This window comes from Schistocerca nitens, chromosome 1 (genome assembly GCF_023898315.1).
Source record: "Schistocerca nitens isolate TAMUIC-IGC-003100 chromosome 1, iqSchNite1.1, whole genome shotgun sequence".
In the NCBI taxonomy this organism is placed as follows: Eukaryota; Metazoa; Arthropoda; class Insecta; order Orthoptera; family Acrididae; genus Schistocerca; species Schistocerca nitens.
The window spans coordinates 54,831-631,546 of NC_064614.1; the positions used below are offsets into that span (position 1 = coordinate 54,831).

Here is a 576,716-nt window from a genome sequence, read left to right on the forward strand (position 1 = left end):
ACAACAATTGGGCGACTTAGTAGATGAAAAATGCGGAAATATCGAAAATCAATTGAGGCATGATATCGGTGTGAGAACGGACGAAATCAATGAAAATGTCAACAAAAAGGAAAATTGCGAAATAGTAAAAATCCGTTCTGACTTTAAAAATTCGGCGGATTCTTTGAACTGTCAAACTGTAAGTGTTAAGGTCAGTGTTCAGGTGTTGGAAACAGATGTTAATGGTAAGTTTTGTGAAATAAAAGACAGAGATGTAGGTGAGATAAATGAGCGTATTAAAAATCTGAGAAAGCAAGACATCTAACCACCACGTACGTTATAGAACGGACATGTCAGAGCCAAGTAAGCAGTGAGATTGATAAATTTGATCATAAAGGTAGTAGAAATCCTGTCGTGTTCATGGACAAATGTAAGTAGATAATTCCGAAAGAATTACCAGAAGAAATTCGCACCAGGATTGCCAGGACACGGCTGAGTGATGACGCAGATAGTTGGGCAATTCGCGCCCTGGGCGGTTGCAAAACGCTTGACGAATTCTTAAAACGATTTAAAGACGAATACTGGTCAGCCAGTACACAGGGGGAAGTAAGTACGGAATTTACGTATGCTCCTCCGTACCATGCCGGCAGAGACTCAAAAAGTTATTGCGAGGGTATGTGTAAGAACATTTAGCATGTAAAAGGACATATAACCGAAAAGAGAATGTTGGGCATACTGTGCGGTACGTTGCCACGTAGTGTCCGCGCCCACGTAATTGGTGACTGTAGCAGAACAGCGTTTTTGAAAAACATAGGAGATGTAGGTGTATTATACTGTGACGACGAAACTCGCCAGTACAGTCACCACAACAGCAGCTATAATCAGAACGGAAGTAGTAACTATTGCGACAGACGAAGTCAAAATAATCAAAATCAAAGTCAAAGAGGAAACTTAAATAGTGCTTACAGTATGAGATCGGCACATAATGGAAGACGCGGCGGAAGAGGTTTCGGTCGTGGTAGGGGAGATTGTAATTGTACCCACCATGGCAATGATGGAGTGCAAAACGGGGGTCCGCAACAGTATCGGGTCATGCTGCTGCGGATCGCTATGAGAGACCCCGCCGGCTTCAGAGGCGGTATTGCCGCCGCAACAATGAGGACGCAAAGGCAAGCAAAACGAGTAACGAACTTAAAGAAGGTCAAGTGTACGCTGGAAACAGCGAGAATGATCAACGATACAGAAATGTCGCGATTCGGACGCTGGTCTAATCAGATGTATTAGCAAGCGAAATCACGAATGTACTCGTGCGAGTTCAGACAGTACCGCTACACTGAGTTTAGAGCATCTTACGGTAGCGAATAAGCAAGTTGTCTCGGTAAATGAACTTGAAATAATTAAGGATAAGGAATGGCTGACGCAAGTAAGTAATATGTACGATAGTTTGGAGGAATGGAAGAAAGAAAGCAGCGTATATTTTACGGAAAGTAATGAGAAAGTGATGAGCAATGAAGATGAGTATTTTGTTTGTGAGACGAAAGAGGCAAATAATTTAAAGAGCTATTACGTAATGTAGCTAATGTTGATGAGATATGTGAATATATAAAGAATTTGGGGCACGTGAGGTGCGTAATAATAATGTGTTTGTTGATGCCATTCCCGAACTCGACGAAGTCAGCGGATTAGGAATGACAGCCGGAAACTGTGTTATGGGGCAACATTATGTTTTCTCTGATAAGTGGGTGAGATTAGTGAGCGAAACGGAAGATTCCAATGTCTACCAAGTTACGACAGATACTGAGGAAGTAAAACATATTTTGTTTCAAACAGAAGAAGGTAACAGTAGGAGGCAGAAAAAGCCACCGGATAAAATGCTTGAGCCGGGTGGTACTCTGCGGAAAGATTTGGAAGTGGAACAATATTTTTTATGGGAAGATAGAGGTGATGAGTCGAGACGATGTGAACAGATAATGATCCCGTTAAATGTACATGGTGTGGAAACTTAGATAATAATCGAAGGTGGTAGTCAGATTGGTGTGTGTTCCCAGTCATTTTATCAGCATATTAAGAACGAACGTGAAGTATTCGAATGCCAGTTGAGGGCGTGAATTTGACAGATGCTACCGGTTGTTGTAGTAAACCAATAAAATCTAAGGTGTTGTTATAAATGGTTATGAAAAGTGTATTGTTCGAACACAATTTCTTAGCTAAGTACTGAATTAATTGCAGGTATGTATTGGATGACTAAGCATAAAATAATTATTGACTGTGATAGGAAGAAAATGATCTGCTCAGTGGGAGAAGAGAAGATAAATGTGTTTTTTGATGAAGTAGTAGAAACTGGTGAAAGGAGTGAAATTAATTTACGAATATTTAAACTATTAATGTGTGCAGGTCTGGGTGAAGGAGCTGAGTGTTATCATGTTAGAAACTTGAATAAATTGTTCCTGTCTGATGAAGTGAAAGACATAGAAAAAAGTTTTTGGGAATATCAGTACAACAAAAAAGGGAATTGTACAATATTTTAGCCATTAATAAAGAAGTATTGCCAGAGAAGCCTGGTTTAGTACGTGACTTTGAATATGAAATCGAAACTGTAGAGCATGAACCATTTTTCGGACCAACGTATCAAATCCCGTTAGCTAGAAAGGAATCAGTACAGAGAGATATAAATCGTATGGAGGAATGGGGAATATTTGAAAGATCTAGGAGTCGGTATAATAATTCACTTGTTCTGGTCAATAAGAAAGACGGAGGAGTGAGAATTGTGATAGACGCGGGCGATTGAAATAAGATAGTGAAGCGTGAGACTGATAGACCAAAATGTTTGGATGATATGCATCGGAAGTTTTATGTTGTTATATACATGAGAAGTCTTGAATTGATGCCTGGGTATTGGCAAATTCCGTTAGATCCAAAATCAAGGAAACTGACAGCACATCTTTTTGTGGGAAAGTGCTATCAGTATAAAGCCATTGCCGTTTGGATTAAACACATCTTATCCGTGTTTATTCAAGCATTGGATAGAGTGTTAGGAAAAGAATTAGCGAGTAGAATAACAATTTAGGCTGATGACGTATTGGTAGGTACATCATCATGGGAAGAGCATTATGAGATGAAAGAAATTTTTCAAGCATTGAGACGAGGTGGAATGACGTTAAAAATCAAGAAATGTGAATCTGTAAAAAAGAAATTAGAATTCTTAGGTCGTATTGTAACGACTATGGGAATAACGAAAGCTCCGCGAAAATTAGAAACGATTAGAGATTGCCAACCACCAAAGACGAAAAAATGTTTTAAGTTGTTTTCCTGCTTATGCAATTTCTTTCACAAATATGTAGATGGGCAAGCTTTCAATGATCCAGATTTATGTAATACATTGAAGAAAAATAGGCAACGGCCTTGCCGCAGTGGATACACCGGTTGCCGACAGACCACCGAAGTTAAGCGCTGTTGGGCGTGGCCGGCACTTAGCTGGGTGACCGTTGGGGCCGCCAGACATTTTTCGGGGTGAACTCAGCCTCGTGACGCCAACTGAGGAGCTACTCGACCGAATATTAGAGGCTCCAGTCACAGGAAACCATCATAACGACCGGGAGAGCAGTGTGCTGACCACACGCCCCTCCTATCTGCATCCTCAGCTGAGGATGATACAGGGGTCGAATGGTCCCGATGGGCCACTTGTGGCCTGAACACGGAGTGCTGATAACAAACCGAAGAAAAATAGTAGATTTGTATGGACGGAAAAGTCTCAGTTAGTTTTCGACAGATTAAAACAGGAACTTATAATAAGCCAAATTTTACACCATTCTGATTTATCATTACTGGTCCATATGGGGACATATACATGCGATTATGGCGTTGCATTTCATATGTTTGAGGAAACAGTGGTAGGAGGAAGTAAAGAATGTCGTTATATATCGTTTGCGAGTAGAACTTTGACGAGATATGTCAGAAAATGGCTCTGAGCACTATGGGACTCAACTGCTGAGGTCATGAGTCCCCTAGAACTTAGAACTAGTTAAACCTAACTAACCTAAGGACATCACAAACATCCATGCCCGAGGCAGGATTCGAACCTGCGACCGTAGCGGTCTCGCGGTTCCAGACTGCAGCGCCTTTAACCGCACGGCCACTTCGGCCGGCGAGATATGTCAGAAAAAGAGGCACTGTCTATTGTTTGGGAATTTAAGAGATTTAAAAGTTTTTTATGGGAACGCAAGGTGATAGTGCATACAGATCATAAAGCCTTAACATTTTTGAAGAATTGTCGCCTACTGCATGACAGACTGACGAGGTGGGCGACGTACATACAGATGTTTGATTACGAAATTTATTATGCAAGAAGTAGAGGTGTACACAACTGTGTAGCAGACTTTCTACCAAGGTTACCATTCCATCCAAATGGATCGGGTAATAGGGAAAGTAGAGAAAAGACGTTCAAAGTTATGTATTTAAAAAATGATGAAGGGAAGAAAAAGGAGGAGGATATATGTAAGAACATGCGCTGATATCAAACGGATGACGAGTGCTTAAAGTTAGTGAAAACTAAATTCGGTGCTAGAAACGGAGAAGGAGAAAGGTTAAGGAAATATTACAAGGTGTTTGATGGTGTGTTGTATTTGCGGAAAGATGAAAGTAAAGAACACTGCCGAGCATGTTGGCCATCTAAATACGTACTCGAAGTGATTTATTTTCATTTGGCATGTGGTCATTGCGGACCAAAGAAGATAGCTGAGTAGATAAGATAGCAGGGTCAGTAACGTTTATTAACGTGGAAAGGGAAATAGCAGAGAGAGTACAAACTTGTGATAAACTTCAGAAGGTAAAAGTAACAAATGTGACTAGCTATGGTGCAATTCAAAGTATACAACCTAAAGACAATATAGAAATTTTGGCAACAGAGTTATGTGGGCCTTTACCAAAGACTACTGGAAATCTTGCATATATTTTGGTCGTGTTAGATACGTTTTCCAAATTTGTGAAGTTATACCGTTTACGAAAAGCTACTGCTAAGTCAATATTCGGTAACTTGGTTGCTTATTTTGAGCAAATTGGGAAACTGAAAGCAATTTTATCTGACAATGGTCCACAATTTATATCTAAGGTATGGAAAGAAGGAATGAAAGAAGAAGGTGTAGAAGTTATTCATATATCGCCATACCATCCACAAAGTAACCATTTGTAACGCTATATGTGTGAACTGGGTAGGTATTTTAGGACTTACTGCCATAGTAATCACAGGGTGTGAGGCAAGAATAATTCAGAAATTGAAGAAATCATAAACTCCGTTCCACATGAGAGTACAAGGTACAGTCCAATTGAAATTATGTTAGGTAACAAACCAAAAAGTATAGTAGAAGATTTGATTAATTTTCCACCACAACAAGATTTAGACATGTCACAGAAAAAAGGTTGGCGGGAGAGAAAATGATAAACCGTGCTGATGCACGAATTAAAAGACATGAGCAGAGAGTAAAGTCAGCAAAATTTAAAGTTGGGGTCCTCGTTCTCCATAAAACTCTTGAGAAATCCAGTGAGACAGATGATGAAACATCGAAATTTAATTTCATTTATAACAGACCTTTCAAAATTGAAAGCATTCCTCACCATACTCCTTTCTGTCTAGTTCACCTACCGTCAAATAAAACATTAGGTATGCCTAATATAGTAGACTTGCAGCATTACCAAAGCAGAAATGACTGAATTTTGTAATAAAACAAAATAAAAACATAAACGTTGTTTGAAATGTCATTATAAAATAAATAATGGGTATTTCAATGAAATGATAATATTAACCTGTGGCCGGCCGGAGTGGCCGTGCGGTTCTAGGCGCTGCAGTCTGGAGCGGAGCGACCGCTACGGTCGCAGGTTCGAATCCTGCCTCGGGCATCGATGTGTGTGATGTCCTTAGGTTAGTTAGGTTTAATTAGATCTAAGTTCTAGGTGACTAATGACCTCAGAAGTTAAGTCGCATAGTGCTCAGAGCCATTTGAACCATATTAACCTGTTGTTGTTGTGGTCTTCAGTCCAGAGACTGGTTTGATGCAGCTCTTCATGCTATTCTATCCTGTGCAAGGTTATTCATCTCCCAGTGCCTACTGCAAGCTACATCCTTCTGAATCTGTTTAGTGTATTCATCCCTTGGTCTCCCTCTACGATTTTTACCCTCCACACTGCCCTCCAATACTAAATTGGTGATCCCTTGATGCCTCAGAATATGTCCCACAAACCGATCCCTTTTTCTAGTCAAGTTGTGCCACAAATTCCTCTTCTCCCCGATTCTATTCAGTATCTCCCCGTTAGTTATGTGGTCTACCCATCTCATCTTCAGCATTCTTCTGTAGCACCACATTTCTAAAGCTTCTTGTCTAAACTATTTATCGTCAACCTTTCAGTTCCATACATGGCTACACTCCATACAAATATTTCCTGACACTTAAATCTATACTCGATGTTAACAAATTTCTCGCTTTCCTTGCCATTGCCAGTCTACATTTTATATCATCTCTACTTCGACCATCATCAGTTATTTTGTTCCCCAAATAGCAAACTCATTTACTACTTTTAGCGTCTCATTTCCTACTCTAATTCCCGCAGCATCACCCGATTTCATTCGACTACATTCCATAATCCTCGTTTTGCTTTTGTTGATGTTCATATTATATCCTCCTTTCAAGACACTGTCCATTCAATTCAGCTACTCTTCCAAGTCCTTTGCTGTCTCTGACAGAATTACAATGTCATCGGCGAACCTCAAAGTTTTTATTTCTTCTCCATGGATTTTAATTCCTATTCCAAATTTTTATTTTGTTTCCTTTACTGCTTGCTCAATATACAGATTGAATAACATCGGGGATAGGCTACAAACCTGTCTCACTCCCTTCCCAACCACTGCTTCCCTTTCATGCCCCTAGACTCTTATAACTGCCATCTGGTTTCTTTACAAATTGTAAATAGCCTTTCGCTCCCTGTATTTTACCCCTGCCACCATCAGAATTTGAAAGAGAGTATTCCAGTCAACATTGGCGAAGGTTTTCTGTAAGTCTACAAATGCTAGAAACGTAGGTTTGCCTTTCCTTAATCTATTTTCTAAGATAAGTCGTAGGGTCAGTATTGCCTCACATGTTCCAACATTTCTACGAAATCCAAACTGATCTTCCCCGAGGTCGGATTCTACCAGTTTTTCTATTCGTCTGTAATGAATTCGGTGTTTGTATTTTGCAGCTGTGACTTATTAAACTGATAGTTCGGCAATTTTCATATCTGTCAACACCTGCTTTCTTTGGGATTGAAATTATTATATTCTTCTTGAAGTCTGAGGGCGTTTCGCCTCTCTCATACATATTGCTCACTAGATGGTAGAGTTTTGTTAGGCCAGGCTCTCCCAAGGCTGTTAGTAGTTCTAATAGAATGTTGTCTACTTGCTGGGCCTTGTTCCGACTTATATCTTTAGTGCTCTGTCAAACTCTTCACGCAGTATCATATCTCCTATTTCATCTTCATCTACATTCTCTTCTATTTCTGTAATATTGTCCTCAAGAACATGGCCCTTGTATAGACTCTCTTTATACTTCTTCCACCTTTCTGCTTTCCCTTCTTTGCTTAGAACTTGGTTTCCATCTGAGCTCTTGATATTCACGCAAGTGGTTCTCTTTTCTCCAAAGGTCTCTTTAATTTTCCTGTAGGCAGTATCTATCTTACCCCTAGAGATTTGCGCCTCTACATCGTTACATTGGTCCTCTAGCCATCCCTGCTTAGCCATTTTGCACTTCCTGTAGATCACATTTTTGAGACTTTTGAATTCCTTTTTGCCTGCTTCATTTACCGCATTTTTATATTTCCTCCTTTCATCAATTAAATTCAATATCTCTTCTGTTACCCAAGGAATTCTATTAGCTGTCGTCTTTTTATCTACTTGATCGTCTGCTACCTTCACTATTTCGTCTCTCAAAGCTACCCATTCATCTACGGTATTTCTTTCCCTCATTCTTGTCAATCGTTCCCTAATGCTCTCCCTGAAGCACTCTACAACCTCTGGTTCTTTCAGTTTATCCAGGTCCTATCTCCTCAAATTCCCACCTTTTCGCAGTTTCTTCAGTTTTTATCCACAGTTCATAACCAATAGATTGTGGTCAGAGTCCTCATTTGCCCCTGTAAATGTCTTACATTTTAAAACCTGGTTCCTAAATCTCTGTCTTACCATTATATAATGTATCTGATACCTTTTAGTATCTCCAGGGTTCTTCCATGTATACAACCTTCTTTTATGATTCTTGAACCAAGTGTCAGCAAGGATTAAGTTATGCTCTGTGCAAAATTCTACCAGGCGGCTTCCTCTTTCATTCCTCACTCCCATTCCATATTCACCTACTACGTTTCCTACTCTTCCTTTTCCTACTACCGAGCCCCAGTCGCCCATGAGTATTAAATTTTCGTCTCCCTTCACTATCTCAATAATTTCTTTTATCTCATCAAACATTTCACCAATCTGGATTTCATCAATCTCTTCGTCATCTGCTGAGCTAGTTGACATATAAACTTGTACTGCTGTGGTAGGTGTGGGTTTCGTTTCTATCTTGGCCACAGCAATGCGTTCGCTATGCTGTGTGTAGTAGCTTACCCGCATTCCAGTTTTCCAATTCATGATTAAACCTACTTCTGCATTACCCCTATTTGATTTTGTATTTACAACCATGTATTCACCTGATCAGAAGTCTTGTTCCTCCTGCCACCGAACTTCACTAATTCCCACTGTATTTATCTTTAACCTATCCATTTCCCTTCTTAAATTTTCTAACCTACCTGCTCGATTAAGGGATCTGACATTCCACGCTCCGATCCGTGGAACGCCAGTATTCTTTCTCGTGATAACAACATCCTCCTGAGTAGTCCCCGCCCGGAGATCCGAATGGGGGACTATTTTACCTCCGGAATATTTTACCCAAGAGGACGCCATCATCATTTAACCATACAGTTAAGCTGCATGCCCTCGGGAAAAATTACGGCTGTAGTTTCCCCTTGCTTTCAGCCGTTCGCAGTACCAGCACAGCAAGGCCGTTTTGGTTAGTGTTACAAGGCCAGATCAGTCAATCATCAGACTGTTGCCCCTGAAACTAGTGAAAAGGCTGCTGCCCCTCTTCAGGAACCACATGTTTGTCTGGCCTCTCAACAGATACCCCTCCGTTGCGGTTGCACCTACGGTACGGCTATCTGTATAGCTGAGGCATGTAAGGTTTCCCAACAACGGCAAGGTCCATGGTTCATGAACCTATGCCACATAAACCTACGCATTCTATGAGTTAGATACAATTTTACAATGAAAATACAAATAACTGTTTTTGTAAAGGAGCCATGTACTTAAAGAGTATGTAGATAAGATTTAGTTTTAGTAGTATCGAGAAAATTTGGCGTATGTAATATTGATGTAAAAGCAAATGAAACAGTTTACTTTCATGACAAAAGATTGTAGGTGGGGTGAAAGAGAAACAGAGTGCATACTTAATAGCTTGGCACGTAAGCACCACAGTGAAGTGTAAAGGTGCACTGTTGTGTCCACAGAATGCCAGGATACCTTACAAGAAGTGCACAGTTGTGTGCACAGGAAATTCCGTAGTCTTGTACAGGAAGTGCAATATTGTGCATAGAAAATGTCATGTTCTTTTACAGGAAATAAAATTTAAAATAATTGAAAATGGACACAAATGAATGTCATGATGTGTGATAGAGAATATTGATTTTGTGATGTTTTAAGTTATGGTTATTTTCTATGTGCTAGTGTTTAAAGGAAGGAGTGACTGTTGTTATAGCATGTGGATACATTATTTGCTGTGAATATTAGAAGTTTCTGGTGTTAGTTTTCAAGTGTGGAATACAATGGGATATTATTACAATGTGATACTGTGTGTGAAGTTGATTTTATTATTTATGTAACATATTGGTATGGTATCCACAGTGTTGTTGGTTTGGACGTTTCCTTGTTTCTTCATCTGGTGATGAAGAATAGTAAAACGTGGGGCACATGTAAAACCACAACTCTGTGGATGATCATACAATTTCTACGTGTTTTGCAAAGTTTGCGTTATTAGTTGCGCTGAATATTATTCTTATAATATGTTGTCAAGTTACAAATGCTATTTGTTCCCTAAGAAAGGGAATACGCATGGAATTTTAGCACTTTTTAAGTAGACGTGCTGGTGTAATCAGGGAAAAATTATTGTCAAAGAGTGTAATAAATTTAAATGCATTGTCGCTGTGCGTGTGAGCATGCCAACAGTAGTAGCAGTTGGAATTAGAGAGGAGAAGATTGGTGTCATTGGTTGTATGTATTCGTACGTGTGGCTATGCAAAAGTGCAGAGACAAAAGTCTGTATCCGAAGTGCGGAGCAGTGAAAATTGAATTGTTTAATATGAGAAAGCTATGGTCTTTATTGTGCACAGCACAAATGCAGCAAGAGTAATTCTCATAACATCAAGAGTACTGTGGGCCCTTGTTATTGGCTATGGTATGGCAAGAAGATCAACCTGTGCCTTACTTACCGCTAAATGAAGCCACTCGACAAGCCAACGGCATCATGATGTGAAGTAAGATCTAGAGGTTTTATGACGAAAACTGTAACAGACTGACCAGAGTAGTTGGAATTTTATTGCTTGAATAACATTATTTTCGTGCATGTTGTCAAATAAATAATTTTCCTAAGTCATTATCCAAGTAGTATCAATCCTATCCCTTTGTATGAACCAAGATAATCAGAAAATGAACTAAAAATGAAGTGAACATTAATTTATTAGATTATCATAACATATTTTTCCAACTTTTGCACAATTAAGTAATAATGAAACCTTTGTTTGTAGTATAAATGATGTCAGAAATAGAATGATGCCAAAGTCAGTATTAATTCATATGCTAAAAAATAGAGTAACTTTCATAATAAAAAACTGATAGTAAAACTTTACGTAACTTGGATCCTGAATTTGTTGGTCAGAGCACAGTTCTAATTTATAACTTGTGGCATAGTTTGTAACTTTTATTACAAAGAAATATCAAAGTAACTGCTAAATTGAAACAATCATTCTGCTTGCTACAATTACGACAGTCAGTATTACGGTGAGTTAGTATTGCGGACCTCTGGTACAGAGCCGAGTGGAGGGTCTGAATCAGAGGCTCAGACGGTTCTGCGACCGTGTAGGCTGCAGATTCCTCGACTTGCGCCAAAGGGTGGTTGGGTTTCGGTTTCTGCAGTATGGATTAGGTGTCCACTATACGCAGGAGGCGGCTACACGGGTAGCAGAGGCTGTGTGGCGTGGACTGGGCGGTTTTTTAGGTTAGAAGATCTCGAGAAAACACAAGAAGGGCTTCAGTCACAAAGGGTGCAGACTGAACACAGGAAGAACGTAGATACAGGAACCGTTGGTATAACAGTTGTAAATTGTCGTAGCTGTGTTGGGAAAGTACCAGAGCTCCAAGCGCTAATACAAAGCACTGATGCTCAAATCGTTATAGGCACTGAAAGCTGGCTAAAGTCAGATATTAGCTCAGCCGAAATTTTTTCGAAGAACCTAATGGTGTTCCGAAAGGATAGGTTAAACACGGTTGGCGGTGACGCTTTTGTTTCTGTCAGAAGTAGTTTAACTTGTCGTGAAATTGAAATAAATGTTAATGTGAGTTAGTATGGGCAGAGGTCATTGTTGGCAACCGGAATAAAATAATAATTGGATCCTTTTACCGACCTCTCAGTTCAGATAATACAGTTGCTGGAAGGTTCAAAGAAAACTTGAGTTTGATTTCAAACACGTACACGACTCATACGATAATAGTTCGTGGTGACTTTAATTTAGCCTCGATATGTTGGCGAAAATACATGGTCAATTCCGGAGGTACGCATGAAATATCATCCGAAATTTTGCTAAACACATTCTCTGAAAATTATTTCGAGCAGTTAGTTCATGAGCCCACCGAATAGTAAACGGTTGTGAAAACACACTTGACCTCTTAGCAACAAATAATCCTGAGTTAATAACGAGCATCAAAAGCGATTCAGGGATTAATGAACACAGGGTTGTCGTGATGAGACTGAATATTGTTATCCCCAAAACCTCGAAAAATATGCGAAAAATATACCTATTCAAAAAAGCAGTTAAAAATTCGCTTGCCGACTTCCTGAGAGACAATCTCCACACTTTCCAAATTAATGATGTAAGTGTAGACCAGATGTGGCTTAAATCCAAAGAAATAGTATCGGCCGCAATTGAGAGATTTATACCAAATAAATTAACAAACGATGGAGCTGATCCTCCTTGGTACACAAAACGGGATAGGACACTGTTGCAGAAACAACGAAACAAACATGCCAAATTTAAACAGACGCAAAATCCCTAAGATTGGCGATCTTTCACAGAAGCTCGAAATTTAGTGCGGACTTCAATGCGAGATACTTATAACAGTTTCCACAACGAAACTTTGTCTCGAAACCTGGCAGAAAATCCAAAGAGATTCTGGTCGTATGTGTAGTATGTTAGCGGCAAGAAACAATCAATGCCTTCTTTGCGCGATAGCAATGGAGGTACTATCGAAGACAGTGTTGCCAAAGCAGAGTTACTAAACACAGCCTTCCGAAATGCCTTCACAAAAGAAGACGAAGTAAATATTCCAGAATATGAATCGAGAACAGCTGCCAACGTGAGTAATGTAGAAGTAAATATCCTCGGAGTAGTGAAGCAACTTAAAGCACTTATTAAAAACAAGTCTTCTGGTCCAGAGTGAATACCAGTTAGGTTCCTTTCGGAGTATTTTGATGCATTAGCTCCATACTTAACAACTTACAACCGTTCGCTCGACGAAAATCCGTACCCAAAGACTGGAAAGTCGCACAGGTCACACCTGGTTAATAACCAAGGGAACTTATTTAAACGTATGGATAGCAACAACAAAATAGCGTAGCTGTGACACTGTTTATCTTTGCGCGTGGAGAGTCTGTAGCGTTGCGAGTAGAGATGAAGCGGAGCAGTTTGAGTCATGAAAGAGTGCGGAACTGTTCGTTGGGCACTCCCGCCGACGCAGTGTGCAGCTGTGATAGCGCGAGTGTAGGCATACCTGCTACCTTAACCAGAGAATATTGAGAGCACGGTTGAACTGGACAGGTGGAGGAACAGTGTAATGGGCCACCCTCACCTAATGGTACCTTATTTTATAGAAATAACCGATACTATGTAGACTGTCGATTCTTGTATAGGTGAACATTACATCAGCTGTCTAACTGAATGAACTTCAATTGATTTTGTATACGATGTGTTATGTTTATGGCTAAAATGTGTAAAGAGAAATTAATTTGTTAGTACTCTGTATGTACAGTTAAAATTACTCTTCTTTTAAAAATATTTGAAATTACGATATTACTGGTATACTAAAAATTCATATTATTAATTGCATGATGTAACGCAAATTATTATATTTTTTCTAAAGTCATTTATAAAATAATGATATATTTTATCCAAGATTCTTCTTCTGCCGAGAAACTTTGTGAACTCTTTTGCTTTGTAAACTCTTTGGAATATCGTGAATATACAGACTGTTATGTACTAGTGGGCATGCCTATGATGGAAGTCGACGAATTTCTAGTCTTGTCAAGAACAATGTGAATTGATGTTCTGAAGTGGAAGTGCAAAGTCGGTGTGATGTAAAAGAATGGGATAAAATAAAGAGATATTCATAGCAACAGGTAAATCTTCATCAGTTATTTAGTTATTAGGAACCAGTTAAATCAAAATTTTAGCAGCAAGGATGTTCCCCTAGACACAACAAGACTTGGAGCCAACAACAACAAGAGAAACTGAAGATAAGTAAAAAGTTTTACTTCTGTATATGTTACGCCTCTCGAAGATTTCGAACCTTTTGCAAATAATAGAGAAATACAATGGTGATGTGTAGGAGGGTAAGATTACTAGTTTCGGCGTCTGGTCTGTTGCAGAAGAAGAAAGGACAGTAATTTATACCTCTTCCAGTTGTTATATACTGTACATTCGGAAGCTCCAATCACTTGCTGAAAGTTGACCTGAGGGTGGCCCAACAAAGTTGGATCAAGAGTGACGAGGTAATATAAACAATGACAGACTAGATGAATTGGAAGAGGACGTTACAAATACGACGAAGGACATCAGAAAAGATAAGTACACTATTTGTGAAATTAATATTTTTGATGGACTCGTGTGACTGCTTGGAAAATGAGTAGAGACCAGGGTAGTGATGTAGATCTGGAAGCAGTAGGATCCAGCCAAGACCTATTTACACCAAGTAAAACTGTAGAAAGCAAAGAAACCGTTAAAACTGACGTTATGCAGTTCATTCTGGCAAAACTGAGTGCAGTTACTGGTCAGTTAACGGAAATACGAACTGAAAACAATGATAAAATGGACAAAAATAATATAGACCAACTTAGTAATCAGTTTTCGGAACTAAAAGACGCATGTCAGGGGGATTAAAAAGCGTGAATGAAAAAGTCGATGTATAAGAAAGTAAGTTTATTGTTTTGAAAATGAGTCAGTTGCACAATCTACAAATCAGGAGAAGAATGATGACGACATCAGAGTTGAACAGAAAGCTGTAGGAGCAAAAATGGAATAGAACTTTAGTAGTTTGGTCAAAAAATTTTTAATGTTAAAAATAGTATGCTATCTAATGTAAATGTTTTAGACCAAAAAATTTCAGTAGTTCAGGAAATTTTATTAACAACAATCTGTATTCAAATAATGGTATTGCATGGTCCAATATTCCAATCAAAAGTTTTCTGTCAGACATTTTACATCCAGTGGATTTCCTACACCACTGCAGAGGTAGTTTTGTGTTGGGCATGAGTGATGATCAACAAATAAAATTTCTTAAAAGATGTCTTGGAGGCTCTGTCTTGGATGTGGGAAACACACCAAAGTCTCGAAAAAATTTTTTTAAATAAATTTTGGTTGGGAGCTGATGAGGGGTCCTAATTATAGGAATAGGGATGGTACGCTGAAAGCGTTTCATAAGAATCAACGCACCTTGACAAACCAGTCGATTAAATGACTGATTCAGGCACTTAAAAGGAGATTACCAGAAGGGTTGCAATGGGATTTAGTACACAGACCTGACGATTGCCTTGAACAATTTTTATGATATGTTGACAGGTTGGATAGGGCAGTAGAAAGAAGTATGTGCCATAACAATCGTAATGATAGAAATCACAATGGTAAAAAATACAGAAACAGAGGTAATGATAATTTATATCAGGGTCAACATGGTAATAGAGACAGAAATTTAGAACATCAGCAGAATAGCATCAATGGGGATAACCATGAGCAATTTAACAGAAGAAACAATCATAGAGGTGGCCATTCAGCAAGCGGCTGTCGGCGTCAATGAAGGTCCACAGTTTTGGGATGAGGAAACGCAACAAGTACAGGACCCCTAATTTACACTTAGAATTAGACGATTATAAGAGTATTAAGAATGTGGCACAGGTATCTGAAGTTGAACAGAAGGAACACCAGATTTCTCATTTATGTTTTGACCATAAGTTTTGAAATACTGTGTTTAATTATAATGGTGTAGATACTAATCACAAACCGAATGTGAGAGTAACGACAATTTTGATGAAGTGGTTACTAATGATTTCTTCTCTTGGTCAGAAAACAGTTTCATCGATGTATACAAAACAGGTGATGACTGTATTGGACCTCAGTCAGGTGGTATGTTTGATGTAGATATGAATGCGAGCTGTGAAATGACTCAGGTTGGTAAGCCTGAAATTCGTAGCTTATTGCAAACGAATGTAGGTTAGGTGTGTGACTTTAATAGAGATGAGACTTGTGTTGTTTAGTACGTTATTGGTGAAGTAATTTTGGAAGAATATGATGATGATAATGATGATGATGAGTATCAGGTTTTTGTGGGGTTTAAGGATAATGAAATTTCAGAGTTATTTTTGAATACAGGTAAGGTAAGTGATGTTCGTGATGAAGTGAGAGTCATGGGTTACCAGTCCATTCCAAGCAGTTTTTCATTAATGTAATGCAGAATAATGGTCCAAACAGTAGAGGTGAGTTATCTGTAAACCTAGGGAATAAAGGTGAAATTTTTTCAAATTTGTTTCAGACCAAATTGATGATAACATAGATAAATGTGCATTCTGGAATAAGTTAGCCATGGTTAGTCAAAATTTGTATCCAAATTTGTGGAAGCAAGTGAAAGAAGATCTAAGTAGGAAATGTAATTTTGACAGTAATACATTTTGTGTTCCTTCTGTAATAAAGGATATTAGTTGTGCTATGGAACCCATTCAGTGTGTGCAATCTTTACCTGACAATATGAATGATCAAAGTAATGCTATGATACCAGTAAAGTTGATAAAACCCTGCAAAAACAGTGACGCTGTAGCATTTGATGAAATAGAAAGTGATCTTTTACATGAAGTGTCTAATAACAAAGACGATGATTCAGATTTTGGATGTTCTTAGATTAAGATTAAGACTGATCAGTGGGAAGGGAACTGTTTTATTGATACAGGTAGTCCACGTTGTTGTATATCTGAGCAATTTAGAGACAAGATTAAATATGGTAAGAATTTTGTGGAAATGCCCATTGCATGTGTAAAGATAACAGGAGCTAGTGGTAAGCAAAGCAAGTATGTAAAATGTCAAGTACTGTTAACATGTAGTATAGAGGACAAGACATATGAACATGGATGCATAATGATCCTTAGTCTAGAAGAAATTGTACAATACATCTGTAGGTTTTTTACATAATTTTGTTTTGTTTGCCATCAATTTAGTGTGTAAGATCATGTAGTTTCTAGAGTTCTGTCTTATCCACTGACTGAGTTTAAATCTAGCTGTAGATGCATGAGACTAGACAACTGTGTTTTGTTTGCCTGGAATTTGGTATGTAAGGTGATGTGATTTCTAAAGTTCTGTCTTACCTGTTGACTGCATTAAAACCTATGATACACTATATTATTATGTTATGTTATAGATTTTTGCTTTAGAATTTGATAAATATATGCCATGAGGCTAAATGAGTAGATCCTTTTGCAGTTTTGATATGGGACAATATTCATAATTTGTGTTGCAAAAATTACAAATGGTATCTCAGCATATCTGTGTATTACCTTATTAGTTCATTCTTTTCATTGCATTTAACTCTGATTTTAATGTCTCATATGTTAACACTTTTTAATCTCAACTGACATAAATCCCATATAACTGTCTTTAAATGCTACTAAGGAGAACATATCTTGTGTGATGTGAAGGAGGTATTGAACAGCGTAGTTAGTACACAAAACAATGTTTCAAGATTTGATGTGAATGCTAGAGAGGAAGTTATCTGTCTGTCGGAGTGTTTGATGTGAACTATAAGGAGGAAACTGAAAAATGTGGGTGGATTCACTCCCCACATGGGTGTATGGCTGTAACGTGCTGGACGAGTCAACTTTCAAGAGATCATCGGTGCTGGGTAACGGACTCAAGTATCTGATGACTGGATCTGTGTTGCGACTGGTATTTGTGAATTGTTAGCCAAGACTGCTAAAGAAAGTGTTATTCAGAATAAATAGATGTAGGAGGATTGACTTTCGAATCATTATGTAACTTTAAATCGGTATGTATTTTTTTATTTGTAAGTGAATCTTCTAGGCTTTTATGCATGTAGGTTAGTTTGGGTGGACATAGTGTGGAAGACATTTACTAGTATGGAAAATATAATAAGATGTAGATGTGCCTGCTTTCATACACTGATTTTTGTTCTCAAGCTACTGGGTTGTGTCATCATTCAAAGCTAATTTATGACTGTTTACCTATATTTATCTTGAGTAATGCAATATTATATTTTGTTGGAACTTGAGTTGTGAACACACTCATGCTAAGCTCTGTTTTTGGTACCTCTGTCATCGTGACTGTGTGTGTGTGTGTGTGTGTGTGTGTGTGTGTGTACTCAAGGAGAATGTACAACCATTGATTAAGGCTAGATGCTACTTGCACTTACTCTTTGCATGTAAACGAACTTATTGATATGATTATGATCTTTATTCATTTCTGTGGTTTGTACCTGGTGTGGTTTGGATTCATCAGTCAGTCCCCACACCGTAAACTCAGGCCCTAATATTTTTCCATAGCTTTTTTCTATAGTTTAGTGGTGTGATGATGTAGTTTTGACCTTGTATTGTTTGTCTTGCGACAGAATGTTCCACAAATCTGAAAATCTGAATGCCATATTCTGATATATGTATAGGTTATGATTTATATAAGAGATATTTTTCTTATGTTTTCATTAATGTTATGTATAAGATACTTCTATACGTCTGTGGCCTATCCTGGGCATCATTTTGTACACCATTTGGAAAATCTTATAGTCTGTCACAAAATATTATAAACATTCTGTTTCCAAATTTTGTGAGGGGGATATTGTGATGGGTCACCTTCCCCTAACATTATCTTTTTTCTTATAGAAATAACCGATACCATGTAGACTATCGATTCCTGTATAGGTGAACATTACATCAGCTGTCTAACTGAATGAACTTCAATTGATTTTGTATACGATGTGTTATGTTTATGGCTAAAATGTGTAAAGAGAAATTAATTTGTTAGTACTCTGTATGTACAGTTAAAATTACTCTCCTTTTAAAAATATTTGAAATTACGAAATTACTGGTATACTAAAAATTCATATTATTAATTGCTGGTGTAACGCAAGTTATTATATTTTTTCTAAAATCATTTATAAAATAATGATATATTTTATCCAAGATTCTTCTTCTGCCGAGAAACTTTGTGAACTCTTTTGCTTTGTAAACTCTTTGGAATATACAAAATTGTTGAGGCTTTCGTGGCCACTTGTTGACAAACTGCCTATTGGCTTATGTCTCGGGAACTGGACCAGTTCACCACCGGCAATGGAGGGTGAAGCTTTGACAATGCCAGCCACTCGTGCTGGCGAAACGTCAGAAAAATCATTAGATGAACGTCGGCCGAAGAACCCGAGACAGAAGCCAATAGGCAGTTTGTCTTTGGAATATCGTGAATATACAGACTGTTATGTACTAGTGGGCATGCCTATGAAGGAAGTCGACGAATTTCTAATCTTGTCAACAAAAATGTGAATTGATGTTCTGAAGTGGAAGTGCAAAGTCGGTGTGATGTAAAAGAATGGGATAAAATAAAGAGATATTCATAGCAACAGGCAAATCTTCATCAGTTGTTCAGTCATCAGGAACCCGTTAAATCAAAATTTCGGCCTCAAGGATGTACCCCTAGACACAACAAGACTTGCAGCCAACAACAACAAGAAGAGAAAATGAAGATAAGTAAAACGTTTTTCTTTCGTATATCTTATTCCTCTCGAAGCTTTCAAAATTTTGCATATAGTAGAGAGATATAATGGTGATGTGTAGGAGGGTAATCTTACAACCAGCAATTCTAACTGCTGCCTGTCACATAATTATCCGTGGATCTGGAAACGACTCGTGGTTCGCAAAAGGGAGCAACAGCAGCAGTTCAGCACTGTTCGGCTACATTCTCTGTCGTCCGCAAAGCTACAACATTGTAAGACTGTTAACTGACAGTGTATTGCTAATATTGTATAGGCATTACTCAGTGACATTTCTTTCACAAACCTTACTAATTTTCTTTCATAATAACCTGCAATAGTTAAAACATGTGTGTCACCTGTGTTGTAATTGTCCCAGACATTATTACCATACAAAGTCTCTTATTTTACCATGCAATCACCGAGTGTCGTTAAAATATGAAAATTGGTGAACTGTTTATTACCAGTTTTGTTTGTTTGCTAATGACTAGTTTGTTTAAATTTTGCTGTCTCTGTAACTGTTCATTATTGAGTTGTATAACAGATACTTCATGAATTTGAAATTTTGAGTATTAACTTCACTCACTTAAAGTAATGTAAAATTTCACTGGCATACAGCACAAATTAAGAGTGGCCAGTTTCATTTATTTTGTATTTAGCTTAGCGATTGACTTCTGCTGGCTTTGTAAGTACCTTACTGCTCTTGCGTCAAAAGTAAATTCACTTACTCATTTGCTTAAAGTTAATTCAGTTCAGTCTTTCAATAATTAAAGGTAAATAGCTTGCTCTTTTCCAAATTTTGCATCACGCTACGCTAAGGTTACTGAGAGTCATTTTCTGAGTAAAAAAGCTTAAATTACAGCCAGTCATTTATTTCACCAGTAACTTCGTTTAACTTTGCTTTCAAAATTTAGTGCTTCAGGTCGAGTAACTGTAAACTCAGTGCTTCAGGTCCGATTCATTTATTTTCTCGTGAACTGTTGTGTTGTGGGACAGGGAGACAACGTTCTGTTGCTACACCATTGATTATTTGCTTAATTTTCTTTGTCATTATCTTTCTTAAGGTTCTGGAGATTCATGGCGTTATTGGCTTGGCGACTGTAAATTATCCCTTGTTTACTAATCAGTATTTTTTTGTACTACCAGGATTTTTTGTATTAAAAATATTAGGTGGTGCCCTTTTCCCTTGTGTGGCACGTGTGCGATTGCACTATTTCCCATTTATTTCAAAACTATTATCTATTTTTAAGGTTAGGTTTAGACTAGATCATTCCTTCAGAAGCATCTGTACAATTTCCTCCTACTAACAGGCATTATTTTCCTTCGATAATGGTAGCCTTAATCACTGTAAAATTTCATTAGGCATACGCGATCACGGTCAATTATGTAGCAATTCAGTAGGCCGATCAGGAAATGGGAGGTAACACACGCCATTGAGATAATTTAGGAAACTGGCATTTGAAGCTGACTGCAGAACGATTATGGTGCCTCCAACATACACTGCGCGCCAGGTCTACGAAGATAAGATACGAGAAATTAGGGCTCATACGGAGGAATATAGACAGTCGGTTCTCCCCCCTTCAATTTGCGAGTGGAACGGGAAAGGAAATGATTGGTATTGGTACCAAGTACCCGCCGCCACGCACCTTAGGGTCGACTGCGCAGTATCGATGTAGATGTAAATGTAGAACGTTACTGCGGACCACTTGCATCCCGTAATGCTTCGCGTCTTTTCTGACACTGTGGCACCCTCCAGTGAAATGACTGTCCGTGTCACAAGGCCAGAATAGTATTATAGTGGTTTCAGTACTCGTTGACTGGTTATGTAATTATCAGTCGACGTTTTCTTGTGCCTGTGAAGAAAGTTGAAATCACCATAGTTCGATTCTCTTATGTAAGGTCTCCTATGACTTGAATTTCACTTTCGAAAAAACTTATGGAATGATTATTTTTGCCGTTAGTCTGTTCGGTACTGCAGCAAAATTCTTTTCGGAGATCGATGGAGTCCTGACAGGAGTGCCTCCTCGAGTGTAAAGTTGACTTTCTGAATGTCTGGGAATCAGCTGGACATGCGACGCTACAAATGATGTCAAGCACTAAATACTCAGAGAATTTCTCATAAAAAGGAAATGTGAATCAACCGAACAAAAAGAAATTCCTGTTCATACGAAGGCTTACAAGACAGCCGACTTTCCTGCTCCAGCAAAGACGAGTTCCGGTTCTGGTTACAGCGTCACGATGGACGAATCCGTTTGTAGAGACTCGGACAAAATTTCAAAAGCGCAAACCATATCCCTCTGAAAACAGGCAGAGTTGCTAGAAACATAACATCTTAAATTCAAAATGTTTACGCTGATTCACATTTATCCTGTCAAGAACACCAAAGAGAACAATCTTCCACGTTTGAAACATCTGATTCGTATAATGCCCAAGACTTACAAATAGTTTTATCCTGACACATTAGTGGCACTAACAAACCTTGGAACAAACAACGTACTGAAAATAATTACAAACGACTCTGTAGTCCGGGCACCTGCTGCTGTGGTAGTAGATGATGCAGCAGGAACTCCGCAAACAGCACTGTGTAAACCAATTTTGTTTAGGTACAACTGGTTTCGTGGTTTGTAACTACTCGTACTTCATCAGGAATGTATCGGAATAACAAGGAAAACACAATGATAATGATTGAACTCCTATAAATGAAAGTAATGCGAGAGCCATAAGCACTAATTACGAGAATGGATAAAAATACAAGTGTACTCACAAACTTTAAAACAAGGTAACAAACATGGTGCAGAACGTAGAAGATCCAACTTCACAATTAAAACCATAATGTCCGTAAGGCGGATTGTCAACGTTCCGTTTTGCTTTTGTAGAGGTTTGCAGATGAAGGTGGTTGTCTCGTTTAGGTATGCTACACGTTGTTACTGCATGCTGGGAAAAGAATGATCTATATGGCCCTATGGCCTGATCACGAATCCCCGCACTGAGCCCTGAGTTTTGCAACTTAGCCTTGGCAGATGCCACTGAGCTAGTGTAACAACTCTTCAAGTAATTTCGCCAGCGAGAATGCGTCCAAAACAATTTGTTTCGACAAGTAAGAGAGAGAAGTTAAGTAACTGAAGACTACATATGTATTTATGATTGAAACTGGTCGAGTGAGGCTACATCTCCCATTTTGCCATTGCATCAAATATGACAGCCCTTGTCATGTCATGACATTCGGAGTATCTAAAAATCAAATCTACTTAGTATCGTTTATTGCAGAGTGTTCAGTAGGACTCGATATCAGATATACATAGACACCTGTTTCATCTGCGTAGGTCAGTCAGTCAGTTTGTATTTGAACAAATGGACCATCGTTTACTGACTACAAATCTCACCAAACTGTACATACTGTACACATACAGTTTAACTCCTGGAAAAAGAAGTCCTCTTTTAGTTGAGCACAGGCACATGCTTTTCCTTCGTCAATATTGTTTGTATACATTCTCTTCTAAATAACGTTCATCCTTGTATAGAGCTAGCACACAGGAAATACATTCATTTGTAACGTCTTCTATGGTACCTTTACCCGTCAGTCGCTCAACACCCCATCTCAAAAATGCCTTTACTCCAATCTTGTGTAGCACCGTTGCTTAAAATTTGCGTTCACTTCAAGCTACATTTCACACTTGTAATTAATTATTAGTGTCCTTTACTATACGTAGATAGGCTACCATGTAGAAATAACCACGTGGTTGAAAATGAAGAACAGATTTCAAAAGTGAGTCACTGTTTTAACATATCGGTCACAGCTAATTTTGTCTCGTAAGGTAGATTCTATCTTTATAACTAACAGAAACTGTACGGTCTACAATGGAAACAGTGTTCTGAGAATAACACTCAAGCACATGACAACGAGGATTCTGCAAATGTACAGTGAACAGCGGCTCTCCTTTCAAGATTTCTCTCAGCTGCCGAACACAACTCTTGCCTCGGACAGACAGTATCTGGTTTCCACCATACTAGCAAGGTCGTCTTCAGCAAAGGGAGTGTTGATTCGTTACAAATGAAAAAAACGAATAGCAGAGGTCCCTGAGCCATCGTAGCTATATGAACGTAGTACACGAACTGTGCAATACCTTGCACCTGGTGGAAACCAATTCTAACGATTATACCTATGCCACTTAAGAAGACTGTCTTAACTGACAGGAAAACAATTTGTTTCTTTGAGCCAAATTTGTCTTTACTAGAAATTCTGAGTCGCCGCATGGCGTTCCGATTACGTAGGTACATGTATCCCACCAATCCGAGGAGAACCAAATTGAGAGTTATCGAGAGTGAAATCCCTACGAGGAATAGTATCCGACTGTGGATCAGGTAATACTTGCTCGTATTTTCCAAAGAAATACTTGCCGCACATAATATGCTCCACAGTGCTAGTGCATACAGCGCCTGACGACGGAATATCTTGCTTGCTTCAGAAGGTAGCAGATCATTAGGAAGCCTGAGATGGCGAATGCATGCGTACATTTGGTAGCAGAATGAGTTTAGCCACATACAGCTGAGAAGTGTGAGGGCACTATCAATCTGCACCGCTGTAGATAAGTTGGGGACACCTGACATACGATACACGACCTCAGAACCCAAGACCTGGATTATACCTGTGATCTGGAAGGACAAGAATATCTTTCCAGGCAAATTGCGTAGCTGGGGAAGGTACATGTATACCCCGGCAGTGAGAGAACGGAAAAGAATATTTAGAGCTATAAATGAAATTTCTAAAGGTTTTAAGCGATCGATTCTAAAATCCTTGTATTTCAAGGTAGCATTGCTTAATCTGGCTTTGTAGTTCAGTGCTCTTTCAGTTGGCTTTACATACCCTTTCAAGGGAGTGATCGACGATCCTCCCATCTTACCTGAATGCAACCCATCTGGGCGTAAACTGACACCACATACCTCGACTTGCTTATGGAAGGAAAAATCGCGACACTTCAATAACAGAATAGCTCTGGAAACAGAGCAGATGGCATATGTAACGTTCAATTCCGGACAGGATTTGTGGTCAGGACTATCGAAGAAGCACCGAGCATCATCCACAGACTGTATCATACTAAAGGAGACGTCCTGACAAACGCTGAACGAGTTGACACTCATCCAGGCCAACAGGCAGAGATTGACGCTCGCCCTCTGCGTGTAGGCCAGGTAGCTGGTGACGGGTATGTGGGGTAGCCTCTGCACCATGTCATCCCACAGCTGGACGCGGCACTGCTCGCGCTGCTCGATCGTCTCCGGTGGCAGGTCTTCCAGCGGACACGTGGGGTGGTCCAGGGCGTCGGCCAACAACTGCAGGCAGCCAGTGTCCACGGAAAGCGTAGCGTTGCTTCTGTCCTTCAGCTGCCACTCCTCATCTGCAAAACAATCACAGCAAGTACGTGCTGTTCTGTGAACGGTAGCTGAAATAAGAGTCTCCTCTGCATGATAAAATTAGGTGCTGTTTTGTTATATCATCGATGATCAATAGTTATAATATCTAACAACCAACAAATATCTGGAGGTAATTACCCGAAATTAAGTAAGGCGGGATCTGTTCCGAAAGACAGATATTAGAGATTCATTGCATAAATGTTACGCAAGTCTATTTCATCTACAGGGTATCCGAAAAGTCCCCATCTCTCACTTGGGGTTGTAGAACTGAGGAAATAATTTTTTTTACATCGCTGCCTTGGAGTTGACAAAAAGATTTGTCATTATCGTATTATTTTGTTTTATATTTCATTGTTTCAACTGTGACCCCTGGCGATGAATTTACTGTCTAAATGAGCGATTAGAGGCGCATGTGTGGCTTCACGAAATCCATAGACAGAGCAAGTATTGAGAGTGATAAGAAGAACATTTGCCATGGTCCACCTTGTAAATTAACCCTGCTAGATTGAGAGAAATGTGCTGTTTTACCCGGCAATGTCAAAGGCAGGCCGCGTAGTCGACGTAAGAAAACGCGAGAGGAAGCGTGTGCAGTCGACCGTCAATGAATTGAGGAGCAGTCTCCAGTCAAACATATTTGCAAATAGGTTACAAATTAATCTTCGTACATTTATCGAAGGAAAATACAAAATTTTGAGCTTTCGCAGCCGGTGGATGAATGTGTGACGCTGCAGCGCAATTTCACCGCGCAGCTAGTGAGGATACTACAACAGAGTATAAAGGTTTTGCGAATGTCATTCCGTGTACTCAGTTGGACGGTAACAACGTCTCGCTACAGTAACGTGAACAATACGTGCAGATGTCAGCATATGAGAGGGGACGCGTGGTTGGGTTCGAAGAATTGCTAGACATTTGAATAAGAGCGATGCCACTATGCGATGATGTTGGCAGGAATGGGTGAACCACAGCCGATCACAGCGACAGAAAGGAAGCTGTCGGCCTAGAGGGACGACAAACGTGAGGACCGAGCGAAAGTCAGTGAGGCTATCAAAGCCCCGGACTCATCATTATTATCGATCCGTCGTGCAGCTGGTGCTTGAGTGACAAGGATCGTTAACAGGTGTTCTCTGTACACCGAGAAGCTCGTTTGCAGCAGTATCGGGACCATTCGGCCTGGAATCTCTTTCATGGGCTAGAATTCTCTTCAGTGATGACTCCCACTAAGAAATGAGCACGATGACCTGCGAAGATGTGTCTGAAGCCTTCCCTGACAACAGTGGGTTACCAACCTAACTGTCGCCTGCCATACGGCACGACAGCCAAGAGTGATGGTCTGGCGTGCCATTTCATTTCATAGCAGGACCCCTTTGGTTGTAACTGAGAGAGACTCAAATTCGGGACGACGACGGTTCGAATCAGCGTTCGGCCACCCAGATTTAGGTTTACAGTGATTTCCCTACATCGCTCCAGGCAAATGCCGTGAAGATCCGTTTGACAGGGCAATGCCGATTTCCTCGCCGCTGCTGAAACATTCCGAGCTTATGCTCCATCTGTAATGATCTCGATGTCGAGGGACGTAAAATCCGAACTTTCCTTCCTTTTCCCTTTGGTTGTCATCCAAGACACCCGAATAACACAGCGGTACTTCAACGATATTCTACCCCCGGTTTTGTTGCCCTTCATGCCAGGTCATTCTGGACTCATATTTCAGCAAGACAGTGAGTGTCATCACGCACACAGCGGCAGCGACAGTTTCTACCGCTTGTCTTCGTGCTTGTGAAATCCTACCTTGGCCAGCACGGTCGTTGAATTTCTCCCAACTGAGAATGTTTGGAGCCTTATGGACAGCGCCCTCATGGAGCACGGGATTTTGATGCGCAAATTGGACATAATTTGGCATGATATCCCTTTGTCTCTCAGGAGCACATCCAACAACTTTGTAAATCAACGCCAAGTTGAATAAGTGCTTGCAAATGCGCCAGAGGTGCATAAATGTGTTATTGACTAGCCAATTTGTGAAACTCGTTCTCTTGAATAAATCGACCAAATTTTCTGAAATTGTAATCATTTATTTGTCTGGAGATTTACATCACATCTACTGACTTCCGTTCCATTCGGATAATTCCTTCGTGGGGCGTCTTTATTTTTGTTTGATCGTAAGTCACATTATGTGGTACAACATTGCAAGACTAATGAAAAATCACTTAAGAGTGTAGGCGAAGCCTTTGGAAGCATAACTCCCGTGATGATTCATAAGATGTGAATGGAGATATGGAGACACTGATGTTCTGTGTAAGGCATGATGGTCCATATACAGATCCACCTGATATATATATATATTTTTCTATCTGCATACTCCATTAAAGAATACACTGTTTTGACCTTGGGGCAAGAGGACATTCTGAAAGTCTATACGAAAAGGACACATTCTGAAATACCGTATCGTCTTCCTGACAAACCAGTTTTGTTAGCCTAAAGACCTTATCAAGTTTATTTAAGAGAAGTGGCAGAACAGATTCATCATTACTTCGTTTAGTTAGAGAGAGACAGCTAAGGAAAAAATTAACAAACTGCAGCGGATGGTTTAAGAAGAATCTTAAATCACACTGATTGGTTTATTCTTAACATTCTGTGGATATAACTCCCAAAATACCAGCAGAAATGTAACACCACTACACAATATTTTTGGGGGACCAGCTATGAAGCTGTAAGTAGGCTGTTTAGGTTTTTTTATTGGTAACGCCACGTAGCGCTCTGTATGAAAATCACTGACTGTGCTGTGTGCAGTCTGTGGCTGGTTGGCATTGTTAGAATATTCGCCATTGTAGTGTTGGGCAGCTGGATGTTAACAGCGCGAAGCGTTGCGCAGTTGAAGGTGAGCCACCAGCAGTGGTGGATGTGGGGAGAGAGATGGCCGAGTTTTGAGAGCGGATGATCTGGACGTGTGTCCATCAGAGACAGTAAATTTGTAAGACAGGATGTCATGAACTGCTATATATTATGAACTTTGAACAGTATTAAGGTAAATACATTGTTTGTTCTCTATCCAAATCTTTCATTTGCTAACTATGCCTATCAGTAGTTAGTGCCTTCTGTAGTTTGAATCTTTTATTTAGCTGGCAGTAGTGGCGCTCGCTGTATTGCAGTAGTTTGAGTAACGAAGAGTGTTGTGAGGTAAGTGATTTGTGAAAGGTATAGTTTAATGTTATTCAGGGCCATTCTTTTGTAGGGATTATTGAAAGTCAGATTGCGTTGCGGTAAAAATGTTGTGTGTTAGCTTAGTGATGATCAAAATAAGTAAAGAGGGAAATGTCTCAGTACGTTCAGTTCTGCTCAGCTGTTTGAAAATCAAATAACGAACGGGGTTTACCAGCACAGTAATTCATTAATTTTTCTAAGGGGACGTTTCAAAGCTTAAGGTCTGTGACAGTGATGTAGGTGAAGATAGTGTGACGATTATGGTTGAAGAAGTTGTAGGGTCAGATGTAGATGGCTACAAGGCTTACTGTCATATTCTTGAGGCAAACTGAAAGGGTGAAGTACTGGAAAGGAACAGGCAGTCAATGCAACCCTAACTCAGGCTAACATGTTAGGAATGTCTGTGCTTGATAGGGTGTATGTTGACAAATAACGCATTGGTGACATGCTGATATAACACATGCATGGAGAGCATTTTGTTGGCGCTGAGAGAACAGATATTATAGATAGGATGTTGTGCTGCTAGTATGCCATAATGTATTTAGTGACGAAACAGGGTTAGGTAAATGTTTTAAGGTAGTATTTTGGGGTAGCTGAAGACGATGTAGGGTTAGCTTTGGGTGTACATGACTTATACATTAAGATGGAAGTTGACTGGGGCTGGTATCGTTGTCTGTAGGATGATATGTGGACGTGCAAAGGTATTGGATGTAGTGGAAAGTAGTGGTTCTACAATTAATCTCTTTGAGGTGTAGATAGAAAGCATGAAGTTATTGGGATAAACAGACGGTAAGTTTGGTTTAGTATATGACGCCTTTACTTTGCATTTATGGATATATATGAGCTGGGGTGACTGTAGGTGGTGCAGGTGAGTCAGGATTGTACGCTTTGGCACTGTTTATGGTAGTGGTTTTGTTTGTGTTGCGGATGGGTCGGAAGGATCTTGCAATTTTGTGTCGGATAGTCACTGTACTGGAAACAGTTCTGACACCTGTAGACCGGTGGTTAGGATTTGTATGATTCTACACGATGGCAGCGATAGTAGATCACTGCTTCATTATTAATACGACCATCTATTGTAACATGGATTTGGTAAAAATATGGCTGCCGAGTATCGGCAGCCATATTGTTATTACAATTACATATTGTTGTTACAATTAATGCAACAAATGGGACAAAAGCTTCAAAAGTTAGACACAATGGAACAACATTTTCAAAAGTTAGACACCACGCTTGAACAAACACGTGACGATTTAACTACTGAGTTACATAAGATCGAATCGAAATGTCAAAAAGTCTGTAATGATGTAAAAACACAAGTTTGTGAGCATTTTCAACCTATTTTTTCGCGGCATGAAAATGCTTTACAGAATCACGATGCAGCCATAAAAGAACTGCAAACTATTGTTCATGAAAATCACGAGACCTTGCAAGCTAAAATTGACGCAGTTGCATCTACCGATTCGGCTTCACTACTTGCAAAAACTCAGGAAGACTTAAAGGACACAGTAGATACTCCGAAAATTGGTTCAGAAAGACACATGGAGGAAATAAGTTCATTATCAGAGAAAGTAGTCGAACTTTCGGATCAGCTAAATAATTTATCTACGAAGGTAGATGATAATCTGAATGACACAAGACCGGTAGTCTTTAATGATACAGAAGAGTACGAACAAATTAGGAAGTTCAAACAAAATCAGAATCAAATTAATACGCAACACCAAAGAGAAATCTGGGAAGTACAACATCAGTTGACACAGGTAATACAAGAATTACATATTTCAGAGGACACTCGCCCTCCAATACGGGGAGAGCGACATAGAAATACGAAACAGCCACAAAATAATAACACAGGGCAGTTCGGAAATTATGAAAGAAATTGGCAGGGTACACTGAATTTGGAGATGGAACCGCCGAAACGCAGTAACAATGACCGATTTGCGACTCGCCGACATGATGATTTTGACTATAAGCTGTTTATTACTACACGTAAATTCAAAGCATGGCTTCATCAATTCTCTCATTGTTTTCCTCCCAACTGGTCATTAGAGCACAGATTAGAATTTATGTGTGGCTATTTAGAGAATGAACCAGCTGTAAGAATGCGATCGGTCATTCACGATTGTCACAGTGAAGGAGAATTTCACCATGCTTTCCTCTCAGTATATTGGTCTCAAGCTACACAAGACCGAGTAAAACATAGCATCATAATGATGAAACATTTCGAACAATCTGAATTTTCCAGTCTTGTGAAATATTTTGAAGACATGTTGCACAAGAATCAGTACCTGTCAAACCCATACAGCCCCTCAGAACATCCGCATTCGCTTAATCAAATTGCCTGAACATTTACGACATATTATTTTGGCAGGACGTTGCAAAGACGACATTGAAGCTTTTCAGGGACTCTTACAAGAACTGGAAACTGACACTGACAATCGCGGAACGCGAAAACAGGAGCACAACAATTACAGGTCACATGCATCACAATTCCGTGACGACAGAAATAATAACTGGACACGACAAGGCTGTTCTTACAACGCAAATCGTGAACAAAACAGACACCACCCATATGACAACAACCACTGGCAGAGTAAGAGTTACAGAGAAAGATCGCATTTCCGTAGTAATGAACATAACAAAGACAATCATAGAAACAGACAATATGGCAACCAGAACTATTATTATCATGGGAGACAGAATAACTTCAGACAAAACGGTCCACTGTGCAGTGATAATTCATGGAGTAATTCTCCACCACTTAACCGACAAGAAAGAAACTACAGGAACTACCGATATGACGACAGGCGATATAATCATAACGACAGACCTGAATTTCATCAGAACTGGCGTGATTCAAACAGGGCTGGGCTCTCTCGGGAAGGTGAATTTGTAGAAGTTTGGTCTCCTAATCCCAATAACGATGCGCGCCAACAAAGAGACAGACAATGACTCGCACTGCAGGCAGCCACGTGCGCCGGCTGGGTCAGAGAAAAATAACATAGACGATAACCTTGAGAAAAATTTTAGCATTCTTTACCGATGTATACTGCATGACAATTGCTTTGAAGTTGAAACTCTGCATACTAGGAAGAGTAGAGGATTGCACCACATTTCACATGTAAAACCGTTAATTGAAAGATAATCAGCTTTTTAACTTAGTCTTTGCCATAAAATTTTTCACTTCACACTACTAGTACGCATTGTCACACTTAGAAACTGTTATCATGCAACAATGTTTTGAAGTTAACTATCCAGTCTAGAACCTAGGGAACATATTTAGACAGTAATTGCCACTGCATTGTGATAGTGAACAGGCGACACACTGTTATTGTGTGTGTACATTCTTGCTTGTTAGTTGTACGATTACGTAATGACTATAAGGCTCACATACTTAGAACATATGCCGATACTGTAATGAGATTTTAATGCAACATTTTGGTTTACTTGAAAAGACATTCCTTATTTGAAGTAGTTTCTGTGAGATTAAAGATGACTTAGCATTTGGTTTCTTTGACAGCTACACGATTATACCACGACGCTACTAGTGTGTGACACAATTTATATTATTGCTTTTGCGCTGTATCTGTTTTATATGAGCACAGTTTTTCTGAATTCTTCTGGAAAGTAAAACATGTTTTAGTAGTAACTTCGTGGTATAGCTACAGTGAGACAGCCTTTTCCGCAGCACAAGAATACGTTACAGTACAGTACTTACTTCATCGCAGCAATAAGCGTAACAACTACGATATCTATACGCATAGCAATTCACTTTGTTTATTACGAGGTAAGTACATTAACTTCTACAGAACTTTGCTTACGGACGACGATAATTACGACACTTGGCACATTTTTCACCCTTAAGTAATGACAGAGATTGTCTTACAACAAGACGCACAGTTTAGCGCTACAGTACATGTATTTGAGTGATTGATTTTGTACTTAAAACATTAATGTTTAAAGATTTTTTAATTACAATGAAAGTTTTCCCTGATACATTTCATTCCATTTCTGTAATCTGTAACACCTGAGGGTATTATTACATTAATCCTCATGGGGGTAGACGCTTACTTTTTGTACCATGTGTGTGGCAAACACAAGGACCCTAGCTAATATGGTATTTGCTTATACAACTTTACACATCGGTACCATATTTCTCTAACACAGAATTACGCAGCTATCTGATTATTTAACAGAGAAACAAACATTTTTTTTACTATGTCAGTGACACATGTTTACGCAATTACACAGTTCGATAACTTCACACTTATGAAATTGTATTTTATCTGTACTTTGTGAACTGTTCATATTTTTTTGGAACCATTGTGATATTATGAGAGCTTTGAATGATGTATTTGGTATGGGATCATGATTTTTAAAGTACGTTTGAGGTAGATGACACTATTGAATTTTTCTTAGGTCTTGAAATTATTGAAAGAAGCTGCGACGATTTTGAAATTAGATTGATCTGTTATGATGTTATTGTTACAATGACGAAGTGTATTATGCTGTTGAGGTATGTTTATGATCAATAAGATGATGCTACCATATATGAGGAATGTGATTACGTGTTTATATGTATATGAATAATGAATATAAGTTAGGGACTCTGGTTTGTGAAAAAGGATGTTGTAAACCAAGAATCATACTTTAAAAGTTATGAACTGTGTGTAAATGCGTGAGTGTATCACAATGAGTCGAAAATTTTTTGGACACTGTTATATTTACAGGATTTTGTTTCTACACATTTGTAACGCAAATTCTCGCCCTGTGAAATTTTTATATGAGACTGTCACTGTAGCGGAAACTGCTGTCGTAAATATTAAGGAAGGTAAGTGACCTTGACGTAATGCGTTTTCGGCGCCCAGCTGAGAGATAGACGTCTGACAAAAGAAAGCCATTAGGTGGAGAAAAAAAAGAGGCCATTATCCTCGCTATTGACATTTCTTTGTCGAAAGCATCGCAAATACGACACGCTCAAACTTGAAAACATATGATTACACTGTGGAGCTCTTAATTTATGATATTTACTGAAATGGCTAATGAAACGATGAGAAACATTTCACGGCTATTGTCTTGCTAGTTGAGAGATTTTTTACTGCATTATGAAATGCCATATGGCTTGCTTTATGTATTTATTTACTCATTTTGTTTAATATCTAGTTTCTAACTGCACTGCAGCATTAGTTAAAACAAAATTTAATAGATGTACTAATATAGTTATTTTATGCCTACAGATCCAGTAAATAATAATTTTATGATCTACTTCCAAGAAAAGGAGGGAACATAAATAGACATTTCCCTTCACAGGAATTGCATAAATAATTTTTTTTACGATTTGGTAACTTGTCTGCTAGAGAAAGTTCTCGTGATGCATCACTCTAGTGTTAAGATGTGACTTAGGTATTAAACATGGCCATTTTTACTGTAATATTGTTTCTGCTTGAGCTTTGTCATGTTTAGGTATAAGTTATTGCATTTGCTGCTGCTGCTTGCCAGGCATAGTGCTATTAAATTTCACTTTGTATTACTCTGTTAAGCCTGTTTTACTATTGATTTATTTTTCTTTTTGCTGCACATTGGCTCATATTAGTGATAATGTTGCATTTGCTCTGCTAATTCAGATATACTGCTGCTATCTTTGCCAATTTGCTTTTTTTTGTCATTGCTGTTTGTGTTAATTGTTTTGTACTGCTGCATTGCCTCATCCCTTAGTATATATCTCTGAGCTCAGTAGATTTAAGTTAGCTTAAGAGGGGGTAGACTATATAAGAAACTAACTATGGAGAATAGGGAAAGAATGCATTGAGAAGTTATATGAAAAAGATTTGGGCCAAAATGAGCATTGTACACTGAGAAATAATTATTTTGAAAGAAATATGAATAGAATACAGAAAGCAGGTATAGATAAGACTTTTTGGGAATAATGATGAATGAAGGGAGATCTCCAAGAAGTAAAGAAAGTTTTGTTTGCAAAATACTGCAGTAAAATAAACCCTGTCCTTTCGTTTTGTATTATACCGCTATGTGTTTGTGTACCCTTGTGTATTTGTGTTCTTCCTGTCTTTATATGTTTATCTGATAAGACTTATGTTGTAGAGTTTTTCTAATACTCAGCTACATTCACTATGATGAGGAATACTGTTATCCTCAAATATAATTTGCATTAATAATATGTTATTTACTTTGTAAAGATGTTTAGACATTATTTATTCTGTTCTGTTTCAATCCTCTTGTGTAAAATTAATGTTTCGAAAACTATTCTCATTATTTTATTTATTTTCTTATGTCATAATTCCTGTAACACTGATGCACATGTTTATTTCTATTCTTTTGTAAACCCTGTATTATTACAAATGTTATCTGTACTATTATGTTCTTTAATGATGTATTTTGTACCTTTGTAATTGTATTCTTATGATGTAAATTTATAATTGTATAGACACCAGTTCTTCAAATTAAGTTTCATTTCAGTGCACACGTTTGTTAGTCATAGTACACACAGAATATGCGAGAAGAAAAGGGGGACTGGTAGCATTTGCATGTGTATTGATAATTCAGCAAGGGACTGGTCAACAGCATTGCTGGTTCTAAGGACAATTCCAAAAACTTTGTGAGTGCACAAGAGGTGGTTATGGGCTTGATATATTGTCCGCAAGACTCTTTGATGGTGATTGTGCACCTGCACAGTCGCAACAGATAGCTGCTGGCCGTCTCTACAAGGACTACAGTGGACTGTCTTTACGGACTGTGAGAAAATTTTAGCTTGTGACCAACATTGTATCAATAAGTGTGTGCATTTGATTTCTTTTTTCTTGTAATTGTGAAAAAATTTCAACAAATATGCATTGGCCAGTGCCCAAAACAATTTGTAAACTTTTTTTGTGGGGAGCATGGGGGCTATGAAAGTAGGCTGTTTATGTTTTCTTACTGGCAACGTTATGTAGCGCTCTGTATGAAAATCACTGGATGTGCTGTGTGCAGTCTGTGGCTGGTTGGCATTGTTAGAATATTCGCCATTGTAGTGTTGGGCAGCTGGATGTTAACAGCGCGAAGCGTTGCGCAGTTGAAGGTGAGCCACCAGCAGTGGTGGATGTGGGGAGAGAGATGGCCGAGTTTTGAGAGCGGATGATCTGGACGTGTGTCCATCAGAGACAGTATATTTGTAAGACTGGATGTCATGAACTGCTATATATTACGAACTTTGAACAGTATTAAGGTAAATACATTGTTTGTTCTCTATCCAAATCTTTCATTTGCTAACTATGCCTATCAGTAGTTAGTGCCTTCTGTAGTTTGAATCTTTTATTTAGCTGGCAGTAGTGGTGCTCGCTGTATTGCAGTAGTTTGAGTAACGAAGAGTGTTGTGAGGTAAGTGATTTGTGAAAGGTAATGTTAGTCAGGGCCATTCTTTTGTAGGGATTATTGAAAGTCATAATGCGTTGCGGTAAAAATGTTGTGTGTTAGCTTAGTGATGATCAAAATAAGTAAAGAGAGAAATGTCTCAGTACGTTCAGTTCTGCTCAGCTGTTTGAAAATCAAATAACGAACGGGGTTTACCAGCACAGTAATTCATTAATTTTTCTAAGGGGACGTTTCAAAGCTTAAGGTCTGTGACAGTGATGTAGGTGAAGATAGTGTGACGATTATGGTTGAAGAAGTTGTAGGGTCAGATGTAGATGGCTACAAGGCTTACTGTCATATTCTTGAGGCAAACTGAAAGGGTGAAGTACTGGAAAGGAACAGGCAGTCAATGCAACCCTAACTCAGGCTAACATGTTAGGAATGTCTGTGCTTGATAGGGTGTATGTTGACAAATAACGCATTGGTGACATGCTGATATAACACATGCATGGAGAGCATTTTGTTGGTGCTGAGAGAACAGATATCATAGATAGGATGTTGTGCTGCTAGTATGCCATAATGTATTTAGTGGCGAAACAGGGTTAGGTAAATGTTTTAAGGTAGTATTTTGGGGTAGCTGAAGACGATGTAGGGTTAGCTTTGGGTGTACATGACTTATACATTAAGATGGAAGTTGACTGGGACTGGTATCGTTGTCTGTAGGATGATATGTGGACGTGCAAAGGTATTGGATGTAGTGGAAAGTAGTGGTTCTACAATTAATCTCTTTGAGGTGTAGATAGAAAGCATGAAGTTATTGGGATAAACAGACGGTAAGTTTGGTTTAGTATATGACGCCTTTACTTTGCATTTATGGATATATATGAGCTGGGGTGACTGTAGGTGGTGCAGGTGAGTCAGGATTGTACGCTTTGGCACTGTTTATGGTAGTGGTTTTGTTTGTATTGCGGATGGGTCGGAAGGATCTTGCAATTTTGTGTCAGATAGTCACTGTACTGGAAACAGTTCTGACACCTGTAGACCGGTGGTTAGGATTTGTATGATTCTACACGATGGCAGCGATAGTAGATCACTGCTTCATTATTAATACGACCATCTATTGTAAAATGGATTTGGTAAAAATATGGCTGCCGAGTATCGGGCCAAAATCATTGTGCCTAGGGAGGGCTTGGCGTATTGGACGCTTCAATGGTGATTTAAATCCCACTCGACTTCCTCCGCTATATCGTAAGTTCACTAATCTGGATGACAGTAGTGAAAATGACTGGACGCCAAGGGACTGTTTGTAGGAGGATCGTTGGGATATCAAGATCTGTGAATTTTATTATGATACCATCTTTCCTAGTAATCAGTTGCTCTGTTTAGACTTGGTAGGTATGTTTCTAACTTCAAAGCAAAGGATTTTGATCTAAGATATTCGGTGGCTGGCGGGATCAGACAAAATAAGTCGATCGATGGCATATAAATGTATGATACTGTCAGGAGTATACTTCCGTTTTTTTCTCCAGATCGGGAGATTTCTCAAGGCTGAGTCTGTTGTTTATTCTTGTCGGTGGGCTGTATTGTGAAGGAGTTTGTGGGGCGGTTGGAAAGAGATAGGCACGCCCGGATGGTCTGCCAGGAGCAAACATTGTGGTCAGTAAGTAACACGAAGAAGATTTGCTGTCTTTATGATTTCGCAACAATATGAACAACTTTTTTGTGTGTAAAGAAAATTAGCAATATGGGAATATAATCTGAAATGAAGGAAGATGATATTAATAAACAATACATTTACACACTCATGAGACTTGTTCCAACCAACTGTACAAACCAGGGTAGGATGGTTTCAGATTTACGACATTTTCTGTGTTTGAAGAAAATTATTTTGGGTGCATGGCCACGCGTTTATAAAACACTAATCCAGCTATACCACTTACGTCTTTATCGCAGTCCTTTTAGGGGTGAGTAACCGCTAGATCTTAGCTAAATTCTTGGGAAGTTCTGTATATACCAATTTACTTTCGTTGTCGGGTCACCCTCACTCTCAAGTATCTTGGTGTCACCCTTGACCGTCGCCTTTCCTGGACCCCCCATCTCCAGACGATCCCAGCCAAGGCATGCTCCCGACTCCGCCTCCTCAAACTCCTCTCTGGCTGCACATGGGGTCTGGATCCCTCCACCGTCTTCCACACCTATAAATCCCTCATCCACCCCATCCTCTGTTATGTACATCCTACCTGGATCTCCATCCCTCCTACCTTCCACAAGTTCTTCAAATCCTGGAATGCCATGCGCTCTGCCTCGCCTATTGAATCCGCCTCCCTTCCTCCAGGTGGATCCTCTACGACTTAATTCCTTTCCCCCGCCTCCTCCTCTTCCTTGAACGGATACAGATCCTTTACACCTCCTGTAAACTTGATCCCCCTCACCCGCTTGTCTCTCCCATCCTTTCCCACCCCCGTCCACTGCCACGCCTATACTACTGCATCCCACCCGCTCTCCATCTTACCATGCTCCAAACCCTTGCCCAAGATGGCTTCCGCCAACTCCCCCTCCCTGATGATGCCCTCGTCCCCCCCATCTACCCCTTCTACCTGCTTTGATCCTCCCCTTCCTCCTGTGTTTTTTCCCCTAGGGCTCCCTCTTTTCCCCTCTCTCCCTCCTCATTTCCTCCCCCTCTTCTCTCCTCTCCCCTTTCCTGGGCTTCCACCTCCTCCTCATACCCTCTCCCCTCCCCCTCCCTTCTTCTCTCCCACTGTCATCCTCCCTCCCCTCCCTCCCCTCCCTCCCCTCTTCCCTATGGCAGGCCCCCAACTTTTTCTTGCAAATAGCGTGTTTTAGTGAGCCGAAGGTCGTCGCCACTGTGCTGTGTTTCTCTTCCCATCAGTTCATCAGTGTCTCTTCTTTAGTGCTCTTACGTTCACGTGTGCAACTCTGTGTCTCCGTCTGTGTATAGTGCTGAACTTTTTTATGCAACCAGTGCGTCTGTGAACGCCTTCCTTTATTTTAATATGTATGTCTCTTGTTTTTATCCTCCATGTATGTTTGTTTTTATGTCTTCCTGTTTAAGGCATGTTTTTCTATTGCCGAAGAGCGGCGTAGATAGGCTGCTGCCGGCCTACCTTTATGTAAAGGTTTGAAAATAACAACAAAGAAAAAAAATGTTGTCAGGTGACCACCGACGTTATATTTTCTACAGAGGGATGTCACACTCCAGCAATTGATTGAGATGGAAGAGCGCATCGGCAGCTTGTACCCAGGGGCAGTGTTGTCCTGCAGAGAGACGTTCATGCCGAATGGCACTTCCGCTGAGGCCGCTTGTTTACACTGTTGAAGACGGGCCACGTGGAGCTGCCTGCTGGCAAACACACGCGGCGCTGGGTGGACTGAGATCGCTGGCAGTCAGGCCTTTGGCAACTTGTACCCACACTCCCTGTCCGTGCTGTAGGGATGTTTAATTGTATTTCCACCCCCCGCCCCCCTTAAAGAAACATCGGAAATTAAAGAGGCAATCGGAGGCAGATTCCGTACATGCTGCAGACCAGTACCCCAGTATCTGATCTATGATACGATCACCATGAGAGAAGTTACTAACTTCTCCCAAATGGCCAAATCCTTAGTATCTGCAGAGAATTTGAACGACTCCTCCTTCATAAGGGCGCTTTAACAAGTAAAACGTCCTTCCTTACGCGGGATGGTGCGTAGACAGGATGAGAAACCTCTGACGAACGATGGTGTTATCGGCCGTCAGTGTCTCAGCAGGTAGGACTTGGCCGCTGCCTTTCTCTGCAGTTGGCAGGAGGCGTTTTTTTGACATTCGAGGCTTACTAAGGGCCTGTAACATTCTTTTTAAAAAAAATAAAGTCTTTTGGATACTTAGTAAAATTATTCTGCTTTGTATGGAATTCATTGAATGATGGAAAGTGCATACAAATATTTAAATTGTCTTACCTCTAAGGCAGCAACGGTGGAACGCGATGTATTCTGGTCTGTCATAAAGAAATATAAATATGCTAGCTACAGGCTCAGCAGTGTGCAATACGGCCATACTTTGAAATGCACATGAAAATGAAATTCTTTTGGCTGATAAATGAAAACATTTAAGAAAAATCCAATTTCATTGAAAAACATATGTTCTTGACAGGAAGGTGATACTGGTTGTGGTGAATTACTAACACTGATTTCTTTTTAGCAAAATTATATTGCAAGTTAAGTTTGTCTTTTCAAAACCTTCTAACAATTGAAGTTACATTGGTCAAAAAAATATATCATATTTACTAACCGATCCATAAGCAATGAGATTTATGCAGCAAGTTTTATCCAGCGTCACTAACCCAGCATAAATGCAAATCATCAAATTACATATAGCTGTGTTAACGCATCTTAGAGATATTAAAAAAGTGAAACATTTAACTAGCCTTTTTATCAAATCAGTTTACGTACATTCTGGGGTTACTCAATAATTACAAATTATCAGCCAACTGATCTATACTAACGCGCTGACAAAACATAATCATAATTATTTAACATCTTGACCTTGCTTGTGAGAAGATTTCTGCTTCCATGTTCTCGTAATTCCTACATTGATGTAACACTTGGTGGCTTCACAGAGCACAGAACAAAAACTGCCTACACCTTCCTCTTTCGCTCACAGACAGCCACCTACTACTGTGGGCCAAGCGCTCTCCCACTCCAACACTATAATCTCAGGCCAGAGGCAGTATCTTTGGCTCTGCGGTAGTGCAGAGTCATCGATCCGCATTATAAAGCCGATCAGAGACATACATCCTTTATAAAATCAAATTTCCATTTTTGTTTACTTTAATATTACCCACATATTCGGGTGTAACATATAAGAGTACCCCAGTAGACTTCATTCAGACCGGCCACTCCAAGATTATAAGAGGTCATCGCTTTCGGCTCCAGGCAATTTCCACCTAGAGTCTCATTAGCTTTGATTTCAATTACCTTCGAGAACGACACATAAAGACGCCCGCAGTGAAGTGTCACCTTTTTAACACGGCGAGAGAAACGTTTTTGGAAAAATCTTTGTGACAACCTGCTCGATGCTGGAAGCCACCGTCGATATCGTCACGCGATGAGGAGAAATAGTTCAAATGGCTCTGAGCACTATGGGATTCAACTGCTGAGGTCATTAGTACCCTAGAACGTAGAACTAGTTAAACCTAACTAACCTAAGGACATCACACACATCCATGCCCGAGGCAGGATTCGAACCTGCGACCGTAGCGGTCTCGCGGTTCCAGACTGCAACGCCAGAAACGCGCGGCCACTTCGGCCGGCCGATGAGGAGACTTTGCGGCAATCCACCACCCCATTCTGTCATATCGACTGAACTCGCATGAGTGCAATGATTTCTCCTCTCTCTTTGGTTCATCCCGAAAGCTTTCCCCTGGCAGTATGCGCAGTGCATAGGTTAATGTTAATTTCTAGAATAGCGGTACGTTTTCCGCAGTTACTTGTTTCATAAGTAACGAAAAACTAACAACTAAGTAACATTACGTGTCAGTGTTAGGCTTACTGATTTGTGTACCAAATTATTGGCAGTTACATAACTTTGTGATCGTAATATGAAACGCCCTGGTTTTAACATATATGAAAATTCTCATTAAAAATGTTTTCTTTCTGTGGTGTAATATCTGTCCATCTCTTCAGTTTCTTAATTAATCTGTTTGCAATCCCTGAAGCGTATCAAGTAGGGAGGTAGCGACGAATTCGATTGCCTCAAGAGGTTTGAGACCAGCAATGATACGTTCTTCTCCAAAGGGTGAGCTGTTTATAAAACACGTATAAACACAGAGGTAGAACGATTAGAACTCGCCTCAGATCTGGTGCACTGTAGACAGATGGAAGGATCGAGCAAGGAATGAACAAGTCGTGCAACGAGAAAGAATAAATAAATAATAAGAAAATCGTAAATTCATTCAGTCTGTAACGCAGTAGTGCTCACTGAACAGTGAGCTACATACTCCATTAACGCTTCAACGCCCATTGGTGTAACATGGGGATGGTAGCAAGTTGCAAATCTTGAATTCTGTCTGCTTGTATAGCTTCCTTGCTAAGTCAGTCTTTCTGGGGTGGTTACGATATGTACATGCTGTGTGCAGTCGCAGGAAGAAGAGCTGGCCGCTTTTGGCTGCGTCTACATCTACATCATCTACAGGCTCCTGCCTCGGGGTGTAGCGGAGGCGGAGAATCTGGCAAATCGCATGGGACAGCTCAGGCGTCGCTTGTTTTGCGCACAGGCTCTGCTCCTCCTACTGTACTCGATGCGGTGGATCCGCCCTCAGCGCAGGGCCAGTGGCGAGTGGTGACAGGTGCGCGTCGCTCGAGGCGGAGGGCCGATGTGGAGACTGGCCGCCTGGCCTCGCCCATTCACCCTGTGAATGGATAGGTGGCCGCTGCTTCAGCAGGCACGCGGGGGGGAGAGGTCTACTGGCTATCGCGAGCACCAACATTAGGCGTGTTGTGGAGACCCTTAGACAGACAGCGTTCAGTGCTGGAGAGAAAGCCAATGTGGATTCTGCATGTCTGCCAGGGAGGCAGACAGGCGGCCCTGTCTGCGGCAATCGAACATGCAGGATGCAGGCGGCTGCAAGTTACGGCTCGCCTATCACGTGGGTTCTGAGGCCACCCTCAGTTCTTACAGGCGGCTGCAGGAGGTGGTCATTAGCGCGTAATACCTAGATCATGGAATTATAGTTGGAGGTGACTTTAACCTACCAAGCATAGTCTGGGATGTCATACAATTGAACAAATTTCCTAAAAACTATCTGAAGCAGCTAGCTCGGCAGTCCACGGACAGTGGAAATATGTCAGACCTTCTAGCTACAAACAGGTCGGATCTTATCGACAATGTCAGTATAGAAACGGGGATTAGCGATCGTGATATCATTATAGCAACTACGGTTACGAACGTTAATAAATCTGCCAAGAAGGCAAGAGAGTGTTTTAGCTACATAGAACAGATAAGCAGTTGTTAGCATCTCACTTAGACATGAACTGACGTCAGATGGTTCTAATAAAATGGACGTAGAGGGACTATGAGCAAACTTCAAGCAGATAGTAAATCGTGATCTGAAGAGTTATGTACCTAATATGTGGATAAAGGATGCAAAAGACCCACCATGGCTTAATAACGAAATTCGTAAGATGCTGAGGAAACAGGCTATCGCACCCTCGGTTCAAAAGAGAATGCTCAATTGACGTCAAGCAAGGATTAGTACAGATTCGTGCATCTGTGAAAAGATGTATGCTCGAAGCATACAACTATCACCGTCACACCTTAGAAAAAGATCTGGCAGAGAACCCGATATAATTCTCGTCCTACGTAAAATCGTTAAGCTAGTCTAAGGCTTCCACTCAGTCCCTTGTTGACCAGTCTGGTGTGGCAGCTGAAGATAATAAAACGAAAGCCGAAATTTTAAATTTCGCGTTCAAGAAAGCGTTCACGCTGGAGAACTGTACAAACATAAGCTCATTTGACCATCGGACAGACGCCCGTATAGACGAAATAGAAATAAGCATACCGGGCGTAGAGAAGCAACTTAAAGATTTGAAAACAAATCACCAGGTCCGGATGGAATCACAGTTCGGTTTTATAAAATGTACTCTTCGGCGTTGGCCCCCTACCTAGCTTCCACTTGTAGCGTATCTGTCGCCTAACACAATGTCTCGAGCGACGGGAAAAAAGCGCAGGTAAATTCAATACATAAGAAAGGTAAAGAACGAATCCGCAAAATTACAGACCAATATCGCTAACTTAGGTTTGCTGCAGAATCAAAGAACATATTATAAGTTTGAAGATAATAAATCTTCTTGAGACTGATAATCTTGTGTCCACGAATCAGCATGGTTTTAGAAAGCATCGTTCGTGCGAAACTGAGCTTGCCCTTTTCGCACATGGTGTACTGTGGACTATAGATGAAAGGCAACAGGCAGATTCCACATCTCTGGATTTCCGGAAAGCATGTGACACGGTGCCCCACTGCAGTCTGTTAACGAAGGTACGAGCATGTGGAATACGTTCACAGATACATATGTGGCTCGAAGACTTCTTAGATAATAGAACCCAGTACGTGTTCATCAGAGACAAGGGTATCGTTAGGAGTGCCACAGGGGTGTGTCATAGGACTGCTGTTGTTCTCTAAATATACAGGGTGGTCCATTGATAGTGACCGGGCCAAATATCTCACGAAATAAGCATTAAACGAAAAACTGCAAAGAACGAAACTCGTCTAGCTTGAAGGGAGAAACCAGATGGCGCTATGGTTGGCCCACTAGATGGCGCTGCCATAGGCCAAACGGATATCAACTGCGTTTTTCAAATAGGAACCCCAATTTTTATTACATATTCGTGTAGTATGTAAAGAAATATGAATGTTTTGGTTGGACCACTTTTTTCGCTTTATGATAGATGGCACTGTAATAGTCACAAACATATGGCTCACAATTTTAGACGAACAGTTGGTAACAGGTAGGTTTTTTAAATAGTCACAGACATATAAGTAAGTGGTATCACGTAACTTTCCGCCAGGGCGGACGGTATTTGCTTCGTGATACATTAGCCGTGTTAAAATGGATCGTTTACCAATTGCGGAAAAGGTCGATATCGTATTGATGTATGGCTATTGTGATCAAAATGCCCAACGGGCGTGTGCTATGTATGCTGCTCGGTATCCTGGACGACATCATCCAAGTGTCCGGACCGTTCGCCGGATAGTTACGTTATTTAAGGAAACAGGAAGTGTTCAGCCACATGTGAAACATCAACCACGACCTGCAACAAATGATGATGCCCAAGTAGGTGTTTTAGCTGCTGTCGCGGCTAATCCGCACATCAGTAGCAGACAAATTGCGCGAGAATCGGGAATCTCAAAAACGACGTTGTTGAGAATGCTACAACAACATCGACTGCACCCGTACCATTTTTCTATCCACCAGGAATTGCATTGCGACGACTTTGAACGTCATGTACAGTTCTGCCACTGGGCACAAGAGAAATTACGGGACGATGATTGATTTTTTGCACGCTTTCTATTTAGCGACGAAGCGTCATTCATCAACAGTGGTAACGTAAACCAGCATAATATGCACTATTGGGCAACAGAAAATCCACGATGCCTGTGACAAGTGGAACATCAGCGACCTTGGCGGGTTAACGTATGGTGCAGCATTATGGGAGGAAGGATAATTGCCCCCATTTTATCGATGGCAATCTAAATGGTGCAATGTATGCCGATTTCCTACGTAATGTTCTACCGATGTTACTACAAGATGTTTCACTGCATGACAGAATGGCGATGTACTTCCAACATGGTGGATGTCCGGCACATAGCTCGCGTGCGGTTGAAGAGGTGTTAAATAGCATATTTCATGAAAGGTGGATTGGTCGTCGAAGCACCATATTATGGCCCTCACGTTCACTGAATCTGACATCCCCGGATTTCTTTCTGTGGGGAAAGTTGAAGGATATTTGCTATCGTGATCCACCGATAATGCCTGACAACATGCGTCAGCCCATTTTCAGTGCATGTGCGAACATAACGGAAGGCAAACTACTTGCTGTTGAGAGGAATGTCGTTACACGTATTGCCAAATGCATTGAGTTTGACGGACATCATTTGGGGCATTTATTGCATTAATGTGGTATTTACAGGTAATGACGCTGTAACAGCATACGTTCAAAAAATGGTTCAAATAGCTCTGAGCACTATGGGACTAAACATCTGAGGTCATCAGTCCCCTAGACTTAGAACTACTTAAACCTAACTAAGCTAAGGACATCACACACATCCATGCCCGTGGCAGGATTCGGACCTGCGATCGTAGCAGCAGCGCGGTTCCGGGCTGAAGCGCCTAGAACTGCTCGGCCACAGCGGCCGAGCAGAATACGTTCTCACATATGATACGTTTACGAAGGTACATGTACCACATTGGAACAACCGAAATAAAATGTTCAAACGTACGTACGTTCTGTAATTTAATTTAAAAAAGCTACCTGTTACCAACTGATCGTCTAAAATTGTGAGCCAAATGTTTGTGACTATTAACAGCGCCATCTATCACAAAGCGAAAAAAGTGGTCCAGCTAAAACACGAATATGTAATAAAAAGTGGGGATTCCTATTTTTAAAAAAAACGCAGTTGATATCCGTTTTACCTACGGCAGCGCCACCTAGCGAGCCAACCATAGCGCCATCTGGTTTCCCCCTTCAAGCTAGACAAGTTTCGTTCTTTGTAGTTTTTTCGTTTGACGCTTATTTCGTGAGATATTTGGCCCGGGCACGATCAGTGGACCACCCTGTATAAATGATTTAGAGGACGGGGTAGGCAGCAGTCTGTGGTGTATAGCAAGGTGTCGAACTTGAGTGACTGTAGAAAGGTACAAGACGACTTAGACAAAATTTCCAGTTGATGCAATGAATGGCAGCTAGCTCTAAATGAGAAAATGCAACTTGATGCTATGAGTAATGAAAACAAAGCTCTAATCTTCGGATTCAGCATTAGTAGTATACTGCTTGACACAGTCACATCGTTTAAATATCTGGGCGTAACGTTATAAGTGGATATGAAATCGAATGGGCATGTGGGGAGTTTGGTAGGGTAGGCGAGTAGTTGACTTCGGTCGGTTCGAACAACACACAATGTTATGGAGATGCTTTGGAATCTCAAATGGGAATCCCTGGGGGGAAGACGACGTTTTTTTCCAGAAATACAATTGAGAAACTTTAGAGAACCGGATTTTGAAGCTGACTGCCGAATAATTCTGCTGCCACCAACATACATTGTGCGTAACGACCATGGGGATAATGTACGAGAAATTAGGCCTGATATGGAGACATACAGTGACTTCATTCTTCCATTGTATTTTGTAAAGTCAAACATGGATTCTCATTGGACAGCTCTACAGCAGTAAATATCTCCATACTGCTGCGTATCGCTTTTTACTTTCAGCTATCAATGCCGGAAAATCAGACCCGATACAGAGCCGAGCAGTACTTTATGTAGGCGTGAGGGCGTAGAGTGAAGTGTGCGCTTCCGTTTTCGGCTGTAGTTACCGTTAATGGAAGGAACGAATTTGCCTCCGAACAGGGCACAGGTACGATACCGACGACATTTGCAATGTCATGCTCACGTTTTGTTGTCATGCAGATACGAATATAAATGGAGGGAGCAAATCAAACGTAATACAATTACTGTGTAACGAGCCACTGGAGATCACGAGTCCGTTATAGAGAAATACTCAGAAAATACTCCAGAAAAACATCACGTTTTGGAACGAGTTTGTAAGGGTTCAACGGCCCCTTGCGTATTGAGAACGATATATCTTTGCCTCACTCAGGTCGCTCTAGATAATATAGATAGTCGAGCGCCTAGTGCGCCAGAGTAGTCTGTGTTGAGACTCTGAGCAAGTAAGTTGATGCTAAGTGAGCAGGGCGGATTTCGGCAGAGCGACCGACCGCGTTTACAATTGTTTAACAGCTGTGTGTGTCATCCAACGCTGTGGGCCTAACCTTCAGCAAATACGTAAATGGCGTTGGTTGAGTGATTAGTTTATGTGTTTAAGTGTTCATTTGTGTACCATGATTACGTGACAACCGCGCCAGACATCCACGATTTGGATTGCAATGAGGACTGTATATTCAGTGCCACATGAAGAGTATTGGCGTGTGACGACATTAATAGGGAGTATTGGGACAAGGGGGATTCTGAGCCACTCTGAATTGTTGCCAGATATATCCAAGATGGCGGCGATGACGTCATCCAAGATGGCAGCGTGTAGATTTGGCAACACTCCATGATGTCATCAATGATGGTGGCCAAATGTCATTTAAGATAGCAGCTTTTGGTGGGAAGTTTGAATTTTGGCAGGAAAGTGTCACGCCCCCCCCCCCCCCCCCAGAAAATGGTGGTAAGATCAAATTCCAACAGCATAATGCATGACACACTGGTTATCTGTACTAAGCAAAGAAAATGGCGGGAACACAGGTCACTTGGACTATCTCCACTAACCTTAGTCAACCGACCACCATCTCTTCCTACGAACTGGCACCAAGTTTGATTTTTGACGGTAAACAAAGGTCAATTCGCATCTGTCTACTAAGCTAAGAAAATGGCGTGAAAGAAAGGACACTTGTACTAACCTCAGTTGCCTGACCGCCACCTCCTCCTAAGGATTCATGGGAAAAAAGGACTTGGGTTTAAGTCTTTACTATGTAACCAATTTCATGCAGGTGTGTTCACCACGTGGTCCAGAGCCCAACTGACTTAGTACACATCGCCACCATCAGAGGGCGTTCTCAACTGTAAAGAAATCCAGGATGGTGGCTCCCAGTGTGTTCACCACAAGATCCGGACTCCAACTGACTTAGTAGATATCGCCACTGCCAGAGGGCGCTACCGTGACGTGAGGGGATCACACAAGTACCGTTATTCAAGATGGCTGCATACATTTTGTTCGCCATGTGCTCTAGGGCACAGTCACTGCATGATCCCATTACGTAATCCAAGATCTTCTGCTTTCTCTCACACATGCGTTTATAACAGGATACGCGGCACTTGTACGGTCAGCGAGCACACCACTCCTGATGTCACAGCCTCCAGCTCGCACGTTCATACTCGCTCCACAGATAGTCTTCTGCAAATAAACTAACGAATGTAACTGAACACATGTAACATCCACATCTCGCATCTCACGTATGAATTACCTAAATGCTTAATTCCATTTCAGTTTTAATGATATTCAATAATTGAATGTACCTTTTCAATATTCAATGATCAAATGAGAGGTTCCACACTATCCCACTAGGAGCACAGTGTTCCTTCATGACGTAGCACCCTCCACCCCTAGAATACTGCAACCATAATGGCCTATGCATTAGTCACGTGATTCGACGTCATAGAACCTATATAAACCAAACGAAAACCCGACTCACCCTCACTCTGTTCCTGTACGTGTTCCAGTGCTTTTAACGTCACTACACTTCGTCTTTCACGATGAAGCGAACAGGATCCGCCAGCAGCAGCGACAATGGCAGAGGCAGCAGAAAGCACTGCCGAGCAGACGAAGTTCAGTTACCTGGTAATTACAGTTTCAGTGCTCAAATAACTCTTTTAGCCACAGTCCACTGACTGCACCATCCTTTACCTCATTGTATGCGTGTTATGTCTGTTTTGCTCACCATTCTATACAGAATGCTATGTCCTTTCACAGATGTGTGTGTGTGTGTGTGTGTGTGTGTTCAGTGTCTCTATGTTATATCTGTTTTTGTTTTGTTTTGGATCGCCCTATATACAGACCGCTGCGTCCTTTAACAGATTATATGTTTGTGTTACCTATTATATCTGTTTTGGACCGCATTATACCAAGACTGCTGTGTCCTTTAACGGATTTTATGTCTGTGTGTCTGTGTTCAATGTCTATATGTTCAATGTCTCCATGTTATATCTGTTTTGGACCGCACTCATTTCAGATTGTTGCGTCCTTAATCGGTTTTGTGTGTGTTATATCTGTATTTCTTTTTCGGACTGCAGACTGCTGCACCCTTTAAGTGAGTGCGTGTGTGTTTGTGTAGATTTTTTTTCCATACTGGATATTATACTCTACTCAGTCTTTTCCATCTTTCTAGATAACATCCCGCAAATGCTGACCGAGCTAGACCAGCAACTAGAGGTCGAGAGGACTCAAGCACAGCGCGAATGTAAGTACATTTGTAAAAAAAAACATAGTTCGTAGATGAAATAATTTCCGAGTGTCTAGATTGAGCTTTCTTAAACATATTTTCTTTTCTTTCTAGATGATTCCATGCATAGGACGGGGTTCACTGAGGACAGCGTGCAAGGCGGTGGTGAAGTCCCTGACTCCGTCCACGAGATGGCAGACGCTGCAGAACAACAATGGCAATAAGCTGAAAGGCGTCGTATTATGGACCTTTTAGAGTAGGAGGTCGATATTCCTGAGTGGATGGGAGACATAAGTGAATGTGCCAATGAGTTGCTCAAACCTTGGAGCCAGAGTGGAGAAGGAGAATATTTTTGAACTTTATAATTACCCTTATTTGCTGTTATAATTTATTTTCCCTTTTAAATCTATGTCATTAAACTAATTCTTTTTATTTACATTTCAGGTATATCACATGGCATGTGCCAAATATCTAGAGCGGTGGTTACGGGAGTGGGAATCAGGGGCACACAACCACAGAGGTGTAGCCCCAGTCAGAGGTGCGTGAGATGCAGCAGCCGCAGTACCCCCCTCACACCAATCCAAACCCTCTGGCGCCCATGAACAATGCAGCTGGTGGAAGAAGAACAGCAGGTGCATCGGTCCCTCACCCCACTGGCCGGTAATGGGAGCATCACACCCCGGAGGCCATCACCGCAAACTGGTTGCTCCAGCCGGCCATCACCACCTCCGACTCTTACTCAACCAGTGCACCCCCACCGCCATCGCAAGGTGAATGTACCTCTCCGTATACCCCTCCCTACAGATGATGTGTCATCGCCAGCCCCATCTTCGACCTTCTGGACACCTAGTTGTAGTTCTAATAGTAATAGTGATTATCCTGTGGCTAGCGGTACTGCTCTCCCCCATCCTGTTGATAGTGAAGTGGATCGGAATAATGGCTTAATGACCCCCCTAGAATACTCAGCAGTTGATAGGGCTTTTGAGGGGTGCATCTCCTTCATGTGGATTGAGAATCCGAGAGGGAGGTACTGCGACCCTGTCGGGTTTTTAGTGGCGTGACTCCCTGTCTTGGAGACCGAGCTCTTCAAAGTCCCAGACGATCCGAGATTTAACGCCATTAAGTGCGTTAGTCCCGTGATCTAGGGGTAGCGTCTTTGATTCATAATCAAAACGTCTTCGGTCCCGGGTTCGATCCCCACCACTGCCTAAATTTTGATAAATAATCAGCATTGGCGGCCGAAGACTTCCGGCATAAGAAGTCAGCCTCATTCTGCCAACGGCCTTGTCAAAGAGGGCGGAGGAGCGGATAGAGGTTCAGGGCACTCTCTTGTCCTAGGGGTGGGAAATTGCCACTAAAGGCGGAAGAATCAGCAATGATCAACGACACGAGGATGCAGAAGGCAATGGAAACCACTGCATTAAAGACACGTAACGTGTATCCACAGGACATGTGGGCTGTAATTGAAGAAGTGTCATGATGATCTCTCCATTGGCAAAAGATTCCGGAATAGTCCCCCATTCGCATCTCCGGGAGGGGACTGCCAAGGCGGAGGTTACCATGAGAAAAAGATTGAATAATCAACGAAAGGATAACGTTCTACGAGTCGGGGCGTGGAATGTCAGAAGCTTGAACGTCGTAGGGAAACTAGAAAATCTGAAAAGGGAAATGCAAAGGCTCAATCTAGATATGGTAGGGGTCAGTGAAGTGAAGTGGAAGGAGGACAAGGATTTCTGGTCAGATGAGTATCGGGTAATATCAACAGCAGCAGAAAATGGTATAACAGGTGTAGGATTCGTTATGAATAGGAAGGTAGGGCAGAGGGTGTGTTACTGTGAACAGTTCAGTGGCCGGGTTGTTCTAATCAGAATTGACAGCAGACCAACACCGACAACGATAGTTCAGGTATACATGCCGACGTCGCAAGCTGAAGATGAACAGATAGAGAAAGTGTATGAGGATATTGAAAGGGTAATGTAGTATGTAAAGGGGGACGAAAATCTAATAGTCATGGGCGACTGGAATGCAGTTGTAGGGGAAGGAGTAGAAGAAAAGGTTACAGGAGAATATGGGCTTGGGACAATGAATGAAAGAGGAGAAAGACTAATTGAGTTCTGTAACAAGTTTCAGCTAGAAATAGCGAATACCCTGTTCAAGAATCACAAGAGGAGGAGGTATACTTGGAAAAGGCCGGGAGATACGGGAAGATTTCAATTAGATTACATCATGGTCAGACAGAGATTCCGAAATCAGATACTGGATTGTAAGGCGTACCCAGGAGCAGATATAGACTCAGATCACAATATAGTAGTGATGAAGAGTAGGCTGAAGTTCAAGACATTAGTCAGGAAGAATCAATACGCAAAGAAGTGGGATACGGAAGTACTAAGGAATGACGAGATACGTTTGAAGTTCTCTAACGCTATAGATACAGCAATAAGGAATGGCGCAGTAGGCAGTACAGTTGAAGAGGAATTGACATCTCTAAAAAGGGCCATCACAGAAGTTGGGAAGGAAAACATAGGTACAAAGAAGGTAGCTGCGAAGAAACCATGGGTAACAGAAGAAATACTTCAGTTGATTGATGAAAGGAGGAAGTACAAACATGTTCCGCGAAAATCAGGAATACAGAAATACAAGTCGCTGAGGAATGAAATAAATAGGAAGTGCAGGGAAGCTAAAACGAAATGGCTGCAGGAAAAATGTGAAGACATCGAAAAAGATATGATTGTCGGCAGGAGAGACTCAGCATACAGGAAAGTCAAAACAACCTTTGGTGACATTAAAAGCAACGGTGGTAACATTAGGAGTGCAACGGGAATTCCACTGTTAAATGCAGAGGAGAGAGCAGATAAGTGGAAAGAATACATTGAAAGCCTCTATGAGGGTGAAGATTTGTCTGATGTGATAGAAGAAGAAACAGGAGTCGATTTAGAAGAGATAGGGGATCCAGTATTGAAATCGGAATTTAAAAGAGCTTTGGAGGACTTACGGTCAAATAAGGCAGAAGGGATAGATAACATTCCATCAGAATTTCTAAAATCATTGGGGGAAGTGGCAACAAAACGACTATTCACGTTGGTGTGTAGAATATATGAGTCTGGTGACATACCATCTGACTTTCGGAAAAGCATCATCCACACAATTCCGAAGACGGCAAGAGCTGACAAGTGCGAGAATTATCGCACAATCAGCTTGAGAGGTGGCATGAGCCCCCTCTCATATTTCTATCTTACGATTCTCCTCTCTAGTTGCATGCGGTGGAGGGTTGCTTTTCCTTAACACGCGTACTTCCCACGCAGCGTCTCTCGTCACCCGGGTGGGCCGGTGACAGGCGGGCTCTGTGAACTGGAGAGAGTTAAGCCGACGTGTGTGAGGCAGTCGAGTGAATGCTTTTCAGACGCCGACATTGTCAAGAGACACGCCCGCTGGGGTGTGAAGTAGCGGCTGGGCTAGAGGTTCCGTTACTTCAGAGAAACTTTGCGAAAACACTTTCTGGCGGGCTACCAGCGAGGCGTGGGAATGACTTGTGTACCCACGCAGTTGTGGCGGGAAAATTCCCGCACTTTCTGCAAAATCAGCACAGAAATTGGCGCCAAGAATCTCCATTGGTGGAATGGTAGTGCTCCGGCAATGGAGTGGAATTTCCGCCGGTTTTCGAGTTGCTGATTGGAACGTAACCACGGCCACTGTCGTGGGGGCGGGAATGTTCGGTGTTCGGCCTGTACGGGTGCTCTGAGTAGTCGGCAGTCGCCTTTCGGTCGAGGACGTCGGAGCAACCAGCCCTCGCCTGCGGTACGCCAGATCGTGTTCTGGGAGATAAGAAGACTGTTGGTAATGTACGTCCGCAGCACCGGCAGATAGGGATTTTCCTAGGTGATAATCAGAGCTCAGCAGAGCGCGCCTGTTCATCCTTTTCTAACTTTGTTCAGTTTCGAGTAGCAGCAATTACTATTGGGTTAGCTGTGTGTCTCTCTTGAGATTTGAGTGGAAAGGAATTGGCTCCACATACCACTTCGTCTTAAACCTCACGATCTAAGTTAGGGACAACTTCACCTTTACTGTGTTTGTATGAATCTCCAATTTTAGCCAATTTGATGTTTTATATTTCCTGTGTCTCTTTTACTATTCTGCGTTTAATCTTAATAAATCATATTGTTATTTTGGACAGAACTTTCTTTCTGTTAATCAATAGAGCAACCCTATCATTCCTCACTATGCTAATGAAACCTTTGTTTATTTAACTTATTTATCAAATTAAATTATTGCAGGTGCCAAACTCTCTTCTACTCCACTAGCAGGGTTGATTAGAGTCAGTTCGCGTATTTGTTTTATCCTTGTGCAACAGCAAAAGTCGGAGTTAGAATAGGGGGGGGGGGCTTAGAGCATGATTTACACATGTGGATTCTAGTAGAATTTAGTGATAAATACACTACTAGCCCCGGCACCTCGCATAATATGGCGACCCTTAGCCTCGGATCTTTCCTGCGAATCTTCTGATAAGCAAGCAGTAATATTAGTAGGGACACTCAGAATTTTTTTTGCTTAATTTTTATTGATTCAAAAAATGGTTCAAATGGCTCTGAGCACTATGGGACTCAACTGCTGAGGTCATTAGTCCCCTAGAACTTAGAACTAGTTAAACCTAACTAACCTAAGGACATCACAAACATCCATGCCCGAGGCAGGATTCGAACCTGCGACCGTAGCGGTCTTGCGGTTCCAGACTGCAGCGCCTTTAACCGCACGACCACTTCGGCCGGCTTTTTATTGATTAATACGCAAGTTTTTTCTGGTAGTTCCGCATTTAGTTTTTAAGTAGCGGCGCATGTTTACTGTTTTTGTTTTCAGCGTATATATTTGTTTGTTTGTTCATTGTTTTATATGTTTCTTTGATGTGGTGTCCGTACCACTTCACACTTTGTCGAATTTGTGTGCGGTTTCTGTACCACAACAAATCGTGCGTATAATTACAGCGTTGGAGCGGCGTTGTTGAAATTTTATGTTTATGTGTAAAAATATATGGAGTAGATTAATTTTATTGTGCATTTTAGATAAATTTGTTTTTCATGAATGATAACGAGAAGTAAGGCACGACTATTATCGAGCGCAGCTAAAACAAAAGAGGATAGCATAATGGATAAGGGGCAGCTTACTGACGGGAATAGGTTCGGAGATGAGATGGGCACATTTTTAGCAGGGCAGGACGCCAGGGTCATTGATGAGAAAGGTGATTTGGACGCGATCTCAGAGCAGCGTTGCGGCCGTGATTATGATAATGAAGTAGAGGATGAAACAGAGACAGGCACACAGGTCGAGACGGTAGCAGAAATTTATAATCAAACGAACGAGAGCAGACAGGGGCTAGCTCGGCCACGTCAGAGCTCTAGCGCCCAGGTGTCCAGAGTTACATCTCCCACGTTTGAAGAGGATCAAAAAGATGACGTAAACCCAATACTGAGCTTCCTACGATCCATGAAAGAAGAAGATGAGAAACAGCGTAAGAAGGACACTCAGACTATAATTTCGCATATAGGGGAAATTCGTGGGGAATTACTAACAATAAAGAAAGAATGTGGAGAAGCAAAACAAATGTCAATAGCTGCACAAAAAGTAGCAGGCCTGGCCAAAACGGCAGCAATAGGGGCAATGAAAGTCGCGGAAGCAACTTCTAAACTCGCAGGGCGCTTGCGACGTACAACACAATCCCACTCAAAATCCCTAGCATTCTTAAAAACTCAAGGTAATATCGCGGTTGCAAACACCACGAAACGAATGGAAGAAGTAGAGAGTCGGATAGCAAAACTAGAGCAAAACGGGCACACGAGCACTTGTGCGTTCGGATACCAATGATGGAATACACAGAATTGTGTCTCCGAGGAAAAGCCCGCCGTGCTCTAGCCCAGTGACAGAGTGCGGAACTAACAATGCACACGCAGAAACAGCGAGTAATAGCTCCAATAATTATAGCCCACCTAGGAGAGTGAATTCTGAGAGCCACTTCCACTGTGATACAGAGGTAGCACATCACAGTTATCAGCAAGATAGAGCAGGACACTCAGCAGACGTGCAAGTATCGGAAACGAGTGACAACACCAGTGCGAGGATCAGACAGGATTTTGATCACAATCACTTCCTGTCGATACTAAAATTCCAGAAGTTCAAAGAAAATGGAGGGTCGATGCATCCGAAGAGCTGGGTGATGCAGTTTACAAATTCATTACCGGCATCATGGCCAACCCAGGCAAAATTAGAATTCATGTGTGGACACATCGAAGGCCAAGCCGCGGAAAAGATGCGGGGTGTGGCAGTGACGTGTCGGACTTATCAGGAATTTGTTGGTGCATTCCTGCGGACCTACTGGTCAAAGGAAACGCAAGACAGGATTAAAGAGGAAATAATATTTTGTCCTGAACTGGAAGTGTCCGGGCATAGGAGCGCAACAAAATTTCTTGATGATTTACTCAAGAAGAATCAATTTTTAGATAGTCCATATAGCAACGGAGAAATCATTAAATTTTGCTTTTCCAAATTGCCAGTTAGGTACCAACAGACACTTGTCGGCAAGTGTGGATCTGACATAGAAGCATTCAAGAGTCTATTGCGCGAACTCGAAGTAGTCTTTGATAAACAAGACGCAAAGGACAGGAAGAAGGGGCAAAGTAACAAATACCACGGGCCAGGAAGGGAAGACGACAACAGATCGCATAATCGCACTGGTCAGTTAGGAAACCAGGGTTACGGAAGTCAAGGTTACGCTATTCAAGGTTATGGAAACCAAAGACACGGAAACCAGAACGTCAGGGAGCAGGGTCAATCTAGACAAGGAATCTGGGATAGGAGGAATAACGAACGGCAAAGCGACCGTAATTGGAGAGAGCGAAACCAAGGACAACAGTGGAACCAGGAGATTGAAACTAGACCCGCTAATCCTAATGCACGTCAGAGGAGGGGGAGCTTAACAAGGGATTGACGCCAGACTAGTGCGAACACAGGCCGCCGGAATTTCGCACGTAATCTCGGACCGGGCCAACTACGGATGATACATTACGAAGATTTATCAGAAATCCTGCTCGAGGAACATAAAGCAACTCCTCGACAAGATCGGCAGCCTCTTATCACAGTAACAATAGCTGAAAAGAGTATGAATGCGATAATAGATAGTGGAAGCTACATAACAGCAATATCTGAGGCAGCATACAAGAGGTGCTCTCAGGAGATGGACTGGCCTGTTCTATCGGTTAAGAAAACAAAAATAAAAGGGGCATTAGCGGGTAAATGTACGGAGGTCACCCAACAAACAAGACTGGAATTCTCCTGCCAAGGACACAAAATAGAGTCTAACTTCTGGATCGTGCCAAATCTGGCGATCGACATGATAATAGGAACGGACTTCCTAAATGAACATGAAGCGATAGTTGATCTAGGACGAGGTGAAGTGGTTTTGAGGAAAGGGAATCCCGTCCACATTAAGTTCGACGACCAGCTGATCCCAGCTCAACTACCGTCTAACTGTGTACGGATAAACTATGCGTGTCTGAAAGACAGAAAGGAAGAACAGGTCGACGTTGCGGGTAAGGGAGAGGACACGGATGAGAATGAAGTCGGAATAATGGGAGAAATAAAGGAGAAAATAGGAGAAAAAGTGGAAGCAATAAAGAATATAAGGAGTGACCACCGCAAAGAACTTCATAAATTACTAGTAGAACATGCGGAGGTCTTTCTTCCCAAGACAGGATCAATAAAGAACTTCCAATATGAATTTCGTGTTCGTCCGCACAACCAGTTTCGTGTGCCACCCTATCCAATCCCCTTGGCATATCGACAGAAAGTAGCAGCTGAAATTACGCGAATGCTGAGTGAAGGAATAATTGAACCTACGGCTTCAGCCTATAATAACCCGTTAAGAGTAGTCGAGAAGGCAGATGGTAGTATTCGTTTAGTCTTGGACTCGCGACAAATTAATACCATAATAGAACCCGAAACAGACAGACCGGAACGATTAGAGGAACTATTACAAAACTTCCATGGAATATCAATCTTCTCATCAGTTGATCTAAAATCGAGTTTCTGGCAGATCGAGCTCCATCCAAATTGCAGACAGTACACAGCCTTTTTAGCATTTGGAAGATGTTACCGGTTTCGTCGTCTACCATTTGGTTTGAACGTTTCATCTGCCGCATTCATTCGGGGGCTGGACGGCATACTAAGCGATAATTTGAAACGTCATGTCACCAGCTATGTGGACGATTTGCTGATCGCGGAGAAATCTTGGGGAGAGCACAATGCGGTCCTCGGTGAACTCCTTGCGACATTCAAGGATTACGGAGTGACTATCAATATTGAAAAATCGAATTTTGGGACGTCCTCTGTCAAATTTCTGGGACATATCATCACGGGTGAGGGCATTGCGCCAAATCCCGAAAAGATCGAAGCGATTGAAAAGTTTCCCATCCCTACGACAAAGAAGCAGTTAAGGGGGTTCTTGGGGATCATAAATTTTTACAACCGCTTTATACATGTCAAAACTCAGAGCAGTCCTAGGTTGCATCAACTTACAGGAAAGAAGATTCCTTGGGAATGGGATGAGGCAGCCGAATCCGAATGGAAAGCATTAAAATTCGCATTATTACAAGCACCCATCCTATCACACCCTAATTTAGCAGAAGAGCTTTGCATAGTAACGGACAGTTCATACTCCGGTCTGGGTGTCATGGTGTTCCAAGACTATGTACATGACGGAAACAGGGTGTGGAAGACAATTGCGTTTGCTAGCAGAGTACTAGCCAAGAGTGAGAGGAATTACTCAGTAACCGAGTTAGAGGCGCTGGCTATTGTATGGGCGTTTGAAAAATTCAGATACCTTCTGTTTGGTCGCAAGACGAGGGTCTACACAGACCACAAGGCACTCGAGTTCTTGATGACTGCAAAGCTTAATCACAGGCGGCTCATTAGGTGGGCATCATATCTGCAGCAGTACAACTTTTCGATAGAATATATCCCCGGCAGTCAGAACATTATTGCAGACGCCTTATCACGGTCACCGATCGGATTTGAGCACAACATGGAAGAAGATCTGGAGGAAAATCACTACTGCCTTTTCTATATGCAGAAAGTAGCCTTTGAAAATTTTATTACCTGTAGTATGCAGGACATCAAGAAGGAGCAAGACAAGGACCCTGCCCTAGTGTTATTGAAACAGAAATGGATAGACAGAAGACACGCCACCATCAGGCAGTTCTATCTCTTGCGGAAAGGCATAATTTTCCACCGAAATTATGCCAATGACACTGAATGGGGGGTATGCATCCCTGAACACCTAATAAACAAGGTTATATGGCATACTCACCTCAGCTATGGACACTTCGGACCACGCAAGTGCAATCTCAAGCTAAGGACCATGTGTTACTTTCGAAACATGGAGCGTCGAATTCGGAGGGTACTGTCGGTGTGTAAAGACTGCCAAAAGGCTAAGCACACCACTGTGAGCATGCAGGCACCATTATACCCAATCGTACCGACCAAATTAAGACAATTAGCAGCAACAGATTTGATGGGACCTTTGCCAAGAACAAGAAGAGGATATACTTACGTATTAGTGTTTGTTGAGCTAACGTCCAAATACGTTACCTTTACGCCACTGAAGAGGGCAACAGGACGAACTGTATCACGAGCCCTAATCCGGGATTTCCTACCACAGGTTGGTCATGTGAGTAGAATCATTTCTGATAACGGGCCACAGTTTAAGTCAAAAACATGGAAGGAGACGTTGCGTCGATGTAAAATTGATCCCATTTTTATATCTTCACACCATCCGAGCTCGAATGCTGCAGAACGGGTTATTAAAGAACTCGGAAACTTGTGCCGGTTGTACTGTAACAAACAGCACACGACATGGGACGTTTTCCTTAAAGACTTCCAGGAGGTGATCAATGAGGCACCCCATGGGATAACAAAATTGGCACCCATTACAGTACTGAAAAACCGGATTCCTAAGGACTTGATAACCAAGGTCGTAAACTTCCCACCAAGGGCGCGAACGCAGCACCAAGCCATAGTGGATTTGGCTCTCAAGAGGATACGGGCTGCAGCAGAGGTCAGGAAGAGACGTGCCGACAGGGGAGCTCGTCTACGACACTTCCAAATTGGACAAAAGGTGCTCGTTAAGTCTTTCCGACTTTCGAACAAACAAAAAATGAAATGCCAAAAATTCTATTCTGTTTACAACGGCCCGTACCGTATAAGGAGAGCAGCTCACCACAATGCTTATGAATTGGAGACGCTGAAAGGAAAGAAGTCCATAGGACTCCACCACATCTCTCACATAAAGGAGTTCGTAGAATAGTAGTAGTGTAAGAAGTGTACATAGTAGAATAGGCAAAATATATGAACCTTTGTTCGGGGAACAATAATCGTTACATTAATAGATTAAGATTGCTAAAGTATTAACACGCTGCGTTGTCTTGCATAAGAATTTACTGCTGCTATCCTCTTTTTGTTTATGTTCGCGATCTCCAATGTCGATGGAGTAGGAGACACTACCTTTTCATGAGCAATGTTTTTGTCCTTTCCTATCTGGTGTCCATGTTAAGGGATAAGGATGAGTGACGAGACGTCGCACAAACGGGCGCATACAAGAACGTGCTCTTAGAAGCGTTCTGAGAGGTCGTGATACGCTCCATAGCGGCCACAACCAGTTCGTGAGACGTTCATACCAATGCTTGCAGGCACGCGTCAGTGCACTGCACGATTGTGGTATATTGCGCGATTTCGAGGGTGAATATGGGCAGTATAGTTTTGCAGAGCTGCGCCGGTATCGTTGTCTTGCAAGTCGGGGTGAACCTGTGAGCATTTGACTCTAATGGTGCCCTAGACGAGAGAAATGAGGGCATAAAAGCCTACCATGCTAATGTGCTGGTTGGGGATTTAGCGTGCTGCTCGTTTTTGTCACAGATGAATCACCAAGGAATTGACTTGGATATTCGTGACATACTGTGTAGCTGGCGTGTGTTGGGTGTCTGAATCCTCAACAGGAACCAGTCCTGGCTTGGTCATATTACATTGCTTCTGGAAAGGTATACTTCGATCGCGAAAACCGCTTCACATAGAGAAGGAAGTTGCAACTATAAATTTATTGTCGTGTATAGCCATGGCTAACCCAGTCTCTGGAGTTTCAGTGAGGCGTAATGAAAACTCGGAGGTCATGTCGTACGGCGCGCACATCACTGTCGTCAATAGCGGCGAGCAGCAAGACATCTCAGCGTAACAGGAACTATGTAAGGGTATTGTATAAGGTAAATAAAAAAAATAAATAAATAAATAAATAAATAAAATAAAATAAATAAATAAATAAATAAAAGGGAAAGTACGATACTAGGATAAGTTAAACTGTAGGATTTAACAATAACTAGATTAATATTGTGGGGGTTTTCTACCACAAGTGTGGCGCGCGCCTGTTGAGTTGCTATTTTTCAGGTCACCAAACCACAGACCCGAGATGGAGGGACGACGGGCGAGCGAAAGTAGCGTAGTTGCATGTTCTTTACAGCACAGTAAAACTTAGACCTGCATAACAACATAATTTAATTAAAAGACGTAGAATGTAGATCGTTGGGATATGGTAGTTAATTCTTGAAGCATGTCTACTGTCGATCTATATAATTAATAGTAATATTAGTGCGGGCCCGCACATTTAGTTGTTCATCCATTACAAAGCATCAGTTATCACACACCATGTACATACTGAGATCGGTCTCTACACATATATCAAAATAAATTATTTCCATGTCTAGATTAGATGTTATAATGATTGCCATAGATTAATAACTATAAAAGTAAAATAAGAGTGTCTGAAATGACAGACCATCAATGTTTCATTATGTAAATTTATTATAACATAGAAGGTCATGGGAAAAAGTTAGGCATAAGACTTTTGTAAGAATTGTTCAGATGACGAGGAACGTGGCAATGCAGAGGCCAGCCAGCGCAAAAACAAGAGGTCTTCGGCTACCTGCTAGAGGGCGAGCGTCCCGTCCTACACGCTGACAGTCACCCGGCTGCCTACCTGAGGGATTACACGGGACCCTTGCCCCGCCACAAGCGAAAGTGGGGCTGGCCGTTGACCCTGACACGCGACAGCCTGCTAGCTCTCCGGACGCGGCAGCCGATTGGAGGGATTCCCTGCGGCAGACCACGTTGTCGTGAGTACACGAAGAAGATCACATATCGTGTCAGAACCTGCGCCTCATGTGCCTCAGGACAGAAAGGGACGCTCTATACTCACCTGTTTGGGTTTTTACAACTCACTAGCATTGGCCGATCTGCATACACAAAGCAGTATCGTGCCACACTAACAAATGTATGGTCTCATGTCTTACTTCTCCTCTCTATTAGAGAGCAGTTTTTAACAATAGTCGCTCCTAGTTCGATCCTGTATGGATGACCTCACACACTTGTGGAGTCACTCCACGTGCCATCATCCCTCGTCGAACTGCAATATTGGGAAACATAAAGTTCTGTCCAGCGAGAGAAGAGACCTAGACTAGTGATGTATCCCAACGAGTAGACCTCAGAGACAATTAATCGACGTGAGGAGAGCCTATCACTGTGTCTTCCTACCATACGGCCGTGATCATATGCGTGGGTCTGACTACAATCTCAACAGCGTACTGCAGACACTCCAGAACTCCCTATTGCTGTTGCCACAACGTAGCAACTACAACCGACGTTTAGCCTTATGTGATGTCAGTACAGTGGAATCAGTGAAGTGCCACGGATATTTCTAACAATGTGATTTAGTGCCTCATTCTCAGCACAGTCGTGAACTTTGTGCAATGTGCATGCACAATTTGATGCCCCATGAACCTTGTTTTTTTTTGTTTTTCTTAAATTTCTTTCTCTTATGTTGTTTCTGTAATGTATGTTATACCTTGTATGCGTTTGTGTTTTACACTGTAATTCTTATTACAGATTACTGTATTGTTCTCCACATCATGTTTTTTTTGTATTTTGTGTTTATTGTTGTGTGTATGCTAACAGTGTGCCTGAAGTCCCCATAAACTGAAGCAGATACCACCACTGTCATTGTGAATGGACCATCAGTTCAGGGAACATTTTGTAAAGGTTATTCTTGCTGCAGGGAGACAGAATGAATCGGAGGTTGTAACTAGATTCTGAAAACTCACAAAGAGATTGTTAACTTAAATATTATCATGTGTGAGTGAGGTCAGGTTAGTTTAATGATTAAAATTGTTGTAACATCTTGGGCATTTAATTGCGGAGCACTCCAACTCTGATTGTAAAGAATAAACTGCTCCATATTTGGCTCAGATGCCCGGGCCATGTTTAGAGCGTGAATGTCTGCGTGAATCGGTGTTTGGAAGGGGCTCCCTGGGTATGGATGTGTGATGTGAGTGTTAGTGTTCCATATTAAGAAGGTGAAGTTGGCTACATCATAAATAATCTTCCCTCTATGAGTTGCATTTTTCAGTTGCAATGATCTTTTTTATAGAGTGCGGTATGTGGAGTCACTTTGTAAGATTGTTCTTGGGCGATTGACTCACTACCTTGCTCCTAAGTGAGCCAACCGCTCACCAATTACAATCTAAAATGGCGTAGGGGCAATGAGAGGTGGCATGAGCCCCCTCTCATATTTCTATCTTACGATTCTCCTCTCTAGTTGCATGCGGTGGAGGGTTGCTTTTCCTTAACACGCGTACTTCCCACGCAGCGTCTCTCGTCACCCGGGTGGGCCGGTGACAGGCGGGCTCTGTGAACTGGAGAGAGTTAAGCCGACGTGTGTGAGGCAGTCGAGTGAATGCTTTTCAGACGCCGACATTGTCAAGAGACACGCCCGCTGGGGTGTGAAGTAGCGGCTGGGCTAGAGGTTCCGTTACTTCAGAGAAACTTTGCGAAAACACTTTCTGGCGGGCTACCAGCGAGGCGTGGGAATGACTTGTGTACCCACGCAGTTGTGGCGGGAAAATTCCCGCACTTTCTGCAAAATCAGCACAGAAATTGGCGCCAAGAATCTCCATTGGTGGAATGGTAGTGCTCCGGCAATGGAGTGGAATTTCCGCCGGTTTTCGAGTTGCTGATTGGAACGTAACCACGGCCACTGTCGTGGGGGCGGGAATGTTCGGTGTTCGGCCTGTACGGGTGCTCTGAGTAGTCGGCAGTCGCCTTTCGGTCGAGGACGTCGGAGCAACCAGCCCTCGCCTGCGGTACGCCAGATCGTGTTCTGGGAGATAAGAAGACTGTTGGTAATGTACGTCCGCAGCACCGGCAGATAGGGATTTTCCTAGGTGATAATCAGAGCTCAGCAGAGCGCGCCTGTTCATCCTTTTCTAACTTTGTTCAGTTTCGAGTAGCAGCAATTACTATTGGGTTAGCTGTGTGTCTCTCTTGAGATTTGAGTGGAAAGGAATTGGCTCCACATACCACTTCGTCTTAAACCTCACGATCTAAGTTAGGGACAACTTCACCTTTACTGTGTTTGTATGAATCTCCAATTTTAGCCAATTTGATGTTTTATATTTCCTGTGTCTCTTTTACTATTCTGCGTTTAATCTTAATAAATCATATTGTTATTTTGGACAGAACTTTCTTTCTGTTAATCAATAGAGCAACCCTATCATTCCTCACTATGCTAATGAAACCTTTGTTTATTTAACTTATTTATCAAATTAAATTATTGCAGGTGCCAAACTCTCTTCTACTCCACTAGCAGGGTTGATTAGAGTCAGTTCGCGTATTTGTTTTATCCTTGTGCAACAGCAAAAGTCGGAGTTAGAATAGGGGGGGGGCTTAGAGCATGATTTACACATGTGGATTCTAGTAGAATTTAGTGATAAATACACTACTAGCCCCGGCACCTCGCAAGCTTAACAGCTCATGCATCGAAGCTGCTTATGAGAATAATATACAGAAGAATGGAAAAGAAAATTGAGAATGCGCTAGGTGACGATCAGTTTGGCTTTAGGAAAAGTAAAGGGACGAGAGAGGCAATTCTGACGTTACGGCTAATAATGGAAGCAAGGCTAAAGAAAAATCAAGACACTTTCATAGGATTTGTCGACCTGGAAAAAGCGTTCGACAATATAAAATGGTGCAAGCTGTTTGAGATTCTGAAAAAAGTAGGGGTAAGCTATAGGGAGAGACGGGTCATATACAATATGTACAACAACCAAGAGGGAATAATAAGAGTGGACGATCAAGAACGAAGTGCTCGTATTAAGAAGGATGTAAAGACAAGGCTGTAGCCTTTCGCCCCTACTCTTCAATCTGTACATCGAGGAAGCAATGATGGAAATAAAAGAAAGGTTCAGGAGTGGAATTAAAATACAAGGTGAAAGGATATCAATGATACGATTCGCTGATGACATTGCTATCCTGAGTGAAAGTGAAGAAGAATTAAATGATCCACTGAACGGAATGAACAGTCTAATGAGTACACAGTATGGTTTGAGAGTAAATCGGAGAAAGACGAAGGTAATGAGAAGTAGTAGAAATTAGAACAGCGAGAAACTTAACATAAGGATTGATGCTCACGAAGTCAATGAAGTTAAGGAATTCTGCTACCTAGGCAGTAAAATAACCATTGACGGACGGAGCAAGGAGGACATCAAAAGCAGACTCGCTATGGCAAAAAAGGCATTTCTGGCCAACAGAAGTCTACTAATATCAAATACCGGCCTTAATTTGAGGAAGAAATTTCTGAGGATGTACATCTGGAGTACAGCATTGTATGGTAGCGAAACATGGACTGTGGGAAAACCGGAACAGAAGAGAATCGAAGCATTTGAGATGTGGTGCTATAGACGAATGTTGAAAATTAGGTGGACTGATAAGGTAAGGAATGAGGAGGTTCTACGCAGAATCGGAGAGGAAAGGAGTATGTGGAAAACACTGATAAGGAGAAGGGACAGGATGATAGGACATCTGCTAAGACATGAGGGAATGACTTCCATGGTACTAGAGGGAGCCGTAGAGGGCAAAAACTGCAGAGGAAGACAGAGATTGGAATACGTCAAGCAAATAATTGAGGACGTGGGTTGCAAGTGCTACTCTGAGATGAAGAGGTTGGCACAGGAAAGGAATTCGTGGCGGGCCGCATCAAACCAGTCAGTAGACTGATGACCCAAAAAAAAAGTGCAGTGCAGTATTATACTGCGAGTTGAATCACCCCCTAAACATTCAGGTGATGCAGAGACTACGCCTCTGCACTATACATGGGTTGATAATGGTGTTATTTCTCGGAGCACAATCATTGCTGAGTGGTATTGTGAATCCACCTTGAGCGCTATTGCGACCTGATTTTCCGAGATGGAAGTACGCGGGTCCGCTGAAGCGCTCAGTTATATACAACACCTCGACATCCATATTCATGTCTATGATCCAATAAATGGAGGGTCCAGTTATATTAAACTCCCTGGGGATATAGCTAACAAGGAGGCATGAATAAATTTTGAAACTAGAAAAGATGAGGCTTGTTTTACATGGTCAATCCTGGCTTGTGAGAAAAATTACAAAGACATAGATCATCTGCAGCGTCCGAGCAGTTACAAAGTCAGTGATATTAACTCATATTATAACTTTGATGGGATAGAGTTACCTGTCTAGATCCAGGACAAACATAAGTTTGAGGCTCAGAATACCGGAATATCGCTTCACTTTTATGGCCTGGAGAAGAAGAATAATGACACATCAGACGAGCAAGATAAGCACACTGTAGTGGGCCCCTCCATTTCTCAAAATTTGCAGGTGAGCGAGAGCTGCATGTAAACAAGCTGCTCCTCTCTGAAGGTGATAATTGTCACTGTGTCTGGATCAAAGACATGTCCCACCTCCTTTGTTTCCAGTTAAGTAAGAAGCAATGTAAAAAGCATATTTGTTAAAGGTGTATGAATTATTTTTCAGCTGAAGAGTTATTAGCAATATATTTATTAGAGTGTGCTTCCAAGGACCCAGTACGTGTGATTATGCCCACAGAGGAAAATAACTTCATTAAATTTCAAAATGCTCACCACCAGCGACTTTGAATGTCTGCTAGCTCTTATTACTCGTTGTGAAGCGAACCTCTTAGCTTCACACAGAACCTTCACACAAATACATGTACCTTATGCAGCAGTGTTCCAAGTATATGTGGATATGATTCTAAACTTAGCGGCTACCAGTCTTATGTAAGGATCTATCCGGCAGTTTGGCTTCACTTTCATGGGAAGCTGATAATCTCTACACCACCAACATTCCCATGACCAAACCAAAGAAAGATGATGAATTATATGAAAAGGCGGTTACTTGTCATATTTGTGGACTAGCCTTAGATAGAAAAGCGGAAACTCGTCTTAGGGACCACTATCATAGTATCCAGTATGGAAAAAAAAATCTCTGTAGCACACACATACGCACACGCAATCACTTAAAGGGTGCAGCAGTCTGCGATCCGAAAGAAACAGATATAACACACTCAAAACCGTTTAAGGATGCAGCAATCTGTATAGAGTATGGTCCAAAACAGATATAACATAGAGACATTGACCATATAGACATTGAACACAGACACGCACACGTAAAATCTGTTGAAGGACGCAGCAATCTGGCTGGAATATGGTCCAAAAACAGATATAACACAGACATAGATTCTGTTAAGAACGCAGCATTCTGTATAGACTGCGGTCCAAAACAGATATAATACACAACATAGACACAGAATCCGTTAAAGGGCTCAGGAATCTGTATGGATTGCGGTCCAAAACAGATATAACAGGTTACACAAACATATAATCTGTTAAAGGACGCAGCCGTCTGTATATAGAGCGGTCGAAAACAGATATAACATACAGTGAACACAGAGACAATGAGCATACACACACACACACACACACACACACACACACAATCTGTTAGAGGACATAGCATTCTGTATAGAATGCGATCCAAAACAGATATAACATAGAGACACAAACATAAAAACTGTTAAAGGACGCGTCAATCTGGGTGGAATGCGCCCCAAAACAGATATAACATAGAGACACTAAACACATAGACATTGCAAACACACACATACACAATTTGTTAAAGGACTCAGCATTCTGTATAGAGTGCGGTCCAAAACAGATATAACACGCATTCAATGAGTTAAAGGATGCTGCAGTCAGTGGACTGTGGCTAAAAGAGTTATTTGAGCACTGAAACTGTACTCACCAGGTAACTGCACTTCGTCTGCTCGGCAGTGCTTTCTGCTGCCTCTGCCATTGTCGCTGCTGCTGGCGGATCCTGTTCGCTTCATCGTGAAAGACGAAGTGTAGTGACGTTAAAAGCACTGGAACACGTACAGGAACAGAGTGAGGGTGAGTTGGGTTGTCGTTTGGTTTATATAGGTTCTATGACGTCGAATCACGTGACTAATGCAGTAGCCAATATGATTGCAGTATTCTAGGGATGGGGGGTGCTACGTCATGAGGGAACACTGTGCTCCTAGTGGGAAAATGTGGAACCTCTCATTTGATCATTGAATATTGAAATGATACATTCAGTTATTGAATATCATTAAAACTGAAATGGAATTAAGTACATAGGTAATTCATACGTTAGATGCGGGATGTGGGTGTCACATGTGTTCAGTTAACATCCGTTAGGAAATTTACAGCAGACTATCTGTGGTGCGTGTAAGAACGTGAGGGCTGGATGCTGTGACGTCAGCAGTCACACGCTCACTGGCTGTACACGTGCTGCGTATCCCGTTATAAACGCGTCAAAGAGAGAAAGCAGAAGATCTTGGATTACGTAATGGGACTGTGCAGTGACTGTGTCCTAGAGCATATTGTAGGGAAGCAGCCTACTCACGCCATATAAAATTCATATGCTTTCCATTGTGTGCCAGCCTAGTCCGCTGTAACTAGCTATGACGTCAGGACTGTTGCACAATACCTTAAAAGTAAAGTAAATAATCTAAAAAGTTGATAGCATGTCAGGAGTGAGGCTAAAATTATAATGTGTTAAGTTTCAGTTTGGTAACGAACAGTTTTCGAAATTTGGACGTTTTACGTAAAATTCAGCGGCGCAACAGAAAGGAGCTAGAAACTTCAATATTTGTATTCAGATTCCTTTTTCATTGTAATTTAATGGAAACAGCATGCTGGATCTCACAAAGTAATATTTTGGTTGAAATTCATGATTTTCTTTTTTTGTGTCCTAAAAGTTCGGAAGCAAGATAGATTAAGTAAGTGATCAGATAAAGCTAGGATGTTTAGATTTAGGTAGAAGGGAGATACACTATAATAACAAAAATGTGTGAAGTTTCAAAAAGGTAGCTATGAAATTATAGTTGTAGCGTAGATCCAAAGGGCAAGTTCAGAGCTCATGTACTGCGTGTAGTACAACTAAAATAATTCTCTCGCCAAAAGTATTTAACCTAGCCACATTAGAATTTTACTATAGTATTGACCTGTGTGCTGATTGCACAATTAAATCGAGAGCTTGATTGGCCAGCAGCGAATGAAGCATTTAATTATTTAGCAAATTGAAGTGGTATTCTGCTAGCCCCAGCGGCTAGTCAGTAAGGCAAATGTTGTAGGCTGTGCCTTCGGCGGTTCGCACCACGGCTATATAAATAAGAGCGTGCGACCTAGAGTAAGGCCCCAGTTCTGTTCTAGATTCCTGTCTCAGCGCACTTTGTGTCGTAAGCCGCGACGCGTTTGTTTAGTTGTCAGGAACAGCGTTGGATGCCATATTATGTAAGACGGTATATACGTAACGATGAGTTCACATTGGGGTAAAATGTTAATTATGGAACGACTCCAGTGATTTATTCTCAGTCTGCGTATGTCGTATTTTCACGTGTCGCCTCAGGACAGGCTTCTATCATTACTAGCGTGGCGTTTAATGAGTATTAACATCAAATTTTGGCGAGCATTCACTTTGAACATTTACATCGATAACGATTACTGAACAGTTTCGTTATCTAGGGAAATAGGATCTGCGCAATAGACTCTGAACAGCTCTGATAGTACAATAACTGATATGGGTAATCATTTGCCTGGAATTTTACACTTTATCGTGAAAATTGTTCGTTTTCTATGAATCCCAGACATCATCCTAAATCCTCAGAGTAATGAACTTCAATAATCAAAAACTTTATGTCTCCTTTCAGAGTGGGCACAGTGAACTTTAATTGCAGGCGTCACGTTTTTGCTTACCACTTTCTGGTTGCCAACATTGTAGTTAGAGAGCCTGTGTTGAGAACAGCCATAAAGATATACATATATAATAATTATTTTGCACTCGCCGCCCCACATACAATGTTCCGGCCTAGAAATAATTCTTTAAATTTTCACCCACCGCCTCACAACATGGCGAACAAAATGTATGCAGCCATCTTGAATAACGGTACTTGCGGTATCACCCGATGTCAAGGTAGCACCCTCTGGTGGTGGCGATATCTACTAAGTCAGTTGGAGTCCGGATCTCGTGGTGAACATACTGGGTGACGCCATCTTGGATTACGTCACAGGTGAGAGCGCCCTCTGATGGTGGCGATGTGTACTAAGTCAGTTGGGCTCTGGACCTCGTGGTGATGTTGAGTGGTACTTAAGTAAATAAATTAGTGAAATCAAAGTTAACTAGAAATTAGAATATAAATGAAAAACTTGGTTTAGTTTAGAGAGTTACATACTCGCAAGCAGCGGGCCGAACAGCAGAACAGAAGAGACAATGACCATGAAGTCAGCAACTTCCACATAAGCGGGCGCTGTCGATTCAGCCGTCAGGGCATCGCCCGACCGGCTCACGTGTTTCTCAGTTGTCGTATGTGAGCAAAGGCCCTCGCCTACATCCCAAGAGCCAATGACCGACGTAAAGAAGATTCTTCGAGAAGCCATTCAACGTGACAGAAGAGGCAATGACCGGCTCACGTGTTTCTCAGTCGTCACATGGGATCAAAAGCCCTCACCTACATTCCAAGAGCCAACGACCGACGTTAAGAAGATTCTTCGAGAAGCTTTTCAACGTGACAGACGAGGCAATGACCGTGAAGTCGTTCACCTCCAGTAAACTGAAGTGAATAAATACGCGAGACGCAGTGGGCCAGACAGATGAAGTCAGAGGAAGTCAGATGAAGACAGATGAAGACGGAGTCGAAGACGGAGACGGAGACGAGAGACGAAGAAGACGAAGAAGCGTAGCAGTAGTTTTCAGTCAGTTTCGGTGCTGAAGACCGTCATGTAAGAAGAGGAATAGCAAGCAGTAGCCGCAGCGCCAGAAGACAGAAGTTAAAAGGTATTTGAAGTCTGATTTTTACGTACCCGGGTGACTCGTGAGGACGGGAAGGAGACGGCCTCACGTCAGTAGTCACCTGTGAGCTGGGATGAAGACCTGACAGCCGAAGACTGGCAAGCAGGAGTCCGTGGTTCGAGTCCGCCACACTGGCCTTCCCCCGCCGCGCCGCTCCGCTGGCCGACGCAGAACACACGCGGCCGCTTAGAGAAGAGAAACACTGGGACGCGACACCCAAGGTATCATCCGATGCACGATTTCGCTCGCAATAATTAAACGGGCCACCTCGCGCTGCGCTTCTCCAGTCAACTGAGCGAGACAGCGACACGAGATACACACCGCTACGCGTAATCAGACGCCGCCGCCGCCGCCGCCGCTGCCGCAGCAGAAGACTTCACAAACGACACAGCTGCCGCTCTCCGAACCAGAACATCCCGTAAGATACAGTTGTACAAATCTTCAATAAAAGTTATCTTATGTAAAAATGATGTTTCATTCGACCTCATACCCGAGCCAAGGAAGAACCCACCCTGCCCACATGTTGTTAAGAGAGAAAAGTTAATTTATTTAATATTTTCACCCTGACAGAATGCTTTAGAATGCTCATCCTGACAATTGACAGCATCAAAAGAGAAAACCCAGTTACATTTAGTGACAGAAGTGTCACATTTAGTAACACAACTGTTACATTTGATGTCAGAAGCCGTTATAGTTGTAACATTTGGTGTCAGAGAAAAAACCCTTGGCTCAATATGAGGTGTGAATGACAGTCACTAAAGGTTCACAGTTAGTATTGTTTAATGTGTGAAAGTATAGAGGTTTGCACAGCAGTCGTAATATTTTCTTTATTTAGAAGTGTATTTTCTCTCATGATTTTAAGGGTTTGTCGAAAATATTTAAACATCTTTTGAATTCAGTGTGGTAATATTGTGTAACTAATAGTTTGTAAAATGATGACACGAAATCGTACAAAGTCAGAGTCAGCACCACAAGCGGTTTCTACTGAGGAAGCTATTCAGAGCTTAGTTAATCAGATAGCACAGCTCAAAAGTGATAATAATGCATTATTTAAACAGTTGAGTGAGGTTAGGCAAACCAGTTCAATCCCTCCCACCCTAGATTCCTCAGCAGCAGCCTTAGTAACTCCTTTTTCAGGTAAACCTGGCGAGGACATAACAGCCTTTTTTGATGATTTAGTAGCAGCTGCAAAGTTAGGATCATGGTCAGATGAACAGGTCTTACAAATGACAAAGTTACGATTGACAGGAGAGGCTAAAGCACACGTCTTATACCATGAAAAATTAAGGAATGCTCTAACATTTGAGGAATTGAAGAAAGGATTGCTTAAACGTTTTCAAAAACAGAACAGCTGTAGATTTTATAGGGAACAGTTAAACACTATCACTCAGAGGCAAAACGAGTCGTTAGAAAGCTTTGTAGATAGGATTAGAAAAGTTAATATTAACACCTATCAGTTGACAACTAGTGATGAAGCAAATAAAGTTATTTTACAAGAGGCAGAAAATAGAGCTCTGGATACATTTTTACGTGGGTTACCTCCTGAAACGTCCCGTCGTGTCAGGGCAGAGTTTCCTAAAAATTTAGCAGAAGCTGTATCTGTGGCGACGGCTTTTGAAGAAATAGACATTGCCACCAGATACAAGGAGAAGCGAAATATATTTTCAGCAGGAGTACGATGTTTTAGGTGCGATCGACAGGGATATATAGCAAAAAACTGCAGACAACCTCAATGCACTAATTGTCAAAGAATAGGTCACACATTCAAGGAATGCAGGTCTAAGAAAGTTGTTCCAAATAGAAATCAGTTAAACTCAAACGGGAATGCCGGAGCCGCCGCCAGGCGTTCCCAATAAAATTTCATGCCATTAAGGCTAATGTGAAGGCGGAATGCTGGTTATCTGCTACCATACAGGATAAAGAGGCAAGGGTACTAGTGGATACAGGTGCAAACGTATCAATAGTAAGTAATGAATGTATTGGAGAAAAGAAATATGACCCTCCAAGGTATAGATTGAGTGGAGTAGGAGGAGGTACAGTGAAGTCATTAGGATGTACATCACTGATTTTCTCTATTCAGGGTGTACAATTTCAAGAAGATGTAGAAGTGGTAACAAAGGTAACTGACGGGTACGACGCGATCCTAGGACTGGATTTCCTGAATAAACATCACGCTAAAATTGACCTCAGACAGCAAACTGTAGAACTTAGCGGAATAGTGTTTCAGCTAGGTGACACCGCTGCAAAGGGCCCTCTGCCGCAAGATTTCCCTAACCGGAAGGCGAAATCAACTACACTGCGTGCAACGTCCTTGAAGGTTGATTCGCGGGATCAGATACCATCTGGCTCAGGAAAACTTTTCTGGATGGCCGTTGACCCCGAAGTACCTACAGATACAGTGTGTCTAATAGAGCCTTTAGAGGAAAATGAGGAATTAGATGTATCACATTGTTTTGTACGTAGAAGTGTTGTACGGGTTCAAGACGTTGAGGGAGAAAGAAAAGTACCGGTACATATTGACAATTTCGGAGTGGAGGACAAAGAGTTGCATAAGGGAATATTAGTAGCTACAGTCAGTACTTTTGAAGAAGAAGATTTCATTTGGTCAGATATTAATGATGGTCAGAAACCAGACGCCTATAAAACCGCATTACGCCAGAAGATTGAGCATTTGCAAGGAAAGGATAGAGACACGATAGAAGCAGTTTTAGTTGAGTTTCAAGATTTATTTAATGCAGAAGGTCAACTGCCAGCAACAAATATCACACAGCATAGGATCCCAACAGGAAGTAGCCCCCCAGTTTATAGGAAGCCTTATAGAGTTGCGCATCACTTACAGCCAGTACTGGATGAATTTATAGAACAGCATCTAAAAGATGGAATTATAGAATATTCTGATTCGCCTTATAATTCAAATATCGTAATTATTCCAAAGAAGTCTCCCGACGGTACGAAACGATATAGGTTTTGTTGTGACTACAGACACCTTAACAAACAAACTATCTCAGATGTTTATCCTCTTCCAAACATTACAGACATCATTGACAGTTTGGGTAACAGTAAATACTTTTCAACAATCGATCTACGTAGCGGATATCATCAATTGGAAGTTGCACCTGAAGATAGGCATAAAACAGCATTTTCTACCCCTGGAGGCCACTGGCAATTTAAAAGAATGCCTTTCGGTTTGAAAAATGCACCAGCAACTTTTCAAAGACTACTCGATGGAGTATTGCGAGGACTCAAAACTCAGCAATGTTGTGTATATCTAGACGATATTATTGTATTCTCCAAAGACATTAATGAACATGCTGTGCGTCTGCGTAACGTTTTTCAGAGACTTAGAAAAGCTAAATTAACATTAAATATGGAAAAATGTACTTTTGCATTGACAGAGGTTACTTACCTAGGGCATGTCATTAGTGAAAAAGGAATTAAAACAGATCCTCGATTAATTTCGGCAGTTAAGGACTTCCCAACACCACAACGCGTTAAGGAAGTACAAAGTTTCATTGGTCTCGCATCGTACTACCGGAAATATGTTCAAAATTTTGCTGAGATTGCCCGACCCTTAACCCAATTATTGAAAAAGGGTGCAAAATTTCATTGGTCTGAAGATTGTGAATTAGCATTTCAAACCCTTAAAGATAAGTTAACACACAGTCCAGTATTAGCCTACCCAGATTATAATAAAGAATTTATTTTATCCTGTGACGCAAGTGGTCATTCAGTAGGAGTTGTTTTGAGTCAGAATATTAATGGCGCGGAACACCCCATAGCCTACGCTTCGAGACAACTAACAACAGCAGAAAGAAATTATTCCACAACGGAGAAAGAATTGTTAAGTGTTATTTATGGTATCAAATACTTTAAATGCTATTTGTATGGTAGGAAATTCAAGGTCATTACAGACCACGCAGCTTTAAAATGGTTGCTTGGATTAAAGGATCCATCTAGTCGTCTCACCCGTTGGGCCCTATGTCTTTCCGAAATGGATTTCGAAGTTATCCATAAACCAGGCAAAAAACACACAAATGCAGATTGTCTAAGTCGGAAAATAGCACTTTTGGAAGCAACAGGCCGAGATACTGAGGACTGGAGAAAGGCACAAGATGAGGATACAGAATGCAAAAAATACGCAACTCAAAAACAATTTTGCTTTGAAGATGGTGTATTATGCCGTAAAACAAAACTTGGACCGCGAATTGTTGTTCCCCAACACCTTAGACAAGAAATAATGGCAGAGGCCCATGATCATATCCTTGCAGGACACGGTGGACAGCGGACAACCGAAAGACGTGTAGCAGAGCGATTTTGGTGGCAAACCAGAAAGCAGGATGTTGCGCAGTACGTTCGTAATTGCATTGCGTGCGCACAACGAGCTGAACTTTCTCGTTCAAAAATACCCTTACAGAGGCTCCCCGAGGCTTCATGTCCATTTCAAATCTGCGGAATCGATCTCTACGGGCCATTTCATAAAACACCTGCTGGTAATAAGTATGTTCTTACAATTATAGATCACTTTTCACGCTATCTAGCTATGGTGAGTCTCCCAGATCAGCAAGCAAATACAGTTGCCCAAGCTTTAGTTAACAACTGGATACTTAAATTTGGCGTACCTGAAGCTATTATCACAGATCAGGGATCTAATTTTATGTCGGAATTAATGAAACAGCTATGCCACTTACTAAAAATACGCAAATTACGCACAACTCCGTTACACCCTCAGTGCAACGGGCGCACAGAAAGAGTTCATCGGACAATTGGCAAGATGCTTAGTTATTATATTAACGAACAACATTCTAATTGGGATACGTATTTACCAATAATCGTGTCGGTATACAACGCTAAAACGCATGAAGCAACTGGCATGTCACCTTATGAAGTGGTCTATGGGAGAAAAATGCCATCCCCTTTTGATGTAATCAGACAGAAAAACGGAAAAGTCGGAGAAACAGTAAGAGATTTCAGTCGAATGATGAAGGATGTATGGAAAAAGGTTCAAAAATCTAATACAAAGGCTTTGGAACGACAGGAAAGATTAGGTAATACCCAAGCTAAATATCCAAATTACAAAATCGGTCAGTGGGTTATGGTTTCGACTCCTTACATTGCTAAAGGAAAAACGAAGAAATTTGTAACAAACTACAGAGGTCCTTACCAAATTATTGAGATCACGTCACCAGTCAACGTTAAATTGCAACTGCCCACCCGAACTACTATTGTCCATGCAAGTCGTTTAAAACCTTTTAAGGGCGCTCCAGATGTGATTCCTTCAACAATAGTGTCTGCTTTTCCGAAGGGTGGAGGAAGTACCCGAAAAGGAAAAAGAGTGGCCACGCCAGCACAACATACAGACATGGCACCATACAATCTTCGACCAAGAGTACGAATGTCCTAGTTGAATCTTAGTAGACTGTAGTATACATATGTAAATAATTAATAAATGATAAGGGTTTATTTTTTAAGAAAGAAAAGTTGAACGTAGAGACATGTAGATCTTGTAATTAACAATGTATTCCTTCTTTTCTTTGTTTTTGTTTTTACTAGGTTGGTAGGTTCATAACCATGTTGTTTGCTTTTTTCAGAAAACGCCATGCAAGCATTTCCTACACAAAACCTGTCCTACCTCAATGACTCCCTTGACAGTTCCCTTCTGAAGTCATTAGATATGTTCATAAACTCACAGCAAGGCAAAATTGATGCCAATGTTATGATGCAACATGTTTTAAAATTAAAAGGTGAACACAAAACTAAAATTATAATGCTAGGAACGGGTATATCTGGAACCTTTGTGTTGGTGTTTCTACTTTGTACAGTTTTCTTTTATCTAAGACGAAAAAAGAAGCCAAATAATAATATACCACTTCATCAAATCCCTGTTACCTAGATACCACACTCTTAACTGGTGTACTTCAGTAGTTACTTTTCAGCACTAGTGTATTAATTTTGTTTATTGTACTTCACTCTTTACTAAACAGTCTTATGTTAAAGTAAAAAATACTGTAGAATAAATATTCTTGCATTCATATAGGGTTGATTAAACAGGTGTTGCTATGTAAATTTCTAAGTGAATAATCCATTTTTTGTTTATTCATCGTCATCAAGATTTGTTACACTTATTACAACCATTCATGTAAGAACTTTGTGATTCATGACTGTGCAGTGCTTTTGTAAAGTGATAAAGTATTTTCCACATACTTAATGTGAAGCGTGTGTAATCTTCTAAGTCGAGAGTTTTCATTGCTTATGTTAGTGCTTTTGCCGTGTGAAGAGTGGAGGAATGTTGAGTGGTAAATTCGAGGGCGAATTTCTCCGAAGGGTGGAGGAATGTTGAGTGGTACTTAAGTAAATAAATTAGTGAAATCAAAGTGAACTAGAAATTAGAATATAAATGAAAAACTTGGTTTAGTTTAGAGAGTTACATACTCGCAAGCAGCGGGCCGAACAGCAGAACAGAAGAGACAATGACCATGAAGTCAGCAACTTCCACATAAGCGGGCGCTGTCGATTCAGCCGTCAGGGAATCGCCCGACCGGCTCACGTGTTTCTCAGTTGTCGTATGTGAGCAAAGGCCCTCGCCTACATCCCAAGAGCCAATGACCGACGTAAAGAAGATTCTTCGAGAAGCCATTCAACGTGACAGAAGAGGCAATGACCGGCTCACGTGTTTCTCAGTCGTCACATGGGATCAAAAGCCCTCACCTACATTCCAAGAGCCAACGACCGACGTTAAGAAGATTCTTCGAGAAGCTTTTCAACGTGACAGACGAGGCAATGACCGTGAAGTCGTTCACCTCCAGTAAACTGAAGTGAATAAATACGCGAGACGCAGTGGGCCAGACAGATGAAGTCAGAGGAAGTCAGATGAAGACAGATGAAGACGGAGTCGAAGACGGAGACGGAGACGAGAGACGAAGAAGACGAAGAAGCGTAGCAGTAGTTTTCAGTCAGTTTCGGTGCTGAAGACCGTCATGTAAGAAGAGGAATAGCAAGCAGTAGCCGCAGCGCCAGAAGACAGAAGTTAAAAGGTATTTGAAGTCTGATTTTTACGTACCCGGGTGACTCGTGAGGACGGGAAGGAGACGGCCTCACGTCAGTAGTCACCTGTGAGCTGGGATGAAGACCTGACAGCCGAAGACTGGCAAGCAGGAGTCCGTGGTTCGAGTCCGCCACACTGGCCTTCCCCCGCCGCGCCGCTCCGCTGGCCGACGCAGAACACACGCGGCCGCTTAGAGAAGAGAAACACTGGGACGCGACACCCAAGGTATCATCCGATGCACGATTTCGCTCGCAATAATTAAACGGGCCACCTCGCGCTGCGCTTCTCCAGTCAACTGAGCGAGACAGCGACACGAGATACACACCGCTACGCGTAATCAGACGCCGCCGCCGCCGCCGCCGCTGCCGCAGCAGAAGACTTCACAAACGACACAGCTGCCGCTCTCCGAACCAGAACATCCCGTAAGATACAGTTGTACAAATCTTCAATAAAAGTTATCTTATGTAAAAATGATGTTTCATTCGACCTCATACCCGAGCCAAGGAAGAACCCACCCTGCCCACATGTTGTTAAGAGAGAAAAGTTAATTTATTTAATATTTTCACCCTGACAGAATGCTTTAGAATGCTCATCCTGACAATTGACAGCATCAAAAGAGAAAACCCAGTTACATTTAGTGACAGAAGTGTCACATTTAGTAACACAACTGTTACATTTGATGTCAGAAGCCGTTATAGTTGTTACAGTGAACACACCTGCATGAAATTGGTTAAATAATAAATACTTATGTCCAAGTACTTTTTTCCCATGAATCCTTAGGAGGAGGTGGGGGTCAGGCAACTGAGGTTAGTACAAGTGTCCTTTCTTTTGCGCCATTTTCTTATCTTAATAGAGATAAGCGAACTGACCTTTGTTTACCACCAAAATTTTAACTTGGTGCCAGTTCGTAGGAAGAGGTGGCGGTCGGGTGACTTATGTTAGTGGAGGTAGCCCAAATGACCTATGTTCCCTTCGATTTTCTCTGCTTAGTAGAGATGACTGAAGTGTAATGCATTCTCTTGTTGGAATTTGAACTTACCATCCTTTTGTCTGGGGACTCGGGGGTATGACACTTTCCTGCCAAAATTCAAACTTCCCACAAAAGCAGCCATCTTGAATGACGTCACAGCCACCGTCTTTGATGACGTCATACGCTGTTGCCTAGCGTACTCGCCTCCATCCTGGAAGAAAGTCATCGTCGCCGTCTTGGATACATCTGGCAACAATGTAGAGTGGCTCAAAATTCTCCTTGTCCCAATACTATAGGGGAAGTGTGATGAGTTAACCGTTATTACTTTGTCAGACGAAGGGATTAACTGCCTCTTTTGTGCTGTTTAAACAATACATAAAGAACATTAACAACAAAGTATGTACGGATTATTGCTACCTGACATCCTGATTAGCTTTGTTGGATTTGATATGAAATAACTCCCATGCAAATATTAACCAATCAGCCTTTATCAGTTGCACATGGTGAATCTGTTCTAAACTGTTAAGGTATAATCCACTAGTCAATAACGGTTGGTTTAATATGGCACTGTTTCGAGTTTCATTTCACTGTGTATGAGTCAGGGCACTGGTTATTAGGGACTTAGCAGTGACTGCTGAAATGGAGAAGGCAACTGACAAGCAGCGACTGCTGAGAAGTGCATCAAGCCCTCCCTGGTGCATGACGACTGGAACAAGAACGTACATAAACTGCTTGTTTACAAGTTTTCCTCGAACACTATTCGTTTGACCAAGATAGAAGGTTCTCTACAAATGCTTACCTCCTTTGTTTCGGCAGAATGTAACAATCGAAGAAGATGTTAGTGGATTGGCGACACAATGAGCACAACCTGGTCCTTCACAAATTGTAGAAGGCTCAGCACAAGGAAAGGAGTTGGGGAGAGTTGTGATGGAACAGCAACCATAATACATGGTATCTATAATATCAACTACTTTACTATTGAACGGTGACAGTAATTTCAGTTCCAATCAAAATGGATACTTGGTTCAATGTAGCTCAAAACGTCTTTAACTAATATATCTGTCCGCATTTCTAGCAGTTCTTAATGTTTGAATTATTGTCCGGAGTTACTGTCTGTCCTAATGTGTTTATCACTATACTCGTAAACATGTATTAGTTTATATAGCATATACTGTACATGTATATTAGTTTCCGACTTTATAAACGGAGTCCACGCAGTCAGCCGCGCGACTGTAGATGAACTCCACGCACCCCCACTTCCCCCTCAAACCGGCTGGCGTCTCCCCTCATCCCCTCACTGCCTTCGTCACCAGACCGGTGGGCAGTTGTTCTAGGTAGTGCGCGCCCATCTCATTTTCCAACCACGCTAATTCCCAGGATGGTAGCTAATGGCCTGCGCTACCACAACGCCTCTTAACGTCATGACCGTTTACTAGACCTATAGTACAGTCCAGTCCTTCGCACCCCACTCTGTTGCTTGTGTGCACCACATTAACGCGGATTTTATAAAACCATTCCTCACCAGCACTACTGCTTTCAGCACACTTTCATACAGCGCTTCTACCTTCTCATAACAGTTTACAGTGTTAACATTAATGAGAACAGTATTGGTAGTTTGCCTTCCGAAATTAACTATTCAATTACAAATCGGAATATCATTTATTAAAGAAAAAAATTATGAGTATTTTATGTAGAGGTCATGTTACAGAAGTTTAGAACGCTGCACCGATTACAGTTTTGGCAAGGAATTATGTCTGCAGCTGCTATGTTACATACTCCATTCGTCATTTTTAGGGTTCTGTACCTCAGTCGATGAAAACGGAACCCCTTACACGACCACCTTGTTGTCTGTCTGTCTGTCGGCCTGTCTGTCTGATCGACTGTTGAGACCTCTTTTCCTCAGGAACGGTTAGACTTACTAGTTTCAGATTTATGTCATATGCAAAAGTCTGTGGTCCCCTGCAGATGTAAAAGATTTAGGCTTCTTAGTCAACGCAATCAAAACACACAGCCAATTATTTCACATAATTTGATGCTTCCCGTTGACCCAGAATCATGAAATTTGACAAGAAGCAAGGTTACCCAGTACAAACAAGGGAAATACCCGAAAATTATTGATTTGTAATTATATCACACGAAAAGATCTACTTCTTTCCTTTTGTTATCTGATAGTCAGTCTTTCCATCTGTATGTCTATTCTCCTGAACAGCTACAAGAGTCAGGTTGATATTTATGTCACCCGTTAAGGTCTACAGTCCCTTGGCGGTGTAAGTAGTTTTAGCTTGTAAGTCAATGTGCTCAAAACATATGGCCATTTACGTTATATGCTTTGATACTCGCAAACTCACTCATCAAAACCTGTAACGTACTTCCCATTAGGCTTAGATGGTGGGGTCATGTTACACGCATGGGAGAAGCAAGGTTACCCAAGAGACTCATGGATTCAGCAATAGAGGGTAGGAGGAGTCGGGGCAGACCGAGGAGAAGGTACCTGGATTCGGTTAAGAATGATTTTGAAGTAATAGGTTTAACATCAGAAGAGGCACCAATGTTAGCACTGAATAGGGGATCATGGAGGAACTGTATAAGGGGGGCTATGCTCCAGACTGAACGCTGAAAGGCATAATCAGTCTTAAATTATGAGTGTGATACAAGTTTTATAATGATTTATCTACTATAGGCTAAAAAATTTTAGCAAGTGCGTTTCTTTGTTTGGTATCGAGTCTTCATCTGAAAAATACGTTCCTGGTGGAAATGAATTTTTAATAATTGGTTTTTGTGTCCTTTTTTGTTGTTTTGTCAAAATGTCATCTGCAAAGTAGAAATAAAGAAATTGTGCATTTTTGAAGCCTGCGTGCTTTAAAAAAAATAACTACGCACCCTCCGACTCAGAGTCGCAATATTAAAAGTTCTGGCTGGTTTCGTTGTCTACGGGCTGGATACGTAGTTACCGCATTACAAGCCAAGTACTGCTAAGTCTACGGTATACAATATGAATACACACATGAATTGACTGGTCGAAGGTCCTTATCACTCTGCAATTGCGAACTAATATAGAAATTTATAAATGAAAGATTGCAGTTAAATAAAATCTGCAGGTACTATCTTAACAACTTTAAATAATGAGGTGTCGATGGTCTAGCAATTAAATAAAATATAAGCTGAATCACAGGGAAACAATAGATTCCTACTGCACGTAATTACTTATGAACAACAACATAGCTCGCGAGATTTTCACTTCTAAACGCACATTATGTCTTCTCTGTAGAAACCTCGGAAATCTCACAAGTTCACAAGTTCGCACTGTGAAGTATTTCTGTCTCTCGCGACCACGTGCAAACCACTGCACACTGCAAGTGTCTCTCGCGACTGTGCAGTACCGTCCACAACTGCCCACTGTTCTGAACTGCCGCACTCCCAGCTCTACCTCGTGTCCTCTCCTCCGAACTCGCTTCCGTCCAGTCTCACCATTAACGAGAGCTGTGATTGGCTAGAGCGCTCCCTCCATGTCTCCTAGCGAACGCACACTCAAAAACATAATGAAACATACTCGAAATACTGTATTTGCATTGAAATACTTAAATTAAACAGATATTGCTCGGCTGTACCATAAACACGCTCTAACACACATTATTAAATGCATAAACAATTAAATAAACATATATCAAAAGGAAAGAAGCAAAAGGTACGCCAGGAGACTAATGTTTCTGTGCTTTCTAAAACACAGTAAATAATTGACCAGTTTCTTCATAAATAGCATATATCGGATATTAACAGAGACAAAGATGAATAAATATATTTATAAGCATGCTGCTACCGTTTTTTCGTGTAACTGTGGAGTACTTATGGCCTGTCGCGATCGATAGTAATCGGCCACTTTGACCTCCAATAACTCATGTACTATTTATGTTACATGCCTGTAATTGATACCAGGTTGGGTTTACACTAATAGCTTTCGAAAGACACGGCGATCGACAAAATCGGATGCAGCGTTTATATTTTGGAAATTCGTTGCTGGGTGTTACTTGTATAATTTACTGTCAGATAGTAAACTTTAAACTAATAAAGATATTGAAAATCTGATTACACCATCAGAATCGTCATATAATGGTAATGTACACGTTTCTTTTTGAGGTATCATGATTCATCTGGCTACTATTAATTTCTATACGAACTGTGAAATGTCTGTCATTAAGGTTTCACAAAGTCAGCCATCATTGGCACTCCCAGCATAGACATCTCCTTCATCGACACAAAGCACCATCCTCGTCACAGCGGAATTCCCAGCCACGGGGCAGGACCATGCGCTGGTGCTACCTCTCTCGTCCGGCTAACGTCCGGCATCACGTGGTTGCTGCTGGGCCGCGGCTTTCACGAGCGTCCAGTGCGGCACGCCAACTTGGAATATTTTCAGGGCGCCACAATGCGCTCATTACCTCACAAGCCTCTTTTTTCGTGGGTAGTGGTTAAGTAGTAGTAGTAGTAGTAGTAGTTGCATATTCATCTGTAGATCTCTTTTTACAAGGATATACGACATGTCAAAGTACTTACAAATTGAGATCAATTTAAAATAAGCTAATTCGTATACACATATATTTACAGACTTCTAGTTAGTGACAATCATTAGATTTACTCCTGGTACACAATACTTTTTTTACAATTAACATTTTAAATGAAGTTTTGCCACAATGTTCGCGTATATCTCACTTTCAATCACTGCACACACTATACACACATTGTATGAATGCAGAGTGTCGCGGCGATAACATTGAATTAAATGTTCTCGGGTTTACAACCGCGTCAATTGCTTAAAACTACACGAGCTTTCAGCCAAGCACTCCTTGGCTCTTGTCAAGGGAATGACTGCCATTGGGCTATTGGTGCGCCCTTATATACGCTAGCTGCCGGCTATGACGTCACTGGTGCCCGTGACAATGCCATATATGGGCATGTTTGGACTCGGCGTTCGATTTGCCCTCTTCAACCTATTGTAGACACAACAAGGCGAAATGGCGTCACGTCCTTGTGTATCTTCGGTAAACAATAAGCAGTAGGTGGTCTAGGCCCTGTGGGAGAATATTCTTAACCACACTGTCTTCCACCGAAGATTTTGTCTACAATAGGTTCTCTAACGTACAAGCTGGCGAAGTGCTTGGCCAAGCTCCTCGCTCCACATGTGGGACACTGCGAACATCACATAAAAAAATCAGCAGAATTTATCAGTAGAGTCAACCGTCTACGCCTTAGTGAGGACGATATTATGGTCAGTTTTGATGCAGTGGCGCTGTTTACGAACGTGCCTATCAAAGACGCTTTGGACTTAATTTCCCAGTACTTTTTTAGTGACGTGGTCGAGCTATTTAGGCACACCCCTACGTCCTCCTTTTTCGTGTACAACGGCCAGTATTACGATCAGACAGAGGGCGCAGCAATGGGTAGCCCGTTGTCTCCAGCTGTTGCAAACTGCTTCATGGAGAATTTTGAGCATATTGCCGTAGATACTGCACCATTGAAGCTGAAGTGTTTCTTTCGATACGTTGACGACACGTTCGTCATTAAGCCACGCGAACACGATAAACTAGACCAGTTTCTGGAACAACTCAATGGCATCAACAGTAATATCCAGTTTACCATGGAGGTGGAAAAAGATAATGCACTGCACTTCCTCGACATCCTCGTTCACAGTAAACGAAATGGGTGCCTTGGCCAGAGCATCTACAGGGAACCCACTCACACAGACCTGTACCTGCACCAGCCATCATCATCCAGCACAGAAGCCCACAGTATAACAAACATTGGTACATCGTGCAAAAGTAATATCAGACGACGACAACCTGCCCCATAAACTGAGCCACCTACGCAAGGTTTTCAGGAATAATGGCTACAGCGCCCATCAAGTGAAAGACGTGATTTCTGGGAAATCAGAATAAGACCACCGACGAAGAGCAAGAAAATAAACTTGCTTGGCTGTCAGGATCAGCCGAGCGGTCTAAGGCGCTCCAAGTAGGGGGACGAAGGATGTGCCAGGCCACACTGCATTGTTGCCAAATTTATTCAAGAAGGCGGCGATGACGTCATCCAAGATGGCGGCATGTAGACTTGGCAACATCACATGGCGTCATCCAAGATGGCGGATTTTGGCGGGAAAATAGGTCAATTGTGCTATGTTCACTAACCTAACCATAAAAAAAAATGGCAGGAAGTTTGAATTTTGGCGGGAAAATAGCCCAATTGTGCTATGTACACTAACCTAGGCGTCCAGAAGAAAAAATGGTGGGAAGTTTGAATCCAACAGGATAATGCATGCAAAAAACCGTACTTTTCCTTATTACTATTGAATATCATTCATTAACATTCATTATCATTCATTATCATTTATTAACATTCACTATCATTCACTGTCATTCATAAACATTTATTATCATTCATTATCATTTATTATTATTTATTATTATTGACCTGCCTCCACTAGAAAATACCATCCAAATTCAAATTCCTACACGATAATGGCTGCAAAAACTTACTTTTGTTTATTATTATTCATTATCACTTGTTAACATTCATTATCATTCATTGTCATGTATTATCATTTATTATCATTCATTATCATTTATTATTATAGGCCTACCTCCACTAGAGAATTGCGCCAAATTCAAATTCCAACACAATATTCTCTCCAAAACTGTACTTCTATTGAAAGGGTACAGTACCGCCCGACATTGAAAATAGGTACAACATACTTCATTATTCTTGTCTGAACAACATATTTTTTGTAAAAATAACTCTATTTCAATTAATACAGCGAAGCCGGATACCAGTGTGGGAAAGAATGACAATTTATTTATTTAATTGATCACATGTGCACTCCCACAAAATAAATCCCTACATCCAGTTTGGTGAGATCTGTGAAATGAATGGATGTATGGTCGTCTGCTAACCGCAGATAGTGAATGAGAATATATGATCATCTTTGAGATGATCCTTTGGCCACCTTTGGTGGAACCACAGAGATGAAACTTACCGGAGCTTTGAGCGTCTGAAATGTGGCTGACCAATACGGTAGCAAGGTGCTCCCCACTTCGGCAGAGGTGCGAGAGGACCTGAAGAATGGCCATGTTTCAGCACTCTGCCGCTGGATCTTGTGCTGTTAAGACCTGTCTGAGTTGTGCTCCGTAAAGACAAAAGAGTGGAGACATGGTATGCATGTGGAATATTTAAGAGTAGTTTGAAATAATAATTTCGCTGTTTCAGGAACTTTTGTGGGGAGAATTAAATGTCAGGCAGGTAATATTAATGGGATCGTAGTAATCTTCAGAAGTGACCAACGGTCACAATGAAACCACGTGTAGCAATAAGTTGAAATACTTCCGTGTGCTTAAGTTAAGCTGAATTACTAGCGTGTGTACTATAAGTTGAAATATTTAAGAAATAGCGTGTGCAGGACTTGAAATTAGAGGCGAGTACTTCCACGTGGTGAGTACTGTGTGAGTCTAAATCTGTGTATGAGACAAAGGATAAAGAGAAGTACTCGTCCATGGTATCAGTTGAGGACTCGCGTGCGTGATGAATATCTTCCTAATATTACTTTGCGAGATATGTTTCCGTGTGACGCTTGATTCAAACAGCAACACTCTGAGAGAGAAACAAGTTGAGTCAGCCGTCTATCCAGCAACGCCACTTGGCTTGCATTGCACAGGAAGACGTGCATGTATCTCCAGAGTTGATAGTAGGAAAGTAGAATTACAAAGTGGGGCAGTGTCGTGTGAAACTGGGATAAATACTAATTGAAGTGGGAAAGCTGAAAGTGATAGTGTTGTGACTATTTATTGTATTGTATTCCATGTTGTAGTGTGGTGTATGTCATGTAATTTGGGTATGTGTGGTTTGCATGGGAGAGTAGCGAGGTAGTTTCAAAAGATTAGTGGGTTATGCTTGTTCCTTCTGTACCACTAGATCTGGAGGAAAGTTTCGTGATGATGATTGTGAGAGTCGAAGTGTGAGAAATAATAAAAGATCCACCATCCTATCCAGAAAGTGCACTGTAGCGTTAAATAATTACGAGACCATAAGGTAGAGAATCACCATTGTAAAGCCATGCCCACTGGGCGCAATTTCTCATGTGTTATTGTTGTAGGTTATAGAATTTGTGTGTTTAGGTTATAGAATTTATCGGAATAAATAAGATAGCGAAAAGAAAAAGATTGGTGGACTTTTCCTTCGAATTGTATGTTGTCATGATGTCCCGAATTTATAATGTGTGCGCCATTCATATTCAGTGCGGTGGCCACGTGTTGATAAAAGCCGTTAAATAAAAGACAAAAAGAAAATGTGGTATTGCCAGTGCGTAGTGAACAGTCAGAGTTCTGTAAATTACTGATAGTCAGATGTGCGTGTCCGTTGCGTATTATTCATACAGGAGGATAATTTGTAACTTAATTGAGAGTACGAGAGGTCATATTACTCGATAAATAAGAATGAATCCACTCGCTTGGCAGACCACTCATCTTGCAGGCCTGACTGCTTGATGCGATGAATAGAGATAATAAGGAAAGATTGGAGGCAAATAAGGAAAGATTGGAAGCGATGGATAGAGATAATAAGGAGAGAGATAGGGAGACTAAGGAAAGATTGGAAGCAAATAAGGAAAGATTGGAGGCAATGGATAAGGGAAATAAAGAGGCAATGAGGAAGCTACACACAGTTATCGATGAGCGTCTGTCTGCAGTTAATAATCGGTTAGATGAGGGGGAGAAGAATCTGGATGCGTTGAAGCAAGAATGTGATGCCGTGAAAGAAAAAGCCAATAATTTGGAGGTACGAATAAGTGCAATAGAGAGCGATATTACAGAAGGTAGGGATGTGTTCCCGGATGAGCGAAACAAAGAGATAGTGGAGGACTTACTTGCAGATAAACAAGGGGCATTAGACAGCGTGGAAGCTCAAGTCACCCGGCAGGAAGCGGCGCTAATAAACACAGGGATGAAGTTGCGGAGGTAGTGGTCAGAATGAATACGATTAGTGCAGATGTAGAAAAGATCAGTATAAGCGGCGAAACAGGCTCTGACAGTACGCAGCGAGAGGTTTATGCCGACCAGGAGGAGATACAATCACTATTACAGTTTAAAGAGGCACAATTAGAAACAAATAGGAAACATAGGGAAGAACTAGCACAGTTGCAATTATCGTGCAGAAGCGAAGGTGAAACACCACCAGGTAGACTGCAGAGGGAGAGTGAGATAAATTGAAAAAACGAAAATAGGCAGAAAGAGGAAGACGAACTCAGAGAGTTAGAAGAACGGTTGTGTCGGATAAAACAGGTAGCAAACCCAACTGGGTATAGTCCAAAATCGGAAAACATAAATGCGGAAGAAGAATGTAGGAGGCACTTCGTGTCGGTACAAACGTACACTTGTTTTCCGGATCCTGATAATTACCAACATCCATGCCTGTAGCTGTCTCAATTTCAAGATTCATTACCTTCATCGTGGGGACCGCTCCTCAAAATGAAGTTTGTGTGTAACCTTTTGAGGGACGAGGCTAGAGCGAAAATGCAGGAAGTTATTAAAGACTTAGTAGCTACGATTTATTTTGTGACAAGTATTTAAATGAATTCTGGTCGAAATGTAAGCAGGACCAGGTTAAGCAAAGCATACTGATGATGCCAAATTGTAACGAAGGTGGTATAAGAGATCCAGTGTCGTGCTATCCGGAAATGCTGAGACGAAATAGGTATTTGGATGTGCCATACGAAACTGGGGAGCTCATTAGGATCTGTATAACGAAGTTGCCAGTGAGACTGCGCAGAGATATAGTGATAGCAGGCAGAGGCTTAGACGATTCCGCGTCATTTCAGCACTTGTTACAGGAACTGGGTAATGAGAGCAATATTGTGAACGGAGACACGACTCATAGGTCAGACAGAGTCGAGGATAGGAACGGCAGAAACTAACAGAATGACAGGAGAGCATGGAATCAGAGGAATGACGGAAATGGAAGATGGCGAGGAAATAGGGGGCCTAATTCATGGGGATATCGACCGGCAAACCGGGAAAATAGAAGATGGGACAGAGATGGAAGAAGAAGGGAAAATGAAAATGATGGGCGAAGAGATGATAGGCAGTCATTGGGTTCACGACAGGACAATCACTGTCACAATGACGGAGGGACAAGAAGGTGACTACATGATAGGCGGGTTCAAACCAGGACTATTAATGATGTGAATATTAGGTATATCGATTACGGAAAACTAAGGGAGAATCTGTTAGAGGAGGTAGAAGATGTGGGGAGTGAAGTCCACCCAATAATTAGCGTAGAAATAAATAATATAATCGTACCTTGTGTCATCGACACAGGCAGTGTAATGAGTGTTTTGAGGGAAGATGTGTTTAAGTGTTGTAGCCTTATAAAACCATGGCCAACGTTGCCATTGCAAAGGACAACAGTGAGAGGGGCAGTTACAGGAAAGGGAATTGAGGTGAAGTTACAAGCGCAGGTAGACTTTGTGTGCCAGGCGAAGAGGTTTAGCACAGTGTTCATGATTGTGTCATCTCTAACTGTTGAAGGGATATTAGGCGTTAATTTTTTGAACCAATATAAAGCAGTCGTTAACATGAGAAATGGTTCGATGGAGTTGAAACGAGATTCGGAGGAAATTACATTAAGATTCGACGATTGCTTATATGCTAAAGATAACGCACACTTAGCATTATTTCTGGCGGTAAAGTCCGGTAGACAGGCACAGAATACGGGGTTCGAACAAGAGAAGAAGGAAATTCATAAATGTTCGGAGGAGGAGATCAGGGAGAAAATCTGGCATTTACGAGGGACCACGGTCTACGGGCAATTGCAGAAAATTTTATACGAGAATAGAAAGGTATTTAAACATGCTGCGGATGCAATAAGAAATTTTGTGTATAGATTCAAGGTCAGGCCTCATAAACAGTTTAGGGTACAAGTCTACCCGATACCTGTTGTGTAGAAAGAAAGAGTGGAAGCTGAGATCGAAAGCATGCTACAACAAGGGATTATCGAACCAGCATCCAGTCCGTACAACAGCCCTTTAGTTTGTGTTGAAAAAAAGGATAGGTCAATTAGATTAGTTTTGGACGCAAGAAGGATTAATAAGATAATAGAGCCAGAGACAGATCGGCCGCTGACACTTGACGAATTGCTACAAAAGTTCCACGGGATCAGAGTTCTCAGCTCAGTTGATTTGAGAATGAGTTTCTGGCAGGTGGAGTTAGATAGGGGGTGTAGAAAATACACTGCTTTCTTGTGCTACGGGAAATCGTATCAATTCCGGAAACTACCATTTGGGTTAAATGTATTATCCGCGGCATTTATCAGAGCGCTAAATACTGTCGTTCCTAATGAAATAAAAGATAAGGTAACACAGTACGTGGATGATGTCCTGATAGCAGAAAGAAACTGGGAAGACCACGATAGAACGTTAAGCATATTGCTCGGTGCACTGGAGAGACATGGAGTAACCGTGAATTTGGGAAAGTCAGAATTTGGACGGAAAGAAATCGAGTTTCTAGGTCACATTGTGACACCAGAGGGAATAAGACCAAATCCAGACAAACTCGAAGCAATCAGAGATTTTCCGGTGCCGAGAACAAAACGTCAGCTACGGGGTTATTTAGGATTAATCAATTTTTACAGGAGGTTCATTAAGATTGGAGGTGCAGCGACACCCAGACTATGTCAGCTGACTGGAAAGAAAACGGTATGGAATTGGGACCCTGTCGCGCAGGAAGAATATGAGGCGTTAAAGAAGGCACTGCTATCGGCACCTCTTCTCGGGCATCCAGACCTAGGGAAAGAGTTTTGTATGGCCACGGACAGTTCCCGTAGTGGACTTGGGGTAACATTGTTCCAAGAGCAAGAGCAAGGAGGAGAAGTAATACAACAACCTATTGCATTTGCGAGCCGAGTGCTTAGCAAAGCTGAGAGAAATTACACGGTAACTGAGCTTGAAGCTTTGGCAACAGTATGGGGTTTCAGTAAGTTTAGATACTATTTGTATGGGAGGCATACTAAAATCTATACTAACCACAAGTCACTACAGTTTCTGATGTCTGCCAAACTTAACCATAGACGACTCGCTAGGTGGGCACTCTATTTACAGGAGTTTCAGTTTTCGGTCATGTATATTCCTGGGCCACAGAATATAGTGGCAGATGCGTTGTCAAGGAACCCAGTAGGTCATGGTCAATGCTTTGATTAGGAGGTAAACGAGAACAGATATGACATATTGTATATGCAGGGCGTGCCGTTCGAGAAATACATAGGGGCGGTACTCACAAATATCGCGAAAGAGCAGGGTACAGACGCGTCATGGAGAATGGTGAAGGACAGAGTTAGAGCGAACTTAGATGCCAATATAGCGCGCTTTTATACAATTCAGAACGAGGTCCTTTTCTACCGTAGAAATCCGAACACACAGGACTGGGTGTTGTGTATACCAAATGAAATAGTCGACAAGTTGATCTGGTACACGCACCTAAGTTACGGGCATTACGGGGCAAGGAAATGCTGTAAGAAGTTAAGGGAATCAGTTTATTTCATTAGTATGGAGAGGAGGATCAAGAACGTGCTTGGTAGTTGCAAATTGTGCCAGAAGGCAAAATCGTTAACTATCTCATGCAAAGCACCGCTTTTTCCGATTGTGCCAGGTAGATTGAGGGAATTCGGAGCAACAGATTTGTTTGGCCCGCTACCTAAGTCAGTGCAAGGGTATAGATATGTTTTAGTAGCAGTGGAATTGGTGTCAGAGTATGTGACTTTTACCGCATTGAAACGTGCGACGGGAAGGACAGTGGCAGCAGCGATCGTTAAAAACTTTTTGCGAGAAGTAGGAACAGTAGAAAAGTTCATAGCTGACAATGGACCACAATATAGATCCAGACAATGGCTAACCACACTGAAGAGAAGAAGGATAAAACCGGTGTTCATATCCCGATACCATGCTGCAAGTAACCCCAGTGAAAGAGTGGTAAAAGAACTGGGAAAGTTGTGTAAGATCTATTGCCATAGGCAACATAGAAGTTGGAGTATTTTTCTCAAAGATTTTTAGGACATCCTCAATGAGCTACCACATAGAGCAACTGGTTTACCACCAATTACGGTACTAAAGAATGAACCACCACCAGATCGAGTCAGGGAGGTGGTAGATTTTCCGCGATCAGGAAAGCAGAGGCACACAGAAATTGTCAAGGTTGCGATAGAGCGTATTAACAAAGCAGCTAAGGATAGGCAGGAGAAGCAGAAAGGAAAGATCCGTAAGATCGAATTGGCAGTAGGAGACAAGGTTCTAATTAAAACTCATCGATTATCAAAGAAGCACAGATTCCTAACTAGCAAATTCTTTACGGTGTATAGTGGACCATTCAGAGTGAGGCGGATTGTCCATGAAAATGCTGTACTGATTGAGACGATCAAGGGAAAACAATCTCGTGGGCTTCATCACATTTCTAACATCAAATTATGGAAAAGTTAAGGATAGATAGAAAGTAGGCAATTTATGGTAGATAGTCAGTATATTTATTTGTGGTGTGTAACGTTGTGCAGGGTCAAATCGAACATGAGAATTTTCAGGCGGGATGTCAGGAAGTATGACGGAATAGACTGGTCGAATGAGTCATGAACAGGAGTCGACAGAGTGGTGTATGTACGTATTTTTTTGTCATATGAATAAGGATCAAGCAGAAACGACGTGATGATTAATGAGTGGATAAAGATGGTAGACAGAGAAGCGACGTGATAAATAATAGTGGATAAAGGTGATATTTAAGGAGAGAAGCGACGTGAAGCAGTGTAATTAATAAAGAGAGATTCGACGTGATGACACAGTGGTAAATAAAGGTGAGTAGAACTAATAATGTGGAGATGTCTTAGAGGTATGTTACAGAGAGGCCTGTGTATGCAGCAATCGATATTGATGCGAATGGCGAAGGAAGACCAGGAAATGATGGAGTAATCGACGGACGGAGAGCCGAAATACGAATGAAGAGATGAGGACAACTGCACAACGTGAAGGGACATAAAGGGAGTATGAGATCCAGATGGTGAACGTTGTGGAATACTGACGTAAGATGTAATATAAGTGTAAATCTAATTCTTACCATAAAATTTGCAACACGAAAAAAAAGTAATTTTTGTTGTTGTTGTTGAAGCCAGGTGCCAGTATAACTATTCAAAACGGTACCAAGAATGTGTACGGTTATTTTGCAGGATGAATAATTTGTGTATTTTTTGTTCTTAGATGAAATGTCGCAATTCTAAGTTGATATTTAGCAGGATGAATAATCGATAAAGTGAATGCAGAGGTAAGCCGATGGAGAGAGGTGCCAGAGTGAAAGGACGAATTCGGAGACTGGAATGCTATCTCCGAAACAGCTTCATGGGTTATGTGGTTGAATATAAGGGAGCAAAGGTATAGTATGTTGTCGTGACAGTGGTGGTGTTAAGGTTAGCTGACTTCTAGACCTATTCTGTTAGTGTATTGATGGATTGAATGAGAAGGGAAATGTGATGTCTGGTGAGTGAGAGTCGTAGAGTAGTGTGATCAATGCGCACACTCCTGTAATGGGGATGCTACCGATCCATAACTAAAACATTATTGAGCTTTATTGTTTGATTTGGAGGAACCTCGATGGCAGGCCAGGATCTGACATCATGTGGATAGTACATACATGTCCTAGAAATGTTGTTATATATAATAAAAAGGTAAAATATATAAAGAGATATTAATTTCTGTCTGTCACAAGCACAAAGGTGCATTGTATGTTGTAGATTTAGAGTCATCAGTTTCTAAAATGTTTATTGTGTTAGGATGTTAAAGTTGTTTACTATTTAACAACATGTGGTAGGTAATTGTGAGCTGTGTAGATTATTTCTTATTTTTTTGTTAGAACACTTTCAAGGGGTATTAATTTCAGTCTGTCACAAGCACAAAGGTTCATTGTATATTGTAGTTTTAGAATCAACAGTTTCTAATATTTTCACTGTGATAGGATGTTAGAGTAGTCTACTATTAGATATTGTAATTATGAGCTGTACAGGTTGTTTCTTATTCCCTTTTTTTTTTTGAAACGTTCATGTTTTGTATGAGGGACGACAGGTACAATCAATAGCACAAGTATGGGCTGTATATAGAATAGAGATAAATGTTGATGTTGTATGTGTAGAAAACAAGGGTGTATGATTTTATGTTTTTTTAGAACAAAGATTCTTTTATTACCAATGTATCTAATAGATCATACATGTAATCAATGAGTATTTAAATAATGTAAGAGTATCCATTTGTCTGTAATGTTGTGAGATGCACGGAAGGGTCTGACTGATTGGGTGTCGTAGCGCTGAGGTGCTACACAGAACGCGCCCATACTGCTAGCGGAGCCAAGCTCACGTCGGCATTGGAGAGGCGACAAAGCCGTGGCACTCCCCACTCCACTGCCGGTCGGGGTACACTCCACGCGCCCGCTACAGCAGGTCAACGGCCTGGGGCGACACGCACGTACCACTGGTCATTCATAAGTTCCGCCAGCCTTACGACTGGGGAAAGTATCCTGCGGAGGCAACAGCCGGTGGTTTCTTCTGCTTAACGGCTCGCACGGTGGCGCCACGGCAGAATGAATGACTCGCGGCAGAGTCCGGCGGGCTTTTTTTACCAGCAACTATTAACTAGTACTGGACTGTGGAGCCGTGAAACAAGATGACTGCTCGTATGTCTCCATAAGGTGGAAAGTGAAGGACTGGTGTTCCCACGTTGTGAGTGGTGGAAAAGATTTTGTCTTTAGCAGACAGGACGATTGTTTTGTTTTGTCTTGACCACTGACCGGTGGGATCCATAAGCTTTTGGCAGTGACTTGTAAAGTGTGCTTTGTGAATTGCATGTGGGACGCTTGGTATACTTAAAGAGGACAGTTGTCGTTTGGTGACTAATTATTGTATGAACGCAAGAAACTAAAGTGGGACATTGACATTTGCATTTGTAGTACGAGACATTTCTTTAATTAGTGGGGTAATAAGTGCTGGTTGTTGGAACTTACGACTTTTGATTACACCATGAACTGAAAGGACAGAACCGTGGGTAATAGTAGTTGTAGGGCCATTTCTGGAAGACCAGATTCGTGTGGATGGTACTCTGAGAGTGACTATGACATTTGTGTTTAATGTGAGATACAGTTTACTGTTCAGTGCGTGTTCAAAATGCCGATTTGAGTGACCTAAAGACTTTCGTCCGGGTAACCATGGGAGAGCTTTGACACCGAGACAGTGTTTCTAGGGAACCTGTCAGCAACTTTTTTGACCCCAAGAAAATCACAGAATGAAATGATTTCGTGTGATTCGCGGGATAGGGAATAATGTATTTGTACTTGTAATTGTGTAATTTTTTTTATGTTTCATTCCTGAAGGGACGGCAAGTCTAATTGTATTTCATTAACATTTGTGTTTAGAATAGTTAGTGTTTTTTTTGTTTGTTCTGGGTTATCAAGTTCACGTAGCATGTTTATTAGAATATTTGGTACAAAGATGCTTTAATTATTAACCAGTGGCGTAATACTAATGTAGGGGTTCTTGTTGCATTGGTCAGTAAAGTTGTCACATGGGACAAGAGTTTGCATTGCACAACAAATATCGGAATTAACTGATGCATTTTGACTTCGTGGACAGTAATGATCTTGTTGGTGTGTTGACTGAAGCCACTTATTTTCATTATCACAGTGTTGATATTTCACATTAAAGTGTAACGAAGGCTAGTCGAAATGCAAGTTCTTGTCATCCAAATGTGTAACAACAGAGAAATGAGCAGTAGAGTAAGATACGAGAGCTACTGGTGGATTCAAGCACTTATTGCTAACTATTTACTGCGTATATTGATCAAAGTTGATGGACTGACTAGCTCAGCAGCAGGTATTTGTACTGGTGGACAAGGATAAGGTTAAACTCACAGTCGAGTAGTGGTGGCAATTGCTTAAGTGATGATAGTTAAAGAGGTATGACATGATGTCTTAGATGAACTACATTACGTAACCAGTATGTAAATTGTGGTATATTTCATTGTTTTTCTTCTCAGTTTTATTTCTCTGTAGGTTTGATGTATATTTTAGAGTAATTGTATGGAGCCTGACATTCTACATATAACTAGTGAACACAATGTTTTTCTTTTGTTGATTTTGTTTTGTATTTAGACATGGACGTGTAAAGATTATTACAACGTAATTTATGGATGTCAGATTACTTGTTATGTGTTTGGACGGTGAGCTATATAAAATTATATGAGTACAATTAGTATTTTTTTATTTTGTTTTAGAATTATTGAAGTTTGGATTACTCCTAAAAATAACGGAGATCCTGGTAACTAAGCAAATTTTTATCTCGCCATTATTTTTTATTTGTATGATGTAATGTTTTATTTGTCATTAGGATTGATCTAAATTTGTATATGTACGTTACTCCGGATTGTGGAGAGTACAATAATGCAACAACTGTGTCAATAATTTGCTAAAGTAACAGCAATTGGTCGTCTATTTGAGGTCACCAGGGGCTAAGGTCTCCTCCTGGTTATTTTGATGACTTGCTACGTTTGTTGTAATACAGCTTTCTTAAAAAAAATGTTCAGAACTACCCTCGCATTGCAAGGGTAGTACCGTGCCATTTTTTTCTGCATGGGTAGCCAGTGGTGAAAGGGTACAGTACTGCCCGACATTGAAAATAGGTACAACATACTTCATTATTCTTGTCTGAACAACATATTTTTTGTAAAAATAACTCAATTTCAATTAATACAGTGAAGCCGGATACCAGTGTGGGAAAGAATTACAATTTATTTATTTAATTGATCACATGTGCACTCCCACAAAATAAATCCCTACATCCAGTTTGGTGAGATCTGTGAAATGAATGGATGTATGGTCATCTGCTAACCGCAGATAGTGAATGAGAATATATGATCATCTTTGAGACGATCCTTTGGCCACCTTTGGTGGAACCAAAGAGATGAAACTTACCGGAGCTCTGAGCGCCTGAAATGGGCTGACCAATACGGTAGCATGGTCTTCCCCCACCTCGGCAGAGGTGCGAGAGGACCTGAAGAATGGCCATGTTTCAGCACTCTGCCGCTGGATCTTGTCTGTTAAGACCTGTCTGAGTTGTGCTCCGTAAAGACAAAAGAGTGGAGACATGGTATGCATATGGAATATTTAAGAGTAGTTTGAAATAATAATTTCGCTGTTTCAGGAACTTTTGTGGGGAGAATTAAATGTCAGGCAGGTAATATTAATGGGATCGTAGTAATCTTCAGAAGTGACCAACGGTCACAATGAAACCACGTGTAGCAATAAGTTGAAATACTTCTGTGTGCTTAAGTTAAGCTGAATTACTAGCGTGTGTACTATAAGTTGAAATATTTAAGAAATAGCGTGTGCAGGACTTGAAGTTAGAGGCGAGTACTTCCACGTGGTGAGTACTGTGTGAGTCTAAATCTGTGTATGAGACAAAGGATAAAGAGAAGTACTCGTCCATGGTATCAGTTGAGGACTCGTGTGTGTGATGAATATCTTCCTAATATTACTTTGCGAGATATGTTTCCGTGTGATGCTTGATTCAAACTACAACACTCTGAGAGAGAAACAAGGTGAGTCAGCCGTCTATCCAGCAACGCCACTTGGCTTGCATTGCACAGGAAGACGTGCATATATCTCCAGAGTTCATAGTAGGAAAGTAGAATTACAAAGTGGAGCAGTGTCGTGTGAAACTGGGATAAATACTAATTGAAGTGGGAAAGCTGAAAGTGATAGTGTTGTGACTATTTATTGTATTGTATTCCATGTTATAGTGTGGTGTATGTCATGTAATTTGGGTATGTGTGGTTTGCATGGGAGAGTAGCAAGGTAGTTTCAAAAGATTAGTGGGTTATGCTTGTTCCTTCTGTACCACTAGATCTGGAGGAAAGTTTCGTGATGATGATTGTGAGAGTCGAAGTGTGAGAAATAATAAAAGATCCACCATCCTATCCAGAAAGTGCACTGTAGCGTTAAATGATTACGAGACCATAAGGTAGAGAATCACCATTGTAAAGCCATGCCCACTGGGCGGAATTTCTCATGTGTTATTGTTGTAGGTTATAGAATTTGTGTGTTTAGGTTATACAATTTATCGGAATAATTAAGATAGTGAAAAGAAAAAGATTGGTGGACTTTTCCTTCGAATTGTATGTTGTCATGATGTCCCGAATTTATAATGTGTGCGCCATTCATATTCAGTGCGGTGGCCACATGTTGATAAAAGCCGTTAAATAAAAGACAAAAAGAAAATGTGGTATTGCCAGTGCGTAGTGAACAGTCAGAGTTCTGTAAATTGCTGATAGTCAGATGTGCGTTTCCGTTGCGTATTATTCATACAGGAGGATAATTTGTAACTTAATTGAGAGTACGAGAGTTTATATTACTCGATAAATAAGAATGAAACCACTCGCTTGGCAGACCACTCATCTTGCAGGCCTGACTGCTTGATGCCACAGTATGAGCAAGGCATATGGGTGCCTCTCACTATGTATTGTTATCATTTATTATTTATTCAAGGTGTCCGATTTTCTCGGTGAGAAACCCATTCTCCTTACATCCATAACAAAAATCTATCAAAGGTCAAATCCCCAACACCATAATTGATCACATGTACGAGCTTTCTCCGTCACTTATCTTTTCTCACTGGTAGCCTATCATAATCGCGTCAAATAATAAACTGCACTTATAGTGACGTAATTCACGTCCTTTGATTTTGCAGGGGGGAAGGGACTGAAGACTTTATTTCAAGCAGTACGGTCATCACTTGTTCTCCAACACAGTCAGCACACACATCTTTGATATCACATTGCAGTCACCACGACGTCCGCGCTCCAACTGAATTAGTTCAAATCCTCGCCACCCCCTGGCCAGCGCGCGGAGACACTGGCTATGCCTGCCACGTGTGGCGGGGAGGGGGGGGGGCGAGCCCAGCGATCGCTCCCACATCGTAAACATGTTGTCGCTGGACACGCTGGAACTTGTCGAGTTTGACGTCACAGCAGCCCCTTGTCCGCCCGCCACGTGTATTCGTCGCCTCCACACGTTTCCTGCCAATACTATCTCCCTCCGAGCTGAGTCACACAACGGTCGGCCGTTTCCCTGCAACACTTTCAGCTCCACGTTCAAACCCGTCGATGCCGACCTAACACAGCCGTTCGCCATTCTGTCTCGTGCTCTGGTGTGATCATTGGGCACTAGACGTGTCTGCAGGTCTATATTGGGCTCGTATCATAGAAAGGAAAAGTTTTACGATTGGGGTAGAGATAGCTCAGCGTAAGGTGACCGGGGAGATGGATGTTTGTCTGACAGGACGGAAAAGTAAGCGATCTAAGGTTATTGCCCGTTTTTAAGTGCTGAACGTTCTAGTCTTAGGGGTGTGTGTGTGTTTATGTTCTCTCTCCCTCTCTCTCTCTCTCACCGATCATGGACTCTAGAACAATACTTTATGCATGATAGATTGGATGACTTGCTTAAAAATGTATCGAACTACGCAGTGCTACACTTTTGTCGGCAAAGTTTGCTCGACAGTGGAAACTGCCATGACTGTATAACAGCACCTTTGGACCGCACTAGAACGCCCGCTAATTGACTCGCTCTCGCGCGCGCGTAATAACTGTGTAATCGCTGCGCCGCCGCCCCGCTTACGTCACACACCCTCCATACACGCGACGGACATAGCCTTTAGTGAATACCTGGAAAATTACTCTTTATTTCACACATTACGGTCATGCAGTTGTGTCCCAACCGACTTCTTCATGCTCACACAGCGAAACTCCAGAGCGCAGCTGGCGTACATGCGGCCGGCTGAGCCTGCTCCCTGGCCCGCTGACGTCAAGCATACGCCCACGGCCAGTGCGACAGGTAGGCGGCGGCGAGCGGCGCCTGAGTGTCCCGCCACAAACGGTTGGCCGCGCCCGCGAGCACTTAACACCGGAAATGATGTTTCTTGTCGACCGCGTGCCGTACAAAGGACACGTTTGGCGCCAGATTTTGACCGACAGTGGATTCCACCATGACCATATAACAGCGCGTTTGCTCGTCGCGAGAACGCTCGCTAATTCACTCTCACCACCCCGCTATATTAAATAATTCCATTTACAATTTCATATACATATTCAAACGTGTTCAACTCCCTAATTTCAACTACTTTTCGAGGACCAGACCACCACCTCCGACTCCTCCTAGGAACCAGCGCCAAGTTTGAAATCTGCCAGTAAACAAAGCTCACTTGCACTTCCGCCACCAACCTAAGAAAATTGTTTCAAACTAAGCCACCAGCACTCAACCTCTTCCTGCACGTTTCTGGTAAATGGACTCACCCTGCACTACGTCCACGAATTTACTTTATTTAGGAATGGATGCTGCTGTTATACGTATCTGTTTGCTTGTAGGATGTACCGGCTGCTAATAACTATAATTTTTTATATAGACCTGATGGAGTAATAGTATTATTTCTGACTCAAGATCTGGTGTGATCATTGGGCACTAGACGTGGAGGCAGCTTTCACATGTGTCGGCTGTCATGAGCGCTCGGAAGATGAACTTGGCACGTGCGCGAGGTCTGCCTTGGAGCGTAATCTAAGGCGCATAGGCGATATCAATTTCTCCGGTGATAGGTGGAGCCAAAAGTGTTGCAGGGAAACGGCCGACCGTTGTGTGATTGAGCTCGGAGGGAGACAGTTTTGGCAGGAAACGTGTGGAGGCGACGAGTACACGTGGTGGGCGGACAAGGGGCCGCTGTGACGTTAAACTCGACAAGTTCCAGCGTGTCCAGCGAAAACATGTTTACGATGTGGGAGCGATCGCTGGGCTCGCCCCCCCCCCCCCCGCCTCACGTGGCAGGCATAGCCAGTGTCTCCGCGTGCTGGCCAGGGGGTGGCGAGGATTTGAACTAATTCAGTTGGAGCGCGGACGTCGTGGTGACTGCAATGTGATATCAAAGTTGTGTGTGCTGACTGTGTTGGAGAACAAGTGATGACCGTACTGCTTGAAATAAAGTCTTCAGTCCCTTCCTCCCTGCAAAATCAAAGGACGTGAATTACGTCACTATAAGTGCAGTTTATTATTTGACGCGATTATGATAGGCTACCAGTGAGAAAAGATAGGTGACGGAGAAAGCTCGTACATGTGATCAATTATGGTGTTGGGGATTTGACCTTTGATAGATTTCTGTTATGGATGTAAGGAGAATGGGTTTCTCACCGAGAAAATCGGACATCTTGAATAAATAATAAATGATAATAATACATAGAAGTACAGTTTTGGAGAGAATATCGTGTTGGAATTTGAATTTGACGCAATTTTCTAGTGGAGGTAGGCCTATAATAATAAATGACAATGAATGATGATAAATGATAATAAATGACAATGAATGATAATGAATATTACTAACTGATAATCAATAATAATAAACAAAAGTAAGGTTTTGCAGCCATTATTGTGTAGGAATTTGAATTGGGAGGGAGTTTTCTAGTGGAGGCAGGTCAATAATAATAAATAATAATAAATTATAATAAAAAATAATGAATGTTAATAAATGATAGTGCATGATAATGAATGATGATGAATGTTAATGAATGATAATCAATAATAATAAAGAAAAGTACGGTTTTTTGCATGCATTATCCTGTTGGATTCAAAATTCCCACCATATTTTCTTCTGGACGCTTAGGTTAGTGGACATAGCACAATTGGGCTATTTTCCTGCCAAAATTCAAACTTCCTGCCATTTTTTCTGAAGGTTAGGTTGGTGGGCATAGCACAATTTGCCATATTTTCCCGCCAAAATCCGCCATCTTTGGATGACGTCATGCGATGTTGCCAAGTCTACATGCCTCCATCTTGAATAAATTTGGCATCAATGCAGTTCGGCATGCTACATACTTCGTCCCCCTACTGCTGCAGTCATGGACTGTGCGGCTGGTCCTGGCGGAGGTTCGATCCTCCCTTGGGCATGGGAGTGTGTGTTTGTCCTTAGGATAATTTAGGATAAGTAGAATGTAAGCTTATGGACTGATGACCTTAGCAGATAAGTCCCATAAGATTTCACACACATTTACACACAAACTTGCTTCCCTGCCATTCTGTGGCTCTGTGTCGGGCAAGATAAGCCGCCTGTTGGAAAGACACAATATCAAATCAATCTTCAGGCCTCCAACGAAAATCCGTCAATTACTGAGACCACTTAAAGACGCAGTAGGTCTCAGAACACCTGGAGTCTACGAAATAGCTTGTGAGTGTGGCCAGAAGTACATCGGACAAACAGTGCGCACTGTGGACCAACCCAGGAAAGAACATGAGAGGTATTATCGCCTACGCTATCCAGAGAAACCTGCGTTAGCTGAGCATGCATTAGAAAACGGTCACCACATAAAATTTGACGATACCTCTGTCGTGGCTCGCACTAATGGCTTCTGGGACTGTTTAATAAAGGAAGCTATTGAAATAAAAATTACCGCAAACACCCTGAATAGAGACGGTGGCTTGCAGCTCAGTGCTGCGTGGGATCCAGCGATCGCGCGATTGAAGAGGGAACGTCGAACGCCGCCTCAAAACATGCGCATATATGTCAATGTCACGGGCACCAGTGACGTCACAGCCGGCAGCTAGCGTATATAAGGGCGCACCAACAACCCACTGGCAGTCATTCACTTGACAATGGCCAAGGAGTGCTTGGGCGAAAGCTCGTGTAGTTTTAAGCAATTGACGCGGTTGGAAACCCAAGAACATTTTACTCTATACACACATTGTTTCATAACACTTCACTCACTACACACACACACACACACACACTCACACACACACACACACACACACACACACACACTCACACACACACACACACACACACACACACGCATACACACACACACACACACACACACACACACACACACACTAATGATCTCAGAGCCATTCTCTGTAGCACAACTTTCCATTTGCTAACCTGAAAAACTGTGTCAGTATCCCTCCTTAATGAGTGAGATGTTGAGCACAGAAAGAGGAAGAGGTGTTAGTATTGTGCTATGCATAACTTGGGGGTAAACATTTCTAGAAAGGAAAAAAGAAGGAAAACAACATAAAGTGAAAGTGTTATGTGGAATGTTGGCTATTTTATAATCATTATTATTATTATTTATTTGTATAACATTTCTTTTTATCAAACCCCTATTCTGTTTTAGCTAAGTTATCCGTCAATGTATAAAATGTATTGCATACCAGGTACTTTTTAGCTGTCTTTTTAAATAAGTTATTTTTGCAATTTCTTTAATCTCTTTTGGTAATTTATTGTACAGTTTTATTCCTTGGTAGAAAATGCTGTTTTGAGTTTTATGTTTATTTTTTCTTGGTAAATGTAACTTGAATCTATCTCTTGTTGCATGGTCATAGACAGAGCTGTTTGTGCAGTAATTATCAATGTTATTTTTGATGTTTAAAACTGACTTGTAAATGTATTCACATGGAGCAGTTAAAATCTCCAGTGTTTTGAACAGATCTTTACAATGAGCTTGACAAGTATTTTTGGTTATTATTCTTATGGCTCTTTTCTGGAGTCTGAAAATTGTGTCCATATTCTGTGCATTTGTTCCCCAAAAAAGAATGCCATATCTAAGAATTGATTGTACATATGAATAATATGTAACTTAAAGACACTGCATGTTACACACTGAAGATAGGATTCTAAAGGCATAACATACTGATGACATTCTGCTGCAAGTACCTTTGTGTGCTCACACCACTTCAACTGAGAATCAATATTGATTCCTCGAAATTTTGCATTTATTACACAGTCTATAGAGGTGTCATCTACAGTTAATTTAACATTATCATTTTTCCTCTTGAAACTGAAATTCATGGAGTTGCTGGAAAAAATAGAACACTATGATATCAGAGGATTTTCAAACAATGGGATTGCTACATTCCTAACCAATCAGATGCAGAGAGTCAGCATGAAATACACTAACAGACAAACCAACTCAATAACCGAAATCCTATCGAGTAATAAAACTGTAAAGCAAGGTGAACCACAGGGATCAGAATTGGGACCTCTACTGTTCCTCCTGTATGTTAATGCCATGAGCCTGAATATAGATGCACACAAAACAATAATATTTGCTGACAACACTGCGAGGTGCCGGGCTAGCAGTGTATTTAACACTAAATTCGTCTAGAATCTTCATATATAAATGATGCTCTAAGCCCCCCCCCTTCCCCTATTCTAACTCCGACGTTTACTGTTGCACTTGGATTAAAAAGAAACGCAAACTGTCTGTAATCGACCCTGCAAGTGGAGTAGAAAAGAGTTTGCATCTGCAATAATTTAACTTGATAAATAAGTTAAATAAAGGAAAGTTTCATGATCATAGTGAGAAATGAAAGCATTGCTCTACCGATTAACTAATGACAGTTCTGTCCAAAATAACAATATGATTTATTATGACTAAACTCAAAATAATAAACAAAACACATGAAACATTTACAATACATCAAATTGGCTCAAATTGGATACTCAAATAAATGCTGTGAAGGTGAAGTTGTCCATAAACTAGATTGTGACATTTAAGACGAAGTGGTATGTGGAGCCAATTCCTTGCAACTCAAATCTTAAGAGAAACACACAGCCAACCCAACATTAATTGCTGCTACAGTAGTGAGAACTCAGACAATGAACATCCAAGACAGAAGAAAGTTAGAAAAGACGAACAGGCCCGCTCTGCTGAGCTATGATTATCACCTAGCAAAATTGCCTGCTTTCCCGGTGCTGCGGACATACATTACCAAGCTGTCTTCTTAACTACAAGGACACGATCTGGCGTACCGGAGGCGATGGCTGGTTGCTTCGATGTCCCATCGTGGTGATGATAATGTCGCGAGTATAGCCCGAAACAAATTGTCCTGGTCTGGTTGTTCCAGACTAAAGACTTCCTAGCAATACAAATGACCCTCTGAGGGAGACGAAGAAGACCCGCCACACAGTCACTGACAGTACAGTGATTGATTTTAACAAGCGAAGTCAAACAGTAACTCCGATACAGTCAACTTTAGTCAAAACTGCTCGAGATGGACAACATAGGCCGCTTGTACGCAGAACGCTCAATTGCCAACAGTACTCGGAAAGTTACGTTGAAGTCGAAACTTCAGCAACTTCATCAAACAGTTTCAATTAAATAAAAGTATATTAGACAGCCAACGGAAGGCAGGCTCTCCAGAGCAGCGAGAGCTCAGACTTGTAACCTACTCCGACTCTCTCAAGAGCATCTGTACAAGCCGAACACAGAACAATCCCGCCCCCACGACAGTGGCCATGGTTAAACGTTCCAATCAGCAACTCCAAAACCGGCGGAAAATTCCACTCTATTGCCGAAGCACTACTAGTCCACCAATGGAGATTCATGGCGCCAATTTTGCTACATCATGGAGCTATGCCCTGAGCAAGCCAACCAGAGTCACGATTTTGCAGAAAACGCGGGAATTTGCCCACCAAGACTGCCTGGGAACACAAGTCATTCCCACGCCTCGCTGGTAGCCCACCAGAAAGTGTTTTCACTAAGTTTCTGCGAAATAACGGAATCTCTAGCCTAGCCGCTCCTTCTGGCCCCTTTCGGCGTGTCGCTCCCACTCTTATGACAATGTCGGCGTCTGGAAAGCATCCACTCGACTCCCTCACACCCGTCGGCTTAACCCTTTCAAGCTCAGCACAACTCGCCTGTCACCGGACCACCCGGGTGATGAGAGAAGCTGCGTGGGAAGTCCGCATGTGAAGGAATAGCAATTTTTCGCCGCATGCAATTGGAGAGGAAAATCGAATTACTCAGACTAAGATAGAAATATGAGAGGGGGCTCATGCCACCCCTCAACACAACTGTACTCCTCAAAGGGGAGAATACAGAGGCTGTGCAAAAAGCTGTGAACTAGGCAACTGAACAACTCAGCAACTGGGCTAAAATCAAAAAATTAACTATCAACACAAAAAAGACAGGTTCCATGAACTTTCACACAACACAAAATACAAGTTCATTTCAGTCACTTGTCACTGTAAATAATGGACACTGTTTTCAAATTCCTATGTGTGATGGTTCAAGATAAACTGAAAGGGAATACACATACAGGAAAAGTAAATGCCAGAATTAGTACTGACTGTCATGCATTGAGTGTGCTGAAATCATGTGCTAGCCTGAAAACATTAAGCAGTGCATACTACACTTACATACAAGCCCACCTAAAATATGATGTGATATTCTGGGGAAATTTTCCAACTGCTCTGAGCACATTCAAAATCCAGAAGAGAGAAATGAGGATTATTAATGGAAACAAACCCAGAGATCCTGCAAACCCATTTTCAGAAAGTTGGAAATCCTTACACTGCCTTGCCTACACATTCTCGAGACTCTAAAATTTTTCAGAAACCCCATAGTGCCAACTGAGTCAAGATTAGTAAAAAATAATGAAATACATAAACACAACACCAGGAAAAACTCAAATTTGCGTGTTTTATGTACAAACACTCAACTGTGTAAAAAGGGAGCTTTCCACATGGGCCTCCAACTGTTCAACAATCTTCCCACTAGTATTAAGTCCATAGAAGACAAAATAAAATTTAGCAAAATCGTGAAGTCATATTTGTTGTGTCTCTGTTTTTACTCTATAAATTAATACTTAGAACAGTAATCTTGCTATTTATGTTAAATTGAAAACATTGAGCAATTGGAGTGAAGTAAACTTAACCAATCTTTGCAATATAATATTTTAGGATACTATATGTTAATATATGTTAACAATGTTGACTGATATTTTCCGACATCTGCAACACACTGTGAACCATCAGATCACATGGAATAAGTAAATAAATATAAATAAATAAATATTTATGTTCAATGTCACTTTATTGCCTATTGACCAATCGTAAACTTCCTTGAGAGTTTCATTTGCTTTCTTGGCAAGGAGTTCTCTTGTTTTCTCAGTGACTATAATATTGCTGTCATCAGCAAAGAGAATTTTTTCACCTTGAGTAACGCTACTGGGAAAGTCATTGATGTATATCAGGAATAGTATTGGTCCTAATATGCTACCTTGCAGGACCCCTATATTAATGTATTTTGGTTCTGATAAGTGTTTTACTAAATGTTTAGATCTATTTGAAGCATGTGTTATCTCTACTCTTTGTGTGCTGCCTGTTAGGGATGATCAAAACCAGTCATTAGTTACTCCTCTTCTTCCTAATGCTCCTAATTTATTTAATAGAATCTTGTAGTCTACTGTGTCAAATGCCTTAGAAAGATCCAAAAATATGTCTGTGAACACTCAACTTTATCAAGAGCATCAAGTACAACTTTTGTGAATTTTACAATGGCTGACTCCGTATTTTTGCCACTTCGGAAACCATACTGTGATTAGCTTAAAAGATTGTATTTATTCAGGTAATTCATTAGTCTGTATTTCATAATTGCTCCTATTATTTTTGAGAATGGTGACAGCAGGGAAATGGGCTGGTAATTTTGTATGTCTTAAGCAAAGGTACAACTTTTGCCTGTTTGAACTGCTCTGTCCCTGATGTGAAGAATTCATTTATTATATTTGTTAAGGGGCCTTTTTTAAGTGTCAGTACACACATTGGTACTTCATCTAAGCCTACTGACTTTTTATTTTTTAGTTTTTGAACAGTTTTATTGACTTCATTCTCTGTGGTTGGAAGCAACATCATTGTATTTAGTGCAAAATTATTTAAAGGTGTTATATTTGTTTTGGGGAATTTTTTGCTGTAACTTCTCTGCAATACTTGAAAAATGCTCGTTTATATATTTTGCTAAGTGTTGTGGATCATTTATTACCTTATCCTTCTCCCTTAGCAGTATGTTATTCTACGTTTGTTTGCCTCTCCCCATTTCCTTTTTTATAACATCTCAGACTACTTTGCTTTTATTCTGTGCATTATATATTATTTTGTCATTAAATGAGTTTTTTGCAGCAGTCAGCACCTTCCTGCTGTTACCCATCTGTTTTGTGAGATGTTGATACAGACATACCTACTTTTGGAAATGCCTTTTCAAAGTTCAATTTAAACAATGTGGATAATTTAGAGAATTTCATATTCACATTGGTTTCCTTATACACTTCATCCCAGCTTTGTTTTTCTAGTTCTTTTCAAAAATCTTTTATTTTGATTTATGATAGAGGTCGTTTGTAGGCTTGTAGTTTAGGGAATGATTCGATGCCTGATTTTAGTGTTGTTATTTGACAAAGATGGTCTGATAGTCCGATATCTTTTACAGCTACATCACATTTTTCCCTGTCCATATTTGTGGCCACATGGTCAGTTACTGATGAAGTTGTTGTAGTAACCCTTGTTGCACTATATTTTACTGTACCTGCATTTTCCACCCTTTTGTGTATCTCTGCAGGATATATCTTCCTAATGCTACTCATTACATTGTTTTCATCCGTTTTTATGTGATTTGATGCTCACAGTTTATTTCACAAGTATTTTTCACAACACGTGATTTGAGTAGATCCTTGTGTCTCCATATTCATTGAGAGGAACTAAGTTTTTATCCTTTCTCAAGCGTTCATTGCTTCCTTTATGTTTCATGTGATGCTAACTTTCATTGTTTCGTGTGAACAGTATTGGGATCACAGGTGAGGAGGACTGATGCTTGTGCATGTGTGTGTGTAAAAATGACATAGACAGGTAGAGTGAGACAGAGACAGTGGCAGAGAGAGCTGTAAAGAGTGGAGGGTTGGAGTGGGATTGAGATAACAGATGTTTTTGGATATTGAGTGTGTTTAATTAACGTGTGAGGAAGTGTCTTTGTATAGTTCATCGACTGTTCCACACAGGTTTTTGTCACACAGTACTCTGTTTTCATTCAAGGCTTTCTTTCCTCATATAATTAATTTTTGTATGTGACCGTTCTCGATAGACACTATTGCTTTCGCTGAGGATCTTAAGATCAGTCTCATTGTTGTTTGGGTGGTGGTTTTCTTGTATAAATATATCTGCAAAAATGGAGTGTCTACCTTGACTTTTTAAGACTCTGAGGTGTTGAGAATATCTCGTTTTCAAAGATTGCATGATTAGCCTTTGTAAACAGACTGGGACAGACTAGCATGAACTACATGTTAATCGGTAGATTCAAGATTTGGAAAATTTGTCTGTTGATGTCTACTTGGATTTAGGATTTTTCTATACTGTGTTGTTTGTGTACAGTTACGTTCATAGCCCTTATTTCTTAAAATGATCACCGCATTGTAGACTTTTCGTTGCTGTATGTTAGTATGTGTGCTTTGTAAGATGTTCCTGATTTCCTATGTTTGTCAAATGTTTGTGTTCCTCGTTATCTGTCGTGGCTGGTTTGTTCTTTTTTAATTTGCTTCTTTATTTTGTTGTTCAGTTTGTTTATTATTTGTACGTTGTACCCATTGTCTCTGGTATATGGTGTACTGTGTTTAGTTCGTATGTGTATTTGAGTTTGTCCAGGGGAATACTATGGAGTCTATGTAGCATGTTTCTTAAACTTTGGAGTTTGTGTGTTGGAGGGTGGTCGGAAAGTTTGTAAATTGTTGTAATTGTGGCTGTTGGTTTTCTGAATATTACAAGATTACGTTTGTTGTTGATTCTGTGTATAGTGTTGTCACACAAAGTAAGTTACATGTCTGCTTCTGTCTCATTGATAAGTTTTATTTCTGAATGAACTGCATTTATGTGAATGCGTAGTTGTTTTATCTGTGTGTCTGTTTTGTCTATCAATCAAATGATGTCGCCCACATAGTGATGTACGTGTATAAGGTTGAACTACTTTGGATATATAATTTCTTTGAATATTTCCTGGTCAGTGTAGTTCAGAAATATGTTTGCAAGCAGACCACTGATGGGTGACCCCATTGGTGAGCTATCTTTTTGTGTCTAGAACGCCTTGCTGAAAGCAAAGTATTTCAGTTCTGTTAGAGCCATTAGGATGGCTTTAATTTCACCCATGTGGACATTTCTTACATTCCTTTCTTTCTGCAGCTGTTCTTCAGTAATACTGATTGTATCTCCCTCTGGAATACATGTGTAAATAGATGTGGTATGAATTAGTCGCAGGTTTGCTGTTGTTCGAATATTTATGTGCTATTTTTTATCAGTTCATTTGTGTTTTGTTTTCATGAAAGTACAATTTCGAAGTACTGTATGAATGTGTCTAACTACGTGGTAAGATGGCACGTATTTGAAGTTAATTACTGGTCTAATTGGACAGTTATAGTTACGTATCTTGGGAAATGATTTGTGTTTTATTTGATGCGAGCATTTATAATGGTAAGTTTGAGGATTCTTCGAAGTTTCTGTATGTTTCTTTGGTATCTCACTGTGGGATCACCGATTAATTTAATGATATTTTTCTCTTCTATGACTTCTTCTGTTTTGCTGATATGTTCTGCGTCACTCATAAGTGTGGTGTTGTTTTACAGATGTTTCTGCCTCCCATGGATTCCCTTCTGCAGTGGGAAATGAAGCGTCTAGTGTATGCGATCCTGATATCCACAAGCACTAATTGTCCGGTTGGCTGAAGCTGCAGACATTATTCGTGAGACACCTGGTTGCCGTGTTACACAACCATTAGCGAGCAGATGGCAGTTGTACATTAATGTAAGTGAACTATCTTTTCAGCAACATCTCCAAAACAGTAATCATCACATGCCAGTGTCAGCTCTGTCCCGGAAGAACTCTAGCGTCAAAACCTTCCTGGTGGGAAAATGGTGACACTTATGTCACATAAAAATGTGTTTCTTCTTCTCTTCGCTGAACACGCTAAAATTTTGTACACATAGTTTTGTTCGAAACTGTATAGCACAGGAGTCAGTAACACTTCGAAATGAAGTGGTTGGCTGGTAATAGATCACAATGGACAGCGGTGAACCAACAGAAAAATTGATAATGAAAACAACACCAGAAATTATCTAGCGAACATTGGAAATTACAGAAGATATAAAATTTGATATCGGAATGGGGTTTTGAACTTTATTCCTCGAATTAGTGCACAGTCAACAGTCGTTACGTCTTAAACATGAAGTGGTGAGTAACAGTAATATACTTACCTACAATGTAGAAATAAGATGAATTGTTTTCGTTAAAGATTCGTGCCGTTTCAGTCCAGCTGTTACGATAGAGGGAGTACAGTGCGTTGGCGAGACCGAACATCTCTGATGCCTTTGGATGTTGCTCCTCGCATAGCGCACTAAAGTCGTCATGAAAGGACAGGAACTGCGTTTGATATGCCAGTAGCCGATGATTCAACAGCGGCCGCCTGTAACATGTAAACTTCATTTTTAAAAATTAAAAACCAATAAAATCAGCATGGCAAATCATGTATAAAAATATCTGGAATGGGTTTTCACTCAACGGTGGAGTGTACGCCGATTTCAAACTCCCTGGCATATAAAAGCTATGTGCTAGACTGGAACACGAATTGAGCACCTTTGCTTTTTTTAACTGAAAGTCTTTTGTTGTGATAAATTACAAAAATAACATAAAATGACTTTAAAGATTTCTTGCACAACAGTTTCTCTGTTCTGTGCTGACATATAGTTTGAAATGATTTTACAATAGATGAAATTCCAGTAATTACTAAGATCAACGGGACGTTAAAGCTTAATCTTTCCCTCTTTTTAGAATTTAAACTTCAGAACTGCTATTTCTGAAGAATACATATCAAGCTTTAAATAATAATTAAACATGCGTTACAAGAAATCGAACATATTTTATATCTGTTAGTGATGTTAATGACTTGTTCAGGTTTTTAACAGGTGAAGGAAGTTTGCCCAATTTGCGATATCTAAGCTGTGTGCACAATAGAACTAAAAGTTGGACTACAGCTCACACTGAGTCACCCAGACAGGACTCACGACCCACCCTCACAGTTTTTGCTGCTTCCAGTATCTCATCTCCTGCTTTCCACACTTCACTTAAGATGCCCTCTACTTGTTCCGGGACCAACACTTCCGAAAGAAAGTATTCTGCAGGAAAGTGAGACATTTTCCTAAGTGAATTGTTTCACTCTACAGCAGAGCATGCACTGATGCGAAACTTCTGACACAGCCAGTTAGTTCCAAACCAGCAAAAATTCCTCTACAGAGCGACAATTAATTCAGAAAACAATCCTCCAGGTTTTGGCTAAGGCTGTACTGCAATATCATTTCTGTCCGAAGTGCTAATTTCTTAAGGTGTAAAGGAGAACTACTGTGAAGTTTGCAAAGCAGCAGAGCGAAGTGGAGGCAAAATTGTGAGGGCTTGTCGCCAGTCGTACCTGAGTAGCACAGTTGGGGAGTATTTGCCCGCAAAACTCAAAGGTCCTTGGTTCCAGTCCTGGGCTGTCACACGGTTTTAATCTGCCATCAAGTTTCTTATCTGGATTAACAATGAGTCTGCCAGAAGAAAACCATTTCTCAAGAATAGAAGGTCCTGTAAATAGAACTCTCAGAGACACATGACGTCTAATCGATAAACGTGAATGTATGAAACAGTTCCACTTATCTTTATTTATTTATTTATTTATCCAGTCCCTTGTAGCAGATCCAGCGGTTAAGGCCAGCACGATTTGATCACTTGAGGTACATCAAGTCAGTCTTTGCATCTACTGAAAAAGTGTACTTATTTTAGGGTAAGGCTTTTGTTTTATTCGCTTAAACTATTGCCAGTGGATATATTTTGACGTGGTGAAAATCACTTCCCCACTGCCCTGCCCGATTCAGGACCTTTCCACACGTAAATCAACCAGCGACCACATCAGACAGTTGAAGATCACCACTGGGAACGAGGATGTTGGGGAATCCTTTCATATCTTGCCACTCCCGCCACCATGTGCTCCAGCTTTAAGGAGGGGAGGGTTGTGCCATGCAGCCCCAACACCTATAGCGATGTGTTATTCACAGCATCTGAATCACATATGTCTCTCTCCTCCATTGCTGGGAAACTGGAAGACGTCAGCGCAGAAGAGGGCGTGAGAGCAGCGGCAAACAGGGATATAACAGCACATGCGGCAAGCAGAGAGGATGTGACATGCTGGCAGCAGTGTGGAGATTGGAGGTGTGGCTTTAAACAGGACGTGTGACCTATCTGTTGGATCAAATATAGGTGGAAGTTGGCAGGCTAGCCTGTGAAGTGTTATTGGGTGTCGTCACGGCGATAGTGGGAGAAAGAGAGCGTCGCCCCACTCTGCATTGCTGCCAAATTTATTCAAGATGGCGGATCCAAGATGGTGGCGATAGAAGTGGCAATATCACACTGTCATGGTGGGAGGTTCAAATTTTGGCTGGAAAATAGGTTGATGGGGCTACCTCCACTAACCTAACATCCTCCCATCCCCTCCCTGCCCTCCCCAAAAGAATGGTGGGAAGTTCAAATTTTGGCAGAAAAAAGGTCACTTGGGCTACCTACACTAACCTGAGAAAATGGTAGGGAAAAAGTCATTTGGGCTACCTCCACTAACCTATGTCACCAGACCGCCACCTCTTCCTTGGAATTGGTGGGATAACGACTCAGCCTGTGCTGGGCTGCTGGATAGGAAGGACTGTACTTTATTTATTTTGGAACAATTTATTTAGGGTTGGCTTCCACATAGTTTAATTATTACACTGATACAAAACACTCCCTCTGTCGTGCTTGGGGTCACCATACACAGCCTACAGAGCTGCGAACTACTCGTTAATCAGCGAAATAATTCCATACACTGATGCACAGACACAAAAACAACTCGTAAATGACCAAAATAATGGACTGCACAGCGTACACGCCCGCAAACTACTTGTAAATCACCGAAATAATGCAGTTCATTGATGTGCAGATACAGAAACTGCTCGTAAATTGTCAAAATAATGCATGTCAAATACCCTTCAAACACACTCACTAATTATAAACCGTCGAAATAATGCATACAGTTTATTTAGGGACTGATTCCATATAGTTTATTTATTGCACTGATACAAAACACTCACCCTGGAGTGCTTGGGGTCACAGTAAACAGACCTGCAAACTACTCGTAAATCACCAAAATAATGCAGAACTGATGTGAAGAGACGCAAAGAACTCGTAAATTGTCAAAATAATGCATGTAAAAGGCTCTGCAAACATGCTTGCTAATCGTCAACTGTATATATAACGCATTGCACAGCCGGTACACCTGTTCAGGAAATAATGCTATAGACACAAAAACAGCTCGTAAATTGTCAAAAGATAATGCGATTGTAACGCTATGCAAACACGCTTACAATGCTTAAACAGCCAAAAACAGTGCAGTGCACAAACACTCATTGCAGGTAAAAAACGCTTTCAAACTATCGTCAACCGCAACGTATCAGCAAACTGCCCCCCCACCCCTCCCCGCCCCCTACAGAACTCAAAGATGCACACACTGGGCGGCGTGCTTACGCTGGTCCCACGTGCGAGACGCCTTCGGGCCACGCGCACATGTTTACCGTTGCTGGCGCGATACCTCCCTACCTGCGGTCCAGTGAAGGCCTAATTGCTGAGCAACTCACCATCGTAGGTGCAGATAAGAGGTTCTCAATGTTATATTGACGTCACATGTCTATGTTAAGAATAGCCAAGTCTCTCTCCCTGAACATACTATACAAATCTGTTGCAATGCTCCTCAGAATAGCACAGGGTGCATTTTTCACAGCAATCCTAACGGTACATGTGAGATGCATCTAGCCATGCACATGTTTACCTGCCCAGCGTGGCTTATGCATCGCTGTGAAATGTTCGCATAGTGGCTCATCATCATAGCCACAGGTAAAAGGTTCTCAATGTTGTACTGATGTCACATGGCTATGTAAATGAGAGCCAAGTCCACCTCCCAGAAATAGTTTAAGTGCCACAGAAACAGTTTACAGTCGCTTTTGTAGGAACTTTCTCAGCTTGCCTGCGCTGAAATTCTTGTCCTAACAGAACCTGGTTAGAAAAATATCCCAGAATATCGCCGAATGCATTCCTCCTGATGGTCCTAACGTGGCACACTGTCCATCACGTGTTACCCTCCCTGGAAAGTGTTAAGTCCTGCCTTCAACAAGCATCTCTGAAATGCAAAGGTTCTAACTCCTATGTAGAGGCTCCTATGTCCAAGCACAAAGGATGTCTTGTGAAAGAATGAAGCATTCTGAATTTACCCACCAAATGCTGCTGGTGTGGAAGCACTGTCCAACTATTTCTTTCTGCATACGAGACTCTCAGTTGCACCCTGCAAAGGTGGCCTACAGATCGTCATATGCGGAAAGAGTCTTGCTCAATGATAACGCTCTGCCACTGACAAGGGAGCCTCCCCATCGCACCCCCCTCAGATTTAGTTATAAGTTGGCACAGTGGATAGGCCTTGATAAACTGAACACAGATCAATTGAGAAAACAGGAAGAAGTTGTGTGGAACTGAAAAAATAAGCAAAATATACAAACTGAGTAGTTCATGGGAAGATATGCAATGTAAAGAGACTGAGAACGCAGGAGCGCCGTGGTCTCGTGGTAACGTGAGCAGCTGCGGAACGAAAGGTGCTAGCTTCAAGTCTACCGTCGAGTGAAAACTTTAATTTTTTATTTTCAGTTTATGTGACAAACTCTTATGTTTTCATCACTTTTTGGGAGTGATTATCGCATCCACAAGAAAACCTAAATCGGGCAAGGTAGAAGAATCTTTTTACCCCTTCGCCAAGTGTAGAAGTTAGGTGGGTCGACAACATATTCCTGTCATGTGACGCACATGCCGTCACCAGTGTCGTATAGAATATATCAGATGTGTTTTCCTGTGGAGGAATCGGTTGACCTATGACCTTGCGATCAAATGTTTTCGGTTCCCATTGGAGAGGCACGTCCTTTCGTCTACTAATCGCACGGTTTTGCGATGCGGTCGCAAAACACAGACACTAAACTTATTATAGTGAACAAAGACGTCAATGAACGAACGGACAGATAATAACCATGCAAAAATAAAGAAAATAAAATTTTCACTCGAGGGAAGACTTGAACCAAGGACCTCTCATTCAGCAGCTGCTCAAGGGACCACGACGCTCCTGAGCTCATTTTGTCCATGATGTTGCCTATGCGACCCGTGGACTACTCAGTTTGTATATTTTGCTTATTTTTTCACAGTTCCACACAACTTCTTCCTGTTTTCTCAATTGATCTGTGTTCAGTTTATCAAGGCCTATCCACTGTGCCAACTTATAACTAAATCTGAGGGGGGTGCGATGGGGAGGTTCCCTTGTGAGTAGGGAAGCTTGAATATCTCAGTGTGAAACCGATCTCCACGTACCATAAGTGAAGACACAATTTGTATCCTGCGCCATACAAAATCGACCCTTTTTGCATCATGCATATAGCTATTGACCGACAGACAATCGTGCATATAGTGTGAAGACAGACAGCGTAAGCACATGCACCAAATGTACTCCTCACAGCATTAGATATTTCATGCGAGGTCAGGCAGTCATCCACCACAGCCAATGGTCACAAGTCATCCACTCCCAACATATGACCAGACTGCCCTCATCGGACCGAAGTCACCCTCAGAACTGTTGTATAAAAGTGGGTCAGTTCCCCTCAGCACAAAGGCGTTACTGTTTCTGTCCCTGACATGCTTGCTTGCTTGATATCTACCCTCATCTTCAGTCTCTGGGATTACAAGAAAATTTGTAATTTCACATGGTTTGCCAGAATATCATACCATTTTCGCAATACTTCTCGATATCAAGTACACAGCAATATCACTTGCATAGCGGTATTGCTTGCACAGTATAATCCCGAAGATATAGGCTGGAAACTATTTCACTCGAAACCTGAAACTTTTGCGATGTGCAGCGTGCTGTAAACCACTGAGTAACTAGATACGTATCTCACCTGTGAAAACGTTTAAGTGAAACCTCGAAAAAAATTAGAAAAAACTGATATTTCCACTTGCGAATACCGATGTTGGTGATATAAAAGATTCCAAATCATCCTTATAATTTACAAAGTCAACTAAGTGTTTCTCATGTATAGAGAACCAGCAAACATGGCCTCCACCCGTCTTGCACCTGCTAGATGCACTCACACCACAATCAATGTTCTTTCAACGAAATAAAGATCGGAAAAGTGAAGAAGCAGTCAATCGGACAATTTACATGGGAGGAAATAATGGTCCAGTGCAAATACACGTCCATATTGATCTTCTCAATTTCCACATGACCACGAAAGCTGTCCAACACATACTATGTATTAGTTCGCTATTCGGCCGTCTACAGGACGACACGGTAGAGTCAGCTACATTCCTGCATCCCAACAGGCCTTTCCGTTTGGACGGCTCCTGCCGTTAATGGGAAACATGGATAATTCCCGCCACAGGCCACTGCTGGCACACCACGCACCCCTAGACAGAACCATACTAGGAAACCAGCCACATACATATTTGATCACTATACTTACAATTAAATGTTATGATTGCATTCTCAATTGAACTACATTGGACAGTGAACGAAGTATCGTAAATACACCCTGCTGACGGCTGTGGCTCTGGAAATAGAAATATCTGTACCAGTCTTATGACTTGACATACTCTTCCCTTTGCTATCACAGTATTCAATGTCAAATCCATACCTTCATTATGACTGGACATAGTCATTGCCTTTACACATGTTGGAATGCAAACACATACTTTACATGCCAGATGCTCAAGGCAAACCTATCACACATCCCCTACTACTAAGTATTATAGTTCGCCAATAACTGATTGCTGCCGATACGAAATAATACTGACCGAAAATCAGCGATGTGTGGACATGCCTCATAAGCTTTCTTCCGAGTGGTACTGTGAGGTAGTAGTATTTTGCACCTTACTGTAATATAATAATTGTTGCAAAGACCAGTTAGATATCGGTTATTATGTTATTTGTTAGGCAATCAGCGCATTGAAATTAATATAGGGAGTATCAGGCGGCATAAGACACGTATTAACTTTAAGAAATTCGCATGTTGCATGAAATCGGGGTTCAGGTGATATTTTCACGGAGTTTGGTTGGAGCGGACGAGTGCCACTGCTCAAAGGCAGGGTAGAGGGGTGTGGAAGTTTACAACCGACCATTACGAGTCGGCATGTTAACGCGTCCCACTGGGGCAGACGCGCCGCCGGAGCATGTAGGCACCCACTGCGCAGACAACAGAGGCAGGCCTTCGAGGGACGGCGCCTCGTTGGCGGTTAAGCTAGTGCAATGAGGGCGAAAAGAGAGGCACGATTGGTGGGTTCAATTTTGAATGGAGTTTCAGTTTGTTCCAGAACATTCTAGGCGCAGTAAGGCGCAGAATGTTTTAATTGGCTGGAAGATGCCAGGAAATAATAGTGGGAGCGAACTGTACTGGTCTAGAGCCGCGGGATTGGCCACCTCGAAAAATAGCGTGGGGCTGCTGATTTTTGCAGAGGGAAGCTTTTGGAGCTGTTATCGGGGAGAAGCGTCTTAGCTCCTGTAGCGAGCGGACGTCGTGCTTTCGGCTCTGTTGTAGGAGAGTAAATTCCTTTCAGTGTGCTGTGCAGAACTTTGAATAAGTCTGCCAGCTGCAACTGAAACTAGTATTCAGTTAGGTGTACTGTCATGTTTTACTGTTAGAGACAGGCTGATTCCGCTAATTGCGGTTGGGAATGCTGTCTCACAGGAAGCATACAGGAGCAGAGCAATTTCCTTGAGCCACACTTTATTAAAGCCGTTACTGGATTCCGGCTTTGGGCTGGTGAGTCCCGTCTTAACGAGTGCGAGACGACTGGAAAGAAAGCAGAAATAGCTTTTGAATAGGAGTTTACAAACGGGAAGCCTGTTGGTGAAAATAAATTCATTTTGTTGCAATTGAGGCTCCTTGACGACGCAGACGCCATCGGCGGCTTGCTGACCTGTCCACGACGCTGCATTTGGTAACGTGATGCTTAGCTTCGGCATTTAATCCGATATTACGCACGCCTGTGATTACCAGAGCTCAGTTTTCCACCCACGCTCTTATTGAAAATTTGGTAATTGAAGTAGGTTTGTCTGACGTATTTTATGCCATCTGACAAGGTGAGAGAGTATAAAATACTGATGCGTTATCCGACCTTAAGAGTTAGTTTTGGAATTTAAGGGCCATTGCCATTACTAGCTTGATTTTATCACTTATAAATGTATGTCTTTGTTCACTTTGATGTTGGAAAGATTATTGTTAAATAAATGTGTTCAATGCTATTCTTGTTTGCTTAGTAGTGATCAGTTCCCTGAACACTATTTAATTATTAAATATTAATCAAAATTAGTAAAGGGGCAGTTTTAATTAACAGGTAGGGGTTTCATAACAGGACTTCAGCCAGAGCCAACGATGCGATCCAGTAGGGAAAGTGAACAAGTAAAAGCATTCTTGTTAAAACCCCTCGACATTTGGCGGAACCGCCTAGGGCCCCTTATCATCAATCATTGAAAGAAACCCCTTCCAGTACCACTGTGTCTCGGAAAGAGAGGTGTAATCGTCTTACAAACCGCCAGATGTTAAGAAACACGATCGCCACAACTATTGTATATTACAGTCACAACTGGTCTTGGTTCTCCAAGTGCATACAAGTATCCATGTTAAAAGCTGTACTGGCCTTATGAATCGAGGTATGGCATTACCTCCAAATGAAATGGTCCTTTCCAAATACCGTGTCACTGAATATAGAGGGTGATCGCCGGAGTGTATATTATCAGACCAACTCTGTGGTTACACGTCGCCGATGGTGCAACCTCGTAATAAAATTACCGAATTTATAAGGTGATTCGGCTAACGAACGTGGTATAACTGGTATTTGATACTCCCTCATGCTGCCGCTAAATATTTCTCTAGTATTTGTAATGCATTCTGTCTCGGTGCCATGTCAGAGGTCCGGCGATATATTGACTGGCTTATAGGCGATGTTTAATTGGAAAGGATCACAAACAAAAGATGGTGTGCTGATTGAGGTTGTAAGAAATGTACACTAGCTTTTCAGATCTCTAGTGCTATGTTTTCCAGTAGAAATGATGTCTATGATTTGGAATCAAGTCTTTCTGTTCAACCACATACCTGTGTTCTATCCGATGGAGAAGTTCTTTAATGATTATAGCCACTAGTGAATCATATTTCTGGCACTCTCATATCTCGAAACGAGTCACATTTTTCGAACCTATCAGCTACAGTAAAACAAAATTGTTGAGGCTTTCGTGGCCACTTGCTGACAAACCGCCTATTGGCTTCTGTCTCGGGTTCTTCGGCCGACGTTCATCTAATGATTTTTCTGACGTTTCGCCAGCACGAGTGGCTGGCATTGTCAAAGCTTCACCCTCCATTGCCGGTGGTGAACTGTATATTGGGCCGTGCGGTTAAAGGCGCTGCAGTCTGGAACCGCAAGACCGCTACGGTCGCAGGTTCGAATCCTGCCTCGGGCATGGATGTTTGTGATGTCCTTAGGTTAGTTAGGTTTAACTAGTTCTAAGTTCTAGGGGACTAATGACCTCAGCAGTTGAGTCCCATAGTGCTCAGAGCCATTTGAACTGTATATTGGTACTGCCTGCCGATAAGGGGAATGCGACCGTCGTAATGAAGACCGAAGATTATGAGCAAAAGATCCGAGACCTATTAGATCCGACGACGTACCGAAAACTAAGCGCAGATCCGACGCAACGTATCACACGGAATACGAATCGATTGATCAAGGTGTCTTCTCTGCCGGCGGACATAAAGAGGAACCTGCGCAACACAGAAGCCCTACCACCTCGTCTGTATGGATTACCCAAGATCCATAAGAACAACGTTCCACTGAGACCGATCGTTAGCGCTCCTGGATCACCGACATATAAACTGGCAAAACACTTGGCCTCTCTGCTCCAACCACACGTGGGGAAGACCGACACATACATTAAGGACTCAGGACATTTCATCGAGAAGCTGAAGAAACTGAAACTTGCACCAAACGACATCCTGGTCAGCTTTGATGTTGTTTCGTTATTTACGAAAGTGCCATTCAGTGACGCTCTGGAGCACATCGGTTCCATTTTCCCGCTAGACATCAGAAAGCTCTTCCATGCATGTCTCACCACGAGCTATTTCACGTGGAATGGCGACTTCTACGAACAGCTGGAAGGCGTCGCCATGGGTAGTCCTCTCAGTCCAGTGGTGGCCAACTTCTTCATGGAACAATTCGAACCACAGGCACTGGACTCGGCGACTTGCAAACCTAAGGTGTGGTACAGGTACGTCGATGATACTTTCGTGGTGTGGAGCCATGGTGAAGAACAGCTCGGTGACTTCCTAAGACACTTGAACAGCCTCCATGCCAACATAACATTTACCATGGAAGTAGAAAAGGACAAGAAACTGCCATTTCTAGATGTGCTGGTCACAAGGGACGGCGAAAACCTGGGACACAGCGTGTATCGAAAACCGACTCACACGGACCGATACCTGCACAAACTGTCAAACCACCACCCGAGCCAGAAAAGAGGCATGATTAGTACGCTCGTAACGAGAGCAGGACGAATATGTGAGCCGCAACACCTCAAACGAGAAATGCAACACCTGGAAACTGTCCTGAGGAGCAATGGGTACTCCACAAATTATATTAGAAGTGTAACTGAGCCAAACACTCGGCGAAGTAAGGAACCAGAAAAAGAAACGTCGGGTACGGCCTTTCTGCCATACATTCCCAGAGTGACGGACAGAATCGGCCGTATATTGCGTAAACATGGCGTAAAGACGATTTTCAAAACGACAAGGAAGATCAAAGAGTGTCTTAGATCGGCGAAGGAGAAAAGAGACCCACTTGCAATGTCGGGAATATACCGCATACCATGCACATGCGGAAAAGTTTATGTCGGGATGACTGGACGATCCATTAACACCAGGATCAAGGAGCATAAGCGACATTGCAGGTTGGGGCAGGTGGAGAAATCGGCCGTGGCAGAACACGCACTGAATGAGACCGACCACGTAATAAAATTCGCCGACACGGAAGTTGTGGCTGTGGAGAACCACTATCACACGCGCTTGTTCAGAGAAGCTGTAGAAATACATAAACACGCGAACAGTTTGAACAAGAAAGAGGAAAGCCTTAAGGTAAACGGATCCTGGCTTCTCGTACTGCAGCGAACGACCGTCGCAGGTAGCAAGAGGAGAACCGCACCGGAAATGACCGCGGAGAAGCCCTCGGACGTTGGCGCGCCAGGTACATATAGTCTGCGCCCGCGAGCTCTCGTGGACGCCGAGCGGAGAGGACCTCGCAGCGCAGCCGCCGACCGCCTGCAGCCGTAGCTCGCCCGCTACCCCCCCCCCCCCCCCCCCCCCAGCCGGCCGCGCGCCAGCCGGCCGCTACCAGCGCTCCGCAGCCAGTCGCCCGGGGAGTGCGCATCAGCCGCTCCCGGCGCAGCCGCCCAGCGGCTACCGGCCGAGTGCCGAAGGGTTGAGCCCGCTCCCCTTCGACGCAAAGCCGCGCAACCAGTCGCGGACTGCCGCGAAAGAGCTTCGGCTCGCAGCTCCCGGTAGCCTCCGGTTACCCAACGCCCCCAACGTGATTCTCACGTTCTTTTAGGGACTCTGAGGCAGTACCAGGGCTCCTTCACGGGACCAAGCCCGCGTGCTGCAGGCCATTCTTCTTCCGCACCTCCTTTAGGTGCCGCGCTTGCACGAACAGCGCATGTTAGCGTAAAGTAGGGACCACCCACTTCCATAGGGAACAAGCAACACTTCTCTCGCCTTTCGAGAAAAGTAAAATTGTCGTTTCCCCCTTCCCACCCAATAAATAATCCTAAGTGCGAGATGGCGGACGCTACTAGCACTTCCCCCGCTGTCACCCGCAGCAAGACTGCAACACAAGAGGCGCGAGGATCGACCGCACCCGCCGGAACTCGCGCCCCGCCCGCTACCGAAGGCAAGGGAGCGGCTGGCGACGCTCGACAGCTTGGCGCGAAAGCGCAAAAGCAGCTCGAGTCGCGCCGGCTAATCACCGAACTTTTCGGGGCGGACGTCTCTCCCACAAAAACAAGTACACTTAGCATCACATTACACTCACCTGTCACTGGACAGTCATGTACCATTCTCCCACCGACGCCGCAGCCTCAAGAGATCGAGGCAGCGACGGCGGATGTGGACACAGAAAACTATTACACAGAGCCCTGGCAGGTGGAGGGCCCAAAACGCAGACCCAAAAAAACACCAGCACAAACAAGCGAGCAACCACACTCGCTAGGCAACCGAAAGGCGCTGTTGCCTACACCCACTAGCTCACCTCAGGCTAGCAACACTAACACACAACAAAACGCAAACACAGTTGTGGCGAACAACAACAAAGCACACAAAGCCACAACAGTGCCCACACAACACAAGACTGGTTTCCCCCCAGTTGTTATACAAAACTACGGGAACCTTAGTGCCCTTAACACTGCATTCGCGGAGAGGCACATAAACAGCACATTACATGCAAAGTACTCGGGGGATAGGGCCTCACTGTACGTTGCCACAGACAACGAATACAAAGATCTTCTGACCTTCCTCAAAGATCGGAAGATCGAACATTACACGTACAGAACGCTGGACGAGAGAACCCAGCAGTACGTGATCAAGGGAGTGGACCCCAGCACCCCCAACGAGACAGTACATGCGGCCCTTTGTTATCTGGGATTCGACTGTAAAAGTGCCTCCCGGATGACAGGGTTCCGTACACACGCACCGCTACCACACTACATGGTCGAGTTAGCCGACACGGCTGATTCCCGCGCCATCCTGCAGATAAAGAGCTTTCTGCGGATGGACGTACGTGTAGAACTTTACGAACCACCCAACGTCCCCCAACAATGCAACAACTGCCAGCGGTTCGGCCACTCGGCCCTCCGCTGCGGCCTGGCAACTCGCTGCCGCGGATGCGCTGGCAACCACAGATCCAACACTTGCACACAAACGCAACCAAACCAGCGACGCTGTGCCAACTGCGGTGGGCCCCATGCGGCCAACTTCAGACAGTGCAACTCATACAAACAGGCGCTGAAGCGAAAACAAGACAAAAGCAGGGTACTGTACGACATACCACGCCCAAGGCCAGCGCCGAACCCAGTAAGGAACGGCGTAACGTTTGCCACGGTTGCACGCCCTGGCGGAACGGCACAGGCTGCGGAACCTCAGCGCCCTACACACACACGTGAAACAACCGCTGCAACAGCCACACAACAGCCACAGACAACACCTGAAACCCAACAAGCATCGGTACCAACACCTATGCCCCCAAACAACACGACCCCACTCCCGGAAATCACGAGCTGCGAAGAAACGCACCATATACAGGAAAACACATCCACACAAGAACCCCCCGAATCCCAAGCCCAGAGGAGGAATAGACGTACACGCAAACACAGGGCGGGGAACACGAAATCACCACAACAGGCCACGCAGCAACAACAGAACAGCAACACACAGGAAAACAGTCAACAAGACACCGAGACTGTAACTCACACTACCATCCCCCTCACCACAGAAGTAACGCAGGCGCCACAACCTCTGTTACAAAACACAAATGCCGCCCCAAACAACACACCAATACCCGCACAAGCGGCCGCTAACCCCACAACAGCACCTCAGGCTGCCACACCCAACACCAACACATCACCTGGGGGAATATTGGAAACACTATTCCCCCGACACACGACCATTGAAATCCTTACCAAGGTGCTGATGGCCGTCACTACACTCATCACCCAGCTCATGAGCGCCGAACCCGGGCAATACTGGGCTGTCATACACACCGCCATCACAACACTCTTTCACACTCTTACATGAATAATATACCACACCTGGCCCATAACGCAGACCCGCACACACTATCACGGATCCTGTTCTGGAATGCAGACTCGATCCACAACAAAAGGGCAGAATTTGCCGCGTTCATGGAGCGCAAGGGAATCCTTGTCGCGCTACTGAGCGAGACTAAACTTAAACCGCACAAACAATTAAACTTTCCTGGCTACTGTGTCTATCGTACCGACCGACCGGGCGACGCCGTGGCAGGTGGAACTGCAATCGTCATACACAAAGACATTGTGCACACAAACATAGAGCTCCCTGAACTGGAAAAAATCGAGGCTACGGCCGTCAGAGTCAAGTTCAACGGAGCCTACACCACACTGATATCGGTATACAACAGCCCTGTAGGCATTTCAACACGTGATATCAGCACATTACTCAACATCTCACCGCGAGTAATAGTCGCTGGAGATCTGAACGCAAAACACCCAGAATGGAATTCACGTATACGAAATCCCAACGGCAAAAAACTGTACGAACATTCACTTGGCAGAAACTACATTATACTAGCGCCGACTGAACCGACGCACATTCCCTATCAGAGGGGACTCAGGCCAGACGTGATAGACATGGCCCTCATCAAGGGCATTACAACGACACTCAACGTTGCCGTTGAAAACGATCTGCCCTCAAACCACCAACCTGTAATACTATACGTTGAGGAAACACTGCAGCACATGGAACAACGCAAGATGTTGGACTACGGGCGTGCGAATTGGACAAGGTTCAAGCAAACGCTCGATAGCCACATCCCACCTATACACGAAATTAATGAAACAGCACAAATTGACGAGGCAGTAGAAACCCTCACTAACGCCGTCCAGGACGCAATGGCAGGCACCATACCTGATCGCACCTCACAACAACGCAGTGCGGCCCTGCCCCAGGAAATCCTGGGCCTAATCTCAATGAGGAATCGCCTCAGGAGACAATGGCAGCGCACCAGGCGTCCGTACTTCAAACGGCACATTAACAGACTACAGGGCATCATACATGATAAAATACAAACACATAGAACACAACAGTGGAACCAAAAACTCGAAGGGCTGGACACCACACGACCTGGCGTGTGGCAACTAGCCCGACACTTCACCAGGGAGAAAATATACACCCCAACGCTTCAAGGGCCCGACGGACCTGCATACTCAGCGGAAGAGAAAGCAGAACTAATGGCCCGAACACTCGCAGCGTCATTCACACCGAACCTGGTACCATCAGATCCAGTGTTCACACTTGCTTCTGACCAAGAGGTTACACGCATTCTAGCCCAACCATCGCGCGACGACATTCGACATGCTAGCACAGCCGAAGTCTCCTGGGCTATAATGCATTCCACCGCTAGGAAAGCCCCTGGTCATGATGGCATTCAAAACCGTGTCCTCCAGGAGTTCACGGATAAAGCAACTGAGTACCTAACACACATAACGAATGCCATACTAAAACACCAACACTTCCCCGCCTTTTGGAAGACGGCCAAGGTCCTGATGTTCAGGAAGCCGGGGAAAGACCACAGCCTCCCACAAAATTACCGACCCATCAGCCTTCTGAGCTCGCTCAGTAAGATTGTTGAGAAGGTGATTCTCAAACGCATCACTAGGCACTGCATAACAAATGACATCCTGAGACCGGAGCAATTCGGCTTCAGGAATCACCACTCCACAACACAACAACTCCTACGGGTCGTTGAACATATAACACATGGTTTAAACATAAACAAAGCTACAGGGGCAGTGTTCCTAGACATCGAAAAGGCTTTCGACCGTCTATGGCACAACGGCCTCATCCGCAAACTCAGCGACGCGGGATTCCCCGACGGGCTGCTGCGTCTAATACACTCATACCTCACAGACAGGAGTTTCAACACTGATGTGCAGGGAAAACAATCAACACGACACGGTATACACGCGGGAGTACCCCAGGGAAGCATCCTAGGGCCCCTGCTGTTTAACCTCTACATAAACGATCTCCCAACCACACACAACACAATGATGGCAATCTACGCGGATGACACAGCCATCCTTGCGCAAGATTGGAAACCATCAAACATTACGTCACGCCTACAGACTGCACTCAGAGTGGCCGAGCCTTGGTTGGAGAAATGGCGTGTTAGAGTAAACGTCGACAAGTGCGAAGCCGTTCTGTTCACTAGAAGACCGAAGCAACTGCGCAAACACCGTTACTGCAGACCAATAACCCTACATGCACGTCCAATACGTTTCCGCGAGAAAGTCAAATACCTCGGTGTCTGGCTGGACCGGAAATTACTCTGGGGGGACCACATACAACACATGACCAACCGAGCTAGCGCGAGGCTCAGACAGCTCTATCCTATGCTCAACAGGCGTAGCACACTGAACAGAAGGGTGTCGAGGTCCATGTACATGACACTTATCCGACCCCTGATGACGTACGCAGCTCCTGTCTGGGGATACGCTGCGCCTACACGCCTGCGCCGTCTGCAGCTCATACAAAACAAAGTACTCAAAATCATAAGCAATGCTCCACGATACACACGCATCGCGGACCTTCACCGGGAATACCGACTTGAGACTCTCACGGAGGTAATCCACAAACTCACCACAAGACTATACAGAAACTCCAGACATTCGCAGAACCCGTTTATTCTGAATCTGGGGAACTACGACCATAACCATAGATGGAAACATAAAAGACCAAAAGACATACTTGTAAGGGCATAACATCTATGGCCAAGCATACGCAAACATAACGGCACAGGCGAGCCCCTGTTAATCAGACGCTATTACTGGATATCCAGCTGAAATACACTGCCGAATAACTGGCACCACACAGGGAAGCCGTACCGTACACCGCATGCAAACAAGCTCCACACATCCCCCACACAGTGAGACGATCTATGGCCGATCTCCCACTACTGTATAACGATCTTGAATGTTCCAGGAATGTAGCAGCTGCAGCCACTGGGATACATCGCCATCGCTTGTCACGGTAATGATGCATGATACCCATACTAACAAATCCAACCTTGCATGAGCTATCGCAGCTAGTAAGCCACTACTGCTCTTACTACCCATACCACTGTCGCAGAGGTTTTTTTCCCACGGCACGAGCCATGGCACTTTTTTCCCTCTGCTCTTCAAATCGCTACCCTCACTCGCGTTTCGTCCACTATCTATCACCTGATGGACCGTGTTAATGCGTAGCCTTACCCAGACGCACGGACAACATCACAGCCCAGCATCCTGTGATCCACTTACTAGATAACTAACATGTTTTACGGAGGTGACAGTAGAACTTTTGGTTTGGTCACCACGTTGGTGCGGGCGTGGAGTGGCCCCATCTCTATTTTTTAAGCTCGGCTCCAGTTCACCACCGGCAATGGAGGGTGAAGCTTTGACAATGCCAGCCACTCGTGCTGGCGAAACGTCAGAAAAATCATTAGATGAACGTCGGACGAAGAACCCGAGACAGAAGCCAATAGGCGGTTTGTCAGCTACAGTAAAGTCTTAGATAGTCCCTATGCCTCCTGGAATAGCTGCCATTACTGCAGCTTTGCACATGTGATCGTTCCAATTTAGGTCAGAACCACCACCTTCTGCAATCCGTGTAGAAACATAGTGACCTGAGTTGGTGCGACAGGACCGTGTTTTGAACATTCGGTGGAAAACAAGTTGTCGTAGCTCCGCCAACAAAGGACGATGTGTAAGATTAGCGCCAAACAAAGCCTGCTCCTGCAACAGGAGGTAGTGTAAAAGACATTATGAAACTGAGAGAAGAACGAGGATTTTGCTACTGCATTGTGGTGAATCCCCAAACTACACACGAGTACTGCTGCGTGAAGCAGATCTGCGTCCCTTTGGGCGCATTGACGTCTATCACCCCAACATGCTATCATCGTTATTCTGTACCATCCAACAGAGAAACATTACAAACTATAAAAGCTCCACTAACTTCATCCGGTAGAGAACTCGATAAGATTTTTACCACATCTCTCCCCTCCCATATATCGAAAACAAATATCATCTGCATGCCGGCATCGAGCACTTGTGATGATCCTATTAAATATACAGGTATTGATCCACTGCATAGACCAGTGTAAAATTGCATCGCCTGTACTGTAGGAGGATGACCGTATGCCACAAACTATACTATAAGTCGCAAGAGACACTCACTGTGACCCTATGTCATTGTATGAAACGTTGTTTTTTTTCTGCTGTAATACGCTTTGTACACTGCAATTCATTTTGTTTTTTCCGCCACAACATCGAGGTCTGTGTCACGTTCTAAACAGACATTAACACGTTGTGATCCATTGCTTCTCACAGAAAACTAGATGTCACATGGTGCAAATCATGTTGTTACTGCAGCTACGATAACAAACCACACACACTGGATGATTTTAAATAAGACAGTTACAGCATAAGGAAACTGGAAACGTTTGGTGACCTTCTGGAGCGTTTCCAAACTGCTGCCCGAAGGTGATTGAGCTCTGCATTTTGTTTCGACTGATTCCTCATATCGCAGACACGTATACCATCACTGTTTTAATCCTCCCACTGGCGCACCCAACTTCGAACTAGAGCACGTCTTCGGACGTAACCCGTGGGTGGTCCTCCTGTGAGCCCTATCCCAGTTGTGACATGTGGTGGATCTGCCTCTGAACATCGACCTGGATGTATAGTGTACAGCAGATCCACTCTCGAACACTAAATCGGATGTGGCATACTGTGGATCTGCATCCCAACATCGCTCCATACATTGTGCTTGGCAGATCCACCTTGAAACCCTATACCAGGCGTGGCATATTGTGGATCCGCATCCCAACATCACTCCAGATAAAACGCGCAGCGGATCCGCACTCGAATGCTTACTCAGGTCTACTGCAGGTCCTGGGAACCATCCACGACACATACACATACACAGACAACATACAGAAAACGGAGCAAACACACTGCAAATGTGGGTGGAGGTGACTGGAAGCAACCGAGTACAGTGCTATACTATGCCTCCCGATCACAAAAATAGTGCATTTGCGCTAGATGTTGGCAGCTGTACTACATTTACAAGCAATTTCAGAGCACAGAACGAGAGGTTATGTCAGGGTCACATGGGTAGAACTGACATAAAATCGATAGAATTGCGGAAAATGACGGGAAAATACGTATAAATTGAGGGAATGTACATTGAAATGCGGGTAAATTGATGAAATACTTGAGTGTCTTCAGGTTGGGGCAGAACAATTTGTACGTGGGAACAAGTATGCTACAGCAAGAGGAATCCGAGAAAACGTTGACATGGAAGCGAAGGGAACAAGCGAAACAGTCACTTTTTTCCATCGGGGCAACAGTCTACTGTATGTCTATTGAGGTATCCGTAATACATGCGAATTGCCTACTGGATTTGACGCTTTTCAGGCAAACAGAGAACCATCTGCCTCTATACTTACATGCATCTGCGTTAAAGGATGAGAGTGGACAGAGTGATCGATTGAGATGGAGCTGTAACGAGGTTCAGTTTAATGGCAGACTGATGATGCATTCTAGAGAGGGAGATGTTGCTGCAAGTCATTTGAACATTTCTTCCGCTGTTCTGTCAGGATGTATCAGTCGCGTGGCATAGCCTGTGTTCCGCTCTTATACAACCATGTGTTCTGTATGTGACTTAGAGCACTATTTACTTGCGATCGTTAACAGCAAACCTCTCGGTCATCAGAGGTCTTCCATCCCATGTGTGATGAAACGTGACAATCTTGTTACGACACATTCCTCTAAAGGAGCGAAGATTTGTGCGATCTACTCCATTTCCCTGTCACATCTTAGGTATAAAATCGAGACGTCAGTTTGATAACTAAGATGATTCTAAGTTAGCGATAGGTATTTGTGAGACTGCATTCCCCGTGTATACGTCTGCCTGACAGATGTCCTGTTTACAGAGTTAGTGTCGGCATGACGTATAATTTCACATGTCGGACGCCGCTGCAATGCGTTTATCAGTTCCCTTGTAAGAGGTATTCTCCGTTACTAACCATCATTTCATATAGGACTGATGTGGGAATAGTATAATTTCTGAACCGTGATCGGACGTGGACAGTGGACGCTATACATCTCTGGAAAGCTATATTGTGCATATATCACACAAAGCCAATGTTTTAAGGAAGTAGTTTTTTTCATTTTATAGTTTGTTACGATAGTTTATCCTGGAGAAACCTGCAAGAAGGATGTATGTGATGCACTGGAAATACAATCTGTACATTGGAATATTAACAGCGTTACTAGTCACTGGGAGCTCCAATGTTAGGCAGGTGGTGGAGCCGCTCAGGGAGATGGCAGGCCAGGCGGGAGAGAGTTCCACTGGGCATTCGCTATGTTTGCTGGGAGGTCTCATCCGTGACGTGGAGGAGGCCCTGCCAGCGGCTATCGAGCGCACTGGGTGCACCCGGCTGCATGCAGTGGCACATGTCGGCACGAATGACGCCTGAAGCTTGGGTTCTGAGGCCACCCTCGGCTCCTTTTGGCGGCTGGCTGATTTTGTGAAGGCAACTAGCAACGCACGCGGGGTGCAGGATAAGCTGCTATATGTAGCATCGTACTCAGGGTTGAACGCGGTCCTCTGGTTTGGAGCAGAGTGGAAGACTTTAACCAGAGGCTCAGACGGCTTTGCGACGGTATCAGACGCGAATTTCTCGACCTCCGCTATCGGATGGAGAATTCTAGGGTTTCCCTTCATAGGTTAGGCGTGCATACCTGCAGCAAGCGGCTACTAGGGTAGCGAAGTACATGTGACATACACACAGGGCATTTTTTCGGTTAGAGAACCCCTCCCTTGGGAGCAAAGACGATTTGCCTGTTAAATCGGCCACAGTGCCCTGAGAGAATCTTGGTCCTCTCAGATAAGAGACAGAAAAGATTATTGTGATTTTAGTAAACTTCAGGAGCATCCAAGGAAAGGTCCCAGAATTAGTATCGCTTACTGAAGGTTACAATGCACACATAGTATTGGGAACAGAAAGCTGATTGAAACCTGATGTCAATGACAGCGAAATCCTAAGTTCAGAGTGGAATGTTTATCGTAAGGATAGGTTAGTCGCCAATGATGGCGGCGCGTTTATTGCATTAAAAAATTCGATAAAATCTAGCGAGGTTATCGCGGATTCCGAATGTAAATGAATCTGGGAGAAATCGAGTATCAAAGAACGGTCAAAAATGGTGATCGGATGCTTTTATAGACCGCCTGGGTCAGGATCTGTAGTTGTAGAGCACTTCAGGCAGAACTTGCAGGATGTCGTTAGTAATCTTCCTGATCATGCCGTTGTAATAGGGCGTGACTTCAACTTTCCAGGTATAGATTGGGAGTGTTATGCCATCAAAACTGGTGCCACAGACAGGGAATCGTGTGGCATTGTTCTGGATGTCTTGTCCGAAAATTACCTTGAGCAGATAGTTAGAGAACCAACTCGTGAGGGTAACGTCTTACACCTACTGGCAACAAACAGACCTGAACTTATCGAATCAGTTAACGTAGAGGAAAGTATCAGCGATCATAAAGCTGTGACAGCATCTATGACGACGGGCCTACAAAGGATGTTAAGAAAGGTGGGAAGATACATTTGCTCAGCAAGAGTGACGGGATACAAATTTCAGAATATCTCAGCAGCCAGCATCAAATATTCGGAGATGAGGATGAAGATGTGGAGAACAAATGGAAACATTCAAAGGCATCGTTCAATATGCCCTAGACAAGTATGTTCCTAATAAGGTTTGAACTGATGGGAAAGACCCACCATCGTTTAATGGCCGTGTTAGAAAAGCGCTACGTAAACAGAGAGCACTTCATCTCACATTCGAGTGCAGTGAAAACCTAGCTGACAAACAAAAGCTGTACGAAGCGAAAAAGAGCGTAAGGAGAGCAATGAGAGAAGCGTTCAGTGATTCTGAAAGTAAAACGTTGTCAACCGACCTGAGTAAAAAGAGAGAAGGTCGAAATACCGAATTCGGTCTTCCTAAGTTGTTTCACCGGGGAAGATCGTAACACTGTCCCTCCTTTCAATCGTCGTACGAACATCGAAATGGCAGATGTTGAGATAACCGATCGCGGAACTGAAAAGCAGCTACAATCGCTTATTAGTGGAAAGGCTTCAGGACCAGGCGAGATACCTATAAGATTCTATTAAGATTATGCGAAAGAACTTGCTCCCCTTCTAGCTGTAATTTATCGTCGATCGCTTGAGCAACGAAAGGTACCTAACGACTGGAAAAAAGCGCAGTTCATTCCCGTTTTTAAGAAAGGCCTTAAGAGAGATACACACAATTATAGACCTATATCGTTGACGTCAGTCTGTTGTAGAATTATGGAACATGTTTTATGCTCAATAATTATATAAAAATGAACATGGATTCCGCAAACAGAGATCCTGCGAAACTCAGCTCGCTCTGTTCCTCCGTGAGATCCACAGTGCAGTGGACAACGGCGCTCGTGTTGATGCCGTGTTCCTTGATTTCAGTAAGACATTTGACACAATCCCACACTGTCATTTAATGAAACACTACGAGCTTACGGAGTATCGGAGCAGACCTGCGATCGGATTCAAGACTTTCCTGCAGATAGAACTCAACACATTGCTCTGAATGGAACTAAATGGACGGATGTAAAGGTAATATACGGAAACCACAGGGAAGTGTGATAGGACCGTTACTGTTTACTACATATATAAATGATCTAGTACAAAGCATCGGATGCTCTTTAAGGCTATTCACAGATGATGCAATTGTCTATACCAAAGTAGCCACGCCTTAGATAGTAATAATTTGCAGAAGGACCTGCAGAGAATTGATGAGTGGTGCAGGCTCTGGCAGTTGACCCCGAACGTAAATAATGTAACATATTGCGCATACATAGGAAAAGAAATCCACTACTGTACAGCTACACTATTGATTACAAACAGTTGGAGACATCATCTGCCGTAAAATATCTATGCGTAACTATCCAGAGCGATCTTAAGTGGAATGCCCATATAAAACAGACAGAGGGAAAAGCAGATACCAGACTCAGACTCATCGGAAAAATCTTAAGGAAATGTAACTCATCCACGAAAGAACTGGCTTATAAGGCGCTTGTTCGTCAGAGTCTTGAGTATTCATCTATCTGGGATCCCTATCAGGTAGGACTGTTAGAGGAGATAGAAAAGATCCAACGAATACGGAGCGTTTCGTCACGGGATCGTTTAGCTGGCGAGAGAGCGTTACGGAGATGCTAAAAAACTCCACTGGCAAGCTTTACAAGAGAGGCGTTGTGCATGACAGATAGATTTACTATTGAAATTTCGGGACAGAACTTTTCAGGAGGAGTTAGGCAACATATTACTTCCCCCACATACATCTCGCTTATTGACCACAAGGAGAAAATTCGAGAAATTAGAGCCTACACAGAGGCTTACCGACAATCATTTTCCCACGCACTATTCTCGGGTGGAACAGGGGTGGAGGGATCTGATACTGGTACCGGAAGTACCCTCCGCCACACATCATTAGGTGGCTTGCGGAGTACGATGTGGATGCAGATGAATTTTTTTTCAGGCAGGCTCTTAATGACTTTTGATTAAATTATTTTTTTCAAGAAAGGTGCTGTATGGGTCTTTTTATGTGGTCGAACGAGGGTGAGGAAGCTTTCCAGCATATGGAAATGGAATTATCAAGCAGGTTACTCTTATACTTTAACTTTAAGAGTTACGATAGGCGAGTATATACAGTGCTGTTTTTCTGGGGGGAACGCTGGGGGATGCGTACCCCTAAACTTTTTACGATGTTGAAAACTTGGAAGAGTGCCAAAGATTTATTTCACGGAAGTAAATATTTTATTTCATTTTTTCGTGTTGGTAATTGCAATACGAACGATACCAGTCCAGTTTTTGGTGGGAAAAGCGAAGTCATTGACTGTTTCAATCATTTGGATGCTGCGGCAACAGTTCTCGACAACTCAATCGCTGGCAGCCAATTCGACAAGCATGTAGTGCCCTCGCCCGCTAATAGTGGGCGATGGTAGTGCTAAACGGATATGCGTACGCTCAAACGCCGAGCTACCGATAGCTGTCTCTACCGTCCTGCAACCATAATGATGTTGATGACGTCATGGCTAAAAGCAAACGGGTGGTATCCCATGCTTCAGTTATAAGTAATTTTCCTGCATTATATCCAATGTCGGAGTACCCTCAAACTCTTTTTTTTAGAAAAAAAGCACTGAGTATATATGTGAATGTGATTACGACACTGCCGACTTCTCCTGTAGATTTTCAATTTGTGAAATTTTTTTATTGGTATGAAACTGTTCTTGTAGCTCAAACTGCTGTCGTAAATATTTCGGTAAAGAGTACATGTGACCTTGATGTAACGCTGCGCTAAGCTGCGCACTAGCCACTTTGAAATACATCTATTGTTGTGTGGACTTTAAAGTTTCCTCGTGCCGCTTCAGCAACTTAGAAGCTTGCCGCACTTCCGCAAGCGCTCGCATAGCTGTAGAAAAGAGAGGCCGTTGACCTCTATATTGACATTTCTTTGCACAACGCACCACAAACACAACACTCTATTACTTGGAAATATATGATTACACTTTGGAGCTTATACCTTATACTACTTACTGAAATGCTAATGAAGCGACGAGAAATATTCTTTCATCTACACACCTGTGACAAGTATCATTCTACGAGAGTTGAAAGAATTTTTACTGACTTATGAAATGCCATATGGCTATTGAATGATGTTTTCATGCTTTGCCTTGTAAATATCTGTTTATTTTATTTGATATCTAGTTTCTAGTTGCGCTGTAGCATTGGTTTTATAAAATAAAATTTAATACATATGCTAATGTGAATACTTTCTGTTAACAGATTCATGAAATAATAATTTTATAGCCGACCGTTGTGGCCGAGCGGTTCTAGGCGCTTCAGTCTGGTATCGCGCGACCGCTACGGTCGCAGGTTCGAATCCTGCCTAGGGCATGGATGTGTGTGGTGTCCTTAGGTTAGTTAGGTTTAATTAGTTCTAAGTTCTAGGCGACTGATGACCTCAGAAGTTAAGTCGCATAGTGCTCAGAGCCCATTTAATAATTTTATAATCTACGTTCTTAAAAGGAAGGAGCACTAGGAAAGGAAAGAAGCATAAGAAGGAGAAGTGACTAGTAACAGGAACTACATACATAATTTTTTTCAAGGTCTTGGTATTTCTTTTTGATAGAATAAGTTGAGGTGCACTACTTTAGTGTTAAGATGTGACACAGGCATGAAGATGTAAATAGACATTCCCTTATCTGCATTGCTATCTTTACTGTAATACTTTTTTCTGCTTGTGCTTTGTCATGTTTAGGTATAAATTATTGCATTTGCTGCTGCTATTTGCTTGGCATTGTTTTACTGAGTTGTACTTTGTATTACTCTGATAAGCCAGTTTTACCACTGATTTATTTTTCTTATTTGCTGCATATTGTCTTATCTGAATTGTAATGTTGTATTTACTTTGCTAATTTAAATATGTTGCTGCTTGCTTTGCCATTTGTATTTTTTTGGTGTTCTTGTTGGTGTTAATGTTTATACTGCTGCATTGCCTCGTTCTCTAGTTTATATATATGAGCTCAGTAGATTTAAGTTAGTTTAAGGGGGGCTATGCTATACAATAAAATGAAATATGACGAGTTGGGAAGAAATGTATTGACAAGCTATAAGAAAAAGGTTTGGCTAAAATGTTTTGTATAATGAGGAACAATTATTTTGCTAGCTATGATTTTTTTGGAAACAAATGATCAGGTAAGAAAGATATGAAAGTTTAAATATAGATAAATGGGATTCTTTGTGGGAACAAATGTTGAAGTAAGAGAGATAAATGAAGTTTCAGTTGGAAATGAAGTAGTTTTGACTGAAAGTTACAGACCTATCAGTATGAAGGATATTATTGAAAGAAAAAAATGAAAAAGAGTTGAAATGCTCGTCAGAGGTACTGCGGTACTAAATGTTACACTGAAAACAGTCACTGTCCTTTCCTTTTGTGTTATTCCGCTATGTTTATGTGTACCCTTGTGTGTCTGTGTTCTTCCTGACTGTGTGTTTACCTGGTAAGATAAATTTGGTAGAATTTTTTTTTTTTTGCTTCTAATACTAAGCAGCATTCGCTATGATGAGGAATACGGTTATCCTCAAATCTAATCTGGTTTTGTAACATATTGTTTAATTTGGGAAGATGTTTGGACATTATTTATTCTGTTATGTTTTCTTTTAATGCTCATGTGTCAAGTTAATATTTCTAAGGATATTCTCACTTTTTATTTATTTATTAATGTCACAAATCCTGTAATACACTTGTATGTGTTTATTTCTGTTCTTTTGTAAAACCTATATTATTACAAATGTTATCTGTATTACCATGTTCATGATTGTAATGATGTTTTCTGTACTTTTGTAACTGTATTCTTATGCTGTAAAATTGTAATTGTATAGACACGAGTTCTTTAAGTTAAGTAAATAGTAGGGATTCATTTTACTGCACACATTTCTGTTGGTCATAGTATATGTATAAAATGTCAGAGGCTATATGACTGTGTTAATGATTGCACATGTGTTGATAATTCACCAAGGGACTGGTTAACAGCACTGCTGGTTCTAAGGATACTGCAAAAAGTTAGTGAGTGTACAAGTAGTGGTTTATCGACTTGCTGCCGTGCAGAGTGGCCACGCGGTTTGAGGCGTCATGTCATGGACTGCGCAGCCCCTCCCGCAGGAGGCTCGAGTCCTCCTTTGGGCATGGGTGTGTGTGATGTTCTTAGCATAGGTTAGTTTAAGTTAGTTTAAGTAGTGTGTAAATCTAGGGACCGATGACCTATGCAGTTTGGTCGCTTAGGAATTCATACACACATTTATGGACCTGCTATTGTGTGTGAATTTTCTTTTACTGCTCAGACTTTGTGCATAAAACTGTCATAGACTACTCTCCTGATGAATGATTAGGACTGCCTTTAGGGACTGTGAGGTGTTTTTTTGCTTTTGACCGACAGTATATTACTAATTATGTGCATTTGATCTATTTTATATTGTTAACACAAAAAAATTTTAACTAAGTAGTCTTGGCCACTACCCAAAACAATTTGCAAAATTTTTTGAAGGGAGCAGGAGGGCTATGTAAGTAGGCTGTTTATGAGTTTGTATGTTGGCAGTGCTATGTAGAGCTTTGCATTAATAACTCTGCCAGCGCTGTGACCACTCTGTAAGAGACTCTGTTGATCAGTCTAGCAGTTGGAGGTGAACAGCCAGCAGTGATGGAAGTTGGTGGTGAATAGCCAGCAGTGAGGGGAGCTGGATGTTAATAGTTGGCAGTGATGGAGGTTAGAGGTCTGAAGTGTTAGCACGAGCGGACGGTCTAGACATGTGTCCGTTATGGAAATTTAATTTTGTCAATGATCATATAATTTTTGCCGGCCGCTGGTGGTCGAGCGGTTCTAGGCGCTTCAGTCTGGAACCGCGCGACCGCTACGGTCGCAGGTTCGAATCCTGCCTCGGGCATGGATGTGTGTGATGTCCTTAGGTTAGTTAGGTTTAAGTAGTTCTAAGTTCTAGGGGACTGATGACCTGAGATGTTAAGTCCCATAGTGCTCAGAGCCATTTGAACCATATAATTTTTGGAACTGGATGTCACGGATGATTATATATTTTTTGAACTGGTTGTCACATTATTAAGGTAAAAATACATTGTTTGCTTTGGAACACAATCTTTCCTTTGCTAACCACATGCCTATCAGTAGTTAGAGCCTTCAGTAGTTAGAATCTTTTATTTAGCTGGCAGTGTTGGTACTTGCGACATTGCTGTAGTTCGTGTAATGAAGACATTCTATGAGGTAAGTGACTTATGATATGTATGGCTTATTGTTAGGGATTCCTTCCTATTCAGGGCCATTCTTTTGTATTAATTATTTGAATTTTGGTTATCATTTTTTGAGCAGTCATATCACGTTATCCTTGAATATTGTGGGTAATTAATGCGTAGCAAAAGTTTGAGTTCTGTTAGTCAGTGCAAATTCTGTAGGTCAGTGTTGAAATGATAAAGAATACGAAAGTGACACTTGCATTCAATTTCACTCAGTACTTTTAGAACAAAATACTTTTAAGTAAAGAAGTTTCACAAGGCATTAGCGTGATTTCTCCTGGAGGTGACATTTTCTTTTCCCATGTGGTACTTGTACCAAGTTTTTGTGTCAGGTACCGTTTCCGTAAATTACGAGACCCTGCCTAGTATCTGGCAGCAAGGGTATTTTCTGTAGTCAAAGTAGTAACACCATTCAATGCTGTAGTTTGTTTTGCTCATATTCTGCATAACATGTGGCACATTTTAAGACGGAAGCCAACCAAAAACTGAAGAATATACGGAATCCCAGAACTTTGTAAACGGCTAGTTACAGTATCAGTCTCCTTCACTATTGGCCATCAGTCACAAATCCTTTACTCAGTCCTGAACAACATGACGTCAGTTATTTGTATATCAGTAAGTAAGACGCACCAGTGAAAAAAGTGAAACATTCAAAAACCATAACAAGTACGACAAAGTTTCGACGTGCAATAGCTTGTACCTTATTAGATAGATCCCAGAACTGTTCTTGTCTTCTTCTATCTTGTAGTTCATCATCCGCTCGCTGACGGATTGCATATCGTGTACCCAACCTCTTAATTTCGTGTGTAGCATGTCTCTCACGCGTCGCACGTCCTTGATCCATCCATGGAGTCGCTGATCATTTGGGTGAATACCCTAAGCCACACAGAAAGTAGTTCAAATTAAGTGCATGATATTCCCAAGCATTAGTCAATGTTAACTTACACTTACGCACGGTGTTTCAAAATTACACCAGAAAACTTCGAAGGGTTGTGGAAGTTCTCTTGAAGAACAAAATGAGGACAGGAACCCGTGTCCGGAAACGCCACCAAACGACGCTAACAGAGCGTCGAAGTCATAGGCGCCGGCGCCTGCGTATATATGAATATACAGGGTGAGTTCGTGATGATGTTACAGAATTTCAGGGATTATGGAGCAGGGTAAATGTATCAATTTGAGGTAAGGAACCCTGGTCCGGAAACAAACGAGTCGAAAATTATAAGCTAAAATCGTTCTGATACCTGTGACAGTGGAGTGGGTACATGCACCGGTACTGTTGTTGCTGAGACTGTCATATAGGCAACTTTCAGAGGTGGTAGTGTGGACCAGAACCAGAAAAACAGCCTAGTAATCGTGGACTCTTGAGAGAATAACCGAGGAGCTATGTGAAACATGTTTCCTCTATTGAACAAGTGGTCATTGCTCTTAAGGTATACGTTTTACAGGTCACGTTTACCAGATATTTTTTTCACGTTTTTGTCCACTCTACCACCTCTGGAAGTTGCCTAAATTACAATCTGAACACCAGTACCTGTACATGTATCCCACTGTCAGAGGTATCAGAACGATTTGCGCACATAACTTTCGACTCGCTCGCTTCTGGACCCAGGTTCCTTACCTCAAATTGATACACTTATCCTTGTCCATCATCCCTGGAAGTTTGTAACACCATCACGATCACCCTCATATATTCATACTTCCGCCAGCGCCTGTAATTTCGAGGCTCCTTGGTATCTTTGGATGACGTTAGCGGACACGCATTTCTATCTTTGTTTTGTTCCTCAAGAAACCTTCTACATCCTCTCGAAGATTGTCGGTGTAATTTTGAAACGCCCTGTAGGTATCGCTACTACATAACACTTAAATTATCGTCAGCGCATGACCGCAGTTTCAATTTTATATAGTCATTACAAGGTATAGTAGAGAGGATATAAAATGTAGACTGGCAATGGCAAGGAAATCGTTTCTGAAGAAGAGAAATTTGTTAACATCGAGTATAGATTTAAGTGTCAGGAAGTCGTTTCTGAAAGTATTTTTATGGAGTGTAGCCATGTATGGAAGTGAAACATGGACGATAACCAGTTTGGACAAGAAGAGAATAGAAGCTTTCGAAATGTGGTGCTACAGAAGAATGCTAAAGATAAGGTGGGTAGATCACGTAACTAATGAGGAGGTATTGAATAGGATTGGGGAGAAGAGAAGTCTGTGGCACAACTTGACTAGAAGAAGGGATCGGTTGGTAGGACATGTTTTGAGGCATCAAGGGATCACAAATTTAGCATTGGAGGGCAGCGTAGAGGGTAAAAATCGTAGAGGGAGACCAAGAGATCAATACACTAAGCAGATTCAGAAGGATGTAGGTTGCAGTAGGTACTGGGAGATGAAGAAGCTTGCACAGGATAGAGTAGCATGGAGAGCTGCATCAAACCAGTCTCAGGACTGAAGACCACAACAACAACAACATTACAAGATTAATAGAAAGTAAATATCTGGTGATGCCTTATCAAATACACACTGTTCTCTGCCTATAACATCAGATAAGGAAGCTTCAGATTCTTCTAGGCAGTTACAGTTGAAACAGTTGACTATGAATGCTTGCTCTTGCAGCAATATGTCTGAGTAAAATGTCAGTCAGCAGCAGCCGCGCGAGACACAAGTAGCCATAGGGAAGTAACCGATTTTTTGATATTTTACGAGTTCCTAACCAGGAGCGAACTGTATAGTTTCATCTGTATGCTTTCATAGTTTAGTTTCTTGACTTTCTGCGCGTTAATTTCATATTTAATAAACACAATCTTCATGTTATCGTTTGCGTCGGATAGTAAACCGATTTTGTGATGTATTGCAAGTTTCTAATCAGGAGCGAATTAATTAGTGTCAACTGTGTACTTTGGCAGTTCAGTTTTCGAATCTCTGCGTTAATCTTAATTATTGGACATATTTCTTGTGTTTTCTTCCTTGTTCACAGTAGAGTGCCAAAGTGCGTGTCGAACGTCCTTGTTTGTCTGTGTAGTGTAGTTTTCATCGGAATTAAGTATGGAAAGGGACTGTGATGGCTATATGCGGATGCGATCCAGGTTGGCGACACTTCACTCTCAACTTCAGGCTGTGGTAGCTTTGGTTACACAGCTCGGTCCTTACCGGCGAGCAGCACAGTCACTGCTCGCGCTGAGGTTGACCCCTCACCTGTGATCGAGTGGGAGGTCGCCTCGGGGAGTGGCAGGCGGTGTAAGATTTCCTAAAGTCGCCCCAGTTTATCTGACAGGTTCCATGTGCTGTCTGTGGCTGACAGTGCCCCTCAGCCAGATGCAGTCGCTTGACTTGTTTCAGAGGGAACCTCTCAGCCTGCAAGATCCGGGAAATCAAAGAGGTTGTGATTACAAGCAGTTGGGAGCTCCAATCCGTTTCTCTCCTGGTGTAACCAGTGACTTCTTAAGATTAGTCCCTGCAAAACTCAGCAGTAATCATAGGATGCACCACCTGCACCTTTCGTCACTACGACTTCTCCCTCACCATTTGCGACTGTCTCATCCAGCTAACTAATATACTAAAATACCTTGGACTAACTTTCGACTGGAGAGTAACGTGGAAACCTCACCAACCAGACATCCAACACAAATCCCAAACCAAACTAAAATTACTAAAACTACTAACTGGCCTAACTTGGAGTTGCAACCCTCCACTGTCCTCCATACACACAAAACCTTGCTCTGACATGTTCTTTGCTACACGAATGTTGCATGGATTTCCACTCCACACACGTTCTGTGACTCCCTCCATACACTTGAATGCTATGCTTTCCATCTCGTTTCCCACAACCATAACGATGCTTTAATAACTCCTTACATTCTCACTTCTCCTCAGTCATACTGAATACCTCCAAATAACCTACAACATCAGCAAACCCGACTCCAAAATTTCAAACAATCCTATTGTGTGCTCTCTCCTTTCCAGTCCTATCATGCTGCCATGCCTCTATCTACACATACCACCAACCCACCATTTGCACACCCTCAGTGTCCTCTCCTAAATAAATTTCAACTGTGTCCCTCTCCTGGAACACGAACTCCATCCCAACATACCCATCCCACCAACTGTCAATCCAACCCACCCTGTCAGATTCTTCCCCAATTGCTCCCTCCTTGCCCTCTCTCCATACCATTTCCCCATTTACCCTGCCCCTGTTGCCCCCCTCCCTGTTCTCCATTCAAATTTATAGAGCCAAACACCAGCTACCCCTCTCTCCTTGTTCCCACAGCCACCCCATCTCATCACAACCTCTTACCACCATAATTTTCCTATCGCCCTCTATACCAGCCTTTTTTTCATCAGTAAGCTATAATTCCAAAGCAAGTCCTTTTCCATATTTTATCGAAAATGTAGAGTGCTCTGTTTTTAACGTTTGCCAGTATTTTTTCTGTTGTGTTAGGTGTCTTTCAAATGTTTATTCAAATGTTTAGTGCTCTTCAAACGTTCTTAACTGCGCTCTCGATTCTCATTTTTATCAGTGTTTTTAAACTATTCGCGAAGATAGCATTATTTATTATATTCTCTCATTAACATCACCTTTTCAGGTAGTTTTAAATTCATGATAAATATGAATCCTAGTTCTGTGTTTAGCGTCTATGTCATAGATAATATCTGTTGGCTGAAGAGCATGTTGATTGTCCCACTGCCAGCCCCCCCCCTCCTCCCCCCACACATGGGACGAGCGAGGTCGAAATAACAAAGGGAAGAAAACATCACAATGTATGGATCCAAGGGCTGGAACCCCTCTTCCTCTTGGGAATATTAATCACCTGGGCTACTCTCAGGGTTTTAAATTCAGATAGGAAAAAGTTTCTAGCCATCTACGTAATGGTCGATGACTTTGTTGTCAGGCGTCATCGTCGGTGCTCATTATCCATCAATGCATTCACTGCCTGTCATCATTCGCATCCAGACCTCGCCCTAGCCACTGGTCATCGCCACCCCATATCTTCACTGCCAGTCTTCGCCTCCACCATCTGATCAGCGCCGATTCATTGCCTGTTTGTCACCACCGCCGCCTCCATCTGTTTATCGCTGTCACTGCACCATGGCCGATTTAGCTGCTTCCTTCACTGTCAGATCAGAGACATTCTCATCGTTCATTACTCCACCACAATTTGTCACAGTCTTTCCAACGCCACTTCGGGGACCACTCACCCTAATCAACACCGTTAAACACTCTCTGCCGCCGGCCGCTGTGGCCCAGCGGTCCGAGGCGTTTCAGTCCGAAACCATGCGGCTGCTACAGTCGCAGGTTCGAATCCTGCCTTGGGCATGGATGTGTCTGATGTCCTTAGGTTGGTTAGGTTTAATTAGTTGTAAGTCTAGGGGACTGATGACCTCAGATATTAAGTCCTGTACTGCTTAGAGCCATTTGAACTATTTTGAACTCTCTGCCACTATGGAACATTGACTCTATCAATCACATACACCTCTCCATCTCCTGTTCCCACTCTAACTACACGGAGTCTGTCTTCTACCCCAACATACCTACATTCATCCTCCCTTAGCTACAGTATCCTGCCCCATCGCAGCAGTAATAAATGCATCTTTCCCCACCCCAGCTCCCCCTACCTTCTCTCTTTCAGCCATCAGTCATCTGCTACCTCCATCACTGACCGCCTGCATCACAGTCTGCTGGGCAACAGCTGCAACAGATGATGTCACAAGCACCATTCACTGAGTCTCACTGCAGTCACCAATGCAAGCAGGGCTGAAGGACCTGCAGAACTCCCAGGTAACCATCAACAATGTCGCATCTCACCACCCCCATTCTTCCATCTAAGAGCCAGTAAGAAGCCTACAAAACGTCAAAACACCAACATCTCTCCTACTCCCACACCTAAGAAAAAGCAAACTGAATCTGACGACATTCAGCATATGGACACAACTCCTGTCCCTTCGCACTGTTTACCTACTGTCCAACCTGACTTTCTCTCCAACTCTGACCAAAAGTTCCTCAAACCCAAATGCCTCATCCTCGAAATTAAATACCTACCAAGCCTTCACATCCAACAAATCATCCCAAGAAAAGCCTCCATCTCATTAAAGTCGTTGAATCCCAGTTTCCACACTGACCTTTCCAAATTTCCTTTGGTTATCCTTGGTACCAAAGCCTGCTCAACACCTCTCACCAGCATACTCACGGCCAAACAACACCAGCCTTCCAACCGTCCTCCCACCCCCAATGCAGTGTCACAAATGTCAGCCTTGTGATCATGGATTAGGAAACGGCATCTGAAATAAACAACCACATGGATTTATAACTCCAGAAAGCCCTTTGAATTAATAATGACTTTGGCCCCACTCACCACTGCCATGTCTTCTCTAAATTTGCTGCCACCATGTACACTCTCCCTAAAGAAGGAGTCCTAATATACCACCACTGCCACAAGGTCGAACCTTAAAAATTCCTACTCAGTCCCACCAATGACGAAAATGCCTCCATTACAATGATCAGCTTACTGAAGATCGTAAAAAACCACCTCCTATACAAACTGCAAAGCCTTCCATTTTCTTAAACAATGCCCTAACCTCCTACTATCTGTAACACCTCCCCCCCTCCCTCGATGCAAAACTAAGCTGCAACCTACCAAACCTAAGCTCACTGTCCCACTCTGTTCCACTGATACTCGCACTCACCCCAACAATTCCCCTGTCCAACACCCACTGCTGAAGATGTTATCAAATTATCCTCCAAAGCATTCACCCATTCCAACATCCATGTACTCTCTAACAAATCTCCCTTTTTGCCCACTCCATCTCAACAACGAAGCTACCTACTCCCAGAACCAGGTTCACTTTCCCTTCACCTTCCTCTATGCCCTTGTCTAAAACCTCAGCAGACCCCCTTCCCCCAAACAAACCATTCTAATGGTGTGACAGCACTACAAAAGCCTGTAACACTATATCTCCTCCCTCCCCACTAATAAAAATCTTTTAATGCATGCCCTGTTTGAAGACAAAATCCATACCTTTATTCTCCTTGAAATGTTCCTTCAGTCATTACACTGTCCAGACCTCTCTCTGTATCATCCACTGCACAGATAACCACCTTCCTCTGGTCAGAGATGCAGTTTCAATTGGCCACCACAAGAACATCCCAGTTCAGTCACAACCCTTATATAATAATCCTACCAAACGTGTTATCCTTGCCCTATTTTTCGGAAGACTAACCATTACCTGTGCCACCATCTACATCTGACCTATTCATCCTATCCCCTATGATACCGTCACTCATTTTCCACTTACATCATGGCACTGATCTCAAAATTAGTAGTAAATCACGTGGAGGACTCCAGAGGTGGCATCAGTTTTCTGACTCCCTGCAGGGTGTTATTGCTCCCATCTCACACCACACCCATCCTGAAAGCAAAACCACCCCCTATGTCGTCCTAGCATCTCCCAGATTCTTTGGACGCCTCACTGCAGAAGTCTATAATATGATTGGAAGTGAATGTCTACCTGTATTCCTCATCATCTCTCACACAGAATCTCATCCTTGTGCACCCCATCCCAACCTCCATCCAAAAGTTATCTAAGACTGCTCACACATCTACTGGAATGCCTAGTGGGAATCCATAGAAACCCAAATTGGAAGTTGCTTCCTGACCTTGTAACACCAAAGCTTAGACACTACATACCTTTTGTTGATTCATTTAGCTTTCTATTTTGTTCAACATCCCATTGTTGAACTTCTGTAATTGGCATACGATTAATTCGATACTGCAATAAAGTGTAATCTCTGTAATATGCACAATATGAGCAAATGATCTTTTGTCTTCCTCATATAATCCCTATGGTTATCTTTAAAATTAAATAATTTTGTGTAGAACTACCAATATATGCAAATGTTCTGTTTTATTTAAAACGTTTGTTTGCTGTTATGTAAATTGCTGATCCTCACTTAGGGCTCTTAGTTATTTTGTATGTAAAAGGTGTTGTGCTTCCCCTTGGGATCGGAAGCATGCCGCGCGCGCAAATTGTAGTTGGCCTAGGTAGAAAAGGTGGAACTGAGAGTCAGTCAACTGCTCATGTAAAAGTTGTGTATTGTGCTGGTGCGGAGAGAGGCTTTCTGTGCCGCTTTCCAATGCCTCGGATGGATGGATGGATAAAGAGCTGGAACTATTCTGGAACTGATATCTATCATTGCCACCAAGAAATGAGAGAGTCCAGCAATTCTACCTGCAAATCCACCTACCAAAATGCGATCGCCACCACATTGCGCAATCACTGAAAAGGAACTAAGGAATAGTAGAAATGTATGGTGAAGGATCAGCTCATTGGATACTTTAGTGTACGAAATATAAGGTAACTTATACTCAAACTCTTATACCTACCTTGATTTTTTATCCCTCTGCCACATTTCCACTTAGGGTCTTTCCCATGCTAAAATAATTACCGAGTGTCCTTATTGAAAGAACATTAAAGCCTAGTGTTTTACTAATTAATGCCTCTTGAACATAGCAAAAAAGAAAGTTAAAGTTATTGTGGCAAGAGAGTGAGCTTAAGTCCATGATGCCTGCTGAAAATAATTTTTCTATTAAAACTGCTTATTAATGTGTTGTTGCCAACTTCAAAATTAAAAGTTCTGAAAACTGAGGCTTATAAAGTTTAGCTTAGTAATGGTTCACATTGCTACCTGTTGTAAATCGCAAAAGGTGAGTCAATATCTTACAAATATGTCAATTTTGTGTCTCAGTGTAGTAGAAGTTGAAAACTGCAATTGTGGAAAGTTATATACTCATGCTTGCTAAGCACTTGTTTCTCTTGTGTATTGAAAGTGCATATTAGTAGTGTAATAGGATCCACAGTTCACCCTTTATGCTCATGATAAATAACAATTAATAGAAAGACCACTATCTATGAAAATAGTACCTTCTTTTGTTCAAAATTCAGTGTGAAATTGTTTGTTAGCGAAATACATTTAACTTTCATTCTAAATAGAAAAGTATTAAGCTGAGAGAGACTTAACCTATGACCAGTTCATAGTTTTGCAGTGAACTACATTTACAATTTTTTGTCAGATAGGAAAATGTTTGAAAAGTAATATTGAACCTATGCCTATTTTATGATTCTACAGTGAGTATTGATAGATTAGATTACTACTTGTTCCATAGATCATGAATTCGACACTTCATAATAATGTGGAACATGTCAGGTTAATAAAAGGTATTACATTAGACAAAATAGTACATGTCACTCAATATTTTTAAGTTTTTATTTTATTTTGTTTTTTTTTTTATTTTTATTTATGATTCTACAGTGAATATTGATAGTAATATTATTGAGACCATTCAGTCTGACCAAGCCTTGAAGGCAAAAGTATATGTTATTTTCTGTTACCATTATGCAAATAGCCATGTTCTCTTATATCTGTTAGCACTTTCTTTAACGTGAACATATGCAGGTGCCAGAGTTCATTGCACAATCGTGTGACAAAGTATAGGCTGTGACTGCCCATTGAAGTTACTTATTTTCAGTTTCTTGAACAAGTATGTCAATTATTCTAATGCTTAATTAGGCAGGCGACTGGTTTCTTTCTTCTTTGAACAGTGTAGATAGGTAAAATATTTTGTATTACTGTTTAAATATTTACGTAATTCTGACTTGCACTTCCGATAAGCCACCTTCGTTAGGTACAACACAGTCAACATAACAAAATTCGTCTATGCTTCTTTATACGGCAATTGCCTTAATAAAAATGATTGCATTCATCCGAACCCCCTCCTGTTTTGTGGTTATGGTATAACAGTGGCAGGCGGTAGTGTTATAACCTTCCAGCAACCTGACAGTTTCCCTCATGCCTTTCTTCAGCAGACCATATCAAACGCTATATTCACCCACATTCCTACGAAGACTGTATACCCTCTCCCCCCCCCCCCCCCCCAATCCCCACACAAGGCCTACTACTCCTCCAAGAATACTGCTGCATGTACTGTTTTTTGGTGCAGACACATTACAGGAATACACTCACACATCACTGGCAAATACAGGGACACACCAGGAATTCATTAAATGAAAAAAAGTCCCTGGGACTTGCACCAGACTCTCCACTCCCCATTAACTCTCCCAAGTTCTCCAAAGCATTCCATCAAGTCACAGACACTAATCCCATATCTCACTACCTGCTCCTCCAGAATAACAATCTCTTAGCTGACCACCTGAGCAGAGCTAACCATTTTGCATCCTATCACCTTGACTAATCACTTTCCCCCAAACATCCACAAATGTATAAATACCGTTGTCCCACCCACTGCTCCCAGCTTCCAGTACTTGAATAACATACAGCAAATGGAATTAAATACACCAGTTACAGCACATGACATAAATCAACTACTCCACAAAAAACACACCACATCCCCTAGTCAAGACTGCATAACTTATTGACACCTTAAAGAATACCCCTTCTCCCTTGTAGTCACCCCTCCAGTCCTTTACACCGCTATCCTCTCTACAGCTTACAATACTCAACAATTGAAAACATCCAAAATCCTGTTTTTCCTCAAACCACACAAACCTCTTCCTACCACCTCATCTGCCTAATCTTAGTGTTTAGCAAGGTCTTCAAATCCATTCTCTCCAGACATATCTATCAACACCTGAACCAAAACCATCTCCTACCCCTTAACTAGTATGGCTTCTGCTCCAACTTATCCTCTGATAACCAGCTCTTGCACTCATCCATCTCTCATCCCACTGACTCTGCTCACATAAATCTGCTATTTTTGTCTCCCTCGACGTAGAAAAAGCCTGTGACCGTGTTGGCATTCCAGTCTTCTTTTCAAAATCCAGACATATAGTTTTCCAATTAATTATGACCACTTTACATCCTTCCCATCTACTCGCCCCTCATTTAATCTCTATTAACAATATCAATTCCCATATATTCCATCCTAGTGCAGGAGTACCATAGAGTCCCATCCTCTCTCCTCTCCATTATCTCTTCTACATTGCTGATATGCCCAAACCACCCTCACCAGATCGCCTCCTTGAGTGTGTTGGTGATACCACTTTTTCGCCCTCTACCCTACACTCCAGAAATCCCAATGATCCCTCCAAATCCACCTCAATCAGTCTACCTTCTTGTGTATGCAATCGCTCCTCAGGATCAATCCCTCCAAAACCAGGCAATAGTTAAAGGACAAAGAACCTACACTTTCCCCCTCCATGACTTCTACCTTACCATTTATGACTGTCCTGTACAGTTAATTAGCCTTCGACCAGCCACTAATGTGGAAACCTCACCTACTAACAATCCAACAGAGCGCTCTCAATAGACTAGAACTACTTACAGACTGAACTTGAGAATTACATTCCTCCACTATTCTGCTCATATACAAAACCCTGATCTGATCCACCTTCTGGTATATGAATGCTGCATCGATCTCCACCCCACCATAGTTCTGTAAGTCCCTCCAAATCCTTGAAAGTCATGGACTCCACATACCCCTCTCCCACGTGGATCCTCTGCAATCTTATCAAATTCCTACCTCTCCTTATCAACATCGAACATCTTTGCATCTCCTGTTCCATCTGCAAACTAGATTCCAATAACACCACTGTCTTCCCTCCGACCACCAACCCTGGTATGCTTCCACCCCTTCACACACTCCATATCCTAATTATCATTGCAACTTCAACCAACTTGCTCTCCCAAATAACGAGATTTTCCCCTACATTCATCTTTCCTACCAATTTTAATGCTCCTCCGCCTGTGGCACACCACATTGGGGTCTCCTCTCTGCTTTTCCCTCTCCATCCATCCCTATCTCTTTCCTGTTGTTACCACTAACGTCCCCAAGCACTACAGTACTCTTCAACCTCTCTCTTCCCATTGTCTCTATTCCCCCTATCCACCTCACCTTCTACCTAGCCTCTCCACAGTTTCCTTATGTACCTCTTTACCCACACCCCTCAACCATATGGAACATATACTCTCCTCCAATAATACTTCTCACCTAGACCAAGTCCTTCAGATTTTAAATGAAAGTGCAGTGCTTCCGCGTTTTTTATGAGTAGAATTTCAGCTTTTGTGATGTGTTCTTAAAAATGTATTAATTTTCGTTAGTTTGGTTGTCTGTCTATAATTTTAAGTAGAAAATAAGTCACAAAATTTTCCTCATTCTACATTTTTTTTCATTCGCTTTGCTGAAGAGCGGAATATTGTTCCGTTGACAGTCCACTCAACAGCCCAAATGGGGCAAGTGGGATGAAATAACATTATAGGAAAATAGACATGGTAATGTATTCAATTTAAGAATGATTTCTGTAATAAGTTTTTATTTTTTTAATATTTTGTTAATCGTCATCAACTTTAAATTGTCAGAAGATAAATAGATTTTTTACAAGGTTAAATAAAAATCGTTTTGCTTACTTGCATTCAGCTGCGAATATTTTATAGAACTCTACTTTCTAATGAACCTCTTTCTAAGTACTTTGTACAACTATCTGTAGCTTATGTAAGCATCAACGACCTCTAGAATCGCTTTCCAACCCATACCCTCAGATAACCGGTTGAAGCAAGTGTGGCAATTTCGACTGATGTTATTTTTACATATGACTTTTTGTAGAGGTATGTCGTGTTTATATTATACTTTTTGTCCTTCTTTTAATCCCTTAATGTAGTAGGCAGTAATTTATTTTCTTTTACACTGAAGCACCAAAGGAACTGGTATAGGCATGCATATTCAAATACAGAGATATGTAAACAGGCAGATACGGTACTGCAGTCGGCAACGCTTATATAAGACAAATGTCTGGTGCAGTTGCTAGATCGGTTACTACTGCTACAATGGCAGGTTACCAAGATTTGAGTGAGTTTGAACTTGGTGTTATAGTCGGCGCACGAGTGATGGGACAAAGCATCTCCGAGATAGCGATGAAGTAGGGATTTTCCCGTACGACAATTTCACGAGTGTACCGTGAATGTCATGAATACGATAAAACATCAAATCTCCGACATCACTGCAGTCAGAAAAAGATCCTGCAACAACGGGACCAACGACGATTGAAGAGAATCGTTCAGCGTGACAGAAGGGCAACCCCTCCGCAACTACTGCTGCTTTCAGTGCTTGGCCATCAACAAGTGTCAGCGAGCGAACCATTCAACGAAACATAATCGATATGGACTTTTGGAGCTGAAGGCCCACTCGCGTACCCTTGATGACTGCACGACACAAATCTTTATGCCTCACCTGGGGGCATCAACACATTGGACAGTATATGACCAGAACATGTTGCCTGGTCAGACGAGTCTAGTTTCAGATTGTATCGAGGGGATGGACATGTACGGATGAGGAGACAATCTCATGAATCTGTGGACCCTGCATGTTTGCAGGCGGCTGTTCAAGCTGGTGGAGGGTCTGTAATGGTGTGGGACGTGTGCAGTTGGAGTGATATGGGACCCCTGTTACGTCTAGATACAAATCTGGCAGGTGACAAGCATGCTGTCTGATTACCTGCATCAATTCATGTCGATTGTGCATTCCGACAGACTTGAACAATTCCAGCAGGACAACGCGGGACCCACATGTCCCGAATTGACACAGAGTGTCTCCAGGAACACTCGTTTCAGTTTAAACACTTCCGATGGCCACAAAACTCCCCAGACGTGAACATTATTGAGCATATCTAGGATGACTTGCCACATGCTGTTCAGAAGAGATCTCCACCTCCTCGTACTCTTAAGGATTTTTGGACAGCCCTGGAGGATTCATGGTTTCAGTTTCCTCCAGCACTACTTCAGACATTAGTCGAGTCCACGCCATGTCGTCGTGGCACTGCTGCGATATTAGTCAGGTGTATCAGTTTCTTTTTCTCTTGGGTGTACTTCCGTTGTACGTTCTGAAGATGGCAACTGTCTTCAAAAAACTTTGCGATTAAGACAATTAAATAAAAAATTATGTACATCATGTGATCGCTCTCCAAACTGTCATTTTATGGCAAATTGTATTCAAAGTCGTAAGTGACGTAGTCAGCCCTTTTTTAATTGGTGTTTCAAAGTTGTAATTCCAATGATGACTACACTTACAGACTTAGACGTGGGTAGTGTAAATGAACACAGCTTAGGTCGCGTCATTGCGTCAGCTCTCTACCTGCTGATGGCAAGTCAGATAATGTTTGTCATCTGGTTGCGAACTTTCCCAGTGCTGTATTAAATCGTCGCTAATGGCCTTCTGGTTGCGACTTCGGGGACAGATTTATATCGTCTTGGAGAATATCTTACAACTTCATACCAAGCAAATTCATAAATGCTTTGGCATTTCGATTCCAAGACCCGAATCAGAGAAGAAGTGTTATTGTGATTTATTATGGGAGTCCCTTTGTAACTGAACGTTTATCGCCAGTCGGAATTAGAGTCTCTCGTATAGGCTGCTGGAATTCTGCTGTGCAGGAATAAGAGTTTTGTATATTTCTTGTGGGTAATGTACACAAAACAAATTGGAAGACATAGAGCCAAAGCAGTATATTATGATTTCACAAATGTGGTATGTTATCTATTTGATGTTTTACCATGTTCTGCTGAAGTTGTTTTGTGTTATTGCAATGCTTAATCAGATATGACAAATGGAAGTCCAGTGTATGAATTCCTGGATAACTGTTAAGGGCAGGTAAGGTTAGCAGGTTGAGGAAGTGCAGTTTGACTTCATACACACAGAGCAAAAATGTAGACCTCTGGAATCACTCGGTCATATGGAGAGCACCAAAAAAATATTGCATGGAGAGTGCATTTCGCAGCGTTGTAAGAAATTATTCAAAAATCTGAAATTGCGGAAGCTAACTTGAACTAGAGAAACACAGAGTTCAGTCTGCAGGAAACAAAACTCTTTGGTCATGTAATTACACCGTAAGGTATAAAAGCAAACAGGGACAATCTGGAGGCTGTATACAGTTTTGCGATATCTAGTTGCAAGAAGCAACTTAGAAATTTTCAACGCTTGTGCGACTTGTATTGCCAAGTGCTAAAAAACGAGTCCTTTCACAACCTAGTTAACAGACGTAGCATGTGGTCCTGTAGGAAAGATTGTGAGGAAACATTTCGATGGATTAAAACAACGATAATGAACACAGTGGTATTGTTACACACAGGTCTTCACAAAACTTTTTATTTAGCCTTTGATGAATCTGATTACAACATGGGAAACACCTGTGTCAGATCGACGAAGAAGAAGAGTGCGGTAACGACTGGTTTTTGGAGCAGAATGTTAAACTATGGATAAAAATATGCTGTGACAGAGAAATGAGCAGTGGCGGTACCTACATCTACATCTACATCTATACTCCGCGAGCCACCTTACGGTGTGTGGCGGAGCGTACTTATTGTACCACTATCTGATCCCCCCTTCCCTGTTCCATCCACGAATTGTGCGTGGGAAGAACGACTGCTTGTAAGTCTCCGTATTTGCTCTAATTTCTCGGATCTTTTCGTTGTGATCATTACGCGAGATATATGTGGGCGGTAGTAATATGTTGCCCATCTCTTCCCGGAATGTGCTCTCTCGTAATTTCGATAATAAACCTCTCCGTATTGCGTAACGCCTTTCTTGAAGTGTCCGCCACTGGAGCTTGTTCAGCATCTCCGTAACGCTCTCGCGCTGACTAAATGTCCCCATGACGAATCGCGCTGCTTTTCGCTGGATCATGTCTATCTCTTCTATTAATCCATCCTGGTAAGGGTCCCATACTGATGAGCAATACTCAAGAATCGGACGAACAAGCGTTTTGTAAGCTACTTCTTTCGTCGATGAGTCACATTTTCTTAGAATTCTTCCTATGAATCTCAACCTGGCGCCTGCTTTTCCCACTATTTGTTTTATGTGATCATTTCACTTCAGATCGCTCCGGATAGTAACTCCTAAGTATTTTACGGTCGTTACCGCTTCCAATGATTTACCACCTATGGCATAATCGTACTGGAATGGATTTCTGCCCCTATGTATGCGCATTATATTACATTTATCTATTCACGAAATTCTGCCGACATCTAGCCCGTTAGAAATCTGTAGTGGTAACACACCACTGACCTTGGTTCTCCCTGTTAGTAAGTAAATTGTGACATGGGAAATTAGCACGATGGACCTTAGATCTGCAAGAGTTCGGTTTCGAGATTCAGTGCGTATCATGTGAACAAAATGTGGTTCGTGTGGTAGTCCTGCGCTTGCTGGAGTGCCTGGAAACATCAGAAGCACAGCTGGTGACACCAGAAGACAGGATGCTCCTCGTGAACGTCGTGGCGCACAAATGACCAGCTCGCAAGAAGCTGAGAAACATATACTGTGAACAAAAGGCAGAGGGAGCAGGCAAACAGTTTCAGCGCTTTGTTGGACGTTATCTGCTTGTAAGCTGTCTTCCTTTGAAATATATGTTTCCCTTCAAATCGCATGCATTCTAGTATTACCAGAAGAATGGTGTGAGACCTTATTTACTGAGTGAATGATCTCATTTAAGAGCAAGGCTCTTGTAGATAGAAATTCCTATGTAGGATCTGGATAAACTCCTCTAGTTGTGAATTGCGTTCTTTAGTTTTAATAACGTTATGACTCCACGATAAAATAATTACGTTGAAAGTAGGTAAATTTGTGTGACTGACGTCTCTCAAATTTATTCTCTGTACAGTTCTTTGGAAGTGAAACTATCACAGTCACCAATGCTATAACCGTCTGCGACGGCGATGTGGAGCCGACACAGCTGCCGGAGATGCATCCCCCCCTCCCCCCCTCCCACTGCAAGCGGAGCTGTAGGCAGAGGCCGCGGGAACAGCAGCGCCCGCATGTGTGGCGACTCTGAAGTATGCAGGGTATCTGTTCCGGTCGGCTTCCTTCCATTTGTGTTCTTCTTCCAAACTTGCATCTGTTTGTGTTAACCGTATTGTACTGCGTCAGTGTATTTCGCCAAATACATTGTGCTTATAACTGCAGACTTCAACAGTGGCGACGAGTATATTTGAACTGTCAGTGCGTCGACATATCAGGCAATATGGACCCAGAATTTACTTAGCAGTGACTTCCACAACGGCAGGAACACCAAACACAACTACTGGAACACCAGCAGCAGCAACTGTCCTTACCACAGCAGTATTAACACCGTTGCTACCAGAAACGAGACACCATCGACATTTCCCCCGTTTCCCTGATTGCTCGACGGCGCTGAAGATTTGGAAACGCACCTAAACCATCATTTCACAGTGTACGGCGCAACTGATTCTTATCGAAAATGATCTTTTTATTTCGGGGTCTTCGCATAGTGTGTTGGTGTTGCACCATAAGTTGTTCCTCACGATAAATCCTAATAGTTTGTCTTTTGCTGAACTTTTTAAACTATTGTCACAAGTTTACCGGTGTCATTCCCGAGTGGCGCAAATTAGATTGGAATTTTACCGGCATTTTAAATTTCAATCAGAATCGTACAAGCACTGGATCACTGGCATTCGGGGTCTTAATTTGTAATGCTTTTTCGTGCTCAGATCGAATATGTCACAAATCGAATGCCGATCCACGACTCGAGAAGGCTGTTCCAATGTTCAAACGGTAAGGAAGTGTGTGCACAGACTTTGCGGTATTCGGACTCTTCCCGAGACGAGGCTCTTAAAACAGCCCAGGCTTTCGAATTCACGCAGGAATGCGACAGCCGGTGGAAGGCTCGGCGAGGGGGGTCCGCCGCCTCAGGCTGCGCTGCGCGGCAGCCACGGGAATCGTCAGCGCCAGGACTTCACCGGCGGCAGGTCACGCCCATTCACCCCCCTCCACAGTAAGGGACAAGTCCCACCTTTTCATCCCCTCTGCAGCTCCTATATATATTCTTTGGGATCTTCCCCTAGAGTGCATAGTCTTCCATTTGGTTTACTGCGTTTGTTTGCACGTTATAGTAGCGAGCACTGTTTTACTGCTTTGCAGTATTTGTTTCTTTGCAGTATTTGTATCTTTTAACGTATTTCCTTGGACGTCTTTGTAGTGTACGTGTGCATTGCAGCAGTATTTACGTTTTTTTCACATCTCCTTTGTGACTTTTACAGCATCTGCTTCGTCTTTGTAGTACTATTTTACCGCTGATGCTTCTTCGTTGCAACAGTGTTATGAAATGAGTGCTTTTAAATGTGAGTTTTGAGGAATCGAGTACAAATACCGCAGACCTCTGAAGCAGCGCATTTCCATAGCGAACTCACAGAATCTGAGCGAAATGATGACTCCCGTAAAGATAACGAACATTCGTCTACCTATTGGTGGTTCCTACTTACGCGATAAGGATTTTACTTAAAGTAGTTTTTTTTTAAAACCTTCATTCACAATTCTTTACAATTATATTTATATGTAAAGTAGTTTACAACACCATCAGCAAAATTTTCGTGGGGAACGGCAACAGAAACGTTGAAGTACGTGTGCATTTGAAACTGATTCTAAAAAGTGCTGGGTGGATTCTTTCCAAACCGAACATAACTTATGTGTGAAATCACAAGACCTAGAATTATTCAGTGAAGATAAATTTTTCAAAGTCGAAAGGAGAAACAGATCGTGTTACACATTCTATTCATTGCTAAAACCACAAAAGTCTTAATGTATTTTTGGAGAGTGTACCAATAATGATATTTGGCATTCTCAAACAAAAGTAATCATTTAACTGGGTTTTAACTTATTTCAAAACATTTGAGAAAGATTTGAATTTTAGGTGAAGCTAGGAACATGCGTTTATCCCTTTGAAATAGTCAGTTTGTTTCACTGTAGTAAACACTGAAAATCTTTAAATCATCTATAACAGAGTTAACAGAATGAAATCATTAATAACTATTGAACTGTACCATTACTGTTGAGCATATCACACTAACAAAGTCAACTGAAAATTTGAACTATCCAATTGTATGTCACCTACAACTCGTTCACACATTTGCTTTATTCCAATGTGTTAAGTAGTTACAAGAATTTTACTGAGTCAATAAAAGTATGTCATTATAGAATTTGTTGTGTTTATCATCTTGCTCATTTCACATACTTGTAAATTAGCCACTGTGCTGGAGATTTGAGGTGGAGCCATTAATCCGGATTACTAAACATTTGGATGTTATTGAAATATTCTAATAACTGTAAAATTACTAATATGTACTACAACATACAAACCTTTTAGTTTGACACTAAGAAGCTGCTCGTTTTTGGCACTTGGAATATCACGACAAAGCCCTTTGAGAGAAAGTGGCAATACTTGTGACGTTTGTGTCTGTTAGTTACCATAAATTTCAGATAAACTGTGAAATATATAATCATGACAAATTACTATGTGATTCACGTAGACTTCCCACCCCCACCCACATTCAAATTCCAAGGTAGTATTTATATTGCTACAATAAACTTTCAGCACACTTAAAAATTAGAATTTTGAACTCATATAAATTTAAAACAAAGCAAAAGTAATAAATTGGTAGCCACCCTCTAAAGTTATGGTCTGTAGAAGACACTCTTAATCCCCAGTTGCAATGTATGTATCAGAGGAAGAGTATACTCCTGTTGTATGTATTCACTTGTGCATTTACTGGCATATGTGTACCACCATAGAGCACCTCCCAATAATTCATTAATACCTATAAAATCAGCAACTGTTCCAAAAGTGGTAGTTTCTATGAGAGCAAATGTTGACACAACTTATTTAACTTCCAGAGGATTATTTTAGATCAGATGGGTTGGAAATGGATATTTGGTGAATTCTGTTAGGGATGTGATGAACACACATATTAATGGTTCATTCTATATAAACAACACAAAAAGGATACATTTTCAATTGAAACACCTGATTTTTTTAACATTTGCTACATTCAGTGCTTGTGGTTAGAGATTAAAAACAAAAAGTCTGTAGACATTTATGATAACTGTGTGGAAAGTTAAAAGTCTGCAAAGTTTGGAAACAAATTAATACATTTCAGGATAAATGACTATTATTATTATTATTATTATTATTATTATTATTCTAATCCATGCTCAGCAATGGAACTTCTATACTGCTGCTACTACTACTACTACTACTACTACTACTACTACTACTCCTTGGCACTACAGCCCTTGTAGGCCTTTGGCCTCCCAGACAACCTCTGCCCACTCTTCTCTGCTGACTGCCTTGGCTCGCCATCTTCTCACTCCCATTCTACTCAAATCCTCTTGCACGCTGTCTAGCCATCTAGTTCTTGGTCTGCCCCTTATACTTACGACATCCACTGGGTTTTCCTTTGAAAACTTTTTTGACTGTGCTGTTCTCCACCATTCTTTCTACATGTCCCAACCAACACAGTCTATTACTCTTTATTTCAGTCACAATAACTGGTTTGTTGTACAACTCTCAGATCTCCTTATTATTTCTGATTCTCCAAAAATTCCTATCATTCACTGGCCCATAGATTTTCCCAAGTATCTTCCTTTCCCATCTTAGCAACAACTCCTCATCGTTTTGTGTCATAGTCCAGGTGTCCGAACCATTCATACCACAGGTCTAAATACTGTAAGATACACCATCAGCTTCAGATTCCTACTGAGGCTCCTTGCTTTAAACACTTTAACCAGCGCAAAGAAGCTCCAGTTACCAGCTGCAATCCTTGCATGTATTTCTTGTCTCCTAACATTATTCTCAGGGAACCTAGATATTTAAAGCTCTCACAGTGTTCATATTCTTTTCCATTCAAAGTTATGCTTCTTCCTCCTTCACTATATCTTTTCCTAGATGTTAACATATACTTGGTCACTGACTGATTAATGGTCAGCCCCATCTCTGCACCATATCTTCCTACCTTTTCCAGCTTTTCTTCCAGGTCCTGTTTCCTCCTGGATAACAACTCAATATCGTCAGCATACGCAAGCTCCTGAGTCAGTCTATTAAACAGTGTTCCCCCAGGGTTGTTGCTTTGTGTCTTTCACATTACACTCTCCAAGGCGACATTTAACAGAATTATGGAGAGCAGCAGCAGCAGTAGTGTCTCCACATGCAAAAGCGAGACTGATAAAAGCTTGACCAATTAAGCCCATAAGTGCCGCCTCCTTGTTGAATGGGTGGGGAGGGAGGAATGCTGTAAGTGGTTCGGTAGCAACATTGACCTGTCACGGCTCTCAGACATCGACTAGTACTTATAGACCTCATCACTAGTGACACAGCCATGTGCAAGCTTTCACCGCAAGCTCTGGGAAGCAGCCACGCCCCCAGAGTGCATCTCACATCACCTCGTGGCACCCTGTAACCACCGATCCGCTATAAACATGCGCCAGCAGCTCAAAACATCGATTATAATACATTAGCTTTTACTCCAGACTGTGCATGGACCCTATTATGGCCAGATCCATTGTATCTGTGAAATTGCGAACTTACGTATGTTTTTATTGTGTGCATATACTGTGTCACTTTCTTTCGTCCAAATTGTGATAATTATTGTAGCTTTACCCATCAGCTTTACCCATCAGTTTTAAAAGAATATATCGGTCTCCATTCTGAAAAGAAGAGTACTTCTTAGCAGTAATATGCTGAGTAATTTGGTATCAACACAGCGATTGTTATCAGTAAGTCAGATTATTTCAAGAATGTATACAATTATCTGGCAGTTTAACTGAAACAAAACGTGAGAGCTCCTTGTATCTTCAGTTTACAGTAAATTACAAAAACTCGGTGGAGAAAGATGGATGAGACTTTTCTTTACGCCATACACATCAGCACACAAAAATTTATTCAACTATTGCATATTAAATACTGTAATTACGATCGCTGTGTAACAACACTTACCATGTGTTCGAATGCGAGGGGAACGAACACTTGTGAGGTATGCGTCACACCAAGTGAGATCAGGTGCGCAATGTCCTGCGTGTAGTTTGCCAGGTGCTCCAGATAGACCGAGTAATCAGCCTCGAATTCTGCACAAGAAGACAAATAACATACTAGTGGAGAATCGAGTGGAACAGATTTCTGCAGATGTACAACATTCACTTTCCGCCTCCACCAGCTCACAGAGCCTATGAAAGCAGATTTTACTTTTTGAAATTAGATCAATTTACACTGTCAGAAATGGTAAGAGTTACAGCGTGGAGAGCTTGGCGGAACGTTACCAAACTCATACACCAGCCGACCGACCAATGAACAAGATCAGTTCCTCTCCACGCAACCAGGAAAACGGCCACAAGATTCAATACAGCGACACACAGAATATTGGCGCCCACAACGACCAACAACACCACAGCTGTCGAACTACACGACGTACTGGACAGCAACAACATGACGAGGAAAATGCACTGCCTAAAATTACGTCACCGATCGGGGCAGGTAACCGGAACATCAACGGCCACAAGGCAGAAGATACCAATGGTCAAATTAACAGGGAATAAATTAAGTTAAACTCCACAGGAAGACGCCTGGAATCTTAATCGACTTGAAATACACACGTTGTTGCTCACGGGAATGTCACAAAAGTGAGAACCAGGATCAAACGAAGAAATGTAAATAGCTGAGGCTTCATACTAGGTTAAGTGAGGACTCAAGTCTGATGTCCAAGATCGGTGGGTGACGAACTTCGCAGCACTCGCAAGCAGCACCTCACACTCCAACCGTGCGTGCCCGCCGCCAGTGGCTCTGGCCCGACTCCGCGCGACGGTGACTTCCTAGCTGTTCCAAGCCAACCGACCGACTCCCCAGGCAAGGAAACGGTGAAAGGACCAAATATACGTTGGCCGATAAGACAACCGCCCGAACGACCAACCAACGGTCGTCCCGCTCCAATCTCCCTCCGTCGGAGAGTTGATGTGTGTCGCCAGCGGTCCGCGAGCACTTTCTGTCGACACCTCCCAGCGCTCCGTCCCCGAATCCACTGCTGCTGCATCCCGACTGCACTGCTGGTCCGTCTCCAACTGACTGCCATACACACGACGACACGGAAATACTTTCGGTCACTCCAGAAATGGTAAGACAGTGCACTTTTCGATACGCCCTGCTGCTGCCGCTCACGGGCAAGTAAGGCAGGAAGTTAGTGACGCCAGTGAATGGCATAAGAAGACGAGGTGGTAGTAATAGGAGATGACAAACAATAAACGGCATGAACACGAGCCTTGCAAGGCTCAGTTAGTCACTGTATGTAGTTGTGATATGGACACAGACAAGATTCAAGAACTAGTTCATGATGTCCAATCTGGAGTTCTGAGGTTAACAGAAGTCAAATAATTGATTTCTGTTAACCGCAGAACTTCAGATTGGACATCATTGAATATAAGTGCTCTGTTGGTTCCTGTTCAAATGGTTCAAATGGCTCTAAGCACTATGGGACTTAATATCTGAGGTCATCAGTCCCCTAAGACTTAGAACTACTTAAACCTAACTAACCTAAGGACATCACACACATCCGTGCCTGAGGCAGGATTAGAACCTGCGACCGCAGCAGTTGCGCGGTTGCGGACTGAAGTGCCTAGAAACGCTCGGCCACAGCGGCCGGCTGGTTCCTATAATAAAGTGTACTCTAACCACGCTTGCATTTCGTGTTGTAATGAGAGGAAACCGGCCACCCACCTATCATACCACCCGCTCCTCATCCAGGCAGGAACCACAAAACATTACAAGAGCGCTCAGCCACAACAAGTGGCGCTAAGTCCGATCAACAAGTTTTGTGTGCTTTTCATGTGTTCTCTGTCGCTCCAGGGGAGCTGTCGTTACAGTGATTCTATTTGATAATTTGTTCTTTTTGTTGCCTGTTTTACAGGAGGGGAGCTGCAGAACTAATCTATTTCTCTTTTCAGGTGCTTTGCACATTGCTGTTCTATTTGTCTGTTCATATTTTACTGTAACTTGTTAGCGTTAGAATGGCTGCCCCACCCCCTTCACCCACTGTTCCTGCGCCTCAGCCAAAGACTGCTCCTGCTCTCTAGAACTAAATCGGATTTTTCATTTTCAGAACCAACAAATCGCCACATTGCTGTCTATTGTTGCTTGCTGCACAAGCTGCTTCGGCTGCCCAACCGACCAACCAAAATTCCACCATTTCAGGACTTGGATGAAAAAGAAGAGCAATGGCTCGAATATCTCATCCAGTTCAACGCCCACTGTCCAGACCCTCGAATTCAAGGTACTGTGAAATTATTTCCTGTCTGTCGCGAGAACTCCTGTGTTTCGCTTAGTTCAAAACCTCTTCCTTAGGCCGTCTCCCGACGCACTCTCCTGTGATGAAGTAGTAAGTGCATTAAGTCAGTATAACGAACAGCGGATTAAGGTCGCAGCAGCCAGATTTCAATTCTTTCGCTTTAAGAAAAAGCAGGAACAGACGTTCAGCCAGTGGTCTACCCACACACTCTCACTAGGAAGTGTAAATTCAAGTGTAGTTGTGGCAACTTTTATAGTCACATTGTGAGGTAATGAGCTGTGGCGCCCTGGAAATATTCTACGTTTGGAGTTGAGGCGGCCGCACAGGACGCTCGACAAAGCCGCGGCTCGCTAGCAACCGCGTGGTGCCGCACAGTAGCTGGAGCACGTGGTGCCGAACGTCGGCCGGGGTCCACGCGTGGTGCGGCTGGGAATTCCATGTTGACGCTGTGACGACGACAGTGCTTTGTGTCGATTAAGGAGAAGTCTCTGGTGGGAGTGTCAAAGATGGCAGACTTTTTGAAACCATAATAGCAGACATTTCACAGTTCGTGTAGAAATTAATAGTAGCCAGTTGAATCATGATTCCTCAAAAAGAAACATATTCATTACCATTATTTGCACGACGATTCTGATGGTGTAATCAGATTTTCAATATATTTATTACTTTAAAGATAAGTATCTTCCTAGGAGGAAGTTATTGTCTGTTCTACAAGATTATGGAATAGGAGGCAAACTTTTGCAAGCAATTAAAGGTCTTTACATGGATAGTCAGGCAGCAGTTAGAGTTGACGGTAAATTGAGTTCATGGTTCAGAGTAGTTTCAGGGGTAAGACAAGGCTGCAACCTGTCTCCACTGTTGTTCATATTATTTATGGGTCATATGTTGAAAACAATAGACTGGCTGGGTGAGATTAAGATACGTGAACACAAAATAAGCAGTCTTGCATATGCGGATGACTTAGCTGTGATGGCAGATTCGATTGAAAGTTTGCAAAGTAATATTTCAGAGCTATATCAGAAATGTAAGGACTATGGTGTGAAGATTAGCATCTCCAAAACGAAAGTAATGTCAGTGGGAAAGAAATATAAACGGATTGAGTGCCAAATAGGAGGAACAAAGTTAGAACAGGTGGACGGTTTCAAGTAATTAGGATGCATATTCTCACAGGATGGCAACGTAGTGAAAGAACTGGAAGCGAGGTGTAGCAAAGCTAATGCAGTGAGCGCTCAGCTACGATCTACTCTCTTCTGCAAGAAGGAAGTCAGTACCAAGACTAACTTATCTGTGCACCGTTCAATCTTTCGACCAACTTTGTTGTATGGGAGCGAAAGCTGGGTGGATTCAGGTTACCTTATCAACAAGGTTGAGGTTACGGATATGAAAGTAGCTAGGATGATTGCAGGTACTAGTAGATGGGAACAATGGCAGGAGGGTGTCCACAATGAGGAAATCAAAGAAAAACTGGGAATGAACTCTATAGATGTAGCAGTCAGGGCGAACAGTCTATGATGGTGGGGTCATGTTACACGCATGGGAGAAGCAAGGTTACCCAAGAGACTCATGGATTCAACAGTAGAGGGTAGGAGGAGTCGGGGCAGACCGAGGAGAAGGTACCTGGATTCGGTTAAGAATGATTTTGAAGTAATAGGTTTAACATCAGAAGAGGCACCAATGTTAGCACTGAATAGGGGATCATGGAGGAACTGTATAAGGGGGGCTATGCTCCAGACTGAACGCTGAAAGGCATAATCAGTCTTAAATGATGATGATGATGATGATAAGTATCTGACGATAAATTACGCAAGTAACACCCAGCAACGAATTTCCAAAATCTAAACGGTTCATCCCATTTCTCCGATCTACGTGTGTTTAGAAAGCTATTAGTGTAAACCTAAATTGGTATGAATTACAGGCATGTAACTTGAACAGTACATAACTTATTGGAGGTCAATGTGGCCAATTAGTATCGATCGCATCAGGACGTAAGTACTCCACAGTTACACGAAAAAACGGTAGCAGCATGCTTATAAATATATTGATTCATCTATGTCTTTGTTAATATCCGATATATGCTATTCATGAAGAAACTCGTCAATTATTTAGTGTGTTTTAGAAAGCGCAGAGACATTAGGCTACTGGCCTACCTTTTGTTCTATCCCTTTGATATATGTTTATTTGATTTGTTTATGTATCTAATAATGTGTGTTAGAGCGTGTTTATGGTCCAGCCGTAGGAATATTTATTTAATTTCAAATTATTTAAATGTAAATCCAGTATTTCGTGTGTGTTTAAATATGTTTGTGAGTGTACGTTGGATTGGAGACATGGAGGGAGCGCTCTAGCCAATCACAGCGCTCGTTAATGGTGAGACAGTTGGGAACAGGGGGCAGTTCTGGAGAGGACGGCACCCGACACGGGAGTGGCACAGGACGGAAAGTGCTGGACACGGCGGCGCGACGGACGCGGAGTCGCAGAGAGGCTTGGAGAGTGTGGAGCGGTTTGAGCGTGGTCGCGACAGACAGAAATACTTCGGAGTGCCGACTTGTGGACTTGTGAGATTTCCGTGCCTTCTACAGTGAAGACGTAATACGCGTTTCGAAGTGAATATCTCTCGAGCTATGTTATCTTTCATAACTAATTACGTGCAGTAGGAATCTATTGTTTCCCCGTTATTCAACTTATATTTTATTTAATTGCTGTACCATCGACAACAATAAGTGTTTTGCAGAAATATACCACATTCTCAAAAGTACTTCTACTATCGTACTCATCATTTAAAGTCTTTAAGAAGTACCTGCAGATTTTATTTAATTGCAATCTTTCATTTATAAATTTGCGTGTTACATTCATAATTTGCATTTGGCAAGTGATAGAAACCTTCGACCATTCGATTCACGTGTGGATTCCTATCGTATGTTGTAGACTCAGCAGGATTTGGCCTGTAATGCGGCAACTGCGTATCCCAGTTCCTAGACAACGAAACCAGCCAAAACTTTTAATATTTCACCATTGAATCAGAGGGTGCGTAGTTTATTTGAATGCCCGCAATTGGGGGCTTGTCTGGGATTTGGACCCTGCAAAGTGATAATGCCTTTGCTGTCTGTTATTCATCGTACTATGCAAAGTGTAAAAACCTTTGCAAAACCAGTAGAGAATTCTGTAGAGTGAACCTCTTAGAAAACACAGTGTGAGAGCGGGTTTTTCTTCCGCAAGTAGGTCTCTGGAAATAGTGAAATTACGCAGCAATTTTCACAATTAACACAAGCTATCGATAGAGGTCCTAATCTGTCACTTTAAAGGCAATTTGCGTGGGGGCTCAGAGTGTAAATAAGTTGAGTGCAGGGAACAGTAGCGGTTAGAGCATTTAACGGAAAGCAGTATCGGAGACGGTTGGAACAGGCGGTAACCGGCGGCAGCTACAATTACGTCAGGCGACTTCTCCAGAGGCGGACGCAGCTCAACAGCAGTACCAGGTCAGCTTCTTCGGGTACCCCAGGGCAGTCTTCAATGTATACTTCCACTACAACCGACGGCATCACCATAGCAGAGGGAACCATCTCAGATCAGATAAGTGCCTGCGCAAATAGAGAGATAGTGCTTGTTTCTGGAGTTCTAGCTCCACTTATAGATCTTGCAATTATAAAACAGTCACCTAGTATGTGTAATTCTGAAAATGGAAGTGAGCAGGTTAGTCCGAAATCAGAGAGCGAAAGTGTACCTAGTAGGAATTTTGGCAAGGGGAATGAATGTGGGGGAAATATGATGTCTCAGCTAATGTAAATGATCCAGGGAATGGCATATAATATCAAAGCAGTCCGAACAGATACAGGTACATTGCAAACAGGTATGGGCACATTGCAAACAGTTACGAATACAATTCGGTCTGATTTGGGTACAATGCGAACTGAAATAGGTTCCACTATGAAAAAGGAAGTTGAAAAAATTATGGGTAACCTCGAAAAAGCAATTGATGATAAATTAAAATGAGTTCGAGTGCATATGGGGAAAATTATAGACGAAGTTGTAATAGTAAAATCTACAATAGAATCAGTGTAAATAGATCTTGGGGAAAAAATGTATAAGATACAGACAGAACTTGGGAACAAGGTAGGCGACTGTATAAAAGCGCAAGATACTCATAAAAGCGATGTAAATTTAGCAATTAGTGACATTGCCAATCGTGTAGGTGTTGGGGAGAAAGAAGTGGACAAAATTCAAGATAAAATAGAGTCCAGTATCACTAGTGAAAATGAATTTAAAAAACAAATGCGACAGATAAAAAATGATTTAAATTCGTTAGCCTCCCAACAAGCCATGGCGGTTATAAATATCCCTTGGGCAAATACCGGATCTGTGAAATGTTACGCAGATGACAGAAGATATCGCCCAGTAAATTTATTGGCTGCGTGTAGGGACGTTTTTGTCCGGCGCATGTTGGACGAAGCGAAAATAAAATACGTTAAACGGCATTTGGAGGGAGACCCACAGTCTTGGGCAAATGTTTTTTGCGGTTAGTGCGAATAGTACGAAGAGTTCGAAAAGTGATTTTTGAACAAATTTTGGAGCGAGGCTAAACAGACCCGGATGCAAAATGAATTCTTAAAGGGGCTGAGTTACAGGTACGGTAATGGGACAATGAGGGATTTTTGCAAGCTTGGGTTTTAACGAAAATCACCACCTTAAAAAGGCGATTACCCGAAGATTTGCAGTGGGATCTTGTCTGTAGTCCATGTGATTCCGTGGACGAATTTATAGAATTTGTGGAAAAATTAGAGAGGGCTTTGAAGTTCAAACCTCAGAGCAGAAAGGGTGGTAGTTATCAAAATGGGAATCCAAATAATCGCCACAAAAATAATAATCGTGAGAGAAATCAAAGGAATTCTCAGGGAGATAGTAGCTGGAATGAGCAGAATGGTCGAAGAACGGACAGGAGTGATAACTTCCTTGAACGGGATCCGAATAAAGAACGCAGATTTGACAGGAGAAATTCGCGCGAAGTGCAGTCGCGTAACAGCCGGTCGGGAAACTGATGTTCGCCACATCTCAGGTCCGAGGATTGCGATCTAAACAGGTGATGAAAAGGACTGGAGATAATGGTAATGGTAGAAATGTTGACAGGTTTGGAGAAAGGCAACAAATATGTAGTATGGAGTATGCTAAAGAGGAAGGCTATATAGGTGACTCTTTCAATAAAAGCAGGCGCGAACGGCGGAAGCAAAGATTTGTGAGAGATTTCAGCAAAAGTAATGGGAATAAATTAGCTGGGTATGATGTAAGTTATGAATGTGTAATGAATGAGTGCGTGAATGGTGATGAATGGAAAGATTCAGTGGTTCAAAAAAAAGTTAAATAGGAGATAAATTTTGTGAAAGCAAATCGTGTGGAGAGTTCTGAAGAGGTATTAGCAAATAGCAGCAATTGCAGTAAGGAAGATGTTGTAGTACCAAGTGTTTGTGAGTCAGCGAAAAGCGTCGATGTTAGTGAAGGAGGCGTAGCTTTGGTCTCGGCAGCTGCAAGTGAGGGTGTTTGTGTTTCGGCGGAAAGCGTCGATATTACTAAGGGAGGCTAGCGTTGGGCTCACCAGCAGTTGAAGTTAATAATGTATCGGAGGAGGTAGATGATTTCTGTATAAAGGAACAGAGTAATGATAATTTATGTAGTGATGTAAAAGCTACTGGCATTGATAGTTCGGAGGAAGGAATTTGCGCGTTTCTAGTCACGAATGAAGGCGAAACGGAACTTATTGATGAATGTGTGTTGTCAGAGTGTGAATGTGAGAATGTATGTAAAGTAGGATCGGTTGTTAATCTGGATGAAAATTGTGTAAAATGGTAGTGTGTGCTGATTTTTGTCCGATCACAGCGGAAGCTAGGAAGTCTGGAAGCCCCAAAACTGTACAACAAGGTAGCAGCAATCTGTGTAATGTATTGGCGGAGGATAAAGTTCTGTATGGTTCACGTGAAGTTACTTTGGTCGACTGAGGAAATTAAGGTTTCTGATGTGAATTTGTAGCGATTTAAACGGTGTATCAGCAGATAATGTTGCTGAGATGGATATTTATGGTGATGATGGCTTAGGCATCATGTATTATTTCAGGAAGATGAAGTGTTTACAGTGAATTGATGTGTAATTTTGCTGAAGCTGCAAGTGTCGATAATTTGGAGGGGAAAAATAGTAAAGTTGTGCGTGCTGTGTGTAGTGAACCAGCGAATGGTGTGGAAAAAGTAACAGAAAATTTAGAGAGGGCTGAAGTAAATAGTGTGGATGGCGATAGTTTGTGTAATGAAGTTCGTACGGATTGGTATATGAAGGAGGAGTGTGGTTTTTCTGTGACTGATTGGCGTTGGTGCGGTATAAGAGGAACTATGACCCAATGAGGGAGAAATGGTTGCTCATCATCCTAGCTCATTTGCTGCCAGCGATCCTGAAGTGATCTCACAACATTTCAACATCTGGTTACCTGGGAGTCATGAAAACTTTGGACCAAACTAGATGGACCTATAACTGGCTACGTCTCTGCAGATCCATTAGACACTATTGAGCCACTGTAAGGAATGTCAGCAATGAAAGTACAGTCGCGGACCAAACTAGCGAGACCTCTCGCCTTTTCGTCATGCTGATCCGCACAGATTTAAAGTCTGCTACACAGCATAACTGGCAAGGCGACGAAGTGCTACCAGCATACTATGCACAGGCGTGAAATTGAAAAACTGTCAGAACTTTGTCAGACTGTTTTCAATCATGTGTAAGACTATATTAACGCTGATTAGTCTGTTAATCACAACACGTAAATATAAGATATAAATGAAAGAAGAAACGCTAATTAGTATGAACTGTACTAATTAAAATGAATTTCAGCTTATCGATATAACATAACTGATTTAGTAAGACAAAGTACCCCAGATCGTTACGAATTAGCAAAATATTATGCGCATTCGGCCACGAAACGGTCTGTGTCAACGTTCAGACCAGTCATATCGGATTACCATTGCTGACCTACCATGAAAGTGTGCAAATTTGGCAATGCGTGAAGATTCATAACGAAATTCAGTTAAAAATCGTTCATTGCCACACTTAAGTCATTTCAGTTATTGACAGAAGCGGAAAAAGTAGGCAGTAACAAGTATGAAATTCTACAAGAGTTTCATATTGACATCCACAGGGTGCCAGTACAGAATAAAGGTAGCAATAAAACGTATTGGGGGCGCGAGAATTTCTTAAAATAGCTTTACTGATAGTCTATCTGCCTCCATCGAGATTAGAACATAAAACAAACCAGACCTCCCTTGCAGCAGCAAACACCTTTCACTATGCTAGCGGACAACCCAGGCAAACAGCCCTCTTTTATTACCCCAGACATGAATAAGCCGGTAATTTCGCAACAAAATGGCAAAATGATCTGCAGTTTCTGTTGCATAGAGCTTTCTGGACTGAAAAACATGAATTTTCTACCTTTATGACACTACTTATGTGACAATCATTCGAAATAACATAATACTGTTATTAGCGAGTAAATTTAGTACGATAAATCTGCACCACCCCAGGAAATAATAAACATAGCTGCCAAACGTATTCTACAATGTTTCGAATTCTCCATTAGACTCGCCACAGCCAGAAAACGTTCATTAGCCGAAGTGTTTTTAAGCTAGCTAGCAATGAGAATGCTCGCACTTCTAAAACGCGGTGGCATTAATACTGGGATCTGAATTACCATGTGTATAGGCAAATGGATTTTATTTGCATTCCTGTAAACGTGATTTGGATCGAAAGCGCAGCTACGATTAATATGCTGATGTATCGACTGCAACTGGAACATTTCGAATAAAGAGTAGGGGGGATTATTTATGCAGCCCTCATCTTCAGTAACTGTCGCAGTAGCTATTTTCGTTGATAGGATTTCGTCACCTTCTAACGTTCCCTGGCAACACTCACACTATTAATAAACTAAAATTTGATTGTACTATATACGCCGCTATGAAGCAATTTGTATATACTGTAATTATTTAACAAAAAATATTATTTAATTTTGTGTAAAGGACATTCGTTATTATTGTAATATTTTCTGTAGTAATATTCTCAATGTATTTAAGATTCTAATATTTCTATACTCATAATATAATTGCGAAATGTGTCGTCAATATGTGCGATAGCAGAAATGTAAAATTCAGCCACAGAGGAAAATAATGTTGTAAGATTACAAAGAGATGTTAATGGTCAGCAGTAGTATAAAAAGCACCACGTAGTGTGTATTTTTTGTAGTCTTCCTTGAGAGCTGAAAGTGAGAGGAACCTGTGACGTAGCATTTTATGAATGGGTAGACTTCTTTTGTCTGTATCTAGATTTAGCCGCCATTAGAGGAGAACTTACAAACTAATGTAAGTTGAATTATTGTTGTGGTCTAAATACATTATAATTTATCAAAAGTGTGTATTATTAATGTAAATTAGCTTGCCCATGTCATCTATAATATTTCTTTAAAGAATTTTCAGCATTTTTAGAGGTGCTGCTGGGCTGTGCCGCGACCGAACGATTTGCAGCGGCGGCACATTTAAAAAATTGTTCCGCTAAGAAAAATTAACCAAACCCGTAAATCGGGAGCAGATAAAAATTAGCAGTGAATTAAGAAAATGTTTTTCTTTTACAGCGATCCTGAGACTGACGGAATTTATTACTAGTTTCACATTTGTGCATTCATAGGCGGATAGTTAACGTTGAAATTTAACAATTTGTTGGTTCTTTCAAATAACTTAAATGTATAGTGAAGTGTGTTTTATCAATGATAATTAAACGTCGGCTTGGCAATATTTAACCATTTTCTGCTAATACAGACAGTCTTGTGTTCCATAGCTAACGCTGGGAAAGAATTCAGTAAATATTAAAAAAAAAAAAACCACTGCATTTAGAAAATGTGTGCCAAGGCCGAATTATGTAAAGGATTTAATTCTCAACTAAATATTCTTAATCAGTTAATATGAATTCACGTAATTTTAAATGTACTTAATTCTGTGTAAATGAATTTTTTATTACCACACGTAAATAAGAGGTTCTACAACAAAGTTCGTACGTACAGAAGGAAAGAAAGGCAAATTAACTAAAAACAAATTTAAAAAAGGTAACTGATTATTCTTTAAAGTAATTTCATTAAATTGGCGCCCAACGTGGGGCTCGAATATGGAGTGGCCACAAAATACCCATGAGATAACTAGGGAATTATTGTAGTCGAACTTTGTTGGAGAACAATTAATAATTTTTTCATGTATTGTATGCATTGCCTAACCAATAATGTGTGGTAATACCTGTATATGATTTTTTGCATGAGAACACTATATACCCAGAGGCAAGCTGAAGAAGAGAGCTCATTATATCGAAAAATTAATTACCTACCACAATACCAGGGGGCAGCTGCACCCAAGACAGATCACCATAAGGTAAAGCTACAGTGTAGTTGTCCTGAGGGTAGTAAAGTAGCCTCAGTGCAGTGTTCTCGGATCATTAGTGGTGTGCTTGTTGTTAGTGTTCTTTTTTAAAAAATAACAGGACATTTGAGTAGTTAGTCATTGTAGTATATAATAAGTGTGTTTCAACAAATGACCATTTCTTGTGTGATTATGTCAGTGAAACTTGAGTGTTAGGATATTTAGTTCAGATTTTGTTTCTTTTGTTGACTATGGTAAGATTGCGTAGTCAGAAAGATATAAACATGGATAATGAACAGCAGTTAGCAAGCAGTGATACCGAGTTAGAAAGTGGGACACAAAGTAATGTTAGTGGCGTAGTTCAGGAAGTACAATGTGAGAATCTCGGGGCAGAAGGGCAAGAAATGTTGCCACTGCCAGCCAGTGATTCAGTTGAAGGTAGAAATACTGTACCACCCACAAGCACTAGACACGGACCAGAGAGTGGTGAGGTGTCAGAAGTGCAATTATTAAGAGTTATGTTCGAGCGCATGCTCAATTTCCAAGCTACGTTTATGCATGAACAAGCAGAGCGTGATCGACGCCAGCATGAGAGAGATTTGCAGTTAATGCAATCTTTGAAAGCTATGCAAAGTGAGATTGTTAGTTTGAAACAAAACTATGAAACCATACCCAAAGCGGTGCAAGAACTGAGCGAAAGAGTAGATAATACCCAGGTGGCTAACGCCAGTATCGTGGGTGAAATCAGTGTACTGGCTAACAGGATGGAACAATTAGAAATTGACACAAGTCAAGTAATTGAGCACAAAATGTCCGAACAAGTGCACAAAATTGAAAACGAATTTATAAAAGAAATAGACGAGAAGGTGCACGCCGCGATTGAAGCCAAAGACGTGGGCTCCAATGCGGAAGTGCAAGACCTAAAAAAGGCGGTGCACACTGACATTCCGCTGTGGCAGCGGAATGTCAACCGTCGTCTTGCGGAGCTGGTAAGCGGCTTGCTGCACGGCGACGCACAGGCGTGTCACGCCAGCCAGGTCCAACAATGATAGGCATATAAATACAGCAGTAAAAAATTGCGACTGCGAGACAGAACAGGCAACCAATGTTAATGAAACAAACGAATGTCACTCCAAAATATTGATTGAAGAAAGCCTGATTAGAATCCGACAGTTTCAGATCTTTACAACGGAGAAGAAATCTGTTCACCCTGTAGTATTTATCAAGGGATTTAGAAACATTTTGCCTAGCGTTTGGAGTCATACACAGAAAATACAGTTCGTTATGTCTTACATACAAGGAGATGCTGCATTATGGGCAACCGAAGCAGCTGACAGTTGCGACACATATGAGCAATTTGAAAAGGCATTCTTGGCCAAATATTGGTCAACATGTTTTCAGGAGAGATTACGGAAAGAGGTATATAATCAAGAGCCGTATTCTCCACGATTAGGCAATTTGCGAAAATATTTTGAGAAGTACATTAATAAGACACGTTACTGGGACGAGCAGATTTCATCCCGGGATTTGATCAGACTTTTGAAATCACACTTGCCGATACACGTAAAGGAAAAACTTATACACGTACCGGAAGAAATTATTCAGGTAGTGAAGGGAGACGAAAATTTAATAGTCATGGGTGACTGGAATTCGTCAGTAGGAAAAGGGAGAGAAGGAAACATAGTAGGTGAATATGGAGTGGGGGGAAGAAATGAAAGAGGAAGCCGCCTTGTAGAATTTTGCACAGAGCATAACTTAATCATAGCTAACACTTGGTTCAAGAATCATAAAAGAAGGTTGTATACCTGGAAGAATCCTGGAGATACTAATAGGTATCAGATAGATTATATAATGGTAAGACAGAGATTTAGGAACCAGGTTTTAAATTGTAAGACATTTCCAGGGGCAGATGTGGATTCTGACCACAATCTATTGGTTATGAACTGCAGATTGAAACTGAAGAAACTGCAAAAAGGTGGGAATTTAAGGAGATGGGACCTGGATAAACTGAAAGAACCAGAGGTTGTACAGAGTTTCAGGGAGAGCATAAGGGAACAATTGACAGGAATGGGGGAAAGAAATACAGTAGAAGAAGAATGGGTAGCTCTGAGGGATGAAGTAGTGAAGGCAGCAGAGGATCAAGTAGGTAAAAAGACGAGGGCTAATAGAAATCCTTGGGTAACAGAAGAAATATTGAATTTAATTGATGAAAGGAGAAAATATAAAAATGCAGTAAATGAAGCAGGCAAAAGGGAATACAAACGTCTCAAAAATGAGATCGACAGGAAGTGCAAAATGGCTAAGCAGGGATGGCTAGAGGACAAATGTAAGGATGTAGAGGCTTGTCTCACTAGGGGTAAGATAGATACTGCCTACAGGAAAATTAAAGAGACCTTTGGAGAGAAGAGAACCATTTGTATGAATATCAAGAGCTCAGATGGCAACCCAGTTCTAAGCAAAGAAGGGAAGGCAGAAAGGTGGAAGGAGTATATAGAGGGTTTATACAAGGGCGATGTACTTGAGGACAGTATTATGGAAATGGAAGAGGATGTAGATGAAGATGAAATGGGAGATAAGATACTGCGTGAAGAGTTTGACAGAGCACTGAAAGACCTGAGTCGAAACAAGGCCCCGGGAGTAGACAACATTCCATTAGAACTACTGATGGCCTTGGGAGAGCCAGTCATGACAAAACTCTACCATCTGGTGAGCAAGATGTATGAGACAGGCGAAATACCCACAGACTTCAAGAAGAATATAATAATTCCAATTCCAAAGAAAGCAGGTGTTGACAGATGTGAAAATTACCGAACTATCAGTTTAATAAGTCACAGCTGCAAAATACTAACGCGAATTCTTTACAGACGAATGGAAAAACTGGTAGAAGCGGACCTCGGGGAAGATCAGCTTGGATTCCGTAGAAATGTTGGAACACGTGAGGCAATACTAACCTTACGACTTATCTTAGAAGAAAGATTAAGAAAAGGCAAACCTACGTTTCTAGCATTTGTAGACTTAGAGAAAGCTTTTGACAACGTTAACTGGAATACTCTCTTTCAAATTCTGAAGGTGGAAGGGGTAAAATACATGGAGCGAAAGGCTATTTACAATTTGTACAGAAACCAGATGGCAGTTATAAGAGTCGAGGGGCATGAAAGGGAAGCAGTGGTTGGGAAAGGAGTGAGACAGGGTTGTAGCCTATCCCCGACGTTATTCAATCTGTATATTGAGCAAGCAGTAAAGGAAACAAAAGAAAAATTCGGAGTTGGTATTAAAATTCATGGAAAAGAAGTAAAAACTTTGAGGTTCGCCGATGACATTGTAATTCTGTCAGAGACAGCAAAGGACTTGGAAGAGCAGTTGAACGGAATGGACAGTGTCTTGAAAGGAGGATATAAGATGAACATCAACAAAAGCAAAACGAGGATAATGGAATGTAGTCAGATTAAATCGGGTGATGTTGAGGGGATTAGATTAGGAAATGAGACACTAAAAGTAGTAAAGGAGTTTAGCTATTTAGGGAGTAAAATAACTGATGATGGTCGAAGTAGAGAGGATATAAAATGTAGACTGGCAATGGCAAGGAAAGCGTTTCTGAAGAAGAGAAATTTGTTAACATCGAGTATAGATTTAAGTGTCAGGAAGTCGTTTCTGAAAGTATTTGTATGGAGTGTAGCCATGTATGGAAGTGAAACATGGACGATAACCAGTTTGGACAAGAAGAGAATAGAAGCTTTCGAAATGTGGTGCTACAGAAGAATGCTGAAGATAAGGTGGGTAGATCACGTAACTAATGAGGAGGTATTGAATAGGATTGGGGAGAAGAGAAGTTTGTGGCACAACTTGACTAGAAGAAGGGATCGGTTGGTAGGACATGTTTTGAGGCATCAAGGGATCACAAATTTAGCATTGGAGGGCAGCGTGGAGGGTAAAAATCGTAGAGGGAGACCAAGAGATGAATACACTAAGCAGATTCAGAAGGATGTAGGTTGCAGTAGGTACTGGGAGATGAAGAGGCTTGCCCAGGATAGAGTAGCATGGAGAGCTGCATCAAGCCAGTCTCAGGACTGAAGACCACAACAACAACAACAACGTACCGGAGAACGACATGGAACATTTCTTGTCTGTTCTGGACTCAATTGAACTGATTCAGGAGGATGTTAAGGCAGCCTCTGAACAGGCTAGAAGTAACGGAAACGGTTACAGAAATTGTCGAAATAACACGCCTCCACCAAATAATGGAAACGGCGGAGGTAACAATAGGAGACAAGTTTATGTACAAAACGGGAATAGAGGTAGAGACCGGAACGGCAATAGTCCGCCGGTGAATAATGACCGGAAAAGGAGGTCAGAGGACCGATATGAAACAGGCCCACCAAGCAATAGTAGATGGAAAAATGCCAGGGGGCCGTGGGACACTAATACATATAACGATGCATACCGAACTTGGTCACAGAACCAGAGGCCAAGTCCGGACCGGCAAAACAGTGAAAGATATGACAATAACCGACCGCCACCACAAAATGCGCCAATTGCGCAACCGTGGCGGCCGACGCAACACAACTTACACATAGTGGAGGTCAGCGACACAGAGCAGCCACACCCATCCACCAGTAATAATCCAACAAACTAGATTCAGCCGAGATACGCTCTCCATCCTCGGCTGAGGTTTGGAGTGAGAGCAGCCCGACACAGAACAAAACATCGAGAATCTGTATCCTCAGGTATAATGACGGGGTACAGATGGGACATGAATTAATAACTGAACCACTCAAGTGCATAAAGGAGCACAAAGACAAAGTACAAGCGATAATAGAGATCATAATTAACAATATTGATGTGCAAGCAATCGTAGATACAGGTGCTACTGTCAGTGTCATGAGTATGGACTTATTCAGAGTACTGAGGAAAGAAAAGCGTATGCTGACTTTTCCTGTGAACAATTGCAAAGTCACTGGAGCCATCAGTGCACAGCGACAAATAATTAAACTCCAAGTGCGGGTAGAGATGTATATAGGGGGAGAAGCCATAGCGTGCTCATTCCTGGTAGTAAAGGGTTTAAAGGTAGCCTGCATTTTGGGGGTAGATTTTTTGAGAGAAAGGGACGCAGTAATCGACCTTTCTCGGGGAAAATTAAGTTTGATGAACGCGGGTAGGAGGATAGAATTGTCCATGCTCAGATCTGAAGAGGTACCTGTGCCTAATTGTAATGCTATTAACATAAAATGTAGGAATCAGTGGATACTACATTTAGACAATCGTTCTCTAGGACAAAATCTCTATTATCCAGACGTACAAAGAGATCAATTAAAAGCAAATGTGGACGCACTTGTCAACAAAGTATCACAGTCCGAAAATTTGAACTCAGTGCAACAGCAGGATTTGGTACAGTTATTATCTAACTATGAAACGTCCCCTTTCAACAATGTTTCATGACTGTGCTTAACCCGACACACAATATTTTTTAGCGCAACGCAATCTGACTTTCAACACACAATATTTTGTTAGCGCAACGCAATCTGACTTTTAAAATTCTCTACTAGAGAATGGCCCTGACTAACATTAAACTATACGTCTCACAAATCACTTACCTCACCAAAAATCTTCGCTGCTCAAGCTACTGCAATACAGCGAGCGCCACTACTCCCAGCTAAATAAAAGATTCAAACTATGGAAGGCACTAACTACTGATAGGGATAGTTAGCAAATGAAAGATATTAATAGAGAACAAACAATGTATTTACCTTGATATCATGACAAATTACAAAACTGCGCCATCTCTCTCCCCACATCCACCACTGCTGGCGGCTCACCTCCAACTGCGCAACGTTATAGTCTGTCTGTAAACTGAAGAGCGAGCAGCGCTTTTGGTGGGGGAAGTGGCCTTTCCCGGAAGAACGCTGCCACCGGCCTACAGGGGCACCCAAAATCTGTTGCTCGTTTTCGGTCTAGAGGTGTAGATCGGCGTGCAGTGATGTAAGTCGTTTCCGTTCGTGGGATCTTAGTTTCCAGTCTCAGTGAGTTAACGTTGTATACTTACTGATGTACTTCGATATCCGAAGTGATGGATAATCGTCTAGCAATGCAAGAAAATGTGCAGAATACGAAGAAGAGGAGATATTTGGGGAGTAACGAGCGTTCGACCGTCTCTAATCTTATTACAGAGTGTATTAAAGCGGAGACCCAAAAAGAACTGTTGGCTAATATTACCAGTCCGAATCAAAGGGCTGCAATTTATGCACACGTCAGCCTCACCTAATAGGTCGCATAAGAAAGGAATGGAAAAATAAACCGCATGGTTTACTGGAATCGCCACGAAGGAAATCTAATAATTTTGGGAGGAAACCCATTGTTATAGACAGTTTCCAAATCTCGTAAAACCTTTTATGTTTATGGAACACTAAAGCTCTATCTCGATCATTATTCACCTGATTCTAAGACATATTGCTTAAAACAAGTGCATAATAGCTATTCTAAACACTGCTGAAATTTACTGCGAAACATGTACACCGATTCTGGACTTCTAAGCAAAAAGCTTGACATACGAGGTGCGTTCACATATTAATTTTAATTTTTTGGTAAGAACTTTATTTGTTAATCTGCAGCAATGTTATCCTCTTCAAAATATTCCCCATTACATACTATACACTTATGTCAGTGCTTTTTCCAATTCCCGAAACACTGTAGGAACTATTTCTTCGGGATAGTTTATAGGTCTCTTAACTGTGCATTTTTAATCTCATCCATGCTTGTAAAACCGCTGTCCTCTAAGGCCTGCTTTGAAATGTTTATACCACATGTCTGCCCTTGGTTTACTCATAACAGGATCCCCAAAAGCAATATTTACCATTTCTAAAAATTTCATACACTTTATTCCATTCTTGTAACAAAATTTAATACATGTTCTCTACTTTATTTTAAAGGGAAAACAAACAATCGTTGATGCCACCAAAACACATGTAACCTTTCTGACAGCTGACAACAGAATAAATACCCAATATGCATAACGTTGAACACATACGTTTGAAGCATGTTTACGAAGATAGTGGCAAAAAAGTAGTGCAAATCGGCAAAATAAGAACAAGCCTTAAATTCTACAGTCTGATTACATTATAGGGGGTTCGTTTTACGAATAGAAATAGAGGAACATACATCCACATGAACAGGCATTTGGTTGTATGTTTTTAGTAGAATCCTGACTTCCGTTCCTATGTTATTATTTACTCTGTAATGTTGTGTTTCGGAAGAAGCTATCGTTATTTGTATACCTTATGGTCATAATGCATTTGTCTAAAAATAAACGCAGCCGAGACGTATCAGTACACGGCTTCGCCACAGATTTGAAGCGCGCGCCGCGGCAGGGCCGGTACTGCATTGTGAAACACCCTGTAGAAGCGCCTCGTGACGTAGCTGGGTAGGCAGAGTGAGGACTCGCTCGCTCGCTCTTCAGTTTACCGACAGACTATACGCGCTGTTCACAGCCAGCTGCCTAACACTACAATGGTTGAGTATTACAACAATGCAAAGCAGCCACAGACTGCACACGGCACAGCCGGTGATTTTCATACTGAGGTGGCGTTACCAATAAAAAAACCTAAACAGCCTACTTACATAGCCCCCATGCTCCCCACAAAAAATTTTACAAATTTTGTTGGGCACTGGCCAATACATATTTGAAAAAATTTTTTAATAATTACAATAACAAAGAGATCAAATGCACACACTTATTGATACAATGTTGGTCAAAAGTTAAACTTTCTCACAGTCCATAAAGACAGTCCTAATCGTTCATCACAGTAAAATATCAGTGTTTTTCTCAAAGTCTGAGCAGTAAAAGAAAATGCACACGGAAGTAGTGGATTTCCATGCAGTCTTGAAGAAGTAACGTTGTCCTTCCAACGGAAAGACAGTGCTGACTCTTGACATGCTGACAGGTAATGGGCCACAACAGAGCAAACCCACAGCAGAGTCATTCGACATCTTGAAGAATATTGGTAGGTAGGTCATCACAGAGCAGACCCACTGTAGTCCTGGTAGAGATTACGGTATTGGTGGGCCACCAGAGGTGCAGACCCAAAGTATTCCTGGTAGAGATTGTGGTACTGGTGGGTCATCAAAGATGCAGACCCACTGTAGTCCTTGTAGAGATGTAATGGTACTGGTGGGCCACCAGAGGCGCAGACCCACTGTAGTCCTTGTAGAGATAAAGGTACTGGTGGGTCATCAAAGATGCAGACCCACTGTAGTCCTTGTAGAGATGGCCAGCAGCCATCTGCTGCGACTGTGCAGGTGCACAATCACCATCGAAGAGTCTTGCGGATAATGTAGCAAGTCCATAACCACCACTTGTGCACTCACAAAGTTTTTGAATTGTCCTGAGAACCAGCAATGCTGTTAACCAGTCCCTTGCTGAATTATTAACACACGTGCAAACACTAACAGTCCCTACTTGTCACATATTGTCCATATACTATGACCAACAAAAACGTGTGCAGTGAAATGTAACTTACAAGTTGCTTAATTTGATGACCTGGTGTCAATTACAATTTTATAACATAAGAACACAATAACAAAGATACAAAACACATCATTCAAGAACATAACAATACAAATAACAGTTGCGGTAATAGGGGCTTTACAAAAGAATAGAAATAAACATATACATCAGTGTTACAAGAATTATGACATAATTTCATACATAAAAGATCAGAATAACTTTTGAAACATCAACTTCACACCTAAGCATTAACACAGAACAGATAAATGTCTAAACATCTTTACAAAGTAAATAACATATTATCAATGCAAATTATATTTGAGGATCACAGTATTCCTCATCATAGTGAATGTAGCTTAGTATTAGAAAAATTCTACAACATAAGTATTATCAGATATACATATAAATACAGGAAAAACATAAATACACAAGGGAACACAAACACATAGTGGGATAACACAAGGAAAGGACAGGGTTTCTTTTACTGCAGTATGTTGCAAACAAAAACTTTCTTTACTTCTCGGAGATCTCCCTTCATTCCTCATTAATTCCAAAAGTCCTATCTATACCTGCTTTCTGTACTTTACTCGTATAGCTTCTCAATGCATTTTTTCCAATTCATCATAGTTAGTTTCTTATATAGTGTACCCCCTCTTAAGCTAACTTAAATCTACTGAGCTCAGATGCTAAACTAAGAGACGAGGCAATGCAGCATCACATAAAACAATTAATATAAACAGCAATAAAAAAAACGCGGATTTGCGAAGCAAGCAGTATTAAGAAATTAGCAAAGCAATTGTAATATTACAACTAATCTAAGGCAATGTGCAACAAATAATAACAAGAAATCATTAGTAAAACTGGCTTAACAGAATAATACAAAGTCAAATTCAATAACACAATGCCTGGCAAACAGCAGCAACTTATACCTAAACATGACATAGCTCAAGCAGAAAAAATAGTACACTAAAGATAACAATGCAGATAGTGGAAATGTATAATCACATCTTAATGTCTAAGTAATTAAAGTGGTGCACCACAAAAACTAATTCTACAAAAGATTCCTAAGTACTAGAAAAGAAAATTATGTATGCAGTTCCTGTTATTAGTCCCTTCTTATTGTTCTTTCCATTCCAAGAGCTCCTATTTCGAAGAATATGGGTCATAAAATAATTATTTAATAGATCTGCAGACAGAAAATATTTATATTAGTTCATCTATAAAATTTTATTTTAACCAGTGCTGCAGTGCAGCTAGAAACTAGATATTAAACAAAATGGGCAAAGCAAGGCGTGAAACGTCATTCACTAGCCATATGGCATTTCTCTCAATTAGCACGACAATAGCCGTGAAATGTTTCTCATCGTTTTCAAGTTCGACTCTGTCGTTTTTGCGATGCTTTCTACAAAGGAACGTCAATGGCGAGAATAATGGCCTTTTTTTTTCTTCTACCTGTCCCGCTGGAAGGCTAATGGCTTTTTTTTTTGTTCGGGCGACTGTCGCCCAGGTGGGTGCCTGCGACGCATTACGTGCAGGTGGTCTCTTAACTTTCGTACGGAAATATTTACGACAGCAGTTTCCACTACAATGGCAGTCTTAAATAAAAATATTTCACAGGTCAAGAATTAGCGTTGCAAACCTGTAAAAACAAAATCCCATGAATATAACAGTGTCCAAAAAATTTTCGTCGGCATTGTGATACATTCACGCATTTACACACATTTCATAATTCTAAAAGTACGATTCTCTGTTTCCAACATACGTCTTCACAAGGCAGAGTTCCTAACCGCTACTCATTACTCCTTACCTTATTACACATATACAAATTCGTCGACGCTTCTTCAATACTTCATCATAAGATACATAGCATAATCAAATTCTTCATATAACATTAGCTTATTAATCATAAACATACCTCAACAACATAATACACATCGTCGTCGTAAAAATAACATCATAACACCTCAGTCAAATCTCAAAATCGTCGTAGCTTCCTCCAATAGTTTCAAAACCTAAAAAAAATTCTCTGCTCATTTCAAAAGTGTCATCTGCCTCAAACGTACTTTAAAATCATGATTCCATACCAAACACATCATTCAAAGCTCTCATAGTATCACAATGGTTCCGAAAAAATATGAACAGTTCACAAAGTACAGACAAAATACAATTTCATAAGTGTGAAGGTATCCAACTGTGAAATTACGTAAACGTCTGTCAATAATGTAGTAAAAAAAATGTTTGTCTCTCTCAGGTAAATAATCAGATAGCTGTGTAATTTATGTGTTGGAGAAATATGGTACCGATGTGTAAAGTTGTATAAGCAAATACCATATTAACTAGGGCTCCTTGTGCGTGCCAAACACATGGTACACAAAGTAAGCGTGTACCCCCCTGAGGATAAATGTAATTATACCCTCAGGTGTTACAGATTACAGCAATGGAATGAAATGTATCACGGAAAACTTTCTTTGTAATTCAAAAATCTTAAAAAAAGTAAATGTTTTAAGTACAAAATTAATCACTCAAATACGTGTCCTGTAGCGCTAAATGTGCGTCTTGTTGCAACATAATCTCTGTGGCAGTGTCGTAGTTATCGTCTTCCGAAAGCTAAGTTCTGCAAAAGTCAATGTACTTACCTCATGATAAACAAAAGTGAAATGCTTTGCGTATAGATATCTTACTTATTACGCTTATTGTTGTGATGAAGAAAGTACTGTACTGTAACGTATTGTTGTGCCACGAAAAAGGCTGTCTCATTGTTGCTATACCACAAGAGTTACTACTAAAACATGTTTTACTTTCCAGAAGAATTCAGAAAAACTGTGCAGATATAAAACAGATACACCGCAAAAGCAACATTGTAAATTGTCACCCATTGGTAGCGTCGTGATATAGTCGTGTAGCTGTCACATAAACTAACCTCTGTGTCATCTGGTATCCCTCAGAAAGCACTTTAAATTCAGAATGTATTTTCAAATAAACCAAAATGTTGCATTAAAATCTCATTAGCAGTACCAGTATGTGTCCTAAGTATGTAAGCCTGATAGTCGTTACGTAATCGTGCAACTAACAAGCAAGAATGTACAAATACAACACTGTGTCGTCTGTTCACTATAACAATGCATTCGTAATTTCTGTTTAAAAATGTTCCCTTGGTTCTTGACTGGATATTTAACTTCAAACATTGTTGCATGTTAACAGTTTCTTAAGTCTAACAAAGCATACTAGTAATGTAAAGTGAAAAAATTTTATGGCAAAGACTAAGTTAAAAAGCAGATCATCTCTCAATAAGCGGTTTTATATGTGAGGTGTGGTGAAATCCTTTACTCTTCATAGTACGCAGAGTTTCAGCCTGAACGCAATTATCGTGCGGTATACGTCGGTAAAGAATACTGGAATTTTTCTCAAGGTTAGCGCTATGTTATTTTTCTCGGAGCCAGCCGGCGCAGGTGTCTGCCTGCGGTGCGGGTCATTGTCTGCTTCTCCGTTGGCGCGCGTCGTTAATGGGATTCGGAGACCTAACTTCTACAAATTCGCCTTGCCGAGAGGGCCCAGCTCTGTTATAATCCCGCCAGTTCTGATGAAATTCAGGTCTGTCGTTATGTCGGTAGTTTACATAGTTTCTTGTTTGTCGGTCATGTGGTGGAGAATTTCTCCCGGAATCGTAACTGCGCGCTGAACTGTTGCATCTGAAGTTATTCTGCCCCCCCCTTTTTTTTTTTTTTAACAGCTTATAGTAAAAATCATTGTGTCGGCGAGTAGCATATCGGTCATTGTTAGGTCGTGTCGGCGGTTCCATCTCAAAATTCGGTGCACATTGCCAATTTCTTTCATAACTTCCGAAGTGTCCTGTGTTATTATTTTGTGTTTGTTCCGTATTTCTATGTCCCTCTTCCCGTGTTGGGGCGCGAGTGTCCTCTGAAATACGTAATTCTTGTATTACCTGTGTCAGCTGATCTTGTACTTCGCGGATTTCTCTTTGGTGTTGTGTATTAATTTGATTTTGATTTTGTTCCAGTTTCCTAATTTGTTCGCTCTCTTCTGTGTCATTAAAGACTACCGGTTTTGTGTCGTTCAGATTATCATCTACCTTCGTAGATAAATTAGTGAACTGATCCGAAAATTCGGCTACTTTCTCCGATAGTGTACTTATTTCCTCAGTGTATTTTTCTGAACCAAGTTTCAGAGTGTCCATTTGTGTTGAAATCGAATCTACTGTGTCCTTCAAGTTTTCCTGAGTTTTTGAAAGTTGCGTAACCGAATTGGTAGATGCAACTGAGTCAAATTTAGCCGACAAGGTCTCATGATTTTCATGAACAATGGTTTGCAGTTCTTTTATGGCTGCTTCGTGATTCTGTAATGCATTTTCATGCCGCGAAAAAATAGGTTGAAAATGCTCACAAATTTGTGTTTTTACATCATTACAGACTTTTTGACATTTCGATTCAATATTATGTAACTCGGTAGTTAAATCTTCACGTGTTTGTTCAAGCTTATTTTCCACTGAGTCTAACTTTTGAAGCTTTTGTTCCATTGCGTCTAACTGTTGCTGTGTTTGACTCTGATTTTGTTCAATTGTGTCTAATTTTTCAAGCTTTTCCTGTGTTTGTCCCATTTGTTGTATTAATTGTAATAACAATGCATTGGTGTCTGAAACATGTTCCTTAGTGGTTTTCGGCAGTGAATTTGCACCGGAAACATTCACATTTTGACAAGCAGAAAATGTGTCTTGACTTATTTGAGAAAACGGTGAGGACCCAAATCCTGAATCTACAGTATTTGCGAGATCGTGTCCTGTCATTTCGGATTCCTGAGGCGAGCTGTTGCCGACCGACCGATCGATAATGCTTCCCTGTTCTCTAATTGTTTCGCTGTCTACACCATTGTTTGCCGCCCGCTCCATTTCCCTATGCACAGTTACCAAGTTACTACTTTTAACATTAGTTAATTCATTACTCTGCGGCGCTAACATACTGCTTTCGTCTTCGCTGTCATTTCTCAATTTACTTTGGAGCCTAGTGTTACGTTTTTCACACGCCATTATTGTCACAGTATTTCACACGACAACACAGAAAAACACAATTTCAAGAGCAAAAATAAGAGAACACATTAACATAACACTGAAAATAATATCTAGTTAATTGCAGCTGCGAAATACTTGGTGCAAATCTACATGCATGCCACAACTGTTTTACTGTACAACAATGAAAGACTGCAACTACAATGGAAATTCTCTCTATAATTACGCGCTAGCAATAAACAAAATCTACACTAATTACACAAACTACAAGAAAAAATCAGAAGATTCCAGTGAGGTATCCTAGGCTAAGGGTCGACATATGAAACGTCCCCTTTCAACAATATTTCATGACTGTGCTTAACCCGACACACAATATTTTTTAGCGCAACGCAATCTGACTTTCAACACACAATATTTTGTTAGCGCAACGCAATCTGACTTTTAAAATTCTCTACTAGAGAATGGCCCTGACTAACATTAAACTATACGTCTCACAAATCACTTACCTCACCAAAAATCTTCGCTGCTCAAGCTACTGCAATACAGCGAGCGCCACTACTCCCAGCTAAATAAAAGATTCAAACTATGGAAGGCACTAACTACTGATAGGGATAGTTAGCAAATGAAAGATATTAATAGAGAACAAACAATGTATTTACCTTGATATCATGACAAATTACAAAACTGCGCCATCTCTCTCCCCACATCCACCACTGCTGGCGGCTCACCTCCAACTGCGCAACGTTACGCGCTGTTCACAGCCAGCTGCCTAACACTACAATGGTTGAGTATTACAACAATGCAAAGCAGCCACAGACTGCACACGGCACAGCCGGTGATTTTCATACTGAGGTGGCGTTACCAATAAAAAAACCTAAACAGCCTACTTACAACTATGCAGATGTATTTTCAGAACGACCAGGAATTTTTAAGGGATATCAATACAATATCGAGGTGAAGCCTCACAAAACCTACTGTCGAGCCTCATACTCCATTCCTTAGTCCAAGAAGGAAATAGTAGCTATCTCTTAGCAGATCCCCACTCAGGGAGAGTACGGGGACTGTATCCGCGTAAGGATGTAAAAATATTCCTACAGTAAATGATTATAGTCCTATGTGTTATGTGTAAAAAAGTGACACCATTCTTTTGAAAATGAATGAACATTAATGATGTGTGATCTGTAGAGAAAATGTACTAGTGTAGAAGTATTTATTTATAAGAATATGATTGACTTTCTCTTTTGTTCATGATTATTTGTGTTATGTCTTCTTTTAATTAGTGTTAGCTTAAACATGCTCTAAATGTCTGCACAGATAACCTGATTAGTGCAATTATTTGTAGTGTTAAATTGTGACAGAGATCAGTCAGAAGGAACATTTTAGTAGTGATTAGTTTGTGTACTGCATAATATTCTATATGTGTGTCAAACTTGAAATATTTCTTGGTACAATATATATATATATATATATATATATACACTCCTGGAAATGGAAAAAAGAACACATTGACACCGGTGTGTCAGACCCACCATACTTTCTCCGGACACTGCGAGAGGGCTGTACAAGCAATGATCACACGCACGGCACAGCGGACACACCAGGAACCGCGGTGTTGGCCGTCGAATGGCGCTAGCTGCGCAGCATTTGTGCACCGCCGCCGTCAGTGTCAGCCAGTTTGCCGTGGCATACGGAGCTCCATCGCAGTCTTTAACACTGGTAGCATGCCGCGACAGCGTGGACGTGAACCGTATGTGCAGTTGACGGACTTTGAGCGAGGGCGTATAGTGGGCATGCGGGAGGCCGGGTGGACGTACCGCCGAATTGCTCAACACGTGGGGCGTGAGGTCTCCACAGTACATCGATGTTGTCGCCAGTGGTCGGCGGAAGGTGCACGTGCCCGTCGACCTGGGACCGGACCGCAGCGACGCACGGATGCACGCCAAGACCGTAGGATCCTACGCAGTGCCGTAGGGGACCGCACCGCCACTTCCCAGCAAATTAGGGACACTGTTGCTCCTGGGGTATCGGCGAGGACCATTCGCAACCGTCTCCATGAAGCTGGGCTACGGTCCCGCACACCGTTAGGCCGTCTTCCGCTCACGCCCCAACATCGTGCAGCCCGCCTCCAGTGGTGTCGCGACAGGCGTGAATGGAGGGACGAATGGAGACGTGTCGTCTTCAGCGATGAGAGTCGCTTCTGCCTTGGTGCCAATGATGGTCGTATGCGTGTTTGGCGCCGTGCAGGTGAGCGCCACAATCAGGACTGCATACGACCGAGGCACACAGGGCCGACACCCGGCATCATGGTGTGGGGAGCGATCTCCTACACTGGCCGTACACCACTGGTGATCGTCGAGGGGACACTGAATAGTGTACGGTACATCCAAACCGTCATCGAACCCATCGTTCTACCATTCCTAGACCGGCAAGGGAACTTGCTGTTCCAACAGGACAATGCACGTCCGCATGTATCCCGTGCCACCCAACGTGCTCTAGAAGGTGTAAGTCAACTACCCTGGCCAGCAAGATCTCCGGATCTGTCCCCCATTGAGCATGTTTGGGACTGGATGAAGCGTCGTCTCACGCGGTCTGCACGTCCAGCACGAACGCTGGTCCAACTGAGGCGCCAGGTGGAAATGGCATGGCAAGCCGTTCCACAGGACTACATCCAGCATCTCTACGATCGTCTCCATGGGAGAATAGCAGCCTGCATTGCTGCGAAAGGTGGATATACACTGTACTAGTGCCGACATTGTGCATGCTCTGTTGCCTGTGGCTATGTGCCTGTGGTTCTGTCAGTGTGATCATGTGATGTATCTGACCCCAGGAATGTGTCAATAAAGTTTCCCCTTCCTGGGACAATGAATTCACGGTGTTCTTATTTCAATTTCCAGGAGTGTATATATATATATATATATGTGTGTGTGTGTGTGTGTGTGTGTGTGTAGCTGTCAGATTGACAGATTCGAACCCACAATAATATCAATAATATGAGACCCTGAGAACTTTATTTTCAAACCAGTGTTATCAAAGAGAATAATGCACCCAGTAGTGACCCGAGGGCACCATGGGAGGCAAACTTATTGCAAATTTAAGTAGCGCAAGGTTACGCACAAAGAAGCTTCAATTGAAGCATGTGCAGATCCAATCAGTAAAAAGGAGCTAGCCTGATACAGTCCGAGTCAATTTTATCCTACAGAGACTACACTGTAGTTACGTAGGACCTTGCAAGTAAAGTGAGACATAATTTCAAAGGAGTTATTGAACAATATGCCTGAATCCGGCTGGAATGCACAAATAAAATCTACTCGAACATAAATATAGATGATTTTTGGGCAAACTAATACGAAATTTTAACATTTGTTACCATGTACGCAAATATCACACACCTTGGTAAAGAGCGAACAAAGAAGTTACGAATGTGCTGTTACAAAAATTGCACAACGGACATTGTAAATGAAAAAACTTAAACAAAAGTGCAGTATTGTGTGGCAGAGACAGACAGTGACTGTTAAACCTGCAGCAATACGTCACGAGGTTGTTTTGAACAAGCAATAAGAAACTGTATCATCGCCGTGTGTGCAAGTGGACAAGGAACTAGCACGACACGAACAGTGAGCCGATAACAGACGGTGGACCAAGTTAGTGTCAAACTATAATTCTTTGTGTGTCAAGGGACGCTAGGAAAGCGCATTGACTACAGAAATACATTTTGTCCTAAGGTGAAAACTTGCGTGTGACTAATGACAAGTCATGACATGGTGAAAAAAATATTGTGTGCCCATAAAGTGTTACTGTGTCAACGAAACATTGTGCAAACCAGACCAGTGAAGGCCTACTGAATAATAACTGCCAATAACTGTGTGCGTTCTTTCCCACAGCAGGAAAAATGCCCATAAGGATAGTACACTGTTTGTGAACTTGTTGCATGTTTGCTGGAGCACGGCAAGAAGATGTCTCACGAGCGAGCTGATATACAACGCGCATCCGGCTGCCTCAGCCATGCAGCGGCCGCAGCAGCCCGTAGCAGACCAGACAGCCACACGCCTCTCCGCGCCGTAGCTGTCAACACCGGGGGCGGTGACCTACACGAAGCCGACGCTCCGCGCCGAGCGCCGCTCAACAATCACTCCGCACTGCTCACCAACTACAGCGTTATTGACATATTCCAAAATATTTACATAAACTGCATAACATGTCAATGAACTCGATTTTTGATAAACATTGAACATTTATTATGTATGCCCGTAAATTGACCAGAGAAAATGAACACTAACAAGTGTAGGAGATGGATTTGTAACACGTAGGTAGTGGGAACATTATGAAAAGTGACGTTGTGCTAAATGATTTCAAAAAACTAAGTGATATATCCTAGGACAAGTGACCTTGCAGTATATCGAAAAAATAATAATAACGAGTTGTTAATTACACACAGCAAACTTTCGTTGAACTGTATGTGACTGTGATATTATGTAACCGTTGATGACAAACTGCTAAATCAATTCAAAAGAATGACTGTTAAAGAGACAAGATTAATCATGAACTAACTGAGATGGCTGGGCTCCGGCACAGTTTTGCCCAGGTTTCCTGTCTGCCTTCGCCAAAATGGGGGAACCATGAACATATATAACCCTGGGACTAATTAAAAGAGCCATTCCATAAAAAAATACAGAATTGTAAAGAACGTTACTGGCACCATTGTGTCAAAGTATAGAAACTCTTTGCCAAATGCTGCCAGGGGGCAATGTAACGTTCCCTGGCAACACTCACACTATTAATAAACTAAAATTTGATTGTACTATATACGCCGCTATGAAGCAATTTGTATATACTGTAATTATTTAACAAAAAATATTATTTAATTTTGTGTAAAGGACATTCGTTATTATTGTAATATTTTCTGTAGTAATATTCTCAATGTATTTAAGATTCTAATATTTCTATACTCATAATATAATTGCGAAATGTGTCAATATGTGCGATAGCAGAAATGTAAAATTCAGCCACAGAGGAAAATAATGTTGTAAGATTACAAAGAGATGGTAATGGTCAGCAGTAGTATAAAAAGCACCACGTAGTGTGTATTTTTTGTAGTCTTCCTTGAGAGCTGAAAGTGAGAGGAACCTGTGACGTAGCATTTTATGAATGGGTAGACTTCTTTTGTCTGTATCTAGATTTAGCCGCCATTAGAGGAGAACTTACAAACTAATGTAAGTTGAATTATTGTTGTGGTCTAAATACATTATAATTTATCAAAAGTGTGTATTATTAATGTAAATTAGCTTGCCCATGTCATCTATAATATTTCTTTAAAGAATTTTCAGCATTTTTAGAGGTGCTGCTGGGCTGTGCCGCGACCGAACGATTTGCAGCGGCGGCACATTTAAAAAATTGTTCCGCTAAGAAAAATTAACCAAACCCGTAAATCGGGAGCAGATAAAAATTAGCAGTGAATTAAGAAAATGTTTTTCTTTTACAGCGATCCTGAGACTGACGGAATTTATTACTAGTTTCACATTTGTGCATTCATAGGCGGATAGTTAACGTTGAAATTTAACAATTTGTTGGTTCTTTCAAATAACTTAAATGTATAGTGAAGTGTGTTTTATCAATGATAATTAAACGTCGGCTTGGCAATATTTAACCATTTTCTGCTAATACAGACAGTCTTGTGTTCCATAGCTAACGCTGGGAAAGAATTCAGTAAATATTAAAAAAAAAAAAAACCACTGCATTTAGAAAATGTGTGCCAAGGCCGAATTATGTAAAGGATTTAATTCTCAACTAAATATTCTTAATCAGTTAATATGAATTCACGTAATTTTAAACGTACTTAATTCTGTGTAAATGAATTTTTTATTACCACACGTAAATAAGAGGTTCTACAACAAAGTTCGTACATACAGAAGGAAAGAAAGGCAAATTAACTAAAAACAAATTTGAAAAAGGTAACTGATTATTCTTTAATGTAATTTCATTAAAACCTACATCGGTAAAAATTAAACCCTACTAGTCTCACTTTCTTGACCGTCTATCTGTCTACCCAACCCTTAAAATCTGTTTATCTCGGGTACGAGTAGACATAATAAGCGGAAATGGATCGCACTTCCTGCGGTATACAGTCCCTTGGTAGTATAAAAAAGTGAGCTTCTATGTCAACGCAATCTAAATATACTGCCGTTTATGTAAAGAATACTTACGCGAAAGGTCAAAATATGGCTCTAAGAACTATGCAACCAAACTGCTTAGGTCATCAGTCCCCTAGACCTAGAACTACTTAAACCTACCGAACCTAAAGACATCACACACATCTGTGCCCGATGTAGGATTTCAACCTGCTACTGAAACAGCCGCGTGGTTCGTGACTGAGGCCCCTAGAACCGCTCTACCACCGCACCCGCCGAAACCCTATTCACCTCATGTATAATGATAATATATACTGTCTAGTGAGGATACACAGTATTCGCCAGCAACTCAGATTGTTTGATCACGGAAGAATTTCATACTTGTTACTGCCTACTTTTTCCGCTTCTGTCAATAACTGAAATGACGTAAGTGTGGCAATGAACGATTTTTAACTGAATTTCGTTATGAATCTTGTGTTATGATTAAAACACTAATCAGCGTTAATATAGTCTCACACATGATTGAAAACAGTCTGACAAAGTTCTGATAGTTTTTCAATTTCACGCCTGTGCATAGTATGTTTGTAGCACTTCTTCGCCTTGCCTGTTATGCTGTCTAGTAGACTTTAAAGCTGTGCGGATCAGCATAACGAAAAGGCGAGGTGTCTCGCTCGTTTTGTCCACGACTGTACATGCTACAATTGCGTCCAGTATATCTGATACCAATCGCTACTGCAGCACCGCCATTACACCAAACTGGAGGTCGACAAATGGGAATCGATGGATAATAGTCTGTACCCTGCATGCAAGCTGTGTCAAATGCCGAAGCTCTGGAAATTGCAAAATTTCTTGTAGAAGACGTCATTCTAAAGCACAGATAATCCTGTGTGATGCTTTCTGATAGTAAAAAGATATCCAGTCGAGGCTAGTATCAGAAGTAGTTTCATGTTGTGACATCACCCACAGGATGACAACTGCCTATCATCCACAGAGAGACGGCCCCACGAATGCTTTAATAAGGTGTTGGCAGATATGTTCTCAATTTATGCTGATGTGGTGACATTCGCATTCAACAAAGTGAAGCGAGCCTCTGCAAGTTTCACACTGTTCCTTCTGCTCCACAGTCGCAAGGCCAAAGCGACAGTGGGTACACTGTTCAGTCAGATACGGAGGGTGACTGCGTGAGACACCTCACTGCAGGAGCGAGGAAGCTAGCGAGCTGGCTTGCATACGGACACTGAACGTTGACAAGAATGCCGGTGGTGGTATAACGCCATGTGTCACCTAATGAAATACAGCCCAGGAGACTAGGTATGGATTTTTACGCGTGTGTGACATAGTCCATGTCCTCCGTATGAAGACGTACAACAGGTCAGAGATGCAGATCGACGATGGGATGTTCAAGGAAACCGAAAACCAAGACGACGAACGTGAAGCTTCCATAGTAAGAGTTACCTTTGATGCTCATCATAGTGAAGTGAATGTAACAGTTCGACCAGGAAGTGAGAATCCATCATCATTGCCCTTTCAGAAGACCAGTGACAAGATCTAGAGCTAAGGTGCAGTAGTCGGTTCCAATGTGATGATCTGAAGCAGCATGTTGCTGTTTCTCCATAGAGGGGCCAATGCTATAAATGGAATCTCACTAAATTTTGGGAAAACACAGTGTACATAATTCTCTACAGGAAATAGCATAACACCATTGATAAATATAAACTCTCTACAGGAAACTGTTGCTAAGGCAGAATATTCAAAATCTCTGGGCGTATACATTTATGAGAAGTTGAATTGGAAAAAAACACATTCATGATCTGCTGGAACAGTTAGGTTCAGCTACTTATGCTATTAGGGTTACTGCTAATTTTGATGATTCATTCACTTCTTTCATATGGCATCATATTTTGGAACAATTCATCATTAAGAAAAAAATTATTCATTATACAAAAGCATATAATCATAATAATAGCTGGAGCCCGCCCATTATCACCTTGTAGACATTTATTTAAGGAACTGACGATGTTCAAAGTACCTTCGCAAGACGTATATTCACTAATGAAATTTCTTATTAACAACACATCCTAATTCAAACGTAATAGCGAAGTGCATAGCTACAGCACTAGAAGGATGGATAATCTTCACTGTTCTGTGTTAAATCCAACTCTGGCATAAAAGGGGATGAAGTACGCTGCCACAAAAATCTTTAGTCATTTGCCAAATAGCATTAAAAGACTGACAGTTAGCCAACCAACATTTAAAAACCAAATTAAAAGAATTTCTGAACGGCAACACCTTCTGCTCAATAGATGAATTTCTAGATATAAAGTAGCAACTGTAAAAATAAAATAAAACAAAACAAAAATAATAAAAAATAAAAAAAATAAAAAATTGTGTGATGAAGACTTACGTTAAACTGACATGTTTCACATCAGTACAAAGTGTCGTGTTCATTATCTATGGAACACGTATTAATGTAATGTAATGTACTGCTAGCACCACTAGCTGGCATGTTGCCAGTCGCTGGGCCCAATATGACGTATTTATCATTTCTGGGAAGTTCTTGAACTATCTTATTTTTGTAATGTTTCTACATCTGAAATGTTCGATGGCTGCACAGATACTAGCTTTCCGGAATATTCAAAGTTTGTGTAAATAACTGTGCTGTCCACCAAGGGGATCAGTTCCGTTCTGACTGGATATTGGTGTTCTTAGTGAAAATGCTTCAGTGCGAAGTGTTGTCTTTTTAACGACCCAGCTTTCGGGTTAAGGCTTCAGTGTGGTTACAACTTGCAAAATTTTAGTCAGTTTCTTTCTTTCGGATTTAGATTTGAGTGTGGTTACGATGTGAGAATTGTAGTCAGTTTCTACATCATAAAGCTGATTTTACGTAGTAGGATGCCGTCTATAAACACACCTTAACGTCCAAGCGAGCGACTGTGTGGTTACTTACATAGCCTGTCACCTTAACGTAATTTGCAACAATGCCTACAGCGAGTGCGTAGTCGTTTGCCAACAGCAACAGATGCACTTTCTGTACCAGAACGTGACCGCACAGCCTCAGATAACATTAATGACTTGCAAGCAACAATGTCATGAGAAGCAGTGCAAGCAGCAGTCATCAGAAGCAGTGCCAGTCAATACGAGCATGAATACCGTAAATGTGCAAGCTGAAATAAATACATAAATCTATATTAGGGTGGTAAGAAATAGCCTGAAAAACTTGTAAGAGTGTTGCAGGGATGGATGTATTGAAATAATTCTTAAGGAAGAAGTTCGATACTTTGCACCATTTGCGAGTTTTACAGCATTGAAATTAGCCAATCAAGTTGTTGCGTACGCTCATTATGGCATATGCACACGATAATTCATATACATCTTTTGAGTCCATGACTTACCACTTGTTCAGTTCTCATTACCAGGTAAAATGCGCCTCTTTCGTAAGCATGAACTCAGTATCACAATATTTCAGAACAAATGAAAATTTGCTCCAGGCTGGGACTCAAACCGTGATTTACCGCTTTTCGCAAGCATTCCCGAAGGAAAATTGTGTCAGACTATATAACAGAGACACTGCACAACACTATAGTTTTTTGGAAGTGAGAAACTAAAGATAAGCGAGCAAAAGCTACGTTTTTTTCGGTCGGAGGAAACGACAGCCACTGTGAGACTGCTTGAATTTGCACGTGAGACGACCTGATTGGCTAACTTCGATGCTAATTAACTGGAAAACGGAGCAACGTATCGAATTTTCACTTAATAATTATTTCTCAGAACAACCTCCTCTGAAACACCCTTTCAAAATTTTCAAACTGTTTCTGACCATCCCACATATATAAAATAGATGTATATGTGTGTGTTCCATATCTCTTCCTAAACCACTGGATTGATTTCAGCCTAACTTGGTACACATAATACTGTTGTCTGGAAACAAATACTGCGGGGTATGAAACACCTCGCTCTTTTAGGAGTGAGAACGAAAGGGACCGGTAATGCTTGACATCTAGGCTGACTTCATGACTGGTGTGTTGTGTGGATAGCGTTGGAATGTGTTCCACAGGCTATACATGCCGGTGGGCATAGCTGAGCTGAGAGATGGAGGAGGTGAATACAAGGAGAGAGGATAAGGAGATGGATAGAGAAAGATGGTGGAAGAGATGAACAAATTGAGAGGTGAGAGGGAGATGGCCAGAGAGAAGGAAGAGGAAGTGATAGACAGACAGAAGAGGGAAGGGATGGACAGAGAGAGGGAGATGTAAAGGTGGGCAGAGAGAATGGGTGGAAGGAGATGGGCAGAGAGACGGGGAGGAGAAGATGGGCTAATAGAAGACTGGAAAAAACAAATAACCGAACAAAGCCGAGTTCTCGGTTAGTAAATAAATAAACTAAATGTGCCAAACTCCAGTGTGCTTTGTAATCCATATTAAACTGTCTAAGAATAAGGGGTTTATTCTTGATTTTCATGTTGCCTGTTCTTCTGGGCTTAATGTTGTGTAGTAAACCATATAGCCTCAAGGCATGAGTGTGTCAGGGCACTACATGGCCTCAAAGCTCTATCAGTTTCGTAAGAAAATGGCAGCGGCTTTCTGCACTTTCGCCATTTCCACAGTGACAATGGGGGAGAGTCTTAAAACGCTACGTTTCGGAGCTTTGCGTAGAAGTTTTGTCCACATGCAGTCTACATAAATTCACATCACGCAATAACTTTAATTCCTGATATCTACCATACCTTCATGATGTGTATGTCGTGCACACTCCTGATTTTTAACACAACAGTTGTGTCCACAGGGCTGTATTGATACGTTACTGGTTGGACGACTACTTAGGCACGCTATCGCATCTCGACTAGCCCGCTAAATCATCCGATCATATTCTCACAGAAGATGTCTGGGACCGGCATCTGAAACGTAGCAGTCAACATCCCAGAAATTTGGAAGCTCCGTGGGATCTAGTGAGTGACTCCAGCTGGAGACGGTCGTTATGGACAAACCTGTCAACTCCCTACGTCGTCGAACGTAGGCCTTCATCAGTGGTACGGGCAGTGTACTGTTCTGCGGTATTGGGGCGATCGCTACTCGGAGGTCACTAATATTTTGTCTGATGTCCTGAACTGACATCAATAGAAGTTTGCCCTCAAGATTAGTGTTGATTATGAAACATAATACATGCTTTATCAGTAGACATTGCTCTTTTCCTCTAGTGTGGTTGTTGGTTAGTTCTAAGTTATTGTTTCTTATATTCTTTGATTAGGAGAGAGTCGTCAGCTTCGACACGACCCCCAGTCACCTACATGTGCATTGTTCCTTATCACAGGCGAGATTTTCTTGACAGCATACATTAACGAGTACATCACACTTTATGTGACATTAACAGACTTGCTCAAACTTTCTCGAGTTATCAGGCGAGACCTGCCGTCATGTTGTCGCAACATTTGGGCAATTTTCTCACTCGCCATGCTCAACTGAGACCTGCCGTCATGTTGTCGCAACATTTGGGCAATTTTCTCACTCGCCATGCTCAACTGAAGCGACCAATAGGAAACTCATCGAAAGCTGCATCAAGACAACGGCACAACTCGGCTCACAACTCTAGAAGACTTCATCATAGGAATTCGCCGAGAAGGCCTGCAACCGAAAGAACATACAAATGCGATACTCACCACTTTTGTTCAGGTGCCGCTGACGAAAATTCCAGTCGTGCTGGTCGGCACATCCTCTCCTGGCGCTTACAGCTTTCATGATTTGACGAAGAGCGCGCAGTAACTGCGAGAGAACAGGACGCCTCAGGTGATCCGTTGCGAGAGTTTCTTCGTTCCAATCCGTATCGTCCAACCTTTCAAAATAAAATGGAGAGTCACTTGCGGTAGCAAATGTTAGTCTAAAACAAACATTTTGACGAGGTGACTCGATACAGCTGTCAGAATTTGAACAAATGCATGTTTGCCATCAGATGTACAAGTTTATCAGATTTTTTCTTTATTCTTTGCCGGTTTCGGTCGTTGCGACCATCTTCACAGGAAGACTATATCAACAAAACAAACTAACAATGTGTACGGAAGATAAAACAAATGAGTTGTCAAGTTGAACAACCTAAACATGAGGAAGTACTTATGAGAGACCTGTACCTTAGATGGATATGAATTTCAACTTTCCACTGGATAAACTGAAAACCACTAGTCTTAAAATGTCTACAGAACGACATATAACAGTCCATGATCAGAATATCAACCCTAAATTGACTTCACTGTGATAAAAAAAAATCGATCATTAACATACCAACGCAAGGACACCTCTGTTTATATAAGTACCTTAAAGAACTTATGCATTTATCAGAAATCTAAATACCTTATAATACTCGGTTTGTGTTATACACAAAGATATACCGGGTGATCAAAAAGTCAGTATGAATTTGAAAACTTAATAAACCACGGAATAATGTAGATAGAGACATAAAAATTGACACACATGCTTGGAATGACATGGGGTTTCATTATAATAAAAAAAAGTTTTGCTAGACGTGTGAAAGATCTCTTGCGCGCGTCGTTTGGTGATGATCGTGTGCTCAGCAGCCACTTTCGTAATGCTTGGCCTCCCAGGTCCCCAGACCTCAGTCCATGCGATTATTGGCTTTGGGGTTACCTGAAGTCGCAAGTGTATCGTGATCGACCGACATCTCTAGGGATGCTGAAAGACAACATTCGACGCCAATGCCCCACCATAACTTCGGACATGCTTTACAGTGCTGTTCACAACATTATTCCTCGACTACATCTATTGTTGAGGAATGATGGACAACATATTGAGCATTTCCTGTAAAGAACATAATCTTTGCTTTGTCTTACTTTGTTATGCTAATTATTGCTATTCTGATCAGATGTAGCGCCATCTGTCGGACATTTTTTGGACGTTTGTATTTTTTTTGGTCTAATAAACCCCCATGTTATTCCAAGCATGTGTGTCAATTTGTACCTCTGTATCTACATTATTCCATGATTTATTCAGTTTTCAAATTTATACTGACTTTTTGATCACCCAGTATATTGTCAACCACCAATAAAATACAGACTATGATGGTCTGTCTCTAAAAGAACATAATATTTACAATGTGTCTGGGTTGTTAGCAGCATGAAGAAATATAGTAGCCAGAAGAAACGATATACTGAAAAACATCTACTAAAGAACGCCTCTTGAATACACTTACCTTCAGTAGGCGCAAAAGAAAAGTATACATCTGTTTACTCTCAGAATTCGGGAAATTTCTCACTTAGATATCAGCGATCACCCTGTGTGGATATCAAGTAGTACATGTACTTCAACTTCACGCCGAGCTGTGCTCTCCTTCCTCTGGCGCATTACCAGATGGGGCTTACGGTACTTAGCGTGCGATCGCTGGCGGCTTTAGGAGACAGAGGACGTGCTAGGGTGCGGGCAGTTTGTGGCAGGTGGCCCGCGTGGACGGCCACGTTTTGCGAGCGGGACTGTATCATACGGTGAGCTGTCGCGGTTTGTGTTGCGCCTCATCCAGAAGGGCGGTGAGGCGATGCTCCTGGAGGCATGATGTTCTGCCCTTTGTGTTGTCGAGTTCCAGGCTTCTTGTGGTAAAATTGCTCTTTCCTTGTGCATTGTACCCCTCCCCCCCTCCCCCCCCCCCTTAAACAGGACGTGGTGGTTTAAACTGTGGCCTTTGGCCTGTGAAACTGTAGCCGTTGGTATTCAAAGCTGCCTCGCGAGACTAGACTCTTGCTTGCTGGTATGTGCCGGTTGTTTGCTACATATTTTGCTGCCCGCAAAATTGCACCGGCGAGTTTGCCTCCTAGTAGAGCGACGCTCACTGTTTGACAGTTTGAATCTGCCTGTGGTCGCGGGTGTGTGTTCACCGTTAAATGGTAGATTGTCAACTTGATTTGCAAGTTTGCATCTTGCGGCTTCGTGTCGTGGCTTTCTTGTAGTGTTCCCCGAATTTTGCTGTTGTTGTTAACGTATAGCGTTGAATGACGGTTTGTTTAAAGGCAAGCAACGAAACGAGCCTTCAACAGAGCGACGTTGAGTGTTCAGTGAGCGTACAGTTGAAATTCTTGTTATAACCCAATACGTCTGTGATTATTATTAACTTGGCAAGATTACTACCTTTCGACAGGGCACCGTTGATATTTCCTGTTATTATTAACGTGCGCCGTTGAATCACACTTTGTTTAACGGCAAGCCACGAGAAGAGCCTTTCGACAGAGCGCCGTTGAGTGCTCAATCAGCGTACAGTTGAAAATACTGTAATTGCCAATGTTTTGCAGTCACTAGCAGTTGTACTCTGGGCTTGTGTGACTTGGTTGATTACATAGTTTTAGTTTTTTAAAATAGTTATATATGTTGCTGTTTAAGCCCCTTTTATGTATGTGTATGTTGGGTTGCAGCAGGTCTGACGACTGATCATTACCGTTGGCAGCAAGATAACGTAGTTATATATAGATATTGCTGTTTAAAATTTCTTATTTTTAATGTATGTATATGATGGGTCGCAGCGGGTCTGGTGACTAAGTATTACTGTCGTCAGTAGCACCTGCTACTTGTTGCTTCAACGATTATGTTATTGTAGTCCTTTATCTATGTCTGTTAATATTTATTCTGGGCATTTAATAGTCTTACCCTCAGCAGGTTTACCTGGTATCTTACGGCTATCTTCTGTAGTATTCTGGGCTTGTTGCTTGGTTGATTACATTTTTGTAGTTTTATGTACATACGTTTTTCGCAACAGGTCTGAGAACTGACCTCTCATTATTGAGAATTGTGCCCCGGTTGTTGGTTTGATTGTGTAGTGAGCATAATTTTGGTTTATCCATTTATATTCATTCTTCCGATTTAAGGTTTGGGAATACAAGAAACGTCTGTATTTATGATCATTTCAGGGCCGGCATTGGTTTCCGATGTTCTGCATCCAGCCGTGATCCTGTACCCTGTACCTTGGGCGCGTTATTGGGTTGAGAGAGTTGCCTATTTTGAGGCGCGCCACTCGCTATCTCTGTCGGAGGCTGTATTGCTCGATCCCCCGAAACTTAGCCTAGTCCTCCTACTCCCACTAATACTTAACGATAAATCCAGACTTGAGTAGGACCATATCAGTAGTAGCAGAGCGTGGCTGTTTCCGGGTTACGAGCGAAGTGTGTCGGGTTTCATACGAACATGGCCACCAGGAGCTGTCCATAGTTGTCATACTTAAAAACTGACCATCTGCGTTATGAGCTAGCCATTCGTCAACAGTCAACCCAGGGGAATGTAACTGAGTTAGTAAACAGATTGCGGGCTACATTACACGAGGCAATTGTTATTTCTCCCGACATTATGCGGAAGGTTGACCAAGTTATACCTTCGATTGAGCAGGCTGTTGACCAGCTCGAGCAGAACCTGAATTTTTTGGAGAGTACTCTAGTCATATTTTGACTAAAGTTCAGTCTTGATCACGTCATGTATGTCTTAATGATACAGGTAACCGGTTTCGGTTCTTTCTACAAAACCATCATCAGACCTATGGCTCCTTAGGATGGTAGGCGGAGCTCTCCTCGCTGCTAGTCATTCTCAAACAAAGGGCATGAATTTAGGCCCAACTTTGTCATTGGCAGGCCAGAGCAAGTGATCTTATCTCCATGCAAATCGATAAACGGTTCAACGAAGAGATAGACGAGTTAGCGAGCAGAATTACTCAGTTACAAGCCAAAGGCAGTACTGTTGGGTTACAGGCAGAATTCGAAGTTATGCATAACCAAACACTCCAGCCAGGCAGTCCCCAACAGCAAGGTGCTTGTGTACCGGAGGGAGAGGTGACGGAACAGTTTGCCGAACCCAGTCATGCATTTGCTCCGAGATGTCACACAGCTCGCCATTGCCAGTATTGACCAAATTCAACATTTTCTCTGGTTGGTCGTGCGTCTCTAGCTGCATGCTGAGACGTTGGGGTTGCTGGAAGCTACCATTTTGCGTATGTTGTATCCGCTCAATGTGGGGACCCTGTCTGTGATCTTCTTGGAATTACTGCAAGAACGACCTACCCTCGCCTACCTCCAACGGACTATGATTACATCTAAGCTTTCACCTAGCGCCCGCAACGAATTGGAGCGCCGGTATTATTGGCGCGTTCAGGTGCCACCTGAACCGTTAGTAGAATATACACTCCTGGAAATGGAAAAAAGAACACATTGACACCGGTGTGTCAGACCCACCATACTTGCTCCGGACACTGCGAGAGGGCTGTACAAGCAATGATCACACGCACGGCACAGCGGGCACACCAGGAACCGCGGTGTTGGCCGTCGAATGGCGCTAGCTGCGCAGCATTTGTGCACCGCCGCCGTCAGTGTCAGCCAGTTTGCCGTGGCATACGGAGCTCCATCGCAGTCTTTAACACTGGTAGCATGCCGCGACAGCGTGGACGTGAACCGTATGTGCAGTTGACGGACTTTGAGCGAGGGCGTATAGTGGGCATGCGGGAGGCCGGGTGGACGTTCCGCCGAATTGCTCAACACGTGAGCGTGAGGTCTCCACAGTACATCGATGTTGTCGCCAGTGGTCGGCGGAAGGTGCACGTGCCCGTCGACCTGGGACCGGACCGCAGCGACGCACGGATGCACGCCAAGACCGTAGGATCCTACGCTGTGCCGTAGGGGACCGCACCGCCACTTCCCAGCAAATTAGGGACACTGTTGCTCCTGGGGTATCGGCGAGGACCATTCGCAACCGTCTCCATGAAGCTGGGCTACGGTCCCGCACACCGTTAGGCCGTCTTCCGCTCACGCCCCAACATCGTGCAGCCCGCCTCCAGTGGTGTCGCGACAGGCGTGAATGGAGGGACGAATGGAGACGTGTCGTCTTCAGCGATGAGAGTCGCTTCTGCCTTGGTGCCAATGATGGTCGTATGCGTGTTTGGCGCCGTGCAGGCGAGCGCCACAATCAGGACTGCATACGACGGAGGCACACAGGGCCAACACCCGGCATCATGGTGTGGGGAGCGATCTCCTACACTGGCCGTACACCACTGGTGATCGTCGATGGGACACTGAATAGTGCACGGTACATCCAAACCGTCATCGAACCCATCGTTCTACCATTCCTAGACCGGCAAGGGAACTTGCTGTTCCAACAGGACAATGCACGTCCGCATGTATCCCGTGCCACCCAACGTGCTCTAGAAGGTGTAAGTCAACTACCCTGGCCAGCAAGATCTCCGGATCTGTCCCCCATTGAGCATGTTTGGGACTGGATGAAGCGTCGTCTCACGCGGTCTGCACGTCCAGCACGAACGCTGGTCCAACTGAGGCGCCAGGTGGAAATGGCATGGCAAGCCGTTCCACAGGACTACATCCAGCATCTCTACGATCGTCTCCATGGGAGAATAGCAGCCTGCATTGCTGCGAAAGGTGGATATACACTGTACTAGTGCCGACATTGTGCATGCTCTGTTGCCTGTGTATGTGCCTGTGGTTCTGTCAGTGTGATCATGTGATGTATCTGACCCCAGGAATGTGTCAATAAAGTTTCCCCTTCCTGAGACAATGAATTCACGGTGTTCTTATTTCAATTTCCAGGAGTGTATCGACCGAGTTCGTACTGCTGAACGAGCCTTAAGTATGGAGGTTGCTGAACAGCGGAGTGTGGAGGTTATTCTGCAGGGGATGAGACCTGATGATCGATCAAGGGCGTAGTTCGCTGGGAAGCCTACTGCCTACTACCTACTCCCAGTTATCTGAGTTGGATACCTTTATAGAGGTCCTTAGGGTTGCTGATGAGCAGAGAGGCCTTAGTAGCGCCGCGATCAGGGCACCTGAATTTTCGTCTGAGCTAGCACAATTGTCTCATCGGTCGTTAACTGACTGGAGGTGTTTCAGGTGCGGTTCAAAATGGTTCAAATGGCTCTAAGCGGTATGGGACTTAACATCTGAGGTCATCAGTCCCCTAGACTTAGAACTACTCAAACCTAATGACATCACACACATCCATGCCCGAGGCAGGATTCGAACCCGCGACTGCAGCAGCAGCGCTGTTCCGGACTGAAGCGCCTAGAACCACTCAGCCACTATGGCCGGCTCAAGTGCGGATCTGACACCCATCTCGTCAGGAGTTGCCCCGAGCAGCATGGGGCCAAAAGAGATCGATGACGCCAGAGGAAACAGGGGGACTATCGTTCTAGGTTACCGAAAGGCTGCGCTCATGTCAGAACAACTAAATCCTCGAAACTTCTCTTTGTCTGTGCTCTACTCAATCAGGAGTCCGTTTGGAGTCTCCTTGACTCCAGGAGCGCTGTGTCCCTGCTCGATCGGAACTGATATCTTGAATTTCATAGGATCTGTAAGTTGCCATCCCCATCTCACAGTTTTCAGTGGTGTCGAACAGTTAGTGGACAGAGGCTGCCCCGGCGGGAGAGGTATGGGTCAAGTTGCCGGTGGTGGGTTTTTCCTGGCCAGTACAGCCACTCTTGGTGAGAAAACTTCCCGTTACCCTGTTGCTTGGTTGCGATTTTATTCAGCACACCGGACATATCCTTGACGTCAACAGGAGGACCTTTACCTTTAAATTTTTCCGCGACCAGAAAATAGAGTTTTGTTCGTGTGAGATTAGTCAGCGGTGTCCCTTGCTGGTCAACAAGGTTATATCTGAGTTTCAGCTTGGGCACCGCCACAGGCCCCAAGCTCAACAACTGTTCGAGGTACTGCAAGGTTATCCTAACGTTATTACTGACAGATTGGGAGTAACCCAAAGGATAGAGTATAAAGTTTGCTTGGTTGATGATGTCCCAGTGCGCCAAGCCCCCTATCGGTTATCCCCTCCTAAAATTCAGATCCTACGCCAGAAGGTCGACGTTATATTGCGTGAAGGGGTTATCAGATCATCAACCTCCCCTTACGCTTCCCCAATGTTCTTAGTCCCGCAGGCTCAGGGACGAGATTACCAGCCTGCCGTCGACTAGCGGCAACCCAACCAGGAGGTGGTTCTGGATTCCGTTCTCCTTTCTGACCTTCATAACTGCTTCACCTTGTTTGCCGGCGCTAGGTATTTTACCGTCCTCGACTTGAATCAGGCTTACCATCAGATTCCATTGGCGGAAGAATCCAAAAAGGCTACTGTGTTTTGTATCGACTGGAATCTTTTTGATTTTAACTGAGTCCCGTTTGGATTGTCGACTGGAGCCGCTGTTCTGTCTCGCCTGTTGGACAGCGTTTTTGGTGACATGAAGTTTGATTTCCTTTATAATTATTTGGATGACGTAGTCATCTTCAGTAAGACCTTTGACAAACATTTAAATCATTTGGAATCCGTTCTGGAGAGACTGCAGGGAGCTGGTCTGACGGTTAAACCGTCCAAGATCGCCTTGACCAGAGAACAAATTTCCTTCCTTTGCCATTTGGTTTCTCATGACGGAATCCGCATCGACCAGGAGCAGACCATCAGTCTTAGAAATTTTCCCCTGCCCACCAGTAAGAAGGGCGTCGCAAGTTTCATTGGGATGGCCAATTATTTCAAGAAGTTTGTGCCTAATTTCGCTCAGCTGGCTGCCCCGCAGAATGACAGAATAGCACTCACATGCTCACAGTAAATGGCGGCCTTGCCAGGATAGGTAAATTAGGTAAGCTACCAGGATAGGAAAGTGTCAGGATAGTTAGGTACGGCAGGTCGCAGCAGTAGCACTTTGAAGAACTTTCTTTCATGTATTAAGTAGCTATTCGCAAAGACTGGGATCAGAGTAGATACAGCTAGTGAAGAAAGCAGAATTGTAGGGAAAAGGGCACGTGTTATTGTGTTGGAAAATTTTGCATTTTTTTACGATTTTTGTGTAGCTGTTAGGGCATAGGACTTTCAGGTGATAGGCACAGACGCAGAGTGACACAGAGACGCAGTGTGACGCAGCATCATATAAGTTAGAACTAAGAAATAACATTTTTCTCCCTTTGCAAGCGCACAAGTGGAGATTGGAGACTGTTGCAGAGCAGACAGAACATTAGTCGAGAAGTCACGACGTTGTTGTTGTTGTTGGTTCAACCAACTGGTAAGTGGTAGTACAGTTTTGTAGATAGGGTTGTGATGTGTTGAAAGAATTTCCGTGTTAACGAGAGCACAAGCCAAAAGGTTACGTGAGAGACAGCAAGTAGACAAGATGGGGGAGAATCAACCAGATAGACAGCAAGTAAACAAGCTTATTGAGAATAGGACACAAGGTGAACCTGAGAATAGGACAGACGGTGAATCAGAGAATAGGACAGTCGGGGAGCTGCAGAATCACAGGCTCATTTAGACTGGGATAAAATTGAGACAGATCAGACAGATGGGAATCGAAGGGACGAGAACATCGAATTTCCAGAAAGTGAAATTCCAGGTAGGGCACATTCTGAGCCAGAAATAGACAGCCCACGTAGGAAATGGCAAAGATTAGAAGCGAAACGAGCACAGGAAACGCGTTTGTTTGCCGTATATTCAGGGACAGAATACGCGTCAATACAGTCAATGAACGGGCAGTTAGCTAACGTTCAAAGAGAAGTAGACAGTGAGGAAGAGGGGGAAGATTTAGAATACGTCGAACCTATCGTACACATTCTAAATATGCCCCAACAACAGACACAGAATTTTGTGAATTTACGAGTGCCACGAAAAGGCTTCGTAACAGACGCAACTGTACCTGCAAACGCAAGACATACACAACAGAAAGGGCAGAATGCGGAGATGTTTGCGCCACGTAATGGTTCAATGAGAAACGCAACTAGTCCTCAACACTGACAGCACGGGTTATTGTAGTTATCAAACTTAGAAAAGCCACAGCATAGTCCAGTAAACGACGTAACTGACCGAGTAGAAAACAATAGATCGAGAATACATAGTTCAGCAGAAGGTAGTGTTACAGGACAGGACGCGGTCATGGAGGCGTTACAAAAAATTAACGCTAGTATGACGAAACTGACTCTACATCTACATCCATACTCCGCAAGCCACCTGACGGTGTGTGGCAGAGTGTACCTTGAGCACCTCTAACGGTTCTCCCTTCTATTCCAGTCTCGTAATGTTCGTGGAAAGAAGGATTGTCGGTATGCCTCTGTGTGGACCCTAATCTCTCTGATTTTATCCTCATGGTCTCTTCGCAAGATATACGTAGGAGATAGCAATATACTGCTTGACTCCTCGGTGAAGGTATGTTCTCGAAACTTCAACAAAAGCCCGTACCGAGCTACTGAGCGTCTCTCCTGCAGAGTCTTCCACTTATCTATCATCTCCGTAACGCTTTCGCGATTACTAAATGATCCTGTAACGAAGCGCGCTGCTCTCCGTTGGATCTTCTCTATCTCTTCTATCAACCCTATCTGGTACGGATCCCACACTGCTGAGCAGTACTCAAGCAGTGGGCGAACAAGCGTACTGTAACCTACTTCTTATGTTTTCGGATTGGATTTCCTTAGGATTCTTCCAGTCAGTCTCAGACTGGCATCTGCTTTACCGACGATCAACTTTATATAATTATTCCATTTTAAATTACTCGTAATGCGTACTCCCAGATAATTCATGGAATTAACTGCTTCCAGTTGCTGACCTGCTATGTTGTAGCTAAATGATAAGGGATCTTTCTTTCTATGTATTCGCAGCACATTACACTTGTCTACATTGAGATTCAATTGCCATTCCCTGCACCATGCGTCAATTCGCTGCAGATCCTCCTGCATTTCAGTACAATTTTCCATTGTTACAACGTCTCGATATACCACAGCATCATCCGCAAAAAGCCTCAGTGAACTTCCGATGTCATCCACAAGGTCATTTATGTACATTGTGAATAGCAACGGTCCTACGACACTCCCCTGCGGCACACCTGAAATCACTCTTACTTCGGAAGACCTCTCTCCATTGAGAATGACATGCTGCGTTCTGTTATCTAGGAACTCTTCAATCCAATCACACAATTGGTCTGATAGTCCATATGCTCTTACTTTGTTCATTAAACGACTGTGGGGAACTGTATCGAAGTCAAGAAGTCAAGAAACACGGCATCTACCTGGGAACCCGTGTCTATGGCCCTCTGAGTCTCGTGGACGAATAGCGCGACTCAGGATATTAATACACAGATAACGAAACAGAATACACAGATGAAAAAACAGTATCAGGAATTGAAACAGGATAATCACGAATTGAAACAGGATAATCAGGCTATTAAGACACAGATCCAACAGGTTACAATCCAGATGGAAGAAGGGATCGCCAGAATTGATAGTCAGATCACTCAGATAAACAAAGACGTGAAAGAATCAAGAGAATTCAGGTACTAACACAAGGTCAGCAGCAATTACGCACTGACGTGGACAAGGTCCAATTGGACATCGTAAACGTTGTCAAAAAGATGGAACGTTTTACGAAAAAAGCCACTCGAACAGCAATACAAGTTTCGGAAGAACAAGCAATTCAAAGCAAGGTCGCAAAGGTTGAACTGAAAAAATATTATCAGTGGATCAATAAAATAGAACTTAAAAACAAAGATCAGTTTGAAAAGCTTCGAACAGAGTTGATACAAACTATCGAAGAAAAGATCGAGACCGATTACAACTGTAGCGAAACAACTGACACGTCAAGCATTAATTCAGTACACGAACACGCGCTGTCTAAGACAGTTCAAGTAGAACCAAGGCTAGACGTAACACTTGCGCAGAAATCGAAACAGAATACCCCGATTAAAGTAATACATGACATGCCACAGGACCAGGCACAGTATCTAGAAAAACGGAACACATACATTCAGCCGATACCAATAGAAAGACGGGCAACTGAACCAGTAAATCCAATGACGCAACATAGTAGCAGCACAGGTACTATACCGCGAACGACGAGAGTAGAAACACACGAACAACACTTTTGTTCACCCATGATACGATATGACGCGGAGATGAGTCAGGAAATTGAGAATAGGCAGGCAGGCATAGATTACCAGAGAATAAACACGACGACACAAGCAGTGGCAGATTATTTGAGTCCATGAATCAGCCTCAAGCCGGATTTATGAGTAGATATGATACAGACCACTTCCTTACAGTTAGAAAATTTCAACATTTCAAGAAAGAAAGCGGTAGCTTCCATGCACGCACATTCATCGATCAGTTTCAAATAGGCTTACCAAACCACTGGAGCGTAGCTCATAGACTTGACTTCATTTGTGCACACATGTCAGGGACAGTAGCAGAGGTGATGCAAAAGATCACGGCTACCTGTACGTCTTACCTACAGTTCAGAACAGCATTTCTCGAAAGATATTGGTCTAAGGAGGCGCAAAACACAATTAAATAGGAGTTACTTCAGATGACACCATGTGAAAACTCAGGAGAGAAAAACGTGGTAAAATTCTTTGATACAATGGACAAAAAGAATCAATGCCTAGACAAACCATACAGTAACGGAGAGCTGATACGTCTATGTAGAATGAAATTACCGGTAAAGTATCGTCTGCGACCACAAAGTTTTAAGCCTTATTTTAACTTGCTGGCTACGTCACTACAAATTAATGTGGTAGGTGCTATTTCTGCAAGGATTTGATTTTTATATTGTCTGTATCAAAGTCGGTGAAAACCTTGTTGCAGATGCACTATTTAGGTTACTCTATAGTCTGCATGAGATTAGTGACTTTGTAGAAGAGGTGACGTATTACAAACTGTTATTCATGGAGGATTCAGTTCACCAGCATTATTATTTGTAAATGTATAAGAACATGCAAGCATTGCAGGATGCTGTTCCTAAGTGGTCTAAGGTTAAGTGCATGCTGTTACTTCAACCAAATTACAAACTGAACCAATATTACATTTTACATAATAATGTATTGTTCCATCGGTTTAATAGTGACAATGAGTTATGGTGCTCATGCTTACTAGAATTACTTGATGTGGTATACGCTTATGGCCTGAAGATATTGTGGAATTGAAAAGTACAAACAGAAAATTGCGTCCTACTGCCACATGCCAAATCTCCAGAGGCATGTGCACCCTCTGTTGTGAGTGGGAATTATCTCTGAGAAAACTAAAACCATGAACCTACCATGCAAAATTCCCTTGCATCCGATCCCAACGACTAAATCTGGAGAAATCGCATCAATTGACATAGGTGGACCATATCCTCATGGCAGGGGAGGCGTTGAATATCTGCTTATGGTACACGACTTATTCTCAAAAATAATTCTCATTATTTGTCACAGAAATGAAGTGGATAGAAATGAGTGAGTGGCTCCACTTCCACTCGTCACGAGACGTCACATCTGGTGGGAAGAAAAAACACGCCAAACGTTTGCCTCTTTGAATGCTAGCTCTGTGACTCAAAAGAGAGTAAATGATAAGAAACTAGGCAGTCGTTGGATCTAGACGAGATGGTGCTACTTAGGTCTCATCCTAAGCTATCTCTTCTCTGGAAACGGAACAAGAAATGACAGTTACTGTATACTGGACCATACCATATTGTGAAAATCACCTATGATTGTTGTTCTCTCTTGGTGTATCCAAATATGTGTACAGTCAAAGTACTTAATCACCAAAGAGATGATTTATAAGGTAGAGATTTGTTTTATTATTGCATGTAGCCATGTCTGTGCTTGATCTATTTGCGATCTATTTTATATTGTATTTGTGTATGTGTACGTCAATGCAAATACATAAGAGTGCTTGACGGCTTGTTGAATAATCCTTCATTGAGAGAGCTTTGTACTCAAATGCACTGAATGTAAATAAGGCTTGTACGACATCATGAATTATTGGATTAAACGATGGCAGACTTTATGATAATCTGTGGTGTACTGGAATTCTGATTCATGTTTTGAGGATTATATCCTTTACACACTAGTTAGTGCCTCCTGCTCTATAAGTTTTAGTGATGTAAGAGAGTGTGACCTAATAGTTAATATTTTTATCTTGTCATTTGTCTAGTATGTTCTTTGATATAATTAGAAATCTGAACTTTAGTGATTGAGGACGTGGATCCTCTGTTTAATTGTTTCACTAGTCAGTGAAATTTCAGTGTAATTATGTATACAAGGATGACTTTTTGTGCTTGAAGCACATTCCATAAAGACAGTCATGACCAGTCATTACACAGACTGTTCATCATGGCACACATGGACTTAGCATTGGTCGCTAATTTACAATTTTCTGGGAGTTACAGATCTCTATAATCAGACTGTATACAGAAATTTAAAGTTTGATGAACTAAACACATCAGCGGATATAATCTTTAGTGCCTAATTAGTAAACAAATTAAAGTTCCACAATTTCTGGATTGGCTTAAATGTATTGCATGGCATGTTTTTATAAATTTATTTGTATTAGTGCTTCATATGTGTGAATATTTTGTGTGTGTCCTGAACGTGATGCAGAACGTAAGTTATTGGGTAAATGTTTAAAGAATGTCATGTAGCATTAGCTTCTGTCATACTGCTGTGCTGGCATTCGCGTTCATGAGCTTTGTTGTTTTCCTGGCTATGGTTGATTTGCTTTGTTTCTGTAATGTACGGTTTTAGGAGACTTGATGTCCCAACCTTTTATTCCTATTCTATTATTGTCAGACCATGGAGCGTTTCCAAGTGCCTGACTGATACATTCCAAACCTGGAAAATGTATCCGATTTTTACCTATTGCTGCACCACGACTAAGTATAGGCATGATTTTGGGGAACAGAAGGTTATCAGCAGAGCAAATTTGGAGGAGGAACGGGAACAATGACGTGGAGCACTACGTTAAGGACTGTGTGCCATGCACACAGAGGGCCGATATATCGCATTAAGACGTGCCATTTCCAAGGTTACCAGAGGCATCCAGTCCATTTCCTATGTTGGGATTGGATGTCCTCGAGCCATTTAACAAAACACCTGCAGGAAATAGGTATGTTCTCACCATCACCGATCATTTTTCTCAGTTTTTGGCAATAGTACTGATACCAGACCAACGGGCTAGTACTGTAGCGCAGGCGTTGGTAAACAACTCGATATTAATGTCTGGGTTGCCTGAGACCAAAATTACGCACCAAATTACGAATTTTGTCTCAGATATAATGAAGCAGCTATGCCGATTGGCGTTTTTGTGATGTCAGAAGTTTTATATTTGTACAAATACTTATGTTGCTCTGTCAGTTTGTGAACGTTAAGGACACCTTTTTGTAGTACTATTAGTTAGTTTCATGCTTCATAGACCGTATGAATGATTCTTTTATCGAAATAAGATGGAACAAATGAGTTTGCAGATTATGTATTCATGATTAATGTGGATGTTAATCAAGAAATTATTATTTTTAGTGCCACACATGCAACTACACTGGTATTTCTTTTTTTTTCGTTTTTATTTATTTCTTACTGGCTACCAATTTTTAAGTAGAAATTCGTCAGTGGAAGAAGTTGCCCAAAAGAAATGATTTTAAATTAGCTCTAAAAATTGATTTGTTACCGGTCTGACATTTTATGTTAAGGCGAAAATAATGAAAAATTTTTGTTGCTGCGTATTGAATTCCTTTCTGAGCCACTGACAGCTTCATGGGCTGCAGCACTGGCGCAGATCGCACACGCTTGAATATTAAACTCGTCAAGATAAATAATTAATTCAACAATAACTGTCAATTAAGTTAATACTACACCATAACGAAGTTAATTAGAGTCTGTTTTATATTATCTATTGAAGGTTTCACTCTTTTCAAAGTATTTCCCAAGAAAAAACATAAATAAAATAAAGGCCGGGTTCCGCGTACTTTAGACGTAAGTTTACATTCAAATTTAAGACATTTCTTTAAGTATTAAGAGAAGAATTTAGGTTGTTTTCATTACACATATATTTGGTAGTACTGTATCTACTCGGGGAATTAAAGGTTTATGTTCTATCTTTTATTTCCTTTCAAAACGCGTAAAGTACGTATGGCACATACACGATCTTAGGCCTAATTTTTCGGGTATACAAGTTTTTATTTCTAACGTTAGTTTAATTGCATTACGTTACTATATTAATAGTATACACGTATATTAGTGTTCCACATAACTTTAGTGGCTTTTGTGATCTTCAGTTAATAGAATATTATTGTTATTGCCTAGATACATTTTGTAAGAAATATTGTAAACAACCATGAGCGAGAAGTGCTTGAGCTGCTGTAGGAAAGTCAATTCTGAGGTTTTGTGCAGCTGTTGTGGTAGATGGTTACATTGGGGTGAATGTAGTGGCATGAGAATCGGGGAAGTAAATTGGTCTCTTCCATGGTATTGCAGATTATATTCAAGGGATAGGGAAATAGCGGAACAGGAAGGGAAGATTAGAGCCCTTCAGGCTGAACTGGATAGTGCTAGGAACTGATGTGGTTAAGGGGGGAGGAGGGTGAAGGCAGGTGGGAAGTGGTAGCAAGGAACAGAGGCCACAGAAAGAGAACAGTACCAGACAGTCCCATCATTGGCACAAACAATAGATTTGCCCTGCTACCTCAGTCAGCTAAGTAAGAGGCTCACGTAGATGTAAGTGTAGTCATCACTCAGAAGACTTTCACTAGGAAACCAACCGTTGCAAAAAAAGTAGAAAGTAGGAGGAAAGTTCTGATGTTAGTATCTACAGTAGAGGTGTGGGGAAAAATTAGTTGACAGGTACTAGGTCACAAGTATGTTCAAGGCCAGTGCATGTCGTAGCCAAGTGATAGAGGATGTAGGATGATCGTGTAAACGTTTTTCAAAGCAGGATCATGTTGTGGTAGTAGGTGGAGCGAGAAACAGTATTGATAGCGATCAGGGCTACAACATTGAGTGTGACCTGGTAAAAGTAGCATCTGCAACCAATCATACAAATGTTGGCTTAGTTTCTGCTTTCATGCGGTATGACTGGCCCCAATTGAACAGCTCTGTCAGGAGGGTCAATATGGAGCTGGATCATCTGCTTTGGGCGGCTACTTTGAGAAGTATAGGTTTGGTTCCTGTTGATGGTGTTGGTAGGTGGGACTTCACAAGTCCTGGCCTGCATCTCAGTAGGAAAGGGGAGGGTAAACTGGCTGGGATGATGGCATAATCTTTAAGGGAGGGAAGGGGGGCACTGAAATTCATGGGAGTGCTTTTTTAGGCTAAAATCAGTATCCAATCATACTACATTTATTGAAATTAAGCTTAATAAAAAATTCAGACAGGCAGGTACTAGAGATGAGAAAATATCACAAGATTCTCATAACAGTATACTGAAAAATAATGTTAGCATGTCACAAGATTCAGACAAAAGCATAGTAAAAAATAATGTTAATATATTGCATCAGAATATCAGGGGATTAAAAAACAAAGTAGGTGAGCTTCTTGTTTGTATAGAGGATTTAGAAACTGAGGATGGAATAGATGTACTATGCCTGTCTGAACATCATATAGTCACAGGTATGGAAATGGTAAATGTAGGTGGATATCGGCTTTCAGCACATGTAAGTAGAGACACTATGGAGAGAGGAGGAGTTGCCATATATGTTAAAATCAGTCAGTGTGGAAAATTTCGAAACTAAAAATTTTTCAATAGAGCAACACATAGAAGCATGTGCATGTGAGCTTAAGCTAAATAAAGGCACTTTCATAATTGTAGTCATGTATAGGTTCCCATTCGGAAATTTTCAACTATTTTTGAAAAACGTGGATTCTTTGTTGTGCTACCTGTCAGACAAAGGAAAGCAAATTATGTAGATTTTCTGAAAGAGTCAGATAGAAAGCTTGACCTTGAAGGATTACTTGGTTATTTCAATTTGACATCAGTTGTGGATTTTCCTACTCGGGTGGTACAGGAAAGCAGCAAACTGACAGATAACATTTTTATAGTCCAATATAAATATAATCAAATAATCTTTTCCTGTTAAGAATGGTCTGTCTGATCATGATGCACAGCTAGTTACAGTAAATTTTAGGGAAAGCTTGCAACAGTTAGACTGAGATGAAGTGTACAGTGAACATGATGCTAATTTAAAATTTAACCTGTTTCATGATACCTTTGTGAGTATATTTGAAAACAGATTCCCTAAGAAAACAATTAAATATAATTGTAAGGCACCATGTAAAAAACCATGGCTTACTAAAAGGATAAAAATATCCTGTAAACAGAAAAGGGAAATGTATCTTATAGCTAGGAGGAGTAATGATCCTGAAACAACAAAACATTTTAAAAACTACTGCACTGTATTAAGAAAAGTTATTAAAAAGTCCAGAAGTATGTACATTATGTCTGAGATCACATCTGATAATAAAATTAAAACAGTTTGTAATATTGTGAAAAGGGAGACAGGGCAACCGAGAGTGCAGAACGACTGTATTTCTATCAAACACAATTAAAAGTTTGTTAACAAGAAGTCAGAAGTAGAAAACATTTTTAATAATCATTTTTAAGTGTTGTAGAGAAAATAGGGTCCAGCTATTCATTAGAAAATGTAAGGCACTATATGGAAGAGGCAGTACCTATGCAATTGGATAAAATTGAAATTCAACCCACGTTTCCTACTGAAATTAGGAAAATTATAAATTCACTCAAAAGTAAAAGCTCACATCGAATTGACGGCATTTCCAACAGGGTATTATAAGCTTGTTCCCAACAAATAAGTAGGAGTCTCATCCACATATGTAGTAGCTCACTGAAACAGGGAATTTTTCCAGATAGACTGAAATGTGCTATTGTTAAACCATTGCATAAAAAAGGGGATAGATCTGGTGATAACAACTACTGCCCAATCTCACTTCTGATACCTTTATCCAAAATTCTTGAGAAAGTAATGTATTCAAGAGTAGCATGACAGATTTGTAAAAATGAAGTACTAACAAAATGTCAATTTGGTTTTGAGAAAGGCTTTCCAACAGAAAATGCTATATATGCTGTCACCGATTAAACATTAAATGCAATGAATAGCTGAAGATAAGCCATTGGGATATTTTGTGATCTCTCAAAGGCTTCTGACTGTGTGAATCATGAAATTCTTCTAGATAAGCTGAAGTATTGTGGTATGAGTGGGACAGAGGACAAATGGTTTAATTCATACTTAACTGGAAGAATGCAGAAGGTTGAAATTAACAGTACAGATAGTCTACATAAACCAGCAGAGTCATCTAACTGGGGAAGTATTAAGAATGGTGTCCCACAGAGTTTAGTCTTGGGGCCCTTACTGTTCTTGATATACATTAACGACTTGTCACTCTATTTGATTTGATTTGATTTACTTTCATTCCAATTGATCCATAATGAGGAGGTCCTCCAGGGTGTGGAACAAGTCAGAAAAACAATAATACATGACAAATATTTACAACTGAAACAAATAAGCTAATGTACCTTCCACAGGTCCCAAGTGGAATGATCGTCATTTTTTTTAATGACCACTATGTGAAAGAACCATTTTACAAACACTAATGCACTGAATTTAAAATAAAAAAAGATTTTTTTATTTATGAGGTAATAAACATGTAATAGAACTACTACATACTTATTTACAATGAACACGTTACTGCACTATGGTGCAGAAGTTTCATATATATATAGAAATCAGTTGGTCCTACTGCAAAATTCATCAATGGAGTAAAATGAGTTGGCCAGCAACAAATCCTTCAGGCTTCCCTTAAACTGAATTTCGTTGGTTGTTAAGCTTTTTATGGGTGCTGGCAAGTTATGAAAATGTATGTTCCTGAATAATGCACACCTTTCTGTGCAAGACCAAGTGACTTTAAACCCTTGTGAAGATTATTCTTATTTCTAGTATTGATCCCATGAATTGAGCTGTTGGTTTGAAAAAGTGATATAATTTTAATGACAAATTTCATTAAGGAATAAATATATTGGGAATCAGTAGTTGGTATTCCTGGTTCCCTAAACAGGCTTCTGCAGGATGTTCTTGAGTTCACACTACAATTAACTCTTACTGCACGTTTTTTGTGCCCAGAAAATTTTAGCTTGGCTTGATGAATTACCCCAAAAAATAATCCCTTATGACATCATAGAATGAAAGGAAACGTAGTATGCCAGCTTTTTCATTTTTATATTCCCTTTGTCTGACACAATTCGCATTGCAAACAGAGATTTGTTAAAATACTTCAGCAGTTCTATGGTGTGATCCTCCCAGTTGAATTTATTATCAAGCTGTAGTCCCAAGAATTTAACACTGTCCACTTCTTCTATCTGCTTTTCATCATATGTTAGGCATATACTTGTGGGACACCCCTCACAAGTTCCTAACTGCATGGTGTATGTTTTTTCAAAGTTTAGTGACAAGGAATTGTCTAGGACCCAGTGATTAATGTCCACAAATATTTTATTAGCCAATCTTTCTAAGACTACACTTGATTTGGTATTTATTGTAATGTTTGATCATTGGCAAACAAAACGAACTGGGCATCTGATAATGTTACTGATGAAAGGTCATTGATATTCACAGGAAAAATTAAGGGCCCTAAAATGGAACCTTGTGGGAACCCACATGTAATTAGTTCCCAGTTGGATGATACCTGATAGCTTAATACATGTCTCTTTCCTAATAACACCCTTTGGTTCCTGCCAGAGATACAAGATTTGAACCATTTTGCAGCATTTCCTGTTATACCATAATATTCTAATTTACTTAAAAGGATATTGTGATTTACACAGTCAATTGCCTTTGACAGATCACAAAATATACTAGTTGCCTTCAATTTCTTGTCTAATGAATTAAGCACATTTTCACAATAAGTGTAGATAGCCTTCTCAATATCAGAACCCTTCAGAAATCCAAATTGCGACTTTGACAGTATGTTATTTGACATAAGGCGGTTATAAAGCTGATTGTGCATTACTTTTTCCAAAATTTTTGAGAATGCTGGCAAAAGTGAAATTGGAGGAAATTTGAGGCTATTTCTTTATTTCCCTTCTTAAACAGTGGCTTAACTTCAGCATATTTCAACCATATAGGAAATATTCTACTCATAAACGACTGGCTACACAGATAGCTTAATATGTTACTTAACTCACAATCACATTCTTTACTTAACTTAGTTGATATTTCATCATACCCACTACATATTTTTGATTTTAAAGGTTTTATGGTGGACATTATTTCTGCTGGGGTAGTGAGGGTCAGATTCATTTTATGGAAGTTACTTGAAATGTCTGGTCTGAGGTATTCCATAGCAGCATCTACAGAACCCGACAACCCCACCTTTTCAGTGGCAGTTATAAAAAGTTTGTTAAAAAGTTCTGCAACACTATACACATCTGTCACTAATGTATCATTTACTGTTAATGCTGTTTTTCCCTCTTCATGTCTGGTTCTACCGGTCTCCTCCTTCACTATATCCCATATTGCCTTTATTTTTTTATCTGATATGACTATCTTTTCCTTGTAATATTTTTGCTTTGATGTTCGTATTACAGTCTTTAATATTTTGCAGTATTTCTTGTTATGTGCTATAGCATCAACATCAGAACTGTTTCGGATTGGCAGATACAGTTTTCTTTTTGTTTTACATGATAGCCCTATTCCTTGAGTAATCCATGGCTGCTTTGTAGACTTTGCTCTAACCTTGGTCAGTTTTGGGGGAAAACAGTGTTCAAATAAGGTAAGCAATTTATTAGCAAAAGTGTTATATTTTTCATTTATGCCATGAGCACTGTAAACATCAGTCCAATGAATGTCTCTAAAGATTGTCCTAAAATAATCAATTCTTGGCTTATTGATTACCCTCTTGAGCTCAGATTTAACAGATTTATATTCGTGAAGATGTAAAGTTAGTTCTTTTTGCTGATGATACATGTATAGTAATCACACCCAAGAAGCAATAATCAGCTGTGGAAATTGCAAATAATGTCTTTAAGAAAATTATTAAGTGGTTCTCTGCAAATGGACTCTCACTAAATTTTGAGAAAACACAGTTTATGCAATTCTGTACAGTGAATGGCATAATACCATTGTTATATTTAGACGATAAACGGAAGTCTGTTGCTAAGGTAAAATACTCAAAATTTCTGGGTGTGTGCATTGATGAGAAATTGAATTGGAAGAAACACATCGATGATCTTCTGGAACGGTTAGATTTAGCTACTTATGCCTTTAGGGTTATTGAAAATGTTGGTGATAAACATTAATAGCTGGAGCCCACCCAAGATCACCTTGCAGACATTTATTTAAGGAACTCGGGATATTCACAGTATCTTAGCAAAACATATATTCACTTATGAAACTTGTCATTAACAACCCATCCCAATTCAAAAATAACAGCGAAGTGCACAGCTACAACACTAGAAGATAGGGCGATATTCACTATTCTGGATTAAATCTCACTTTGGCACAGAAAAGGGTAAATTATGCTGCCATAAAAATCTTTGGAAATTTGCCAAACAGTGTTAAAAGTCTGACAGATAGCTAACCAACATTTAAAAGCAAATTAAAAGAATTTCTGAATGACGACTCCTTCTACTCAATAGATGAATTCTTAGATATGAACTAGTAACTGTAAAAAAATTAATTAATTAATTAATTAATTTGTGTAAAGGAATCTTATGTTAATGTAACTTGTTCCACGTCATTACGAAATGTCATATTCATGATCTGTGTAACAAGGATTAATGTATGTATGTATGTAACAATAGGTGATACACGTCATTTATCCCTTTAGTGTTGTAGGAATGGACATCACTGATTTTCTCAAATTGTAGTAGATTATTTATAACATCATGATCGGCCACATCTTAATACGGCTGTTAGGCGCGTTAACATGGGGCAGGAGAGGGCGCTGATGGCAGGGGACATGGGTCACGGAAGTGCTGCCAGTTGGGACTATCAGTAGATCGGATTTTACTAGGCATGGCGTGCACCTCAATAAGTATGGGAGGGGGAGGCTGGCAAATCTTATAGGTGACACTGTAGTGGGTGGTGGTGGGATCACTCTTGAAAAAATTACTGTAGTAGTTGGTGTTAGAGCTGCATCCTTTTTAGACTGAAGTCAGCTGATAGGTATACGTGCTTAAAGGACGACCCTCTAAGAGCTCACCCTCAGATGATGTCATGTTTCTAAGTAGAGAAGGAATTAGCATATTTCATCAAAATATAAGGGGTATTAGAGATAAAGGTAGTGAACAGCTTATAGATGCTGTCTCTGAAATTATTGGTGTATCAGAGCACCACTTAAATAATTTGACAATTCAGAGGCTTCCTTTACCAGGACACAGATTAGCTCGCTGTTTTTCAATGAGTTCCTTGTGGGGTAGGGGAGTGGCTATGTACGCAAAAACAGCATTCCATTTGAGTCCACAGATGTATCAGAGTACTGCACTGAACAGATATTTGAATGTTGTGCAGGGGCCATTGAATTTAGTGAAACTAAACTTCTAATTGTTGTTGTTTATAGGTCCCCTAACTCTGAGTTCAGAGAATTTCTGCTCAAGCTACAAAGGGTTCTTGATTCACTTTGTAGGAAGTACCAGAAATTAGTTATATGTGGTGACTTCAGTATAAATTTTGTATATGATGGTGCAAGAAAAAGGATGTTGGTAGATCTTCTAAATTCATATGATCTGTTTCAGACTGTGTTTTTTTCCAACTATGGCGCAGGGGAACAGTAGCACAGCAATAGACAGCATTTTTATTCATTCTTCATTCCTAGATGGGTATTCTGTTAGTAAAAGGGTGAATGACTTTTCAGACAATGATGCACAAATTTTAACACTAAAAGGCTTTTATACTCAAACAAATGTCACATGTAGGAAAGTTAATCCAACAGCAATAGAGAGTTTTTTCAACCTTGTCAAGGAACAAAGGTGGCAGATTGATTATAGTGCCTATAACATAGATGATAAATATAATTCTTTCCTTCACACATTTCTCATGCTCTTTGAGAATTGCTGTCCATTAGAACATTCTAAATGGGGCACTAGCAGTAATAGGCAGCCTGGGTGGCTGGCTAGTAGGATAAGGATATCATGTACAACAAAGTGGGAATTATATCAAAATGATAGAAGTAGTCATAATCAAGCTACTGTAGCCAACTAAAAACAGTATTGTAAGGTGCTTAAAAATGTTATTAGGAAGGCAAAGAGTATGTGGTATGCAAATAGAATTGCTAATTCATAGGATAAATTTAAAACTATATGGCTACCTGTGAAGGAAGTGTCTGGTCAGCAGCTCTAGGTCAACGATATAAAGTCAGTTCGTAGTCAAAATAACCCTGTTACTGATAAATCAGATACATGCACAGTATTTCACAGTTACTTCCTGAGCATTGCTGGTGAATTACATAAAAATTTAGTTTCTACTGGGAGTCATATAACTCTCTTGGCAAATGCCTTTCCAAGACTGATGTCTGAAATACTGCTCTGTGATATTGACAAGGGTGAGATTGAGTCAATGATTAAATCACTGAAGACTAAGGACTCTCATTGATATGATGGAGTGTCTAGTAGAATATGAAAGTACTGTGCTGCACATGTTAGCCCTGTATTTAGCCATATTTGTAATTTTTCCTTTAGGAATGGTCAGTTTCCTGAATGGTTAAAGTACTCAGTAGTAAAGCCTCTTTATAAAAAGGAAGAAAGGGATAGTGTAGACTATTTTAGACCTATTTCTGTGCCATCAGTGTTTGCTAAAATTATTGAAAAGGCTGTGTATGTAAGGATAATTGATCATCTTATATCACATGATTTTCTATCAAGTGTACAATTCGGCTTTAGAAGTCGTTTAACAACTGATAATTCTGTATTCTCTTTTCTCTGTAAGGTACTGGATGGGTTAAACAAAAGGTTTCGAACGTTAGGCATATTTTTTGATTTAACTAAGGCATTTGATTGTGTTGATCACAAAATATTGCTCCAGAAGTTGGACCATTACGGAATACAGGGAGTAGCTCACAATTGGTTCACCTCTTACTTTAGCAACAGACAGCCAAAGATCATTATTCACAATGTTGAGAATGGCTGCACTGTGGGGTCTGAGTGGAGTACATTCAAGTGGGGGGTGCCCCAGGGATCAGTGTTGGGGCCACTTCTGTTCCTGATTTATATAAATGATATGGCTTCTAGTATTATAGGTAACTCTAAAATATTTCTATTTGCTGATGACACTAGCTTGATAGTGAAGGATGTTGTGTCCAACATTGGCTCAGTTTCAAACAGTGCAGTTCATGACATAAGTTCATAGCTTGTAGAAAATAAACTAAGTCTAAATCACAGTAAGATTCAGTTTGCACAGTTTCTAACACACAATTCATCAAAACATGACGTTTTCATTTCACAGAATGGACATACGATTAGTAAAACTGAACAGTTGAAATTGTCATTTAAAGCCCATGTTCAGGAACTTGTTCAAAGACTTGATGCTGCAATTTCTACTATTCGAATGGTTTATGAAGTGAGTGATCGTTTGACACGAAAATTAGTCTACTTTGCTTATTGCGCTTGATATTGTATTTTGGGGTTATTTTTCCCATTCTGAATGGATATTTTGGGCTCAGAAACGGGCGGTTCGGGCAATAAGTGGTGTAAGTTCACGAACCTCTTGCCGATCCCTGTTCATGAGTCTGGGTATTCTGACATTGACCTCTCAATCTATATATTCCTTACTGTCATTTCTTGTTATCAATATTAGCTCATTCCCAAGAAAAAGCAGCTTTTACTCAATTAATACTCGGTAGAAATCAAACCTGCATTTTGATCGGACTTCCTTAGCTCTTGTGCAGTAAAGTGTGCAGTATACTACCGCATCCATTTCCAATAAGCTACCACTCGAATTCGAAAATCTTAGCAGTAGTCCACGCGCTTTGAAATCGAAACTGAAGTTTCCTCATGGCTCATTCTTTCTATTCTATCTAGGAGTTCCTTGAAAAATTAAGGTTATTCTTTTTGTATTGTTGATTATGTAGTAATTTCATGTACTGACACGTTCCATGACCTTGGAGATTTGCTCCTCAATTTGGTCCTACGGAACTTGACGTGTAAATAAAAATAAATAAATAAATAAATAAAATTTCATTAGCGAATAGATGTATTGTGACAGCACAGTTAAAATGCCTATCTGCTTAAAAAGGTATCCAAACGACAATTCGTGGGTAAACACCTCGCTTTTTTGCAGTCAGATCTTTCTTTTTAAGTGATGAGTTACCACAGAACATTGTTGTGTAAGACATTATTGAGTGAAAATGTGCTAAATATGTCAGGAGATTGATATGGTGGTGTCCAAAATTAGCAATTATATGAAGAATGAAAGTAGCTGAAATCAAGTTCTCCTCAATATGTACACCGAAAAATATAGAACATTTTGCTCTATTTTCTCACTCATGTTCATACGCTATATCAGTTGGTATGATTCTAATCGCTGTACAGGACTGAATGTAGCGTGTTTTTCCAAAATTTAGGGAGAGTCCATTTTCAGAGAACCACCTTAAAATTCTCTGAGAAATACAATTTACCAACTCTTCCGTTGCTTTCTCTCTAATGGGATTTATTATGACACTAGTCTCGTGTGCAAAAGTACCAGTTTTGCTTATCGGATGTTAACTGGAAGGTCATTCACATATACAAGAAATAAGGGTGGACACGAAATAGAAACCTGTGTGACTCCATCTGTGATTTGTTTCCCTCTACTCACTAAAATTTTCTAGCTTTCCGACATTGTCTGAACTATTCAGCACAACATTGGCATTCTGTTTCTTAAATATAATTCATATCAGCTGTGCATACAGCCAGTAATTCCAGAAATGGAGTTTTCCATGATCTACACTATCAAATGCCTTGGAAAGAAATACCACCTAGCGATACATTATTATTTAAGGTTTGTAATGTATGATGAGCGAATGTATAAATAGGCAACCCTCCTGGATTCGAAAGTGTAACATACTAACTGAATTGTTTCCACTTTAGTGTGCAAGTACTCTTGAGTAGACTAGTTTTTCGAAAATTTTGCAAAAACGATGTCAGTAACGAAATTTGATGATAAACGTTTAAGTCTGTCTTATCACCTTTCTTATGAAGTAGTTTAACAATTGCATGTTCTAATTTGTGGTGTGTGGCGGAGGGTACTTTTTGTACCACTAGCTGAACCCTCCAACCCTTCCACTCGCGAAGAGCGCGTGAGAAGAATGATTGTCGGTAGGCCTCTGCATTGGCTCTAATTTCTCGAATTTTCTCTTCGAGGTCATTACGCGAGAAGTATGTGGGAGGAAGTAATATGTTGTCCGACTCTTACCAGGAAGTGCTCTATGGAAATGTCAATAGTAAATCTCTCCAAGATGTACAATACCTCTCTTGTAACGTCTGCCAGTGGAGTTTGTTGAGCATCTCCGTAACGCCCTTGTGCGAATTAAAAGATCCCGTGAAGTAACATGCCGCTTTTAGTTGGATCTTACCTTCTCTTCTACCAATCGTATCCTGTAGCGATCTCTTATACATGAACAATAATCAAGAAACGGTCGAACAAGTGCCTTATAAGCCACTTCCTTCGTGGATGAGTTACATTTCTTTAAGATTCTTTCTATGAAACTGAATATGGTAGCTGCATTTCCCACGATTTGTTTTATGTGGTCATTCCACCTAAGGTCGTACTGGATAGTTGCTCCTAGACATTTTACGGCAGATACTGTTTCCATGGTCCCATAGTACCCAGCAAAAAGACACTTTCTTCGTTTTCTCTTATAAAGATTGTTTTGTTGGGTCGCAGCAAGGAATGCAAGGTTTTTGCAGACATTCAGTTTGATTCCTAATGCAGACTGTGGTCTGTAAGAAGAACGTAGCACAATGGTGTTGCATATGTTGAAGCGATCTCACGTAGGAAGTGAGCCCTCTGTTCAGTGTGAATGTTTGTGTGCCTGCGACTGCGTGTGTATACATTCTAATCTTTTCCGAATCTTGACAATTTTTGCCTCTTTGTGAATTTTCTTTGTTTCATTACTATATGTCCGTTGCAAAGCATCCACGTTGGTTAATATTAGAGTTTGTTAGCCCTTTGCCATTACCCTTTGTCTACTCAAATGTGTCCCGTGTAAAATGTTAATTGTTCGCGGCTGCGTGGTTTAATGTTGGTAAAATTTGGCCACGGTACGTAGAAACTGTGTCTCCACGAACGACATGGGCACACGAGTTAACTGTGAGGCTTACTTTCCTGTGGCCCCCTGCCTCTGCCCTAGAGTTTACGTATTGCTCTGATTTTGGAATATTAAACATATTCTGTCCGGATTAGTCAATTGTATTTTCAGTTTGTGATTTCATGTTAAGGGGACACAGTCGCGAGGGAACTCCCATAAAGAATCAATGCTAAAACGAGCAAACGTCAGGTACACTTTCTGAAGTAACTAATGGAGATAAAGACCTGAAACTTTTACAGTGTACACCTGAAACATCATTCTCAAATCACATAAAAATGGTTAGTGTATTTTATATATTTCATGAGTAATCATTTTTTTCTTCTATAGGACAAAACATTAAAACTTTTCTAAACACCTCGGAGCTTGTAAATCTGTTCTTTTTATCACTACTGGCCTATTTTTTTATCTAATTAATCATCGTTGTATTAACAAGCGATACTTTAAGTCTGATGTCTGTAGCAGTCATAGTTTTTGAGAAAAGTGTACCAGAAGATCAAAAAATGTAGTTTTGAGAAAAATGGTATTAAAGTTTTACATGCAAGAAAGTAATGTACAATGTCATACAGACACACTTTTAAAACATTCCAGGGCTATACTGTGGCTCAGCTTCTTGATATTTATCTTCTTTTCTTTGATCTTCTGGCTATCCTGGCCTCCTTGGTAGCATTTCCTGCAGAAATATCAGCATAACGGATACAGTCCATGTCAATGTTTTTCAGTCCCCTTTCAGTATTGATATCATCCTTTGTTCCCAAGAGTCTTAATACATCACTCTTCTTTGACACACCAGCATTGAAGCACACCACTGCATCATGAACACCAAATTTTAGTGTTTCTTTTTGGTAGCCTTGTCCAAATGACAGAATTCAAACGTTCATTTGGGTTTTGAGTTTTTCCATGGAGACACTTTTTCAAGAGCTCTTGTTGGCTAAGGTCTCTGAAAATGGGTTTCACAGCTAGCAGGATTTTTTCTGGAATTGAATGTTTGTGCTTATAGCTGGAAGATGTAGCTGGGTTGTTGAATTTGCACCAGCTGTCAGGTCGCCGTGGGCAAAGGTTATGTTGTGGTTCCTCAGCTGTCGAAATTTTATGAAAGAATATAGCCCAGATGGCTCTCCTCATTGCTTCTACATTGTTGCAGTTATTTCTAATGGCCATACCATAATAAGTCTGGATCCTGTCTATTTCAGCCTTTGTCAGGCCCCCTTTACCCCTAACTTTTTTTCCTTACATATCTTTAGAAGTCGTGATCCCATTCTTTTCTGTACATGTCCTCTACATTCCAGTTTATTAATTTTGACTCTAGGCCCATAAGGTTTATCTTCTACCACTTTCTGATAAGCCTTACTGTCCCCGTCCCCAAGATAGTCTGTATAGAGGATACCTGTTGATTGCACAGACCTTTTGAAAATGTTAGCAACACGAGCCACTTCCATGCCTCCACTAGAACCATCATAGTCCTTTTGGCACACATGTTGTATAGTGGGATTTTTGCTACAGATGTCACAGAACTTAGTAATAATTTCAATATCCAGAACCTTCCCAGTATCAAAAGAAGTTGCTGACACAATGCCATTTAGGGATATATGCCCACGTTTCTGCCAACTGCCATCAAAACCAGCAGAAATTTGCCTTGGGTCAGATTTCGTATCATTCAACTGAATTGCTTCTTTGGCTGCTTTCAACATTGTAGATTCACTTGCCACAGCTACAACTGCACCAATAGTCTTGTTGTAAACATCAAACTTTCTTGGAGGTGGAGGAATGTTCATCACTGCACAAAAAACTGCAACTGCACTTCGCCCTTTTACAGTAGATCTAAGTGCATACACTAATCTTATATTGTTTTCACACAATCTGCTTCTTGTTACGTGGGATGACATTGTATTGGCAGTACAGCTACATTCCAAACATGTCAAAACTAAATTACAAACAATTCCCTTGGTTTTCACCGCATCTTCGTGCAAAGTAACGTTTCCACCACAGTTTTTACAATTTGTGTGTTTTTCGATAAGTTCACGTAAAAACCTCATGGAGATCAGAATGTTTGTGTCAGTAACAACAGAAACACTGTTCACACCACATATTGCATTGTCACGCATTTGAGAGGAACTTGAAAAACCGGCAGCACCTAGAAGCTTCTTGCTTGAAGCACTGACACTCGCACTGACTTCACTTTCAATATTATTTTCTGCCCTCTGTTCAAAACTAGCAGTTTCGCGGTTTATTTTTACATATTTATTTCCACGAAACTTAGACTTATATCCAAACTTCCTTATTCTACCCATTGTGTTATAACGTTTCACAAAATCATTACATTTGTATCACCAAAACGTAAACAACTAGGATGAAGAAACTGACAAACGATAGTCGACAATGCAGACAGGCTGACAAACATCAGAATATCAATTCTCTGTTGCAACCCAAACAAAGAGTATTTATATCCGTGGAACATAAATGATTGTTGGGGGCAAGACACAGCAAAAATGGACGTGGCGCTAGTTACCATGCTTCACGAACAAATTAATAACTCCGAATCTAATAATCAGATTTGTATGAAACAAACGGCATTTTGTAGCCAAATAATTGGAGCATAGATTAAGCGTGTATGTGTGGTCCTCGTTGAGGCTGTTTCTCCAAAACGAGGTTCAATTTTGAATGTAACCGTGATATTCAGATTTACTCTTTTACTTAATCATTTCTCAACACAGCGGAACAAATCTCCTAGCTTCGTTGCATGTTGGTGTTGGTGCCGTCCTTGATGTTTTCTGAGTGAATGTGGGTCTCAATGCGAGTATTAAGCCTTTCCCGACTCCCTCTAATAACGACTGCGATTCTATATTAAGAGATTCTGTTGTGAATTGTGTAGCGTTTCACAAGCAATTGTTCGTAGTTACCAGGCAACAGCAGTTATACAGATGTCTTATATCAATGTCTTAAGAAATAAATAATTTTGTTTCAAGTCTTATCTAGTGTACCGATGTTACGTCTCCTTTACCCACGCCATTCACCGTGTAACTTCCTTGTTAGCCCATCCACAGCATTTCCATGCCCACAGGTCCAATAATTAGTGTCCCATTTTACTTAAAACAAATTCTTTAGAATAAATCTTGCTTTCAAGAGTGTTGCTGCAAGCTGCTCTTGTTCACAGTGTTCATTCACTTTTTACTTTATTTTAATATTGGTTTCATGTGAACAATCCCTGGATCATATTAATAATTACACCCATTTTTACGAGTGACATTACAATGAATGTTCTTTTATAAATTTTTTCTTATGACTAAATTAATTAATTTTCCAACTCTGTCGAACCTCTTGCTTGTCGTGAGGCTAGAGTTAGTCGCGACCGAATCTTTTACTTTGATTTTAATGTCAGATAGCATTTCCATTTGCGTGTGGCTCTTTTAGCCATCTGGATATAGCTGAGGGCTCCACTCATTTCATAAACTCCACTTAAGTCCACGTCACTTACACGTGGCGATTTCCTTTACCTACGCCACTTACAATGTTAATCTCGGAAGATAGCGAAAGCAAATAGTACACAGAGCAAGCTGAAGAAGAGGAAAAGGGGATCAGGTGTACAATTAATGGAAGTGGCCTCAAGTGGCGTACGCACCCCAGCACAGAGCAGGAGCCGGCCAGGTGGTCTGCGATGAGGCACCACTGCTGGACGGAGAACTCGCTGGCCGCCCCCTCAGAGAACGCGCGGACGTCCTCCAGAGCGCCGGCGCAGCCCCTCTCCCTCTCCTCTACTGGGGTCTGCAGCTGCAGCAGGCGCGCCACGGCCGGCGCCGCCGCCGACAGCCGCTCCAGGTTCTCGCACGTCGCCTCCAGCTTGTAAGCTCCTGCGGAACGTTTCCTCGTCACCTACAGGTCTGCACACTGACTGCTCAGACAAGCTGTTGTTGTTTCTGTCTGCATCGACACTACTAACCAATGAAATGTCGACAACGTGAAAATGGCAAGGAGAGGACGTCAACGTGGGTTGGACACGCTTCGGCAGGCAGACGGTCAGGTTTTTAGCCGACAGTCAGCACTGCGGCGGCCTTCGATGCAGCCTCCCGCGAAGCCGGAGCTGATAAATGCAGTGGTCTGGCCAACGACAGCACCGGACAGGGAAGAGGCAACGCGTCGTATCCTTACAGACGAGTCCCCGTCGTGAGTACAGCATCAGACTGGATAAATGCCAGCGTGGAGGCTCCGAGGAAAAAAGCTTCCCAGGTGTCACTCGTCACTGTCACGCCCGCCTGGCACCCGCCGCCATTGTGTGGGGTGCCCTTTGGTGCACAGTACGGAGCCCGTCATTTGACAGCAGCTGCTGCACTGTCGGTGGTAGCCTACCTTCGAGATCTCCGGGACGTTATTCCTTAACGCGATAACACAAGACCACACGTCACACCAGCTGCCCTCAGTACAGACGGTTTCCATTGTTACCGTGGCGATAACGTTCTCTAGAATTCCCATCCCCTGGAAACATCTGATCACGGGTTACAGAGAGACCGGCACGCCACTGCTCAGCAGCCACTGGCTTCTGGTACAGAGAGCTGAAGCAGCACGGAGTGATGTACCCACTCCTGCCGTCCTGGCCGAGCCCGACTCGATGTGCAGCCGAATTGGAGCCATTGTTGATGACACAAGTGGCAGTACTGTCTACTGAATTCTGCACCGTCAAATAGAATTGTGCATCCTACTCTGCCGTCTATGCACTATAAGTAAAATTTCTCTATTTCCTCTCCTTTCTGTTACTTCATCTTGATGGTCAGAAGTGTACTTGTATCTCCATAACTTAGAAACCACACTGAAGTGCTTGCCAGAGGGTACTTTCCACTGTTTCTTGCCCTTACATTCGCGTCGGGAAGGGAAGGGAGAGTGATCGGATCAGACTGTGCGTGCAGTATTTAGCCTTACATTGTCTTCGCGGTTCCTCGGAGAGAGACACAAACGCGGCCGTTGATTAGTCCCAGGACTTTCACTCGGTGCTCGTTCTCGAGGCTTTTTAGGCTCTTGCGGTATAGCTCACCTCTACCTTCTGCCAATTTTGCTTTTACACCATTTAAGTGACACTCTTCCGACTCTCAGCCAAGCCTGGGAGCATTCGTCTTGCTCTACTTTTATATTTGCTCTTACTTACGTTTCCTATGGGTCTCGTACGATTACGGAATACTCTGAGATGTGACGCCAACCGTTTTGTAAGCAGGCAAACTGATTGCTTTTTCGCAGTATTCTACTAGTTAAAAGTAGTCCACCACCTCTGCACCTATGACTTAGATTTTATCATCGTTTCATTTTACATCTTCACAACTTTTGACACACAAGTTTTTCTAGAGCTGACCGATTCCAATTTGTGAACAGAACAATTTTATATTTCTGAACATTTAAAACAAGTTGCCCATGTAAATACGTAAAACTGCAAACAGTTACTATTTTCAAATAGCTGTTTATTCATTATATGAACCGGTTTTCAAAACTTTTCTGGTTAATCTTCAGATGGTTTTCCAGAAGCTACATAGCTATTTCAAGCGTAACGCAGAGTGCTAGCTTGCGACAGTATGGGCGGCTATTGTTGTTGTATCCATCTGTCTGCTTCCATTGTGATGTTGCCACATCACCCGCTTTTAGACAATATGTATGCATATACAGTGCTCATAACAAAATTTTGCCAGCATCCAGCGTGTGCTATATAATTGTTACTTGTTACGAAGATCTTGACACGAAAACTTTGCCAATGTCTGCACCACTTCGAAGTCGTATGAATATGTGGCTGCATGATTGTGCAGCCTTCCTGTTGGGTGACTCTTCATTATAGATAACTGCACCAACTGAGTTTTTTCTCCCGGATAATGTGTCGCGATTATACGTTCCTGTTGTTACATCTACGTCCATTATATGGTTCTTCTTTCATGCTTTCTCTTCTCCATGTGAATCGAGTCACACATTTCATTTGGTACCTTTTTCACAGTAATCTATTTAATAACAGTTGTTGGGATGATTTCTCAAACGCTCTATGGAAGTCAATAGTCCGCAGCTCGTGGTCGTGCGGTAGCGTTCTCGCTTCCCACGCCCGGGTTCCCGGGTTCGATTCCCGGCGGGTTCAGGGATTTTCTCTGCCTCGTGATGACTGGGTGTTGTGTGATGTCCTTAGGTTAGTCAGGTTTAAGTAGTTAGTTTTAAGTTCTAGGGGACTGATGACCACAGATGTTAAGTCCCATAGTGCTCAGAGCCATTTGATTTGAAGTCAATAAATACTCCACCTGTCTGCCTCGAGCCATGGCCTTCGGGATGACATACATAAATAACGCTAGTTTGGCTTCGCATGAACCATGTTTTTCAGAACGTTTGCAGGATGGCATAGTGGACTTCCTTCTGTTCTTCGACATCTCGACTCGGTACGCAGCAAATATAAGACACTCTTGGACAGATAATCTGAAAAGTCACTGCAGGGCCGCCGTGTATACAACTTCTTCCCTGACATCCGGGAAAGACTAAAACTAAAACATATCGATCCTAGCCGCGGTATGGTACATTTCATCACAGGACATGCCCCTTACCCCACGCACCTGTACCGCGTGAGTCTGCAGCAGACTAATAGATGCACATGCGGGGAAGAAGGTTCCCCTGAACATACTGTCTTCTTCTGCGGACAACGCACGAATATAAGACACACAGTACACATAAATCGCCTGAATACACAGAACGAACTACATGCCATAATACGCGACCCGGAAAGGTGGACTGAACTCAACAAACTAACTGACGAAATCTCTAAGATCCAACAAACAGAATACTTGCGCAACGGACCCTACCGAAGGCAAGTCGGTCCAAACAGACATCACGATGCCCAGGGGGACACAGATATGATTAGCTCCACGAGAAGAAACAAATACAGACCAGGGCACCAACACAGATATTGAAGCGTCCAGCGCGGATGATCCATAGTGTCAACCAAGTCAACTTCAAAGAACAGAGTGGAACAACCGACAAGAGGTGCACAAGTCACACACAATTCTAAAAACAGATTGCACCTTATATGTAAATAGTTAACAGCATCTCCATGTCTAATAAGAGCTTAAAGCTAGGTACCTCTTCAAGGGACCTACGCCTTCCGTTAAGAGGCAGCGCACAGTCTGGATGGAAGGATCTTAATTGTGGTCCCTCTCTTTTGAACCCAACCCGACGGATACCTATGGTAGATCGGGGAAAACCACCGCTCAGGCTGCGTTGCTGGCGGGGCCGGAAGGTGCTAACTGCCACACCACGTATCATTGTAAGTCTCATTGGCTCAGTGTGAACTGTTTGTACAACCAACCTACACTATACTAAGAACTTCTCATCTGAAGCTTAAAGTTGGGCACCTCTTCAAGGGACCTACGCCCCCCTGGTAAGAGGCGGCGCACGTCCTGGATGGAAGGATCTTAATTGTGGTTCCTCTCTTTTGAGCCCAACCCGACGGATACATATGGTAGATCGGGGAAAACCACCGTTCAGGCTGTGTCGCTGGCGGGGCCGGAAGGTGCTAACTGCCACACCAAGTATCATTGTAAGTCTCATTGGCTCAGCGTGAATTGTTTGTGCAACCAACCTACACAGCCTATACCTCAACCTCCACTACAATAATAACTTCTGATCTGAAGCTTAAAGTTAGGCACCTCTTCAAGGGACCTACGCCCCCTGGTAAGAGGCGGCGCACGGCCTGGATGGAAGGATCTTAATTGTGGTTCCTCTCTTTTGAGCCCAACCCGACGGATACATATGGTAGATCGGGGAAAACCACCGTTCAGGTCGTGTTGTCGGCGGGGCCAGGAGGTGCTTGCGCCTGATGTACTCTACTAGGAGCCTTGTAGGCTCAACACAAACCGTTAGCGTCATTACCTTATTACTTTTACCACAAGTACCCTTTCATTAGCAACTTTGAGCCAAGCACAAAATCAGTTACCTCTCTATTGTATATCGTAAATAGTTTAGCAGGCTGGACATGGAGGTCTTAGTCATAGTTTCTAGCTTTAACGTACCCTAATCTCTCCTAGTTAGTTTTTAGGATGGTAGATGTTAAAGGCATGGTGAGCGACGGCCAGCGTCTTGAGGGTCATTCCAAGACCCGGGCCGCCGCCCACAAGCAGGTGACAGGCAGTATTATACCTATCTCTTCTCTATTCAGTTCTCTTCCTTCCTTCTTTCTAAATATTTAATTTCGTTTTGTTTATTAATATCTCACTTGATTTTGTATTAGTTATAATTTTTTCTAATGCTGCACAAAAAAAAGATATCAAATGGATGTAAACAAATAGAGCCCGCCTCCACGTGGCGGGACACGGGCAACGGTGTGAGTGGGGACGGGAGTCGGTGTGGTGCTGCTTTCAGTCACTCCGAACCCCGGACCCAGTCACAGCGGCTAAGTGGCAACATACGACCCACCATAAGAAATTAGACGGTGGGTCATAAAATATAAGCAGCTAGTGAAAAAAAAGGGTCACTGACTCGGAGAGCACGGATGGTCGGACGAGCAGTCCACAAGCAAAACCACGTAAAGCCATATCACGGGTTCCATAAGTTCTGAACTTAAGCCTAGCTCAAAGCAAATCCTTCCAGAGCAGCTTGGAATGTACTCGTCTAGGCTCAGAGAGTTATTTTCAGTAAAAAAGATGCACTTATTGTTAAACGATTTGTTGGCGAGATGGAGAATGTGAACTGGACAACGAGATGTATGGACATACCCACCTAAAACTTTGCAAAACGCTACAGGAGGGAGATGTTAGTGCGATGCTTCATGGCAGACATCAGGCACGACATGGGGAGTTTTGCGTGCAGCTCAGAGAGGTGACCCAAGACTGCTCCTCAGCACAGACAGCCAGTGGGGGTTGCTGCGAAAGTCAGAGGTCCAGTCCAGCCGGAGCCACAGACGGCGACTTCACACCTGCCTCCAGATATTCTCCATTCTCATCTCCTGGAGCGACACATATGTAGACTCTTCCCATTATAGTCTGACTGAGAATTTTTGTCTTTGACTTACAATAACTACATCCTGGAAAGAAAGAATTCTCATTAATATAAGGGACATATCATTATTTTCTTGTTTTAATCACGTGCTGATGTATTTCGCCTGTAATTATCGCCATGGGCACGCCCGGTACATCGTGTGGTAGGTAACAAACGTGCTTCCGTGCACTGTTTTGTATGCGTGTGTGATGGTGCTCTTGATACAGTTTGTTGATCTGCACTTGTCTGAGAACATGCAACACTTTTGGAGCTGAAAATAAGTTACTGTGACAGCTAACTACTACACTTTGTTCCAGTTGTTCAGAAATAATCCCACTGAGTTTGTCCACCGGTACGGTACTGTGGCTGACACACCAGTCCAAGCCGGAAATGAAGCAGCAGTCAAAGCACAGAGAGCAGTGAGTCGATCCCTACTAAGAAGGAAGTGTCTACTTTCGTCTGCCAGAAAGTTTACGATCAGACATTTCTGGCATACAAAAGCAGTTTTCTCCGATGACTCCCTTACAAAGAATAAAACACTAACTGGCAAGGATGACTCAAGTCATCTTGACCAGAGGCATCGAAAATGGGACAAGTCCTAGACTGTAGCATTAAGCAAAAAGGAAGGAGATGTGATATCTCTGAAAAAAGAGACAAGCTCTTAGCCGGCCAGAAGTGAACTTGGAGCTGTACTGATGCACTGGACAAATCCGTTACACCGAGGGAGCTAAGATGTACTTAGTGCGGCCGTAAGTTAGTCCCGTAAGCAGATATTTAAATAGTTCAGGATGACGTCCCTTGGAGTCGGAAGCACTATCATGCAGCAAACTGATAAAGAGGGCTTTCTGATATAACTACTGGTAGCTATCAATATTAACCAAAAGTCGGGGTGCCATCAAATTGTAATTATGCACTGAAAACTTTACAATAATACACATCTGACACAAATAAACACACTTAACTTATAAATTGAAAATCTTTACGCTCGTAACCAACACAGAAATCTCGGCTAAAATGTAAGGGCCGACGGTCTCACTCAGGGCGCTCTGTGGGCTGCTGTGTTATTTAGTATTACTTCCTGCCTCCTCGCGTACTCTCGGTAGAGTCCGTCCCAGTTATTGGTTTAGCAACTAGAAATTTACTGGATTCGAATAATGCCATAGTAACTTTCCCTGTCATTTTCTAAAAAAATGTTTTTTTTTAATTATTCTCATATGGGCCCAACAGGGCCATGCTAGGTACACTCAATCAATGTCGCTTTGTTTCCAAATTTATTTCATCCTTTCAGAATGAAGTCTCTTTCTTTCATCAGACTAGTAGCAGAGCAACGTATGTGTCGCCCCACATTCCATTGTTGCCAGATGTATCCAAGATGATGACGACGCCATCGTCCAAGATGGCGTCATGTAGACTTGGCAACAGGGCATGACTTCATCCAAGATGACAGCTGTGACGTCATAGACAGCTCCCCCCCAAAGATGACGTCACCTCAAAGTAGGTCACCCCAGATGGCAGCCGTGACGTCAATCGAGATGACGGATATTGGCGGGAAGATAGGACACTTTGCCTACCTCCACTAACCTAACCCCCACCCCAAAAAAATTACGCGAAGTTCAAATTCCTACATGATAATGCGTCACACCTAAGAAACTGGCGGGAAAAAAGGACTTGTCTTTATTACTTAAACGATTTCAAGCACATGTGTTCTCCACTGTGTCTGGACTTCAACTGACTTAGTTCAAATCTGCTCCAGCAGAGGGCGCCACCGTGACGTCAGATCCTGATGCAAGTACCGTCATTTAAGATGGCTGCACCCAGTGTATCCACCACCAGCTCCAGAGCCCAACTGGCTTAGTTCGTATCGTGGCCACCAGAGGACGCTACCGTGACGTCGGTTGATGACACAAGATCGTCTGCTCTCTCTCGGGCCGCGCCACCGACCCGTGGGCGTCTGACCACTTACGTCGAACACTCTCGGCCGCCACCTCCATGCACGCTCTGTACATAGTCTTCTGTAAATATTCTAACTAAACTATGACTCGAGTACCATCATTCAATCAGCATGGTCCAGGACATAGCTAGAGCATGGTCCCATTACGTAATCCTAGATCGTCGTTCGTCCCACCTGCAATCAAGCGCTGAGAGAGAGAGAGAGAGAGAGAGAGAGAGAGAGAGAGAGAGAGATACATGCTGCAATGCCTTCTCTCTCAGCTGGCCAGAATGGCCGAGCGGTTCTAGGCGTTTCTGTCTAGAACCACGCGACCACTACGGTCGCAGGTTCGAATCCTGCCTCGGGCATGGATGTGTGTGCTGTCCTTAGGTTAGTTAGGTTTAAGTAGTTCTAAGTTCTGATGACCACAGCAGTTAAGTCCCATAGTGCTCAGAGCCATTTGAACCATTTTGAACTTCTCTCTCATATACTTAGGAAAATGGCTTCGCTACGCTTTCAACTATCTAATTTCAACTACTTTTCATACAGGTAAGAAAAGGCGTTCACTATACTTTCAACTACCTAGTTTCAACTACTTTCCCAGGACCAGACCGCCACCTCTTCCTAGGAACCGGTGCCGAGTTTGAATTCTAGCAGTAAAGAAAGGTTACTTGCGCTTTCGCTACCAGCCTAAGAAAATTGTTGCAAACGAAGCCCACCACCACTAACCTAAGCCTACAGGACGCAACCTCTTCCTAGGGGTTGCTATCGATGCCACTAGAGGATGCTGCAGTGACGTCAGGTGATGATGGAAGTACCATAATCTACCACCTAGTGATTCACCATGAGCTCCAGAACCCAACTGAATTAGTACATTTCATCGCCGCCATAGGACGCCACCGTGACACAGCTGTTGACGCAAGTACAGTTATCCATGATGGCGGCAAACAGTGTGTTCCCCAAGAGGTCTAGTACTCAGTGCCACCAGCAGAGGACACTGTTGTCCGTTTCCTGACATAAACTAAGTCTTATTTAACGATAGACTATATCTATCACACTAACACAAAAGATCCACCCTTATGTGCCTGGGGCCATGTTGCACAGCCAACAGACACGCAACCAACTTGTAATTTCAGTGCACAATAGCAAACAGCTCCTAAATAATTCTTCACACTGATGTGTAGACACGCTCAGTACTTGTAAATTGTCGCCGGCTGCGGTGGCCGAGCGGTTCTAGGCGCTGCAGTCCGGAACCGCGGGACTGCTACGGTCGCAGGTTCGAATCCTGCCTCGGGCATGGATGTGTGTGATGACCTTAGGTTAGGTAGGTTTAAGTAGTTCTAAATTATAGGGGACTGATGACCTAAGATGTTAAGTCCCATAGTGCTCAGAGCCATTTGAACCATCTTGTAAATTGTCCAAATAGCTCATAGCAGCTTGGTAATGCGCCGCAGTAACAGACGAAGAACTGCAAGAAGTGAGGAGACACAGGTGTTCATTTTAACTGCAGTACACCATGATCCTCATGTCAGCTTACGAGCCGTTGCTGCAGTCGCTGGTGTCAGTCTTACATCTGTGTGGTGTATAGTACACAGCCACAGGTTTCACCCTTACAGCCTGTCACTGACCCAGGAGCTGCATGGGAACGATTTCCGTGCGAGAGCTAGTCTGTGAATGAGCCATGTGTCATTTCACACTGGAGACTTTACAAAGTGTTATGTTCTCTGATGAGTGCACATTCACAAATTATGGTGCAGTGAATCACCATAACGTGCAATTCTGTGTGGAATCCTTGGGGATGAAATCATCGGTCCACTCTACTTCGCAGGTACAGTGACAGGTGAGTTATATCGCGAATTTATATCGACAGTTTGGGTGGTCTCCTAACATGTGTGTCTACACACGAGAGTCCATATGTGGATGCATCACGATGGTCACCCAGCCCATTATGCACGTGCTGTTGCAGAAGAACTAAACAACAGGTTCGCAGGAAGGTGGTTGGGGCGGCATGGTCCTCATTCATGGCCCGCAAGGTCGCCCGCGTTAACACCATTAGATTTCTTTTTGTGGTGATGTCTAAATCATCGTGTTTATGTCACTTAGCCCACATCCGCAGATGATTAAAACGGCGCATCGAGGACGCATGTTGCTTTATGACACCAGCTATGTTACATCTCGTCTGTAGATCCTTTAGAAGGCGCATTGCATTGTGCATTCAGGAACATGGACACACATTTGAACATCTCATTTAAATCAACTTCCCACCACCAGAACAACCATCACCCACCACACAGCCATGTATTATGTACAGCGTGTGGTATCTGCCCCTGAAATTTTGAAGGGTTGTAGCTCCCAAACTAAAAGTGATAGGAATGTAATTTAAATTGATGTATACACAGTTGGTGCTACTGATTCCAGTGCATGATAGAAACAACTATTGATCCGTTTAAAAAATTGTATCTTTTTGCTGTAACTCTTTGGATAACAACACAATAAACTATGTTCATAGCTCTGCAGACAGTGTAACGTTTCTTATGGTGACCTACCGCAATAAATATTTCCGTCGCCTATAACTTTGTAGCTTACAGAGGCAAACACATTTAGTGAAACACCCTGTATGTATACGTATATCAATTATAAACTCACATGGGATGTATTTTATTTTATTTTTTTAAGTATACTCTACACTGGTTGAAATGTAAAAAATTTTACGTGCATTAAAGATCTAATAAAATCGGTAATTTTTTATATAGAATGCTGTGGGTTGCTGTGTTATAAAGGTTAACAGAGTTAGTCATGTCCAGAAGAGGATGGGCACCAGGTTGAGGAAGCTGAAAAAAAGTTTGAGAAACAAGAAACTTTCTGATGGTGAATTCATAGAGACAGGCTGACAGACAAAATGATTCATGAACTACAGTAGTATTATGGGATGGCCATTAGAAATAATACTGAGGATTTGTTGAAAATGAAGCAGGCAGTATGGGCTACCTTCTTCCACAGACTGTCAACTGATGAAAAACCAGTACACCACCTTTACCCTCCTGGACCTGATTCATGGTGCAATTACTGCAATGCCCAGTACTCAAACAGATCATACAGCCACAAACATTCCATCCCAGCAGCGTTCATGGATATCATAAAACCTATTTACAGAGACCTGGCAAATCCTCAATTACTGAATAAGTGTCTGAATGGTCAGACTCAAAATCACAATGAGTTGTTCAATAAACTTATATGGATTCGCTTGCCAAAAGATGTTTTTGTTTGAAGAAAGACATTAAAGTTGGGGGGGGGGGGAGGTAAATTTCAAATAGTAAAGCTAGAATTAGAAGATATATTTAGATAAAATAAATTAAGTCTGATGTGTCGTGTTTTAGAAGTAAGTAATCGACAAGTATACGTGACATACACTGTTTAGTAGAGAAGTAGACTTACACTCTGAGGCAGCTGCAGCAGTAGGTGGCTCTCTGTTCAAAGGCGTAAAAGAGATCACAGAATTCATATCTCTGTCAGAGGAGACAGCCAAAATTTAAGGTGGCCTGTCCTGCGCGCCGTTGTGATGGCGCACCGTTGCATTTACTTATGCCAAAGTGTACAAGTGGTTTTGAGGTGGCCCACTATGGGCAGTGACGTACGTAGTGAACCTTAGTACGCAGACCTCTGTGAGAATAGCGTGTTGAAGTCACAGAAGGAATGGACAGTGATAATGGTGTTTAAGAATACTTGTCGAGAAATTTAAGTTTTCTGAACAACTGCGTGTGTGAGCAGTTGGTTATGTTTGTTTCTTTTTTGTGGTTGCATTACACTAATAAAATTCCTGTCAACAGATATAAAGAGACTATAATGTGGGCAAGGGCTAACAGGAGAAGAGCAAGAGAATTCGAAAGGCGTAACTATACTGAACAAGACTGGATCATTGGGTAAGATAAGAAATTTTGTTGTATCTACTTGATTCACAGGGACTGTTGCAGGGACATCAGACCTGGTGTAAAAGCCCGAAATGCATCGACTAATACCGGGTGGTATATAAAACATTTATAAAATTTCACGGCATCACATTCTTGCTTCAACGCATCGAGATTCTTCTCCCCTCATCTAACCGATTATTAACTGCGGACAGACGCTCATCGATAACTGTGTGTAGCTTCCTCATTGCCTCTTTATTTCCCTTATCCATTGCCTCCAGTCTTTCCTTATTTGCTTCCAATCTTTCCTTAGTCTCCCTATCTCTCTCCTTATTATCTCTACCCATCGCTTCCAATGTTTCCTTATTTGCTTCAAATCTTTCCTTATTCTCCCTATCTCTCTCCTTATTATCTCTACTCATCGCTTCTAATCTTTCCTTATTATCTTTATCCATCTTCTGTAAAAACTGCAGTAACACATTGTCATTTGCTACTTTCGGTGCGCTCACCTCATTCCCCTGAGAAACCGTAGCTTCGCTAAGGGTATCTGCACTTTCACTGCATACCTGACCTAGTCCCGGCTCGCCCGCGTCGTCGGGAAAATCCCCTGGTGGTGAACAAAGCCCGCCACTCCAGGGATCACCTAGCAGCGGTCCACTGAACAATTCAGCCCCTTCCGGGTGTTTGCCGTTCCCACTCATTAGCCCATGGTCGACACCTACTTCCTGCTGCACTGCTACATTCACCCCAGAATCGCTATTCTCCATGGTGACTACACTTTTCGACTGCGACATAGTTACTACGGACATTACGCAAAAAAAATTATACAACGATCTTCCAGCCTTGGACGATATAGCAATTAATTACATAAAAAATAAAAGATCCTCACCAATCCAGAAAGAAATTGCAAACAAAAAAAATTTTACTTCTTAGTGCTATCACAATACATTCCATAAAAAAAATCTTAACAGCAAACCCTAACAGCAGAACTTCCTGGCAGGGTCGAAATTATGAGAGACACCCACGTGCCTTGCTCATACTGTGGCATCAAGCAGTCAGGCCTGCAAGATGAGTGGTCTGCCGAGCGAGTGGACTCATTCTTATTTATCGAGTAACATGAACTCTCGTACTCACAATTAAGTTACAAATTATCCTCCTGTATGAATAATACGCAACGGAAACGCACATCTGACTATCAGTGATTTACAGAACTCAAACTGTTTACTACGCACTGGCAATACCACATTTTCTTTATGTCTTTTATTTAACGGCTTTTATCAACACGTGGCCACCGCACTGAATATGAATGGCGCACACATTATAAATTCGGGACATCATGACAACATGCAATTCGAAGGAAAAGTCCACCAATCTTTTTCTTTTCACTATCTTATTTATTCTGATAAATTCTATAACCTAAACACACAAATTCTATAACCTACAACAATAACACATGAGAAATTCCGCCCAGTGGGCATGGCTTTACATTGGTGAATCTCTATATTATGGTCTCGTAATTATTTAACGCTACAGTGCACTTTCTGGATAGGATGGTGAATCTTTTATTATTTCTCACACTTCGACTCTCACAATCATCATCACGAAACTTTCCTCCAGACCGAGCGGTACAGAAGGAACAAGCATAACCTACTAATCTTTTGAAACTACCTCGCTACTGTCCCATGCAAACAACACATACCCAAATTACATGACATACACCACACTACAATATGAAATACTACACAGGTAATAGTCACAACATTATCACTTTCAGCTTTCCCACTTCAATTAATATTTATCCCAGTTTCACACGACACTGCCCCACTTCGTAATTCTACATTCCTACTATGAACTCTGGAGATATATGCACGTCTTCCTGTGCAATGCAAGCCAAGTGGCGTTGCTAGATAGACGGCCGACTCACCTTGTTTCTCTCTCAGAGTTTGAATCTAGCGTCACACGGAATCATATCACGCAAAGTAATATTAAGAACGTATTCATCACACACACGAGTCCTCAACTGATACCATGGACGAGTACTTCTCTTTATCCTTTGTCTCATACACAGTTTGAGACTCACACAGTACTCACCACGTGGAAGTACTCGTCTCTAATTTCAAGTCCTGCACACGCCATTTCTTAAATATTTCAACTTATGGTACACACGCTATTTCTTAAATAATTCAACTTATTGTACACACGCTAGTAATTCAGCTTAACTTAAGCACACAGTAGTATTTCAACTCATTGCTACACGTGGTTTCATTGTGACTGTAGGTCACTTCCGAAGATTACTACAATCCCATTAATATTACCTGCCTGACATTTAATTCTCCCCACAAAAGTTCCTGAAATAGAGAAATTATTATTTCAAACTACTGTTAAATATTCCACATGCATACCATGTCTCCACTCTTTCGTCATTACGGAGCACAACTAAAACAGGTCATAACAGCACAAGATCCAGCGGCAGAGTGCTGAAACATGGCCGTTCTCGAGGTCCTCTCGCACCACTGCTGAAGTGGGGGAGCACCTTGCTACCGTATTGGTCAGCCACATTTCAAGCGCTCAAAGCTCAGGTAAGTTTCATCTCTTTGGTCCCACCAAAGGATCGTCTCAAAGATGATCATATATTCACATTCACTATCTGCGGTTAGCAGACGACCATACATTCATACATTTCACAGATCTCACCAAACTGGATGTAGGGATTTACTTTGTGGGAGTGCACATGTGATCAATTAAATAAATAAATTGTCATTCTTTCCCACACTGGTATCCGGCTTCGCTGTATTAATTGAAATTGAGTTATTTTACAAAAAAAAATGTGTTGTTCTGACAAAAATAATGAAGCATGTTGTACCTATTTTCAATGTCGGGTGGTACTGTACCCTTTCAATTTCACTTGTACATTTTATCCACATTGTCATATTTTGAATTTCTATGTTAGGTTAATACACAAAGAACTTAGGTGGTCGTTCCATATTACATAAATATCGAGAGAAATTGTCAGTTTTTGCTACTATGTGGATTTACACAATTGTACACCAGCCAAGCTCTGGACTTGGGCAGACATTGCTAGGATTGTATAATTAAGACACTTACACCACAAACAAATAAATGTTCAGCAACAGTGACACATAGTGTGTTTACAGACTGTACTAATGGCTATTTGTCTCACTTGTCTCACCTTAATTGTAAAAGAACGACCAGAACATTTACATTTAGATTATAAAAATGTTTATTTAATTCAAATTGTATAGTGATGGATGTTTGAGTTTTCAATGGACCTTCAGTCAAAATCATGGTTTTGCCATTCAGATGAAAAGCACAAAAGTGTGTACCTATGTAGACTGATTTTGCGACGTGAGTCCTTGTATATTACATTTCCTTTTTTTACTCTGGCCATGAATTGTACATAATTGGCAGAAAAATTACAGTAAACAATAAGTAAAATTAATGAATACGTCAGTTAATGTAAATTAGATCAACGAAGGCATTATCCCAGGGATGTGCGAAAAAATGATTGAGAAAGGGCAGCTGGCAGTCAATTGTCCGTGAATAACACTCTTGAAACGGTTTTGAATTGTTAAAATGATCATCATAATAATTTTGTAATACAGGAGATGACACAAAATGAGTCATCACCTGTAGTCCAAAATTGTCTTGAGGGAGGGGGCTGTGTGACGTGGCAACGGTCTTGCACTTTACGTAAGTCCATTTAACGTGACTGTAATCACTTTGCAAGCACTTAAGATGAATAAAATCGACTGACAGCGGCACAATCGCTTTGTACGTAAGTAGTTGTTGTTTGTTGGAGTAATACTCTAAATTATGGTGTAGGAAATCTATGTGGAAACGCATCGGCACTCTGGCTAGGTAATACAGCGAGAATTATGCTATTTTGTAATTATAAGATTTTGCGGAGATGCAGTATGCGAGACAGAGCTCGGCTACCTCCCCGGCTAGCTGCCAAAGGCCACAGCCTGACGGTATGACTGGTGAACTGTGGAAGTTCTGTAAACCCTTTAGAGAGGCCACAGCGGCCACAAGCCTCTGAGGGACGCACGGCTGCAGGTGTTCAAGTGTTTACCAAAACAGAGCAATGGATAGCTGGATGGGCTTTCCTGTGCGTGCTCTCGTCTATGTCCCACTGATTTTATGCCTTCGAGTAACTCAAGTGGGGCATGCCAGGAGCTCTGAATAACAAAGTTTTCAATGCAGGAGTCTGTGTTCGCTACGAGGGGGAATCTTGCTGGGAAAATTTCGAGTGCTCTCTTAGGAGAAAAATTCCAGTAAATGTGTTATTGCTCACAGCTGTGGTTCTTCCCAGCCGGCGTGGGTGGAGTTTACTTGTGAAATTTTGTAGAAAGGGAAGAATTGTGGAAAAGAGTTCTATTCCCAGGCCGTACATTGGTCGGCACTGGCAAACTGGGTATTTTGAGCGCTTCTAGTGATGTGATTTGCTAGGTAAAAGTTGAGGTGGGAAAACAGAGGCGAAGAGCGATCTTGCTCGACTCTCTGTAGAGGTCTTCCATTCTGGGCTTTCATACTGTGAGGACGTTAGCCAAGTCGTCTCCCGTCTTGGTCTTTCGTTCTGAGAGGACGTTAGTTCGAGAAGTTTACGGACAGCGATCTGTTGTCTGAGTATTGTAGGAGTGTACTTTCCGAGACGCAACACGCCGACCGCACAGCCGCGCCGTCGCCGTCGGAGACCGCCGCTGCAACAGGAATATTACGGTGAGATCGCTCCCACTTCGCATGTGTTCGGAGTTATGTTAAGTAGTTGGATCACGTGCAATTGCTGTTTCCACAGAGGTTTCATGATACTTTGGTTCTTCGTTATTTTACGTTTTGTGTCGCTGTCAGTCGGTCAGCCAAGGTATAAGAGATCGCGTACACACGCAAAAACCGGACGAGCAACGGGTGGGATGCTACAAAATTTAACATTGTCGGAATAGGGCGTTCCAACTCCCCTTAACCGAGTATGAGACTCACTTCCTTGTGGAGCACTTGGTTAATATCGGTTGGGAGAAAAGTCAGGTCAGCATCCTACCTGAGAGCGTTGAGAAGTATATTTCATTCTCCAAACGAATGATGCCGAGAATTACGCTCCGCTTCCTTGACATGCTACATTTTACGCAGGCAGGTGCCACCCCAGAAACTCGTTGAAACTCTACCTCGGGAGGATGTGCATATCACACATGCTACATTTCCTGCCAAAGAAAAGTTTCTACTTGTGACTAGGGAGGGAGTTTTCCCATATGAGTATGTGGATAGTATGGTAAAACTCAACGAAACCAGGCTACCTGACATAACTTCATTCTCCAGCAACCTTGCAGGCGTTGCCATAACAGATCCAGAGTATGAGCATGCCATGAATATATGGTGGGAATTCAAAATTCCACTTTAGGAGAGTATGCATAGCTTTACATGGAGAGATGTGAGATTCCTTGTTGACGTTTTCGAGAAATTGTGGAGTCTATACATGGCCACATGTTCTCTGGATCCCGCCTTTTATTACGTGGTGTCTGGGCTGTCTTGTGATACAACACTCAAGAAAACGAAGCGCAACATCGAAATATTGACTGATGCTGACATGTTTCTTTTCTTTGAGCGGAGGATCTGTAGGGAACATTGCCAATGCATGCATAGATACGTCAAGGCAAATAACCCACGAAAGGTTCAACGCATCTCCTGATTTGAGTTACATAATGTACCTGGACGTAAATAACTTATAAGGGCATGCCATGCAGCAATCACTGCCGATTGGTGAGTTTCGATGGGTGTCTGAAGACGAATGCAAGGAATTAGATGGAAAAATCAAGGAGGGTATGGCGGCTGATTCTGATGTAGGGTATTTGGTGGAGGCAGAACTGACATACCCTGTTAGTTTTCATGATATGCACGCCATTATGTCCAGAGCAACTAGTTCGGCAAGGAGGCTCCACGTCAAAACTGATGATAACGCTGGAGAATAAATGGAGATACATTATTCATTATTGTAATCTCCAGCAGTGTCTAAGCTTGGGTATGGAGTTGGTTAGAATCACCCACACTATCTCCTTTAAGCAATCTCCCTGGTCGAAGGAGCTTCTTCGATGTGTGACTTTAAGAGAGATTTTTATAAAGTATAAATAATTCAATATTGGAGATAACAATAGAGAATTTGAGGGGGCGACGTGAAACTTGGATTAGAACCAAAGGGAATGGGCATTGGGATGCAAGAAAATGCACTGCCAGACAGAATTTTAAGCGGGTCACCATGTTCAAAAAGAATTTTGTTGCTGTGATGATGGTGAAGACTGCAGTAGAGTTTACGAAACATATTTATGTGGAGATCCAAACTAAACATGTACATCTTTCATTATGAGTTTGCGAAAACTCATTTCACAGTTCCTAAATTACTTTATATGGATACAGACAGTTTCGTCTATTGGGTGAAGAACTGCGATCCGTATGAGGTAATGAGGTAATGAGGTAGCATGGTAATGAATTCGACACTTCCTCATACACGGCTGATAATCCGTATGGTATTGTTCCACACAACAAGAAAGTTATCGGCCTTATGAAAGACGAGGCGAATGGATTGCCAGTTGTGGAATTTGTAAGTTTGCGATGAGAAATGTTAGGTATCACTCACTGGAAGGTTCCACCAGGTGGACTAAGGGTGTGCGTTGCATGGCATCTAGAGCCCTCTCTATCACAGACTATTTGTAGTGCATGTACAGTGCTACTTGTGGTGCTCTACCACAGCCACTGCATATAGTATGGCAGACTAGTATTCGATCGACAGAACACAAGATGTACATTGTGCTGTACTCACTTGTAGCGAGAGAAGTGATGGGGAACTCTGAGTGAGAGGGAGAGAATGTGTGTGTGTGTGTGTGTGTGTGTGTGTGTGTGTGTGTGTGTGTGTGTGTGTGTGTGTGCTTACTTTTTATGTGTACTATGTAGACATGTACTATGTACACATGTACATACACACAACAAGTGTGGAAAAAACCATAAAACAGAGAACGATGTGTGTGTGCGAAAAAAGTTAAAAAAGCTAAAAAATGTGAACAAAAACATAAACATAAAAACATATTTGTCGCGTGATTGGGTGTCACTTGTCATACGTCTGTAAGCGAGATTTCCGCACTCCTAAACATACCTAGGTACACTGTCTCCGATGTGATACTGAAGTGGAAATATGAAGGGACACGGACAGCACAAAAGCGTACAGGCCGACCTCCTCTGTTGTCTGACAGAGGCTGCCGATAGTTGAAGAGGGTCAGAATGTGTAATAGGCAGCCTTCTATCCAGACCATCCCACAGGAATTCCAAACTTCATCAGGAGCCACTGCAGGTACATTGACAGTTAGTCGGGAGGTGAGAAAACTTGGATATCATGGTCGAGCGGCTGCTCATAAACCACACATCACACTGGTGAATGCCAAACGACGCCTCGCTTGGTGTAAGGAGCGTAAACACTGGACGATTGAACAGTGCAAAAATGTTGTGTGGAGTGACGAATCATTGTACAAAATGTGGCGATACGTTGGCAGGGTGTGGATCTAGCGAACGTCATCTGCCTGTGTATGTAGTGCCAACAGTAAAATTCGGAGGCTGTGGTGTTATGATGTGGTCGCGTTTTTCATGGAGGGGCTTGCATCCCTTGTTGTTTTGGGTGGCTCTATCACAGCATATGCTTACATTGATGTTTTAAGTACCTTACTGCTTCCCATTGTTGAAGAGCAATTCGGGAATGGCGATTGCATCTTTCAACACAATGGAGCACGTGTTCATAATCCACGGCTTGTGGTGGAGTGGTTACATGACAATAACATCCCTGTAATGGACTGGCCTGCACAGAATCCTGGCCTGAATCCTATACAACACGTCTGGAATGTTGTCTAAAGCCGACTTCGCGCCAGGCCTCACCAATGGACATCAATACCTCTCCTCAGTGCAGCACTCCCTGAAGAATGGGCTCCCATTCTCCAAGAACTCTTCCAGCACCTGTCTGAAAATATGCCTGCGAGAGTGGAAGCTGTCATCAACGCTATTGATATACATACTAACATGAGTGTCATGTAAATAGAATAGCTTTTAAGCCTTCACCTGCTGCCACATGTCGAAGTCAGATTAGTTTCTAAGTGCATACAGTCCTTCAGAGTTACTGTTCCACCTGTGTCACTGTGGAATTTAGTTGCAGTAGTACAAAACGTATCTCCGCATTAGCTTTTAGCGTAGATTTACATACCTGGAAAAACTGCAAACATTCTCATCCAGTGCTACTGGACGAAAAAACTGTAAAAAATATTCTCAACCAGCGTTTTTGTTGTTAAAAAATATCTCTGCGACTTTGCCCAGGGACCATGTTGTAGTTCTCCTGAAGCCCATGGGATATAATTGTAGACATTTTTGCTATATGTCTTTGGAAGTGAACATGATCACATGCCACCTGCTCACATAACCCAATATGAGCAGCATGATAGGCATAGCCCTGTGCAACCATTACAAATATATTTTTATTCTTTGTCTTGAACTTCAGCTCCTTATAGTGCTCATAGTTTCAAATTAATTCATCCCTTCAAACAGTCAGGTGGCAAACAATAGCTGTGCGATATACACTGAAGAGCCAAAGAAACTGGTCCATATGCCTAGTATCGTGTAGGGCCTCTGTGAGCACGCAGAAGTGCCACAACATGACTTGTCATGGACTTGACTTATGTCTGAGGTAGTGCTGGAGGGAATTGATACCATGAATCCTGCAGAGCTGTCCATAAATCCGTAGGAGTACAATGGGGTGGAGATCGCTTCTGAACAGCACGTTGCAAGAAATCCCATATATAAAACATGCTGGCACATGAAAACTGTGTGTCTCGTCCGCGAAAGGCAAAGGTTTTAATCTGCCAGGGAGTTTCAAATCAGCGCAAACTCCACTGCAAAGTGTGAATTTCATTCTGGATCCCAGATATGCTCAATAATGTTCATGACTGAGGAGTTTGTTAGCCAGCAGAAGTGTTTAACCTCAGAAGAATGTTCTTCGAGCCACTCTGTAGCAATTTTGGACGTGTGAGGTGTCATTTTGTCGCGCTGTACTTGCCAAAGTCCGTCGGTATCCACAACGGACATGAATGGATGCAGGTGATCAGACAGAACGCTTACGTACGTACTACCCGTGAGAGTCTTACTTAGACGTATCAGGGGTCCCATGTCAATCCAACTGCACACACATCCCACACCATTACAGAGCCTCCACCAGTTTGAACAGCCCCTGCTGACAGGCAGAGTCCTTGGATTCATGAGGCTGTCTCCATACACGTACACGTCCATACGCTCGATACAATCTGAAGGGAGACTCGTCCTCCCAGGCAAGATGTTTCCAGTCATCAACAGTCCAATGTCGGTATTGACAGGCCAATACAAGACGTTAAGCTTTGTGTCTTGCAGTCATCAAGGATACGCGCCTTCAGCTCCGAAAGCCCATGTCGATTATGTTTCTTGAATGGTTCGCACGCTGACAGTTGTTGATGGCCCAGCACTGAAATCTGCAGCAATTTGCGTAAGGGTTGCGCTTCTGTTAGGTTGAACGATCCTCTTCAGTCGTCATTGGTCCCATTTTTGCTGGATCTTTTTCCGGCCCCAGCGGTCTCGGATATATAATTTTCTACCGGATTCCTGATATTCACGATACACTCGTGAAATTGTTGTACGGGAAAATCCCCACTTCATCGCTACCTCGGAGATGCTGTGTCCCATCGCTCGTGTGCCGACTATAACACCACGTTGAAACTCATTTAAATCTTGATAATCTGCGATTGTAACAGCAGTAACCGATCTAACAACTACCCCAGACACTTGTTGTCTTACATAGGCGTTGCCCACCGTAGCGCCGTATTCTGCCTGTTTACATATCTCTGTACTTGAATACGCATGCCCATACCAGTTTCTTTGGCGCTTCAATGTATTTCACATAGTAATGGTACAAGTTGTGGAGAAAACACGTAATAATCAAAAGTGTTCACATGTACTAATCAGTTTCATACAAATATCCGCTAGCACATTACACACATCTCTTGCTTACAATCGCTCAAACACGTTGTTAGCAGTAACATTCCTTTCTTCCCAGCGAGTCCGTAGTCCTCAAGGCTAATTGTCGTAACGTATTGAGGAAGTAAGAGCTCTAGAATATTTTTTCTAATGTATGGGTAAAGCTGTGTTCTTGAATGAGAAGAATTGTGCAGTCACTATCCCCCTTTAAGAGCGATAACTAAAGCATGATCATACTTTGCACAATTTACTCACTACCACTCCTTAAATTCACTATTAGAATTACGACATTATCTTATTCACAGACATCCTGCACACATTTGGAGTTGAATAACTGCATGATGACGGATTCGTAGTGATTATTTAGTTACATACAGCTGGTGCGCTGGTAGAGACAAACAGAAGCCGATTGTATGCTTGGAATAAAGCATTCTTTGCATTCAAGTCTAATTGAGGTTTCTACATAACATGATATTCCTTTCTGAAAATTCAGCTCCCCACACACACGTTAAAGGATCTAAACAGGAATGTATCATTAAGTCGCCGTTTATCGCACATATAACAAACAAAATTTTAGTACGACGTTCTAACAGGCTCTTTTATTTTTTCGTAAAGAACAGAATTTTGTCAGCTGCGACAACAGATTCGTCTCGAGGTGATCCTCCTCCTGCTCCAAATATTAAACAGGTGCGGTGCTCAGCAACACAAAATTAAAATGTACGTAGACTCCATACATAACAATTTTCCGGTTTCTGCAACCATTTCCTTAGCCCCTGAAAATTAACTCTGAATGGCTGTACTCTGGTTTATATTCCACTCGCAATGATTTCTTAGTCTGGGGAAATTTGTGTGTCTGAGTGGCAGGTCTACGGCAGCTATGCATGGAATGCAATGCCGCAAACCTCGACTTGGTGGTCTGAATATATTGTGTGTTGGCTGGATTTACAAGTATCAAAAATACGAGAAAGTTTCGTGGATGTGGTGAAATCGATGAAATACCATTCTTTATTCATCGACAAACATGAGATGGTGGGAGGGTTTTTTTTCTACAGGGCAGTACGAAAACGATACCCAGCTGGTGCGAGTGTGAACGAATCAAAATTTTTTTTTACACCCATAAGTGAGAATCAGGAATGTTTCGCTGCTTGAACATACAAATAATGTGGCTTATGTTCCGACATAACACCGGACATTTGTGGGACGTAATCACATTACTACTCACGTAAAAAGAATTACATTTGTCTAGTCGTACGGGAGGAGAGATTTAACGTCGTGAATGGTGACATCAACGAATTTAGAAGTATATCTGGACGAAAGGGGTGATAGAAGCATTTCGTAAACGGGACCACAATATAGCACCGAGGGTTCAACTGCATCTGCTTTAGTGTACAAACAGGGCAGGCAACACAGCTTAACAAACTGGATACACAGAACATCCCCTCATCGGTACCACCAAGAAGATACTCACGTTTTCTTTGTTACATTATCGACTGCGATGTTGATTACAGTACACCAACCCTTGTCGGTGATGTCTTTCCAACCCTGTCGTCAATGCGAGCGCCGTTGATTATCACATAGTGCCGGACGCCTGTGCTTCACAATACTTGTTTGAGAGAGTCTTGGCAGGATACAGCACCTTCCGGAAGCGCTGATTGGAAAACTTAAATGTCAAATAATTTCCCGGAATTGAGGAGAATCGAGACCTGTAGCCGGTGTGAGTATGTGCATACCATAATTTTTTCATGTACTATAAACATATGAACGAGAAGAGCACTGCTTGTGTGAAGTGTGTATATGTTGCAATATAAAGTTACTTCGGCTAATGTGGTGGCATGTGCAAAGAAAATGACTGTGTGTCTATCGTGAAGGAGGTAATGATTTGATATGGAAAATTTCAAAACATCAGCGTATGAGAGAGATGTTACACGGAAAATTATGTGATCTGTAGATAGTGTTATTTCAACGTGAGATTCGTTCGAGGACCAAAGATATTAAGAGGAGACATTTTCATTACATCGCTCAGTGTCAGACTGCAGCAACAGTCGTAATATTTAATTGTATTTACACTGATGGATATGCACCTGGTTCCCAATATTCTTGTGAGTCTGGAGATGGACGTAGACAGCATAGCAGCTGGCAGGCGGGTCAGGGTTGGAAACAGAATCTCAGCGGACGCCTTTGTTCCAGGATGGGGCTTGCCCACCATTCGTACACCAGTTTGGAGAGTCCGAGAAAGCTTCCAGTGTGCTGTGGCTTGTGACAATTTGGCTCGCGGCTCCCCCTGGATGGGGGAATAGTGAACTAATACCCAGTTTGTGTTAGGTAGCTTTCGCGAACGTGCATGATGCAAGTATGCTCCGTGGAAATCTGAGAAGATTCAATACGGCGAGTGTTTGTGCTGGGAGTATTGATAACATTCGAATTCCTACGACTCAGGTCCTCCCGCGGAGGACCCTCCATAGCTGGTGGTCCTCTCTCTGGCTGACACACACTTCTGCAGCAGCTGTCAGAGAGGACATGGGCCGTGTTCACAGCAATCGTTTTCTCCGGTCTCTAAGCAGTAGCGGTGGAGCACAGGCGAGCTGCGTTTGGACGTCCAGAAGGTGAGTATGTGGGCTGTGAGAGTGTCTTCAGCGATCTTAGGCATCTCACCCTGAATGGATCATGTTTCTCAACACGTTGCGATGGTATTTGTTGTTGTTACTATCCTATCACGCGGTAGACTCTTTCTTCCCTTATTCTTCATCGAGGTGTAGCTGAGAGAACCAGGCAACTTAGGAATACTACAGTGCTTTTAAAAAATAAAACATGCTTAGCAGACCAGTAGCAGTCGAGAACTCCACAATGATGATGGTATAAATTCACATCAAAATTTGAAATTCCAACAATCATTTCATACGTCACAGCTTCCAGTCATCATATCAAATAATATTCGGTTTTATTATTCACTGAAATTTTCTCGTCAGAAACATAGAACTATTGCTTATGCATGCAAACTACTGTGTGTATTGGAAGAAAATTGTTTAAACGTCTATATTAACGATTTAATTAATATTTCCTGTGGCACAGCTTCTGAAGCAACATTTGTGCCATCTTAAAAATCTGATAATGCACACCAGATTTAATAACTCCTGAAGGAGTTCATGTTCAGCGTCAAGTGTACCACAAAGGAAGTACGCCAGGAAGGTGGGGGTATTTAGAGTCCAAGGCAGAATGGAAAAGTGTCGCACTTCTTTAAATATCCCACGCTGGTTTCTGTCATCTGCAAAACAAATTACGACCCTCTCTCGCTCTCTCTTTTTGTTTAAAGTGTATTTCGAGTCAGCCTGCTACTGGTTTTGTGAAATCACCAATCTGTGTATGTGTGAAATAGTTAATGCATCAGCCTTATATGCCATACATCATGATCATGTGACAGAAATACTATTGAATTTAATAAATCAATAATTTACAGTCTCGATTCCCAGTCAGGCACTTCCTTTGGAAGGAGCGAGTAACGCGTGTGCTGGTACCTGACAGGTTGGTTCATGCTTGCAGACCATTTGAGGTGGGAGAGGATGCCAACAGGAAGCGTGCTTTTGTTGCTGGTGATTAGCCCTTGCTACTTGCACAGGCCTGCACGGTCTGGCAGCCAACAGCCATCGTGTGGCGCAACTGTGGGTGGCGAGATGTGAGAAAGCTTTTCAGATACGTTCAAGAGGTTTGTGACAATGTAGTTTCATGTTTCCTTATGTGATTGGAATGAAAAATCGCCGCAATGGCTTGAGTATTCTACATATCACGATATAATTCTTTAAATAAACTATATTCCATCACCACCTTGTATCCCATAAATTGCTTAAATAAGTACTATTCCACATATTGTCTAAATTGCTTAAACAATATTCCATACATGGGCAATTGATCGATCAATATTTCCAGAATGGAGGGGCAAGAAAATTTGAAAGGTATCGATTTAATTAGTTAATTAGTCCATCAATTTGATACAGTAGGGGGGGGGGGCGGAGGCTAATCGAATAACCTGGAGCAGCTCAGGAATGCCGAAAGTGGCACAACTGAGCTATTTCCCACCAATTTTACCAATCAATTTAATTAATTAGACAGTTAATTTGACATCAAAAGTAGTGCTAGATTTCTGAGGGGGTTGGAAGAGAAAGGGTAGAAGGGGGTAGGGGTGACATAGAAAATCACTTAACTGAACAATAGTTGAAGGACAGATTATCTCCAGGACGTCATTATCTTCTTAGCACAACAGTGGGCTAAGGACCTGTCAGTCAAAAGAGAACAATAGTTTTGCCCCTGAATGCATACTTACCCCTGATGCAGGCAACCTGCACTAACAAACTGTGCTCGTGCTGTCTGTCCCCCACTCTACTTCCGATCAGCCAAAGTGGTCGGCATTGATGTGACCTTGCAGGGTAACAGTGGGTCCTGTGGAGCATCACGATATGGCGGCCCAAATCATCACCAAACCGCCGTATTCTTTCAGTCTTAGAACGTAAACTCGGTCAGAACTACTAAACAGTTTGAAACGAGTCTCATTCAACAAAATGAAATTCTTTCATTGTTCCATACCGCAGCTTTTATGGTGACGGAGGTCAGTCGTCGCTGTTTTGGTGCTGACAAGGTTCGCGAGTGGGATATTCAGTTCTGCAGTGATTTTGCAGCTGTCGTCTCCTTATTTTGCGTCACAGTCCTTTTCAATGACCATTCGTCACGATCACTCAAAACCAAAATTTCGTCTGCGTTGGAATTAGGGCATGCCTTTTTCCGTTTTCCTTGTATGCGGAATAAATGTTCGATACGGTGCTTCTTGAAGCACCTAACAGTTCTGCTGCCTCGGTTACTGAAGCACCCGCCATGCGAGCTGCGACATTCTGCCCGTGTCCGAATGGACAGAGGCCCGACGTGGAGCACTCACCGTGGCACAGGAAACTGTTCTGGCCACGACTGACCCTGGCAACTTATTGAGGAAACTGCACGGCCCCCTTCGTGGTCAGACACAGAGTGCAACCTGCAGGTTTGGGTAGCATCTACATTTATATTCGAGGACATATTTGTCCACACCCTGTACATAAAAGGCTCGGGTGTGACAAAGTAAAAACGTCCCCACGAACATGGTCTGTAATGTAGAAACTATCAGTCATTATTGGCAGCCTCTGACTTCCATCTGTTCTCAGACAAACGGGAAACATTTTGGACTCAATGAAGAGATGTAGATGGTTAGCTGATAGCCTTTCAAGATCGTTCTTCACGGTATATCCTCACTCGCGAAAGGCTGTACAACGTCCATTGATCTTAAAGGTTGAAAATGTTGTGTATTTTCCTCCTAATAAACTCACTGCCAGGCAGAGAACGTTTCGCAATGCTTCATAGCAGTACGCGCAAGCCAGTGCGCTTCTCAGTAGTTCAAAACCGCGCGGCACATAATGTCGCGTGAATCCATGCTGTATGAAAAAGTACTTACTCGGATATACACAGTAGGTCAACCATAAGTTTTCTTCGCCATCATTCTGAAAGCGTAGACCACCGTCCTGGTAATAGACGTCGGCGACGTGCGTGCAGAAACAGTCGAGCTTCGTGGTGCCATTGGCTGCCAGAAAAAGCAGCCACGACGCGGCTGCAGGCCACGGATGCATTGTGAGCTGTCGTCGCCGTAATGGAAACACGCGGAGTGTGCGTCGCGTGCGGCGCAGACACAGTGCAGAGATAGACGTAGCGGAAGTCTTTCCGCAGGATGAGTTAACCACAGGACGCATGACGTCTCTCGTCCGGAACACAGCCATTTTCCATTTTGCTTCGAGAGCCGTCACAAAAAAGAATTCGTTCCTTTTCTGCGTGCGTGTGCCACATGATTTCAGAATGACAACGAGTTCGATTAGCACACTTGCAGACTTACAGGAAGTATCCAGAAATGCTGGTTCATTATTCCGGCACAAAAATAGCCAGCCTGCCTCTCTTAGAGATTATGCATAATAGCACCTTAAGCAAAAAAAGAAAAAAAAAATGTTGATCACAGTGACGATGATGAACATATGTGCGAAATACAGTGCGCTAAACATTATGAGGATGTCTGCCACGAGATTGTGTGTTGTTGGTACCTGGTGTTGTATGTTTAAGGCAACGAGATGCCAACGATTTGCAGAGACACAGCAGTCTCAGTTTATTTGTCGAGCGGGAAAAGGCATTGCGGCTTCTGATGGGTTTCGAGGTATAGAAGCCCGCATCTCGTGGTCGTGCGGTAGCGTTCTCGCTTCCCACGCCCGGGTTCCCGGGTTCGATTCCCGGCGGGGTCAGGGATTTTCTCTGCCTCGTGATGGCTGGGTGTTGTGTGCTGTCCTTAGGTTAGTTAGGTTTAAGTAGTTCTAAGTTCTAGGGGACTTATGACCGCAGCAGTTGAGTCCCATAGTGCTCAGAGCCATTTGAACCATTTTGAGGTATAGAAAGCTGATCCACATTCCTACTTTTCAAGTACAACGAGAGTTTTTTTTCTCAAAGGAACCATTACAGAGTCGACTTCACTCTTTCTCCCTCCTCCCCCCCCCCCCGCCCCCCCCCCCCGCCACACACACACACACACACACACACATACACACACAAACACACACACACACAAACACACACATCCCAAATATCGAGACGAGGAATACACTATGGTGCAAACTGAATTTGGCGGGAGTAGGAAGTGGGCTGACTGTTGTAAGCCTGTTGGCTGAACCTGCCGTCTGATGTCGGAAGGAGGTGAACTGCGAGCCGACGAGAGTGGCTCAGTTCAGCTGAGGTGGGGAAAGAGTTTGGTGGTGGCGTCAGAATACACGCACTGTAGTGCAGGAATGAGAAACGCGATCATAGCGCAGTGCACTACGTCTGGTTGAGTAGGATGGCTTGCTTACAGAGATCCTCGGGTGACGAGACACTGGGCCTCTTCCTTAAGATTTTCACCTCTCATCATGTATTAGGCCTCACAGGAAGTACTTACGTATCAGGTGTAGAAGTATGAAACCGGAATTTGATTGCAATAATTACACATCTGTTGTTTCAAACTGATAAACAATATTTCATTCAAAATAATCTCTATTGCTTTATACATTTCTCCAAACCCTCCGGCAGGCTATGAATGACTTGCCAAAAAGCAGTCCTCCTTTTGAAGGGAACCAGTCAAAAGCGTTGACCGGCGACAGCGTGATGCAAATAGGTGATAATCGGTCGGAGCCGGGTCTGGAGAGTCTTTCCCAGTGGACGCCTCGACCGTTACCCTGACACGTTTTGCTGTGTGTGATGTGGCGTTGTCATGGAGCAGTATGACTTTGTGTTGCCTTTTCCCATATTCCGGGTGCTTTTCGAGTAATGATCGATTTAAATGGATCATTTGTTGTTGGTAGCGATCAGTGCTAGCGGTTTCACCAGGTTTTAGCAGCTCATAAATGACACACTTCTGATCCAACCAAACACAAAACATTGTCTTCTTTCCAAAGCGATTTGGTCTTGCAGTGGGTGTATATTTTTTGCCCGGATTCGCCCGTGATTTACGACGCTTATTATTTTCAAAATACTTCCATTTTCCATCACCTGTTATTATTCGATGGAGAAAAGACTTTCTTTTGTATCTGGCGAGCAGAATTTCACAAGTGGTCTTTCGATTTGCTTGCTGTCTTTCATTCTGTTCATGCGGGACCCATTGTCCCACTTTCGGCACCTTTCCAATAGCTTTCAACCGAAGAGAAACGGCTTTCTGCGTCGCATTCAATTCTTCCGCGAGTTCCTGTTGAGTTTGAGTGTCATCTTCGTCCGGTGAGACCTGCAATTCGTTGCCTTCAAACATGCCTGGTGGTTTCTCGCGCTCGTCGTTTGTCACGCCAAATCACCACTTTTGAATTTTTTGAACCATTCGAAACACTTGTTTTCCCAAGAGCATGTTTGCCGAAAGCTTCGACAAACATTCGATGCGATTCTTCAGCAGTTTTCTTCAAATTATAACAAAAACCAATGCTGTCTGCAAATCATAGTTCGCAGACGCAAAACTCGACATTTCTACGCGTTTGAAACAGATACCGATGTATGGAACTCGGGTTACTGTGTGTTGACATTCCTCGTCAGCCATTACAGGAAGCAGACGACCTGCAGACGCGATCTCAAGGGGCCCTACACTGACGGCTAGCACCACCTACAGGAAAATTCCGGTTTCATACTTCTACAACTGGTACAGTAGTACCTGAACAACGCAAACTAAGAGTTAATTTGACCAAATCTTTAAAACGAAAGCAGCAACTGCAGTTGTAAATCTTGACATGTTGTTGTTGTGGTCTTCAGTCCTGAGACTGGTTTGATGCAGCTCTCCATGCTACTCTAACCTGTGCAAGCTTCTTCCTCTCCCAGTACCTACTGCAACCTACATCCTTCTGAATCTGCTTAGTGTATTCATCTCTTGGTCTCCCCCTACGATTTTTACCCTCCACGCTGCCCTCCAATACTAAAATGCTGATCCCTTGATGCCTCAGAACATGTCCTACCAACCGATCCCTTCTTCTGGTCAAGTTGTGCCACAAACTCCTCTTCTCCCCAATCCTATTCAGTACCTCCTCATTAGTTAAGTGATCTACCCATCTAATCTTCAGCATTCTTCTGTAGCACTACATTTCGAAAGCTTCTATTCTCTTCTTGTCCAAACTATTTACCGTACATGTTTCACTTCCATACATGGCTACACTCCATACAAATACTTTCAGAAAAGACTTCCTGACACTTAAATCTATACTCGATGTTAACAAATTTCTCTTCTTCAGAAATGCTTTCCTTGCCATTGCCAGTCTACATTTTATATCCTCTCTACTTCGACCATCATCAGTTATTTTGCTCCCCAAATAGTAAAACTCCTTTACTACTTTAAGTGTCTCATTTCCTAATCTAATACCCTCAACATCACCCCACTTAATTCGACTACATTCCATTATCCTCGTTTTGCTTCATCTTATATCCTCCCTTCAAGACACCATCCATTCCGTTCAACTGCTCTTCCAAGTCCTTTGCTGACTCTGACAGAAGTACAATGTCATCGGCGAACCTCAAAGTTTTTATTTCTTCTCCATGGATTTTAATACCTACTCCGAATTTTTCTTTTGTTTCCTTTACTGCTTGCTCAATATACAGATTGAATAACATCGGGGAGAGGCTACAACCCTGTCTTACTCCCTTCCCAACCACTGCTTCCCTTTCATGTCCCTCGACTCTTATAACTGCCATCTGGTTTCTGTACAAATTGTAAATAGCCTTTCGCTCCCTGTATTTTACCCCTGCCACCTTTAGAATTTGAAAGAGAGTATTCCAGTCAACATTGTCAAAAGCTTTCTCTAAGTCTACGAATGCTAGAAACGTAGGTTTGCGTTTCCTTAATCTTTCTTCTAAGATAAGTCGTAAGGTCAGTATTGCCTCACGTGTTCCAGTATTTCTACGGAATCCAAACTGATCTTCCCCGAGGTCGGCTTCTACTAGTTTTTCCATTCGTCTGTAAAGAATTCGTGTTAGTATTTTGCAGCTGTGGCTTATTAAACTGATTGTTCGGTAATTCTCACATCTGTCAACACCTGCTTTCTTTGGGATTGCAATTATTGTATTCTTCTTGAAGTCTGAGGGTATTTCGCCTGTTTCAAACATCTTGCTCACCAGATGGTAGAGTTTTGTCAGGACTGGCTCTCCCAAGGCCGTCAGTAGTTCCAATGGAATGTTGTCTACTCCGGGGGCCTTGTTTCGACTCAGGTCTTTCAGTGCTCTGTCAAACTCTTCACGCAGTATCGTATCTCCCATTTCATCTTCATCTACATCCTCTTCCATTTCCATAATATTGTCCTCAAGTACATCGCCCTTGTATAGACCCTCTATATACTCCTTCCACCTTTCTGCTTTCCCTTCTTTGCTTAGAACTGGGTTTCCATCTGAGCTCTTGATGTTCATACAAGTGGTTCTCTTATCTCCAAAGGTCTCTTTAATTTTCCTGTAGGCAGTATCTATCTTACCCCTAGTGAGATAAGCCTCTACATCCTTACATTTGTCCTCTAGCCATCCCTGCTTAGCCATTTTGCACTTATTGTCGATCTCATTTTTGAGACGTTTGTATTCCTTTTTGCCTGCTTCATTTACTGCATTTTTATATTTTCTCCTTTCATCAATTAAATTCAATATTTCTTCTGTTACCCAAGGATTTCTATTAGCCCCCGTCTTTTTACCTACTTGATCCTCTGCTGCCTTCACTACTTCATCCCTCAAAGCTACCCATTCTTCTTCTACTGTATTTCTTTCCCCCATTCCTGTCAATTGTTCCCTTATGCTCTCCCTGAAACTCTATACAACCTCTGGTTCTTTCAGTTTAAACAAAGTAGCACCATTTTTTTTCTTTCAGTTTATCCAGGTCCCATCTCCTTAAATTCCCACCTTTTTGCAGTTCCTTCAGTTTCAATTTACAGGTCATAACCAATAGATTGTGGTCAGAGTCCACACCTGCCCCTCGAAATGTCTTAAAATTTAAAACCTGGTTCCTAAATCTCTGTCTTACCATTATATAATCTATCTGATACCTTTTAGTATCTCCAGGGTTCTTCCATGTATACAGCCTTCTATCATGATTCTTAAACCAAGTGTTAGCTATGATTAAGTTATGCTCTGTGCAAAATTCTACCAGGCGGCTTCCTCTTTCATTTCTTAGCCCCAATCCATATTCACCTACTACATTTCCTTCTCTCCCTTTTCCTACACTCGAATTCCAGTCACCCATGACTATTAAATTTTCGTCTCCCTTCACTATCTGAATAATTTCTTTTATTTCATCATACATTTCTTCAATTTCTTCGTCATCTGCAGAGCTAGTTGGCATATAAACTTGTACTACTGTAGTAGGTGTGGGCTTCGTATCTATCTTAGCCACAATAATGCGCTCACTAAGCTGTTTGTAGTAGCTTACCCGCGTTCCTATTTTCCTATTCATTATTACACCTACTCCTGCATTACCCCTATTTGATTTTGTATTTATAACCCTGTAGTCACCTGACCAGAAGTCTTGTTCCTCCTGCCACCGAACTTCACTAATTCCCACTATATCTAACTTTAACCTATCCATTTCCCTTTTCAAATTTTCTAATCTACCTGCCCGATTAAGGGACCTGACATTCCACGCTCCGATCCGTAGAACGCCAGTTTTCTTTCTCCTGATAACGACATCCTGTTGAGTAGTCCCCGCCCGGAGATCCGAATGGGGGACTATTTTACCTCCGGAATATTTTACCCAAGTGGACGCCACCATCATTTAATCATACAGTAAAGCTGCATGCCCTCGGGAAAAATTACGGCTGTAGTTTCCCCTTGCTTTCAGCCGTTCACAGTACCAGCACAGCAAGGCCGTTTTGGTTAATGTTACAAGGCCAGATCAGTCAATCATCCAGACTGTTGCCCTTGCAACTACTGAAAAGGCTGCTGCCCCTCTTCAGGAACCACACGTTTGTCTGGCCTCTCAACAGATACCCCTCCGTTGTGGTTGTACCTACTGTACGGCTATCTGTATCGCTGAGGCACACAAGCCTCCCCACCAACGGCAAGGTCCATGGTTCATGGGGGGGGGATCTTGACATAGTAAACTAATAAAATTTTTCAGAAATGTTTGTACACCTGATACCAGTAAAAGTTTCAACTTAAATAGAACAAATGAGATTCTAAACCTCTGTCAGGAGCAAATATTTTAAGACCAAAGAACAAATAAATTTAAAAAAAACTTAATGCTAATTATTGTAGACCTCACCATTACAGAAAAAAAGACATTTAGCAATAATTGGTTTGCTTAGAAATGTTTCACAAAATTTTAATTTCAATAATTAACAAACTGCCGGCCGGGCCTGGCCGAGCGGTTCTAGGCGCTAGAATCTGGAACCGCGCGACCGCTACGTCGCAGGTTCGAATCCTGCCTCGGGCATGGATATGTGTGATGTCCTTAGGTTCAAATGGCTCTGAGCACTATGGGACTCAACTGCTGAGGTCATTAGTCCCCTAGAACTTAGAACTAGTTAAACCTAACTAACCTAAGGACATCACAAACATCCATGCCCGAAGCAGGATTCGAACCTGCGACCGTAGCGGTCTTGCGGTTCCAGACTGCAGCGCCTTTAACCGCACGGCCACTTCGGCCGGCCCTTAGGTTAGTTAGGTTTAAGTAGTTCTATGTTCTAGGGGACGGATGACCTCTGATGTTAAGTACCATAGTGCTGAGAACCATTTGAGCCAATTAACAAACTGGCTCAACTCAACACCAACTGGCAGTTTAACTAGGTCTCTGCCAAGGTGCATCATCGTCACCTTCATGATCTGGCCAGACCTAAACACCTTCCCCCCTCTACCGGATCTGCAGTCACCACGTTACTATGGCAACCGCCAACAAGAACGGAGGGAGGCCCCTTGTTTGTGGCGACGGCGTACAACAGAGAACACCACACCAAATCACACAGTACTGGTAAGTTACCCGTAGCATTTTGCAGTGAAATGTGTATGAACTATAAATTAATTGAGTGGCATCAATTTGGAAAACAGTAATGCACAATTCAGTAGCGAGATAACTGACGGCCGCAATGACTTACCGTCTAACATTCTGCGTGGTGTCTGTTTGTTCTATATCGTGTCTCCCTACCACTTTCGCGCAACAACGCTCTGAGCTTGTTTTTTAGGGAATTGACTAGTTTGAACCTGGGACCTGTTGCTGGTAATGAGACGCCAGACCACACATGACATGTAGAATTCAGAAGAGTTCAGTGAGACTAGCGATGATGTAACCAAATACTTATTGATTTCAGCGTCAGCTCCACTGCACTCCCCGTAAAAGAATCTTAATACTAACTAAATTTTGTGGAAGGTGTTCAAGGCTTTCCTATTTTTAGTTAGCTGGTAAAATAATGTCGAAAAAGCAGTTAAGTTTACCATTGGAAATTTTATTCTACTCACAAAACATTGTTTATAAATTGCACTATTGATAAAAGGACAGATAAATAATGTCTAAACATCTTTACAAAGTAAATAACATATTATTAATGCAAATTATATCTGTGGATAACAGTATTCCTCATCATAGTGAATGTACCATAGTACTAGAAAAATTCTACAACAGAAATCGTATTAGCTAAACACATAAAGACAGGAAGAACACAAATATACAAGAGTACACAAACACATAGCGGAATAACAGAAAGGGAAAGGACAGGGTTTGTTTTACTGCAGTATCTTGGAAACAAAACTTTCTTTACTTCTTGGAGATCTCCCTTCGTTCATCATTATTCCCAAAAAGTCCTATCTATACCTCCTTCCTGTATTCTATTCATATTTCTTTCAAAATAGTTATTTCTCATTGTACAATACTCATTTTGGCCCAAATCTTTTTCATATAACTTCTCAATGCATTGTTTCCCTATTCTCCATAGTCAGTTTCTTATATAGTCTACCCCTCTTAAGCTAACTTAAATCTACTGAGCTCAGATATATATACCAAGGGACGAGGCAATGCAGCAGTACAAAACAATTAACACAAACAGCAATGACAAAATATTCAAATTGCAAAGCAAGCTACAGTAATTACAACTAATATAAGGCAATGAGCAGCAAACAAGAAAAAGAATAATACAAAGTGAAATGTAGTAGCACTATGCCTGGCAAACAGCAGCATAAAATGAAATAACTTATACCTAAACAAGACAAAGCTCAAGCAGAAAAAATAGAACACTAAAGACAACAACGCAGATAAGGGAAATGTATATTCACATCTTAATATCTATGTCATTAAAGTGGTGCAACACAACTTATTCTACCAAATAAATTACCAAGTACTTGAAAAGAAAATTATGACTGCAGTTCCTGTGAAGGTAAATGTCTTTTTGTGCTCCCTCATTTTTTTGAAAAAAATTATTATTTAGTCGTTCTGTAGACAGAAAATATTTATATTAGTACATCTATTAAATTTTATTTTAACCAATGCTGCAGTGCAGCTAGAAACTAGATATCAAATGAAATAAGCAACTATGTACAAAGCAAAGCATAAGAACATCGTTCAATAGCCATGTCGCATTTCATAAGTAGTAAAAAAATCTCTCATCTAGAAAGAAAGTAGTCATTATCAGGTGTGTAGACAAACTATTTCTTGTCATTTCATTAGGCATTTCAGTAAATATCAGGAAGTACGATATGTTTCCAAGTAATTAGCGTGTCGTATTTGCGATGCTTTCTACAAAGGAATGTCAGAAGCGAGGTTAATGGCCTCTTTTTTTTTCACCTAATGGCTTTTTCTGCAGGCGGCTGGCCCAGCTGGGCGCCACAACGCATTACGTCAAGGTCACTTACCTTTCTTACTGAAATATTTACGACAGCAGTTTCCGCTAAAGTGGCAGTCTCATATAAAAAATTTCACAGGTCAAGAATTTGCGTTACAAATCTGTAGAAACAAAATCCTGTAAATATAACAGTGTCCAAAAAATTTTCGCCGGCATTGTAATATATTCACGCATATACACACATTTCATAACTCTTAAAGTACAATTCTTGGTTTCCAACATCCTTTTTCACAAATCAGAGTCCCTAACCACTACTCATTATTCCTTACTTTATTATACATATACATATTCGTCGACACTTCTTCAATATTTCATCATAAGAAATACGTAGCATAATCAAATTCCTCATATACGGTAGCATCATCTTATTGATCATAAACATACCTCAACAGCATAATACACATCGTCGTCATAATAACAACATCATAACACCTCAGTCAAATCTTGAAAACGTCGTAGCTTTCTGCAATAATTTCAAAACCTAAAAAAAATTCTCTGCTCATTTCAATAGTGTCATCTACCTCAAACGTACTTTAAAAATTATGATCCCATACCAGATACATCATTCAAAGCTCTCATAGTATCACAATGGTTCTGAAAAAATATGAACAGTTCACAAAGTACAAACAACATACAATTTCGTAAGCGTGAAGTTATCCAACGGTGTAATTATGTAAACGTCTGTCACTGATGTTGTAAAATAGATATTTGTCTCTCTCAGGTAAATAATCAGATAGCTGTGTAATTCTGTGTTAGAGAAATATGGTACCGATGTGTAAAGTTGTATGAGGAAATACCATATTAGCTAGGGCTTCTTGTGCTTGCCACACACATGGTACACAAAGTAGGTGTGTACCCCCCTCAGTATTAATGTAATTATACCCTCAGGTGTTATAGATTACAGCAATGGAATGAAATGTATCACGGAAAACTTTCTTTCTAATTCAAAAATCATTAAAAATAAATATTTTAAGTATAAAATTAATCACTCACATAGGTGTACTGTAGCGCTAAACTGTGCGTCTTGTTGCAACATAATCTCTATGGAAGAGTCGTAGTTATCGTCCTCCGAAAGCTAAGTTCTGCAGAAGTCAATGTACTTACCTCATGATAAACAAAAGTGAAATGCTTTGCGTATAGATATCTTAGTTATTACGCTTATTGGCGTGATGAAGAAAGTACTGTACAGTAACGTATTGTTGTGCCATGAAAAAGGCTGTCTCATTGTTGCTATACCACAAAAGTTACTACTAAAACATGTTTTACTTTCCAGAATAATACAGAAAAACTGTGCAGATATAAAACAGAAACAGCGCAAAAGCAATAATATAAATTGTGTCACTCATTAGTAGCGCCGTGATATTATCGTGTAGCTGTCACATAAACTAACCACTGTGTCATCTGGTATCTCACAGAAAGTACTTTAAATCCAGAATGTATTTTCAGGTAATCCAAAATGTTGCATTAAAATCTCATTAGCAGTACTAGTATATGTTCTAAGTATGTAAGCCTTATAGTCGTTACGTAATCGTGCAACTAACATGCAAGAATGTACAAATAACAACACTGTGTCGTCTGTTCACTATAACAATGCATTCGTAATTTCTGTTTAAAAATGTTCCCTAGGTTCTAGATTGGATAGTTAACTTCAAAACATTGTTGCATGTTAACAGTTTCTCAGTGTGACAAATTGTACTAATGCGTGAAGTGAAAGTTTTATGGCAAAGACTAAGTTAAAAAACAGATTATCTTTCAATAAACTGTTTTATATGTGAAATGTGGTGTAAACCTTTACTCTTCCTAGTACGCAGAGTTTCAACTTCAACGCAATTATCATGCGGTATACGTCGGTAAAGAATACTGGAATTTTTCTCAAAGTTAGCGTCTATGTTATTTTTCTCTGAGCCAGCCGGCGCATGCGGCTGCCTGCGGTGCGAGTCATTGTCTGTCCCTTTGTTGGCGCGCGTCGTTATTGGGATTAGGAGACCTAACTTCTACAAATTCACCTTGCCGAGAAGGCCCTGCCCTGTTTAAATCCCGCCAGTTCTGATGCAATTCAGGTCTGTCGTTACGAATATATCGTCTGTCGTCATGTCGGTAGGTTCCGTAGTTTCTTCCTTGTCCGTCACGTGGTGGAGAATTTCTCCCTGAATCGTAACTGTGCGCCGAACTGTTGCGTCTGAAGTTATTCTGTCTCCCTTGATAATAATTGTTTTGGTTCCCATATTGTCTGTTTCTATGGTAATCTCTATCATATTCATTACTATGGAAGTGCGATCTTTCTCTGTACCTATTATTCTGCCAACGGTTGTCATATGGGTGGTGTCTTTTTTGGTCACGATTTGTGTTGTGAGAATAGCCTTGTCGCGTCCAGTTATTATTTCTTTCAACGCGGAATTGCGATGGATGTGACCTGTAATTATTGTGTTCCTGTTTCCGTGTTCCGCGATTGGCAGTGTCAATTTCTAATTCTTGTAAGAGTCCCTAAAAAGCTTCAATGTCGTCTTTGCAACGTCCTGCCAGAATAATATGTCGTAAATGTTCAGGCAATTTGATTAAGCAAATGCGGATGAGTTCTGAGGGGCTGTATGGGTTTGACAGGTACTGATTCTTGTGCAACATGTCTTCAAAATATTTCACAAGACTGGAAAATTCAGATTGTTCAAAGTGTTTCATCCATATGATGCTATGTTTTACTCGGTCTTGTGTAGCTTGAGACCAATATGCTGAGAGGAAGGCATGGTAAAATTCTCCTTCACTGTGACACTCGTGAATGACCGATCACATTCTTACAGCTGGTTCATTCTCTAAGTAGCCACACATAAATTCTAATCTGTGTTCTAACGACCAGTTGGGAGGAAAACAATGAGAGAATTGATGGAGCCATGCTTGTGGATGAATGTCGTTGCCAGAATTCTTAAATGTTTTGAATTTACGTGTAGTAATGAACAGCTTATAGTCAAAATCATCATGTCTGCGAGTTGCATATCGGTCATTGTTAGGTCGTGTCGGCCGTTCCATCTCAAAATTCGGACCACATTGCCAATTTCTTTCATAACTTCCGAAATGCCCTGTGTTATTATTTTGCGGCTTTTCCGTATTTCTAAGTCCCTCTTCCCGTGTTGGAGCGCGAGTGTCCTCTGAAATATGAAATTTTTGTATTACTTGTGCCAACTGATCTTGTACTTCCCGGATTTCTCTTTTGTACTGTATATTGATTCGATTTTGATTGAATTTCCTAATTTGTTCGCACTCTTCTGTATCATTAAAGACTACCGGCTTTGTGTCATTCAGATTATCATCTACCTTCGTAGATAAATTAGTGAACTGATCCGAAAGTTCGGCTACTTTCTCCGATAGTGTACTTATTTCCTCAGTGTGTTTTTCTGAACCAAGTTTCAGAGTATCTACTGTGTCCTTTAAGTTTTCCTGAGTTTTTGCAAGTTGCGTAACCGAATCGGTAGATGCAACTGAGTCAAATTTAGCTTGCAAGGTCTCATGATTTTCATGAACAATAGTTTGCAGTTCTTTTATGGCTGCTTCGTGATTCTGTAATGCATTTTCATGTCGCGAAAAAATACGTTGAAAATGCTCACAAATTTGTGTTTTTACGTCATTACAGACTTTTTGACATTTCGATTCAATGTTATGTAACTCAGTAGTTAAATCTTCACGTGTTTGTTCAAGAGTTTGTTCCAATGAGTCTAACTTTTGAAGCTTTTGTTCCATTGTGTCTAACTTTTGAAGCTTTTGTCCCATTTGTTGCATTAACTGTAATAACAATGCACTGGTGTCTGAAACATGTTCCTCAGTGCTTTTCGGCAGTGAATTTGCACCGGCAACATTGACATTTTGACAAGCAGAAAATGTGTCTTGACTTATTTGAGAAAACGGTGAGGACCCAAAACCTGAGTCTACAGTATTTGCAATATTGTGTTCTGACATTCCCGATTCCTGAGGCGAGCTGTTGCCGACCGATCGATCGATAATGGTTCCCTGTTCACTACCTGTTTCACTGTCTACACCATTATTTGACGCCCGCTCCATTTCCCTGTGCACAGTTACCAAATTACTACTTAGAACATCAGTTAATTCATTACTCGGTGGCGCTAACACACTGTCATTTCTCAGTTTACTTTGGAGCCTAGTATTACGTTTTTCACACGCCATTATTGTCACAATATTTCACACAATAACACAGAAAAGCACAATTTGAAGAGCAAAATAAGAGAACACATTAACATAACACTGAAAATAATATCTAGTTAATTGCAGCTGCGAAATACTTGGTGCAAATCTACATGAATGCCACAACTGTTTTACTGTACAACAATGAAAGACTGCAACTACAAAGGAGATTTTCTCTACAATTACGCGCTAGCAATAAACAAAAGCTACACTAATTACACAAACTACAAGAAAAAATCAGAAGACTCCAGTGAGATATCCTCGGCTAAGGGTCGACATATGAAACGTCCCCTTAGAACAATTATACAAGACTGTGCTGAAACTGACACACAATGTTTTTAGCGCAACGCAATCTGACTTTCAAAAATCCCTACAAAAGAGTGGCCCTGACTAACATTAACCTATACCTTTCACAAATCACTTACCTCACAAAAATCTTCGTTACTGGAACTACTGCAATACAGCGAGCGCCACTACTGCCAGCTAAATAAAAGATTCAAACTACTGAAGGCACTAACTACTGATAGGCATAGTTAGCAAATGAAAGATTTTAATAGAGAACAAACAATGTATTTACCTTAATAATGTTGAAAACTCACAATATACATATCCGTTCATGACATCCAGTTTTAAAAATTTCAAAACTCCGCCATCTCTCTCCCCACATCCACCACTGCAGGCGGCTCACCTACAACTGCGCAACGCTACGCGCTGTTCCCATCCAGCTGCCGCTGCCCAACACTACAATGGCAGACAACAATGCAAACTAGCCACAGACTGCACACAGCACAGCCAGTGATTTTCGTACAGAGCGCTACGTAACGTTGCCAATAAGAAAACATAAACAGCCCACTTACATAGCTTTTAACATGGGCTGGGGGTGGTCCTAACGTAACAGAGACGCGCAAAAGTCTCACGCTAAAACATGGGGGTGGTGTAGCCCTTTTGGTGTTATCGTAAGATCTATACTCTTCTTCTGGAGGGCTCTAGCTTTTAACATTGGCTGGGGGGGGGGGGGGGTGGTGGTCCTGACGTAATAGAGACGCGAAAAAGTCTCACGCTAAAACTTGCGGGTGGTGTGGTCCTAGCGGTTAGCTGGCGACATGGGTGTCCGTCCGTCCCTTATCGTAGGGCCTTCCAGCTTAACATGGTTCTGCTCTCGGCTTCTGTTCTCGTTACTCCCCTCGGAACTGCGTCTGTCTCACGGTGGGAAGGTATGACATGCATTTAGGCATTCTTGAGTTAGTCTGTGTATTCCATTTGCTCACTCGTTACTCGTATTACTTTGGTTAATTTAATGTCACGATTTATTCGGAGCTATGTGACATACTACTGGATTTGCTTATCGTGTCAGGGTTTTCATGGAATGTGTTGGATTTGCCTGACACCTTACAACCGCACAATCCTGAAACTGGAAAATCAGTCATTAAGTCGCTTCACTTTGACTGTGAGCTGAATTCCCACTTTGCTTGGGCAAATTTAGACTTCAGTAACAATAGGGTGGACCGTGCAGTTCTTGCTCAAAGTTTTCTAAACACAGTCCTGAAGATGGCACCTGAATTAGGCTGTTTTGGCGGCGCAGCTAAACAGGCCGTAACAGCACGGTGTCTGTAGGAACCAGGAAAGCCAGCTGACGCTCCGCCGTTACGGGTCAACAGAAGGCCTCTGGGAGCTCGGGAGGACGCGGCCGCCTACTCGTGTGTCCGGCAAGCAAGCCGCTCGCCACGCGTCAGTCACGCCCTCTCTCTCTCTCTCTCTCTCTCTCTCTCTCTGCAGTCCTGCAGGCTTCTGCTGTAGGCCAGACAGCGGCTCCGCGCTTGCGCACGGCTAAAGAAGGCATTTTCGTGCCGGGCGCGCGCCCTTTGGCCTCAGTTATATTATACTCTCAGCGGCGTTGACAATCGACAGGTTGGCAACGACCATATCGCATAGTATGACGCTTTTGCAGCAGAATCCCATCTGGACCGAGAGAGTGACATATAATTGTAAGTTGTTACACCGTTGCCGAAGTACTGAAACTGATCGGTAACTACGGTAAGAGGAACGTAGCTTTGGAAAAGAAGCGTCGTCGCGGGTACTTAATGACAGCTGACAGCTGACAGCTGACAAGTGAGGCCTAGTGGAACGTGCGCCCGTTGTATCTTGTAGTAAGACCAAACAAAAGGACCCGAAAGTCTGAGACGAGTCAGGGTGGCGAGAAGCTTCCAAAACGCGTGTTTTAAGTGGGTGTTCAATGGGCCAAGACATTGTCTCGTCATAACACTCTTGTCCGCTACTGTTATACTGTAACGTTAAAGCTGGTGGCAGATCGTGTAATGAAATATTTTTATTCAAGCAATTATAGTATAAAGAAGCGGAGCAGTGTTACCCTCTGAGAGGAATTTCGTTATACTGACCGTGGTTTACCTAACGGAGACGGCTTATCGCAAGTGAAAGTCAAAATTACGTAAATATTTAAACAGTTCCAAACAATATTTTACCTATCTACATTGTTCAAAGAGTAAAGAAAACGGTCGCCAGCCTAATTAGGCAAGAGAATGATTGAGATTCTAGTTCAAGAAAATAAGTGTGAGTAACTTTAACGGACAAACACAACCTATACTTTGCCACACGGGAGTGCAATGACCTCTGGCACCTGCATATGTTCACGTTAAAGAAAGTGCTAACAGTTATAAGAGAACGTGGCTATTTGCATAATGGTAACAGAAAATGACATATACTTCTGCCTTCAAGGTTTGGTCCAACTGAATGATCTCAATAATATAACTATCAATATTCACTGTAGAATCATAAAATAGGCATAGGTTCAATATTACTTTTCAAACATTTTCCTATCTGACAAAAAAATTGTAAATGTAGTTCACTGCAAAATTATGAACTGGTCATAGGTTAGGTCTCTCTCTCAGCTAAATACTTTTCTATTTAGAATGAAGGTTAAATGTATTTCACTAACAAAATATTTCTCAGGAGAGCTTCTGTTAAGTTTGGAAGGTAGGAGACGAGATACTGGCAGAAGTAAAGCTGTGAGGACGGGGCGTGAGTCGTGCTTGGGTAGCTCAGTTGCTAGAGCAATTGCCCGCGAAAGGCAAAGGTCCCGAGTTCGAGTCTCGGTCCGGCACACGGTTTTAATCTGCCAGGAAGTTTCATATCAGCGCACACTCCGCTGCAGAGTGAAAATCTCATTCTGAAGACAAAAGATCATTACAGAGATTATACTTCATTGTAGTATCGAATTAATCGTGCACTAATTACAGAAGTTCAACGATGGGATATTGAACAAAATAGAAAGGTAAATGAATCAACAAAAGGTATGTACTGACTAAGGTATGGTGTTACACATGCCTCATGTTTCCTTGAAGTGTCCCTTACGGTAAACTTCAACGAAACATCTATAACACCTAAGTTGAGTTGGCTATAAAAAAAATATACCATCCAACTTCAGTTGGGAGAAAAAAGAAACAACACAGTATATACACTAAGAAATTTCATACATTTCTTCCAAAGCATTTTCCAAATAAAACATGTACAGTAATTTTCATTTTCACACTGGTTTAAGGAACTAATTTTCATCATTACGCAAGATATCTTTAAACATGTTCATTCCATACACATACAGTTCAAATAACAGAAAAATAGTACACAAAATATCTGCATATTAGTAGAATAGGTATAACCTTCAAAAAAATTATAAACACATATACAACAATACAGAAACATTTTAACTTAGCAAAACACAAATAATTTGCATTATTCAGAATCTAGCTTTAATTATCACCGCTGTGTTTTAAAGCCAGACAGTCCAATTTTTAAGTTACACCAGAAAACCTAGTCTTGAAAACATCTACAACTATTTGAATGAGATTCCATATATATTTTATAATAACTTTTCAGTAACTTCAATAAGAATAGCCAGTCTGTAACACATTGGTCAAAAAACCTAACTTACTTTACTGCTTGCCTCAGCACTAGCAGTCCATGTTACGCATTCTGCCCATTATTAGTTTGGCAGTTTATGATTACTTATCAACTCCTTGCCCCACATTGACAAGTCCTCTGGTCATTGCTCACCTAGCATTTTAGGTAGTTCTATGCTTCACAACTACTTGTCATTTTTGTTAGAGTGGTTTGTTGCCCAATAACACATTTTTGGGCAGTTTATTGCCATCATTTCTAGGTTTTTTCTTCATTTTATCACATCTTTGGTACAAATTGCATTAATGGTTAAAACATAAAACCTGCAAATTTGAAACAGCAATTAGACACTGGTAATATTAAATCTTTCCTTACTTACTTACTTCCTCACTCACTGGTCATACTGGACTCGAGAGTCCATGACCGCAGCAACATATTTTCGCCACCTGTCCCTGTCTTGGGCTATTTCCTTCCATTCACATTCAATACCTAGGCTCCTTAAATCAGCCTTCACATCGTCCTCCCGTCTACGCCTCGGTCTCTCCACAGGACGTTTTCCCTCTCAGTGCCCTACCAGTACTCTGCGCGCTGCCCTGCCCTCATCCATTCGAGCTACGTGACCCGCCCAACGCAGCCTACGTGATTTAATAATACTGATTATGTCAGGGCTTGTATAGAGTTCGTGAAGCTCTTCGTTATGCAGTTTTTGCCGCTCTCCGCTAATGTCATCCCTTTTTGCTCCGAAAATTTTCCTCAAAATTTTGTTTTCAGATACTCGAAATGGCTTTTCATTTTGCACAGTGAGAGACCAAGTCTCACACCCATACAGCATAACTGGTAGAATAATAGTTTTGTATATTCTAATCTTTAAATTCCTAGACAATATCCGTGATGAAAGTAATCTATTCAGTGAGAAGTAGCATGCATTTCCCGCCCGTAATCTCTTCTTCTGTTCGGATTCAATCTCATTTCTCGAAGTGATGTCCACGACTAGATACTTAAATGTGTTCACTTTTTCAAACTGCATGTCTCTAACTCTTAACATTTCCTGATCTACGGCTGTTGGCGTTCTAGTAGTAACCAGGTATTTAGTTTTGTCTTCACTTATCCTTAGACCTACATCTTCACTAGCCTTGATTAACGCATTCGCATTTGCTGTTGCAGGTTCTTTCCTATCGCTAATGATGTTTAGATCATCTGCATACCGTAATATCTTAATATATCCATTTAACTCCACACCCTCTGAATTATCTGCTGCCATTCGTACAATACATTCTAGGACTAAATTAAAAAGTAGCGGAGACAGGGCATCTCCCTGCTTAAGTCCGTTCTTGATTACGAATTCTTCTGACTCCAATCTCCCCACGTGTACTCTACCTTTCGTGTTTTTCAAACTCGCTTCTATAAGTCTAACATACTTCTTTGGTATTCCAAGTATCAAAAGAATTCTGTACAATTTTGATTGCAATACTGAATCATATGCTTTTGCAAAATCTGTGAAAAGATTATGAACTGGTTTATTGTATTCCCATTTCTTTTCCAAAATTTGACGCAGGGTGAATATTTGGTCTATAGTTGATCTGTTCCTCCGAAAGCCGGCTTGGTAATCCCCCACAATTTCATCTGCATATGGTGTAAGCCTGCTTAGCAGAATATTCGAGAAAATTTTGGAACATACTGGTAATAGCGATATCCCTCTACAATCACTACAATCCATTTTGTCGCCCTTCTTAAAAATTGGGATCAGTATCGACTCCTGCCACTCTTCCGGTATCATCTCTGAGTTCCATACTTTAGTTATCACTTTGTGAACTACTTCCACCAATTTCTGTCCCCCATTTTTAACTAATTCTGCAGTTATGCAATCTGATCCTGGTGCTTTATGGTTTTTCAATTTGTTGATTGCATCTCTTACTTTCTTTAACGTTGGCTCAGGTATCTGGGGTTCTGCTGTATGTATTTCGTACGCCTGCTCATTTCCTGCTTCCTGGTGTACATTTAATAGATGCTCAAAATGCGCCCTCCATTTACGTAATATAGCACTGGTGTTTGTCAGTATTCCCCCAGCATCCCCTCGAAGTGCATTTGTCCTAGCCCTGCATCCCTTCCTATACCCATTTATGTCTAGGTAAAGTTCCCTAATGGTTTTTGTTTTATTGTTTGTTTCCATTTTTGTAATTTGATTGTTCAAATAATCCCTCTTCTTTGCCCGTAGCCTACGACCAACTTCCCTTCTCAAGTTCAAGAACTCCTCTCGTTTTCTGTCTCCCATTCTATCCCAATCTAATCGTGCTTTTCTCCTTTCCTCTACCAATTTCTTGCATTCCTCATAAAACCACGATTTCCTCCTGTTCTTCTTAATTATACCTATTGTGACCTTCGCTGTCTCTTTGATATTATTCCTCACAGTGATCCACTGTTTATTTACATCCTCGTCTTGATCTTCGTGTGTCCTGAGAGCATCAAACCTATTTGAAATTTCTATCATGTACCTTCTTCTAAAGTTTTCATCATTTAGCTTGTCAGTGTCGAACCTAACAAGTTCTGCATTGTGACACCTTGATGTTGCTGTAGATAGCCGTTGGTGAACTTTGGCAACTAAAAGTAAATGATCAGAATCGCAGTCTGCTCCCCTGAAAGTCCTAACATTTTCTATACTAGTGTGCCATCTCCGATCAACAACCATGTCTTTTGAAACAGCAAAATTAACCACCCTTGTGCCATTATCATCCATAATGTTATGCAAACTTCCTTTCCCAATTGTAGGTCGGAATGCTTCCTCCTTCCCTATCTTTGCATTAAAATCACCTATGATTAATTTTGTGTCATATGAGGAGAACTCATCCCACAGTTGATATAGTTCTTCATAAAAGCCGTCTTTAACAATCTCTTCAGTGTCCTCAGTTGGTGCGTGTACATTAATTACTACTGGTCTACTCCACCTGCCGGACAACACTGTAACTGATAGTCGGTCACTAACGAACCTTATATCTCTGATTGCGTGAAGCACTTTTCTCTGTACTGCGAAACCTGTTCCGAAACTGTGAGCTTCCGCACCTCCATAGAAAAATGTATAGTTACCCCTCTTTATGCTAACCTCCCCCTGCCACCGAGTTTCTTGAACCATGGCAAAATCAGGTAATATACGTATCATTAATCAAGAAAATTTCAAATGTCATATTTGGGATCAAGTTACGATTAAGTATTTTTACTATTCATTTACCATTGCTTTTTCACACACTGTTAGTTCATTACATACATCAAGGTCAGGACAATAATTTTATATCCTATTGCAAGTGTTTTCTGCCAACACTTTGTGGCACTAGACACATACATCTCATATCTACTTCACACATATTAGTCAGGTTGCTCTCCACCATTTTGAACACACCTACAGTTTTTCAACACCATATTTATCCCTATTTTCAAAAAACATTTATATTTAGTCATATTATAGCATTCATTTACCTTGTTTTCAGTATCCTTATCTTTTCTCATCCATATATTTTTTTTTCTTTTACTTTTCCATTACATTTCCTCTTTACAATACCCACTATACATACATTATTCTTGGTCATTTTCTAGTGTACCCAATTTAATTATTCATTTACTTGTCCACTAACAATATACAGTATCTTACATTATTTCCACATTTTTTTAGTTTACTTTGACAGAGAAGAAGGAAAGAAGACAGTAAAAGTTCTGAATGATGAAGAGGGAGGTTGACAACACGAAAAGAAACTGAAGTAGTGCTGGCAACGACTCAGGTCCCTGGTGCTCGTCAGGCACCTGACAATGCAAAGAGTGCATATCCCCTGACGATTAACAATCCTCATCTGAGGACATATAACTGTAAATACACAACATGGTGCAAACATAAGCCCTTTCTGGTCTTTAAGTACATTAGAAATTATTATTATAATGTGGAGTTCTTTGCACTTTCATAAAGTTACCATAAGCATCATAATTCATAAAGTTTTCAGGTTTCTCACACTAGATAGCCCTATCTTCAAAATTAGACTGGCAACAATAAGTATTCAATTGAAAATAAACAGTTCCTAAGCAAAGTAAATAATAAAATAAACAACAACCTGCCCCAGGTCTCAAGATCAACAAAACAATAATTCACTTTCAGGTAACAGATACAATAATAATAAAGTCATGCATTATATTAACAATATATATACATACATCCTGCCCCCAGTCTCTTTATTAACCAGGCAGTCTTTTATGGTTCATACAACAGTCACTTAAATCTGGTGGCTTTTTAGGCCTCCTATTTTCTACATATTTCACTAACCTATTCAGATCTTGAAAACGTTTTGTTTCATCAGGTGGCTTTTTAGGGTTTGGAATTTCAAAGTCTTTAGCAAGGCACAACATCTCCAGTTCTGCTATTATTTTACCAGGTGGCTCTTTTTGTTCCTGTAATTCACACTCCTTCAAAACATTTGTTAAGGCTTGCCCCATTATAGTATCATCTGGAGGTTCCTGCAAATTATGCCCCTGTGCTATATTACTGATTAATTCCTTCGGTTTTGGCCCAGTTCTACTTTCTGTATCTTGCTTTGGTAAAATGCCATTAATTTGTTCGTACCCTCTTTCAGTAAAAGTATATTCACTTTCGTTTACACCTGAAATTTCATCTTCACTGGAGTCATCACTACTCTCACTTTCATAACCAAATTCATTCACGTTAGCCTCTTTTAAGCAACAAGGGAAGTTAGTATTTTCATTTTCATCTGTATTTACGTACCTTTCATCATCTGAACTACCACTTACTTCATACTCTTCCTCAGATTCTATTATTAACGCAATCTTACTAACGTCGTCCTTTACATCACTTTCACCAATTATTAATTGTGCACGCGTCTTTTGCGTGGCATATCCTACCTTCCTTTCCTCTTTATTCATCATAACCTCCCCCACATCTACGTCTTTTATCTCATATACATCAGTAGCGGTACAAATATTCCCTTCTCACTCGCCTTTTCTGGCCCTCTTTCATTCTTTAATGATGCCTTTTCACACGATTCCGATATTGAGTTATCCTTATCATATGACATATTAACTTTATTTTCAGTTTTACCTTCGCCTATTACTGAAACCGGCCAACAGAAGTGTCCGATCGTGCCTCTTCTGTTTCTCTCTACGGCAGGCATCTTGCTCTGACCTCGGTCATTTGTGTGTGTCGCTGGGTACAATGTACGGTGCTCCGGCAAGCGCTGCCCGATCTCAAGTGGTCACATGACTTCGCACTAAGCTCTTCACTATGTATCACTCCGCGCACTTCCTCCACAGGTGCTTCCTTAACCTTCCTGCCCCGTTGTTTTACATCCTTCCTTCTCGAATTTATTATTTGACATATTTTCTTTGGGCCCAAAACCGGTTCCCGCGTGAATCCGTTCCGTAACACACGCGGTTTTCAGTTTTCCATTTCGTCTCTATTTTGGAAATTACGCGCCATGTATCCCCTACCGCGCGTCGTATAGTTTCCCCTTCCTCTCGCGCGACCTCTCTGAATCGTGTTTACACGAAATCTATCATTTTCAGGACGTTCATTTTGGTCATTACTTTCTCTCGAATAATTGTTGTTATTATTGTGACGAACTTCGCGATTTCCTCGCCAATGGTCTTCGTCTTCGACTCTTTCCAAAAACGCTGCAAAATTCTTATGATTACTACGCACATATATTTTTGAATCCTATGGTAGTTTCTTCCAAAGTTCCCAAACAATTTCGGTTTCAGTACGCCTGTTTTTTGGGTGTATTAATTTCCTATACCATGATTCACAAAATTCTTTCATGGTTTGCCTCCCTCTAATATCATAGAATCTGGCCATTATAAATTCACGCCATAAATGGTCTTGCTTCTGTTTTGACCAGTATTCGTCAATAAATTTTTGTTTAAAGCTTTCAAAGGGCATCTGGTTAGTATCAAGGCTCAATGCCCACATTTTTGCATCTTCTGTTAATGCAGTGATCATAACATTAATTTTTTCATGATCTGATAAATATTCAGGAAAGTTCCTTTCGCAATTTTTTACAAAATCGAGTGGGTGCTATCCATTATGTCTCTTTGCAGGGTCGAATTTTTCCTCGCCCTCTAATATTTTACTGAAAGGTATTTATCAGTAATTTTCTTTCCAAGTCATACATTTTGCCTTGGATTTGTGAAGTGTTATGGTCACACTTCTTTTCGCAAGTAATGATCTGTTTGGTTAGTTCTCTACTTGTTTCTGTTACAGATTGTTTAATCTGTGCAAATTCCACGTTATATTCTGTTTTTATTTCGGATTTAATACCGAATACCTTTTCGTCTACTTTAGTATTGACTAAGGGTTCTATATGATCTTGAATTTTAATTACTTCAGTGTCAAATCTTTCGTTAACGTCATCAATCTGTCCTTGTACGTTGGCAATATTGCCATTGATGACAGTAATTTCACTTCTGACGTATTTAATCTCATTATTCACTATTCCTACCTTTGAATCGACTTCTTTAATTGGTTGCTAAGTCTGGTACTCTGTATTTCGATTTGTTTACTTTGTGCAGTAATATGTTGGTTTTGCTCAACAAGTTGATTATTAATGTTTCGGCCTTGTGCTGCAATTTGTTGCCCCTGTGCTGTGATCTGCGCCTTGATATTGTCGGTGTCTGCTGCATTTTGTTGTCCCTGTGCTGCAATTTGTATATTAATATTGTCATTGAGTGAAGCAATTGGTGTTGCAAATTGCGCAGACAACATCCTGAGCAAATCAGTCACATCTGGTGTCTTTTCACTTTTGGTTTCTACCGCATTTTCGTGTTCGAGTCCTCCTTCCATTTCAGTTTTTGGTTATTCGAACATATCCCGCGATTCATTAACATAGCCACTGTCTTCCACATCATCGCTTATATTGTCTTGCTTAGTACACGCGATATTCATATCTTCAATCTCTTTATTTACGTGCACGTGATATTGTACGTAATTTAATTCGCGCTTAGTGCCATCTGTTGGTGTGTTGCGTGAACTGCTCTCGGCTGCATTCTGTCCTCACTTGTCTCAATTTATTTCTAGTTTCCTGTCCATTTTAGTTACTATTCGGTACTGATATCTTTTATTTTCAATTTAAGCTAAACTTTCACTACCCGTTCTGTCAAATAAGTTACAGGTTAGAGCCGCTGGGCGTTTTCTGTTCACTGTATGTTTGTAAAATGCTAAATACTTATAATTTTTTCCGTCTGTAGGTGCAAACTGAAGAACGTCCTGTCATGCGGCGCCGCGTATAACACTGCTTAACGGATTTACGTAGTGTGTGCAATAAATTACCAAATTTGGTTTATTACATACTATGCCCCAGCAGAACAAATAGTCCTGTCACGGTCGCCACATGTAACACTCTTGTCCGCTACTGTTATACTATAACCTTAAAGCTGGGGGCAGATTGTATAGTGAAATTATTTTTATTCAAGCAATTATAGTATAAAGAAGCGGAGCAGCGTTACACTCTGAGAGGAATTTCGTTGTATTGACCGTGTTTTACCTACGGGAGGCGGCTTATCGAAAGTGAAAGTAAAAATTACGTAAATATTTAAACAGTACCAAACATTATTTTACCTATCTACATTGTTCAAAGAGTAAAGAAAACGGTCGCCAGCCTAATTAGGCAAGAGAATGATTGAGATTCTAGTTCAAGAAAATAAGTGTGAGTATCTTTAACGGACAAACACAACCTATACTTTGCCACACGAGAGTGCAATGACCTCTGGCACCTGCATATGTTCACCTTAAAGAAAGTGCTAACAGTTATAAGAGAATGTGGCTATTTGCATAATGGTAACAGAAAATGACATATACTTCTGCCTTCAAGGTTTGGTCCAACTGAATGATCTCAATAGTATAACTATCAATATTCACTGTAGAATCATAAAATAGGCATAGGTTCAATATTACTTTTCAAACATTTTCCTATCTGACAAAAAAATTGTAAATGTAGTTCACTGAAAAATTATGACCTGGTCATAGGCTAGGTCTCTCTCTCAGCTAAATACTTTTCTATTTAGAATGAAAGTTAAATGTATTTCACTAACAAAATATTTCTCACTGAATTTTGAATAAAAAGTTACTGTTTCCATAGATAGTTGTCTTTCTGTTAATTGTTACTTATCGTGAGCATAAAGGATAAACTATGGAACCTGTTACACTATTAATATGCACTTTCAATACACAAGAGAAGCAAGTACTTAGCAAGCATGAGTATATAACTTTCCACAATTGCAGTTTTCAGCTTTTACTACAGTGAGACACAAAATTAACATATTTGTAAGATACTGACTCACCTGTTGCGATTTACAACAGGCAGCAATGTGATCATTTACTAAGTAAAACTTTATAAGCCTCAGTTTTAAGAACTTTTAATTTTGAAGTTGGCAACAACATATTAATAAGCAGTTTTAAGACAAAAATTATTTTCAGCAAGCATCACTTACTTTAGTTCACTCTCTTGCCACATTAACTTTATTTTTACTATGTTCAAGAGGCATTAATTACTAAAACACTGGGCTTTAATATTCTTTCAATAAGAACACTCAATAATCACTTTAGCATGGGAAGGACCCTAAGTGGAAATGTGACACGGGGATAAAAAAATCAAGATAGGTTGCAAGCTCCCAACAACTGGTATTTAGTTCGAAAATGTCTTTAATTCTCCCTGTCTGTGGCAGGCTGAGGAGGGAGTTTGTTTAATTTTATCAGCAGAGATTACTTTTATTCATTTTTATATAAGCCTGATGTGGGGAAGGATCTTATGCACACTTTTTCTCTCTCGGCAGCGTAACTTTCCCTGACCATTCTGCCAGCTTTAGAATTGATGTTTAGGCCCATCAAAGTTCAGAATACATTCTTATCGATTGAATTTGAAGTCGCAACGGATAACGCAATTGTAATTTTGGGGATGGTCAGAGAAAACTACATCCTGCACGAATCTAGTCTTGTGCCAATAATTTTAGTAAAGGGGCAGCGCGATTGATATGATTCTCTTTTCTTGGGTATGGTTTAAATGAGCAAGCCGAGAATGGAAATTACTTCGAAAAACAAAGTTTATTTTATTTTAACCAACATTAGACAAATTTACGAAGTTACTTCTCAACAATCTTTTGAATACACATTTCACTAGTTCTGCTTTGAATTTTCAATTAACTATGGACAAAGATTATTTAACTATGCACATAGATTATTTCCCCTTTGAATTACAAGCCGTGTTGCGTTTGATTTGCATCGTCCTGTGGGGGAAAGGAAAATCTTGGAGAGCACGTGGTCACTACTACTGTGCTGATACTAAGTTATCACTGAAATGCAAATATCGTAACTATTTCTCTATGCAGACTTTCTATATACAGTGGCTGGCATCGAGCAGGACTCGTGGCTGGTATCTTCGGTGCGAAGTGGTTGAATACGGAACGATTCATCTTAGAAAAGCTACCCCCGTCACTATATTTTCAATAAGTTGTTGAAAATCGACACACGCTAGCATAAATGTTCAGCAGTCGCAAAAACGGGCTACAACTCCCTCTATTAGCTTTCTCGGCGGTTGCAGTTTGAAACTATACACCACGTGGCGGGTCGTAACGGAAATTTCGAACGGAGAAGATTATTCTTATATCGGATAAAATGAACAAAAATCAATAAATGGTTCCTAATTAATCAACCGCGAAAAAGCCTCTGATAATTAAATTGTTATCATTAAACATATTTAAACATTCAAATACCTTTGTCCTGATTTCGACGCGCCGTTCTGAAGGAACGTCTGGTCGCTTACCTTTCGTCCAAAAAGCTCCCAGTAACCGTTGCGTGGCTCTTTCTCCCGAGCAGCGCGAGGTGGTGGGGGAGGCCCATGACCAACCTCTTGTAAGAAAACGGTTTTCTTTTTTGACTTTCGCACCTCTGGTCGAACCATCCTGTTCCTGCTCTTTGCCTTCCACTGACTGTGTTAAAGTTGGTAGAAGATTCTGAGACCCACAACATCTCTGGTTTGTCTGCTACCACACTCAAAACATTCACACCTGACCACGTACTTTAAGGAGAGGTGGGGAAATGTAAATAGGGACACAGGACGTGCATATTCTAATGAGTGTAAAAAACTTTGATCCGTAATTGTTTTTACATGCATGTAATTTGGGGCTGAGATTATTTCACTGTTCATTAATTATGTAACATAGCAACATAACACTGATTTTAACTATGTAACGAAAACTATTGTGACGTTACATCACCCCATACCTGTAGAAACAAAAAATGGATCGGGATTATTCTTCCAATGGAAGGGTAATGGCAAACTTTTTTTTTTAACCTAATATTTTTCCTCTAATTTTTTTCTTTCTTTTTGCAGTCACAGAATAAGCAATACACACGGTCTTGTGGCTTGCAGTTGTGCTGTACATTGAATCAAAATGTCCTCAGATCAGGTTAAATTCTATAAATATAGTATGCCTCTTACGAGGTGAGAATAACTAGTAAAGAATTTGCCAAGGTTTTAAAATGAATGACATGATCCTAAGTTAGGAGCTATCTTTCTAAAGAGGTCTCAATACCCAAGTTAATAAATATGTGTCAAATTGATTCTATTACCTATCAATGTCTATCCTAAAGCAAAATTGAAGTTAAATATAGAGTAGACAAAATCTTGCAGCGTACCTCCACTGAGGTATGATTTTTTATTTTTAAATAGATGGATTTGTTACTTCAGTAAGGTAAAATTTAATTATTCTGTACCACAGCTTCCTGTAGCATGGTCCCCTATCCATATTAGGAACTTACTTTGACTCATACCACATATAGAACATTACATAGTTTGTTTTGCTTCCAGTTATAATTGAATGTAAACATTGATTTACAAAGTTACCATCAAACACTATTATTTGGTAGGTACAATAAATGATACTGCTGAACTTATTAGTTATGTGTAGTAAAACAAAGATGTCAAAATTATGAGCACAAAGTTAGAGAAAAAAACTTTCTGCTCTGTGCATTAGTACTACAGTGGTTCGTTGGTTTGCAGAATTCGAGCATGCTCATGCTGTTTACAGAGCTCAGGTGTACATAAAGATACATGACTAACAACAAAATTCAATAGACATTTATGAGCCTGTAAAAGAGAAACAAATACATATACAACAGAGTAGTCAAGAGATAGCCTACATGTATATGTAAATCTTAGACATTTATCAGCCTGTAAAAGAAAAACAAATACATATACAACTGAATAGTAAGAAAGAACCTGAATTTATGTGAAAATATCTTCACAAGTGAAATATGACCAGTGGTCACTTCAGAAACACTCTCCTACTCATTTCTATTCGTTTGTATCACACGCAAATTGATATCACAGGGTGTCCTAGAGGTGCTGGGGTGGTCATTAACATCTCTTCTAAAAGCGACTTGGAGGATGAACTACAAGGGAGCTCTTCACTGGATTGTGGCAGTGTCTATGATGGCGCCCACTTGAGTTTGTCCCATTGTCTACCAAATCCCCATATCTGGCATTAACATCGAATATAGAGTTTTTCACTACTGCTTCATTATTGTCCGAGTCTGACATCTCTAAATGACATTGTCCTTTATTTGACATTTTGCGTTCCGAATAGCGTTCCAGAATTCCCATAATCTTACCAATTATAAATTCTGTGTAACTAACATGTTTGTGCTACTACAATGGCAGTCATGTGTTTGTGTCTTTGATCCAAAATTTCAATCAGTATCTTAGTAGCTGTCACGCCCTGCAATGAGCTAACAGTCTGTGGTTCCTCGCAGTGCCGTACATGACATTCACTGTGGGGCGAGGTTCGCCCTTACGTGGCATTTCTACTGCTGACAGTTGCGGTGCAAGTATGTCTATCATATTGTTAGCTGGAGCACGTGGTTCTCACGCCGCTGGGCTCCCTGACGTGTGCCGGCAGTCCGCAGAATTGCGCCGCGCCGCTTAGCGCGCGCCGTGTGTGTGTGTCGTGGCCCACCCTGGGACCACTGACCGCCCAGCCGCCCGAGCTTCCGTCCATTCAGTCGCCTCAGCTGTGAGCGGAGGGGTGGGGCGCCTCCACTTTCCCTCGGTCGCCTCTGCTGTGAGCGGGGGGGTGGGGCGCCTCCTCTTTCCCTGGTGCATCACAGCCCTCGCCGACTGGGGCCGAGTAACCGTGAGTTCGCGCGTGGTGGGCTCTGCTGGCGAGACCTTGGGCACGCTGGCCCGCTGTTCATCTCCTCGGGTTGCCACCTCGTTGCCGCTCGCTGCCGGCTTTCCGCCATGGAGGCAGTCAGCCGTCATCGCCGCCGCCGGCGACGATTCTGCTTCAACACAATCCGGAGACAACACAGATTACATGTTCAAAGGTGTTGGTACACAATCGAAGTTATATTTGAGTATGGTTTATATAATTTTACGTGCCTTGCAACAGCACATTAGATAGCAGAGTTCCCTCAGCAAAAGACTTACATCCTAAATTTACAATATTACATTTGCCACAAGTTCTTTACAAGTGGCATATCGTTCCCAAGGAAAGATACTTAAACCTACGAATATTTAATCTAAAGTGTGCCTCGATAATTTTACGTGCGGCACAAGGTTTGATAACAGATAGTTCGTACTCTAACACTTATTTTATTCTAATATCTGCCATTATTACTTTACGTATGGCACGTGGTTTGATGACAGAAGGTCATACGCTAACATCTAATCTATTCTAGAGTAGAATGTGCCATGTCGTTTTACATGTGACACATCATTTTGATTACAGAAAATTTTTTGTTAAATCTGACATTGTTGGTAAAGGTTTGTTGGTGAGGTTGGGGTTGTAAGTAGGCTGTTTAGGTTTTTTTATTGGTAACGCCACCTCTGTATGAAAATCACTGGTTGTGCTGTGTGCAGCCTGTGGCTGCTTTGCATTGTTGTAATACTCGCCATTGTAGTGTTAGGCAGATGGCTGGGAACAGTGCGTAGCGTTGCGCAGTTGGAGGTGAGCCGCCAGCAGTGGTGGATGTGGGGAGAGAGATGGCGGAGTTTTGTAATTTGTCATGATATCAAGGTAAATACATTGTTTGTTCTCTATTAATATCTTTCATTTGCTAACTATCCCTATCAGTAGTTAGTGCCTTCCATAGTTTGAATCTTTTATTTAGCTGGCAGTAGTGGCGCTTGCTGTATTGCAGTAGTGGAAGTAACCAAGATTATTGTGAGGTAAGTGATTTAGTGATTTGTGAAAGGTATAGTTTAATGTTAGTCAGGGCCATTCTCATGTAGAGATTATTGAAAGTCAGATTGCGTTGCGCAAAAAAATATTGTGTGTCAGTTTAAGACAGTCATGCATAATTAGTTCAAAGGGGACGTTTCATAGGGTATTTGAGGATGAGGCCTCTTCTACCAAATCTACTCTCCCAATCATGTAATTACTCGAATTTATTACGTCATTTTATTACATCATGTGTACCATGCACTGGCAAACAGATTAAACGAGTTAATATCCCTAAAGTCCGAGCCTAGGTTACCCATTTATACCTCTGGCTTATTACCTTTCTTAACTGGTAATATCATAGATAGAGAAATTAAGACACTTTGAAAATCTTAGTACCATTACATGCAACCCTTCATTCATCTCATGGAGGTTTAGATGCACTCACACCTTCCTTTTTTATTTTCATTTTTTTACATGCAAAATTCACTCAGACATACTGTCTCAATACCAGTCCAGAAAGGACTAATGTTTCGAACAGTAAACACTGTAAAACAGCTAAACGACCCATTTTTTGTTAATGTAATTCTGTCACTTACATCACTTAGGTTAAAGTTTGAGTAAGCTCATTTGTTTCATATAGATAAAGTTATCATTCAGTCTTTCATACTGAATGAATTAATTGTTCAGTTTCATATTTTACCTAGTGAATCTTTGTTCTAGAAAACGTTACCAATACGATTGCCACAGTGGTGGCCTTCTCTCCAGGCTGTTGCTCCTGATTAGGTGTTGAATGGATGGATGTCTTCCTTCTAGACCTACTCTGTACCCAAGTTTTATTTATTTAAGGCTTTTACCCTTCATTGAGGCACCATTCGCTAGTTCAGCATTAATCTGTTAACATGTGAATAACATTGACTATGATATCTACTCTAAAACTGTTTACTCATGGGTATAATAAATTCCTTACAGATACTTGGTGATTGTGTTTATGGCTAAGGTAGTCAACAAATTTATCTAGTAACTTCATGTATCAGACGAATTAAGATTAATGATATTTCAGGTAACAGTTCCTTCTGTTAATAATTATTCAAATACCTATGTTTAGATAATGTACTCCCTGTTCTCTTCTTACGCACTCTCATCTCATTTTGAGGGTAGTGAAACTTCGTCGCTGCAAGTAGATTTCTTTCCTGATGTGGTCTTGAAATGGTTTCCGTCGCCACAGTCGCAGCGATACTTCGTGATCCTGAAACACAGAATTCTCGGGTTCTTCCCTCTATCGATTTCCTTTTGCTGCCTTGCACTATCTATCCACAACGCACGTGCTCCATTACGGCACATAACATTTCGCCTCTGTGGGCTTCTCAACATTTACTTTGTACATGGCACATTCCGCTTTACCATGACTTAAGGCGCTCCTATATGGCGCAAATCTCCCTACTATCGACACGATACGTGCTCGTCAAATCTGTTTCCCCTTTATTAGATAATGCATCTTGGCCTCCCTCTCATTCACCTGGGCATACTGCTTGGGACTGACAGTGTAACCAGGCTTCAACCAAATTATCTGAATAGCTTGTTACAGCTGAATTTGTAAACGACCAACATTCGGAGAACTATCTTAACACATACTTGTGAGTGAAAAACATAGAATTACTTTAACCTTCATTATATGACTATTACATCAAAAACGCAATCGACCCTCTTTTTAGTATCCTATTTCTTCCACAGTTTTAGGTTGCTGATATAGTGTAAACTCCTGGATTTTCTCGTCCTAAGAGTTTGTATTTCAAACGCGTTTTCGTGTGCGACTCTTTTCACACGAAATGGTCCCTCATAGAGATTGAAAAATTTACTACACAGATAACTAGGTTTCTTAGACATCCGGTGAGAACTGACTAGGACTTTATCTCCTTGCTGCAGATGTATCTGTCGCAATGGACCTTTCTGCCTTCGTTTTCTGTTTTCAGCTTCCTCTGTGATACGTTTTATGGCGCGGCGAACAACATCCAAATGTCTTGGTTTCTGTGATGTCGGAAAGTTCACCATCTCTCTGATTCGGTCAGGTGCCGGTTTATTCTTTAATGCAGTTATCGGACAGCTTCCTGTTGTTCCGTGGGGCATGGTGTTCAATATTCTTTGGAATTCTTCGATGTTACGGCCCCAATTCCTGTGTTGTTTGTGACAATAAATTCTACAGAGTTTTCCTAGTTCTTTTATTGTTCGTTCGGCGGAATTCATATGTGCGCTACATCTGGATATAAAGATAGACGTGATCTGTCGTCTATTTAACAGCGGTTTCCACTCTTTGGACCTAAATTGTGGTCCGTTGTCGGAAATTATGCTTTTTACGTGTCCGACCTCGGCGAGAAAGTCTCGAACGAACGCTGTGCACACCGCTTTGGCGGTCGCGCTGCATAGTGGAGAGAATGTAACATACTTTGATACCAGCTCCACCACTATTAGAACATATCCAAACCCATTTATTGTCTTGGTTAAAGGTCCGAAGAGGTCAGTTGCTGCCACTTCTTTTAATTGAGTGGGTACTATCGGATACAACGGTGCTTCGAACGACACAGTTGGTTGTTTTGCCTTTTGGCAACTTTTACATATACTGAGGACGCTTCTAATGCGCCTGGCCATATTGTTAAAGTAGACTGACTCTTGTAACTTTTTGCAACATTTTTGTGCCCCAAAATGTCCATAGGTTAGATGACAATTCCATACCAGTTTGTTGGGGTGAGCTCATCTGGAATGCACAGGCGCCAGTTTGTTTCATTGGCGCACTTTCGGAAGAAAAGAACATCATTTTCAATGGAATAATATTTCCTCAAAGATGAAGTTCTTTCTTCCTTTAGCTCATTTTTTGTTAGAGAGCATGTAGGATCTTTATCTTGTTCTTTTCCTATCCCTGCAAGTGTTACCGTTATATAATTCTCAAATGGCACCTGTTTCATGTATAAAACGTCAAACCGCATCTCATTTTGTTCCATATCTGCACCTTCCGTGAGTCCAATGGGACATCGCGATAGGCATCAGCCACGATGTTTTGTGATCCGGGAACATAGATGACTGAGAACTGGAATTCTTGCATGTGTACCGCCCACCGTTTAACTCTACCGTGATTTAATTTTGCCGTCATGAGAAACTGGAGGGCCTTATGATCGATATATATTTTTGTCTTTCGACCGAACAGATAGTATCTAAATTTGGTAAAGGCCCAAATGATTGCTAAAGCCTCCATTTCCGTGACGGTATAGTTTCTCTCAGGTTTCTTTAATACACGGCTAGCAAATGCTATGGGTTGGGGTTCTATCTTTCCGTCTTGTTCAAAGTTTTGAAACAGGGTCACTCCCAATCCAGCTCGTGAACCATCTGTCCACAGGCAGAACTCCTTGTTCAGATCAGGATGTGCAAGCAGAGGGGCAGCAAGAAGTGCCTTCTTTAATTCGTCGAATTCGACTTGTGCCTTCTCATCCCACTTCCAAACGGTTTTCTTACCGGTTAGAGTACATAGATGCGGGGTCGTCACACACGCTAGTTTTACAAAACGTTTATAAAAATTTATTATTCCTAAAAAACTGCGCAATTGTCTTGTTTTAGGTACGGGAAAGTCCTGTATTACACTGAGTTTTTCGGGATCAGGGCGGATTCCATCTGATGATACAATGTGTCCCAGGAATTTCACTTCCCTTTTGCCAAATTCGGATTTATTTAGATTCACCGTGACGCCTTTGTTTCTGAATGCGTTTAACAATATGTCGAGCAATTTGTTGTGCTCCGACCACGATCTCTCTGCAATGAGCACATCGTCCACATATAATGTTATCCTGTTCCTAATTTCCTTCGGTATTACGGTGTCCAGCACCCGTATGAATGCAGAGGACGAAACATCAAGTCCGAACGGAAGTCTTCGGAATTAATAACATCTCCCGTAGCATAAGAAGGCAGTGTATTTTCTGCAGGAGGGTGCGAGTTCGACCTGCCAGAAGCTCCGTCGGAGGTCGAGCGAGGTCAATACTTTTTCTCCGTGAAATCGTCGTAACAATTCATATAACGTTTCGGGGCGGTCCGTCTCCGGCTCGATTAATGTATTAAACTGTCTCGAATCGAGAACGAGTCGGATAGAACCGTCCTTCTGAAAGGTCTCTGTTGGATTCCTTTCATGTTAATTTCTTAAATCTGTTGTCATTTACGGCATAAATTCCTCTTCTAAATTTACTGTGGTGTTTCTGACTATCTGGGAGGAGACTGAGTAGTGGAACATGTTACTTTTACACATAAACAAGAACGATCTGTCACACTACTACACTTTAAAACACAGTTTATATGTAATTCATGTCACACAGTCTCATACGGAACCTACATCCGCTTTCTTTTATATACTGTATATGATAAGATACTGTCATCCCCCTTCCCTTCTGTGTGAGAGGATGAATGAGCAAATGTATTTCTAGTTGCATGCTTGAGGGTAGCAGACAAGCCTGTCTGCTAGAGAACAGTAGGACCAACGTCGGAACAGGTAGCTACGCTTTCTAAAAGCAAAGAGGTTTCTATCCTTAGTATGGTCCCGTCCGTCCCTTGTCATGTTGGTATAGGAAGCTGGCTCTCTGGCCACTTCCGTTTGTATTTGTGAGCCACCCTCAGGAAGGGGCCAGGGCAGTCTGTCCGTGGCGAGCGTCTGAAGTGGTAAGATCTCCGGCTAAGTGCGTCTCTGCTAAGTCCGTAGGACAATGGATTTCTTAAGTTCAGCCTAACTGAAAATTTAATCACCTTTATTTCAGGTTTAGCTCTAAAATATCTAATGTTATCTTAAATTGCAACGCAGTTTGATTCGAGTGTACAGTTCAGAATATATTCCGGTAGTTGCTTTGTCACTACTTTGTGACTAAAGTGGAACCACGTGTTGATCAGTAACTCTAACTAGCATCATCAATCTTCAATGCGAATGTGCGTGAGATTATAACGTCTCGTCTTGACAATATTTTTCAATATAGCAACTTTTCTTTATGTTCAACCCACGTGGGGTGTACTTTGTGAGATCAGTACCAAGTGCTTATACAATTGTTTGACCCATCAGGTTAACAGTGAGACGATAGTAACCAGTTCGAGGTTTTTCTTTTGTAAATTGATTTTCAATCTAATTTATTTTAATCGTCAAAATTATTGTGGAGTTACACTCTTTGTGTAAACCAAGTTGACCACGTGAAGCATGTGGTGTAATAATCAAAGTAGCCCTCAGCTATTCTTTTCGGGAAGATTTCACAGAGAGTTAGTATGAATTTAGTATACCAGTGTGTGGTAATTACATGACGGACAGGATTGCGCTACGAACGTAACTTCTTTGGGGAAAATTGAATCAGTTGGTTGAGGTTAATTTCCTCTTGCATATGTTTCAACGTTCTTCGTGTGTTATTTTATGAATGTAGTGTTGTATGCAGTCTCCCAATCTTGGCTCCATATTTGATGTGTTCCGCAAGATTACAAACTCACATTTTCACAGTCCTAAATAAGGCACCAGTTTAGTTATGACTCACGTTTAATATGCTGAAATTTTAATGATCAATGTTAAAATAAATTTCCAAATATAAACTGATTTATTTCTTTTTATTTAAATTCTCATATATATATATATATATATATATATATATATATATATATATATATATATATATATATATATATCACCAGTTATCGTATGCCTATTAAAATATTATAATTCATGTTAGTCTGGTTGGGAATTTGGTAAGCTAGACTGGATACCTGGTGAAACAGTTGCTCAGTAATGCAAGGTTAACTTCCCCAGACAGCTCACAGCTTTTAACCAGCTTTTATTGTCTATCAGCACCGCTTTCAAAGAAAATTAAAGCAACAACGTTACACTCCTTAGCCAGACAGAGTAACGGGCTGTTGTAGGCGCTGACAGCTGTTTCTATGATCCCTGGTGATAGCATAGATTGAATTTCAGCCTCTACTTTATTTCGATACGCTAACGGTATCCCATATGGACGAACAGAAAATGGGCGATGTTGTTTTACACGGAATTCACACACAAAATCCCGGATTGTTCCTGGGGTTTCCGAAAACACTGCTGCATTGAGTTCCAGAATTTTCTCTAGCTCTGTCCTATTTTCTTCCGTTTCGATATGCTCTGTTCTGTTTCTCACTATTCGTTCGAAACTTACGTCTGCGTCGTGGTTTTCGTTTTGCATATTACTTGCAGACGGAGTAACTCTTAAAGGTTCATCTGATTCTAGTCTCATGTTGAATAATTCGGATTCGAGATGGTCGGAGTCTGTCTCGTCGTTAAAATTTATTTCCACTGTGCGCCCTTGCCCGGCTAATGAAACACAGCTCTGTCTAAAATCAAGGACAGCTTGATTTGTGCTTAAAATGTCGCGCTCGAGAATTATTTCCACTGCCAGAAACGGTAGGACCAGAAATGCAGCATTAAATACATGTGACTGGCAAGTGAACTCCAGGTGTACTTGTCTCCGTACATCAACACACGTGCTCTGGACAGCAGTGGTAAAGATGGCCACTCGCAGTTCGTACTGCAACGATTTAGAACGTCTTCCCTAATCACAGATGTTTCGCTGCCTGAGTCCAGCACAGAAGGCACAAGTATACCGTTAATTCTTAAATTTATTATGGGGCTTTTTACCGGAATTATTTCATCTCCTTCTTCCACGTATCTTTTCAAAGTCAATAAAAAATATACTGATTTCGTTACCTCCTGCCCTTTCAGGGGTTTCGGTACCCTCCGTGCTATGACTCAGTCATTCTTGCGCGTTGCGTTCTGTATGATGCTCACGCTCATTGTGGCGTGGGTCTGGAGATCGCAACTCAACTATTTGTACCGGTTCTCGGGCATCATTTGGCGGTAAGGGGGCCACATTACGTGGTCTTTGATTGTCATACGGCCGCGATCCCCAACTTCCACGGTTTCTGTCCCACCGGTCATAATTTCTCCGGGGTGCAGAATGTTGCGGCCGATTCCGGCAGTCATCATTACGTGGAGGCGCGTTTTCTGTGTTATTTCGGTTCGCATTTGAATTGTTTTGCACTCGCGGTCGTCCGAGTTCTTGCAGGAGATGCTGAAAAGACGCGACGTCTTGTAGCCCTCTTCCTGCTATTGTTATCTCGCGCCTGAGCTTCTGAGGTAGTTTTGTCAAACATGTTCTAATGAGCTCAGAAGGTGCATCGAGGTTCTGATTTCGTCGTGCTAAATCGCGAAAGTAAGCGGCAGGATCTGGGTGATCACGGTCGTTATAGTCTGCGTTCATAAGGATTCCCAATTTTCTTCTCTCTTGTTCAGTTTCTGACCAGAATTCTCGAATGAACGCAGCGCGAAACTCCGCATATGACTTGCACTGTAGAAGCACAGGTTCCATTCTAAGAGCTGCTTCGTCTCGGAGGTGGTTATACACGAACTTCATTTGTAACAGCTCCCCCCATGATGTAGGTACGGCGTTGTCAAACTGTGCAATCCAAATTCGGGGATGTTGCGAAATGTTTGGATCTGGGAATACCGAGTACTTCAGTACCGAAATGAAATGTTTCCGACAGTTTTCGTCTTCTGCTGTCGCGAGCGTAACTCTGTTAACGGAACTCGGATGTGCATCTGTTCTTTGCAGATTATACAGGCGCGCTTCCATTTGGCGGATTTCGTCATGTTCACTACTTTCCTTTGTGCCTGTTTCTCTATCATATGATCCCACATCTATGACGTGTTCGCGCCTGGCTGTTTCGCGCTCGTTCACTTGTAGAAGTTGGTTTAGCAACTCGCGGTTTCTTTTATTTATGTCGCTCTGCGTCTGTTTAAAGCGTAGTAGTAACTGCACCTCTTCACTATCACAAACGGCAACAGGGAGTGTCCTATCGGAATCATTTTCTCTCCGTTCGGACGCACTCTCGACTACTAAAGTCAATACTTATATTTTCTGCGCGACTTGCGCCATTGCACCCGCTTGTGCTTTCAGTGCAGCTTCTTGTTGACAAACTTGCTGGCAAACACTGTTCAGAATTTCCTGTTGCTCTTCACAAACGCGTTCAAAGGCTTCTTTAATTTGTTCCGCATTTACTACAATTTCAGAGTGCCCTTGCAAGTCACTTTCAATCAGTGCAATTCGACAATTCGATTTTCTATTTCGTCGGTTATTTCTTCCATATCTTTTCGTATTTTACCGACTTCGGTACTTATGGCCTTATTACTTAATTGATTCTCTGTTGCTAACGCATTAACGCGGATCTCAAATTCTCCCAGTTTTTGGTTTTGTTCAGCAAATTTTTCTTCCTGCCTATCGAAACGTTTATTCAAGTCGTCTGCTATTGCAGAAATTTTTTTTGTTAAGTCTTCCGATTGCTGATCTAATTTTCGGTTCTGTTCTGAAATCTTTTTCTGCTGATCTGATTTACGATTTTGTTCTTGCACGAGTTTAAGAATTTCTCCTAAAACATCACTGCCGGTACCAGTGGTAATCGCCAGTGTTGGCTGAGCACTTTCTCCGAACGTCGAGTGCCCCGGAGTTTGGCCTTGTGAAAGCGGGCTGGCTACCTCGCAACCCCGCGCGGTCTGACGGTTCTGCCTCGGCGCTGCCCATTGTGCTGGTTTGCGCTTTCGCAACCTCGGGACCTTGGTCGGCCAAAATAAGAGATGGGGCCCCTCCACGCCCGCACCAACGTGGTGACCAAACCAAAAGTTCTACTGTCACCTCCGTAAACATGTTAGTTATCTAGTAAGTGGATCACAGGATGCTGGGCTGTGATGTTGTCCGTGCGTCTGGGTAAGACTACGCATTAACACGGTCCATCAGGTGATAGATAGTGGACGAAACGCGAGTGAGGGTAGCGATTTGAAGAGCAGAGGGAAAAAAGTGCCATGGCTCGTGCCGTGGGAAAAAAACCTCTGCGACAGTGGGATGGGTAGTAAGAGCAGTAGTGGCTTACTAGCTGCGATAGCTCATGCAGGGTTGGATTTGTTAGTATGGGTATCATGCATCATTACCGTGACAAGCGATGGCGATGTGTCCCAGTGGCTGCAGCTGCTACATTCCTGGAACAATCAAGATCGTTATACAGTAGTGGGAGATCGGCCATAGATCGTCTGACTGTGTGGGGGATGTGTGGAGCTTGTTTGCATGCAGTGTACGGTACGGCTTCCCTGTGTGGTGCCAGTTATTCGGCAGTATATTTCAGCTGGATATCCAGTAATGGCGTCTGATTAACAGGGGCTCGCCTGTGCCGTTATGTTTGCGTATGCTTGGCCATAGATGTTATGCCCTTACAAGTATGTCTTTTGGTCTTTTATGTTTCCATCTATGGTTGTGGTCGTAGTTCCCCAGATTCAGAATAAACGGGTTCTGCGAATGTCTGGAGTTTCTGTATAGTCTTGTGGTGAGTTTGTGGATTACCTCCGTGAGAGTCTCAAGTCGGTATTCCCGGTGAAGGTCCGCGATGCGTGTGTATCGTGGAGCATTGCTTATGATTTTGAGTACTTTGTTTTGTATGAGCTGCAGACGGCGCAGGCGTGTAGGCGCAGCGTATCCCCAGACAGGAGCTGCGTACGTCATCAGGGGTCGGATAAGTGTCATGTACATGGACCTCGACACCCTTCTGTTCAGTGTGCTACGCCTGTTGAGCATAGGATAGAGCTGTTTGAGCCTCGCGCTAGCTCGGTTGGTCATGTGTTGTATGTAGTCCCCCCAGAGTAATTTCCGGTCCAGCCAGACACCGAGGTATTTGACTTTCTCGCGGAAACGTATTGGACGTGCATGTAGGGTTATTGGTCTGCAGTAGCGGTGTTTGCGCAGTTGCTTCGGTCTTCTAGTGAACAGAACGGCTTCGCACTTGTCGACGTTTACTCTAACACGCCATTTCTCCAACCAAGGCTCGGCCACTCTGAGTGCAGTCTGTAGGCGTGACGTAATGTTTGATGGTTTCCTATCTTGCGCAAGGATGGCTGTGTCATCCGCGTAGATTGCCATCATTGTGTTGTGTGTGGTTGGGAGATCGTTTATGTAGAGGTTAAACAGTAGGGGCCCTAGGATGCTTCCCTGGGGTACTCCCGCGTGTATACCGTGTCGTGTTGATTGTTTTCCCTGCACGTCAGTGTTGAAACTCCTGTCTGTGAGGTATGAGTGTATTAGACGCAGCAGCCCGTCGGGGAATCCCGCGTCGCTGAGTTTGCGGATGAGGCCGTTGTGCGATAGACGGTCGAAAGCCTTTTCGATGTCCAGGAACACTGCCCCTGTAGCTTTGTTTATGTTGAAGCCATGTGTTATATGTTCAACGACCCGTAGGAGTTGTTGTGTTGTGGAGTGGTGATTCCTGAAGCCGAATTGCTCCGGTCTCAGGATGTCATTTGTTATGCAGTGCCTAGTGATGCGTTTGAGAATCACCTTCTCAACAATCTTACTGAGCGAGCTCAGAAGGCTGATGGGTCGGTAATTTTGTGGGAGGCTGTGGTCTTTCCCCGGCTTCCTGAACATCAGGACCTTGGCCGTCTTCCAAAAGGCGGGGAAGTGTTGGTGTTTTAGTATGGCATTCGTTATGTGTGTTAGGTACTCAGTTGCTTTATCCGTGAACTCCTGGAGGACACGGTTTTGAGTGCCATCATGACCAGGGGCTTTCCTAGCAGCGGAATGCATTATAGCCCAGGAGACTTCGGCTGTGCTAGCATGTCGAATGTCGTCGCGCGATGGTTGGGCTAGAATGCGTGTAACCTCTTGGTCAGAAGCAAGTGTGAACACTGGATCTGATGGTACCAGGTTCGGTGTGAATGACGCTGCAAGTGTTCGGGCCATTAGTTCTGCTTTCTCTTCCGCTGAGTATGCAGGTCCGTCGGGCCCTTGAAGCGTTGGGGTGTATATTTTCTCCCTGGTGAAGTGTCGGGCTAGTTGCCAAACGCCAGGTCGTGTGGTGTCCAGCCCTTCGAGTTTTTGGTTCCACTGTTGTGTTCTATGTGTTTGTATTTTATCGTGTATGATGCCCTGTAGTCTGTTAATGTGCCGTTTGAAGTACGGACGCCTGGTGCGCTGCCATTGTCTCCTGAGGCGATTCCTCATTGAGATTAGGCCCAGGATTTCCTGGGGCAGGGCCGCACTGCGTTGTTGTGAGGTGCGATCAGGTATGGTGCCTGCCATTGCGTCCTGGACGGCGTTAGTGAGGGTTTCTACTGCCTCGTCAATTTGTGCTGTTTCATTGATTTCGTGTATAGGCGGGATGTGGCTATCGAGCGTTTGCTTGAACCTTGTCCAATTCGCACGCCCGTAGTCCTACTTCTTGCGTTGTTCCATGTGCTGCAGTGTTTCCTCAATGTATAGTATTACAGGTTGGTGGTTTGAGGGCAGATCGTTTTCAACGGCAACGTTGAGTGTCGTTGTAATGCCCTTGATGAGGGCCATGTCTATCACGTCTGGCCTGTGTCCCCTCTGATAGGGAATGTGCGTCGGTTCAGTCGGCGCTAGTATAATGTAGTTTCTGCCAAGTGAATGTTCGTACAGTTTTTTGCCGTTGGGATTTCGTATGCGTGAATTCCATTCTGGGTGTTTTGCGTTCAGATCTCCAGCGACTATTACTCGCGGTGAAATGTTGAGTAATGTGCTGATATCGCGTGTTGAAATGCCTACAGGGCTGTTGTATACCGATATCAGTGTGGTGTAGGCTCCGTTGAACTTGACTCTGACGGCCGTAGCCTCGATTTTTTCCAGTTCAGGGAGCTCTATGTTTGTGTGCACAATGTCTTTGTGTATGACGATTGCAGTTCCACCTGCCACGGCGTCGCCCGGTCGGTCGGTACGATAGACACAGTAGCCAGGAAAGTTTAATTGTTTGTGCGGTTTAAGTTTAGTCTCGCTCAGTAGCGCGACAAGGATTCCCTTGCGCTCCATGAACGCGGCAAATTCTGCCCTTTTGTTGTGGATCGAGTCTGCATTCCAGAACAGGATCCGTGATAGTGTGTGCGGGTCTGCGTTATGGGCCGGGTGTGGCATATTATTCATGTAAGAGTGTGAAAGAGTGTTGTGATGGCAGTGTGTATGACAGCCCAGTATTGCCCGGGTTCGGCGCTCATGAGCTGGGTGATGAGTGTAGTGACGGCCATCAGCACCTTGGTAAGGATTTCAATGGTCGTGTGTCGGGGGAATAGTGTTTCCAGTATTCCCCCAGGTGGTGTGTTGGTGTTGGGTGTGGCAGCCTGAGGTGCTGTTGTGGGATTAGCGGCCGCTTGTGCGGGTATTGGTGTGTTGTTTGGGGCGGCATTTGTGTTTTGTGACAGAGGTTGTGGCGCCTGTGTTACTTCTGTGGTGAGGGGGATGGTAGTGTGAGTTACAGTCTCGGTGTCTTGTTGACTGTTTTCCTGTGTGTTGCTGTTCTGTTGTTGCTGCGTGGCCTGTTGTGGTGATTTCGTGTTCCCCGCCCTGTGTTTGCGAGTACGTCTATTCCTCCTCTGGGCTTGGGGTTCGGGGGGTTCTTGTGTGGATGTGTTTTCCTGTAAATGGTGCGTTTCTTCGCAGCTCGTGATTTCCGGGAGTGGGGTCGTGTTGTTTGGGGGCATAGGTGTTGGTACCGATGCTTGATGGGTTTCATGTGTTGTCTGTGGCTGTTGTGTGGCTGTTGCAGCGGTTGTTTCACGTGTGTGTGTAGGGCGCTGAGGTTCCGCAGCCTGTGCCGTTCCGCCAGGGCGTGCAACCGTGGCAAACGTTACGCCGTTCCTTACTGGGTTCGGCGCTGGCCTTGGGCGTGGTATGTCGTACAGTACCCTGCTTTTGTCTTGTTTTCGCTTCAGCGCCTGTTTGTATGAGTTGCACTGTCTGAAGTTGGCCGCATGGGGCCCACCGCAGTTGGCACAGCGTCGCTGGTTTGGTTGTGTTTGTGTGCAAGTGTTGGATCTGTGGTTGCCAGCGCATCCGCGGCAGCGAGTTGCCAGGCCGCAGCGGAGGGCCGAGTGGCCGAACCGCTGGCAGTTGTTGCATTGTTGGGGGACGTTGGGTGGTTCGTAAAGTTCTACACGTACGTCCATCCGCAGAAAGCTCTTTATCTGCAGGATGGCGCGGGAATCAGCCGTGTCGGCTAACTCAACCATGTAGTGTGGTAGCGGTGCGTGTGTACGGAACCCTGTCATCCGGGAGGCACTTTCACAGTCGAATCCCAGATAACAAAGGGCCGCATGTACTGTCTCGTTGGGGGTGCTGGGGTCCACTCCCTTGATCACGTACTGCTGGGTTCTCTCGTCCAGCGTTCTGTACGTGTAATGTTCGATCTTCCGATCTTTGAGGAAGGTCACAAGATCTTTCTATTCGTTGTCTGTGGCAACGTACAGTGAGGCCCTATCCCCCGAGTACTTTGCATGTAATGTGCTGTTTATGTGCCTCTCCGCGAATGCAGTGTTAAGGGCACTAAGGTTCCCGTAGTTTTGGATAACAACTGGGGGGAAACCAGTCTTGTGTTGTGTGGGCACTGTTGTGGCTTTGTGTGCTTTGTTGTTGTTCGCCACAACTGTGTTTGCGTTTTGTTGTGTGTTAATGTTGCTAGCCTGAGGTGAGCTAGTGGGTGTAGGCAACAGCGTCTTTCGGTTGCCTAGCGAGTTTGGTTGCTCGCTTGTTTGTGCTGGTGTTTTTTTGGGTCTGCGTTTTTGGCCCTCCACCTGCCAGGGCTCTGTGTAGTAGTTTTCTGTGTCCACATCAGCCGTCACTGCCTCGATCTCTTGAGGCTGCGGCGTCGGTGGGAGAATGGTGCATGACTGTCCAGTGACAGGTGAGTGTAACGTGATGCTAAGTGTACTTGTTTTTGTGGGAGAGACGTCCGCCCCGAAAAGTTCGGTGATTAGCCGGCGCGACTCTACCTGCTTTTGCGCTTTCGCGCCAAGCTGTCGAGCGTCGCCAGCCGCTCCCATGCCTTCGGTAGCGGGCGGGGCGCGAGTTCCGGCGGGTGCAGTCGATCCTCGCGCCTCTTGTGTTGCAGTCTTGCTGCGGGTGATAGCAGGGGAAGTGCTAGTAGCGTCCGCCATCTCGCACTTAGGATTATATTGGGTGGGAAGGGGGAAACGACAATTTTTTTTTTCTCGAAAGGCGAGAGAAGTGTTACTTGTTCCCTATGGAAGTGGGTGGTCCCTACTTAACGCTAACATGCGCTGTTCGTGCAAGCGCGGCACCTAAAGGAGGTGCGGAAGAAGAATGGCCTGCAGCACGCGGGCTTGGTCCCGTGAAGGAGCCCTGGTACTGCCTCAGAGTCCCTAAAAGAACGTGAGAATCACGTTGGGGGCGTTGGGTAACCGGAGGCTACCGGGAGCTGCGAGCCGAAGCTCTTTCGCGGCAGTCCGCGACTGGTTGCGCGGCTTTGCGTCGAAAGGGAGCAGGCTCAACCCTTCGGCACTCGGCCGGTTGCCGCTGGGCCCCGGGAGCAGCTGATGCGCACTCCCCGGGCGACAGTCGTGTGAAGTTAGCACCCCTTTTTCGAGAAATATACATTTTTTTCACAGTTCTTGTTAGATGTGCCATAGTTCTAGAGTTCTTTGCACAAAATTTCAATAGTTCTGCAAAATGTAACGAAGAAAACAACAATACTCGAAAAAATTTTCGTATCGAAAATATTCTCTGACAATTTCCGCAAAATGTAAATAAGTACAAGAGTTCTGAGCACAGTTCTGAACAGAACTCGAAGAGTTCTATCGAAAACCCAAGTAACATTTTTTTGTGCAGCTAATAGTTTACGAGATAATTGCAATTTAAGGAGAAAATCTTTTCACTTATTGTGAAGTTGGCACCCTTTTTTTCAGAAATGTATACTTTTTTCAGATTTCTTGATAGATATGCCATAGTTCTAGAGTTCTTTGTACAAAATTTCAATAGTTCTGCAGAATTTAGCGACGAAAACAATATTCGAAAAAATTTTCGTATCGAAAATATTCTTCGTCAATTTTCGCAAATTGTAAATAAGTACAACAGTTCTGAGCACAGTTCTGAACAGAACTCCAAGAGTTCTTTCGAAAACCCAAGTAACATTTTTTTGTGCAGCTAATAGTTTACGAGATAATTGCAATTTAAGGAGAAAATCTTTTCACTTACTGTGAAGTTGGCACCCTTTTTTTCAGAAATGTATACTTTTTTCAGACTTCTTGATAGATATGCCATAGTTCTAGAGTTCTCTGTACAAAATTTCAATAGTTCTGCAGAATTTAGCGACGAAAACAATATTCGAAAAAATTTTCGTATCGAAAACATTCTTCGTCAATTTTCGCAAATTGTAAATAAGTACAACAGTTCTGCGCACAGTTCTGAACAGAACTCCAAGAGTTCTTTCGAAAACCCCAGTAACATTTTTTTGTGCAGCTACTAGTTTACGAGATAATTGCAATTTAAGGAGAAAATCTTTTCACTTACTGTGAAGTTGGCACCCTTTTTTTCAGAAATGTATATTATTTTCAGAGTTCTGATAGATATGCCATAGTTATAGAGTTCTTTGTACAAAATTATAATATTTCTGCAGAATTTAGCGACGAAAACAATATTCGAAAAAATTTTCGTATCGAAAACATTCTTCGTTAATAATCGCAAATTGTAAATAAGTACAACAGTTCTGAGCACAGTTCTGAACAGAACTCCAAGAGTTCTATCGAAAACCCAAGTAACGTTATTTTGTGCAGCTAATAGTTCACGAGATAATTGCAATTTAAGGAGAAAATCTTTTCACTTACTGTGAAGCTGGCACCCCTTTTTTCAGAAATGTATATTTCTTTCACAGTTCTTGACAGGTATGCCATAGTTCTGGAGTTCTTTGTACGAAATTTCAATAGTTCTGCAGAATTTAGCGAAGAAAACAACAATACTCGAAAAAATGTTTCTATCGAAAACATTTTTTGTCAATTTTCGCAAAAATTAAACTTCTACAACAGTTCTGAGGACAGTTCTGAACAGAACTCCAAGAGCTCTATCGAAAATCCTAATAACATTTTTCTATGGCGATAATAGTTTGTGATAAATTGATTTAATGTGGGACACACTTTCTCTACAGAAAATATAAATATATTCGTACAACAGTTCTGATGACAGTTCTGGACACCACGTGTTCTATCGAAATTCCTAGTAGAATTTTTTAGTGCAGGTAATAGTTTAAGAGGTAATTGCAACTTAATTAAGAACCCCATAAGAGCTCCTACTGTGAAGCTGGCAACCTTTTTTTTAGAAATATATATTTGTTTCAGAGTTCTTGATAGATAAGTCATAGTTTAGAGTTCTCTGTACAAAATTTCAATAGTTATGCAGAATTTAGCGAAGAAAACAACATCGTATAACAGCAGATTCAGGAACCCTTTCCTTCTGATACAATTCTTACTGTTGCCACAATAAATCACTTGTGCATAGATTCCAACTGTACTGATCATTACAAAAATACAACCATTGACCAGCGGCGCACATTTTTTGCAGCTTTGTACAAAGCATTCGGCTTATCCGCTGTGAAAATACCACACTTAACGCTATTTTAAAATTTACGGTGGATGGCTTCCGTTTATCTACAATGTCAGCATCTATCGAATTATCTTCATGCAAACGTGATGCCTGGATCACTCACTTCCCCTTTTTAGGTACGGAGGAAACTAGAGTTCAGTCTTGTGGAAGCCAAAAAAGGAAATGTGGGCAGCCTTTCTTTTACTGATAGCAAACTCTAGAGAAATCTCCACGCTTGTTTTTCTTCATCATGCCAACAAAAGAAAAATTCTCCCTTCATAGCTCTATTATCATTCCAGTACTAGTAAACCAGTTGTCCGCTTTCACATTTCGACCTGACTGATATATAGGTTTACACAGTCACAGAACAACATCAAAATGTTTATTGCTCAGTTGGTAAATCCTTCTGGTTGCAACACAGCGTATATTTCCAAATTGTACAGGTAAAATACTTAAGAATCCACACTTAAGAATCCATACTCGTTTGTTTTGATTGATACATATTGGCGAAAACTGTACCTTCCACAGAATCCTTCCAGCTTCTTGTCTACTGTAACATTTTCTCCAAGGGTGTAAGATTTGTGGTAGTTGCGTACAAACACAGTAAATATTTCCCGAATAGCTGTTAGTTTGTCTAATTGTCTCCTTTCATCACGAATAGCGCGACTGTAAAATCTAAGGCTCTCCAGAATAAATTTGAAACGTTTTATGTTCATTTGCGAGGTGAAATTTTTCAATGCCATCACCATCCGTTCCACACAGATCTTCCAGGCTTTATCTGTTACTTTTGCTAACAACAATTAAAAACAAGAGACTGATGAAGGCTTTCAATTCAATATCATCTATTGATTTTACCCCTCTCTCACACTGAAATGAGGCTTTGATGCTCTCAAAATTCTGATTGGAATACAAAACTACAATAGACAAATATCGTTATCTATGAGGTAATTACAGCATCACAAATGCTGCTTTGGCTGCACCTATTGGTACAGGTAAATTTCGAATAATATTATGCTCTTCGAACAATATGCTTTGGATTTCTTCAACATTATCTAGTACTTCCCACTTACAATAAAAAAATTCCTATAAAATAACGCAACCAGGCGCAGTGTATTAATCTGAAATTTGACGTTCAGACAGCGGACACTGACTATTAAACAGTTCAAACAGAATTTAAGTGCAGTTTACATTCTGGATTAGCTTTGTAGTACTTACTACGTTGATAAACAAATAAATTAATCGCTGAAATGAAATACGAAAGGGCACAGTGGATAAAAACGAGCAATCGGCTCATATCTCATCAAGAGAGCATTAGCGTCGATACTGAATCATACAACAATGAAAGGCACACATGAAGTGTATATTTTTAGAATCAGGAAGAACCAGATGAATTTTATTACGTAAAACAGTAATTGTTTTGAGCACTCATGACATCCAGGACCCACTAATAGCTAAAAATATACCCAGGACCCTCATGGATGAAAGTTATGTGGCAACATCACCAGCCGCTAGGATACATAAAAACATGTACTGTGTGTAACGAATAAATTTGAAATTGCTGTCGTTAATATTGTTGCAAACATCTGTTCTAGTTAGAAAGGAAGTGTGGAAGTTTGATGAGTTACACTACAGCGAGAGTTAAAAGTCTTTACAATGTATAGAAATGTAAGTATATTTACTGAATATATCGTACAAACGAACTAAGTAGTATGTTTAAATCCTAATTCAATACATGACTGATAGAGGTGTTATAATGTTGAGGGGATACAGTATTAAAGTTAATAAGAAGTTCGAAATTTGTAAATAAGAACCTCGTTTATTTGGCCCTCAGTAATCCGGATTTCCGGTTTATCCGGATTCATATTTTGTGTCCCTTGGTATTTTTCTCTTTTTTTCTTATAACACGAAGATGTGTAGTCGGTGAGGTACATAGTCTGCTTATCACTAGGCCGATAATTTAGCCTAGTACTGAGTGATAAGGAACTCGGAGTGTGTGAATGACATTGTTTCTCAAGTATTGTACATTAATATAACGGTGTATTGATGCCCATCAAGTAAGTTGCATAGTAACCACGCCAACAGCACTCCACCACAGCTCATTGTACCTCTGGTACGATTCTCGACAGGTGTGACACCATCTGGTTAGTGGCGCGTGTGAATGTATGTGCTCTCTCAGCCATCTGTTTGTTTTGCACTGACGAGCCTTCTCTCCTTGAATCATCTAAGCGTGCACATCCCACGCTTCCACCTACAGTTACTACAGTCAGTCTTAAGAAGGTGTACTGGCATTTGTATAGTGCTGAACATTTAGACTTTTTGTATTTAGTAGAATATACATCCGGGTTTTCGATTTTCGGTTTTCCAAAATAAAAGTGAGAATTTACGATCGTACTCATAGCTGTACTTCCAGCAGTACTTTATCTCCTGCGTTCCCAATTTCGTAGAAGTTGTCCTACGAAAATTGCAGAAGAAGCACTCCTGGACGAAAGGATATTGTGACGATATTCTTTCGTCACAGCCTGGGGTTAGAGACCCGGTCCGGCACACAGTTTTTATCTGCCAGTAAGTTTCACATCGGCGCACACCCACGGCAGAGGGAACACACAATCTATTTCATAATCTACTGGCACCATAAAAATGTTATGAGGGTTTTTAAAAGAACTCTTTCGGTGCTATCCAGAACTGTCAGCAAAAGGGTTGTGCCAATTTATTATAATGTAGACCAAGTGGGTCTCTCGAAAATGCTATTATCTCATTAACTGTTATCCCCACAAAAAATGTTATTACAGTTGTCGGTAGAACTCTTAGGGTCGTATTAAGAAATGCCATCAGATCTTTTGTACGAATTTATTACTTTTACATGACAAAAGTGAGTCCCACATTAATTATCTCATATAATGTCATCCTCACAAATAATGTTATTATAAAACTTCCTGGCAGATTAAAACTGTGTGCCCGACCGAGACTCGAACTCGGGACCTTTGCCTTTCGCGGGCAAGTGCTCTACCAACTGAGCTACCGAAGCACGACTCACGCCCGGTACTCACAGCTTTACTTCTGCCAGTACCTTGTCTCCTACCTTCCAAACTGAATGTTATTATAGTTTTTGGTAGAACTCTGTGGGTGATATTCAGAACTATCATCAGAACTATTCTACGAATTTTGCTATATTAGATAAAGTGAGTATCAGATTAAAACAATTAGTGTATAAACTATTATCGCCACAAAAATGTTCTTATCATTTTCAATGCAACTCTTCCGGTGCTATCCAGAACTGCCAACAACACTGTTATACAAATTTATTTTTTCCAAACTGACAAATAATTTTTTACCATACCAAAATTTTGCCGAGTTATTGTTTTCTTCCCGAAATTCTGTAGAACTATTCGTGTTTTGAGCAGGGAAATCTAGAACTATTGCATATATATCAAGAACTGTGAAAAAAATTTATATTTATCCTAAAAGGTGATCAAACTTCACGGGATATGCTCATAAGCATTCGTTAATAAAGGCAGTTACTACGTAAACAATTACCTGCACAGAATATGTTACTAGTATTTTCGATAGAACTCTTACAATGCTATCCAGAGCTGGCATCAGAGCATACGAACAGACATAATTTTTTTTTTTTTGGGTAAGAGTGCTCCGCAATTAATCAATTACCATACAAACTATTATAACCACAAAAAATGTTACTATGATTATCGACAGAAGTCTTGAGGTGTTAACCAGAACTGTTCATCAAAACTGTTGAACGAATTTACTTTTTCTGTGGAGAAAGTGGGTCTAACATCAAAGCAGTTACCGTATAAACTATCATCGCCACAAAAAGATATTATTGGGATTTTCGATAGGGCTCTTGGTGTTCTGTTCAGAACTGTTGTACGAATTTACTTTTTGCGAAAATTGACAAAGAATGTATTCGATACAAAAAATTTTTCGAGTATTGTTGTTTTTTTCGCTAAATTCTGCAGGACTATTCAAATTTTGTACAAATAACTCTAGAACTATGCCACTTCTATCAAGAACTCTGAAAAATATATATTTCTGAAGAAAAGGATTCCAACTTCACAGTAAGTGAAGAGGTTCCCTCCTTAAATTGCAATTATCTCGTAACGTGTTAGCTGCACAAAAAATTGTAATTAGGATATTCGATAGAACTATTGGGGTTCTGTTCAGAACTGCCCTCAGAACTGTTGTCCGAATTTACTTTTTGCGAAAATTAATAACGAATGTTTGCTATACGAATTTTTTTCGAGTATTGTTGTTTTCTTCGTTAAATTCTGCAGAACTATTCAAATTTTGTACAAAGAACTCTACAACTATGCCATATCTATCAAGCACTCTGAAAAAAATATATATTTCTGAAAAAAAGGGTGCCAACTTCACAGTAAGTGAAAAGATTTTCTCATTAAAATGCAATTATCTCGTAAACTATTAGCTGCACAAAAAAATGTTACTTGGATTTTCGGAAGAACTCTTGGAGCTCTGTTCAGAACTGTGCTCAGAACTCTTGTACTTATTTACATTTTGCGGAAATTGCCAAAGAACGTTTTCGATACGAAAATTTTTTCGAGTATTGTTGTTTTGTCGCTAAATTCTGCAGAACTATTGAAATTTTGTACAAAGAACTCTAGAACTATGCTACATCTATCAAGAACTGTGAAAAAAATGTATATTTCTCGAAAAAGGGGTGCTAACTTCACACGACTCCGGGCGACTGGCTGCGGAGCGCTGGTAGCGGCCGGCTGGAGGGGGTAGCGGGCGAGCTACGGCTGCTGGCGGTCGGCGGCTGCGCTGAGAGGTCCTCTCTGCTCGGCGTCCACGCGACGACTCTACCTTGGTCGGCCGTTACGTTCTCAGCTGCTACTGAGCTACACTCTGTGTTTTCCGTGGCTATCAGACTACGCTCTCGCGTCCTAGTAATTCGCATACCACAATATGCCTACCGAATAGACCTTTTCTTTTAAAAAAAATAATTATCCTATAAGAGAAAATACTAATCAATTACTCATACATTTTTTTACCCCTCCAAAAGGTTTTCATACAGCGCAAAATGAAATAAATCACAACAGTAATGCTGTACTTTCAACGCCGTTATCAACGCTGTAAGAAGACACGAAACAGAATTGTCGATGCCTGCAAAAGAGGTTTAATTAGTATATCCAATCCCTACTGACCACACGATTGGAAGAAACCGGTGTTCGAATGTTAAGCCTGGATAAGGGTCGACCACGTGCAAGCTCCCAACGACTGGTATTTAGATCGTAAATGTCGTTAATTCTTCCTGTCTGTGGCAGGCTGAGGAGGGAGTTTGCTTAATTTTATCAGCAGAGATTACTTTTATTCATTTTTATATAAGCCTGATGTGGGGAAGGATCTTATGCACACTTTTTCTCTCTCGGCAGCATAACCTTCCCTGACCATTCTGCCAGCTTTAGAATCGATGTTTAGGCCCATCAAAGTTCAGAATACATTCTTATCGATTGAATTTGAAGTCGCAACGGATAACGCAATTGTAATTTTGGGGATGGTCAGAGAAAACTACATCCTGCACGAATCTAGTCTTGTGCCAATAATTTTAGTAAAGGGGCAGCGCGATTGATATGATTCTCTTTTCTTGGGTATGGTTTAAATGAGCAAGCCGAGAATGGAAATTACTTCGAAAAACAAAGTTTATTTTATTTTAACCAACATTAGACAAATTTACGAAGTTACTTCTCAACAATCTTTTGAATACACATTTCACTAGTTCTGCTTTGAATTTTCAATTAACTATGGACAAAGATTATTTAGCTATGCACATAGATTATTTCCCCTTTGAATTACAAGCCGTGTTGCGTTTGATTTGCATCGTCCTGTGGGGGAAAGGAAAATCTTGGAGAGCACGTGGTCACTACTACTGTGCTGATACTAAGTTATCACTGAAATGCAAATATCGTAACTATTTCTCTATGCAGACTTTCTACACTCCTGGAAATTGAAATAAGAACACCGTGAATTCATTGTCCCAGGAAGGGGAAACTTTATTGACACATTCCTGGGGTCAGATACATCACATGATCACACTGACAGAACCACAGGCACATAGACACAGGCAACAGAGCATGCACAATGTCGGCACTAGTACAGTGTATATCCACCTTTCGCAGCAATGCAGGCTGCTATTCTCCCATGGAGACGATCGTAGAGATGCTGGATGTAGTCCTGTGGAACGGCTTGCCATGCCATTTCCACCTGGCGCCTTAGTAGGACCAGCGTTCGTGCTGGACGTGCAGACCGCGTGAGACGACGCTTCATCCAGTCCCAAACATGCTCAATGGGGGACAGATCCGGAGATCTTGCTGGCCAGGGTAGTTGACTTACACCTTCTAGAGCACGTTGGGTGGCACGGGATACATGCGGACGTGCATTGTCCTGTTGGAACAGCAAGTTCCCTTGCCGGTCTAGGAATGGTAGAACGATGGGTTCGATGACGGTTTGGATGTACCGTGCACTATTCAGTGTCCCCTCGACGATCACCAGTGGTGTACGGCCAGTGTAGGAGATCGCTCCCCACACCATGATGCCGGGTGTTGGCCCTGTGTGCCTCGGTCGTATGCAGTCCTGATTGTGGCGCTCACCTGCACGGCGCCAGACACACATACGACCATCATTGGCACCAAGGCAGAAGCGACTCTCATCGCTGAAGACGACACGTCTCCATTCGTCCCTCCATTCACGCCTGTCGCGACACCACTGGAGGCGGGCTGCACGATGTTGGGGCGTGAGCGGAAGACGGCCTGACGGTGTGCGGGACCGTAGCCCAGCTTCATGGAGACGGTTGCGAAAGGTCCTCGCCGATACCCCAGGAGCAACAGTGTCCCTAATTTGCTGGGAAGTGGCGGTGCGGTCCCCTACGGCACTGCGTAGGATCCTACGGTCTTGGCGTGCATCCGTGCGTCGCTGCGGTCCGGTCCCAGGTCGACGGGCACGTGCACCTTCCGCCGACCACTGGCGACAACATCGATGTACTGTGGAGACCTCACGCCCCACGTGTTGAGCAATTCGGCGGTACGTCCACCCGGCCTCCCGCATGCCCACTATACGCCCTCGCTCAAAGTCCGTCAACTGCACATACGGTTCACGTCCACGCTGTCGCGGCATGCTACCAGTGTTAAGACTGCGATGGAGCTCCGTATGCCACGGCAAACTGGCTGACACTGACGGCGGCGGTGCACAAATGCTGCGCAGCTAGCGCCATTCGACGGCCAACACCGCGGTTCCTGGTGTGTCCGCTGTGCCGTGCGTGTGATCATTGCTTGTACAGCCCTCTCGCAGTGTCCGGAGCAAGTATGGTGGGTCTGACATACCGGTGTCAATGTGTTCTTTTTTCCATTTCCAGGAGTGTATATACAGTGGCTGGCATCGAGCAGGCCTCGTGGCTGGCATCTCCAGCGCGAAGTGGTTGAATACGAAACGATTCATCTTAGAAAAGCTACCCCCGTCACTATATTTTCAATAAATTGTTGAAAATCGACACACGCTAGCATAAATGTTCAGCAGTCGCAAAAACTGGCTACAACTCACTCTATTAGCTTTCTCGGCGGTTGCAGTTTGAAACTATACACCACGTGGCGGGTCGTAACGAAAATCTCGAACGGAGAAGATTCTTCTTACATCGGATAAAATGAACAAAAATCAATAAATGGTTCCTAATTAATCAACCGCGAAAAAGCCTCTGATAATTAAATTGTTATCATTAAACATATTTAAACATTCAAATACCTTTGTCCTGATTTCGACGCAGCGTTCTGAAGGAACGCCGCTTACCTTTCGTCCAAAAAACTCCCAGTAATAGAGGTGGCAAAAAATAACGTAACTGATAGATATAACCGGTTACTGAGAAGTAACGGTTACTGCGATAACCGTTCCTCTGATTCTGGCAGTTATTTCAATAACTGTTTAGTGTCAACAGTGTCTCGCGCCATCTGTTGACCGAAGATCGTACTGCGCATTTGGAAGGCGTTCTATAGACCATGGGAATAACTGTGAGACTGCGCGCCATCTGTTGATAAGAACTGTGTACTATTTCGTGGGCCTTCGTTACTTTTAGCATAAACAAATAAAGTTAATGTCCGAGCCGTGGCTGATAGGAGCTACAGTACAGGCATTAAAAAGTACAGTCGATCCCTTGAGCCACCGCCTTACGTGTTAATTTAGCTTGGACGGGTAGTACAAGGAGAGTTACTAAGGAATTCGAGCGACTATGGAAATAACTGTCAGGGACCTGTATTCTCCTCTGGCAGTTATCGTTATTGGCTCGTAGTTCTAGTTCTCTGGCAGTTATCGGGCTACCACCACATATAACCTGGAAGCTGGTAACGGAATAACTGTGTTTCTAGACGTTCCTGACTCGGTGACTCCAGTTAAAGGTCGTAGTTCCAGGTGATATTTCCAGAGAGGATAGTAACTGGAGCGAACAAATACGTATTTTCGTACTGCTACGGAAATGACGGTGGGCCATCGGGGAGAGGGGATGGCAAATAACGGGAATCTATCGTCTCATTTCTCTGCAATTCTTGGTGTTCCGGAACAGGTGTCACTCTCTTTCCGGCCTTTGGTTGCGTTAGAGGGTATTGACTTTCGTTCCGCGTTCTTGTTTTTCTTTGTGTTGTTGATATTACTACCAATAGTTCAAAATGGCTCTGAGCACTATGGGACTCAACTGCTGTGGTCATAAGTCCCCTAGAACTTAGAACTACTTAAACCTAACTAACCTAAGGACAGCACACAACACCCAGCCATCACGAGGCAGAGAAAATCCCTGACCCCGCCGGGAATCGAACCCGGGAACCCGGGCGTGGGAAGCGAGAACGCTACCGCACGACCACGAGATGCGGGCTACCAATAGTTGCCAACATGAAGAGGTCGAGGATAAGCGAAATGTGGTAATATTTCGAAACTCTTGATCGAGAGTTTGCGAAATGTACTTTGTGCGGTAAGAAATTATCGTACAAACCGACGACGACGAATTTAAAAAAACATCTTCAGAAATCACATTTAATTGTGAATTTCTCTTCACAAAGACCATCGGAGCTAGATTTGGGTGAGTAATGAAAAAAATATATTTATTGCAATTACGATTATTTCAGTGCATGCATAATCATTTATTTTTTATTTTATTAATTTTTTTTAAAATACGAGCGTGCTATGCAGTGTGGTGCTTTGTGCATTTTTACACACGAGTTTTCATTTGTCGTGACTACTTAAGCTGTCGATACCACCGCACCTGTTTGCCTTGACATTTTCAAACATTAAATTATGTTGCATATGGTGCCAGAATACTTAATTATTTAATTCGAAGTTATTGTTGCAGGTGTAATAACGATACTGCTAATAAAATGCCACTGTGTGATATATGAACTGTTGTCTCGCAATTATTAGTAACTAATCGGATAGCAGATTGTATCAGTGCTCATTCCTGTGTATCATTTGTTTTTAACCCTGACGATGCCGGTTGGGGGGGGGGGGGGAATTAGATACTGTTTCATATTTTAAAATTTTGAAAAGAATAACTGTTTTTAAGGGAGTCTTCAACTGAATTCCATAAATGTTTTAAATTTTGGGGTTAAACTTAACCCAAAAATTTGACACGTTAATAGTACATGTGACTTTCCACAGTGACAGTCATATTGAATATTTTGAAGTTCAGGGCCCTACTTATACATCAGTATTTGTTTAAAATATGATATGTCAACAACAATTAAGATATTTTTTAGGGTGGAAATACAGTACCCTCCCTTCCCCCCAATACACATTATTGAAAATGTGTTGGTGTTGCTAGGATAAAAGAAGAAACTTGAAGCTATAGTCATTACTAAAACTGAGTCAATTGTCAACTTGTATGAAGTAAATATTCAAGCTGCAAGTACCATGTAGAATACTGTACGCAAACATTGCAATATATATCACCAAAAATAATATGGCATCATTTCTGTTGTGCTTATGCTGATATGAAACCTATTTTTCTGTAGGTGAAACCCTTCCTGTAGAGGTGATCCTTGGCACCAGTAGTGTGGAAGAGGAGCGAGCTGCTCCAGCCCCATCAATGCAGCAAGGTGTTCAAAGTTCTATGACATCGTACCTCTCCAAAAGGATCGGAGTGAATCAGAAAAAGAAGATAGATGGGCAACTTCTTCAGCTGTTCACTAAAGACTTCCAACCATTTTCAGTCGTTGAAGATTCGGGGTTTTGTGCGGGCCCTTAATCCTGGTTATGAGTTACCAAGCAGGAAGCATATTTCAGATGTAATGCTGCAAGCAGCATACACAGCAGCAAAGGAGAAAGTGGTAGACAAACTGTTAGCTGCGAAGACAGTTTGTTTGACCACAGATTGCTGGACATCGGCATCAAATGAAGGTTACATGGCGGTGACAGAGCATTTTGTGTCTGAAGATTTCACCTTGCAATCTGTGTTGTTAGGATGTTCCCAATTCTCTGGTGCACATACTGCTTCGAATCTGTCGGCATCTCTAATAGGCACGACAGATAACTTCAGGCTGACAGACAAAGTTTTGCTGGTTGTGACGAATAATGCACCAAATATTAAGAATGCAGTATCCATTTTACAGTGGAAACACTTTGGGTGCTATGCACATACAGTAAATCTTATTGTGCAGAATGCACTAAAACATTTTGTGTCAATTCAGCAGAAAGTCAAAACTATTGTAGCATTCTTCAAGAGAAGCTGCAAGGCAACAGAAGACTGCTGACATACCAACAAAATAATGGGGCAGGTCATGTTAAAAAACTGGTGCAGGAGGTGCCAACAAGGTGGAACTCTACTCTGTGTATGTTGGAGCGAATAGTTGAAATTAAAGATGCAGTGAAGACTTACTATTCGCAGTTGATTTTGAACAACTGACAGACGAGGAATGGAACATCTGCTCAGAACTCTGCTCTGTGTTGAAGCCATTTGCACAGGTTTCAACACAGCTTAGTGCTGAGTCATATACTACTGGCAGCCAAGTAGGTTAAGCAGCTTTTTTCTTGCTAAAATGTTAGCTGTGGTATTACGGCATAATCATTTCTGAGATATTGTACTGTTTGTGTTATATTGAACTTATTCCAATTTTCAGGTTGTTGTTCTGACAAGGGGATTATTATCAGTGTGTGCAGAACTTTTGAAAAGGCCATTTAACAGTGTGACAAGGACTGTCACTGAAGAATTAACAAAAGGCCTGAAGGACCGTTTCCACAATGTAGAGATGAGCAAGTCTATAGGAGTAGCCACTCTACTCGATCCACGCTTTAAATCTCTTGTGTTTGAAAGCCGAGTTGCAACAGATAATGCAAAGAAACAGCTTATTGAACTAGTAGCACAAAAGATGGGTGACAGAAGACTGACAAACACAGGCCAGAGCCATGAAACTGTCAACTTCAACCACCACTGATCCCTTGTCAGTATGGGGTGTCTATGATGCAATTGTAAAATCAACACAGCCCCAGGGCACTCCTCAGTCAGCTGCTATTGTGGAAGTACAAAGGTACATGGACAGCCCAGTTATTAGTAGAAGTGAGGATCCACTGGCATGGTGGCGTGAAAATCAATATATTTTCCCAAATGTTTCTAAAGTGGTGAGGGAAAAATTCAACATAGTGGCCACTTCTGTGCCATGCGAAAGAATATTTTCTAAAACTGATATCATTATAAATGAAAGGCGAACACTGCTGAAGGCGTCCAAAGTTGAAAAACTTATATTTCTAAATATGGACAGTACTAACTCCTGAATTTCCTGTTACAGGGTACGTGTTATTGTATTTAATGAGAGATTACTGGTGATTTATACCCCAAAATATGCTTTTCTTATCTTAGATGTTTGTTTCAGTAGTGGATTCGAGAGGCAATCCAACACCAGCAGATGAGTCTCCGTTTAATACTTGGGATATTATAACAGTAAGGTAATTCTAGTTTGGGTACATTTTTGGCAGATTTGATCTCCCCCTTAAAATGGAGATATAACTGTAGGGCATAGCATATATTTGTTATGCTACATTAAAAGAGTACTAGTGGTTTTGTGTTGAAGTGTTTAATATATATTGTCAGTCAGTAAGTCAGAGCACTTTGTTCCAGTTATAGCTCCAGAAGTCAGTCACCAGCAACAGATGTCACTCAGTTATAAAATGGGAAACTTGAAGAATAAGGTACTAGTGGTTTGGATACATGTGTGGGAAATCTCACCTTTCACTTAAAATGAAGGTACAGTTACAGTCCTTAAGAGTATACTGGCAAATGGTAACTCAAAGCTCTTTGTTTCTGTTACAGCTCCAGAAGTCAGCAGCAGCAGCAGCTGCAGCAGCAGACGTCACACAGCCATAATGCGAGACGCTTGAAGAATAATGTGGTAGTGGTTTGGAGACATATGACATATTTCATCTTCAGTTTAAAATTGAAGTTTGTTTATATTGGCAGGTGGTAACTCGGAGCTCTTTGTTCCAGTTATGGCTCCGATAGTCTTCCAGCAGCAGCAAATGTTACACAGTCCTATAGAGGCAAACTTGAAGTATAAGGTAATAGTGTTTTGCATACAATGGCAAACTTGACCTTTCGCTTAAAATGGAGGTACATTTGCACTGAGTTTAATGTTATGACACATGAATGGATTACCAGTGATGTATATGTAAATACTGGAATTTGTAACTTAAAACTTAATTTCAGTATCGGCTTTGAAATTTGGTCACTGGATACAACTATATTATCTTTCATGTTGATAGCAGCAATCATCAGATTGCAGTCCAGTTAAGTACCTGTGAGGCATGAGATGTCAAAAATACTTGTGGGTTATTGGTAGCCTGTGTCAAGGCATGTGGCACCTCAAAGTTTGTAAGTACAGTAGCATTTTGTTTTCTGCTTTACTTAAAAATTGTTAGCTGTAGCACCCATTCTGACATTCAATTATTTTGAATTTCAAGTTTCTTAAAATGATACTGACATCAGTTTGTTAACACTAATCCGTATATTATTGTTAATATATGCTGCTATTTTCCTCAGATGTTAACTGAAATTGTTTTATTGTTATGATGATAACACTTCAGCCTTTGCAAACTTGCAGTATAGGTTACCTGCTGAGAAATATTTACTGGAAGAAATGGTTTCTTGAATAGGACCGAAAGGAAAACCACTGAAAATGCCAAATGTGAATTGGTGAAACATCTTGTGCTCAATACTAAATTTCATTTGCAAAACACGGAAGTTTTCCTATCTTTGTGGTGGAACACAACAAATTCTCATAATTTTGCTAGTTTGTATTCTAGAAAGGGTGCCAGAAATGGAAGAGTATAATTTTTATTAAATCGGGCATTAAATGTAAGTAGGTTGGAGTACAGAAAGGGTGCAAATGACCTTCCCCACTGTAGCCTGATGTGCTCCAACATGCATTTGTACTGATGTACAGGTGGTTATAACACTAGTATCAAACTGCATGGTACCCACTTACTAATGTGACCTACCCTTGCATGATCTGCTGCAAACAGCAAGAAATCCGCTACTGCTCTTACTACCTGTCCAACAGTTGTGGAGGATTTTTTCCCCTTGGTGCTTGCCATGACATGTTTTGCCCTCTGCCCTTAAAATCTCAATTCTTGTTACATTTTTCATCCATTTTCTATCTCCTGATAGACCTGTATTGATTAAAAAACTAATCAATGCAGAGGTGATTGTAGAACTTTTGCTAGTGGCAGTGTGGAGGGGCTCCACTCTTTAAAAAATAAAATTACATTGTGGGACATAGAATTATTATTAGATGCTTTCATGGACATTTTGTTTACTGAAAAAGTCAGTCATTATCTGAGGTATTTAAATGTTAACTTCAAATTTAAAACTGCATAAAAAGATAAATTTCAGTAAGTCTTTAACAAGTTTCAGTATCTTGCTTCACATGCTGGACCCTCCAACTATAAAAAAACGGTTTTGCAGAGAACAGCTATTCAGATGTTAACATCACAGAATTTGTGTAGAAGATATCCCTTACATTGTGGTCACACTCTACAGTGTAGTGTTATCAGCATACATATAGAAGTTTGAAGAACATATTAAATTAATTGCTAGACATGCCTTAAGTGAATATGTTTACTACTAATGTGAGTCAGCTAAGTAGTTGCTGCAAGTTTTTATGTTGTTTCTAAAGTGTCTTTAGACAAGGATATTTCTGCTGTTTGTTTCCTGTTCTTCTGTTTCAGATAACTACTCATATATGCAGCAACTGCTGAAGCAGCCTCTGGCAGTTAATTGAAGTTCCGTGAACAAAGTGTTGTGTGGTTTGTTTGTGTAAAGTGATAAAGAAAAATGTTAAAGTGTAATTGCATATGTAATTGTGTATATATTTAATCATTATTTTTGCTAGTTGTAAGATCTATTTTCATGTAAATCAGAACATTGTATAATAGGTAACAACCGAATGAGGCAGTGTAGCTATTAACAGCACTGACCTCATATTCGGGAGGATGGGATTCGCTAAGGCAAATGCCGGGATGGTTCCTTCATCAAGGCCACGGCTGACCACCTGTCCCATCCTTAAAGAGATCCTTTAAACATTGTGTGTATACCCATATTTTGAATTATTGATGTTTGTTGTATTATGTTGAGATATTCTTGGATGAAATAAAAAAAGTTTCTACATTTGTATTTGTGGTCACATGTTAAATTACTGAGAAAATTGCAGAGTTGTTATCGCACCGAATTTCCATTCGGGTGCATTGGGATCCTTCGCCTGTTTGAACATCCTGATTTACATTTTATGTGGGTTCCCTAAATTCCTTTAGGCAAATACTGTTGTTGGTTCCACTGAATAGGCCATGGCAGATTACCTGCCATTTCCAATCTGAGTTTCTGCTCAGTCTCTGACATGTTAACTATTTATTCATTCTCTTTATAATGCTGCAATGTTTTAAGTGTTCCATATCATTGTGGAAAAGTCAGAATAAAATTGATCATTTCACATGTACATACATTTGTGTTGGTTACCATTTTTTATTTTAACTTATCTTCCTTTTGTTCCCTGTACTCTTAAGTAATTTGTTGAAAACCCATGAGCTCAAAGACGAGCACTTACTACCATTTTAGGATATATTTTATGTACAAATAAGGTAATCTCTCATGTGGCATGGTAATGTCTTTGTTGAGGTGATATTACTGTCTCATGAAAATAGGTGTCTTACATAGAACATACAGAAATTAAACAGCTGTGCAGTAATCTTGTAAGAATATATTTTAATTTTGGGGCAGGATAGGAAACTCATCTCAAGTGATACATTTATCACATCTCCTACCTTCTCAAGAAATGTCAAAATTTGTGGCACTACTGTGAGCACAAACACTTGCTGTCTCATACATGGTATGGAAAGCTATGAAGTGTAGTAGTGTGTATGCAACATGTTAATACTTTCTAGGGATTTTAAACTTACTGAAATGCCTTCAGTATTGGCGGTGATCTAAAAATGGAACATAGTTGAGTATCTTCTCCAAGTATACCCCATCACTAACGCTTGGTAGCATCATGATGAAAAAGTGCCAGTGCTGTATCAGGTCAACTTGAATACAAAGAAACTTATGTAATTTGGTGAGACTTAGCTTTGTGGCATTAGCGAAAGAAAAATGAGTTTTCTCAATTTGTACACATCCATTGCAAATAGGCTTTTTTTCTTTTAATTAGTTTTTGGCCATTGACTTTGAAACATTTTATACATAGTTTGGAGCATATCACTTTTATGCGGGAACATTGTCCAGTGTACACTTCAAACATAGGTATTGCAATTGAAGCATTTCACGGAGGTATATTTGGCATGAATACAATATGCTTACAACAATAATCACGTCAAATACTTTGTCAGTGTATTTAAATAAAAGTATAGATTTACTTACATTTGGGCCTATTAGCACTTGTGCATACTACATGAACGTTTTTGAATAAAATATGCTTTTTTGTTTTCAAAGAGCTCAAGTCAGTTCATTTTCTATTATGTTAAGCAACACTGAAAAACTCTGTTAGGTGCACTCATTGCTACGTTGAGGTTGTTATATGCAAGACTTAGCCCTTCATTTTGAGTGCTCATCTTGTCTTGTTCATGAATTAGTCTTACCTATTCAGACAGTTAACTGTCATGATATTAAACTGCAAAAAGATCAAAGCAGGCAGCTGGCATTGACAGATGAAGTGTTTCGAAAGGATTCGTGTTATTGCCTCGTGTGAGACAGAAAAAAAGCAAAACGTGGAATCCACAGGTAAAGCTTTCCCCAGGAAAGGAAATTTTGTATTTCCTATAGATGAATATCTTAACAGGGACTGGTAGAGTAACTTAAGTAAAAAGTATTATTTCAGTTTTGACAGCACTTTACTGCAACAGTCAAGATCAGATTTGTGAAAACTTACTGCAAATTTGTATTACCTACACAATACCATTAATTGATACTCTCACAATCTGGATATCCAAAGAAGAATTGTATAAAAAGAGTGAAAAGGTATTGTAATGACATCTGAGACATTAAGCCTTATGAGTTGTTAATCAATCATTCAGCACTGGAATTCTGTATACAATAATGCCAAACATGACAGATACACAACAAACTGAAGGCTTGGACATATGCATTAGTCATTCTCCCACCACAAAATCAAAACCCTCACTGTAGATTAGATTAACTTGTTTTTGTCCAAGGGACCCAAAAATGAGATGATTCTCATGGATGTGCAACATGTCAAAGTATAACATAAAGCATTTGAATATAATACTTACCATCATCATCATCTGTCACGAGATTGTCAAAATATGTGAATATATTGCAGTAAACTGGAGCTGCTAATATGTACAGTATTAATATACTGCCAGAACAAAACATAGTTATGCACTTTTAATAAATTTATCACACACAGAATACCTGATCTTGACTGTTGTGACCAAGTGCTGTCAAAACTGAAATATGCTGGTAGCAGAATTTTTACTTAAGCTGGTCTAACAGTCCCTGTTATAAAGTAGGAGTTGCCTAACAAAAAGTCTTTCAAACTCTCAGTAAAACGTGCTTTATCTGAAACAAAGTTTTTAATGGTTGCTGGCAGTTTATTGAAAATGTGTGTTCTTGAATGTTGAACCCCTTTCTGGTCCAAGGTAAGTGATTTTAGATCTTTATGTAGATAGCTGTTCTTATTCCTAGTATTGATACTATGTATTGTGCTATTGGTTGGAAATACTTGCAACAAATTTCATTAAAGAATAAATATACTATAAAGCAGTGGTTAGAATATGAAGTTCCTTGAACAGGTTTCTACATGGTGTTCTTGAATTTATACCACAAACGATTTTTATTAGGCCTACATGCTTTTACATGCTAAATACTTTTGCTCCGTTGATGAGTTACCCCAGCATATGATCCCTTATGACATAACAGAATAAAAGTATGTAAGCTTTTTTACATTTGTGTCTCCTACATCTGACACCATTCTAACTGCAAATAAAGATTTGTTTAGGAGCTTTAGCGATTCTGTGGTAAGCCCTTCCCAACTGAATTTATTATCGAGTTATAATCCCAGAAATTTAACACTGTCAATATTTTCGATCTGCATGTCTTTATATGTTATGGGATTACAGAACCTTACGTCACAGGTCAAAGCAGATGGGTGGAATCGGACGCTTCCAATCATCCTATGTTATACACATGCTGCAGCTGGAGAAATCGAGGAGTTTTCCAACTAGCGTACTCACACTTTCAACCATATGACTATCTTGTAGAGGAGTAAACGAATCTTTCACATTACGTATATTTTTGTGTTGTATTACAAGGCAGTACACTTATTCTATTAAGTAAACAACACAAGAAATTAAGCTTCGAATTTAACATAAAGTATTCAGTTTACATATTTCTTCAAACTTAAAAACGCACGTTGTTAACATTTTACTTAAACAGCGCTGTGGCGAAGTTCCGCGTACTTTCTGTTGCAGCTGCGAGGATAATATTTCTAATAGCGACCGATAACCTACATACATTTAATATGAAACACTAATAATCGTCCTAACATCAACTAAAATATACCCGGAGTTAATTAGCTAAGGTTATGACACGATTCATACGACATTCCTGCCATTTCACACTACTCGCAGTTATACTGATAACTATTAACTAAACTGATAGATTCTAACTATGTCGTTATTTAACTGTCGGAGTATTCGGTATTCGCTAGCGAAAAATAACTTGACAGTTATTAATAACCGTTAACGATAACGGTTATCAAAGAATAACTGGAACTGTGATAACGGTTACTCCAGAATAACCGTTTGGCCCACCTCTACCCAGTAACCGTTGCGCGGCCCTTTCTCCCGAGCAGCGAGAGGTGGTGGGGGAGGCCCATGACCAACCTCTGGTAAGAAAACGTTTTTTCTTAGACTTTCGCACCTCTGGTCGAACCATCCTGTTCCTGCTCTTTGCTTCCAATGACTGTGTTAAAGTTGGTAGAAGATTCTGAGACCCACTACATCTCTGGTTTGTTTGCTACCACACTCAAAACATTCACACCTGACCACGTACTTTAAGGAGAGGTGGGGAAACGTAAATAGGGACATAGGACGTGCATATTGTAATGAGAATAAAAGACTTTGATCCATAATTGTTTCTACATGCATGTAATTTGGGGCTGAGATTGTTTCACTGTTCATTAATTATGTAACAGTAATTGAATTTACGCTGATAATGTCTATCAGCTGATAGCAACATAACACCGATTTTAACTATGTAACGAAACCTATTGTGACGTTACAAGGTGTAAGAGTTCGGGTATAAGTTACCTTATATTTGCGCACACTAAAACATCCAACGAACTGATCCTTCACTGTACATTAGTAGTATAGTGTTCCATTACAGTGATTGCGCAATGTGGTGGCGATTGCATGTAGGTAGGTGGATTTGCAGATATAATTGCTGGACTGAGTCATCTCTTGGCGGCGACGACAGGTACCAATTTCAGAATAGTTCCAACTCTTTATCCATCCATCCGAGGTATTGGAAAGCGTCAGGAAACGCCTCTCTCGGAACCAGCACAATATACAACTTTAACATGGGCATTTCACAGTTTGGTAGCTCGTTCCCGATTGACTCTTGGTTCCACCTTTTCTACCTAGGTCAACCACAATTTGCACGCGCTACACAGTTCCGTCCCTGAGGGGAACGACAACACCTTTTACATACAAAATAACTAAGAACCCTAAGTGAAGGTCAGCAGTTTACATACCAGCAAACAAACGTTTTAAATAAAACAGAACATTTGCATATACTGGTAGTTCTACACAAAATTAATTAAATAAAATTATTTAATTTTAAAGATAACCAAAGAGATTATATGAAGAAGACAAAAGATCATTACAGAGATTATACTTCATTGCAGTATCGAATTAATCGTACACTAATTACAGAAGTTCAACGATGGGATATTGAACAAAATAGAAAGGTAAATGAATCAACAAAAGGTATGTAGTGACTAAGGTATGGTGTCACATACTCTGCAGAATATCACACGATTTCTCCGCCCGTGAGTGGAAAGTTACCTTGTGCATTAGTTATCTGCGCTGTTGCTTGCAGCCGGCCTAAGTGGCCGTGCGGTTAAAGGCGCTGCAGTCTGGAACCACAAGACCGCTACGGTCGCAGGTTCGAATCCTGCCTCGGGCATGGATGTTTGTGATGTCCTTAGGTTAGTTAGTTTTAACTAGTTCTAAGTTCTAGGGGACTAATGACCTCAGCAGTTGAGTCCCATAGTGCTCAGAGCCATTTTTTTTTTTTTTTGTTGCTTGCGTGATTTTTGAGGGCCGAAGAAGGCAGAGTGGGCGGAGTGTCGATCTGTCTTGTGTCGTCTTTAAAAGAAAAATCCATTGTGTATATTGCTTGTTCTGGTCCAGTCCGACCGCCAACATAATATAGCAAATGTCGCCACATACAACATTAGACCTGCTGTCCCGATTTTTGTTTCCAATCAACTGTATTATCAAATTAAAACAGGAACAACATTGTGTATCACTGAAATTTCGAGAATATTTATCTATAGGCTTCTATGACAAAATTAACCCATGATAATAAATTAATGAAAATTAACATAAGTTTATGAGAGATTAGACACAGTAAAAATACAATGATTGGTGTCATTAAAATCGGCATTGAAGAGTGTTTTAGAATATAATATTTATCTAGTTATAGTTTTTAAAATTAGTGAATTGTATCATAACTGTATAGCTTTTTACCCCGTGGCATGGTATGGCGACGAAAAGGAATGGAGCCGCACAGAAATGGTCAGCCAGTAGCAGACAAACTGAAGGTAACGGAATGGAGATTGACTGCTGGGCTGGGAACTGACGTCGAGGTGATCAGGAAACTTCAGTCGCAGACTCCACAGCATCCAGAGGACTGTGTGTCTTCTCGACAACTGTGTCGTTTTCGAACTTTGTTGCTATTGAGAGAATACCACGATTACGAAGATTTCCGAGTGGTTAAACTGTTAGACCATTGGGCATTCAATGTGTTTATGTCGGCTTGCAATGCTTACCCCAGTTATTTTCGAACGATAAAGTTCTGTTCAGGAGTGTGGTCAACCCTACGAACAGTCACAACAGTCTTTCGCCAATTATGACCCAGACTTTCAGTGTGTCTGGTAAATTTGCTACCTCTTGAAGTGACTCTAACAGCAATAGCTTATCAACAGCACTAACTGTCAAAGAGATAACAGCATATACAACAATTCTTTGTATCGCCCACTTTCAGTGGTGAAATCCACCTATAGCCACATAAGTTTAATGTCTGCTACGACGTTGTAAACTTTAGTTCAGCATACAGGAAACTAGATTTTCACTCTACAGCGGAGTGTGCGGTGATATGAAACTTCCTGGCAGATTAACACTGTGTGTTGGACCGAGACTCTGTAAGGTAGCAGTATTTTGCACCTTACTGTAATATAATAATTGTTGCAAAGACGAGTTAGATATCGGTTATTATGTTATTTATCAGGCAATCCGCCTATTGAAATTAATATAGGGAGTATCAGACGGCATAAGACGCGTATTATCCTTAAGAAATTCGCATGTTGCATGAAGTCGGGGTTCAGGTGATATTTTCACGGAGTTTGGCTGGAGCGGATGAGCGGCACTGCTCAAAGGCAGGGCAGAGGGGTGCGGAAGTTTACAACCGACCATTACGAGTCAGCATGCGAAAGCGTCCCACTGCGGGAGACGCGCCGCCGGAGCAGGTAGGCACCCATGGCGCCGACGACAGAGGCAGGCCTTCGAGGGACGGCGCCTCGTTGGCGCTGGGCGTTACGCCGACGCCACTATGTCGGGATGAGCTGGCGCCTAAGGGAACCTCCCCACGAATCTTAACGTTTTCGGGGCTTTCTAAGAAAAGCGGGTAAGCTAGTGCACTGACCTTTCCCGCGCGAGGGCGAACAGAGAGACACGATTGATGAATTCAATTTTGAACGGAGTTTCACTTTGTTCCAGAACATTCTAGGCGCAGTAAGGCGCAGAATGTTTTAATTGGCTGGAAGAAGCCAGGAAATAATAGTGGGAGCGAACTGTGCTGGTCTAGAGGCACGGGATTGGCCAGCTCGAAAAATAGCGTGGGGGTGCTGATTTTTGCAGAGGGAAGCTTTTGGAGCTGTTATCGGGGAGAAGCGTCTTAGCTCCTGTAGCGAGCGGACGTCGTGCTTTCGGCTCTGTTGTAGGAGAGTAAATTCCTTTCAGTATGCTGTGCAGAACTCAGAATAAGTCTGCCAGCTGCAACTGAAACTAGTATTCAGTTAGGGGTACTGTCATGTTTTACTGTTAGAGACAGGCTGATTCCGCTAACTGCGGTTGGGAATGCTGTCTCACAGGAAGCATACAGGAGCAGAGCAATTTCCTTGAGCCACACTTTATTAAAGTCGTTACTGGATTCCGCCTTTGGTCTGGTGAGTCCCGTCTTAACGAGTACGAGACGACTGGAAAGAAATCTGAATTAGCTTTTGAATAGGAGTTTAGGAACAGGAAGCCTGTTCGCGAAAATAAATTCATTTTTGTTACAATTGAGGCTCCTCGACGACGCAGACCCAGCAAGCTGACCTGTCCACGACGCTGCATTTGGTAACGTGATGCTTAGCTTCGGCATTTAATCCGATATTACGCACGCCTGTGATTACCAGAGCTCAGTTTTCCACCCACGCTCTTATTGAAAATTTGGTAATTGAAGTAGGTTTGTCTGACGTATTTTATGCCGTCTGACAAGGGGAGAGAGTAGAAAATAACAGGTACAGATGCATTATCCGACCTTAAGAGTTAGTTTTGGAACTTAAGGGCCATTATCACTTACAAATGTATGTCATTGTTCAGTTTGATGTTAGGAAGATTAGTGTTAAATAAATGAGTTCAATGCTATCGTTGTTTGTTTAGTAGTGATCAGTTCCCTGAACACTATTTAGTTATTAAATATTAATCAAAATTAGTTAAGGGGCAGTTTTAGTTAACAGGTTGGTTCTCATAACAGGCCTTCAGCCAGAGCCAACGACCCGATCCAGTAGGCAAAGTGAACAAGTAAAAGCATTCTTGTTAAAACCCCCGACATTTGGCTGACCCGCCTAGGGTACCTAATCATCATTTTATTGAAAGAAACCCCTTCCAACTCGAACTCGGGACCTTTGCCTTGCGGGCAAGTGCTCTATCACTTGCCCGCGAAAGGCAAAGGTCCAGATTTCGAGTCTCTGTCTGGCACACAATTGCAATCTGCCAGGAAGTTTCATACAGGAAACTATTTTGGAGACAAATTCCAACGGGCCAAATTTCACATAAAATCCAGTCACACATTTAAGTTCCTCTCCCAAATACCTGACTTATAGAAGTGAGTTGCTGAAGTGAACGAGGTTTCACGGAAAGAAGTTTTATTTGACGGTAGGTATTAAGATACCGGCAGCCACTGGGATTATGCATAGGAAAAGAATTCAGCAGTGAGACTGCGCTGAGGTAACTGAGCCCGGAAGATGCGTCTAAGAAAAATCGGAAAGAGAGAGTCGCGCAAATCCACGTGTGTGTCGCAAGAGGTCAGAATTTGAAAGAATATATTATTCCCATACTGCTGTCTAACTTTTGCAAATTTTCCTAGTTTTCAATTTCTTGAAGGTGGTGTAACTTATGGTCTTCAGCTCACAATGTATCGTATACTTGGTTGTTATGAGCAAATGCTGTTGTTGAAATTGCACATCACAAAATAACGTGTCCAATGAACAGCCATATGTCTGTGACACTTTTGTCCATTTCCCAACTTTTCAGTTACTTGAAGATAGTGTAAATTCTGGTTTTAAGCACACCACGCGTTCCACACTTGGCTACTACCGTTCAATGGTTTTACTGAAATTATATATCAGAAACTAACAAATCCAGTGAACAACCATAAGGGTGTGAAACTGTTCTCCATTTGTCAACCTTCAAATATATTGAAGACAGTAAATTCTGACATTGAGCTAAAAATACTTTTCTGCTACTGTTAAACGTTTTCACTCAAATTGTACATTATAAAGGAACAAGTCCAATGAAAATGTATACATGTGCGAAATTCTGTCTATTTTCCAACTTTTGAAGTTCTTGAACATGGTATAAATTCTTGTCTTCAGATAACCATGTTTTCCATTCTTCTCAGCTATGAATAACTGGTTTGGTTTAAATTCTAGACTTCAAAGTAACGAGTCCAACGAATCCGTGATTTCAGAATGTTTTCCAATTCTACAATGTTTTGCTGATGACAGTGATTTTGGCCTTCAGCTCATCAAGTCCTCTTTTCCAAATAATATTACTGGAGATGTAATCCTGAGTATAAAGGAAAGCTACTTGTACGAGAAATTGCTCTCAGCTTTTGATTTAAATATTCGATTGGCTTCTACGTAATGGCGATCAGTCTCGCAAGGCCCGACATGCGTCCCTGGTATTCCTGACTGCTCCCTGAACATCTCAAATATAGTAAATTGTGGACCCATATTTTTTGGGTTGCTGTATACTCCCTTTGCTATATCAATTGTCACTCCCCGCAACCTGGCTGGGTTGGCTTATGTTTACTGGTATGTTTGTTGATTTTCCTTGGCTAAGTGTGTATTAACGAACTGCATACGGAAAAGTCTCTCATATAGTTCATGTGTTCCTAGATCAGCGTACCCTTCCAATTATTATTGGTATAAGAATAGTGTAGTGTGGTGTCGTCTTGACGGTATGTCGATGCGAGTCCTTTTCGTGCTTAATAAATTCTCATCGTGATTAATGAATCTCATTCGTACTCTAGCGCCCCTCAAATTATAAAATTTCATTTCACAATTCACCCCATAAGACGCCACGAAGATTTCTTATTGGTGACGCCTGTATGTTTACTTTGAGTTACAGAAATAATCATGATTAGGAAGCAGTTGAAATCAAACTTCAAAACAAAGTATCTTCCCTCGGTCACTTCCTCCCCTGGACCATTCAGTTGAAAGACGAGGCTCTTGCCGCATGGCACGACTGCGAAAATTTAGAGAAACGGCATTTGAAGCTTCGAGGCCTACTGTAGTACGATTCTACTATCAGGAACGTACATTTCGCATAAGGACCACGAAGATAAAATTCGGAAAATTAGGGCTCGTACAGCGGCTTTGGGACAGTCATTTTTCCCTCGCTCTATTTTCATGTGGAACGGGAAGGAAATGACTAGTAGTGGTGTATTGTGCCTGTAAACTGAAGAGCGAGCAGCGCCTTTCGTGGGGGAAGTGACCTTTCTCGGAAGAACGCTGCCACCGGCCTACAGGGGCTCCCAAAATCAGTTGCCTGTTATCTGTCTAGCGCTGTAGATCGGCATGATATACTTCGTTATACGGAAACGATGGATAATCGCCCCGCAGTGCAAGAAAATGTGCAGAACACGAAGAAGAGGTGGTATTTGAATAGTATCGAGCATTCGATCGTCTCTCATGTTATTACAGCGTGTGTTAAAGAGGCGACACAAAAAGAACTGTTAGCTAATATTACCAGATCCAATGACACGGTAGCAATTTATGCAAACGGCAACCTCGCCACAATAGGACGCATAAGGAAGGAACGCGAAAATAAGCCGCATGGTTTATGGAATCGCCACGAAGGAGAACTAATAATTTTAGGAGGTTCAAAAATGGTTCAAATGGCTCTGAGCACTATGGGACTTAACACCGGAGGTCATCAGTCCCCTAGAACTTAGAACTACTTAAACCTAACTAACCTAAGGACATCACACACATCCATGCCCAAGACAGGATTCGAACCTGCGACCGTAGCGGTCACGCGGTTCCAAACTGAAGCGCTTAGAACCGCACGGCCACACCGGCCGGCAATTTTAGGAGGAAACCCATCGTTATAGACAGTTTCACAATCGCGTAAAGACTTTGATGCTTATGAAACATCAGCGTTTGAATGTATTCTGTCACTAAATCCCTATCTCGGTTACTATTCACCTGATTCTAAGAAATATTGCTGAAAACATGTGCGCAATTGCTATTCTAAACACTGCTGAAATTTCCTTCGAAACATGTACACCGATTCTGAACTTCTAAGTAAAAAGCCTGATTGATTGATTGATTGATTAAGAGAGTATGGGACCAAACGGCGAGGTCATCTGTCCCGCGATTCCAAAGCGGGTTACCTAAGAAAGAGTCGGCTAAAAGTGAACGGATTCAGTCAGAGGAGTCAAATTATAAAAGAATAAACATTAAATACACACAGTATAAGCATAAAAAGTGAGACCAAATCTAAAAACTGGGGAAAGGGGAGTAGGCGGTCATGGGGTCACAGATCGTGAAGACTGCAAAAGGAGTCTCAATCACAACCAACACGACCACACTCCAAGACGAAAGGAGAACCTTATACCTGGCAATAAAAATCACTTTCACGAAGGAAACTGAATCGTCCGCTAATATTAAATTTAAGGAAGCAGGAAGAATATACTTAGCACGAACGGTCGAAAGAAGGGGACGTGCCACCAATATGTGAGATATCATCAGTCTGGCGTCACAACCACGTTGTGGGGGTGAGTCATTACGTATAAGGAAACAATGGGTGAGCCGGGTATGACCAATGCGAGAGGGGTGGAAAGAAGTGCCCCAAACTGCAGTAGACTTGTGCGGAGTTTATTACTATGAGCAGTAGCGCTCCAAATGGCATTCCACTGTTGGGTATAGAGAGATTTGACGTAGATCCACATATCTGCAGCTGGAATCGTGAAAGGAAAAGGGGCGTAAGTACCTGCTTCTCTAGCCAGACGGTCAGCCAATTCATTCCCTGGGATTCCCACACGACTCGGCACGTCCGCAGCTCGTGGTCGTGCGGTAGCGTTCTCGCTTCCCACGCCCGGGTTCCCGGGTTCGATTCCCGGCGGGGTCAGGGATTTTCTCTGCTCGTGATGACTGGGTGTTGTGTGATGTCCTTAGGTTAGTTAGGTTTAAGTAGTTCTAAGTTCTAGGGGACTGATGACCACAGATGTTAAGTCCCATAGTGCTGAGAGGCATTTGAACCATTTGACTCGGTACCCACAGAAAGACGACTGAACAGGCAGCACACTCAAGGGCAGAGAGAAGGTTATGGATGGCACAGACCAAGGGGTAACGAGAGTGGCATCGATCAATAGCCTGAAGGCTGCTCTCGGAGTCGGAACAAATTAAAACACTATGGAGAGAGGCCTGAGAAACAAAAAGGAGGGCCCTGTAAATGGCTAGAAGCTCTGCTGTAAATACACTATATGATCCTGGCAACAAATGCTGCTCAAAGCTGGTAGGAGATGTGAAAGCGTATCCCACCTTGTCAGTAGTCTTAGAATCATCAGTGTAAAAGATGGTGGCACCCTCGAACTCTGCAAGGATGACACATACAGGATGCTGGTTAACCATAGGAGCAACAGAGACCTTAGGACCCTGGAGAGAGCGGTCCTAATCCGTGGTCTAGGCACCATCCAAGGGGGGGGGGGGGGGGGATGGGAGGAAAAACACGGGCTGCTGTCCAGTGAGTCCAGATGGAGATCCCAGTAGAGGGTACTGAGACACATGCCAACTAGCAATCCCACCCATGGGCAGGTGTAAGGAGGGAGACATCCCTCATTGGCGAAGAGCACAGGATATACAGGATGGTCATGGAATTGGCGAATGACGACTGTGTAAGAAACAACGAGTAGGATCTGTCGGATGTGTAGAGATGGAATCCCTGCTTCTGTGAGGAGACAATCAACAGGACTACAGTGAAAGGCACCAATAGCCAGACACACCACACAGTAATGGACAGGGTCGAGGAGTTTCAAAGTGGAAGGAGCTGCTGAGCCATAAATCTGAATACCATAATCGAGTCTGGACAAAACCAGAGCACGGTCAAGATGGAGATGAGTGGAATGGTCTGCACCCCAAGATGTGTGGGCCAGGAGGTGAAGAGCATTAAGCTTCCACATGCATGTAGTCTTTGGGTGACGAATGTAGGGCAGCCAAGTCAGACTGTCATCAAAAATATGGCCCAAGTAACGGGTCTGTGTTATAACATCAAGGCGCTGGTTGCCTAAATAAAGTTCTGGATCAGTGTGTACTGTGGGTCGACGACAAAAATGCATAACCCGTGTTTAGGCGGAGGAAAACTGGAAGCCATGGGCGGTGGCCCACGTAGAGGCCCGTCAGATGGCGCCTTGGAGCTGGCGCTCAGCAGACGCCACACAGTGGGAGCTGCACCAGATGCAAAAATCGTCAACATACAATGCCAGAGTAACCAGAGGCCCAACAGAGGTCAGAAGCCCATTTATGGCAATGAGGAAGAGCGTGACACATAGCACAGAACCCTGTGGGATACCATTCTCCTGAATCTGAGGGGTGCTGAGTGAAGTGCCAACTCGAACACAGAAGAGCCGGTAAGATAAAAACTCGCGGATAAAAATCGGAAGGGGACCACAGAAGCCCCAGTCATAGGGGGTAACTAAAATGTAATGACAATACGCCTTATGTAGGTCAAAGAAAACTGCGACAAGGTGCCGGCGGTGAGTAAAAGCCTGTCGGATGGCTGATTCCAATCCGACTAAATGGTCAGTTGGAGATCGCCCTGCCCAGAAGCCACACTGATATGGTGACAAAAGGCCCCAAGATTCGAGTACCCAACGTAATCTGGAGTTGACCATCCTTTCAGTTAGTTTACAAAGCAAATTTGTAAGGCTAATGGGGCGGTAGCTATCAAGAGATGTTAGGATTTTACCGGGCTTAAGGACGGAGATAACAATACTGTCTCGCCATTGAGACGGAAAAGCAATGAGCCAGATGTGATTGAAGACCCTGAGGAGCTGTTGCCTCTGGGGAACGTCCAAGTGTTGAATCACCTGATTGTAAATGGTGTGTGGTCCTGTGGCTGTGTCTCATGAAGACCTAAGAGCCTGCACCAATTCCCATTCAGTGAAAGGAGCATTGTAGGGCTCAACGTGGTTTGGGATGAAATGAATGGGGGTCTGTTCAACTCTGCGTTTCTGCTGGGGAAACGCAGGAGGATAGGAAGCGGACGACGATGCCATTACAAAGTGTGTCGCAAGGTGTTCTGTGAGGACCAATGAATCAGTGCACAGAGCTCCTTGGATGTTCTGTCCCTGGACAGTTGACTGTTTCTGGCGGCCCAGAATGCTACTGGACAGTGACTGCGACGTCCTTGGTGCACCACGGTACCGGCCGATGACGAGGGGGCCCTGTGGATAGGGGGACAGCAGTGCCAGCAGCATGAAGAAGAGCAGCAGAGATGCCTTGTACGACTACATCAATGGAATTCGAGAGGGAGGTGTCAAAGTGGACAGAAGACATGTATAAAGGCCAATTGACCCTGCAGAATGCCCAATGTGTGGGCCTGTCTGCCTGGAGGCAGCAGGGGAACGATAATACCACTGGGAAGTGGTCACTGTCACAAAGGTCATCATGGAATGACCAATGTAGGGAAGCCACGAGGGCAGGGGAAGAGATCGCAAGATCGATGGCAGAGAAGGTGCCATGAGCAGCACTGAAGTGTGTAAGGGAACCATCGTTGAGGAGACACAAATTGAAGTCTGTGATAACTTAGTCAATTAGGATACCCTGAGCTGTGGATGTAACACTCCCAAACAGTGGATGGTTGGCATTGAAATCCACAAGGAGGAGAAACGGGGGAGGGAGTTGCTGAGGTAAGGTAGATAGTACATCATAAGCAAGTGGCCTACCTGGAGGGAAGTAGACATTGCAAATGGTGATTGCCAGAGTCGTTTGCACTCTAACTGCTATCACTTCCAATGTGGTACATAAGGGGATCCAGTCACTAAGGACATCGGAGCGAACCAAAGTGTAGACCCCACCAGATGCTATCCCAGGGCCAGCACAGTTCTGACAGAACACCCAATAACCACGTAAACTGGGAGAGTGGTCGTCACGGAAATGCATTTCTTGCAGAACAAGACAGAATGCAGAATAAGAGGAGACAAGACGTTGCATTTCGGGTAGGTGACGATAGTAGCCATTGCAGCTCCACTGGATGATCGTGTGGCGTGAGTCCAAGGTAGGCAAGATGGAGATGAGGATAGGTCAGGTCACTTAGTCAGTAGTTGTCACCGACAAGGATGGGGTGACATCCATAAGTAAGATGTCAGACTCAGGTTACAAGAGGGGAGTTGGCACCTCCAGGGGCACCGGAGACGCCTTCTGTTGGGATTTATCTTTCTTCTTCTTTTCTTTCTGAGGTGGAGGAGGACAGGACACAGGGGGACTACAGGTGTCTGCAAGATCAGGAACCAAAAGAGAGCGGGTGACCTTGGGGCCCACAGATGGCGTGCCTCATGGCCGAGTGGAGGTAACAGTCTTCTGGCCTGAGAGACGCCGGCAAGAGGGTTCCCACGAGGGAGCCCGATCACTGGCCGATGCCAAAGAAGGGGGAACTTCTTCGGCCAGGATGGGGGGACTGACTCCCAGACGGGAGGTTGTGGGAATGGCAGGGGAGGTAGAGGGGAGAGTGGGGCAGGGCTAGGGTAAGGGCGAGGGAGTAGGAGGAGGAGAGGAAGTAACAACGCAAAAGCTGAAGATAGTGACACCAGATGGAGTCTCTCATACTTTTGGCGAGCCTCAGTGTGCGACAGGCAATCCAGGGACTTACATTCTTGTATCTTCTTTTCTCTCATGTAAGGCAGGCAACCCGGTGCGTGAGGGGAGTGGTGGTCAGCACAAGTAACACACACAGGTGGCGGAACACAAGGGGTTCCCTCATGGACGGGGTGGCCACTGTCACCGTACAAAGGGTCCGCCACACAGTGGGAAGACATATGCCCAAAACGCAAGCATCCAAAGCACTGCATAGGTGGAGGGATGTACAGCTTCACATCACATCTGTAGCACATAACCTTGACCTTCTCTGGGCGAGCATCCACCTCGAAAGCCAGGATGAAGGTGCCAGTATCAGTGCATTTATCTTTGCGACACTTCTGCACACATCGAACAAAATGAACGCCACGCCGCTCCAGATTAGCCCAGAGTTCCTCATCAGTTTGCAGGGTGAGGTCCCTATGAAAAATGACTCTCTGGACCATATTCAGAGATTGGTGACCATTGATAGACACTGGGACGTTGCCAAGACGATCACAGGCACGAAGAGCTGTGGATTGGGTAGTATAAGAAGCTTTGATCAACAGGGAGCCTGACTGCATCTTACTAACAGACTCCACCTCACCAACTTGTCCTCGATATTTTCCACGGGAAACAATGGCTTTGTGGCAGTGAATGCGTCCCCATTCGTCCTAGTATAGACGAGGTAACGGGGAAAAGGTTTCAGCCCAAGATGGCGAGCCTGGCCCTCCTCCCATTGGGTAGCCACTGAAGGGAAGGCTGCCGGGTCATACGAGACAGCATTTAAAAATCCTTCACCATACGAAGAGACGGCTGTGTGAGACTGGACAGATTTTTGCAGCTTGATACACTTCACGCGCCAAGCATCTGTCCTGATACCATCCACACAGACCAGGGGCTCTCCCCATGGGCTCCAACCAGCCACAGGAAGGGCCCTCTGGCACGGTGGCTGTTGCCGGGAGTTCTGATGCTCCAAGAAGACAAACAGCCATTCCTTGGGATACACAGGGAGGGAACAGCTCAGGTATCAGTAGTGTGATCCCTGTGTTATCAGGGGGCTCAGCGCCGGCCGTTGTGGCCGAGCGGTTCTAAGCACTTCAGTCTGTAACCGCTCGAACGCTACAGCCGCAGTTTCGAATCCCGCGTCGGGCGTCGATGTGTGTGATGTCCTTCAGTTAGTTAGGTTTTAGTAGTTCTAATTTCTAGGGGACTGATGACCTCCGATGTTAAGTCCCATAGTGCTCAAAGCCCTTTGAACCATTTGGGGGCGCTCAGCCATATGGGTACATAACAGCCGCACCACATGGACTGGCTACACATGCTGGTGACCTAGGAGGGTGGAAGGGGGCTACAGTGGGGAAGGGAGAGGGGAAAGGAGATGTTCAAATGTGTGTGAAATCTTATGGGACTTAACTGCTAAGGTCACCAGTCCCTAAGCTTACACACTACTTAAACTAAATTATCCTAAGGACAAACACACACACCCATGCCCGAGGGAGGACTCGAACCTCCGCCGGGACCAGTCGCACAGTCCATGACTGCAGCGCCGTAGACCGCTCGGCTAATCCTGCGCGGCGGGAAGGGAGAGGATCCCACACTATGCTAGGAAGGGATTCTTCCCCATATGGCTCACACCAAAAACAGGAAATTTTGAAGTGGAGGTCAAACCTCAAGTGGGGACCGAAACGCCAAAAGGAAAGAATCGGCAAAAGGAACAAAATTGCAACCAATACAGGAAACCAGGGGAATTGCCAGGTCGACATAAAGTAGAACACCGAGAGAGGGCACGGAGGTGGCAACCGGGAAGGAGTGGGGATAGGGAGGGAGGGGGCAGGGAGAAGGAGACGCAGCCAGGGAATGAAGAATCAGCTGCAACAGCTCGGGGCCACGTGTGCGCCACGCACGAGCTCACGAAAGAACCGTGAGCCCCCTGGGGGGTAAGTAAAAAGCTTGACACACGAGGTGCGTTCACATATTAATTTTCCTTTTTTGGTAAGAAATTAATTTGTTAACGTACAGCAATGTTGTCCTCTTCAAAATATTCCCCATTACATACTATACACTTATGCCAGTGCTTTTTCCAATTCCCGAAACATTTTAGAAAGTGTTTCCTCAGTATAGTTTATAGATCTCTTAACTGTGCATTTTTAATCTCGTCCATGTTTGCAAAACCACTGTGCCTTAAGTCCTGCTCTGAAATGTTTATACCACTTGTATCCTCATGGTTTACTCATAACACACCCACCAAAAGCAATATTTAACATTTCTAAAAATTTCATACACTTTATTCGATTCTTATAAAAAAATTTAATACAGATTCTCTAATCTATTTTTATACAAAACAAGTAATCGTTGATGCTACCAAAACACATGTAACCTTTTTGACAGCTGCCAACAGAGTTAACACCCATATGCATAACATTGTACACATACTTTTCAGACATGTTTACGAAGACCGTGACAAAAAAGTAGTGCAAATCGGACTAATACAACACACAAAATTATAAATTTCTGGATACTTTTTAAATATTCTTTGTGTTGCTTAGAAGTTAAGTTTCAATGCAGCTCCTCAAAGAAAACTTCTACCTTTCAGTTGAAACACAAAGTAAGAACAAGCTTTAAATTCTACAGATTGATTGCGTTATATGGGGTTCGTTTTACGGATAGCAATAGAAGAACATACATTCACATGAACAGGCATTCGGTTCTGTGTTTGTAGTGGATCTCTGACTTCGTTCTTATGTTAATATTATTTACTCTATAATGTTGTGTTTCCGAAGAAGTTATCGTCTTCTGCATTCCTTATGGTCTTAACGCACTTGTCTAAAAATAAACGCAGCCGGGTCGTATCTATGCACGGCGCGCTCCGAGGCGTGGCCGGTACTACGTTGTGAAACGGCCTGCAGTAGCGCCTTGTGGGGACTCGCTCGCTCGCTCGCTCGCTCCTCAGTTTAAACTGCGATTTTCCGATTTCAGTGATTTCTGTGAATGCTACTTTTCAGCGTCTGTTATTCTTAACTGTGATTTGTCGCAGTTAAAAATCGCAATTAACGAGTCCAGGTCTTGAATCCCTCCACACTCTACCACTGCTGTTTCTGCGATTTCTGCGACTTCTGCAACTCCTGCAACTTCTCCGATTTCTGTGACTCCTGCGATTTATCACCGTATGAATAAGTTACACTTGTCCACACAAAAAATTGCATCTCAACAAAACTGTCATTAGTAAGTATGTTTTACATTTGTCCTTCCGTTGGCTTTAATTTTGTATTAAAGAAACAATTGTGAAAATATTAATAGTGTAATTAAATATGTAAGTAGCCATATAGTACCGTAATAGTTCGTGTTTAGAAAACGAATTATAACGTATTGCTATGTTCACAGGTATCTGAACTACATATAAGACACTCATTATAGCGATAATTCAAAATATTACTGTCAACAGATCTGGAGAAATTGCCACTGCGTCTTTAAACTGTCTTCGTCAGACGAGAGGTTAGTTTCTAGGTGTTTCTATGAACTTAATTACTTGAGTGAGATCGTTACTGAAAATATGAAACATCCCTATTGAGTGGCTTTCATTCCATGAAATATTAGCAATACTACTCCGCAATTACATTGCCTGTAATTAGTGACAGCAAAAATGTTTAATAAACCTTGTGATTTTGCAGACGCAGTTCTGACTCTGATTACTGGTTGCTGTACGTATCTATCCACATCAAGGCTCTTGAGAGAGGATCGTGAAGATTCAAGACAACTCTTAGAGGATTTGCAGTTTAACGGTGCCATAATTATGAAATAAGTGTGCAGCTTGAGTGATTGAACTGTGTTTAATTGAAGTTAATATGCGATTTTAAAGGAATGATAAATAAATGTTAAATACGGTGTGTGGATAATGAAAATCTGATTTTCCCCATGTTAAGCCGTCCAATACCCGTAAGTTTTGCGCCGTGTAATTGTTGGTAAAGACTTGTTGGAGAGTGACATGCCCCACCCCCCCTTTCCCTTCAATCTTGGTGTGCTGATGCTGACCTGTAACATAGCCTGAGGTCTAGAGTATGCGCTTTGAGGCTGTTGATATGAAAATGGGAAGTACGGATCTTCCAGTTAAATCAGGAATACTTTAAGTGCAGTACTTGAAGGTAACACAGGAAAAGCTTACTTGTGTAGGTGGTTGTAGTGTCGGCAAAAAGTTCTTGTGTGTGCAGTTGGCATGTGGAACACCAGGTGTAAAATTTTTCTCCAGAGTCTTGAACTGGATCGGAGCTAAAAGTGAGGCACTCATATGACTCAATAATATTGTTTTCATTACACTTATATAGATGTCTCAGTTCTGCGGTGTTAACGTTGCGAATTCCTATAGGCATGTAGAGTATTAACCACAACTCTCATATTGGAAGCAGAAGAAAACACATTTTTAAATTACTTGTCTATAAAGTATTTTTGCAGGAGAAAAAGGCAATGTTGCTTATTATTGGTATAATACATTCAGAGTCACAGCTGTGTTTGACCAACCATAACTGGTGCCGAATGTGCTTTCGTCATATAATATGCATAAACCAGATGACATTGTAATTCTGCCAGAGACAGCAAAGGACTTGGAAGAGCAGTTGAACGGAATGGACAGTGTCTTGAAAGGAGGATATAAGATGAACATCAACAAAAGCAAAACGAGGATAATGGAATGTAGTCAAATTAAATCGGGTGATGCTGAGGGGATTAGATTAGGAAATGAGACACTTAAAGTAGTAAAGGAGTTTTGCTATTTAGGGAGTAAAATAACTGATGATGGTCGAAGTAGAGAGGATATAAAATGTAGACTGGCAATGGCAAGGAAAGCGTTTCTGAAGAAGAGAAATTTGTTAACATCGAGTATAGATTTAAGTGTCAGGAAGTCGTTTCTGAAAGTATTTGTATGGAGTGTAGCCATGTATGGAAGTGAAACATGGACGATAACCAGTTTGGACAAGAAGAGAATAGAAGCTTTCGAAATGTGGTGCTACAGAAGAATGCTGAAGATAAGGTGGGTAGATCACATAACTAATGCGGAGGTATTGAACAGGATTGGGGAGAAGAGAAGTTTGTGGCACAACTTGACTAGAAGAAGGGATCGGTTGGTAGGACATGTTTTGAGACATCAAGGAATCACAAATTTAGCATTGGAGGGCAGCGTGGAGGGTAAAAATCGTAGAGGGAGACCAAGAGATCAATACACTAAGCAGATTCAGAAGGATGTAGGTTGCAGTAGGTACTGTGAGATGAAGAAGCTTGCACAGGATAGAGTAGCATGGAGAGCTGCATCAAACCAGTCTCAGGACTGAAGACCACAACAACAACACAGTACATCGATCTCGTGAGGCACAAGGTTCTTATAAAGAAGTACGAAGGTCGGTCAACAGATGGCACTAGGCATAGAATGTTAACTGCGATTTTTAGATGCTACTTGCAACTTCTAGCCGCGACTTGTCACTGAAATCGCAGCTAATTCCGTAGCATGACACCAGGTTTACAGAAAGCAGTACGAAATTCGGCCAACAGATGGCACACTGTGTCGAATGTGAAATGCTACTTGCGACTGCTAATGTCACTGAAATCGCATTTAGATTGTGTAAAGTCGTTACTGTGATATCTGTGACTTCTCAGTCACCGTGATTTCTAAGAGATACGCGATTTCTTGCCAACCACTACAGGGCACCCTTCACGACGCACCGTACGGTTGTTGGCAGGGTATGCATGTATCTGTAGATGCAGAAGATTAAATAAGCCTCATCCTAGATATCGGTTGCACATAAACGTAATAACGATCACTGTAATTAGTGGGTCGGTTCAGTGGCATGAACTTAATTAGTGTGAAGCGTATGCACGGTATGAGACGTAGACTAACGTAAATGTGATTCCAGACGATCATAAAGGAACTAATAAAGATGAATAACGAGGCCGCACGTGACGAGCGAATGACAGGCGAGGCATCGAGCGGCTGTGTGTGTCTGTCTGACACACGTGGCGCCGGGCCCGCTTACTCGGCGCTGCGCCGCCTTCGAGGCTCTAGCTGTTTGTTTGTTTGTTTGTTTGTTTATTTGGCCTTTCAGTGTGCACTCAATTTAGCCATCGACAACACACAGTGACAATGTACACATAATTGAATAAACATATACAGAAATGCTTATTTACAAGAATAAAAAGCTTAACTGTTACAGTTTTGTACATAATGTTTTAAAAATTGAATTGAATTGGAAAATAATTAAAAGTGTCTTGGCTTACAATTCACACCAATTCTGAAATATCTTCATCAGCAAGACATATTTATGATTTACGTACGCCATTAAAACCTACAGATTGTAACCAGTACTCTTGATGAAGTTAACTATCATTTTATATAGACGAACGTCTTTAGTACACAAAAGAGAAGAAGCTGATTGAGGAAGATGGTAGCCCATACGCAGCAATGTCTTCAGAAAGACCAACCGTTCACGGTCAAATTTGGGGCACATAAATAAGATGTGGTTGACATCAGCTTCCGACTCGGGATCACACTCACATGCTGGTGAACTGTAAACGTTGATCCGATGTAGATGTTGTGGGAAAGAGGCACGATTGAAACGGAGTCTTATGATGGTAGAAATCGTGGATCGGTCCAGATGTGTCCTCATGAACCACGGCTGTGAAGGAATCCGAGGTTGTAGCACTGCGTAATAACCGCCTTTTGTCTGTTGAGAAACGTTCCACATTTCCTGCCATTGTTGTCTTGCGTGATCCTTGACTTCACGTAAGCAGTCTGTATAAGGAAGGTGCAGATCCAGGACGGTGCCTAAGGATGCCGCTTGTTTGGCTAATGCATCGACTTCATCATTATAGAGGATACCAGAGTGGGAAGGTACCCACAACAAATGGATCGTCCGGCCCGTGCGTGTGCTGCGAATATATTCAGATATCACATGCAAGATATAACTGTTGGTTTTTTTGTTCCATCGACTGTACTGAATGTTTTTAAGAACGCTTTGCGAGTCAGATACTATCAGTATCTTGGAGAAGGAAGTGCTAGAGACAAACTTAAGTGCTTCCAAAACTGCCACTGTCTCCGCCGTAAAAATAGAAGTGCTCGTAGGCAGTTTGAAGGTTTTGCGGATCTGGATCTGAGGGCAGAAAAAAGCGCATCCTGTACACTCTTCTTGCGGAATTTTGGAGCCATCGGTATATACACAGAGAAAACCCGGCCATTGTGCTTGAACGAGACGATTGAAGCCCACGTTGACATTAGTACTGTCCAGCCAGGACGTACTTAAATAATGGACTGGGATCTGGGAGCAGAGCGTTTGAAGATCATATTCAAAAACAGGTAGATGCGCTGAACGCCGTATAGAATGTATGACAGGTGTCCAAGTGTCAAAGCTGGCACGAACGGCTGGCACTTTATTCCTTCTGTGGGATGCAATCCACAGTCGATAAATGCATTCTCTACTTTGATAGACGGAACTGTCCATAATGGCCATGCCTTGAATGAAGAATTTGTCCGATAACATTTGGCGCCTAATGCTCAAGGGCATCTCCCCTGCTTCTATTAAAAGGGCGTTGGTGGGCGTCGATCGCATGGCTCCAAGACAGGTACGAATGGCTCTATATTGAAGAGTATCTAATTTGGAGAGATGAATCTTTGACGCAGTGTGGTAGAATTGACACCCATAGTCTAATCGAGATCGAATTATCCCTCGGTACATGGTGAGTAAAACACTCTGGTGCGCTCCCCACCAGACACGAGTGAGTGATCTGATTACATTTAAACCTTCTTCACACTTGGTAACGGTGGATCGGATGTGGGGCGCCCAGCTTAACCGAGAGTCAAAAATCATTCCCAGAAATCGAACGTGAGATTTTATTTGGAAGGTGTACTTGCCACAGGTAATGTGATCTTCAGTGCGAGCTGTCAACCGAGATTTCCAGCCCATTGATAGAGAGCAACTCATCGATGTGTGCGATGGTTGTGGTTAAGGCCGTTTTGGCCTGAAGATATGAAGCAGCAGTAGAATAAACACATATATCATCAGCATACTGTAGGATTTTTGTGGGGTGAATAAGTATGCGTTCTAGGTCGTGCGTATATAGAGTATACAGGAGAGAAAATTGCACCTTGCGGCAAGCCCTGGGAGACATAAAAAGGTCCGATCATGGGACCTTTGAAACGGACGTAGATCGTTCTTTGAGTAATCAGGGTACTGATACCGTGGATCATCCGTGAAGGAATTCCGAATCCCGCCAGCTTGTCCAAGAGTATCGGTATTTGTACGTGATCATATGCACCCTTGACGTCAAGAAAAGCTGCCACTACTGTCTCTTTCGTTTGAAAGGCTGACGTGATATCCATATTAAGCAAAAACAGGTTATCCGTGGTCCCTTTGCCTTTCCTGAAGCCGTATTGGCTCCGAGGCAACAAATTACTTTTTTCAAGCCACCATTCTAGTCTCCTTTTTATCATTCGTTCCAGTGTTTTTGCAACACACGACGACAAGGCAATAGGTCTATAATTAGTACCGACAATTGGATCTTTACCACTTTTGAGAATTGGAATTATTACTTGCGTCTTCCATGTTGATATGAGGTCTTTCTTCATCCAGTACTGATTAAAAATGTTCAAGAGAAAGTCTTTCGCTTCTATAGGCAGGTGTGCAAAGCATAGAGTAGTGTATATGATCAATGCCAGGGCAACTGTCGCTCGATACGTTAATAGCTTCGTTGAGTTCTTCTTTAGAGAAAGGACGAAGGAGAACATGATAGCGGTCTTCTTCAGTAGGGAACCGATGGTTTAAAAATGGCACCGTGGGAGGAGCGATTGTAGCTATGAATTCCTCTAACCAGGCCGTGGTAGCAGGAGGGGAGGAAGATAGTCTTCTTGTTCTAAAAGCTTTTATTTTATGCCAGATGCTTGCCATACTGGTTTCATTATTTAGGGACAGGCAAAATTGTTTCCAACTGTCCTTCTTGGTTTTCTTCAGGAATTTGTTAACTCGCGCATTCACTTTTTGTACAGCCAAGAAGTTGTCCAATGAAGGATTCTGACGATAGGTTTTCAAGACGAGTCGTCGCTTCGCAACTTCCCGAGAGCATTCAGAATTCCACCAAGGAGGAGAACGGTGCTTCATTACTGTAAACTATTTTTTCTTAGGGATGCTGATGCCAGCTGCGACGTTCATAGCATTGAGTAAAACTGGGTATGCATCTTCGTCCCGTAAGTCACGTCTCGTATTTGCGAGTGCCCTCCGAACCGTTTCCTTATAAGAGGCCCAATTGGCTTCCTTGATTTTCCACGTACTATTAGAGTAACAGATGTGCGTAGTATCGATGTTGATGCTAATGTGAAACTCTATTGGGAGATGATCGGATCCCATTGAATCCTTTTTAACGCACCAATTAGATATTTCAGTAAAGCAGGGGATGCAAAGAGTTACATCAACTGCGGAGGGTTTACGGAGAGGTGAAGTTATCATAGTAGGAGAGCCATCGTTGAGTATCACTAGGTTATTATCCCCGATAACGCTTATCAAGGTCCTGCCGTTCCTGTCTGTCACGTCTCCTCCCCACGCTACATGGTGGACATTCACGTCTCCAGCTACGATAAAGGGAGGGCAAAGCTGACGTATTAATTGTCTCCAGTCATCTTCCACGATACTGTGGTGGGGAGCGTTATACAGCGAGACAACTGTAAAGGTTTTGTGGGCAGTTCGTATCTCCACAGCAACTAATTCAAGGTAGGTGACAGGTACGAGTAACGGGTGTGGTCGATGCGGCAGCGGAGTTATTACCAGTATAGCTACGCCGCCCCACCCATCGAGACGGTCTTCCCTTACTATAGAATAATTTTGAAAGCGAACAGTTCGTTCGAATTTGAACCAAGTTTCACATAACAGAACGATATCAGGCTGACTGACGAACAGTTCTCGTTGCAAGCTTTCTCTATTAGAATTAGCCAATCTCGCATTCCACTGCAATACTTTTAAAGACGCCATAATTTAGGGAGAGAGAGATTGAAATATGCCAGTAACGAGGTGCCGGATATCGGAATTGTTCATAGCACTATTTTGTCTCATGTTTTGCATGACAATATCAATCACATTTATTATCTTATCTATAAGTTCAGCATGACCTTGAGGCTGTCGTTGATTCGGCGCTTGTGGGGTTTGCTAATCTGTGAAGAGCAGGCTGGTATGGATTTTGGCTGATAGGAGTGAATGAATGTTGCATGGGATATAACAGGCTGCGGTTACGTTACTTTGGTTGTTTACTTGCGCCTGCCGCCGGGGAGGCCGGTAAGCGACGTGTGTCTGCTGGGGCACAGTTGCACACTGAGATGCGTCCCCACTTCCGCGTTGTTGACTCTGCATGCTTGCGGCGGACAGCGGCGGGAAGAGTTGTGGGTTTTGAAAATCCGGAGAGCTCAAATTTGTTGGAGCAGGAATGATCGGAGCCGGCAAGTGATGTTGAACCCCGGCGACGGATGCATAGGTTGGCATACGAGCAATAGACAGCGCATCCCTGAAGTCAATGTTATTGAACGTAGCTAATTCTTGAGCTCGTCGCCGTATATGGTATTCCGGGCAGGAACGGTCCGTGGATGCGTGTTGTCCCCCGCAATGAGCGCAAATAGTGATAGGCGAGACACAGGATTCAACATTATGTGGACCACTACATTTAATGCATCTGATCTGAGATCGACATTGTTTGCTGATGTGCCCGTAACGAAGACAATTAAAGCACTGCCTGACAGTTGGTACATAAAGGTCTACGGGACATCTTGTTCCGTGAATAGACACGGCTTCTGGTAAGGTTTGAGAGTCGAAGGTTAACAAACAGGTCTGCAATTTAACGATTTGCTCTTTACCGTATCTCTTCGTAAACCTCCGAACGCCTACAACAGGGAAGGGAGATTGTACGACTTCCAAAGTCTCCGCTTCTTCAAGGTTGGTGTCTACTTTCCTGATTACTCTCAGCTTATGGACAACAAAGGAAGGAATGTAAGCTTCTATATTTTTTTACTTTAATACCTCACTGGTAACTAGGAAATTAGCCTTGTCCGGGGTTTTCAGTTCCACCTTAACCTTTGTTTTTCCTGATGAAGAGATGTTAAGTATAGAATTCTTCACTTCTGGCAAGGAAATATGCAATAATTTCCCTAGTGCCATAGCGTGCAAGCAGCCTAAGTTTTTGTCCAAACATTCCATGTAAACTACGAATGGTCCCCTATCTGTACGTTTGTAAAAGTTGAGAGACCGCGGAGTAGGTGCAGGTCCCACAGGAGGGGTGTTAGTTGCAGCAGGTTGGTTAGGAGTGAGCCCAGAAGCAATTGCTATAGGGGGGGTCATCTACGTTTGAAACGTCAGTTACAGGTAAGAGTTGATTAGCGTCTGCTATGAAGGTTTTGTAATTTCTTAAATCCAGACTGACCTCACTTTGTCGCTTGTTTCTCGTAGCGGAGAAGCTGGAGGAATCCTGTTCCGATAAATCCATACGCTCTTCTGCCGGCTGTATTCCAGATTCTCCCCGAACAACTGCTAACGAGTGGCTGATCACAGCCGTCGTGTTGTCCAGTGTAGTTCCTGGAGGAGCTGGTGAGGGTGCTGCATCTGGATGTAGCCGCTGGCCAGGTGGTTGTCGTTGACGTTGTCCCATAGGGGCGTCGAAGTCACCACCCCCTTCTCCATACACCCCACCATACACGGCGGGGCTTGCCGTCACCGACAGTAATGTCAGGTGTTAATGTGCCTAACAGAAAACCGTACCAAACGAAAGCTGTTGCGCGCGTGCACTAGTAGGTAAACACAAGCGTCAAACGGAAGAGCGACCGCGTAGCACGTCTTTAACACTTCCGCGTCTGCAAGCGAACTCGCTCTAGCTGTTGCGGAAGGACGTGCTTTGCGTCAAACGTGTGCATTTCGACCGAAAACTACGATTGTATATGTTGGCAGAAAAGGCGAATGCGTCTTCTCGCGTGCAGCTAAAGTAAAACGACTCCAACGGTCATACCACGTTGAATACACCGGTCCTCGTCCGATGACCGAAGTTAAGCGACATGGGGCCCCGTCAGTGCGCGGCTGGCTGCCCGCCTGGGAGGAGGCGCGCCGCTGCCCGCTGTGAGTGGCAGGTAGCCGGGGGTGACCGGCCGCCGAGCCGCCGCCGCCCGACGTCCCACCCCCACCGCGCCCGCCTTCGCTGCTTCGCCGCCGGCGATTGCCGTGTATTTCAACGGTCGGTGAGTTAAGAACGATCCACGAAAATGTCAGCGTCTTACCGCCATAGTTCAGTGCGCTGTCGACAGCAGTTTTGAGAGGCCTTCATTCGTCGACATCGAAGGAAATTGAAGGCCTCCAGTTAAGACTTTACAGTGCACAGACTGTTTGTCAAAATTAAGAAGAAGTCAGGTGTGAGAAACTAGGAAGTGTGAACAGAGAAATACGCCAGTTCACACACAGGGATGGCGGTGTGAGTCACGTAAAAATCTCGTGTGCTGGCCACGGCAACCGCAACGTAAAAGTTTACAATCTCCATTCGAAGTAGCGTCTCAAGATGCCTCAAATTATATGGCGAAGTACTGTCCGTGATTAGGGACTTCTGCGTAGGGGGACAACGATACAAAGTAGATTCGGGGTAAAAACTGTGCGCTCGGTACTGAGAAAGCACATACCGTCTTTCTTGATCGTCGGCGGCCACAAGGGAGTAATTCAATATAGTGGCCAGCCGCCCACGAGCTCTATACGCAACTCGACAGAGGACATAAGACAAAACTGTCCTAAAAACAGACGGCCGGCCCAATTGCCGCGCGAGAACAGTACGAATCATGCCGGAGCTGTGACGGGTAGTCTGGAGGAGAGCGAGGAGCCGGCCGTGGCAGCCGCAGCAGCAGCAGACCACGCCGGCGAACCCTGGCGCCGCCGCGCTGTCACCCCCCCCCCCCCCCACACACCGCCCTGCTGTAGATCGGCCAGCGAGTCTGACAACGAGCAGACAAAGGGCGGCGAGGGGAGGGAGTGAAGCGCCGGCGGCCGAGCCGAGTGCGGGCACGCCCACCTCGTACGCCTACATACGTACATACATACATTAATCCTTGTTCCACAGGTCACGAATACGACATTTCGTAATGATGTGGAACGTGTCACTTTAACTTCAGTTTTTTTTTTCACACATTTTTTTTTTTTTTTTTTTTTTTTTTTTTACAGTTACTACTTCATATCTAAGAATTCTACCAAAGAAAGCATATCTAAGAATTCTACCAAAGAAAGCAGGTGTTGACAGATGTGAAAATTACCGAACTATCAGTTTAATAAGTCACAGCTGCAAAATACTAACGCGAATTCTTTACAGACGAATGGAAAAACTGGTAGAAGCGGACCTCGGGGAAGATCAGTTTGGATTCCGTAGAAATGTTGGAACACGTGAGGCAATACGACTTATCTTAGAAGAAAGATTAAGAAAAGGCAAACCTACGTTTCTAGCATTTGTAGACTTAGAGAAAGCTTTTGACAACGTTAACTGGAATACTCTCTTTCAAATTCTGAAGGTGGCAGGGGTAAAATACAGGGAGCGAAAGGCTATTTACAATTTGTACAGAAACCAGATGGCAGTTATAAGAGTCGACGGGCATGAAAGGGAAGCAGTGGTTGGGAAAGGAGTGAGACAGGGTTGTAGCCTCTCCCCGATGTTATTCAATCTGTATATTGAGCAAGCAGTAAAGGAAACAAAAGAAAAATTCGGAGTAGGTATTAAAATTCATGGAGAAGAAGTAAAAGCTTTGAGGTTCGCCGATGACATTGTAATTCTGTCAGAGACAGCAAAGGACTTGGAAGAGCAGTTGAACGGAATGGACAGTGTCTTGAAAGGAGGATATAAGATGAACATCAACAAAAGCAAAACGAGGATAATGGAATGTAGTCAAATTTAAATCTGGTGATGCTGAGGGAATTAGATTAGGAAATGAGACACTTAAAGTAGTAAAGGAGTTTTGCTATTTAGGGAGTAAAATAACTGATGATGGTCGAAGTAGAGAGGATATAAAATGTAGACTGGCAATGGCAAGGAAAGCGTTTCTGAAGAAGAGAAATTTGTTAATATCGAGTATAGATTTAAGTGTCAGGAAGTCGTTTGTGAAAGTATTTGTATGGAGTGTAGCCATGTATGGAAGTGAAACATGGACGATAACCAGTTTGGACAAGAAGAGAATAGAAGCTTTCGAAATGTGGTGCTACAGAAGAATGCTGAAGATAAGGTGGGTAGATCATGGAACTAATGAGGAGGTATTGAATAGGATTGGTGAGAAGAGAAGTTTGTGGCACAACTTGATTAGAAGAAGGGATCGGTTGGTAGGACATGTTTTGAGGCATCAAGGGATCACAAATTTAGCATTGGAGGGCAGCGTGGAGGGTAAAAATCGTAGAGGGAGACCAAGAGATCAATACACTAAGCAGATTCAGAAGGATGTAGGTTGCAGTAGGTACTGGGAGATGAAGAAGCTTGCACAGGACAGAGTAGCATGGAGAGCTGCATCAAACCAGTCTCAGGACTGAAGACCACAACAACAACAACATCTAAGAATTCATCTATTGAATAGGAGGAGTTGTCATTCAGAAATTCTTTTAATTTGCTTTTAAATGTTCGTTGGCTATCTGTCAGACTTTTGATACTATTTGGCAAATGACCAATGATTTTTGTGGCAGTGTAATTCACCACTTTCTGCGATAAAGTGAGATTTAATCCAGAATAGTTAAGATCACTCTTTCTTCTAGTGTTGTAGCTATGCACTTCGCTATTATTTTTGAATTGGGATGGGCTATTAATGACAAATTTCGTAAGTGAATATATGCATTGTGAAGGTACTGTGAACATCCCGAGTTCCTTAAATAAACGTCTGCAAGATGCTATCGGGTAGGCTGCAGCTGTTATTCTGATTACGCGTTTTTGTGCAATGAATACTGTCTCTCTTGATGATGAATTTCCCCAAAATATGATGCCATATGAAAGCACTGAATGAAAATAGGCATAGTAGTCTAATTTACTGATATGTTTATCACCAAAATTTGCAATAACCCTAATGGCATAAGTAGCTGAACCTAACCATTTCATATGTTTCTTTCATCAATATGTTTCTTCCAATTCAGTTTCTCATCAATACATACACCCAGAAATTTTGAGTATTCTGCGTTAGCAACAGATTTCTGTTCATAGTCTATATTTATCAATAGTGTTATGCCATTTACTGTACAGAATTGTATAAACCATGTTTTCTCAAAATTTAGTTAGAGTCCATTTGCAGGGAACTACTTAATAATTTTCTGAAAGACATTATTTGCAATTTCCTCAGCTGGTTCTTGCTTGTTGGGTGTGATTGTTGTACTTGTATCATCAGCAAAAAGAACTAGCTTTGCATCTTCATGAATGTAGAGTGGCAAGTCGTTAAAGAACAATAAGGGACCCAAGACTGTACCCTGTGAGACACCATTCTTGATACCTCCCCAGTTAGAGGACTCTGCTGGTTTTTGCAGACTATCTGTACTGTTAATTTCAACCTTCTGCATTCTTCCAGTTAAGTATGTATAAACAATTTTTGCACTGTCCCACTCATACCACAATACTTAAGCTTATCTAGAAGAATTTCATGATTCTCACAATCGAAAGCCTTTGAGAGATTGCAAAATATCCCAATGGGTGATGTTCGGTTATTCGATGCATTTAATATTTGATCAGTGAAACCATACATAGCATTTTCTGTAGAAAAGCCTTTCTGAAAACCAAACTTACATTTTGTTAGTACTTCATTTTTACAAATATGTGATGCTACTCTTGAATACATTAATTTATCAACAATTTTGGATTAAGCTGTCAGAAGTGAGATCTGGCGGTAGTTGTTAGCATCAGGTCTATCTCCTATTTTAGGCAATGGTTTAACAATAGCGTATTTCAGTCTATCTGGAAAAAAGCCCTGTTTCACTGAGCTACTACATATGTGGCTGAGAATCATACTTATTTGTTGGGAACAAGCTTTTAGTACTCTGTTGGAAATGCCATCAATTCCATGTGAGATTTTACTTTCTAGTGAATTTGTTATTTTCCTAAATTCAGTAGGAGAGGTGGGTTGAATTTCAGTTTTATCATAATGCATAGGTACTACCTCTCCCATATACTGCCTTGTATTTTCTATTGAATAGCTGGACCCTATTTTCTCTACAACACTTAAAAATGATTATTAAAAGTGTTTTCTATTTCTAACTTCTCGTTAACAAACTTTTCATTGTATTTGATAGAAATACAGTCTTCCTGTGCTCACAGTTGCCCTGTTTCCCTTTTAACAATATTTCAAATTGTTTTAATTTTATTATCAGTTATGCCAATCTCAGACATCATGCACATACTGAAACGTCCCCTTAGAAAAATTATTGAATTACTGTGCTGTTAAATCTCTTATATTATTTGATTTTCAAACAGCTGAGTAAAAATGAACGTACTCAGACATTTCGCTCTTTACCTATTCCGATCAACACTAAACTGACACACAATATCTCTTTAGCGCAACGCAATCTGACTTTCAATAATCCCTACAAAAGAATGGCCCTGACTAACATTAACCTATACCTTTCACAAATCACTTACCTCACAAAAATCTTCGATACTCGAACTACTGCAATACAGCGAGCGCCACTACTCCCAGCTAAATAAAAGATTCAAACTACGGAAGGCACTAATTACTGGTAGGCATAGTTAGGAAATGAAAGATTTTAATAGAGAACAAACAATGTATCTACCTTAATAGTGTTCAAAAGTCATAATATATATAGCAGTTCATGATATCCAATCTTACAAAAAATGGTTCAAATGGCTCTGAGCGCTATGGGACTCAACTGCTGAGGTCATTAGTCCCCTAGAACTTAGAACTAGTTAAATCTAACTAACCTAAGGACATCACAAACATCCATGCCCGAGGCAGGATTCGAACCTGCGTCCGTAGCGGTCTTGCGGTTCCAGACTGCAGCGCCTTTAACCGCACGGCCACTTCGGCCGGCTCCAATCTTACAAATGTACTGTTTCTGATGGACACACGTCCAGATCATCCGCTCTCAAAAATCCGCCATCTCACTTCCCCACATCCACCACTGCTGGCGGCTCACCTCCAACTGCGCAACGCTACGCGCTGTTAACATCCAGCTGCCCAACACTACAATGTCGAGTATTACTACAATGCCAACCAGCCACTGACTGCACACAGCACAGCCAGTGATTTTCATACAGAGCACTACGTGGCGTTACCAATATAAAAACCTAAACAGCCTACTTACAATACTTCTGGACCTTTTAATAACTTTTCTTAATGCAGTGCAGTAGTTTTTATAACGTTTCACTGTTTCGCGATCATTAATCCTCCTAGATATAACATGCATTTCCCTTTTCCGTTTACAAGATATTTTTATCCCTTTAGTAAGCCACGGCTTTTTATATGGTTTCTTACAATTACATTTCACTGTTTTCTTAGGGAAACTGTTTTCAAGTATCCTCACAAAGGTATAATGAAATAGGTGACATTTTAAATTAGCATCATGTTCCCTGCACACCTCATCCCAATCTAACTGCTGCTAGGTTTCCCCAACCTTAATTGAACACACTACTTTGGAGGACTGTTTTACATTGCTGTATGGGGCTATATCATATACTGTAACCAGCTGTGCATCATGATCAGACAGACCATTCTTAACAGGAAAAGTTTTTATTTGGTTAAATATATCTTGGTCTATGAAAACATTATCTATCAGTGTGCTGCTTTCCCGTACCATCCGATTAGGAGATTAGGAAAATCAACAACTGATGTCAAATTGAAAGAACCAAGTAATACTTCAAGGTAATGCTTTCTATCAGACTCTAGGGGCGCGAGCAGGACTTAAAGAACCAAGTGACCAAGCTAGCGCGGATCCTTAAGGAATCCGACGAGCAGCGCAAAGAGAGAAACGACTCCCATTTTACAAAAACGAAAAGGCGACGCAATAGACGGCGAAGCCGTAACAGCGGATCGAATGACGAGAGGATGGAGACATCCGGCGAGGAAGCGCCAGACACGTCGTCCGCGAACTCGGGAAACCAAAACACCGAACCAGAGGACCTCGAACTCCGGCCGGACGGCCCACAGCAGCCACAACCCCCGCCTCCACATAGCGCTTAAATGCAGGAACGCTTTGGCTCTAAGGTTATAACGTTCAATGTAAATAAGATGAGTTCGGTTGACAGATAGACACCCTTACAGAGTTCCTGCAACACCGAGCTGCCGATGTGGTTGACATGGCCCCATAGGCGTCAGCTGAGATAGACACCGGGGAAAGCATCTGACAACGTCCGAAGGCCAATACTTCGAATACGTGGAAGTTGTGCGGAGTACGGGCAGGCGCCGTTTCTCTAATAAGTTGTTTTCACCTGTAAAATTTTACAACTTTATTAACTTGGTTTAAAACATATGTATGTATGTATGTATTGTACTGGGGACCTAGAAACGACGGAGAGGCTTCGTCCCCGCCACAGCCCTCAGAGTTACACAACCCCACAACAGGCTACAGCAGTCCACCCACCCCAACACCACACGGAACCCACGGTTGTTGTGCAGTTCGGCCCCCAGTTGACCCCCCGGAAACGTCTCATTCCAAACGAGTGTAACCCCAACGTTTGCGTGGTAGAGTAATTATGGTATACGCATACGTGGAGACAATGTTTGCGCAGCAATCGCGGACACAGTGTAACTAAGGCGGAATAAGGGAACCAGCCCGCATTCGCCGAGGCAGATGGAAAACCACCTTAAACACCATCCTCAGGCTGGCCGGCACACATGACCTCGGCCCTAGTCCGCCGGGGACCGGCACGCCTTCCCCCTGGGCACAGAGTACTTTGTCTGTGCCCTGGGGAAGCAGTTTAACTCGTTGGGGGCCGACTTAGGTTTCTTAATAAGACAAGTCAGACTTGAATCCACCTTCGATCCATTTACTTTAAAGCAGCTAAATAGATGACCATGCCGACATCAACGCTCTCCTCCCAAGCTGATTTTAAAATAGCGAAACCTTCCCGTCTCCTCTATATCTCTCTTGTTACGCAACCTTCCCTCCTACAATAACCTATGAAACCTTCCCTTAGGATTTCTGTCTCTTGCTTAATTATAACAAATGAAATCATCCCTTTGAAATTAATTCTCTTTCTCAATCTTCGCATACAAATTTAAATGCTGCTTATTAAAAGTGATTTTCTGATTATTTCGACGAAACATAGAATGTGTCGTCGTCGTGGCCCTCAGTCGTTGCCTGCAATAACTCAAAACTATTCCTTACCTTTTTTACTGTTACTGGATCGCCATCTGACTGCTACATCGAATTGCGACATGAATATACTTACTCTGTTTTACTATACTCTATTAACTGCTGGTGGGCTGTCATAATAAGTGGCTGTATTTCTTACCAAAGCTGACGTTATTCTTTAATAGCAAAGCTGACGTTATTCTTTAATTAATTTGACTGAAGTTACGTAATTCATAGTTAAACTTTTTCTTGACAACATTAAATTTTTGCAAAGTTTTACGTTGATGGTTTTTGGGATGGATTATAATCAGTAAGGCAATATTGCCGGCAAAAATTAATTATATTCTGAATGAAATGATTTTACAAACGTTAAAATGGGAATTACTTTTTACAATAATCTTAGAACTAGCATTGCGTAAACATACCTTCAGTAGTCTTGAGTTTCTCACAAAGAATAATTCAATAATATTAATTCCTCTTATGATAATAGTTAGCTGATGTCTCTGTACATCCGTTTATAATCTCTTGTAAATCATAGCTGGTGGCTGGCAGGCACACCGCTCCTCTCAACCTCTCGCTTCAGACCTGCTACCGACTCGCTTCACATCTCGCTTACTACTTACTTCCTACGAACGCTATAGTGTGGTCTCTCCTGCCAACAATGCTTTCTGGTGCAGACATTCCCTGCTACCACAATTATTTCCAACATGACAAATATTAATTATTCCTACTTAACCCTACTGATAAAATATAAACATCTTTCATAAATTGTGGTTTGAAAATAGACATATACACGTCTTACATAACCCTCCACTGGGTTTCCTTAAAATTTTCCTACGCCGTTAAGTCCTTTGGACTTGACGTAAGGAGAAAATTTGATTATAGAAATATGTGCAGTAATAAGTAAGTTAATGATAGAATATTTCTTTCAATAAAGCACATACACTTACTGTCATAAGAATTTGTTTTCCTAAGTCCAACAAATAGAATATTCAAAAGAGTATTCATCAAAATATACAAATAATGTGAGTCAGTAAGTTGGAAGTGTACGTCAGGTAGTAAAAGTTATTTATTTCTCTAAAAGTAATGGATGGCCAAAAATTAGAACATAGTTTATGTTTCATTATAAATTTGTTTCTCTGGTAAAATTGGCATCTATTAGTACCTTATTCAAGGAAGGGGAAAAAAAAGGAATTGGATAGCATGGTCAAAGCACTGGCAACTGTCTGTGAATGCACTCAAAAGTCCGTTTCTTTCCCTCACTTAGCACAACACCAGTTTTCGCCATGTGATTCCGTCGACTCTTTGATCCATAGTTTTAGTGTAACCAAACACTAAGTTAACCGTCGAATTGCCTGAGTTGCCGCGGCTACATCAGGTACAAGTTCCAACTCCAATTCTCCATTAGTAGTGATGGTGTGCATCTTGGTATGCAAGCACCTATTGCCGTACATCATGACTGTGGTGTGCATCTTGGAATGCCGACACCTCATAGGAAACATCGTACATTGAAGTAACGTGGTTCGCTATTCACTTTGTTTGTGCTCCATAACCATGGGGATGCATAGGAATTAAGTTACGGGTATATGCATTTTGCCAAAAGGTTTACGGATATGGTTATTACCAAATTTTACATCATCTCTTTCCTCTGTGCTCATAAAAATTATCTTTACCGTATTCTTATTTTACGTTTAAAAGGACAAATATGTCACCTTGTGTGACTGTAGAAAAAGTTTATAGTTTTTAACAATTACAAAAAAAAACACATTTTTCATCTGTAGTGAATTCAGCCTACAGTACATATGACATTACGTGACAGTCAATAACACAAACAAATATTCCTGTAAGTGGAATTTAGTAGTACATTTAGGCATCAACGTTTTAAATAAAATAGACAAGTACCTTTACACAAACTATGTCACTTTCTGTGACTTCAGTATGTTCGGCAATGTGGTCGTCAGTTACGAGTCATATTGTCAGTCGACTATAAATTAAGTTTGAGTTGTGTAGCAAACATCGTCATTGTTATTTAAGAGAAAACATTCGTATTTTACGCAGAATGCGAATCGGTATGCTGACATTTGGCGTGATCTGTTTTACGTATGTATGTATCTGATGTAAAAGATATCGTGTTCAATGCAGAAAATTTTTTTCGAATAGCGAAGTACATATAGTAAGCAATTTAATGTGGTTTCTCCATCCGTAGTGCTGCGGCGCGCTGTGTCACCTGTTATCAAAATAAACCATTGCTAAGTTATATTCCTTACATACTAACATCTTCATTCTCCTCTCTCCTTTGTACCTCGTGTCATCTCTCTTCATAGCCTATAATAAAAATATTCACTGTTGATAATTGTCAGCGCACGGCATGACTTGTATATCTCTCTGCATTACCTACAATAAAATATTCATGGTTAATAATCGCCGGCGCACGGCATGACTTCAACATCTCCCTGCATCTAGAAAATCGCGTCAGCTCTCGGCATGACCTAAAAAGCATTTATCCATATTTCTCCTTATTCAATACTTATATTATAATTAAAACTACGTTTATTTTGGTGAACAATGACAACAATGCTGCATGCACGGGTTAAAGAACACATCTAATTGCTACTACTGTATGAATTTCATTTGTGCGTGTTATACATTTACATTGAAAGTAGTCCTGTTAATTGCTTCAATAATTAACTCAGTCTGAGGGAGAATGTGCTAATGAAGTTTGCCAAGAAGTCTTTGAAAACGACAAAACAGTATGAATCGACAGGCATGCTCCGAAATACGTTAGCGCCTATCGTTCTGCAGCGGTGTACAGCTCCAAATTCGATTTGTAATCATAAATTTATTCTTTCGTCGTGTAGCCTCCTCCCGCAGACGTTTCTCGCGCTTGTGCTGTCATATGGACCACGACCCAAGAGGTAGCGAGCGGCAGTCGGGCAGAGTCGGGGCAAGTCGGGACGGAAGGGGGGACTGGCGCGAATGCACCGCAAATATCTGGAAGCGCGGCGTGTGTCAGGTGAGAAAATGTGCTACGGAAAGCGGCGATTGCGTGTGTTGGGAGAAGAGGCGAACGCTTCGTCAGGTGAGAAAACTTCCGTCGGCAGCAGGGGCGCCCTCCAGCAGGACACTGCCACACCCCGCGCAGGCCTCCCCCGCGCCGGATAACAGGAACAAGATGCGTCTCCCGCGAAAATGTGCTACGGAAAGCGGCGATTGCGTGTGTTGGGAGAAGAGGCGAACGCTTCTTCTGTGGTGCGGCTACAGTATAAAGACGCCAACGGCCATACCATGTTGAATACACCGGTTCTCGTCCGATCACCGAAGTTAAGCAACATCGGGCCCGGTTAGTGCTTGGATGGCTGACCGCCTGAGAACACGTGTGCCGCTCGCTATTGTGCGTCGCAGGTAGCAGAGGACTTCCCGGCCGCCCCGCCGTCGCCGGCCGGCCACCAGACCGTCCCCACACCTCGCCCGCTGCCCGAGGTGGACAGCGAGCGAGCTGCAGCTTCTTCGCCTTGGCGAGTATAAAACTTTGTATCTTGGCGACGCTCAATCGTGAAGACACGATCCAGTGGACATTTGATAGGAATTTGGAGAAGCGGACTGCTTTCGACATCCACAATTGGTTAATTGATGACGTACAAGTGCCGATAGAGGACATTCTCGGAATTCAGTTGGACTTTATTCTGTACGCTCTGTTTATAAAAATAGGAAATGCCCCAGAAATTGACAGACAAATGGGGGACCTTGGAAATTTAAACACAGAGATGGGTCACTAAGCAACGTTCAGATGCAGCCTTCTGGCTACGGGATCCGTAACGTCAAAATCTACAATTTACCGTTTGAAGTAGCGGACGAGGAAGTCATTAAGAGCTGTAGGCTTTATGGGAATGTTTTTAAACTAACAAGAGAAAAATGGGCGAGTGCTTACCGAATACAGGTGGATTAGGGCGTCCGAACGGTATAAATGGACCTCAGAAAACATATCCCGCCTTTCATTAACGTTTGTGGGCACGAGGGTTTCGTTTCGTATACCGGTCTGCCGCAGACCTGCTCCATCTGTCACGCTACAGGACATATGAGAAATGAATGCCCGCGAAAAAGACCACTACAGCTGCCCAGAGAAGATACGTACGCTGGGAGAGCACAGAATCTCGCTGCCGAATTTCCCCCGATTGGGGACGCGCCACAGCAGAGACAGCCGCAGGAGAAGGCGGGCAGCGGCAGCCCAGCCGGGGGGAGGCAACGGCGGCGAGGGTGAACCGGTCCCTGCCCCCGCTGCGGGCCAGCCGGCAGGAAACGCAGGTAAAAGGCAGATTAGCGACGCCAGCTCTGACGAGGCGGAGCAGCAAGGTCAGCCGATGACCGAGCGCGCGCCACAACAACAGGTGCAGGAGGAACTACGAGAGGAGCAGGCCACCGAAAATATGCAAATCGACGCGACGACGCCCGCGGGCGGGAGCGCCGTCCCGACCGTGGAGCAGACGCGCGAGCAGTGGATAAAGGGGAAGAGTAACCACCTGAGAAAGGTTTTAAAGCTCAACCAAAACGACGATGTCACCGCAAAGTGCTCCACCAGGGGACGCAGTGACAAACCGAAAAAACAACAAAATGCAGACGACGAACAGACACAAACGACGAAAATGGTAAACAAACCCGCAAAGAAAAACAAGAAAAGACGCAGCTCCAACTCGTCACAGGACCGAAGAGAAAACAGCCAGAGAGATGTCCGCATGGACACAGACTACAGCACCGACTGATAAACTAAATGAGCAGGCAGGCAAATACAATCTATAAAGTTGTCACAGTTAACATAAATAAAATGAGCACATCTTTAAAAATTCGAGCCCTCGCGGACTTCCTACGCCATAGAATAACAGACGTTGCACTATTGCAAGAAGTGGTTACGACTAAAATAAACCAGATACCAGGATATGCGGCAATCACAAATATAGACCCAGAATCCCAATGCGGTACGGCAATGATGGTACGAAACGGGATCGACTTTGGCGGGACTAAAATGTTGTCAAGCGGCCGAGGGATAGCGCTAAACATAGAAAAGACTCTCTTTATCAACATATACGCACCTTCTGGCACAGACAACAAGCGAGCAAGAAGCACCTTCTATAATGAAGAAGTAGCCAAACTACTGATGCAGAACAATAACAACATCATCCTTGGAGGAGATTTTAACTGTGTCGCCGCAGCTGAAGACCAATTACCCGTACCAAACATGTGCTTAGAACTGTAAGAACTGATCCGACGACTGAAAATAGAATATTTGTGGCGCCTTCTCCATCCAACACACACTGAATTTACATACCACCACAAAAATGGTAAAAGCAGACTGGACCGTATATATGTCAGCTGAGCAGCAACTAAAAATGTAGCGCACGTCGAAGTCTATCCTGCCATCTTTTCGGACCACTGCAGCTACGAATGCAGCCTGCATCTCCAGAAACGAAAGAACGTGGGCACAAGAAGCACGTGGAAGCTAAATACGGAACACTGAAATGTCCCTGTAAAGCAAAGTAACTGTATATGGCTATTTGGCTGCAATTTTATTAAATAAATGTCCCTTTAGAAAAATTATACATGACTGTGCTTAAACCGACACACAATATTCTTTTTTTTTAGCGCAACGCAATCTGACTTTCAGTAATCCCTACAAAAGAATGGCCCTGACTAACATTAACCTATGCCTTTCATGAATCACTTACCTCACAAAAATCTTCATTACTCGAACTACTGCAATACAGCGAGCGCCACTACTGCCAGCTGGATAAAAGATTCTAACTATTGAAGGCACTAACTACTGATAGGCATAGTTAGCAAATGAAAGATTTTGATAGAGAACAAACAATGTATTTACCTTAATAGTGTTCAAAAGTCATAATATATATAGCAGTTCATGACATCCATTCTTACAAATGTACTGTTTCTGATGGACACACGTCCAGATCATGCGCTCTCAAAAATACGCCATCTCACTTCCCCACATCCACCACTGCTGGCGGCTCACCTCCAACTGCGCAACGCTACGCGCTGTTAACATCCAGCTGCCCAACACTACAATTTTTTTTATTATTTCGTTTGGCATCAAGGATGCATTACTTGAATTGAACAGCAATTATGTTACTGGTAACAGAATATGCATATACTACAAATAAAATAGATTACATTCATTTATGGTAATAAAAGTCTTAGATTAGATCGATAAATCAATAATATACATATGGATAAAAACACTAGGATGAGTTATATGTAAAAGAGAAAATGTGGTTTTATAAACAGTAATATTGACAAACAGAGCTTCAAGTTGTAATAAAATACTATAGGTTAATATCTAAAGTATCCAGCCAGGAGATTGCTTCCTCAGAGACCTCATGTATGCTGGTCAGAGTTCCAGCATATTTCCGTAGGGGACACTCTGTGACTATGTGGTGTATTGTTTGTCGTTGGTGTCCGCAGTCACACTTGGCACTTTCAGCGATTCCCCACTTTTGCTGCAAGTCCTGGCATCTTCCGTGCTTGGTGCGTATGCGATTTAGGGTGGTCCACGACCTCCTAGGTAAGTGGAATCCAGGAGGGACTCGTGTAGGATCAGCAATGAGACCTGCAGAATCGGGATTGGCTGCGAACCATTCTTCCCGCCATGCTGTTTCTGGTTGGAATCCTTCAGAAGTAAGCCTTTTTCCAAGTCTCCAGGAGGGTTTCCTGGACTTAAGACGTTGCCTTTGGGTGGCATCACAGTCCTGGTGTAGCGGTAACTCGGGATTCTTGGAACATTTCTCCCATTCCCTTTTCAACGCTGCTTGACGTCGTAACTTCGGTGGTGCAATATTAGACAGAACAGGTAGCCATTCTGTGGGTGTGGATTTTATTGTCCCGGATACGCTTCTCATGGCTACATTCAGCTGCGTGTCTACCATGGCTGTATGAGCGCTGTTCAGCCATACTGGGCTGCAGTATTCCCCAACAGAGTATACAAGTGAGAGGGCAGTTGTTTTGAGTACTGGTGCCTTAGCTCCCCAGCTTGTTCCGGAGAGTTTGTGTAATATATTGTTTCTGGTTCTCATTTTTAAAGCTGTTTCAGTTAGGTGTTTCCTATATGTTAGCGAACGATCCAAGGTCACGCCGAGATATTTTGGGAATGGGTTATATAACAGCAACTGATTTCTAAAGGAAATTTGCGGTTTATAGCGAGCATGCCTATTACTCAGATGGAAGGTGGAGGATTCGGTTTTATTTCTGTTTACTTTGAGTCGCCATCCATTAAAAAATTCATCTAGAATTCGCAGATGCTGAGTGAGAGTCATTTCTGAAGTTGTAAAATCGTTAGCCTGCGTCACCAAGGCTATGTCATCAGCATAGATAAATGTTCTTGCTTTCGTTTCTGGCAAGTCAGCGACATATAAATTGAAAAGTAGGGGGGCCAATACTGATCCCTGTGGTAGTCCGTCATTTAAATTGTATACCTTGCTTACTTGACCTTTTAGGTGAACTTTGAATTTCCTGTTGGACAGCATGTTATTGAGTAGTTGTGCAATTCTTTTACATGGAATTATTCTTAAGAACTTAAGAAGCATGCCTTTCCGCCACACTGTATCATATGCTGATGTTAGGTCAATAAAGACGGCCATTGTTTTCTTCAGGTCTTCGAAGCCCTTCTCTATGTATGTTGCCAACGCTAGCACTTGATCGCTACAACTGCGGTCTTGTCTGAATCCAGCCTGTTCTACAGGAATGTGTTTCAGGATAGTTGGTGCAATTCTATTATAGAGTACTCTCTCCAGCAGTTTATAGCAGACACTTAGAAGTGCAATGGGTCTATAGCCTTCAGGATTGTTACCAGATTTTGACGGTTTCAGGATGGCAATTATTTTAGTTTTCTTAAAAAGATTTGGCAGTCTTCCTGTTGCAAGAATTTCATTAAACAGTGCAGTTAGCCACTGCACTGCACCTTGGCCAGCATGTTTAAGGAACTCCGGGTATACACCGTCACAGCCAGCCGCTTTACCAGATTTCAGAGTATCTAGGGCTGAAACAACTTCGGCTGCAGAGATTTTCTGTGCAAATTCGGAAGGCTGTGCTTGAGACATTTTAGACTTTAGTTCATGTTTTATTTCTTTGACTTTCTGTTTGTTGTTGTTGCTTGGTGTTCTTGTTATATTAACAATCCTGGCTGCTATTTTGTTAGGATTTATTTTGTCTGATAAGATATTAACTTTTGTGGCACTGCCAAGCTTTCTTAATAAATTCCAAGCTTTCTTACTTGAGTGTTGGAAAGACATGTTTTCAGTTAGTTCCATCCATTTCTTTTGCCTAGCTGAATCTAGGGCCGAAATCAATTCATCAGCTACCTTGGTGTCTCGAGTCGTTTTAAATTCGTCGTACAATTCTTGACATCTAGGGCTCCATCCAGGAATGTAGTTCTCTCTGTAGCCTCTTGGAATATGTTTTCTGGCAATGGAATGAATTAGTCTAACAAAGCGGTCGTAGTACCTAACTTTAGGTGGAATAAACTGAATAATATGATCAACCTCTTCAGAGAATTTTTCCCATTTGGCTTTTTGGAAGTTCCATCGTGGCTTTGGTATAGACTTCACAGCTGGGATTTCGAGTCCAATTTTCACCAGTACAGGTCGGTGTTGGCTTCTAGGGAAATCACTGAGCACCTTCCTGCTGCTCTGCAAGGGTAGTCCTTTGTTGTTGGTGGTAACGAAACATAGATCGGGAGTGTAGTCCTGAGCCCATCTAGCTGAGCGGAATGTTCATTTGTCCTTCCCGTCAAATAGTAAGAAAAGGCGTTCCATTTCAGCCCATTCTGATAATTTCTCACCATCTTCATTCGTGGTTCTGTAGCCCCATTGTGTGTTATGGCTGTTGAAGTCTCCAATTACTATTCCTGGATGTGGAATATTTCGAGCAGCTTCATTTACTCATGGTTGTGCTGGGGGCTTATAGATGTTCACAATCTCTGTGTTGGCGACTTTCAGCCTGATGGTATTGATGTTATTTTGGACATCTGTTACCTCTTCAACGTCGTTCTTGATATATGTTGCAGATCCGTAACTTGCATGGTATGTCGCAGCAGCTAACGTGTAGCCAGGGAGCTTACACCTGGAATGAAGTTGGGTTTCGTCTGAGCAGTGGGTTTCCTGTAGTAGAATAACGTCCACCTTGTTTTCAATCAATATTTGAGTGAGATACTCACTTTTTGCTCTGCTTGTTCCCTCTATGTTTAGCTGTAAGAGCCTGTTATTCCCTAAGTCCTTTGTCAGGTAGTTCTTGGCAGAACTGTTTTGCTTCATTGCTATGTATCCTCTAACAGCTGGGATATCCTAAGGTAATTTGCAACCACCAGAGGTCCAGCAGCCTATATCTGTAGACTATTTAGCCGTAACTTAGTTACGTTGCCCGGGATACACCACTTGGAGGCTAGTCTACTTTGTACCCTACAATGGCAGACAACAATGCAAACTAGCCACAGACTGCACACAGCACAGCCAGTGATTTTCATACAGAGCACTACGTGGCGTTACCAATAAGAAAACCTAAACAGCCTACTTACATAGCCCCCGTGCTCCCCACAACAAATTTTACAAATTGTTTTGGGCAGTGGCCAATAATGATTTGATAAAATTTTTCATAATTACAATAACAATGATATCAAATGCACACACCTATTGATACAATGTTGGTCAAAAGCTAAAATTTTCTCACAATCCATAAAGACAGTACTGACCATTCATCACAGTAAAATTGCAGTGTTTTTCCTTTTTTGAAAATGCACACGGAACTAGTGGATTTCCATGCAGTCTTGGAGAAGTAGTGTTGTCCTTCCAACGGAAAGACAGTGCTGACTCTCGACATGCAGACAGGTAATGGGCCACAACAGAGCAAACCCACAGCATAATCAGTCGAAGTTTTAAAGAATATTGGTAGGTAGGTCATCACAGAGCAGACACACTATAGTCTTGGTAGAGAGTATGGTATTGGTGGACCACCAGAGGTGCAGACCCACTGTAGTCCTTGTAGAGATGGCTAGCAGCTATCAGTTGCGACTGTGCAGGTGCACAATCACCATAGAAGAGTCTTGTGGACAATATAGCAAGTCCATAAACCACCACTTGTGCACTCACAAAGCTTTTTTTTTTAATTGTCATTAGAACCAGCAATGCTGTTAACCAGTCCCTTGCTGAATTATTAACACACGTGCAAACACTATCAGTCCCTACTTCTCACATATTGTCCATATACTATGACCAACAGAAACGTGTGCAGTGAAATGTAACTTACAAGTTACTTAATTTGATGAACTGGTGTCAATTACAATTTTATAACATAAGAATACAATAACAAAGGTACAAAATGCATCATTAAAGAACATAACAATACAGATAACATTTGTAGTAACACAGGCTTTACAAAAGAATAGAAATAAACATGTACATCACTGTTACAAGAATTATGACATAAGTACATACATAAAAGATCAGAATAACTTTTGAAACATCAACTTCACACATGAGCATTAAAACAAAACAGAATAAATAATGTCTAAACATCTTTACAAAGAAAATAACATAGTATTTGAAAAATTCTACAACATAAATCTTATTAGCTAAACACATAAAGACAGGAAAAACACAAATAAACAAGGGTACACAAACACATAGCGTAATAACACAAGAGGAAAGTGCAGGGTTTGTTTTCAGCGTAACATTTGGTACTGCAGTCCAACCCAAAACTTCATTCCATAGATCTTTCGTCTTATTTCAACATTTGTTTCCAACAAGAAATTCCTATCCAAGCATGCTTTCTGTATTTATATGTTCACATATTTCCTACCTCATTATTTATTTTCCATTATCTTACCTCATCATTTATTTCCAAGAAAATCCTACCTAAACCTGTTGTATCTAAACCCTATACCAAGGACGAGGCAATGCAGCAGCACATAACAATTAACACAAACAGCAATGACAAAAAATTCAAATTGGCAAAGCAAGCAGCAATATATATGTTAGCAAAGAAAATGAAACATTATCACTAATATGAGCCAATGTGCAGCAAAAAGAAAAATAAATCAGTAGTAAAACTGGCTTAACAGACTAATACAAAGTGAAATTCAGTAACACTATACCTGGCAAACAGCAGCAGCAAATGCTATAATTTATATCTAAACATGACAAACCTCAAGCAGAAAAAATATTACAGTAAAGATGGCCATGTTTAATACCTATGTCACATCTTAACACTAGAGTGATGCATCACAAAATCTTACTCTGCAAGAAAGTTACCAAGTCGTTAAAAAAAATTATTTACGCAATTCCTGTGAAGGGAAATGTCTATTTGTGTTCCCTCTTTTTAAGAAAGTAGATTATAAAATTATTGTTTAATGGATCTGTAGACAGAGAACATTTACATTAGTACATCTATTAAATTTTATATTAACCAATGCTGTAGTGCAGCTAGAAACTAAATATTAAACAAAATGAGCAATCTCTCAACTAGAAAGACAATAGATATAAAATGTTTCTCATCATTTCATTAGGGATTTTAGTAAATATCATAAATTAAGAGCTCCACAGTGTAATCATATATTTTCAAGATTGAGCGTGTCGATTTGCAATGCTTTCTACAAAGAAATGTCAATAGCGAGGATAATGACCTCCTTTTTTCTCCACCTATGCCTCTGAAAGGCACACACTAATGGCTTTTTTCCAGGCGACTGTCGCGCAGCCGGGTGCCCACTACGCATTACGTGAAGGTGACCTCACTTAACTTTCTTACCGAAATATTTACGACACCAGTTTGCACTACAGTGACAGTCTCATATAAAAATTTCACAGGTCGAGAATTTGCGTTGCAAATGTGTAGAAACAAAATCCTATAAATATAACAGTGTCCCAAAAATATTTGTCGGCATTGTGATACATTCACGCATTTACACACATTTCATAACTCTTAAAGTACGATTCTTGGTTTCCAACATCCTTTTTCTCAAACCACAGTGCCTAACCACTACTCATTATTCCTTACCTTATTACCTATATACAAATTCGTCGACACATCTTCAATATTTCATCATAATAAATACATAGCATAATCAAATTCCTCATATAGCATCAGCTTATTGATCATAAACATACCTCAACAGCATAATACAAATTGTCATCGTAATAATAACATCATAAAAACTCAGCCAAATCTCAAAAATGTCGTAGCTTTCTGCGATAATGTCAAAACCTAAAAAAAATTCTCTGCTCATTTCAATAGTGTCATCTACCTCAAACGTACTTTAAAAATCATGATCCCATACCAAATACATCATTCAAAGCTCTCATAGTATCACAATGGTTCCGAAAAAAATATGAACAGTTTACAAAGTACAGACAAAATACAATTTCATAAGTGTGAAGTTATCCAACACTGTAATTCCGTAAACATGTGTCACTGACATAGTAAAAAAAATGTTTGTTTCTCTGTTAAATAATCAGATAGCTGTGTTATTCTGTGTTAGAGAAATATGGTACTGATGTGTAAAGTTGTATAAGCAAATACCATATTAGCTGGGGCTCCTTGTGCTTGCCAAACACATGGTACACAAAGTAAACGTGTACCCCCTGAGGATTAATGTAATTATACCCTCAGGTGTTACAGATTACAGCAATTATGTATCACGGAAAACCTTTGTATCATTGTAATTCAAAAATCTTTAAAAATAAATGTTTTAAGTACAAAATTAAGCACTCAAATGCGTGTCATGTAGCGCTAAACTGTGCGTCTTGCTGTAAGATAATTCTGTGGAACTGTCGTAGTTATCGTCCTCTGTAACCAAAGTTCTGCTGAAGTCAATGTACTCACCTCCTCATAAACAAAAGTGAAATGCTTTGCGTATAGATATCTTAATTATTACGCTTATTGCCGTAATGAAGAAAGTACTGTGCTGTAACGTATTGTTGTGCTACAGAAAAGGCTGTCTCATTGTAGCTATACCACAAAAGTTACTACTAAACCATGTTTTACTTTCCAGAATAATACAGAAAAACTGTGCAGATACAAGACAGATACACCGCAAAAGAAACAATGTAAATTGTCACTCATTAGTGGCGTCGTGATATAATCGTGTAGCTGTCACATAAACTAACCACTGTGTCATCTGGTATCTCTCAGAAAGTACTTTAAATCCAGAATGTATTTTCAAGTAAACCAAAATGTCACATTAAAATCTCATTAGCAGTACCTGTATATGTTCTAAGTATGTAAGCCTTTTAGTCGTTACGTAATTGTACAACTAACAAGCAAGAATGTACACACACAATAACCCTGTGTCGTCTGTTCACTATAACAATGCACTCGTAAATACTGTCTAAATAAGTTCTCTTGGTTCTTGACTGGATATTTAACTTCAAACATTGTTGCATGTTAACAGTTTCTAAGTCTGACAAAGCATACTAGAAATGTGATATGAAAAGTTTTATGGCAAAGACAAAGTTAAAAAGCAGATTATCTTTCAATAAACGGTTTTACATGTGAAATGTGGTGCAATCCTTTACTCTTCCTAGTACACAGAGTTTCAACTTCAACGCAATTATCATGTGGTATACGTCGGATTCTGTAAGGTCCATTGTAAATCAGGAAGAATTTGTGACTCAAGTGTTTCTTCTTATGTGACAATGAATGAGCTTTAATGAGAACTTTCTGACCAATATATAATTTCTTTGCATTTGCTTTACCGTGTAGTTTTCTCCTTTTGCTTGCTGCAGATTTTATATTTTTAATAGCCAAATCAATTATGTCTTTGTGTCGAAGTTTACATGTATTCGGGAAAGGTACAATCTCTCTGATTCTGTTCGGTGGTTCTTCACTCTTCAGTACAAGAATAGGTGGTAAAGCAGTGGAGTCATGAGGCATTTCATTCAGCACGTTTTGAAATAAGTGTAAATATCTGTCCCAATGCTGATGCTTTGTGTGACAATAAAGTCTGCAAGGCTTATTGATTTCTTTCATAATCCGTTCAGATGGGTTACAATGTGGTGAGTACAATGAAATAAAAACAGGTTTGATTTTATGGTTCCGAAGCATGCGTGACCAAACAGCAGATCTGAATTGCGGTCCGTTATCTGAAGTGGCTTTACTAACGTGTCCAACTTCACGTAAGAAATTTTTAACAAAGGCGTTGGATACAGATCGTCCAGTGGCTTTACGTAACGGAGTGAAAGAAACAAATTTTGAAGTAAGTTCAACTGCGACTAGAACGTACGAAAATCCATTCGATGTTCTGACAAAGGGTCCCAAGAGATCAACAGCAGCAAATTCTTTTAATTTAGAAGGAATGATACGAAACAATGGAGCACGATGTGAGATAGTAGATGGTTTCGCCTTTTGACAAAGTTTACAAATAGACAAGACTCTTCGAATTCTCTTTTCCATATTGTTAAAATAACAAGTCGTTCGAAGAATATGATAACATTTTCGTGGACCAAAATGTGCGTAGCTGAAATGAATGTACCAAATGAGCTTATTAACAAAATCGTCTGGAATGCAAAGTACCCATAGCTTGTCATCAACAGTGCAGCGTTTGAAGTGTATGTTGTTTCTAACCAGGTAATAATGCCGAATCTGAGTGTGCATCTTTTCATGCCATTTACTTTTGATGTCGTTCCAAATCGGATCTTTATCTTGTTCATGAGCAATGTCCTTTAAAGATGTGGTGATGAAGTTTTCAAAGGCGACTTTCTGAATGTAAAGAATACTGAAGTTTTTCTCAAGGTTGCCTTCTGTGTTACTTTTCTCAAGGCCAGCCGGTGCGCGTGACAGTGCGTCCGCAACAATGTTCTCCTTGCGGGGAATGTAGACTATTGTGAAGTGGAATTCTTGCAGAAACAATGCCCAACGTTTTAACCTGTCATGATTTAATTTTGAAGACATAAGAAATTGTAATGCACGATGATCACTGTGTACTTTTACGTGCTTGCCAGAAAGAAAGAAACGGAATTTGTTAAATGCCCAAACGATAGCTAAAGCATCTAATTCAGATTTTGTTAGCACTCGGCTAGCAAAAGCAATAGTTTTCTGAACAGTAGTGTGATTTTCTATGGCTTCTTGAAATAAATGGGCACCAAGACCGACTTTATAAGAATCCGTGCAGAGACAGAAATCTTGTGACAGATCTGGATGAGCTAGTATTGGCGCGTTAAGTAGCGGTTCTTTCAAAGAATTGAATTCCAGCTGTGCTTGTTCGTCCCAGTTCCAAATACTATTTTTTCCAGTGAGAGAACAAAGTTTTGTGTAACTAGAATTTGCATATTCAGAAAACGACGGTAAAAATTTACGAGACATAGAAAACAGCGGACTTGTCTTTTTGTGGATGGAACTGGAATGGCTCTGATTGCTTCTAACTTTTCAGGATCCGGCTGAATGCCTTCAGAAGAAATAATATGTCCCAAAAACCTCACCTTTGACCTACCGAATTCAGACTTTTCCAAGTTAACTGTAATTCCAGATTCTGCAAAAATACGTAACAAACTGATGAGGATGCGATTATGTTGTTCCCATGAGGCTTCTGCTATTAGAATATCATCCACATATAAGGTGATGTGACGTTTTAAGAAATCAGGTAACATGGAATTTAGTCCGCGAATGGACGCTGCCGAAGAAATGTTGAAACCAAAAGGAAGTTTCCGAAATTGAAAACAAACGCCGAAACAAAAAAAAAGCTGTGTATTTTCTACATTCTGGATGAAGTTCGATCTGATAAAAGCTGGATCTGAGATCAATAGAAGACAACACTTTTACACCATTAAAATTTTGAAGAAGTTCTTCCATCGTTTGCGGCCTATCTGTTTCAGGAATAATGATAGTATTGATTTGTCTCGAATCTAAGACAAGTCTGATCGATCCATTTTTCTTCTCAACAACATGTAATGCCATCGTCAAGCATAGATTGTATTTCTGTTCTAACACGGTCCCTATAATGTGCTGGAATTATATATGGTCTAACACAAAATTTAGTATGCTCACGAACACGAAATTGGTATTCAAATCCCTTGATTGTTCCTGTTTTGTGTGTAAAAACTGTGGAATGTGCTTGAAAAATCTCAAAAAGGTCCTGCCTATCAGTGTCATTACAATTTTCAATTGTTTGGATTTTATTCTGAATTAACTCATTAGTTTCAAATATGTCGTCGATATCATCCCTGTCAGTACTTGCAGAGTGATTGTTAGTGTCTAGTTCCGTAGAAAATTCCGTACTGTTGTCTAAGAGAAGGTAAAGCCGAATAATTTCCTCATCATGGTTTGAGAGCCAATCTTCAAATTTCAAAGCTATTGACTTACTTTCTTTCTCTAAACTTATTTAGCGTCATGAAAGTTTAAGATTGCTTTGTATTCATTCAAAAAGTCTACTCCGAATATAATTTCCGTCGACAATAATGGAACAATAAGAAAGTTCATAGAGACGCCGTGGTTTTGACAAAAGAATTCTAAGTTGGTTTGTTGGCGTACATCTACACTTTTTCCAACGATTGCACCTTGTAATTTAATCTTACGTAACGGAAGTGTGGGGCAATCGTTTGATTTGTTGCATTTGCTAAAGGCTGTTTCACTAATTACTGAACTGGGACTGCCAGAGTCAAGTACTGCCGTAAATTTTACGTCATTTACTGTAACGTGAATCACAGGATATGCAATGTTGTTATGTTTTACGTCGTGTTCCTGGAGTAAGATGTCTCTAATGTCTTTCATTTTTACGTAATTACTAGCTACGACAGCTGCATCCTCAGTTTCATACGTACGTTTTGTGGCTGCCAGCGGTATGAGTCATTGCGTATTGTCTCTTTGTTGGCGCGCGTCGTTATTGGGATTTGGAGACATAACTTCTACAAATTCACCTTGTCGAGAGGGCCCTGCCCTGTTTGAATCCCGCCAGTTCTGATGCAATTCAGGTCTGTCGTTACGATCATATCGTCTGTCGTCATGTCGGGAGATTCCATAGTTTCTTTCTTGTCGGCCACGTTGTGGAGAATTTCTCCCTGAATCGTAACTGCGCGCTGGACCGTTGCGTCTGAAGTTATTCTGTCTCCATTGATAATAATTATTTTGGTTCCCATATTATCTGTTTCTCTGATTGTCTCTGTGATAGTCATTACCGCGGAGGGGTGATCTTTCCCTGTAATTATTACTACGCTGCCAACGGTTGTCATACGGGTGGTGACTGTTTTGGTCACGATTTACGTTGTAAGAATAGCCTTGTCGTGTCCAGTTATTATTTCTTTCATCGCGGAACTGTGACGGATGTGACCTGTAATTGTTGTGTTTCTGTTTTCGCGTCCCGCTATTGTCAGTGACGATTTCCAGTTCTTGTGACAGTCCCTGAAAAGCTTCAATGTCGTCTTTGCAACGTCCTGCTAAAATAATGTGTCATAAATGTTCAGGCAATTTGATTAAGCAAATGCGGATGAGTTCTGAGGGGCTGTATGGGTTTGACAGGTACTGATTCTTGTGCAACATGTCTTCAAAATATTTCACAAGACTGGAAAATTTAGATTGTTCGAAATGTTTCATCATTATGATGCTATGTTTTACTCGGTCCTGTGTAGCTTGAGACCAATATACTGAGAGGAAGGCATGATAAAATTCTCCTTCACTGTGGCAATCGTGAGTGACCGATCGCATTCTTACAGCTGGTTCATTCTCTAAATAGCCACACATAAATTCTAATCTGTACTCTAATGACCAGTTGGGAGGAAAACAATGAGAGAATTGATGAAGCCACGCTTGTGGATGAATGTCATTGCCAGAATTCTTAAATGTTTTGAATTTACGTGTAGTATTGAACAGCTTATAGTCAAAATCATCGTGTCGGCGAGTCGCATGTCAGTCATTGTTACGTCGTGTCGGCGGTTCCATTTCAAAATTCGGTGCACCTTGCCAATTTCTTTCATAATTTCCGAAATGCGCTGTGTTATTATTTTGTGGCTGTTCCGTATTTCTATGTCCCTCTTCCCGTATTGGAGCGTGAGTGTCCTCTGAAATATGTAATTCTTGTATTACTTGTGCCAACTGATCTTGTACTTCTCGGATTTCTCTTTTGTGTTGCGTATAATTTTGATTCTGATTTTGTTTGAATTTCTTAATTTGTTCATACTCTTCTGTGTCAGTGAAGGCTACAGGTCTTGTGTCACTCAGATCATCATCCACCTTTCTAGATAAGTTAGTGAACTGATCCGAAAGTTCGGCTACTTTCTCCGATAGTGAACTTATTTCCTCAGTGTGTTTTTCTGAACCAAGTTTCAGAGTGTACATTTGTGTTGAAATCATATCTACTATGTCCTTTAAGTTTTCCTGAGTTTTTGCAAGGTGCGTAACCGAATCGGTAGATGCAACTGAGTCAATTTTAGCTTGCAAGATGTCATGATTTTCATGAACAATAGTTTGCAGCTCTTTTATGGCTGCTTCGTGATTCTGTAATGTATTCTCATGCCGCGAAAAAATAGGTTGGAAATGCTCACAAATTTGTGTTTTTACGTCATTACAGACTTTTTGACATTTTGATTCGATTTTATGTAACTCAGTAGTTAAATCTTCACGTGTTTGTTCAAGCGTGGTGTGAAGATTTTGTTCCATTGCGTCTAACTGTTGCTGAGTTTGTCTCTGGTGTTGTTCTATTGTGTCTAACTTTTGAAGATTTTGTTCCACTGTGTCTAACTGTTGCTGTGTTTGTCTCTGATTTTGTTTCATTTGTTGCATTAATTGCAATAATAATGTATTAGTGTCTGGAATGTGTTTCTCTATGCTTTTCGGCAGTGCATTTGCACCGGCAACATTCACATTTTGACGAGCAGAAAATGTGTCTTGACTTATTTGAGAAAACGGTGAAGACGCAAAACCTGAATCTACAGTATTTGCAAGATTGTGTCCTGTCATTTCGGATTCCTGAGCGAACTGTTGCTGACCGATCGATCGATAATGCTTCCCTGTTCTCTAATTGTTTCACTGTCTACACCATTATTTGCAGCCCGCTCCATTTCCATATGCACAGTTATCAAATTACTAGTTTGAACATTAGTTAATTCATTACACGGTGGCGCTAACACACTGCTTTCGACTTCACTGTCATTTCTCAGTTTACTTTGGAGCCTAGTATTACGTTTTTCACACGCCATTATTGTCACAATATTTCACACAACAACACAGAAAAGCACAATTTGAAGAGCAAAATAAAAAAAACACATTAACATAGCACTGAAAATAAAATCTCGTTAATTGCTAGAGCAGCTACGCAATATTTGGTGCAAATCTACATGAATGCCACAACTGTTTTACTGTACAACAATGAAAAACTACAAATACAAAGGAAATTCTCTCTATAATTACTCGCTAGCAATAAACAATAGCTACACTACACAAACTACAAGAAAAAATCAGAAGATTCCAGTGAGGTATCCTCGGCTAAGGGTCGACATGTGAAACGTCCCCTTAGAAAAATTATACATGACTGTGCTTAAACCGACACACAATATTCTTTTTTTTTAGCGCAACGCAATCTGACTTTCAGTAATCCCTACAAAAGAATAGCCCTGACTAACATTAACCTATACCTTTCATGAATCACTTACCTCACAAATATCTTCATTACTCGAACTACCACAATACAGCGAGCGCCACTACTGCCAGCTAAATAAAAGATTCTAACTACTGAAGGCACTAACTACTGATGGGCATAGTTAGCAAATGAAAGATTTTGATAGAGAACAAACAATGTATTTACCTTAATAGTGTTCAAAAGTCATAATATATATAGCAGTTCATGACATCCATTCTTGCAAATGTACTGTCTCTGATGGACACACGTCCAGATCATCCGCTCTCAAAAATCCGCCATCTCACTTCCCCACATTCACCACCGCTGGCGGCTCACCTCCAACTGCGCAACGCTACGCGCTGTTAACAGCCAGCTGCCCAACACTACAATGGCAGACAACAATGCAAACTAGCCACAGACTGCACACAGCACAGCCAGTGATTTTCATACAGAGCACTACGTGGCGTTACCAATATAAAACCTAAACAGCCTACTTACATAGCTTTTAACATGGGCTGGGGGTGGTCCTAACGTAACAGAGACGCGCAAAAGTCTCACGCTAAAACATGGGGGTGGTGTAGCCCTTTTGGTGTTATCGTAAGCAAATAGTGGAAACGTGGCAAGAATGCCTGGCACAGCGCGCACGCTACAGCAGCACGACCGAGTGGTGGCTGGCACGAGCGAAGCCGACAATGCGCATCCTGTTAATAACATGCAGCGCGGAAAAGTCACTCTGGAGGCGGACCACGGCCGAGTTCTGCCAGCAGTGCCTGAAAGACGCACTCGACGCACCAGCAGACGACCAGCAATACCTGCCGCGTGTAAGGAGAATAGAGGCAAAACTCCTTCACATAAAGAAACACCAGAAGCAAAACATATGGCGAGGTGGATGAAGAGCCACTCACCGTGCACCACCTAAATAGGGAAAGGGAGAGAGGCGCAGTGAGCTTCAGGACAAGCAGGGAAAGACGCTCACGAAGAAAACGGAATTAACAAAACACATCGAGGACTATTTCCGAGACATGTTCCGTCAAGAAGCGACAGACGACGCGGCAACTGCTGAAATCCTCCAGCAGACGAGGAGCGTGCTCATAGACGCAGACAGGGCGTTGCTGACAGAAAATGTCGACGTGGATGACATCAAAGAAACGATGAGGACCAGCGCCAGAGGAAGAGCACCCGGCGCCGACGGCATCCCGCTCGAGTTCTACCTCGCATATTGGGACGTGCTAGCAGTGCAATTCACGGAGATGTTGAACGAGATACTCGATGGGGCGGAAATTCCACCTGGGCTGACCGGAGGGACCATAACACTCATCCCTAAGAAGAGAGCCGCCCGCCGCATTGAAGAGTTTCGTCCGATTACGCTCCTCAACGACGACTATAAAATAATAGCGAGATGCATCGCAAACAACCTGAAATCGGCGATGAGGAAAGTCATCAGTCCGTGGCAAACATGTGCGGTACCAGGGAAAAATGTATTTCCAGGGAAAAATGTATTTGACGCCACATGCACTTACAGGGACATAATAGCACAGGCAGCCACCACCAGAAGCGTTGGTGCCATAATTTCGGTGGACTTCAACAAAGCCTTCGACAGGATCGATCACAAATATCTCGAAGAGACACTAAACAGACTCGGGTTTGGGCAAAAATTCATCACAATCATCCAGAAGACACTAAGTACTGCGAGATCGACAGTTATTATCAATAGTTGGAAAACAAAACAGATAAAACTGGACAGATCCGTGAGGCAACGCTGTCCATTGTCAATGGCTTTATTCGCTATAGCATTGGACCCGCTGCTGTGGAAACTCACAAATGACATCAGAGCATTCTCCGTAGGAGACGAAGCAATAGCATGTATAGCCTACGCTGACGACCTAGGCATCTTTATTGAAGATCAGGAAGATATTGGGAGAGTAGAAACCATCATGAACACATTCCAAAAAGCGTCAGGCGCCCAAACCAACCCCAGAAAAACAGTGCTACTGCCGATAGGGAATTGACGACTCAAACCAGACAGCCAGTGGTATAAAATAGCAGAAAGCCATAAAGTTCTTGGAATATATATACAGTCTTGTCCACTTAGAATGGCCGCATACAACTGGAGGGACGTGCTACACACCATAAGAGGTCTCTCCAGACAGCACGCGAACCGGAAACTAACAATCCACCAGAAAACAGACATAAACACGACGATCCTGTCGAAAGCTTGGTACCTGGCGCAAATCTTAAGCATCCCGATAGAAATTGCGCGAGCACTAACGAGCGCAGTGTACTACCTGTTGTGACGTCGAAATATATTCAAAGTGGCGCAACAACGTGCTCGTTGCCAACTAAAGAAGGGGGACTAGGTCTAGTTGATATAAAGACCAAATGTGCAGCCCTTCTACTAAAACGAACGCTCGCCATCCAGGACAAAAATCCTGACAGCGTCACAGCCAAGATAATTGGAAGATACAAGCCCGCATCAGAAAAAGGGCCGGTCGACACGAGGCACATTCCCTTCGGAGTATGGATGTAGATGTAGAATGCGACACGTCAGGCTGCACCACACCAACAAAAGTTACTTCTGCACACCGTGGCAAAACCCAGCCACAGAACAGCCAAGAGAATATACTGGGCCCTCGGGGGAAAACCGGCAAAAAATAAAATTGAACACAAACTCCCGCAATACAATTGGAAACAAATATGGGGAAACGTCTCGGATAACATATTGCCTAAACATGCGAAGGAGACATGGTACAAAGTAGTCAACGGAACGGTACCAACCAACCAAAGACTGGCGGAGATGAAACTCGTCGCAAGTGACAAGTACGACGTATGTGCCGTGACCGACACACTCGAGCACTGATTCACCTGCGGGAATGCCATCGACATATGGGAAGCGTGCCAGCAGATGGTGGCCTCCATCAACAGAACGGCGCCGGGAAGCATCACAGTGGAAGCAATCACCGCCCCAGACTGCAACCCATTTCCACGACCCGAGCGACTGGCGACTCTCTGGATCCTCGCCATGACAGCACACGCCATCGTAGCGCGGAGGCAGACCGGCCAGCTGGCCTTCCTGATGGACCTCTGGGAGGAGAACAAGACGGCCCAGCAGCACAGGCGCAACCGCGAAAACTTCAAAAACTTCCTGCAGATTCCACTGCAGACAGCAATCGCCAGAGTCCTTCCCAGCCTGTGACCCTCAGCACCGCCACCAGCCACCTCACCTCACCACACTCACCACAAGAAGAACGTGTGCAGTGATAGTGAATAAGTGCAACACAAAAGATAAAGTGCTTTCTCCCCTCGCATCAAATAGTGAAGTACAGTAGTAGTATAAAGTGTTTCTTCTTAGTGAAATCAGAACAGCACATCCCGTCTTTTCTCGTCAGGCGGTTACATTGGACAGCCACAGACGTGCTCGTACTGCAATGCAACTGATCGCTTTCGACAAAATTGTCCGAATAGGCGTCGCCCTGCGCAGCTCCCGCTCGGCGGGGATAGCGCACAAACGCAGAAAAATTCGTATGCGTCTGTAGCGTTGGGTGTTGCTCCGATTCGGCCCTCGTCACTCCCTGTGACAGAGGCTGCGTCCGAATCGTCTGCGACCCCAGCGAACACGGACGATGTCATGGAAGTAACAGAAACTGATGAAAAAGCCGGCATTCCAGAAAACTCTGTCGGCAATAATGCGACAAACGTCACGCTTGTGGCTGACGTTCACCCCGAACCGCCAAACAGTGACGATACTGCATCCGAAATTATCCCGAACAACACGCAAAATTCAGAGAATAAAGACCCCAGTCCATCCCCGAGTAGAAGGTCGGTGAGCCATTTGTAAGTAGGCTGTTTAGGTTTTATATTGGTAACGCCACGTAGCGCTCTCTATGAAAATCACTGGCTGTGCTGTGTGCAGTCTGTGGCTGGTTGGCATTGTTGTTGGAATATTCGCAATTGTAGTGTTGGGCAGTTGGATGTGAACAGCGCATAGCGTTGTGCAGTTGGAGGTGAGCCGCCAGCAGTGGTGGATGTGGGGTGAGAAATGGCGGAGTTTTGAGAGCGGATGACCTGGACGTGTGTCCATCAGAGACAGTAAATTTGTAAGACTGGATGTCCTGAACTGCTATATATACACTCCTGGAAATGGAAAAAAGAACACATTGACACCGGTGTGTCAGACCCACCATACTTGCTCCGGACACTGCGAGAGGGCTGTACAAGCAATGATCACACGCACGGCACAGCGGACACACCAGGAACCGCGGTGTTGGCCGTCGAATGGCGCTAGCTGCGCAGCATTTGTGCACCGCCGCCGTCAGTTTCAGCCAGTTTGCCGTGGCATACGGAGCTCCATCGCAGTCTTTAACACTGGTAGCATGCCGCGACAGCGTGGACGTGAACCGTATGTGCAGTTGACGGACTTTGAGCGAGGGCGTATAGTGGGCATGCGGGAGGCTGGGTGGACGTACCGCCGAACTGCTCAACACGTGGGGCGTGAGGTCTCCACAGTACATCGATGTTGTCGCCAGTGGTCGGCGGAAGGTGCACGTGCCCGTCGACCTGGGACCGGACCGCAGCGACGCACGGATGCACGCCAAGACCGTAGGATCCTACACAGTGCCGTAGGGGACCGCACCGCCACTTCCCAGCAAATTAGGGACACTGTTGCTCCTGGGGTATCGGCGAGGACCATTCGCAACCGTCTCCATGAAGCTGGGCTACGGTCCCGCACACCGTCAGGCCGTCTTCCGCTCACGCCCCAACATCGTGCAGCCCGCCTCCAGTGGTGTCGCGACAGGCGTGAATGGAGGGACGAATGGAGACGTGTCGTCTTCAGCGATGAGAGTCGCTTCTGCCTTGGTGCCAATGATGGTCGTATGCGTGTTTGGCGCCGTGCAGGTGAGCGCCACAATCAGGACTGCATACGACCGAGGCACACAGGGCCAACACCCGGCATCATGGTGTGGGGAGCGATCTCCTACACTGGCCGTACATCACTGGTGATCGTCGAGGGGACACTGAATAGTGCACGGTACATCCAAACCGTCATCGAACCCATCGTTCTACCATTCCTAGACCGGCAAGGGAACTTGCTGTTCCAACAGGACAATGCACGTCCGCATGTATCCCGTTCCACCCAACGTGCTCTAGAAGGTGTAAGTCAACTACCCTGGCCAGCAGGATCTCCGGATCTGTCCCCCATTGAGCATGTTTGGGACTGGATGAAGCGTCGTCTCACGCGGTCTGCACGTCCAGCACGAACGCTGGTCCAACTGAGGCGCCAGGTGGAAATGGCATGGCAAGCCGTTCCACAGGACTACATCCAGCATCTCTACGATCGTCTCCATGGGAGAATAGCAGCCTGCATTGCTGCGAAAGGTGGATATACACTGTACTAGTGCCGACATTGTGCATGCTCTGTTGCCTGTGTCTATGTGCCTGTGGTTCTGTCAGTGTGATCATGTGATGTATCTGACCCCAGGAATGTGTCAATAAAGTTTCCCCTTCCTGGGACAATGAATTCACGGTGGTCTTATTTCAATTTCCAGGAGTGTATATTAGGACTTTTGAACACTATTAAGGTAAATACATTGTTTGTTCTCTATCAAAATCTTTAATTTGCTAACTATGCCTACCAGTAATTAGTGCCTTCAGTAGTTAGAATCTTTTATTTAGCTGGCAGTAGTGCCGCTCGGTGTATTGCAGTAGTTCGAGTAGCGAAGATTTTTGCGAGGTAAGTGATTGATGGAAGGTATAGATTATTGTTAGTCAGAGCCATTCTTCTGTAGGGATTATTGAAAGTCAGATTGCGTTGCGCTAAAAAAATATTGTGTGTCAGTTTAGTGTTGATCAGAGTAAGTAAAGAGCGAAATGCCTGAGTACGTTCAGTTCTGCTCAGCTGTTTGAAAATCAAATAATGTAAGAGGTTTACCAACACAGAAATTCACAAATTTTTCTAAGGGGACGTTTCACATTCACCGAATAAAACTTCAAAAAGAAAACATCGATGCGGCCGTGGAAACGGAATTTCGGATGCAAGTTCTAAATACGATCAACAATGCCCCGTGTCAGTCGTCCCTGTTGCGTCGCCTGAAACAGTTGCAGAACACCGGCGCGATGCAACTGTTCGACATCGAAGGGCATTTCTTAATAAGCAAGAGAAAGAGAAAGAAATCAGCGTACAACCGCTCGTAACTGAGGCTGTATTATCAGCGCCAATTAAAAGAAAGGCAGAGGAAATGCACGAGTGTCGTGCTCGGCACACAGCCCACGTCCCGACGGACGACATTCGTGCCGTCCATGCCGTGCAAGTCGATTCGCCACATACGCACATACTGATGGAAACCAACAATGATCCCCCCGGTCAGATCAACAACGCAGTACTGTTTGGTCCGAAGATGTTTGAGTATAAACTCGGTTGAAAATTAGTTGCAATACTCGTCACATAACAAAACAAACCATTCGCAGAATGAAATTATCTCCATTTATACCCCGTCTCCCTTAGTTAATGTTTCTCTGTTTCTTTCTCCACTTCCAATGCCTGTCTGTTATATGCAAATAAAAGATTTATCTATTCTTACCTTAAATGTAAACGGGATTTCTGCAGTGCAAAAAATTTTATCCCTAGTGGACTTTGTACATTACAGTAGTTTTGACGTAATATTCCTTCAGGAAGTTATCGCAAACATCCTCAATAACATAAAAGGATATGATGTTACTTATAAAATTAACAATAATATAAAATGCGGTACCGCGATTTTATACAAAAATTCCATAGAGCCAGACAATGTCCAAACGTTGCGAAGCGGACGCACAATTGCGTGTAATATACTGTAAGACGCCGTGGTCTCCTGACCTTCAGTGCTTACATATTCCGCCCTCATAAGCATGTCCCGCACATCAAGACGGTTCATTCGAACTCAAACTTGACAAGATAAAGTCAATGTTGTATAAATTCATGTAAACGATACGCAATTGACAAGTGAGCGCACCGTGGTTGAAATACTCGAGGCTGGCGTGCACACGTACATTCCAGACACGACGGTCACAGAGGCTTTTAGTTCGGGAGAGAGGCCGCACAGCGGGACGCCAAGCCCTTCAGAGGACGACCCAGCCCATGTCGGCCGGTGACCGCCCGTAGCGGACAGCGTGGGCCCGAGTGGAAAGGGGGGAACAACCCCGTGTTCGGCTTAAAAGCAAATTCCGCTACATTGTGTGGGAGCAGCGAGCCTACGCATTCTTTACACATAGCACGCAGTTTCAGAGATTTTCACAGGGAGACAGCAAACGCCAAAGCTACAAGCTTCCAGATTGGTCGCCTTAAACGAAACGTCATTCTCCCGTTTTAGAAGCGCAATGCTGATTGGCAGACGATATTTCTGATGCCTTGAGCTGAAGGAATAATGGAAGAGACCGAAAGATATACCCGTACATGTCTGGCATGGAGAGGGGCCGTTCCGTTGTCGCTCTTGGAGCGAGGAAGAAGTCTCTCCTCACTGGGAGAGCACCTCTGTCGAGAGCGAATCGAAGTGCGACTCCCTATATTGAGTCCCTGCGATTAAGCGTGGTTCACTGTGTTGGCCGACGCACTTATTGTGCGGTGTGAACAAACAGGGTATTAGTTAAACGCCTGCGAGCGAATTTTTGAGTGGCATCGCGGTGGACTGGTTATCTGTCCGGTGTACCACGCCAGTAGTTAGAGTAGGGGCGAATAGGAATCCTTGACTTCATCATCAAGGCGTAGGGAGAGTTTGACTGGCGAAGGTCAATCCAGATAGAACGAGAGTTACCTTATTTGTCAGCAGCGAGCGGCGCAGACAGCAGTCATCGCAGCTTACGGTATTGCGCGCTACAGCTATTGCGAGCCCCATATTTCCTCCACAACAGTACGCCTCACTGCATTTCACACGCGACGGCCTTGACCGTACCTAGCAACATTCTAAAGGATAATTATTCAAGTTGAGTAGGCGTGCCTCTCAGCCATTCTGCGAAGTAACTACCAACTTAAACTTTGTGTAGAAATTTCATTAGCGAATCCTATCCGTGAGAGGTAACTTCACCAGTTACCAGGATATAAGTTGTTCAATTCATAACTAAAAGTGCCATTGTGATTTTTCAGAATTTTTGCAAAATAAATAATAACTTACGTTAGTTTAATGTTTTTCTTACACTAACTAGCACTACTCCAGTACCCAAGTATCCCACTAGTTACGTAAGAAATTTTGTGAATTTTTGTGTCATTTCTTTGCAGCGGACGGCTCCAGAAGATATTTATTTCAGAAAGTTTTTCAGGCATTTCTCTTTAGAACGTTAGGAGCGTCTGTCTGACTTCTGTAGTAGTGTGGGGGTGGAAATTGCATTTTGCAGGAGCCACAGGGTAAAGGGTACATTTCAGATTAACCCGTTGCGCAGAATAACAGAATAATAGATCAACCCCACACACCTCAGAATACAAGGGATGAGATTTATCAATATTTACGACCCCTCAGGGACAGATAATAGACGAATGCGCGCAGCATATTTCAGTCACGAAATAATTCCCTTGTTTGATACTACCCGTCCCACGGTTCTCGGCGGCGATTTTAACTGTGTAACAGACCCATCCGACCAGCACCCTACGGCCACTACGTGTCCTGAATTAGTGAAACTGTTGACCGCCAAAGATCTGCGAGACACGTGGCGTCTCCTCCACCCACATACAACGCAGTATACGCACATATACAATAGTGGAGCAAGCAGAATAGACCGCATATACGTCTCTCAACAGATTACAAACAATTTAAATACCGTAGACATCATCCCTATCGCGTTTAGCGACCATTGCGGTTATGTCGCTGCCATCCACCTGCAGCGTACAAATGAAACACCTACTCCCAGGTTGTGGAAGCTTAATACGAAACATCTTGCCGCGACAGACTTCCGCTCGAAGATGCAGTCTGTATGGCAGCATTGCCTGCAGAAAGAGAAAAACTACAGCTCAGCACTAGAGTGGTGGACTTTCTACGCAAATCCGCAGATTAGGATGATTCCTCAATGTTACAGCCAAGAGGTATCCTTCTGGACGCACCGCACAACAGAATTTTACCAACAATGCCTCAAAGACGCGTTAAACGCCCACGTCGGACCAAATGAAAATCTCCGCCTCCGCTTAAACCGTATTAAAGCAAAGATTCTCCGTATACATAACGAAAAGGCAAAAGGAATCTTGGTCCGAAGTCGCGCCTTGTGCGCTCTGAACGGCGAAGAACCGTCGTCCTATCATCTCGCGCGTGAAAACACACGGGCAACACGCAAACACGTAGAATCGATAACGACTGCTGCAGGCGAGCGCCTTACGCGGAAAACATTCTCCAACACATTACAGGCCACTACACGGACTTATTTCGAGACGTTGCGACAGACGACGTAGCGCTAAATTATTTGTTATGCGACCTGCAGACTGACATTTCGAACGCGGACCGAGAACAGTTGATAGCAGAGATGACAGTAGAGAACACACAACCTATTGTACAATCGTGCTCTAAAGGAAAGTCGCCGGGACCCGATGGCCTGCCAACCGAATTCTATCAGGTCTACTGGGACATTTTTGGACAAAAACTCACCGACAAAGTAAATGAAGTAATTCGTGGCACGGAAATTCCCGCAAAATTTCTGGAAGGTCGAGTTGTGCTCGTCCCCAAAACGCAACATACATGTCGTGTCCAAGATTTCCGGCCCATCACGTTACTCAATATTGATTACAAAATCGTTGCAAGGTGCCTTGCAGCGAAGATGAAGCCAGTCATGAACAAAGCTATCAGCTCCTACCAAACGTGCGGAGTAGCACACAATATTTTCCACGCAGCGTCCTTATACCGAGACATAGTTGCTCACACGCCAGTCCATAAATTATCGACAGCTATTCTATCCATTGACTTTGCGAACGCTTTCGATCGCATAAGTCACAAATACTTGCTACAGGTCATGACAAAAATGGGATTTGGCCGAGAATTTATCAAAATTATTCGAAATATTCTCACGGGAGCAAGATCAATAGTCACATTAAGTGGATGGCAAACTAAACCGATCCCTATTTGCCGCTCTGTCAGGCAAGAATGTCCGCTGTCAATGTTCTTATTCGTGATCGCCATAGACCCGCTTCTCAGAACAATAGGCAGGACGTCAAAAGGTGTACAAATACACAATGCTTCCATTAAATGTGTGGCATACGCAGATGACGTAGGCGCTTTCATTGACCACACAGCAGACATAGACTCGATACGCGCCTCCCTTCACCGGTATGAACGTGCGTCTGGAGCAGCGATCAATACTTCTAAAACTGTTCTACTTCCACTGGGTCTGCTAGCCACCAATATTGTCCGCTCATGGTACAGAGTCGTGAGAGACCACCAAGTATTGGGTCTAGACATAACTGAGTGCCCGCAGAATATGCAAGCACGAAATTGGAGAAGAATTCTCAACTCCATTAAGGGCCTCTGCAAAAGTGGTGGTGGTGGTGGTTAGTGTTTAACGTCCCGTCGACAACGAGGTCATTAGAGACGGAGCGCAAGCTCGGGTTAGGGAAGGATTGGGAAGGAAATCGGCCGTGCCCTTTCAAAGGAACCATCCCGGCATTTGCCTGAAACGATTTAGGGAAATCACGCCTCTGCAAAAGCCACGCAACCCGGCACCTTAACTTGCACCAGAAAGTCAAACTGATCAATTCCTTCATCCTCTCTAAGGCGTGGTATATGGCGCAGCTGCTTAGCGTGCCAAAAGAAATAGGACGCGCTATATCTGAAGCAGTTTACTGGCTACTGTGGCGTCACGAAATTTTTAAAGTGCGAGCAACAGTTTGTGTCTTCTGTCTTGGACCCGTCACATGGAGGACTCGGGCTAGTAGACTTCAGTCGCAAATGTGCAGCGTTGCTCGTCAACCGCACCGCTAAAATGCAGGCCGGCTTCCCCGATGGATCGACAGCATCCTTGCTGGAAACGTATCGGCCAGAATCTGAAAGCGCCCCAGTATCGGTGGCCAACATCCCTTACCGGATGTCCTTTGTACGAGAGTATATCCTAAATAGAAGCTACGTCCTCCGCACGGCCACGGATCCACACAGGACAGCACGGCAGCTCTATATTGAATTGATGGGACAGCCTCCACTTAATAAATTGGAAGTTCGCCTACCTACTGTGAACTGGAAGCAAGTGTGGTCAAATATCAATGACAGTATTCTGCCGTCCGATGTGTCTGCGTTGTGGTACAAACTTGTCAACAACACACTGCCCACCAATCAGCGTTTAGCCGACATTCAGCTTCTCGCCTCCCCCAACTGTGGCAGGTGTGGCGTGCTTGACACCAGAGAACACCGCCTGCAATGTCAAGCTGTTTCCGATGTGTGGAGGACTTGCCAGTTAATGGTGGCTCTCATCACGCGAACTACGCCGGCGCACGTTTCTGTTGATAATGTCATTGCACCAGATTTTAAATATTTCCCACGTGCAAAACACAATACTGCCGTGTGGTTGTTGGGCCATACTGTCTACGCCCTCATCGACCGACAAATTCACGATGGACTCACCTTTCTGACTTACATTTGGGAACAATATGCAATAGTGAAAAACACCATGAATATTTTGCCAATTTCTTATCAGCTGCATTGCATCATGCATATGCGAAACAACTCTTAAGATGTGTGCGAGGTCCTCTCAATTTCCTTCAACTGTCCATTTAGTATCGCAATTGAGTTTTGATGCATAGTACACTGATCTCATTCTTGCGTCTTACATGTTGTTCTAGCAAAAATAAGTTTAGACATATAGTTAGCGTCAGGTTGGTGAAATATAACCAGTCTCCATGTATCTGTCTATCTTTGTTGAATCCCTACCGATAAACTAGTATATATATGATCATATTAGAAAAAAAGGAAAAAAAGCAAGAAAGTTAGAGAAAGAGAATAACTGAGTAATAGGATGCGGTTCCACTATCGTTAACTTAAAAAAATAAAAAAAAGAGACAAAGAAAACAAAAAAGAAAAATACACCGGTAAATAAAAAAATAAAAATAAAGAAAAAATAAAAAGAAAACTAAGAGAAAAAAAGAAAAGAAAAACGAAAAAAATACACCGGTTCTCATCCTAACACCACAGTGAAGCAACATCGGGTTCAGTTAGTACTTGGGTGGGTGACCGCCTGGGCACCCTGGCTGTCTCCAGTTTTTGCTTTTTATTCGCTGCCCTGCCAGCCCTCCTTCCATACCGCCTTTCTCTTGCCACAAAGGTACTTCCTTAAGCATTTTCAACGACTGTAACGTCCGTAAGGTACGAAACTCCAGTAATTAACTCAGTCTGAGGGAGAATGTGCTAACGAAGTTTGTCAGGAAGTCTTTGAAAACGACAAAACAGTACGAATCGGGCGGTATGCTCCGAAATACGTTAGCGCCTATTGTTCTGCAGCGGTGTACAGCTCCAAATTCGATTTGTAATCATAAATGTATTCTTTAGTCGTCTCGCCTCCTCCCGCAGTCGTTTCTCGTGCTTGCGCTGTCATATCGACCACGACCTGAGCGGCAGCGAGCGGCCAGAACGCACCGCGCACATTGCGCAAATATCTGGAAGCGCGGCGCGTGTCGGGCAGGTGAGAAAGCTTCCGTCGGTCCAGCAGGGCACTGCCACAGCCCGCGCAGGCCCCCCCGCCGCCCGGACGCGCGCAAGCCCAGCGCCAGATAACAGGAACAAGGTGCGTCGCCAGCCAGTGTCGGAGGCCGCACGCATCAAACGAATGACAGGCGGTGCATCGAGCAGCTGTGTTGTGTGTCTCGCCGAGCGCGCTGGTCGCACCGCTCAGCGGGTCTAGCGGTCAGTCGTGACTTCGCTGTCGTCGCGTGCGCGTCGGTGCTACTGTTTGCTGTTCTGCAGCCGGTGAGTACAATGTCGACATTTAACAGGGCGAATAGCGCTCGGTGCTTACTCGATCGGAATGCTAAGCGGCCGACAGCATTTGAAATTCACGAATGGATCTTTGACGAACTTAAATTGCCGGATGAAATTGTAGACACTTTCCAGTTGGACTTTGTGTTGTATTCCTTGTTTATTAAGTTTACCAATGCTGACCAATATGATAAATTTATTGAAATGTTTGCTGGCGTGCGCAAGTTTAAACATTTTGATGGCAGTGTCGGTAATGTTCACATTATTCCCTCTGGCTACGGTGTGCGAACTGTTCGCGTTTTCAGTGTTCCACCTGAATGTCCAAATGATTATATATCCCGCGGTTTGGCACGGTATTGTCTATTAGTAATGACAAGTGGAGTAGCGGGTACCGTTACCAAGTCAACAGTGGCGTACGGAGTGTTAGAATCGATCTGAAAAAAACACATTCCGTCTTATTTCATGATCGCGAGCGTGCGTGCGCAAATAAGTTATGTCGGGCAACCGCCAACTTGTTCTGTTTGTCACTCGTCGGAACATTTGCGCACGGACTGCCCAGGCCGACGCCCTGTTCAGCTCCCGCGCGAACGGCCTGTAGACGCCTCTGGTCAGTTTGTGCCGCTTCTGAGTGAAGTTGTAGCGGGCACGGTATCCCAACCCGATCAACCGATTCCGCCACCTGCAATAGACGCACCCGTTCCCTCTGTTTCCGGGACTAATGCTATGGATGTTGTAGACGCGACACCAGTAGCACCTCTTCCTTCGCGGCCAGAAGCCGCTCCGCCAGCTGACGTAACGGTAACTTCTGTCCCTGTTTCTGAACACGTGGAGGCAATTCTGCCCCCGCCGCCCGCCCCGAAGGAAAAGCCTACGCTGCCGAAGCAGCAGCGTAAGCGTAAGGTTAAGGGGAAGAAATCCAGGGACAGCTCACCGACCGCTCTCTCAGGGACCGGCAGTGAATCTGAGACACTGTCGTCGTGCTCAGGGGGTGGGACGAAAGACACGAGGGAGACGCGCATACAGGAGCAGACCCAGCATTTGCGTCGGCTACTGGGGAGTCAGGGCGATAGGGCTGAGCCGCCTGTTAAGCGTAAGAGCGATCAGGCCGGCGATCAGTCACTGAGACGGCAACGCACGCGTTCGGGGGCGGCTGCGGCCTCCCCCGCCCGTGCGGAACCCATGGAAGCAGAATCCTCGCAAGTTGTTGACAGGGACCGTATGGAGCAGGATGACGCTTGGTGGAAGTCGCCGGAGGACGCCCCACTGTCGGGGGTGGTTCCGGACCCCCCACCCGCGCCTACGTAAATGCATCCCAGTTCAAACCACTCAGTAGTTGTTTTAATGTTACCTTTCTGTGATTGTCAATGTTTCTTGTGTTTGTACTAATCACGCTGTGTCTTGCACGTGGACAATAATTTACGGTTGACATAGAGCTTTCTCCCCTTTGCTCTTTTTGTACAGTGGCTTGCCAAAGGTTTACGAGAGTATCAACGGTGTTATCTTTTACTGTGAATGTTTGCCGTGACGTGTTTGTCAGCCTCTGGACGGTGCAGTATAGCCGTTTCACTTCCTGCTGCCGCCGTTATAATTTGATCTCAATGTCGTGCTTGTACTGTTATAATGTTTCGCTTTTATTGTCGCGTTGTCTTGTGGCAATGTTGCTATGTTGAGGGGCGGTTTCTGTTTGCTTTTTGGCGTTTTTTTATGCAGCAGTTTTTTTTTAGAAATTCGTGCGTTTTCCTGTGTTTGTTTGCTGTCAAATGTCTGTTGTTCTATAGACGGTTTGTTACTGTCGATCAATATTCATGTCTACCTTGCTGTATTGCTGTTATCGTGAAATTTTGTAATGTGTCAGCGATGTTGTACGTTTGGCGTCATTCTCACGCGTTATGTTAATGACATTGGCATGCAATGTTTGTCACGTGTTTCCGCCGTCTTTACGGAACGATTGTACACGCACGTTGCATTATGTGGTGTTCGATGTTGTCATTTCGCGCAGCTGTTGTTCCACTGTGTTCGGTCTGCGCTGTGCGCATGTTCAACACACAACTCGGTCCATGTTTTTCTGTCTCCACTGTGTTACTTTTATTATGCGTGACTTTGTCCTATCTGTTGCAACTCTCAGATGGGGTTTGCTTTATTGCGGGGTTTTTGTTTGCTGTTTTTTTTGTGCAATTTCCTGCATGCTTGCAACTTTTCGAATGGCGTAATTCAGGTCACTGTTCTGTCATGTTTCTTTTACAACTTGTTCTACCGTACTCCTTACGGGGTGGGTATGTGGGGGTCGACAGAAGCGTCCGATCCCACGCGTCGGCTTTGACCCGTGACGTAAGGGTGCTGTGTGTGACGTCATGACGGCGCGGAGTTTGGTTTGAGTGTGGCTGTCTCCAGTTCTGTTTTATCTTATTTTATTTACTTTTCTGATCTTTTCGTTCTATCCCGTGAGATTTTTTTTAAAAAAGACAAAACACACTAATCAGCTACTGAAGCATCTTTATCTTCTATGCGTTGCAGGGTTTACGACCCCTGGGGAGGTGGGTGGGTATTCATACATGGCTGTCTTCACTTACACGTTGTAGCTACGCAAGGCGTGTAAATTTGTTTATATTTAGTTTGCCCCCCACCCAAAACACCCCATCTCCCGCGCTTGTCCCGTTAGTGTCATTAGGCTTCTTGTGGAAAGTGTGTGTGTTTGTTTTTGTTTCCGCCATATTTGTGACGTCACGGGATAGAACGAACAGATCAGAAAAGTAAATAAAATAAGATAAAACAGAACTGGAGACAGCCACACTCAAACCAAACTCCGCGCCGTCATGACGTCACACACACCATTACGTCACGGGACAAAGCCGACGTGTGGGATCGGACGTTTCTGTCGACCCTTAGATCTTAACGTTGAATGTCAATACCATAACGGCTGCGTACAAAGTTTCATTATTCACAGCTCTCATATGATTTGGCCGTTATCATGTTCTTCTTCAGGAGGTGGCCGGTAGAGTTTTTAGTGATTTTCTTGGCTATGGTGTTGTTTACAATGTGGACCGTGACTCTGTGTGGCACTGCCATTTTATACAAAGACTCGTTAGAGCCACAAGATGTTCAGGTGATGCCTAACGGCCGTGCTATTGCGTGTACGAGAAGAGGCGTCCGTGTTGTAAATATCTATGCGGCGTCGGGCACGGACAAGCGCCGTGACCGGTCGCGTTTTGTTAGCTCTGAGATTTGTCCTTTAACAGCTGGTCGTCCACTTGTGGTAGGGGGTGATTTTAACTGTGTTGTTGATGCTGCAGATATGAGTACCGTTCCCACACTGTGTCAAGAACTTGCCGCGTTGATTACTGGTGCTGATTTGTGTGATACTTGGCGACATTTCCACCCACGTCGCACTGTATTCACGCACCTCTACAACACCGGGGGCAGTCGCCTTGCCCGTATTTACGTTTCTCGCGCCCTCAAGGATGCTCTCCGTCGTGTTGACGCGCTCCCCGTGGCGTTCAGTGATCATTGTGGCTACGTTTGTGATGTGCGGCTGCAGGGTGGAGCTGCGGCTCCCGTCCCGCGGCTTTGGAAGCTAAATGTCACTCACTTGCCGAAGGACGGTTTCACGCTTGACGATTACGGCTGTGTGGGAATCTTGCGTTCAAAAAGTTGGCAATTACCCCTCGACGCTCGATTGGTGGTTGGCGTTAGCTAAGCCTCAGCTACGTCGTGCCGCGCAAGCGTTCAGTCGCGAGGAGCCGTACTGGAGGAACCGTACGCTCGACTTTTACCAGCAGTGTCTTAGGGATGCCTTCGACGCCCCTATTGACCACTATGGTAACTTCCGTCTGCGGCTCAATCGCTTTAAAAGCAAGATTCTGGGTATTCATCGCGAAAGGGCGAAAGGTTACATAGTCCGTAGTCGTTTTGCGGGCGCCGTTGATGATGAGCATCCGACGACTTTTTATTTGGCAAAGGAGAGACGCTTGGCGTCTACGAAATGTGTTCAGAGTTTGTTAAAGGATGCTGGCGATCGCCTCAGTGGCAGACGGGATATGGTTGCTCACGTCACTGCTTATTATTCCGCGTTGTTTACCAACAACGATGGTGACGGCATCGCCACTGCCGCCTGTTTAGACGAGCTGCGTTGTTTTTTAACGGACGACGATCGCGCCGACTTAACTGCAGCGTTGTTGCCACAAGATGTTTTTTCGATATTGAAGGCGTGTCCCAAAGGGAAGTCTCCAGGGCCCGACGGTTTACCGACGGAATTTTATCTCGCCGTCTGGGACATTATTGGGGGCATGTTCACTTCATTGGTTAACGAAGTCCTTCGTGGTGTGGCAGTGCCCAGCCGTTTTATGGACGGTAGGGCGGTGCTCATTCCGAAGAAGGAAGGAGACTGTCGCGTCCAAGACCTGCGGCCTATCACCTTATTAAATGCCGTCTATAAGATAGTTGCGAGGTGCGTGGCTGACAAGTTGAAATCTGTCATGGATAAGGTTATTGCTGCTCCTCAGTCGTGTGGAGTACAGCGTCGTAACATCTTTACTGCGGCTTCTGCATACAGGGACGTTGTCTGTTCAGCGGCGGCTCCTGGTACCTCTGCAGGAATCTTATCCATTGACTTCGCCAACGCCTTCGATCGTGTCAGCCACGACTACCTCCTTCAGGTCATGTCGCGCATGGGTTTTGGTCTAAAATTTCTGGAAGTGGTACGCAACTTACTTACGGGAGCTCGGTCGGCGCCAGGCGAAAAAGCAGACCTCTTCCCGCACTCAGACGGAGGGTGATGTCGTTACTGCAACGCAACAACGTGACATCGCGGTGCAACATTTGAAAACTTGCCTGAGCCAACTGACTTCCGCTACCGATTCCGGCATGGCGATGGATCCGCCTTTGTCTGTGACACCTTCCCCCTTTCCGACAAAAATAAAGGCCGAAGATTCGCACCATCGTCGTGCCCCCCCTTCCACCCATGACTTGGCGCCGCCTTTCTCTTCGGATGTCGAAATGCCCGCCGTGGAGCATTCCGTCACAGAGGGTGCCGTCACAGTTTCTGGGACCCCACCGCTCCCGCCCCCTCCCCCCTCCTCGTCAATCACAGGATTGGTCGGAGGACATTGAGGCCGGTGATCAGCAGTAGTGACTATTTGTACGTCCTTCCCCCTCCCAGTACGTTGGTATGTTTTATCGTGTTTTAAACATTTTCCTGTTTTTATGTTTTTTCAGTGTGTTTTACGTGTATATGGTTAACGACTGTTGCCAGTGGATCATTTTAAGTCAATCTTAAAAAGTTGCGCAATCCGCAGAAGGCTATGATTTTAAAAAAATTTTTGTATGATAATAACTGTCATGTCGTTTTTTGTACAAGAGGTGACTTGTGAAGCACTTTTATTTTTGCATCCCCCCTACGGGTTCGGGGGTAAAAATAGGCCCGCGGTATTCCTGCCTGTCGTAAGAGGCGACTAACAGGAGTCTCAACTGTTTCGGCCTTTAATGTGATGGTCCCAATTGGGGTTTGACCTCCATTTTTCCAAATTCAACAGAAGTACGAGCCTTTTGGGGAAGGACACCTTACGTGGTGCACCATGAGTCCTCTGTGCCGTAAGACCTTGGCACTCGTTATCGTCTTGGCGTCGTAACTGCACCCTCCATCCCTCATTTTGGGCATACACACCTGATGGATTGTGTAAGTTACGCCCTTAGTGCGTCACCATCTGCATCCACGATCACTATGGACTACCCATGGCACCCAAAATCCAGCACGGTAGCCAGCCCGTTGTGGTGGGGTCGTCATGTACCCTCTAGGTTGTAGCCCCCTGACAACACAGGGATCGTACTGCCGATGACTGAGCTGACACCTCCCCACGTAAGCCAAGGAGTAGATGCCCGTCTCTCTGGGGCATCAGGACTCCCGGCAACGGTCATCCTGCCAGGTGGCCTCTGCTGTGGCCTCTGCTGTGGCCTCTGCTGTGGCCTCTGCTGTGGCGCCCGTGGGGAGAGCCCCTGGTCAGAGTGGGTGGCATCGGGGCGGATACCCCGCAATGAAGCGGGTAAAGTCTCAATCCGGTGGTCGCACGACCACCGACGTCTCTAAGCGCGGTAAAGTAGACTTTAACGCTGTGACATATAACCACAAATCGTTCCCTTCCCTAGCCACGCCCTGGGAGGGACGCAGGGCTGCGGACAGACAGGAGCCATATTCACCGCGATATCTTGTGTGCAGCAGAACTGATGGGGATTCATTTTTGGGGACGAAGCCTCTGTTCTTTGTGACCCATCTTGATAAGTTCGGGGAAGTGGCATCTCTTTCCAAAATGCGGAGCGGGGCCATTTTGATACAAGAAGCTTCCTCTACACAGTCAAGGGCGTTACTCGCCTGTGAGAAGCTTGGTGACATACCTGTTAACGTCACACCCCATAAGTCACTATATTTGGTCCAGGGGATTATCTTTCATAAAGATCTTCTGCTACAGTCTGATGACGAGCTACGGGAGAACCTGGCACGACGAGGTGTACACTTCGTTCGTCGTGTCTTCAGGGGACCCAAGGATAATAGGATCGCTACCGGTGAATTCATCCTGGCCTTTGAGGACGACTGCTTGCCTGAGAAGGTCAAGGTCATGATCTACCGGTGCGATGTCAAGCCCTATGTCCCGCCCCCTATGCGATGCTTCCAGTGCTGGAAATTCGGACACATGTCCTCCACATGCACTGCCAGCCCCACTTGTCGAGATTGTGGACGACCTTCGCATCCCAAGCTCCGTGTGCTCCGCCTCCCACCTGCGTTAACTGTGGCGAGCATCATTCTCCCTGCTCACCAGACTGTGCAGTCTACCAACGAGAGCGGAAGATACAAGAAATCAAGACCCTGGACCGTTTAACTTACCAAGAGGCGAGGAAGAAATTAGAACGGCTCAACCCCACACCTATGTTGGAGTTATGCTGCTGTAACACTGCCGCCACCAGTTCCTGCAAAGACTCCTTTCACAGTTGGCCCACTGAACAGTCACATTACGCCTGCCCCACCACAGGTGGGTGCCACTCTCTCTTCCACTGCTCCCAAAACACCCAGTTTGGGAGCAGTGTGCCCCGAACAAGCGGGGACGTCAGTCCCCACCTCTCAGCCGGAGAGGCGACAGCCCTCTCCGGCCGCTCAGCTGGAGAGGCGACAGCCCTCTCCGGCCTCACTTCTTCGGAAGGGATCCCTTGGGGGAGTCCCTTCCAAGGACTTGCCCAGTGTCTCACAAGACACTAGCCAGTGGCTGAAGAAGCCACCAGCTGCTGGTCGAAGGGCTTCACGCTCTTCGTCTGTTCCTGATAATGCGTCAGGAAAGCCCTCCCAGCATGTAAACCCTCCTCCGAAAGACAAGAGAGAGAAGAGGAAGCTCTCTAAGAAGGATAAGGACACATTGGTTCCCGCACCACCGCTTTCTGTCAGCTCAGCCTCTGAGGATGAGGTCGAGCTCTTTGCGTCCCCTGATGACCTAGATCTCGCCGTCTCCACAGAAACGATGGACGTAGCGACGTCCGTCACTCAGTCGATGGCAGCATGTGACCCTGCGAAGTAATTTGCCTTTTCAGTGCCTGCATGCCCCTACAGGACACACTTTGTACAATCCTCCAGTGGAATTGTGGTGGTTATTTTAGACATCTACCTGAGCTACGTCAGCTTCTAAGCATGACACCTGCTTTCTGCATTGCCCTCCAGGAAACCTGGTTCCCGGCAATGCGGACCCCTGTCCTTCGTGGATACAGGGGTTATTACTGCAACCGTAGCACTTACAATAGTGTCAGGTGGAGCCTGCGTGTATGTCCTTACCTCTGTATATAGTGCTCCTGTGCCCCTTCAAACATCGTTGGAAGCTGTGGCTGTCCGCGTAAGGACTACCCAGGACATAACCGTCTGCAGTGTATCTCCCTCCAGGTGGTACAGTCTCCCTGACCGAATTGGCTGCACTTGTCACCCAACTTCCCACGCCTTTTCTTCTCCTGGGGGATTTTAACGCCCACGATCCCCTGTGGGGTGGAACGAAGATTACTGGCCAAGGCAGAGATGTCGAGACTCTCATCTCCCAACTCGACCTCTGCCTCTTAAACACTGGCGCCGCCACACATTTCAGTGTGGCGCATGGCACTTTCTCGGTCATAGATCTGTCGTTGTGCAGCCCAGGGCTTGTACCATCGGTCCACTGGAGAGTCCATGACGACTTGTGTGGTAGTGACCATTTTTCCATCTTCCTTTCACTACCCCAGCGTCGATCTCATGAACGCTTGCCTAGATGGGCATTTAGCAAGGCAAACTGGGAACGTTCTCCTCTGCTGCCACTGTTGACTCTCCCCCCCATGGTACCATCGATGTGGCGGTTGAGACACTGACTGCAGCGATTGCTTCCGCTGCGGAACGTACCATTCCTCGTTCGTTAGGGTGCCCCCGGCGAAAGTCAGTGCCTTGGTGGTCTCCGGAGGTCGCTGAAGCCATTAAAGAACGTCGGCGGGCTCTTCAGCGACATAAGCGGTACCCGTCTTTGGAGAACCTCATTTTAATCAAACGTCTCCATGCTCAGGCACGGCGGCTCATCAAAAGGCGGAAACAGGAGTGCTGGGAGAGGTACGTTTCCACCGTTGGTCCCCGTACTTCACCCTCCCAGGTGTGGATGAAGATTCGGCGCATCTTTGGATTGCAGCACTCTACAGGTGTCCCAGGGCTTACCATCAACGGGGCGGTATCCACCGATGCCGACGCAATCGCCGAGCATTTCGCACAGCACTATGTTCGGGCCTCTGCGTCGGGGAACTACCCGCCCGCGTTTCGCGCGCTAAAACGCCGGGAGGAAGGCAAACGGCTTTCTTTTGCTTCTCGACACCCTGAGGCGTATAACGCCCCATTTAGTTTGTGGGAACTCCAAAGCGCCCTGGTACAGTGCTCCGATACAGCCTCTGGGCCAGATGGTGTCCACAATCAGATGCTCAAACACCTGTCCCCGGACTGTCAGCGATGTGTTCTTGCCATCTTCAACCGTATATGGGGCGATGGTGTCTTTCCGTCGCAGTGGCGAGAAAGTACCATCATTCCGGTGCTGAAGCCTGGTAAGGACCCTCTTAATACGGATAACTATCGGCCTATCAGCTTGACAAATACTCTGTGCAAGCTACTGGAACGTATGGTGAGTCGCCAGCTGTGTTGGCTGCTCGAGTCTCGGGGTCTTCTGGCTCAGTGCCAGAGCGGCTTCCGTCAGGGCCGTTCCACCGCCGATACTTTGGTCTTCCTTGAGTCTGCAATCCGCACTGCTTTTTCCAGGCGCCAACACCTCGTCTCCGTCTTTTTCGACCTCTCCAGAGCATATGACACGACGTGGCGGCACCATATTCTCGCCACGTTGCACAGGTGGGGTCTCCGGGGCTCTCTCCCCATTTTTATTCAGAATTTTTTTGTCTGTTCGAACATTCCGCGTTTTAATTGGCACATCCCATAGTTCACTTCATATCCAGGTGAACGGCGTTCCACAGGGCTCTGTATTGAGCGTGCCCCTTTTTTTTGTGGCCATTAATGGCCTTGCAGCAGCAGTAGGGTGGTCTGTCTCACCCACGTCATATGCTGACGATTTCTGCATCTTTTTCAGCTCCTCCACCATTAGTGTTGCAGAAAGTAGGTTGCAGGGAGCCATACGCAAGGCGCAGACGTGGGCCCTAGCCCATGGGTTTCAATTTTCTCCTGCGAAGGCTTGTGTTATGCACTTTTGTCGGCGTTGAACTGTTCATCCCCTGAGCTCTATCTTCAGGATGCCATGCTCAGGGTTGTTGACACTCACCGTTCTCTGGGATTGCTGTTCGATGCCCGGCTTACTTGGCTTCCACATATTCGTCAGCTCAAGCGTCAGTGCTGGCAGCATCTGAATGCCCTCCGCTGTCTCAGCAACACAACTTGGGGTGCAGATCGTAATACGCTGCTGCAGCTCTACAAAGCCCTCGTGCTGTCCTGACTGGATTATGGGAGTGTGGCGTATGGCTCAGCGTCGCCCTCAGCGTTGCAACTGCTGGACCCCGTTCACCACTGTGGGGTTCGACAGGCGACAGGAGCATTCCGCACCAGCCCAGTTAATAGCCTCCTTGCTGAGGCTGGGGTTCCTCCGCTTCGTATTCGGCGTCAACAATTGTTAGCCAACTACGCTGCCCACGTCCGTTGTTCTCCCCGTCACCCTAACTACCGTCTCCTTTTCGCCGATGCGGCAGTCCGTATCCCACACCGGCGGCCGCGATCAGGCCACACAATTGGGATCCGTGTTTGGTCACTCCTTAGTGAACTCGAGTGTTTGACTCTTCCATCTGCTTTCCGTGTCCGCCTAGATGCACCACCTTGGTGTATTCGTCGGCCACAGCTTCGGCTGGAACTTTCCCGATGGCCAAAAGATTCAGTTCCTCCTGCAGTCTTGCGCCGCCAATTCCTTGCTCTCCTAGGCGCATTCCATGACTCGGAGGCTATCTATACAGATGGCGCGATGGTTGATGGCCGTGTGGGGTACGCTTATGCTCATGCGGACTATGTCGACCAGCACTCCTTGCCGGAAGGCTGCAGTGTTTACACCGCAGAACTGACAGCCATTTTTCGTGCCCTTGAGCGTATTCGTACCAGCACTGGAGAGTCCTTTGTCATTTGCAGTGACTCGCTCAGTAGTCTGCAGGCTCTTGACCAGTGCTACCCACGCCATCCCATTGTTGTTGCCATCCAGGAGTCTGTTCATGCTCTTGAATAGCGTGGACGTTCAGTGGTGTTCATGTGGACCCCGGGACACGTCGGGATAGCAGGAAACGAACTCGCTGACAAGTTAGCCAAAGAAGCTACCCGCAAACTGCCGTTGGAGATCGGCCTCCTGGAAACTGATCTCCGATCGGTGTTGCGCCGTCGGGTTTTGGGATGTGGGCAGAGGAATGGCGCACTCTGTCTGTACCCAACAAGCTGCGGCGAGTAAAGGAGACCACGACTGTGTGGGGTTCCTCCATGCGGGCCTCTCGCAGGGATTGTTGTTCTGTGTAGGCTCCGCATTGGTCACTCTTGGCTGACGCATGGTCATCTGCTGCGTCGAGAGGACCCCCCTCATTGTCGCTGTGGTGGAAACATGACGGTGGCTCCCCCTGCGGGTTCGGGGGTTAGAATAGGCCCGCGGTATTCCTGCCTGTCGTAAGAGGCGACTAAAAGGAGTCTCAACTGTTTCGGCCTCATGTGCAGGTCCCCTCTCGGCTTTGACCTCCATCTTTCTAAATTATTCCGAAGAGCGAGCCAATTGGGGAAGGGCGCTTTACATGGTGCACTGTATCCGTCGTGCAATTAGACCTTTAGCCGGCTTTCTCGTCGTTGCAATGGTGTCCCGCTCGTTTTCGATCTCTTGGGCGCTTACCACGCTGCACTCTGCAGTGTTTCTTTTATCTGCGACGACGACCTTGGACAGTTTCGCACCTAAGATCCAGCACGGTAGCCAGTCCGTTGTGGTGGGGCCGCCATGTACCCTCTTGGTTGTAGCCCCCTGACAACACAGGGATCGCTCTACTGATGCCTGCACCGTAACCTCCCCACGTATGCCAAGGAGTAGATGCCCATCTCCCTGGGGCATCAGGACTCCCAGCAATGGACATCCTGCCAGGCTATTGCTGCGGCTGGGTGGCGCCCGTGGGGAGGGCCCTTGGTCGGAGTAGGTGGCATCAGGGCGGATGACCCGCAATGAAGCGTGGTACATCATCTCTCGCTGGCGGCCAGCCGCCAGCAGTCTCTAAGCGTTCTCGGGCTCAATTTAATGCTCAAATGTACGATCCGAAGACGTTCCCTTCTCTGGCCACGCCGTGGGAGGAGCGTAAGTCTCAGGATGGAGGTAATAGTTATTCGCCCCGATTCTTAGTTTGCACGAGAGCTGATGGGGAGTCTTTTCTCTCCACAAAGCCTCAGTTCTTCGTCGAGCATTTAGAGGACAAGTTTGGGGAGGTGGAGGGCTTGTCCAAAATGTGCTCTGGGTCAGTACTGATACAAACGGCGTCCTCCGCCCAGTCGCGCAGGTTAGTTGCTTGTGACAAGTTGGGGGATGTTCCCGTTACCATTACACCACATAAGAGTTTAAATATGGTCCAGGGAGTTATTTTCCATAGGGACCTACTTTTGCAGTCTGATGGCGAGCTGCGCGCCAACTTAGAGCGTAGAGGTGTTCATTTCGTCCGGCGCGTTCATCGGGGTCCGAAGGACAATCAGGTTGCTACCGGTGTCTTCATCTTGGCCTTCGAGGGTGACACATTACCGGAGAAGGTCAAGGTGATGGTCTACCGTTGTGACGTCAAGCCGTATATCCCTCCCCCGATGCGGTGCTTTAAGTGCTGGAAGTTCGGGCATATGTCTTCCCGCTGCACTTCCAGCCTCACATGTCGAGATTGCAGACGCACATCACATCCCAATACTCCATGTGCCCCGCCTCCCATCTGTGTCAACTGCGGAGAGCATCATTCCCCTTGCTCGCCTGACTGCAAAGTCTTTCAGAAAGAGCGCAAAATCATGGAATATAAGACCCTGGACCGGCTGACCTATACTGAGGCCAAAAGGAAATATGAAAGACTCCATCCTGTGAGAATGACATCTTCTTACGCAGCTGCTACAACAACTGTGCTAGCCCCATCAGTTTCCAGACTTCCAGCCAGCTCGATAAGCAGTAAGACTCCTCCTGCCCCCTTGCCCATGGGAGGCTCTACCCCACCGGTTGCTCCTGCACCACCTACCTCAGGAGCAACATCCTCCCACCCGTCTGGGACGTCTGTCCCCACTTCTCAGCCGGAGAAGCGTCTAAATTCTTCGGCTACTCTCGCCCGTAAGAGTTCCCTTGGGACCCTCCCTTCCCAGGGTTCCACCAGCGGGAAGGCTGACGGCCGACAGTGGCATAAGTCCTCATAAGTCCTCACCAGCGGCCGGGCGTAGGGCTTCACGATCCTCCTCCGTCCCGGAGACTGAACCGGTGAAGCCTTCCCAGCCGGTGAAACCCAAGGTTGAGCGAGAGAACTCCAAGAGAAAGACCTCTAAGGCCAAAGAACTTGCGGCTGCACCAACCCCACCGCACCCTTCGGGCTCTGCGTCTGAGGATGGGGTCGAGATTCTAGCGTCCGCTGAGGACCTTGATCCCGCCGGTCCCTCGGACGCCATGGATGCCACTCGCACGGGTACTGAATTGGTGGCAGTGAGTGAACAAGCGGCGTGAATTCCCTTCCCAGTCCTTTCACGCCTTTCTCAGCCATGGACAATATCATCCTCCAGTGGAACTGCGGCGGTTTCTTCCACCATCTAGCTGAGCTCCAACAACTTATCAGCCTTCACCCTTTCTTCTGCATTGCTCTTCAGGAAACTTGGTTTCCAGCAATGCGAACCCCCGCCCTCCGTGGCTATCGGGGTTATTGTAAGAACCGGGCAGCATATGAAAGGGTGTCTGGTGGCGTCTGCCTCTATGTCCTTCACACTCTGCACAGCTAGTCTGTCCCTCTCCAAACGCCTTTAGAGGCTGTCGCTGTTCGGGTGTGGACGCCACAGGCTGTTACCGTCTGCAGTCTTTACCTTCCACTGGATGGTGATGTCTCGCAGCATGTCCTGGCTGCGCTGATAGCCCAATTGCCGCCACCTTTCTTGCTATTGGGCGACTTCAACGCCCATAACCCTCTGTGGGGTGGGTCTGTGGCAACAGGTCGAGGCGCCACCATTGAGCATTTATTGTCGCAGCTCGATCTCTCGATTTTAAATGATGTTGCCTTCACACACTTCAGTGTGGCGCATGGCACATACTCCGCCATTGACCTTTCAATCTGTAGCCCTAGCCTCTTACCCTCTGTCCAATGGAGTGTGCATGACGACCTGTGTGGTAGTGACCACTTTCCGATCTTTCTGTCACTACCACAGCGTCACTCTTCTGGGCGCCCTAGCAGATGGGCTATGAATAAGGCTGACTGGGACTTGTTCTCCTCCACTGCCGCTCTTGAGCCTCTCTCTAATGATGACATTGATGCGGTGGTTCAATCGGTCACCACCGGCATCGTTACTGCCGCCGAATCTGCCATTCCCCGCTCCTCTGGGTCCCCTCGGCGGCGGACTGTGCCTTGGTGGTCGCCTGAGATCGCTGCAGCGATTACAGATCGCCGGCGGGCGCTAATGCGTCACAAGCGTCATCCCTACATTGAACACCTCATCACCTTCAAACGGCTGCGTGCGCGGGCCCGCCGCCTTATCCGCCAAAGCAAGCAGGAGTGCTGGGAGTGGTATGTGTCCACCATTGGCCTCCGTGTCACTCCATCGCAGGTCTGGGCCAAGATTCGACGCGTCTACGGCTATCGGACACCTGTCAGCGTCCCTGCGCTCTCACTGAATGGAGCAGTTTGTACTGACTCCGACGTCATTGCAAACCACTTAGCAGAGCATTCTGCTATGAGTTCCGCTTCTGCGAATTACCCCCGGGCCTTCCGCTCCATTAAAGAGCGGATGGAACGTCGGAGCCTTTCCTTTCGCACCCACACTTCTGAATCCTACAACGCTCCATTCACTGAGTGGGAATTTCACAGTGCCCTTGCCGCTTGCCCTGATACCGCTCCCGGGCCAGATAGCATCCACTGTCAGATGCTGAAACACCTTTCAGTGGACTGCAAGCGACGCCTCCTCGACCTGTACAACCGTCTCTGGGTCGAGGGTGAGTTTCCGTCGCAATGGCGGGAGAGCATTGTCATCCCCGTTTAGAAACTGGGCAAGAGCCCTTTGGAGGTGGACAGCTACCGCCCCATTAGCCTCACCAATGTTCTTTGCAAGCTTCTCGAATGGATGGTGAGCCGGCGCTTGCATTGGGTACTGGAGTCTCGGGGCCTTCTGGCTCCGTCTCAGGGTGGGTTCCGTAAAGGCCGCTCCGCCGCCGACAATCTGGTGAGCCTGGAGTCGGCCACCCGTACTGCCTTTGCCCGCCGTCAGCATCTGGTCGCTGTCTTTTTCGACATGCGGAAGGCGTACGATACGACATGGCGTCATCATCATCCTTTCTACGCTTCATGGATGGGGTCTTCGGGGCCCTCTGCCGATCTTTATCCGCAATTTCCTGTCGTATCGTACCTTCCGCGTGCAAGTCGCAGCCTCATATAGTTCCTCCCACGTCCAGGAGAACGGCGTGCCACAGGGTTCTGTTTTAAGTGTCTGCCTGTTTTTAATAGCCATTAACGGGCTCGTTGCGGCCGTGGGAAATTCTGTCTCCACTTCCCTGTATGCTGACGACTTCTGCCTTTACTACAGCTCTATTGGCATTGCAGCTGCAGAACGTCAGCTACAGGGCGCAATCCGCAAGGCGCAGTCTTGGGCTGCAGCGCATGGTTTTCGGTTTTCGGCTTCCAAGACCCGCGTTATGCATTTCTGCCGGCGCTGAACGGTCCATCCTGAGCCGCGGCTTTCTCTTGACAACGAACTTCTTGCTGTGGTGGAGACCCACAGGTTTTTGGGGGTGGTTTTCGATGCCCTGTTGACTTGGTTGCCTCATATCCGGCAGCTTAAACAGACGTGTTGGCGGCATCTAAACGCTCTGAGATGCTTGAGCCACACCCGTTGGGGCGCCGATCGATCTACCCTGTTGCGGCTCTACCAGGCGTTAATCCAGTCCCGTCTGCATTATGGGAGCCTGGCTTATGGCTCAGCATCCCCATCTGCGTTGCGGGTGCTGGACCCAATTCTCCACAGCGGGATACGCCTTGCCACTGGTGCTTTCCGCACCAGCCCTGTGGACAGCGTACTAGTGGAGGCAGGTGTCCCTCCACTGCGGTTACGACGCCAACGTTTGCTGGCCGCTTATGCTGCCCATGTTTTAAGCTTGCCCGGGCATCCAAACTATCTCTCCTGTTCCCTGCGATCGGTCGTCCATCTGCCAGAACGTCGGCCCCGGTCTGGTTGTACAATCGCGGTCCGCGTCAAAGAGCTTCTCTCCGGGCTTCGGGTTTTCACTGTTCCACCTCCTTTCCGGGCCACTTTGCGTACACCCCCATGGTGTGTTCTTCGCCCTTGCCTTCGGCTCGACTTGGCACAGGGCCCGAAGGACTCAGTCCCTCCAGAGGCCTTCCGCCGCCGCTTTTATTCCATCCTGGCCACGTATCAGGGCTCTGGCATTGTTTACACTGACGGTTCGATGGTTGCTGGTCGTGTCCGCTATGCGCTCACTCTAGGGGACCATTCCGAACAACGTTCCTTGCAGGATGGCTGCAGCGTTTACACTGCTGAGCTGGTCGCCATCTTTCGTGCCCTAGAGTATATCCGCTCCTGCTCAGGTGAGTCCTTTGTTATCTGTAGCGATTCCCTGAGCGGTTTACGAGCTCTCGACCAGTGTTTCCCTCGTTCTCGTCTGGTGATGGCTATCCAAGAGTCCCTGCATACTCTTACCCGTTGCGGCCGCTCTGTGGTCTTTGTGTGGACCCCCGGTCATGTCGGTATCCCGGGCAATGAACATGCTGACCGCCTGGCGAAAGAGGCCACGAGTCCACCATCTCTGGATGTTGGCCTCCTAGAGACTGATTTGCGGGCAGTCCTCCGCCGAAAAGTTTTTGCGCTTTGGGACGCTGAATGGCGCAATCGGATCACGCCCAATAAACTCCGTGCCATTAAGGAGACGACGACTGTGTGGCGGTCATCCATGCGAGCCGACCACAGGGACTCAGTCATCCTTTGTCGGCTCCGCATTGGCCACTCCCGGCTGACACACAGTTATTTACTGCGCCGGGAGGACCCTCCTCTATGTCGCTGCGGGGCGGCTTTGACAGTGGCCCACATTTTGTTGGCCTGCCCCTTTTAGCTGTGGTCAGGCAGACATTTGCGCTGCCTGATACGCTCCCTGCCCTTTTATCTGATGACCCTGTTATGGCTGGCTTAGTTTTACGTTTTATTCGGGCAAGGGGTTTTTTATCGTTTACTCTGAGTGTTTGTTCTGTTCTTTTGTGTTGATTCTGGCCATTGGCCTACGATTTTACGCTGAGTTTTTAATGTGTTCTCGGTGGTTGGCTTTCCTTTTTATCTCTATGGTCGGCCAACCACCGTCACACTCTGTGTGATTTCAATTTGTTTTGTCTAATCTCTGTAGGAGTATTTCTTGTCCTGTGTCGTCTGACGTCTTTCCTGCTGTTCGTTTTTATTCTCTTTGGGTGGTTTTAATTTTTTGGAAAAAGGGACCGATGACCGTCGCAGTCTGGTCCCTTAAATCCCCCCAAACCAACCAACCAACCAACCAGAGTGGCTGGCTCATCCTATTATCTTCGTGATCGGCCAGCCACAGTCATCTGCTGTACAGTTTTAATTCCTTCTGCCTTTCTTCTCTGTTGTTTTTGTTGCTGTGCTCCGTTTTCCGTGTTGTCTTACCATTGACCTTGGGGCTTTTCTTTCCCCAGGATTGTTATTTTAGTGCTTCGCCTGACTGGTGGATAGTTCCAATGTGCTTTGTGTTTATATGAAACAAGGGACCGATGACCTTTGCAGTTTGGTCCCTTTAATCCAACCAGCTATTTTTGCGTGATTTTACCGATTTTATTGTGATTGATAATGTTGCACCTGATCATGATACGGGCACTGCTATTTTAGTGCGTTCTGGTTTACCAATATCTAATGTTGACATTGTACCGAACGGTCGCGCTGTTGCTTGTACCATTTTTGGCATTGTGTTTGTCAATGTGTACGCTCCGTCGGGAAATGTTAAACGGGCCAGGGCTGAATTTTATGGTAGATATTTGTCAGCTTTTATCCAGGAATGTCGATACTTTAATCGTCGGGGGTGATTTTAATTGTGTTGTAGAGGACAGAGATCAAGAGCCGCGTCCGAAAAAATGTCACGAACTGGGTGCTTTAGTCACTAGTTTCCAATTGCTCGACACGTGGCGTGTTTTACACCCGTATTTCACCTACTTTACCTACTTTTACGGTACCGGGCGTAGCCGCCTCGATCGGATTTGTGTGTCTAGGCGGCTGTCTGCCCGTGTTTGTCGTGACTGCTGTCGTATTTTCCGACCACTCCAGTTACTCCTGTCGTCTTTTATTACCTCGATTGTGTTTTCCTCGTCGTACCAATGTGTGGAAGTTCAATTGTAGTTCACTCAATGACGACCATTTTGTGACTCGTTTTAACCGTATGTGGCCAAGGTTGGTGCGGACTCGAGGCGGTCATAGTAGCACCATTGAGTGGTGGGTTGGGATCGCTAGGCCGGCGATTAGGAACTTTTTAATCGATTACAGCCGTGAGGCGGCACGCTGGCGTCGGGCGACGGCTCGCTTCCGCCAGGCTTGTTTACGAGACTTGGCGTTGCGAGTGACGTCACAGCCCGAGTTGTTGCCTACTCTGAAGAAATTTCAAGCTCAGCTTTTACTTGACATGCGTGCCGTTGGCGATGGAGTGACCGTCCGAAGTCAGCCTGCAGGACTTGTTACTGGGGAACCTCTGTCCATTTACCATTTAAACAGGGAACGCAAACACCGCGAACGTTTGAGCATTAATGTTTGGCAGCTGCGAAACGGCGGTCGAACCTCTGTACAGTCTGAAATTGAAACCGATATTTTTGAACATTTCGATTCGCTTTTCCGTGCTGTTGACGAGGATTCCGACGCGTTGCGAGATTTTTTGCAGACTGTACCACATGTCTTAACTCGCCCGGACAGGAATCATTTAAATGACGCCTTCACGTATGATGAGGTTCTCGACGCCGTTCGTCGGAGTCCCAAAGGGAAGTCCCCAGGTCCCGATGGGATTCCTGCGGAATTTTATTTGAAATTTTTTCATCTTTTTAGTGAGATTTTAGTGGATTTGGTGAATGATATTCAAAATGGTGTGACTGTACCAGCTGCTTTTGCGGAGGGGGTTGTGACGCTCGTTCCCAAATCCAATGCTGTGCCACATATCGACGCTGTCCGTCCGATTACTTTATTGAATGTTGATTACAAGATCGTCACTCGCTGCGTCGCTCAGCGACTTAAAAGCATTTTGCCGGCGGTACTTAGTGATCAGCAAACGTGTGCGGTGCGCGATCGGAATATCTTTGACGCTATACTTGCTTACAGGGACTGTATTGGTTATGTGAAAAGTGCTCGGCTACGGACAGCGGCGATTTTATTAGTTGATTTTAAGAATGCCTTTCACCGTATTAGTCATTTTTATTTGCGTCAGGTTTTGGTACGCATGGGGTTTGGTTCTAAATTTACCAAATTAGTGTCGCATCTGTTGCACAATGCTACGTCACGTATGTGTCAATGGTCGTCTTACTCCTGCTTTTCGTGTGGGTCGCTCCGTGCGGCAGGGGTGTCCGCTTTCCATGGCGCTTTTTGCTATTGCGCTGCATCCCCTCCTCCGCTATATCAGTCAGGAATGTTGCTGCAGTCAGATGGGGGCTACCAGATTGATTTGTAAAGCATACGCTGATGACCTTTGCGTATTTATTGAGCATTTCGACGATGTTGACAGGTTGCAAGTTGTCCTGCACAACTTTGAACAAGCTACGGGGGCGGTTGTCAATACCCGGAAAACTGTTCTTTTACCGCTCACCGCTTGCGCACCTACTCTTCGTAGGGACTGGTTTTGTGTACAGCAGCAGCATAAAGTTCTTGGGGTCCTTTTATCTTCGAACCCACAGCAGATTGAAGCATTAAACTGGCGGCCTACGCTGCATCGGATTCGTGCCGTTGCAAAGATCTATGCGGCCCGAAATTTGTCCCTTCGGGAGAAGGTGTATTTTTTTTTTTTAAAAAAATACTTTATTTTATTAAAACCCAATATCATACATAATTAACCGGAAGAGAACATACAAGCACCATCAATATCAGAAGTGGAAATAGCAATTAAACAATTAAAAAACAACAAAGCTAGCGGAGAAGACCAACTAACGGCAGAGCTATGGAAGTACGCCGGAGAAAACGCAGTGGCCAGCCTCCACAAGAACATTCAAAAGATCTGGAAAGAGGAGAAATTACCGACAAGATGGACAACAGCGATAATATGTCCCATCCACAAAAAAGGGAGTAAGACAGACCCAGGCAATTATAGAGGGATCTCCCTACTGGACTGTACGTACAAGATTCTCTCCAAAATAATTTATAACAGGGTCAGAGACCAACTAGAAAAAGAACTGGGAGAGTATCAGGCGGGATTTAGACCGGGAAGAAGCTGCCCAGAACAAATATTAAACCTAAAGCTAATCATCGACTACTACAAATCAAGAAACAAACAACTAGTGATCTCTTTCATCGATTTCCAAAAAGCCTACGACAGCATACATAGAGAATCTTTGAAGAAGATACTGAGAAATTTAGGCTTACACCCCAAACTGATCAAAATGATTGGGCTTACACTGGAGAACACAACCTCTAAAGTCAAATTCAGAGGAGCAACCTCAGACGCGTTCGAAATTAAAACAGGATTAAGACAGGGGGACGGGCTGTCCCCAATTCTGTTTAACTGTGCACTGGAATATCTGATGAGAGAATGGAGGAAGATTAATCCAGAACTAATAAAAGTAGGAACAAAAATCAAAGTAAACTGTTTAGGTTTTGCGGACGACTTAGCGCTATTAGCAAACAACATAAAAGAGGCAAGAACGCAAATTGAGACACTAGAAGAGATAGCTGGGAAAATTGGACTAAAAATCTCGTTCCAAAAGACCAAAATCATGGTCAGGGATCCTCTCTGCGTTGATCACATATCAATTTTCAACACTAAAGTAGAACTGGTGAAAAAATTCAAGTATCTAGGGGAAACAATAACACACAACAATAACGAGAAAATAAACTGGAAAGAAAGAACTGACAAACTGAAGAAGTCTCTATTCACAACTCAGAACATATACAATAAGAGATGCCTATCAACAAAAACCAAAATCAGACATTACCAGACGGTGATTCTCCCGGAAATACAATACGCATGCGAGACAATCTCCGGACCGTATAAAATAGGAGAGATAGAAGCAATAGAAAAAATAGAAAGAAGGATAGTAAGAAAGTGTATAAACAAGAAGAACCTAGTGGAAGGCCAATGGAGAATAATCCCAAACGAAACCGTCTACAAAACAATCACTCCACTAATAGAATTCTTCAGAAGGAAAAGGATATCATTCCTGGGACACATACTGAGAACGGAAGACACTAGACTAGCTAAACGACTGATCGACTTTTATTGGAATAAAAAAATCAAGTCAAACTGGGTGAGAGAAGTGCAGAAGGACATGGAAGAACTAGGAATCTCGAAGGAGGATCTTGTAACAAAATCACAGAAATACAGCGAATGGGTAAAAACAAACACAATAACACTCACGCACAAACCAAGGCAGAGACGAAATGTGGTGTATTCAGAGGAGGAAAGAAAACGAAGATCGGAACGGCTCAAAAAAATATGGGCTAAAAAGAAAGAAGAAACAGCCAAACAAATGAAACGGCTAAGGACGACTACAAGATTTGAACTAAAGTGATCCAATAGGGTCGTAAAAGCAATAAATAAATAAATAAACATAATTAACCCACCACCTAAAATCATTAGTGGGTCGAACTTAGCTACAATTTACATTTCAGCAGCATTTACTTTATCATTTATTTCTACTGTTAGTATTAGCTACAGGAAGTTAGTTCAATCTACAGGTATCTATTTTATCTACAGGCATCTATGTGGATTAATGTTAGGCAATCATACTATCAACTCTAATCTACTTTTCAACTAATAACTACATCCTGCAGCGTTACAGGTGTGCCAGTATGTAATATAAACCTACTATTTTGTGGCCGTGCCCACCGAGCTAACCCCAGTGGGCGTGCCCCTGGCACTGGGCTGGCCTTTCAACAATCGCTGCAGGTCTAAGAAAGATTTTCCTATAATCTACTTCTACAATTATAGTAATAAAATTATTATGAGTCGTAGTTGGTGTGCTGTAGTCTTAGCTGGTATGGTCGCACCCTCCCCCTAATCCTGGATGCGTCGGATCCCGATCGTCGTTGACGGTCGGCCAGTACGCACCCCGGCGGAATGGGATGATGCGTTTGTCGTTAAATTTTGGATCCTATCTACTCAATCTCCCTTCTGTATTCCCTTAGGATCTTGGCGGATACCTCGCTAGCCAGTTTATCAATAATGGCGAAGGTGGTAGCGTCCCTAATGAGGTGGATAGTGTCTGTATCAGGCAATGAGTTTCGTAAGTCCAATGCAACGTCGTCGAAAAGCGGACACTCGTAGACGACATGATCCGGAGTGCCCAGTTCAGCACCACAGTCACACGACGGTGTCGCTCTTTTCCCGAACCGGCAAAGATATGCCGGATACGGGCCATGCCCAGTGAGGAAGTGCAGCAGTCCCTTACTTGGCTGAAAGTGCTTCATCTGTAGTCTTTCCAGCACGTTTGGTAAAAGTCGGTGTGTTCTTCTCCCGGTCTCTTCCCCGTCCCAGATTTCGTGCCAAAGTTTCATTCCCCTTCTTTTAATTGTAATTTTGTCCCCCACTCTAACCCCCAGTATGTCCATAGTTTTTTTCAATTTTACCCTTTTTCACCCAATACCATGCAGCCTGCTCCCTGATTTTTACGTCAAGGGGGCATAGACCCATGAGTATTAGCAATGCTCCCCCTGGTGACGTTCTATATGCCCCCACTGATCGAAGAATCATGTTCCGCTGCACCCTCCGCACGGCCATGGCAGGAACGACCCTCGTGAGCCTGTGGGCCCAGACCCCGGACCCGTAGCCCACGATGGAGACTAAAATGGTGTTATGGTACAACTTGATGAGGTTTGGTGGAAGATGAAATCGTCTGTGGCCAATGTTGATGAGATTATGTAATACTTCTAAAGCCCTGTGTGTAGTTACTTCGATATGCCTGGCGAAATTCCATTTTTCATCTAATATTACCCCTAAGTATCTAGCCTCTCGACGACGTATGACTGGCGCGCCATCCATCCTAACTGTAGGGTTTCTGACCAATTGGCCCTTTAAGAGTAGATAAGTGGATTTGTTAGGTGCTATTTTTTGCTTAGTTTTGTGACACCATTGTGAGAGTAGTGTCATGGTTCTCTCTATCTTCGGTTCTAGTTCCTCTCGGCTCCGACCGCCGACCAACAGGAGGAGGTCATCAGCGTAAGCTATCACCTCTAGCACATCTGCACAGCTCTCCAAGGTCTCAAGGAGAGGCTCCATATTGATATCCCAAAAGAGTGGCCCCAGGACAGAGCCCTGTGGACACCCCTTTGTTATCTTCTTGCCCACTCTTCCGCTAGGGGATGATAGCCAAACCTCCCTGTCCACACAATAGCTCCTAAGGCATCCATATAGCGGCCCTGGGCACTCCTTCTCTCGCAAGCGAGAGAAAAGCGAAGGCCACCACAGGTTGTCAAAGGCGCCACTGATGTCCATCATGATGCCAACTATGTACTTATGTGTGGACGACCCGCAGACCTCAGCCGCCATGGCGATTGCGTCAGACGCAGAACGCCCCGGCCTAAAGCCGAACTGCCTGCTGCTCATTCCACAAAGCACTCGGTGTGCCATCAGCCTGTCAGCCAGCAGCCTCTCTAGCAATTTTCCCAATAGATCCAACAGACAAATGGGTCTGTAGGACTTAACCTCTTTTGGATCCTTATCCAGTCCCTTTTTTATTATAACAACGTTTGCCTGTTTCCAGATGGTAGGAAACTTTTTGAGGCTTAGGGCCTCGTTGTAGATTCTGGCTAGAGGTGCTACTAGTTGAGGAGCGAGGTATTGCACCACCACCGCTATGATGCCGTCTGGTCCTGGGGCCTTTCCTCTCTTAAGTGCTTTAATGTGCTCCGCCACCTCGTTCTCCGAAAAAGGGTACACCAAGGTGTTGTTATGGTACTCTTCTAACTGAGCTTGCCTAATTAGGCCTTGTTCTTCCGTGTCCTTATTTTCCATGTCATCAGGAAGTAGGGACCGGAGAAGGACTTCAGCAGTTTCCTGCCATGTCCCTGTCATCCGATTCCCATCCCTGATGGTTGATAGTACCATAGGTGACCTAATTTTTTCCCTGACTATTTTATAAGGAATACCCCAGGGATCTGTAGCCAATTGGCTTTGGACATACTTCTCCCAGCTTACTAGCCTAACCCTTTTGAGCTCCCTCTGGAACTCCTTCTTGGCATTCCTATAAATTTCCAGCCATCTCTGTTTCTCTTCCCAGACGACACTTCGCTGGTAGTACCTCCTCGCCCTCCTGACAGACTGACGCATCTGCCCCAGTTCGGCTGACCATGGTGCCGGGGAGGCCGCGACAGCCCTCCTCCTAGTCGGTACTGCAGCCTTTATCGCGCTTGTGATGGCACAGACCAGTTCTGCAGCATGCCTATCGACGTCTTCATCACCCTCCGGCCATGTCGGGAGAACGAACTCTCTTGCAAGGCGCTCCCAATCAGTTTTGTTGTAGTTTAATTGAAATTCTCACCCTATGTCCCAGTGGCATTCCCTATCTGTAAGCTCAAATGTTATTAGATTATGGTCACTTGTCGTTACTTGGTCTCTTACTCTCCAGTTATTCAAGTGACCAGCAAAGTTTGGTGATACTAGCGTTATATCTATGTTAGTTCCTTCTCCTCCTCCGCCTGTGTAGGTGGGGGGATTCCCGGCTCTGTTTGCGACCAAGTACTGCAATGACATTATCGTTTCCTCCATCTTCTCCCCTCTACCGTCCCGGGCGCCACTGTACCACAGGGGGGACTTCGCATTGACATCTGCCACCACCACTATCTTACTACCTCTTAGTGCTATTGTGATTCTTGATAGTTGAGCTAGATATGCTTCGATGTCCTCGCCATATTGGTAATACATATTGACTAAGTGAATGACCCCGACTGGAGTTTGGAGTTCGATTACGATACAATGTTCATTTGATAGATGTGCGAGCACTGTAACTCGTATAGCTCTATTTAAGATTATAGTGGTGGCTTTAGGGTCGTCTCCAAAGGATACTGTTTGCCAGTTAACACTGGCGAAAGCTATGTTCCCCGCAAGAGAGTATGGCTCTTGAAGACAGAGTACGTCAAGACTCATCTCCTCCACCACCCTTCGTAGCTCCTGCATGACTAATCGACTATTATGTGCATTTAGTTGTCCTATTTGTATCCTGGTTGTCATGGGAAATACGTGTGTACGTATTGTTCTGGAAAGTTCTTCCTCCAGTCAAAAGCTATTCTTCCATTGGCTAGAACAGCCTGGTTGTATATTTCGTCTAGCTTGAATGTCTCATTCCTTCTTTGAAAAACTTTTTCAACAAGGTCACGCAGGGCGCCGAAGTCAGTGGGGAGATTCATGGACTTTAAGTGTATTCTATCGACTGCCTCCATGGCCAAGAAGGTGACTTTACGTCCATACTTGTGTCCCACCCGCACTATATGCTTTAAAGCTGTGGTCAGGACAGCCGGCTCCTCCAGACGCGAAAGTTGCAAAGCGTGTTCCAGATTAGGGTAGATCCTGATGGGATCCACCTCTAGACGTTTAACTAGTGATTGGTCACAAGCAGCGGTAACCATTGTACTACTGATCGTATTGACCTGAACTGGTCCTTCGGATGTGGAGCTACTATTAATTTGGCCTGCTATTGCAGGACGCCTAACTATGGGTGCCCGAACTTCTGGCGGTCTCGAGTTTCGGGGGGAGGGGAGAGCGATAGCTTCCCGTTCACACAGATCCGTCTGGACGGACACATCTACCATTCTTGTTCTTGTTTTGCTTCCTTCAACGAAGGCTAAGAATTGCCTGAATTTAACAGCCCTAGCCGCGTCCCTCCGCCTCTTCCCCGGATACTTCCTTTTTGGCATCCTGCACACAGCTGCAGTTTCAGCCATAATCAATTCTTGAAATTAATCTTTGCTCCAACATCCTATAGGTTGGGCAATTCCTGCCTGAGGCATTGCAGGTCTTCTTGCCTCTCTTCGTACATGGAATACAGATTCCAGTTTTTGTGCAATTTTTTCTTATATGATCCTCCGCTCCACATCTGGAGCAAGCCGGCTTCCTGTCACAGTACTTGTGGATGTGATCTAAATCTCCACAGTTGTGGCAGCGAGGCACCACCAAGTAATCCCTAACGTTGATAGCGTGAAACCCAACGTATATCCTTCCCATAGATGTAAGCCTTTTCCACATAGATGTTAACATCTTGGCTAGGGCGTGGTACCTTGCGCAGGTTCTCCCGGTACCCAAGCAGTTGGGGCGCGCCATCAAACAGGCGGTCTACTGGTTTTTATGGAGGGGGGAGATTTTTAAGGTATCGCATGCTGTCTGCACTTTGGGTCTGTCCGACGGCGGTTTGGGACTCGTCGATTTTTCCGCCAAATGTGCGGCACTTTTTTGGAAGCGAATTACCGCTGTTATGCAGAAGGCACCTTGCAGTCCCACCGCGGTTGTTTTTAATCGTTACCGTCCTCATTCTGAAGTGGCACCTGTTTCTGTGTCGCACATCCCGTTTTATCTTTCTTACGTGCGCCGCTACTATTTCGATAATAGTTAGCTGACGCTTTGTGACGTCTCCGCCCACGCGGTTAGCGCTGTCTGCAATGCTTTCCGCGGACCTCCTATTCGCTGCAAGTGGGAGTATCGATTGCCACGCTGCAATTGGGTGGCGGTGTGGCAAAACCTCGCCAACAAAGTTCTCCCGGCTTCCATACACGCTGTGTGGTACAAGGTGGTGCATCGCACCTTCCCCACCAACTCCAAACTTCATTCCATTAATCTTATCCCGTCTGGAGTGTGTGACATGTGTACTGCCGACGATACTCTTGAACACCGCTTTGCGTGTGACCGCTTCCGCCGTGTTTGGGACGTCGCCAGGGATATGATCCGTCTGATTCAGAGGGTGGGCACTCGAACCGTTATTGTGGATGATGTATTAATTCCGCAGTGTGTTGTCTACCCCACCACCAAGCGAAATGCCACGGTGTGGATCTTTGGCCACACCGTTTTTGCTATATTCGCCTTAATGTTGTGTACCGATTTGGACTTCGTTACATTTTTATGGACCCAACATACTCAGATTCAGACATCGCCACACTATCGGCGAAATTTTGCAAATTTTTTGCAGGTCGCACTAGCGCATGCTTTTGCACGAATGTCACTACCTGCGTAACTTGGACGTTATTCTCTCATATTTTCTATTGCCCTTGAGCGACACAATATGAATTAATGCGACTTTCTCTACTTTTTCTGGAACGAAAAATTGACGAAACTTGACTACCGAACGAAATCAGAAGTCTTTTCAGTTTTTTCTGGACGTTATTGCCAAACTTCTTGTTTGGCATGTCTCAGTATTAATTTTTTTTCCCGTTTGTGGCGTGACGAGATTCTTTACTGGTGTTTCAGTTATAATTCCTGGTGGTGACTGTTTGCGTTTTTCTTCATTTTTTCATTTCTTTTATTGTGGAGCACTCCAAATTCTCGTCACGTGTCTGTGCTCGACACTCTTTGGACTTTTTGTCGGTGTGGAATTTACCACCGGTGTCCCGAAACATTGTTTTACGGTCCATATGAGTGGTGACGGGTGTGGGGGCGCCACTGTGGCCAGGCCTCAGACTAAATTGACCCCTGCCCTCATTGCCGCCGCCTGCCTGCCACGCTCGTTGCCAGACCGTTCGAATTCGATATAAAAAAAAATGGTGCGGCCTTTCTTTATAGATTCTTTCTGGATTCTACAATTCACGTACACTGTAACTACACCCCACCGTGTGTTTAAGTGTGTTCCTGTGGATGCCACGTCTCGTACCTTCTCGTTCGGTTTGAGTGCCGGTGTCTACCGGTTTTTCTCATTTTGCAACGTGAATGGAGATTTCCTTATTGGTGTTCAACAATGACTTTTCTTTTCCGGTGGATGCATCGTCCTGGTTGCGTTTGAATGTTTTGTGTTCGCTTTGGACCGTAGTCACCGTCGGTTGTTACGGCGTGAAGCCGTCTTTTCTTTCTATTTTTTTTGCGTATCAATGGGAGGCATTCTCAACTTTCGTTTCTCACACATTGGAGGAATATTTCCCTTTTGTTACATGTCCAGGACGCCACACTGCCTAATTGCCACATGTGTTCCTCGCCGATGAAGCCGACCGTTGAACAGCGTACACCGGTTCACCTCGAGGGAGCCGCCAGTAACTTTTATAGCCATTGAAGCTCGCCAAAAGACGGCAATTCATGGAGAGCGTAAAGGCCGGGCTATAAGGGGAGATGGGAGGCCCGTTTTTTTTAAAAAAAAAAGTGCTGTTGGGTCTATCTTTTTTCTTTTTACGTCGCTACACCTGCCACGCCTCTTTTCATACTGACGTTCAGGTGTGGCAAAGGTGGTTCCACAGGCATTTTAAACTGCTGTATTAAACGTAAGATACGAAATTGCAGTAATGAACTCAGTTTGAGCAAGAATGCGCGAAGGAAGAGTGCTAGAACACCTTGAAAACAACAAAACACTACGCATCGACAGATGAGTTCTGAAATACGTCAGGGCTTACTGTTTTGTAGCAGTGCTAAATTCCAAAAACTAACAAAATAAATACATTAAAAAAAACACACACACACACACAACTGTTCTGGACCGATCACCGAAGATAAGCAACGACGTTACTACTCAGATGGGTGACAGCCTGGGAGCTCTGGCTGACTTCAGTTTTTGCTTTTTTGTCGCTGCCCCTGGCAGCCCTCTTTTCGTGCTACCTTTCCGATGTCACAAAGATGTTTCCACAATGATTTAAAACTGTTGTAATAAACATAAGATACGATATTAACGAACTCAGTTTGAAGAGGAGAGTGCCAAGGAAGGTTTCCAAAGTGCCTCTGTGAGTAACAAAACAGTATGAAAGGACAGAAACGTTCTGAAATACGTCAGGGCTTATTGTTTTGTAGCGGTGTACAACTGCAAATTTGTAAACAAAAATCTACCTTTCGCCGCTAGAAGAGATGGATGCTTTGGCGAAGCGCCTGTGTCTTCTATCCTAGTTTCCGCACCTTTCCCCGGCACAGTGCTGCTCTACTAGCTGCGAAACGGCCGCCCACGGCGTCTCGCAGATGTTTCTCGTGCTTGTGCTGTCATATGGACCGCGACCCGAGCGGCAGCGAGCGGCAGTCGAGCAAAGTCGGGACGGAAGGGGAGGCGACACGACAGGCGAGAATGCACCGCGCAAATTACGCAAATATCTGGAAGCGCGGCGCGTGTCAGGCAGGTGAGAAAGCTTCCGTCGGTCCAGCAGGACACTGCCACAGCCCGCGCAGCCACCCGGCGCCCGGCCGCGCGCACGCCCTAAAGATGCGTCGCCCGCGAGTGTCGGAGGCCGCACGCACCAAACGAATGACAGGCGGTGCATCGAGCAGCTGTGTCGCGTGTCTCGCCTACTTGCTTTGCGTCAAATGTGCCACGGAAAGCGGCGATTGCGTGTGTTGGGAGAAGAGGCGAATGCTTCTTCTGTGGCGCGGCTACAGTATAAGGACGCCAACGGCCATACCATGTTGAATACACCGGTTCTCGTCCGATCACCGAAGTTAAGCAACATCGGGCCCGGTTAGTACTTGGATGGGTGACCGCCTGGGAACACCTCGGTGCTCTGCGCTCCGCCGGCCCGTGGTGTTTCCGTTCCGCGCGCCGAAGCGTGTGGTGTTCGCGAGGCGACTTGCTTGCTTTGCTTCTTTAACGGTACGTACTGACCATGATGGAAAGTGAAGATCGGAACAACAATATTCAGTGCGAACTGCCCACGCCGACGTCCTGTTCAGCTCCCACGTGAACGGCCTGTAGACGCCTCTGGCCAGTTTGTGCCGCTTCTTAGTGAAGTAGTAGCGGGCACGGTATCCCACCCCGTCCCACCGGTTCCGCCACCTGCAGTAGACGCACCCGTTCCCTCTGTTTCAGTGTCTAATGTTATGGATGTTGTAGACGCGACACCGGTAGAACCTCTTCCTTCGCAGTCAGAGTCCGTTCCGTCACCTGAAGTACCGGTACCGTCTGTCCCTGTTTCTGAACATGTGGAGGCGATTCTGCCCCCGCCGCCTGCCCCGAAGGAAAAGCCTACGCTGCCGAAGCAGCAGCGTAAGCGGAAGGGGAAGAAATCCAGGGACAGCTCACCGCCCATTCTCTCAGGAACTGGTAGTGACTCGGAGACACTGTCGTCGTGCTCAGGGGGTGGGACGAAAGATACGAGGGAGACGCGTATACAGGAGCAGACCCAGCATTTACGTCAGATACTGGGGGGTCAGGGCGATAGGGCTGAGCCGCCTGTTAAGCGTAAGAGCGATCAGGTCGGCAATCTGTCACTGCGACGGCAACGCACGCGTTCGGAGGCGGCTGCGGCCTCCCCCGCCCGTACGAAACCGATGGAGGCAGAATTCTCGCAAGTTGACAGGGACCGTATGGAACAGGATGACGCTTGGTGGAAGTCGCCGGAGGACGCCCCACTGTCGGGGGTGGTTCCGGACCCCCCACCCGCACCTACGTAAACGCATTCCTGTTCAAACCACTCAGTAGTTGTTTTAATGTTACCTTTCTGCGTTTGTCAATGTTTATTTGTGTTTGTCCTAATCACGCTGTGTCTTGCACGTGGACAATATTTTACGGTAGAGCTTTCTCCCCTTTGCTCTTTCTGTACAGTGCCTTGCTAAAGGTTTCCGAGTGTAGCAATGGTGTTATCTTTTACGATGAATGTCTGCCGTGACGTGTTTGTCGGCCCATGGACGGTGCAGTATCGCCGCTTGCCTTCCTGTTGCCGCCGTTATCATCTGATTTCAGTGTTGTGCTTATTATGTTTCGCTTCGATTGTCATATTACCTTGTGGCAATGTTGCTATGTTGAGGGGCGGTTTCTGTCTGCTTTTTGGCGTCCTTTTTTGCAGCAGTTTATTTTTAGAAATCCATGTGTTTTCCTGTGCTTACTTGCTGTCTGATGTCTGTTGTTCTATCGACGGTTTATCAATGCCGCTTAATATTCATGTCCACCTTGCTGTATTGCTGTCGTTGTGAAGTTTTTGTAATGTGCCAGCGATGTTGTAAGTTTGGCGTACTTATTGCGTGTCATATAAATGACAATTGGCATGCCATGTTTGTTGCGTTTTTCCGCTGTCTTTCCGGAAAGATTGTAATACGCACGTTTAATTATGTGGTGTTGGTTGTCGTTATTTCGCGTAGCTGTTGTGTTCCACTGTGTTCGGTCTGCGCTGTGCGCATGTTCAATGCACGCATGTTTTTCTCTTGTCATTTTGTTACTTTTATTATGCATGACTAATGTCCTAATCTGTTGCACATTATCAGGTGGGTCTTGCTTTGCTGCGGGGTCTTTGTTTGCCGCTTTTTTTCCACTTGTGCAACTTCCTGCGGGTTTGCAAATTCTAGAATGGCGTTATTCCGGCCAGTTTTGTCATGTTTTTCTTACAAGTTCTACTGTGTTATTAACGGGGTGGGTATGTGGTATCTGCCCACTTGTGTTTTTACGTTTTATTTTTCATTATGCATGTTGTGTCTCTCTCCACTTTTACATTTGTACATGTTCACTTCCATTTGTCTCCTCATGACAGGGATATCGTTTTGTGTACTTTCCTACCATGTTAAGTGACGCGCCTCCTGTCGGATGCCTTGATGGTTTTCTCTTTACTCCACCTGTAGACCGATGAGTTTATTTTCAATCTTAACGTTGAATGTCAATACCGTCACGGCTGCGTATAAGGTGTTATTATTTACTAACCTCATCAAATTTGGCCGTTATGATGTTTTTCTCCAGGAGGTGGCCGGTAGAGTTTTTAGTGATATTCCTGGCTATGGTGTTGTTTACAATGTGGACCGTGATTCTAAGTGTGGCACTGCCATTTTATTTAAAGACTCGTTGGAGCCACAAGATGTTCAGGCGATGCCTAACGGCCGTGCTATTGCGTGTACGATCCGAGGAGTCCGTGTTGTAAATCTCTATGCGGCGTCGGGCACGGACAAGCGCCGTGACCGGTCGCGTTTCTTTAGTTATGAGATTTGTCCTTTTTTAACGCCTGGTCGTCCACTTGTGGTAGGAGGGGATTTTAACTGTGTTGTTGATGCTGCAGATATGAGTACCGCTCCCACACTGTGTCAAGAACTTGCCGCGATGATTACTGCTGCTGATTTGTGTGATACTTGGCGACATTTTCACCCACGTCGCACTGTATTCACGCACATCTACAACACCGGGGGCAGTCGCCTTGACCGTATTTATGTCTCTCGCGCCCTCAAGGATGCTCTCCGTCGTGTTGACGTGCTCCCCGTGGCGTTCAGTGATCATTGTGGCTACGTTTGTGATGTGCGGCTGCAGGGTGGAGCTGCGGCTCCTGTCCCGCGGGTTTGGAAGCTAAATGTCACTCACTTGCCGAAGGACGGTTTCCGACTAACTATTACGGCTGTGTGGGAATCTTGCGTTCAAAAAGTTGGCACCTACCCTTCGACGCTTGATTGGTGGTTGGCGTTAGCTAAGCCTCAGCTACGTCGTGCCGCGCAAGCGTTCAGTCGCGAGGAGTCGTACTGGAGGAACCGTACGCTCGACTTTTACCAGCAGTGCCTTAGGGATGCTTTCGACGCCCCTATTGACCAATATGGTAACCTCCGTCTGCGGCTCAATCGCATTAAGAGCAAGATTCTGGGGATTCATCGCGAAAGGGCGAAAGGCTACATAGTCCGTAGTCGTTTTGCGGGCGCCGTTGATGAGGAGCATCCGACTACTTTTTATTTGGCAAAGGAGAGACGCTTGGCGTCTACGAAATGTGTTCGCAGTTTAACAGACGCTGGCGATCGCCTCAGTGGCAGGCGGGATATGGTCGCTCACGTCACTGCGTATTATTCCGCGTTGTTTTCTCACTATGATGGTGATGGCATCGCCACAGCCGCCTGTTTAGATGAGTTGCGTTGTTTTTTGACGGACGACGATCGCGCCGACTTAACTGCAGCGTTGTTGCCACAAGATGTCTTATCTATATTGAAGGCGTGTCCCAAAGGGAAGTCTCCAGGGCCCGACGGTTTACCGACGGAATTTTATCTCGCTGTCTGGGACATTATTGGAGGCATGTTCACTTCATTGATTAACGAAGTCCTTCGTGGTGTGGCGGTACCCGGCCGTTTTATGGACGGTAGGGTGGTGCTTATTCCTAAGAAGGAAGGCGACTGTCGCGTCCAAGACCTGCGGCCTATCACCTTATTAAATGCCGACTATAAGATCGTTGCGAGGTGCGTGGCTGACAAGTTGAAATCTGTCATGGATAAGGTTATTGCTGCTCCCCAGTCGTGTGGAGTACGGCATCGTAACATTTTTACTGCGGCTTCTGCATACAGGGATGTTGTCTGTTCAGCAGCGGCTCCTGGTTCCTCCGCCGGAATCTTATCCATTGACTTCGCCAACGCCTTCGATCGTGTCAGCCACGAATACCTCCTTCAGGTCATGTCGCGCATGGGTTTCGGTCTCCGATTTCTGGAAGTGGTACGCAACTTACTCACGGGAGCTCGGTCGGTCGTCATTGTCAATGGCTGGCCGACAGTGCCTCTTCCGATACGTCGTTCTGTTCGACAAGGCTGTCCGTTGTCCATGTTTTACTTTGTGCTTGCCATCGATCCACTGTTGCGAGCTCTCGACCGTACACTCCATGGGATTCAAATTGGCAATGAGTCGTTGCGATGTTCAGCTTACGCTGATGATGTGGGCGTTTTTGTAGCGCATACGGGGATATTGATGCCACTAGAGCTTTATTGGAACGTTACGAACGAGCTTCTGGTGCCCGAATAAACGCACGGAAAACTGTGCTCCTTCCACTGGGGTTGCACGGTGTTGACGACCGAAGGCCGTGGTTCCGCGTTGTTTCCCACCACACCATTTTGGGTGTCGACGTTACTGCGTCGCCGCAGAACATGCAGGCTCGGAACTGGCGGTCACTCCTTACGGGTATTCGCATTCTTTGTCGTACACATGCTTCCCGACGGCTCAATTTGCTACAAAAAGTCGACCTCATTAACACGTTTATTCTCTCGCGGGCATGGTATGTTGCGCAGTTGCTCTGCGTCCCGAAATTGATTGCGCGTTCCATCTCACGTGTTGTTTTCTGGTTATTGTGGCGCCATGAAATTTTTAAGGTGCGGGCGTCGGTCTGTGTCCTTGACAGATCCTTGGGAGGCCCAGGACTTGTGGATTTTGGACGTAAATGTGCGGCGTTGCTTGTAAACCGCACAGCTGTGTTGCAGACCAGCTGTCCGGGTGGCTCCACGGCTGCTTTATTCGAGATTTGTCGGCCGGCGTCTGAGTGCGCCCCTGTTTCTGTCGCCGACATCCCGTATCGTTTGTCGTTCCTGCGAGAATATTATCTCACTCGCAGTTACGTTCTAAGAACGGCTAACGATCCACACCGTACGGCTCGGCGTCTCTCCGCCGACCTGATGGGACGGCCGCCGGTTCCCAAGTTGGAGGTTCGCCTCCCTACTGTGAACTGGAAACAGGTGTGGGCGAACATCAATGACAGCGTGTTGCCAACCGACGTTTCGGCGTTGTGGTTCAAGTTGGTGAACAACACCTTATCGACCAACCAACGCCTCGCCGACATCCACCTCCTCGCCTCGCCCAACTGTGGCCGGTGTGGCGCGCCTGACACCAGGGAGCACCGGCTGCAGTGTCGGGCTGTTGCAGACGTGTGGTCGCTTTGTCAGATCATGCTCGCACTTATTCACAGAACTGTACCGGCAAATGTCACCGTCGATTCCGTTGTTACCCCTGATTTTAAGTATTTTCCACGTGCGAGGCATAAAACTACTGTGTGGTTATTTGGACATACGGTTTACGCCCTGATTGGTCTGGAACTGTCTGATGCATTTTCTTATCTGGCATATCTCTGGGATTGTTTTGTGACGGCGAAACGTAAGACGACATACAGTGCAGATTTCGCGAACTATTTGAATGTAGCGATCTCTCACGCTTATACGAAAGTTCTGCGACTATGAAATTTTCTTTCTTTCATTTATTCATTAATTTGACTTCTTTATTACTTTTTTCCAATTTTTGGACGCTTTGGCGTCTTGTATGTGGTACTGACACACATTTTCTTTCTCTAACTATGGTGACGCCATTTGGGCCGTGTGTTACCTTAATGTGTCAATGCTAATTACTGCCACGACTCTTATGTCTAGCTTACGTGCCTGTTTTTCTTAGTTGTTTTGCCTTTACGAGTGCAGTGTCGCCTTATGTGTTGAGCTCTTTTTTCTGTGGCATGTCAATTGCCAGGTACTTTAGTTTTCATTTTTTTCTTGCGGCATGGCGAGCTGCATGTGTGTTTAGCCATTTTTTCTGTGGCACGATAATGCGGGTATTTCAATTTCCATTCATTTTTGAAGTGTGGCGAACTTGCAGCCTACTATCTCACGTTTATTTTTTGTGGCAGTGATCCTGCATGTTACTGTAAAAAAAAAAAAAAAAAAAATACACCGGTAAAAAAAAAAAAATACACCGGTTCTCGTCCGATCACCGAAGTTAAGCAACATCGGGCCCGGTTAGTACTTGGATGGGTGACCGCCTGGGAACACCGGGTGCTGTTGGCTCTATCTCATTTTTTCATTTTTACGTCGCTGCACCTGCCAGCCCTCTTTTTCATACTAACTTTCAGATGTTGACAAAGATGCTTCCACAAGCATTTTAAACTACTGTATCAAACGTAAGATACGAAATTACAGTAATGAACTCAGTTTGAGCAAGAATGCGCGAAGGAAGAGTGCTAGAACGCCTCGGAAATAACAACACACTACGAATCGACAGATGACTTTTGAAATACGTCAGGGCCTACTGTTTTGTAGCAGTGCTAAATTCCACAAAGTAAATAAACAAAAAAAAAAATACAAAAAAAATCTGCCGTTCTCGTCCGATCACCGAAGTCAAGCAACAACGTTACTACTCAGATGGGTGAGCGCCTGGGAACTCTGGCTGTCTTCATTTTTCGCTTTTTAGTCGCTACTCCTGCCTGCCAGCCCTCTTTCCATACCACCTTTCTGTTGTCACAAAGAGACTTCCTTAAGCATTTTAAACGGCCGTAAGGTACGAAACGGCAGTAATTAACTCAGTTTGAAGGAGAATGTGCTAACCAAGTTTGCCGGGAAGTCTTTGAAAACGACAAAACAGTGCGAATCGGGCGGTATGCTCCGAAATACGTTAGCGCCTGCCTATCGTTCTGCAGCGGCGTGCAGCTCCAAATTCGATTTGTAATCATATAAATTTATTCTTTCGTCGTCTCGCCTCGCCTCCTCCCGCAGACGTTTCTCGCGCTTGTGCTGTCATATGGACCGCGACCCGAGCGGCAGCGAGCGGCAGTCGGGACAAGTCGGGACGGTAGGGGGGACAGGCGCGAATGCACCGCGCGAATTACGCAAATATCTGGAAGCGCGGCGTGTGTCAGCCAGGTGAGAAAGCTTCCGTCGGTCCAGCAGGACACTGCCACAACCCCGCGCAGTCCCCCCGGCGCCCGGCCGCGCGCAAGCCCTGCGCCGGATAACAGGAACAAGGTGCGTCGCCAGCCAGTGTCGGGGGGAGGCCGCACGCACCAAACGAATGACAGGCGGTGCATCGAGCAGCTGTGTTGTGCGCCTCACCTACGTTCGGCAGTCGCCTACGAGACGCCGAGGCGAGCGCGCACTCCGCGCCACCTTCGAGGTGGAAAGACGTGCTTTGCGTCAAATGTGCCACGGAAAGCGGCGATTGCGTGTGTTGGGAGAAGAGGCGAATGCTTCTTCTGTGGTGCGGCTACGTTATAAGGACGCCAACGGCCATACCATGTTGAATACACCGGTTCTCGTCCGATCACCGAAGTTAAGCAACATCGGGCCCGGTTAGTACTTGGATGGGTGACCGCCTGGGAACACCGGGTGCTGTTGGCTCTATCTCATTTTTTCATTTTTACGTCGCTGCACCTGCCAGCCCTCTTTTTCATACTAACTTTCAGATGTTGACAAAGATGCTTCCACAAGCATTTTAAACTACTGTATCAAACGTAAGATACGAAATTACAGTAATGAACTCAGTTTGAGCAAGAATGCGCGAAGGAAGAGTGCTAGAACGCCTCGGAAATAACAACACACTACGAATCGACAGATGACTTTTGAAATACGTCAGGGCCTACTGTTTTGTAGCAGTGCTAAATTCCACAAAGTAAATAAACAAAAAAAAAAAATACAAAAAAAATCTGCCGTTCTCGTCCGATCACCGAAGTCAAGCAACAACGTTACTACTCAGATGGGTGAGCGCCTGGGAACTCTGGCTGTCTTCATTTTTCGCTTTTTAGTCGCTACTCCTGCCTGCCAGCCCTCTTTCCATACCACCTTTCTGTTGTCACAAAGAGACTTCCTTAAGCATTTTAAACGGCCGTAAGGTACGAAACGGCAGTAATTAACTCAGTTTGAAGGAGAATGTGCTAACCAAGTTTGCCGGGAAGTCTTTGAAAACGACAAAACAGTGCGAATCGGGCGGTATGCTCCGAAATACGTTAGCGCCTGCCTATCGTTCTGCAGCGGCGTGCAGCTCCAAATTCGATTTGTAATCATATAAATTTATTCTTTCGTCGTCTCGCCTCGCCTCCTCCCGCAGACGTTTCTCGCGCTTGTGCTGTCATATGGACCGCGACCCGAGCGGCAGCGAGCGGCAGTCGGGACAAGTCGGGACGGTAGGGGGGACAGGCGCGAATGCACCGCGCGAATTACGCAAATATCTGGAAGCGCGGCGTGTGTCAGCCAGGTGAGAAAGCTTCCGTCGGTCCAGCAGGACACTGCCACAACCCCGCGCAGTCCCCCCGGCGCCCGGCCGCGCGCAAGCCCTGCGCCGGATAACAGGAACAAGGTGCGTCGCCAGCCAGTGTCGGGGGGAGGCCGCACGCACCAAACGAATGACAGGCGGTGCATCGAGCAGCTGTGTTGTGCGCCTCACCTACGTTCGGCAGTCGCCTACGAGACGCCGAGGCGAGCGCGCACTCCGCGCCACCTTCGAGGTGGAAAGACGTGCTTTGCGTCAAATGTGCCACGGAAAGCGGCGATTGCGTGTGTTGGGAGAAGAGGCGAATGCTTCTTCTGTGGTGCGGCTACGTTATAAGGACGCCAACGGCCATACCATGTTGAATACACCGGTTCTCGTCCGATCACCGAAGTTAAGCAACATCGGGCCCGGTTAGTACTTGGATGGGTGACCGCCTGGGAACACCGGGTGCTGTTGGCTCTATCTCATTTTTTCATTTTTACGTCGCTGCACCTGCCAGCCCTCTTTTTCATACTAACTTTCAGATGTTGACAAAGATGCTTCCACAAGCATTTTAAACTACTGTATCAAACGTAAGATACGAAATTACAGTAATGAACTCAGTTTGAGCAAGAATGCGCGAAGGAAGAGTGCTAGAACGCCTCGGAAATAACAACACACTACGAATCGACAGATGACTTTTGAAATACGTCAGGGCCTACTGTTTTGTAGCAGTGCTAAATTCCACAAAGTAAATAAACAAAAAAAAAAAATACAAAAAAAATCTGCCGTTCTCGTCCGATCACCGAAGTCAAGCAACAACGTTACTACTCAGATGGGTGAGCGCCTGGGAACTCTGGCTGTCTTCATTTTTCGCTTTTTAGTCGCTACTCCTGCCTGCCAGCCCTCTTTCCATACCACCTTTCTGTTGTCACAAAGAGACTTCCTTAAGCATTTTAAACGGCCGTAAGGTACGAAACGGCAGTAATTAACTCAGTTTGAAGGAGAATGTGCTAACCAAGTTTGCCGGGAAGTCTTTGAAAACGACAAAACAGTGCGAATCGGGCGGTATGCTCCGAAATACGTTAGCGCCTGCCTATCGTTCTGCAGCGGCGTGCAGCTCCAAATTCGATTTGTAATCATATAAATTTATTCTTTCGTCGTCTCGCCTCGCCTCCTCCCGCAGACGTTTCTCGCGCTTGTGCTGTCATATGGACCGCGACCCGAGCGGCAGCGAGCGGCAGTCGGGACAAGTCGGGACGGTAGGGGGGACAGGCGCGAATGCACCGCGCGAATTACGCAAATATCTGGAAGCGCGGCGTGTGTCAGCCAGGTGAGAAAGCTTCCGTCGGTCCAGCAGGACACTGCCACAACCCCGCGCAGTCCCCCCGGCGCCCGGCCGCGCGCAAGCCCTGCGCCGGATAACAGGAACAAGGTGCGTCGCCAGCCAGTGTCGGGGGGAGGCCGCACGCACCAAACGAATGACAGGCGGTGCATCGAGCAGCTGTGTTGTGCGCCTCACCTACGTTCGGCAGTCGCCTACGAGACGCCGAGGCGAGCGCGCACTCCGCGCCACCTTCGAGGTGGAAAGACGTGCTTTGCGTCAAATGTGCCACGGAAAGCGGCGATTGCGTGTGTTGGGAGAAGAGGCGAATGCTTCTTCTGTGGTGCGGCTACGTTATAAGGACGCCAACGGCCATACCATGTTGAATACACCGGTTCTCGTCCGATCACCGAAGTTAAGCAACATCGGGCCCGGTTAGTACTTGGATGGGTGACCGCCTGGGAACACCGGGTGCTGTTGGCTCTATCTCATTTTTTCATTTTTACGTCGCTGCACCTGCCAGCCCTCTTTTTCATACTAACTTTCAGATGTTGACAAAGATGCTTCCACAAGCATTTTAAACTACTGTATCAAACGTAAGATACGAAATTACAGTAATGAACTCAGTTTGAGCAAGAATGCGCGAAGGAAGAGTGCTAGAACGCCTCGGAAATAACAACACACTACGAATCGACAGATGACTTTTGAAATACGTCAGGGCCTACTGTTTTGTAGCAGTGCTAAATTCCACAAAGTAAATAAACAAAAAAAAAAAATACAAAAAAAATCTGCCGTTCTCGTCCGATCACCGAAGTCAAGCAACAACGTTACTACTCAGATGGGTGAGCGCCTGGGAACTCTGGCTGTCTTCATTTTTCGCTTTTTAGTCGCTACTCCTGCCTGCCAGCCCTCTTTCCATACCACCTTTCTGTTGTCACAAAGAGACTTCCTTAAGCATTTTAAACGGCCGTAAGGTACGAAACGGCAGTAATTAACTCAGTTTGAAGGAGAATGTGCTAACCAAGTTTGCCGGGAAGTCTTTGAAAACGACAAAACAGTGCGAATCGGGCGGTATGCTCCGAAATACGTTAGCGCCTGCCTATCGTTCTGCAGCGGCGTGCAGCTCCAAATTCGATTTGTAATCATATAAATTTATTCTTTCGTCGTCTCGCCTCGCCTCCTCCCGCAGACGTTTCTCGCGCTTGTGCTGTCATATGGACCGCGACCCGAGCGGCAGCGAGCGGCAGTCGGGACAAGTCGGGACGGTAGGGGGGACAGGCGCGAATGCACCGCGCGAATTACGCAAATATCTGGAAGCGCGGCGTGTGTCAGCCAGGTGAGAAAGCTTCCGTCGGTCCAGCAGGACACTGCCACAACCCCGCGCAGTCCCCCCGGCGCCCGGCCGCGCGCAAGCCCTGCGCCGGATAACAGGAACAAGGTGCGTCGCCAGCCAGTGTCGGGGGGAGGCCGCACGCACCAAACGAATGACAGGCGGTGCATCGAGCAGCTGTGTTGTGCGCCTCACCTACGTTCGGCAGTCGCCTACGAGACGCCGAGGCGAGCGCGCACTCCGCGCCACCTTCGAGGTGGAAAGACGTGCTTTGCGTCAAATGTGCCACGGAAAGCGGCGATTGCGTGTGTTGGGAGAAGAGGCGAATGCTTCTTCTGTGGTGCGGCTACGTTATAAGGACGCCAACGGCCATACCATGTTGAATACACCGGTTCTCGTCCGATCACCGAAGTTAAGCAACATCGGGCCCGGTTAGTACTTGGATGGGTGACCGCCTGGGAACACCGGGTGCTGTTGGCTCTATCTCATTTTTTCATTTTTACGTCGCTGCACCTGCCAGCCCTCTTTTTCATACTAACTTTCAGATGTTGACAAAGATGCTTCCACAAGCATTTTAAACTACTGTATCAAACGTAAGATACGAAATTACAGTAATGAACTCAGTTTGAGCAAGAATGCGCGAAGGAAGAGTGCTAGAACGCCTCGGAAATAACAACACACTACGAATCGACAGATGACTTTTGAAATACGTCAGGGCCTACTGTTTTGTAGCAGTGCTAAATTCCACAAAGTAAATAAACAAAAAAAAAAAATACAAAAAAAATCTGCCGTTCTCGTCCGATCACCGAAGTCAAGCAACAACGTTACTACTCAGATGGGTGAGCGCCTGGGAACTCTGGCTGTCTTCATTTTTCGCTTTTTAGTCGCTACTCCTGCCTGCCAGCCCTCTTTCCATACCACCTTTCTGTTGTCACAAAGAGACTTCCTTAAGCATTTTAAACGGCCGTAAGGTACGAAACGGCAGTAATTAACTCAGTTTGAAGGAGAATGTGCTAACCAAGTTTGCCGGGAAGTCTTTGAAAACGACAAAACAGTGCGAATCGGGCGGTATGCTCCGAAATACGTTAGCGCCTGCCTATCGTTCTGCAGCGGCGTGCAGCTCCAAATTCGATTTGTAATCATATAAATTTATTCTTTCGTCGTCTCGCCTCGCCTCCTCCCGCAGACGTTTCTCGCGCTTGTGCTGTCATATGGACCGCGACCCGAGCGGCAGCGAGCGGCAGTCGGGACAAGTCGGGACGGTAGGGGGGACAGGCGCGAATGCACCGCGCGAATTACGCAAATATCTGGAAGCGCGGCGTGTGTCAGCCAGGTGAGAAAGCTTCCGTCGGTCCAGCAGGACACTGCCACAACCCCGCGCAGTCCCCCCGGCGCCCGGCCGCGCGCAAGCCCTGCGCCGGATAACAGGAACAAGGTGCGTCGCCAGCCAGTGTCGGGGGGAGGCCGCACGCACCAAACGAATGACAGGCGGTGCATCGAGCAGCTGTGTTGTGCGCCTCACCTACGTTCGGCAGTCGCCTACGAGACGCCGAGGCGAGCGCGCACTCCGCGCCACCTTCGAGGTGGAAAGACGTGCTTTGCGTCAAATGTGCCACGGAAAGCGGCGATTGCGTGTGTTGGGAGAAGAGGCGAATGCTTCTTCTGTGGTGCGGCTACGTTATAAGGACGCCAACGGCCATACCATGTTGAATACACCGGTTCTCGTCCGATCACCGAAGTTAAGCAACATCGGGCCCGGTTAGTACTTGGATGGGTGACCGCCTGGGAACACCGGGTGCTGTTGGCTCTATCTCATTTTTTCATTTTTACGTCGCTGCACCTGCCAGCCCTCTTTTTCATACTAACTTTCAGATGTTGACAAAGATGCTTCCACAAGCATTTTAAACTACTGTATCAAACGTAAGATACGAAATTACAGTAATGAACTCAGTTTGAGCAAGAATGCGCGAAGGAAGAGTGCTAGAACGCCTCGGAAATAACAACACACTACGAATCGACAGATGACTTTTGAAATACGTCAGGGCCTACTGTTTTGTAGCAGTGCTAAATTCCACAAAGTAAATAAACAAAAAAAAAAAAATACAAAAAAAATCTGCCGTTCTCGTCCGATCACCGAAGTCAAGCAACAACGTTACTACTCAGATGGGTGAGCGCCTGGGAACTCTGGCTGTCTTCATTTTTCGCTTTTTAGTCGCTACTCCTGCCTGCCAGCCCTCTTTCCATACCACCTTTCTGTTGTCACAAAGAGACTTCCTTAAGCATTTTAAACGGCCGTAAGGTACGAAACGGCAGTAATTAACTCAGTTTGAAGGAGAATGTGCTAACCAAGTTTGCCGGGAAGTCTTTGAAAACGACAAAACAGTGCGAATCGGGCGGTATGCTCCGAAATACGTTAGCGCCTGCCTATCGTTCTGCAGCGGCGTGCAGCTCCAAATTCGATTTGTAATCATATAAATTTATTCTTTCGTCGTCTCGCCTCGCCTCCTCCCGCAGACGTTTCTCGCGCTTGTGCTGTCATATGGACCGCGACCCGAGCGGCAGCGAGCGGCAGTCGGGACAAGTCGGGACGGTAGGGGGGACAGGCGCGAATGCACCGCGCGAATTACGCAAATATCTGGAAGCGCGGCGTGTGTCAGCCAGGTGAGAAAGCTTCCGTCGGTCCAGCAGGACACTGCCACAACCCCGCGCAGTCCCCCCGGCGCCCGGCCGCGCGCAAGCCCTGCGCCGGATAACAGGAACAAGGTGCGTCGCCAGCCAGTGTCGGGGGGAGGCCGCACGCACCAAACGAATGACAGGCGGTGCATCGAGCAGCTGTGTTGTGCGCCTCACCTACGTTCGGCAGTCGCCTACGAGACGCCGAGGCGAGCGCGCACTCCGCGCCACCTTCGAGGTGGAAAGACGTGCTTTGCGTCAAATGTGCCACGGAAAGCGGCGATTGCGTGTGTTGGGAGAAGAGGCGAATGCTTCTTCTGTGGTGCGGCTACGTTATAAGGACGCCAACGGCCATACCATGTTGAATACACCGGTTCTCGTCCGATCACCGAAGTTAAGCAACATCGGGCCCGGTTAGTACTTGGATGGGTGACCGCCTGGGAACACCGGGTGCTGTTGGCTCTATCTCATTTTTTCCTTTTTACGTCGCTACACCTGCCACGCCTCTTTTCATACTGACGTTCAGGTGTGGCAAAGGTGGTTCCACAGGCATTTTAAACTGCTGTATTAAACGTAAGATACGAAATTGCAGTAATGAACTCAGTTTGAGCAAGAATGCGCGAAGGAAGAGTGCTGGAACTCCTTGAAAACAACAAAACACTACGCATCGACAGATGAGTTCTGAAATACGTCAGGGCTTACTGTTTTGTAGCAGTGCTAAATTCCAAAAACTAACAAAATAAATACATTAAAAAAAAAAAAAAAAAAAACACTCACACAACTGTTCTGGACCGATCACCGAAGATAAGCAACGACGTTACTACTCAGATGGGTGACAGCCTGGGAGCTCTGGCTGACTTCATTTTTTGCTTTTTTTGTCGCTGCCCCTGGCAGCCCTCTTTTCGTGCTACCTTTCCGATGTCACAAAGATGTTTCCACAAGGATTTAAAACTGTTGTAATAAACATAAGATACGATATTAACGAACTCAGTTTGAAGAAGAGAGTGCCAAGGAAGGTTTCCAAAGTGCCTCTGTGAGTAACAAAACAGTATGAAAGGACAGAAACGTTCTGAAATACGTCAGGGCTTATTGTTTTGTAGCGGTGTACAACTGCAAATTTGTAAACAAAAATCTACCTTTCGCCGCTAGAAGAGATGGATGCTTTGGCGAAGCGCCTGTGTCTTCTATCCTAGTTTCCGCACCTTTCCCCGGCACAGTGCTGCTCTACTAGCTGCGAAACGGCCGCCCACGGCGTCTCGCAGATGTTTCTCGTGCTTGTGCTGTCATATGGACCGCGACCCGAGCGGCAATAAATGAATAAAAAAAAAAGAAAAAAAAAAAAAAAAAAAAAAAAAAAAAATACACCGGTTCTCGTCCGATCACCGAAGTTAAGCAACATCGGGCCCGGTTAGTACTTGGATGGGTGACCGCCTGGGAACACCGGGTGCTGTTGGCTCTATCTCATTTTTTCATTTTTACGTCGCTGCACCTGCCAGCCCTCTTTTTCATACTAACTTTCAGATGTTGACAAAGATGCTTCCACAAGCATTTTAAACTACTGTATCAAACGTAAGATACGAAATTACAGTAATGAACTCAGTTTGAGCAAGAATGCGCGAAGGAAGAGTGCTAGAACGCCTCGGAAATAACAACACACTACGAATCGACAGATGACTTTTGAAATACGTCAGGGCCTACTGTTTTGTAGCAGTGCTAAATTCCACAAAGTAAATAAACAAAAAAAAAAAATACAAAAAAAATCTGCCGTTCTCGTCCGATCACCGAAGTCAAGCAACAACGTTACTACTCAGATGGGTGAGCGCCTGGGAACTCTGGCTGTCTTCATTTTTCGCTTTTTAGTCGCTACTCCTGCCTGCCAGCCCTCTTTCCATACCACCTTTCTGTTGTCACAAAGAGACTTCCTTAAGCATTTTAAACGGCCGTAAGGTACGAAACGGCAGTAATTAACTCAGTTTGAAGGAGAATGTGCTAACCAAGTTTGCCGGGAAGTCTTTGAAAACGACAAAACAGTGCGAATCGGGCGGTATGCTCCGAAATACGTTAGCGCCTGCCTATCGTTCTGCAGCGGCGTGCAGCTCCAAATTCGATTTGTAATCATATAAATTTATTCTTTCGTCGTCTCGCCTCGCCTCCTCCCGCAGACGTTTCTCGCGCTTGTGCTGTCATATGGACCGCGACCCGAGCGGCAGCGAGCGGCAGTCGGGACAAGTCGGGACGGTAGGGGGGACAGGCGCGAATGCACCGCGCGAATTACGCAAATATCTGGAAGCGCGGCGTGTGTCAGCCAGGTGAGAAAGCTTCCGTCGGTCCAGCAGGACACTGCCACAACCCCGCGCAGTCCCCCCGGCGCCCGGCCGCGCGCAAGCCCTGCGCCGGATAACAGGAACAAGGTGCGTCGCCAGCCAGTGTCGGGGGGAGGCCGCACGCACCAAACGAATGACAGGCGGTGCATCGAGCAGCTGTGTTGTGCGCCTCACCTACGTTCGGCAGTCGCCTACGAGACGCCGAGGCGAGCGCGCACTCCGCGCCACCTTCGAGGTGGAAAGACGTGCTTTGCGTCAAATGTGCCACGGAAAGCGGCGATTGCGTGTGTTGGGAGAAGAGGCGAATGCTTCTTCTGTGGTGCGGCTACGTTATAAGGACGCCAACGGCCATACCATGTTGAATACACCGGTTCTCGTCCGATCACCGAAGTTAAGCAACATCGGGCCCGGTTAGTACTTGGATGGGTGACCGCCTGGGAACACCGGGTGCTGTTGGCTCTATCTCATTTTTTCATTTTTACGTCGCTGCACCTGCCAGCCCTCTTTTTCATACTAACTTTCAGATGTTGACAAAGATGCTTCCACAAGCATTTTAAACTACTGTATCAAACGTAAGATACGAAATTACAGTAATGAACTCAGTTTGAGCAAGAATGCGCGAAGGAAGAGTGCTAGAACGCCTCGGAAATAACAACACACTACGAATCGACAGATGACTTTTGAAATACGTCAGGGCCTACTGTTTTGTAGCAGTGCTAAATTCCACAAAGTAAATAAACAAAAAAAAAAAATACAAAAAAAATCTGCCGTTCTCGTCCGATCACCGAAGTCAAGCAACAACGTTACTACTCAGATGGGTGAGCGCCTGGGAACTCTGGCTGTCTTCATTTTTCGCTTTTTAGTCGCTACTCCTGCCTGCCAGCCCTCTTTCCATACCACCTTTCTGTTGTCACAAAGAGACTTCCTTAAGCATTTTAAACGGCCGTAAGGTACGAAACGGCAGTAATTAACTCAGTTTGAAGGAGAATGTGCTAACCAAGTTTGCCGGGAAGTCTTTGAAAACGACAAAACAGTGCGAATCGGGCGGTATGCTCCGAAATACGTTAGCGCCTGCCTATCGTTCTGCAGCGGCGTGCAGCTCCAAATTCGATTTGTAATCATATAAATTTATTCTTTCGTCGTCTCGCCTCGCCTCCTCCCGCAGACGTTTCTCGCGCTTGTGCTGTCATATGGACCGCGACCCGAGCGGCAGCGAGCGGCAGTCGGGACAAGTCGGGACGGTAGGGGGGACAGGCGCGAATGCACCGCGCGAATTACGCAAATATCTGGAAGCGCGGCGTGTGTCAGCCAGGTGAGAAAGCTTCCGTCGGTCCAGCAGGACACTGCCACAACCCCGCGCAGTCCCCCCGGCGCCCGGCCGCGCGCAAGCCCTGCGCCGGATAACAGGAACAAGGTGCGTCGCCAGCCAGTGTCGGGGGGAGGCCGCACGCACCAAACGAATGACAGGCGGTGCATCGAGCAGCTGTGTTGTGCGCCTCACCTACGTTCGGCAGTCGCCTACGAGACGCCGAGGCGAGCGCGCACTCCGCGCCACCTTCGAGGTGGAAAGACGTGCTTTGCGTCAAATGTGCCACGGAAAGCGGCGATTGCGTGTGTTGGGAGAAGAGGCGAATGCTTCTTCTGTGGTGCGGCTACGTTATAAGGACGCCAACGGCCATACCATGTTGAATACACCGGTTCTCGTCCGATCACCGAAGTTAAGCAACATCGGGCCCGGTTAGTACTTGGATGGGTGACCGCCTGGGAACACCGGGTGCTGTTGGCTCTATCTCATTTTTTCATTTTTACGTCGCTGCACCTGCCAGCCCTCTTTTTCATACTAACTTTCAGATGTTGACAAAGATGCTTCCACAAGCATTTTAAACTACTGTATCAAACGTAAGATACGAAATTACAGTAATGAACTCAGTTTGAGCAAGAATGCGCGAAGGAAGAGTGCTAGAACGCCTCGGAAATAACAACACACTACGAATCGACAGATGACTTTTGAAATACGTCAGGGCCTACTGTTTTGTAGCAGTGCTAAATTCCACAAAGTAAATAAACAAAAAAAAAAAATACAAAAAAAATCTGCCGTTCTCGTCCGATCACCGAAGTCAAGCAACAACGTTACTACTCAGATGGGTGAGCGCCTGGGAACTCTGGCTGTCTTCATTTTTCGCTTTTTAGTCGCTACTCCTGCCTGCCAGCCCTCTTTCCATACCACCTTTCTGTTGTCACAAAGAGACTTCCTTAAGCATTTTAAACGGCCGTAAGGTACGAAACGGCAGTAATTAACTCAGTTTGAAGGAGAATGTGCTAACCAAGTTTGCCGGGAAGTCTTTGAAAACGACAAAACAGTGCGAATCGGGCGGTATGCTCCGAAATACGTTAGCGCCTGCCTATCGTTCTGCAGCGGCGTGCAGCTCCAAATTCGATTTGTAATCATATAAATTTATTCTTTCGTCGTCTCGCCTCGCCTCCTCCCGCAGACGTTTCTCGCGCTTGTGCTGTCATATGGACCGCGACCCGAGCGGCAGCGAGCGGCAGTCGGGACAAGTCGGGACGGTAGGGGGGACAGGCGCGAATGCACCGCGCGAATTACGCAAATATCTGGAAGCGCGGCGTGTGTCAGCCAGGTGAGAAAGCTTCCGTCGGTCCAGCAGGACACTGCCACAACCCCGCGCAGTCCCCCCGGCGCCCGGCCGCGCGCAAGCCCTGCGCCGGATAACAGGAACAAGGTGCGTCGCCAGCCAGTGTCGGGGGGAGGCCGCACGCACCAAACGAATGACAGGCGGTGCATCGAGCAGCTGTGTTGTGCGCCTCACCTACGTTCGGCAGTCGCCTACGAGACGCCGAGGCGAGCGCGCACTCCGCGCCACCTTCGAGGTGGAAAGACGTGCTTTGCGTCAAATGTGCCACGGAAAGCGGCGATTGCGTGTGTTGGGAGAAGAGGCGAATGCTTCTTCTGTGGTGCGGCTACGTTATAAGGACGCCAACGGCCATACCATGTTGAATACACCGGTTCTCGTCCGATCACCGAAGTTAAGCAACATCGGGCCCGGTTAGTACTTGGATGGGTGACCGCCTGGGAACACCGGGTGCTGTTGGCTCTATCTCATTTTTTCATTTTTACGTCGCTGCACCTGCCAGCCCTCTTTTTCATACTAACTTTCAGATGTTGACAAAGATGCTTCCACAAGCATTTTAAACTACTGTATCAAACGTAAGATACGAAATTACAGTAATGAACTCAGTTTGAGCAAGAATGCGCGAAGGAAGAGTGCTAGAACGCCTCGGAAATAACAACACACTACGAATCGACAGATGACTTTTGAAATACGTCAGGGCCTACTGTTTTGTAGCAGTGCTAAATTCCACAAAGTAAATAAACAAAAAAAAAAAATACAAAAAAAATCTGCCGTTCTCGTCCGATCACCGAAGTCAAGCAACAACGTTACTACTCAGATGGGTGAGCGCCTGGGAACTCTGGCTGTCTTCATTTTTCGCTTTTTAGTCGCTACTCCTGCCTGCCAGCCCTCTTTCCATACCACCTTTCTGTTGTCACAAAGAGACTTCCTTAAGCATTTTAAACGGCCGTAAGGTACGAAACGGCAGTAATTAACTCAGTTTGAAGGAGAATGTGCTAACCAAGTTTGCCGGGAAGTCTTTGAAAACGACAAAACAGTGCGAATCGGGCGGTATGCTCCGAAATACGTTAGCGCCTGCCTATCGTTCTGCAGCGGCGTGCAGCTCCAAATTCGATTTGTAATCATATAAATTTATTCTTTCGTCGTCTCGCCTCGCCTCCTCCCGCAGACGTTTCTCGCGCTTGTGCTGTCATATGGACCGCGACCCGAGCGGCAGCGAGCGGCAGTCGGGACAAGTCGGGACGGTAGGGGGGACAGGCGCGAATGCACCGCGCGAATTACGCAAATATCTGGAAGCGCGGCGTGTGTCAGCCAGGTGAGAAAGCTTCCGTCGGTCCAGCAGGACACTGCCACAACCCCGCGCAGTCCCCCCGGCGCCCGGCCGCGCGCAAGCCCTGCGCCGGATAACAGGAACAAGGTGCGTCGCCAGCCAGTGTCGGGGGGAGGCCGCACGCACCAAACGAATGACAGGCGGTGCATCGAGCAGCTGTGTTGTGCGCCTCACCTACGTTCGGCAGTCGCCTACGAGACGCCGAGGCGAGCGCGCACTCCGCGCCACCTTCGAGGTGGAAAGACGTGCTTTGCGTCAAATGTGCCACGGAAAGCGGCGATTGCGTGTGTTGGGAGAAGAGGCGAATGCTTCTTCTGTGGTGCGGCTACGTTATAAGGACGCCAACGGCCATACCATGTTGAATACACCGGTTCTCGTCCGATCACCGAAGTTAAGCAACATCGGGCCCGGTTAGTACTTGGATGGGTGACCGCCTGGGAACACCGGGTGCTGTTGGCTCTATCTCATTTTTTCATTTTTACGTCGCTGCACCTGCCAGCCCTCTTTTTCATACTAACTTTCAGATGTTGACAAAGATGCTTCCACAAGCATTTTAAACTACTGTATCAAACGTAAGATACGAAATTACAGTAATGAACTCAGTTTGAGCAAGAATGCGCGAAGGAAGAGTGCTAGAACGCCTCGGAAATAACAACACACTACGAATCGACAGATGACTTTTGAAATACGTCAGGGCCTACTGTTTTGTAGCAGTGCTAAATTCCACAAAGTAAATAAACAAAAAAAAAAAATACAAAAAAAATCTGCCGTTCTCGTCCGATCACCGAAGTCAAGCAACAACGTTACTACTCAGATGGGTGAGCGCCTGGGAACTCTGGCTGTCTTCATTTTTCGCTTTTTAGTCGCTACTCCTGCCTGCCAGCCCTCTTTCCATACCACCTTTCTGTTGTCACAAAGAGACTTCCTTAAGCATTTTAAACGGCCGTAAGGTACGAAACGGCAGTAATTAACTCAGTTTGAAGGAGAATGTGCTAACCAAGTTTGCCGGGAAGTCTTTGAAAACGACAAAACAGTGCGAATCGGGCGGTATGCTCCGAAATACGTTAGCGCCTGCCTATCGTTCTGCAGCGGCGTGCAGCTCCAAATTCGATTTGTAATCATATAAATTTATTCTTTCGTCGTCTCGCCTCGCCTCCTCCCGCAGACGTTTCTCGCGCTTGTGCTGTCATATGGACCGCGACCCGAGCGGCAGCGAGCGGCAGTCGGGACAAGTCGGGACGGTAGGGGGGACAGGCGCGAATGCACCGCGCGAATTACGCAAATATCTGGAAGCGCGGCGTGTGTCAGCCAGGTGAGAAAGCTTCCGTCGGTCCAGCAGGACACTGCCACAACCCCGCGCAGTCCCCCCGGCGCCCGGCCGCGCGCAAGCCCTGCGCCGGATAACAGGAACAAGGTGCGTCGCCAGCCAGTGTCGGGGGGAGGCCGCACGCACCAAACGAATGACAGGCGGTGCATCGAGCAGCTGTGTTGTGCGCCTCACCTACGTTCGGCAGTCGCCTACGAGACGCCGAGGCGAGCGCGCACTCCGCGCCACCTTCGAGGTGGAAAGACGTGCTTTGCGTCAAATGTGCCACGGAAAGCGGCGATTGCGTGTGTTGGGAGAAGAGGCGAATGCTTCTTCTGTGGTGCGGCTACGTTATAAGGACGCCAACGGCCATACCATGTTGAATACACCGGTTCTCGTCCGATCACCGAAGTTAAGCAACATCGGGCCCGGTTAGTACTTGGATGGGTGACCGCCTGGGAACACCGGGTGCTGTTGGCTCTATCTCATTTTTTCATTTTTACGTCGCTGCACCTGCCAGCCCTCTTTTTCATACTAACTTTCAGATGTTGACAAAGATGCTTCCACAAGCATTTTAAACTACTGTATCAAACGTAAGATACGAAATTACAGTAATGAACTCAGTTTGAGCAAGAATGCGCGAAGGAAGAGTGCTAGAACGCCTCGGAAATAACAACACACTACGAATCGACAGATGACTTTTGAAATACGTCAGGGCCTACTGTTTTGTAGCAGTGCTAAATTCCACAAAGTAAATAAACAAAAAAAAAAAATACAAAAAAAATCTGCCGTTCTCGTCCGATCACCGAAGTCAAGCAACAACGTTACTACTCAGATGGGTGAGCGCCTGGGAACTCTGGCTGTCTTCATTTTTCGCTTTTTAGTCGCTACTCCTGCCTGCCAGCCCTCTTTCCATACCACCTTTCTGTTGTCACAAAGAGACTTCCTTAAGCATTTTAAACGGCCGTAAGGTACGAAACGGCAGTAATTAACTCAGTTTGAAGGAGAATGTGCTAACCAAGTTTGCCGGGAAGTCTTTGAAAACGACAAAACAGTGCGAATCGGGCGGTATGCTCCGAAATACGTTAGCGCCTGCCTATCGTTCTGCAGCGGCGTGCAGCTCCAAATTCGATTTGTAATCATATAAATTTATTCTTTCGTCGTCTCGCCTCGCCTCCTCCCGCAGACGTTTCTCGCGCTTGTGCTGTCATATGGACCGCGACCCGAGCGGCAGCGAGCGGCAGTCGGGACAAGTCGGGACGGTAGGGGGGACAGGCGCGAATGCACCGCGCGAATTACGCAAATATCTGGAAGCGCGGCGTGTGTCAGCCAGGTGAGAAAGCTTCCGTCGGTCCAGCAGGACACTGCCACAACCCCGCGCAGTCCCCCCGGCGCCCGGCCGCGCGCAAGCCCTGCGCCGGATAACAGGAACAAGGTGCGTCGCCAGCCAGTGTCGGGGGGAGGCCGCACGCACCAAACGAATGACAGGCGGTGCATCGAGCAGCTGTGTTGTGCGCCTCACCTACGTTCGGCAGTCGCCTACGAGACGCCGAGGCGAGCGCGCACTCCGCGCCACCTTCGAGGTGGAAAGACGTGCTTTGCGTCAAATGTGCCACGGAAAGCGGCGATTGCGTGTGTTGGGAGAAGAGGCGAATGCTTCTTCTGTGGTGCGGCTACGTTATAAGGACGCCAACGGCCATACCATGTTGAATACACCGGTTCTCGTCCGATCACCGAAGTTAAGCAACATCGGGCCCGGTTAGTACTTGGATGGGTGACCGCCTGGGAACACCGGGTGCTGTTGGCTCTATCTCATTTTTTCATTTTTACGTCGCTGCACCTGCCAGCCCTCTTTTTCATACTAACTTTCAGATGTTGACAAAGATGCTTCCACAAGCATTTTAAACTACTGTATCAAACGTAAGATACGAAATTACAGTAATGAACTCAGTTTGAGCAAGAATGCGCGAAGGAAGAGTGCTAGAACGCCTCGGAAATAACAACACACTACGAATCGACAGATGACTTTTGAAATACGTCAGGGCCTACTGTTTTGTAGCAGTGCTAAATTCCACAAAGTAAATAAACAAAAAAAAAAAATACAAAAAAAATCTGCCGTTCTCGTCCGATCACCGAAGTCAAGCAACAACGTTACTACTCAGATGGGTGAGCGCCTGGGAACTCTGGCTGTCTTCATTTTTCGCTTTTTAGTCGCTACTCCTGCCTGCCAGCCCTCTTTCCATACCACCTTTCTGTTGTCACAAAGAGACTTCCTTAAGCATTTTAAACGGCCGTAAGGTACGAAACGGCAGTAATTAACTCAGTTTGAAGGAGAATGTGCTAACCAAGTTTGCCGGGAAGTCTTTGAAAACGACAAAACAGTGCGAATCGGGCGGTATGCTCCGAAATACGTTAGCGCCTGCCTATCGTTCTGCAGCGGCGTGCAGCTCCAAATTCGATTTGTAATCATATAAATTTATTCTTTCGTCGTCTCGCCTCGCCTCCTCCCGCAGACGTTTCTCGCGCTTGTGCTGTCATATGGACCGCGACCCGAGCGGCAGCGAGCGGCAGTCGGGACAAGTCGGGACGGTAGGGGGGACAGGCGCGAATGCACCGCGCGAATTACGCAAATATCTGGAAGCGCGGCGTGTGTCAGCCAGGTGAGAAAGCTTCCGTCGGTCCAGCAGGACACTGCCACAACCCCGCGCAGTCCCCCCGGCGCCCGGCCGCGCGCAAGCCCTGCGCCGGATAACAGGAACAAGGTGCGTCGCCAGCCAGTGTCGGGGGGAGGCCGCACGCACCAAACGAATGACAGGCGGTGCATCGAGCAGCTGTGTTGTGCGCCTCACCTACGTTCGGCAGTCGCCTACGAGACGCCGAGGCGAGCGCGCACTCCGCGCCACCTTCGAGGTGGAAAGACGTGCTTTGCGTCAAATGTGCCACGGAAAGCGGCGATTGCGTGTGTTGGGAGAAGAGGCGAATGCTTCTTCTGTGGTGCGGCTACGTTATAAGGACGCCAACGGCCATACCATGTTGAATACACCGGTTCTCGTCCGATCACCGAAGTTAAGCAACATCGGGCCCGGTTAGTACTTGGATGGGTGACCGCCTGGGAACACCGGGTGCTGTTGGCTCTATCTCATTTTTTCATTTTTACGTCGCTGCACCTGCCAGCCCTCTTTTTCATACTAACTTTCAGATGTTGACAAAGATGCTTCCACAAGCATTTTAAACTACTGTATCAAACGTAAGATACGAAATTACAGTAATGAACTCAGTTTGAGCAAGAATGCGCGAAGGAAGAGTGCTAGAACGCCTCGGAAATAACAACACACTACGAATCGACAGATGACTTTTGAAATACGTCAGGGCCTACTGTTTTGTAGCAGTGCTAAATTCCACAAAGTAAATAAACAAAAAAAAAAAATACAAAAAAAATCTGCCGTTCTCGTCCGATCACCGAAGTCAAGCAACAACGTTACTACTCAGATGGGTGAGCGCCTGGGAACTCTGGCTGTCTTCATTTTTCGCTTTTTAGTCGCTACTCCTGCCTGCCAGCCCTCTTTCCATACCACCTTTCTGTTGTCACAAAGAGACTTCCTTAAGCATTTTAAACGGCCGTAAGGTACGAAACGGCAGTAATTAACTCAGTTTGAAGGAGAATGTGCTAACCAAGTTTGCCGGGAAGTCTTTGAAAACGACAAAACAGTGCGAATCGGGCGGTATGCTCCGAAATACGTTAGCGCCTGCCTATCGTTCTGCAGCGGCGTGCAGCTCCAAATTCGATTTGTAATCATATAAATTTATTCTTTCGTCGTCTCGCCTCGCCTCCTCCCGCAGACGTTTCTCGCGCTTGTGCTGTCATATGGACCGCGACCCGAGCGGCAGCGAGCGGCAGTCGAGCAAAGTCGGGACAAGTCGGGACGGTAGGGGGGACAGGCGCGAATGCACCGCGCGAATTACGCAAATATCTGGAAGCGCGGCGTGTGTCAGCCAGGTGAGAAAGCTTCCGTCGGTCCAGCAGGACACTGCCACAACCCCGCGCAGTCCCCCCGGCGCCCGGCCGCGCGCAAGCCCTGCGCCGGATAACAGGAACAAGGTGCGTCGCCAGCCAGTGTCGGGGGGAGGCCGCACGCACCAAACGAATGACAGGCGGTGCATCGAGCAGCTGTGTTGTGCGCCTCACCTACGTTCGGCAGTCGCCTACGAGACGCCGAGGCGAGCGCGCACTCCGCGCCACCTTCGAGGTGGAAAGACGTGCTTTGCGTCAAATGTGCCACGGAAAGCGGCGATTGCGTGTGTTGGGAGAAGAGGCGAATGCTTCTTCTGTGGTGCGGCTACGTTATAAGGACGCCAACGGCCATACCATGTTGAATACACCGGTTCTCGTCCGATCACCGAAGTTAAGCAACATCGGGCCCGGTTAGTACTTGGCTGGCTGCCCGCCTGGCAACACCTCGGTGCCTCGCGTGCAGTGTTTCCTTGTGCGACTTGGCCGGCGGCGCCTCGGCGTTCGTCTGCTTACTTTGCCACGTGGCTATACTTCTACTGACTGTAGGTAATGGATATACTTTACGATGATAGTGAAGAGCGACAGAACAATGTTCAGTGCGAGTTTGATCGTTCTGTAGAGAAACCTTCGGCTTTTGAGATCCATCGTTGGATAATTGAGGATTTGTTGTTGTCTACTAATGATGTACTCGGTATTCAGTTCGATACGTTTTTAAATTCTGTGTTCTTAAAACTGAAATCTTCCGATCTGTGTGATGCTGTTGTTTCTGTTAATGACGGTGTTCGCAGATTTCGACACCTTAACGGAAATATTAGTAATGTCACTGTGTCTCATGCTGGTTTTGGTCTTCGGCAAATACGGATATTTAACCTTCCGTTTGAAATTCGCAACGACACTATTTCTCGTCACTTGCGGCCATATGGCACTGTTTTATCTGTTGTGAAAGAGAAATGGTCGTCTGCGTATATATTTCAAGTCGAGAACGGTGTGCGCAGTGTTAAGATGGTGGTTAGGCAGCATATTCCGTCTTTTATTTTGGTAAACGGTCACCGTGCGTTTGTCACGTACAGTGGCCAGCCACAGACTTGCTCCTTTTGTAATGGTGTAGGACATTATCGGCAGGATTGTCCGAAGCGAAAACGGCCTGTTCAGCTACCACTTGAGGCCAATTTGCAAGGAGCTAGTTTTGCTTCCGTCGCGGCTACGGTCTTGGGTTCCGCCCCCCCCGCACTCGCGCGGCGTGCGGCAGATGTTAATCTTGCTGCCGCCGCGGAAGCGATGGATATGTCTGCTGATGCTACTGTCTCTGTTCTTGCGACTACCGGCCAGGAATCTTTGTCCGCGGTTTCGGAAAACGTGCCTGCTGTTATTCCACCTGTTGTGGGTGCTGTTGTGTCGGAGACTGTCTCTGACTCCGTGCCGCAATCGGTAACCGATGTTGTTTCGCGCCCTATTTCGGACTCTGTTGCACCTATTGTGTCGCAGTCGGCACCCTCTCTTTCTGTGCCTGCACCCGTCGTTGTACCCTCTGATGTTCCTGAGCCTATTCCTGTTGCGGAATCACGCGATGTTTTTGTGGAACCGAAACCGCAACGGAATGAAGCTCGTTCTCGGAGTTCCAGTAGGCAACGCTTCCGCAGTGCAAGTAGCTCCCCTTCTTACGACAGGGGTTTAACGCGAGGTGACCGTAGTCCGTCCCCGGTAGGGCGCTCCCCCGCCTCTTCTTGGGCGTCGCAACGCCGTGCCGCGCGGCGCGACCTAGACGTGGAGCTACGGCCGCCTCAGGCTTCCGGCTCCGGGCGTCAGCCGCCGCGCAAACAACAACAACAACAGCCGCCGCGTGCCTCCTCTCGCCACGCGCAATCAGCTGATGTGAGTGTTGCAGCGCAGCAACGTGACGTTGCCGTTCGCCATCTGCGGACTGTGTTGAGTCAACCCGCCTCTATAGACGTGCCTGTTTTAGCGCCAGACACAGTCTCGGCTGTGACTGCGGCACCTATGTCGACGAAACGTAAGGCTGAGGATGTACACCGACGTCGCGCTGGTCCGTCTATCCACGACCGCGTGTCGGTGCCTTCCTCCGACGTAGAGATGCCCGTCAGGGATTCTGTGTCGGGCGCCTCTGACGTGACAGCTACTGCCACCCTGCCACCCCTCTCCCCCTTCGAACCTTCGGAGTGGGCGAAGGATGTTGTGGAGGGTGAGGAGACGTAGTGTGTGTCCTGTGCCCCCTCCTCTTTTGTGCATATGCCCATTCCGTGTTTTATGTGTGTTTTTACTTTTGTGTGTGTCTCTTAATTGTGTGCGTCTATGACTTACGATTTTAGCCAGTGGAATATTGTCACTTTTAATCTAAACAAGTTGAGTCACCACTGCAAGATACTGGCTTTTAAGGACTTTTTACGCGATCACCACTGCCATGTTGTCTTTTTACAAGAGGTGACGCGTGATGCACTTGTCTTTTTACACGATTTTAGTGACTTTATTGTTATTGACAATGTTTTACCTGATCACAGTACAGGAACTGCCATTTTAGTACGTTCTGACCTTGCTATTTCCAATGTTGACATTTTACCTAATGGTCGTGCTGTTAGCTGCACTATACTGGGCGTTGTATTTGTTAACGTTTATGCTCCGTCTGGGAACGATAAGCCGGCGAGGGCTGCTTTTTATGGGCAGGAATTGTGTGCGCTGCTACATCGCAATGTGGATGCTTTAGTTGTAGGCGGCGATTTTAATTGCGTATTAGATGTTGTCGATCAGGTGCCTCGTCCTAACATTTGTCGCGAGCTCGGCGACTTGATTCGCAGTTTTCAGCTCGTTGATACGTGGCGTGTTTTCAACCCTGACGTTACGCACTTTACACATTTTTATCCCACGGGGCACAGCCGCCTGGACAGAATTTACGTTTCTGCCCCGCTTTCTGCCCGTATTTGCCGCACGGAAATGTTTCCCGTGGTATTTTCTGATCATTCCGGTTACCTTTGTCAGCTTTTATTGCCTCGGGTTTGTGTTCCCAGACGAAGGAATCTGTGGAAATTTAATTGTGCTTTATTGAACGACGCCCATTTTGTGACATGTTTTACCAATCTGTGGCACAAATTAATCGGGACTCGGCGAGGTGACTGTAGTGTGCTGGAGTGGTGGGTCGGGGAGGCCAAGCCGGTGATTAGGCGGTTTTTGATGGATTTTAGCCGCGAGGCGGCTCGTTGGCGTCGCGCTACGGCCCGCTTCCATCAGGCATGTTTACAAGACCTCGCGCTGCGCGTGACGTCACAGCCTGCCTTGCTGCCCGCTTTTAAACAATTCCAGCGTAAGCTTCTCGCCGATTTGCGTGCTGTTAGTGACGGTGCCGTCGTCCGCAGCCAGCCTGCGGGGGTTGTGGATGGCGAACCTTTGTCGCTTTATCATCTGACCAGGGAACGAAGGCGGCGCGCCCGTCTGCACATCAGTACCTGGAAAAAGTCCGACGGTGGACGGACTACTGTCCAGTCCGACATTGAGCGGGATATTTTTACTCATTTTAGTTCCCTTTTTCGTGCGCTGGATGTTGATTGTGATGCGTTGCGGGATTTTTTACAAGTCATCCCTCATGTTTTAACCCGTACGGATAGGACGCATTTAAATGCTGCTTATGTACATGACGACCTGTACGACGCTATCCGACGAAGCCCTAAGTGTAAATCGCCTGGTCCCGACGGCATTCCTGCTGAATTTTATTTGAAATTTTATGGTCTTTTTCGTGATGTTTTTGTGGCTCTTTTAAATGAAATACGGGATGGTGCTGTTATCCCTGCTGCTTTTGAGGAGGGGGTAGTGACCTTAGTACCTAAATCGTCTGCGACGCCCTGTATTGACGCTGTTCGGCCAATAACTTTACTTAACGCGGACTTTAAGATTGTGACACGCTGTGTGGCTCAACGCCTTAAGGTTGTTTTACCGTCGGTCCTCAGTGACGGTCAATCATGTGCGGTGCAGGGACGAAACATTTTTGACGCCGTCCTCGCCTATCGCGACTGTATCGGCTTTGTTAAAAGTGCGCGACTGCCGATAGCTGCCATCTTATTAATTGATTTCAAAAATGCTTTCGACCGCATTAGCCATGTCTACCTCCGCCAGGTTCTTGTGCGGATGGGCTTCGGTCTTAAGTTTACGACTGTGGTAAAGCATCTTTTACAGAATGCGACGTCCCGTGTTAGTGTCAATGGCCGCTTGACGTCGGCTTTCCGTGTTGGGCGCTCGGTGCGGCAGGGGTGTCCCCTTTCGATGGCTCTTTTTTCTGTAGCTTTAGATCCGTTGCTGCGAATTATTGGCCGGGAATGCCGCGGCATTCAGATAGGGACGACCCGCCTCATTTGCAAAGCATACGCCGACGACCTTGGTGTTTTTCTTAGCCGTTCTGAAGACGTTGACACTTTATATGGCGCGCTGCAACGTTTTGAAAAAGCCACGGGTGCCATTGTTAACCCTGCTAAGACTGTTTGTTTGCCTCTTACACCCCGCGCACGGTCCTTACGGCGGAACTGGTTCTGTGTCCGTGAACAGCAACAAGTCCTGGGCGTGCTTTTTTCTTCTCACCCGCAACGGATGGAAGCGCTTAATTGGCGGTCCACGCTGCACAAGGTGCGTGCCGTTTCCAAGATCTATGCGGCTCGCACGTTGGCGCTTCGTGACAAGGTCGCCTTCATCAATACTACCATTCTGGCAAGGGTGTGGTATCTCGCGCAGGTCCTTCCACTGCCTCGGCAATTGGAACGTGCCCTCAAGCAGGCGGTGTATTGGTTTTTATGGCGAGGTGACATTTTTAAAGTCTCGTATGACACCTGTACTCTAACCCCAACAGATGGTGGTTTGGGCCTGGTAGATCTTCGCGCGAAGTGTTCTGCTCTCCTTTGGAAACGGACCACTGTTGTTATGGAGAGGGCCCCGAATGGTACTACTGCGGCGGTCTTTAATATGTATCGTCCTACGTCTGCAGCGGCGCCGGTGAATGTTTCGCACATTCCCTTTTATCTTAATTATGTGCGTCGCTACTATATGGACAACAGCTACCTGGAGCTCTGTGACGTTCCCAGCCTTCGAGTCTGCGACGTCGTTTCTGCTTTCCGTGGGTCTCCTGTGCGTTGTAAGTGGGAGTATCGGCTACCGTGGTATAACTGGGCCACGGTATGGAGAAATCTTGCCAGCAATGTTCTTCCTCCCTCTGTACACGCCGTGTGGTACAAGGTCGTGCATCGTACCTTCCCTACGAATGAGAAGCTCCACTCCATTAATCTCATCTCGTCTGGAGCTTGTGACTTGTGTGCTGTGGACGATACACTTGAACACCGTTTTGTGTGCGGCCATTATTCCAGTGTTTGGAATACCGCCAGCGATATGATTCGCCTTATCAATCGGGTGGATACGCGTTCTGTCTTGCCGACCGACGCTTTAATCCCACAGTGCGCCGCCTACCCGAATACTAAGAAGAATGCCACGGTGTGGCTCTTGGGTCATACCGTTTTTGCATTATTTTTCCTGAAATTGACAACCGATTTGGACTTTCTTACTTACTTGTGGACTCAGCATGAACAAGCTGAAGCAATGCCTGGCTATCATGCTACTTTCGCGAATTTTTTGAAGGTTGCCCTTGCTCATGCTTTTATCCGGATGTCGATGGCTACGTAACATGTTTTTGGTCTACTTTTTCTACTGTGACCGCTCGAGCTGTGTTTTCCTGGAACGACCCATTATAGAAATACATGTAATCAGAGGAACTATACTTTCTTCTTTTTGTGTCATTTTCTTTACTGGTATAGTTAGTTTCTCCTTGTTTTTGATTATTTTTATGCTGTGGATCGCGGCACTTTTTCTTTCAGCAGCACTGACTTCCTCATGTAGGTCTCCCATGTGGCGGCAGTGATGTTTTGAGTCTCCTTTTAGTATTACCACGCAGTGCCTTTAATTTTCTCCTTTTTAGCTTTATTTATCCACTTGATGGACTTTCCTCCTCAGCTTTACTGATGTGGGACTTTTCCAGTAATAGAGCACCTGAGGAAATGGCTTAATTTCTATATTTTTCTATTTTTCTATTTTTATATTTTTCTATTTTATATTTTCTATACTGGCGCCTTGCTTTTTCTGGTGGCTTTATTGTTTCCATTTAGAAGATTTCATGGTTTATGGATTTTTTTTGGCTTCTGCCGCTTTCTCCCGACGGACGTCGATAATTTCACAGCTACCTACAGAGGATACTATTTCTTTTTCATCCGTTCGTCATGGGACATGGAGCCAACAGCACCTTTATAGCTCATGAAGCTCGCCAATAGAAGGCGTTTTGTGGAGAGCGATACGGCCGGGCTATAAGGGGAGATGGGAGGCCCGAAAAAAAAAAAAAAAATAAAAAAAATAAATAAATAAAATAAAAAAAGAAAAAAAAAAAGGTGCTGTTGGCTCCCTTTCATTTTCTCCTTTTTGCATCGCTACCCCTGCCAGCCCTCTTTTCATACTACCTTAAAAAAAAAAAAAAAAAAAAATAAAAAAAAAAAAAGAAAAAAAAAAAAAAAAAAAGGTGCTGTTGGCTCTATCTCATTTTTTCATTTTTACGTCGCTGCACCTGCCAGCCCTCTTTTTCATACTAACTTTCAGATGTTGACAAAGATGCTTCCACAAGCATTTTAAACTACTGTATCAAACGTAAGATACGAAATTACAGTAATGAACTCAGTTTGAGCAAGAATGCGCGAAGGAAGAGTGCTAGAACGCCTCGGAAATAACAACACACTACGAATCGACAGATGACTTTTGAAATACGTCAGGGCCTACTGTTTTGTAGCAGTGCTAAATTCCACAAAGTAAATAAACAAAAAAAAAAAATACAAAAAAAATCTGCCGTTCTCGTCCGATCACCGAAGTCAAGCAACAACGTTACTACTCAGATGGGTGAGCGCCTGGGAACTCTGGCTGTCTTCATTTTTCGCTTTTTAGTCGCTACTCCTGCCTGCCAGCCCTCTTTCCATACCACCTTTCTGTTGTCACAAAGAGACTTCCTTAAGCATTTTAAACGGCCGTAAGGTACGAAACGGCAGTAATTAACTCAGTTTGAAGGAGAATGTGCTAACCAAGTTTGCCGGGAAGTCTTTGAAAACGACAAAACAGTGCGAATCGGGCGGTATGCTCCGAAATACGTTAGCGCCTGCCTATCGTTCTGCAGCGGCGTGCAGCTCCAAATTCGATTTGTAATCATATAAATTTATTCTTTCGTCGTCTCGCCTCGCCTCCTCCCGCAGACGTTTCTCGCGCTTGTGCTGTCATATGGACCGCGACCCGAGCGGCAGCGAGCGGCAGTCGAGCAAAGTCGGGACAAGTCGGGACGGTAGGGGGGACAGGCGCGAATGCACCGCGCGAATTACGCAAATATCTGGAAGCGCGGCGTGTGTCAGCCAGGTGAGAAAGCTTCCGTCGGTCCAGCAGGACACTGCCACAACCCCGCGCAGTCCCCCCGGCGCCCGGCCGCGCGCAAGCCCTGCGCCGGATAACAGGAACAAGGTGCGTCGCCAGCCAGTGTCGGGGGGAGGCCGCACGCACCAAACGAATGACAGGCGGTGCATCGAGCAGCTGTGTTGTGCGCCTCACCTACGTTCGGCAGTCGCCTACGAGACGCCGAGGCGAGCGCGCACTCCGCGCCACCTTCGAGGTGGAAAGACGTGCTTTGCGTCAAATGTGCCACGGAAAGCGGCGATTGCGTGTGTTGGGAGAAGAGGCGAATGCTTCTTCTGTGGTGCGGCTACGTTATAAGGACGCCAACGGCCATACCATGTTGAATACACCGGTTCTCGTCCGATCACCGAAGTTAAGCAACATCGGGCCCGGTTAGTACTTGGATGGGTGACCGCCTGGGAACACCGGGTGCTGTTGGCTCTATCTCATTTTTTCATTTTTACGTCGCTGCACCTGCCAGCCCTCTTTTTCATACTAACTTTCAGATGTTGACAAAGATGCTTCCACAAGCATTTTAAACTACTGTATCAAACGTAAGATACGAAATTACAGTAATGAACTCAGTTTGAGCAAGAATGCGCGAAGGAAGAGTGCTAGAACGCCTCGGAAATAACAACACACTACGAATCGACAGATGACTTTTGAAATACGTCAGGGCCTACTGTTTTGTAGCAGTGCTAAATTCCACAAAGTAAATAAACAAAAAAAAAAAATACAAAAAAAATCTGCCGTTCTCGTCCGATCACCGAAGTCAAGCAACAACGTTACTACTCAGATGGGTGAGCGCCTGGGAACTCTGGCTGTCTTCATTTTTCGCTTTTTAGTCGCTACTCCTGCCTGCCAGCCCTCTTTCCATACCACCTTTCTGTTGTCACAAAGAGACTTCCTTAAGCATTTTAAACGGCCGTAAGGTACGAAACGGCAGTAATTAACTCAGTTTGAAGGAGAATGTGCTAACCAAGTTTGCCGGGAAGTCTTTGAAAACGACAAAACAGTGCGAATCGGGCGGTATGCTCCGAAATACGTTAGCGCCTGCCTATCGTTCTGCAGCGGCGTGCAGCTCCAAATTCGATTTGTAATCATATAAATTTATTCTTTCGTCGTCTCGCCTCGCCTCCTCCCGCAGACGTTTCTCGCGCTTGTGCTGTCATATGGACCGCGACCCGAGCGGCAGCGAGCGGCAGTCGGGACAAGTCGGGACGGTAGGGGGGACAGGCGCGAATGCACCGCGCGAATTACGCAAATATCTGGAAGCGCGGCGTGTGTCAGCCAGGTGAGAAAGCTTCCGTCGGTCCAGCAGGACACTGCCACAACCCCGCGCAGTCCCCCCGGCGCCCGGCCGCGCGCAAGCCCTGCGCCGGATAACAGGAACAAGGTGCGTCGCCAGCCAGTGTCGGGGGGAGGCCGCACGCACCAAACGAATGACAGGCGGTGCATCGAGCAGCTGTGTTGTGCGCCTCACCTACGTTCGGCAGTCGCCTACGAGACGCCGAGGCGAGCGCGCACTCCGCGCCACCTTCGAGGTGGAAAGACGTGCTTTGCGTCAAATGTGCCACGGAAAGCGGCGATTGCGTGTGTTGGGAGAAGAGGCGAATGCTTCTTCTGTGGTGCGGCTACGTTATAAGGACGCCAACGGCCATACCATGTTGAATACACCGGTTCTCGTCCGATCACCGAAGTTAAGCAACATCGGGCCCGGTTAGTACTTGGATGGGTGACCGCCTGGGAACACCGGGTGCTGTTGGCTCTATCTCATTTTTTCATTTTTACGTCGCTGCACCTGCCAGCCCTCTTTTTCATACTAACTTTCAGATGTTGACAAAGATGCTTCCACAAGCATTTTAAACTACTGTATCAAACGTAAGATACGAAATTACAGTAATGAACTCAGTTTGAGCAAGAATGCGCGAAGGAAGAGTGCTAGAACGCCTCGGAAATAACAACACACTACGAATCGACAGATGACTTTTGAAATACGTCAGGGCCTACTGTTTTGTAGCAGTGCTAAATTCCACAAAGTAAATAAACAAAAAAAAAAAATACAAAAAAAATCTGCCGTTCTCGTCCGATCACCGAAGTCAAGCAACAACGTTACTACTCAGATGGGTGAGCGCCTGGGAACTCTGGCTGTCTTCATTTTTCGCTTTTTAGTCGCTACTCCTGCCTGCCAGCCCTCTTTCCATACCACCTTTCTGTTGTCACAAAGAGACTTCCTTAAGCATTTTAAACGGCCGTAAGGTACGAAACGGCAGTAATTAACTCAGTTTGAAGGAGAATGTGCTAACCAAGTTTGCCGGGAAGTCTTTGAAAACGACAAAACAGTGCGAATCGGGCGGTATGCTCCGAAATACGTTAGCGCCTGCCTATCGTTCTGCAGCGGCGTGCAGCTCCAAATTCGATTTGTAATCATATAAATTTATTCTTTCGTCGTCTCGCCTCGCCTCCTCCCGCAGACGTTTCTCGCGCTTGTGCTGTCATATGGACCGCGACCCGAGCGGCAGCGAGCGGCAGTCGGGACAAGTCGGGACGGTAGGGGGGACAGGCGCGAATGCACCGCGCGAATTACGCAAATATCTGGAAGCGCGGCGTGTGTCAGCCAGGTGAGAAAGCTTCCGTCGGTCCAGCAGGACACTGCCACAACCCCGCGCAGTCCCCCCGGCGCCCGGCCGCGCGCAAGCCCTGCGCCGGATAACAGGAACAAGGTGCGTCGCCAGCCAGTGTCGGGGGGAGGCCGCACGCACCAAACGAATGACAGGCGGTGCATCGAGCAGCTGTGTTGTGCGCCTCACCTACGTTCGGCAGTCGCCTACGAGACGCCGAGGCGAGCGCGCACTCCGCGCCACCTTCGAGGTGGAAAGACGTGCTTTGCGTCAAATGTGCCACGGAAAGCGGCGATTGCGTGTGTTGGGAGAAGAGGCGAATGCTTCTTCTGTGGTGCGGCTACGTTATAAGGACGCCAACGGCCATACCATGTTGAATACACCGGTTCTCGTCCGATCACCGAAGTTAAGCAACATCGGGCCCGGTTAGTACTTGGATGGGTGACCGCCTGGGAACACCGGGTGCTGTTGGCTCTATCTCATTTTTTCATTTTTACGTCGCTGCACCTGCCAGCCCTCTTTTTCATACTAACTTTCAGATGTTGACAAAGATGCTTCCACAAGCATTTTAAACTACTGTATCAAACGTAAGATACGAAATTACAGTAATGAACTCAGTTTGAGCAAGAATGCGCGAAGGAAGAGTGCTAGAACGCCTCGGAAATAACAACACACTACGAATCGACAGATGACTTTTGAAATACGTCAGGGCCTACTGTTTTGTAGCAGTGCTAAATTCCACAAAGTAAATAAACAAAAAAAAAAAATACAAAAAAAATCTGCCGTTCTCGTCCGATCACCGAAGTCAAGCAACAACGTTACTACTCAGATGGGTGAGCGCCTGGGAACTCTGGCTGTCTTCATTTTTCGCTTTTTAGTCGCTACTCCTGCCTGCCAGCCCTCTTTCCATACCACCTTTCTGTTGTCACAAAGAGACTTCCTTAAGCATTTTAAACGGCCGTAAGGTACGAAACGGCAGTAATTAACTCAGTTTGAAGGAGAATGTGCTAACCAAGTTTGCCGGGAAGTCTTTGAAAACGACAAAACAGTGCGAATCGGGCGGTATGCTCCGAAATACGTTAGCGCCTGCCTATCGTTCTGCAGCGGCGTGCAGCTCCAAATTCGATTTGTAATCATATAAATTTATTCTTTCGTCGTCTCGCCTCGCCTCCTCCCGCAGACGTTTCTCGCGCTTGTGCTGTCATATGGACCGCGACCCGAGCGGCAGCGAGCGGCAGTCGGGACAAGTCGGGACGGTAGGGGGGACAGGCGCGAATGCACCGCGCGAATTACGCAAATATCTGGAAGCGCGGCGTGTGTCAGCCAGGTGAGAAAGCTTCCGTCGGTCCAGCAGGACACTGCCACAACCCCGCGCAGTCCCCCCGGCGCCCGGCCGCGCGCAAGCCCTGCGCCGGATAACAGGAACAAGGTGCGTCGCCAGCCAGTGTCGGGGGGAGGCCGCACGCACCAAACGAATGACAGGCGGTGCATCGAGCAGCTGTGTTGTGCGCCTCACCTACGTTCGGCAGTCGCCTACGAGACGCCGAGGCGAGCGCGCACTCCGCGCCACCTTCGAGGTGGAAAGACGTGCTTTGCGTCAAATGTGCCACGGAAAGCGGCGATTGCGTGTGTTGGGAGAAGAGGCGAATGCTTCTTCTGTGGTGCGGCTACGTTATAAGGACGCCAACGGCCATACCATGTTGAATACACCGGTTCTCGTCCGATCACCGAAGTTAAGCAACATCGGGCCCGGTTAGTACTTGGATGGGTGACCGCCTGGGAACACCGGGTGCTGTTGGCTCTATCTCATTTTTTCATTTTTACGTCGCTGCACCTGCCAGCCCTCTTTTTCATACTAACTTTCAGATGTTGACAAAGATGCTTCCACAAGCATTTTAAACTACTGTATCAAACGTAAGATACGAAATTACAGTAATGAACTCAGTTTGAGCAAGAATGCGCGAAGGAAGAGTGCTAGAACGCCTCGGAAATAACAACACACTACGAATCGACAGATGACTTTTGAAATACGTCAGGGCCTACTGTTTTGTAGCAGTGCTAAATTCCACAAAGTAAATAAACAAAAAAAAAAAATACAAAAAAAATCTGCCGTTCTCGTCCGATCACCGAAGTCAAGCAACAACGTTACTACTCAGATGGGTGAGCGCCTGGGAACTCTGGCTGTCTTCATTTTTCGCTTTTTAGTCGCTACTCCTGCCTGCCAGCCCTCTTTCCATACCACCTTTCTGTTGTCACAAAGAGACTTCCTTAAGCATTTTAAACGGCCGTAAGGTACGAAACGGCAGTAATTAACTCAGTTTGAAGGAGAATGTGCTAACCAAGTTTGCCGGGAAGTCTTTGAAAACGACAAAACAGTGCGAATCGGGCGGTATGCTCCGAAATACGTTAGCGCCTGCCTATCGTTCTGCAGCGGCGTGCAGCTCCAAATTCGATTTGTAATCATATAAATTTATTCTTTCGTCGTCTCGCCTCGCCTCCTCCCGCAGACGTTTCTCGCGCTTGTGCTGTCATATGGACCGCGACCCGAGCGGCAGCGAGCGGCAGTCGGGACAAGTCGGGACGGTAGGGGGGACAGGCGCGAATGCACCGCGCGAATTACGCAAATATCTGGAAGCGCGGCGTGTGTCAGCCAGGTGAGAAAGCTTCCGTCGGTCCAGCAGGACACTGCCACAACCCCGCGCAGTCCCCCCGGCGCCCGGCCGCGCGCAAGCCCTGCGCCGGATAACAGGAACAAGGTGCGTCGCCAGCCAGTGTCGGGGGGAGGCCGCACGCACCAAACGAATGACAGGCGGTGCATCGAGCAGCTGTGTTGTGCGCCTCACCTACGTTCGGCAGTCGCCTACGAGACGCCGAGGCGAGCGCGCACTCCGCGCCACCTTCGAGGTGGAAAGACGTGCTTTGCGTCAAATGTGCCACGGAAAGCGGCGATTGCGTGTGTTGGGAGAAGAGGCGAATGCTTCTTCTGTGGTGCGGCTACGTTATAAGGACGCCAACGGCCATACCATGTTGAATACACCGGTTCTCGTCCGATCACCGAAGTTAAGCAACATCGGGCCCGGTTAGTACTTGGATGGGTGACCGCCTGGGAACACCGGGTGCTGTTGGCTCTATCTCATTTTTTCATTTTTACGTCGCTGCACCTGCCAGCCCTCTTTTTCATACTAACTTTCAGATGTTGACAAAGATGCTTCCACAAGCATTTTAAACTACTGTATCAAACGTAAGATACGAAATTACAGTAATGAACTCAGTTTGAGCAAGAATGCGCGAAGGAAGAGTGCTAGAACGCCTCGGAAATAACAACACACTACGAATCGACAGATGACTTTTGAAATACGTCAGGGCCTACTGTTTTGTAGCAGTGCTAAATTCCACAAAGTAAATAAACAAAAAAAAAAAATACAAAAAAAATCTGCCGTTCTCGTCCGATCACCGAAGTCAAGCAACAACGTTACTACTCAGATGGGTGAGCGCCTGGGAACTCTGGCTGTCTTCATTTTTCGCTTTTTAGTCGCTACTCCTGCCTGCCAGCCCTCTTTCCATACCACCTTTCTGTTGTCACAAAGAGACTTCCTTAAGCATTTTAAACGGCCGTAAGGTACGAAACGGCAGTAATTAACTCAGTTTGAAGGAGAATGTGCTAACCAAGTTTGCCGGGAAGTCTTTGAAAACGACAAAACAGTGCGAATCGGGCGGTATGCTCCGAAATACGTTAGCGCCTGCCTATCGTTCTGCAGCGGCGTGCAGCTCCAAATTCGATTTGTAATCATATAAATTTATTCTTTCGTCGTCTCGCCTCGCCTCCTCCCGCAGACGTTTCTCGCGCTTGTGCTGTCATATGGACCGCGACCCGAGCGGCAGCGAGCGGCAGTCGGGACAAGTCGGGACGGTAGGGGGGACAGGCGCGAATGCACCGCGCGAATTACGCAAATATCTGGAAGCGCGGCGTGTGTCAGCCAGGTGAGAAAGCTTCCGTCGGTCCAGCAGGACACTGCCACAACCCCGCGCAGTCCCCCCGGCGCCCGGCCGCGCGCAAGCCCTGCGCCGGATAACAGGAACAAGGTGCGTCGCCAGCCAGTGTCGGGGGGAGGCCGCACGCACCAAACGAATGACAGGCGGTGCATCGAGCAGCTGTGTTGTGCGCCTCACCTACGTTCGGCAGTCGCCTACGAGACGCCGAGGCGAGCGCGCACTCCGCGCCACCTTCGAGGTGGAAAGACGTGCTTTGCGTCAAATGTGCCACGGAAAGCGGCGATTGCGTGTGTTGGGAGAAGAGGCGAATGCTTCTTCTGTGGTGCGGCTACGTTATAAGGACGCCAACGGCCATACCATGTTGAATACACCGGTTCTCGTCCGATCACCGAAGTTAAGCAACATCGGGCCCGGTTAGTACTTGGATGGGTGACCGCCTGGGAACACCGGGTGCTGTTGGCTCTATCTCATTTTTTCATTTTTACGTCGCTGCACCTGCCAGCCCTCTTTTTCATACTAACTTTCAGATGTTGACAAAGATGCTTCCACAAGCATTTTAAACTACTGTATCAAACGTAAGATACGAAATTACAGTAATGAACTCAGTTTGAGCAAGAATGCGCGAAGGAAGAGTGCTAGAACGCCTCGGAAATAACAACACACTACGAATCGACAGATGACTTTTGAAATACGTCAGGGCCTACTGTTTTGTAGCAGTGCTAAATTCCACAAAGTAAATAAACAAAAAAAAAAAATACAAAAAAAATCTGCCGTTCTCGTCCGATCACCGAAGTCAAGCAACAACGTTACTACTCAGATGGGTGAGCGCCTGGGAACTCTGGCTGTCTTCATTTTTCGCTTTTTAGTCGCTACTCCTGCCTGCCAGCCCTCTTTCCATACCACCTTTCTGTTGTCACAAAGAGACTTCCTTAAGCATTTTAAACGGCCGTAAGGTACGAAACGGCAGTAATTAACTCAGTTTGAAGGAGAATGTGCTAACCAAGTTTGCCGGGAAGTCTTTGAAAACGACAAAACAGTGCGAATCGGGCGGTATGCTCCGAAATACGTTAGCGCCTGCCTATCGTTCTGCAGCGGCGTGCAGCTCCAAATTCGATTTGTAATCATATAAATTTATTCTTTCGTCGTCTCGCCTCGCCTCCTCCCGCAGACGTTTCTCGCGCTTGTGCTGTCATATGGACCGCGACCCGAGCGGCAGCGAGCGGCAGTCGGGACAAGTCGGGACGGTAGGGGGGACAGGCGCGAATGCACCGCGCGAATTACGCAAATATCTGGAAGCGCGGCGTGTGTCAGCCAGGTGAGAAAGCTTCCGTCGGTCCAGCAGGACACTGCCACAACCCCGCGCAGTCCCCCCGGCGCCCGGCCGCGCGCAAGCCCTGCGCCGGATAACAGGAACAAGGTGCGTCGCCAGCCAGTGTCGGGGGGAGGCCGCACGCACCAAACGAATGACAGGCGGTGCATCGAGCAGCTGTGTTGTGCGCCTCACCTACGTTCGGCAGTCGCCTACGAGACGCCGAGGCGAGCGCGCACTCCGCGCCACCTTCGAGGTGGAAAGACGTGCTTTGCGTCAAATGTGCCACGGAAAGCGGCGATTGCGTGTGTTGGGAGAAGAGGCGAATGCTTCTTCTGTGGTGCGGCTACGTTATAAGGACGCCAACGGCCATACCATGTTGAATACACCGGTTCTCGTCCGATCACCGAAGTTAAGCAACATCGGGCCCGGTTAGTACTTGGATGGGTGACCGCCTGGGAACACCGGGTGCTGTTGGCTCTATCTCATTTTTTCATTTTTACGTCGCTGCACCTGCCAGCCCTCTTTTTCATACTAACTTTCAGATGTTGACAAAGATGCTTCCACAAGCATTTTAAACTACTGTATCAAACGTAAGATACGAAATTACAGTAATGAACTCAGTTTGAGCAAGAATGCGCGAAGGAAGAGTGCTAGAACGCCTCGGAAATAACAACACACTACGAATCGACAGATGACTTTTGAAATACGTCAGGGCCTACTGTTTTGTAGCAGTGCTAAATTCCACAAAGTAAATAAACAAAAAAAAAAAATACAAAAAAAATCTGCCGTTCTCGTCCGATCACCGAAGTCAAGCAACAACGTTACTACTCAGATGGGTGAGCGCCTGGGAACTCTGGCTGTCTTCATTTTTCGCTTTTTAGTCGCTACTCCTGCCTGCCAGCCCTCTTTCCATACCACCTTTCTGTTGTCACAAAGAGACTTCCTTAAGCATTTTAAACGGCCGTAAGGTACGAAACGGCAGTAATTAACTCAGTTTGAAGGAGAATGTGCTAACCAAGTTTGCCGGGAAGTCTTTGAAAACGACAAAACAGTGCGAATCGGGCGGTATGCTCCGAAATACGTTAGCGCCTGCCTATCGTTCTGCAGCGGCGTGCAGCTCCAAATTCGATTTGTAATCATATAAATTTATTCTTTCGTCGTCTCGCCTCGCCTCCTCCCGCAGACGTTTCTCGCGCTTGTGCTGTCATATGGACCGCGACCCGAGCGGCAGCGAGCGGCAGTCGGGACAAGTCGGGACGGTAGGGGGGACAGGCGCGAATGCACCGCGCGAATTACGCAAATATCTGGAAGCGCGGCGTGTGTCAGCCAGGTGAGAAAGCTTCCGTCGGTCCAGCAGGACACTGCCACAACCCCGCGCAGTCCCCCCGGCGCCCGGCCGCGCGCAAGCCCTGCGCCGGATAACAGGAACAAGGTGCGTCGCCAGCCAGTGTCGGGGGGAGGCCGCACGCACCAAACGAATGACAGGCGGTGCATCGAGCAGCTGTGTTGTGCGCCTCACCTACGTTCGGCAGTCGCCTACGAGACGCCGAGGCGAGCGCGCACTCCGCGCCACCTTCGAGGTGGAAAGACGTGCTTTGCGTCAAATGTGCCACGGAAAGCGGCGATTGCGTGTGTTGGGAGAAGAGGCGAATGCTTCTTCTGTGGTGCGGCTACGTTATAAGGACGCCAACGGCCATACCATGTTGAATACACCGGTTCTCGTCCGATCACCGAAGTTAAGCAACATCGGGCCCGGTTAGTACTTGGATGGGTGACCGCCTGGGAACACCGGGTGCTGTTGGCTCTATCTCATTTTTTCATTTTTACGTCGCTGCACCTGCCAGCCCTCTTTTTCATACTAACTTTCAGATGTTGACAAAGATGCTTCCACAAGCATTTTAAACTACTGTATCAAACGTAAGATACGAAATTACAGTAATGAACTCAGTTTGAGCAAGAATGCGCGAAGGAAGAGTGCTAGAACGCCTCGGAAATAACAACACACTACGAATCGACAGATGACTTTTGAAATACGTCAGGGCCTACTGTTTTGTAGCAGTGCTAAATTCCACAAAGTAAATAAACAAAAAAAAAAAATACAAAAAAAATCTGCCGTTCTCGTCCGATCACCGAAGTCAAGCAACAACGTTACTACTCAGATGGGTGAGCGCCTGGGAACTCTGGCTGTCTTCATTTTTCGCTTTTTAGTCGCTACTCCTGCCTGCCAGCCCTCTTTCCATACCACCTTTCTGTTGTCACAAAGAGACTTCCTTAAGCATTTTAAACGGCCGTAAGGTACGAAACGGCAGTAATTAACTCAGTTTGAAGGAGAATGTGCTAACCAAGTTTGCCGGGAAGTCTTTGAAAACGACAAAACAGTGCGAATCGGGCGGTATGCTCCGAAATACGTTAGCGCCTGCCTATCGTTCTGCAGCGGCGTGCAGCTCCAAATTCGATTTGTAATCATATAAATTTATTCTTTCGTCGTCTCGCCTCGCCTCCTCCCGCAGACGTTTCTCGCGCTTGTGCTGTCATATGGACCGCGACCCGAGCGGCAGCGAGCGGCAGTCGGGACAAGTCGGGACGGTAGGGGGGACAGGCGCGAATGCACCGCGCGAATTACGCAAATATCTGGAAGCGCGGCGTGTGTCAGCCAGGTGAGAAAGCTTCCGTCGGTCCAGCAGGACACTGCCACAACCCCGCGCAGTCCCCCCGGCGCCCGGCCGCGCGCAAGCCCTGCGCCGGATAACAGGAACAAGGTGCGTCGCCAGCCAGTGTCGGGGGGAGGCCGCACGCACCAAACGAATGACAGGCGGTGCATCGAGCAGCTGTGTTGTGCGCCTCACCTACGTTCGGCAGTCGCCTACGAGACGCCGAGGCGAGCGCGCACTCCGCGCCACCTTCGAGGTGGAAAGACGTGCTTTGCGTCAAATGTGCCACGGAAAGCGGCGATTGCGTGTGTTGGGAGAAGAGGCGAATGCTTCTTCTGTGGTGCGGCTACGTTATAAGGACGCCAACGGCCATACCATGTTGAATACACCGGTTCTCGTCCGATCACCGAAGTTAAGCAACATCGGGCCCGGTTAGTACTTGGATGGGTGACCGCCTGGGAACACCGGGTGCTGTTGGCTCTATCTCATTTTTTCATTTTTACGTCGCTGCACCTGCCAGCCCTCTTTTTCATACTAACTTTCAGATGTTGACAAAGATGCTTCCACAAGCATTTTAAACTACTGTATCAAACGTAAGATACGAAATTACAGTAATGAACTCAGTTTGAGCAAGAATGCGCGAAGGAAGAGTGCTAGAACGCCTCGGAAATAACAACACACTACGAATCGACAGATGACTTTTGAAATACGTCAGGGCCTACTGTTTTGTAGCAGTGCTAAATTCCACAAAGTAAATAAACAAAAAAAAAAAATACAAAAAAAATCTGCCGTTCTCGTCCGATCACCGAAGTCAAGCAACAACGTTACTACTCAGATGGGTGAGCGCCTGGGAACTCTGGCTGTCTTCATTTTTCGCTTTTTAGTCGCTACTCCTGCCTGCCAGCCCTCTTTCCATACCACCTTTCTGTTGTCACAAAGAGACTTCCTTAAGCATTTTAAACGGCCGTAAGGTACGAAACGGCAGTAATTAACTCAGTTTGAAGGAGAATGTGCTAACCAAGTTTGCCGGGAAGTCTTTGAAAACGACAAAACAGTGCGAATCGGGCGGTATGCTCCGAAATACGTTAGCGCCTGCCTATCGTTCTGCAGCGGCGTGCAGCTCCAAATTCGATTTGTAATCATATAAATTTATTCTTTCGTCGTCTCGCCTCGCCTCCTCCCGCAGACGTTTCTCGCGCTTGTGCTGTCATATGGACCGCGACCCGAGCGGCAGCGAGCGGCAGTCGGGACAAGTCGGGACGGTAGGGGGGACAGGCGCGAATGCACCGCGCGAATTACGCAAATATCTGGAAGCGCGGCGTGTGTCAGCCAGGTGAGAAAGCTTCCGTCGGTCCAGCAGGACACTGCCACAACCCCGCGCAGTCCCCCCGGCGCCCGGCCGCGCGCAAGCCCTGCGCCGGATAACAGGAACAAGGTGCGTCGCCAGCCAGTGTCGGGGGGAGGCCGCACGCACCAAACGAATGACAGGCGGTGCATCGAGCAGCTGTGTTGTGCGCCTCACCTACGTTCGGCAGTCGCCTACGAGACGCCGAGGCGAGCGCGCACTCCGCGCCACCTTCGAGGTGGAAAGACGTGCTTTGCGTCAAATGTGCCACGGAAAGCGGCGATTGCGTGTGTTGGGAGAAGAGGCGAATGCTTCTTCTGTGGTGCGGCTACGTTATAAGGACGCCAACGGCCATACCATGTTGAATACACCGGTTCTCGTCCGATCACCGAAGTTAAGCAACATCGGGCCCGGTTAGTACTTGGATGGGTGACCGCCTGGGAACACCGGGTGCTGTTGGCTCTATCTCATTTTTTCATTTTTACGTCGCTGCACCTGCCAGCCCTCTTTTTCATACTAACTTTCAGATGTTGACAAAGATGCTTCCACAAGCATTTTAAACTACTGTATCAAACGTAAGATACGAAATTACAGTAATGAACTCAGTTTGAGCAAGAATGCGCGAAGGAAGAGTGCTAGAACGCCTCGGAAATAACAACACACTACGAATCGACAGATGACTTTTGAAATACGTCAGGGCCTACTGTTTTGTAGCAGTGCTAAATTCCACAAAGTAAATAAACAAAAAAAAAAAATACAAAAAAAATCTGCCGTTCTCGTCCGATCACCGAAGTCAAGCAACAACGTTACTACTCAGATGGGTGAGCGCCTGGGAACTCTGGCTGTCTTCATTTTTCGCTTTTTAGTCGCTACTCCTGCCTGCCAGCCCTCTTTCCATACCACCTTTCTGTTGTCACAAAGAGACTTCCTTAAGCATTTTAAACGGCCGTAAGGTACGAAACGGCAGTAATTAACTCAGTTTGAAGGAGAATGTGCTAACCAAGTTTGCCGGGAAGTCTTTGAAAACGACAAAACAGTGCGAATCGGGCGGTATGCTCCGAAATACGTTAGCGCCTGCCTATCGTTCTGCAGCGGCGTGCAGCTCCAAATTCGATTTGTAATCATATAAATTTATTCTTTCGTCGTCTCGCCTCGCCTCCTCCCGCAGACGTTTCTCGCGCTTGTGCTGTCATATGGACCGCGACCCGAGCGGCAGCGAGCGGCAGTCGGGACAAGTCGGGACGGTAGGGGGGACAGGCGCGAATGCACCGCGCGAATTACGCAAATATCTGGAAGCGCGGCGTGTGTCAGCCAGGTGAGAAAGCTTCCGTCGGTCCAGCAGGACACTGCCACAACCCCGCGCAGTCCCCCCGGCGCCCGGCCGCGCGCAAGCCCTGCGCCGGATAACAGGAACAAGGTGCGTCGCCAGCCAGTGTCGGGGGGAGGCCGCACGCACCAAACGAATGACAGGCGGTGCATCGAGCAGCTGTGTTGTGCGCCTCACCTACGTTCGGCAGTCGCCTACGAGACGCCGAGGCGAGCGCGCACTCCGCGCCACCTTCGAGGTGGAAAGACGTGCTTTGCGTCAAATGTGCCACGGAAAGCGGCGATTGCGTGTGTTGGGAGAAGAGGCGAATGCTTCTTCTGTGGTGCGGCTACGTTATAAGGACGCCAACGGCCATACCATGTTGAATACACCGGTTCTCGTCCGATCACCGAAGTTAAGCAACATCGGGCCCGGTTAGTACTTGGATGGGTGACCGCCTGGGAACACCGGGTGCTGTTGGCTCTATCTCATTTTTTCATTTTTACGTCGCTGCACCTGCCAGCCCTCTTTTTCATACTAACTTTCAGATGTTGACAAAGATGCTTCCACAAGCATTTTAAACTACTGTATCAAACGTAAGATACGAAATTACAGTAATGAACTCAGTTTGAGCAAGAATGCGCGAAGGAAGAGTGCTAGAACGCCTCGGAAATAACAACACACTACGAATCGACAGATGACTTTTGAAATACGTCAGGGCCTACTGTTTTGTAGCAGTGCTAAATTCCACAAAGTAAATAAACAAAAAAAAAAAATACAAAAAAAATCTGCCGTTCTCGTCCGATCACCGAAGTCAAGCAACAACGTTACTACTCAGATGGGTGAGCGCCTGGGAACTCTGGCTGTCTTCATTTTTCGCTTTTTAGTCGCTACTCCTGCCTGCCAGCCCTCTTTCCATACCACCTTTCTGTTGTCACAAAGAGACTTCCTTAAGCATTTTAAACGGCCGTAAGGTACGAAACGGCAGTAATTAACTCAGTTTGAAGGAGAATGTGCTAACCAAGTTTGCCGGGAAGTCTTTGAAAACGACAAAACAGTGCGAATCGGGCGGTATGCTCCGAAATACGTTAGCGCCTGCCTATCGTTCTGCAGCGGCGTGCAGCTCCAAATTCGATTTGTAATCATATAAATTTATTCTTTCGTCGTCTCGCCTCGCCTCCTCCCGCAGACGTTTCTCGCGCTTGTGCTGTCATATGGACCGCGACCCGAGCGGCAGCGAGCGGCAGTCGGGACAAGTCGGGACGGTAGGGGGGACAGGCGCGAATGCACCGCGCGAATTACGCAAATATCTGGAAGCGCGGCGTGTGTCAGCCAGGTGAGAAAGCTTCCGTCGGTCCAGCAGGACACTGCCACAACCCCGCGCAGTCCCCCCGGCGCCCGGCCGCGCGCAAGCCCTGCGCCGGATAACAGGAACAAGGTGCGTCGCCAGCCAGTGTCGGGGGGAGGCCGCACGCACCAAACGAATGACAGGCGGTGCATCGAGCAGCTGTGTTGTGCGCCTCACCTACGTTCGGCAGTCGCCTACGAGACGCCGAGGCGAGCGCGCACTCCGCGCCACCTTCGAGGTGGAAAGACGTGCTTTGCGTCAAATGTGCCACGGAAAGCGGCGATTGCGTGTGTTGGGAGAAGAGGCGAATGCTTCTTCTGTGGTGCGGCTACGTTATAAGGACGCCAACGGCCATACCATGTTGAATACACCGGTTCTCGTCCGATCACCGAAGTTAAGCAACATCGGGCCCGGTTAGTACTTGGATGGGTGACCGCCTGGGAACACCGGGTGCTGTTGGCTCTATCTCATTTTTTCATTTTTACGTCGCTGCACCTGCCAGCCCTCTTTTTCATACTAACTTTCAGATGTTGACAAAGATGCTTCCACAAGCATTTTAAACTACTGTATCAAACGTAAGATACGAAATTACAGTAATGAACTCAGTTTGAGCAAGAATGCGCGAAGGAAGAGTGCTAGAACGCCTCGGAAATAACAACACACTACGAATCGACAGATGACTTTTGAAATACGTCAGGGCCTACTGTTTTGTAGCAGTGCTAAATTCCACAAAGTAAATAAACAAAAAAAAAAAATACAAAAAAAATCTGCCGTTCTCGTCCGATCACCGAAGTCAAGCAACAACGTTACTACTCAGATGGGTGAGCGCCTGGGAACTCTGGCTGTCTTCATTTTTCGCTTTTTAGTCGCTACTCCTGCCTGCCAGCCCTCTTTCCATACCACCTTTCTGTTGTCACAAAGAGACTTCCTTAAGCATTTTAAACGGCCGTAAGGTACGAAACGGCAGTAATTAACTCAGTTTGAAGGAGAATGTGCTAACCAAGTTTGCCGGGAAGTCTTTGAAAACGACAAAACAGTGCGAATCGGGCGGTATGCTCCGAAATACGTTAGCGCCTGCCTATCGTTCTGCAGCGGCGTGCAGCTCCAAATTCGATTTGTAATCATATAAATTTATTCTTTCGTCGTCTCGCCTCGCCTCCTCCCGCAGACGTTTCTCGCGCTTGTGCTGTCATATGGACCGCGACCCGAGCGGCAGCGAGCGGCAGTCGAGCAAAGTCGGGACAAGTCGGGACGGTAGGGGGGACAGGCGCGAATGCACCGCGCGAATTACGCAAATATCTGGAAGCGCGGCGTGTGTCAGCCAGGTGAGAAAGCTTCCGTCGGTCCAGCAGGACACTGCCACAACCCCGCGCAGTCCCCCCGGCGCCCGGCCGCGCGCAAGCCCTGCGCCGGATAACAGGAACAAGGTGCGTCGCCAGCCAGTGTCGGGGGGAGGCCGCACGCACCAAACGAATGACAGGCGGTGCATCGAGCAGCTGTGTTGTGCGCCTCACCTACGTTCGGCAGTCGCCTACGAGACGCCGAGGCGAGCGCGCACTCCGCGCCACCTTCGAGGTGGAAAGACGTGCTTTGCGTCAAATGTGCCACGGAAAGCGGCGATTGCGTGTGTTGGGAGAAGAGGCGAATGCTTCTTCTGTGGTGCGGCTACGTTATAAGGACGCCAACGGCCATACCATGTTGAATACACCGGTTCTCGTCCGATCACCGAAGTTAAGCAACATCGGGCCCGGTTAGTACTTGGATGGGTGACCGCCTGGGAACACCGGGTGCTGTTGGCTCTATCTCATTTTTTCATTTTTACGTCGCTGCACCTGCCAGCCCTCTTTTTCATACTAACTTTCAGATGTTGACAAAGATGCTTCCACAAGCATTTTAAACTACTGTATCAAACGTAAGATACGAAATTACAGTAATGAACTCAGTTTGAGCAAGAATGCGCGAAGGAAGAGTGCTAGAACGCCTCGGAAATAACAACACACTACGAATCGACAGATGACTTTTGAAATACGTCAGGGCCTACTGTTTTGTAGCAGTGCTAAATTCCACAAAGTAAATAAACAAAAAAAAAAAATACAAAAAAAATCTGCCGTTCTCGTCCGATCACCGAAGTCAAGCAACAACGTTACTACTCAGATGGGTGAGCGCCTGGGAACTCTGGCTGTCTTCATTTTTCGCTTTTTAGTCGCTACTCCTGCCTGCCAGCCCTCTTTCCATACCACCTTTCTGTTGTCACAAAGAGACTTCCTTAAGCATTTTAAACGGCCGTAAGGTACGAAACGGCAGTAATTAACTCAGTTTGAAGGAGAATGTGCTAACCAAGTTTGCCGGGAAGTCTTTGAAAACGACAAAACAGTGCGAATCGGGCGGTATGCTCCGAAATACGTTAGCGCCTGCCTATCGTTCTGCAGCGGCGTGCAGCTCCAAATTCGATTTGTAATCATATAAATTTATTCTTTCGTCGTCTCGCCTCGCCTCCTCCCGCAGACGTTTCTCGCGCTTGTGCTGTCATATGGACCGCGACCCGAGCGGCAGCGAGCGGCAGTCGAGCGCACAAGTCGGGACGGTAGGGGGGACAGGCGCGAATGCACCGCGCGAATTACGCAAATATCTGGAAGCGCGGCGTGTGTCAGCCAGGTGAGAAAGCTTCCGTCGGTCCAGCAGGACACTGCCACAACCCCGCGCAGTCCCCCCGGCGCCCGGCCGCGCGCAAGCCCTGCGCCGGATAACAGGAACAAGGTGCGTCGCCAGCCAGTGTCGGGGGGAGGCCGCACGCACCAAACGAATGACAGGCGGTGCATCGAGCAGCTGTGTTGTGCGCCTCACCTACGTTCGGCAGTCGCCTACGAGACGCCGAGGCGAGCGCGCACTCCGCGCCACCTTCGAGGTGGAAAGACGTGCTTTGCGTCAAATGTGCCACGGAAAGCGGCGATTGCGTGTGTTGGGAGAAGAGGCGAATGCTTCTTCTGTGGTGCGGCTACGTTATAAGGACGCCAACGGCCATACCATGTTGAATACACCGGTTCTCGTCCGATCACCGAAGTTAAGCAACATCGGGCCCGGTTAGTACTTGGATGGGTGACCGCCTGGGAACACCGGGTGCTGTTGGCTCTATCTCATTTTTTCATTTTTACGTCGCTGCACCTGCCAGCCCTCTTTTTCATACTAACTTTCAGATGTTGACAAAGATGCTTCCACAAGCATTTTAAACTACTGTATCAAACGTAAGATACGAAATTACAGTAATGAACTCAGTTTGAGCAAGAATGCGCGAAGGAAGAGTGCTAGAACGCCTCGGAAATAACAACACACTACGAATCGACAGATGACTTTTGAAATACGTCAGGGCCTACTGTTTTGTAGCAGTGCTAAATTCCACAAAGTAAATAAACAAAAAAAAAAAATACAAAAAAAATCTGCCGTTCTCGTCCGATCACCGAAGTCAAGCAACAACGTTACTACTCAGATGGGTGAGCGCCTGGGAACTCTGGCTGTCTTCATTTTTCGCTTTTTAGTCGCTACTCCTGCCTGCCAGCCCTCTTTCCATACCACCTTTCTGTTGTCACAAAGAGACTTCCTTAAGCATTTTAAACGGCCGTAAGGTACGAAACGGCAGTAATTAACTCAGTTTGAAGGAGAATGTGCTAACCAAGTTTGCCGGGAAGTCTTTGAAAACGACAAAACAGTGCGAATCGGGCGGTATGCTCCGAAATACGTTAGCGCCTGCCTATCGTTCTGCAGCGGCGTGCAGCTCCAAATTCGATTTGTAATCATATAAATTTATTCTTTCGTCGTCTCGCCTCGCCTCCTCCCGCAGACGTTTCTCGCGCTTGTGCTGTCATATGGACCGCGACCCGAGCGGCAGCGAGCGGCAGTCGGGACAAGTCGGGACGGTAGGGGGGACAGGCGCGAATGCACCGCGCGAATTACGCAAATATCTGGAAGCGCGGCGTGTGTCAGCCAGGTGAGAAAGCTTCCGTCGGTCCAGCAGGACACTGCCACAACCCCGCGCAGTCCCCCCGGCGCCCGGCCGCGCGCAAGCCCTGCGCCGGATAACAGGAACAAGGTGCGTCGCCAGCCAGTGTCGGGGGGAGGCCGCACGCACCAAACGAATGACAGGCGGTGCATCGAGCAGCTGTGTTGTGCGCCTCACCTACGTTCGGCAGTCGCCTACGAGACGCCGAGGCGAGCGCGCACTCCGCGCCACCTTCGAGGTGGAAAGACGTGCTTTGCGTCAAATGTGCCACGGAAAGCGGCGATTGCGTGTGTTGGGAGAAGAGGCGAATGCTTCTTCTGTGGTGCGGCTACGTTATAAGGACGCCAACGGCCATACCATGTTGAATACACCGGTTCTCGTCCGATCACCGAAGTTAAGCAACATCGGGCCCGGTTAGTACTTGGATGGGTGACCGCCTGGGAACACCGGGTGCTGTTGGCTCTATCTCATTTTTTCATTTTTACGTCGCTGCACCTGCCAGCCCTCTTTTTCATACTAACTTTCAGATGTTGACAAAGATGCTTCCACAAGCATTTTAAACTACTGTATCAAACGTAAGATACGAAATTACAGTAATGAACTCAGTTTGAGCAAGAATGCGCGAAGGAAGAGTGCTAGAACGCCTCGGAAATAACAACACACTACGAATCGACAGATGACTTTTGAAATACGTCAGGGCCTACTGTTTTGTAGCAGTGCTAAATTCCACAAAGTAAATAAACAAAAAAAAAAAATACAAAAAAAATCTGCCGTTCTCGTCCGATCACCGAAGTCAAGCAACAACGTTACTACTCAGATGGGTGAGCGCCTGGGAACTCTGGCTGTCTTCATTTTTCGCTTTTTAGTCGCTACTCCTGCCTGCCAGCCCTCTTTCCATACCACCTTTCTGTTGTCACAAAGAGACTTCCTTAAGCATTTTAAACGGCCGTAAGGTACGAAACGGCAGTAATTAACTCAGTTTGAAGGAGAATGTGCTAACCAAGTTTGCCGGGAAGTCTTTGAAAACGACAAAACAGTGCGAATCGGGCGGTATGCTCCGAAATACGTTAGCGCCTGCCTATCGTTCTGCAGCGGCGTGCAGCTCCAAATTCGATTTGTAATCATATAAATTTATTCTTTCGTCGTCTCGCCTCGCCTCCTCCCGCAGACGTTTCTCGCGCTTGTGCTGTCATATGGACCGCGACCCGAGCGGCAGCGAGCGGCAGTCGAGCAAAGTCGGGACAAGTCGGGACGGTAGGGGGGACAGGCGCGAATGCACCGCGCGAATTACGCAAATATCTGGAAGCGCGGCGTGTGTCAGCCAGGTGAGAAAGCTTCCGTCGGTCCAGCAGGACACTGCCACAACCCCGCGCAGTCCCCCCGGCGCCCGGCCGCGCGCAAGCCCTGCGCCGGATAACAGGAACAAGGTGCGTCGCCAGCCAGTGTCGGGGGGAGGCCGCACGCACCAAACGAATGACAGGCGGTGCATCGAGCAGCTGTGTTGTGCGCCTCACCTACGTTCGGCAGTCGCCTACGAGACGCCGAGGCGAGCGCGCACTCCGCGCCACCTTCGAGGTGGAAAGACGTGCTTTGCGTCAAATGTGCCACGGAAAGCGGCGATTGCGTGTGTTGGGAGAAGAGGCGAATGCTTCTTCTGTGGTGCGGCTACGTTATAAGGACGCCAACGGCCATACCATGTTGAATACACCGGTTCTCGTCCGATCACCGAAGTTAAGCAACATCGGGCCCGGTTAGTACTTGGATGGGTGACCGCCTGGGAACACCGGGTGCTGTTGGCTCTATCTCATTTTTTCATTTTTACGTCGCTGCACCTGCCAGCCCTCTTTTTCATACTAACTTTCAGATGTTGACAAAGATGCTTCCACAAGCATTTTAAACTACTGTATCAAACGTAAGATACGAAATTACAGTAATGAACTCAGTTTGAGCAAGAATGCGCGAAGGAAGAGTGCTAGAACGCCTCGGAAATAACAACACACTACGAATCGACAGATGACTTTTGAAATACGTCAGGGCCTACTGTTTTGTAGCAGTGCTAAATTCCACAAAGTAAATAAACAAAAAAAAAAAATACAAAAAAAATCTGCCGTTCTCGTCCGATCACCGAAGTCAAGCAACAACGTTACTACTCAGATGGGTGAGCGCCTGGGAACTCTGGCTGTCTTCATTTTTCGCTTTTTAGTCGCTACTCCTGCCTGCCAGCCCTCTTTCCATACCACCTTTCTGTTGTCACAAAGAGACTTCCTTAAGCATTTTAAACGGCCGTAAGGTACGAAACGGCAGTAATTAACTCAGTTTGAAGGAGAATGTGCTAACCAAGTTTGCCGGGAAGTCTTTGAAAACGACAAAACAGTGCGAATCGGGCGGTATGCTCCGAAATACGTTAGCGCCTGCCTATCGTTCTGCAGCGGCGTGCAGCTCCAAATTCGATTTGTAATCATATAAATTTATTCTTTCGTCGTCTCGCCTCGCCTCCTCCCGCAGACGTTTCTCGCGCTTGTGCTGTCATATGGACCGCGACCCGAGCGGCAGCGAGCGGCAGTCGGGACAAGTCGGGACGGTAGGGGGGACAGGCGCGAATGCACCGCGCGAATTACGCAAATATCTGGAAGCGCGGCGTGTGTCAGCCAGGTGAGAAAGCTTCCGTCGGTCCAGCAGGACACTGCCACAACCCCGCGCAGTCCCCCCGGCGCCCGGCCGCGCGCAAGCCCTGCGCCGGATAACAGGAACAAGGTGCGTCGCCAGCCAGTGTCGGGGGGAGGCCGCACGCACCAAACGAATGACAGGCGGTGCATCGAGCAGCTGTGTTGTGCGCCTCACCTACGTTCGGCAGTCGCCTACGAGACGCCGAGGCGAGCGCGCACTCCGCGCCACCTTCGAGGTGGAAAGACGTGCTTTGCGTCAAATGTGCCACGGAAAGCGGCGATTGCGTGTGTTGGGAGAAGAGGCGAATGCTTCTTCTGTGGTGCGGCTACGTTATAAGGACGCCAACGGCCATACCATGTTGAATACACCGGTTCTCGTCCGATCACCGAAGTTAAGCAACATCGGGCCCGGTTAGTACTTGGATGGGTGACCGCCTGGGAACACCGGGTGCTGTTGGCTCTATCTCATTTTTTCATTTTTACGTCGCTGCACCTGCCAGCCCTCTTTTTCATACTAACTTTCAGATGTTGACAAAGATGCTTCCACAAGCATTTTAAACTACTGTATCAAACGTAAGATACGAAATTACAGTAATGAACTCAGTTTGAGCAAGAATGCGCGAAGGAAGAGTGCTAGAACGCCTCGGAAATAACAACACACTACGAATCGACAGATGACTTTTGAAATACGTCAGGGCCTACTGTTTTGTAGCAGTGCTAAATTCCACAAAGTAAATAAACAAAAAAAAAAAATACAAAAAAAATCTGCCGTTCTCGTCCGATCACCGAAGTCAAGCAACAACGTTACTACTCAGATGGGTGAGCGCCTGGGAACTCTGGCTGTCTTCATTTTTCGCTTTTTAGTCGCTACTCCTGCCTGCCAGCCCTCTTTCCATACCACCTTTCTGTTGTCACAAAGAGACTTCCTTAAGCATTTTAAACGGCCGTAAGGTACGAAACGGCAGTAATTAACTCAGTTTGAAGGAGAATGTGCTAACCAAGTTTGCCGGGAAGTCTTTGAAAACGACAAAACAGTGCGAATCGGGCGGTATGCTCCGAAATACGTTAGCGCCTGCCTATCGTTCTGCAGCGGCGTGCAGCTCCAAATTCGATTTGTAATCATATAAATTTATTCTTTCGTCGTCTCGCCTCGCCTCCTCCCGCAGACGTTTCTCGCGCTTGTGCTGTCATATGGACCGCGACCCGAGCGGCAGCGAGCGGCAGTCGGGACAAGTCGGGACGGTAGGGGGGACAGGCGCGAATGCACCGCGCGAATTACGCAAATATCTGGAAGCGCGGCGTGTGTCAGCCAGGTGAGAAAGCTTCCGTCGGTCCAGCAGGACACTGCCACAACCCCGCGCAGTCCCCCCGGCGCCCGGCCGCGCGCAAGCCCTGCGCCGGATAACAGGAACAAGGTGCGTCGCCAGCCAGTGTCGGGGGGAGGCCGCACGCACCAAACGAATGACAGGCGGTGCATCGAGCAGCTGTGTTGTGCGCCTCACCTACGTTCGGCAGTCGCCTACGAGACGCCGAGGCGAGCGCGCACTCCGCGCCACCTTCGAGGTGGAAAGACGTGCTTTGCGTCAAATGTGCCACGGAAAGCGGCGATTGCGTGTGTTGGGAGAAGAGGCGAATGCTTCTTCTGTGGTGCGGCTACGTTATAAGGACGCCAACGGCCATACCATGTTGAATACACCGGTTCTCGTCCGATCACCGAAGTTAAGCAACATCGGGCCCGGTTAGTACTTGGATGGGTGACCGCCTGGGAACACCGGGTGCTGTTGGCTCTATCTCATTTTTTCATTTTTACGTCGCTGCACCTGCCAGCCCTCTTTTTCATACTAACTTTCAGATGTTGACAAAGATGCTTCCACAAGCATTTTAAACTACTGTATCAAACGTAAGATACGAAATTACAGTAATGAACTCAGTTTGAGCAAGAATGCGCGAAGGAAGAGTGCTAGAACGCCTCGGAAATAACAACACACTACGAATCGACAGATGACTTTTGAAATACGTCAGGGCCTACTGTTTTGTAGCAGTGCTAAATTCCACAAAGTAAATAAACAAAAAAAAAAAATACAAAAAAAATCTGCCGTTCTCGTCCGATCACCGAAGTCAAGCAACAACGTTACTACTCAGATGGGTGAGCGCCTGGGAACTCTGGCTGTCTTCATTTTTCGCTTTTTAGTCGCTACTCCTGCCTGCCAGCCCTCTTTCCATACCACCTTTCTGTTGTCACAAAGAGACTTCCTTAAGCATTTTAAACGGCCGTAAGGTACGAAACGGCAGTAATTAACTCAGTTTGAAGGAGAATGTGCTAACCAAGTTTGCCGGGAAGTCTTTGAAAACGACAAAACAGTGCGAATCGGGCGGTATGCTCCGAAATACGTTAGCGCCTGCCTATCGTTCTGCAGCGGCGTGCAGCTCCAAATTCGATTTGTAATCATATAAATTTATTCTTTCGTCGTCTCGCCTCGCCTCCTCCCGCAGACGTTTCTCGCGCTTGTGCTGTCATATGGACCGCGACCCGAGCGGCAGCGAGCGGCAGTCGGGACAAGTCGGGACGGTAGGGGGGACAGGCGCGAATGCACCGCGCGAATTACGCAAATATCTGGAAGCGCGGCGTGTGTCAGCCAGGTGAGAAAGCTTCCGTCGGTCCAGCAGGACACTGCCACAACCCCGCGCAGTCCCCCCGGCGCCCGGCCGCGCGCAAGCCCTGCGCCGGATAACAGGAACAAGGTGCGTCGCCAGCCAGTGTCGGGGGGAGGCCGCACGCACCAAACGAATGACAGGCGGTGCATCGAGCAGCTGTGTTGTGCGCCTCACCTACGTTCGGCAGTCGCCTACGAGACGCCGAGGCGAGCGCGCACTCCGCGCCACCTTCGAGGTGGAAAGACGTGCTTTGCGTCAAATGTGCCACGGAAAGCGGCGATTGCGTGTGTTGGGAGAAGAGGCGAATGCTTCTTCTGTGGTGCGGCTACGTTATAAGGACGCCAACGGCCATACCATGTTGAATACACCGGTTCTCGTCCGATCACCGAAGTTAAGCAACATCGGGCCCGGTTAGTACTTGGATGGGTGACCGCCTGGGAACACCGGGTGCTGTTGGCTCTATCTCATTTTTTCATTTTTACGTCGCTGCACCTGCCAGCCCTCTTTTTCATACTAACTTTCAGATGTTGACAAAGATGCTTCCACAAGCATTTTAAACTACTGTATCAAACGTAAGATACGAAATTACAGTAATGAACTCAGTTTGAGCAAGAATGCGCGAAGGAAGAGTGCTAGAACGCCTCGGAAATAACAACACACTACGAATCGACAGATGACTTTTGAAATACGTCAGGGCCTACTGTTTTGTAGCAGTGCTAAATTCCACAAAGTAAATAAACAAAAAAAAAAAATACAAAAAAAATCTGCCGTTCTCGTCCGATCACCGAAGTCAAGCAACAACGTTACTACTCAGATGGGTGAGCGCCTGGGAACTCTGGCTGTCTTCATTTTTCGCTTTTTAGTCGCTACTCCTGCCTGCCAGCCCTCTTTCCATACCACCTTTCTGTTGTCACAAAGAGACTTCCTTAAGCATTTTAAACGGCCGTAAGGTACGAAACGGCAGTAATTAACTCAGTTTGAAGGAGAATGTGCTAACCAAGTTTGCCGGGAAGTCTTTGAAAACGACAAAACAGTGCGAATCGGGCGGTATGCTCCGAAATACGTTAGCGCCTGCCTATCGTTCTGCAGCGGCGTGCAGCTCCAAATTCGATTTGTAATCATATAAATTTATTCTTTCGTCGTCTCGCCTCGCCTCCTCCCGCAGACGTTTCTCGCGCTTGTGCTGTCATATGGACCGCGACCCGAGCGGCAGCGAGCGGCAGTCGGGACAAGTCGGGACGGTAGGGGGGACAGGCGCGAATGCACCGCGCGAATTACGCAAATATCTGGAAGCGCGGCGTGTGTCAGCCAGGTGAGAAAGCTTCCGTCGGTCCAGCAGGACACTGCCACAACCCCGCGCAGTCCCCCCGGCGCCCGGCCGCGCGCAAGCCCTGCGCCGGATAACAGGAACAAGGTGCGTCGCCAGCCAGTGTCGGGGGGAGGCCGCACGCACCAAACGAATGACAGGCGGTGCATCGAGCAGCTGTGTTGTGCGCCTCACCTACGTTCGGCAGTCGCCTACGAGACGCCGAGGCGAGCGCGCACTCCGCGCCACCTTCGAGGTGGAAAGACGTGCTTTGCGTCAAATGTGCCACGGAAAGCGGCGATTGCGTGTGTTGGGAGAAGAGGCGAATGCTTCTTCTGTGGTGCGGCTACGTTATAAGGACGCCAACGGCCATACCATGTTGAATACACCGGTTCTCGTCCGATCACCGAAGTTAAGCAACATCGGGCCCGGTTAGTACTTGGATGGGTGACCGCCTGGGAACACCGGGTGCTGTTGGCTCTATCTCATTTTTTCATTTTTACGTCGCTGCACCTGCCAGCCCTCTTTTTCATACTAACTTTCAGATGTTGACAAAGATGCTTCCACAAGCATTTTAAACTACTGTATCAAACGTAAGATACGAAATTACAGTAATGAACTCAGTTTGAGCAAGAATGCGCGAAGGAAGAGTGCTAGAACGCCTCGGAAATAACAACACACTACGAATCGACAGATGACTTTTGAAATACGTCAGGGCCTACTGTTTTGTAGCAGTGCTAAATTCCACAAAGTAAATAAACAAAAAAAAAAAATACAAAAAAAATCTGCCGTTCTCGTCCGATCACCGAAGTCAAGCAACAACGTTACTACTCAGATGGGTGAGCGCCTGGGAACTCTGGCTGTCTTCATTTTTCGCTTTTTAGTCGCTACTCCTGCCTGCCAGCCCTCTTTCCATACCACCTTTCTGTTGTCACAAAGAGACTTCCTTAAGCATTTTAAACGGCCGTAAGGTACGAAACGGCAGTAATTAACTCAGTTTGAAGGAGAATGTGCTAACCAAGTTTGCCGGGAAGTCTTTGAAAACGACAAAACAGTGCGAATCGGGCGGTATGCTCCGAAATACGTTAGCGCCTGCCTATCGTTCTGCAGCGGCGTGCAGCTCCAAATTCGATTTGTAATCATATAAATTTATTCTTTCGTCGTCTCGCCTCGCCTCCTCCCGCAGACGTTTCTCGCGCTTGTGCTGTCATATGGACCGCGACCCGAGCGGCAGCGAGCGGCAGTCGGGACAAGTCGGGACGGTAGGGGGGACAGGCGCGAATGCACCGCGCGAATTACGCAAATATCTGGAAGCGCGGCGTGTGTCAGCCAGGTGAGAAAGCTTCCGTCGGTCCAGCAGGACACTGCCACAACCCCGCGCAGTCCCCCCGGCGCCCGGCCGCGCGCAAGCCCTGCGCCGGATAACAGGAACAAGGTGCGTCGCCAGCCAGTGTCGGGGGGAGGCCGCACGCACCAAACGAATGACAGGCGGTGCATCGAGCAGCTGTGTTGTGCGCCTCACCTACGTTCGGCAGTCGCCTACGAGACGCCGAGGCGAGCGCGCACTCCGCGCCACCTTCGAGGTGGAAAGACGTGCTTTGCGTCAAATGTGCCACGGAAAGCGGCGATTGCGTGTGTTGGGAGAAGAGGCGAATGCTTCTTCTGTGGTGCGGCTACGTTATAAGGACGCCAACGGCCATACCATGTTGAATACACCGGTTCTCGTCCGATCACCGAAGTTAAGCAACATCGGGCCCGGTTAGTACTTGGATGGGTGACCGCCTGGGAACACCGGGTGCTGTTGGCTCTATCTCATTTTTTCATTTTTACGTCGCTGCACCTGCCAGCCCTCTTTTTCATACTAACTTTCAGATGTTGACAAAGATGCTTCCACAAGCATTTTAAACTACTGTATCAAACGTAAGATACGAAATTACAGTAATGAACTCAGTTTGAGCAAGAATGCGCGAAGGAAGAGTGCTAGAACGCCTCGGAAATAACAACACACTACGAATCGACAGATGACTTTTGAAATACGTCAGGGCCTACTGTTTTGTAGCAGTGCTAAATTCCACAAAGTAAATAAACAAAAAAAAAAAATACAAAAAAAATCTGCCGTTCTCGTCCGATCACCGAAGTCAAGCAACAACGTTACTACTCAGATGGGTGAGCGCCTGGGAACTCTGGCTGTCTTCATTTTTCGCTTTTTAGTCGCTACTCCTGCCTGCCAGCCCTCTTTCCATACCACCTTTCTGTTGTCACAAAGAGACTTCCTTAAGCATTTTAAACGGCCGTAAGGTACGAAACGGCAGTAATTAACTCAGTTTGAAGGAGAATGTGCTAACCAAGTTTGCCGGGAAGTCTTTGAAAACGACAAAACAGTGCGAATCGGGCGGTATGCTCCGAAATACGTTAGCGCCTGCCTATCGTTCTGCAGCGGCGTGCAGCTCCAAATTCGATTTGTAATCATATAAATTTATTCTTTCGTCGTCTCGCCTCGCCTCCTCCCGCAGACGTTTCTCGCGCTTGTGCTGTCATATGGACCGCGACCCGAGCGGCAGCGAGCGGCAGTCGGGACAAGTCGGGACGGTAGGGGGGACAGGCGCGAATGCACCGCGCGAATTACGCAAATATCTGGAAGCGCGGCGTGTGTCAGCCAGGTGAGAAAGCTTCCGTCGGTCCAGCAGGACACTGCCACAACCCCGCGCAGTCCCCCCGGCGCCCGGCCGCGCGCAAGCCCTGCGCCGGATAACAGGAACAAGGTGCGTCGCCAGCCAGTGTCGGGGGGAGGCCGCACGCACCAAACGAATGACAGGCGGTGCATCGAGCAGCTGTGTTGTGCGCCTCACCTACGTTCGGCAGTCGCCTACGAGACGCCGAGGCGAGCGCGCACTCCGCGCCACCTTCGAGGTGGAAAGACGTGCTTTGCGTCAAATGTGCCACGGAAAGCGGCGATTGCGTGTGTTGGGAGAAGAGGCGAATGCTTCTTCTGTGGTGCGGCTACGTTATAAGGACGCCAACGGCCATACCATGTTGAATACACCGGTTCTCGTCCGATCACCGAAGTTAAGCAACATCGGGCCCGGTTAGTACTTGGATGGGTGACCGCCTGGGAACACCGGGTGCTGTTGGCTCTATCTCATTTTTTCATTTTTACGTCGCTGCACCTGCCAGCCCTCTTTTTCATACTAACTTTCAGATGTTGACAAAGATGCTTCCACAAGCATTTTAAACTACTGTATCAAACGTAAGATACGAAATTACAGTAATGAACTCAGTTTGAGCAAGAATGCGCGAAGGAAGAGTGCTAGAACGCCTCGGAAATAACAACACACTACGAATCGACAGATGACTTTTGAAATACGTCAGGGCCTACTGTTTTGTAGCAGTGCTAAATTCCACAAAGTAAATAAACAAAAAAAAAAAATACAAAAAAAATCTGCCGTTCTCGTCCGATCACCGAAGTCAAGCAACAACGTTACTACTCAGATGGGTGAGCGCCTGGGAACTCTGGCTGTCTTCATTTTTCGCTTTTTAGTCGCTACTCCTGCCTGCCAGCCCTCTTTCCATACCACCTTTCTGTTGTCACAAAGAGACTTCCTTAAGCATTTTAAACGGCCGTAAGGTACGAAACGGCAGTAATTAACTCAGTTTGAAGGAGAATGTGCTAACCAAGTTTGCCGGGAAGTCTTTGAAAACGACAAAACAGTGCGAATCGGGCGGTATGCTCCGAAATACGTTAGCGCCTGCCTATCGTTCTGCAGCGGCGTGCAGCTCCAAATTCGATTTGTAATCATATAAATTTATTCTTTCGTCGTCTCGCCTCGCCTCCTCCCGCAGACGTTTCTCGCGCTTGTGCTGTCATATGGACCGCGACCCGAGCGGCAGCGAGCGGCAGTCGGGACAAGTCGGGACGGTAGGGGGGACAGGCGCGAATGCACCGCGCGAATTACGCAAATATCTGGAAGCGCGGCGTGTGTCAGCCAGGTGAGAAAGCTTCCGTCGGTCCAGCAGGACACTGCCACAACCCCGCGCAGTCCCCCCGGCGCCCGGCCGCGCGCAAGCCCTGCGCCGGATAACAGGAACAAGGTGCGTCGCCAGCCAGTGTCGGGGGGAGGCCGCACGCACCAAACGAATGACAGGCGGTGCATCGAGCAGCTGTGTTGTGCGCCTCACCTACGTTCGGCAGTCGCCTACGAGACGCCGAGGCGAGCGCGCACTCCGCGCCACCTTCGAGGTGGAAAGACGTGCTTTGCGTCAAATGTGCCACGGAAAGCGGCGATTGCGTGTGTTGGGAGAAGAGGCGAATGCTTCTTCTGTGGTGCGGCTACGTTATAAGGACGCCAACGGCCATACCATGTTGAATACACCGGTTCTCGTCCGATCACCGAAGTTAAGCAACATCGGGCCCGGTTAGTACTTGGATGGGTGACCGCCTGGGAACACCGGGTGCTGTTGGCTCTATCTCATTTTTTCATTTTTACGTCGCTGCACCTGCCAGCCCTCTTTTTCATACTAACTTTCAGATGTTGACAAAGATGCTTCCACAAGCATTTTAAACTACTGTATCAAACGTAAGATACGAAATTACAGTAATGAACTCAGTTTGAGCAAGAATGCGCGAAGGAAGAGTGCTAGAACGCCTCGGAAATAACAACACACTACGAATCGACAGATGACTTTTGAAATACGTCAGGGCCTACTGTTTTGTAGCAGTGCTAAATTCCACAAAGTAAATAAACAAAAAAAAAAAATACAAAAAAAATCTGCCGTTCTCGTCCGATCACCGAAGTCAAGCAACAACGTTACTACTCAGATGGGTGAGCGCCTGGGAACTCTGGCTGTCTTCATTTTTCGCTTTTTAGTCGCTACTCCTGCCTGCCAGCCCTCTTTCCATACCACCTTTCTGTTGTCACAAAGAGACTTCCTTAAGCATTTTAAACGGCCGTAAGGTACGAAACGGCAGTAATTAACTCAGTTTGAAGGAGAATGTGCTAACCAAGTTTGCCGGGAAGTCTTTGAAAACGACAAAACAGTGCGAATCGGGCGGTATGCTCCGAAATACGTTAGCGCCTGCCTATCGTTCTGCAGCGGCGTGCAGCTCCAAATTCGATTTGTAATCATATAAATTTATTCTTTCGTCGTCTCGCCTCGCCTCCTCCCGCAGACGTTTCTCGCGCTTGTGCTGTCATATGGACCGCGACCCGAGCGGCAGCGAGCGGCAGTCGGGACAAGTCGGGACGGTAGGGGGGACAGGCGCGAATGCACCGCGCGAATTACGCAAATATCTGGAAGCGCGGCGTGTGTCAGCCAGGTGAGAAAGCTTCCGTCGGTCCAGCAGGACACTGCCACAACCCCGCGCAGTCCCCCCGGCGCCCGGCCGCGCGCAAGCCCTGCGCCGGATAACAGGAACAAGGTGCGTCGCCAGCCAGTGTCGGGGGGAGGCCGCACGCACCAAACGAATGACAGGCGGTGCATCGAGCAGCTGTGTTGTGCGCCTCACCTACGTTCGGCAGTCGCCTACGAGACGCCGAGGCGAGCGCGCACTCCGCGCCACCTTCGAGGTGGAAAGACGTGCTTTGCGTCAAATGTGCCACGGAAAGCGGCGATTGCGTGTGTTGGGAGAAGAGGCGAATGCTTCTTCTGTGGTGCGGCTACGTTATAAGGACGCCAACGGCCATACCATGTTGAATACACCGGTTCTCGTCCGATCACCGAAGTTAAGCAACATCGGGCCCGGTTAGTACTTGGATGGGTGACCGCCTGGGAACACCGGGTGCTGTTGGCTCTATCTCATTTTTTCATTTTTACGTCGCTGCACCTGCCAGCCCTCTTTTTCATACTAACTTTCAGATGTTGACAAAGATGCTTCCACAAGCATTTTAAACTACTGTATCAAACGTAAGATACGAAATTACAGTAATGAACTCAGTTTGAGCAAGAATGCGCGAAGGAAGAGTGCTAGAACGCCTCGGAAATAACAACACACTACGAATCGACAGATGACTTTTGAAATACGTCAGGGCCTACTGTTTTGTAGCAGTGCTAAATTCCACAAAGTAAATAAACAAAAAAAAAAAATACAAAAAAAATCTGCCGTTCTCGTCCGATCACCGAAGTCAAGCAACAACGTTACTACTCAGATGGGTGAGCGCCTGGGAACTCTGGCTGTCTTCATTTTTCGCTTTTTAGTCGCTACTCCTGCCTGCCAGCCCTCTTTCCATACCACCTTTCTGTTGTCACAAAGAGACTTCCTTAAGCATTTTAAACGGCCGTAAGGTACGAAACGGCAGTAATTAACTCAGTTTGAAGGAGAATGTGCTAACCAAGTTTGCCGGGAAGTCTTTGAAAACGACAAAACAGTGCGAATCGGGCGGTATGCTCCGAAATACGTTAGCGCCTGCCTATCGTTCTGCAGCGGCGTGCAGCTCCAAATTCGATTTGTAATCATATAAATTTATTCTTTCGTCGTCTCGCCTCGCCTCCTCCCGCAGACGTTTCTCGCGCTTGTGCTGTCATATGGACCGCGACCCGAGCGGCAGCGAGCGGCAGTCGGGACAAGTCGGGACGGTAGGGGGGACAGGCGCGAATGCACCGCGCGAATTACGCAAATATCTGGAAGCGCGGCGTGTGTCAGCCAGGTGAGAAAGCTTCCGTCGGTCCAGCAGGACACTGCCACAACCCCGCGCAGTCCCCCCGGCGCCCGGCCGCGCGCAAGCCCTGCGCCGGATAACAGGAACAAGGTGCGTCGCCAGCCAGTGTCGGGGGGAGGCCGCACGCACCAAACGAATGACAGGCGGTGCATCGAGCAGCTGTGTTGTGCGCCTCACCTACGTTCGGCAGTCGCCTACGAGACGCCGAGGCGAGCGCGCACTCCGCGCCACCTTCGAGGTGGAAAGACGTGCTTTGCGTCAAATGTGCCACGGAAAGCGGCGATTGCGTGTGTTGGGAGAAGAGGCGAATGCTTCTTCTGTGGTGCGGCTACGTTATAAGGACGCCAACGGCCATACCATGTTGAATACACCGGTTCTCGTCCGATCACCGAAGTTAAGCAACATCGGGCCCGGTTAGTACTTGGATGGGTGACCGCCTGGGAACACCGGGTGCTGTTGGCTCTATCTCATTTTTTCATTTTTACGTCGCTGCACCTGCCAGCCCTCTTTTTCATACTAACTTTCAGATGTTGACAAAGATGCTTCCACAAGCATTTTAAACTACTGTATCAAACGTAAGATACGAAATTACAGTAATGAACTCAGTTTGAGCAAGAATGCGCGAAGGAAGAGTGCTAGAACGCCTCGGAAATAACAACACACTACGAATCGACAGATGACTTTTGAAATACGTCAGGGCCTACTGTTTTGTAGCAGTGCTAAATTCCACAAAGTAAATAAACAAAAAAAAAAAATACAAAAAAAATCTGCCGTTCTCGTCCGATCACCGAAGTCAAGCAACAACGTTACTACTCAGATGGGTGAGCGCCTGGGAACTCTGGCTGTCTTCATTTTTCGCTTTTTAGTCGCTACTCCTGCCTGCCAGCCCTCTTTCCATACCACCTTTCTGTTGTCACAAAGAGACTTCCTTAAGCATTTTAAACGGCCGTAAGGTACGAAACGGCAGTAATTAACTCAGTTTGAAGGAGAATGTGCTAACCAAGTTTGCCGGGAAGTCTTTGAAAACGACAAAACAGTGCGAATCGGGCGGTATGCTCCGAAATACGTTAGCGCCTGCCTATCGTTCTGCAGCGGCGTGCAGCTCCAAATTCGATTTGTAATCATATAAATTTATTCTTTCGTCGTCTCGCCTCGCCTCCTCCCGCAGACGTTTCTCGCGCTTGTGCTGTCATATGGACCGCGACCCGAGCGGCAGCGAGCGGCAGTCGGGACAAGTCGGGACGGTAGGGGGGACAGGCGCGAATGCACCGCGCGAATTACGCAAATATCTGGAAGCGCGGCGTGTGTCAGCCAGGTGAGAAAGCTTCCGTCGGTCCAGCAGGACACTGCCACAACCCCGCGCAGTCCCCCCGGCGCCCGGCCGCGCGCAAGCCCTGCGCCGGATAACAGGAACAAGGTGCGTCGCCAGCCAGTGTCGGGGGGAGGCCGCACGCACCAAACGAATGACAGGCGGTGCATCGAGCAGCTGTGTTGTGCGCCTCACCTACGTTCGGCAGTCGCCTACGAGACGCCGAGGCGAGCGCGCACTCCGCGCCACCTTCGAGGTGGAAAGACGTGCTTTGCGTCAAATGTGCCACGGAAAGCGGCGATTGCGTGTGTTGGGAGAAGAGGCGAATGCTTCTTCTGTGGTGCGGCTACGTTATAAGGACGCCAACGGCCATACCATGTTGAATACACCGGTTCTCGTCCGATCACCGAAGTTAAGCAACATCGGGCCCGGTTAGTACTTGGCTGGCTGCCCGCCTGGCAACACCTCGGTGCTCTGCGCTCCGCCGGCCCGTGGTGTTTACGTTCAGCGCGCCGCAGCGTGTGGTGTTCGCGAGGCGACTTGCTTGCTTTGCTGATTTTTCACGGTACGTACTGACAACGATGGAAAGTGAAGATCGGAACAACAATATTCAGTGCGAATTTAGCCGATCTGTCCCTCGTCCGACCGCTTTCGAAATTCATCATTGGATCCTTAATGATTTGAAAATCCCTGCTAGTGACATTTTCGGACTCCAATTGGACACTTTTTTAAATTCCGTCTTTTTGAAGTTAAGTAGTTCGGAACTCTGTGATACGGTTGTTAATGTCAATGATGGTGTGCGGCAATTTAAGCACGATAATCAAACCTTGAGTGACGTTAAAGTGACGAACGCGGGTTATGGCATACGGACTGTCAGGGTATTCAATCTGCCTTTTGAAGTAAAAAACGACACCATTTCGCGATGTCTCGGCCCTTACGGCACTGTGCTTTCCGTTGTTAAAGAAAAATGGTCTGCCGCGTACCCCATACAATGTGAAAATGGGGTGCGAAGTGTACGAATGATTGTGCGAAAGCATGTGCCATCATTTGTTTACATGGCCGGGCACCGTGCCTTTATTACGTACAGTGGGCAACCGCAAACGTGTTCTTTTTGTAATCGGCCGGATCACTTTCGCCAAAATTGCCCGCGGCGTAAGGGGCCTTTGCAACTGCCGCTGGGCGAACACGGAAGCGAACCCATGAGTTGGGCGGCGGTCGCTTTAGGCGCCCCCCCACAGGCAGCTCGCCGTGTCGACCTTCCAGCAGATATGGCCGCGTCCGTTGCTACTGTTACGGTGCCAATGCTAACCGATAGTGATTCCGTCATGTTAAACGCGGTAGCCCTACCGGAGACAGACGCGCGTGCAACAACCCCCGTCACGGGACCAGAACCCGCCCCGGTAGTTGCCCCCACAGTGACCATTGACTCAGTCCCGGAACTGGTCACCGACGAGACGCTCGCCCCCACAGCCGGTTCCAGTGTTGTGGCGGTCGATCAGTCTGTCACTTTAGCGGACATAGATAGAACAGTTTTCGTCCTCCCACAACAGGTGTCGGGAGTTTCGAATGTGGTCACGGCAGGCCGTGCACACGTGGACCGTGCCCCCTCTCTCGAAAGACGAGAATCGTCTTCTTCTGTTAGTGCGTCGGTTCGGTCGCGCAGTGACCCCGAACACGATGGGCGTGACAGAAGTAGGAGTTCATCGACCGATTCCCGACGGTCGTCCGCGAGGAGAGAGCGTAGTCCGTCGCCTGTCGGGAGACCGCTATCTCAAGGGAAGCCAAAACGGCAGCGGCGTAAGGGGGGGCAGCGCGATGGCGCGGCAGTTCGGCCCGGCGCGGCCGCTCACGTGACCCGATCAGCTGTAGGCGCGAGAGCGGACGGCAGCGGTGCTGGCGGCGGCCAGGCTGCGGGCTCGGAAGCGCACAGGGCCGAAGTGGTCCGGCATCTGCAAACTGTTATCCATCAATCGGACGCGTTACCTGCCAGTGAATCGGTTCCACAACCTGCCGTGACAGAACCGCCTCAGGTTACGAGTGTGCGCCCTGTCACACAGGACGCTGTAGCAACACAACACAGTAGAGACTTACCCACGATGTCTGTCGCGGGGGCGTCACCACCTGTTACCCGACTGGGGGCGTGGGGTGATGAGCCGCCCGATGATTAATTTACAACTACTTCCAGTGTGGCATTCCGTCTTTTAAGCACGCCGACGACAACCCATGCTGAGTCGTTTTTGTATTTGTATTTTACCGTTTTATCTTGTGAGTGTTTTTATTGTTTTATCTGTGTTTTCCTGGTTTTCTTCTTTTATGGTTGCTGGTAATCAGTTTACGGTACTAACGGTCAACGTTAATAAAATGCGTAGCCATCACAAAGCGATAGCACTGTATAATTTTTTAACTGAAAGCTGTTGTCAGGTAGCTTTTTTACAAGAGGTGACCACTGAAGCATTATCTTTTATCCGCGATTTTCACGAGTTCACTGCGTACGATAATATCATCGCGGATGACAGCACAGGCACTGCTATTTTAGTCCGATCGGACATCGAAGTGCAAAATATCGAATGCTTACCAAATGGGCGGGTCATAGTTTGTGAAATTAATGGTTACGCGTTTGTTAATGTTTACGCGCACTCTGGCAACAAACCTGCGCGGAATAATTTTTATGCTACCGAACTGTGCCAGGTTTTATATCAGAATAGAGATAATTTTATTCTCGGGGGTGATTTTAATGGTGTAATTGACGATCGCGATCAGGAACCACGGCCAAACCGGTGTGAGGAACTGAAGACGTTGGTTACTGGTTTACAGCTGCGAGACACGTGGCGGGTTCTCAACCCCCACCGTACAGCCTTTACGTATTTTTACGTTACCGGACATAGTCGTTTAGACAGGATTTACGTCTCGCCGCAGCTTGCACATACCGTTGTCGCTGCCGATGTGCAGCCGGTGATTTTTTCCGACCATTGTAGTTACATTTGTCAGCTCAATTTAGGTTTGTGCCCACGTTCGTCAGTTAAAAATATGTGGAAATTGAATTGCAGCATTTTAAATGATCCCTCTTTTAAAACGAGTTTTTTACATATGTGGCACAACCTTGTGCAGAGCCGACCGGTCGGTTCCACCGCTATTTACTGGTGGACCGCGGTGGCCAAACCGGCGGTCAGAAAATTTTTAATTGATTTTAGTCGTGATGCGGCACGGTGGCGCCGGGCCACGGCCGACTTCTACCGCCAGTGTTTGCGCGAGCTCGCGCAGCGTGTTACTGCGCAGCCGGAACTGTTGCCCACCCTGCGCGAATTTAAAGCAAAGTTGCTGCGGGATTTGCGGCAGAAATGTGAGGGGCCAGTGAGGCGGAGCCAGCCTGTGGGCGCCGTGGTCGGCGAGACAGTCTCTGCGTACCACCTCCGTAGGGAGAGGTGCCGCCGCGCAAAACTACGGCTCAACGCGTGGACGCTCGCCGCCGGGATCAGAACCACGGACCACCAGGCGATTCAGGCGGAATTATATCAGTATTTCAAATCAATTTTTACCGATACTGCTGTCGATGCCGCCGCAATCAATGATCTTTTAAGTCACGTGCCGCATAATTTAACGCGACGAGATAGACTCAATCTTAATGCGGTTTATACCGCGGATGACGTAGAGGATGCCGTTAAAGGCAGTCAGACAGGGAAATCCCCCGGGAAAGACGGCATCCCAGCGGAGTTTTATCTGACATTTTTTGACTCTTTTAGTGAACTTTTAACGGAAATCGCTAATGACATCCGAAACGGCGCGGAAATCCCAGTGGACTTTGAAGAAGGACGTATCGTCCTCATTCCAAAATCGACTGCGACGCCGAGTTTAGAAAATGTACGCCCTATTACCCTTCTCAACTCGGATTATAAGATAATGGCCAGGTGCGTTGCTCATAGACTTAAGCAAGTTATGGGAAAAGTTTTAGATGAATCGCAGTCGTGCGCTGTTCGAGATCGAAATATTTTTGACGCCGTTTTAGCCTACAGGGACTGCATAGGCCACACGAAAAGCAGCAGGCTTCGCAATGCGGGAATTTTATTGGTCGATTTTCAAACTGCGTTCGATCGTGTAAGCCACTTTTATCTTCGCAGATTGATGACTCGCATGGGTTTCGGGACGAAGTTCACGGCCATGATAAGCAATATCCTAAGCAGTGCCACGTCACGCGTTATCGTAAACGGTATCGCCAGCGACAAGATCCATATCAGCCGCTCAGTCCGACAGGGTTGCCCCCTATCTATGGCGCTGTTCGCGATCGCCTTGGACCCGCTCCTCCGTACCATTGGCCGCACTTGTCGAGGGATTCGCGTGGGAGACGACCGGCTTGTGTGTCGTGCTTATGCCGATGACTTGGGCGTCTTCATCGAACGGGCAGACGACATCGACCGCCTCTACGGCGTCCTGCAGCAATACGAACGGGCGACAGGCGCCGTAGTAAATCCGCGTAAGACGGTTCTCCTCCCGTTGATGGAGCGCATGCGTACTGAATACCGGCATTGGTACTGCGTGAAACGCCAGTCTAAGGTGCTCGGCGTGACACTGTCAGACAACTTACAACAGATGCAAGCTCTCAATTGGCGGTCCACTCTTAATAAAGTGCGCGCCGTGGTTAAAATTCATGCGCCGCGCAACTTGACACTGTCGGACAAAGTTGCGCTCATTAATACCACCATTCTGGCAAGGGCGTGGTACCTGGCGCAAATCTTGCCGGTACCGAAGCAAATCGCACGGTCCATACGGCATGCATTTTATTGGTTTTTGTGGAAGGGCGATATTTTTAAGGTCGCTATGGCCACATGTACCCTGAAACCTTCGGAAGGCGGTCTCGGACTTGTCGATTTTAACGCCAAATGTGAGGCACTCTTTTATAAACGGACCAATGTTTTAATTGGCAAAGGTTTGGGCAGCCCTACGGCAGTTCTCTTTCACCAACACCGGCCGCGTTCCGTCACCGCCCCGGTCTACGTCACCGGCATCCCCTTCTCCATCTCCCACGTGCGCCGTTACTACATCACGCACAGCTACGTAAGTCTCCACGACGTGCGAGGCCATGCGGTCGGAGATATTGCGGATGTCATACGAGGACGACCACCACCCAATAAGTGGGAGATACGTCTGCCGCAGCACGATTGGAGCGCCGTGTGGCGGAACATCAGTTCCCGCGTCATACCAGCTGACGTGAGGGCCACGTGGTACAGGGTGGTCAACCGCACTGTTGCCACAAACTGCAAGCTCCACTCCATCAACCTCATCCGGTTCAGCCAGTGCGAGGCCTGCGGCGTCCCGGACGACATCGAGCACCGCTTCGAGTGCTCCAGGTTCCGGGACATATGGTACTGTGCGAGGGACATGATTCGACTCATAAATAGAGTGACAGTCAGGCAGGTTACTGTGACGGACGCGATTGTGCCACAGTGGAAGCCTTACCCGTCCACAAAACGGAATGCCACCATCTGGATATATGGACACACAATTCATGCCATCTTTAGTCTTAAAATTACCGATACTGTGACTTTTCTCACCCGTTTATGGACTTTCCACAATGAAGAACGCGCCAGTAGGACCTATTCAGCGACGTTCGCTAATTTTTTGCGTGTGGCTTTGTCCCATGCATTTCACTCGGTCGTGACCCCTCCTTAAAAGTGACTTATATCAATGTGTATATAATTATACAACCTTTCCTGATTATGTGATATGTGGGAACGAACACTGCAAGAGAAATTGTTGGACAAGTTTTTTGTATTTGGGATCACCTTGACCGTCATCTTGATGACGAACTGTGACAGTTTTTTGTTTTTCCGATCTACGGCCAGTGTACACTACCTTATAAGTGTTACGTCGGAAGTTTTGTTTCTGTTTATCTTTGTGTTACAATTTTTTGTCTGAAATTGTCGTTTCGCTACCAATGTTGTGTGTGACGCCAATGACCTGCCATTTTGGTTGTTTGTTCTCTGCATGGTTTTCGTGTCTTGGTGCTTCTCTCGAAAACCATCTTTTGTTTTTTATGTTGTTCGTTACCGACTGTGGAAGTATGGCGGTTCGTTTCTTTTACTACTTCCGTTTCCTTTAGGGCATCCGTCTCCTTTATTTCATTTTTCTTCACCGCCAGTACCGCGGGGAAGCGGATCTGTTACTTTTCCTTCCATACGTTATTAGAGGGACCTCCCGGGCCTTACTCTTTCTTGACAGAGGTTTGTGACTGGTTCTTTTGTTGCGAAGTCATTCATCTTCGTTTTCTTTCTCCCACGTTTGGTCGGTCTATTTCTTGCCGCCGCTTTATGGAAGAACTTTTCCGTTTGGCTTTCTTTACGAATATTTTCATTGTTTTCAACGTTGTTTAAGTCTTGCCCTCCCCTTCGTTGACAGTGCCGCCCCTACGTCACCGGACGAGGACCCCTTCCCGTTCCATCTGGCGCACACCGTCTGCGACCGGCGAGAAGGAGCATCTCTTCAGCCCCTCTTCGTTCTTCATTCTGCACTACCAACAGCATGTATTTATAGCTGCGAAGCTCGCCGAAGAAGGCGTATTGTGGAGAGCGAAAAGGCCGGGCTATAAGGGGAGTTGGGAGGCCCGTAAAAAAAAAAAAAAAAAAAAAAAAAAAGGTGCTGTTGGCTCTATCTCATTTTTTAATTTTTACGTCGCTACACCTGCCAGGCCTCTTTTTCGTACAAACTTTCAGGTGCGACAAAGATGCTTCCACAAGCATTTTAAAGTACTGTACTAAACGTAAAACACAAAATTACAGTAATGAACTCAGTTTGAGCAAGAATGCGCGAAAGGAGAGTGCTAGAACGCCTCGGAAATAACAACACACTACGAATCGACATATGAGTTTTGAAATACGTCAGGGCCTACTGTTTTGTAGCCGTGCAAAATTCCACAAAGTAAAAAAAAAAAAAAAAAAAAAAATATACAAATCTGCCGTTCTCGTCCGATCACCGAAGTCAAGCAACAACGTTACTACTCAGATGGGTGAGCGCCTGGGAACTCTGGCTGTCTTCATTTTTCGCTTTTTAGTCACTACTCCTGCCTGCCAGCCCTCTTTCCATACCACCTTTCTGTTGTGACAAAGAGACTTCCTTAAGCATTTTAAACGGCCGTAAGGTACGAAACGGCAGTAATTAACTCAGTTTGAAGGAGAATGTGCTAACCAAGTTTGCCCGTAAGTCTTTGAAAACGACAAAACAGTGCGAATCGGGCGGTATGCTCCGAAATGCGTTAGCGCCAGCCTATCGTTCTGCAGCGGCGTGCAGCTCCAAATTCGATTTGTAATCATAGATTTATTCTCTCGTCGTCTCGCCTCCTCCCGCAGACGTTTCTCGCGCTTGTGCTGTCATATGGACCGCGACCCGAGCGGCAGCGAGCGGCAGTTCGAGCAAAGTCGGGACAAGTCGGGACGGAAGGGGGGACAGGCGCGAATGCACCGCGCAAATTACGCAAGTATCTGGAAGCGCGGCGTGTGTCAGCCAGGTGAGAAAGCTTCCGTCGGTCCAGCAGGACACTGCCACACCCCGCGCAGTCCCCCCGCCGCCCGGCCGCGCGCAAGCCCTGCGCCGGATAACAGGAACAAGGTGCGTCGCCAGCCAGTGTCGGAGGGAGGCCGCACGCACCAAACGAATGACAGGCGGTGCATCGAGCAGCTGTGTTGTTCGCCTCACCTACGTTCGGCAGTCGCCTATGAGACGCCGAGGCGAGCGCGCACTCCGCGCTACCTTCGAGGTGGAAAGACGTGCTTTGCGTCAAATGTGCCACGGAAAGCGGCGATTGCATGTGTTGGGAGAAGAGGCGAATGCTTCTTCTGTGGTGCGGCTACAGTATAAGGACGCCAACGGCCATACCATGTTGAATACACCGGTTCTCGTCCGATCACCGAAGTTAAGCAACATCGGGCCCGGTTAGTACTTGGATGGGTGACCGCCTGGGAACACCGGGTGCTGTTGGCTCTATCTCATTTTTTAATTTTTACGTCGCTACACCTGCCAGGCCTCTTTTTCGTACAAACTTTCAGGTGCGACAAAGATGCTTCCACAAGCATTTTAAAGTACTGTACTAAACGTAAAACACAAAATTACAGTAATGAACTCAGTTTGAGCAAGAATGCGCGAAAGGAGAGTGCTAGAACGCCTCGGAAATAACAACACACTACGAATCGACATATGAGTTTTGAAATACGTCAGGGCCTACTGTTTTGTAGCCGTGCAAAATTCCACAAAGTAAAAAAAAAAAAAAAAAAAAAATATACAAATCTGCCGTTCTCGTCCGATCACCGAAGTCAAGCAACAACGTTACTACTCAGATGGGTGAGCGCCTGGGAACTCTGGCTGTCTTCATTTTTCGCTTTTTAGTCACTACTCCTGCCTGCCAGCCCTCTTTCCATACCACCTTTCTGTTGTGACAAAGAGACTTCCTTAAGCATTTTAAACGGCCGTAAGGTACGAAACGGCAGTAATTAACTCAGTTTGAAGGAGAATGTGCTAACCAAGTTTGCCCGTAAGTCTTTGAAAACGACAAAACAGTGCGAATCGGGCGGTATGCTCCGAAATGCGTTAGCGCCAGCCTATCGTTCTGCAGCGGCGTGCAGCTCCAAATTCGATTTGTAATCATAGATTTATTCTCTCGTCGTCTCGCCTCCTCCCGCAGACGTTTCTCGCGCTTGTGCTGTCATATGGACCGCGACCCGAGCGGCAGCGAGCGGCAGTTCGAGCAAAGTCGGGACAAGTCGGGACGGAAGGGGGGACAGGCGCGAATGCACCGCGCAAATTACGCAAGTATCTGGAAGCGCGGCGTGTGTCAGCCAGGTGAGAAAGCTTCCGTCGGTCCAGCAGGACACTGCCACACCCCGCGCAGTCCCCCCGCCGCCCGGCCGCGCGCAAGCCCTGCGCCGGATAACAGGAACAAGGTGCGTCGCCAGCCAGTGTCGGAGGGAGGCCGCACGCACCAAACGAATGACAGGCGGTGCATCGAGCAGCTGTGTTGTTCGCCTCACCTACGTTCGGCAGTCGCCTATGAGACGCCGAGGCGAGCGCGCACTCCGCGCTACCTTCGAGGTGGAAAGACGTGCTTTGCGTCAAATGTGCCACGGAAAGCGGCGATTGCATGTGTTGGGAGAAGAGGCGAATGCTTCTTCTGTGGTGCGGCTACAGTATAAGGACGCCAACGGCCATACCATGTTGAATACACCGGTTCTCGTCCGATCACCGAAGTTAAGCAACATCGGGCCCGGTTAGTACTTGGATGGGTGACCGCCTGGGAACACCGGGTGCTGTTGGCTCTATCTCATTTTTTAATTTTTACGTCGCTACACCTGCCAGGCCTCTTTTTCGTACAAACTTTCAGGTGCGACAAAGATGCTTCCACAAGCATTTTAAAGTACTGTACTAAACGTAAAACACAAAATTACAGTAATGAACTCAGTTTGAGCAAGAATGCGCGAAAGGAGAGTGCTAGAACGCCTCGGAAATAACAACACACTACGAATCGACATATGAGTTTTGAAATACGTCAGGGCCTACTGTTTTGTAGCCGTGCAAAATTCCACAAAGTAAAAAAAAAAAAAAAAAAAAAATATACAAATCTGCCGTTCTCGTCCGATCACCGAAGTCAAGCAACAACGTTACTACTCAGATGGGTGAGCGCCTGGGAACTCTGGCTGTCTTCATTTTTCGCTTTTTAGTCACTACTCCTGCCTGCCAGCCCTCTTTCCATACCACCTTTCTGTTGTGACAAAGAGACTTCCTTAAGCATTTTAAACGGCCGTAAGGTACGAAACGGCAGTAATTAACTCAGTTTGAAGGAGAATGTGCTAACCAAGTTTGCCCGTAAGTCTTTGAAAACGACAAAACAGTGCGAATCGGGCGGTATGCTCCGAAATGCGTTAGCGCCAGCCTATCGTTCTGCAGCGGCGTGCAGCTCCAAATTCGATTTGTAATCATAGATTTATTCTCTCGTCGTCTCGCCTCCTCCCGCAGACGTTTCTCGCGCTTGTGCTGTCATATGGACCGCGACCCGAGCGGCAGCGAGCGGCAGTTCGAGCAAAGTCGGGACAAGTCGGGACGGAAGGGGGGACAGGCGCGAATGCACCGCGCAAATTACGCAAGTATCTGGAAGCGCGGCGTGTGTCAGCCAGGTGAGAAAGCTTCCGTCGGTCCAGCAGGACACTGCCACACCCCGCGCAGTCCCCCCGCCGCCCGGCCGCGCGCAAGCCCTGCGCCGGATAACAGGAACAAGGTGCGTCGCCAGCCAGTGTCGGAGGGAGGCCGCACGCACCAAACGAATGACAGGCGGTGCATCGAGCAGCTGTGTTGTTCGCCTCACCTACGTTCGGCAGTCGCCTATGAGACGCCGAGGCGAGCGCGCACTCCGCGCTACCTTCGAGGTGGAAAGACGTGCTTTGCGTCAAATGTGCCACGGAAAGCGGCGATTGCATGTGTTGGGAGAAGAGGCGAATGCTTCTTCTGTGGTGCGGCTACAGTATAAGGACGCCAACGGCCATACCATGTTGAATACACCGGTTCTCGTCCGATCACCGAAGTTAAGCAACATCGGGCCCGGTTAGTACTTGGATGGGTGACCGCCTGGGAACACCGGGTGCTGTTGGCTCTATCTCATTTTTTAATTTTTACGTCGCTACACCTGCCAGGCCTCTTTTTCGTACAAACTTTCAGGTGCGACAAAGATGCTTCCACAAGCATTTTAAAGTACTGTACTAAACGTAAAACACAAAATTACAGTAATGAACTCAGTTTGAGCAAGAATGCGCGAAAGGAGAGTGCTAGAACGCCTCGGAAATAACAACACACTACGAATCGACATATGAGTTTTGAAATACGTCAGGGCCTACTGTTTTGTAGCCGTGCAAAATTCCACAAAGTAAAAAAAAAAAAAAAAAAAAAATATACAAATCTGCCGTTCTCGTCCGATCACCGAAGTCAAGCAACAACGTTACTACTCAGATGGGTGAGCGCCTGGGAACTCTGGCTGTCTTCATTTTTCGCTTTTTAGTCACTACTCCTGCCTGCCAGCCCTCTTTCCATACCACCTTTCTGTTGTGACAAAGAGACTTCCTTAAGCATTTTAAACGGCCGTAAGGTACGAAACGGCAGTAATTAACTCAGTTTGAAGGAGAATGTGCTAACCAAGTTTGCCCGTAAGTCTTTGAAAACGACAAAACAGTGCGAATCGGGCGGTATGCTCCGAAATGCGTTAGCGCCAGCCTATCGTTCTGCAGCGGCGTGCAGCTCCAAATTCGATTTGTAATCATAGATTTATTCTCTCGTCGTCTCGCCTCCTCCCGCAGACGTTTCTCGCGCTTGTGCTGTCATATGGACCGCGACCCGAGCGGCAGCGAGCGGCAGTTCGAGCAAAGTCGGGACAAGTCGGGACGGAAGGGGGGACAGGCGCGAATGCACCGCGCAAATTACGCAAGTATCTGGAAGCGCGGCGTGTGTCAGCCAGGTGAGAAAGCTTCCGTCGGTCCAGCAGGACACTGCCACACCCCGCGCAGTCCCCCCGCCGCCCGGCCGCGCGCAAGCCCTGCGCCGGATAACAGGAACAAGGTGCGTCGCCAGCCAGTGTCGGAGGGAGGCCGCACGCACCAAACGAATGACAGGCGGTGCATCGAGCAGCTGTGTTGTTCGCCTCACCTACGTTCGGCAGTCGCCTATGAGACGCCGAGGCGAGCGCGCACTCCGCGCTACCTTCGAGGTGGAAAGACGTGCTTTGCGTCAAATGTGCCACGGAAAGCGGCGATTGCATGTGTTGGGAGAAGAGGCGAATGCTTCTTCTGTGGTGCGGCTACAGTATAAGGACGCCAACGGCCATACCATGTTGAATACACCGGTTCTCGTCCGATCACCGAAGTTAAGCAACATCGGGCCCGGTTAGTACTTGGATGGGTGACCGCCTGGGAACACCGGGTGCTGTTGGCTCTATCTCATTTTTTAATTTTTACGTCGCTACACCTGCCAGGCCTCTTTTTCGTACAAACTTTCAGGTGCGACAAAGATGCTTCCACAAGCATTTTAAAGTACTGTACTAAACGTAAAACACAAAATTACAGTAATGAACTCAGTTTGAGCAAGAATGCGCGAAAGGAGAGTGCTAGAACGCCTCGGAAATAACAACACACTACGAATCGACATATGAGTTTTGAAATACGTCAGGGCCTACTGTTTTGTAGCCGTGCAAAATTCCACAAAGTAAAAAAAAAAAAAAAAAAAAAATATACAAATCTGCCGTTCTCGTCCGATCACCGAAGTCAAGCAACAACGTTACTACTCAGATGGGTGAGCGCCTGGGAACTCTGGCTGTCTTCATTTTTCGCTTTTTAGTCACTACTCCTGCCTGCCAGCCCTCTTTCCATACCACCTTTCTGTTGTGACAAAGAGACTTCCTTAAGCATTTTAAACGGCCGTAAGGTACGAAACGGCAGTAATTAACTCAGTTTGAAGGAGAATGTGCTAACCAAGTTTGCCCGTAAGTCTTTGAAAACGACAAAACAGTGCGAATCGGGCGGTATGCTCCGAAATGCGTTAGCGCCAGCCTATCGTTCTGCAGCGGCGTGCAGCTCCAAATTCGATTTGTAATCATAGATTTATTCTCTCGTCGTCTCGCCTCCTCCCGCAGACGTTTCTCGCGCTTGTGCTGTCATATGGACCGCGACCCGAGCGGCAGCGAGCGGCAGTTCGAGCAAAGTCGGGACAAGTCGGGACGGAAGGGGGGACAGGCGCGAATGCACCGCGCAAATTACGCAAGTATCTGGAAGCGCGGCGTGTGTCAGCCAGGTGAGAAAGCTTCCGTCGGTCCAGCAGGACACTGCCACACCCCGCGCAGTCCCCCCGCCGCCCGGCCGCGCGCAAGCCCTGCGCCGGATAACAGGAACAAGGTGCGTCGCCAGCCAGTGTCGGAGGGAGGCCGCACGCACCAAACGAATGACAGGCGGTGCATCGAGCAGCTGTGTTGTTCGCCTCACCTACGTTCGGCAGTCGCCTATGAGACGCCGAGGCGAGCGCGCACTCCGCGCTACCTTCGAGGTGGAAAGACGTGCTTTGCGTCAAATGTGCCACGGAAAGCGGCGATTGCATGTGTTGGGAGAAGAGGCGAATGCTTCTTCTGTGGTGCGGCTACAGTATAAGGACGCCAACGGCCATACCATGTTGAATACACCGGTTCTCGTCCGATCACCGAAGTTAAGCAACATCGGGCCCGGTTAGTACTTGGATGGGTGACCGCCTGGGAACACCGGGTGCTGTTGGCTCTATCTCATTTTTTAATTTTTACGTCGCTACACCTGCCAGGCCTCTTTTTCGTACAAACTTTCAGGTGCGACAAAGATGCTTCCACAAGCATTTTAAAGTACTGTACTAAACGTAAAACACAAAATTACAGTAATGAACTCAGTTTGAGCAAGAATGCGCGAAAGGAGAGTGCTAGAACGCCTCGGAAATAACAACACACTACGAATCGACATATGAGTTTTGAAATACGTCAGGGCCTACTGTTTTGTAGCCGTGCAAAATTCCACAAAGTAAAAAAAAAAAAAAAAAAAAAATATACAAATCTGCCGTTCTCGTCCGATCACCGAAGTCAAGCAACAACGTTACTACTCAGATGGGTGAGCGCCTGGGAACTCTGGCTGTCTTCATTTTTCGCTTTTTAGTCACTACTCCTGCCTGCCAGCCCTCTTTCCATACCACCTTTCTGTTGTGACAAAGAGACTTCCTTAAGCATTTTAAACGGCCGTAAGGTACGAAACGGCAGTAATTAACTCAGTTTGAAGGAGAATGTGCTAACCAAGTTTGCCCGTAAGTCTTTGAAAACGACAAAACAGTGCGAATCGGGCGGTATGCTCCGAAATGCGTTAGCGCCAGCCTATCGTTCTGCAGCGGCGTGCAGCTCCAAATTCGATTTGTAATCATAGATTTATTCTCTCGTCGTCTCGCCTCCTCCCGCAGACGTTTCTCGCGCTTGTGCTGTCATATGGACCGCGACCCGAGCGGCAGCGAGCGGCAGTTCGAGCAAAGTCGGGACAAGTCGGGACGGAAGGGGGGACAGGCGCGAATGCACCGCGCAAATTACGCAAGTATCTGGAAGCGCGGCGTGTGTCAGCCAGGTGAGAAAGCTTCCGTCGGTCCAGCAGGACACTGCCACACCCCGCGCAGTCCCCCCGCCGCCCGGCCGCGCGCAAGCCCTGCGCCGGATAACAGGAACAAGGTGCGTCGCCAGCCAGTGTCGGAGGGAGGCCGCACGCACCAAACGAATGACAGGCGGTGCATCGAGCAGCTGTGTTGTTCGCCTCACCTACGTTCGGCAGTCGCCTATGAGACGCCGAGGCGAGCGCGCACTCCGCGCTACCTTCGAGGTGGAAAGACGTGCTTTGCGTCAAATGTGCCACGGAAAGCGGCGATTGCATGTGTTGGGAGAAGAGGCGAATGCTTCTTCTGTGGTGCGGCTACAGTATAAGGACGCCAACGGCCATACCATGTTGAATACACCGGTTCTCGTCCGATCACCGAAGTTAAGCAACATCGGGCCCGGTTAGTACTTGGATGGGTGACCGCCTGGGAACACCGGGTGCTGTTGGCTCTATCTCATTTTTTAATTTTTACGTCGCTACACCTGCCAGGCCTCTTTTTCGTACAAACTTTCAGGTGCGACAAAGATGCTTCCACAAGCATTTTAAAGTACTGTACTAAACGTAAAACACAAAATTACAGTAATGAACTCAGTTTGAGCAAGAATGCGCGAAAGGAGAGTGCTAGAACGCCTCGGAAATAACAACACACTACGAATCGACATATGAGTTTTGAAATACGTCAGGGCCTACTGTTTTGTAGCCGTGCAAAATTCCACAAAGTAAAAAAAAAAAAAAAAAAAAAATATACAAATCTGCCGTTCTCGTCCGATCACCGAAGTCAAGCAACAACGTTACTACTCAGATGGGTGAGCGCCTGGGAACTCTGGCTGTCTTCATTTTTCGCTTTTTAGTCACTACTCCTGCCTGCCAGCCCTCTTTCCATACCACCTTTCTGTTGTGACAAAGAGACTTCCTTAAGCATTTTAAACGGCCGTAAGGTACGAAACGGCAGTAATTAACTCAGTTTGAAGGAGAATGTGCTAACCAAGTTTGCCCGTAAGTCTTTGAAAACGACAAAACAGTGCGAATCGGGCGGTATGCTCCGAAATGCGTTAGCGCCAGCCTATCGTTCTGCAGCGGCGTGCAGCTCCAAATTCGATTTGTAATCATAGATTTATTCTCTCGTCGTCTCGCCTCCTCCCGCAGACGTTTCTCGCGCTTGTGCTGTCATATGGACCGCGACCCGAGCGGCAGCGAGCGGCAGTTCGAGCAAAGTCGGGACAAGTCGGGACGGAAGGGGGGACAGGCGCGAATGCACCGCGCAAATTACGCAAGTATCTGGAAGCGCGGCGTGTGTCAGCCAGGTGAGAAAGCTTCCGTCGGTCCAGCAGGACACTGCCACACCCCGCGCAGTCCCCCCGCCGCCCGGCCGCGCGCAAGCCCTGCGCCGGATAACAGGAACAAGGTGCGTCGCCAGCCAGTGTCGGAGGGAGGCCGCACGCACCAAACGAATGACAGGCGGTGCATCGAGCAGCTGTGTTGTTCGCCTCACCTACGTTCGGCAGTCGCCTATGAGACGCCGAGGCGAGCGCGCACTCCGCGCTACCTTCGAGGTGGAAAGACGTGCTTTGCGTCAAATGTGCCACGGAAAGCGGCGATTGCATGTGTTGGGAGAAGAGGCGAATGCTTCTTCTGTGGTGCGGCTACAGTATAAGGACGCCAACGGCCATACCATGTTGAATACACCGGTTCTCGTCCGATCACCGAAGTTAAGCAACATCGGGCCCGGTTAGTACTTGGATGGGTGACCGCCTGGGAACACCGGGTGCTGTTGGCTCTATCTCATTTTTTAATTTTTACGTCGCTACACCTGCCAGGCCTCTTTTTCGTACAAACTTTCAGGTGCGACAAAGATGCTTCCACAAGCATTTTAAAGTACTGTACTAAACGTAAAACACAAAATTACAGTAATGAACTCAGTTTGAGCAAGAATGCGCGAAAGGAGAGTGCTAGAACGCCTCGGAAATAACAACACACTACGAATCGACATATGAGTTTTGAAATACGTCAGGGCCTACTGTTTTGTAGCCGTGCAAAATTCCACAAAGTAAAAAAAAAAAAAAAAAAAAAATATACAAATCTGCCGTTCTCGTCCGATCACCGAAGTCAAGCAACAACGTTACTACTCAGATGGGTGAGCGCCTGGGAACTCTGGCTGTCTTCATTTTTCGCTTTTTAGTCACTACTCCTGCCTGCCAGCCCTCTTTCCATACCACCTTTCTGTTGTGACAAAGAGACTTCCTTAAGCATTTTAAACGGCCGTAAGGTACGAAACGGCAGTAATTAACTCAGTTTGAAGGAGAATGTGCTAACCAAGTTTGCCCGTAAGTCTTTGAAAACGACAAAACAGTGCGAATCGGGCGGTATGCTCCGAAATGCGTTAGCGCCAGCCTATCGTTCTGCAGCGGCGTGCAGCTCCAAATTCGATTTGTAATCATAGATTTATTCTCTCGTCGTCTCGCCTCCTCCCGCAGACGTTTCTCGCGCTTGTGCTGTCATATGGACCGCGACCCGAGCGGCAGCGAGCGGCAGTTCGAGCAAAGTCGGGACAAGTCGGGACGGAAGGGGGGACAGGCGCGAATGCACCGCGCAAATTACGCAAGTATCTGGAAGCGCGGCGTGTGTCAGCCAGGTGAGAAAGCTTCCGTCGGTCCAGCAGGACACTGCCACACCCCGCGCAGTCCCCCCGCCGCCCGGCCGCGCGCAAGCCCTGCGCCGGATAACAGGAACAAGGTGCGTCGCCAGCCAGTGTCGGAGGGAGGCCGCACGCACCAAACGAATGACAGGCGGTGCATCGAGCAGCTGTGTTGTTCGCCTCACCTACGTTCGGCAGTCGCCTATGAGACGCCGAGGCGAGCGCGCACTCCGCGCTACCTTCGAGGTGGAAAGACGTGCTTTGCGTCAAATGTGCCACGGAAAGCGGCGATTGCATGTGTTGGGAGAAGAGGCGAATGCTTCTTCTGTGGTGCGGCTACAGTATAAGGACGCCAACGGCCATACCATGTTGAATACACCGGTTCTCGTCCGATCACCGAAGTTAAGCAACATCGGGCCCGGTTAGTACTTGGATGGGTGACCGCCTGGGAACACCGGGTGCTGTTGGCTCTATCTCATTTTTTAATTTTTACGTCGCTACACCTGCCAGGCCTCTTTTTCGTACAAACTTTCAGGTGCGACAAAGATGCTTCCACAAGCATTTTAAAGTACTGTACTAAACGTAAAACACAAAATTACAGTAATGAACTCAGTTTGAGCAAGAATGCGCGAAAGGAGAGTGCTAGAACGCCTCGGAAATAACAACACACTACGAATCGACATATGAGTTTTGAAATACGTCAGGGCCTACTGTTTTGTAGCCGTGCAAAATTCCACAAAGTAAAAAAAAAAAAAAAAAAAAAATATACAAATCTGCCGTTCTCGTCCGATCACCGAAGTCAAGCAACAACGTTACTACTCAGATGGGTGAGCGCCTGGGAACTCTGGCTGTCTTCATTTTTCGCTTTTTAGTCACTACTCCTGCCTGCCAGCCCTCTTTCCATACCACCTTTCTGTTGTGACAAAGAGACTTCCTTAAGCATTTTAAACGGCCGTAAGGTACGAAACGGCAGTAATTAACTCAGTTTGAAGGAGAATGTGCTAACCAAGTTTGCCCGTAAGTCTTTGAAAACGACAAAACAGTGCGAATCGGGCGGTATGCTCCGAAATGCGTTAGCGCCAGCCTATCGTTCTGCAGCGGCGTGCAGCTCCAAATTCGATTTGTAATCATAGATTTATTCTCTCGTCGTCTCGCCTCCTCCCGCAGACGTTTCTCGCGCTTGTGCTGTCATATGGACCGCGACCCGAGCGGCAGCGAGCGGCAGTTCGAGCAAAGTCGGGACAAGTCGGGACGGAAGGGGGGACAGGCGCGAATGCACCGCGCAAATTACGCAAGTATCTGGAAGCGCGGCGTGTGTCAGCCAGGTGAGAAAGCTTCCGTCGGTCCAGCAGGACACTGCCACACCCCGCGCAGTCCCCCCGCCGCCCGGCCGCGCGCAAGCCCTGCGCCGGATAACAGGAACAAGGTGCGTCGCCAGCCAGTGTCGGAGGGAGGCCGCACGCACCAAACGAATGACAGGCGGTGCATCGAGCAGCTGTGTTGTTCGCCTCACCTACGTTCGGCAGTCGCCTATGAGACGCCGAGGCGAGCGCGCACTCCGCGCTACCTTCGAGGTGGAAAGACGTGCTTTGCGTCAAATGTGCCACGGAAAGCGGCGATTGCATGTGTTGGGAGAAGAGGCGAATGCTTCTTCTGTGGTGCGGCTACAGTATAAGGACGCCAACGGCCATACCATGTTGAATACACCGGTTCTCGTCCGATCACCGAAGTTAAGCAACATCGGGCCCGGTTAGTACTTGGATGGGTGACCGCCTGGGAACACCGGGTGCTGTTGGCTCTATCTCATTTTTTAATTTTTACGTCGCTACACCTGCCAGGCCTCTTTTTCGTACAAACTTTCAGGTGCGACAAAGATGCTTCCACAAGCATTTTAAAGTACTGTACTAAACGTAAAACACAAAATTACAGTAATGAACTCAGTTTGAGCAAGAATGCGCGAAAGGAGAGTGCTAGAACGCCTCGGAAATAACAACACACTACGAATCGACATATGAGTTTTGAAATACGTCAGGGCCTACTGTTTTGTAGCCGTGCAAAATTCCACAAAGTAAAAAAAAAAAAAAAAAAAAATATACAAATCTGCCGTTCTCGTCCGATCACCGAAGTCAAGCAACAACGTTACTACTCAGATGGGTGAGCGCCTGGGAACTCTGGCTGTCTTCATTTTTCGCTTTTTAGTCACTACTCCTGCCTGCCAGCCCTCTTTCCATACCACCTTTCTGTTGTGACAAAGAGACTTCCTTAAGCATTTTAAACGGCCGTAAGGTACGAAACGGCAGTAATTAACTCAGTTTGAAGGAGAATGTGCTAACCAAGTTTGCCCGTAAGTCTTTGAAAACGACAAAACAGTGCGAATCGGGCGGTATGCTCCGAAATGCGTTAGCGCCAGCCTATCGTTCTGCAGCGGCGTGCAGCTCCAAATTCGATTTGTAATCATAGATTTATTCTCTCGTCGTCTCGCCTCCTCCCGCAGACGTTTCTCGCGCTTGTGCTGTCATATGGACCGCGACCCGAGCGGCAGCGAGCGGCAGTTCGAGCAAAGTCGGGACAAGTCGGGACGGAAGGGGGGACAGGCGCGAATGCACCGCGCAAATTACGCAAGTATCTGGAAGCGCGGCGTGTGTCAGCCAGGTGAGAAAGCTTCCGTCGGTCCAGCAGGACACTGCCACACCCCGCGCAGTCCCCCCGCCGCCCGGCCGCGAGCAAGCCCTGCGCCGGATAACAGGAACAAGGTGCGTCGCCAGCCAGTGTCGGAGGGAGGCCGCACGCACCAAACGAATGACAGGCGGTGCATCGAGCAGCTGTGTTGTTCGCCTCACCTACGTTCGGCAGTCGCCTATGAGACGCCGAGGCGAGCGCGCACTCCGCGCTACCTTCGAGGTGGAAAGACGTGCTTTGCGTCAAATGTGCCACGGAAAGCGGCGATTGCATGTGTTGGGAGAAGAGGCGAATGCTTCTTCTGTGGTGCGGCTACAGTATAAGGACGCCAACGGCCATACCATGTTGAATACACCGGTTCTCGTCCGATCACCGAAGTTAAGCAACATCGGGCCCGGTTAGTACTTGGATGGGTGACCGCCTGGGAACACCGGGTGCTGTTGGCTCTATCTCATTTTTTAATTTTTACGTCGCTACACCTGCCAGGCCTCTTTTTCGTACAAACTTTCAGGTGCGACAAAGATGCTTCCACAAGCATTTTAAAGTACTGTACTAAACGTAAAACACAAAATTACAGTAATGAACTCAGTTTGAGCAAGAATGCGCGAAAGGAGAGTGCTAGAACGCCTCGGAAATAACAACACACTACGAATCGACATATGAGTTTTGAAATACGTCAGGGCCTACTGTTTTGTAGCCGTGCAAAATTCCACAAAGTAAAAAAAAAAAAAAAAAAAAAAATATACAAATCTGCCGTTCTCGTCCGATCACCGAAGTCAAGCAACAACGTTACTACTCAGATGGGTGAGCGCCTGGGAACTCTGGCTGTCTTCATTTTTCGCTTTTTAGTCACTACTCCTGCCTGCCAGCCCTCTTTCCATACCACCTTTCTGTTGTGACAAAGAGACTTCCTTAAGCATTTTAAACGGCCGTAAGGTACGAAACGGCAGTAATTAACTCAGTTTGAAGGAGAATGTGCTAACCAAGTTTGCCCGTAAGTCTTTGAAAACGACAAAACAGTGCGAATCGGGCGGTATGCTCCGAAATGCGTTAGCGCCAGCCTATCGTTCTGCAGCGGCGTGCAGCTCCAAATTCGATTTGTAATCATAGATTTATTCTCTCGTCGTCTCGCCTCCTCCCGCAGACGTTTCTCGCGCTTGTGCTGTCATATGGACCGCGACCCGAGCGGCAGCGAGCGGCAGTTCGAGCAAAGTCGGGACAAGTCGGGACGGAAGGGGGGACAGGCGCGAATGCACCGCGCAAATTACGCAAGTATCTGGAAGCGCGGCGTGTGTCAGCCAGGTGAGAAAGCTTCCGTCGGTCCAGCAGGACACTGCCACACCCCGCGCAGTCCCCCCGCCGCCCGGCCGCGCGCAAGCCCTGCGCCGGATAACAGGAACAAGGTGCGTCGCCAGCCAGTGTCGGAGGGAGGCCGCACGCACCAAACGAATGACAGGCGGTGCATCGAGCAGCTGTGTTGTTCGCCTCACCTACGTTCGGCAGTCGCCTATGAGACGCCGAGGCGAGCGCGCACTCCGCGCTACCTTCGAGGTGGAAAGACGTGCTTTGCGTCAAATGTGCCACGGAAAGCGGCGATTGCATGTGTTGGGAGAAGAGGCGAATGCTTCTTCTGTGGTGCGGCTACAGTATAAGGACGCCAACGGCCATACCATGTTGAATACACCGGTTCTCGTCCGATCACCGAAGTTAAGCAACATCGGGCCCGGTTAGTACTTGGATGGGTGACCGCCTGGGAACACCGGGTGCTGTTGGCTCTATCTCATTTTTTAATTTTTACGTCGCTACACCTGCCAGGCCTCTTTTTCGTACAAACTTTCAGGTGCGACAAAGATGCTTCCACAAGCATTTTAAAGTACTGTACTAAACGTAAAACACAAAATTACAGTAATGAACTCAGTTTGAGCAAGAATGCGCGAAAGGAGAGTGCTAGAACGCCTCGGAAATAACAACACACTACGAATCGACATATGAGTTTTGAAATACGTCAGGGCCTACTGTTTTGTAGCCGTGCAAAATTCCACAAAGTAAAAAAAAAAAAAAAAAAAAATATACAAATCTGCCGTTCTCGTCCGATCACCGAAGTCAAGCAACAACGTTACTACTCAGATGGGTGAGCGCCTGGGAACTCTGGCTGTCTTCATTTTTCGCTTTTTAGTCACTACTCCTGCCTGCCAGCCCTCTTTCCATACCACCTTTCTGTTGTGACAAAGAGACTTCCTTAAGCATTTTAAACGGCCGTAAGGTACGAAACGGCAGTAATTAACTCAGTTTGAAGGAGAATGTGCTAACCAAGTTTGCCCGTAAGTCTTTGAAAACGACAAAACAGTGCGAATCGGGCGGTATGCTCCGAAATGCGTTAGCGCCAGCCTATCGTTCTGCAGCGGCGTGCAGCTCCAAATTCGATTTGTAATCATAGATTTATTCTCTCGTCGTCTCGCCTCCTCCCGCAGACGTTTCTCGCGCTTGTGCTGTCATATGGACCGCGACCCGAGCGGCAGCGAGCGGCAGTTCGAGCAAAGTCGGGACAAGTCGGGACGGAAGGGGGGACAGGCGCGAATGCACCGCGCAAATTACGCAAGTATCTGGAAGCGCGGCGTGTGTCAGCCAGGTGAGAAAGCTTCCGTCGGTCCAGCAGGACACTGCCACACCCCGCGCAGTCCCCCCGCCGCCCGGCCGCGAGCAAGCCCTGCGCCGGATAACAGGAACAAGGTGCGTCGCCAGCCAGTGTCGGAGGGAGGCCGCACGCACCAAACGAATGACAGGCGGTGCATCGAGCAGCTGTGTTGTTCGCCTCACCTACGTTCGGCAGTCGCCTATGAGACGCCGAGGCGAGCGCGCACTCCGCGCTACCTTCGAGGTGGAAAGACGTGCTTTGCGTCAAATGTGCCACGGAAAGCGGCGATTGCATGTGTTGGGAGAAGAGGCGAATGCTTCTTCTGTGGTGCGGCTACAGTATAAGGACGCCAACGGCCATACCATGTTGAATACACCGGTTCTCGTCCGATCACCGAAGTTAAGCAACATCGGGCCCGGTTAGTACTTGGATGGGTGACCGCCTGGGAACACCGGGTGCTGTTGGCTCTATCTCATTTTTTAATTTTTACGTCGCTACACCTGCCAGGCCTCTTTTTCGTACAAACTTTCAGGTGCGACAAAGATGCTTCCACAAGCATTTTAAAGTACTGTACTAAACGTAAAACACAAAATTACAGTAATGAACTCAGTTTGAGCAAGAATGCGCGAAAGGAGAGTGCTAGAACGCCTCGGAAATAACAACACACTACGAATCGACATATGAGTTTTGAAATACGTCAGGGCCTACTGTTTTGTAGCCGTGCAAAATTCCACAAAGTAAAAAAAAAAAAAAAAAAAAAAAATATACAAATCTGCCGTTCTCGTCCGATCACCGAAGTCAAGCAACAACGTTACTACTCAGATGGGTGAGCGCCTGGGAACTCTGGCTGTCTTCATTTTTCGCTTTTTAGTCACTACTCCTGCCTGCCAGCCCTCTTTCCATACCACCTTTCTGTTGTGACAAAGAGACTTCCTTAAGCATTTTAAACGGCCGTAAGGTACGAAACGGCAGTAATTAACTCAGTTTGAAGGAGAATGTGCTAACCAAGTTTGCCCGTAAGTCTTTGAAAACGACAAAACAGTGCGAATCGGGCGGTATGCTCCGAAATGCGTTAGCGCCAGCCTATCGTTCTGCAGCGGCGTGCAGCTCCAAATTCGATTTGTAATCATAGATTTATTCTCTCGTCGTCTCGCCTCCTCCCGCAGACGTTTCTCGCGCTTGTGCTGTCATATGGACCGCGACCCGAGCGGCAGCGAGCGGCAGTTCGAGCAAAGTCGGGACAAGTCGGGACGGAAGGGGGGACAGGCGCGAATGCACCGCGCAAATTACGCAAGTATCTGGAAGCGCGGCGTGTGTCAGCCAGGTGAGAAAGCTTCCGTCGGTCCAGCAGGACACTGCCACACCCCGCGCAGGCCCCGCGCCGGATAACAGGAACAAGGTGCGTCGCCAGCCAGTGTCGGAGGGAGGCCGCACGCACCAAACGAATGACAGGCGGTGCATCGAGCAGCTGTGTCGCGGGTCTCACCAACGTTCGGCAGTCGCCTATGAGACGCCGAGCCGAGCGCGGCGCGCACGCCGCGACGCCTTCGAGGTGCAAGGACGTCCTTTGCGTCAAATGTGCCACCGAAAACGGCGATTGCGTGTGTTGGGAGAGGAGGCGAATGCTTCTTCTGTCGTGCGGCTACAGTATAAGGACGGCAACGGCCATACCATGTTGAGTGCACGGCTAGCGGCCGCTCTGTTGGCATCTCCGCGTTGCGTTCCGCTGTCGAGTTTCTCATTTTCGCGCGTTTTTTGCGTAGCTCTTAAGTAACGGTTTGAAAATGGAAAATGTAAACAGATCTAACACATTGAACGTTATTTTCGACAAAGAAGCTGTACGCCCTACGGCATACGAAGCTCACGACTGGGTTATTGACGAACTCGGTCTTACCGATACCGAAACGTACGGAGTCCAGTGGGACTTCATTACCGGAACCCTGTTTATGAAATTCAATGATGCGGAAATGTGCGAAAAAATCGTAAATGAAAACGGTGGAAAACGCAAGTTTAAATATCGTGACGGAAGCGTTTGCGACGTGACCGTGTGCCACGCGGGGTACGGTATTCGTCAAGTTCGTATTTTCAATCTTCCTTTCGAAATACCGACTCAAATGATTGCTCGTGGTCTCATGCCGTATGGCAATGTGCTTTCAGTGACGAACGAAAAATGGGGCAGTGGTTTCCGCCTACAAGTATACAACGGAGTAAGAAGTGTGCTTATCGAACTGAAACAGCACATCCCGTCCTTTCTTGTCATAGGCGGTTACAGGGCTTTTATATCGTACAACGGACAGCCACAGACTTGCTCGTACTGCAATGCAACTGACCACTTCCGACAAAATTGTCCGAACAGACGTCGCCCTGTGCAGCTCCCGCTCGGCGGTGATAGCGCACAAACGCAGAAACTTTCGTATGCGTCTGTAACGTTGGGTGTGGCTCCGATTCGGCCCTCGTCACTCCCTGTGACAGAGGCTGCGTGCGAATCGTCTGAGCCCCCAGCGAACACGGACAATGTCATGGAAGTAACAGAAACTGATGAAAAAGCCGCCATTCCAGAAAATTCTCTCGGCAATGATGCGACAAACGTCACGGTCGTAGCTGACGTTCACCCCGAACCGCCAAACAGTGACGATACTGCATCAGATATTTTTGCGAACAACACGCAAAATTCAGAGAGTGGGCGCAGCCCTGCTGCTGTCCCCTCAGAAAAGCGTGTTTCACGTAAAGACCCCAGTCCATCCCCGAGCAGGAGATCGATGAGCCATTCGCCGAATAAATCTTCAAAAAGGAAACATAGACGCGGCCGTGGAAACGCAAATTCGGATGCAACTTCTAAATCCGATCAACAATGCCCCGTGACAGTCGTCCCTGTTGCGTCGCCTGAAACAGAAGCAGAACGCCGGCGCGATGCAACTGTTCGACATCTAAGGGAATTTCTAAATAAGCAAGAGAAAGAAATCAGCGTACAACCGCCCGTAACTGACGCTGTATTATCAGCGCCAATTAAAAGAAAAGCAGAGGAAATGCACGAGTGTCGTGCCCGGCACACAGCCCACGTCCCGACGGACGACATTCGTGCCGTCCATGCCATGCAAATCGATTCGCCACATATGCACGTACCGATGGAAACTAACAATGATCCCCCCCGTTCAGATCAACAACGCAGTACTGTTTGGTCCGAAGATGTTTGAGTACAAACTCGGTTGAAAATTAGTTTCAATACTCGTCACATAACAAAACAAACCATTCGCAGAATGAAATTATCGCCATTTATACCCCGTCTCCCTTAGTTAATAATTCTCTGTTTCTTTCTCCACTTCCAATGCCTGTCTGTTATACGCAAATAAAAGATTTATCTATTCTTACCTTAAATATAAACGGGATTTCTGCAGTCCACAAAATTTTATCCCTAGTGGACTTTGTACATTACAGTCGCTTTGACATAATATTCCTTCAGGAAGTTACCGCAAACATCCTCAATAACATAAATGGATATGATGTTATTTATAACATTAACAATAATATAAAATGCGGTACTGCCATTTTATACAAAAATTCCCTAGAGCCAGACAATGTCCAAACGTTGCCAAGCGGAAGCGCAATTGCGTGCAATATACAAAGCATGAGATTTATCAATATTTACGCCCCCTCAGGGACAGATAATAGACGAATGCGCGCAGCATTTTTCAGTCACGAAATAGTTCCCTTGTTTGATACCACACGTCCAATAATTCTCGGTGGCGATTTTAACTGTGTAACAGACTCATCCGACCAGCACCCTACGGCCACTATGTGTCCTGAATTAGTGAAACTGTTGACCGCCAAAGATCTGCGAGACACGTGGCGTCTCCTCCACCCACATACAACGCAGTATACGCACATATACAATAGTGGAGCAAGCAGAATAGACCGCATATACGTCTCTCAACAGATTACAAACAATCTAAATAGCGTAGACATCATCCCTGTCGCGTTTAGCGACCATTGCGGTTATGTCGCTGCCATCCACCTACAGCGTACAAATGAAACACCTACTCCCAGGTTGTGGAAACTTAATACGAAACATCTTGCCGCGACAGACTTCCGCTCGAAAATGCAATCTGTATGGCAGCATTGCCTGCAGAAAGAGAAAAACTACAGCTCAGCATTAGAGTGGTGGACTTTCTACGCAAAGCCGCAAATTAGGATGATTGCTCAATGTTATAGCCAGGAGGTATCTTTCTGGACGCAGCGCACAACAGAATTTTACCAACAATGCCTTAAAGACGCGTTAAACGCCCCCGTCGGACCAAACGAAAATCTCCGCCTCCGCTTAAACCGTATTAAAGCAAAGATTCTCCGTATACATAACGAAAAGGCAAAAGGAATTTTGGTCCGAAGTCGCGCCTTGTGTGCTTTGGACGACGAAGAACCGTCGTCCTATCATCTCGCGCGTGAAAAAACACGGGCAAGACGCAAACACGTAGAATCGATAACGACTGCGTCAGGCGAGCGCCTCACGCGGAAAACAGACATTCTCCAACATATTACAGCCCACTACACGGACTTATTTCGAGACGTTGCGACAGACGACGTAGCGATAAACTATTTGTTATGCGATCTGCAGACTGACATTTCGAACACGGACCGAGAACAGTTGATAGCAGAGATGACAGTACAGAACACACAACCTATTGTACAATCGTGCTCTAAAGGAAAGTCGCCGGGACCCGATGGCCTGCCAACCGAATTCTATCAGGTCTACTGGGACATCTTTGGACAAAAAGTCACCGACATTGTAAATGAAGTAATTCGTGGCACGGAAATTCCCGCAAAATTTCTGGAAGGTCGAGTTGTGCTCGTCCCCAAAACGCAACATACATGTCGTGTCCAAGATTTCCGGCCCATCACGTTACTCAATACTGATTACAAAATCGTTGCAAGGTGCCTTGCAGCGAAGATGAAGCCAGTCATGAACAAAGCTATCAGCTCCTACCAAACGTGCGGAGTAACACACCACAATATTTTCCACGCAGCGTCCTTATACCGAGACATAGTAGCTCACACGGCACTCCATAAATTGTCGACAGCTATTCTATCCATTGACTTTGCGAACGCTTTCGATCGCATAAGCCACAAATACTTGCTACAGGTCATGACAAAAATGGGATTCGGCCGAAAATTTATCAAAATTATTGAAAATATTCTCACGGGAGCAAGATCAATAGTCACATTAAATGGATGGCAAACTAAACCGATCCCTATTTGCCGCTCTGTCAGGCAAGGATGTCCGCTGTCAATGTTCTTATTCGTGATCGCCATAGACCCGCTTCTCAGAACAATAGCCAGGACGTCAAAAGGTGTACAAATACACAATGTTTCCATTAAATGTGTGGCATACGCAGATGACGTAGGCGCTTTCATTGAACACACAGCAGACATAGACTCGATACGCGCCTCCCTTCACCAGTATGAACGTGCGTCTGGAGCAGCAATAAACACTTCTAAAACTGTCCTACTCCCACTGGGTCTGCTAGCCACCGATATTGTCCGCCCATGGTACAGAGTCGTGAGAGAACATCAAGTATTGGGTCTAGACATAACTGCGTGCCCGCAGCATATGCAAGCACGAAACTGGAGAAGAATTCTCAACTCCATTAAGGGCCTCTGCAAAAGCCACGCAACCCGGCACCTTAACTTGCACCAGAAAGTCAGACTAATCAATTCCTTTATTCTCTCTAAGGCGTGGTATATGGCGCAGTTGCTTAGCGTGCCAAAACAAATAGGACGCGCTATATCTCAAGCAGTATACTGGTTACTCTGGCGTCACGAAATTTTTAAAGTGCGAGCAACAGTTTGTGTCTTGGACCCGTCACATGGAGGACTCGGGCTAGTAGACTTTAATCGCAAATGTGCAGCGTTGCTCGTCAACCGCACCGCTGAAATGCAGACCGGCTTTCCCGATGGATCGACAGCATCCCTGCTGGAAATCTATCGGCCAGAATCTGAAAGTGCCCCAGTATCGGTGGCCAACATCCCTTACCGTATGTCCTTTGTACGAGAGTATATCTTAAATAAAAGCTACGTCCTCCGCACGGCCACGGATCCACATAGGACAGCACGGCAGCTCTATATTGAATTGATGGGACAACCTCCCCTTAGTAAATTGCAAGTCCGCTTACCTACTGTAAACTGGAAGCAAGTGTGGTCAAATGTTAATAGCAGTATTCTGCCGTCCGATGTGTCTGCGTTGTGGTACAAACTAGTCAACAACACACTGCCCACCAATCAGCGTTTAGCCGACATTCAGCTTCTCGCCTCCCCCAACTGTGGCAGGTGTGGCGTGCTTGACACCAGAGAACACCGCCTGCAATGTCAAGCCGTTTCCGATGTGTGGAGTACTTGCCAGTTAATGGTGGCTCTCATCACACGAACTACGCCGGCGCACGTCTCAGTTGATAGTGTCACTGTACCGGATTTTAAATATTTCCCACGCGCAAAACACAACACTGCTGTATGGTTGTTGGGCCACACTGTTTACGCTCTTATCGAACGGCAAATCCACGATGCATTCACTCTTTTGACTTACCTATGGGAAGAATATGCTAAGATCAAAAACAATGAAAAACACCATCAATATTTTGCCAATTTCTTATCAGCCGCATTGCATCATGCGTATGCGAAACAACTGTAAGATGTGTCCGAGCCCCTTTCATTTGCATCATTTGTCCTTCAGTCTCGCAATTGAGTTTTGATGTTACGTTCATTGATCTTTTTCTTGCCTCTTACATGCACTTCTATCAATAATAAGTTTAGATATATAGTTAGTGTCAGCTGGTGAAAGATAACCAGTGTCTATTCATTTGTCTAATATTTGTTATGTGCCGCTCTGTAAACTAGTATACATGAGACCATTTTTGGATAAAAGTAATGAAATGGAGAATGTTACAGGATAAGAGTAACTGAGTAATAGGATGCGGTTCCAGTCTTAGTCAACTTAGGAAAAACAAAAAAAAAAAAAGAAAAAGAAAAATAAAAAAAAAAAAAAAAAAAGTAAAACAAAAAAAAAACAAGAAAAAAAAATAGAAAAAAAAACAAAAAAAAAAAAAAATACACCGGTTCTCGTCCGATCACCGAAGTTAAGCAACATCGGGCCCGGTTAGTACTTGGATGGGTGACCGCCTGGGAACACCGGGTGCTGTTGGCTCTATCTCATTTTTTTAATTTTTACGTCGCTACACCTGCCAGGCCTCTTTTTCGTACAAACTTTCAGGTGCGACAAAGATGCTTCCACAAGCATTTTAAAGTACTGTACTAAACGTAAAACACAAAATTACAGTAATGAACTCAGTTTGAGCAAGAATGCGCGAAAGGAGAGTGCTAGAACGCCTCGGAAAGAACAACACACTACGAATCGACATACGAGTTTTGAAATACGTCAGGGCCTACTGTTTTGTAGCAGTGCTAAATTCCACAAAGTAAAAAAAAAAAAAAAAAAAAATACAAATCTGCCGTTCTCGTCCGATCACCGAAGTCAAGCAACAACGTTACTACTCAGATGGGTGAGCGCCTGGGAACTCTGGCTGTCTTCATTTTTCGCTTTTTAGTCGCTACTCCTGCCTGCCAGCCCTCTTTCCATACCACCTTTCTGTTGTGACAAAGAGACTTCCTTAAGCATTTTAAACGGCCGTAAGGTACGAAACGGCAGTAATTAACTCAGTTTGAAGGAGAATGTGCTAACCAAGTTTGCCAGGAAGTCTTTGAAAACGACAAAACAGTGCGAATCGGGCGGTATGCTCCGAAAAGCGTTAGCGCCAACCTATCGTTCTGCAGCGGCGTGCAGCTCCAAATTCGATTTGTAATCATAGATTTATTCTCTCGTCGTCTCGCCTCCTCCCGCAGACGTTTCTCGCGCTTGTGCTGTCATATGGACCGCGACCCGAGCGGCAGCGAGCGGCAGTTCGAGCAAAGTCGGGACGGAAGGGGGGACAGGCGCGAATGCACCGCGCAAATTACGCAAGTATCTGGAAGCGCGGCGTGTGTCTGCCAGGTGAGAGAGCTTCCGTCGGTCCAGCAGGACACTGCCACACCACGCGCAGGCCCCGCGCCGGATAACAGGAACAAGGTGCGTCGCCAGCCAGTGTCGGAGGGAGGCCGCACGCCCCAAACGAATGACAGGCGGTGCATCGAGCAGCTGTGTTGTGCGTCTCACCTACGTTCGGCAGTCGTCTATGAGACGCCGAGGCGAGCGCGCACTCCGCGCCACCTTCGAGGTGGAAAGACGTGCTTTGCGTCAAATGTGCCACGGAAAGCGGCGATTGCGTGTGTTGGGAGAAGAGGCGAATGCTTCTTCTGTGGTGCGGCTACAGTATAAGGACGCCAACGGCCATACCATGTTGAATACACCGGTTCTCGTCCGATCACCGAAGTTAAGCAACATCGGGCCCGGTTAGTACTTGGCTGGCTGCCCGCCTGGCAACACGTGTGCCGCTCGCTATTGTGCGTCCCAGGTAGCAGAGGATTACCGGTCGCCGACCCGTCGCCGCCCGACATCCTACCGCGCCGCGCCCGCCTGCCGGCTCCCGCGCCGCGCCAGCCGTAGCTGTTCGTTTCCAACGCACGTTCCAACGATTCGGTAAGTGACGATGACGACGTATAACCGCTCGAACACGACGTTGCAATTGCAATTCGATCGAGAATACGTGAGGCCGACGGCCTATGAAATCGAAGACTGGATGTTCGACGAACTGCGTATAGAGGAGGAGGAACTGGAGGGGCTGATGCTCGATTTCACGATGTATAGTTTATTTATAAAGTTAACAACGCTAATACGGTGTGAAACCCTTGTGTCCACACATGGTGGAGTACGAAAATTTAAACATAGGGATGGTGCAGTGAGTGATGTGAAGATCTCCTTCGCCGGATATGGTGTGCGTCATTTGAAGGTGTACAACCTTCCCTTTGAAGTGCCTGACGACGAAGTGAGACGTTACTTGAGTCTTTACGGCGAAGTAATCTCCGTTAATCGCGAGTTCTGGGGTGCTGGCCATCGGTACAAGGTGGACTCTGGCGTCAGAGCAGTGACGATGGTGCTGAAAAAGCACGTGCCTTCGTTTGTAACGATCGGTGGGCATAGGGGGGTCGTGCAATACAACGGCCAGCCCCAAACGTGCTCAATCTGCAGCTCTACGGAGCACATGAGGGCAACGTGTCCGAGGAGCAGACGTCCGGCGCAATTGCCGCGCACAGAAGCCGCGGAGGCACCTCCAGAAATCGCCACTGCCAGCTACGCTGTAGCGGTAACGCGCGACGTTCCACGTGCACACGAGACGGCCCCAGCGGAAGCGGCAGCCCCGACGGCCGCCGCCACGGAGAGCCCAGCGGCTCCCCCACCCCCTGCGCCCGTCCCTGCCCCGGCTCCGGCCGCCGCAGGTAGCGCGGGTGAGAAACGCCAGCTGAGCTCCGACTCGGAGGGCGAAGGTACAATGGAGACCGACGCAGCCCTGGCCCCCACCCCCTCGCCCGCCGCCCGGCGGCCGAGGATCGCGGAGGTCAGCGCCCCCGCCCAGCCGACAGCTGCACCTGCCGATAGCCCCGCCGCCCAGGCCGGGCCCAGCACCGACGCCGCCACGCCGTACAGCGAGATGCGTGATATTGCAATCAAAATGCAAGTCACGAAACTGGCCCGCATTCTGAAGGAATCAGGAGACGAGCCCAAAGAGAACAACGTGGACGTCCCGAGCGCGGGGAAAGCCAAAAAGCGCCGGAGCAAGCGGCGAAGTCTCAGCCGTGAAAAAGACAAGATGGACGTATCTGAAGCAGAGGAGTCAGATACGGCATCCGCATCAAAAAAGGCTACAATCCCTAAAGCAGAGGACGTAGTCCTACGGCCGGAACGGCCACAGCACTCCACAGACCCGCCTCCACAAAGCGATTAAATGCAACAGGGCTCGGGCTCAGTATATAGTGTAATTACGTGTAACGTGAACCGAATGACCGCCGCATTAAAACTAGACGCACTAATTGACTTCCTGCAGCACAAAGCCGCAGACGTGGCTATGTTACAGGAGGTGGTCACGACGGCTATAGAACAGGTACCGGGATACGAAGTCATCTGCAACATCGACGCAGAAACTCGCTGCGGAACTGCCACACTAATCAGGCACGGCCTCGAATTTGGCGATGTGAAAATGATGCCCGACGGACGCGGAATAGCGGTGAAGGTGGAAGACACTGATTTTGTAAACATTTACGCTCCGTCGGGAACGGAAAACAAGCGCGCCAGGAGCAAATATTACAACGAGGACATCTGCGAGCTACTAGTTCACAGCAACAACGTCGTGCTGGCAGGTGACTTCAACTACGTAATTTCACCCGAAGACCAGATCCCGGTACCCAACTTGTGCGCCGAACTGCAGGATTTAGTTGGGCGTCTGAGATTAGTAGACACCTGGCGGCAACTACACCAAAACCATACAGTGTTCACGTACCTGCACAACCGCGGTAGAAGCAGAATCGATCGAGTGTACGTAAACAGAGAGATGGCCACCTCTGTGACACAAGTAGAAGTCTGCCCTGTGATCTTCTCAGATCACTGTGCCTATCAGTGCAAACTCCGTCTAACGAGAAGAAAGCTTCCAGCAGGAAGAGGAACGTGGAAGCTAAATACAAGCCACCTCACGGACGGGAAGCTAAAGCAGGAAATTGCCGACACGATCCAGGCATGCAGACAGCGGCGAGGCGAGTACAATTCCACTACTGAGTGGTGGGTAGAACACGCCAAACCGCAAGTAAGACGGGAACTCATAAGGCACACCGCTGAGAAGGCCTTATGGAAAAGAAACACGGCAGACTTCTACACCAGATGCCTGCGAGACGCAATGGACGCCCCTGCGGATGACGAACTGTTTCTGCCGCGGATAAGAAGACTAAAGGCACGTATACTGAGCCTGAAAAGAGACAAAATGAGAGGAGTCATCGCCCGTAGCCAGACAAACGGCGAAATCGAAGACGAACCTGCCACGCTGCACCACCTGCACAGGGAAAGACAGAGGGCTAATGGCAAACAAATAAGGCAACTCGTCGACAAGGACGGAAACAGGTTGACGACGAAGAAAGACATCATGAGCCACGTCGAAGACCATTTCAACGACCTGTTCCGAGAAGAAGAAAACGACGACGGAGAAATGGCGAGGATCCTGCAAGAAACCCGCCGCATCCTCACCAACGCAGACCGGGCACTACTGAACGAAAACGTCACAGATGATGACGTGAAAGCGGCCATCAAAGACAGCAGAAAAGGAAGAGCACCAGGCGCAGACGGAATCCCGACAGAATTCTACACTGCGCTCTGGGGCACAGTCGGCGGAATACTAACCGAAATAGTGAATGAAGTACTCAACGGGACAGAATTGCCTTCAAAATTCATGCAAGGGACGGTGATTCTGCTCCCCAAAACGAAGGCAGCAAACAAAATCGAAGACTTTCGGCCAATTACCCTACTAAATTCGGATTACAAAATAGCAGCAAAGTGCCTGGCTGCAAACATAAAAGTCGCTCTAAAGAAAGCCATTAGCCCATGGCAAACCTGTGCAGTGCTTGGCAGGAACATTTTCGACGCCGTCTGCGGATACAGAGATATCATAGCCCACGCAGCAACAACGAGGAGACCCGCAGCCGTAATCTCTGTCGATTTCCATAAGGCTTTCGACAGGATCAGTCACCGGTACCTGCTGAAAACCATCGCACGCCTCGGATTCGGACCAAAATTCGGCAGAACAATCAGGAACATCATCACAAATGCCACCTCAACCGTAACAATAAACGGATGGACTTCCAAGTCAATAAGACTGGGAAGATCCGTCAGGCAAGGATGTCCATTATCTATGGCTCTTTTCACAATAGCTCTCGATCCCCTACTTCGAAAACTAACAGCCGAAATCGGAGGATACACAATGGGAGCAACAAACATCGCATGTATGGCCTATGCTGACGACATGGGCATCTTCATTCAGAACGAGAACGAACTAGAAATAATCCAGCCTATCATGGAATCCTTCGAAAAGGCTTCAGGTGCCAAAACGAATCCGAGGAAGACAGTGCTACTACCAATAGGCAACGGCAGACTGCAACCAGCGAGACAGTGGTACCGAGTGACAAACAACCATAAAGCACTCGGAGTGGAACTACAGCAGTGCCCTCTGAAAATGGCAGCACAAAACTGGCGCAGCGTCTTGAACACGACGAGAGGGCTCGTGAGGACGCACGCGAACCGGAGCCTGACGCTGAGCCAAAGAGTGCAGCTGGTAAACGAAACGATCCTGTCGAAAGCGTGGTACATGGCCCAAATACTATGTGCTCCGACAGAAATTGCGCGAGCGATAGGAGGTGCGGCGTACTACCTGCTGTGGAGGCGGGAAATCTTCAAGGTCTCCCAGGCGACGTGTTTCCTGTCGAGGGATGAAGGCGGACTCGGACTGACGGACGTAAAAACAAAATGCGCGGCACTGCTCCTACACCGTGCGATGAAAATGGCGAATCAGAACAATAACAGTATAACGTCCAGCCTGATCCACGAATATAAACCTGAATCAGAAGAGGCTCCTGTAGACACTACGCATATACCATTCAAGTTGCGGCACATAAAACAGATGGCAATCGACAAAAGTTACATCACCGCGGTCGTTGCCAACCCACAACAAAGAACTGCGAGAAAGATCTACAGCGCTCTGAGGGGGAAGGCAAGAAAGTCCAAAATAGAGACGAGACTTCCAGATCACGACTGGCCACAGGTTTGGAAGAACGTCTCGGAACGGACACTTCCTGAGCACGCCAGGGACACGTGGTATAAAATCATCCACGAAACAGTACCAACAAACGAAAAACTGGCACGCATAAAGATGCGGGAATCCCCAAACTGCGAACTCTGCAACCAGACCGACACCATCGAGCATCGGTTTGGCTGCAGAGAGAGCGGGGAAATATGGGCGACAGCGAGAAGTATGATCGCCCACATCAACAGAACCGACGAGAGGGCGATACATGTCTCAGCTGTCACTGTCCCGGACGCGAAGCCTTTCCCCAACGCAAAACGCCTGGCCACAATGTGGATCATCGCCATGACGGCACACGCCATCGTCTCCAAACGGCAGATCGACAAGGCGCAGTTCCTCACGGACCTGTGGGAGGAACACAGGAGGGCCAAACAACGCGCAAAGTACCGAGAGACCTTCCAGAACTTCCTGCAGGTCCCGCTGGACGCCGCCTTCCGAGACGCCTTCAACACAACGTGACCGACGCCCTCCCATAACACCAACACCCCAGTCGCTGAGGACGTCGCCCACCGATCTCCCCAAATCCCCGACGTCAAGTGTGGTGCATTGCGAAAGTGTTGCGAAAACGCGCGCAAAGTGAAAGTGGGTACGTGTAGCAGTGCCAAAGTGAGAGTGACGTGTGCCATTCGTAGTCAAAAGTGATGATAGTCAAATACAGCAGGCAAAAGGAAATAATCAGCCATAAATTTAGTGTACCAAGAAAACAACAAAATATCAAACAGTGTATATCATGTCATTGTGTCCTCTCACTCATATTCTCTCTCTCCCTCTCGCTCTCTCGACTCAAGGTACGTCTATCCTTTCTCTTATCTTTTTGTTTTTTGTTTTTTTGTGTTTTGATTTCTTGTTTTGTTGTGTTTTATTAATGTGCTGTATGTATGTATATATACATATACAGATGTATGTATATAAATTTCGGCCCATCATGTGCTTAAACGTAGCATGCCTCTTTGCCACCAACAAAATATTAACACTAGACATTCTTCACACCAAATTTCGTGTAAACTGATGCGACCCAACTTAGGCAGTACACTAACAATCTCCTGCATTCACGATATTACCCACATAGATGCTCTGGTATATATTCCATATTCGCTTTAGCAAACTTGCCAAAATAGGCCCACTTAAGTACCATAGATGAATACTACTTTCCTTTTTTGTACTCTAAATTTAAGAAAAAAAAAATCAAAGTAACGTAAGTTAGTAATTAAAAAGACAAAACAACTGACAGTGAAAATGTAGCTGATGGACACTCAGTGGAAAGTTTTGTAACTCAACCAAAAGACTACTCAAAGAACAATCAAAACAGAAAACGACAAAATGAAAATAACCGATCAATAATCAAGCACTCCACTTCATGTAAAGACCTGTAATTGTTAAAAATTGTAAATAAAAGTTTATATACGTTACAAAAAAAAAAAAGGTGCTGTTGGCTCTATCTCATTTTTTTAATTTTTACGTCGCTACACCTGCCAGGCCTCTTTTTCGTACAAACTTTCAGGTGCGACAAAGATGCTTCCACAAGCATTTTAAAGTACTGTACTAAACGTAAAACACAAAATTACAGTAATGAACTCAGTTTGAGCAAGAATGCGCGAAAGGAGAGTGCTAGAACGCCTCGGAAAGAACAACACACTACGAATCGACATACGAGTTTTGAAATACGTCAGGGCCTACTGTTTTGTAGCAGTGCTAAATTCCACAAAGTAAAAAAAAAAAAAAAAAAAAAAAATACAAATCTGCCGTTCTCGTCCGATCACCGAAGTCAAGCAACAACGTTACTACTCAGATGGGTGAGCGCCTGGGAACTCTGGCTGTCTTCATTTTTCGCTTTTTAGTCGCTACTCCTGCCTGCCAGCCCTCTTTCCATACCACCTTTCTGTTGTGACAAAGAGACTTCCTTAAGCATTTTAAACGGCCGTAAGGTACGAAACGGCAGTAATTAACTCAGTTTGAAGGAGAATGTGCTAACCAAGTTTGCCAGGAAGTCTTTGAAAACGACAAAACAGTGCGAATCGGGCGGTATGCTCCGAAAAGCGTTAGCGCCAGCCTATCGTTCTGCAGCGGCGTGCAGCTCCAAATTCGATTTGTAATCATAGATTTATTCTCTCGTCGTCTCGCCTCCTCCCGCAGACGTTTCTCGCGCTTGTGCTGTCATATGGACCGCGACCCGAGCGGCAGCGAGCGGCAGTTCGAGCAAAGTCGGGACGGAAGGGGGGACAGGCGCGAATGCACCGCGCAAATTACGCAAGTATCTGGAAGCGCGGCGTGTGTCTGCCAGGTGAGAGAGCTTCCGTCGGTCCAGCAGGACACTGCCACACCCCGCGCAGGCCCCGCGCCGGATAACAGGAACAAGGTGCGTCGCCAGCCAGTGTCGGAGGGAGGCCGCACGCCCCAAACGAATGACAGGCGGTGCATCGAGCAGCTGTGTTGTGCGTCTCACCTACGTTCGGCAGTCGTCTATGAGACGCCGAGGCGAGCGCGCACTCCGCGCCACCTTCGAGGTGGAAAGACGTGCTTTGCGTCAAATGTGCCACGGAAAGCGGCGATTGCGTGTGTTGGGAGAAGAGGCGAATGCTTCTTCTGTGGTGCGGCTACAGTATAAGGACGCCAACGGCCATACCATGTTGAATACACCGGTTCTCGTCCGATCACCGAAGTTAAGCAACATCGGGCCCGGTTAGTACTTGGATGGGTGACCGCCTGGGAACACCGGGTGCCGCTCGCTATTGTGCGTCGCAGGTAGCAGAGGATTTCCCGGCCGTCCCGCCGTCGCCGGCCGGCCACGAGACCGTCCCCGCACCGCGCCCGCTGCCCGAGGTGGACAGCGTGCCGCCGTCGCTGCTTTGGCGAGTATAAGTTCTTTATTTTATTGACCGGTTATTTTTGGAAAACATGGCATCAACGGCAAACAGGAGGGACACTATCCAGTGTACTTTCGATAAGAATGGTGAAAGACCGAACGCGTTTGAAATTCACAATTGGATCATTGACGATGTGAAAGTACCAGCAGAGGAAATCGAGGGACTACAACTGGACTTTATTTTGAACACACTGTTTGTGAAAATCGGAAATGCCGCGGAAATTGATAGAGTAGTAAATCTAAACAGGGGCATCTGGAAGTTCAAAAATAGGGACGGAACCACAAGTGACGTCACGATCCAGCATTCTGGTTACGGGATCAGGAACATAAAAATACACAATCTGCCTTTCGAAGTCCCTGACGAAGAAATTGTAAAAACCTGCAGACTATACGGAAACGTTTTCGGGATATCTAGAGACAAGTGGTCGAGTGCATACCGCATTCAGGTTGACTCGGGTGTGCGCACCGTAAAAATGGACCTAAGGAAACACATTCCGTCGTTCATCAACGTATGCGGGCACAGAGGCTTCGTCTCGTACACAGGCCAACCTCAGACGTGTTCCATTTGTCACGCCACGGATCACATGAGGAACGACTGCCCACGAAAACGGCCGGTACAGCTTCCTAGAGAGAATACGTACGCAGGCGCGATGATGAATCTCAACGCAGATTTTCCGTCGCTGAGAATAGCGGACGCTGCCCCACAGCCACAGGGAGAGGACAGTAACGGTAACGAGCCTGCCACGGCGGGCCCAGCTGCCGATACAGCCGAACTGGACACAATGGAGGAGGAGGAGGAGGAGGAGGCCACAGAACCCGCGCCCCAGCCCGCTGCCCCGGCCACCCCCGGCCCCGAGCCGGCCGCCGGCCCAGCACCCGGAAGCGCCGACAAAAGGAAGATTAGCGACGGCAGCTCGGACGAGGCCGAACAGCAAGTACAGCCCAAGACGGCGCGTACACAGAAAACGCTGGCGAAGCAAGCGAGAAAGGAAAAAGAACCAGAACGAGAAATAGAAATGATGGAAACTGAAAAAGCAGAAAATGAAAGTGGAACTCCAGCCACACACGAACAGGCACGAGAGAAGAAGATAAGAGAAAACGTGAATCAACTTAAAAAGATACTGAAATTAAACCAAGAAGATGACGTCGCCGCAACCACCTCCAAGAAGAGGAGCGGAGAAAAAGCCAAGGGGAAACAACGGAACACAGAAGAAGACACAGAAACGACAAACAAAACGGCAAACAAAACAGGAAACAAAAAGGAAAGGAAAAGGCAAAATTCCAGTTCCTCACAGGAGAGGAGGCAAAGCGGGCCAGATCGGCCACAGCTGCAGCACACGGACTCTGACGATAGCTCTGACGGGCAATAGAAATGGCTAGGCTGGCAATAAACTCATACCGGATAATCACTTGTAATGTAAATAAAATGACTACAGCAGTAAAGATAGACGCCCTCGCACAGTTCTTAAGACACAGAGCCGCAGACGTAGCGCTTTTGCAAGAAGTGACATCGACGGCGATAGAACGGATACCGGGGTTCGACATCTACACAAACATAGACCCAGAAACGAGGTGCGGCACCGCCATAATGGTCAGACATGGAATAGAAACTGACGAACCCAAGATGTTATCAAACGGCCGAGGAATTGCGATCAAAATAGAGGGCACGTTAGTTGTGAACGTATACGCACCGTCAGGCACAAACAACAAGAGAGCCAGGAGCAACTTCTTTAATGAAGAAATATGTGAACTTATCCTACACAACAACAACAATATCATAATCGGTGGTGACTTCAATTGTGTGATCGCAAAAGAGGATCAGATCCCAGTGGCAAACGTGTGCGCCGAATTACAAGAACTTATTAAACGTTTAAAACTGGAGGATTCGTGGAGAGTGAAAAATCCCACACTCACAGAGTTCACATACTTCTACAGAAACGGAAGAAGCAGACTTGATAGAATTTACGTAAGCAGAGACTTGGCAGACAAAATATCGCGAGTGGAGGTGTGCCCAGTCATGTTTTCCGACCACTCCTGCTACGAGTGCAGCATCCGTTTGGAAACAGAGAAGACGGCGGCGGGAAGAAGCTCCTGGAAGCTAAACACAGACCACCTGCAAGACGTCGCTCTGAGAAAGGAGATAGCAGCCACGTGGCAGGAATGCTTGGCGCAGAGAGCAGAGCACAGCACCACAATAGACTGGTGGATTATGCGCACTAAACCAGCGCTGAGAAGACTGCTAATTCGGTTCTGCGCCGAAAAAGCGTTCTGGAGAAGGAACACTGCCGACTTTTATCAACAGTGCCTGAAAGACGCCCTAAATGCGCCGTTAGACGACCAATCTTTCCTGCCTAGGGTGAGGAGGATCAAAGCAAAAATGCTACTGATCAAACAACAGCAACTGAGGGGAGTAATCACAAGAAGTAAAACGTACGGCGAAGTGGAGGACGAGCCCGCTACCCTGCACCACATCAACAGGGAGAGGGAAAGGGCGGCGAGCAAGACCATTAAGGAACTGCGCGACGGCGAAGGGCGATCTCTCAAAACAAAACCAGAAATTAAAAGACACATAGAGACGTACTTTGAACAACTCTTCCAAAAAGAAGAAATAAAGCAACGAGCAGTAACAAAAATCCTGCAAAACACAACACGGATGCTAACGGAGGCAGATAGAACAAATCTGACGGAGACCTTCGACGAAGATGAAGTCAGAGCAGTCCTCAAGAGCAGCGCCAAAGGAAGATCACCGGGCACCGACGGCATCCCGAGCGAGTTTTACATCGAGTACTGGGACATAATCGGAGGGAAAGTGACGGAGATGATAAATGAGATCTTAGGCGGAGCAGAGATACCAGCCAAGCTCACGGATGGGACCATCATACTCATACCGAACCAAAAAAAGCCCGACGAATAAAAGACTACCGTCCTGTCACGCTCCTGAATGCCGATTATAAATTAATAGCGAAATGCCTCGCAAGCAACTTGAAGACTGCAATGACCAAAACAATAAGTCCGTGGCAGACGTGTGCAGTGCCAGGTAGAAGTATATTTAACGCTACCTCCACCTATAGAGACGTGATAGCACATGCAGCTACCAACAGGAATACAGCATCAATAATATCCGTAGACTTCAACAAGGCTTTCGATAGGATCGATCACAGCTACTTAATGAAGACGTTAAGAAGACTAGGATTCGGACCAAAATTTAACAGCATCGCCGAGATACTACTAAAGAATGGCAAATCCAGAATAGCCGTAAACGGCTGGACAACAAAATACCTAGCGCTAAACAGGTCAGTGAGGCAAGGCTGCCCCCTGTCAATGGCCCTTCTTGCAGTAGCACTAGATCCGCTATTGAAGAAGATCGCCAATAGCATAGCAGGCTACACGGTGGAAGACAAAACAGTGGCTTGCGTAGCCTACGCAGATGATATGGGATTCTTCATCCAACAACGTGAAGAAATAAAAACGGTGGAAGAAATACTGCACACTTTTGAAGAAGCGTCAGGAGCAAAAATAAACAAAAAGAAAACAGTGCTACTGCCAATTGGGAATAAGCAGATAAATGCAGCGAGTCAGTGGTATGAAGTAGTCGAGAACCACAAAGTACTTGGCATCTTCATGCAGCCTTGCCCACAAAAAATGGCTACGTACAACTGGAGGAACGCACTACACGTAATACGAGGCCTCACGAAAGTGCATTCAAACAGGAAACTAACCCTCCATCAAAGAATAGACCTCATAAACACAACGATCCTATCGAAAGCCTACTACCTGGCACAGATCCTCATCTTACCCAAAGAAATAGCTCGGGCAATCACGATAGCCGTATACTACCTCCTGTGGCGAAGAGAAATTTTCAAAGTGGCGCAGGAAACATGCTCGCTACCGATAGAGGAAGGAGGACTCGGTCTTGTGGAAGTAAGAACGAAATGTGCGGCGCTTCTACTAAAAAGGACGCTGGAAATCAAGGAGAAGAACCCAGAATGCATCACAGCAGCACTGATAAGAAGAATGAAACCTGCATCTGAAGAACCGCCAATAAACACGAGCCACATCCCGTATAAGATTTGCCACGTAAGACAATACTACATGGACAAGAGCTATGCATTGACAACCGTGGCAAATCCCAGTCACAGGACAGCGAGGAAAATATACAGGGCGCTGAGGGGAAGGCCTGCCAGAAACAAAATAGAAAACAAGTTCCCCAATCACAACTGGCCACAAATATGGAGAAACATCACGGAAATCACGCTACCAAAGCATGTGAAGGCGAGCTGGTACCGAATAGTAAACAGGACGGTACCAACAAACGAAAAACTAGCCCAGATCAAACAGAGATTCAGATAAATGTGAAACATGCAACTGTGTTGACACACTAGAGCACCGCTTCACATGTAAAAATGGGGTCAGCATATGGGAAACATGCCAGAGAATGGTGGAAAAAATAAATAGGACGGACCAGCGAGCTATAACAACTACAGTCATCACTGCGCCCGACATCAAACCATTTCCCAGGCCGAAAAGGCTGGCAACCCTGTGGATCCTCGGAATGACAGGCCACGCCATCGTGACGAAGCGGCAGACGGACCACGTCGACTTCCTGATGGACCTCTGGGAGGAACATAAGGAAGCCCAGCAGCACAGGCGGTACGACGAGAACTTCCTCCGGATACCCCTGCAGGCAGCCATCGACGACGTCTTCCCCGGCGGCACGTGACCACCAGCGAGCCTCCCCACAGCACCACAGCAATCTCCAAAGTGAAGTGCAGTGATAAAAATGAAATAGTACAAATCCAAAAAGAAAGTGAAAGTAGAAGTGCGCCAAAGTGTTTTAAGAAATGCAGCAAAAAGAAAAAGTGTTTTATCTGTGTGAACACCCTAGAGTGTAGTGTTTCAGTGCTACAACCTCCCAATCACCACCGGAACAACAGGTACATATTAAAGTGTTCTTTCACTTCCTAAGTGCCACAAAGTCGTAAGATGTACTAATAAACCTTTGCTCTCATCTCTGCTATCACCTTCGTCCTTCAATGTCAGATCTGTCTTTCCATGTAAATAATATGTGATGCATGCTTAAACACCGAACTGAAACCGGACCTCCTTTGTTTCTACCATCCTTTCATGCCTTAAATGCAATATGTAAGTTAAATGTATACAACTTAATAGAATCAGTATATAAATAACTATGCTCATTTATTTGTTTGTATGCACATTGCAAGTGAATAACTTTGTGGCATCAGAGAAATGCCAGTCGTGTCAATATTTGCCACAACAAACTTGGACATAACCATATAGCAATGAAAATGGACTACGCTCAGTAAAAAATATAGGAAAAACTTATCGAAGTGCTTAAAAACGAAAAGAATGAAAGGAAAATTAGCAAATGGACAGCATGTCCTACAAAATAAATAAGAGTAACAAATGCCATAACCAGATGAACAAAAAAAAATTATTAATTACAAAACTGTAATTCACAACCATAGAGAGGATTTATTTTTGTTGTTCTTTCTTTTTTCTGAAATAAATATTTGGTTACAAAAAAAAAGTGCTGTTGGCTCTATCTCATTTTTCATTTTTACGTCGCTACACCTGCCAGCCCTCTTTTCATACTAACTTTCAGGTGTTGACGAAGATGCTTCCACAAGCATTTTAAACTACTGTACTAAACGTAAGATACGAAATTACGGTAATGAACTCAGTTTGAGCAAGAATGCGCGAAAGAAGAGTGCTAGAACGCCTTGAAAATAACACACTACGAATCGACAGGTGAGTTCTGAAATACGTCAGGGCCTACTGTTTTGTAGCAGTGCTAAATTCCACAAAGTAAATAAACACAAAAAAAAAATCTGCCGTTCTCGTCCGATCACCGAAGTGAAGCAACAACGTTACTACTCAGATGGGTGAGCACCTGGAAACTCTGGCTGTCTTCATTTTTCGCTTTTTACTCGCTACTCCTGCCAGCCCTCTTTCCATACCACCTTTCTGTTGTGACAAAGAGACTTCCTTGGGCATTTTAAACGGCCCTAAGGTACGAAACTGCAGTAATTAACTCAGTTTGAAGGAGGATGTGCTCACCAAGTTTGCCAGGAAGTCTTTGAAAACGCCAAAACAGTACGAATCGGGCGGTATGCTCCGAAATACGTTAGCGCCTATCGTTCTGCAGCGGCGTACAGCTCCAAATTCGATTTGTCATCATAAATTGATTTTTTTGTCGTCTCGCGTCCTCCCGCAGACGTTTCTCGCGCTTGTGCTGTCATATGGACCATGACCCGAGCGGCAGTCGGGACAAGTCGGGACGGAAGGGGGGACAGGCGCGAATGCACCGCGCAAATTACGCAAATATCTGGAAGCGCGGCGTGTGTCAGGTGAGAAAACCTGCGTCGGCAGCGGGGTCGCCCTCCAGCAGGACACTGCCACACCCCGCGCAGGCCCCCCCGCCGCGCGCAAGCCCTGCGCCGGATAACAGGAACAAGGTGCGTCGCCAGCGAGTGTCGGAGGCCGCACGCACCAAACGAATGACAGGCGGTGCATCGAGCAGCTGTGTTGTGCGTCTCACCTACGTTCGGCAGTCGCCTATGAGACGACGAGCCGAGTCCTGACAAAGATGCAGATAAAATCAGTAAAAAGGTTAGATGTCTTTGGACAAGCCAGTCAAAGTTATAAAACGCAGAACACGAGCAGCTGCTCGAGCATCATCAGCTAAAATATCCGGTAAATTAGATGGCACGGACAGCACAACACGAGATTAACTAAAGCGGGGACACGACAATAAAACATGGCGCACTGTTAATGCCTTACCACAAGGGCACTGCGGGGCTGGGTCACCGGAGAGCAGGTAGCGGTGGCTAAACCGGCAACGCCCAATCCGCAACCTGGTAAGAAGGACCTCCTCTCGCCGAGATGGTCGGGAGGAGGTTGTCCAAGCAGTTGGGAGCAGTTTTACTGCCCGCAGCTTGTTTCCTTGGAGGGATGACCAAGCATCCCACCACAACGACACAAGCCTCTTACAAACAACCCCACGAACGTCAGATGACGGGACACAATGGGAGGCTGGCCGAGGCAGGAGGACTGCAGCCTTGGCTGCAGCATCCGCAGCCTCATTCCCAGGCACTCCTACATGTCCGGGAACCCACACAAAGCTGACAGAACCACCATTATCAGCGAAAAAATGGAGGGACTGCTGTATCCGTTGAATCAAGGGATGGACCGGATAGGGAGCTCCAAGGCTCTGAAGAGCACTGAGTGAGTCAGAGCAGAGTACATACGATGAATGGCGGTGGCGGCGGGCATACTGAACGGCCTGATGGAGAGCAAAAAGCTCGGCCGTAAAGCTGGAACATTGGTCGAGGAGCCGGTATTTGAAGGTGGCGGCCCCGACGACAAAGGCACAGCCGACACCATCGTCAGTTTTGGAGCCATCAGTGTAAATAAAGGTGACTGGCAAGTCGCACACGAAGTTCGACAAACCGTGAGCAATACACTGCAGCCGGAGTACCCTCCTTCGGGAGTGAGCTGAGGTCGAGATAAATATGAACCGGAGCCTGGAGCCAAGGTGGTGTCGGGCTCTCACCCTCTCTGAAGGTGGTAGGGAGGGCAAAATCCAATTGTCGAAGCAGGCGACGGAAGCGGACTCCGGGGGGCAGCAGGGTAGACACATACAACCCGTACTGACAGTCGAGAGAAACGGCGAAGACGGACTGGTAAGAGGGGTGGTTGGGCATAGACAACAGCCGGCAGGCATACCAACACAGCAGTACGTCGCGCCGATAGGTCAATGGTAATTCGGCAGCTTCAGCATAAAGACTCTCGACAGGACTAGTGTAGAAGGCTCCTGTCGTAAGACGTAACCCCCGATGGTGGATGGAGTTGAGACGGCGTAAGAGGGATGGCCGAGCAGACGAGTAGACGAAGCTCCCATAATCCAGCTTCGATCAGACTATGGATCGATACAAGCGAAGCAGGACAGTGCGATCCGCTCTCCAAGATGAACCACTAAGAACTCTGAGGACATTAAGGGAACGTGTACAACGGGCCGCCAAATAAGAGACATGCGGAGACCAACACAGTTTCCTGTCCAATGTGAGCCCTAGAAACTTAGTTGTTTCCACGAATGGGAGAACAACGGGACCGAGATGTAAGGATGGCGGAAGGAACGCTTTATATCGCCAAAAGTTGATACAAACCGTCTTCTCTTCAGAGAACAGGAAGCCATTTGCCAAGCTCCATGAGTATAGGCTGTCTAGACAACGCTGAAGGCAGCGCTCCAGGAGGCATGTTCTCTGGGCACTGCAGTAGATCGCGAAGTCATCGACAAAGAGAGAATCTGAGACATTAGGTGGAATGCAATCCATAATTGGATTGATCGCGATGGCAAAAAGGGCTACGCTCAAGACGGAGCCCTGGGGCACTCCGTTGTCCTGGAGGAAGACGTCGGACAATACGGAACCCACAAGTACCCTAAACTTTCGATCCGTTAAAAAGCAATCAATAAAAAGGGGCAGGCGACCGCGTAGGCCCCTACCTGTGCATAGTGCGGAGGATACCTCCTCTCCAACACGTATCATAAACCTTCTCCAAATCGAATAACACGGCTACCGTTTGGCGCCTTCGCAAAAAGTTGTTCGTGATTAATGTCGACAAGGTCACAAGGTGGTCAACAGCGGAGCGGCGGCGACGAAAGCCGCATTGGACATTGGTAAGTAGCCATCGAGATTCAAGAATCCAAACTAACCGAGCATGAACCATGCACTCCATCACCTTACAGACACAGCTTGTAAGAGAAATGGGGCAGTAACTAGAAGGAAGGTGTCTATCCTTCCCGGGTTTGGGTATAGGAACAACGACGGCGTCACGCCAATGCATGGGGACCTGACCTTCGGTCCAGACGTGATTGTAGGTACGAAGAAGGAAGCTTTTGCCTGCCGGAGAAAGGTGTGCCAGCATCTGAACGTGAATGGCATCTGGCCCCGGAGCAGAGGACCGGGACAGTGCAAGCGCACGTTCGAGTTCCCGCATAGTAAAGGGGGCATTATAAGTTTCCAGATTCAGCGAGTGGAAGGAAGGTCGCCGAGCCTTTTCTGCCTCTTTCCTGGGAAGGAAGGCAGGGTGGTAATGGGCGGAGCTTGAAACCTCCGCGAAAAACCGGCCGAAGGCGTTGGAGACAGCCACAGGATCAACGAGGACCTCATTACCTGAGGTCAGGCCAGGTACCGAGGAGTGGGCCTTAATGCCCGACAGCCGGCGCAGGCCACCCCATACGACAGAAGAGGGAGTAAAACTGTTAAAGGAGCTGGTGAAAGAGGCCCAACAAGCTTTTTTGCTGTCTTTGATGACTAAGGCATTGCGCTCGGAGTCGTTTGTATCCAATACAATTCGCCAACGTAGGATGGCGGCGAAAGGTGCGTAAAGCACGTCGTCGAGCACGGATAGCGTCTCTACAAGCCTCATTCCACCAGGGGACGGAAACGCGACGTGAAGAAGAGGTAGTACGAGGAATGGAACGTTCGGCAGCATTGATAACAGCCGTGAGGTATTCGACCTGACTGTCACAACTGAGAAAATCGTGGTCCGGAAAGGTCGCCAGGGAGGAGTAAAGTCCCCAGTCAGCTTTCGGTATGTTCCAGCTCGAAGGACGTGGGGATGGGGTGTGGTGCAGGACACGAACGACACAGGGGAAGTGGTCGCTCAAATAGGTGTCAGAAAGGACATACCACTCGAACCGACGGGCAAGAGTGGTAGAACAGATCGAGAGGTCCAAGTGGGAGTAGGTATGAGTAGAGTCCGAGAGGAAAGTCGGGGCGCCGGTATTGAGGCAGACAAGATTGAGATGGTTGAAGACATCCGCCAAGAGTGAGCCTCTTTGACAGGATGCAGGAGAGCCCCAAAGGGGATGATGGGCATTGAAGTCGCCAAACAATAAGAACGGCGGGGGAAGCTGAACGACCAGGTGCATCATGTCAGCCCGACTAACAGCAGATGACGATGGAGTGTAGATGGTACAAACTGAAAAAGTAAAAGCAGAAAGAGTAATACGGACAGCTATTGCTTGGAGTGGGGTGGTCAATGGGATGGGATGGTAATAGACATCGTCCCGAACGAGCAACATGACCCCACCATGAGCTGGGATACCGTCCACAGGAGTGAGGTCATACCGCTCCAAGGTATAGTGGGTAAAGGTAATACGGTCAGTCGGGCGCAACTTGGTTTCTTGGAGACCAAGGACGAGCGGACCGTGCAGGCGGAGGAGCAGCTGTAATTCCTCCCCCATTAGATCGAATACCTCTTATGTTCCAATGTAACAAGGCCATCGCTAGTCAAAAAAGAGGGGGAACGAGACGGGGGGGAGAGCTGGTCACCTCGACGGCCGCAGAGGGCCAGGTTTCGAGGGGACAACGCTACAACCGGCGGGAGGCGGATCCTGTTCCATCGAGTCGTCGCCAGCTGCGGCCGCTATCCCTGGTTGTGTAGGAGGGGCAGCATCATTTGCCGACGAGAGGCCAGCTGAGTGCCAGGCAGCAGAGCGTCATGGCGAAACTGAGGACGGCCGGGAGCAGCGACTCACGGATGGAGCGTCAGATGAAACGCGCCGGGGTGGAGAGGGGGATAGAGACTTCTTCTTGGAGGCCTTCTTGGAAGTCCGAGGAGGCACAGGGATGGTGGGCTGGACCCGAAGAAGGTCCTCACGCGCGGGGTCCGTTTTGGAACGCCGGACCTCGGAAGCTGGGGTCCAGAACGTTTCCCCGATGGACGCCTGAGAAGAGGATCGCTTCTCAGGCGGCGGGGGGAGGAGGAGGAGGAGGAGGAGGAAGGGTGGCCCCTGGGGCAGAGGGGGCGGGGGCCACGGGGGAGGAGGATTTGGAAGGGAGGGATTTGGGAGGCGGAGGCAGAGACCCCGGATGGGGGGAGAGGCGGAGGGGGGACAGGATAGGGGTGAGGATACCGCAGAAGGAGTGGACACAACGGAGGCAAACGAAGTTGTCAATGGCACGGGATGGAGGCGGTCATACTTCTTCCTGGCCTCAGAATAAGAGAGCCGATCAAAAGTTTTGAGTTCTTGTATCTTCTTCTCCTTCTGATATGCGGGGCAGTCTCAGGATCTAGGCGTGTGGATGCCAGGACAATTAACGCACCGAGGTGGTGGGGTGCATGTACGTTCCTCACGAAGAGGACGTCCACAATCGCCACAAAGGGGCTCAGCCTCACACTGTGACGACATGTGCCCAAAGCGCAAACACCGAAAACAGCGCATAGGAGGTGGGACGTAAGGTCGCACGTCGCACCGGTAGCACATCACCTTTACCTTCTCCGGGATAACGTCCTCCTCGAAGGCGAGGATAAAGGCCCCGGTGTCGATGCGACGGTCTTTGGGGCCGCGCTGGACTCGCTGGACGAAATGCACGCCTCGGCGCTCCAGGTTGGCCCTGAGCTCCACATCATATTGCAGCAGGAGGTCCCGCTGAAAAATAACCCCCTGCGTCCTATTTAGTGCCAGATGCGGGACTATGGACACTGGGATGTCCCCTAGGCGGTCGCACGCCTGGAGCGCCGCCGACTGTGTGGCGGAGGTGGTCTTTATAAGAACGGACCCCGAACGCATCTTACTGAGAGCCTCGATTTCCCCGAAGATGTCCTCAATGTGCTGAACAAAGAACATGGGCATAGAGGTGGCGAACGTCCCCCCATCGGTTCGAGAACATACCAAATAGCGGGGGAAGTACTTCGCCCCAAGCCGGCGGGCTTGTCCCTCCTCCCAGGGAGTGGCCAAGGGGGAAAGGGCAGGAGAACCAGAACTAGAAACAGTACCTTTCCTTTTGAAAGACTCGGCCGCAGAGCGACCTGATACATGTTGACGTTTCATCTGCATAACGTCCGCCCAGATACCACCCACTCCGACCAGGGGCTCTCCCCACGGGCGCCAGCCAGCCTCAGCAAGGGCCACCTGGCAGGATGACCGTTGCCGGGAGTCCTGATGCCCCAAGGAGATGGGCATCTACTCCTTGGCCGACGTGGGGAGGGTGCAGCTCAGGTATCGGCAGTACGATCCCTGTGTTGTCAGGGGGCTACAACCTAGTGGGTACATGACGACCCCACCACAACGGGCTGGCTACCGTGCTGGATTTCTGGTGCCATGGAAAGTCCATCATGATCGTAGGTGCAGATGGGGACGCACTATGGGTTTAACTTGTACAACCCATCAGGCGTTTAGGCCCAATTTGAGGAACAGTGGATATGGTTACAACGCCGTTACAATGCTGAGTGCCAAGGTCTTAGTGCACTGAGGACCAGTGGTACACCACGTAAGGCGTCCTTCCCCAAAAGGCTCGTACTTCTGTAGAATTTTGAAAAATGGAGGTCAAACCCCAAGGGAGACCATCACATGGAAGGCCGAAACGGTTGAAACTTCTTTTAGTCGCCTGTTACGACAGGCAGGAATACCTCGGGCCTATTCTTACCCCGGACCCTCAGGGGGGGGGGGGGGGGCGTTCGAGGTGGAAGGATGTGCTTTGCGTCAAATGTGCCACGGAAACGGGCGATTGCGTGTGTTGGGAGAAGAGGCGAACGCTTCTTCTGTGGTGCGGCTACAGTATAAGGACGCCAACGGCCATACCATGTTGAATACACCGGTTCTCGTCCGATCACCGAAGTTAAGCAACATCGGGCCTGGTTAGTACTTGGATGGGTGACCGCCTGGGAACACCGGGGGTACCGACCACCGAGCTGTCGCCGCCGGACCTTGTACCGCGCCGCGCCCGCCGCCTGCCGGCCCCCGCGCCGCGCCAGCCGTAGCTGTTTCGCCGCCTTAACGTGAGCTTCAACGATTTGGTGAGTCAAAATGACTACTTACAACCGATCTAATACGACGCTGCAGTTGCAATTTGACCGGGAATTCGTTAGGCCAACGTCCTTTGAAATTGAGGATTGGATGTTTAGTGAACTGAGGATAGAGGAGGATGAACTTGACGGACTGATGCTGGACTACACAGTATACAGTCTTTTCATTAAATTAAAAACGCTCGTACGATGTGAAACCTTGGTGACCACCCACGGTGGTATACGGAAATTCACGCACAGGGACGGTGCCGTGAGTGACGTAAAGATCTCGTACGCTGGCTACGGTGTGAGGCACTTGAAGGTCTACAATCTGCCTTTCGAAGTGCCGGACGAGGACGTTGCACGATGTATCAGACTGTACGGAGAAGTTCTGTCGGTGATCCGCGAGTTCTGGGGAACGAGACACAGATACAAGGTCGACTCGGGCGTCAGGGCTGTGACGGTGGTATTAAAGAAACACGTGCAATCATTCGTGATGATTGGAGGGCACAGGGGAGTGGTGCAGTACAATGGCCAGCCCCAGACGTGCTCCATATGCAACTCCACAGAGCATATGCGCGCAAACTGCCCAAGAAACAAACGACCGGCGCAACTGCCACGGCAACCGAATACGAATGCCGAGCAACAGAACATTACCGGCAACTACGCCGGAGCTGTAGCTGGAGAAGCGCCACGTTTAAACGAAGAGCCGGTCGTAGCCGTAGCAGCCACAGAAGCGACAGCGGAAGCGGCAGCCCCGACAGCGGCCGCCACGGAGAGCCCAGCGGCTCCCACACCCCCTGCCGCCGTTCCGGCCCCGGCCGCGGCCGTGGCCGTGGCCGTGGCCCTGGCCAGCGCAGGTAGCGCGGGAGAGAAACGCCAGCTCAGCTCCGACTCGGAGGGCGAAGGCACAATGGAGTGCGAGGTGGCCGCAGCCCCCGCCCCCTCCCCTGCCGTCCTGCGGTGGAAGGTAGCGGAGGTCGACGCCCCCGTCCAGGAAGCAGCTGTGGCCAGCCAGACGGCCGGACCCAGCAGCAACACGCCACAAACGTTTAGTGAGATGCGCGAGGCCAACATCAAGAGATCTATTAACAAAATTGCGCGCATACTCAAAGAGTCGGACGACGAGAGGAAGGACACCAACACAGAGCGGAAAAGCCGACAAAACCGAAAAGGAAAGGCGCCAGGAGGAGCCACGATAACGCAGAACGAATGGAGACATCTGATGGAGATTCATCAGACGCACCACCCGCAAAAACCGTAACGCACACCAGCAAAGCCGAGGACGTCATCCTACGGCCTGACCGGCCACAGCACACACCCGACCCGCCCCAGCAAAGCGCCCGACGACCCTCGTTCTAAATGCACAGTAAAACAACGCACACGATCATCTCGTGCAATGACAATAGAATGAGCTCTTCAGTTAAATTAGACGCCCTATCAGAATTCTTGCAGCATAGAACCGCAGACGTAGTTCTCCTGCAGGAGCTGGTAACGACACAAATAGAAGAGGTACCCAGATACAAAGGTATCAGTAACATAGACCCCGAAACCCGACGAGGGACAGCGATTATGATAAGAGAAGAAAGAGAGACAGGGGAGCCAAAACTGATGGTAGATGGAGGCGGGATCGCAGTAGAAATATCAGGAACGGTGCTCATAAACATATACGCACCGTCGGGCTCAGATAAGAGGGCGAGAGGACAATATTTCAACGAACGCATTTGCGAACTCCTCCCGCACAATGACACCAACGTTGAGCCAGGAGGAGATTTTAACTGTGTAGCTGCACCAGAAGATCAGATCCCGGTACTGAATCTATGCATGGAGCTGCAAGAGCTCATAAGGCGTCTAAAACTTGACGACTCGTGGCGTCTGCTCAACAAAGAGAACACAGAGTTCACTTTTCATTACAACAGGGGGAAAAGCAGATTAGACATGGTGTACGTGAGCAGAGAGTTGACCGCCTCCGTATCGCACGTAGAGGTCTGCCCAGTGATTTTCTCTGATCACTGCGCATACGAAACCAAAATCCACCTGCCGAGAAGAAAGACCGCTGGACAAAAGGCGAGATGGAAACTAAACGTCAAACACCTCAAAGACGAGAAACTACGGTCGGAAATCTCCGACACAGTAGGGAAATGCTCAGAAAGACGTCACGCATACAACTCCACTATAGAGTGGTGGACAGAACTTGCCAAGCCAGCGATCAGAAGAGCACTGATCAGATACAGCGCGGAAAAAGCATATTGGAAGAAAAGCACAGCAGACTTCTACGCACTCTGTCTTAAGGACGCACTTAACGCCCCCTGCTGACGACCCACAGTACCTGACGCGCGTGAGAAGATTAAAAGCACGTCTGCTCAACATGAAACGGCAGCGAATGGAAGGCGTCATCGCTCGCAGTCAAACGCACGGCGTCGTCGAGGATGAGCCTGCTTCACTGCACCACGTAGTCAGGGAAAGGCAAAGGGCAAACAGCAAGGTTATCTCCGAACTCCTCGATAAGGACGGAAACAAGCTGTCCACAAAGCGGGAAATTGTGGACCACGTGGAAAACCACTTCGAAAAGCTCTTCAGAAGCGAAGAGACGGACGATGCCGAAACGGCAGACATCCTGCTGGAGACACGTCGGCTCTTGACCAATCAAGATCGGGCGCTACTGACCGAAAACGTGACGGAGGATGTGGTGGGAGCCATCCTCAAAGACAGCGCAAACGGCAGAGCACCAGGAGCCGACGGCATCCTCAAGGAATTCTACAGCCAGCTCTGGGACCAAGTAAATCCTAAATGGGACAGCAGTACTGGCCTCCTTTCTGACGAAATAGAACCGATAATCAAAACATTTCAAAACGCATCAGGAGCAGGGGTCAGTCCCAGAAAAACCGTGCTGCTCCCCATTGGCAACGGAAGTCTGACCATCAACAGGGAGTGGTATCGAGTAACCGAGACCCACAAAACACTAGGGATACTCATCCAAAAATGCCCACTAAAGATGGCGACACAGAACTGGCGAACAACCCTACATACAATACGAGGGCTCGCCAGGCCTCACTCGAGTAGACATCTAACATTAGGACAAAAAGCAGAAATGATCAACACAACGATCCTGTCGAAAGCCTGGTACGTGGCACAGATATTGAGTGCACCAACAGAAATCGCACGAGCGATACAAGGAGCCGTCTACTACCTGCTGTGGAGGCGGGAGATATTCAAAGTATCGCAGGCGACGTGCTCACTGAAGAAGGAGGAAGGAGGGCTGGGGCTGGTGGACGTCAGGACAAAGTGTGCTGCGCTGCTGCTCCATAGAGCAATCCAAATGAAGGGAAAGAACAAAGACAGCATCACGGCCAGCCTAATAATCACCTACAGGCCACGATCAGAAGAAGCGCCAGTAGATAGCAGTCACATACCGTTTAAGATGCGTCCCATCAGGCAACTGATCCTCGATAAGAGCTACGCACTGCCCACCGTAAGAAACCCGCAGCTAAGGACGGCGAAAAACATCTACGGCGCGCTAAGAGGGCAAACACACAGAACAAGAATCGAGATAAAATCTCCAGACCACGACTGGCCAGTTGTCTGGAGAAATATCTCAGAAAAAGCAATACCGCAGCACGCCAGATCTACGTGGTACAAAGTAGTGCACAACACCGTACCGACCAACGAGAGACTGGCGCGAATCCGGATAAAAGAATCGCCCAATTGTGAAACGTGCAACGAAAAGGATACTGTAGAGCACCGTTTCCTATGCAGGGCAACCAGCAACATATGGGAGACAAGCAAGAAGATAGTAGCCCACATGAACAGAAGCGACCCAAGAAACATCCACGTCACGGCTCTCACCGTCCCTGACGCGAAACCGTTCCCTAGGCCAAAACGAACGGCCACGATGTGGATACTCGCCATGACTGCACACGCAGTCATTGCCAAAAAGCAGTCAGACAGCGTGCAGTTCCTCACGGACTTGTGTGATGAGCACAAGAGGGCAAAACAACGCGCTACATATCGTCAGACTTTCCACAACTTCCTGGAGATCCCGCTGACCGCCGCCTTCAGGGACGCCCTGTCTGCCGCCACGTGACGTGTCCGCCGCCGCCGCCGCCGATGCCTCTGCCATCGCCGCCGCCCACCGCCACAACCCCCCCCCCCCCCCCCCCCGCGCCTTGTCACAGTCGCAGCTGTCCTCCCACATCCCAAAAGCACCAACAGTGATACGTGTGTTAAAGTGCTATAGTGTTTCTTTTTTTTAAAATGTGACTGTGAAAAATGATTGAACACGTAAAAGTTTCCAATATAGTGTCAATAAAACCATAGCTCCGAGTGACCCTTTGTCTTTTGTGTTTTTGTTTTGTTTTCTACCTTCCATCGTGTGCCATCCAGAGGTGTGCGTAACTGTGAGTACAACAAACTGGTGACTCACATGCCTATAGATGTCTGTCCTTCCACCACGAATAGTTTCCTCCTCTCAGTCTTCCTTACTCTCACGCACCACCTATAATAAACTAGCTCAAATTGCACTATATAATGCTTCCTAGTGTATTGCTCTTTGCTCAATCGAAAACAATAGGTTTAATAATTCGCTAAAATAGTAATGTCCTTTTTCTTTTGACATGGATTGTTTTAATATGTTAAGATAGTTCTTCATGAGTGTTTCCCCTTGGGATACCACTTAACTCATCAAACAAGAGCTGACAACGGATACACTCGTTAATATTTCTATCAAACTGATTTCATGTCTAGTGCATGTCCCACTAAGGTCTCGTTTTTCAAGACCCAACGTAAAATGCCTGCCCCTTGTTTTCTAACACAAGATTTAATAAGAAGATAGTAATAACTCAACAATAATTTAAAATGAATAGAGCACATCCACAACTCAAAATATCTACAAAACAATACCATAACTAGTAATAAGTAAAATTCCATGGAATAACTTTTTTTCTTATATACTAATTATTCTCTGTAAATAACTAGATCGTACAATCAATGCTTATTCCAAATTCACTGTGCCATACGTACAAATGTAGCGTACAAAGACTCAGAAAAGCTAAATTGCTGAACTACAACAATAAACGGTGCAAGAAACAACTAAAAAACTGACTGACAGGCTCACGAAAAAATATTTAAAAAAAACACCAAATGAAATAATTACCTGGACAGTACAGTAACAGAAAAATAAAAGCAAAGAATGGATTGTCTCGTCTTTACAAGTAAAATTTAAACTGTATTTGTAAAACGAAATTGTTATTTTGTAAATAAAAGTCTATATACGTTAAAAAAAGGTGCTGTTGGCTCTATCTCATTTTTTCATTTTTACGTCGCTACACCTGCCAGCCCTCTTTTCATACCGCCTTTCTGTTGTCACAAAGATACTTCCTTAAGCATTTTCAACGACTGTAACGTCCGTAAGGTACGAAACTGCAGTAATTAACTCAGTTTGAAGGAGAATGTGCTAACCAAGTTTGCCAGGAAGTCTTTGAAAACGACAAAACAGTACGAATCGGGCGGTATGCTCCGAAATACGTTAGTGCCTATCGTTCTGCAGCGGCGTACAGCTCCAAATTCGATTTGTAATCATAAATTGATTCTTTTGTCGTCTCGCCTCCTCCCGCAGACGTTTCTCGCGCTTGTGCTGTCATATGGACCGCGACCCAAGCGGCAGCGTGGGGCAGTCGGGACGGAAGGGGAGGGGACAGGCGACAATGCACCGCGCAAATTACGCAAATATCTGGCGTGAGGTCAGTCGCCTGACGGCGCGCTTTCGCGCGGGCCCGCCCGTTGCCGGCGCGCCGTAAGGCACGGAAGCTCGCACTGGGGCGTATCTCTCCCAGTCGAGCGCGCCGCGGCAGTCCTCACTCGGGGAAGTGAAGCGTCTCTCATAGCCTCTCTTTCCCGAGTGGCTCCTTCCGCCTTCCCGTGGTGCCAGATGTTAAGCTCGGCATTTCGCCTTGCGACAAAAGGGAGAGCTGCGACCCAACGCGATGCGGAAGCGAAGGGTGCGTGGCACAGGGGGAGCTGTGTCGAGGGACCGAACACCAGTCCCTTCTGTTCGCAGGGTACTGACCAGCACGCGCTCTGCATGCCGGCGATCTCGTTTGTCGGCGTGGGATCGCGGCGCGAGTCGGCAAGGGCGCTTCGCTGCGCCCCTGGGTAACTGGGGCGTGTTCTGCCAAACGCAGGAGGTGGTGACATCGCCTGGGCCAGGTTAGATGGGTCCAGACCGCCGAACGTCTGGGGGACCGGCCCGCCACCTGAGTAGGCTCAAATGGCTCTGAGCACTATGGGACTCAACTGCTGAGGTCATTAGTCCCCTAGAACTTAGAACTAGTTAAACCTAACTAACCTAAGGACATCACAAACATCCATGCCCGAGGCAGGATTCGAACCTGCAACCGTAGCGGTCTTGCGGTTCCAGACTGCAGCGCCTTTAACCGCACGGCCACTACGGCCGGCACCTGAGTAGGAGTGGGTCCTTGGCCAGGAGGTGGAAACTCGGGCAAGTAGGCGGCGAAGGGCGAGAGGTGCATCCGCCTCTCCGGAGTGCGGGGTGCAGTTGCCGAGGAGCGTCGCGTGAAATCGTCGATGACGGGGACACCGAGGAGGACCAGTGCACTGGCGACGGCGCGCTGAACCTGGCAGTTCGGAAGTGCCCTTCACCTAGGGACGAGGTCGGTGGGCGAGCTGCAGAAGTCTCTCCCCCTCCCCCCTCCCATGCCAGAGGAGCCGGTCCGGGGCAAGAGACGGGCTCCCACCTTCTTTTCATCACTCGTTGAATCATGGCTACAAACGAAACGAGTGATTCGTGTGCGCCTCAACGAGCTTCCGCTGCGCCTGATCCCTCTCCCCAGGACGAGCAGGGACAGGCAGAGGCAGAGAATGAGACAGTCATGCAAAGATATACCAGAATCACGTCGCTCATGGAGCAACAAATTAAAAATGGCAAGATAAGCCAAGATGGACTTTGTCATCATTAAGAATGAGCTGGCAGCATGGGCTATTGCCCACGCTAAACTAGAAGGTAGGGTCGAAGAACTTGAAAAAGAGAATGACAGAGTAAGGAGGCAACCGGCAAAGACGTGGGCGGCCGTGGCCGCGCAGGCGCCCACTAAGCGCCCAAAAAACACGACCGGAGACACTATCGACAAAATTACAAAAAAAACAGATACAGCAGTTTTCCTCAGGACACTGCCTGGGCAGGATACAAGTGTCAAGACAATTCAAGAATTATTCACAAAAACTGTAGACCCTGTAAAAGATAAAATCCGAATTAAAAAAGTTAAACCGAGCAGAAATTCTGTTATAGTTGAAGTTGCCTCCGAGGAAGATAAAGGCAAACTGCTGAATAACCAAAAACTGAACTCGGTGGTCAAATGCGAACCACCGAGGAAAAGATATCCTCTCGTCATACTATATGACGTTCCCACAATAATGACTAACGAAGAACTCCTAGATACAATTAGACAGCAAAATTTTGAGGAAATAAATGAAGAGGAATTTAAGAACTGCTTTAAATTAAAATTTAACACTGGGCCACGGGGTCGTGATGTTTTTCATCACGTCGCCGAGGTGTCAGCGCAAATGTGGAAGAACATAACAACAATGGGCAGAATATATGTTGGCTTTCACGCTATACACACAAGAGATTATGTCGTGGTACCTCGTTGCCACAACTGTGGTGACTTGGATCACGTCTTAAGGCTGTGCACCAGGGAGCCGGCGTGCACCAGGTGTGGGGAACATGGTCACAGCCGCAACGACTGCAAGGCGGCGGCAGTCTGCATACTATGCAAGAATAGAGGGAAGAAGTCTTGCGGAGCCACAGGCAGGAATTGCCCGACATACAGAATGTTGGAGCAGAGATTGATCTCCAGAACAGACTATGGTTGAGCCCGGCATACCGAACAGGATGCCAAAGCGAAAGTCCCCGAGCAAAAGGGGGAGGGATGCCGTGAGGGCAAACAGATTCAAGGAGTTTTTGAGGTCGCTCTCGGGCGCCACTAGAACTGAAACAAAAGAAAGCTATACAGACTGAATTTCCAACAATGGACATTGGCATACAAACCAATCTCCCCCTCATGGCCGAAACTCTCTCCTCTGGAAGCCGGGGAACAAAGCCGGAACTACACCAACAACGGCAAGGGCATCCTGTGGCTGTGGCAACGCCTAAAGATAGTCATACAAATAAACGACCCATTCAAGAAAACAGTGACAAGCTCATGTACGAGCCACACTGTACTGAGTTCACCAATAGTCAGACTGCCACCGGTCGATCCGGTTAGGGTGTAACCCAACTTGCAGTACACTATGCAACTATCCAGACTAGAGCAGCCGGCTACCCTGACCACTGCCTTACGACATGTGGTCCGTGTAGGACATGAAGACGGCAGGAAGATAACCTTCTCGGTTATGGAGGCTGTCGACAGAATCCAGCTAAAATCAGTGAATCTCCCCACCGACTTCGGAGCCTTGCGAGATCTGCTCAAGAAAGTGTTCGAGAGACGAGGTGAGAAATTTGACCTTAACGACATCTACTCACAATCAGTAATAGCACATGGACGAATTGCTTTCGACTGGAGTAAGACCTGGCCACATGACCGAATACATACGTACTTACCCTAATGACAAAAATAACTATTGGACAGCTCAGTACTCATAACAGCAGACTCGTGATGCAGGAGCTCCGAAGGGGAGTGGAGGAGAGGAGACTTGATGTACTCTGTCTACAGGAGCCATACTCCCTGGCTGGAAAAATAGCTTTTGCTGCCGCGAGCTGGCAAATAGTCAGCAGAGGGGATGACCCGAAGGCGGCGATTATAATCACAAATAGACTCTTGAGAGTCACCACACTCACAATTCACAACTAGCCACTGTAACGTCGTGGAGCTTCAAACCCCTATGTGAACAATAACTCTCATAAACATGTATTTTCAGTATGGGGACAATATAGAACACTACATAGACCACCTAGCGAGAGTTACCACGGCGTTGCAGGGAAGAAAGGTTGTAATAACAGCTGACATCAATGCCAAATCCCCCCTGTGGTACAGTGGCACAAGAGATGCAAATGGTGAAAAAGTTGAGGAACTTATAATGGCAAACAGGCCTGGCAATCCTCCTACCTACGCTGCAGGAGGAGGACAGAGCACAAATATTGACGTCACCCCTGTAACTCCAAATACGGCTAACATTATTCAAAATTGGAGAATCACAGAGAATGCCACCACAAGCGACCACAATTTGATATCCTTCACCTTGGGGGAAAGAGAGTGCCGCTGGGCCACGGGGTGGGAGGTGCAACTAAATTATAGAAGAGCTGACTGGGAACGCCTAGCTAGGGAGTGTGACATTCCTCCATCACCGGGAGGTGACCTGGATCTGGACATGGACGTAGACCAGAGAGCAGAGGAACTGGTGAATGCAGTGACAAGAGCGGTGAAGGCAGGCGTACCTACAAGGAGCAGGGCCATGGCGGCCTCTCCGTCACCGTGGTCTGCAGAACTAGGAGAACTGCGTCAATCTGTCAGAAGGCTGAAGAGGCACTACCAGCGCAGTGTCGTCTGGCAGGAACGACAAGGTGGCAGGTGCTATATAGGGAGGAAAAGCGGAAGTTCCAAAAGGAACTGCGTGAAGTTAGGATGAGAAGCTGGGAAAACTTTGTGCTCAATCAGCTAGTCACGGACCCATGGGGTCTACCGTATAAGCTGGTGAGGGAAAAAATCCGCTCTCCTCTGGAACTATCAACAGTCAGGAACGGGGACAGGATGACTGAATCCTGGCAGGAGACTGCGGGGGTCCTCCTCCGGTCCCTGTTGCCTGACGACAACGCAGATGGGGAGACAGAGAGGCAGAAGCAACTCAGAGAGGAAGACCAAGTAGTACACATAAATGAGATGGCTGTCTACCCCTTCTCAGAGGAGGAGGTGGCAACCCATATAAGATCATTGAAAAAAGGAAAAGCACCTGGGCCGGACGGCATTGTGGCGGAGGTGGTGCAGTTTCTGGCGCCTCACCTGACTGCGCCACTAACACATCTATACAACGAATGCCTCAGACAGAGAAAATTCCCAAAGAGATGGAAAACGGCAAATGTAGTAATTGTAAAGAAAGGACCAGACAAGGACCCAGCAGAAGTGAAATCTTACAGGCCGATTTGCCTGCTGGATGTATTTGGCAAAATACTGGAGAAGTTGTTGGCTGACAGATTGACAGCACACCGAGTGTTGTGCGGGGTGAGCGACAGGCAGTTCGGGTTCAGGCCGGGGCGGTCGGCATCTGATGCAATCGCCCTGGCGGCCGAGGTCTGTGGCTCGACCCCGCACAAATACGTGGTTGGCATCATGGTTGATATCAGTGGCGCCTTCGACAACCTGTGGTGGCCTTCGCTCTTCTCCCGCTTGCGGGAGAAAGAGTGTCCAGGGCCGCTATACGGTTGCCTGAGGAGCTATTGCAAGGATCGGGAGGTCTGGCTATCATCATCTAGCGAAAGAGTTGGAAAGAATTACCAAAGGATGTCCACAAGGTTCCGTCTTAGGACCCCTCTTCTGGGACATCCATATGGAGCCTTTATTAGATAGATTACAACAAAGTGATGAGGTGCTAGAGGTGATAGCCTACGCGGATGACCACCTCCTGTTGGTTGGTGGCCGTAGCCGCGAAGACATTGAACCGAAAATAGAGACAGCATTAGACAAACTCCAACAGTGGTGCCACACGACTAAAATGACGATATCGCCCAGTAAATCCACCTACCTATTACTAAAAGGACATCTTATTAGAAATCCGACTGTCAGAATAGATGGTTCACCAGTTCTCCGACGACGTGAGACACGCTACTTGGGAGTTGTTATTGATGAGGGGTGGAGTTTCGGAAAACACATTGATACTGTCACCCAGAGAGCCCTTCAGATATTAAATAACCTGATTTCCATAGGCCATAAAAGATTCCATCTTCCTCCACACCTAATTAGACTATCACAACAGTATCCTAACCTCAGTTGTGGGCTACGGCTCGGGAGTCTGGGCGCACAGGCTCACGAGGGTTGTGCCCGCCATGGCAGTGAGGAGGGTTCAGAGAAGCATGGTATTAAGAGCTGTGGGAGCCTACAGAACATCTCCAGGCGGGGCCCTATTCGTCATAATGGGGCTCTGCCCTCTGGACATAAAGATAAGAGAACAGGCAGCTTGGTATTGGGTCAAGAAGGGAAATTATGAGAAGATTGCGGATATTATGGGTATTAGGGTGGGGGATAAAAGAGAGATAAGGAAAAGAGGGGAGGAGCTCTGGCAGGAGACTTGGGAGGCAGAAGAGGCTGGACGAAGAACCTTCCAGCTTCTGCCTGATGTGAGGGAACGACTTGGACTGAAGTATTTTGAGCCTACAAGATGTCTGATCCACTTTCTCACCGGCCGTGGACCCTACCAGACTTACTTATGTCGACTTGGGAAGAGCGCAACACCAGCGTGCGACTGTGGCGATCCGGAAGGTACACCCGAGCATGTAATGTCCCCTCTTCAATGATATCGCAAACACACTACGACACAGACTACCCAACCGAGACACATACGAACTACTCAGACGAGAGGAGACCTTTCAGACTTTAAACACCTTGGCAAACGAGGTATCTCGAAAAGTTCTATATGACTATTTAGGCGAGATACAATAAAAAATGACAATCACCACCGATTGCGTCCAAAAGCCCTATTCCCATGCCGCCTGTGCGTGGACTGGCCGACTACATCTAAATTGGAATCCGCCGCGTGCAGGACTAGGGGGAGTAGGGAACAACCACCGATTGTGACACACACCAAATATGACGTAGGTTAAGTTAGACTGTAGGACTTAGTTATAGGAAATTAAGATAAGGACTGCAGCGAATTTAACATCGACGCCTGCCAGGTGCCAGAGGCATGCTATTCGGGGTTAGCTCGAAGAGCAAGGCATACGAAAGTAGGTTTATATCCTCACCGGCACACATGTGACGCTGCAGATTACATACATAAATTAAATTAGTTGTAGGAATTAGGTACAAACAGTATATGTAGATAGTAGATGCCCATTGTTATGTTAATAAGTGTAGCTCACATACTAACACTAAACTAGCTGCAAAATTTATATAAATGTATAACTGTTAGGACCCACTAATGAATTAAGGAAGTGGGTTGATTTGTATAATTATAATGGTTTAACAATAAAGAATTTAAAAAAAAAATATGTGGAAGCGCGGCGCGTGTCGGGCAGGTGAGAAAGCTTCCGCCGGTCCAGCAGGACACAGCCACACCCCGCGCAGTCCCCCCGCGGCCCGGCCGCGCGCAAGCCCTACAAGATGCGTATGCGTCGCCCGCGAGTGCCGGCGGCCGCACGCACCAAACGAATGACAGGCGGTGCATCGAGCAGCTGTGTCGCGTGTCTCGCCTACTTGCTTTGCGTCAAATGTGCCACGGAGAGCGGCGATTGCGTGTGTTGGGAGAAGAGGCGAACGCTTCTTCTGTGGCGCGGCTACAGTATAAGGACGCCAACGGACATACCGGTCGGTCGCGCTCCAGCCGACACTCGGTGCTGTGGCTCCCCCATGCCGGCCGTGCGCTGTCAGTGGTGACTTGGCTGTCGTCGCGTGCGCGTCGGCGCGTCGTTGTTCCTGCCCGTGTTTCTGTTTGCTGTTCTACAGCCGGAAAGTACCACCATGTCGACATTTAACAGGGCGAATAGCGCACAGTGCGTTTTTGATCGTAATGCTAAGCGGCCGACAGCATTTGAGATTAATGAGTGGATTTTCGACGAGCTTAAATTACCGGACGAAGTCTTAGACACTTTCCAGCTTGACTTTATTTTGTATTCGTTGTTCATTAAGTTTACCAGTGCTGACCATTACGATAAGTTTATTGAGACCTTTGCTGGCGTGCGCAAGTGTAAGCATTTTGACGGCAGTGTCAGTGATGTGCAGATAGTTCCCTCTGGCTACGGTGTGCGAACTGTTCGCGTCTTTAATGTACCACCAGAATGTGCAAACGACTACATATCTCGCGGGTTGACGCAGTTTGGCACGGTGTTGTCCATAGGTAATGACAAGTGGGGTAGTGGGTACCGTTACCAAGTCAACAGTGGCGTACGGAGTGTTCGGATAGATCTGAAAAAGCACATTCCGTCTTACTTCATGATCGCGGGCGTGCGTGCGCAAATAAGTTATGTCGGGCAACCGCCAACTTGTTCTGTTTGTCACTCGTCGGAACATTTGCGTACGGACTGCCCACGCCGACGCCCTGTTCAGCTCCCACGCGAACGGCCTGTAGACGCCTCTGGCCAGTTTGTGGCGCTTCTGAGTGAAGTTGTAGCGGGCACGGTATCCCAACCCGTTCAACCGATTCCGCCACCTGCAGTAGACGCAACCGTTCCCTCTGTTTCCGTGACTAATGCTATGGATGTTTTAGACGCGTCACCAGTAGCACCTCTTTCTTCGCGGCCAGAATCCGTTCCGCCAGCTGCATTACCCGAAACTCCAGTCCCTGTTTCTGAAGACGTGGAGGCAATTCTACCCCCGCCCCCCGCCGCCCGCCCCGAAGGAAAAGCCTACGCTGCCGAAGCAGCAGCGTAAGCGGAAGAAATCCAGTGACAGCTCACCGACCGCTCTCTCAGGGACTGGCAGTGACTCTGAGACACAGTCGTCGTGCTCAGGGGGTGGGACGAAAGACACGAGGGAGACGCGTATACAGGAGCAGACCCAGCATTTGCGTCAGCTACTGGGGGGTCAGGGCTATAAGGCTGAGCCGCCTGTTGAACGGAAAAGCGAGCAGGCCGGCGATCCGTCACTGAGACGGCAACGCACGCGTTCGGAGGCGGCTGCGGCCTCCCCCGCCCGTGCGGAACCCATGGAAGCAGAATCCTCGCAAGTTGTTGACAGGGATCGCATGGAGCAGGATGAGGCTTGGTGGAAGTCGCCGGAGGACGCCCCACTGTCGGGGGTGGTTCCGGACCCCCCACCCGCACCTACGTAAATGCATTCCTGTTCAAACCATTCAGTAGTTGTTTTAATCTTACCTTTCTGGGATTGTCAATGTTTCTTGTGTTTGTACTAATCACGCTGTGTCTTGCACGTGGACAATAATTTACGGTTGACATAGAGCTTTCTCCCCTTGGCTCTTTTTGTACAGTGGCTTGCCAAAGGATTCCGAGTGAAGCAACGGTGTTATCTTTTACTGTGAATGTTTGCCGTGACGTGTTTGTCAGTCTCTGGAAGGTGCAATATCGCCGTTTGACTTCCTGTTGCCGCCGTTGTAATCTGATTTCAGTGTCGTGCTTGTACTGTTATAATATTTCGCTTCTATTGTCACGTTGTCTTGTGGCAATGTTGCTATGTTGAGGGGCGGTTTCTGTCTGCTTTTTGGTGTTTTTTTATGCAGCAGTTTTTTTTTAGAATTCCGTGTGTTTTCCCATGTTTGCTTACTGTCAAATGTCCGTTGTACTTCCGACGGTTTATTACTGCCGATAAATTTTCATGCCTGGCAATGTTGCTATTTTGTGGGGCGGTTACTGTGTGCTAATTGGCGTCTTTTTGCAGCAGTTTAATTTTAGAAATCCGTGTGTTTTCCTGTGTTTACTTGCTGTCCGATGTCTGTTCTATCGACGGATTATCACTGCCGCTTAATATTCATGTCCACCTTGCTGTATTGCTGTTGTCGTGAAGTTTTGAAATGAGGCAGCGATGTTGTAAGTTTGGCGTAATTATCACGCGTTGTATTAATGACATTGGCATGCCATGTTTGTCGCGTGTTTCCGCCGTATTTACGGAACGATTGTACACGCACGTTGCATTATGTGGTGTTGGATGTCGTTATCTCGCGCAGCTGTTGTGTTCCACTGCGTTCGGTCTGCGCTGTGCGCATGTTCAACGCACAACCCGGTGCATGTTTTTCTGTTCTCGTTGTGTTACTTTTATTATGCGTGACTAACGTCTTATCTGTTGCAATTATCAGGTGGGTCTTGCTTTGCTGCGTGGTCTTTGTTTCGCCGCTTTTTTTTTGTGCAACTTCCTGCGGATTTGCAACTTCTAGAATGGCGTAATTCCGGCGACAGTTCTGTCTTTTTTTTTTTTTTACAAGTTGTTATACTGTGCTATTTACGGGGTGGGTATGTGGTATCTGCACACTTGTTTTTTTACGTTTTAGTTTTTACTATGCATGTTGTGTCTCTCCACTTTTACATTTTTACATGTTGACTTCCATTTGTGTCCCCATGATATAGATATCGTTTTGTGTACTTTCCTCCCATGTTACGCGACGCGCCTACCGTCGGATGGCTTGATGTATTTCTGTGCACTCCACCTCTAGACCGATGAGTTTATTTTCGATCTTCACGTTGAATGTCAATACCGTCACGGCTGCGTATGAAGTTTTATTATTTACTGAGCTCATAAAATTTGGCGGTTATGATGTTGTTCTTCTTCAGGAGGTGGCCGGTAGAGTTTTTAGTGATATTCCTGGCTATGGTGTTGTTTACGATGTGGACCGTGATTCTAAGTGTGGCACTGCCATTTTATACAAAGACTCGTTAGAGCCACAAGATGTTCAGGTGATGCCTAACGGCCGTGCTATTGCGTGTACGATCAGAGGAGTCCGTGTTGTAAATATCTATGCGGCGTCGGGCACGGACAAGCGCCGTGACCGGTCGCGTTTAATTAGCTATGAGATTTGTCCTTTTTTAACGCCTGGTCGTCCACTTGTGGTAGGGGGGATTTTAACTGTGTTGTTGATGCTGCAGATATGAGTACCGCTCCCACACTGTCTCAGGAACTTGCCGCGTTGACTACTGCTGCTGATTTGTGTGATACTTGGCGACATTTCCACCCACGTCGCACTGTATTCACGCACATCTACAACACCGGGGGCAGTCGCCTTGACCGTATTTATGTCTCTCGCGCCCTCAAGGATGCTCTCCGTCGTGTTGACGTACTCCCCGTGGCGTTCAGTGACCACTGTGGCTACGTTTGTGATGTGCGGCTGCAGGGTGGAGCTGCGGCTCCTGTCCCGCGGCTTTGGAAGCTAAATGTCACTCACTTGCCGAAGGACGGTTTCCGACTGACTATTACGGCTGTGTGGGAATCTTGCGTTCAAAAAGTTGGCAATTACCCCTCGACGCTCGATTGGTGGTTGGCGTTAGCTAAGCCTCAGCTACGTCGTGCCGCGCAAGCGTTCAGTCGCGAGGAGTCGTACTGGAGGAACCGTACGCTCGTCTTTTACCAGCAGTGCCTTAGGGATGCTTTCGACGCCCCTATTGACCACTATGGTAACATCCGTCTGCGGCTCAATCGCATTAAAGGCAAGATTCTGGGTATTCATCGCGAAAGGGCGAAAGGCTACATAGTCCGTAGTCGTTTTGCGGGCGCCGTTGAGGAGCATCCGACGACTTTTTATTAGGCGAAGGAGAGACGCTTGGCGTCTACGAAATGTGTTCGGAGTTTGTTAACAGATGGTGGCGTTCGCCTCGGTGGCAGACGGGATATGGTTGCTCACGTCACTGCTCATTATTCTGCGTTGTTTTCCAACTATGATGGTGATGGCATCGCCACTGCCGCCTGTTTAGACCAGCTGCGTTGTTTTTTAACGGACGACGATCGCGCCGACTAAACTGCAGGGTTGTTGCCACAAGATGTTTTTTCGATATTGAAGGCGTGTCCCAAAGGGAAGTCTCCAGGGCCCGACGGTTTACCGACGGAATTTTATCTCGCCGTCTGGGACATTATTGGGGGCATGTTCACTTCATTGATTAACGAAGTCCTTCGTGGTGTGGCAGTACCCAGCCGTTTTATGGACGGTAGGGTGGTGCTTATTCCTAAGAAGGCAGGGGACTGTCCCGTCCAAGACCTGCGGCCTATCACCTTATTAAATGCCGACTATAAGATCGTTGCGAGGTGCGTGGCTGACAAGTTGAAATCTGTCATGGATAAGGTTATTGCTGCTCCTCAGTCGTGTGGAGTACGGCGTCGTAACATCTTTACCGCGGCTTCTGCATACAGGGACGTTGTCTGTTCAGCAGCGGCTCCTGTTGACTTCGCCAACGCCTTTGATCGTGTCAGCCACGACTACCTCCTTCAGGTCATGTCGCGCATGGGTTTTGGTCTCCAATTTCTGGAAGTGGTACGCAACTTACTTACGGGAGCTCGGTCGGTCGTCATTGTCAATGGCTGGCCGACCGTGCCTCTTCCGATACGTCGTTCTGTTCGACAAGGTTGTCCGTTTTCGATGTTTTACTTTGTGCTTGCCATCGATCCACTGCTGCGAGCTCTCGACCGTACACTCCATGGGGGTACACATTGGCAATGTGTCGTTGCGATGTTCAGCTTATGCTGATGATGTGGGTGTTTTTGTAGCGCATACGGCGGATATTGATGCAACTAGAGCTCTATTGGAACGTTACGAACGAGCTTCTGGTGCCCGGATAAATGCACGGAAAACTGTGCTCCTTCCACTGGGGTTGCACGGTGTTGACGACCGAAGGCCGTGGTTCCGCGATGTTTCACACCACACCATTTTGGGTCTCGACGTTACTGCGTCGCCGCAGAACATGCAGGCTCGGAACTGGCGGTCACTCCTTACGGGTATTCGCATTCTTTGTCGTACACATGCTTCGGGACGGCTCAATTTGCTACAAAAAGTCGACCTCATTAACACGTTTATTCTTTCGCGGGCATGGTACGTTGCGCAGCTGCTCAGCGTCCCGAAATTGATTGCGCGTTCCATCTCACATGTTGTCTTTTGGTTACTGTGGCGTCATGAAATTTTTAAGGTGCGGGCGTCGGTCTGCGTCCTTGACAGATCCTTGGGAGGCCTAGGACTTGTGGATTTTGGACGTGAATGTGCGGCGTTGCTTGTAAACCGCACAGCTGCGCTGCAGACCAGCTGTCCGGGTGGCTCCACGGCTGCTTTATTGGAGATTTGTCGGCCGGCGTCTGAGCGCGCCCCCGTTTCCGTCGCCGACATCCCGTATCGTTTGTCGTTCCTGCGAGAATATTATCTCACTCGCAGTTACGTTTTAAGAACGGCTAACGATCCACACCGTACGGCTCGGCGTCTCTACGCCGACCTGATGGGACGGCCGCCGGTTCCCAAGTTGGAGGTTCGCCTCCCTACTGTGAACTGGAAACAGGTGTGGGCGAACATCAATGACAGCGTGTTGCCAACCGACGTTTCGGCGTTGTGGTTCAAGTTGGTGAACAACACCTTATCGACCAACCAACGCCTCGCCGACATCCACCTCCTCGCCTCTCCCAACTGTGGCAGGTGTGGCGCGCCTGACACCAGGGAGCACCGGCTGCAGTGTCGGGCTGTTGCAGACGTGTGGTCGCTTTGTCAGATCATGCTCGCACTTATTCACAGAACTGTACCGGCAAATGTCACCGTCGATTCCGTTATTACCCCTGATTTTAAGCATTTTCCACGTGCAAGGCATAAAACTACTGTGTGGTTGTTTGGACATACGGTTTACGCCCCGATTGGTCTGGAACTGTCTGATGCATTTTCTTATTTGGCATATCTCTGGGATTGTTTTGTGACGGCGAAACGTAAAAAGACATACAGTGCAAATTTCGTGAACTATTTGAATGTCGCGATCTCTCACGCTTATACAAAAGTTCTGAGACTATGAAGTTTCTTTCTTTCATTTATTCATTAATTTGAATTTTTATCAATTTTTTTCCAACTTTGGACGCTTTGGCGTCTTGTTTGTGGTACTGACATACACATTTTCTTTCTCCATTTATGGTGACGCAGTTCGGGCCGTGTGTTACCTCAATGTGTAAATGCCTATTACTGCCACGACGGGGTGTAAGGCTAGTTCGCGTCCGTAGTAGAATACTACACGTGCACCCTGGGTAACGCTAAATGAACTAGCACTAAAGGCAACCAGATAATCCAGATAATCTTGTGCTGGATCTCCTGGTAAACACATCATGAGTGATACCGACCAAATGAACGATGAAGAATTGACTAGAGCACTCGGACCGTGCCTCCGAGTCTGCCACCTAAACATTGAAGGCATAAGTAGGAGCAAATGTGAATTTCTCCAGAGAGTTCTCACTCAGAACAAAATCGACGTAGTCGCGATACAAGAGACTCATGCGAAAAACATAGATCAGCTGGCCTCTAGAGGAAAAATCCCTGGATTCGAGATACTGGGAGCCACCTATCACCGCAATTGCGGTGTTGCAACCTACATACGAAATAAGATAGAAAACGCTTCCCTGTGTAAGATATCTACAGACAACAACATACATGAAGTTGCTGGCAAAATTGGCGAGACCACTATAGTTAACATCTATAAGCCTCCCGGCTGTCCATGGCCTCCAGAAGTACTCCAAGAATATCCCCACCCTGCTATCTGCGTAGGAGACTTTAATAGTCACCATGAGAACTGGAAGTACGCACGAAACGACCAGAACGGTGAATCCCTGATGAGCTGGAGTGAGGAGACTAACACCCACCTGATTTTCGACGCTAAGGACCGCGGAACATTTCGATCAGCAGCATGGAGACGAGATTATAACCCTGATTTATGTTTTGTCACTAAAAACAAAAACAGCCAACCGCTAGCCGCAACTCGTGGCGTCCTGTCTGATTTCCCACATAGCCAGCATCGCCCTGTTATCTTAGAAGTCGGAATTAACATCCCAATCGTAAAATCCTTTCCTCGCCCACGATGGAATTTCCAGAAGGCAGACTGGGCCACCTTTGCAGAAAACCTTGACAAGTGTCTAGGTTGGATACCCCCGACTAGGGACAACTATGACAGATTTGTGAGCAGTCATCGTCACGGCTAAGAGGAATGTACCCAGAGGCTACCGGAAAGAGTACATCCCAGGCTGGAATGAGAGGTGCGAAGACCTGTACCAGGAATTTACCGAAACCAACAACCAAGAAATCGCGGACGAACTGTTGCACAGCTTAGACGCAGCTCGACGGGAAAAATGGATGGACACCGTGGAGAATCTAGATTTCACTAAATCCAGTAGGCAAGCATGGACCCTACTTCGTAACCTGGGAGGCAGTAAACGTAAAATAAAAGACACCCACCCGATAACCCCTAACAATGTGGCCGCACACATAGTTAGAACCTCAAGAGCACCAAGGGACAGAACACACACCACGACCGTCAAACGTGAATTAAGATCCTTAAAACGAAGGGCATCGCCTACCTCCGAATTTTCTCAGCCTATCACAGCGGAAGAAGTTGCAGCAGCCTTGTCAAAAATCAAAAGTGGCAAGGCTCCCGGCTTCGATGGCATCCACCCGGAGTTCCTACTTCACTGTGGAAAACATACTAGAACATGGCTCGCAAACTTCTTAACAGATATTTTAGAATTGGGTAATATCCCACACCAGCTTAAACGAGCAAAGATTATAGCGATACTAAAGCCAGGCAAACCTAATGACATGCCCCAAAACTACCGCCCTATCGCTCTGCTGAACTGTGTCTATAAGCTGTTGGAACGTATCATCTACAACAGAATAAGCGGAAAAATTCTTGAAGTGGTACCGATTGAACAGGCAGGTTTTCGACCCAACCGCAGTTGCACCGACCAGATCCTCTCCCTAGCAACTCATATAGAGGCGAGCTTTCAGAAAAACTCAAAACATCAGTAGCCTTTATTGACCTATCAGCCGCTTATGATACCGTTTGGCGACAAGGCCTGATATTTAAGTTGCTGCGGGTCATACCATGTAATAAACTGGCCAACCTCATTGATAACATGCTCACAGATAGAGGTTTCAGAGTCATAATGGGCGACTTAAAAAGTGACCAAATGAAGCTCAACAATGGTTTACCACAAGGCTCCGTTCTGGCGCCATTGATGTTTAACCTCTACATATCTGACTTACCTGAAACCACTTCTCAAAAATTCGGATATGCCGACGACTGGGCAATAGCTGCAAGAGGCAGATCAATAGAGGCAACGGAAAACACATTAACTGCGGATCTAACAAAGCTGGGAGATTACTTCCGAAGGTGGAGATTACGGCCAAACGCGACAGAAACGGAGGTGACATGCTTTCACCTCGACAATTCCCAAGCAAAAAGAAAGCTCAACGTTCATTTCGAAAACAGGCAGCTAAACCATAATAATTACCCCAGATATCTAGGCGTCACCTTTGACAGAACCCTAACATTCAAGGAACACCTACGTAATACAGCCGCAAAACTTAAAACTCGAAACAATATCATACAGAAGCTATGTGGGACACGTGGGGCTCATCCGCGGCTGTACTGAGATCTTCGGCTCTGGGACTTGTCTACACAACAGCAGAATATGCCGCACCGGTGTGGCTAAACAGTAAACACACAGGCTTGATCGATGCTCAACTAAACTACACAATGAGGATGATATTAGGAACAATAAAGCCAACGCCTTTACACTGGCTACCTATACTGAGCAACATTCCCCCCACCGAACCTGCGCAGAGAGAACGCTCTCTTACGCGAGTATGGAAAAGTGCTGAACAACGAGAAACTGCCAATCCATAAGGATGTTCCTGCCCTGGAGATGAACAGATTGCGATCCAGACACCCCTCTTTAAAAAAGAGAAAAAATACGTATCCTCTCAACCCGGATTATGGCAACCTCTGGTAAACGCGATGGAGAGAATCTGTGCCCCAAAACCTGCAGAATATGCCATGCATCAATGTCCAAGCACCAGGATTCAATTTGCGAAGGAAAACTTGGACGACCTTGAATCGAATTCGGACAAATAACTGCAGATGTGCGGACAGCCTCCACAGGTGGGGTAAAATCACAACCCCGAGATGTGACTGCGGTACGGACCGGCAGACGATTCGTCACATCGTGGAAGATTGCCCTCTGAGACGTTTTGCAGGAGACCCCTATGAGTTTCTGACCGCGACTGAAAGTGCAATAGACTATGTCACAAATCTGGATGTTTGTTTGTGAACTTTTGGTTGTTATATACACTATTTTAAACACTTTTATATCTACAACTATATGTTACACACTGACTACTCTTTATTTCTGTGTCTTATGATTTTTATGTCTTTTATATGATGTGTTACATGCCATAAGCTAAAAAAATAAATAAATAAACTGCCACGACTATTATGTTTAGGTTACGTGCCTGTTTTGCTCAGTCGCTTTGCTTTTACGAGTGCAGTGTCGCCTTCTTATGTGTTTCACTATTATTCTGCGGCATGATAATGCCACATATAAAAAAAATACACCGGTAAAAAAAATACACCGGTACTAAAAAAAGAAAAAAGAAAAAAATACACCGGTTCTCGTCCGATCACCGAAGGTAAGCAACATCGGGCCCGGTTAGTACTTGGATGGGTGACCGCCTGGGAACACCGGGTGCTGTTGGCTCTATCTCATTTTTTCATTTTTACGTCGCTACACCTGCCAGCCCTCTTTTCATACTAAATTTCAGGTGTTGACGATGCTTCCACAAGCATTTTAAACTACTGTATTAAACGTAAGATACGAAATTACAGCAATGAACTCAGTTTGAGCAAGAATGCGCGAAAGAAGAGTGCTAGAACGCCTCGAAAATAACAACACACTACGAATCGACAGATGAGTTCTGAAATACTTCACGGCCTACTGTTTTGTAGCAGTGCTAAATTCCACAAAGTAAATAATAATAATAATAATAAAAAGAAGTACTCGCCCGCGAGTGTCGGAGGCCGCACGCACCAAACGAATGACAGGCGGTGCATCGAGCAGCTGTGTCGCGTGTCTCACCTACGTCCCGCAGTCGCCTATGAGACGCCGAGCCGAGCGCGGCGCGCACGCCGCGACGCCTTCGAGGTGCAAGGACGTCCTTTGCGTCAGATGTGCCACCGAAAACGGCGATTGCGTGTGTTGGGAGAGGAGGCGAATGCTTCTTCTGTCGTGCGGCTACAGTATAAGGACGGCAACGGCCATACCATGTTGAGTGCACGGCTAGCGGCCGCTCTGTTGGCATCTCCGCGTTGCGTTCCGCTGTCGAGTTTCTCATTTTCGCGCGTTTTTTTGCATAGTTGTTAAGTAACAGTTTGAAAATGGAAAACGTAAACAGGTCGAACACATTGAACGTTATTTTCGACAAAGAAGCTGTACGCCCTACGGCATACGAAGCTCACGACTGGATTATTGACGAACGCGGTCTTACCGATACCGAAACGTACGGAGTCCAGTGGGAATTTATTACCGGAACCCTGTTTATGAAATTCAATGATGCGGAAATGTGCGAAAAAATCGTAAATGAAAACGGTGGAAAACGCAAGTTTAAATATCGTGACGGAAGCGTTTGCGACGTGACCGTGTGCCACGCGGGTTACGGTATTCGTCAAGTGCGTATTTTCAATCTTCCCTTTGAAATACCTACGCAAATGATTGCTCGTGGTCTCATGCCGTATGGGAATGTGCTTTCAGTGACGAATGAAAAATGGGGTAGTGGTTTCCGCCTACAAGTCTATAACGGAATAAGAAGTGTTCTTATTGAACTGAAACAGCACATCCCGTCCTTTCTAGTCATAGGCGGTTACAGGGCCTTTATATCGTACAATGGACAGCCACAGACGTGCTCGTACTGCAATGCAACCGATCATTTTCGACAAAATTGTCCGAACAGACGTCGCCCTGTGCAGCTCCCGCTCGCCGGGGATAGCGCACAAACGCAGAAAAATTCGTATGCGTCTGTAGCGTTGGGTGTTGCTCCGATTCGGCCCTCGTCACTCCCTGTGACAGAGGCTGCGTGCGAATCGTCTGCGACCCCAGCGAACACGGACAATGTCATGGAAGTAACAGAAATTGATGAAAAAGCCGCCATTCCAGAAAATCCTCTCGGCAATAATGCAACAAACGTTACGGTTGTGGCTGACGTTCACCCCGAACCGCCAAACAGTGACGATACTGCATCCGATATTTTTCCGAACAACACGCAAAATTCAGAGAGTGGGCGCAGCCCTGCTGATGTCCCCTCAGAAAAGCGTGTTTCACGTAAAGACCCCAGTCCATCCCCGAGCAGGAGATCGATGAGCCATTCGCCGAATAAATCTTCAAAAAGGAAACATCGGCGCGGCCGTGGAAACGGAAATTCGGATGCAACTTCTAAATCCGATCAACAATGCCCCGTGACAGTCGTCCCTGATGCGTCGCCTGAAACAGAACGTCGGCGCGCGGCAACTGTTCGACATCTAAGGCAATTTCTAAATAAGAAAGAGAAAGAAATCAGCGTACAACCGCTCGTAACTGAGGCTGTATTAGCAGCGCCAATTAAAAGAAAGGCAGAGGAAATGCACGAGTGTCGTGCCCGGCACACAGCCCACGTCCCGACGGACGACATTCGTGCCGTCCATGCCGTGCAACTCGATTCGCCACATATGCACGTACCGATGGAAACTAACAATGACCCCCCCCCCCCCCCCCCCCCCCGCTCAGATCAACAACGCAGTACTGCTTGGTCCGAAGATGTTTGAGTATAAACTCGGTTGAAAATTAGTTGCAATACTCGTCACATAACAAAACAAACCATTCGCAGAATGAAATTACCGCCATTTATACCCCGTCTCCCTTAGTTAATAATTCTCTGTTTCTTTCTCCACTTCCAATGCCTGTCTGTTATACGCAAATAAAAGATTTATCTATTCTTACCTTAAATATAAACGGGATTTCTGCAGTTCACAAATTTTTATCCTTAGTGGACTTTGTACATTACAGTTGTTTTGACGTAATATTCCTTCAGGAAGTTACCGCAAACATCCTCAATAACATAAATGGATATGTTATTTGTAACATCAATAATAATGTAAAATGCGGCACCGCGATTCTATACAAAAATTCTCTAGAGCCAGACAATGGCCAAACGTTGCCAAGCGGAAGCGCAATTGCGTGCAATATACAAGGCACGAGATTTATCAATACTTACGCCCCCTCAGGGACAGATAATAGAGGAATGCGCGCAGCAATTTTCAGTCACGAAATAGTTCCCTTGTTTGATACCACACGTCCAATAATTCCCGGTGGCGATTTTAACTGTGTAACAGACTGATCCGACCAGCACCCTACGGCCACTATGTGTCCTGAATTAGTGAAACTGTTGACCGCCAAAGATCTGCGAGACACGTGGCGTCTCCTCCACCCACATACAACGCAGTATACGCACATATACAATAGTGGAGCAAGCAGAATAGACCGCATATACGTCTCTCAACAGATTACAAACAATCTAAATAGCGTAGACATCATCCCTGTCGCGTTTAGCGACTATTGCGGTTATGTTGCTGAAATCCACCTACAGCGTACAAATGAAACACCTACTCCCAGGTTGTGGAAGCTTAATACGAAACATCTTGCCGCGACAGACTTCCGCTCGAAAATGCAATCTGTATGGCAGCATTGCCTGCAGAAAGAGAAAAACTACAGCTCAGCACTAGAGTGGTGGACTTTCTACGCAAAGCCGCAAATTAGGATGATTGCTCAATGTTATAGCCAAGAGGTATCTTTCTGGACGCAGCGCGCAACAGAATTTTACCAATGCCTCAAAGACACGTTAAACGCCCCCGTCGGACCAAATGAAAACTCCGCCTCCGCTTAAACCGTATTAAAGCAAAGATTCTCCGTATACATAACAGAAAAGGCGAAAGGAATTTTGGTCCGAAGTCGCGCCTTGTGCGCTCTGGACGACGAAGAACCGTCGTCCTATCATCTCGCGCGTGAAAAAACACGGGCAAGACGCAAACACGTAGAATCGATAACGACTGCGTCAGGCGAGCGCCTCACGCGGAAAACAGACATTCTCCAACATATTACAGCCCACTACACGGACTTATTTCGAGACGTTGCGACAGACGACGTAGCGATAAACTATTTGTTATGCGATCTGCAGACTGACATTTCGAACACGGACCGAGAACAGTTGATAGCAGAGATGACAGTACAGAACACACAACCTATTGTACAATCGTGCTCTAAAGGAAAGTCGCCGGGACCCGATGGCCTGCCAACCGAATTCTATCAGGTCTACTGGGACATCTTTGGACAAAAAGTCACCGACATTGTAAATGAAGTAATTCGTGGCACGGAAATTCCCGCAAAATTTCTGGAAGGTCGAGTTGTGCTCGTCCCCAAAACGCAACATACATGTCGTGTCCAAGATTTCCGGCCCATCACGTTACTCAATACTGATTACAAAATCGTTGCAAGGTGCCTTGCAGCGAAGATGAAGCCAGTCATGAACAAAGCTATCAGCTCCTACCAAACGTGCGGAGTAACACACCACAATATTTTCCACGCAGCGTCCTTATACCGAGACATAGTAGCTCACACGGCACTCCATAAATTGTCGACAGCTATTCTATCCATAGACTTTGCGAACGCTTTCGATCGCATAAGCCACAAATACTTGCTACAGGTCATGACAAAAATGGGATTTGGCCGAGAATTTATCAAAATTATTGAAAATATTCTCACGGGAGCAAGATCAATAGTCACATGAAATGGATGGCAAACTAAACCGATCCCTATTTGCCGCTCTGTCAGGCAAGGATGTCCGCTGTCAATGTTCTTATTCGCGATCGCCATAGACCCGCTTCTCAGAACAATAGCCAGGACGTCAAAAGGTGTACAAATACACAATGCTTCCATTAAATGTGTGGCATACGCAGATGACGTAGGTGCTTTCATTGACCACACAGCAGACATAGACTCGATACGCGCCTCCCTTCACCAGTATGAACGTGCGTCTGGAGCAGCAATAAACACTTCTAAAACTGTTCTACTTCCACTGGGTCTGCTAGCCACCGATATTGTCCGCCCATGGTACAGAGTCGTGAGAGAACATCAAGTATTGGGTCTAGACATAACTGTGTGCCCGCAGCATATGCAAGCACGAAATTGGAGAAGGATTCTCAACTCCATTAAGGGCCTCTGCAAAAGCCACGCAACCCGGCACCTTAACTTGCACCAGAAAGTCAAACTAATCAATTCCTTTATTCTCTCTAAGGCGTGGTATATGGCGCAGTTGCTTAGCGTGCCAAAACAAATAGGACGCGCTATATCTCAAGCAGTATACTGGTTACTCTGGCGTCACGAAATTTTTAAAGTGCGAGCAACAATTTGTGTCTTGGACCCGTCACATGGAGGACTCGGGCTAGTAGACTTTAATCGCAAATGTGCAGCGTTGCTCGTCAACCGCACCGCTGAAATGCAGACCGGCTTTCCCGATGGATCGACAGCATCCCTGCTGGAAATCTATCGGCCAGAATCTGAAAGTGCCCCAGTATCGGTGGCCAACATCCCTTACCGTATGTCCTTTGTACGAGAGTATATCTTAAATAAAAGCTACGTCCTCCGCACGGCCACGGATCCACATAGGACAGCACGGCAGCTCTATATTGAATTGATGGGACAACCTCCCCTTAGTAAATTGCAAGTCCGCTCACCTACTGTAAACTGGAAGCAAGTGTGGTCAAATGTTAATAGCAGTATTCTGCCGTCCGATGTGTCTGCGTTGTGGTACAAACTAGTCAACAACACACTGCCCACCAATCAGCGTTTAGCCGACATTCAGCTTCTCGCCTCCCCCAACTGTGGCAGGTGTGGCGTGCCTGACACCAGAGAACACTGCCTGTAATGTCAAGCCGTTTCCGATGTGTGGAGGACTTGCCAGTTAATGGTGGCTCTCATCACACGAACTACGCCGGCGCACGTCTCAGTTGATAGTGTCACTGTACCGGATTTTAAATATTTCCCACGCGCAAAACACAATACTGCCGTGTGGTTGTTGGGCCACACTGTTTACGCCCTTATCGAACGGCAAATCCACGATGCATTCACCTTTTTGACTTACTTATGGGAAGAATATGCAAAGATCAAAAACAATGAAAAACACCATCAATACTTTGCCAATTTCTTATCAGCTGCATTGCATCATGCGTATGCGAAACAACTGTAAGATGTGTCCGAGCCCCTTTCATTTGCATCATTTGTCCTTCAGTCTCGCAATTGAGTTTTGATGTTACGTTCATTGATCTCTTTCTTGCCTCTTACATGCACTTCTATCAATAATAAGTTTAGATATATAGTTAGTGTCAGCTGGTGAAAGATAACCAGTGTCTATTCATTTGTCTAATATTTGTTATGTGCCGGTCTGTAAACTAGTATACATGAGACCATTTTTGGATAAAATTAATGAAATGGAGAATGTTACAGGATAAGAGTAACTGAGTAATAGGATGCGGTTCCAGTCTTAGTCAACTTAACAAAAAAAGAAAAACAAAAAAAAAATACACCGGAAAAAAAATAACAAAAAAACAAAGAAAAAACAAAGAAAAAAATAAAAAAAACAAAAAAAATAAAAAAAATAAAAAAAAATACACCGGTTCTCGTCCGATCACCGAAGTTAAGCAACATCGGGCCCGGTTAGTACTTGGATGGGTGACCGCCTGGGAACACCGGGTGCTGTTGGCTCTATCTCATTTTTTCCTTTTTACGTCGCTACACCTGCCACGCCTCTTTTCATACTGACGTTCAGGTGTGGCAAAGGTGGTTCCACAGGCATTTTAAACTGCTGTATTAAACGTAAGATACGAAATTGCAGTAATGAACTCAGTTTGAGCAAGAATGCGCGAAGGAAGAGTGCTACAACACCTTGAAAACAACAAAACACTACGCATCGACAGATGAGTTCTGAAATACGTCAGGGCTTACTGTTTTGTAGCAGTGCTAAATTCCAAAAACTAACAAAATAAATACATTAAAAAAAAAAAACACTCACACAACTGTTCTGGACCGATCACCGGAGATAAGCAACGACGTTACTACTCAGATGGGTGACAGCCTGGGAGCTCTGTCTGACTTCATTTTTTGCTTTTTTGTCGCTGCCCCTGGCAGCCCTCTTTTCGTGCTACCTTTCCGGTGTCACAAAGATGTTTCCACAATGATTTAAAACTGTTGTAATAAACATAAGATACGATATTAACGAACTCAGTTTGAAGAAGAGAGTGCCAAGGAAGGTTTCCAATGTGCCTCTGTGAGTAACAAAACAGTATGAAAGGACAGAAACGTTCTGAAATACGTCAGGGCTTATTGTTTTGTAGCGGTGTACAACTGCAAATTTGTAAACAAAAATCTACCTTTCGCCGCTAGAAGAGATGGATGCTTTGGCGAAGCGCCTGTGTCTTCTATCCTAGTTTCCGCACCTTTCCCCGGCACAGTGCTGCTCTACTAGCTGCGAAACGGCCGCCCACGGCGTCTCGCAGATGTTTCTCGTGCTTGTGCTGTCATATGGACCGCGACCCGAGCGGCAGCGAGCAAAGTCGGGACAAGTCGGGACGGAAGGGGAGGCGACACGACAGGCGAGAATGCACCGCGCAAATTACGCAAATATCTGGAAGCGCGGCGCGTGTCAGGCGGGTGAGAAAGCTTCCGTCGGTCCAGCAGGACACTGCCACAGCCCGCGCAGCCACCCGGCGCCCGGCCGCGCGCACGCCCTAAAGATGCGTCGCCCGCGAGTGTCGGAGGCCGCACGCACCAAACGAATGACAGGCGGTGCATCGAGCAGCTGTGTCGCGTGTCTCGCCTACTTGCTTTGCGTCAAATGTGCCACGGAAAGCGGCGATTGCGTGTGTTGGGAGAAGAGGCGAATGCTGCTTCTGTGGCGCGGCTACAGTATATGGACGCCAACTGCCATACCATGTTGAGTGCACGGCTAGCGGCCGTTCTGTTGGCATCGGCGCGTTGCGTTCCGCTGTCGAGTTTCTCATTTTCGCGCGTCTTTTGCGTAGTTGTTAAGTAACAGTTTGAAAATGGAAAAGGTAAACAGATCGAACACATTGAACGTTATTTTCGACGAAGAAGCTGTACGCCCTACGGCATACGAAGCTCACGACTGGATTATTTCCCCCTGCGGGTTCGGTGGTAAGAATAGGCCCGCGGTATTCCTGCCTGTCTTAAGAGGCGACTAAAAGGAGTCTCCAATGTTTCGGCCTTATGTGGTGGTCCCCTCTCGGGTTTGACCTCCATCTTTCTAAATTATTCCGAAGAGCGAGCCAATTGGGGAAGGGCGCCTTACATGGTGCACTGTATCCGTCGTGCGTTGAGACCTTTAGCCGGCTTTTTCGTCGTTGCACTGGTGTCCCGCTCGTTTTCCATCTCTTGGGCGAGGATACGACCCTGGGTGCGATTCCCACGCTGCACTCTGCAGTGTTTCTTTTAACTGCGACGACGACCTTGGACAGTTTTGCACCTAAGATCCAGCACGGTAGCCAGTCCGTTGTTGTGGGGCCGCCATGTACCCCCTTGGGTGTAGCCCCCTGACAACACAGGGATCGCTCTACTGATGCCTGCGCCGTTAACTCCCCACGTATGCCAAGGAGTAGATGCCCGTCTCCCTGGGGCATCAGGACTCCCGGCAATGGCCATCCTGCCAGGTGGCTATTGCTGCGGCTGGGTGGCGCCCGTGGGGAGGGCCCTTGGTCGGAGTAGGTGGCATCAGGGCGGATGACCCGCAATGAAGCGTGGTACATCATCTCTAAGCGTTCGAGGGCCCATTTCAAAGGTAACGTTTATGACCCCAAATCGTTCCCCTCCCTCGCCACACCATGGGAGGAACGAAAGGCATTAAATGCAAGTGAGCAGTATTCGCCCAGGTATCTTGTGTGTACTAGAGCTGATGGTGACTCGTTTCTATCCGTGAAGCCTCAGTTCTTTGTAGAGCATTTAGAGGACAAGTTTGGGGAGGTGAAGGGCTTGTCCAAGATGCGGTCCGGATCGGTGTTGATAAAAACGGCGTCCTCCGCCCAGTCGCGGGCCTTGCTCGCTTGTACTAAGCTGGGGGATGTCTCCGTAACTATCACGCCCCATAAAAGTCTGAATATGGTCCAGGGCATAATCTTCCACGGGGATCTCCTTTTACAGTCCGATGACGAGCTGCGCGCCAACTTGGAGCGCCGAGGTGTCCATTTCGTCCGGCGCGTCCACCGGGGTCCGAGGGATCGTCAAGTTGCCACCGGTGCCTTCATCTTGGCCTTCGAGGGTGACACGTTACCTGAGAAGGTCAAGGTGATGGTGTACCGTTGTGATGTCAAGCCGTATATCCCTCCCCCGATGCGGTGCTTCAAGTGTTGCAAGTTCGGCCACATGTCTTCACGCTGTGCTTCCGACCTCGTCTGTCGTGATTGCTGTCGACCATCCCATCCTGATCATCCCTGTGCCCCGCCTCCAATCTGTGTGAACTGTGGTGCGCACCATCCGCCTTGCTCGCCAGACTGTCCGATTCTGCAGAAGGAGTGGAAGATCATGGAAATCAAGACTCTCGACCGCCTGACGTACACGAGGCGAAGCGGAAATATGATCGGCTTCATCCAGTGCGCACGACAGCTTCTTATGCCGCAACTGTCACTCCTGCTACAGTTCCATCCGCTCCAGTCAGCTCTCAGAGTCGAAGTCCCACGCCTGCCCCCTTGATGGTGGGGGGCACTAAACCTCCTGTTGCTCCTGCTCCATCTACTTCAGGAGCAACACCCCACCAACCATCAGGGACATCAGTCCCCCCTTCCCAGCCGGAGAGGCGTAAGATTTCTTTGGCTTCTCTCGTAAGGAAGGGGTCCCTTGGGGACCTCACTTCGCAAGTTCCGACCGGTTCCAAAGCCGACAGCCGTAAGTGGCTCAAACAACCGCCGGTCCCTGGTCGTCGGGACACACGGTCGTCCTCCGTCCCTGAGACTGACCCAGTGACGCCCTCCCAGCCTGAACCACCAAAGGCACAGCGCGAGAAGCAGAAGAAGAAGAAGAAACTCCCCAAGGTTACTGACATTGCGGTGGCACCCATTCCACCGCTTCCTACAAGCTCTGCGTCTGAGGATGAGGTGGAGATTCTGGCGTCCGCTGATGACATGGATCTCGCCAGTCCCACGGACGCAATGGCTGGCTGTTGTACAGGTGGTGACTCAGTAGCAGCAGGGGCCCCGGAGGCGTAGTCTGCCTCACCAGTCCCTTCACGCCTTTCCCATCCATGGCCAATACCATCCTCCAGTGGAACTGCAGCGGTTTCTTCCACCATCTAGCTGAGCTCCGACAACGTATCAGCCTTCACCCTTTCCTTTGCATTGCTCTGCAGGAAACTTTGTTTCCAGCAATGCGAACCCCCGCCCTCCGTGGGTATCGGGGTTATTATAAGAACTGGGCAGCTTATGAAAGGGTGTCTGGTGGCGTCTGCATATATGTCCTTAACTCTCTTCACAGCGAGTTTGTACCTCTACAAACAGCTTTAGAGGCTGTCGCTGTTCGGGTGTGGACGCCACAGGCTGTTACCGTCTGCAGTATTTACCTTCCACCAGATGGTGCTGTTGCGCGGCATGTCCTGGCTGCTCTGATAGCCCAACTGCTGCCACCTTTCTTGTTGCTGGGCGATTTCAATGCCCACAACCCTCTATGGGGTGGGACTGTCTCTGATGACCGCGGTAGTACCGTGGAGCATTTGTTGGCTCAGCTCGACCTTAGCCTCTTGAACACCGGTGCTCCCACGCATTTCAGTGTGGCCCACGGCTCGTTCTCGGCCATCGACCTCTCTCTTTGCAGCCCCGGACTTGTCCCATCCCTACACTGGAGAGTGCATCCTGACCTGTGTGGTAGTGACCATTTTCCCATATATTTGTCACTGCTCCAGTGTCATTCTTCCGGGCGCCTGCCCCGCTGGGCTCTCCACAGGGCTGACTGGCCGGCTTTTACTTCCGCTGCAACCATTGAATCTCCCCACAGGGTGACATTGACGAGGTGGTCCGTGTCTTCACCACGTCAATCCTTTCGGCGGCCGAGGCTGCCATCCCCCGCTCTTCTGGACTCCCTCGGAGGAAGGCTGTCCCCTGGTGGTTGCCGGAGATTGCTGAGGCTATTCGGGACCGTAGGCGGGCTCTCCAGCGTCATAGGCGGCACCCGTCTCTAGAGACCCTCATCCCCTTTAAGAGGCTCCGTGCCTTGGCCCGTCGCCTTATCGCACGGCGTAAGCAGGAGTGCTGGGAGAGGTATGTCTCATCCTTGGGCTACCGTGTCTCCCCCTCGCTCGTGTGGTCCCGGATCCGGCGGATTTATGGATACCAGACCCCTATGGATGTCCCTGGGATCTCCTTGGATGGCGCTGTCTGCACGGACGCTGCCGCCATTGCTGAACACCTTGCTGTGCACTTTGCTCAGAGCTCTGCGACTGCAACTTATCCCCCCGCCTTTCGCTCTCTCAAGGAGCGGGCAGAGCAGACGCCGTTATCATTCCACACGCGTCGTTCTGAGAAATACAATGCTCCTTTCAGCGAGAGGGAATTCCTCGCTGCCCTCGCCGATTGCCCTCATACGGCACCAGGACCGGACTGCATCCACGCACAGATGCTGAAGCATCTCTCCAAGGACTGCCAGAGACACATCCTCACCATCTTTTACCGCATTTGGAGCGAGGGCGTGTTCCCGTCGCAATGGCGAGAGGGTCTTATTGTCCCCATCTTTAAGCCCGGTGCGGACCCGATGGCGGTGGACAGCTATCGTCCCATTGCCCTCACCAACGTTCTGTGCAAATTGCTCAAACGTATGGTGGGGGCGGCGTTGGTGTTTGGTCCTTGAGTCGCGCGGTCTCCTCGCTCCATCCCAGGGTGGCTTCCGTCGGGGCCGGTCTGCAGCGGACAATTTGGTGCGGCTGGAATCTGCTATCCGTACGGCCTTTGCCCGACGTCAACATCTCGTTGCTGTCTTTTTTGATCTGCGGAAGGCGTATGACACCACATGGAGGCATCACATCCTTGCTATGTTGCATGAGTGGGGTCTTCGTGGTCAGCTCCCGGCTTTTCTTCAAATCTTTTTATTGCGCCGCTCTTTCCGGGTGCAAGTGGGTGCCACCTCTAGTTCATCTTATATACAGGAAAATGGGGTCCCGCGGGGCTCGGTGTTGAGTGTCTCCTTATTTGTAGTGGCCATTAATGGTCTGGCTGCAGCCGTGGGGTCGTCGGTGTCTCCTTTGTATGCCGACGACTTCTGCATCTCATTTAGCTCCACGACTATGGGAGTCGCCGAACGCAGGCTGCAAGTAGCCGTTCGCAAGGCAGCATCATGAGCTCTGACTCATGGTTTTCAGTTCTCTGCAGCCAAGACTCGAGTTATGCACTTCTGCAGGCGTCGGACGTTCCACCCTCATCCCGAACTTTACCTCGACGGGCACCTGCTTGAAGTGGTGGACACTTGCCGCTTCTTAGGACTCGTGTTTGATGCCCGGCTCACATGGGTTCCTCATATTACTCAGCTGAAGCAAAAGTGCTGACGGCACCTCAACGCCCTCCACTGCCTCAGCCACACATCTTGGGGTGCGGATCGCTGCACGCTGCTGCGATTGTACAGAGCCCTTGTGCAGTCCAGGCTTGATTATGGGAGCCTGGCCTATGGGTCTGCATCACCCTCAGTGTTGAAGTTGTTAGACCCCATACACCACTGTGGGGTTCGGCTTGCAACTGTCGCCTTTCGTACGAGCCCCGTGGATAGTCTACTGGTGGAGGCCGGGGTTCCCCCGCTGCGGATTCGCCGCCATATACTGCTCGCCGACTATGCTGTCCACGTGCATTGCTCGCCGGGCCATCCCAATAGTCGCCTTCTTTTCCCTGTCACGGTCCTCCATCAGCCCGAACGGCGACCTCGGTCTGGGCTTTCCATAGCTGTCTGCGTCCAGTCCCTGCTGTCGGAACTGGGGTCATTCCCTCTTCTGCCTCCCTTCCGGGTCCGTGCACCTACGCCTCCCTGGTGTTTGCCCTGGCCGTCCGTCCGTCTGGACTTGGCACAGGGACCCAAGGACTCGGTTCCGCCTGTGGCCCTCCGTCGCCGTTTTCTTGCGCTCCTCGCCTCATTTTCGGGCTATGAGACTGTCTACACTGATGGTTCCCTGGTTGATGGTCGCACTGCCTACGCTTTTGCTCACGCTGCCCATGTTGAACAGCGCTCCTTGCCAGCTGGCTGCAGTATTTTTACTGCAGAGCTGGTGGCCATATTGCGCGCTCTTGAGCATATGCGTTTCTGCTCAGGTAGGTCCATCGTGATCTGCAGTGACTCCCTGAGCAGCCTTCAGGCCATCGACCGCTGCTATCCCTCTTCTCCTCTGGTGTCCTCTATTCAGGAGTCTGTTTCCACCATTGCCCGTTCTGGTCGTTCGGTGGTCTTGGTTTGGACGCCAGGTCATGTTGGCATCCCGGGGAACGAACGTGTTGACAGGCTGGCAAAAGGGGCGATCGACGCTCCAGCTTTGGAGATCGGCCTCACGGCTCGCGATCAGCAGCTGGTGTTGCGCCGTAAGGTGCTTGGGGTGTGGTCTGCTGAGTGGCGAGGGATGACAGCGCCTAATAAACTGCGGGCTGTCAAGGAGACGACTGATGTGTGGCGCTCCTCCCTGCGGTCTTCTCGCTGGGACTCTGTTATCCTGTGTCGGCTCCGCATCGGCCATACATACCTGACGCACGGCCATCTTTTGCGTCAGGAGGATCCCCCCCTGTGTCGGTGTGGGTCCCGGCTGACGGTCGCCCACATTTTATTGGAGTGTCCCCGACTGCGCACCCTCCGGCAGTCTTTTAATCTCCCGGGCACTTTGCCTTTGCTTTTATGCGACGATGCCTCCATGGCTGACAATGTTTTAGATTTTATCCGTGGTAGTCCTTTTTATGGTTCCATTTAGGGGGGGTCCTGCACCTTTCCCTTTCTGTGTCTTGTCCTCGCGTTTCTCAATATTTGTTGCTGTTTTGGTGAGTCGTCGGATGGTTGACTCTTTCCCTTTTTTTGTTCTCGTGGTCAGTCAAGCAGTCTCCGGCCATCTTCTGTTTCTTTCTGTCTGGTGTTCATCTGTACTCGTCTTGTCTGTAGTGTTTGTTGCAGCCTTTGTGTTCTTTTAGCGCCTGGGGGAGGGCGTCTCCTCCCCCCCTTTGGTTTTTACCTGCTCCATAACTTTTCGGCTCGCCTGTTTTTGGAATGGGGGACTGATGACCTTAGCTGTTTAGTCCCCCTTAAACATCCCAACAACCACCACCACCTACTAACTGCGAAACGGCCGCCCACGGCGTCTCGCAGATGTTTCTCGTGGTTGTGCCGTCATATGGACCGCGACCCGAGCGGCAGCGAGCGGCAGTCGAGCAAAGTCGGGACGGAAGCGGGGACAGGCGAGAGTGCACCGCGCAAATTACGCAAGTATCTGGAAGCGCGGCGTGTGTCAGCCAGGTGAGAAAGCTTCCGTCGGTCCAGCAGGACACTGCCACACCCCGCGCAGTGCCCCCGCCGCCCGGCCCGGCCGCGCACAAGCCCTACAAGATGCGTCGCCCGCGAGTGTCGGAGGCCGCACGTACCAAACGAATGACAGGCGGTGCAACGAGCAGCTGTGTCGTGTGTCTCGCCTACTTGCTTTGCGTCAAATGTGCCCCACGGAGAGCGGCGATTGCGTGTGTTGGGAGAAGAGGCGAACGCTTCTTCTGTGGCACGGCTACAGTATAAGGACGCCAACGGCCATACCATGTTGAATACACCGGTTCTCGTCCGATCACCGAAGTTAAGCAACATCGGGCCCGGTTAGTACTTGGCTGGCTGCCCGCCTGGCAACACGTGTTTTCTTAAATAGAGATGGGGCCCCTCCACGCCCGCACCAACGTGGTGACCAAACCAAAAGTTCTACTGTCACCTCCGTAAAACATGTTAGTTATCTAGTGAGTGGATCACAGGATGCTGGGCTGTGATGTTGTCCGTGCGTCTGGGTAAGGCTACGCATTAACACGGTCCATCAGGTGATAGATAGTGGACGAAACGCGAGTGAGGGTAGCGATTTGAAGAGCAGAGGGAAAAAAGTGCCATGGCTCGTGCCGTGGGAAAAAAACCTCTGCGACAGTGGGATGGGTAGTAAGAGCAGTAGTGGCTTACTAGCTGCGATAGCTCATGCAAGGTTGGATTTGTTAGTATGGGTATCATGCATCATTACCGTGACAAGCGATGGCGATGTATCCCAGTGGCTGCAGCTGCTACATTCCTGGAACATTCAAGATCGTTATACAGTAGTGGGAGATCGGCCATAGATCGTCTCACTGTGTGGGGGATGTGTGGAGCTTGGTTGCATGCGGTGTACAGTACGGCTTCCCTGTGTGGTGCCAGTTATTCGGCAGTGTATTTCAGCTGGATATCCAGTAATAGCGTCGGATTAACAGGGGCTCGCCTGTGCCATTATATTTGCGTATGCTTGGCCATAGATGTTATGCCCTTACAAGTATGTCTTTTGGTCTTTTATGTTTCCATCTATGGTTATGGTCGTAGTTCCCCAGATTCAGAATAAACGGGTTCTGCGAATGTCTGGAGTTTCTGTATAGTCTTGTGGTGAGTTTGTGGATTACCTCCGTGAGAGTCTCAAGTCGGTATTCCCGGTGAAGGTCCGCGATGCGTGTGTATCGTGGAGCATTGCTTATGATTTTGAGTACTTTGTTTTGTATTAGCTGCAGACGGCGCAGGCGTGTAGGCGCAGCGTATCCCCAGACAGGAGCTGCGTACGTCATCAGGGGTCGGATAAGTGTCATGTACATGGACCTCGACACCCTTCTGTTCAGTGTGCTACGCCTGTTGAGCATAGGATAGAGCTGTTTGAGCCTCGCGCTAGCTCGGTTGGTCATGTGTTGTATGTGGTCCCCCCAGAGTAATTTCCGGTCCAGCCAGACACCGAGGTATTTGACTTTCTCGCGGAAACGTATTGGACGTGCATGTAGGGTTATTGGTCTGCAGTAACGGTGTTTGCGCAGTTGCTTCGGTCTTCTAGTGAACAGAACGGCTTCGCACTTGTGGACGTTTACTCTAACACGCCATTTCTCCAACCAAGGCTCGGCCACTCTGAGTGCAGTCTGTAGGCGTGACGTAATGTTTGATGGTTTCCAATCTTGCGCAAGGATGGCTGTGTCATCCGCGTAGATTGCCATCATTGTGTTGTGTGTGGTTGGGAGATCGTTTATGTAGAGGTTGAACAGTAGGGGCCCTAGGATGCTTCCCTGGGGTACTCCCGCGTGTATACCGTGTCGTGTTGATTGTTTTCCCTGCACATCAGTGTTGAAACTCCTGTCTGTGAGGTATGAGTGTATTAGACGCAGCAGCCCGTCGGGGAATCCCGCGTCGCTGAGTTTGCGGATGAGGCCGTTGTGCCATAGACGGTCGAAAGCCTTTTCGATGTCCAGGAACACTGCCCCTGTAGCTTTGTTTATGTTGAAGCCATGTGTTATATGTTCAACGACCCGTAGGAGTTGTTGTGTTGTGGAGTGGTGATTCCTGATGCCGAATTGCTCCGGTCTCAGGATGTCATTTGTTATGCAGTGCCTAGTGATGCGTTTGAGAATCACCTTCTCAACAATCTTACTGAGCGAGCTCAGAAGGCTGATGGGTCGGTAATTTTGTGGGAGGCTGTGGTCTTTCCCCGGCTTCCTGAACATCAGGACCTTGGCCGTCTTCCAAAAGGCGGGGAAGTGTTGGTGTTTTAGTATGGCATTCGTTATGTGTGTTAGGTACTCAGTTGCTTTATCCGTGAACTCCTGGAGGACACGGTTTTGAATGCCATCATGACCAGGGGCTTTCCTAGCGGCGGAATGCATTATAGCCCAGGAGACTTCGGCTGTGCTAGCATGTCGAATGTCGTCGCGCGATGGTTGGGCTAGAATGCGTGTAACCTCTTGGTCAGAAGCAAGTGTGAACACTGGATCTGATGGTACCAGGTTCGGTGTGAATGACGCTGCAAGTGTTCGGGCCATTAGTTCTGCTTTCTCTTCCGCTGAGTATGCAGGTGCGTCGGGCCCTTTAAGCGTTGGGGTGTATATTTTCTCCCTGGTGAAGTGTCGGGCTAGTTGCCACACGCCAGGTCGTGTGGTGTCCAGCCCTTCGAGGTTTTGGTTCCACTGTTGTGTTCTATGTGTTTGTATTTTATCATGTATGATGCCCTGTAGTCTGTTAATGTGCCGTTTGAAGTACGGACGCCTGGTGCGCTGCCATTGTCTCCTGAGGCGATTCCTCATTGAGATTAGGCCCAGGATTTCCTGGGGCAGGGCCGCACTGCGTTGTTGTGAGGTGCGATCAGGTATGGTGCCTGCCATTGCGTCCTGGACGGCGTTAGTGAGGGTTTCTACTGCCTCGTCAATTTTGGCAACACGTGTGCCGCTCGCTATTGTGCGTCCCAGGTAGCCGAGGATTACCGGCCGCCGATCCGTCCCCGCCCGACATCCTACCGCGCCGCGTCCGCGCCCGCCGCCTGCCGGCTGCCGGCTGCCGGCTCCCGCGCCGCGTCAGCCGTAGCTGCTCGTTTCCAACGCACGATCTAACGATTCGGTAAGTGACGATGACCACGTACAATCGCTCGAACACGACGTTGCAATTGCAATTCGATCGAGAATACGTGAGACCGACGGCCTTCGAAATCGAAGAATGGATGTTCGACGAACTACGTATAGAGGAGGAGGAACTGAAGGGGCTGATGCTCGATTTTACGTTGTATAGTTTGTTTATCAAGTTGAAAACACTAATACGGTGTGAAACCCTTGTGTCCACACGCGGTGGAATACAAAAATTTAAGCACAGAGACGGCGCAGTGAGTGATGTGAAGGTCTCCTTCGCCGGATATGGTGTGCGTCATTTGAAAGTGTATAATCTTCCGTTTGAGGTGCCTGACGACGAAGTGGGACGTTACTTGCGTCTCTATGGCGAAGTAATCTCCGTTAACCGCGAGTTCTGGGGTGCTGGCCATCGGTACAAGGTGGACTCTGGCGTCAGAGCAGTGACGATGGTGCTGAAAAAGCACGTGCCTTCGTTTGTAACGATCGGTGGGCATAGGGGGGGGGGGGGGTCGTGCAATACAACGGCCAGCCGCAAACGTGCTCTATCTGCAGCTCCACGGAGCACATGAGGGCAACCTGTCCGAGGAGCAGACGTCCGGCGCAATTGCCGCGCACAGAAGCCGCGGAGGTACCGCAAGAAATCGCTACGCTGGAGCGGTAACGAGCGAAGCTCCACGTGTTCACGAGACGGCCCCAGCGGAAGCGGCAGCCCCGTTAGCCGCCGCCACGGAGAGCCCAGCGGCTCCCACACCCCCTGCGCCCGTACCTGCCACGGCCCCGTCCGTCGCAGGTAGCGCGGGTGAGAAACGCCAGCTGAGCTCCGACTCGGAGGGCGAAGGTACAATGGAGACCGACGCAGCCCAGCCCTGCCCTGCCCCCCCCCCCCCCCCCCCCCCGGCGGCGGCCGAGGATGGCGGAGGTCAGCGCTCCCGCCCAGCCGACAGCCGCGCCTGCCAACAGCCCTGCCGCCCAGGCCGGACCCAGCGCCGACGCCGCCACGACGTACAGCGAGATGCGTGAGTTTGCCATCAAAAAGCAAGTCACGAAACTGGCCCGCATTCTGAAGGAATCAGAAGACGAGCCCAAAGAAAACAACGTGGACGTCCCGGCCGCGGGGAAAGCCAAAAAGCGACGGAGCAAGCGGCGAAGTCTCAGCCGCGAAAAAGACGACAAGATGGACGTATCTGAGGCAGAGGAGTCAGATACGGCATCCGCAACCAAAAAGGCTCAACCCCTAAAGCAGAGGACGTAGTACTACGGCCGGAACGGCCACAGCACTCCACAGACCCGCCTCCACAAAGCAATTAAATGCGACAGGGCTCGGGCTCAGTATACAGTGTAATTACGTGTAACGTGAACCGAATGAGCGCCGCACTAAAATTAGACGCACTAACTGACTTCCTGCAGCACAAAGCCGCAGTCGTGGCTATGCTACAGGAGGTGGTCACGCCGGCTATAGAACAGGTACCGGGATACGAAGTCATCTGCAACATCGACGCAGAAACTCGCTGCGGAACTGCCACACTAATCAGGCACGGCCTCGAATTTGGCGATGTGAAAATGATGCCCGACGGACGCGGAATAGCGGTGAAGGTGGAAGACACTGATTTTGTAAACATTTACGCTCCGTCGGGAACGGAAAACAAGCGCGCCAGGAGCAAATTTTACAACGAGGACATCTGCGAGCTACTAGTACACAGCAACAACGTCGTGCTGGCAGGTAATTTCACCCGAAGACCAGATCCCGGTACCCAACTTGTGCGCCGAACTGCAGGATTTAGTTAGGCGTCTAAAATTAGCAGACACCTGGCGTCTACTACACCAAAACCACACAGTGTTCACGTACCTATATAACCGCGGCAGAAGCAGAATCGATAGAGTGTACGTAAACAGAGACATGGCCACCTCGGTGACACAAGTAGAAGTCTGCCCTGTGATCTTCTCAGATCACTGTGCCTATCAGTGCAAACTCCATCTACCGAGAAGCAAGCTTCCAGCAGGAAGAGGAACGTGGAAGCTAAATACAAGCCACCTCACGGACGGGAAGCTGAAGCAGGAAATTGCCGACACGATCCAGGCATGCAGACAGCGGCGAGGCGAGTACAATTCCACTACTGAGTGGTGGGTAGAACACGCCAAACCGCAAGTAAGACGGGAACTCATAAGGCACACCGCTGAGAAGGCCTTCTGGAAAAGAAACACGGCAGACTTCTACACTAGATGCCTACGAGACGCGATGGACGCCCCTGCGGACGACGAACTGTTTCTGCCACGGATCAGAAGACTGAAGGCACGTATACTGAGCCTGAAAAGAGACAAAATGAGAGGAGTCATCGCCCGTAGCCAGACAAACGGCGAAATCGAAGGTGAACCTGCCACGCTGCACCACCTGCCAGGGAAAGACAGAGGGCTAATAGCAAACAAATAAGGCAACTCGTCGACAAGGACGGGAACAGGTTAACGACGAAGAAAGACATCATGAGCCACGTCGAAGACCATTTCAACGACCTGTTCCGAGGAGAAGAAAATGACGACAGAGAAATGGCGAGGATCCTGCAAGAAACCCGTCGGATCATCACCAACGCAGACCGGGCACTACTGAACGAAAACGTCACAGATGATGACGTGAAAGCCGCCATCAAAGACAGCAGAAACGGAAGAGCACCAGGCGCAGACGGAATCCCAACAGAATTCTACACTGCGCTCTGGGGCACAGTCGGCGGAATACTCACCGAAATAGTAAATTAAGTTCTGAACGGGACAGAATTGCCTTCAAAATTCCTGCAAGGGACGGTGATTCTGCTCCCCAAATGAATGCAGCCAACAAAATCGAAGACTTTCGGCCAATAACCCTTCTAAATTCAGACTACAAAATAGCAGCAAACTGCCTGGCTGCAAACATCAAGGTCGCTCTAAAGAAAGCCATTAGCCCATGGCAAACCTGTGCAGTGCTTGGCAGGAACATTTTCGACGCCGTCTGCACATACAGGGACATCATAGCCCACGCAGCAACAACGAGGAGACCCGCAGCCGTAATCTCTGTCCATTTCCACAAGGCTTTCGACAGGATCAGTCACCGGTACCTGCTGAAAACCATCGCTCGCCTCGGATTCGGACCAAAATTCGGAAGAACAATCAGGAACGTCATCACAAATGCCACTTCAAAAGTAACAGTAAACGGATGGACTTCCAAGTCAATAAGACTGGGAAGATCCGTCAGGCAAGGATGTCCATTATCGATGGCTCTTTTCACAATAGCTCTTGATCCCCTACTTCGAAAACTAACAGCCGAAGTCGGAGGATACACAATGGGAGCAACAAACATCGCATGTATGGCCTATGCTGACGACATGGGCATCTTTATTCAGAACGAGAACGAACTAGAAATGATCCAGCCTATCATGGAATCCTTCGAAAAGGCTTCAGGTGCCAAAACGAATCCGAGGAAGACAGTGCTACTACCAATAGGCAACGGCAGACTGCAACCAGCGAGACAGTGGTACCGAGTGACAAACAACCATAAGGCACTCGGAGTGGAACTACAGCAGTGCCCTTTGAAAATGGCAGCACAAAACTGGCGCAGCGTCTTGAACACAACGAGAGGGCTCGTGAGGACACACGCGAACCGGAACCTGACGCTGAGCCAAAGAGTGCAGTTGGTAAACGAAACGATCCTGTCGAAAGCGTGGTACATGGCCCAAATACTATGTGCTCCGACAGAAATTGCGCGAGCGATAGGTGCGGCGTACTACCTGCTGTGAAGGCGGGAAATCTTCAAGGTCTCCCAGGCGACGTGTTTCCTGTCGAGGGATGAAGGCGGACTCGGACTGACGGACGTAAAAACAAAATGCGCGGCACTGCTCCTACACCGTGCGATGAAAATGGCAAATCAGAACAATAACAGTATAACGTCCAGCCTGATCAACGAATATAAACCGGAATCTGAAGATGCGCCAGTGGACACCACCCACATTCCATTCAAGTTGCGGCACATAAAACAGATGGCAATCGACAAAAGTTACATCACCGTGGTCGTTGCCAACCCACAACAAAGACCGGCGAGGAAGATTTACAGCACTCTGAGGGGGAAGGCAAGAAAGTCCAAAATAGAGACGAGACTTCCAGACCACGACTGGCCACAGGTCTGAAAGAACGTCTCGGATCGGACACTTCCTGAGCACGCCAGGGACACGTGGTATAAAGTCATCCACCAAACAGTGCCGACAAACGAAAAACTGGCACGCATAAAAATGCGAGAATCCCCAAACTGCGAACTCTGCAACCAGACCGACACCATCGAGCATCGTTTTGGCTGCAGAGAGAGCGGGGAAATATGGGCGACAGCGAGAAGAACGATCGCCCACGTCAACAGAACCGACGAGAGGGCGATACATGTCTCAGCTGTCACTGTACCGGACGCGAAGCCTTTCCCCAACGCGAAACGCCTGGCCACAATGTGGATCATCGCCATGACGGCACACGCCATCGTCACCAAACGGCAGACCGACAAGGCGCAGTTCCTCACGGACCTGTGGGAGGAACACAGGAGGGCCAAACAACGCTCCAAGTACCGAGAGACCTTACAGAACTTCCTGCAGGTCCCGCTGGACGCCGCCTTCCGAGACGCCTTCAACACGACGTGACCGACGCCCTCCCACAACACCCACACCCCAGTCGCTGAGGACGTCGCCCACCCATCCCTCCAAAGCCCCGACGGCAAGAGTGGTGCAGCGCGGAAAGCGTCTACGAAATGTGCACAAAGTGAAAGTTTATATGTGTAGCAGTGCAAAAGTGAGTGTGACGTGTGCCAATTGTAGTGATACAGTGTCCAATAGCCAAATAAAAGCAGGCAAAGGAAATGATCAGATATAAATTTAGTGAAAGTGATACAAAGTGCTCCAAGAAAACAACAAAATGTCAAACAGTGTATTGCATGTAATTAGTGTGTTCTCTCTCTCTCTCTCTCTCTCCACGCAAGGTACGTTTTTCCTTTTTCTTATGTTTTAGTTTTTTTGCTTGTTGACTTGATTTTTTGTTTTTGTTTGTTGTTTTCGTTGTGTTGTAAATTTCGGCCCATCATGTGCCAAACGTAGCATGCCCTCTGCGACTAATAATCCCCGGCATTCACAAATTTAATCACATAGATGTTTCTGGTCTATATTCCACTTTTTTTTAGCCTTTGGGAAACATATAGCAAACATGCCAAAATAGGTGCTATTCAAATAGCATAGAGGCAAATTTCTATTTTGTATGTTTTTTCCATTTTGCATGTAAATTAAAAAAATCGGAGTAACGCAAGTTTTGTAATTAAGACATAAAAAAAAATCAGACAGGAAAATCTATCTGAAAGACACTCAGTGAATAAACGTGTCGTAACTCGACCAAGAACTACCAAAAGAACAATCAGAACAGAAACCTAGACAATGAATATCACCGTTCAATAATCAAGTACACCATTTATGTAAAGATTTGTAATTGTTAAAAATTGTAAATAAAAGTCTATATACGTTACAAAAAAAAAAGTGCTGTTGGCTCTATCTCATTTTTTCATTTTTACGTCGCTACACCAGCTAGCCCTCTTTTCATACTAACTTTCAGGTGTTGACGATGCTTCCACAAGCATTTTAAACTACTGTATTAAACGTAAGATACGAAATTACAGCAATGAACTCAGTTTGAGCAAGAATGCGCTAAAGAAGAGTGGTAGAACGCCTCGAAAATAACAACACACTACGAATCGACAGATGAGTTCTGAAATACGTGACGGCCTACTGTTTTGTAGCAGTGCTAAATTCCACAAAGTAAGTAAATAATAATAATAATAATAAAAATAATAAAAATAATAAAAAGTACTCGTCCGCGAGTGTCGGAGGCCGCACGCACCAAACGAATGACGGGCGGTGCATCGAGCAGCTGTGTCGCGTGTCTCACCAACGTTCGGCAGTCGCCTATGAGACGCCACGCCGAGCCGAGTGCGGCGCGCACTCCGCGACGCCTTCGAGGTGCAAGGCCGTCCTTTGCGTCAAATGTGCCACCGAAAACGTGTGTTGGGAGAGGAGGCGAACGCTTCTTCTGTCGTGCGGCTACAGTATAAGGACGCCAACGGCCATACCATGTTGAGTACACCGGTTCTCGTCCCATCACCGAAGTTAAGCAACATCGGGCCCGGTTAGTACTTGGATGGGTGACCGCCTGGGAACACCGGGATACTTATCGAAGTGCTTAAAAACGAAAAGAATGAAAGGAAAATTAGCAAATGGACAGCATGTCCTACAAAATAAATAAGAGTAACAAATACCATAAACAGATGAAAAAAAAATTAAGTAGAAAACTGTAATTCACAACCATAGAGATGATTTATTTTTTGTTGTTCTTTTTTCTGAAATAAATATTTGGTTACAAAAAAAAGGTGCTGTTGGCTCTCTCGTTTTTCCTTTTTACGTCGCTACACTTGTAAGTAGGCTGTTAAGGTTTTTTTATTGGTAACGCCACCTCTGTATGAAAATCACTGGCTGTGCTGTGTGCAGTCTGTGGCTGCTTAACATTGTTGTAATACGCGCCATTGTAGTGTTAGGCAGCTGACTGAACAGCACGTAGCGTTGCGCAGTTGGAGGTGAGCCGCCAGCAGTGGTGGATGTGGGGAGAGAGATGGCGGAGTTTTGAAATTTGTAATATTGGATATCATTAACTGCTATTTATATTATGATTTTTCAACACTATTAAGGTAAATACATTGTTTGTTCTCTATTAAAATCTTTCATTTGCTACCTATGCCTATCAGTAGTTAGAGCCTTCACTAGTTTGAATCTTTTATTTAGCTGGCAGTAGTGGCGCTCGCTGTATTGCAGTAGCTTGGGTAGCGAAGATTTTTGTGAGGTAAGTGATTTGCGAAAGGTATAGTTTAATGTTAGTGAGGGGCATTCTTTTGTAGGGATTTCTGAAAGTCATAGTTTTTCAAAGGGGACGTTTCACACCTGCCAGGCCTCTTTTCATACTGACGTTCAGGTGTGACAAAGATGGTTCCACAGGCATTTTAAACTGCTGTATTAAACGTAAGATACGAAATTGCAGTAATGTACTCAGTTTGAGCAAGAATGCGCGAAGGAAGAGTGCTAGGAACTCCTTGAAAGTAACAAAACACAACGAATCGACACATGTGTTCTTGAAATGACTCGGAGCCTACTGTTTTGTAGCAGTGCTAAATTCCAAAAACTAACAAAATAAATTAAAAAAACTCACAACTGTTCTGGACCGATCACCGACGATAAGCAACGACGTTACTACTCAGATGGGTGACAGCCTGGGAGCTCTGGCTGACTTCATTTTTTGCTTTTTCGTCACTGCCCCTGGCAGCCCTCTTTTCGTGCTACCTTTCCGATGTCACGAAGATGTTTCCACAATGATTTAAAACTGTTGTAATAAACATAAGATACGATATTAACGAACTCAGTTTGAAGAAGAGAGTGTCAAGGAAGGTTTCCAAAGTGCCTCTGTAAGTAACAAAACAGTACGAAAGGACAGAAACGTCCTGAAATACGTCAGGGATTATTGTTTTGTAGCGGTGTACAACTGCAAATTTGTAAACAAATGTTTATCTTTCGCCGCTAGAAGAGATGGATGCTTTGGCGAAGCGCCTGTGTCTTCTGTCCTAGTTTTCGCACCTTTCCCCGGCACAGTGCTGCTCTACTAGCTGCGAAACGGCCTCGCAGATGTTTCTCGTGCTTGTGCCGTCATATGGACAGCGACCCGAGCGGCAGCGAGCAAAGTATCTGGAAGCGCGACGCGTGTCAATTTGTGGCTACGCCCTGCCGGTCGTGCGCTGTGAGTGGTGAGTTGGCTGTCGTCGCGTGCGCGTCGGCGCATCGTTGTTCCTGCCCATGTTTCTGTTTGATGTTCTACAGCCGGTAAGTACCACCATGTCGTTTTTGATCGTAATGCTAAGCCCTCGCCGCCCGCCCCGAAGGAAAAACCTACGCTGTCAAAGCAGCAGCGTAAGCGGAAGGTTAAGGGGAAGAAATCCAGTGACAGCTCACCGACCGCTCTCTCAGGGACTGGCAGTGACTCTGAGACACAGTCGTCGTGCTCAGGGGGTGGGACGAAAGACACGAGGGAGACGCGTATACAGGAGCAGACCCAGCTTTTGCGTCAGCTACTGGGGGGTCAGGGCGATAAGGCTGAGCCGCCTGTTAAGCGTAAGAGCGATCAGGTCGGCAATCTGTCACTGGGGCGGCAACGCACGCGTTCGGGGGCGGCTGCGGCCTCCCCCGCACGTGCGGAACCCATGGAAGCAGAATCTTCGCAAGTTGTCGACAGGGACCGTATGGAGCAGGATGACGCTTGGTGGAAGTCGCCGGAGGACGCCCCTCTGTAGGGGGTGGTTCCGGACCCCCCACCCGCACCTACGTAAATGCATTCCTGTTCAAACCATTCAGTAGTTGTTTTAATGTTACCTTTCTGTGATTGT

General features: G+C 45.1%; 1 protein-coding gene, 52 non-coding genes and 6 pseudogenes across 53 annotated transcripts; 58 read left to right on the forward strand and 1 right to left on the reverse strand.

Moving 5' to 3' along the window:
* Positions 1 to 24,250: 24,250 nt before the first annotated feature.
* On the reverse strand, positions 24,251 to 254,726 carry LOC126234386 (uncharacterized; the record flags this gene model as incomplete). The annotated part of the gene is made up of 7 exons (XM_049943077.1): positions 254,549 to 254,726; positions 227,849 to 228,077; positions 196,850 to 197,022; positions 159,801 to 159,928; positions 138,730 to 138,905; positions 110,413 to 110,621; positions 24,251 to 24,702 (listed from the first exon to the last, which is right to left on the reverse strand). Coding segments are annotated over exons 1-7 (1,539 nt in total), but the record flags the coding sequence as incomplete, so codon positions are not given.
* A 99,123-nt stretch (positions 254,727 to 353,849) lies between these two features.
* LOC126203791 (5S ribosomal RNA) lies at positions 353,850 to 353,967 on the forward strand (annotated as a pseudogene).
* Positions 353,968 to 412,498: 58,531 nt separating this feature from the next.
* On the forward strand, positions 412,499 to 412,618 carry LOC126203262 (5S ribosomal RNA). Its single transcript, XR_007540253.1, has one exon. It is a non-coding gene; the product is annotated as a 5S ribosomal RNA (ribosomal RNA).
* A 7,174-nt stretch (positions 412,619 to 419,792) lies between these two features.
* Positions 419,793 to 419,911, forward strand: LOC126210018 (5S ribosomal RNA). Its single transcript, XR_007540596.1, has one exon. It is a non-coding gene; the product is annotated as a 5S ribosomal RNA (ribosomal RNA).
* A 1,208-nt stretch (positions 419,912 to 421,119) lies between these two features.
* On the forward strand, positions 421,120 to 421,238 carry LOC126210628 (5S ribosomal RNA). Its single transcript, XR_007540714.1, has one exon. It is a non-coding gene; the product is annotated as a 5S ribosomal RNA (ribosomal RNA).
* Positions 421,239 to 422,446: 1,208 nt separating this feature from the next.
* LOC126211797 (5S ribosomal RNA) lies at positions 422,447 to 422,565 on the forward strand. The gene has a single exon (XR_007540898.1). It is a non-coding gene; the product is annotated as a 5S ribosomal RNA (ribosomal RNA).
* Positions 422,566 to 423,773: 1,208 nt separating this feature from the next.
* LOC126212845 (5S ribosomal RNA) lies at positions 423,774 to 423,892 on the forward strand. Its single transcript, XR_007540941.1, has one exon. It is a non-coding gene; the product is annotated as a 5S ribosomal RNA (ribosomal RNA).
* Positions 423,893 to 425,100: 1,208 nt separating this feature from the next.
* LOC126203299 (5S ribosomal RNA) lies at positions 425,101 to 425,219 on the forward strand. Its single transcript, XR_007540258.1, has one exon. It is a non-coding gene; the product is annotated as a 5S ribosomal RNA (ribosomal RNA).
* A 1,209-nt stretch (positions 425,220 to 426,428) lies between these two features.
* LOC126206253 (5S ribosomal RNA) lies at positions 426,429 to 426,547 on the forward strand. The gene has a single exon (XR_007540585.1). It is a non-coding gene; the product is annotated as a 5S ribosomal RNA (ribosomal RNA).
* Positions 426,548 to 428,749: 2,202 nt separating this feature from the next.
* Positions 428,750 to 428,868, forward strand: LOC126207480 (5S ribosomal RNA). Its single transcript, XR_007540586.1, has one exon. It is a non-coding gene; the product is annotated as a 5S ribosomal RNA (ribosomal RNA).
* A 1,208-nt stretch (positions 428,869 to 430,076) lies between these two features.
* On the forward strand, positions 430,077 to 430,195 carry LOC126208709 (5S ribosomal RNA). Its single transcript, XR_007540587.1, has one exon. It is a non-coding gene; the product is annotated as a 5S ribosomal RNA (ribosomal RNA).
* A 1,208-nt stretch (positions 430,196 to 431,403) lies between these two features.
* On the forward strand, positions 431,404 to 431,522 carry LOC126209473 (5S ribosomal RNA). Its single transcript, XR_007540588.1, has one exon. It is a non-coding gene; the product is annotated as a 5S ribosomal RNA (ribosomal RNA).
* A 1,208-nt stretch (positions 431,523 to 432,730) lies between these two features.
* On the forward strand, positions 432,731 to 432,849 carry LOC126209595 (5S ribosomal RNA). Its single transcript, XR_007540589.1, has one exon. It is a non-coding gene; the product is annotated as a 5S ribosomal RNA (ribosomal RNA).
* A 1,208-nt stretch (positions 432,850 to 434,057) lies between these two features.
* Positions 434,058 to 434,176, forward strand: LOC126209716 (5S ribosomal RNA). Its single transcript, XR_007540590.1, has one exon. It is a non-coding gene; the product is annotated as a 5S ribosomal RNA (ribosomal RNA).
* Positions 434,177 to 435,384: 1,208 nt separating this feature from the next.
* Positions 435,385 to 435,503, forward strand: LOC126209806 (5S ribosomal RNA). Its single transcript, XR_007540593.1, has one exon. It is a non-coding gene; the product is annotated as a 5S ribosomal RNA (ribosomal RNA).
* A 1,208-nt stretch (positions 435,504 to 436,711) lies between these two features.
* On the forward strand, positions 436,712 to 436,830 carry LOC126209887 (5S ribosomal RNA). Its single transcript, XR_007540594.1, has one exon. It is a non-coding gene; the product is annotated as a 5S ribosomal RNA (ribosomal RNA).
* A 1,218-nt stretch (positions 436,831 to 438,048) lies between these two features.
* On the forward strand, positions 438,049 to 438,166 carry LOC126211433 (5S ribosomal RNA; annotated as a pseudogene).
* Positions 438,167 to 445,488: 7,322 nt separating this feature from the next.
* On the forward strand, positions 445,489 to 445,607 carry LOC126209972 (5S ribosomal RNA). Its single transcript, XR_007540595.1, has one exon. It is a non-coding gene; the product is annotated as a 5S ribosomal RNA (ribosomal RNA).
* A 1,208-nt stretch (positions 445,608 to 446,815) lies between these two features.
* LOC126210052 (5S ribosomal RNA) lies at positions 446,816 to 446,934 on the forward strand. The gene has a single exon (XR_007540601.1). It is a non-coding gene; the product is annotated as a 5S ribosomal RNA (ribosomal RNA).
* Positions 446,935 to 448,142: 1,208 nt separating this feature from the next.
* Positions 448,143 to 448,261, forward strand: LOC126210110 (5S ribosomal RNA). The gene has a single exon (XR_007540608.1). It is a non-coding gene; the product is annotated as a 5S ribosomal RNA (ribosomal RNA).
* A 1,208-nt stretch (positions 448,262 to 449,469) lies between these two features.
* On the forward strand, positions 449,470 to 449,588 carry LOC126210175 (5S ribosomal RNA). Its single transcript, XR_007540620.1, has one exon. It is a non-coding gene; the product is annotated as a 5S ribosomal RNA (ribosomal RNA).
* A 1,208-nt stretch (positions 449,589 to 450,796) lies between these two features.
* Positions 450,797 to 450,915, forward strand: LOC126210228 (5S ribosomal RNA). The gene has a single exon (XR_007540630.1). It is a non-coding gene; the product is annotated as a 5S ribosomal RNA (ribosomal RNA).
* Positions 450,916 to 452,123: 1,208 nt separating this feature from the next.
* On the forward strand, positions 452,124 to 452,242 carry LOC126210294 (5S ribosomal RNA). Its single transcript, XR_007540647.1, has one exon. It is a non-coding gene; the product is annotated as a 5S ribosomal RNA (ribosomal RNA).
* A 1,208-nt stretch (positions 452,243 to 453,450) lies between these two features.
* On the forward strand, positions 453,451 to 453,569 carry LOC126210355 (5S ribosomal RNA). The gene has a single exon (XR_007540654.1). It is a non-coding gene; the product is annotated as a 5S ribosomal RNA (ribosomal RNA).
* Positions 453,570 to 454,777: 1,208 nt separating this feature from the next.
* Positions 454,778 to 454,896, forward strand: LOC126210408 (5S ribosomal RNA). The gene has a single exon (XR_007540661.1). It is a non-coding gene; the product is annotated as a 5S ribosomal RNA (ribosomal RNA).
* A 1,208-nt stretch (positions 454,897 to 456,104) lies between these two features.
* On the forward strand, positions 456,105 to 456,223 carry LOC126210484 (5S ribosomal RNA). Its single transcript, XR_007540685.1, has one exon. It is a non-coding gene; the product is annotated as a 5S ribosomal RNA (ribosomal RNA).
* Positions 456,224 to 457,431: 1,208 nt separating this feature from the next.
* Positions 457,432 to 457,550, forward strand: LOC126210545 (5S ribosomal RNA). Its single transcript, XR_007540696.1, has one exon. It is a non-coding gene; the product is annotated as a 5S ribosomal RNA (ribosomal RNA).
* Positions 457,551 to 458,758: 1,208 nt separating this feature from the next.
* Positions 458,759 to 458,877, forward strand: LOC126210601 (5S ribosomal RNA). The gene has a single exon (XR_007540711.1). It is a non-coding gene; the product is annotated as a 5S ribosomal RNA (ribosomal RNA).
* A 1,208-nt stretch (positions 458,878 to 460,085) lies between these two features.
* LOC126210651 (5S ribosomal RNA) lies at positions 460,086 to 460,204 on the forward strand. The gene has a single exon (XR_007540717.1). It is a non-coding gene; the product is annotated as a 5S ribosomal RNA (ribosomal RNA).
* Positions 460,205 to 461,422: 1,218 nt separating this feature from the next.
* On the forward strand, positions 461,423 to 461,541 carry LOC126210757 (5S ribosomal RNA). The gene has a single exon (XR_007540743.1). It is a non-coding gene; the product is annotated as a 5S ribosomal RNA (ribosomal RNA).
* A 1,211-nt stretch (positions 461,542 to 462,752) lies between these two features.
* On the forward strand, positions 462,753 to 462,871 carry LOC126210878 (5S ribosomal RNA). The gene has a single exon (XR_007540839.1). It is a non-coding gene; the product is annotated as a 5S ribosomal RNA (ribosomal RNA).
* A 1,208-nt stretch (positions 462,872 to 464,079) lies between these two features.
* Positions 464,080 to 464,198, forward strand: LOC126211000 (5S ribosomal RNA). The gene has a single exon (XR_007540860.1). It is a non-coding gene; the product is annotated as a 5S ribosomal RNA (ribosomal RNA).
* A 1,218-nt stretch (positions 464,199 to 465,416) lies between these two features.
* On the forward strand, positions 465,417 to 465,535 carry LOC126211123 (5S ribosomal RNA). The gene has a single exon (XR_007540892.1). It is a non-coding gene; the product is annotated as a 5S ribosomal RNA (ribosomal RNA).
* A 1,208-nt stretch (positions 465,536 to 466,743) lies between these two features.
* LOC126211245 (5S ribosomal RNA) lies at positions 466,744 to 466,862 on the forward strand. The gene has a single exon (XR_007540893.1). It is a non-coding gene; the product is annotated as a 5S ribosomal RNA (ribosomal RNA).
* Positions 466,863 to 468,070: 1,208 nt separating this feature from the next.
* LOC126211366 (5S ribosomal RNA) lies at positions 468,071 to 468,189 on the forward strand. The gene has a single exon (XR_007540894.1). It is a non-coding gene; the product is annotated as a 5S ribosomal RNA (ribosomal RNA).
* Positions 468,190 to 469,397: 1,208 nt separating this feature from the next.
* On the forward strand, positions 469,398 to 469,516 carry LOC126211488 (5S ribosomal RNA). The gene has a single exon (XR_007540895.1). It is a non-coding gene; the product is annotated as a 5S ribosomal RNA (ribosomal RNA).
* Positions 469,517 to 470,724: 1,208 nt separating this feature from the next.
* On the forward strand, positions 470,725 to 470,843 carry LOC126211610 (5S ribosomal RNA). Its single transcript, XR_007540896.1, has one exon. It is a non-coding gene; the product is annotated as a 5S ribosomal RNA (ribosomal RNA).
* Positions 470,844 to 472,051: 1,208 nt separating this feature from the next.
* LOC126211731 (5S ribosomal RNA) lies at positions 472,052 to 472,170 on the forward strand. Its single transcript, XR_007540897.1, has one exon. It is a non-coding gene; the product is annotated as a 5S ribosomal RNA (ribosomal RNA).
* A 1,208-nt stretch (positions 472,171 to 473,378) lies between these two features.
* On the forward strand, positions 473,379 to 473,497 carry LOC126211863 (5S ribosomal RNA). Its single transcript, XR_007540899.1, has one exon. It is a non-coding gene; the product is annotated as a 5S ribosomal RNA (ribosomal RNA).
* Positions 473,498 to 474,705: 1,208 nt separating this feature from the next.
* Positions 474,706 to 474,824, forward strand: LOC126211985 (5S ribosomal RNA). The gene has a single exon (XR_007540900.1). It is a non-coding gene; the product is annotated as a 5S ribosomal RNA (ribosomal RNA).
* A 1,208-nt stretch (positions 474,825 to 476,032) lies between these two features.
* On the forward strand, positions 476,033 to 476,151 carry LOC126212107 (5S ribosomal RNA). Its single transcript, XR_007540901.1, has one exon. It is a non-coding gene; the product is annotated as a 5S ribosomal RNA (ribosomal RNA).
* Positions 476,152 to 477,359: 1,208 nt separating this feature from the next.
* On the forward strand, positions 477,360 to 477,478 carry LOC126212228 (5S ribosomal RNA). Its single transcript, XR_007540902.1, has one exon. It is a non-coding gene; the product is annotated as a 5S ribosomal RNA (ribosomal RNA).
* A 1,208-nt stretch (positions 477,479 to 478,686) lies between these two features.
* Positions 478,687 to 478,806, forward strand: LOC126209798 (5S ribosomal RNA; annotated as a pseudogene).
* Positions 478,807 to 486,174: 7,368 nt separating this feature from the next.
* On the forward strand, positions 486,175 to 486,293 carry LOC126212350 (5S ribosomal RNA). Its single transcript, XR_007540903.1, has one exon. It is a non-coding gene; the product is annotated as a 5S ribosomal RNA (ribosomal RNA).
* A 1,209-nt stretch (positions 486,294 to 487,502) lies between these two features.
* Positions 487,503 to 487,621, forward strand: LOC126212472 (5S ribosomal RNA). Its single transcript, XR_007540904.1, has one exon. It is a non-coding gene; the product is annotated as a 5S ribosomal RNA (ribosomal RNA).
* A 1,209-nt stretch (positions 487,622 to 488,830) lies between these two features.
* Positions 488,831 to 488,949, forward strand: LOC126212589 (5S ribosomal RNA). Its single transcript, XR_007540906.1, has one exon. It is a non-coding gene; the product is annotated as a 5S ribosomal RNA (ribosomal RNA).
* A 1,209-nt stretch (positions 488,950 to 490,158) lies between these two features.
* On the forward strand, positions 490,159 to 490,277 carry LOC126212668 (5S ribosomal RNA). Its single transcript, XR_007540907.1, has one exon. It is a non-coding gene; the product is annotated as a 5S ribosomal RNA (ribosomal RNA).
* Positions 490,278 to 491,486: 1,209 nt separating this feature from the next.
* LOC126212755 (5S ribosomal RNA) lies at positions 491,487 to 491,605 on the forward strand. The gene has a single exon (XR_007540908.1). It is a non-coding gene; the product is annotated as a 5S ribosomal RNA (ribosomal RNA).
* A 1,209-nt stretch (positions 491,606 to 492,814) lies between these two features.
* LOC126212823 (5S ribosomal RNA) lies at positions 492,815 to 492,933 on the forward strand. The gene has a single exon (XR_007540922.1). It is a non-coding gene; the product is annotated as a 5S ribosomal RNA (ribosomal RNA).
* A 1,209-nt stretch (positions 492,934 to 494,142) lies between these two features.
* Positions 494,143 to 494,261, forward strand: LOC126212863 (5S ribosomal RNA). Its single transcript, XR_007540950.1, has one exon. It is a non-coding gene; the product is annotated as a 5S ribosomal RNA (ribosomal RNA).
* Positions 494,262 to 495,470: 1,209 nt separating this feature from the next.
* Positions 495,471 to 495,589, forward strand: LOC126212897 (5S ribosomal RNA). Its single transcript, XR_007540967.1, has one exon. It is a non-coding gene; the product is annotated as a 5S ribosomal RNA (ribosomal RNA).
* Positions 495,590 to 496,798: 1,209 nt separating this feature from the next.
* LOC126212952 (5S ribosomal RNA) lies at positions 496,799 to 496,917 on the forward strand. The gene has a single exon (XR_007541013.1). It is a non-coding gene; the product is annotated as a 5S ribosomal RNA (ribosomal RNA).
* A 1,208-nt stretch (positions 496,918 to 498,125) lies between these two features.
* Positions 498,126 to 498,244, forward strand: LOC126213004 (5S ribosomal RNA). The gene has a single exon (XR_007541030.1). It is a non-coding gene; the product is annotated as a 5S ribosomal RNA (ribosomal RNA).
* A 1,210-nt stretch (positions 498,245 to 499,454) lies between these two features.
* On the forward strand, positions 499,455 to 499,573 carry LOC126213056 (5S ribosomal RNA). Its single transcript, XR_007541060.1, has one exon. It is a non-coding gene; the product is annotated as a 5S ribosomal RNA (ribosomal RNA).
* Positions 499,574 to 500,781: 1,208 nt separating this feature from the next.
* On the forward strand, positions 500,782 to 500,900 carry LOC126203004 (5S ribosomal RNA). The gene has a single exon (XR_007540214.1). It is a non-coding gene; the product is annotated as a 5S ribosomal RNA (ribosomal RNA).
* Positions 500,901 to 508,793: 7,893 nt separating this feature from the next.
* On the forward strand, positions 508,794 to 508,911 carry LOC126209451 (5S ribosomal RNA; annotated as a pseudogene).
* Positions 508,912 to 515,857: 6,946 nt separating this feature from the next.
* Positions 515,858 to 515,976, forward strand: LOC126203123 (5S ribosomal RNA). The gene has a single exon (XR_007540224.1). It is a non-coding gene; the product is annotated as a 5S ribosomal RNA (ribosomal RNA).
* Positions 515,977 to 528,707: 12,731 nt separating this feature from the next.
* LOC126203330 (5S ribosomal RNA) lies at positions 528,708 to 528,828 on the forward strand (annotated as a pseudogene).
* A 45,522-nt stretch (positions 528,829 to 574,350) lies between these two features.
* On the forward strand, positions 574,351 to 574,468 carry LOC126210380 (5S ribosomal RNA; annotated as a pseudogene).
* The last annotated feature ends 2,248 nt before the right edge of the window (positions 574,469 to 576,716 follow it).